At 42.2% G+C, this 557995-nt stretch overlaps 29 protein-coding genes, 1 long non-coding RNA gene and 2 other non-coding genes across 70 annotated transcripts; 15 read left to right on the top strand and 17 right to left on the bottom strand.

Annotated features, from left to right (window-relative positions):
* The first annotated feature begins 963 nt into the window (after positions 1-963).
* On the top strand, positions 964-9133 carry myoz1b (myozenin 1b). Of its 2 annotated transcripts, none has more exons than XM_046377277.1 (6): positions 964-1135; positions 3613-3696; positions 6722-6888; positions 6995-7061; positions 7169-7355; positions 8549-9133. In XM_046377277.1, the coding sequence occupies exons 2-6, from the start codon at positions 3615-3617 to the stop codon at positions 8781-8783; spliced, it is 738 nt and encodes a 245-aa protein (XP_046233233.1). In that variant the 5' UTR covers positions 964-1135; positions 3613-3614; the 3' UTR covers positions 8784-9133. The 2 variants fall into 2 exon arrangements, with proteins under 2 accessions (XP_046233233.1, XP_046233230.1); XM_046377274.1 differs by having other exon boundaries at positions 967-1135; positions 6992-7061.
* A 1067-nt stretch (positions 9134-10200) lies between these two features.
* usp54b (ubiquitin specific peptidase 54b) lies at positions 10201-56989 on the top strand. Of its 7 annotated transcripts, XR_006842035.1 has the most exons (21): positions 10201-10352; positions 18973-19562; positions 26238-26330; positions 31758-31892; positions 33640-33753; positions 33892-33974; positions 35517-35622; positions 38796-38942; positions 41182-41331; positions 41967-42156; positions 42370-42552; positions 42896-43115; positions 43230-43616; positions 43906-44033; positions 44118-44321; positions 48729-48876; positions 51149-51981; positions 52714-52865; positions 52965-53096; positions 53315-53454; positions 54599-56989. XR_006842035.1 is itself a non-coding variant. In XM_046377271.1 (20 exons), exons 2-20 carry the CDS (start codon positions 19407-19409, stop codon positions 54683-54685), a joined length of 3603 nt encoding a protein of 1200 aa, XP_046233227.1. In that variant the 5' UTR covers positions 10201-10352; positions 18973-19406; the 3' UTR covers positions 54686-56989. The 7 variants fall into 7 exon arrangements, 6 of the variants coding, with proteins under 6 accessions (XP_046233227.1, XP_046233226.1, XP_046233225.1 ...); XM_046377271.1 differs by lacking the exon at positions 53315-53454 and having other exon boundaries at positions 44118-44276; XM_046377270.1 differs by lacking the exon at positions 53315-53454 and having other exon boundaries at positions 51149-51969; positions 52738-52865.
* A 13114-nt stretch (positions 56990-70103) lies between these two features.
* On the bottom strand, positions 70104-74191 carry LOC124052954 (GTPase IMAP family member 8-like). The gene is made up of 5 exons (XM_046377784.1): positions 73943-74191; positions 73152-73829; positions 72091-72846; positions 71657-71884; positions 70104-71566 (listed from the first exon to the last, which is right to left on the bottom strand). The coding sequence occupies exons 1-5, from the start codon at positions 73965-73967 to the stop codon at positions 71385-71387; spliced, it is 1869 nt and encodes a 622-aa protein (XP_046233740.1). The 5' UTR covers positions 73968-74191; the 3' UTR covers positions 70104-71384.
* A 1659-nt stretch (positions 74192-75850) lies between these two features.
* LOC124052953 (GTPase IMAP family member 8-like) lies at positions 75851-81360 on the bottom strand. Its single transcript, XM_046377783.1, has 5 exons — positions 81205-81360; positions 80414-81091; positions 77732-78484; positions 76844-77077; positions 75851-76753 (listed from the first exon to the last, which is right to left on the bottom strand). The coding sequence occupies exons 1-5, from the start codon at positions 81323-81325 to the stop codon at positions 76599-76601; spliced, it is 1941 nt and encodes a 646-aa protein (XP_046233739.1). The 5' UTR covers positions 81326-81360; the 3' UTR covers positions 75851-76598.
* Positions 81361-85090: 3730 nt separating this feature from the next.
* LOC124053064 (melanopsin-A-like) lies at positions 85091-105566 on the top strand. The gene is made up of 11 exons (XM_046378029.1): positions 85091-85464; positions 90613-90749; positions 90966-91099; positions 94199-94402; positions 95541-95712; positions 96147-96308; positions 97445-97552; positions 99253-99424; positions 99532-99723; positions 101359-101430; positions 103260-105566. Exons 1-11 carry the CDS (start codon positions 85342-85344, stop codon positions 103449-103451), a joined length of 1668 nt encoding a protein of 555 aa, XP_046233985.1. The 5' UTR covers positions 85091-85341; the 3' UTR covers positions 103452-105566.
* Positions 105567-107780: 2214 nt separating this feature from the next.
* Positions 107781-120631, top strand: ldb3b (LIM domain binding 3b). 2 transcript variants are annotated; one of them, XM_046377919.1, is made up of 10 exons: positions 107783-107863; positions 108007-108338; positions 112085-112236; positions 112355-112430; positions 115222-115244; positions 116564-116761; positions 117779-117802; positions 119017-119186; positions 119295-119331; positions 119909-120631. In XM_046377919.1, exons 2-10 carry the CDS (start codon positions 108243-108245, stop codon positions 120003-120005), a joined length of 873 nt encoding a protein of 290 aa, XP_046233875.1. In that variant the 5' UTR covers positions 107783-107863; positions 108007-108242; the 3' UTR covers positions 120006-120631. The 2 variants fall into 2 exon arrangements, with proteins under 2 accessions (XP_046233876.1, XP_046233875.1); XM_046377920.1 differs by lacking the exon at positions 117779-117802 and having other exon boundaries at positions 107781-107863.
* Positions 120632-121299: 668 nt separating this feature from the next.
* On the top strand, positions 121300-130814 carry sncgb (synuclein, gamma b (breast cancer-specific protein 1)). 4 transcript variants are annotated; one of them, XM_046376521.1, is made up of 8 exons: positions 121300-121561; positions 121690-121812; positions 121938-122107; positions 122825-123006; positions 125758-125799; positions 125873-126000; positions 127820-127861; positions 128719-130814. In XM_046376521.1, the coding sequence occupies exons 4-8, from the start codon at positions 122886-122888 to the stop codon at positions 128725-128727; spliced, it is 342 nt and encodes a 113-aa protein (XP_046232477.1). In that variant the 5' UTR covers positions 121300-121561; positions 121690-121812; positions 121938-122107; positions 122825-122885; the 3' UTR covers positions 128728-130814. The 4 variants fall into 4 exon arrangements, with proteins under 4 accessions (XP_046232477.1, XP_046232475.1, XP_046232476.1 ...); XM_046376519.1 differs by having other exon boundaries at positions 121306-121561; positions 122358-123006; XM_046376520.1 differs by lacking the exon at positions 121690-121812 and having other exon boundaries at positions 121306-121561; positions 122358-123006.
* A 4941-nt stretch (positions 130815-135755) lies between these two features.
* On the bottom strand, positions 135756-151980 carry glud1b (glutamate dehydrogenase 1b). The gene is made up of 13 exons (XM_046376516.1): positions 151384-151980; positions 147542-147622; positions 147158-147213; positions 146435-146498; positions 145649-145743; positions 143967-144146; positions 142117-142254; positions 141770-141907; positions 141559-141639; positions 140449-140572; positions 138689-138780; positions 137357-137419; positions 135756-136784 (listed from the first exon to the last, which is right to left on the bottom strand). Exons 1-13 carry the CDS (start codon positions 151778-151780, stop codon positions 136665-136667), a joined length of 1629 nt encoding a protein of 542 aa, XP_046232472.1. The 5' UTR covers positions 151781-151980; the 3' UTR covers positions 135756-136664.
* Positions 151981-158806: 6826 nt separating this feature from the next.
* On the bottom strand, positions 158807-196338 carry prkcea (protein kinase C, epsilon a). Of its 2 annotated transcripts, XR_006842018.1 has the most exons (16): positions 195173-196338; positions 179258-179321; positions 174844-175009; positions 174699-174733; positions 173547-173635; positions 173146-173275; positions 172273-172415; positions 171136-171238; positions 170279-170493; positions 169841-170014; positions 169595-169749; positions 168912-169050; positions 168340-168528; positions 166803-166949; positions 166084-166380; positions 158807-158825 (listed from the first exon to the last, which is right to left on the bottom strand). XR_006842018.1 is itself a non-coding variant. In XM_046376977.1 (15 exons), exons 1-15 carry the CDS (start codon positions 195515-195517, stop codon positions 166231-166233), a joined length of 2244 nt encoding a protein of 747 aa, XP_046232933.1. In that variant the 5' UTR covers positions 195518-196338; the 3' UTR covers positions 164426-166230. The 2 variants fall into 2 exon arrangements, 1 of the variants encoding a protein (XP_046232933.1); XM_046376977.1 differs by lacking the exon at positions 158807-158825 and having other exon boundaries at positions 164426-166380.
* epas1a (endothelial PAS domain protein 1a) lies at positions 159224-164209 on the bottom strand. The gene is made up of 9 exons (XM_046376978.1): positions 163936-164209; positions 162870-163036; positions 161640-161890; positions 161473-161557; positions 161263-161360; positions 160944-161107; positions 159918-160024; positions 159666-159834; positions 159224-159406 (listed from the first exon to the last, which is right to left on the bottom strand). The coding sequence occupies exons 1-9, from the start codon at positions 163962-163964 to the stop codon at positions 159343-159345; spliced, it is 1134 nt and encodes a 377-aa protein (XP_046232934.1). The 5' UTR covers positions 163965-164209; the 3' UTR covers positions 159224-159342.
* Positions 196339-199898: 3560 nt separating the features above from the next.
* Positions 199899-203275, bottom strand: six3b (SIX homeobox 3b). The gene is made up of 2 exons (XM_046377123.1): positions 202311-203275; positions 199899-200662 (listed from the first exon to the last, which is right to left on the bottom strand). The coding sequence occupies exons 1-2, from the start codon at positions 203003-203005 to the stop codon at positions 200524-200526; spliced, it is 834 nt and encodes a 277-aa protein (XP_046233079.1). The 5' UTR covers positions 203006-203275; the 3' UTR covers positions 199899-200523.
* Positions 203276-211030: 7755 nt separating this feature from the next.
* trnal-aag lies at positions 211031-211112 on the top strand. Its single transcript has one exon. It is a non-coding gene; the product is annotated as a tRNA-Leu (tRNA).
* A 794-nt stretch (positions 211113-211906) lies between these two features.
* On the bottom strand, positions 211907-232183 carry ppm1bb (protein phosphatase, Mg2+/Mn2+ dependent, 1Bb). 2 transcript variants are annotated; one of them, XM_046376905.1, is made up of 6 exons: positions 231785-232180; positions 221681-222523; positions 219388-219505; positions 218722-218833; positions 217838-217895; positions 211907-213231 (listed from the first exon to the last, which is right to left on the bottom strand). In XM_046376905.1, exons 2-6 carry the CDS (start codon positions 222509-222511, stop codon positions 213202-213204), a joined length of 1149 nt encoding a protein of 382 aa, XP_046232861.1. In that variant the 5' UTR covers positions 222512-222523; positions 231785-232180; the 3' UTR covers positions 211907-213201. The 2 variants fall into 2 exon arrangements, with proteins under 2 accessions (XP_046232861.1, XP_046232860.1); XM_046376904.1 differs by lacking the exon at positions 211907-213231 and adding an exon at positions 214000-216864 and having other exon boundaries at positions 231785-232183.
* A 4095-nt stretch (positions 232184-236278) lies between these two features.
* trnai-uau lies at positions 236279-236372 on the bottom strand. Its single transcript has 2 exons — positions 236335-236372; positions 236279-236314 (listed from the first exon to the last, which is right to left on the bottom strand). It is a non-coding gene; the product is annotated as a tRNA-Ile (tRNA).
* Positions 236373-239136: 2764 nt separating this feature from the next.
* mta3 (metastasis associated 1 family, member 3) lies at positions 239137-261662 on the bottom strand. Its single transcript, XM_046377148.1, has 19 exons — positions 261359-261662; positions 259054-259121; positions 257178-257271; positions 254067-254193; positions 253854-253917; positions 253215-253332; positions 252343-252445; positions 251658-251757; positions 251361-251549; positions 249964-250038; positions 249440-249498; positions 249142-249260; positions 248077-248234; positions 247592-247814; positions 245737-245829; positions 245453-245614; positions 244823-244854; positions 244605-244723; positions 239137-239743 (listed from the first exon to the last, which is right to left on the bottom strand). The coding sequence occupies exons 1-19, from the start codon at positions 261384-261386 to the stop codon at positions 239572-239574; spliced, it is 2103 nt and encodes a 700-aa protein (XP_046233104.1). The 5' UTR covers positions 261387-261662; the 3' UTR covers positions 239137-239571.
* A 157-nt stretch (positions 261663-261819) lies between these two features.
* Positions 261820-266567, top strand: kcng3 (potassium voltage-gated channel, subfamily G, member 3). The gene is made up of 2 exons (XM_046378121.1): positions 261820-263043; positions 264521-266567. Exons 1-2 carry the CDS (start codon positions 262418-262420, stop codon positions 265164-265166), a joined length of 1272 nt encoding a protein of 423 aa, XP_046234077.1. The 5' UTR covers positions 261820-262417; the 3' UTR covers positions 265167-266567.
* Positions 266568-268273: 1706 nt separating this feature from the next.
* Positions 268274-275659, top strand: LOC124053005 (cytochrome c oxidase subunit 7A-related protein, mitochondrial). Its single transcript, XM_046377903.1, has 3 exons — positions 268274-268430; positions 271024-271158; positions 275313-275659. The coding sequence occupies exons 1-3, from the start codon at positions 268359-268361 to the stop codon at positions 275454-275456; spliced, it is 351 nt and encodes a 116-aa protein (XP_046233859.1). The 5' UTR covers positions 268274-268358; the 3' UTR covers positions 275457-275659.
* Positions 275660-283846: 8187 nt separating this feature from the next.
* pigf (phosphatidylinositol glycan anchor biosynthesis, class F) lies at positions 283847-286610 on the bottom strand. Its single transcript, XM_046378104.1, has 5 exons — positions 286222-286610; positions 285590-285681; positions 285200-285316; positions 284961-285069; positions 283847-284196 (listed from the first exon to the last, which is right to left on the bottom strand). Exons 1-5 carry the CDS (start codon positions 286447-286449, stop codon positions 284083-284085), a joined length of 660 nt encoding a protein of 219 aa, XP_046234060.1. The 5' UTR covers positions 286450-286610; the 3' UTR covers positions 283847-284082.
* A 649-nt stretch (positions 286611-287259) lies between these two features.
* Positions 287260-290583, top strand: cript (cysteine-rich PDZ-binding protein). Its single transcript, XM_046376453.1, has 5 exons — positions 287260-287432; positions 287632-287697; positions 288392-288446; positions 288633-288736; positions 289408-290583. Exons 1-5 carry the CDS (start codon positions 287417-287419, stop codon positions 289470-289472), a joined length of 306 nt encoding a protein of 101 aa, XP_046232409.1. The 5' UTR covers positions 287260-287416; the 3' UTR covers positions 289473-290583.
* Positions 290584-290755: 172 nt separating this feature from the next.
* gch2 (GTP cyclohydrolase 2) lies at positions 290756-294691 on the bottom strand. Its single transcript, XM_046376452.1, has 6 exons — positions 294218-294691; positions 293553-293662; positions 293220-293275; positions 292086-292117; positions 291881-291965; positions 290756-291597 (listed from the first exon to the last, which is right to left on the bottom strand). The coding sequence occupies exons 1-6, from the start codon at positions 294507-294509 to the stop codon at positions 291468-291470; spliced, it is 705 nt and encodes a 234-aa protein (XP_046232408.1). The 5' UTR covers positions 294510-294691; the 3' UTR covers positions 290756-291467.
* Positions 294692-297487: 2796 nt separating this feature from the next.
* Positions 297488-307543, top strand: msh2 (mutS homolog 2 (E. coli)). The gene is made up of 16 exons (XM_046376446.1): positions 297488-297745; positions 297990-298138; positions 299004-299288; positions 299900-300046; positions 300969-301118; positions 301966-302099; positions 302336-302535; positions 302753-302862; positions 302997-303120; positions 303684-303834; positions 303941-304038; positions 304292-304537; positions 305063-305267; positions 305347-305594; positions 306344-306519; positions 306804-307543. Exons 1-16 carry the CDS (start codon positions 297538-297540, stop codon positions 306978-306980), a joined length of 2808 nt encoding a protein of 935 aa, XP_046232402.1. The 5' UTR covers positions 297488-297537; the 3' UTR covers positions 306981-307543.
* A 642-nt stretch (positions 307544-308185) lies between these two features.
* On the bottom strand, positions 308186-321169 carry fbxo11b (F-box protein 11b). 4 transcript variants are annotated; one of them, XM_046376447.1, is made up of 22 exons: positions 320841-321169; positions 319487-319650; positions 319187-319268; positions 318852-318996; positions 318621-318750; positions 317385-317468; positions 317077-317209; positions 316842-316948; positions 314191-314302; positions 313052-313158; positions 312821-312958; positions 312513-312730; positions 312138-312318; positions 311925-312047; positions 311551-311636; positions 311325-311401; positions 311090-311233; positions 310785-310895; positions 310591-310698; positions 310372-310480; positions 309822-309920; positions 308186-309684 (listed from the first exon to the last, which is right to left on the bottom strand). In XM_046376447.1, the coding sequence occupies exons 1-22, from the start codon at positions 320926-320928 to the stop codon at positions 309555-309557; spliced, it is 2676 nt and encodes an 891-aa protein (XP_046232403.1). In that variant the 5' UTR covers positions 320929-321169; the 3' UTR covers positions 308186-309554. The 4 variants fall into 4 exon arrangements, with proteins under 4 accessions (XP_046232403.1, XP_046232404.1, XP_046232405.1 ...); XM_046376448.1 differs by having other exon boundaries at positions 318852-318993; XM_046376449.1 differs by having other exon boundaries at positions 319208-319268.
* Positions 321170-324152: 2983 nt separating this feature from the next.
* On the bottom strand, positions 324153-335415 carry fshr (follicle stimulating hormone receptor). Its single transcript, XM_046377608.1, has 14 exons — positions 334995-335415; positions 332562-332633; positions 331498-331572; positions 331195-331269; positions 331026-331100; positions 330064-330138; positions 329555-329635; positions 328253-328321; positions 328063-328137; positions 327312-327497; positions 326503-326723; positions 325735-325916; positions 325437-325628; positions 324153-325014 (listed from the first exon to the last, which is right to left on the bottom strand). Exons 1-14 carry the CDS (start codon positions 335195-335197, stop codon positions 324478-324480), a joined length of 2118 nt encoding a protein of 705 aa, XP_046233564.1. The 5' UTR covers positions 335198-335415; the 3' UTR covers positions 324153-324477.
* Positions 335416-339613: 4198 nt separating this feature from the next.
* Positions 339614-394679, bottom strand: nrxn1a (neurexin 1a). Of its 13 annotated transcripts, XM_046377423.1 has the most exons (25): positions 394494-394679; positions 391950-393319; positions 386304-386321; positions 385482-385511; positions 373266-373567; positions 372143-372166; positions 370047-370208; positions 368111-368182; positions 367592-367816; positions 367008-367155; positions 365679-365809; positions 364504-364756; positions 360660-360863; positions 359442-359468; positions 356448-356570; positions 355631-356012; positions 355044-355234; positions 354473-354646; positions 353083-353202; positions 352170-352351; positions 351135-351306; positions 350064-350153; positions 348660-348970; positions 343023-343101; positions 339614-342309 (listed from the first exon to the last, which is right to left on the bottom strand). In XM_046377423.1, exons 2-25 carry the CDS (start codon positions 392680-392682, stop codon positions 342008-342010), a joined length of 4455 nt encoding a protein of 1484 aa, XP_046233379.1. In that variant the 5' UTR covers positions 392683-393319; positions 394494-394679; the 3' UTR covers positions 339614-342007. The 13 variants fall into 13 exon arrangements, with proteins under 13 accessions (XP_046233379.1, XP_046233385.1, XP_046233382.1 ...); XM_046377429.1 differs by lacking the exon at positions 350064-350153; XM_046377426.1 differs by lacking the exon at positions 359442-359468.
* A 15494-nt stretch (positions 394680-410173) lies between these two features.
* chac2 (ChaC, cation transport regulator homolog 2 (E. coli)) lies at positions 410174-413975 on the top strand. The gene is made up of 3 exons (XM_046377973.1): positions 410174-410534; positions 411192-411227; positions 412725-413975. The coding sequence occupies exons 1-3, from the start codon at positions 410400-410402 to the stop codon at positions 413136-413138; spliced, it is 585 nt and encodes a 194-aa protein (XP_046233929.1). The 5' UTR covers positions 410174-410399; the 3' UTR covers positions 413139-413975.
* Positions 413976-414243: 268 nt separating this feature from the next.
* LOC124052912 (proteasome activator complex subunit 4B-like) lies at positions 414244-445014 on the bottom strand. The gene is made up of 47 exons (XM_046377696.1): positions 444701-445014; positions 443901-444041; positions 441304-441420; positions 440327-440371; positions 439990-440139; positions 439190-439253; positions 438544-438618; positions 438299-438421; positions 438104-438196; positions 437562-437740; positions 436235-436321; positions 435308-435494; positions 434856-434945; positions 434352-434416; positions 433969-434119; positions 433036-433134; positions 432634-432703; positions 431503-431570; positions 430697-430900; positions 429217-429374; positions 428845-428940; positions 428664-428719; positions 428475-428531; positions 428315-428370; positions 428121-428219; positions 427970-428032; positions 427738-427833; positions 427440-427571; positions 426249-426458; positions 426017-426153; positions 425784-425837; positions 425339-425468; positions 424604-424685; positions 424159-424309; positions 423636-423702; positions 423418-423543; positions 423007-423159; positions 422768-422872; positions 421701-421792; positions 421347-421478; positions 420942-421144; positions 420123-420208; positions 419815-419943; positions 418488-418643; positions 417306-417444; positions 416978-417111; positions 414244-415256 (listed from the first exon to the last, which is right to left on the bottom strand). The coding sequence occupies exons 1-47, from the start codon at positions 444889-444891 to the stop codon at positions 415122-415124; spliced, it is 5433 nt and encodes a 1810-aa protein (XP_046233652.1). The 5' UTR covers positions 444892-445014; the 3' UTR covers positions 414244-415121.
* Positions 444148-459505, top strand: LOC124052913 (thrombospondin-2-like). Of its 3 annotated transcripts, none has more exons than XM_046377697.1 (22): positions 444148-444303; positions 447282-447505; positions 447656-447721; positions 447858-447991; positions 448632-449378; positions 450418-450511; positions 450612-450776; positions 451050-451226; positions 451310-451483; positions 452050-452180; positions 452858-452992; positions 453105-453323; positions 453418-453525; positions 453625-453784; positions 454287-454405; positions 454624-454858; positions 455026-455253; positions 455329-455459; positions 455781-455921; positions 456016-456113; positions 458073-458212; positions 459057-459504. In XM_046377697.1, exons 1-22 carry the CDS (start codon positions 444212-444214, stop codon positions 459062-459064), a joined length of 3726 nt encoding a protein of 1241 aa, XP_046233653.1. In that variant the 5' UTR covers positions 444148-444211; the 3' UTR covers positions 459065-459504. The 3 variants fall into 3 exon arrangements, with proteins under 3 accessions (XP_046233653.1, XP_046233654.1, XP_046233655.1); XM_046377698.1 differs by lacking the exon at positions 444148-444303 and adding an exon at positions 444343-444480 and having other exon boundaries at positions 459057-459505; XM_046377699.1 differs by lacking the exon at positions 444148-444303 and adding an exon at positions 445317-445453.
* Positions 459506-460244: 739 nt separating this feature from the next.
* Positions 460245-464950, top strand: LOC124052917 (potassium channel subfamily K member 1-like). The gene is made up of 3 exons (XM_046377709.1): positions 460245-460728; positions 461846-462250; positions 463147-464950. The coding sequence occupies exons 1-3, from the start codon at positions 460377-460379 to the stop codon at positions 463452-463454; spliced, it is 1065 nt and encodes a 354-aa protein (XP_046233665.1). The 5' UTR covers positions 460245-460376; the 3' UTR covers positions 463455-464950.
* Positions 464951-465007: 57 nt separating this feature from the next.
* On the bottom strand, positions 465008-479941 carry entpd1 (ectonucleoside triphosphate diphosphohydrolase 1). 2 transcript variants are annotated; one of them, XM_046377708.1, is made up of 10 exons: positions 479785-479941; positions 472073-472200; positions 471571-471688; positions 470186-470336; positions 469754-469913; positions 469355-469558; positions 468918-469175; positions 468199-468312; positions 467943-468080; positions 465008-465589 (listed from the first exon to the last, which is right to left on the bottom strand). In XM_046377708.1, the coding sequence occupies exons 1-10, from the start codon at positions 479798-479800 to the stop codon at positions 465383-465385; spliced, it is 1494 nt and encodes a 497-aa protein (XP_046233664.1). In that variant the 5' UTR covers positions 479801-479941; the 3' UTR covers positions 465008-465382. The 2 variants fall into 2 exon arrangements, with proteins under 2 accessions (XP_046233664.1, XP_046233663.1); XM_046377707.1 differs by lacking the exon at positions 479785-479941 and adding an exon at positions 473309-473529.
* Positions 466556-495461, top strand: LOC124052918. 3 transcript variants are annotated; one of them, XR_006842078.1, is made up of 6 exons: positions 466556-466672; positions 488692-488784; positions 491169-491243; positions 493271-493407; positions 494875-494981; positions 495200-495461. It is a non-coding gene; the product is annotated as an uncharacterized LOC124052918 (long non-coding RNA). The 3 variants fall into 3 exon arrangements; XR_006842077.1 differs by lacking the exon at positions 494875-494981 and adding an exon at positions 491740-491783 and having other exon boundaries at positions 495200-495458; XR_006842076.1 differs by lacking the exon at positions 494875-494981 and having other exon boundaries at positions 495200-495453.
* Positions 489186-537139, bottom strand: ptprea (protein tyrosine phosphatase receptor type Ea). 6 transcript variants are annotated; one of them, XM_046377701.1, is made up of 22 exons: positions 536988-537139; positions 512568-512835; positions 500634-500711; positions 499946-500042; positions 499398-499471; positions 498560-498604; positions 497487-497623; positions 496626-496716; positions 495806-495882; positions 495380-495416; positions 495182-495279; positions 494452-494571; positions 493977-494140; positions 493556-493691; positions 493253-493402; positions 492597-492690; positions 492397-492473; positions 492137-492271; positions 491774-491899; positions 490493-490644; positions 490229-490364; positions 489186-490107 (listed from the first exon to the last, which is right to left on the bottom strand). In XM_046377701.1, exons 3-22 carry the CDS (start codon positions 500704-500706, stop codon positions 490033-490035), a joined length of 2094 nt encoding a protein of 697 aa, XP_046233657.1. In that variant the 5' UTR covers positions 500707-500711; positions 512568-512835; positions 536988-537139; the 3' UTR covers positions 489186-490032. The 6 variants fall into 6 exon arrangements, with proteins under 6 accessions (XP_046233657.1, XP_046233658.1, XP_046233659.1 ...); XM_046377702.1 differs by having other exon boundaries at positions 499946-500039; XM_046377703.1 differs by lacking the exon at positions 498560-498604.
* A 673-nt stretch (positions 537140-537812) lies between these two features.
* On the top strand, positions 537813-541179 carry LOC124052810 (clarin-3). Its single transcript, XM_046377491.1, has 3 exons — positions 537813-538612; positions 538985-539173; positions 540743-541179. Exons 1-3 carry the CDS (start codon positions 538381-538383, stop codon positions 541009-541011), a joined length of 690 nt encoding a protein of 229 aa, XP_046233447.1. The 5' UTR covers positions 537813-538380; the 3' UTR covers positions 541012-541179.
* Positions 541180-557995: the final 16816 nt, after the last annotated feature.

The following is a 557995-nucleotide window of genomic DNA, read 5'->3' as shown; positions in this document are numbered from 1 at the left end:
GATCAGGATTTTAAAATTTGGCTTGCTCCCTACAGTACCAATGCACAACTCTTCTGTGTGTTCCAAATTCTGGGCTGAAGACCAGATCTTTGCAAACAGGATGACAAGACTTTGTAAGAACTTTTCAGTGGAGATAAACCCTATTTCCCTCAGGATCAATAAAGTATCTATCTATCTCTATCTATCTATCTATCTCTATCTATCTATACGGGCAGTACTGTGGTGCAGTGGTTAGCACAGTAAGAGGGATCCAGGTTCGAATCCTGGTCTGGGCCCGTCTGTGTGGAGTTTGCATGTTCTCCCTACGTCTGTTTTCTCCCACAGACCCAAAAAACATGCGCATTAGGTTAATTGGCTACTCTACATCACCCCAAGCTGTGAGTGTGTGTGTGCGTGCGTGGTTGTCTGTCTTTGTGTGTTAGCCCTGTGGTTGACTGGGGACCAGTCCAGGGTGTACCCGACCTCTCGCCGTGGTCATCGGGGATAGAACAAAGGGGAACAAAGGGAACTATGTTGGGCTTGTGTGTTTTCTGTGGTCATCCTGACAACATTTTATACACAATTTGTCCCATTGTTTTTAATGGAGGCTGTCAATAAATAGTTCACTGAGTTATTTTGCAAACTATTCACATGTAAGCAGTTGACACGATTCAACTCAAGTAAATCAGTTTTCATATAAGTTATTTAGTGGCTATGAGGCAGATTTTGCATATTTGTAATATTGCTGTTGAACTATTGTGTTTGACACCTGCAAACTGGGTCTTTCATGAAAATGTGACAACTGCAGCATATATTTTTAGCTAATTGTCATCTTTAAATTTTCAGACAAATCCATCTATTATTGTTCAGATAAAGCTTAAATATATACTTTAAAACACCACACCCACCTCCCTATTTACCCCCAACCCCACTCACCCCACCCCACCCCTGCTCTGATCCCCCAGCCGAGGGCCATAGCACTGGCGCAGCCCTGCTGATAGGGTTTCACTCTCTCTGGGGCGAAGAGGAGGGCAGGCAGTACAATACCAGCTCTGGGACAACAAATCTACCTGGGAATCTGCGTTCCTCTTCCTCTGACCCACCTATTCTGGGACCTTCTGGGACCTGTGTCTTCTTGTGGATACCTGGGTCTTAGGTAAGACATTAGAGGAGTGAAAATATGTGACAGCGTCGATAAAATCTCTCTCACACATGCCTTGAGTGTTTGTGGATTATCTGGCGCCATTGGTCACAGAGTTAAACACAAGGAGATGGCTGCAGTGAAATTAATTTGATTCCTGTGGTCAGCAGGTTTTGGCTGCAAGGGATTCCCCTAAGTGTGGCCTGTGGCTTCTCTAACTGGATGAATTAATTACTGAGGAAGTCAGAGGCAGATGGTCAACTTCATAATACAAAACTGACTGTTTCGTTAAAAGTCGCTGTGCTTGCTCCAAGAAGACTTCACATCATGAAAGTTAGGTTGCAGATTACACAGTTTAATATCACTTAAATCAAATCTGAATCACGACAGTCAGCTGGTGGATGACTTTGCTCTTCTTCCTCCTGGTCTTACCTAACACTGTGGTAGGTGAGGAATGTGGCCCTCTGCAGTGGAGTTTTTAGTCTGCGGGTATGGATGTATGTGTGCATTTGGGAATGTGCTTACTGATGCCCTTCCTCCCCAGCTGTCCCCTGGAGATTTATCTGGAGCTAAAACTGGTCGTGGGGGGACAGGAGCGCTTCTTCACTCAGGGCGGCAGTAACAGGACCCAGGCTCCTGTAGGCCCCATCAGCACAGCCTCCATCTTGTATTTTCCAGAAGATCCAAAAACACCTGTAATCTCCTAGTTTTTAATCCTGGGCCAATGACTCATGTAAATCACAAGAGAGAAGCTATTTCGGTGTAGCTCTATGTGCGCACGGCGCACTTGTATGCACAGCATGTCATGTGCTGATGACAGTCCCACTCACCACACTAGTATTGAACATGTGTTCATAAAAATAGCTCGCACAGGACTGAATCCCAGGCTAGGAAATGAGCTTCAATTACAGCAGATGAAAAGCAATTACATTAACTGTCTCCCTATAGACGGGCCCTCCAGCTTTTTCTCTTGTGCTGGGACTCACCTCCAGCCTTACATAATTGCTTTCGACCTGTGCAATAGAGAGCGACATACTGCTGGCCCCCATCTGAGTGGTTAGTCAAGAGAGACACGAGCTGCCACTGGGAATTAGTGTCCTCAGGCGTATGCGGGGCTATACTCAATGCTTTAAGTGTGCTTAACTTAATTAGGCAACCCAGCAAGGTTCTGCTGGAGCTTGCAAGAATGTAGAACGTGATATGCAACTTCATCATACACAGATACACTGTATCTTGGAATTCACTGTAGACTTTCAAATAAAATATTTAAGCTTGTATGTTTAACGCTTAATTTCATCACATTTCATTGTGATTTCATTGTGATGTCGTGTCACATCTGCTGTGCTCTTTGCTAGACCCCTGAGAGTCAACATATTTAAGCATTTTGTGGATAATTCTTAATGATTTGCTTGGTCAAGTCAGATAAATTTATTTATAGAGCATATTTAAAAAACAATGTTGAACAAAGTGACAAAGTGGTTTATAGAAAAGGGCATAAAAATACACAATGTAATGCAATACATAAATCACTTGTGCAGTCTTGGTAATGAGTGAGGGCTGTAAGCATAGTTTTTTTGACGCCAGTTTATGTACCACTCAGCCCTGCCAGTTCGATGTGCGTCACACTGAAAATGTGGCTGGTGTATTTATTGTTGGTTAGTCAAAAACCAAAATTTTTCAGAAATTTTTTAAGCAGTCTGAATCTCTGGACAGCAACCACACGGACAAGCACAAGCAAAACGTTATTATTAGTCCACTGCTAATTTACTGTGTATGTCTGCATTGCTTGATTTTTTTTGGCTGCTTGGGGGAAGGTCAACAAGCTGTAACCCAACAAGGCCTCCATATTAAATGACAAAATACTTCATTTGTAACTGACATTCAAACATTTACTGATCTGTGCCTGATCATATACCGATCTGCAATTTGTCTGTGCCTTTCAAAAACCATTACCAATCACGTTAAATCTGTTTTATGACGAGACAAAGCTAGGGTTAAGGTTAGCTACAAGAACAACTTGGTTAAGTTCAGGGAAACATTGTGGTTTGCTTTCAAGTTAATACAAAAAAATGTGGAAATGGGAAACAAAATGGTCCCCTGTGTCCACTGTTATGTTATTTTGTTGACCTGTCCATTCACTTTAACCTCCTCTCTATGTAGACTGTGTCACTTTGAAAGTAGTAGTTTGAGAAAGATTCTAGACTCCCAGTTTTATTTATAGCAAGCACCATCTGAAGACCATGAGATGCAACTGAAAGATATAGAAAAGGTACTTTACGGACCCTGACTTTTCCTCTTTTTGGCCTCTATAGACGTATTTTTCTTTTTGTGTAAAATAGCTGCAGTTGTTTGTCTGAGCTGATCTAATTTATTTATTCAGAAAGACAAGGCACATTAATCAGTCTTTCTGTAAAATGTTCCATTTTTGGCTTCAGTCGACGACCATTATTATTACTATGATAAAGTTTTCATTTCTCTGTTCCGTCCTTTAGCCATGCCTCTCCCAACTACTGCCCCTTCTAGCAAGAGGAAGGCCAACAAGATCATCACCGACCTGACCAACATCTCCCAGAATGGTAAAACACCCTCACCCACATAGAATATCAGTCATATATTCACACATGACACGGAAACATGAAATATTCTGCCGTTCATCAAAGACCTTCCTCTGTATGTCGTGTGATCTGATTATCCTGCCCAGTAAAATGTCAGATCCATTTGTAAGTTTTGCTGTGTGGTTTCTACTATCTGCCCAGTCTTTCTGTGTGTGCGGAAACTGAACTGCGTGGGTGTAAATCGTTGCATGTGGTCTTATGATAATACCATTAAATAAGAGCACACAGGCACACTTACACACAAGCAGTAACACAATATCTAACATGCATGTGGCATCTCCTGTGGGGACGTGGGTCATTATCAGATGGCAGAGCAGCCATAAATCTGTCACTGTTAGTGGCAACATAAAAGAGGTTCATTCAGCTCCCACTATGTTTGTTTTGAAGCTGTGAGTAACTGATGTGGAATCAGTGCAACAAATGTGGGAAAAAGTTTGCATTTTGACGTTAAATCCACAAACGCAAACTGCATTCATATAGTTTGTGTTGTTATTGTATTTTTATGGTCATTTTGGTGCTACTTGCTTTGTACAGTTACACTGTTGCTCATGCAGTTCTTCAATTTTTTTTTTTTCAAAAATCACTTCATATTTTATTTAAGAGGCACCAGCACATTAAATACATCTCACGTCACATTTTCACCATCTGTTCAAATTCTCACTGTTCAAACTCAAAATGATGCACTTTACGTAACAATCTTCTTCTTTTGTTATGTTATGGATGAGCTTGAAGTTACACAAGTTGGTTGTGGTTTATGCATATTGACTACTCTTCGGTGAAGAAAATCTGTTAAATTTCTTACAGACGTATGGAAAACTGCTGGGAAGTAGCAGGGTCCCATTTCTTATAAATAAATCACACGGTATCGGATCAATGAATAGAGTCGGGTACTCTCCACCATATTTTAGGCGTCCTCGGGGATATTTCCAGTACTGGTATCGGTTTCAGAGCCCCAACTTCTACAGAACTTTTACTTAAACAAAGAATCTTGGTATTTCTTCATACATTCATGTTCCCGAAGGATTAATGTGAAGGTGATCCCCTGACTTTTCTTCTAGTGCCACCGTTAGGGGGACATTTTTCAGGTCCAACATTATAATTGTATACAATCCTGTTTTCACCTACAAAACTCCTGGCTTTCTAGCACTGCATGCAAACACACTAAACTAAGACGTATTGGCGATAAATCTGCAAAATATGCACCCAGAACATGCATGCTAATGCTAATGTTAGCATTTTCTATCAAAGCGCCTTTGTGCCTAAATAGACCCTGACAGAGTTGCTGCTAGCATGGCTGCAGACTCGCAATATGTTGTGTGTTCTCAGTAACAGAACTTATGTTTACTTATTGCATAATATATTGCTTCATGCCAACCACAGTGTGTTACCTGCCACTCTCTGAGCATGCAGTCTGAGCATTTATGTGTTCTGCTGTTTCACCACTGCCACTCCCTCTGATGCCACATCTGCAGCCACATCTGTATCTTTCCGCCAGTTTGTTTTCACTCAGTCAGTCATTCAGGAGCTTATCCTGCTTATCCCTTATTTTGCTCCAGTTAATGCCCCCTCATTTATCCATCATCTCTGCCATTATGTTGCCCTGTCGTGTGTGTCCCATGCCCCTGTCCATCTCTGCGCTGTCCGTCTGTCCACCCTCCGCCTCTGTAGGTCCGTCCAATTTCCTCTCGGTCAGCAGCCAGCTCCACTTTCACATTCTTCTGAATTAACACTCTAATCAATATCCCCATGGGAGAGTTCGCTCTGCTCAGCAGCCTCAATTATTCTCTCTCTCTCTCACACACACACACACTTAACACACACACCCACACTTGCCCATGCCTGATTTACGAGGTACTGCTAACAGCTCTCCGCAGCATTGCAATGCCAACTCCCTGCTTTATAGATGTGCTCGTGCGAGGGTGCGTGTGTGTTGGTTTATGGCTGGACTCCAGGTGTTATGAGTGATATCAGAGTGTATGTGTTGGATGAGAAGAGTGTTTTATGAGGAGCTCTGTGGAGCAGTAAAATCCATCAGATCTCTCCATCACTGAGCGAGAAGAGGGGAGCATGAGAGAAACAGTGCCTTATAAAGGATTTCCTGCCATAAACAGTGTTACCAGAAAACCTGCTGTGGCATTCCCCAAGTGCCCTTTTCTTCCATATTGCCTTGGCCTAGTAACCCCAACAACTTCCCCGGTCTCTCTCTCTCTCTCTCTCTCTCTCTCTCTCTCTCTCACACACACACACACACACACACACACACACACACACACACATCCTTAACAGCATAAAGCAGGTTTCAGCTCATAATAACACAGTATGGAAGCGGATAAAAAAACGCCCTTCGCAATCTTATATATCCCTCATTCAATATCATGTAGTGGAAGGGTGGAAGGTAAAACCCAACTTTTAATTTGCCAAATGGATTTAGCTGATGAGAGAGAGAGAGAGAGAGAGAGAGAGAGAGAGAGAGAGCACATTTCAGAGAGTGTAAACCACCTCTGCCAAGGCTTTAATAACAAAAAAATGCTTAAAAAATGTTAGCCTGCACAAATCATCATAAGAAGCATGAGTCAGATTTATTTCATACAAGTAAGTGCAGTATAGTTCATGAAAATGTTAGAATAGATCAACATTTTTGGAAATAGGCTTATTCAATATTTCTCCACGAGTTAAGACAGTTCATACCAGTGTCACAACTGTCCGTCAAGTGTGGCTACAGCCAGAGGATGATTGGCTTAGCTCGGTATAAAACCCCCACGTGAAATGACTGCTCGTCTTATTTATGCTTTGTCTTTTGTACAGAAGACATAACGTGTGTATTTGTGACTTTTAACACTTTTGAAGAGAGCCAGGTTAGCTGTTTTTTGTATTTTTCTCAACATATGGATAAGCCATGACAATTTCCCTTCTGCCTTTTCTCCGTGTATTCCAACCATGAGCGCCATTTCATCTCTTCATTTTGTCCCCTTTCTCTTCCTGTCAGACGATGAGTCAGATCCCGAGGCCTCTGAGTTTGACCTGGGCACCAAGATCAAGACGCCTAAGGATGTGATGCTGGAGGAGCTCTCCCTGCTCAAAAACAAGGGCTCCAAGATGTTCAAGATGAGGCAGCAGCGAGTCGAGAAGTTCGTTGTGACCAACGAGAACAACGTAAGAGTGAAGAAGAGGAAGGGAGTGTGTGCCAGTGTGTGTGCATATGTTTTGTGCAAATGCGTGTACTGACCAGGCCACATCTTCCTCTGTTGTCTTCTAGCAGAACCTCCAGAACCTAATGATGTGCCCTCCCCCTATTCCACCAAAGCCTGAGATGCCAAAGGAAGAAGGTGTTGTAAATTGTCTTTTCTTTACTTAAGATGCTGTCTCTCTGCTGAGATTTTGCATTTAAGCCCCCCCCCCAATCTTCTGTCTTGTCTAACCTCCCGTGTCTCAGTGGTGGAGGAGGAAGTGGATGAGGAGGCGGAGAAGAAGAAGAGGAGGGAGGAGTATGTACGCACCTACATATCGCCATGGGAACGGGCCATGAAGGGTAACGAGGAGCTGACAGCCACCATGAAGACCTTCATGCCAGGACCCATCGGGTTGCACCCAGAAATGCCTCTGTACAAGAGCTTCAACAGGTACACAGTCGGAAACCCAAAGATGTTCAGATTGCAATATCAAATATGAAACAGAAACAGTGTAAATTTGAGTTTTGCTTAATGAATGTAATGTCTAATCACTTCTGCACTAAAAAGAAGAAAATGTTGTAACTTTAAAGGTGCAGGGTGGTGTGTGCTTACAACACACAAACGAGGCACAATCCAAGCTACAGTAGATCAGGGAAAAAGCTCTAAGTAATAAGTAGTGTTTCAAATTCCAGTTGGTGCCACAAAACTGCAGAGCATAAGTGAAGACGCAAGTTCGTAAGATATTTGAAGGAAAGTATTCATGTGACCTTAACTTGATTCTTGGAAAATGTTGTTGCTGGTGTAGCAGTGCAGGAGAAATTATCTCGCTGTTCTGGAGAACAACTTCATTTGTCTTTTAGTCCTGAGTTTGGGTCAAGATCCAGAAGCCCTGGATATTCGATGCTCCATAATGCCGGTGGTCTAATTGAAATTTTAGTTTTGTGATCGTAATCTGAGATGAGATGATAAAAAGATGAGTGATTGACATGAGTGTATTCCAACGCTGTGTGCTTTATGTGATGATTAAATGATCATCACATGGTTGTTTGTCCCAGCAGAGCTTCATTAATAGGAAAACTGTACAAAGAGAAGTGTTATACGGTATAGCATATGATATTACACACGTGTTCATATAATACTGGCATTCTGGATTATGAGTGCAGTTATTGAACAGGCAGTATCAGTACTATTGTTAAACTGATAATGTAGTTAAAACTGCAGCACCAGCCTCAGCTACATCAGCTCAATAACCCAGACCTCTCCAACAGCAGCAGTTCACTGCTTCATCAGCAGTAAAAGCGACTTCCTCCCTGGCTATATGGCTCCACTCAGCAGCAATATACAGTAGACTTCACCTGCTGCACCACATCAACGACATTTCGAAATGCACTGTGACACTTACCACAGAGACAACATTTTGTACCAGATCTAATTACATTTATCTTAACTGAACCCTACAGTAGGCCTTCCTCTGTTGGACTGTTAATGGTTGTCTGAATAAGCGATAAACAACCAGCCCAACCAGACAGAAACAACTGCAGTAACATTTTGCTCAGAAAATGACTCAGAGGTGCCGTTTGTAGTTTTCTGGCGTTGCCGTGTCTCTCCTCTGCTTCCTCTTCCTTCCTCTTTTCCGCCCACAGGACGGCGCTGCCATTTGGCGGCTACGACAAGGCGTGCAAGATGCTGACCTTCGAACTCCCAGAGATCTCTGTTGCCGTAGAGGAGCCGGAGCCCCTGCCCAGCCTGCAGGCCGACATCCGCTCACGCCCCTCGTTTAACCGCACGCCCATCGGCTGGGTCTGCAGCGAGGACAACTCACACATCCACATGGACCTGGACAACATCCCTTTTGACGGAGAGACGGACGACCTGTGAACCTACGTCCAGGCATATTTGCAACACGTGTAGCCTGAAACACACACGCACACACACACCCTCACATGAGTGTATACATACATGAGAGCATTAGGCTGCAAAAACTCTGCTGAGGCTCCTGTAAACAAAACGAAATGAACAAAAATGATTTAAAAATGACGTGAACAGTACAAAGTGTCTTCCCTGGTCTCTTGTGTGCTTTCATATCTTTTCCCTTTCCCAACTACGATTCAGTCTTACTATGATTTTGCATCCCGTGAGCTAACGCGAGACCTGTGTGAATAGATATCGATGAGCACTCTGCACTCTTAAAAGAATGTATTTATGCAATAAAGTTCCCCTTTACAGAATGTGTGTCTGCTTCTCGTGCCTGGGAGAACTCGACTTTTCTCTTCAGTGGATTGAGTTTGCTCCGCTGCCACGGCTCAGTCGTAATCACTCTTTGACCCCAACGACCGTCCTTGATGTATCGGCCTCATAAAATCACCTGTCATCACATGACTGAAGCTTCATGCTGAAATGATCACGCATTAGTCGTCTCATGCAAACTCTCAGCAAACTTCATCTGATGATGAAACCTGTAAGGTGTGGCTGAAAGCCCTGGAAAACAAACTGTGATTTACAAGGTCAGAAATGAAAGAGATGTTTCTTAGGGTCCTACAAGGACTAAAACAAACAAACTGGAAATGTTTTGGTCATTTGGCTGTTTTAACTTGCTTCAATCATTTTCTTTCTTTCTTCTTGGATTTTAATTGATCTTTTATTAAATTTTATGGGGCATTGACGTGGTTGATTGACTTCAGACACAAGCTAATTGTAACATTTATGGTGCGATTCCAGTTGGGGCCCTCATTGCATGTCATCATCCCCCTTTCTGTCTGTAATAAGATGAAAAATAAATAGTTCCATACTTAGAGAACAGACTGACGCCACTCTGAAAGTAACTTCAGTCTTCTCATTTTACTCTCAGCAAGAAAGCAAATAAAAATGTGGAACTATTAATGTCGTCTTTGCTGCTGTGTTATGCTACCTTTCGGTGTTTTTCATTCCCAGTGCCACTTTCTCTCACTTGTGATGGCATTAAAAATCGCTGCCAATAAACAGGTGTCACCGTGACCCCTCTCACCTGCGCCATGAACAGCAGGCTGTGAGTGTAAACTGGTTCTGGCTGGTCTCCAGTGAAAGCAATTAAACAGATGTCCTCTACATGTTGCTGACAGCAGGCTACATGTGACAGCGGAGGTGTGTGGAGCACGACACAGAACAGGTAAGGCCACGGTCGGCTACGGGATGACATCACCACCACCACCGCCATCCTTGCGCTCCTTCCGCCTCACGCCCAGAAGGCGGCGGCATCGCGCCGAGCAACCCGCCTCGATAAAACCGATACGTCACACTCTCCACGGGCAGAGCTGGAAGATGGCACGGTATCGCGAGAGCGGAGTGCCGCGACCGCAGCGCTGGATGGCGCTGGTGGGGGCTGGATGCGCCCACGGCTCGCCCTCTCTCCCGTTAAATCACACTGTAGGACACGCGATCGGACGGAGACTGGCGGCGACAGCAGCCGGGGTGAGTAAAAAACCAGCACACTACGCACTACATGGGCTCCATCACAGTTAGAGAAGGACCGGGGGTTACGCGCATGTGACCGCACAGACTACACCGTCAGTATGTGTGTGTGTGTGTGTGTGTGTGTGTGTGTTTGGAGGGGCAGTCAGCGTGTCGGCCAGATGTGATCCTCAACAGATGTGCTCTCGTGACAGCCTCGGAGGACAGTCCTCTCTATCATCATCATCATCATCATCCTCATCACCTCCATCATTGTCATCATTACTCTCATCAGCAGCACAGCCAGCGGTCTTTTCGGTCTTTGCTCTGTGTTCTCCCTCTGTTGCTTTAGTATCTTGTCAGGTGGTCTAACAACCCCCCTCACCCTCCTCACCCCCCCCCCCCCCCCCCCCCACGCAGCATTTCCTCCTCGTGCTGCACACAGGTTGCCGCTTTAACGGACAACAGCATCCCTGCCCCCTCAAGTTCATCCCGGGTGCATCACAGTGCGGCTTCGTTTTTCCCAGGTTTTCATCAAACCAACCTGAGTGCGTGCCACTACTGTCCGCGTGGCTCCTGTCCTGTGCTTTTCTTGTATGTGTGTTTTGTTGGACTGTACGCTGTTGTGATGGACTTGTTGATGGATGGCCGAGAGACCGCAGCCTTTTTACCGAGGCGGATTCACACTCCACTGTCATCGCTCCCGGTGGGGGGTGGTGGTGTGTGTGGGGGGGTCGTTATCGATTTAACGTTGCGGTTTCGATCCGCGTGATTGATGACTTTGGACCCCGCATCAGCCCCATAGTGCCGTCACGTTAGTGACAGTGACACAGCCCTCTGCTGCCTGCCTCACGCGCGCACCCACACGTGAATACTGACAAAACAGGATGGAAAAAGGTCCCACATTTTCCTCGTTAAGCTTATCCTGAATTGTCAGTAGATGCCTAAACCCAAGCTCAAAGCCGAATCCAAGCCTGTGTCTGACCTTAACCCCGAACCAGGTCTTAACCCTGAAATGAACGCTTGGCTGTGCAGAAACTGACATCATGCCTCCACAGGGGAGATAAAATATGGCCGCTTGAGCAGGTTTATGTCCCCATAACATGAGATATGCAAATCACACACACACGCACACACACACCTGAGGACACACACGCACACACAGCTCCAGCAGCACACCTTGACCCTGCAAACTGAGCTGAAATGTCGCCTTGACATTTAAGTTGGACGTATCATCAGTTTTAGTTTTTGGAGATGAAACACAGGCAGTGAGTTTTTGCTTTGTTTTTGGAGTTTTAATGTAAGCATATGGGTGTGTGCATTAATGTGTGTGTGCGTGTGTGCACGCGCTTATCTGCTGCCTGCAAATATGCAACATCCGCTCATCCCGCTTTGGCTTAAAACCACCAGCTCAGTGCCCATAGTTGTACTTTATTTAATATGACATGTCCTTATATATGCTGCCTTTCCCATATTTCATGACCTGTCACTGCAGCTTTGGTACAGTATTCTTGTCTTACAGCCTTTTATTCTGCGTGAGGCGGGACGTCCTTGAAAGTTAACTCATGTTACCTTTATCTACAAAACTGTTTGTCCTTTGTTGGTCCAGTTGGCAACACTGCTAGAAAAACTTTGTGCCTTCCCTCTGAGGGTGATTCCACCCAGGGCTTTAAATACTCAAAGCAACCAAGAAGTTTTGTTTGATATTGTATGTCAGTGTGACAGTTGGGAAACCCTTGATGAAGAACCTCTCCAGAGCTGAGGAGGAAGAGCTCCATGCTCAGAGTTTTTGTCAGCTATCTGTTCAGAATATCCACAATGAAACCGCCTCATCATGGTCTAAACGTGCCGATCAATCAGTCTCAGGGTCTCACTGACTCTGCGTGTTTGTAGACAAACTGTCATGCGGTGAAGTCTATTAAATTCACTTGAATTCTTGTTAAATTGACTTAATTGGTTCAAATCCTCTGCGTGTTTGCAGAGGTGGTCATGTGTGAATAATCCCGGCTCGTGTTTCCCAGGGCGTTTCATTGTTGTGCCTCAGTGGTCAGGGATGGGTCCACATGTATGGGATTATAGGAGGGCTGAGGTATAAAGAAGAGCAGATTATCTTCGTCATCTCAGTGGATGAAGAAGGAGGAGAGGGAGAGAAAGGCACGCTCATATGTCTCCTTTGACCTTTACCATCCGCTGGAGAGCTCGTTCTCTTTTTCCCTAACTTTGATATGTTGTTGTTTATTCAATGCAGGGTCCCACTCTCCTCTCCACTTTATTTCCTCCTTCTCTTCTTTTTTCTCCTTTCTGACTCCGCTGCTCTACTCTTCTCTCCTACTTTTTCCTCATCTTCTCTAATCAATTTTTCTCTCTCTTCCTTTCCTCCGTTCATCTCCTCTCTGCTTTCTTTCATTTTCTCACCTCTTTTCTTTTTCATTTCCTTTCCTTTTCTTTCCCCATTTTTTCCTTTTCTATCCTCACTTCTGTTCTCCCTTTGCCTTCTTTCTTTGGCTCTCCTTCCTTTTCCATATCTTTATCTGTCATCCCTGTTTCCCCCTCCTCCTCTCTCTCTATGCTCTGACTTAAACGGTAAAAATCTCACATGATTCCCAGCATGCATCATAAATAAGGATGGTTATGTAATAGCCTAAATATTAGGCAAATATTCGCCCCTCTTTATGTTTTCTGCTAATAGGATTGGGTGTTCACGTGTTCCACGGCGATAATGGGTTGCATCTAGGTTATAGCGTGCATGCGTACATGCGTGTGCGCGTGTGTGTTCATGCGAGTGCGTGTGTGTTTTCACATGTATACTTTAATGTTAGAGAGCCTGATCGGGGAAATGACCTTGAATCTTCCAAAAATAAAAAATAAATAAAAAGGCGAACAGAACGAGGGATCTCAGTCTTGGCAGCTGCACGTGTGCCTACTGTATGTTCACTCACGCATACACACTCTCACATCACACACACACTTAAAATACACACATACATGTATAACTTGTCTTTGGATTTTAAGTTGGAAAGAGGAGGAGAAAGAGAAGCATGGAGGGGAGGATGAACTCTGGGCTCTCCCTATTGTCAACTAAGGCTATTTGAAGTTACACATAACCCAGTTACAGGGAAACCACTGTGTGTGTGTTGTGTGTGTGTGTGTGTGTGTGTGTGAGAGAGAGAGAGAGAGAGGGCAAACATGCATGTGAAGTGAAGTTTTTTCAGAAATGGGAAGGAAATAGACAGAGCTGAATGGAGGAATTAATGGAGGGTGTGAATGAGAAGGGAAAATAGAGGTCAGTGGAAGAAAGTGGGAGACAACAGGAGAGCAGGAATGAAGTGAATGCGAGGGAGAGAGGGAAGTGCAGCCGAAGGAGACGCAGTTTGTGAAAGAAAACATCAAGACTTTCTTTTCTTTTTCTTTTTTTAAAACAGGGATATATAAATATACTTCTCGCCTTTATGTTTGCTTGAGAGGGAGGGAGACAGCGTGAGAGACGGGCTATTGTCCTCGGGGACAATATCAGCTCTTTGTTCAGCCTGCGTGACACCGGTGTCACTGTCACCAAGCCACACTAACCCACAGCAGAGACATTCAGAGGCTGTAAATTCGAATCACTAAGCTGTGTCATGAAGACCATTTTATTTCCATCTGACTCTGGGGCCAGTTTTTGAATCTCGAAATGTTTTCCCCTCAGCTGAAGGGAATAAATTGGGTGATAAAAGGGAGAACAAGAACTAAATGAACCAGATGCTGATTCCTCATACATGCATACGTGTCCAAAGATGAAAGCAACAAAACAAGATTATATGGCCAAAAGTATATGCACACCCCTGTCTGCATACTTTTCTGTAATTTCCATTTCTCATGGTTTGGCCTCAGTCCTTTCTTTCCAGTTCCAAAGGGAAATTTTAATACCACAGCATGCAGTGATTTGAGATTGAAAAGTTCATTCTTGACCTTGGAAACAGCAGCTGGCACAAAACCAAAAACCGCACCATGAATCATTCTCAAGCTCTTCCATGACGCTTCCATCCGCCGTGGAAGGTCGTGTGACACATGAACAGCCACCGAATGGACCTTGTGGTGAGATTGTTTTGCCAACATGCAATGATAATGTAGACTTAGTAGCGACGGTTTTGGCGAGACTGTGTTTCAACGTGACAAAGTCCTTGTGCACAAAATCAGCTCCATCAAGAAATTGTTTTCCCAGTTTGGTGTGGAAGAACTTGACTGGCTTGCACAGAGTCATGACCTCAGCCCCATCCAGCACGTTTGATATGAACTGGAACGCTGACTGTGATCCAGACCTTATCACCCAAAGTCAGTGCCAGACCTCACAAATGCTCTTGAGGCTGAATGGGAACAAACTCATGCAGGCAGATTCCAAAATGTGAAAGGCCTGAAAGCCTCTGTGGGTTTAATCCTCTGGTGTCCACTTACCTTGTTTGGTAGTCCATATACTTCTGGCCGTGTAATGTATTTTGGACCAGCTGTTCCTAACCTTGGGACTCAGGAGTTTTCAACTGGTGGTAAGATAAATCAATAAAAAAACAAGACAGGAAATAATAGCATACTGTCTTTCTGCTTCACAGGTTTGTTTTTCTCTCCGCTCGTCTTTTTTTTATTGTGAAATACTGGATAGAAAAACAATCCAAGTAAAACAGTCTGATGGGGTAACATCACGATTTAGTTCACAGCTCATGGGCATGTGATAAGGACTCGCAAGTAGGCATTGCTTTGATTTAAAGGTGTTGGTAGTCCAATATTCCCGTCCTGATTTATGGATTCATTTTTGTTTGATTTTCATTTCAAGTGAGTCTGAAAATTCCTTTTAAGATGTAGAGGAAGTACTTGGAAATTTGGTTATTTCCTCTCAGCTTTTCCAGTATCATATATCATGCTCTGCTGAGCCAGTATAGACCACAGTGAAAGGGTCTTGTGTTAAAACCAGTCCTCAGGAGAGATAAAATGACCTCAAATTTACACAAGAATTTATCAGGAAAACATCCTTCTTGTGTTCTCTCCAAAGCACACAGAGACACAATAGCAGGAGGACGAGAAGAGAGTGAAAAAAAACATGAAAGATGAGGATGGAAAATGGACAGAGGGCTCGATCCGTTTGTCATGTGTGGTGCCACTGCTCTCCATTGTTGATCTGATGGGCTGACAGAATGACGGACGGATGCTTTCAGCGAGTGTTTACATTAATGGCAGAGTTGCGGATCAGAGAGGAAGCGTCACTGTGCACCGGGGGAATGAACAGGCGTCGAGCCATCCTTCACATCTTGTCCTCGGGTAAACTCTTGCAAACTTCAGAAGTTCTGCGTGCCACTTGATGAGCTCAGAGGAAAGGAGAGGTGAAGAGGGAAAATGGTGGGGTCAGAAACTTGGTTGTAGTAGTGGCAGGAGCAGTGGTGCGAGCATAGCGGAACCGTGAAAACAGCTGTCTGACCTGAGTGCTGCCAGCTGTGCTCCTCACAGGATCTTATTGATCTGCAAGTAATCATTTGTTGTCAGACCGACAAACTGAGAAAGACCTTCTTAACCACCTGAGATCCGTCCCTTTGAGCTTTGAGTCACATAAAACATTTTTTTACACCATTTGATAGCTCATATACAGTCTGTTTGTACTCGTTCCAGTGACTTGTTGAAGGGTAAAGTCCACCATATTGTACATTTTTTGCTATTGAGACTTGTTCATTGTAAAGAAGGTACATATCGTGCAGTGCAGCAGAGTAACTCCAGGTTCTTTTTTGTATTTTTGCCCCTTCAAATTGTGTATGTGAGTAAAGTGGACAACATATTATAAAATCCTGTCAATATAATCTGAATATTAACCAATCAACTTATATTGCATTGTGATTGTGAGAAGAAATAAACTTCAATCAGGAACCTGCCTAATGTTGGTGCAGCTGAGGAGGTTAAAGGGTCAGTTCGCTAAAATCGCTAAAGGCATATTTACTTACATGCTTGTGAAGTATCTACTACATAAATAGTTTTTGTTTTATTTACTCAGTTTCTTATCTGGAGTTTCCTCTGAGGCGCTCACAGCAGTGAAAATGACACTTTTAAAAATCCACAGAGCTGTTCCTGTCAGCAGTTTTTATTGGGACTGTGTCTTAAGTAGAAAGTATTTCCAATGGAAACTGTTGACAGTAAGGTCTGTGAATTATTCAGGGTAAGTAGGAGGAGAGACGCTTCTGTTGAGCTTTTCAAACATCGTTTTTCAAAGCTGTGAGCTCCACAAACAAAATGGAGCTGAATGGCAGGAACAGGGCTTTTCTGTGTGGAGTCTGCATGTTCTCCCTCTGCTTGTGTGGGTTTCCTCCGGGAGCACCACTTCCCCCACCGTCAAAACATGTATGTTAACTGTCTGATCAGTTCACTTGATGAAGGCTTAGGTCTGGATTGATCCCCAGGTGCCATACGGTGGCTGCCCGCTGCCCTTCAGGATTGGGTTAAATGAACTCTTTAAACTCTCTCAGTGCTAATTCGAAACATGACCCTTAAAGACGTCAGGACTTTGTTTAGTGACAAACTGTGCATACTTGAAGTTGAGCTGGGGCTGATTTACATTAGGTTAGAAGATGAAGCCACCCACTCACACACACACACACATTCACACACCCCTTGTGTTTGTGTGTGCATGTAGAACCAGTGTCCTCACCTCAACAGCTCACGTGGAAAATGTCTTTCATGTGTGTTCGCTGTCTGGACTGCAACCAAAGGTCCTGGTTTCCTTATGCCTGCCAGCGCGGGGTCAGGGAGTTTGATTGACTTGTGCCTTGACTCACTCTGGCTTCCAGGAACTCTCCACCATCAATACACATCATCATCACTCGCCAGCCGCGCGCATGTGTGTGTGTCTGCGTGTGTGTCTTTTCTCAACCAGTGCAGCACAGTGTGTCTCTCAGTTAAATCACATGGTTCGGCTTTTCCCCCGCGTGCCTGCTGCTTGGCCTATTTCCATGGTAACTAGCCGAAGATGTGGACACACACACACACACACACACACACACATGCACGCACACACAGAGAGTCCACATAAACAGTGCTTGTGCCAGGGCTTGCCAGAGTGGTCTCAGTTGTGTGTGACTGCTGTAGGGTGCAGTCAGAGAGAGGATGTGTGATCACACACTCCACACAGGCTCAGCGGGAGACACACACTTATACACACACACACACGTGCAAACACACATACACACTGTATGCTGAGACAGAAGCTCAGGATTCTGTGCTGTAGAGGAAAAATGGCACACAGTGGCATGCCAGCCAAATCCCTTTATAAATCCTCTGGCAGTTTGTTTATGGGTGAATGTATTGAATGTGAATTTCTCTCTTTTTCATAGTTAGATGATAGATAGATAGATAGATAGATAGATAGATAGATAGATAGATAGATAGATAGATGAGTGTCAGTATGCAGTAGGGCTGTGTGACAAGTGGATGAACTGACATTGTGATGTTTCTGTTCCCCAGTTGCATAATGTTTCCTTCCATATTTGCTCTCATGCATTTCCCTTGCCATCCTGGTCACGATGTTTATCTTACCTTCTTCCCACCCCCTCATCACCCCACCTCATCACCCCAATTCCATGTGTCAATCACCACAGTGAGAGCATACACTGCTCACCTGCTGGCCTTTTTCCAAGTAGGTGCTGTGGTGGCAGCCAGGTTGAAACTACAGGGGAAGAGTGGGTTGGGGGTGGGAATGGTTGGGAGGGGGTTATGCAACTTCATGTGCACACACCCACGCAGACTTACTGTAGGGTGACAAACACACAGATCTCCCTCCCATCACATTTGGATAGCAAGCACAGGCTCTAGATAATGTCCCTAAGTACCGATTATGACATGACATAACAGATTTCTCCGAGCAGGCCCTGTGTCATATCACTGATGCAATGTTACCCTGAGTAACACTGCTGTTTATATGTGATGATTTTCAAGATCCATGTTGTAAAGGCAATGACATATGCATTGATTTGTGGCCACTAGGGGGCAAAAGAACAACAAATGGACAAATACCACCAACGTATTGTAAGAGCTGGACTCAAAGATGGCGCTAATTCATTCCGATATGAATTGTTCATCTGGGATATATGCCAAAAAAGTTTCGAGCTTCTGAATTTACCTCCTGGTTATATGGCCCACTGAATATGCGCAGTGGTGTTCGCCATCTTGACTTACATTGTGATAACGTCACAGATTTTTAAATTGCATTTATGATTTAGTTTTACAAACATGAAACCTCCATGGATTAGCAAATATTTTTGGTGTAATCTGTCATGATTTTGTCGTGTCTTTGGCTTTCACGTCTTCTTCCATTTTGAAATCTTCAGTTTGTCTTCATCGCTCGAGATGCTTAGCAGCAGTGGTTACTGGTTTTTTCAAACCAGGAGAGGGCGTCTTACTCCCGTTTTAACCCCCACAACGGCGTTTTTATCCTAAGGCAGGTCGATATAGCTGAAAAATGATCCTACTAATTGTATTATTTGATCACTCAGGCATTTATCAGGACTGTGTTTACACTACTGATGGAACTCCTCATATGCAGCTTATTATGTTTGTGTAAGCCTGCTAAATGCAGCTCTTGCATTGTGCTGCTTTGTGTGAGAAGTCCTAACATGTTGGTCTTTGTGTCTTACAGGCAAACTGAAAAAGGAGAAGAGAGCATCAAAGGGGTCCCCCCATGGGACATCAACATTTATCTGACAGAATCTGCCAAAGGACGCTTTGGACACGCTCGCATGTCCTCAAACACAAACTGCTAAATCCAAGGAGCTAAAAAAAGAAAAACAAAAAGCCTGGCTACAGCAAGTGGACAGATTTTAAAGTAAAAGCACGGCTAGAGAGGGGGAGGGTTGTATGGGTGCCAAATCCCCATCCAAGACACACCACATCTCCTCGATCTGCCACTGCTGCCTCCCTCCTCGTCCTCCCCACACATCTTCCTCCTCCTCCTCCGCATTTCTCTCATTCTCCCTTTCTTCTCTCTCATGGGAGTGACATAGAGGCCGTCGCTTGGTCTGCTGCCCCGCCCCTTCCCCGCCTCGCTGTGGAAACGGGGGCGTCCAGGTAGTGATGTCGTGGAAGAGGAACTACTTTGCATCGGGTGGCGGAGCGGTAGGCGGGGTGCAGGGGCTGGTGACCCCGAGAACCATGACCTCCATCGCACCCAGTAAAGGCCTGAGCAACGAGCCGGGACAGAACAGCTGCTTCCTCAACAGCGCTCTGCAGGTCGGTCAGATAAACACACACACACACACACACACAGACAAGTCAGAAAGTATTAAGGGTAGCAACATGTCTTCATAATGTAGCGGTGAGTCACCTGACCTCAATTCACCGGCTCGTAAGAGTGGCGTGTTTTATTAGCAGTTTTATTACTAACCTCATTTGCCAATGAAAAAAATCAGAACTACAGGATTCTGAGACTTTTTGTTAGTTTAGTAAGTCCCAACATTTGCCACATTTGCTGAAGACCAGACTTGGTGCAGAAGAAGAAGTGAGGCAGCTGCAGTGCAGGCCTGCAGAGCATCACACGAGGAAAGCAAGATGAAATCTGTTGACTGGAGACTCCAGAGTGAACTCACTGAAATATTAAATATGATGGCTTAATTTGATTTTATGTCACTTTAACTTGTCCAATTACTTTCTAGCCCATAAAACTTGGATAAACTGGATCCGTTGAGAACAAGCTGAATTCAGCATTTTAATCTTAAAGTCAGTGTGTCATTTGAAATCCAACATGCTGGAGTGCAGAGTCGCTTTCTAATGGTAGTTTAAAATATGCTCCTCTTGCCAAAAACGCATTAAAACACAGGTTTTTCCGGTGTCATTCATATTTATAGAAGGTGCGTTTCTGATGCTTTTCATAGCTGCGCACTGAGAAAATTTAAAAAGTAGTAATTTTATCCTTATAATGAAGAAATTTCTGATTACTGCATTTACTAATTTCCACCTTTTAAAGGGTTTAGGCATCTTTTGTGCGTAGGGATTTGCACAAAATGCACAATGCTGACACACACACACTCTCATGCACCCACAGTTAACCCCCCCATACACACACACACACACACACTCCATGACTGCAGTAAATTGATATTTAAGCACGATAGGGATGAGATTAGGGCCATATTAAGAGGTGTTTGCGTGTTTTGCCGGGTTTTGGCACCGCCGCCAGTCTGGCTTCAGTGTGGACGTCCAGTTTGTGTGTGGAGATGCTTACACTGCGCTGCTACTGCTGCAACTCCTCTGCACACACACACACACACACACACACACACACTCCTCCCTCCTCCCAAGACTTCCAGCTGGCACACACATTGCTTCTCTACCCACACACACACACACACAAATGCTGCTTCACTACTGGCTTGGAGGAGTGAGAAAGAGAGGGAGAGATGTTGGGGTAAGCTGAGGAGCTGAAGGAGGGGGTGATGAGGCAGAAGCTTAGGGAGAGTTGGAGAAAGCGGAGGGATGGATGAGACGAGGAAAAGTTTCTGAAGGGGGGGAGAAGAGAAGCAAGAGGGATGAGGAGTATACAGTATGAAGAGAAGACTGAAGGGGATGCTGCTGCAAGAAAGAGTGGAGTTAAAGAGTCAAATAAGGTAGGGGCAAAAAAGAAAATGAGTGTTTGTGGTTAGAGGAGGGGGGGGAGAGAGAGAGAGAAAGAGAGAGAGAGAGATGGGTGAAAAGACAAAGTGAAGAGTGTGAAGTTGTGAAAAGAAATGAAGAAAATGCCTCAACAAAGGCTTGCAAGGCAGCTTCAAGGGGGGAGAGAAGTGGGCCACTTCAAGGACACACACATGCACACACACACACACACACAGGAGAGAGAGAGAGAGAGAGAGAGGATGTTGATTATGACACGGATGAGTAACGATAAACTGAGGGAACGTCCTGAGACATTTGTTGTATTTCTGTGTGTTCAAGTGCGCATGTTTATTGTAACAATATAAATGAGCATGCGAGCAACCTGCGTGAGTCGGCACTAATAAGGGGTCAAAGTTCAGGTCCGGGATAGATAGACTCGCTAGACGGCTACAGCAAAAATATTTTTTTAATAGAGCTGATTCATTTGTTTGCTGTAAAGATGTATAAATTCAGAATGAAAAAATTCAGAACCAGTGAAAAACGCTGCAATCCAAAACCCAAAGATACAAAGATAAAAGCAAATTCTCACAGTTGAGAAGGTACAAGCATCAAATCTTTTGCATTTCTACGTGAAGAATAACATCTTGATGATTAACTGATTAGTAAAATGGCTGTAAACAGTCCATGAGAAGGCTCTGCAATGTTTCCTCCGAGATGCCTTTGCTGATAGTAAGTGAAAAAACTCTCTGCTGCGTTCTGGTCCCTGAGGGCCCCCTGGGTGAGGCTGTTCACCCCCTGCTGCTGCAGTGGAGCTGCAGGGTGGCAGCGTAAGCAGCAGTCGTGGTTGTTCTGAGTGTGGGTTTTAATGAGAGTGAAAGAAGGTGCTGTGAGGTAGCGTGAGTGTATGCTCAGCAACTTTATTTTTCACTGTACAAACACAGTGAAAATAAAATAGCTAAAGGAGTTAAAGAGCACACGGGCTTTGCAGAAGCAGCAACACATGGGTTCACCCATCCAGCAGTGTGCGAGTGTGTGTGTGTGTGTGTGTGAGAGAGAGAGAGAGAGACAATGGAAAATAAAATACACACGAAAACCTCACACCCAATTAGATTAACTGTAAAAGTCCTGATTTTCTGGAGTACAGTCGTATGAAAAGTGAATCTCAACTTCATGACTGAAAACTTTAACGGCTGCATGCATTTTAGTGTTCTATTAATCATATGCTTTTAAACATAAGTGCATATTAATGGACATCATAAAAGACGTACTGAGTCAGATTCTGTTTTCTGTTATCTTAATGAGGAAATGTTTTAATCTTTTTTATATTAACATTGCAAGTGAACGTAAAATATCCACTCACTACATATTACATTTATTTTCCGGTGAAATATCAGACCTTGCAATACAACACAAACTAGTAAGAATTGCAATTTACTTCACTTTTCCATGATTATATTTGGCTGCAGGCAGCACTTGGTTGAGGTTAACAAGGTGGAAAAGGAAGCTTCGGTTTATTCCAGAAAACGTCAGCAGTGATTATTTAACCAAACCGTTTCCAAACTCTGAGTGCTTTTGTTGTCTAAAACCACCTCAGCCTCCCCTCTCGTGACTTGCAGCGTGCAACAGAAATGTATCGCTGCATTAATTAAAAAACAACACTGCCTCTGAACGTAATCCAGGCAGAGATTACGTTGGCTATCACGGTGTAATTGGGAAAACAGTTCAGTAATATGGAAACGTGATTTGGAGGAGACAGAGTTGCACTGCAGCTGAATGAAGGCCAAGAAAACACAGACTGACATTTTCTATTTTCTGCGCTAACGTTTCTGTGGGAGACGCTTACATTAGAGGATACAGGAACATTTGCTGCACAGATTATTGCTTTCCGCTTTCATTAGACGAAATAGGTGGAGTCCAGCGAGTCCGAGCAGCAGCTGAGGATTCAGCAAGAAGCTGAAAGTAACATACAGCTGCAGTGTTTTCTGCTTGGACACAGAAGCAAGAGTCCACAGCAGAGCATGAAGGAAGAATTTAAATATACTCAGCGGTTGATAAAGATGCTGGGAACAGGTGGAAAGATGTGCGTGGGGATCAGGTGATGATGAGAAATGGAAATGCTGAGGACTATTGCAGGGCATCAAGCAAATTTCAAGTCCTTTTTCAGTCGGAAAATCTCAGGTGAAAATAATAAAATCTGCTTCAGTTTTCATGGCTTTGTGCGTGCTGGTTCACTTGAATGGAGTCATTGTTTAAGGTAATGTGCTGTCCTGCTATGACAAATCAAAACGCCTGTTTTTGAAAACCTATTGTCCGATAACTGAGGTCACCAGCGCCATGACAGCAGTGTCATGTGATACCCAAAATGCACAGGAAAAGAGATGATGTCGCCACGCGGGGTAATAGGAGACCAGAACAGGAGGCGCTGCGGGGGCCTGGAGGGCAGACATTAACCAACACAACCGGTTACAGCCAGTCTGACGGAGGTAGAGAGGAGTGAGACAGTGAGAGTCTGTCTAATTGAATATTGTTTTGAATGTGATTATGAGTATTTTTACAGTAAGAGCCATCTGATGCTGGTCAGCTGGTGCACCCGACCTCAGTGCTGTGCCAGAAATTACATTAATTACAATGTAATTTAACATTTAACGTTATTACGTTATTGTCATAATGTTAATCTGTATGAGTTAGTTCAGTTTTAGTTTGATAGTTCTGCGTTAAGATCCCTAAGAAGAACTTCAGTTTGGTTGTTTGCTGCAGTAAAGAGTGAAGAGTCAGACATCAGTCTTGCCCGGTTAAAAGCTGATATAATCTGTCCTGTAATTTGGCTGCTTCAAACTTTGAACACAACAAAAGCGTGTTAAAGTTATATCTTTGAGACTTCAGGCCAGGTTGACACCTGTGGTTGCTACGGTAATAGGTAATACAGCAAGCAGCAGCAGTGAAAGCCACAGGTGTTTTGAAAATCAAAGACTTTGAATAATAAGCAGTACGAAGTTGTGTTTGCATTAGCACTGACTAAATGTAGCTGTGATCATGTGCAGAGGTAATGAACAGTGAGGCTGTAATGTTTTCCTCTGAGTCCCCTGTGCTTAGACAAGCAGTCTTAATCTACTTCAGGGCAGGCATGGTGGACCCCACCACTAGCATCAAAACTAAAGATAATTACTTCATGTAAATACATTGTATGGCTGTATGCAAATGGGAAGGTGACCATAATTTGTATCAATTATGAGGTTTGATTTTCTAAAAATCTTAATAATTGCAACTTTAAATTTCTTGTCACGATCTCATAAATGAAAATTCAAATATGTCTTTTAAGTCGACGTTTCAGAATCCAGAAGCATCGCTCAGTCTGTAACTCAAATCATGCAGCAGCTGCGAGACGATGACTTCCTAAAAACATGAGCTGCTGAGCTCAGTTTTTATCCTGTCTATGTTTCCATCACTCTTATTTGGCTTTTGTTAGTTAGTCATATCACAGGTTTCTTTTCCCTGAGATGCTCCTGCAGATAAAATAGGAGAATTTAAAATGGGAGGGAGGGGGAGAGAGAGAGAGAGAGAGAGAGAGAGATACAAATGGAAGCAGAGATAGAGGGATGTGCTTAGAGGAGGAGGAGGAGGAGGAGGAAAAAAGAGATGGATAGACAGATAGTGATGAAGAGCGATGGGCATGGGGAGAGTATGCCCTCCTTGTGGCTGCTGCAGTGCTGTGCAGGGAGCCGATTCATCACGACCAAATAAACTACAGAGAGAGGAGGGGAAACAGAGAGTGGGGAAAGGTAGAACGCATACACTAGCGTCAGCATGCAGTCTGTCATCCCCCCCACCCTTCCTCCACCTATCACCCTCTCCTCAAAACACACACACACAGACCTATAGCTGTATGTGCATACTGTAAGTGCGTTCGTGTGGGGTGCTGCAGATCTCAGCCGAAGCCTCAGGGACAGTGTTGTGTCAATATTATCTTTCAGCATGGCAAATGAACTAAGAGCTCTTTCCTCTAATTAAACACTAGAGATAGAGACAGAGGAGGACATGGAGGGGCCTCCCTCATGCAGACCACTTCTCTATCAGTTCTCATGTGTTCTCCCTGGACTTTTTGCTGGTTGTTTTTCTGTCTGTCTGAGGCTTTCCCTATAAAGAAGAAAACAGTGGGAGCTGTTGGGGGAAAAAACAATTGGCTGAAAATGGCTGAAAGCCGCACAAGCTGTGGACTGTGTTCATTCTCTGCAACCATCTCACGTTACAGGAAGTCATTTGATTCAGTGTTAATATAAGCAAAAGATTTTTTTTTAAAGCTGCAGGAAACTTGATTAAGGATTGTGTTCCCCCCCCCACATCTGTACATAAAATATCCAAGTCAAGTTGGCTCAAATGAAAAGTCTGAAGGCAACAGAGGGATCTCTCCCTGCAGCTGTAAACCATTGAGCTTTTAACTCCATGAACTGAAAATATCACAGAGCAGCTTCGCCATTTTCAACCCAACATGTGACTAAACTGAGCTTTGGCTCACGTTGTCATCTCGCTGCTGCTTTGGTTTAATTCATTCAACTTGTTTGCTGTAGTGAGAAAAAAAACAAACCACTAAGCAAAAAAAGTTTACAGTATTTTGACAAAGTCTGACATGAGACATGATCCACATATTCAGATATCCCCATCAGTGCATCTCAAACGTTTTTAAAGCTTGGCACCACTCATCTAAAGAGTATTCAGATCTGTTACTTCAGTAATACCACAAAGTGAAACTACAACTAAAAGTACAAGCACTGCATTGAAACCTTAAGTAAATGTATTATCATTATAAAGATGTCAAAAGTAAACGTAGTAATTGTGCAGTAAAATGTTCCCTGTCAGTGTTGTATTGTTATATCTGATGTGGCTGGATTAATGTCACTGCGGCAGCAGCAGCGTGTGTGCCGCTGGAGCAAATCTTAACTACTTCATATCCAGCATCATATTTTATAAGATCATCATGCGCTTGCAGTGTCGCTGTCCCAGAGGATCACATGTCTCTAAAAAGTTTTCACAAGCTCAGAAAAACAGCCACGTTTTCAGCTTTGTGACAATTCATTTTCACGATAATCCAAGAGGGTTTGTAAAAAGTTTATTTTGCCTGTCTGTCCTTTTGTCTGACTGCTGCCAGTCTTAGCTGCAGCATAACTACATGTTAGTGTTTTTGAAATGCTGATTCCAATGCTTATTGCTTATTTCTAATTAAAAATAGTGGTGGCTGGTTTTAAATCTCAGATCTTGATCCAGTAGAGTTATTTTCTTTCTTCTCCGTGTGTAAATGTGTGTGTGTGTTTTGCCTCTCAGGTTCTGTGGCATCTCGACATCTTCCGCAGAAGCTTTCGACAGCTGACCACTCACAAGTGCATGGAGGACTCGTGTATCTTCTGCGCTTTGAAGGTAAAAAAAATAAAATAAAATAAAACATCTCTCCCTCGTATTGTAAAGCGCCAGCAGCGCCCACAAACACTGGTGTCAGAAATGTAAACCAGAGGTCAGCGCTGAAGTACATTTACTGAAGTGGTGTACCTATTTACTGGCACTTCTGCTTGAGTGTTTCCTTTTTGGGAGTCTGTCTGCTTTTCCTCCAGCACAGTTCAGAGGGGGGAGACTTTGTACTTATTAACCCACCGCATTCATCTGATGGCAAAAGTAACATGACACTTTACACTTAACACTAGTTTGCACACAACACCTGAGATAAACTCATGTGACATCACCAATATGTTGAGTGTTTTTGCCTTCTTTTGCTCCTCCGTCTTTTTGTCCTGACGTACCTGGGAGCAGGCGAGACCTCTGTCCTAATAAACACAGCGGGAAAACGTCTTGAAGGGGATTATGCAACCACCATCCAGTTTCAAAAAACAGAACAGAGCAGACGGGCATTGTGCGACAAAATGAAGAAAAGTATCTTCTTCTTCCAACAGTAAATTAGAATAAATTTGAACTGGTGTATGGTCATACCTGTGGATCATTTTATCAGGTTGCCATATATTGTTACTTTTTAACCCTTTGCCTTTCTTCTATTTTTCCTTTGGATTGTTCTTCATGCTTTAATGTCTTCTCTTTTTCCTGTTTTCCATCTTTCCTCTCTTGCGTCCTTCTATTGATCCTTCTTCCTCATCATTATTTCCTTTCAAGACTAAGCTCTTCTCACAACTGGTATGCAGGCAGTCAAAATACTTGTATTTTTAAACATTTGAATGCAGGACTTTTACGTGTAATACGGTATTCTTTTCTCCTCTTCCAACGTTGTTTAAAACCCATCGTGTACTACATGCAGACATGTTTTCCCAGTAAAGAGCTGCCTTACACTGAGAAAGAGCCCATGTAATCGCTTTTCATGGCGTCCTTTCAGGTTGACTCACTGCTGTGTTCCAGCGGCCGCCAACAGAAAATAACCAAACAGAAAATGAAGATCTGTAACATCATGAAGCCCTCGTAATGAACGAGCGTTAGGCAGCTCTGTTCCAGCCATTTGTTGCATCAATGATGACAAATATGTGTCTGAGCGAAGGGAGGTGTTGTGTGTAATGTGTTGTGTAGTGGTGTTTGTGCGTGTGTGTTGCAGCGTCGATGTGTGTGTTCTACACGCTGTTCTGTCTCCAGCGCTTCTCTGTAATTAATTGGCCGACTGAAAGCGCTGAGCTAGCAGAGCCCACGCTGGGAATCTACACACACGCTCACAAACACACACACACACCTACGCATGCACACAAATCTTACTTGCATGCTGCACATGTTAGACTGCTACACACATGCAACTCGACATGCTCACAAATCTGTTTTTCCACGTTGGGACGCTCCACACACACACACACACACACACACACACACAACACACTCACAGGCTTGTGGGTGTGTTGTGTGTGAGTCAGTTGTGGGTGCATGTATCAAAGGTATTGTCACCGTGTTAAGTGTTCACATTTTCCTGTCAGTTTTCATTAACTGGCCTGTCAGCGACGCTCAGAAACCAGCAGATGTAACGTTGTTCTCACAGTCTGTTTGGAGCTTCGGTCCCCACGGAAAAGCAGATAAAAGTCTAGAATAACTGGGCGAGACACGCACCAAATGAACTTTGATGGCGCGTGAAATTTTCAAACATCCATTTTAGTGAACCAGAGAGATAAATGATGATTATGGCTTCTTTTATTTTGGAGGAATTGTGCGTGAATTTTGGTTTATCTGCAGCAGATAAAGACGCCCGCCCTTGTAGTAAACATAAGTTCAGAGGCTGCCTGTGGCTATCCCTCTAGAAATCACTGCAACACTTTATCTCTCTCAGCAGCACAGCACACACACACACAGATACATGAACACACACACACACACACACACACACAGATACATGAACACACACACACTGGAAGGAGTAGGAAGAGAGAAGAAGAAAAGGGGAGAAAGTGGGAGAGAAAAAAGAGAGAGATGAATGAATGTGGTACTTGGTGTAGATTGGTCCTGTCTTCACACTTAGAGCAGTGTGCACATGCACACACACACACACATACACACATGCACACACACACACACACCTCCTTTACTCACTTTGCCTCATCCCTCCCTGTTCTCCACCCCTCCTTCCTCCTCTCCTCCCTCCCTCTCTCTGTAGGGTATATTCCCCCTCCATTCTCCTTGGCGCATTGCTGCAGTCAGCACAGCCACCATAACACACACACACACACACACACACACACACCCTATTGCTCGCACAATTGCGTTTTGCTCTTCTCTCTTTCTCTGTTTCTTTCTCTCTCTCTCTCTCTCTCTCTCACACACACACACGCACACACACACACACACACACATTGCCAGTACGACTGCATTACCTTTCCCGTTGCCAACCCTCAGCCTGCACACACTCGGCCACACTCACAGACTGAAGCCTATTGATTTGTAATATTTTCTCACACATGATCACGGCCATCTTCTTTCAAAATGTCCAGTATGGGTTCTGAAATTTTGACTTAACCAAAGACCAAAACCAAAAAAAAGCACAAATTAAAACTAATAAAAAACGAAATAAAAACTACGCTTGACTCCAACACCACATGGTCATATGTGGGTTATAATGTTCACTGTCTGGGATTTGTTCAGTCCAGAAAATCCTCATACTGTACAGAGCGAAAAGGTCCGGGTGGATAGTTGGGTGTACGAAACATGTGGTTTGTGTGGTTTAGGCTATTAACACACTCGGTTTAAGTCAGGGACACATGGTGGTGTTGGTTAAATGCAGTGGAAAAGTGCATCGTGCCTTAACGGAAAATGCTGACGTCTTATGGGATGTGTTTTGGCAAGGAAGAAGGATGCGTGGAATAAAAACTACGATATCTCTGGTTCCAATGCATTGATTTTGATATTTATTTTAAAAATACAGTTATTGCAGCGTGGTTCCCGATTGGTAGAGCCACGATACCTTCAGCACATGTTTTGATAGGCTGAAACACAAGTGTAAAAATGTTATTCATGCTTTAGTTACCAGGAATGCATATGAAAAGGGTCAGGATTAGGGTAAATAGGGAAAATGACGATGAAAATATGCAGATATTTTCCACATACATTTTGGGTTGTCAGGGTTTAGCTGATGTACTGAATATACAGTAAACTCTTGTTTGGTAAGAAAATCATTTATTCCTGTAATTTATTTGACAATGCAGGAGAAACTTTGCGCATTTGGGTTTTTAACTTTAGAACAGCTTTCTTTCTCTAAGCACTGACTGACTTGTGACTGATTCGCTGTGTTTTTACAGCTGCTTCCAATTAAACACATTTTCTTAACACAGGACCTTTGTGTTAACTACTGAAGGTCCACGTATCACCAGAAGTGACTGAGCTGTAATTTCCCATCAGTCCTGCTGTCTGACTTGTGTTTTAATAATAATCACTTAAATGTTTTAATGGTGGAGAAAGTACTAAAACATGTGTTTTCATTTCGTGCACCACCCCTGCAGCATTACCTGCTTCTCGGCTGTGCAGCCAGATGTTCAGGGTGTCCTAAATGTAAATTTTTTCACTTAAATGGGTCTAATTGTGCCTCCTCATTCGCTGCTTGCTCAGTGAGTTGCTTCCAGTTGGACGTTCGTGACAAACAACAAGCATAAGCGTCACTTGAACTTTTAATTACATCTGTTACAAACTCTGAGACTGAATGTAGAATGTGACTGAAACATGTTTATGAATTCACACCTGTGGGTTGTTTAAATTGTGGGCAGTTCCTCACACAATATTTGATTAGAAATCAACAAAATGATATTTCTTTCTTTCATATCACAGATGCACTAACATTTCTGCTGAAGCTTTGTGCTTGATTTCACGCCACACGCTGATGAAATGTGAATATGTTTCACTTCATGCAGCGTTCAGGACGCAGAGCAACCCGCTGCTTTTCAGTCAAGGCGTCTAATCAGCTGACTGAATCACCGCCGGGACTGGAAACCAGCAGAGCCCAGCAGAGACATATCAGACTTGTGTTTATTTCTGTCTTGGGCTGTTTTAGTGTTGGTCAAAAATAGTTTTGCTTTTTTCAGCTGAGAATTCTTACCAACAAAAATTAGGTCATTTTTATCCGTTGGCAATCTGGAGAAAGTTATCCATGCTTTTATCTCTCCCTTTTTAGACGAATGCAGGTCTCTCCAGTCCAGGCTCAGTCAGTTACTGTCGCTGCCTCTGCTCGAACTAAGCTAAAATGTCAGAAAATTGCTCTACAGTAGGTGAAATTCAGATGTGGCCTGTATTATAGCCTTGTATAATAATATAACAATTAAAGTTCTTTAGTGTTTGTACTGGAGATGAAAGGAAAGTTGGAGAAGCGCTCCCTAGCCGGGCTCGATCTGTGGACGTTTCTGGATCTGACTTCATGACCTCAAAGCCACCTCACAGTCTAATCTGTTTGATGTGCAGTTTTATGAACATTGTTGAACATTTCTTCTTTTGGGAGTTTTTAAGGAGTTGTGAGTTTTAGAGGAAAAAAGTCAAGACTCGCAGACTTCTCACACCTGTTGCCAGTAGACACTGCTTTAATTTATGCGGTCACAATTAGAAAACAAACACCAGGTTGGAAAACAGTGGTTTTGTACACATGAGATGAAATGTGAAATTCTTTATAGATAACTGATAAACAATCAGTTAGGGTGGATGAAGTCAAAAGTTTTCACCAGATCTTGTAGGTTTTGAGATATCCACCCAGGAGAAACAAATAGGACCAAAATTCTCACCTCCTTCACAGGTGTAATAATAGCAACACTATATGGTTTCATCATCTGGCAGTCATCTGGACCTGCATGGATGTAAACCGTGTAAACAGCTCTGTCCTCTCCAAACCGACTGAATCTTCTCCTCAGGCTCTGACCGCTGCCCTCAAAACACACTTCAGTGGCCCAGCTTTTCCTCTGAGCTCCTGCAACAGTTTGATTTGGTTTCTATTTTACTGCTACAAAGCACTCTGAGAGCTGTTTTTGTCGGAGAAAAGTGCACTACAGATGCCATTTATTATTGATGTGGTCTGATATTGAGGGCAGCCGTGCTGGGCTGTGGCGTTTGTTTTAGTCCAGTCTGGGTTTGTTGTGCAGCACTTTGGTTTCCGACAAGTTGACAACCAGTTCCACTGTATGTGTTTTATGGGTCAGTTGACAGAACGTGGTGCAGATTTACAGGACACGTGTGAAAGTTTAGCTGGAATAAACACAGACATATATACACGTGTGCACAGACGCATACTGTAAGTGTCCTCTGAAACAACGCAGGAAAAGAAGTTATGGCACAGTGTGTGTTTGCAAAGAATTAATAGATTTCTGTGTATGTGTGTGTGTGTGTGCGTGCGTGTGTGTGCAGAGTATCTTTGCTCAGTTCCAGTTCAGCAGTGAGCGTGTGCTGCCATCAGATGCACTGCGGAGCGCGCTGGCCAAGACTTTCCAAGACGAGCAACGCTTTCAGCTGGGTATCATGGATGACGCTGCCGAGTGCTTTGTGAGTCGGAGGCACAATGTGGCCACACACACACACACACACACACGCGTGCGTGCGCACGAGAGAGGTGAGATTTATCAGATTTATCGAAGTGTCTGTGAAGCTTCCATCTTAACTTCAGTCTGAAATTTGAAGATCAAGAGATCAAGATCAATCAAGAGACTGGCAATTGCAGTCTCAAATGAATGTGTTTTTTTGTGTGATGTTCAGCTTTTCTCTTGAGTGTGTGTGTTTGCAAGGTCACAACTGGTGTACAGAATGCCAAATTAGAACTGACTAATTTTATGTGCACAGAAGCACTGCTGTATGTGGCTGTTTTGCAGCAGGGGTTGTAGGGATGAACCTGTAGAGAATTATCTAATCTACTTGCCCCTCTTGGCTTCACAGAACTTTGTAGCAAGTTTCAGCTCAGTGTTTAGCTGTCAGAACCAAACCTTTACTGTTCTGGTTCCCTCTTGTTGCTCTCAAAGCATTACAGCTTTTCGTCTAAACATTTAACATTTAACACAGTGGCTCATTTAGCAGCTAAAGAACAACCTGATATTTTCCTCCAGAGTTGGTGGAGACCAAAAGCAGAGCTAAAAGAGAATGAATATTGGACAGATTTAAAACCATTCCCAATGAATGATCATGGTGGAGCTTATCTGCTGGGTGTGTAGAGAATCAACTCCTTGATTCTCTATATTGACTTTAGGAGGTGATGATATGTTAGTGTTGTGTTTCTGCAGTAAACATTTAATTAGAACCGCAGCTGTTTGTTTTGGTTCATTGAGTGATGTTTTATTGTGTAACAGATTTAAAAACATTTGACAGTAAGATGGAGTACAGGATTTTTTCATGGCAGGGTCAGTAACATCAGCATTTTCTCATTGATCTATATAGACATTGTGTATAATCGTCCCTAACTGTGTTATGAAAGTGGCCTTACAACACGATCCCTCTCAGGTTTGGTTATTCTCCAGTTTAGGGTTTAGGGTTTAAAGCATCCTGTTTAGATATTTGTTGTCTTTTTCCTGACGGTTGGAAACATTTTTAACATCTCTTGAAATACTGAGTTTTACATGGAGTGGACAGTAATATAGTCTGGTCGCATTGTTCTAATTCAATTCCTACTGCAGATTGATGATTTGAAAACATTACTCCACCTTCCTGCACTATGCTTTGTTGACTTATTAGAGAAAAACATCAGTTACTGAACTCTCTTCTTGGAAACAGATCTTCATATTAATTATATTCAACAGTGAGCGAGTTGCATCTTTTGAAAAGGTGCATGTTTTATTTTGAAATTAACTTCATCAGTTATAGAAGGGGAAAATTAAGAAAATAAAAAAATCACAGGTCACGAGTTTTATTGTTGCGTCTTTACGCTTTCTCATCGTCTTCCTCTCTTCTGCCTTTCCTGCTGCTTTCTCTCCACCACCTTCAGTCTCTTTCTTTGCCCCGTTTTTTCTGCCTTAAAGACCTCCACTTTATGTGTGTGTGCATGTGTGTGTGTGTTTTATGTGTGCATGAGAGCCGCTGTCTGATCGATTGGTAGTAAATGTGTTCAGTCAGGGAATCCGTCGGCTTCTTATGAAATATAGATGTTGCTCCCACGGTCAGATTAACAAGAGCACCAACGGAGAGGAACGATCACACACACACACACACACACACACACACACGCACACTGTATACAGTATAAACAAGCACATACGGCAACTTGCGCTCTTTAATTGACGTCCGCTTTGCCTTATGTGTTTCTCAGGAGAATCTCCTGATGCGTATCCACTTCCACATCAGTGCGGAGAGCAGAGAGGACATCTGCACGGCCAAACACTGCATACCACACCAGAAGTTCGCCATGACGCTGTTCGAACAGGTCGGAGATTGTTCGGTCCCTCTGCCACTTTAAAGAGCTGTTACGTGGTTCACCTTTTAAAAAGTAACCGTCCACACAAACATTTTTTGAGAGCGTCGTATGCTGCGATGAGTCTGAGGATGCCTTTGTGCTTTGCAGTGTGTTTGTAACAGCTGTGGAGCCACATCAGACCCCCTGCCCTTCATTCAGATGGTTCATTACATCTCCACTACATCCCTCTGGTAAGACCAGACACACACACCTTCACACACACACACACACACACACACACACACACACGCACACACACACCACACACACACACACACACACACTGCAGTAAATCTGGCAGCAAGCTGAGGCTGGGTGGCACTAAAGGAAGGTACAGCGTGTTCTCTTCTTCCCTGCACGGGTCCCTGCTGAACACTGAACTGTGAGCACACACATGCACACACACCGACATTATGCACACACACACACACACACATTCAAACACACGTGTACATTCATGCATTTGCAAGAGCAGGTGAGCTTGTGCATAATGTCATAGAGGTAGACGTTAGCGTGCATCCACACGCAGGGAGAGGAGTGTGTGCATCTTCAGAGCTGTTACATAAAACTTGCACACGCTCTCAGTCAATGAAATAAGGAACAGGGGAAGTAATCAATCAGCTGTTTGATTCAGTAGACCCAGGGGGCGACATAAATCTATAAGTGGAACAGTGGGTCGGAAAGAGGGAAATAAGAGGATATATCACTCTGGATCCCCTTCGGAAATGGAACACGGCAGAGGAAATAGAGGGATGAATGAGGGGCGAAAGTACAAATAAACACACTGTGTCAAGGTAGTTGTGGGGCACAGCGGTGCCACCACTCTGTGTTTGTGCCTGTTAGTGCTGCCAAGCTATTTTTACCCTTAGTGGAGCCTGTTGTTTACAGTCGAGGTAGCCAAATATGCAAAAGTCAACATGAGTAAGATAATCAGAGGGCAGCAAAAAGACAAAACAAACATCTGGTTCAAGCGCAATTCAAAAATAAGCAAACAAGTGTGTTTCGGGCTGCTGCGTGTTTTCCTGCCTGTGCATGTGAAGAGGAGAGGCCGAGCCAGGGGTAGAAACTGAGTGAGAGAGAGCAGAGAAGAGGTTGAGTTCATTTCAGGCTAATGGAAGGGGTGAGAGCGGAGGAGAGGGGGGGAAGAGGAGAGATTTGGATGTTTTTTTTTTCTTAAATTGTTAGTCTTAAAGGAATACTTCACTGAAAGAAAAATAAAACAACGCTTACTCACTGCGTGCGTATGTCACCGTTTATTTAGCATTCACGGAAAATAGTAACGAATATTTGAGTTAGTCCTTCAGTAAACTGTTGTACTTTAAAGGGATTAATGCAGCTCAGAGGTAAAGTGTAACTGCTTTAATCCTTGCTGAAGCAGTGACAAAAATACTGCTCTGTTCCATAAGTAAATCTTGTTTCTTTAGTTGTCTTTGAACTTCTCCTTTAATAATGTTTCTGTTATTGGTCCCGATGGGGAAATTCAGGAAGGTCAAAGATCTCAGGATCAGGATGTAGAGTAGGGGCCCTTTCACACGGGAGATGAAACAATTGCCTGCAGATGACTGCACAAAACAGGCAAACTTAGCAGGTTTAAAGAATGGAGACAGTTTTCTGGTTTCAATAAGGCTCAACAATCTGTTCACAAAAGTCTGTTAGCATACACATTCGCTGAGGTGTAATTTTATTGTTTGTTTGTGTGTGTGTGTGTGTGTGTGTGTGTACCGATGCTGCAGTAACCAGGCAGTGAGGATGCTGGAGTGCAGAGAGAAACCCACGCCGGACATGTTCGGAGAACTGCTCCGCAATGCCAGCAACATGGGAGACCTGCGCAACTGCCCTGTGAGAGCACACACACACACACACACACACACACATACAAGAGTGTTCAAAATATAAGATGTCCTTGTTTTTGTCCACCTCCATGTTCATTTTCCTCTTTTTAGTGTTTTAGTGTGGTCTGATCTGAGTTGGGTTTTCAAGAATTTTTTTTCTAGCATCCAAAGGTGGATGAATAAAATAAAAAAACAACTAAAAGTAAAAGTTAAATGAAACACAGTTTTTAAAAATATAATCTGCAGTGTAACCACTTTGGTAGTTTCATCATTTCTTGTTTGTTTTTCTCCCCTTCTTGCTCGGTGGGTCTGTGTTACATAATCAGCTTCTCATTTGCATTTTATTCCCATTTTTCTCTCCACTTTCTATTACCGGAAGCATTTTCTGGGAAGTCATCATCGACCTCCTTTACAGGAAACCATAATGATCATCATCTTCTCGCGGCAGGGAACAAAAGACCATTTGGTTGTGTGTGTGTGTTTGGAAGAACCATTTTAAACCAACGTGGGTTTTTTAATTTTTGCTCAACATTAGTAGACTGAAGAAACTGAAGAGAGAGTCCCGTCAGTGAAAGGAAGAAGAGGTGCAGGTAGTGATGGAGGCGGTTGGAGGAAGGTGTTTGACGCCTTTGTTCTGCTGGTTTGTGTGTTTTGCTGCCACATGGGAAAGTGGTACTGCTGAATAGCTCCAGCTTGGCGCCGCTCAACCACCTCCTGTCTGCCAAAGCATCGGCACAAAGAGCCTCCTCAGCTGCCCGTCTCCTCACGCAGCAGCACCACCGCAAACTCCACCAACACGCACGCCATTAGCTTCGCTCACACACCGATGTTGCGCATGCAGTCCCGTGGGAGTCGCACAAAACCTGCCTCTGTTTATCCTCCATCACTTGCAGCGCTGATCTTTTGTTGATACCACACTGGGCTTTGCTCAAACAAAGCAGCGGGATTTGGACGGCGGTGAGGCTGCTGGAACATACAGTAGGTGTCAGATTGAAGATAGGAGAGTGTGAGGATGTTTGTCTGGTGCCAAAGAGTTGACAGAGAAAAGTGTGAAGATCTGGACACTTTTGGTCAGTTCCAAGCTAAAATGAATTTCAATTAGCTTAGTATATAAATGCTGGGTGTGGAAGAAGTTTCTTCCTTCAGCTTCCTTCTTCAACCGCACAAACACACAATTTTATTATTAAATCAGATCAGTTTTATTTATTCCACATGAAAAATTTCTGTATGTTGTGTCTGCGTCCTTCTTGTTCTTCACTTTTTGCCGGTTTGAAGTGAAGTTTGTTGGAAAAGGTGATCATATATGTCCATTAAGCGATATAAGACCGTAATTCACAAACTGAAGCTGTTTGAGCCAGAGCTGCTACTTTGTGTAGTGCTGGGTGGTTTAATCTGCAACAGGGCTTCACATTAGAGGAATAAAAAGAGACATTTCCCTCTCAGATGTAGGTACATAGAAGATTAAAGCAGCAAGTAGCTCAAAATTATACTTTAACTTTTTTAGAACCTGGAATATTGCGGCGATTTGTGGAACGTGACGGTACGACCATTTGTGTTCTGCTTGAAAATCACTTTTGTGAAACAGCTTTGTGGGGTTTTATGCCGTTCTTGCTGATCTAATAACTTTGTATTCACCGAGGTAATCGTTTGCATCTGGGGACAAAGAGAAGACGTGGTGAGAGCCATGTGCTGTTGATCATAAAACAAACCCACAGGTTGGTTAAACTCATTTGGAGGAGAAAACGAAGGTGACCGGTAAAAATTACAACCCAAACTTTGTGCTGTAAGCATCAGCTTTGAGCTACCTGACGGCTTTAGTTGTGTGGACTCAGTTTTCTGCAGTGAGCAGGTAACAACATTTCACTTTCAATGTCTTCCTCCAGATAAAGCAGTTCAGATTATCCGTCTGTCTTTTTGGCTTGTTTACGACCTCGTCAAATGTCTGCTTGTATTTCTTGCCCCATCACTTTGCTGTAGTGATGTTGCTGCTTTCTCAGATCCCAGCATTAACTTGGGTGACCACAATGTTATCATGATCGATGGAAATAATGGCAGAAGCTAAACTAATAAACCGGAATTATCCTTTAAGTCTCGTAAAGGCACTGACGTTGTACTTCTGCACGGTGGATTTGATGTTCAGTCTTCTTTAGCTGTCACTACACTGATAAAATTCTGATCGCCTCTTACCTCTGATGCCTCTTGAGGAGGCATAAGCACTAACATTTTCCTAAAGTTGTTTGATTTTGCTCTGAAGAAAACCACGATCAGCGTTCTGCGAACGTACAGTGTCCTTTGACCAGCAGTGCTATTATATAACTCAGTTTTGCTTGGAAAGGTCTGCATAGCCACGGCAAAAACAAAAAGCGACAGACGAAAAGGAAATAAATCTTTGCATATAAAATTCAGAGGTGAGACTGCGAGATCAATGTTGTATTATGAAGCAGAGCGAATCTGTTTGCACGATCACTTGACGAATGATGCTGTCAGCGGCTGTGCTCAGCAGAGACACAGCACAGAGAGCTAACTGAGGCCGTGCGTCCCGTCCATGTGTCCCAAGCTAACAGATAGCCCGTGTCTCAGTGGCTGTGCTGTTTGGCTGCAGCTCTCCGGCTTGTGTTTGTGTCCCTCTCTCAGAATTGAGAAGCAGACCCTGGCAAAATACCTTCCTGCCTTCTCGGGTGCCAGCGCAAGACAGCCCGCCGCCCACAAAGGGAGAGTTCTGTGTGTGTTTGTGCGTATCTGTGTGTTTGAGTGTTGTGTTTGGCAAAGTGTCTGGTTGCCAGGGTGTTCTCAGGCTGTTTCCGAGCCCGCTCTGCCAGCACTGCATGTGTGTGTGTGCGTGTGTGTGTACACCAGCTCTGCGGTGGGTCATGACTCAAAGGAAGGATTCAGAACACACGGTTCTGAACTCAACAGAAGGCCCCAAGGGACAAATACGACTCAGCACAGCGTTTCTTCCTCCGTCGCCGTCTCTTACGGTCCTGTCATCAACTCTTTTCTTCCGCCTTTTATCTCTGCCTCTCATTTTCCTATTGTTCAGTTCATCCGTGAGTGCTTGTTCATGGCTGAAAAATGCAGGGATGGTTTGTCCGATGCACCGTGTCACACTGCTTCATGACACTGATTGATCTCACGCGCTCCTTTTTTCCTTTTCTCTTGCTCTCCCTCCATCCATCACAGAGTAACTGTGGGGAGGTGCTGCGTATCCGCCGGGTGCTGATGAACTCACCGGAGATAGTGTCCATCGGGCTGGTGTGGGACTCAGACCACTCAGACCTGGCGGAAGACGTCATACACAGCCTGGGGACCTGCCTGCGTCTGGGAGATGTAAGACGATCACATGCACGCACATTATAACGGTCGTTATAACACATTAGCATACGTTATGTATGACCATGTGAGCGCAGTGTGTTCAAACGAACCAGAGGTGCTGGTAACGGTCAGATGAACATCAGCAGTCACAATGAATAAAAAACGCAGACATGTTTGTCCCTAATGAGGCTCCTTTGTGGCTTTAACAGTAAAATACACAGTGATTTTGGGGACAGTCAGTGACTGTGTCAAGCCAAGTGGTCCAGAACTTTGGTCAAGACTGAAATACTTTGCCAAAAGTTGGACGGATTGCCGTGAAATTTGGCACAGATCTTCAGGGTTTTGAGAGGATGGATCCTACTGATTTTGGTGATCCTTTGACTTTTCATCTTGTGCCGACGTCAGGTCACATTTAATGGTAAGAACATTTGCCATGTGTCAGCATCCCCAAAATGAGCTTGTGAACACGCAGACGTGAGCTTTTAGCTCAAAGCACCACTTGACAAATTACAGCCACCAACAGCTGCTAACATGTTGCCATTCAGCTCATCAGCTCATGAGAAAATGGGCAAAAAGCTTCAATGTGCCTGCTGCGTTTTTTCCAGTTTCTGTTTGACTGACATCACAGTCAGATGACAAGGACCAGTTGACCAGTTGACCCTTTCTTAAAGGTTAGGAAATCCTTTAACCTCTTGAACCAGATTCCTTTGCGTCTTTCTATCCCTTCATTTCTAGGCTTACAACTTACTTATCCCTTATTTTCAACATGAGAGTTCATGTACCGTAAGCCACATGACATCGTGTTGACACTGCTGCTTGGTGACTGATGATAAAAACAGTTTGTTGCCATGTTTTCAAGAATGGCTTAAGGTTTTGTGCTTTTCTACAGAATACAAATATGTGCATGTTGTACCACCCGTTAAACTCAACCAGTCTCGCTCCAAGACGCTCTGAAAAACAATGAAGCACACACGACACACTCGACCTGACCTCCATTACGCTCATACGGAGCTCAGGGTGCCGTTCCTGCGTCTCCTGCTGCAGCTTTCACACCTCTCACACACACGTACGCACACACACGTGTTTGGCCTCTGATACTCCATGTCATGACTGAGTAATGTTGATGCATTTTAATGCCACTGTAACATCCCCAGCCGCACTCTGAAGCGATATCTATGAATAATGGATCAGTGACTATGACTATGTGTTACAGTGAGTCAAATTCTTTGCTCTATCTTCTGTCTTCTGTCTCCGCCTGCTTGCTGCTTCTCTCTCTCTCTCTCTTTTTTCATCCCGCTGTTGTGAGATGAAGCTAGTTGTTAGATAGGAATCGGAGGCATAATATATCTCATTTTCTGCTTTTGTTTAGTCTTTCGGATCAGGAAAAGTGAATCCATCTGCCTCCTGTGTCGCCCCTCCTCTTCTGCCGCTGCCTTCACTTTCTCTCTTTATCTGCCTTCTGCATCTGTGTTCTCTCTTTTCTGCTTCCCCCGTTAGTCTCTTGTGTTATTTCTCTCCATAGATTAGATTGTTTTAGGGCTGAAACAGTTTGTTACAATAAATAGATAACAATTGTGCTGATTAGTTCATGGTTTTTCGTTTGTAAATTGGATATTTTGGAGTTTTAGGGTGTTGGTCGGACAAAAGAAGCAATTTGAAGACGTCACATTGGGTTGTGGTAACTCGTGATGGGATATTTTCTGACATTTTGTAGGCTTAAGTAATCCGTAATGAAAGCACTTGTCAGCTGCAGGCTAAGATAACTGCACTGTGTTGAGCCACATGCAGCAGCAAGTGGAGACAGGATTATACACAAGGTAATGTCAACCTTCCTAAAGCAGCCGCTTCAGCACTTTTACCACATTTATCTGTGAATGCAAAATGTGCAGCAGTGTTGTTTGCAGCAGCTGACCTTACTGAGACATCCGTGTCACATCTGAGCATCATTTCTGCATGAAAAGCTGTAGCACCATACTGTAGTATGTGGCACAGTGCAGTATGTGCAGCATACAAAGGAGTTTTGAGAAAAGGCAGGATGTGAAGGATCACTGCATACAGCACATATTTAAGCTGAGCAAAAAATGTGCTTGTATTCACATTAACTCCTCCATCTCTACCGACCCCCCCCCCACTCCTGCTGCACACCTCTCCCTCTCTTCCCTGCATCTCTCCCTCCCTGTCTCCCCCACCTCCCTCCCTCCTCGCTCTCCCTCTCTCTCTCTCTCTCTCTCTCTCTCTCTCTCTCTCTCTGTAGTTGTTCTACCGTGTGACAGAGGAGAGGGCTCGCCAGGCGGAGCTCTACTTGGTGGGCATGGTTTGCTACTACGGCAAGCACTACTCCACCTTCTTCTTCCAGACCAAGATACGCAAGTGGATGTACTTCGACGACGCCCACGTCAAAGAGGTGAGACACAGTTCGGAGTCTGCATGCTGCAACACGGGGAGGGGGGTGCTGTACAGTATCTGCTGCATCTCCAGTTGTGCCGGTGAGAGCAGCAATGACAAGAACTACGCTGCATGTTAGTTTAAGTGCTGCATGGTCAGCGGGGCCGGCTTGAGATTGATTATATGCCTAGGGTTTAATCCCTGTCTTTGTATAAATCTTAGCGCAGGTTTGAGCGCTGAAACTGGTCTTATGCTGTAACGCTTCATGAATCAAGCGTGATGTTCCATATGTTCCATAAGGCTGGAAAATGAAATAGATCTTGTGGCGGCTGAATCGAGGGAAGCTGGGTTTGCTTGTTGTCAAAGTGTGATATAAAGTGAATCTACATGTCCTTGACACCCCTGTCAGTCACAGGGCACACTGTCAGTCTTATTAGATTATTGAGCTAATGAAAAAGTGAGATAATGTGATATGGATAAGGACACACAGCAGCACGGTGTGTGTTTGACCTTCTACTTTTGGTGGAATATTAGTAATGTTATATCTCAGAAAGGATGGATTTAATTTCTTTGTGTTTGTGTGTGTGTGTGTGTTCATATGTATGTATATGTGTGCTTATGCGTGTGTGTGCTGCTTTGCTGCTGCACCTCCAGATCGGCCCTAAGTGGAAGGACGTGGTGTCTCGCTGTATCAAAGGCCACTATCAGCCCCTGCTGCTGCTCTACGCTGACCCCCGTGGGACGCCGGTGATACTGCAGGAGAGTCCCAACCCCTGTACCAGCTCCAACCCGCAGCTGGAGCTCCAGCACTGCAGCAAGGCTGGTTACGACAGTGAAGACTCTGGTACAGCAAAGATGACACACTCTGCTACAGATCAGATCAGATTACTCTGTGTTTATCGTTGGGGCCATGCAAGGTTAAAGCTTTAAAGCTGTAACCTTCAACCCTGTAATCCAACTTCTGCTTCTGCATGCTGCAGAGCCTGAACTTATTTGACTGTAAACATATGAAGATGAAGGATTAACTGATACCTCTCTTTCTCTTGCTCTCTCTCAGGTCGAGAGCCCTCCATATCCAGCGACACTCGGACCGACTCTTCCACGGACAGCTCGAGTCACCGCACCTCTCGCAGCCGGTCCCTCCACCAGTCCACGGGCAGCCACCTCTCCAGCGAATCCCAGACCACAGTAGTCTGTAATTACGACATTGGCACACCACCGCACAGTTCTGACATTGGAGGTAATACTGCATTCGGGTCCAGGTGTAAAGTTGCCTATTCTCACAAAGTACAGCTGCACCTCGACAGCTCAAACAACTGCAAATACACAAGTGACCGCAGTGTGTTCAGGGAGTAAGAGAAAACACTGAACTGCGGTATTTGTTGCAGGTACAAATACAGTAAGAGCAAACAAAGAGCACTTTTCAACTTTCTGTAAAAATGACTTCTGCAGACTCTTCAGGTTAGGTGCCTCGTTACTGCTGTTCTTATATTTACTCGCACTGCTGCCTCCTTAATTGCCCCCTGTGGGATGCATGAAACTGTTATGGGATTCACACTCTGTCCTTCTTCTCCCTCATTCAGAGTCAGCAGTGGAGGGTCCTCCCCGCCCTCCCTCTCCTCCCCTGCCGGAGTACAAGGAGACGGCTGTCTTCCTCCTCTCCTCCCGCCGGCCACTCACCTCCTCGTCCTCTTCCTCTCGTCCCTTGTCCTCCTCTTCTTCGTCAGGAGTTGGGGGCTGCGAGGGTGGGGTTGGGGGGCCCCACTGGGAGGATGAAAGCACCAGCAGTGAGAGCAAGTCCAGGTAGTGGACCATGGACACATTAGACAGCCTGCCTTTTAATCTTTATTTTTGTAAAACATTAACTCATGATGTTTGAAAACATCCTGTGTAACATTGTCCTCCATTGCTTTCTAGTTCTTCTGGAGGCCGCTACAGGCCAACCTGGAGGCCCAGGAGAGAGGCCTTGAACATCGACAGCATCTTCACTCGACCGAGAGGCTCCTCTTTGGGCTACAACACCTTACCTGGGCCCTCTCTCCCTCCGGAGCCCCAGGACTCCTTTCCCCTGGTGGGACCCACTCCACCCACACAGCAAGGGTCTCAAGAAGTGGAAGGGAGTGTGGTTGTGGAATTGGAGGCAGGGTTTGGGCTGATTGGACAGCCCAGGTCTCTGGGCAGTGGACGGACAATGGGTCCCCCTGCCCCTCCACCTCTGAGAGGGGTGGAGCACCAGCCACGTCTGATTCAGAGGATGGAGAGTGGCTACGAGAGCAGTGAGAGGAACAGCAGCAGCCCCGACAGGTAGGAAACTCGCAAATAAAAATGACTGTCTCTTTCTTTCTGTCTCAGTCATTCATTGTCAGTCCCTCTCTTGGTTTCTTGGTTTTTCAGTTCCCTTTCACTTTATCAACATTAAATACGAATGTGACATCAACAAAGACAAATTGTCCAACGAATACAGTACAACGAATCAATCAATGGACATATTTGTCCGGAGCCATATGATCTGCTTTCTCAACATTTTTTCCTCCTTTTGCCTCTTTTTTTTCTCGCTCTCTGTCTCTCTGTCTTCCTTTTCTTTCCTCCACAGGGAAGTGGGGCAACAAAAACGGGTGCTGATGTCAGGACCTTCATGGCGTTCGGTGCCCAAGTCAAAGAGCAGCGGTGCCATCCTGCAGGAGCTGCCCTCCACCAGCTGGGGCGGCGGCACCAGCGCAGGTGTGTGTTTGTGCCCGCATTTGCATTTGCCTCCTGTAACTTGATTTGATTGATGATTTCTTTCATGTTTGTGCGCCCGTTCAGGCTCAGGGCGCAGTGAGCTAGACGAGCTGCAGGAGGAGGTTGCGAGGAGAGCCCGCCAGCAGGAGCAGCAAAAGAGGAGGGAGGCGGAGCGGGAGGCCGCCATGGGATTCAATCCCAAACCCAGCAAATTCATGGATCTGGACCAGCTCCAACACCAGGGTATGGAGGGAAGAGGGGCAAAGGCAGGAAGTGGGAGCGAGGGAGGTTAGAAGTCACATCACCCAACTTGAAGAAAACATATTATCTCACTTAACCTCTAGTGGTTATTTTAAGATACCCGTGTGTTAAATTTCAGTCTCCACTTCCTCGAATTTGATGGGAGTACAGTGCATTTTCTGATACAGTCAGCAGTTTATAGGGGCTATTTCTGTTGTTGAAATTAGTTCAGCTGAAACTCTTCACAGTGAGGTTCAAACATCAGCATCTGCTTGGCTAGACACTATAATGAGTAAGTGAGAAAATGTGTTTTGTGTGAACTGACCCTTTATGAAGAAGGTCAAACTGCATTTAAAGCTGCACATGGCAACTATGCCTGTTTTAAACCGCAGATAGCAAAGACCCATCACTGACTATTTATTTCTATCTCAGTTTTCATTTAGAACAAGCAGAACCCGCGCAAGCTTATGGCATTTCAGTTAGAGGCATCAGAAGCTGTTCTTAGGTGTCATTTCGGTGTATTTTTATGTTCAGATCTTGCCCGGTGCAGCTTTAAGGTCACATTATCACCTGTTGTCTAGCTTAGTAGTCACAGTGACTTGTATGTCCGTGATTCTGTCTGACCTCCTCTTTGTCCTCATTCCCATCTGTTCCTCTGTCTCTCCATCTGTGTCCCTCCATCGGTAGTTTTTATTTGTCTGTTAGGTCAGTGTGTGTTGCTATAACTCATATTGTATGTTTTGGGTGGTTTTTTTTGTGTCATCCACGAGTGTTTTATGTGTGTGTGACTCAGTTTCAGCTGAGCTCTCGCTGAGTTCAGTGTAGCTGAGCAGAGCAAAGAGCAAATCCCTGTCAGATCAGTTTTTACCAACATGGAAGGTCCTGTGGGACGTTTACTGACCGGCACTGAGTGGGAAACTCTCTCAGGGTGATTCCCATTTAAAATCACAATCCCAGTCCAAGTTCAGAGTTCTGATGTCCTGGCCACACTCTAGGGAGTTCACAATGTGTGTGTTTCTTAGTTCACAAAAGATACTGGCTGTGAGTGTACATCCCTCTGTGTGTAGATACTTATAAATACTTGTGTACCTGTGTGTACTCTGTATCTTCATGTGTGTGCGAGTTGTAGACTTCAGACTTTTACATGTCAAAGCCAATTTATTAGTCACAGGTAATACTGAGGCTGTAAAGTCTTCCGTGACTCTGGATTGTGGCTTTTTTCTTTATTTCTTTTCTTTATCTTTAATCCAGAGCGCAGTCTTTCAGTTTGACTTACTCATTCAGGTTTTTTAATACTTTACCTCAAAACCCTGCCCTCGCACTCAAATTACCCCCTTCTGCTCAAACTGCATGCTCGCACTCAGATATGTCATTGCTCGCACTGATTTCCTGGGCTCCAGCTTCAGCCCTTCTCCTCGCACTCAGACGTCCTCTGTGTGCTTGTGAAATGTCTGCTCTCAGATTTCTCCTCTGCACTCGTTCAAACCTACCCAACCAATTGATCGCCAGGTGTATCGTTGACCAAGGAAATGATCCCTGCCTCGTTGCAGACATACTTCTTACAGTATCGAGGATGGGAGTGGATGAACCTTTGTTTAAGAGTAACTGCCTCAGTGCAGGGATAAGGGCTGAAGCTCAAGCATGAGATATCTGTGTAATCAACAATATATCCACCTGGAAGTAGTCAGTTATACAGTTTGAATAGAAGCACAGCAGATCTTAGCATGAGCAGGGGCTATCTGAATGCAAGGGTCGGGATGTGAGGGAAAGAATCTGAACATGAAATCAGTGAGTCATGCTCTCACATTTAAAGGCCGTGCTCTTGAATAAGGATTAGAATAAAGCTCCATACTGGTGGTGAGCAAGATCAGAACACCAGATGAGTAGCCTAATCTTATTTTAGGCTCAAGGACTACAAATTTTCACTACAAACTGGGGTTTTGACAGATTTCCACCAGTCTGGTTCAGACTTTTCAACAAACAGGCTACTGGATGGATGGCAATCCTCTGACTTTTCCTCTAGCCCCATACACAGGTCAAATGTGTTCAGCTGTTTCATCCCGTTTCCAGTCTTTATGCTAACCTAACCTAGCTGTCTGTAGCTTCAAATTTTGCACATCCTTGTTTGGAAATTAGCCAAATCAGTTATATCTGATAAACATCAGCATGTTAGCATTGTCATCGAGGGACTGCAGCACCGTGCACAGAGCTGCTAGGATAGCTGTAGTCAACTCAAATGTTTAATCTGTCTCTCTGTCCCCCAAATTTAATCCCTAAAGTTTCAAGTTTCAAGTCAGAATCATAACTTGAGAGCTTGATAGCTTTGACAGTTGACTTGTTTTAGACCTTACGACAAAACCTTCAAATGCTAACCAAGAAAGTTTAATTACATATGCACTGAAATGACTTTGTGAAAGGATCTCACTTACCATGACAGCTTTATGTGGCCTTGACACTAAAATGTTCACATGTTGTGTTTTTGTAATGGACAACATTCAGACATTTGACTAGCAGTTTGCAGACTTGTGACTTGATGATGCGGGACTTCAGGCTTGCTCTGACAGACTCTGACACTCAGCTCGAAATATGCCATCCGTATTCTGTACGTATGAGTGTTTTCATGCGCATTTTGTCCATGCATCGGCAGATTTTATTTTTTCTGTGCGTGTGAGACTATTTTCAGGAAATATGTGTCTGTCTGTGTGTGAGAGAGAGTATGAACTGCAGGTGTGCAGGTTTCCCCCTCCAGCACAGCACTAACTAAATCTATATCAGGGATTATTATTGTGTCCTGTTTGTCCTACTGTGCGTGCTTTAGTGTGTCCAGCCTCATGTACCTGACACACACACACACACACACACACACCCCTGTGAGTACACTCAACCTTGATGAAGTGAAAGGACAACTTGCGAATGAACAGATGGCATCACTATCAGTGCGATTACGTAACAGAATTTGGTTTCCCACATCCCTATTGATAGTTTCAGGCAAACTCCAAACAATCTGCCGCGGTGTTTTAGAGGACGTTACAGCCAACAGCAACAACAGAGCTGCCATCAACCTTCCTTTATTCTGTCTCTATCAATCAAAAGTCTGTAAGTTCGAGCCAAGATGGATGATGGCTGCTCCTTTGTTGTCCTCTTCTGCATCTTTTTTATAACTAACTAAACTAACACTATTCAAAGTGCACAAGGCTACCGCCATAGAAAGCTTTGTCCAGAGACGAAAAGTCTATTTTCCCTGTCTGGTTGTCTGCGGCTTCATGGACGTAGCCTCAACTTTGCTCCACACTTTTCTAATCTTGACTTTTTGACTTACCAATTACAGAATAAGTCAACCTATTGAGTCATCTATAATAGAGTTGCAAAGTGGGAAGAGATGCTGCGTAGGGATCGTCTTCCTATTTAAAAGTTTTCTTCAAATGATATCCTCAGTGTTTGTTAAACATAAGAGCGCATGACTTTGTCCACCAATGGAAACTTCAAGACAATAATAAATGATAAAGCATACGGTAAGAGTACGGTTGCACATGTAGTCTGTTATACAGCAATATCACCAACACAAATAAGATCTGGCTGTATTAAATTGCATTAAACTGAGCAAGGATTTTACTGATGAAATTAACTTTTCATTTGCAAGAGAACAAATGTACTATTTCATCTTTAAAAAGTTACATAATCCACTTTTAAAGATACAAGAAACTGGTGATAATCAGTTCTAATTATTACAGCTTTCTGTCTGAGAAATATTCCGTCAGTTTGACATGGTCGATGGTGAAATACTGCGACAGCCGAAAGCCTCAGCACAACTCAAAGCTGCAGGAAATGTGGAAAGCTCTTTTGTTGTGACCGAGATTAAAATATAACGCCAGAGTTGCTGAATTCTTCAAAAGTTGACCCAGCTTTAGCTGTAGCTCTGTGATCGTATGTTTTTGAGTGAAATGCTCCTTGGGAGTCATAGTTGACTTCCCTTCTTGAGATTTTAATGTACACGTTATCTATCTTTATCGTTATTATTATTAGTAGTATCAATATTCTTGTTTAAAATTGAAGAACCACGTATTTACCGCATACAGTTGTTAATATTCTGGATATGTGATCTGACCAGTCCAAAGAAGTTCTCCCACTGTCACTCACCAAAAGGTAATGAGAGGACGCTCAAAATAAATCTTCCAACTTTGCAACTCTATAAACACGCTGACTTACAGCAGAGGAGCGTAATGCATGCCGGCCCCCTCATAACCACTCCTTCTGCTCTGCTTCTGTTTTCTCCTATTGTCTCAGCTGTTCTTTCATCCACGCACTTTATCTCTTTTGACATCTTTTACTCTCTTTCCTTCCTCTTTGTTGTTTCCTTTTTCCATTCCCCTCGCTCTCTCTTCCTCCGCCACTCTGTCCTTATATCTCTCTGTCTTTTCTCCTTTTTATCTCCCGCTCTGTTGTTAACATCCTCAGCTGTGCTCAGACCCCTGCATGAGGCTAACGCTCATAGCGGATTGGCTGTAGCTGCGTGCATGAGGAGCACTGGGGCGCCAATCAAACGCAGACAGGAACAGGAAATGGAACGGGAGACAGGAAGCGCCCGCCCACAGGGGCCTCGCAGGTACCACCACTGTCCCCCCACCCACCTACCCACCCCCTTATGTCTCTGCAGCGGTGCCTGTCTGAAAACCACCTCGGACCCCCTTCCTCCCTCCCTCACTTCGTGTGTGTGTCCTCAGCTCAAGCTGTCCCTAAACCCACTTCAGGACTCCTCTGTATGTGTCCTCTGGGTGCTGGCTGTCTAAAAACACCTCATGTGTGTGTCTTCAGCTCTGGCTGCCCCGAAATCCCAGAACCCTGTTTTTTGTATCCCCTGGCACTGCACCCTCACATGCTGCTGTATGTGTGTACGCGTGTCTGAACGTGCGTGCGTTGTCAAGCCAAGCGCGCACACATGGCTATCTACAGTGCCTTGTTTGTGTTTGTGTGTTTGTTGCAGTGCAGTAAAAAAAGCAAAACAAAACAAAAAAACAACAACCTTGCTTTGCTGTTGTCATCGAGAATAAAAAAGAGAGAGAGAGAGAGACGGAGTCGCCCTGTGCTTTTCCGTGCATCACTGCTTCTCTTCATTGTTGTTGTGCTGCTCTTTGTAGCTGTGTGCTGCCAAGGCTTCCCTCTGCTCTTTGTGTGCTGCTGATCTGTCCCTCTGTGCTCTGTGAAGAGCTGCAATCCGCCACTGTGTTTCTGCGCTGTGTGCCGCCGTGCGATTGCAGTCACAGATCCTGTTTATTATTGTCCTGTTTGTTTTTTTGTTCAGTTTTTGTGTGTGTGTGTGTTACAGTTAGTCAGTTTTGTTCTGTGAGGAGGCGAAAGGTGAGCCTCAGCAGTGAAGTGTTTGTGCAAGAAGCGCTGAAGGCAGAATGTCTTCAATTTTCTTAACATAAAGTGAGGCAGCTCATCTAGAAACTGAGATAATCACATTGAATATAGTTGGCAGAGTTGCAGGAAAGTATAACAGGCACCAAACAGCCTACTGGTTTTCATTAAATTAAACGTCTTTTAAACGTTTGGCCGTTGGTCAGACAACACAAGCAGTTTGAAGATAAACTATAAACTATAAACTGTTTTAGACATATTTCACTGTTTTCTGATGCTTTACGAGCAGAACTTAATCCACTAATCAAACAAATTGAGGAAGAAAACACGTAGATCAGGTTAAATTAAATTAAATTGAAAAAAAAAGTAAAGTAAATACAATGATAACACACAGAGAAGCACAGAGTAAAAAATTTAGATCTTAAAACATATTCTTAAACAAACTCCTGTTAGATCTCGTCGGGGGTCTTACTGCTGCACTTTGAGCCAGCCTAATGATGAAAACTACAGCTACATACAATGACTGGACTTGTTAACTTATCCGTGTTAATGTGAGGTTTAGTCGTCTCAAGTTTATCAGAGCTCAGCTTTAACTGGAGCAAAATTTGTTAAAAATGAGTTAACCGTAAATCCAAACTGTTTAACAGCAGGACGAAGGGAAGGAGGAGGCAAAGCTCAGCGCTCAGTCTCTTTTATTACCTTCCTCCTCTCCTCTATTGATCAACACAAGCCTCTGATTTATAGCTTGCTGCTGCAAAGCCTGCTGGGTAATTACTAAAGCTGAAAAGAGACGGGAGAGTTAACATGGGGGATGGGGGCTGGCGCTCACATAGACACACACAGAATCTGTGCACATGCTGTCTTTAAAAATAGACACACAAATTTACAGACTTGCTATTCACACGTACCAACACACATACTAGTTTATTACACACACGGCTACACTGATAGAGTGCAGAGTGTGTACCGTGTCTCTGCAGAGAGGACCTGCTAATGTTCAACATATATCATATCCTCCACATATCAATGTATGTAAATCAATAAAGCAATATAGTGGCCCGCCGAGGCTGAATTACTCCAGATTGTAGGAGCCACATTTATTTTCGATGTTGATAAACTGCACTGGTGCAACAGAGTGTTGCTTTGATAATCAGATTTAAGTCAAGTCTCTGGCTGTTTGAGCTGAAGATGTTCTGATCAGAAAGTTTGGTGAATCTGCAGCGATCTGTCAGTCATCTGATCTGAGCTTGTGCCTGACTCATAAACAGCATGGCTGTGAAATCCCATACACAAAGCGATGCTTGCACAAGGCTGCATCATTGTGTGTTCGTAGCTGTTTGTTCTGTATGAAAGTGTGTTTGTATGTGTGTGTCTGTATTCTGCTTGTTTATCTTGGTATGCTGTTGTGACCTTCCCTCTATGCAGTAACTCACCTGACGTCAGAGCAGCTCTGTTTTTTGTTTTTTTTCTCCTTTGCTGCTGGCTGACTGACACCCTCCCTCCCCTCTGTTCTCCAGTGAACAGCCTGGCCCGGTCCAAGTACTGCTGATGCCCAATCAGGAGGAGGAAGAGGACCCGGCAACGCCCAACCAGGACGCTGCTCTGGGCCCAGACCCGCCCCCTCCACCTTATCGGCCCGCTCCCCCCAGACCCCCGCTCACCCTCAGCATCCCTCACCCTTGCGCCCCTTCGTGCCAACGGGAGGAGGAGAAAGAGGAGGGCGGAGGCATGGGGAGGAGAGGGGAGGAAGGCAAGGATGGGAGGGAGGGGACGGGGGTGAGGCTGTGCGAGTTGCTGCAGGCAGGGGGGGTGAGTGTCAGACCTCTGGGGAAGCACTTAGCCATCTCTCTGCCCTCGCTTCCTCTGCGTCTCTGGGATACACACACCGCACACACAGCACACTCCACACACCTTGAACCCCCACACACAAACCCTCCCCCTCCGTCCTCTACTCCTCCCCCATCTTCCCCTCTGGAAGCCTCTGGGCAAAGGAAACCTCTCACGCCTCTCTGGCAGCCACCCCAGCCACACTCCCCCGCTGGCGCCACTCAGCATTGGTCGAAGAACGGAGCTGCCGCCGACAGCGGCACACGTCATTGGTCCTCCTGGAGTCTGGACCGCCCCGACGCCGTCGTGACGCCGTATGACACGCCCCCAGACCGCTGTGTTCCTATCAGGCCGCAGGCATCCAGACAGCGCTACAGCTACAGTTGCCAGTCTTCTCCAGGGCACTACAGCTCCCAGCATGCCCCAGGGCAGCACGGTGATCCCTGCTGTGACCGTGAAGAGGCTGAGCTGTCCGAGCTTGACTCCCTTTACCAGGCCAGTCTGCTGGCAGGTACAAAGACAGGTACAAACACACACATAAACACACAGAAATGTGTGATATTTATTAAAATGAACAATTGAATGTAAATTTGTCGATTGATCAATTAGTCATGAGAAAGTTTGGAAATTTATTGTGAGTGTCATTTACATGGTAACATTTTTAAGAGGATATCTATGAGTTTTGGACCTTTGGGCCAATTAAAACAAGCAATTTATAGTTGCTAGCTCAGTTCAGTTAATTAAACAACAGATTAATTGATAATAAAAACGATGAGTAGTTGCAGTGCTTTGGTAGTCAAGTGTAGTTGAGTTTGCTGTTAATTCTCAAGACGGAAATTCAAAATCTCACTTGTGTCCAGCTGCCCTTATACTGTATGTAGTATTTCTTAAGCAGGTTTTGAGTATGTAGGGTGTCTGTGCTGTAAAAGTGACAAAAGTATATTTAAAGCAGCCAGTATGCATACTGAAAACACTTGACTTTTGAGTGTGCTGTTGATTCGCCCATCCTCCCACAATGCAGTGCGCAGGGGTAATAATAGAAATAGCTGCTCACGGCTGCAAAAACACTCAGAGCAAAAAACATTTTGTTACTGGATTTGTTCTCTTATTCTACTGCAGCTTCATTCAGACAGTGGGAGAGTTATATTGTTTCCTGTTCTTATGGTTATTGTAGCCGATTCTTGTTAAAAACTTCTAGACTAAAATGACAGACGACATGCTTTGGATCTGTGTGTGTTTGTGTTTTGACCTCCAGCCCTGCCTGCGTGTGTGTTTTCAGGCTGCAGCCCGTCAGAGAGGCTCATATCCAGGGTGGGAGGGCAGGCTCGCTCCAAGACCCCCAACGCAGACATGGAGAGGAGTGTGTACGGGGCGGACTGCACCAGCACCCCCACCTACCTCAACAAGGTAACCTCACCTTAGTAGCAGAATCCGCTCACGTGTTGGCAGGTCATCACTCTGATCCATTTTTTTCTAGCGTCTGACAGACATTTCCTCCCTCTGCAGCCAATGATGTTGCGTGATCTGCGTCTCGGGGTGGAGCCTGACGATGGGGAAAACCTGAAGCGAATTGAACGCAGCCTCAGCGGCACAGTAGTGGCTCCGCGCCGCAGCCGCCTGACTGCAACCCGCAGCTTTGTGAGTGTGACTTCCTGTGCTCTGCTGCCTCCCTGTGGCCGTGCTTTGAAACAGCACCTGCCTGATGTCCCGCCGTGGCACTTTACACATTGCTTTTCCCTGTGCTCTTCTGCCCCCCGCCCTCTTGCTGTTTGTCTTGTTTCTTCCTTTTGTCCTGCTTTTCGATTTCCAATCTGTCCTCCTCTCTCTGCTTCTGTTCCTTCTTTCTCTCTCAAAAGGTGAAGCAGGCTGATGTCAGTGCCTCTCCCTGCTTACTTCCTCTCTTCTGAGTCCCTGTTGCTATTCCACCACTGTCATCTCCTCCATCCTCCTCATCACCAACACCTTCTCATCACCACCTCCCTCCACCGCTTCACAGGTAAACACTGCGCTGAGCTCATGTGACGTTACATTTTGAACTTTAAAGGAAAGTACAACTCACCTGCTTATGAATGAGTGGTTGAGCTACTTTTAGTGTCAGATGAGTGTGTTTCAGAGCAATGTGAGTGTATTGTATTTTATTACATTTTTGGTGAATCTTTTACTTTCTGGCAAACGAGGCTCATCTGGCACAAAAGTAGGCTAAACCCCTGTTTGCACAAAGCTACATCCTGGGGATGTGCACTGAGAGAGCCAAAGGTTGTGTCAAATTTAGTTACAATTTCCCACGTAAATTATCAACATTTTGAACCTTAAACCAAATGACATAGAGGGAGTTTTTTTTTTTAATTTTATAGAAAATACACATTTGCTTCTCATTCAGTAAGATAACCAAATATTCCAAACAATGACAACAAATGTTTAGGGGAAAATAAACATCTGCTATTCTTCTTCAAGTGCACAACAATCTGAGGTTAATGCACATTGTTCTGAAATAACTTTACAAGAAGTTCTTCTATGTTATCTCTAGTAGAAAAACTTTTATTACTATTACTATTATTTGAGATAAACACCTGAATATCACAGAATTTGTCACACAGGACACAACGAGAGCAGAAACTGTTTGCGTTTCAGAATAGAATCAAACTGAAATCTTCATTTGGCAGGAGCTGCCTCTCCACTATTATTTTATATATTTATTATTGTATTTCTAGACTTTTTTCCCCAGAAGTTTTCAGCTGCCTTCCTCAGCAAGCATGTTTACATGCACGCTAGTGTTAGAGAATGTTTGTTTTCTGCATGTGAAAATTATTTGTCTAAGACATCTGGATAAGCCGTGTTTTGGTCCATCAATCCTTCATATGACGAGAGAAGTTTAGACAATCTCAACAGAAAAATCAATATTCAATGTCTAGCCATTAATGGGTCATCTTCTACAGCAAAAAGAGTTGGAATCTTTTAGCACACGTTGCAGTTGCTGCTTTTCACTCATTTTCTATATTTCAGTGTCTTTATATGTCACATGGCTGTTTGTGTTCTCAGTATGTTTTTGCTATCTTTAACCCCTGAACGTCTCTCTGAACGGCTGAATCCGAGCTGGACCTTCACGCTGGTCTCACCTGCTGTTCGTTGTTCTTGTCCAGGAGCTTTCGGGTGGTGCAGGGACTTTCTGGCTGTGTCTGACGGGGGTCAAGCTCTCTTCTGACCAGAGTCCTGCTTTTCTTCACTAACGTCTCGCCGTGTTCCACCTCCACATGGGGCAGCAGCAGCGCCGGGATCCTCGCCGGCCTTGCCTTGACCTGGAATCGGCTCAGGAGGATCAAACTCCTACTCTGTCGCTCCTCCTTCTCGCTCAAACAACATGCACACGCAGACACATGCACGCACACATGCACATCCGTACTGACGTAGAGCCTCCCTCAGCGCCTGCAGCACCCTGCTTAGCCCCTTTTTGCCTTCCTCCTTCCCCTCCTCCCCCCCCTTCCTTTGACCTACTATTCTGTCTATGCAGTCACTCTGACCCCCAAACTACAACCTCAACCTTTCCCCCTCTACTTCCCCAGGACTGTTGTTTCTCGTCTCCCCCCTGGGTTTTCAGAGGGTTCCCCTGTGCAGTCAGCATGCCGCTCTTGGTGGTGTTGTCGGCTTGGCCGCTCGCTGGCGGGGTCTGTCTGGGACCTGAGCTCTTGGCAGACTCGTCCTTGCCCCCCCCCCCACCACAGGACCCTCAGCTCAGGGGGAGGCGCTTAATAAGTAGCCACGCCTCTTCCTCTTTCCTCATGGGCATTTCCTGTTGGACGCACACGTAGCCGAACTGGGTCTGTTTCCGATGGACAGCCATATTTTTTTTTCTCTTTAGGATTTTGGATTTGTTTTCCTTCTCTTCCTGTGTGCGCGCACAGTAAACCCGCCCCGAGATTGAACTCTCTAATAACTAAAAGTCATGTACAGAAAAACTCATGTATGAAACCTGTATGTTAATTAATAAGACCTTATGGAATGTTGATAATGATAATTAACGAAATATTGATAAACTTAAAAGTGGTACTTCCTCATGTCTGCATTTCAAATAGGAGTGGAGTGCACTTCACAAGTGTCTAGCTGGAGTTTCCGCCCCTCCCGCCCCCAAACCGCTCGCCGACCTAATGACAGCTCTCCCGTTTCTACCGGGAGATTAAACAAGAAAAGCGCTTCCTTTTTCTCTGCTTCTTTCCTCGTTCCTTTCTTTCTTTCCTTCTTTTTTTCTCTCTTTTATTCGCGCTTGCTTTCTTTCTTACGAACAGGAAACAGTAGCACTAGAAAAAGGCCAACAGGGGAGGGAAGTTGAGATGGACTGAGAGTATGTAGGTCAGAAAACTCTTCTCTTAAGGCTTTATTAATGAAAATAGAGATGACTCAAGTGCGCTTTGCAAGGTTACTCGGCGGAAGTGCACTTTCTGAGAGGCTGTTTGACTGAGAGGCGGCGGGAGAGAAGTCGACGGCGGTTTGTTTTACTTAAAGGCCTCAGGTGAACTTATCAATTCACACTTTATTATTTCTCCCTCCTACTGAAACTGGTTTTGAGACCTCAGATGTGAATAGAAAATGCTCATCTTCAGCCTGAGACAGTGACATGTCGAATATGAATATGCTTTATATGATATATATGTATTAGAGGTATATTTTCAGCCAGTGAACTATCTTCTTCAGAGATGTCAACCATTCCTCAGTTGTATGAACAGTTATTACACAGTAATGAACAGCTGTAACTTTAATTCACTCCCCCCTTTTACTGAGGAACATTCTGACATGCGTAGAGTACATTTATTATAAGCTTTATTCTCTTAAATATTCTAAAAAAAAGTCCTTATAAAACAACTGGCCGATGTAAAGTTCATGTTGACGGATTGTTGTAACTAAACCAAAGGTTGGCACTTAACTCAGAAAGCGTATTTAACATTTCTGTTTTTGTTTTCAATTAGGTTCAGTTTTTGTCAGTTTGTTTTTTGTTGTTGTTGTTGTTGTTTGTTTGTTTGTTTGTTTGGGTTCTGGATGTGGGAGAATGTAGCCAATTGTAGCGCATGAGTCCGCTATGCAAATCAACCTTCCCTCACGATCCTGTATCAGAGACAGTCAGGAGGCAGACACACCCACCCACGGGGGGCGCTCTCATGGACTCTGGCAGAGACACGGAGAGGAGGAGGAGGAGGAGGAGGAGGAGGAGATCTCATGTTTAATGCTGCTGGTGAACTTTGTTGTTCTGCATCTACTACTACGTTTTAACCAATGGAACGCAAAAGGAGAGCAACGAGGAGGGAGAGAGCGAACGGAGGAAGAGAGCGAATGAATGTAAACTCAAAGGATGAAAGTGTGTGCTTGTGAATGATGTGACGTTCAGAGGGTGAAGAGTGAACTACTGCAGGTGGCTTATTGTTTGTGGGTGTGTGTAGACTGTGTGTCAGTTCTGGGGTGGTGTTGCTCGGGGAAAGAGGGAACCTGTATTTTTGCAATAAAGTTATTACCAATGCACTCCCACAGGGGGCGTAACCACTGTACAATATGTGTGTGTGTGTGTGTGTGTGCGAGCAAGTGTGTGTGCGTGTGTGTGTATTTATTGGTGAAATGTCCCTTCTTGCACAAGACCGAAACATGACTATCCAGAGGTGGAAGAAGAATTCAGATATTTGACTTTATTAAATATTACACTGTGGAAATATTATTACCTTACTTACGGAACCTTACTTAACTCAAAGTATATAAGTATTAACAGCTAAATTTGTTTTTCAGAAGTTTGCATCATGCAGTAAAGCGTTCAGATATTATATATGATGTTGATGGTTTAATGTTTACTGCTGTAGATGTTTAAGCTTGAGTTCATTTTAACTACCTACCATGCTGTTGGGTAGTTTTGTGTACAGTAATGCATCATATTTTTGGTTGAATCATTCAAAAATGACCAAAAAATATCATCAGAAAGTGAAGTGGGCACCATGGGCTGGTTGCCAGCCAATCACAGGGCTGACACACAAAGACAGATAACCACACACGCACACCTGGGTGCAGTGTAGAGAAGCCCATTAACTTTATGTGTGTGTTCTTGGGACTGTGGGGAGAAACAAGAGTACCCTGCAAAAACCCACAGAGGCACAGGTAGAACATGCAAACTCCACACAAAAGGGCCATGACCGGGATCCAAACCTGGAACCCTCCTGCTGTGAGGCTACAGTGCTAACCACTGCACCACCTGTGCTTTTTAAAGATTTAATTATGACTCAGACAAGGAGAGCTGAAAAATACACATTTAACAAAATTCATAAAGGCTCCAAAAGGAACAGTTTTGGCAGTGCATTGCACTTACAGTTGATTTAGCTCTTTTATCAAGGCAGTGCGGCTGAGTGGTCTAAGGCGCTGGATTAAGGCTCCAGTCTCTGCGGAGGTGTGGATTCAAATCCCACTGCTGCCAATATCTTTCTTGAATTTCCCTCGGGATCAATAAAGTATCTACCTGTCTCCAGCTATCTATCTGAAGTTCTCATAACCACTGATTTATCCGTATGTATTTGCAGTTTGCTCCTTTACCACTAGATGTAAGCAGTGATGCACTGGCCTGCCACATCGGTTCCCACAGCACATTCAGTCACTCTTACTCATTCATGGAGGCGCTGACAAACTGTCATCGCCAGCACTCACAAAAACACGAGCCCAGGTTGCACTTACATAGAAAGACTTTTGTCGTCCAAGTTTTTCTTTTAGCTTGAGGTGACAATTTCTTGCTGAGGAGAACAGTAGGAAGAAAACTCATCAAATCCCAGCAGAGCAGAGCACAGAAAAGGTGATGAATCAATAGCCATTACCTTTCACATACACCACTGTCAGGTACAGGGAAAGTACATTTAGTGATTCTTTTATGTGTCAGTCTGGATTTATCTTTATCCTGCTGTCTTTTAAAGAAGCAGTAACCCTACTTTCACATCTCCTCTATCTGTGCTTGGAAAAACACCCAAACTTGACATATGAAGTGAGTTTAACGGTTAAAATGTGAAACTTACTACCAGCTGCTGGGCTTGATTTGAAGACAGGCAACGTTTCAGAAGATTTCAGCAAAGATAAACAGAATACCTGGAAGCCACACATCACACAGACATCAGGCTGCAGGACTGTGGTTTCATGCTTGTTGGCAAGCAACATGAATAAGCTTACATAATGAGACGTTTGAAAGGTACTGCAGTTCAAGATAGGATTTCATTTGTGTTCAAGGAGACATTAAGACCAGTCAAAATGAGTGTGAAAGAGGTTACGTTGAGTAACTGTCATGGCGGACTCTCTAACAAGAGGCAGAATAGTGAGTGGGATCAGTTTTTATATAATGAGTGAGGCGTTGCTAAGAGATGTAGGCAACGGTTTTCACAATGTCATTGACGTTTGTCAGGCATTGAGACCAACGCAGGCCAACAGAAACAAATCGTGTGGAAGATCTTAATAAGCAAACATGCACCACACAGAGAGAAAACAGAATAGAATAGCTTCACAAACTTGTTGGCGCAGCATTTACACCTATGGCATGCTCTGATTGGCCAGCAGTGTGAAGGTGATAGGAGCCAGGAGTGAACTTCCTCTCTGCATCGGTCTTTTTTCATTCTTGGTACAGTTTTTGTCACTTTTCACGTGAACAGTCAAGACTAAAACTATGCATGTGTTGTCCCTGTATTTAACTGCAACCGTCTTTTCACTCATCCTTTAAATCTGGCCATTCAGTGTTAACACGTTTGATTCTGAAATGGGTGACAACAGATGGTTTAAACCACCTCTTGGCTCTTAGAGTCTAAAGCTGTATTTAGACACAGCAATGCTTTGAACTAAACATTGTTAACCCTGTTAAATTAGCGTCTTAACACGCCAAATACTTGCTAAATAGCAGTAAATGTATAGTTGAGGCTAATGTCATTAGTTTTGCAGTTTGTTAATAAACCAAAGAACTGATCAAAATGTGGATGAGATGATGGCAATAGATGAGAAGTTTTTTAGACCGTGGTAGAAGTGCAGAAGTGAATATCACTGAATACTAGCAACATCTCAGTTTAAGCCAAGAAAGTCCAGCCAACAGTGTAAAACAGACAAGGCAACCCACTGCATTCAATTCCTTCCTTTATTCAGTCTTAACATATTGAGTGAGAGGGCAGACAAGTTATTTTTTTAATGGGCAGTCTTCAAAGAAACTCAGCTCACCGCCTACCAGGGAGTCAGAAATAGCAGGAAACAGACCATGAAAGGCACACAAGTGTCCAAAACAGCCATTGCATTCTTCCACAACAGCAGTAGGAAGAAAATAAAGTCTGGAGACCGAGTCAGGAGTCCTCTGTAAACTTCACCTGATGATAAAGAAAAAATCAAACAAAACAGTGAGCTTGGAAAACACTGGAAATGAATGGAGTTCAGTGCTGGAACAGTTCAGTGTTGTGAATGTGTTGCACCTTTCTTGTTAACAACGCTGGCAGAAGCTGGTCAATCACAAGATAGTTACTCCTAAAGCATTCACTACTTTATCATCTATTTTACTCTAAATTAGAGTCCATAACTTTCAAAATCAACATGATGTTGTATTGAAGAAGACTTGACAGTAGTGACTCAGACCACGAGCTGATCAGGAAACTGTTTATTGAGGTTATCAAATGAGATGTTTAAGGGGCTTTTACAGACTCGCTCTGACCATATTTTATATAGTTAGAGGCTGAAATAAAATGGGTCGTCACAATAAATGGAAATGCCAAAGTGAACAAAGACGACACAGATGATTTTCCTTCAGAATACAAGGACATCTTTCAGTGCTTGAGTTTCCTGGAAAGAGAACAAACCACTGGAAGAAAAAGCAGAAGCCAAAGATCATGCTTTAAATCGCTGAATAAAGTGGTGGAAGAACTCTGTCCGTTGGACAAAATTGGAGTTATTAAAAAGATTGATGAGCCCACTGAATGAGAAAATGTAAATGCTGAAGGAGGAAAGCCACACAGAAGTGTCAGAATTTGTCCTGATCCACAAAATCTAAATTTAGCAACAAAGCATGAAGACTATCAACCCCCAACCGTGGATGAAATCACATGATAATTATCTCTCAATGACAAAATCACTCAGTTGTGCACATTCATCGTACCATTTGGCTGTTGATTCTTCAGGTTTTCTACAACTGAAATTTTCCAGGACAATGAAGCAGGTTATTTAAGAACTTGTTTGGCGCAGAAGCTTATATTGATGACGCAGAGGTGGGACATGAAGGAACAACAGCATACAAGAGTGACTCCAGTTTCAGGGGAAACAATGTAGAACGAACTAAATAAAGTTGGAAGTAATTAAGTACCTTGGACCAAAAACATCTGAAGACTTGGGAAACAAAGGTCTTTTGGGAAACTTCATTGCTAAGTGTTCAAACACAAAAGGTTTGTCGTGTGAATGAGTTTGATGTGAGAATACTGTACTGCTCAGGGTAACACCTGCACTGAAATGCTCTGACATCAATCTACCTGTGAAAGTGCCAGCGGATGCAGCGCCCACAGGAGGGAAAAGCTGTGAGCTGTGGGTGTAAAAGCATAAAGGTCAGCTCAAACTTAGAAAAATAAGAAAGACTTGGTTTTTCAATGGAAAATGTGAAGCAAAATGTGAAGTTAGCTCGGCTTAGGATCAATACACAGGACCGAAAAGCTGGTCTGGAACTGTCCAGAGATGACAAAATACCTCTACCAGAACCTCTAAAGTTCAGTTAACATGTCATATTGCAGATATATGTCTTTGCTGAATGTCTGTACAAAATTTCATGGCAATCCATTCAAAGGTTTTTGAGATATGTCAGTCTAAAGTGGTGGACTGAGTAAAAATGCTTAGAATTCTGTGGATTTGGTCAAGTCACATAAAGCCACCACCTTCTGCATAAGTGATAAAGAAAACACACACACACACGGTAGTGAGCCATACCTTAGCCTATTAAATATTACTCAGCTCTTTATGGATGTCTGATATCAGATTCCAGCAGTAGGAAACAAAAGCAAATGACAGCACATAGAGAAACCAAACCAAGAGTCCATCACACACACACACATTTTGGATGTTGTTGCATCAATACATCAAATTATTCCACGTCTTGCAAAGCCCACGAGTTGCTAAAATCAACAACACAAGCCAATCCTGAGCTTGATGTTTGTGTGTCATTTTTTTTGTGCTGCGCATGTGTGACATTTTGTTTTTCACACTTTGTATTCCAAATAATCTAGTCAGACTTGGCAATCAAACCCCGAAGAAACAGAAGAGACGGTGTGCTGTTGAAATGCATTGACGTGAACAAAAACTAAAACACTGTGAGAGTGACTCATCAGGCCAAAACACACAACATTTCTGATTTTGAAAAGTGTTGAACAAACTGTGGCGAGGGATCATTGTCATTTCCTGTTCCTGTTCTCTGTGCTGCTCTCTAATCTGAAATGTCGTCGTGTTTTCCAGCGTGGAGTTTTATGAAATGCTGTCGTGTCTCGTGAAATGTTTTGTTCTGCCACAGCACTTGTCTTCTGTTTTTTTTTCTTCTTCTACCATGTCTCCGATAAAAGGTCTCCACATCCATCCTCCCCTCCTCCTCCTCCCCACTGGTTCTTATCCCCTCTTTTCTCCTCCCCTTCCCTCCTTCGGGACCGGCGGCGGTGGTGCGGTTTGTGTCTGACGCCCAGGCTGCCTGTCAGAGAGAGGATCGCACGTGCCGCGGGACTCACGTGTGGTGTGATGGCAGACGGTCGCTCATGCACTGTGTAGGAGAGTCATCGTGGTGGGCTAAAAATAGCTCTGTGGCGGAGAGGGAGAGGAGAGGGGAGCTGGAGAAGACTACAGTAGGAGGGAAATAGAAACTTGGGGTTTATTTTTATCCCATGCATCAGTCTGCTGCATCCCAGGCGTGACTTCCTCCCTGTAAAAACCCTTTTATTTATTTTTTTATTTATTTATTGGTCTATTTTTACTTGAGTGCATCCTCCCTGGTATCTAAACTCTTTATTTAGTTGAACAAGGACGTTTCTTTTTTTTTCCCCAAACAAGCAGCGTGAAGAAGTAAATCCCTTGTTCACACACACACACACACACACACACACACACACACACACACACACACACCATTCTGCAGACAGATATTGTACAGGCTCAACTTTTTGGACAAGTCGCTGCGCTTTACGTCCGAACACACAGAGCTGGTGGCTGAGAAATGAACGTTTCCAAGGACCAAACTACAGTGCATACCACACAGGAAAGCTCTGTTACCATAGCAACCGTGTTTCGCCCATCACCCCGTCACATGTGCACAGACTTGGTCACTCATTCTCTCCTCCATTCATCAAAGCATTAATCGGTTCATTCACTCACTCGCTCACTCTTTGAATCATTCAGTTTCTGACTGTGTGTTTTTCTTTGTCTCTGCTCCACACACGCTGAGGCCTTTGGTACACCTGCGAGGACCCGACATTGACTTGCAAAGAGCGTCCAGAACAACAGAACCGTCTGAACACAATAATGAAATCCAAGGCAGAGTCCAGACAGTCCAGTTCAGGTGTTGTTGGGGTTGTTGATGCTTTGGGACTGCATTGAACCTTTGTTCTTTAGATTCTCTAGTTAGCATTCCTGAGCAGTATGCTGGGTAATCATTCAATAACAGGGCTATAATAGACTGTATAGTAGGTAAGTTTTTATTAATATTTTAATTAACAACTAGATCTTCATAAGTGGAGGCTGCTGTTTGAACACATAATGAATGATAATACAGTATAAAACAGATAAGCTGACACCTGAGCCAGTTCTCTTCAGTGAAGGAAGACGGTGAGATGCTCAGAAGACTAATAAGTGGAACTTCTGACGATTTTGTGTCATATTTTGTTCCTGTGGGTCAGAAACTAACTTCTATACTCAACAGAAAAGTTGAACAGTTGTTGTGTCAGCAAAATGTGAATTTTTCATACACGGTAATTTTTATTGCAGGGCTCTTGCACTGAATTGCATTACATACTGCAGGTTTTCTGGACACTCAGTGCTATTCAGTGGAAACTTAAGCTGCAGCCACATTGCCAGTCGTGTAAGTAAAACAAGCAGGGCTGGATGGGTATTCATCCTGAACTGCAACTTCCTCTGCCCTATGATCCAAACTGTTACTGTCAAATTAGTCAGTGTATATCCAAGTCTCATCTGAATTAAGTTTATATCATATTGAGTTGGACCTGGTGTTGTCCATCAGCTACAGTTAGTCAACCTCCTGTAGTGTTTCTGTTCCACAGTGTGGAAGCATTATGGTTTCCCAGTTAGTTACAGCCAACCATTTAGTCTCAAGCTGTGAGCAGAAATTGTTCAATTGCAGATTTGTCTGGGGAACCCATGTATGATGGTATCACCCGAATGTGTCGATTGACAGCAAAAATAGACAAGACCAGACAAAAACAGAGTGCAAGGAGAGTCCTTCTTCCTGCAGCGTTCGAGCGGCCCCTCACTGCACCTCACTGCATAAGCACCAGTTGGTCAGAAATGATCAACAGTGGGGCAAAACTGACATTTTATGTGTTATTTATTTTTTTAATTACTGTCACTATGACATTATTTGAACGCCTTTTACGCACTATTACACCCCCAGAAACAAGTAAAATCCCCAGCAGTCAAACGTGACTTGTGCTGTAACGGGCACATACCTTCACTCATAAATTAGCTTTTCCTCTCTGATGAATGAAATGTCTTCACAACAACACCAGTGAGATGTCAATACTCAGAATATGGCATGAATTTTGATAACATTTTCTGCAGCAGTCGGTCTGTGATTCCAGAGCAAGTGAATCTTTTCTTTGTGAAATCTCCCCCTCGGCTATGCGTGCTGACAGAGAGCGAGATTGAAGAGATGTAATGCAGGCTACAGAGTTGAGCAGAAAGAAAAAATCAACATCACCGGAATAATGGCTGACAGATATGTACACGTAGTAATCACTGTAGTTATTATTATCAGAATCGTGGCTTTTGATTTCAGCATTCAGCAGCAATGCTTTTGCTGCCGTTTGTGTATGGTGAAAGTATTTCACTCCCTGGGTGGCCATTAACCCTTCATCTGTCACAATAACTGAGGCCATCCGCTCTCTCCAAGCACAATGGCTTTTTCTCCTTATTTTTTCACCTTACTTTCCACCCATCCCCTCCCTCTTGGCTCAGCCCTTAAGCCATTCTTTCTCTCAGTCTCTCTGACTCCTTGGCTTTTTCCTGTGCATTTACAGTCCCACACACCATTTGTCTCCATGTTCTTTTCCCTTTTTATCATCCTCTTCGTCTGTCTCCTCCAACATCTCATATCTCCCCGCTTCATCCCTCCAGATCAGGTAGCTTAACTGTTCCCTGTCACTCACTCAAGGGCACATTAATAATAAAATGTGAAAACAATCGATTGGAATGTCACCTGAAGGGAAGGAAATATTACATTTTAATGTCATACAAAAGAGCAGAGTGGTCAGATGAGACCCAAAGGACTCGCCCCAACTGACTGATCTTGATGCACTGAATGCAACTGAAATGCCGTATTGTTCAGGTGGGCTTGTGTCTGCTGCACGAAAGTCAGATTTTCTGCACACCAGTCTGCCATCCTGATCTCTACACCCTCACTGTCCACCTCTGAGTGGTGAGAATGATAGATCAGAGGAAAGATCTGGAAGCCAGCTATGATGGCCAGTTCATCTGCTGCTAGACTCTCACTTAAGTCTCCACTCACTGCAACATACTGTATAATCAACATATTCATGGCATTATGGCACTAACCCATCAGCGCTCTGCTCACTCTTGTGCTGCCGCCCCTGCTGCTCACATAGCATTTCACAAGACTTTGCAGGGGAAGTTATTATCGTCACTTCCCACTCCCTGCTGTGCTGAGCGTGGGGTTTCCGTCTGGCTAGTGAGGAGGTCAGAGTCTGGATAACACTCTGCATATTCTATATTCAGGTAATCTATTCCATGTGTGATCGGCTACCACGCCACCATCATCCACCCCCTCCAGGTCACAGTTCATTTATTTGGACTTTGCTCTTTACACGCCCTTATCTTCCCTTTCCATCGTAATGGGTTCCTTGGGAGGGATTTGTTGCTTCCCACAAGAAATAAATGGAGGTGGATGTTTTGTGTAGCATTCACATTCAGGCTAGCTATATTCTGGCTTTTTTCCATGCTAAATAAACAATAAACTAGTCACTGCACTGCAGACTGCATCCAGCATCACCCAACACAAGTGGAAATCCTAGAGGTACTGAGCTGATGTGCAGGTCGAGTTTTGGGGCTTGCTGGCAGTTTGGTGCTCTCTGACAATCAGAGTGACTGACACACACACGTCTTTTCATCCTTATCGTTTGATAGGCTTTTCTTATTCCTCAAGAGAGATTTATCTGTCCTCTTTAGGACTTCCATCTTCCTTTCCTCTTTGCTGACAACATGAATTGCCCTTATCCCAATCCCCCCATGGCACAGTCATAATTGGATGAACAGCATCACACCATCCAGATTGTGTACGCGTGTAGCATGCACGCCTCTCATTCTGGGCCAGTTTAATATGCGCCGATTAAAAGATTACATAAGGCGCAGCATCCTGTGAACCAGATTTAAAGGGCTTAGTGCGACATGTTTACATTAGATCTCTACCTGATCTCGCCACAGATGGACCACTGTCTCACCAGTCCTCCCGGTAGCCAAATCCCATGTTATCTTTTGCATTTTTAGCTGACATGTTGTTTTAACCAAACCAAGTCTGCTCTCTGATTAGCCTACAGGGAGAAACTGTGATCCTGTAGCAGCACAAAAGGCTTTGCATGTCACATGCCACCTTTTCGTTTTCTTTTCAAAAACTGGATGAGAAGTTCAATTTCACACTCATCTGTCCATTGAGGGGTAACCGTGATACATGTGAAAATATTCTGTCTCAACATACTCTTTTCCCCGCTGCTTCTCAAATGTCCGCCGCTCCTCTCGCACCTCTTCTGATATTTTCACATCTAATCAACCAAACCAGAGCTGGTGATTGTTGGAACAGTAAAAATATGAATCTGGATGGTTTTGGCAAGTTGTTTTGTTTTTCTGTGGGGTTTGAATTAAGTGTGTCTTACGATGATAAAATCACTGTTTCTGCAAATGAAGTCTGGCGGGTTTGGTGAGTAGCTGTCTCTGTTTCTGGGATCTTTATGGGAGGTCAACAGTGTATGCCATATAGCAGTGATATATACATTAATTTGAGATTCTGCTCAGCATGTTGTGGGAGTTTTTTTCTGATCACAAATCCCAAATAAACATTGTGTTTTTGTTGGTCACTGATTCACACTTTAGAGTTTAGAGTGTGTGAAGGCTTAGATGTTATGCGGCATGTAGAGAGAACTGGACCCAAAAGCAAGACCTAACTAAGAATAACTAGTAGGCCAAGCTTTGTACCACAAAGTAGACTGAACAATCTGGCAGAGAGTAGACTGCAGAGCTGGGGTATTTGTACTGCTGGAGACGATCAGTGGATGATTCTCAGGTGAGCAGGCAGATTGGCAGCAGGAGTAAATTGGCAGCAGGATTGATGAGCCACACCCAGAACACAGACGCAGAGAGAAACCAACGAGGAACCACAAGAAACAAAGGGAAGAGAGAAAGCAGCTGACACATGAGGTGGGAAGGAAAGGCACAGACTATGACATTAGAACAATATAATCAAAGTATGTGATGGCCATTCCCATGTTCAAACATCTCTCAGTTTGTTTTTTGGTCGATCCCAACTGATTTTGGTGTAAAATGAAACCATTATCGACCACAAAAAATCCATGAGGTGATGTGGCATCAAAATCACTCAACATTTGAAGAAAGCCCCTTCTTGTCAATATACGTCCTCTGAATGCCCTCTCAGTCTCTAGTTTGTGGTTGTGTCTTGAGGCTATCACTGAGGTCACTATGCAGCTCATTTTATATGTTTCACGGCTTCCGGCTGTGGTGGTCTTACTCAATACTGGACCTCAAATATTGTTGTCTCCATTAGTCACTTAGACACGAAATTGTGATTTTCTGACATGTACAACCTAATTAATACGTTATGCAATATATCTGCATATTAATCAGTTTGTGATAGATGCACTGCTTGTCTGGTAGCACAATGCAATGCGATGTTTCAGTGTGTATGCATCTGAATATGGGTCACACCTGGCAGCACTGCACTGTAATCACTGCAGGAATGGGAGGGTTTGTGTATGGACAGCATGAGCAAGTGGCTAAATCCTAATTAGAGCTAATCTGTATCCTTTGTTCTCAGATGTTTCAGTACAATTCTCAGCAATGATGTTTAGCTGTGCTGCCCTCACCCCTTTATGCTTCCTAAGTCATCACTGTGTTTCTGAATGCTGAATGCTTTACTTCAATGGTCTGTCGGGAGCAGAAAGGCTTATCTGGCGCAGCCTCTTGGAACAATCTCCCTACCCTTTGACATTTTATCTTTTTTTCTCTTTTAAAGTCACTGAAAGTGAATTTTTACTGTCGTCTGTTCATTCTCCCCCTCCCACTCGCTCTTTGAGTCTACGCTTTCCAAAAACCTGACGATTAATTTTTGTCTCCCCCTCATTCAGCCTGTCTCACCTAATCTCCTGTTTTTATACACGCAGAGAAAGAGTCCAACTTACCGTTTGTCAGTTCTGACATGCCCTTGTTCATCTTGTCTGCCGGTTGTATGAAATCACTTCGCTTGCTGTGCCATTTTAATCTGCTGTATGCCATTTGAATCTAATCTGTTCGCATTTTATGTGAGGAGTGCACAGAGCAGCCAGATGGTTTATTGTGGTGACTCCATCAAATGAAGACACATAAGCCGTCATGTTGTTATTAAGTGATGTGCTCTGTTTCATTCATCGCCGTCCTCCGAGTCAGCACCTTGTGCCACTTTGCCGTGTTTTCTCTACTGTAAGGGCACTTTAGAGGTTTTATTTACCACAGAGGCATCCAAGATTACACTTTTTCAAACAAGGAGATTATTAGGGTGCTAACCAACCCTGCTCCACCTTCAGCCCACCCACCAGTGTCTGTTCATGCGACATCACACCACTCCCCTCACATGTGAATGCATCAACTCTTATTTTCTCAGCAGCAATCGTTCATCTGAAAATGTGCAAACGCAGCTTTGACAGAGTCGGAGCCTCATTTTGTCTTCTAGACATTTGTACTAGTTATTTCTCGCACATCTGTGGCAAAAGACCAATCACATATTCGACTTGTGCAAACATCTGAGGAGCAGTTTGATCAGGGTTTGTGCTCGAAAGGTAGTTGGCGCTGTATTAAAATTACACTGCTGTCAGATGAAAACTCTCAATCTTAATGAAGAGAAAGAAATTCCAATTTTTTTGCCAATCTTCTTCTCCAAAGAAGAATGGCAGAAAAAGTAATTTCATTAAGTGCCCCTAAACCACATCCGTTTACATTCACGAGACAACGCCTCCAGCAGCCATAGCAATTATGACGGGCGCAGAGGAGCAGAGGAAAAAGTGATGAATTGGCATACAAAGCGTTGTGTTGCATCTCTTTCCATCTCCTACAGACAATGTTGTCTTTTCTAAGGAAAGGGTTGCTCATCATGACGGCCATACGTGCTTGTTTGGCTTGATGGTACATTTCTGTGTCTTTCAGCTCTTTGTTTTGGTTTTTGTGACCTAATTTTTGGGACCTCCTCTCATGTTGTTTTTAGGCACAGCAAGTGGCTGTTTTCAGTGTAAAAAATTTAAAAGCCTGCCACACAGCACCTGTTGGTGAGCATTTCGCAAATGAGATCTAACATTTACACCAACAGGGACTTTAATGATATCTCATTCTAAACATACAGACAGCATTGCAGTTATAACAGCTTCCACTCTTCTGGGAAGGCTTTCCACAAGAGTGTTTCTGTGGGAATTGGTGTGCATTCATGCAGTAGAGCATTTGTGAGGTCAGACACTGATGTTGGACCAAAAGGCCTGGCTCACAATCTCCGTTCCAGTTCATCCCAAAGGTGTTCAGGTCAGGACTCTGTGTGGGCCAGTCAAGTTCTTCCACACCAAACTCATCCAACCATGTCTTTATGGAGCTTTGCTTTGTGCACTGGGGCACAGTCATGCTGGAACAGAAAAGGGCCTTCAACAAACTGTGGCCACAAAGCTGGAAGCATAGCATTGTCCAAAATGTCTTGGTATGCTGAAGCATTAAGATTTCCCTTTACTGGCAGTTGAGGGGCCAAGCCCAACCGCTCAAAATCAGCCCCATACCAATGCTTTTGTCTTTATAGTGTATTGTAAAGTAATTTAGTGTTAAGTGTGACTCTGTGTCCAGAGTCCAGAGCCACACTAAAGAAAGAAAAGCCATTTTTGAGCCTGTTCTCAAAAGAGGAGGCTTGTGCTGAAACTTGTTTCATCCACAACCTCATTCAATATTAAAGGCTTTCTGTGATTTCCAGTGTTGGAATTTTATTTTCTCACGCAGATTTCTCAGTTCATGTAACCAAGTCTGTATGTCCACTCTCCTCTCTCTCACTCTTAATTTTACCCTGCACCCTCCATTACCTTGACTCGTGCACACTCTCCTCATCAAGCCATCATACCAGGTGATCAAGTGGGGAGTATGTATTGTATTAGTATGCAGTAACCACAGTTCTACAAATAACGTTTGAGGTTTGCTTTATTTTGCAAAGCAGCAGCAGCACAGCAGCAGTCTAATTCCCTGGAAGATTCACAATGGCATCCCCACTAAACGAAGGGGAAGGAGATTCTGTTCTATCAATGCATTTGTCAGGGAAACACCCATGTGAAGAAGTCACAACAGGAACCAGTAGCATATGAAAAGTCCCTTCAACTTCAGAATGCTTTATACACAGTCACTACACAGCTTATGCACAGTTGGTTATCTCACCAACACAAGACCTGATGGAGCCTCGTTATCAGTAAATGTAATATTTTCTCTTAAATTTACATTGTGAACATAAAAAATATCCTGTTGTCGTTTATTCACCCTAGAACCTCTCAATGTAAGGACTCCTCGATAGCAGCTGATAATGTATAAAAGCACTTATTTTAATTCCACCACACACCACGGGCCAGCTGTCTTTAACATGTTTATGTAACAATAAGAGCAAAAAGGAGTTTAGAAAGAAACCACCATGACAGACATTCGTTAATGAGCAGCATGTCAGGGGAGGAACGCTGTAGTCTGACTGATTACCAGATGCTTTCAGACTGAACACAGGAGGTTCAGATGTCATATACATAGAAACCATTATCACTGATGTACTCTTCTTTGTCTTCTTCTCCTTTTACCTTTGCCTCCTTTGTTCATTAACCTCGTCTTTCTTCCTTTGTTTCTTGTGTGTGCATGCGTGCATAAGAGCCATTAGATGTTTAAGGATGCATTTATATGGTGAATGAAAGCATATACCATAGTAAATGGTGAAGTGAAGTGATTGTGTGTTTACACGTGTCGATGCCCGTCTCTGTGTGAGACGTAGAGGCTTCAACTCTGGATTAACGTTAATTCTGATATAACAGAGAGATCCCATCTTGCCGTTCTGATGCCAATCCCTGGTCTTCCTAATCCTCTCTGACGGTGCTGCTGATGGGCTAAGCCCTCAGTAGAAATCAGCCACGGAGTTCTTCGCACTCTTTGTCGCTCGTCATCTGACGCTCCTCTATCCTCTATTTACTTTAGCTTATTCTCCTTCTTCCTCTTCCCGTCCGTGACATTTTTAACTTTTCATATCCATGACTTTATGTGGTAACTCCTTGAAAAAGCACCTTATCTCTGAGGAGTGCTCTTCTGTTGACGTTCAGGGTGCAGTGATCTGATTTTCAGCTGTTTATTTTTTCTCAATTACAGATGTTAGAGTTGTAACAGTTCAGTTTTATTCGGGGGTTACACTAACAATTAAGTAGTCAGAGTGAATAGTAGTTAGTAGTTAGTAGTATTTTCGTGACTGTCCTCCAAATGTCCTGTCATGTTTAATTCTTCCTTCTCCACTGATTTAAGGCTAGTGGAGGAGGATGTCCCATACCCAGATGTTTGGGTTTCCAGCCACTTTCTTACTTTTTTTCTTGATTCCAGCAGCAGGATACTGTCTGGCTCGGATGTGTCTGTGGTGGTGAAAGAAAAAGAAAGAAAGAATCAGAAAGCTGGGCAGAAAAGCCAGAAGTTACTTGCACATTGTTGTTTGATTTATTCACCTGCATGGACAGGATTGCAGAAGTAGTTCCAGGAAGCCTGCTCCATGGCCACCTCTCGTCTGCTCCACTCCCTCTCCAGCAGCATGCTCCATCTTCTCAGAGGGCCAGATTCTGCGTCTCCGTCATTTTCTTCTTCTGCATCAAAACTGGTCCTAAACTGGTCATCTTCAGATTGGCGCTCAGTTTGTTCTTCCTCTGATTCTGAAGAACTCAGCCCATCATCACTCACTGGTTAAAAACATATAATAATCAGGTTAGTTGCACGAGGTGATAAAGCTAATTTAAGACTGCTGGAATATAATGTAATGCACAGGACACAGGACTTCAGGCAGGGCAATGCCATTTAAAGTGCTAAACAAATCTTGTGAAGTTTATTCTGTTCTGTTATAATTATGATGTATTTAAAGTATCTGTAATGTTTTGGATGTACTTACGGTGCGGTGGTAATAGTGTCATACTGTCTGTGCTGTGGTGTTTTTCCCAGTTGTTGCGGTCCCATTCGATGGTAAGTTGTCTTGTGATCTCCTCGGCTGTGGTCTCATCTTTGTTTTCAGCTGATTTGTCACTTCTGTCATCCTGAGGTTGTGGATCATCTGCATCAGGATTGGCACTGAGATAAAAACAGCTGTTTCCTGCTATCATCTCTTCCATTTTCTCCAGCAGCTCCACTATCTGATCCTCGGGTGCATGCGTATTGTCAAGGACATGATACCTGTTATTGCATTTCTCAATCAGCCAACGGAGAGGCTTTCCTTCACTTTCAATGTGCTGCTCAATAGTTTTGTCCCCCAAACTGTTCCCAAATGTAAACACCACGATGACATGTCTCCACACTGTCTGTCCAAGTAGCCTCATGTTGTCCTCTGTGACCCGTCGTTGATCTTCGGTGAACGATGTGTCAAGCGGCACTGCCAGCAAAATGACATTGGGTGATGGCGAGCACAGAGAAACCCCTTTTAAAATCTCGGACTTCAGGAGTGAAGGGGTGAACGATGCTGGGAAGAATTTCCACCATCCTGGAGTGTCCACAATCATGACCTCTCTTCCAGACACTTTGCCACATTGCTGTAAGGCTTCTTCTGTTCTTTCACCAGCCTGAAACCTTTCAGCTCTCAGAATACTGTTCCCAGACGCACTCTTCCCAGAAAACACCCACCCAACCATCAAGATTCTCAGGTTGGGTTTTGGCTCTGCGTAACAAAACAATTCAATTCAATTAAACTTATTTATATAGCACCAAATCACAACAAAAGTTGTCTTATGACACTTTCCAATTAGAGCAGGTCTAGACAAAACTCTTTCATTTGATTTTTGGAGCCAGAAACCAGAAATCTAACAAAATACTGTCAAAAGGTATGCTTAATAACCCTGACTTAAGATGACTGAAAGCTCTTTAATGCACAATTATCTGACTTCTGTGTCCAAAACTACAAAAATCGGCAAGATCTTATTTTCTATGAACATACATTTATATAATCAAACAAACTCAACTGACCTGTCAGGAGTTTTCTGAGCTCTGTCCTTTGCCGTTGTGATTGCAGTAAAAGCTGCTCAGCTTTTTTGTCCACTTCCCTTCTGTTGGACTCAGCATTTGCCACCAGCGTGCTGTCGATTTGGTAACAACTCTTTTCTGCCACCATGGTGTCAATCTTCTCAAACAACTCTTTGATTTTCTCATTGTTGTCTGTGCCGTCATCACACAGAAGGTGATATCTGTTACCACAAGACTCTAGAAGTGACTGGAGCGGCGGACCTTCCTGTCTGATGTAATCCTCAATGGTTTCGTGGCCTAGACAGCCTCTGTGAATGAAGACCACGATCGTGTGATCCCACACCTTGTCACCAAAAAAGTGCTGCAAGTGCTTCTGTGTTGCCTTCTTGTATGTGTTCTTGAATGGCAGTTCAGCGTTAATCACCAGAATGAAAGCATGCAGTCCAGGTCTGACGCTGAGAGTCGCTTCTGTCTTGAAGAGTTCGGGTGTGTTACAGAGGTCATATCCTCGGAGCCACCCGGGGGCTTTGACCAACGTGACTCTTCGCCCACATACTTCTCCCTCTCCCGTCTCATAACGGCATTTTACATCTCCTTGATCAAACACCTTTGTTCCCAAGATGATGTTTCCAACGAGAGACTTACGGGAGCTGTTTGATCCCACAAGCACAGCATTCAGCTCTGACAGAAAGACAGACAGAGGTAGTAACATGAAAAAGGTAATGCTCGAAGACAGAAAGACTGTTGATAAATCATCTTTCAATCACAGTGTGAGGGCGACTTTGAGGACTCACCTTTGACAGATGAAGCTTTGTCCATGATTTGTAAAAACGAATAATTAACATAAAAGGCTTCTGATGGGTTACATCTCCTCTACGTCTTTTGGTTTAAGGTGTAGAGCTGTTGCTCACTGTTTCTGTCACTGTTTCCTTTTTTGCGATAACTTCTTCCTTGATCACCAAACAGGACTAGCAGCATAGTTTAACTCAGAGGAACTGAGTGGAAAGATCTTTTTGGAGTCACATTTCCGGATGCCATGCAGCCTATTGGCTTGCTTCAACCTGTTTATCTGCTTCTTTGTTCTTTTTGCGGTTTTTTGCTTACCGGTGACTAAGCAAAAAAATCTGAATAAACGAACAACAAAACATAATAAATACAAATGTACAAATCTTGCAATGGAACAACACCTTACCAAGACACTTTCTGTTGTTTTTTTCCCTTTAATTTAATACCCATACCATCATCCATTCCCCAACAATAAAGGTCATCTCTCCAGAAACAGCCGCAATCATTTGTCACATATGGACGCTCAGTGGTTTCTTTTTGCACCCTGATAAGTACTCGAGTCAAGAGCAAAAAACAAACAAAACCTGTGCAGCAAGTTGAACATAATATTCACAATCATGGCATAAATGAAAGGAAAACATTCAGACTCCATGAATCACAGGAAATGTGGTTGCCCAGAGAATAGATTGTACAGAATGCAAACATTGTCAATGCAGAGCAGCATTGTTCACACACATGTACATATACAGATACAATTTTAAAATATTTCATATACACAACATTACCCACGATAAAGGTGGTGAGCAAATAGCATACATGTATGTCTATGCATGTTCTTGAATAATTTTGTATAATTAGGTTTATTAATATTTGTGCTGTTTCTTTCGCTGCTGTTTATTTCTTGTCTTATATTTCTGTTGTAACAACTGCTGGTTTACATAAATGAAACTTTAGTTTGCGTGAGACATACAGTAGAGATGTCACAAGGACATTCAGATAAATCTCCCCATCAGATGTCATGTGCCAGAAACCCTGACGTCAATTCAGTTGAGTTAACTTCCAGCAACTGGGTATGTTGTTGTGCTGGTGTGTTGTTGAACTGGTTGTTCTGGAGCCGTTCCAGGTCCCAGATCAGCTTACTGTAGTGTCAGGTTCAGCTTGCAGTCTCTCTCTCTCTCTCTCTCTCTCTCTCTCTCTCTCTCTCTCTCTCTCTCTCTCTCCCTCCCTCTCTCTCTCTCTCTCTCTCTCTCTCTCTCTCTCTCTCCAGCTCCCTTGCGTAATCAAATTTATGAGAATACACACACACACACACACAGGTTATGGTTAATGTGTTGGAAACATAAGCTGGTGCTGTACGTTAGTATTTTAAAGGTGAAGTGACAATCAACAATCATTTGTTTTTAATATTGATGCTCTGTTGTGCTTCATTTGAAAATGCTATTGACTCTGTTGACTAGCTGGTTCGTCTCATACCAGCATACCAGCATGCCAGCATGACCCTGATAATTCCTAATAATTATTCATGTTAATCCAGTCAAACAGTGCCAAGCTTAGTTTGGACATGAGTAAACTACAGTGTTTGCTTTGTGAAAATCCTCTCAAATTCTGGGCTGGAAATTAACACAATGAGACATTAGCATAATTTGTACATTTCTTTCAATCAGATCGCTCTTCTTGTCATTTAAATGAAAAACGTTAAATGTTGACATACGGCGCATTTATGATGTTGCTCATTCATACTGAGTGTGATATGCATTTTGCCAACCGTAGCTGAACTTTAAGCTGCAGTTTTATAGTGAAAAGTAAAATCCGATTGGCCAACAAGGTTTCAAGGTTGGACTTTACTGCATTATTTAGTTATGGCATTTGCATGGAAGCTTTAATAAGGATTGGAGAAGGCATCTTTATTGTAGCACATTTAATCTTTATTTAATCAGGGAAAATAATTGAGATTAGGATTTTTTTTTATATATAAAAGGTCTGAGAACAAAGAAAAATAAGAACATTACAGAAACAAATCAAAGAAATCAACAAGCACAATACAGTTAATTAAAATTTTTTTTACAAGATTTGTTAACAACATCCAACCAAGATGAATTCAGGACTGTAATATGAGTGCAATCACTTGTTCCATTTATAAGGTGCATAAAATCTGAAACCAGATCTGCCAGCATTTGTACAGACATAAGGGATATTTAAAGTTAAGTAAAAAATAAAAGCTGGATTGTGTATTGAAGCTACCAGTTTTAAATGAGAGAAGAGATATGAGGTAGTTTGGAAGATTCAACAGTAGAGCTTTGTAAGTGAATAACATGAGATGACAGTTTCTTATTCACTGTAGTGGTGATTACATGAAAGTTTACAGAATATTTTTCACTGTGCTCACAGAATCCTTCTGGGATGCTTGCCAAACTGTTGTTCTCTGCACAAGGGTCAATGTACCAGTGCAGAGGTTATAAAGTGACTACTGATAATTGATGATAATGTTATCAGTTTTCTCTCTGAAGGTGCTCTGTTGGATGTGTTTGGGCAGCTCCTGGAGTTTTAAGAGCTTCACACATAGTTAACTTACACCAGGTTTACCAAGGACTTCAGTAGTCATCAGTTGTTGTTTTCTTTCATATTTCTTCAAACAAGACCATAATGTACTGTTTGATGGTGTAATTAATCTTTGGCCGTGTTTAATTCTTCCTTCTCCACTGATTTAAGGCTAGTGGAGGAGGATGTCCCATACCCAGATGGTGTTCCTTGGGTTTCCAGCCACTTTCTTACTTTTTTTCTTGATTTCAGCAGTCGAATACTGTCTGGCTCGGATGTGTCTGTGATGGTGAAAGAAAAAGAAAGAAAGAATCAGAAAGCTGGGCAGAAATGCCAGAAATTACTTGCACATTGCTGTTTGATTTATTCACCTGCACGGACAGGATTGCAGAAGTAGTTCCAGGAAGCCTGCTCCATGGCCACCTCTCGTCTACTCCACTCCCTCTCCAGCAGTATTCTCCATCTTCTCAGAGGGCCAGATTCTGCATCTCCTTCATTTTCTACTTCGGCATCAAAACTGGTCCCAAACTGGTCATCTTCAGATTGGCGCTCAGTTTGTTCTTCCTCTAATTCTGAAGCCTCAGAGCTCAGCCTGTCATCACTCACTGGTATACAATACACAATAATCTGATTAATCCTACAAGGGATCCAAGGGATTGTGGAAATGTTTTCCTTTCCCTTCCCTCTGTTCTCCGTGTGTGTGTGTGTGTGTGTGTGTGGATGTGTGCTACCTGGAGCCAATCCATAGTTGAGCGGGGTCATCCTTTGTATCCTACCTGTTTTCTATGACCTAACACACCTGTTCCTGACACTGCTCCTGCTGTATTTAAAGACCAGTCCCACCTCACCATCTTTGCCAGATGCTCCTCATCAACTCTGTGGTATTATATCAAGCTAGCCTTATTGCCTACCTTGCCTGCTCTGCAATATTCACTCCTGCCCATCTAGAAGTTTTTCCTGTTTCAGAGATTTTTGTGTTATTCAGCCTTTTTGCTTTTTGTGAACTGAAGAACATTTTTGAGTACCTCAGTACTGACTCAGTGCGTGTGGGTTTGGGTTCTGTTTTTCATTTACCTAACAGGTAGGTTGATTTAAGACTGCTGGAGTATAATGCAATGTATGATACAGGGTGTTGGACTTCATCCATTACAGAGTTGATCCACTACATTTAAAGTGTTAAAGAAAACTTGTGAAGTTTATTCTGTTCTGTTGCTATTCTAGTGTGTTTGAAGTGTGCGTAGTGTTTTGGGTGTACTTACTGAATGGGGGCATTCCCATACTGTCTGTGCTATGGTGTTTTTCCCAGTTGTTGCGGTCCCATTCGATGTTAAGTTGTCTTGTGATCTCCTCGGCTGTGGTCTCATCTTTGTTTTCAGCTGATTTGTCACTTCTGTCATCCTGAGGTTGTGGATCATCTGCATCAGGGGTGGCACTGAGGTAAAACCAGCTGTTTCCTACCACCATCTCTTCCATCTTCTCCAGCAGCTCCACTATCTGATCCTCGGGTGCATGCATATTGTCAAGGACATGATACCTGTTATTGCATTTCTCAATCAGCCAACGGAGAGGCTTTCCTTCACTTTCAATGTGCTGCTCAATAGTTTTGTCCCCCAAAATGTTCCCAAATGTAAACAGCACGATGGCATGTCTCCACACTGTCTGTCCAAGTAGCCTCATGTTGTCCTCTGTGACCCGCCGTTGACCTTCAGTGAAGGATGTGTCAAGTGGCACTGCCAGCAAAATGACATTTGGTAAAGGCGAGCACAGAGAAACCCCTTTTAAAATCTCGGACTTCAGGAGTGAAGGGGTGAACGATGCTGGGAAGAATTTCCACCATCCTGGAGTGTCCACAATCATGACCTCTCTTCCAGACACTTTGCCACATTGCTGTAAGGCTTCTTCTGTTCTTTCACCAGCCTGAAACCTTTCACCTCTCAGAATACTGTTCCCAGACGCACTCTTCCCCGAAAACACAGACCCAACCATCAAGATTTTCAGGTTGGGCGTTGGCTCTGCGTAACAAAACAATTGAATTCAATTAAACTTATTTATATAGCACCAAACAAAACAACGACTATTAATCTGAAACTTTTAAAGGACAGTGTTTGTTGATTACAATTTAGGTATTTTGTAGTTTTGGTCCTCATCCTAATTTCTAACAAAATACTGTCAAAAAGTCTACAGTCATGGCCAAAAGTTTTGAGAATGACACAACTATTAATTTTTACAAAGTCTGCAGTTTCAGTTTTTATAATGGAAATTTGTATATACTCCAGAATGTTGTGAGGAGTGATCCACTCAACTGCAATTATTTGCATAGTCCCTATTTGCCTTGAAAATGAACTTTATCACTAAAACCACATTTCCACTGCATTTCAGCCCTGCCACAAAAGGGCCAGCTAACATAATTTCAATGACACACAGGTGTCACACACATTAACACAGGTGTGGGTGTTGATGAGGACAAGGCTGGAGATCAATCTCTCAGGATTGAGTGACTGGACACTTGAACTGGAAGATGGTGCCATTGTTCCTCATCTGTTAGTCATGGTTACCAGCAAGGAAACACGTGCAGCCATCATTGCATTGCACAAAAAGGGCCTAACGGGGAAGTTTATTGCAGCGAGTAAGATTGCACCTCAGTCAACCGTCTATAGGATTATCAAGAACTTCAAGGAGAGAGGTTCAATTGATGCCAAACAGGCTCCAGGGCACCCAAGAAAGTCCAGCAAGCAGCAAGACCGTCTCCTGAAGTTGTTTCAGCTACGGGATCGGGCCACCACCAGTACAGAGCTTGCTCAGAAATGGCAGCAGGCAGGTGTGAGTGCATCTGCATGCACAGTAAGGCGAAGACTTTTGGAGGAAGGTCTGGTGTCAAGGAGGGCAGCAAAGAAGCCACTTCTCTCCAGCAAAAACATCAGGGACAGACTGATATTCTGCAGAAGTTACAAGGACTGGACTGCTGAGGACTGGGGTAAAGTCATTTTCTCTGATGAATCCCCTTTCCGATTGTTTGGGGCATCTGGAAGAAGGCTTGTTCAGACAAGACGAGGTGAGCGCTACCATCAGTCTTGTCTCATGCCAACAGTGAAGCATCCTGAGACCATTCGTGTGTGGGGTTGCTTTTCGGTCAAGGGAGTGGGATCTCTCACAATCTTGCCTAAAAACACAGCGATGAACAAAGAATGGTACCAGAACGTCCTCCGAGAGCAACTTCTCCCAACCATCCAGGGGCAATTTGGTGATGAAGAATGCCTTTTCCAGCATGATGGAGCACCTTGCCATAAAGCAAAGGTCATAACAAAATGGCTTAGGGAACAAAACATTAAGATTTTGGGCCCTTGGCCAGGAAACTCTCCAGATCTTAATCCCATTGAGAACTTGTGGTCAATCCTCAAGAGGTGGGTGGACAATCAAAAACCCACAAATTCTGACAAACTCCAAGCATTGATTATGCAAGAATGGACGGCCATCAGTCAGGATTTGGTTCAGAAGTTGATCGACAGCATGCCAGGGAGAATTGCAGAGGTCTTGAAAAAGAAGGGTCAACACTGCAAATATTGACCTATTGCATGTATTTCTCAATAAAAGCTTTTGATACTTGTAAAATGCTTCTAATTGTATGTCATTATACCATAGAAACATCTGACAAACACCTAAAAACCCTGAAGGAACAGACCTTGTGAAAATGTAATATTTGTGTCATTCTCAAAACTTTTGGCCATGACTTGGTGTTTCTGACCAGTGTTGAATGAAAGCTTTCAGATTACATTATTTTGTTACTTATGATGTTCCAAAAATGTCAAGAATTAAGTGAGTTAGTAGATGTTTTTAACATCCATCCATCTTCGATACCACTTTATCTGTCAGGGTCACAGGACCCAACACAAGTATTTTTTTCTATGAACATACATTTATATAATCAAGCAAACTCAACTGACCTGTCAGGAATTTTCTGAGCTCTGTCCTTTGCCGTTGTGATCGCAGAAACAGCTGCTCAGCTTTTTTGTCCACTTCCCTTCTGTTGGACTCAGAATTTGCCACCAGCGTGCTGTCGATTTGGTAACAACTCTTTTCTGCCACCATGGTGTCAATCTTCTTAAACAACTCTTTGATTTTCTCATTGTTGTCTGTGCCGTCATCACACAGAAGGTGATATCTGTTGCCACAAGACTCTAGAAGTGACTGGAGCGGCGGACCTTCCTGTCTGATGTAATCCTCAATGGTTTCGTGGCCTAGACGGCCTCTGTGGATGAAGACCACGATCGTGTGATCCCACACCTTGTCACCAAAAAAGTGCTGCAAGTGCTTCTGTGTTGCCTTCTTGTGTGTGTTCTTGAATGGCAGTTCAGCGTTAATCACCAGAATGAAAGCATGCAGTCCAGGTCTGGCGCTGAGAGTCGCTTCTGTCTTGAAGAGTTCGGGTGTGTTACAGAGGTCATATCCTCGGAGCCACCCGGGGGCTTTGACCAACGTGACTCTTCGCCCACATACTTCTCCCTCTCCCCTCTCACAACAGCACTGTACATCTCCTTGATCAAACACCTCTGATCCCAAGATGATGTTTCCAACGACAGACTTACGGGAGCTGTTTGATCCCACAAGCACAGCGTTCAGCTCTGGCAGAAAGACAGACAGAGGTAGTAACATGAAAAAGGTAATGCTCGAAGACAGAAAGACTGTTGATAAATCATCTTTCAATCACAGTGTGAGGGCGACTTTGAGGACTCACCTTTGACAGGATAGTATATTGAACGTAAGAGGCTGATGGACTCCATCTTCTCTGTGTGTTCTTGTTGACTGTTGCTCACACTTTCGTTTCTTGTATTTCTTGTAAATCCCTCCTTGATCATGCAACAGGATTGGCAGCATATTTTAGATGACGATGAGATGAGAATTTTTTTTTTCTGAGTCACATTTCTGGTTTATCTCCTGGCTGTTGGCTTGCTTCCAATGTGTTTATTTAGTTTTCAGTCCCAAGAGTTGGTTGGAGGCATAAAAAGAAAAGCTGAACAGGCTTTTAAGCTGTAAATGTTGAACAGTTGGTTTCCCCACTGGTTGCTCCTTATGGGGGATCGCTGGTGCAGCATATGCAACCAGTAATGTGGATCTGATCTGTGGGTGTGTTTCTGTCACACCTGCACAGCCTAATCTAACCTTTTCACAGGTGTATTCATGTGATTCTAGAAAAAGAAGATGTGTTGTCGTTGAGAGGGACAGAGGGAGAGAGAGAGAGAGAGAGAGACAACAAGGACGTAAAAAGAAAAACAAAAGGAGTGGCTGGTGCAAACATGAACTCATATTTCTGTAGCTGCCTTGCTGAGTTTGTATCTTGCAGCATATTTTGTCACAACGTGTACAGTCAAAGTGTGCGACTGCGTCTGTTAAGGGGTTTTAGCAATAGAACACAGTACCTGATGGCCATATTGGAGGTTCAAAAGCCCTTGTGTATATACCTTTAATGTGATTATTGCAGGATTTAAATTATTCCAGTGGTGTAAGTATTTGTTTGCGGAAAAAAGACAGCCTTGTGAAAACTGGTACAGTCAGTGTGAATGCAATTAAACATGTTAGGTTTAGCTAAGCAGAGAAGCCAAGAATAGAACAAACTCAAAACTCGAGATATCATTTTAGCGGGAATTGATTTACAGCTGGAGGAGACAGGTGGGAGGATGAACACTGAACATGGGGCGCAAGGAAACAGAAGTTGGGACGATAGAAAGTCACAAAAAGACAACAATTTATTTTAGGGCTGACCTGACAGTAATCACTGCCACAATCTGGTAAGGTGAGTTTATGATGGGTCCCACCCATCTCTGCTCTAACACACAAACATGGAGAGAAGTCACACACACACACACAGAAGACAGGGGAAAACATGAAGAAAAGGAAAGTGAAACCCGTGAAACCCTAACAAAATAACGTATCTTGATATGCAAACTTATATGTAAACCTTATACACGTTGATTCAACATGATAGAAAAAGATTGCATTAAATATGACTTTACATTGAACTTATGTTGAACATGTGTGATATAATCCATTGAAAAATTTATATGCAGTAAAAATACTTTTTTTTCCTCAGTGATTTAGGGACACTTTTTTAAATTTTAAATCCCCCCACAGGAGTGAGTGGGAAAGCCCACAGAGCCTGGATCTCTCTGTACTCATAGAACCTCGGTTACAGTCAGTAACATTCATTATTTAGAATTAGCATGAAATGATTTTACTCAGATTTTACTCAGAAAGATGAGTCACTGCTGCAGGCTATTGTTTATGCTTTAGATTATTTTTATTCCTGTTTGTCTTGTAAATGTTTACTTACATCTTACTATGTCTCAATTTACTTTCTCTGAATGTTTACTTATGGGGTCATTTGGTTGTAGACACATTTTTTTTTATCGACGTGTAACAATAAATCAACATGCCTGCAGAGCCCTGCACACACGAACTCCCCTGAATTGTAACTGGGTCACTGGATTTGAAGCTAATGATCATTATTCTCAACGTGGAGCCGCTGCATGGACAGAGTCAGACCCCGTGATTAAAAAATAACCTTATTTAACCTGAACCTGAATAAGAGAAAGGGAAGGGAGGAAGGGCGAGGGGGATCACGCCACACAGAGTGGTATTGTTTGGCCTTTGTATTGCTTGTGTTGTTTATATAATGCTACTGTTGTGTAAGTCCAGACCCAGATTCTGATCCTCTTAATATCATGCAGAACTCCCCATCATGGGACTGGTTACTTTATGGCTCTCGCAGCGGCCAGAGGGCTGCGCTGCTTGCATGCACGCACACACACACACACACAGTTGTGTTTCCAACACTTTTGGGGACATTGCATAGACTTACATTCATTTCCTGGGACTTACCCGCCACCTAACCATAACAACAAATGATTATTTGTCTAATCCTAACCCTAACCTCAACCTAACCTTAAAGCAAGTCTTCACCCTAATATTTAATGATTTACTTTGTGCAGACTTGCATTTTGTCTCCATAAGTAAGGCAGGTCCTCACAATGTGACTGTGTAAACAGATTTTTGTCCCCACAGCTACTGGAATACATGTCCACACAAACACACACACACACACACGCACGCATGTGCTTTACACACAAAATCAAAACACACATCACCCATGCAGGAAGGATGTGTTTGTTTGTTAAGAGTTCGGTGAGACGGGAAGAGGACTGAAGCTAAGCACTTAAACATGTTGCAACCTTAAACTTACTTGCACCATGCGTGTGTGTGAGTGTGTGTGAGAGAGAGTGTGTGTGTGTGTGTGTGTGTGAGTGTGCGTGCGTGCGTGGTGGAGAAATTGTAGAAAATAAATGAATGATTTGGTGCACAAGGGGTCAAGCTTGGAAAAGGCAATAGAAACTCTTTGCACACCAGATCCTGTCACTCACCTTTCCTGTAAAAACAAGTTAAATTTGATCTACTGTCTCCCAGAATTTCCTCCTTCTGTATCAACACTTGCAGAGGAGGGTTAACCTGGTAAAAGGAGTTGAAGAGGCAGTGTTGCTTTGTTATGGAGTATTAAAGAGCATTAGAGAGCATTTCAAATATGTTGTTGTTGAAATGAAAGACTACAGAATATGGTGTTATGTAAGCAGTAAAATAGGTTATGAGGGAAGGCGTTTGTGTGCGTTAATCTACACAAACCAAATGCAAACCCAAAGGTAAACAGAGACTGAGCGAGTGAGGTCAACAGGCAAAGGTTATGGGAGCTCAGAGGGACATCACAAGACCTTGCACTTCTTTCTAGATTTTACAATAACTGGAAGATGGTCATGCTTAAATTCTTGAACTTCTTCTGCTGCTCACAATCGGCCATTATTCCCAATCTATCATTTAGCCCCTCCACCGCTCTCCCCGTCCACATGGTAGAGCGCTCTCGGCTAAATGTCATCTTGGATGTGTTGAGATGAAAGGCGTGCTTTATTGTTCACCCGGGAGCCGTTGGAGTCGCCAACAAACATGTTCCTGCCACAGGTCTCTCTGTGTAGTTAGTCAGCGATCCCGTCGAGCTCAGCGCTCGGTTCATAAGAGGTGCACTCCCGCTGTGTCAAAACCACCTCTGGATTCTGCAGGATTTGGTACAATACAGAAACAGATCTAAAACAACGAATATCTGTCCAAATCACACACACACACCCTCATCCCTCCCCAAAGAAGACTTATTAATCCTCCCATTATGTCCTCATTTCTCCAATCCTTCTTTAGTCTTTGCTGCAGCATACTGTGACCTCGACCTTTCAAAACAGATGCACTAAAAATCCAAAAGCTTCTCCCGAAACACGCTCCATTAGTCTGAGTCACATCTCTGCAAGACGATAATATACATTACACAAACGCAGAAGATGTGGGCAAGTCTGCACATGAACTTTATGTTCTCTGTTGGGGAAAAAAATGAGACTGTAAATGGATAAGTTCCCGTGGAAGACTTGATGTGATTTGATGCATATTTTGGATTAGTTGTGTGAAACTGTAAATGGGAAGGCGAAGGTCACTCAGATAAAAGGAAAGACTGCTCCACTGATTCCTCTAAGTTAAGTAAACAAAAAAGGAAAAAAGCCAGTTTCTTTCGAGGAACACGTGCTCAAGCCCACTGACACAATAAGAGGCATCCACAGATCAGGAGGCAGACAGACAGACAGACGGACAGCCAGAGGGAGAGCTTTTCTTTCCACCCCTCCACAGCTGCTCTATAGGCTTCCAGTATTCCTGTCAGAGTGAGATATGAGAGCAGGGCGGCGATGACGACGGGTCACTTGGACTCCTAGACCACCTCCTAGAGACTGCACCTCTCCGGTCCCCTTCTCTCACTGCACAGCCGCTTTTCATTAACCACCGTGGACCGGGAATGGATTCCAGGCTGCTGATCAGACCGGGGATCCCCACGCCGGACCCGACCGCCCGTGCACCCTGGTACATCAGCTCCATCAGCCCGCACCGGCTCATAGAGCTGTCTCCAGTCGCTACAGCTGTGAGTACCCGGCTCCTGCTTTTGCTTATTTGTTTTGTTTTGTTTTGTTTTGTTTTGGGGCTGCTGTTTCTGTGCGCCGCAGCGATGCTCAACCGCGACGAGATCACATCCCATCACATCTGGCAGCACAGGCAAAGACACTGTAAGGTTTATGCCTTGAGCTGTGATTTTCACTCCTCCACCAGCTCATTCATAAAATTTGAAGAATACCATGTGAGGCAGTTAACTGAGTGCGTGAATCAAATCACTGCATCCTCTCCTCTCATTCAGCACCGGACCTGAATGAAGGCAGTGAGTCGGTTATCTCTGGAGTTTCTTCAGGTGGTACAGTTGGAGGAAAGGTTTTTTAAAGCTGCTGTGAATGTCACCTCTCTTTATGTGCGCCAGCATCTGCGTGCCTCTCAAAGCCACTCGTGTATTTCTGTTCCAGTATCGCTCATAATGATCAAATTTGAGGTGAGTTTACGGATTTTTTTCTCCTCTTGGGGAGGACTTTCGTGCGCTCACTGGTGACAATTTGGAGAATCGGTGCCCTAAGGATCTCATTTGAAACGTTGCAGTCAGGTTACGTTCAGCTCGTATCTTCGTTGTCTCACACTAGGAAATTCTGCTTGCAGCACCGCGCGATAAACCAAAAAACAGCTGGTTTGTGGGATGATTTGGATCACGCCCCCTCTGCAGTCTCACGGCACATTTTCGCTCCTGAAAGACGTGCGGTCCCCAGAAGGGAGGATGTGTTCATTACCAAGTCTCATGGAAGATTCAGTCCCTGACTCTCTCGGTCTCCCTCTGTGTCTGAGAGTGGGATTAGTTTACGCTTCAGGGAAATCCTCTCACACAGACCAACACAGTGATGCATCCACCTCTGCACTGTGCGTAAAAACGCAAGTATAGTGCTTTAACTTGGCCCCAGGAGCCACTCATCAGAGATTGGCTCTGATTTAGGAGGGAGAGACAGTGGGAGACATACTGAGAAACACATGGGCGCACCGCTACGGTCGGTGTAGCTCAACAAGTGTGAATGCTTCAGTTTGGACTCTGACTTTGAAGTTCAGACCTGCAGGCTTCAGTCTCCGTAGTTTTTGCGGTCTGGCCTTCATGGTGGGAGTGCTGCGAAAGCTGATACTGAAGCAGTGCCTGGGGCCAGCTTCAGCTGAGACAGATGGGATCTTCTGTTCAGCAATAAGTGTGGTTTTCATTTGTAAAAAGCCTTTATAAACAGTCAGTTTCTCCCCATAGACCTCTTTTCCTTTCACTGCTGTTTGTTGCCTTTTCTATCTCAGTTATCCACTGAATCCATGATCTCTTTATAAAACAATACGGGCCCAGTTTATGGATGCTGTGTGCTGGGTGTTTGTGCATGGGTGTGTCTATGAAATGAAAAGGATCTGAGTGTGGATGTGATGTTCTGTATGTGCATGTGTAGATTTGTGTATCTGTGCAAAGAAACACTGATAGAGCGAATGTGTGTGTGTGTGTGTGTGTATCCTCTGACTGGCAGTTGATTGCGTTAGCGGCTAAACAAATGACTTTCCCTCTGAAGTCACAGATAACCATTTACCTCCTGATTAATGACGTGCTCATCATGTATGAAGGCAGATAATCAGTTGTGTGGTTAATGACACATTCATGAATACTGACAGGAAAACTGGGAAAGCAAAGGCAGTGGTAGTTTTTGATTCACAGTCTGAGTGATAATATATGATTAAAGTCAAGGAGATCAATGAGGTCTTAAATACTTCAGCAAAGAAGGAAGAAAGAAATTTTAGAAAACTTCATTTTGCGACTAAACAGATCTTCTTGTGTGCTGTGAGTCCTTATGGTACATAATTGGTTGTGTGTACTGCTTGGAAATTACTGTTTTATTTTACGATTAAAGCTGTCACCATTACACTGAAAAATTAAATTAAAAAAGTAATTAGTGGGTTCTAATTAGCTACAAAGAAAACAATACTGTGATTCCTTTTATGGGACGTTACTTGTCAGTGCATGAGAGTTACCGTAATTAATTTAACTGTTTCTCCAAACAGTTGAGTTGGACCAAATGCATCCACCTTCTATCATCTTTTCATCGGTGTGTATTTTAGGGCGGGGCAATATGGCAGAAATCAGTATGACGATATAGAAAATATCTTTCCAATCTTGATTTATGTCTGGAAGTGGCAAATGTATACAGAATCACATAATAACTTCAGCGCTTTGTCTTCATTACATCGGACACGTCTTTATTCATTTAAAACAAAAACATCTTCACAATTCATTTTGTTTGACTTTTCTTAATTGCAGTTTGTTTGGACAGCAGAATCGTATCAAATATTTAAACCACATATCATTTCAAAAAATCAAATCAACTGTAGGTATGGCTAAATAGTTGCTCTATATTAAATATGTGTACCAGATGGCACAAAGACAAAAGCAGACCTGAGGAGCTGTAACAAATACCTCCATCACAGGTGTCTTGGTACACTGCCTTGCTACTCAGCATTAACGGATACCTGCCAGCCAATGAGAATCCAGAACAGTAAGCGTCATCTATGGTCGTGGTTGTATTGAAGTGAAGCCTTTCATTTAGTGTTGAGGCTCAGTCACTGAGTCACGTTGTTTCTCTGCTCTCTGCTGTAAAACGACTCGTGAGTGGCTACAGACCTGTGACCGATCACAGCTACGATTACTCTTCGTCCAGAGGGAAGCCCCTCAGCTGCATTTATTCACATATACTCTAGGCTGCTACAGGGTGTTGCAGTTTTCTGCACAAATGCGTCCATGTTATAAGCATTCCCATGTAAGTGTGCATGGCTGTTTGTTTCCATTTTAATTAATTTTTGAAGCCTAAGACGGATGTCTAATTCTCTTCCAGTCCTTCATCCTGTCCCTCTCGCTCCTCTCTCAGAATCAGAATTCCTCTCTTCTGTCTGTTTGTCTTTGGCCCTTCCAAATCACTTTGCATGAGGCCGATAACATTTATATTACTTGCCCCACCCCAACTGATGGATAGAAAAACCGATAAATGCTGGCACTGTGGCTTCAGTCACGGAGACGGAGAGCATAAAGAGATATTACCACCCACCATTTCCATTTTTTTAGATCCCTCGCAGACATGATGCTGAGGAGACTGTGCGTGTCATCAGGGTTAATGTGGCACCGATGCTGCTTCAACTAGGAGAGAGGAAATGAGAGAAAGCAACAGGAAGGAAAGGAAAGATCGAGAGACTTAGGGACAAAGGAGCAGACGTGAAGGAGGGAATCAGTTGGGACTGTGAATCAGCAGCCGTAGTGGAGATGAGAAAGAGGGAAAGTAGCAGAGGAAGTGAAGAGTAGAGATGAAGAGATGAAGTGGGGAGAGGAGGAGGAAGGGAGACCTTGAGTGTGATACACTACATCACAGATGACAGGGTCAGACTGGAATGTTTATATTCCACACACACACACACACACACAACATCTGCATATCACCTTCACTCGCCGCACTCGTCCGCTCATTCAGCAACACACCCCCCCGTAACCTTTTCACTCACTTTCTTACATAACCACTCCATCACTTTTCCACAGGCTACTGTCCAATGCCCTCCTTTCAGTAACATGAGCATGTGACTCTGCACAAAAGTAGGACTGCTGAAACAGATGCTGGACACTCACGCACATGTGTGTAAGCAGACGCACACATTAAGCACAAGAGAGGTTTAAGGAAGGTTTAGCTCACTGGAAGTAGTCCTGATGTGTGTGTTTCTCTGTGTGTGTGTGTGCATCTGCCTGAAAGACACACAGTGACAGAAGAAAAGTGTGAATGCAGGGGAGTGTGTCACAGTGTCTGAAATGAATTCGGGAGCTGTGTGCTGTCAGGTGCAGCAGCTAAATGCCAGTGTGAGCTGACAACCTTCCACTGACAAACAGTTGGCTCAGAGAGCTGCAAATTTATTTGAGCACATTCATGGATTAATAATTTTAATCTATTGATCTAAACAAGCCGTTCTGCATAATGAGTGAGTGGTGTTCTTGCTTGGTCTGGTTGCTTTTACAGAATTTTGAATGCAGGGCTTTTACTGTTTCTGTGCTGAGGTATGGAAACAAAAGAGGCATCTTCAAGCTCTTAAAATGTGTTCCTGGTGAGATCAGGAGTGACTTGCTCGGCAGCAGGACACAGAAACATTCAAAGGAATAGCAAACACATGTCTTTTCCTTAAGAAAGTCGGTCAGTAGACCCACTACTGGAATCTTTTCTGAAGCAAGTGGTAAAGATGGATGATTGATTGTGAAAAGTGGTATTTTTTTGTGTACTGCACTTAAAGATGCCCTGTGATGTTTTCTTGTGACGTGTTTTTTACACGAAACACGGCGTGTCAATGCCGTTCAGAGGGTCCCTATGTGCTGCGTGTCGCTTGAACTGAATGGTGTTTTAAATGTCACGCTAACACTGGAAGCCAATTATATTATCATATTAACGAATTATATTACCAAACATCCTATTAAATCTTAATTCGAATGGAATGGATGTGTGGTGTCCAGAGTGGCCTGCAGCCTCGGTGGATTTTCCCTCACTGTGGGGATTTTATCGAACAGCTGCTGACACACTTAAATACTTCATTTGAATGTGTACCTGCAAAATCATAACCACATCTTGAATCATTTCAGTGTAATACAGTCCCAACCATCAAATGAAACTCAAACCAAATTTAAACCAGTCGTCGCAGGCTAAGAGCTCTTGTCCTTCACATTGACTTGTTTTTTACAAGCGACACGGCAACATAACAGCTTATACTGTTACATACTGTTACAAGTTTGTTTTAATGATAAATGTTTGCTTTGTGAAAGTGAGAAAGTTTTGTGACATTATAAATAAATATTGTGATGTGTTGTTATTACGAGAAACATTTCTTGTAAAGTGGAGTCATTTGGCATTCAGTAACAATAGAATGTAAGTCATAACAACATGGAAAAAGTGAGTTAGGTGGTTAGGAGGTAAGGCCACAAAATTTCTTTTTTTTTTTTTTTAATTTTTCATTTTTTGCATTGTAACCTTAGGTAAAATTATAAGGCCTGTGAACCTTTAAGGCACTGGACTGTCAAATCTCCTTCACAGCACATGTTTCTGAATGATGTCATGATTCTAACACATCAGATCAACGCGTTCCTTCCTGTGTTCCTGTTCAGGGTGCTGTGGTTCCAAGCCACCCATTTCCGACTGTAGACGTCCCAGACCACGCCCACTACACCATTGGCGTTGTCATCCTGGTTGTGGGCATCACGGGCATGTTGGGAAACTTCCTGGTCATATATGCTTTCTGCAGGTACTTTTGTTTTGCTTACACTTACGCTTCACGTTTTGAATGAACCTCCTTCAGTAAACTTCAAGAAACTCGGCAACGTGTTTCTTTGTACGCATCTGTGATAATAATACATGTGACAACGAGATGAATGATTTACTCATATTCTCTCAGCCACTAACAAGATTGATGACACCTTTTCAACAGCTGTGTGTGCGCGTGTGTGTGTGTGTTTTGCAGGAGCCGAAGCTTACGGACTCCATCCAATATTTTCATCATTAATCTGGCGATCACAGACTTCCTCATGTGTTTCACTCAGACGCCCACCTTCTTCACCAACAGCATGCACAAGCGATGGATCTTCGGAAAGAAAGGTAACACATGAAGGTTAACTGTTTCAACTTCATTTTATGTAAGTATGAACGATAAACAATGACTAATAATATTATACATACCTTTTTACTTTTTTCCATGCACACACACACACACACACACATCATTAACATTAATGCACGCACACTATGTTCCACAGGGACTATCGTTTCTATACCCTTTGAGTGTGACCTACACTTCAATTAAAATTCTGTATACACACACAGACACACACACTCATGCACAGTCAACCCTGCCGTTCTCTATCACCCTTTTTACCTACAGTATAAAAAGCGGCACCAAAGGCTCACTGGGCGCTATCCAAATCCCATCGATCACACCGAGAGGCCAGGAATGCGTGTGAGTTGTGTGTTTTACATGAGTGCATTTGAAGGGGGTTGTACAGTGGTGTGTGTTATACTCCAGAGACAGAGTCAGTGAAAGAGACTCCCCACTCCAGTGATCAAACACTGATAGTCGGAGCGCTGTGTTTTCCTTCAGCGGTTGTCCTGACCTTGATGAAGACAGGCGATCACTGTCAGATCTTGATCTCGGTTCTCGCTGGTTGTTACAGCAAGACGACGTTTTTTATTTCGGTTTTCTTTCATGCCAATCCCTGTCAGAGGACACAGAGAGAGAGAGGGGGGTCAAGAATGAAGCAGGTGGATGGAAATTGTAAAGCGAAAGGCAGCTGTGCTTTGCCTTTTATTTGTGTTTTTTCATCTTATTTTGCTAGAATTCATAGAAACTTCCTGTAAACTGTTCAATGATTGGCCTTGTTGTAGCAGTGTAGCTTCAGTGAGGGCATGTGAAACAGATGTGTCATTCTGTCGATAAAACAGCTATGGAGGGAACAACCTCGACAATTATTGGATAGAAATTAGGTAGAAAATATTTATTATTTGCAAAGGATGAATTTGATGAATAAAGTCACCAAAAGGATTTTTTACACTATTCTAATACATCATATAGACAAAGGTATTGGGACACCTGACCATTACACCAACAGGGACTTTGGTGACTGTTGGTGACTTCCCTTCACTGGAAGTCACCAACACCTGAAAAACAGCCCCATACCACACCTGAATTCAGATGGGGTGTGTCTAGATACTTTTGTCTATATAGTGTAATTTAAGTTCCAGTGAAATGACAGTTACAGCACTGTAATGTAATGTATTTCAGACTGAAACAGAATAAGTGAGCAGGGTATAAGTTGTGAAGGATTCGATAAAAGTTGATGAAGACTTACTTCATGATTTATTCTCTATTTAGTCTTGCTGCATGTTTCTAGTGTACTTTGTTGTATTTCGCTTATATCGACACACCAACTTTTCCATCCCAGCCAAATGTAAGAAAGGCTTTTGCAACATTTAAAGTTTTTTTTAAACTCAAATTTCTTTGCCCTAACTCATGCACATGATACACACAAAAGCCAGTGTGTGGAAACAAACTTGCTAAAAAAAAATGCCTCCTAACAGCTCATGGCAGAACCTTTCCATTTCTGAGATCTGTTACCTATACATGGTATGTTGTTTTGACCACAAGGCAGTGAACTTTGCTGTTAGACAAAATACTCCAGGACTTTTAAATTATTGTTCCTCTCCGGAGAACATCTGCTGTTCTTTGGGAGCCAATCTGGAGTTCATTAGCTTCAGTAAGTTAACAAGAGCTGTCAAACACACACAGGCGGTCAGGACGACGAACGGGCGGACCTTGTGATTTATATTAAATTTCCTGAGCGGTAGGCTATTTGTTTGAGTTACTTGACACGGGCGAAACACCTCAGATTTTGTCTTGTGATGACTCTGTGCTGTGATTTCATGATGTGTGACAGCTCGATGGTAATCGCACATTCAGGGCCCGAAGGAACAGCAGCTGATAACGTGATGATTGAGTGTTTGTATTCTGTGTATTGTGTTGTGTCGAGAGTCACTGTGTGTGTGTGTGTGTGTGTGTGTGTGTGTGTGTGTGTGTAGGCGTGCACACATTCGTACATCTTGGATACGTTTAGCGTAATGACAGACTCTATGGAGAACAGCAGGTTGAAGCCACACGAAATGTCTGAATGAAACCGAACACAGCATGTCAGTGTAATAGCTTCATGAACTATTACACGTTGTGAGTATGCTTGGCATGTATTTAATATTTAAAACACCACATTTATTATTTACATATTTACATATAAACACTAATATGCTGTTAGTGCACCAACACTTTTGTTATCCTTCCCTTTGTTTCTTTCTGCGTTTGCCTCCAATTACGCATCCATCTTTCATCATACTGCAGCTTGGTTTCAGCTGACACGCTGACTCATTCTTCACGCTCATCTCCTCCTCTCTCCTAAACTCTTTTTGCCTCTACTTTCCTCTTTCCGCCGTCAATCCTTCCTTAATTTCTAAGCTCCCGCTCTTATTCCCTACGCTCTGTCCTCCACTTAATGCAATGCAAATGGGCTTTCTTGCAACAAAATACCAAATGACTTGTTGACAAAGCAAGCAGTATAATTGAAGTGAATTTTGTGATCAACCACAACATTAATAGTGAAAATAAATACAATTTGGAGATGCTTAACAAGTCTCAAAACAGTGTCTGAAAGCACTAATGTGAGGGCATAAAGTCACACCACAAAAGAAAATAGGAGGAACTAGAATTACCCCCTCGCTGTTGTATGGTCCTACGCACCATTCAATTTGTAGTTTACTTTCACGTCTGTCCAGACATCAGTTTTATCCTGTTTTATCCTGTCGTGAACTCGAGGCAACAACATGATTAGGATTTATCATTTGAAGAACAGAGTGTTGCCCCCAAAAAATGAACATATATGAGCATATGCTTAACAGATGTTCTCTAGCTATTACAATATTAACAAAGAATAGCAACAAACGCCAAATCTGATATGGCAGCGAGATGATCACTCGGCAAATCAGCACAGAAAACTGAGTTTTAAACTGAGTTTTAAGCTTAGAAACACAATCATCTACAGTATTTCCAGCTGTTGTTTAAAATCTGCAGGATCTACTCCCACTGAACACATTTGGCCTTTCAACTATTTTTAACTTTCCACCACTTTTCTCTCCCTTTCCTCACCTCTCCACCTCCAGGTTGTGAGTTGTACGCCTTCTGCGGAGCGCTGTTCGGCATCTGCAGTATGATGACGCTAATGGTGATTGCGGTGGACCGGTACATGGTGATCACAAGGCCTCTGGCCTCCCTGGGGGTGATGTCTCGCAGGAAAGCCCTGTGCATTGTGGCTGCTGCCTGGGTCTACTCCATGGGTTGGAGCCTGCCCCCCTTCTTTGGCTGGAGTGAGTACAACTGACAAGTGAAAACTGGATCATTACTGATCAGTGTGACTCCTCTGAGGGACTCACCTAGAAGTTGTGCTTCTATATCAAACACATCTGACTTTGCCTTTTGTCAACATGCCAAAAGCATTTAATATAAAATCACATACCAGACGACAGATCAACTCATGTTTACCTGCAGCTGACATTACAACAGCCCAACAATAATTGAAGATGAGGTTGTGTCCTGCAGGCTTTTCGTTTATCCTTTGTTGTGTGTGCTCCCATATAAGGCTGTTCTATTTTTCCACCAAACTCCTGTCACGATTGCAGGCTGTCATTTGTCATTTTTAGCTGATGGTAGGGCCGGTCTTACTTAATGTGAGCCCATCAGAGTACAGAGAGAGCTGGAAAATAAATTCCTCAGTCCTAACAACAACCCACCACCAAGTACAGACTGTGCCAAGACACTGCGTTCTGAACTGCTGAAACAAAAACAGAGGAAGCAGCTCTTTGTTCTCAAAACTTTTACTATCAGAGGCCCTTCAAAAAAGGACATAAATTATAAGTGGACTATTTGGCACAACAAAGAACAGCAGGTATTTGAAAATGTGCTTTCAAAAATCAATGCACTTTATTGCTTATGATTCAGGCTCTCACAAAGACTTTCGCCTTGCTGGAGATTGCAAAGGGAAAGTACAACTGAGTATCAGGTTCATAAGAATTCAACAGCCTTGTGTCTGTCTATGATGTCGCACGTAGACAGAGAACAGTAAAGGACCAGTCACACAGCCCTGGGGAGCTCCACAGGTCAAACAAAACTCTGAGGAAGTTGAATCCCCCCATGACAAAAGAAAAAGTCCCATCTAGAAGAAATATGAAGAGATGCCAAACATGTCCATAAACGGGTCCTACAATCTTAGTTGTCTTCAATGCATATTATATTTATATATATAATATATATATTTTATATATATAATATTTTGTATAGTAACAGCTGTTTTAGCAAAATGGATGTGTGTCCTTTATGAATTCAGGTAGTTCAAGGACGTTCAGATGGGGAAAAAGCAGTGAGGTTCACAATACAGACGCTCAAAGAAGCAGGAAACAGGAAGAGGAGAAAGATATCAGTGAAATCACTGTGTGTGATCTCCCATAGGTGCCTACGTCCCCGAGGGTCTGATGACATCCTGTTCCTGGGACTACATGACGTTTACCCCTTCTGTCCGCTCCTACACCATGCTGCTCTTTACCTTCGTCTTCTTCATCCCTCTCTTCATCATCATCTTCAGCTACTGCTGCATCTTCAGAGCCATCAGGCACACTACGCGGTTGGCACACACACACACACTGTTTACCTCTAGCCGTGCTCCTCTCTTGTGCGCTCTGTAGCACACACTCCGACGTGCATTGATGAACACATCAGTGTCTGACACACTCACATGCATGTGTTGATGCTGATGCCTTGTTGATTAACGACGTGTCTGGGTTTTCTATCGATTTCCACTGATGTCTCACTCAACCTGAACGCAAACGCTGCCTTGGCGGGCCGCACTGGAAGTGTAGGTGGCCTGTATGTCTAAGTCAATTGGCTTAACTGTCAAAATAAATTAACTTAAAAGACAAATACAAAGCTCTCCTGAGGAAAAAAAAGATCTTGAAAGGGCAAATGTTATCTAAAGTTTCAAATTTGTAAGCAAAAGCAAAAAAACAAAAAAGGTTTCGTAACTGCATGCATGCGTGTGTGTGTGTGTGTGTGTGACAGAGCGATAACGAAGATCAACTGTGAGGGAACCAGAGACTCTGCAAAGAGGTTCCATAAAATGAAGAGCGAATGGAAGATGGCCAAGATCGCACTTATCGTCATCCTGCTTTTCGTCATCTCCTGGGCCCCTTACTCCTGTGCGGCCCTCACTGCATTTGCTGGGTAAGTGTGTGTGTGTGTGTGTGTGTGTGTGTGCTTTATCTTGTAAGAATTGAAAACCAGCAAGCAGAACTATAAATTTGGGAGGCTCACAATAATAAAGCAGCACTGGCAGTTTAGGGTTAAATTCAGTATGTCATGAAACCCCCAGTCAAAGGGCATCCATCCATCACTCTAATTTAAAAATACAGGGACTGTGGTGGCAGCAGATACTGCAATGATGGAAACAAATGGATGCAGGAGAGAACATCCAGTGGCTCTTTTCACTCTGAAGCAAGACAGACATTCACTTTTAGTTCAGTCTGAATGTCCCTTAAAGGATTACCAGCAGTAATCTCAACCAGGCTTCAGGGCCCGGCAAGTTGTTAACACTGGCAGGATCTGACACCACTGGCTGCCAGGAAGGTGGAACATTAATCCTGATTTAGGCGCACTTTGAGCAAGTGGTTTTACAGTTAGGTTAGGCAGTAAAGTTTAGGGGAGCTCTCAAATGAGGATTGTGAGAGAGCTAATCTCCCTCATGGCAAACGTATACATGGGACAGATTTTAGTTTAACAGGGTATAATCACTATATTTACAACGACGTATCAAGTGACAGTGTCAAAGGGGTCAGTTGTCGTGACTCACAGAGAATTATCATCTAAATCTGCAGCTCATCTCGGCTTTCCGGGGCTTTATAGTGCATTTCAGCTCATAGCTGTCTCTTTAGCTTACTCTCACCACCACTCTCACCACCTGCAGTGGGCAGACGTTTTCGTGTCTTGGTGGTGAACACAGCACAGCATTTAGCACCTAAGAGGCGAGTGATTTCCCTCGAGAGTTGGTAGAACCGAAAAGCAGAGCCGTAAGAGGGGCGAGTACTGGACTTCCACCAGGCTGGAATCTCCAAATGAAAGACAGTGTAGCTTTGTAGCTCTGCAGGATTTATAAAATAATTTCATAAGATAAAATTATGTCAGTGTTGTCTTAATAGCTTGTTTCCATATTATTTGACCGCTCTGGTGTTTTCACATCAATCCTGTACAAAGGAAGACAACCATCAGTGCCCTTTTCACATGTAGGTGTCTCATTTCCTTCTCTCATTTTTCTTCATCATGCTAATATCAGCCCCTGCTCTGCTCTCTCCTGCCTCTCTCAGGTACGCTGACATGCTCACTCCGTATATGAACTCTGTTCCTGCCGTGATCGCCAAAGCGTCTGCCATCTACAACCCCATCATATACGCCATAACGCATCCCAAATACAGGTAGGACACATGCTCAGGTGTTGAGTTTCATTAACAGTAGATCAACCACTGACCTCCATTTGATAAGAATTTGTTTTGGTTTATTTTTTGTTGTTTGGTTACAAAAAGTGCATAAAACCCATGATTGTAATAGTCGTATATTCTGTTACTGTGTTACTGAAAACCGCTTCCCTCGGCTTCTTGTCTTTAATCAGGCATCAACATGGTCGTGGGTCACATGTACAATCATGAGGCAATCATTTCAGATCGTTAAACTGCCACTGCAGCAAATGATTCCTTAAAAGGTTTTAGACTTTCTGCACACCTTGCATGTTTACATTATATTCTGATTAAATGTCAACAGTTCACTGTACACTGACCTTTTCAGAGAGAAGACTATTTTAGAAATATTTAAATTAGCGACAACTTTTGCATATCTTTTTTACGATTTATGACATCTCAGCCTCCAAACTCAGCTGAGCATATGAAACTCATGATTGTACTGTTTATATATATGGCATCAGGTTTTAGAAATAACTCAATCAACTCTGTACAGTATGAATTCATAACCCTGTAGAGCAAATTCCCCTGAAAACAAAACAGACATGCTACATGGCCAGATACATAACAATCTGAACCTAAAATAACAGTATGAACAGTAGAAAATCAGAGTTCATAGAGTTTAAATGTCCCCAGGATATAAATGTTCTTGGCTCTCAGTCATGTTTAAATGCATGGATGCATTAGTGATTGTGGTGGTGCTCACGAGGTGTTGGGATCGTCACAGTGCAATGAACTGGACTGCAGAGTCGAAGTCTAATCATTTTTACCCTATACAAACACTTCACTTTATCACACATTCTAATTAAAAATGTATAAGTATATTTATGGTATTGACACAAGGAGACACAAGGCCACTGTAGGAAGAACGACAGAAGAAAAAAAAAATCATGTGTGTGATGTTCATGGCTCAGTGTTTTTGCTGTACATTTGCTGGTTCTCCTGTGTGCCGTCTGTCTGTATGCCTGATTTTCTGTCTGTCTGTCAGTCTTATGATCAATTAATTCTTTTTAACCATTGAAGTGAGAGAAGTTTGTCATGTGTCTATTTGTTTTATTTGGCCTTGTCTAAATGTCTTTGAAAATATTCAAGTTACCATATTATAGCCACTAATACGACCCAGAAATGCTAAATGCTAACATCACTCAATTAATTCAACTGGTGGCCAAAACACTGCAGCCAATTCCTCCTTTTAAGTGAAGGGGTTTTCACTTTATTGCCCCGAATAAAAAAACTACCATCTTTGCAAGGTAATATCGCAAAACCAGACCTCGTGCTGTTCTGTTAAATAACTGTTTCTGTTGTCGTGTCACATGACAATAGTGTGGCCACACAACACACCCGATTGGCTGTTTGCATGTCATTCATATGATGGGCGGAAAGTTGCAGGAGAAAACACAAGCAGTAATATACTTTAATGTTCCAGTGGAGAAATTTGTGTTGGACTCTGCACTGCTGTTACATAACATGTGATTTACAGCCATTTTATGGAGTCTAAGTGGCTCAATAGCTGTGCCACAACCCCTTGATGCACAAGTATAAAATACTCAAAATGGAAAACTGGCCCAATTTAGCTCAGCATCCACGGATATCAGGAGGGCCTTACACTGCAATATAATAACATTTGTTAATGTATGGATGTGAACGTTTCTCTGTCTCAGGTCAGCGCTCAGCAAGTATATTCCCTACCTCGGGGTGTTGCTGTGCGTTAGTGGCAGAGATCGATTCAGCAGCAGCAGTTTCCAGTCCACACGTCGGTCAACCCTCACCAGCCAGTCAGAGAGCAAAGGCCTCGGCAAGCCTCGCAACTCCTCCCTGTCTGAGAGCGAATCAGTGAGTGTGTCTCATATCTAATATGGTATGTCTCTGTCTTACACTCCCCATGACAAATGCTTTGAGTCGCAAGTTGTTGTTTTAGTCGCGGGTGTCTGTCGTCTCAGGCCCACTTCTCAGACATGGAGGACGACTGCTCGTCACGGACGCCTGTCAGCCGTCAGTTGTCCAGTGATGTCAAACAGGTGCGCCTGACGAGCCAGAGGTCAAAGGTGAGAGGTCACAACATTGGAGAGTTTGAGAAAACAGCTGCACACAACCCCACAGACCCAGCCATATGTCTCCTCTCACAGATCACAGTGAGTATCGGGGCCTGGCTTGTGTCAACATACTGTTACTTACGTATTTTAATATCGACTAGTGTTGAACTAAAGATTTATCAAATCTGAAAGTCATACATTTCCGTCTTTATTGCTACAAGGTGTCATGGGATGGAGGTAGAGTGTCATGCAGGGTTCAAATTAACTTTTCCCACATAAGTTTTATGATGTTTTTGATGGGAGGCTTCACTTCTGTTTTGGCATTACGTCAACAATGATCTTAATCCTCTCCTCCTATATTTGGGAAGTGGGGTCATGTTGTTTTGGAGTCCTGTTAAATTCAATAGATGTCATGTTTATGTTCAGTGTTACATGTCAAGTAACTCTGTAAGGTCATGTTCATTGGAGGCCTCTTTAAATCCAAACTTTTCACGGTTATGATCAGCGTATTTGCGTGCAGTCTGATAAGCACCGGGAAGCGCTGCCCACTTCCCTTTGGCTCTCATGTCAACCCACTGGACTGTTCAGACGGCAGAATCTGTGATAGTTTTGACATCACTTCTATTTTCTTCTATATTTAAAATGAAATACTCATCAGTGAGCATCATACTCATCATCATCATTTCATTACAGTGAACAACCAAATCTTTACTTTTCTCAACTCGTGGTAATTATAATATCTGTTATTCGCTATTGATGCTTCACTGTCACACTATACACATTATATATATTTTTGAATATAAATGTTGAATTAAAACATTTAAAGCTTTTTCATGTATATAAAAGACTTACTTCTCTTGGATGAAATACTCATCAGCTGCTGCACACTGAGGCTTGAGAGAATACAGTTTTCGTACAGTGAATGTTGCTGTTAGGCGAGTGGAGAGCGACAGGTCGTCCTTTGTGGGTCATCCAGTATACAGCGCATTTCCGTCTCTGTGTAATCATCTTATGTTCGCAGAAAAAAACAAAACACAAGTAACCCACATGTATGCACATGGAAACACACACACATCAGGTTCACAGAGGACTCCATTACACAGGGTCCAAAGACTAATCCAATAATCTGGGTGTTTCAGTCTTAATCCACAGCTTGCATGATGCAGACCCGTTTCAAAGTATTGTATTGTTGTCGGTCAAAGATCGTCTAGGAGTCTCTGACCTCCATCTGCCTCCATCTCTGCACAGAGCAGAGGATATACATTTTACTTTTGTCTGTAATCGACGTCCACCTGCAAACAATTTAATTTTCATGTAAAATGACAAAGAATGTAAAATGCTGATTTTTGCCATTTGTGATTAGTATAACCTTTAGTTTGCCATATTTTTGTTTTAAAGTCCATTTGGTCTTCATTTTTAAAGATGTTTGTCAAAATTATTTTTTTTTAAATGTGGTCTGTTTTATTTCTTTACTGCTGGTTAGCTTAGCTTAGACTGAGACTGAAAACAGGGCGAAACAGCAAGCCTGGCTTTGTCCAAAGGTAACACAGCACGTTCAAAGCTCACTAATTAAAACGTTATATATCTTGTTTATCCAGAAGTGTGAAATTGTCAGGTTTTATGGGTGATATGTGCGGGATGAAGACGTAATGCGACCCGGAGGCTCAAATAAGACAAATGATGTGTTGATTATAACTAACATTAAATGGCTGTGTTTGTGTGCATACTGTTCAGACTCTGACAGAGCCTGAAGCCATCTCCATGTCGGACATCAATCTGCAGCCAACCAGCCTTCTACCTGCTATTGTAAGAGTCCATTGATTGTCCACCTCTTGCTCTGTGCAGTAGATGTGGCATCTGTTTTGTGTCAAGAAAATCAACGAATCCCCTGAAAAAAAACAGATTTATTGTACTTATTAACAGGCATTTTCAGTGTAATTTGTGCCAAAGAAATCCATTGTTGTCCAAAGACTACGGCAACCAATTTCTTTCATTACAGTGAACGACCAAGTCTTTACTTTTCTCAACTCGTGGTAATTATATTATCCATTATTTGCTATTGATGCTTCAATGTTACACTATACACACTATATATATTTTTGAATATAAATGTTGAATTAAAACATTTAAGACTTTTTCATGTATATAAAAGACTTACTTCTCTCACATTTCAAGCATGAATTTGTTAAAAATCCGCTTCTCCTGTAGAAACACGTTCTCAATATTTGGTTAAAATTTGCACTACATTTGGGCGAAGACTTAGCTAGTGTGAACCGTCTCTGCTTTGACCTTTTCAGGGGATTTGTTTGTAATAAAAAGCTGCGCTAACATTAATCTTTTCCATCTGTCCTGCTCAGGTGTTTTAGTCATTTGTGTTTAGGAGCATGCCAGCCATTTTACAGTGCTGCTCAATGAATCTATAGCCACCTGAAACTAAGTGTAATGTGAAATGGTTGAAATAGCTCTGTGGTCCTCCCTTTTTCCCCTTGCCATTCTGGTTAATCCACTCCACTGTACATTTTGTGTTCTGTCCGGTTTTATTCATTTCCTGTTGAAATCAGTATTAATCAAACCTTGAAGAAAATCCAAAACATATGAGCTTTAAACTGATGTTATCTGCTCATACTTTCATGCTCAGACTCCCATGTTTCTCCAGCTAAGTGATACTGTTATCTGTTTTGGATGCCCTCTGTTGTCAATTCACAAGAGTGATTTGATGTAAAGACTGATCGACTGTTCCCCACAGACTTTATTTAGTTCGAAAAAGCTACTGTTGTCAAAAGAAAAGACAGACTTTCGCAGAATAATCAATCAGAGCTTTTAAGCACACGTAAAAGGAGCACACACACACACACATACATATATATATATATATATATATGTGTGTGTGTGTGTAAAATTAAGTCGGAAAGGCACATACCAGATACAACTTAGGTCTCATTTTTGTTATTTTAGCAAACCTATCTTGTGGTAACATAACGTCCACATGAAGTCCGACAGAACAGAAAATGCACAAGCAATCTTTGTAATGACCCTTCACCGAGCAGGAAATCCATAATAATGATAATTTTACTGTTCGCCTCATTTTTCTCTTCCAAGTCAGTTTGTTGCTGTTTTAAGCTGTTTGTTTGCATCCTGTCTGACTGCTTGTGCTTCCTGCCCTGTCAAAGCCTTTCACATATGAGACACGGTGTTCCTTATGAGAGACCGCAGTTGTGAGACCAAGCTTTGACACTTTGCACAAAAGAGAAGGCGTCTCATATTTGTCAACAGGATTAAGCCTTAGCCCTTTACTGGGAAAAAACTACAAACTGGGACCCAACAAGCAATAAAGTGGAATTATCCTTTAAAAAAGATCTCCTTACAGTTACTCAGTTGGACGACTTTGCTCCCATAGTGTAGAGCCATTGATCACAGAAGGTCAACCGTGTGATAGAGTCCCACCTCATTAAGGGCACTGTGGGAGAGCAATTCATCAATCCAACCAATCAATGCCTTTGATCAGCTGCGACTGTTTCGTGTCTCTCGCTGCCAGGTTAAGTGGAGGAGAGTTGTATTGATCCAAGTCAGAGCAACAGTTCACTCAGCCACAATAACTGAACATCTTTTGTTTCTTCCTCCATCTGCCCGCCCAGCTGGAGAACGTGATGGAGGATTCAGGCCCAAGGACTGCGTCCAAGACGTCATCGGTCATCGTCACCTCCATATCCAGCCCCTCTATATTGCACAGTCCCCCAGGTTTCCATGGCAACCTCAAACTGACCAAAACTTGCAGTCCAGATGCCAAGGAACGCCTTGATATTACCAGACTGGAGACCACACCATGAATAGCTGAACAAGAACTGGAACCAGGTGTGTGTGTGTGTGTGTGTGTGTGTGTGTGTGCGTGTGTGTGTGTGCGTGTTCAACATTTCCTGCCATGGGACTTTTCCGTACCAGCATGCTGTGTGCTAGTCACGGTAACTCTAAACCAGAGCATGCTTTTGTTATTTTTCCTTTTCTTTTGTTTTTCTTTTTGCACAACTGAGTGTGTGTGAGCATGTGAGCACGAATGCCCAGTAAATTTCAATACATGTGCACACGTTTGTGTTTTACTTTTTTTCTGACATATCAGGGTCGTTGGATAAGGTTTACCTTAAATTAGCCTTAAGACACAATATGAAAACTTCTCTTTTGCCAGGGTTTGGCTTCAAGTTAAAAATAAATTTTCTTTATCTCACCACACACCAGTTTAATGTTCACTGTTCAAACCCTGTTTTTTCTTTGAGATTTGTACCAATAGGACATAGAAATGTTGTTGTAGCGTCTACGAGCCATATTTCACACACTGTATGGGTTAATACATAACTAAATTTTCATGTAAGCAGTAGGTCCAAACTTTGTCCAAACTTCCAAAAAACATGCTTTTTGACTGATTTATTTCTCTTAATATGAAATAATTTTAAAATCTGAACCAAATCCCATTTTTTTTTCTTTTTTCTATTATACTTGAGGGTGTGAGAATATACTAAAAATACCACTTTTAAAATGCGTTAAACCCATCTCACTGAGAATCAACACCTTACTTTGAGCTTGTTGTTTTGTTTAAGAGCATGTTGCTTATTATAAAACTGTGAGCATCTCATTGAAATGTCAGAGAGTCAAAGTAAACAAGTGGCTGAGGAAGAAGGTCACAGAAAGGATTTTTTATTTTTTTCAGGAGTTGGTGGATGAAGCCAAGATAAAACAACCACACTGTAGGTTAATTGGGATGCTCGTGTTGCTCTGTTTCCATTAGATGTGTAGGAAAACAGTTTTTTTGTGTGTGTTCTGTTTCTTATATATCAGACAGCCCACGTGAAGATTTGTCACTTCTCGATTTTTTGTGCATTTTTTAATTTATTTTCAAAAAATAGTGCATGTGGAAATCTGCTGAAAGTTCACATTCAGTCTTCTGGGTTGGTGCATTTATTTAAAAATGCAAAAAGCTTAAAAAATTCCTTCCCTAATGCTTTACAGCTGACTCTAAAAGAAAACCAAATTCATTTAAAATCAAATCAGCCTGTGGGAAACAGTGATAACACAGTATGTATTGTACAGGACAAAACTGACCGCTCATTCCAGTCTGTCTGCCCTCTAGTGGTCAAAAAACATTTTAATTCAGCTTTAATGTGGGCTGATTTACTTCTAAGCTGGCAGATCGGACACACATGCGACCGAACAGGAGAGGTAACGGTCAGCTTTGTTTCCACTCTGACTCTGTGACATTGATTTTTCCATTCCCGGTAGCAGCCTACCACAGATCGGACAAATCAGGTCACAAATGTGTCGGTACAGCCAACGCCGTGAGTGTGTGTTTATGTGTGTGTGTGTGTGTGTGAACTGACGACGTCGACTCAGTACTGTACTTTGCATTTCTCTTGATGCCATACTTTGCTGTAGCGTCTGCTGTCGGAGCTGCAGTTGACACTTTGTTAAATGACTTTACTGTTTTCTGAGAGTGTGGTGTCAGAGTGTTCACGCTGACCTCGTCATGGACTGACGTACAGAATCGCTTCATGTTTTGTCATCCTTTTCACTGATCGTCACATTTCCACAGCTCTTTTTCTCCACGTTTGTATATTGCAGTTCCCTTTGAGGTTCCTACGATTGCTGCATCATTGACTATGATTGTAATAAATGTCCTGTTCAAGTTTTTAGCTTTGTTAAATGATAGAGTCAAACTAAAAGCTTAAAATCTTAGTTAATGAAGCTACGAAGATCGATGCATTCCCACTGTTGCTCATTTGTCCTGCAGTGAATGTACAAAATGACATACGGCATTATATAAAATACATAAATGAAATTTAAATTCTGCTTTAATGAAGTCATGTTTTATGTGATGGTCTCATGATGATTTTGTTTTCTTTGTACAAATGTTTTGTGTCATTATTATTTATTTTTCTAAATAAAATTGTTGTCAAAATGCTAAATTGTCTCAGTGTCTTGTGTCTTTGCCTTTTTGATGCTTGAACTAAGCAAACGTGTGCATTGTGTGTGTGTATATTGTTTTCCAAATTTTTCACTTTGGTCACTAAAATGTCACAAAATAGTTGAAAATGTTTGTGTCAATTTGCGAAGGTGACATTGTCAGTTCATGTTGCCCGCTCACCTGCTCAATACTGAAAGGTTTTGAGTTTACAGAAGAAGACAAAGAAGAACAGCACACGTTAATATTTCAAAAAATGGAACCAGATAATTTGTGTCTTTTGTGCTTGAGAGTGAATTTAATCTAAATTGTTGCTGATTAAGTTTCTGTTGATCGACTGATTGATTAAAACACTAATCAGTTCAGCTCTACATGATCCATTTTTCAGTAGTTTTCACTTCTTTAAAGAAACAATCAGGTTTCAAGTCTGTGTCTGGCAAAAAATACTAGACCTGATGCTGTTCTTTTCACACATTCATGTACAGCACCATAAGTATTGTGGTTACTGCAGCTACTGATGTATCATCTGTCCTGACTGACCCATTTTTTTCATGAATCATTAGGTCAGTTTCCTGAGTGGAAGAGATCCATCCAGCACAGCAGATAACAGCTAGAACATCCTGATGTTAGATAGCAGAGTGGCATTAGTGCAGGTCATGTGTCCAACATTTCTCCTGCTGCTGCATGCTGTCTGATCTGAGTAGACCTCCCTGCAGAACTATGGCGCCCTGCAGAGGTGAGAGCTGGTACTCGATTTGAATGAATGGAGGGTGGAAGTGGGCGGGGCGGGGCGGCTGACTATCTTTTAACGTCTGCATTTTGTGTCACTCTCTCCAGTGCTGATAAAACATGCTGTAAAAGGTTTACAATGCAGATATAATAATCCAAATGTACAGAAAAAAAGTAGTGGTGGAGGAGGAGGTATGGAGGTCCTTTACTGAAGTGACTGATACATTTTTTATTAAAAATGAGCTAAAATCACTTTAAGTATCAAAAGCAGAAGTTCTCATTCCACTGGGCCTGTTGAATTTATATTATTTTTGACAAATTAATGTCTAAGCATCATTTTGCTGCCGCTGTTGATTACAGTGGAGCTAATTTTGACTGTAAAACTACAGCTGTCAGTTAAATGTAGAGGGATGGAATCCAAAATGTGAATGAGAGTATGAAGCAGCATCAAGTAGAAATAGTCAAGTACACGATAAGTAACTAAGTAACTGAAAAAAAAAGAAATCCAAGACATTCCTTAGTTTAAAAATCTAATGTGACAGCATCAGTACAAACCACACAAGAAAAGAGATGTCATGAAAAAAGGAGGCAAGTTTGGGTTCAATCCCCTCAAGCGCTGACATATTTTTCCCACTTGCATGACAAGATGAGTATTTTTTTCCGCCCCTCCAAATAAACATAGAATTTGGTTGTAGTGTGAGAGTGTTTCCTTCATGTTGCTCTGTCTCTCTCTGCCCTCTCTGTGTCAGTCCCTGTAAGAGGTCATCCACGGTGGCAGACCCTCCGTGGCCACTCCTCATTTGCCCTAAAGGTATTCAACATGTAATCTGCGACTGAGTGTCATCAGTATGGATTTCTAGTCTCAGTTATTGTTAAGCACCGCCTCACTGTCTCTTGCGTCTTTTTCGGCACTTTGTTTAATGTTTGAGGCGACACCAATGGGAGTGCGTGTGACTAATGATCACAAAAATATCAAGACGTGACTGAAAAAGAAAAGTCTGTCACAACCTATTAAACAGTCAGATCCTGCTGTTTGTGCTCACTTAGCCTGAACAGCTGTGAATGTCTGCTAATTGAACTGCTCCAAATCACAAACACAGGACTGGCAGCTCAGTGGTGGTGGTGGTGGTGGTGGTGGGTGGTGTTTCTAGAGAACCGATGCTGGGTAATTTGTTGTTTCCCGTCTCGAGAGGAGCAAAAATGCTGCGAGACTGAAAAGCGCCTGACATCAGTGAGCAGAGACTGATTGCAGATAATAAGGTGCTAGCAGCATGAACTGATAGCATGAAGAGAGAGGGAGGAAGAGAGAGGGAGAATGTGTTGCAGTAAGAGGGGTCTATATTGGCGACGTGAATCGGCAGTGAAGCATTCTGGGGCTTCGTGTTACAGGCCTTATAAGGGCCAGGGCCCCTGTGTCTCTGCTCACCTCAGCTATTCTTAGGCTGTCTGTCTCTCGCCCTCAGCAACTCTGCAGGCAAGAAACTCTTCTCCATCTTAATATTAAGTTTAATGTCAACTTTATGAGAGTTTGCACGTTCTGAAATTTGAGTTTTTGACTTCCAGGTGGGCTTATCGTGACTGTTTTTCTGCAGTGGCTCAGCTTGACTCTACACTCACTTGATGTGCATCTGTGTATATGTGTGTGTGTGTGTTTGTGCATGCTTGTGTGTGTGTGTCCCACCCCAATTTGTATGTTTGTGTCACAGAGGTTCCACAGCACCTGACCCACCCACCACCACCACCCCAGGGTGTTTGTCCTGAGAGCTGGGAGCAGACCGGGAGAGACGGTAGTGAAGCCGGGGCTGACGGAGGAGAAGCGACCACAGAGGCGGGGCGAAAGGATAGCAGGGGAGTACGGAGAACAAGGGCTCACCGAGCAGGAGGAGAACCAGCACAGCCGGCAGGAGTTGTTCGCAGGAGGAGTGTTGACGTTTAATCGACGATGAGTGCGTACACAGTGACTCTGAACGGCCCCGCTCCATGGGGCTTCAGGCTGCAGGGAGGAAAGGACTTCAACATGCCACTCACCATCTCCAGGGTAAGGACAGGTCCAGTTTTGTTGTGACAAAGCCACTTAGAAATAAAGAGTGAGTAACAGGCAAACTGATAAGCAGCGGTGACAGAACAATGCACGGGCAGTGCTGCAGTATGATGATAAAATAGGTCATAAATCATTGGCAGATTTTGGCAAATTTATATACTCAAATATTTTTTAAAAAAACAACATATGCAATGTACTGGAATGTAAACACAGACTTCAAAAGGCTTCACTTTTATCACATTGACTGAGCTCCTTTTTTGGTGATTTTCAGGGGAAAATATGTGTAGGTGTCTCAGTAAAAACCAATTTAGGTTGAAAAATCATTTTTTAGATGTCTAAGTTACATCTAACTTCTGCTTCAACTACATTAAAAAGGTGTAAGTGGAGCAGGTTTATTACAGGACCTCCTACACTGTAAAACACAGTTGTGAACAAGTGAAAAGGAACCCAAATGTCTGAAAGCTTTAATTTTTCCCAAACTGTTTGTCCTATTCACCTGAAAATCACCTTCTCACCTGGTTTGACAATGTCATGTTGCACTTTCAAACTTCTTCAAGATTCTGTGCATGCATGTGCACACTGTATATGTGCATGCACAGCTGTGATTTCTGTGTGTATTTGAGCAGCCGTTATGTAATGTTGCTGTACGTGATGATGACAGGGAGGCTCAGATGTAATCTCCAGAGAGATTTCTAGAATAGAGCAGCTGTGGAAAGACTGGAATAGTTTTATGGGAGTTGAGGTGCTGCTTCATTAGTTAACTTTCATTGGTTAGTTTTCTTGAACTTTGATTAAATCACGAGAGCTCAAATGTAAAAACGCCCTCAAATATGAGCTGGTCATAATCAGCTTACACTAAAGTGTAAGAGTGTGTTTTTATACATCTGCACAATAGAATTAACAGTTCAGGATGAGTGATTTTGGTGATATTGAGATTAGTTATCTCATTTAAGTTCTGAGAAATCTCTTCCAGATTACAATGCACCTGAAAGTGTTGCTGCTACTGATACAAATGAGAGCAGAAAGACAAGATGACTTAAATATAATTAAGTTATAATTAAAACATACATAGCATTTTCCTACACGTGCATGAAAGCATTCTCAACCAACCAACCAGTCCCATAAAGATTATTTTCAGAAAATTAATAGAATTTAAGAAAAGTGGACAAAACTAAGTTTGACTCCACCAACAGCAGATCATTTTGTTTGAACTTCTGCTGCAGAGCGACTCTCTCTCTCTCTCTCTCTCTCTCTCTCTCTCTCCCTCTCTCTCTCTCTCTCTCTCTCCTCCTCTCTATTTACAGTGTTTCCTTTAAATAGCACTGGAGGAGAGGTGGAAGGATGGGTGGATGGATGAATGGATGGATGGAGAGAGAAGGGTGGGAATATGACAGGAAAGAAGCAGCTTGGGCTAATGGGCAGCTTGTATTACCTTTAGTAAGGTTTATTTGTCGCTTGTAGTCAGTTTCAGTTTCACCTTCAGTTTGGAGCTGCTCCTGAGAGGATGGCGATGTTTGTCGGGAGGAGTCGATGGAGGGAGCGTCAGACTGATTCAGGGGATGAGTGAAGGGAAAGGTGGAAGCTTACCTGAGCACAGCACAGTGTTGACATTCATTCCCGCTCCCTCCATCCTCCAGCTCCTCTGCGTTATATCGACTCCCAGCTCCAGACATCTGTTGGTTTATCATCTTCTGATCCTGGTCTTAGGCAGACATGGGGAGCGTTGATCCGCGGACGGTGTGACATCGTATCACTGGATTTGTGTTCACTCTGTGGGCATATTGGGGTCCTGACAGGTTACCATAAAACACTGCAGCTTGACGTGACAGCTCGGGCTGCCATTACAGTTTGACGTAACACCGTCATGGTTTGGACATGTCTGACTGTGGGAGTGTACCAGCGACAGGCCCAATGGACCTTCAGCCTCACGTGATTAATGTTATGAAACACTTGCAGTTTGGTTGGTTTAAGCAACAAAAAAAAATTGGTAAGGATTAGGAAAAGATCAGGCATGTGGGTTAAAATAGCTAAAAGTTATGTGTGTACGTGATGTAAGTTAGGTTAAAGTAACTCAACGCTAACTTTTGGTTTCATGTGGGACATTAACAGCTGTCTACTGGTGAAAGTCCTGGGTTTGTTTCACCCACCTACCCCAACCTCCTCCTCCTCCTTCTGCGGACTTTGTCAGCCTTATACAACGTTGTCTGACTTCTTCCTTTGTTTCCGCCACAATTATTACGACCACTGGGGGTCACTGCTTAACAGTAAATGTAAATGTTGCTCACGCCGAGCAGCTTGCACAGATGACCTATAGGACTGGTAAAAGTATGAAAAAGGCTTAAATAATTACCTCGAAATGGGTCATCTGTAACATTTAATCGAACTGTTTACAGGCTGTCTGGAAGCTGAATGAATGAAAACAGCTGACCCCGGTCAGCTGACAGTGATTGAAGAAAGACTTTTAGCAGATTGAATAAACACATGTTCAGATATAAAACCTGAAAGAAAACTCCAAGACAGTGTTGTTCTTTCATTATTATTCAATTATCAAGGGATCAAGTCTTAATATCCACTTCCTGTTCATCATCTGTTATGTTTGAAGTATCTGATGGATATAAAAACATGCACGGCAGAGTAGTCACGCAGTGTTATGTTTCAGCATGTGTGTTCAATTACAGCGAGGCAGCCGTGCAGAAATTATTTTTCTCCGCCTGAAATTATTGTGCTTTTCTGCCTCCTGCCACCTACTGCAACACTGTTTTCTACACACACACACACACACACACACACACACACAGAGGCATAACAACTGTAATTCAAGAAAGATGAAAAGAAAAAGAAAAAAGGTTGATGAGGGAACAAGACATACGTTACACAAAGGAGGTAAAATGGATTAGAAGAGTTTAAAAGTGGTCTGCACTTAATGTAAATAGAAAAATCACATAAGTCTTGTGTGAATGTCAGTAGCAGGTGTGTGTGTGTGTGTGTGTTTGAGGGCTGAAGGGGGGCTGCTCACTAGGGTCAATCACAGTGAAGCCTTGCAGGCATCAACAGCACTGCTTATTTTTAACTCTTTTAAAGAGTTGACTGTAAGCTTAGACTCCGTACTGTATGCCCCAGGCCTCCACTTAAACCTCCTCTCTGTGTAGTTTAAAAGCACAAAATAAAAGCATATTTCAGAAAGTTTCCTTTACAGACTGCATAAACAGTTTGAGCCACGGTTTCTTTACATTATGTCCTTGTCCTGCACACTTCATGGCATTTTTACTAGAAATCCTGCTGCTTTTCTACTTATTTCAGTGCCAGATTGCCTTGCAATGCAGCTGTGGGGACTGATTAGACTCCAAGATAAAGCGTGGTTCCACTCTATTGACCAATTTAATGCAGAAATTTTATCCAATCCTTCATCTGCAAAGCTGATGCATTCGTTTATATCTGCTTAATCAGCTTTTCTCCTGTCTACCTTTAAGGCTTATTTACTGAGCTGCTGCTCACACATGGCATAAATAACAAAGTGGCATGTGGCGTTACTCCTCGGAGGGAAAAAAAATTAACTGTCAATGAACACATTATTTAAATTCATAGTTTGGTTTCTTTCTTTCACACCCACTCTGGAAGATCAGCCCCCCGCATCATTAACACGTGGATGTCTTTGTAAAACTGCATTTGTTTTCAGTTGCTTGCGTGTTTCCTGAGGAATCTGAGCTCTTAATGTGACCTGCTCTGTTGCGCCTCCTCTACAGATAACTCCGGGCAGCAAGGCGGTGAGCGGCAGCCTGGCCCAGGGTGACATCATCACAGCCATCGATGGGGTCAGCACCGAGGGGATGACGCACCTGGAGGCCCAAAACAAGATCAAGTCTGCCACCAGCAAACTGTCACTCACCATGATGAAGTAAAACAACCTGCATGCTAAAACACACGCCCCTGCAAACTTAAGTAGATGATGCAGAAATGCAAAAACGCAATGTGACGGCATATTTTAAAGGGATATTTTGTTGTTTATTCTTCAGATCAAGACGTCCTGCACCAGTTCCCACAGCAACTCCAAGGATGGACTCACCCATGCCGGTCATCCCACACCAGAAGGTATAAACACACCGAACATTCTCAATAATGAACAAAGACACATAAAACACCAGCAAAGCACTAAATATTCACGTAAACACAGTATGTAACTGCAAACCTGTACATGTTTGTGTGTTTGTCTGTAAGACCTGTATGTTATGTTGATGTCCTATTGAGAGAATATCAAATTCAAAGCTCTTTAATGGGGTCAAAAGGCTGTGTCCTGCTGCCCTCTAGTGTCAAACATGCACAGTGCAACTGCAGGGAGCCCCGCACAGAGGACAGAGGTCAGCAAATCAAAATCATCAACCAAAGGAAAAGACAAAAGCAAATCAAGCTAATATCTAATATCCACTCTCATTTCACTTTGAAGCTTTCTTTTTTATCATCTATCTTGACTTCGTCTGTTATTTTTAAGGATTTAGAAAAAGTGAAAGAGGAGGTCAGGCTTAAATATTTCGGAGATGGAGCTGAAATGGAGCATGTAATGAAATTTTCTAGGATAAAAAGCATGTCAGTAAGGATCTCTTGCAAGTGCCTAAAAAAGATCCAGAGCTCCTTTTATCCCAGATTTTGCTCGCTGGCGTAGGTTATCACAGTGAGCAAAACCAAAGCACTGCTTTTCACTGAAGTGAATGTACCTCACTCTGTCCCCCTTTAACCTCACATTGACAGCGCCATGATGAAACAATACGCTCAGAACTTTCCTAGCATCCATCCCTCTCACACGTGTCACTATTTCTGGAGCGTACACACAAGCATACCTGGCCAGACTCCAGGTTAGAGACAAGCACGAGATCAGACTACAGGGTCATTTAATACAGGCTGATCTGAGACACTTCGCTAAAGGTCGAGCGTCCTCCACGCCCCGTTTGGATGATTAAGATGCCATATAAAAGGTAATTCAAGACAAAATGAGCTCTGAGTGGATAAGCTGTTAGTTTGTTGAGATCTCTTGAATGCTACTGACTCTTTAGCTGTGAAACAGTAATGAAACCAGGGGCGAAAGCTGATCTTATTTCAAGATCTCCTTCTGCTGTTTCAGCTCCCTGATTTGCATGTTAGAGGTGTTGTGAATGCAAAATTATAAATTCTGTTTTGCTTGAAAAACCAAAGACTTTTTTGATTTTTTTTTCTTTTAAATTGCTGGTCAGGTTATTGGAAAGTGATGCTGAAAAGTAAACTGGTGGATTCTCTTAGTCTCTTAGAGGATTTAAAACCATAAATGTTTTGGAGGTTCCTCATTACTGACATCTTCAGATATTTAGTTTTGTCTGATCAACTGTGCAAAAGCCACTGCTATTCAGTTTACTCTCAAAAAATACTAATAATGGCAACATTTTTGTGCCATCCTTTTTTTTCATAGCTTCAGCTCTATAGCACTTTAAGAATTGAATTATTCACAAATATCTAAACTTATGGTATATTTGGCCATTGGCCATATTGATGGACTATATATAGAAAACAGGGTGCTTGTGTTTTGACTCTTTATCTCTTCCTCCATCTTGGAATGACAAATTTGGAGAGCAAGAACAGAAAGATTTGAGTTTTAGGATATTTAGGTTGAAGAATAATGATTATTTCTGGAGTACACATTTACAAATTTGGGTCTTTCAAAAAAGCTTTTAAGTCATCTTTTCTGGGACTTTAAGCAGAAAAGCGTCAAAGCCTTTAGTGAATGCAAAGAGTTCAGTGGGGGTTAAGTTGTGGCCACCGACGAGGGAAGTCTCCTCTGTGGGATAAGGGTGTGGGTTAGGGTGAAGCCTCAGTCATGAAATACTTGTCGATGTTAATTAAAGGCACAGTCCGCTTGGCCTCTGACATATCACATCCAGGTATCAGTACTCACTAATGCGTTTTCCCTCTGGAGCCGAGCTGCCTCACAGCAACGGCTGACGGTAAGTCAGGTGTCGAGAAACGTGCTCCAGGCGGACTGCAGGACGATGACGGTAGTCTCATGCCAGCAGCCCCACCTCATCGGGTACACGGGGACTCTGATTCCTCTGGCACACACACACACACACACACACACACTCAGAGCCAAACTCAGGAGAGAGCAGCTGTTCCACATGGTCATGGAATGTTCCGCTCTGGTTAAACACCATCATCCTGAATCCCATGGATGCCCCCCCACGCCAGACCTGAGACAGATCCCCTCGTCTCCGTGGGGAAATGTCTCAGGTGTGAGGTGCTGCCAGACACGTTCCACTTTACCTACTGTACCCTGAACACATCCACATTTTCAAGGACACAGCCCTGAAAAGTTGTCTAGCTGTCGTTAAAAATGGACACCATTCGGTTTAGTTTACTTAGTTGTAACTTTTATTTTTAATGAAACTGGTTTAACAGAATCTGCTGTCCACACATCTCGATAAAAGCGAAACAAAGGCACATCCCTTTGCGTTCATTACAGCAAGCTTTGACGTGAGGTGCGAGATCAGTTACGGCAGCTTGTCGACTTCCGCCCTCCGCTCACATTCTTCTGTGGATCAGGTGTTGTGTTTGTGTAGTTGTGTATATTTGTGGCAGCTCTGTGCTAAATGTGTCCCCGTCCCCTGTCATGTGATTGAGACACTTCTGCTCTTGTCAGTCACTCCTGATGATGCAGGGGGGGAAAGCTGGGAAATATCCCAGTGATGACAAACAGCTGCTATTCTAACCTGTACATGGGATTACAGCACAACACTGTCACTGGATAGTTTCCTACAAACACACACGGTGCAATTGTTATCACCAAAATACCTCTAGTGATTCATTACATTGTCTCCTTCTCCATCTTCCTGTCTGTTCGTCCCCCTCTGGTGTGTTTCAGGTTATCGCCAACACAGCTGCAAAGTCAGTATCATCAAATATCTTCATATTTAATGTGCATGAAGTACACGTCTGTAGAGAGTATTAGTTGTTGGTATTAGTAGAACTGTCGCCAGTGACTTCGCTGGTCATACTGAGTGTGCTGATTGTTTCTTTCTTTAACTCACGGCTGAAAATCCAACACGTTTATTAACAGCATTTGGTCCCCAGAAGTGGAAAGTGTAAAAGTACCTCTACTCAAGTGCTGTACTTTGAATGCAGTTTTAAAGTACTTTACCTGAGTAAATTGTAAATTTCCTTCACAATGAGGAGATATTACTTTATGCCTCTCTACATTTGCATAGTATCAGATACTTCATAGATAAAGAATTTTGCAAAAAAAGAAAGAAATTCATGAAGTTGAGTATACTTGAGTATATTTTAGTGTGTGTATTTTTAACACTACTTTACTTTTTCCCAAGTAAACATGTTCACGTTGACCTCATGCTCTACTATGATATCTGCTTATGGTTTCCACCTCTGCTGGTCCTCCTCAGCTTTCATATCCACCGTGTGAATATGACTGTATTTACAGTATATTACTGTGTATCGATGCATGAGAGATGGTATTTCGAGTGTCCTTTGTGAATCCATGTTTGACAGTAGTGTGTATCGGTAAAACAAAGTCTGCTGTGTGTGGGTTTTAACATTTGTCATTTGCAGTCCTGCCAGTTTTAGCATGTTTGGCTACATCAGCTCTCAGCGTTTGTTTCCATCCAGTAAAAGCTTCTACTTTGTCATTAGAGTGTAGTCATGAGGGATGAACATGCTGTGTCCCAATACCTTTATGGGATACCAATCCTATATACACTATGTCCAATCCGTATACACTATATTCCGTTATGCATTGAACAGCTGGCATACGAGACATGAATACACAATATGTCACAGTGTTTAACTTCCATAAGACAACTAATGAAGAATAATTTCGTGTGAAAACCTGCAGCTCTCTAAACCTCTAAAAATGCTTTTGAACGTAGTATGGAATTGGGACACAGCTACAGTATTGTGCGACGTGTGTTTGGTGTGTGTGTTTGAATACTTCACATACTTTGAGCCTCCAAAAGTTCAAACTGAGCAGCCCAGCGGCCCTTCCTGCCCGTCAGATGTGTTGCTGCGCTTTGACCCACTTTCCTCCCTTCACTTTAGTGCTTTCTGTGACGTTTCTCTCCTCTCAATTTCCCCTCTCCCCCCTTCCCCTCCCCTCTCCCCCTCGTCCGTTGACATCTCGCCTTCGCCCTCCTGCACCTGAAACCTCCCCACCTCGTCTTCAACCCGCTGACCTCTGACCCCGACACTGACAGCGTGGAGTACACTCCCAGCTTCAACCCCATAGCTCTGAAAGACTCGGCCCTGTCCACCCACAAGCCCATTGAGGTGAAGGGTCCAGGGGGAAAGGCCACCATTGTTCACGCCCAGTACAACACACCAATCAGCATGTACTCACAGGACGCCATCATGGACGCCATTGCAGGGCAGTCGCAGGCCAAGGGGCACGACAGGTGAGGTCACACGACAGAGCTGATCACCTTTCCAGTCTTTTATTGTGTTTTCTCCTCTCACGCACCTGACATCACATGACACTGATCACACCAGTCGGCATTAAAGGGTTGGTTCGTCCAAATTACAAAAGAACATAGTTACTCACTTCCTTCTAGAGATATTTAACCATGCAGGTAGTTGTGGTTTTATTTGCCAGGATTTGAAAAGTACTCTCTAAACTAACTAGAACTTTTGTCACATTGTGTATTGTTTCCAGAGAAAATTATTGGGAAATTATGGACCAGTAAGATGTGTTAGCGTTTAGTTTGCCAATATGGACGTCTAAATGTTGCTTCTAAGTTCTGGAAGGTGAATTCATCAACTACAGGGTCGTGTCTTGTTCCCAGCCGCAGCAGTGAAGTGTTGTCATTTTGCTACAGCTTGAATTCATTCTTCACTGGCTTCCTCCCTGTGGCTCCATCTGCTGAGGCTCATGGGTAATTTTGCAGTTCAGCCTGCAAAACTGACTGAGAAACAATGGTACCTCTCAGAATGATGACGGCTCTAATGTAAACCTGTAGCATCAGTGAATCATCCACAAAGCTTTTTGCGAGTAAATCATTAACACGAAATTTTAAAATGCAGATTTTGGAACCATCATAAACAAATATCAAACAATGTGGGCAAAAAAAGAAGCAAAAAAAACCCCTCAAAGCCATTTGGATATCATTAGGAGAAAGTGAGTTGTATGCTCTTTTTTTTGCCATTTGGATGAAGCAACTGTTTATGACACTTTGCCTGAAAAGCCCAAACACAAAAAGCAGCATTTAAACATAAAAGCCTACGCTGCTACACCTCAGATGTCTACTGTACCGTACGCCCGGGCTTTTCCGTGTCGTCTGTGTCCGTTCAGTGTACTCCTCCTTGCCTTTCACCCACTCTCCTCTCCTCATTCCATCGACAAACAACCAACCAACCACACCTGTGCTGTCCTCCACCCATCCTTCCCCATCCTTCTTTCCCGGTGGTGACCTCAGTGAGGAGGCGGGTTCCCCCTTGGCGTAAGTACACCAGCGCTCCTTTTCCATCTCGTCTCTCCTCATACGTTTGTCTCCCTCGTCTCATGATTTCATAACAGCTTGTGCATTGCTCCACGTGTCTCATAAACTAATATCCCACTGGAGATATGTTTGAGATCCCTCTGCATTTGTTTTGTCTGTTTTGTTGTGTTTGTGCTTTTGAATACGTGTTTCTGTATTCAAAAGTCGTCTGTCAAAGCAAGTTATGCAACAGATAAACTCACTAACCACAAGACCACAGTGGAGTCGGTCATGTGTGTGTGGAAGTACTTAGAAGTACTTCTGGTCAAAGTGTGAGAGTGTTTAGGGTCCTTCTCTATAAAGAAAAGCAGCCAATAGGATCACAGTTTCTGGAACCTGATGGGATGTCATGGCATGGGAATGTTCTAAGTATCCAGTCACAGGTTTTCAGATCAATACCGCCCGATCAGTATTGACTCACTTTTCTAATACTCATTAAAAAAATGTTAAAGTTTATTATGTGGTCATGTTGCTGTGTAAACTCACTGCAGTGTCTACTGTACGCGACAGGACAACTCGATGTGGACCTATAGGACAGCACAAAGACCGTGTATACGAACAATGAACCAACAGACAACAAATGCAATTATTGATCTTAATGTAATAACTGCCCACAGTGAAATGAAATCTAATTCATTAAAGTTCAGAATTACAAAACAGTAAAGACAGAATAAACAGTCCATCTCACTTTGTTTATTCAGGTCTTTAAGACAAAAGTTAGATAAATTACATTTATGTACAAATGATCAGATGATGAGAACATTAGCGATAAACTTACAGTGACTTACAGTACCTACAGGCTTTCTTTATTTTCACAAGATTTCAGAAATCAGAGACCCCTTTATTGATCCCGAGGGAAATTCAGCCAGTATGTGTACAGTCGGCTTAGGCTAAAACACCAGAGATAGATACACTGATAATAAACCATAATTTCCTTGTGAACCAGCAGGAGGTAACCAAAGTTTTTCAGATCCCTCCATTTGGGGCAGAACAACTTGTAAGTTTTAGGAACGATGTCAAAAACACACAGCATTCTAATATTATCATCTCTTAAGTTGTAGATCATTGTACATCATGGGCATTAAGTGCATTATGATCATCTATTACATTTGGGGCCTTACAGTAGAGCACATACTACACACTCAGAGGTGTAACGAGTTCCCTTTGCCCCGCAGTGGAGCTCTGCCTGTCAAGGACCCCGTGGTGGACTGTGCATCTCCGGTTTACCAGGCAGTGATCAGGCCAGGAGAGGCAACCCAGGATATGTCTGAATGGGCTCGTCGTGCTGCCAACCTGCAGTCCAAGAGCTTCAGGATCCTGGCCCACATCACTGGCACTGAATACCGTCAGTACACCGACTCCTTGTTTCCTTCTTTCTTACCTTCTTTTGTCCTTTTCTACCTTCTCTTCTTGATCGCCACCTTTGATCTCTTGTTCATTTCTCTCCATGCAGTGCAAGACCCAGATGAGGAAGCCCTGCAGAGGTCGAGGTAAGATGGGAAACAAGTGAGACAACTTTTAAGGGTATTTATAAGTTAACTCAGTAGTTATAAACTTCCCTGGCTGCTCTACTGATTTTCCACCAACTGGCACAGCATTTGACAAGAAAGTCAATCTATGGGCCCTGATTCAGCATTTTGGAACACATCCTTATCGCTTTCTTGCCAAACGTTAGATGAGAATATCGATGCCATTCGCTCATCCATCAATATGAAGCAACAACAAAAAGTCCCACAACAAACAACTCAATGATCAACATGTTATATCCTGTTTAATTAATTGTAAATGTAAAAACAATATGCCGGACGACCAGCAGAGACTACAGGAAGTTGGTGGCCATGGCCAAGAAGTCATGCAGCACAAACCACAACTTCTCTTTGATTTGTGTACAGATTAAACAAACAAGATCTGTTTTAATTAATGGCCTTAAAAAGATCAGCTGTTTCCCCCTGACCTGACAGTCGGTCGTCTCATGTGGATAAAACTCTTTAAAATTGCAATTGAAAATGGAAATGTTACACAATGTTAACAGCCGTGTCCTGCGTCCCATTCATGTCACACCGTCAGAGAGAAGTTTGAGTCGGAGGTGAAGGGGCCCCGCTTCGCCAAGCTGAAGAACTGGCACCACGGACTGTCTGCACAGATCCTCAACATCCAGGAATAAAGAAGAGCAGCAGAGACAGTGAGAGAGAGAGAGAGAGACAGAGAGACAGAGAGAGAGAGGACATGTAAAGGAGGACATGGACAAAACCACAGGAGTCAACAAGAAGAAGGAATAAACTATGGAGGGAAAGAAAAGGAGCAGGAGGGGGAGGAAACTCCTCAGGAATGTGAGATAGTGTTGTAGTCTAGATTAGTAGAATGTGAGATATTAACTGTCAGTGTGAGAATGCTATGTGTTCATAAACTCAAAATTACCTGACACACGTGTCTGTGCGCCGCTAAGACGTCATCTCGCATTTTGGGTTTTCCTTTCTTTCTTCGTTTCCCGTTTGCTTGGGTTCTGCGTCTCTCAAATGAAAGGAAAATTGTACAAAAAAAAAAAAAAAAAATCAAAGAGCATTCAAGGGAAAATGCAAAAAGTGATGATGTTTCTTTTAGCACATAAACCACATTCACAAACGTATGAATTTCAACTCTGTGAGCATGTGAGTTTGTGGGACGGCACACAAGGACAAATACACCGGAAGAAATTTACCTTCATGCACAAACACACTATGTAAAAAAAAAAAAAATGCACTCAAAAACTGTACTGATATCAATGTGAATAAATGTTTTCTTAAAACCATACGGCTGAGTGAACTCTTGTAAGCTGACAAAGGAGATGAACGTGTCATCAATGGCTTACAATTCCTGTCATTTCCAGCGCCACTGGTAAGACAGCGGGCTGTTTTGACTTGGCAGAGACAAACACCAGAACAACACAGCATCTAATGGCTTCTGACAGAGTAATGGGGTCGTTTATTAGCTGTTGGCGACGTGGTCAATGACACAACTCGACAAGGCCTGAGAGCTGAATGTTACTGCTGCTCTCAGTTCATGAGTATATGACACAAAAGAAAGATGTTTGACAATGTAGGAGAAGGAAAATTATTATTATTTTTTAAATATGTATCTAAAATTAGGAACCATAATTGTCTCAGGTAAAGTGATCAGAGGTGTGGTCATTTGGGTGAGCACCGGAACAACAAATTAAACAACACAGGATGCCAATCTGCACCGCTCATCACGAGAACAGAGACGAGACTGAGCACCAAGACGCTGTCCAAGGTGCTGATCCCCCCTCTTTCTCTTTTTCCCTGTCCTGTACAGGACAGCCAAGACAACCGGATTTTCAGGGTTTTCACGCCTGCTATGGCTCAAAGTGAACCTGTGGGTCAGAGAAAGAGACAAAGAGCAGAAGTACAAAACTAAGAAAAAGTCCGTAGAGCTGAAGGGATCTGCACTGTGGATCCATCGCTATGAGTGATCTGCTGTGACGTCACTTCGTTCAAGAGTGTGCCAGATTTCCATAGGGCCTTCCGGGCGGAAACCCACGCTAAACACACCGCAAACAGCCCTCAATATGTAGCGGAAAAACCACCCAACCTGGCAACAGCTGTCATACCTGTCGCACTAACAAATACGTCATCAAAATACGGAGCGTGGACGAAGGCAGCGCGAGCTCGGACCGCTCAGACTCTACGGCGTTTGACTATTTGAAAGGATTTTATGCAAAAGGTAGAACTGATCCAGACCACATAGTCTCAGTGTCAAAACTGATAAAATAATTGCTGTCTGTGGTTCTCTATGGGCTGTGAACTAGTTCATGTAGAAAGTGAACTTTCCAGGCACTGATGATTTTACAGATTTTAATTTCATTTGACGGTCAGCCATAATGCTGCGTCATGATGCCGTATGCGTTGGGGCCACCAGAGGGCGATGGGACTGGAAAGATCACATGTCGTCTCTGCAGCGCTGCACTGTTCCAAGTATATCGCCTTTGGCACCAAATGCCAAATATATAGTTGCAGCAGCGCAGTTTCACAATTTATATTTTTCTTTACTTGACTCGTTTTTGGTTAAGCACTGAAATGGAGCTCTTGTCGTCTTAAAGCATCCACAGAATTGCAGCGGTGCTGAGTTGGCATGTCTGGAAGAAATCGGACGATGAAGAGGAGGAGGAGGAGGAGTGGGAGGAAGAGGGGAGGGGCAGTTGTGACTCATTCAGGTGGTGATGACAAAGCGTTTTCTCTCCTCTCTCACAACTATGAAGAAATGCTGCAGGTGCTCTCTTTTTCTCACTTAATTCAATTAAATGAAGTTCAGTGAGTGTTTTACTGGCATGATGTCCGGGTCAAAAAGCATGATACTGAGAGATACTTACAATTAATAAATACAAACACAGCTGGTGAATCTTATCTCTGCGACATGCTGTGTGATGTGATGACAGATTACATGAGAAAGTCAGCATATGATATGAAAAAAAAAGGTCCTGTTCGCTTCTGGTGCTCAAGCTGTGCTGGTTATGTAACAGTGCTCACAAGCTCGGCATCCAGAAAGGAGCTTCCGAAGCAACGTGCCAATCAAGATTTGCAAACAGCGAGCTGGAGGCTGAGCTGAGCATGAGTGAGAATCACTAGGAGAAAGATGGATGACAGGTGGAGGGGTGGCTGAGGCACAGGATTGCAGCATGACATGAAAATACTGCAGCATCCAGTCCACTCCCCACCTCCTCCTCCTCCTGCTGCTGCTCCTCCTCCTCTTCTCTTCATCTCGTGCATACCGGCTGTTTCCTCCCCCCCTCTTTCTCTCAGTCTGCGTGCTGTAGCCCTGCTGTGCGGTCCTCTCAGTCCTCTGTTACAGCACCAAAGGGAGGAGGAGCCACCGGCACACACACAATACACACACACACATACACATCTTCACACAGACATACACACACACACAAACACACACACACTCTGACATCTCACATCATCTCTTCTGCACGCTCACTGTAAGCACCAGCCAGCCAGCGAGGCCCGTTTGAAAGCAGGGGATCCCAGCAGTCTCATCGCCCAAAATGGATGTACTGATGAAGGGGTTCTCCATGGCCAAGGAGGGGGTGGTGGCCGCTGCAGAGAAGACCAAAGCCGGCATGGAGGAGGCGGCAGCCAAGACCAAGGAAGGGGTGATGTATGTAGGTATGTAACATATTTTGTCTGCACTAAGATGCAGGGGAAGTGTGTCTGGAGAAGAGGCACTCATTTTTTTGGTGGCTGCATCATGTGAAGTGACTGTCCATGTCAGGGACACTTGTGCAAAGTGACAGGAAGAGAGGGAGGAAGAAGAGGAAAAAAGGAAGAAAAGAGGGGACAGACTGAGCGCCGGCAGGATGATGCTGCAGGACTGGTGCAGGGTTGAGGGTGGGGGGTTGGAAAGAAGGGATAGATGGAGTGAGGAGGGGTGGTTGGATAAAAGAGGGAGATGGAAAAAGTTGTAACCGGGTCGCAGGACAGTAACTGGTAGAGGACGGGTCTGTCTTGGGGGGAAAAAAAATGAAAATGAAAGAGCAGAAGAGAGGAGGAAAGGTGAATAAGCTACCACACATTTTCTGATGTAGATTTGCAGATACTTCAAAATAAAAGGATCAGTTTGCAATGAAAATGGAAGTACATGAGGACAGGTCATTTTAAAAAGCAAACTTTCCTTTTTAAAGGTGCTTCAGAAGCTTTCAAGTCATGCTGTTGTTTTGTGCGCTTTTATATTAGCTCAAGTGGCTAATGCGTCACATCTCAAGGTTACCCCGAGTGGCTGTCTGCTGTTAGGCCGCCTTAAAGGGGATGGGTGAGCAGAGTGGAAGTGTTTTCCACTGTCTGCAGTCTGTCCCTCCTCACTCTGACTGGCTGACCGTCACACAGCAGCTTTAAAATCTTAATGATGATGTGAAAAATGTAAAGAATGAGTCCTTGAGTGTGAGAGTCAGTGTAACAAACTGAAAGGGGGGAGGGGGCCAAAGGATCACTTAAATCACTTCAGCACTGCAGCAATTTGCTCTTACATCAACCTCCCCACCCCAACCCCACCAACACCCCGACTCCAACCTCACCCCATCCTCTTGTTGATGCAAGAATGTGTGTGTGGCGTTGCAGCAGCTGGATATGACTGTCTGTGTGTGCTGCTTTGATGACTAACACACCACCCCATCCCAACGAAAGAGGGAAGGATTGAGGGATGCACAGGGAGGGACACAGAGAGAAAAGAGAGAGGGAGAGAGGATGGGTATTATGTCAGAAAATACACTTTGAGCTTCTGGTCTCATGGTTCCTGTGTGAGCAGATGGAGGGGCAGAAGGAGAGAGGGAGTTGACGTGTGGTGATGGAAGGATGATGGAGGTGCAGGGATGAGACTCAGGTAAACGAAGGGATAAAAGTTAGGGACATGCAGATCTGATGAGGAGGAACCGAAGATGGGGGATGTGATCGCTGAAGTGAAGAGGGTCGATGATAAAACACTATCTGCCTGCAGCAGAGTGCGTGCGTCAGCATGTGAACGTGGGTACACAATATCGAGGTCTGCAGGCCGGACCTGGACGGGCATTCATGGCTGAATACAAAAGAGCACAAGCAAGTGAACCTTGAACCTTGAATCTTAAAACTACCAAAAAAGTGATTTTCTTAATATCCATACTAAAAGGATTTTTTATTGAATATGGGAAATATCCCAGCTTTCATCTCATCAGGATTGCTAAAGGATAAATCCTCCTCTGGAAAACCTGACTAAAGGCATATTTTTGCATGTTTAATGCATTATTTCATAACAGCGAAAAGCGTCCTCTAATCCGTGCAATCTTCATTTACTGAGGCAAGCTTTCGATCGGGATTATCATTTATTGTCAGGATTATTTAAATAATTACTTTCATGTTCTTGGTGTCCTGTGCATCACCTGGAATAACACCTGCTTCTGACCATCAGGAAAAGAAGAAGAAGAATAAGACACTTTCATAGACAGTTTGCTGTGTATGACGGCAACACATTCAGATAGTCACAGCGACGCTCAGGGGCCTCCCTGTGTTGACTGGGAGAAAGAAGCTTTGTCATTGCAGCGTATGTGTGTGTGTGCGTGTGTGTGTGTGTGTGTCGGGCTGTGCTGCAGTGCTGCTCAATACTCAGGCACGTGGCTCATGTAGCACAGGGAGCGTGCAGAGAGAGATGGAGGGATGCTGGAGACAGAAAGAGGACGGATGGTGGATGGCAGCATCTGTGTGAAAGTACAAGGAGAGAACAAACTCATGTTAGTCTGCAGATTTATTCTACCTTTCCTTGCTTGGTTTCTACCTTCCCTTCCCTCATTCCCTTTCATCTCTTTCAGCACATATTTCTCTCCTTCCATCCCTCACTCTGGCAGATTATATAACCACAGTTTAATCTGCTCAGGATCATACTATAATGAGAACAGTGCTGGTGAGCAGAGAGGGAAATACAGAGAGGCGCTGCTGTTCATAGGATATTTTCCACGCTATAAAAATTATTTTCCATTAAACTCAGCTGGGCTTTATAGAGCCCACTGACTGCTCAAAGGCTGGAAAGGAAAGGTAATGAAAAATTAAACACCCAGGACAACATTTGCTTTGAAAAACAGTCAAAGTAAAATTAATGGGACAAAATCAAAATCAAACCTGTTAATGGCATATTCAACATCATATTGATTGATATATACATACATTTTGATCTAATAACTGCCAACGAATCATCAGTTGGCTGGTCTGATTTGTTGATGAATTACAATAATAACATTTCCTGTTCACATCCTAAACATGCCTGACTGATTAAAATAAATACTCACAACATATAAAACAGAGCAAGTAAACCAAAACAGTGAAAACATGCATTTTTTTCTACTGAAGTAGTTGTGGCATACATGATTTTGATTATAATTTCTGTTTGCTCCTCAGGCAGTAAGACGAAGGAGGGAGTTGTGTCATCAGTAAACACAGGTAAGAAAAGCTGCGAGGTGAGTCTACACTCACACCAGGAGTTTCACTAACGGTCCTCCACTTTGCCTCTCAGTGGCCAACAGGACCGTGGATCAGGCCAACATCGTCGGCGACACCGTGGTCACCGGGGCCAACGAAGTGTCGCAGGCAACCGTGGAGGGTGTGGAGAACGTCGCTGCGTCAACAGGGATGATCAACCAGGTCAGTTACAGGGAACCAGGGCTTATGCAAAATACACAGATGAGCGATGAAGGGTCCGCCTCCAGGAGGAGCTCTTTGTTCAAGTTTAAACACATCAGAGAGCTGCAGTGGTTTCCTCCTTCCAAATGGTGACTCAAAGAAATACTGAAAGTGAAACTAATCCCTTTAATGGCTGCGCCCTCATTCATTAGGATGCATTTTCAAATGGATTAGACCCAGAATCAATGACTATTTTCAATGTCGATTAATCTACCGGTTGTTCTTGATTAGTTAACCATTTGATCCAGAAAATCTTTCAAATGCTTGTGTTTTGACTTTCCACTGGAAAGGTGAAACCAGGGAATATTTGGCGTTTTTACTACGTCTTTATAGAATATTATAGATATTGATAGTTTAAAGAAATCCAGTGTTGACATTTATATTTGTGTAACAAAAACATATAAAATAAATAACCATACATACTTGATACACATCCCTTAGAGTATGTTATTTTTGCACCCCGGTTTCTAACTTATTGGCCAGCATACATGGCAACAAGGCATTTACACAATAAGCTAATCAACCTTTTACATTGGCTTGGCTAATTGATTAATTTAGCTCTGCTTAGATGATCAATTGATTATGAGCGCTGTTTTGTGGACGTGTCAGTGAATCCCTTCAACACAAAATGACAAACATGAGCTGGTATGTATCTGCAGTGTAACCACAGACTGTTTTAGGTCCCAAAATATTCTTTATCCATTAAAGATCAAGTGTACTGTACACTTATTGAAACATTCTTATGAGAGTTTTAACACTGTTTATCCTCCGTCTTTTGCATCCTTCATGCACGTCTTTCTAATGGTTTCTTTGTGTCTTGTGTGTCGCTTCTTTTGTTCTTGACTCTATGACAAAGTTTCTGTCTTGTGTGTTGTTCTGTGCTGTTGCCGTTCTCACTTGTTGTCGTTTATGTTGTTTGTGTCTCATCTGTGTTTCCCTGATAGGAGGAGCCTGTATATGAGGTGCCTATTGGACAGATCAGTGTGTGTGTGTGTGTGTGGAGGGGTGGGGTCAAAGGTCATGCTGGGGGTGAAGGGGAAACAGAGACGATACTCTGCATGCCATATGAACCAAAAGTTACCAGTTTATTAGCTGCGTTTGTGCCAATCCAATCCAATCCAATAAACCTGCGATAAACTGGTAACTCGGTGTGCATTGACTAAGGTGAGCGTCAAGAGGCGAAAGGAGAAACAGACAGACGAATCCCAAATTAAGGTGGACCAAATGCTGCACAGCATTCAGGGCTTCAGATAAAAGTATCCACTGAATCAAACTGACTGTGTAAAAACAGACATGACGTCTCCCAGTTCCCTTCTCTGATTATTGCTTTATTCCCTCTGACCTCTCCGACACTCACTCATTTAGACAACAACGATACTAAAACTCTCCATTTCTAACCACATAGCTTCTGCGTGTGGCTCTAACTGACATACAAGCTCTCGGCCACGTCTCCAGCACGTCAGAAAGGCCAGCGAATGTATTCATGGCATGAACCAAAGCAGCTTCATGCACAGCTCAGGCTGAACAAGGCCCGAGCAATGGAGGCTTCTTACATGCTGTATCCAACCAAGCCGGCCCCGAGGGAATATCTTAAGCATGACGATGAGAGCTGAGTCAACCCAACAGCATGGTCTTTGTAGTCATAACTGAGGAAAACGAAAGCTAGACTGGTGCTTCGTGCCATCCTCCCTGCCATCACCTCATCTTTTCATCATTTCACAAGGACAAATCTGCTCCACCTTTTTGGAGTCTAACTTGTTCTTCTTTTGTCCTCCTGCAGGGAGAGTATGGAGGAATGGAACAGGGTGGGGACGGAGGAGAGGTAAGAAAACAAGTTTGAATGCCTCTGGATTTAAAGCTTTAACGTTGCACTGTTTTAGAGGGTGCTTTCACTTTCACTCACATTAAAGTGCATTTTGCTGCCAGCACTTTCATTTCCCCTTAACTCTCAGCTTGCCGAAACTCATTCAGAACTACAGAAGATTTTACAGTGTTTTCAAGTGTTTTCAAGCTGAGTATCGCTCATGATGAAAGAAGTATTCAGATACTTTAGTAAAAGCACAAATATGTTAAAGTAAAAATACTGCATTACATGCGAAAGTGTTTAGAATCCTACTCAGGTAAAAGTACAGATCATGAAAATACTATTTGATTTTGAAGTAAAAGCACTCATTCTGCAGAAAAATCATTATATATAACATCATTAGATTGTAATTGGTGTGAGTAGCATTTTATCCCCCTAAATGGTCACAAGATAAATCTGTTATCATGAAGGTTTTCTTGTTTTGCACTTTTCTCTAATCTTTTGTTTGTAAATTAATAACACGTTGTAGACATCTGAAACAGGAGCCCCAAACAAACAAACTTTATAAGCGTTCACAAGCCAAAAAGGCACTATGCTGTATTTCTGTTGTATTCTTTATATTCTTAACGAAAAGCGAAACATAAGTGAACCAAATTGTACTTACGTGTAGTACTTGAGTAAATGTACTTAATTACTTTCCACCACTGATCATGACTGGTAAACTGATCTTGGTGTGTCGTGTCTGCCTAAGTTCCTTTTTAACTTCTAACGTGCTGTTTTTCATTACAATGTGATATTTCTACTTTTACTGAAGGATCTAAATGCTTCTTCCACCACTGACGTGTTTCTATCTTTGTTTCCTTCCCTCCTTCCAGGGGTATTAGTCGTCTTCAGGACCTCCCCTCCCCTGCTCTCCGGCGACCCCTCGCTCCCCTCGCCTCGCTGTACCAGACTCCAGATGTTCAACATATTTTTTTGTGACTTTACAGAACCAAAATCAACTAAAACGGACTCTTCCGGATGCTGCACCTCGGCCCCTGTCTCCCCATCAGCCTCGTGATACCCTCCCCATAGCCCCACACCCTTCAGCAGCCACCTCTCTGCACCCCTTCTCCTCCACCCCCCTGACTTCCTGCTGCCTGTAGCTTTTCCACCACCGCCCGTCTTGCCCTCGCCTCACCCGTGTGTTAGTGTCGTCCTGATATGACCTGGTGTTGTTACTGCCCCCCCTTGCCTAACAACCGAAACAGAAACCTCACACACAAACACACACGCGCACACACAAACAAAGAGAGATACGCCTTCATTTGACATGTGCATGAAACACACACACACACTTACGTTACAAACACTCCATGCCAGCACAGCCACTCACACACTGGACGAGCAGTCAGTTTTGGGTGTGTAATTACAGTCAACCTCTGCGCTCCATAGCAATAACTGAGGCAGGGTACGAGAGGGTGTGTGATCTTCTGTTTGCGTTTTTGTGATAGCTTAGATATGTGTGTGTGTGTGTGTGTGTGTGTGTGTAGCTGCTGGTGTATTACATGATTCTCCTTGCCTGCACAGGGAATCGTGCACTGAGGACAGATATGACTCTGTTATGTGTGCAGTAGTTAGTTATCTACAATAGACTGCATGAACACATGTAGAGCGACTTGTCTCGTGTTGTTTCGTAGAGTAGTGGCTGTTCTGTGTAGCTCTTTGCGTGGCCTAGTTTCACGTCAGCATTTAGGTACAAGGTTGCTGTCGTTAACCCGGAAGCAATAAACTCTGCTCATTTTTCCACTTGCACTGTGTTCACGTGATGTAGGAGATTTCAAAGAATTTCTCTCTAGTGTTACATATTTGTGGCTAAATCAGCAAAAAGAACTTGCTAGCAATAAATAAATTCAAGTTTAATTTTCGAGAGCTGATTGGCATCTCCCTGCTGACAAGCAGATTCCGATTCTTAAATTCTCATTGGTTCAGGGAAATCCCTGACGTCTCCTTTTTCTCCTGTACATCAGCACCAAGAGGACAGACACGAACAAATAGGAATCAAATTAAATAATTAAGTGCTTTTCCAACTTTGGCATAATATTTTCAAGCACCTCTCATGCAAACCATACAAAAATAAATGTGAGGATGAATGTCTGGGGGAATAGAAAAATTAGAATAATTCCATTTGATGGGCATTTTGGGTTTGAACAGGAGGAGGGAATAAGACGAGGGGAAGTTTAAAGACAACACATGTTTATGAGCAGCTGATAATTATCACTTCATGGTAGATGCTTTTTAGTCTTTGTGAAACTGCTTTGCATGCAGTCAGGAGTAAATTCTTCATATTTCTGCGATGTGGTGAAAAGTTAAGGAACTGCTCCTCGAAGAAAGCAGGATGAAAAGTTTTGTCGTGGATCAGCTTTAGGTGTCGTTCTGTGCGCTGCTTGAATTCTGGGTAGTTGTTTCTTAGGGTAGTTTTTATTTCACACTCTCTAACATGAACCCTGGCTGTCCTGAAGAGCCATCAACTGTCTCAGCCAATCAGACGGGCCCCTTCTCGTCTCAGTCAGCGTGACATCACCTTTCACTGCTCGTCTGCCCAGCATCAGTGTGTGTGTGTCTGTATACAATGTATGTGTGTGTGTGTGTGCATTAACAATGAACTGGTGCAGCCAGGAAAGTGTGTGTCTTTGTGTGTGTGTGTTTGTGTCTGGAGGAGATTTGTCTGTTTTCTCTTTGAGGCCAGTGGGAATTGATGACTGCATGTTGCCTTATCAAGCAATCTGACATTCATACACACGCACACACACACACAGACTACACGTGACACCATACTTACACACACAGCACACTCTAAACAACACACGATCACAAATCCCACCTCAAACACACAAACACGATCACATACCACGTTTAAGTTGGCATCAAAGCAGACTCGCTGATTTTCTAAACAGTACCTGTGAAATTAAAAAGGTTTTGTTGAAATCCAGCAAACGTGTCAAGAATTTATTTAACAAGGCAGAACGTTGGGTGTTGAGACAACAGGCCTGCAAAACAGGTGGAACATGACAATGAGAGCATTTTGATCTCAGGGACATGACCAGGTGAACCTGCTGAAGGGCCACAGGGCTGAAACGATCCACGTTAGGAACAGAAAAGCCACAGTGCTTTGAAGTGCCCCTTTAGAGTTTTTTGACTGAGTTTTTGTCCCCAAAGCTGAACGTTTGAGCTTCTCTGTGTAGAAGCTGAAAGTGTATATTTTCTGTGTGCTCACTGAAAAATCAGATGTCACGAGGCCTACAACATCGCAAATTGTTTGAAAGCCTGTCCTGGACCAATATTCAGCAAACACAGGTGTGATGTGGAAACTCAAAGCCCCCAGCAGATATACAGTAAGCAGGAGACATCTTGTGTCTCATGAAAAACATTTACATATTCATAGATTTTGAAGATAGAAGGCAGAAAGACTAAGAGCCATTTTAAGGATTTTAATGTGGTAATGAAACTTTTTTCTGCAAAACGCACATCAGACACACATTAGATTTCTTTTTTTTCCCTCTACGTATGTATTTACACCCGTGTGAAGGGGACCTTCAGTGTCTGTGGGTAAAACATGCAGAAGGAGCTGGGAAGCAATTCGAACCCTTCATTCCATTTGATTGGTGTGGCTTGGCATAAACAAGCCACAACCACCAGGTCATGTTTGTTTAATCTGTACAAAAACAGAAATGTGTTACGCACTGCAGCATGTCTTTCTGGATGAACAAGTATATCCAACCATCCATCTGTCAGCTGGTTGACATTTGTTACTAAAGTCAACACTTAGCCCAGCTGATGTTCACCAAGAAACACTTAACTTCCTGCAACACAAGCTGTTCTTTTTACATTTCTGCTTTCATGCCGTTAAAACAAATAAAACCATAATCATACACATGAACATGTGTATTAACAGAGAAAGTGTCTGTGAAGACAGCTGTGTGGCAGGCAGCTCCCAGGACATCATTCAATGAATTATATCTTATTTGTTTAATCCGTACAAAACCTGAAGTGTAAAATCGACAGGGGTTTACAAGTCAGAGTATTTAGTGGAGTCTCCAGCCAAGATAAAGATAGGAAACTCCCTGCAAAATGGAAAACTATCGTTTGTACATTTTGGTTCTGGTGTGGATTAAACAAGGGAGCCACAGTGGCTTTACTGGGCCGTCCCTAATCATAATGCTAAGCTAAGCACACTCACAGAAATGCATCGCGATGGAGTTTAATTTTAAGCATATGAATCTATTTGATTTTATTTAAATACTCATATTTTTCAAATTTATGTACTGAAATTAATTATGATCTGTATAATTCTTTCAATTCTAATATATTAAATGTAATTACTTAATACATATTAACTTGGTTTAAATAATAAAAGCTGTGAAACAAACAAGATTCTTTTATTTAAAATGTATGCGATCGGTTTGCATACAATTTAGGGGAAGTGAAATTTGGAAACCGGAAATGACATCATTATCCACTGGCCGCCATGCTGATTATTCTACCACCTGTGTTGCCTCAGGTTAATGGTGGGTAATCCGAGTCATCCTTTGTCTATCCACCTGTGTATTAATTGTGCGAGTTTTTTAACATGTTGCACTAATAACACTTCATTGACGATCATGATGATTGTAAGCACTTTTATCTTTCCTATGCCGTGTGTACTGACAACTGCTCGCAAGCTAACGTTAGCTAGCAATTAACTAAACCGTTAGCGCTTTTAGTACCTCCGGTTCCCTCGTCTAAAAGTCCATACGTTTTTTGAATGGGATTTTGGTAAAATAACTCAAATAAGGTTTTGTTCTACGATAGAAAATACGTCAGTAAATACCCTGCTTGGGAATTTTTAAGCTTTTACTTGTCGTAAAAAAGGCGGTTGTTAACAAGTAGCTCGAGACCCTGTCGGGGACATTAAACGTCATTACCCCCGAACAGGCGGGAGCGGAATGCCACTGTACGCGATATTGTTGCGTACAGTGGATTTTCGCTTCACTTTAAACATGGGAAGCAGCTACCCACGGCTCTGTCGGCGAAAAAAATAACGTAAAAACTTGTTTGGGAGGGGTTGGTGGTCTTCAATCAGAATATGCAAGCTAAATGCAACCAGCTAACTTGCTTGCTAGCTGTCTTTCCACACGGACATTGGACAAAGTTCCACACAGTACTGTTTGTCATGCCATTAGTCAGAGTAACATTAGCTGCCTTGTTCATCCTGACTTGTAGTGGTGGGTAGCTTATGTTAAATAGCTGGCTAGTTAGCAAGCTAATGTTATTCTGAACATGACTTTGCTTCTAAGTTATCTTTTTTCTTCAAATACCCAACACTGATTATTCTTTTCATGCTTCTGTGTTCTCACTCACCGAAATGTAGCACAATTAAAATGTGGTTCATATTGATTGGCAGTTCATGTGATTTTAAAATTGTTTAATATGTTGAAGCTAAAGTTTCAGTAGGATAAATACATTGATAACAGAAAATTCAGATGATCTTGCAGAAGGTGTGATGTGTGGGTTTTTCAGTAGTGTTGTACATTATACATGCACTTGCTGCACATGCACATGCACAAGCTCCAACTCCCCCGCAACCTTGACGGATAAGCGGTATAGAAAATGGATGGATGGATGGATAGTTTACAAAGATAATACCATTCCTGTCTTCCTCCTTTACCATGCCTTGTAGTGTATTTAGGGCTGGCTGATATCAATGGAGAGAAATAATGGGATAATTATTGTTTTTCTCTGTCAAAAGGCAGCTGAGGATCTGAGGCATAAAACAGTTTAGTTGTAAGGACACATTCTTTTGTTTTGGCTGTTGGGACTGATTCTGTTTAGTAGAAGGGGGTATTTCCAAGGGTTGAGGGGTTAGGGGAGAGAAGGTCAGGATAGGGAAAGTTAGTTTGTTCTATTTCCTAACAGGAAACAGAACGAGGTAAGGAGAAGAGGGAGTACAGCAGGATAGCGTTTTGGAGAGGGTTGGATAGGAGGGAGGTCTAAACCTTACCCTGTGAGAGGAGATTAGGATAGAGGAGGTGAGGAGAGATGGCAGAGTGTAGGAGTGAGGGAGCAGGGGGTGGACAGAAGTGGTTTGCCTCTTTGCTACTGTCCTTTCTCCCCTACCTTATATCAACAGTTTGTTATTTGGCTCTGAGAAGGTTTTCATTTGCTCCACAGATCTCTGAATGAAGCGGGTTCCTGGTGTTGTATTTTTTTCTTTTTTACATTAAAGTTGTGATGTTCTGTTGACTCCATTTTTATTGTGGCAGGTCAAAGGCTTCGTTGGATAAAGTGCATTCTCTTCTGTCTCCCCAGAAATCCTTGTGTCTTGAAGAAGCACGGAACCTTACCCTCAGAGGAGGACTAACCTATGAACATGTAAGTTACTATCTTTTGTTTCATGTGCACCATTAAAAATTCACTTCACAATTTAAAGGATTAAGAGTATTATTTTTAAGCAATGAGACACAACATGCTGTTTTTTACTGTGTTTGACAATGGCATGGAGTACCCACAAACATGGTGAAGAATGTCACTGAGATTCTTTAACGCGACCCTCATTGTGATCAATAACATGATAAAATACTGTCATGATGTGGGCTAAAGTGCTCTAAAAGAATTCCTTTATTAATCCCTGGAGGGAAATTCTTGAAAGTATTCTTAAAGTATTCTGCTTAATTTCAGCTCCCTCAGAAAGTAGTCTGATAACACATCCGGGGTCCGGCGAGTCACGCTTGCATGCTGTGTCTCGTGGGGCTCCGGAACTCCTCACTCAATTAGCACTTGGTCTGGTTCTACTAACATAGCGGAGCTATAATTGTCAAATCTTTAAAGTTGAATTCATCTCTAGAACAATGTTGTCCTCAAACACTACTTTTTATCATTTGAATTTTATTTAAATTGTTGATGATTATTGAATGTAGTAACTCCATTTATACATAATGTACCTTTTTGACTTTTGTTTTTCAGGCTTTCAGGGGGGTCAAAGATCTTGAGGTCATTGTGACCTTGGACTTGTGTCCATTTCATTCTCGTGAACGCTATGTCTACAGTGCCTTAAGGTAATTTCTTCAAATTAACATGCACTTGGCCTCAGTGATGAGCTGCTTAGATTTTGGTAGTCAAAGGTCAGGGGGGCATGGCTCAATGTTCTCTGTTCCCTCCATCTTTCAGGACATTGAATGCAATGAGGCCAAGGCAGACGTTGCAGGGACGACCATGGCAGTCTACACTTTTTCAAGGTGATGGTCCTGGTGGACGCTTTGCAGATGTTGGTGTGGTCCTGGAAGGCGTCAAAGTTCTTCACAACCTCCAGTGTGTCAACCACGCATGCGTGATGCGGATGGACCTGGAATCGACCAAACTTTCCAACAAAGTACGAGCACTGCAACTCAAATTGCTTATTTGATATTTAAATTGAATGCATTTTGGTTGAATTTAAGCTTAATTATTATGTATTAAAAATATATAAATTGAATGCATTTTGATTGAATTTAATTATTATGTATTTAAAACAAATACACATTCATCTTGAATAGGTAACCTAATTATTATGCAATCCAAACAAATATACTTAATATATTCTGAATACATAATCTGATTAATATGCATTTAAATTCAATAAATTATATTAATACTGAGTACATAAGCCTGGTGAATATGCATTTCAAATGCATAGGCTTTATTACACTGATGCATATGCATCATGTAAAGTTTATTAGATAGGTTTATGTTCAAAGATTTAAAAAAATCAAATTGAACTTTGTCATGTAATTATTTTACATAAATCTTAAAAGTTAGGCTTAAATATTTCTGTGACTGCCGTCACTCTGAACGTAGGCCATTTTCCCATCACTACAGTCCACACAGTTTGAAAATAAATTAATGTGACACACAGTTGTACCTTTTATTGAACATTTTATTGGTTTCCAAAAAAATGGATAAAATAAAAATAAAAAGTAATTTTCCTCCATAACACTTTTGATGTTGAGGAACTGGACGATTAAAACTGAGAAAAATTCAACCAGGGGTACGGGCGGTCACAGGGACACCTAACCCCCTCCCTGCTCCCCTCTCTTGGCCAGCGGAGGAGTCGGGGGAGAAGCTGCGTTTAATAAACAAGACAAAGCGACCGGGGGGGGGGGACAGCGAACGAGGAGTGGGACAGCATCTATCAAACCTCGAACAGTAAAAACACAAACTATGAAAAACTGGGAATTCTAAATCTTGCCAACTTCACCACTAACCTTTACAAGTTTAGAGCATTTAAAATTACTATTCTCTTTTATCCACATGAAATTAAATCTAAATCCCTTTTAATTAAAGTTAAACTGAAGCAGTCATCCCACTTTCAGAGAGGACCTCTTTCTGAAATAAGGCATCTGTAGTGCTGTAAAGTGAAATAATCGCAACAGGAAAGTCACACGTGCAATCGGCTAACGCAAAAAGGGCATTTCAACATGGCTGCCGTTCAACATTAACATGAACGTTTAAATGAGAGCTGCGGCAGGGACAGGAGCCTTTAATTCTGATAGGACATAACTCTCCATCTGCTTTTTCTCAATATAAACTCAGGGTGAAAACAAGAAGAAGGCAACATTTAAACAGAGGTGCAGATACAGCATAATGGCAGCACAAAGCTCACTGGATACATACCAGACCAGCTAATGTCTCACTGTATGTGTGAGTGTGTGTGAGTAATAGAGGCAAAGAGCAGCGGTAAACAGTGATATGTTCTGAAGGGGGGAGAGGGAGATCAATCACAGGAAGGCGAGGGGAGGCAGAGGACGTGTGGCTTGTGATTCTCCATTTATGTGAAGGTGAGCCCAGCCTCGTTGTAGACTTTGAAGACCTTCTCGATGGCGTTGACGTAGGCGGCCGTCCGAAGGTCCAGACCCAAGTTGTACTTGCTGGCCGTGCGCATGATTTGCTGGAAAGGCAGAAGAGAACACGTCTTAGCACCTTCGTAGGACTGTGATTGTCAAATTGGACTGAGTCACCCTTGCACTTTAAAATTTATAATTACAATTTCAAAAACAATGTCAAATTAAAACTTACGGGAAACTTGGAACATGCTTTCTGCAGTGCTCACCAAATCAAAACTTTTTAAAGATCTTCGATACGTGAAATGCAATTTAATGCCTTTTTTTTTAAATGATACTGGCAGAGGTTTTTTTAGACCATCAAAGATCGTTTTGAGGGAACTGAATTCAATACTTTTCAAAGACCTGCAGATCGCTAGTTGGGAGTCTTCAGATGACTCTCCTACTTAATACAAACCAACATTCGCTTTCTCTCTAACAAGGCTATCAAGATTTATTTAGACAGCAAAATGTAATGTGGTAAATTTTAACTTGAATTTCAGTATTCAGTATTTTATTAAGTTTATTTTATTAGTTTAGGGTGAAACAGGAGCTACTGTGCTAAGCTCACGTTTCACAAATTTCTGAAGTGCAATTCCTATGTTTCATTCTCTGTGTTACATCCCGTATGATCACTTACCCGGGCAGATCTCTCCATGGTGTAAGCCAGCCCAGAGTGGACAATATCCTTCTCAGAGGCACCCTGCAAAGGAAGCGCACACAGTCATGAAGGATGCTTCACAAACAGCATCCAGACATGATCAAACGTTCAGACAATCAACAGAAAACAGTTCATCATTAATAATAACAAACGGCAGCTTTATTGCATGCTTTACCACTGACAATTTGGAGCTTTTTTGCATTTTTATATGAAGCAGGTAGGCCTAAATGTAACATTTAAACTTTTTTATGGTTGTTTTTTTCCTAGTCACAGCTTGGCTCTGGTAACTTGTCATTTTATCTGACAGTGCACTGGCTTAATGGAAATTTTACGACTGTTTATTCAGAGAGTGTACAAGTGAAGGTAGGGCCTTTGTGGCTTGCCATTTTTATAATTGGCTTTTATAAATCCAGGCTGCCAGTATCAACCTTAAATAGAACAGCTGTCAATCAAGGGGATAAAGGTGCTTGGGTGTGACACACTGTAGGAATGCTGTCCAGTGGCAAGAACTGTTTGAAAAACACAGAAAAAATCCAGTGCCAGGAGGCTGAAGTTGCCTCAGGTCTGAACTTCTAAATGTAACAGGTATTTCAAGTTCATGAGTTGTGCACCTTTCAGGGCACACTGATATATATGTGGGGTATCTCGTGGTGGTAAAGCAATCAGCACCTGATTATTCCCTTAGCTTCTCGAAATCAACTTGTCAAAGTGCAACCAAACCAACAAGTCTCGACAAACCCCTCCACAGGCTAGACTGACACATTAATAAATATGGTGAGACCCAATAACCCCAAGCAGCTCCCTGGTGTAAAGGCTACAATTCTGGCATGTGCATGAAGTCATCAGCACGTCGCAGCCTTGCGAGTGCGGTGGTAGCACTGTATGAGGCTGTGATGCTTCCATTTCTATGACTGGCAGTTGATTCAGTAACATGTAATGGATGAATAGGTGGGAGAGGGCAAGTTTCAGACTGTAGATGGCTACAATGTGGCTAATTCCTGGAGGCTGTATGTGTCAGTGCAGACCTGATAGGCATCAATCTCATAAAAGCAAATATTCATCTGTGTCTGCAGATTGATCAATGCCTCCCTCCATTATTTGGCTGATGTGCCCTTGAGCAAGACACTTAACTCCCTCAATTGCTCCCCAGACACCTGAGATGGCAGCCCACTGCTCCTGTGCGTTTCACAGCATGTTGCATACGTGTGTGTGTTTCAATCAGTGATGGGTTACATGCAGAGAAAGCATGTCGGTGTATGTAAAAAATATACTGACAAAATAAAGTTTGAAGTTTTTGAAGATGTTACTCACAGCGACTCTGGCCTGGAAGTCAGCGGTGGGTACGATGGGGATGGGTCCTCCCTGCTTGCCAAACTTCCTCTCTAAACTTTCCTGCACAGACACTAGAAGGGAAAACAGGGGAGGCAAAAAAGAAATTAAAGGGACATCAGAACCCTCTTTGTTTCCTGCATCAACTACCAGTGACAAACACACCCTAATAATTCAACCAGTTTCACAACTTGACATTCTTTAGTTTGTGTAATATGACCATACATGGTGAACAATAGTTGTGCCTTTTCTTGACTGGCTGTATGTGGCAAAGACAGAGTATAAATGAAAAGGACAGGAGGTTGTCTGACAGAGATCCTCCTCTCAGACAGAGGCTTCACACCAGCTGACAACAACTTCTGCTGAAACTGAACAGCAACGTCACTGACGCCGCCTGAAGCTCCAGAGATTCAGTAAGAAACCGTTTTATTTGTGATTTAACTGTTTAAATAAAATTAAATAAAACAAATTAATCTTACAATTAAAAACACACCAGCAGTCTTGTCTGTGATGTAGAACAGGCAGGTAAGCTGTAAGCTGCTAGGAAAGGACTGAATGACACAAGTTGTCCAAGATGGTGTAGACTTCAGAACTTAGCTGTTTAAGAATATTATTTTGTAAAAGCTTAGAGCACCACCAGTGTGAGGAGTTAAATGTCAAGGTGTCCTACAGGACATAGCGAAGCTGGAGCTAAAGACTCAAATATTGGGTAGCTTGGGCTCTAGCACATTCACATCTAATGTGAATCTTGATTTGAGGTTTGACTTGTGATTACAGGAGCTGTAGAACCAGAGCAACCACCATCAGGCCAAGTAACCCAGAGTATCACAACACCAAGAGAAATTCAAGGTATAACACCACAGCAAGTCTGACTACTGAAAGCATCACACCATTTATCAGTAGCATGTTAATGTACAAAAATAATGGTTCTTTTTTTGTTTTGATACAGATGGCTGTGCGTTTTGAGTACAAATTACAACAGGGGGAGAGGCAAATGATGCATTTCAGAAACAAAACACGTAGAGACAATCCAGACAAGCTGTTCTCTGATGGAGATGGTGAAAAAAAAATACTCAGTTTCTATACTAACTTTCAAACTCTGTGGCTGGAGGAATTTAAGAGAAATTATAGGCTTGAGGAAAAGCAATATGATGGCAGAATAAAACTTAATGATTTACTGGGGAAAAAAGCCGTAGAGATATATTCTACAGGAATGGTCATCGTATACAGAAATGTGGACCGTTTTGAGAGCAATTTTGAGGAAATGAGAACCAGGGTTTCCGAAGCCAGCACACTGACAGGGCTGGCAAGAGTTAACTTAAACAAAAGGGAAGAAAATCAAGAAGAGGAAGACAAGGAAGAGTAGTGGGTTACAAGAATCACCCTCAGCCAAGACAACCCAATCCCCAGGAAAAAAGAAGTAGATTGTCTGATGAATAAGTAAGAACAGACAGAAATAATAACACAAAAAAATACAAAGGGGATCACTCTAACAAAACCTTTTCCTACCATTTTATTTCATTGATAGGTAGCTGGGCTGTAAAATCTATCACATGCTTTTTGTCTGATTTACAACGCACTTGTCATATACTGCACGTCTGTACACTTTCTGGTTCTGGTGTTTATGTACTTTGTTAAAACTGTCACATCATATGTATAAGAAATGATGTGTCTTCTGAATGTGCCTCTCTAGTCTGTGTGCAGGTCAGGGACTGAGGACTAAAGTGCAGGCTTGTACTCACTGAGCAGGTGGTAGTTTGAGTCTCTCTCATATTTGAAGGTCAGTCTTCCATAGCTGACATGATTCAGATTCTTCAGCCACTCGAAATAAGACACCGTAACACCGCCGGCGTTCAGGTACATGTCCTGCAGGAAGAAACATCAAGGACACTCACACCTGCCTGCTGGGAACAGTCTTCACTCATCTGTTTTATTTTGATTAAACTTTCTTTGTATTGTAAACATGATTGTGAGATTTGATTTGGGAAGAAAATGAATAAAGATACTAGAATGCATCATAAATTAAACGCTCTCGTGAAATACTTATTCTGACCAGTCTCCACAAAACAGGTTCAAGAGCAAAAAAACAGAATTAAGAGAATTTCATGATGCTACATTTACAGATTTGTTTTTTTTTAAATTCACGACCAAATAAAGTGATAATCAAATTTAGGAAAGTGAAGAAAAAAAACAAAGCATTTAATGGGAGTTTAACACTCAACAAAACACTCCGAAGGAGACGGTTCATGTGGTTTGATCAGACATGATTGACAGCGCAGGAAACGCAAACAAGTGGCTCCGTCATCTAATGTTGTTAAATTCTAACTGGTATTAAAAAGTATGTGGTGTCATGTTTTCCACCTGCATTAAAACAACTCAGAAGAGCTCAGATAAAAACACACACACACACAGATCTCTCATGTGAAATAACCAAAACTAACCAGTCCAACTTTGTCAAAAAAATGTATCTGTTAAGTACAAACCCATCGCTCATAGTAATAGGACGATAACGCCATCACTAAAAGTAACTCGGCGTTAAACTCGTAGTTTATTTTTTCAACTCATCATGTTTAAACCTGCTGTACTGCAAGCACCATTCTTGCAAATGATGTATGAAAAGCTCACATTAGTTTAGAGAGAGAGATTAGCATTCAAGAAACCAGCTGATGAACTTAAACTAACCAGAAATATATACAATATACAAATTTGGGGTTTAGATTTGTTTCAAAAACTTGCTTTTATCAGCTTCATATCTTCTTGTAAAAGTGTTGCTAATGCTTCCAATTGAATACTGCAAAACTTTATAGTTTGTGTGCATGTGTGTGTGTGTGTGAGTGTGTGCATGTGCTTACAGGAATAACCATGACGTTGTTCTCCAGGAAGATCTTGTCAGCGTCTGGGGTGGTGGGACCATTGGCACCCTCAGCAATGATCTGGAACAGACAAAATACAAACACACACACACTTCACAAGACTGCGACCCAGTTACCCTCCCCTTAACCATGTGAATTCAGGTACAAACTTAAAGCACGGCACTGTGGGTAAATCACACTTGGTGTTTACCTTGGCCTTGATCCTGGGGGCGTTGTGACGTGTGAGCTGCTTTTCTCCGGCAGCAGGGATCAGGATGTGGCAGTCGGCTTCCAAAATGTTCCCTTCATAGGGTTTAGCTCCTGGGAAGCCCACAATGGTGCCGTTGTTCTGCAGGAAGTCCAGACACACAAACGCAGGAGGGTGAAAAATGTTGAAAAATGATTTTATAGCAATATTTTTAAGTGAGAATTAATCAGTAAAATAAAAAATCAGAACTGATGTATAAAACAGGAAAAAGGGAGAACAACACTGAGTAAAAAATAAATAAGATGAAAGAAAGGAGATAGAAGTCAAGGTAACTGCAGATGTGATGGTACCAGTTTGTAGTCCTCCAGCTGTTTGGGGTCGATGCCCTCTGGGTTGTAGATGGCCCCATCAATCTCACCGACACCCACACACTTGGCCCCGAACCTGTGCAGGTACCTCATGGAGTGCAGACCCACATTACCAAAGCCCTGTGAAAAGGTCACAGTAAAAGGTAAAAATCACAACTGTTCAACAACACTATGGTATTCAGTTTCAAATCGTCATCGACAGTAAACAGCTTTAACTGCTATGCTCTGCTTTACTCAACCATACAATTCAGTTCCATCCAACTACATACTGTGGTGCCACCATGTGGTCAGTTTAGGTTATAGCATCATCATCTACCGTACCATGAAGACAGGTGCCATATGTTTAAACTACGAGAAATGGAGACAGGACAAATAAACAGGTACAGCTGGACAGAAGGGATAAATAACTCTGTTGCAAGCTAACAAGCTAAAACGTATATAAATACAAGAATATATCAAAACACTTTATTGCTCACATCCAGCAATTCAGTGCCTGATCAGCAACCTCGGAGAGCAGAGATTAAAGGATATCAGCTGCTGTATAAATGGAGTAGCAAAATCTCTTAAAGGTTTCTCCATTTGTTTTTTAAATCTCGTGGTATATAGAGTTTCATCACATCCATAACTTGGATTTAACAGAACTGCAGGAATCCAGGGATACAAAAAGCTGACATCACTGTTGATTATTTTTTTGTGCGATAGGGGAGTAAAAACATGCCATGTCTTGATCTTCAAACCACACTAGAGATCTGCACTCTCCTCACTCACTAAATCTCTAAGAAAATCTAATCTCAGCACAACATAATCCTCAAACACACTCACACAGGATTAGCTTTTTGAACATTCACGTCATGATTCAGCTCGTCACTGCTTCTTCACCTCCTCAATGGCGTCCTTCACTCAGATCAACCCCCCTTCCACCAACACCATCCCCTTTCAGCATGAAAAAAAAATCTACCTCTCTGTAAAATTTCTACAAAGCAAGGAAGAGATAACTGCAGGTGTGTGAGGAAACAAGAAAGAGCAGATCCTCTTGTATGTGTCTGAATGTTACACAGCCACCCTGGCAGAGACACAAATTGATCTGAAGAGAAAGGGTCGTAAACAGTACACCAGGTTATATTGTTGTCGTGAACGAGTGGTTATAGATAGCATTCTAGGAAAAGCAGTAGGGGCCAGTGGCCTAGGGGCTCCCTAGCCATGTGCCAGTGTTGGTGTGTCTGTATCCGTGACATGTGAGGAGCTGCCATGTGACAAATGGAAGTGAAACCGCCCAAGAGAACAAACCAAGCTCTGAGATTTCCTTACCACAGATGTACTTCTCTTCTTACAGAATGACAGAGTTGAATTCAGAGATATCCTGAGGGAGAGAATGGCCTTTCGCTCATTTTAATGTTTAGTGTAACTCACTGTGCTCTTTGTACTGTTTTTTTTCTATTGCCTCTTGGTTTATTAAGACTTTTAAGACTTGCGTGAAGTTCATTTGCATCGTCATTCACGGTATGATACTCCACTGACAACATTTCATCCTTGGTGTTAAAGCAATGCAGGAATTAGAGGAGTTCCTACTAAAAGACTTAACTGATCAATTGATCACAGTCTCTTACTGAATCATCATTTCTCATGCTGTGTGATTGGTGTGAGGAGATCAGGCCCGGGCTAAAACAGATGGCACTGCTCTGATTGAGGCGCAGCTCTAAAACCCCTCATCATGAAATCTAATGACAGCTTTAAATCCTGCGAGTATCTGTGAGCAAATATCTGCAGTACATCGCATCTTTCGTCTTGAGTAACAAGTTTCTGCTATGATCAAACCGCGTGTGTGTGTGTACCTGGACGATGAAGGTCTTGTCCTGGAAGCCTGGTGTCAGGCCCAGCATGCTCATATAGGACGCCTCGTTAATGAAGTTCTCGATGCCGTGAAAAACTCCACGACCTGTGGCTGAGATGCGTCCGTGGATTCCTCCCTGGCTGATGGGCTTTCCTGTCACACACGCATGGGCGTTGATGTCCTGCACACACATACAGAGAAGATTAGAGCACACAGGCCATAGTCTGGAGAAGATTGTGTATACAGCATTGGTAACAATGCCAACAGATTACCAAAGGATATTTTTTCAAACTTTTATTTATTTATTTTTTTTTCACTCTAGGACAGCACTAAGAGAACAAGCACCAAACTGTGGCCAAGATGTGCATCAATTAAGCAAAGGAAGCCTGAAACATACTATACTTAATATCTCCAATTAAATTCTAAGTTGTCAGATACCAATTTAAAACTAACACTGAGACCAAAACTTCATTCTGGAAAAATGTTATATATAAGTTATATCTTAATCTGTTAAAATGGGTCGTTTCTTTTTCCAGCCGAATTCAACATGGTCTTAGAATTTTGGGAACCAGCATCTAGTGGCCTTAAGTTTTACTGCATCTTTCTTTTGTGCATTGGCTTCAGCTTTGGACATGGTGTAAACTGCCTGGCATACACACAGAAAGAAGCTGTGTAGTGCCACAGTGCCAGGCAGTGCGACAGCTGACAGCACTTCAGTACTCACTACCCATAATCCTCTGCCCTCAGATACCCAGAGAAGGAATGTGTCACCCACTCTAAAGCCCTAGCAGGGGTATCTGGAATAGAGGACACACAAGTACTAGTTTGGTCCTGAGTAAAGCAAGAGGAGGTTTATGACGTGAGTAGAAAAGGAAACTGAGTAACATGAAGAAAGGAGGAGGCTGCATGTGTAATTATGTACGAAATTCAGAATCACTGAAACACTAAATGTGGATTTTAGCAGAAAATAAATAAAATGTATTCACTATAATGGATGACAATGGTTGTAGTCGGCAGATCAAATAATTATGAAATAATCATTACTTTATGGACTATTTTTTACAATTAGTCACTTAATCTTAAATTTGCACGGCCATTTAATGCCATTTTGTCTGACTAAAGTTCAACACCAACATTTTCACTTGACAAAGTGCAGCAAATCCTAACATTAAAGAAGCTGGAACCAGAAAACGTTTGCCATTTTTAACATTTCTAACTTCTTATCCATTTTGACAAATCGTATGAGCTCTAATAACCACTCAGGTCACATCTAGTGTAACATCAGTTGGGTTCTCTCAACAAAGCAGCTTCTAAATTTCATCTTTAAACATTTCCTTTACCTCAAGACAGTCAAAGCAGCTGTGATATACATATGAATACAAGCCCAAACACACATGGGTAAATATTTTCCATCTTTAGTCAAACATGTCCTGTTCGACATGTTTTGATATGGAAATGTTTAACTGATAACACACATACACACACACACCCCTCATGTGTAAAACTGCTTTAAAGAGAGGAGGATAGACTCCACGGTCTGGGAAGGGAGTGGCAGGAAAACCACTGCTCATAGTTTACATGTGACTCATTCTTCCCTTTCCCTTCCCTTTTTTTCCTATTTTAAGATTCATACCCAAAACCAGCCAAGTCATACAAATTGGTCATGTGTGCCTGAGAACTCACAGTGTGTGCGATGGTGTTGGCATATGTGTCGGCGATCCAGGACATTTCCCTCTCTCCTGTGCTCATGTCTGGGGCGGGGACATCAATGCCAGGTCCTGGTCATGAAAGACAGGGGACATTAGAGTACCAGACTTTGTGTCTTTGTGTCACATGTGACCTCGGGGACCTCATACACTAGAACAAGGTCCAAAAACAGAAGCAGGCATGCAGAGGAGTGGGGGGCAGGGACAGGACAGGATGACTTTCTCAGCAGGGGCAGTTTGACGATGTTCCACTCACCCGGACCGAACAGGGCAATGATGCATGCAGCTTTGCCTTCATAGTGTATGGAATTTACTTGTACAAAACCTCACCACATTACGCAACTATGCCTGTCCCTCTCTCTCTCTTTGCCGTGCTTGAACTGAACATGTTTGCTGGTTGTTAACAATGATACTGCAACCTTTTACAGAAACTTAAAAGTTAAATAAACTGGCAGTTTGATTTCCTCATTGACTTTTACCTTCTTCTATTTCACCATAACTGTCTCACTTTTCAGTTGACACAGGCACACCCTGGGCTACCCCAACATGAAAAAAACAGCGCTAGGTGGCAGGAAATGTTGACTTCTCTGGGTGGTAACATCCACCTCTCACCACTACAGCTATTGTAAGTTGAATAATGACCAGCGTCACATACAAATACCAAGCAGTGCAAGAAATTAAAACCCCCACAAGTTCTAAAAATGCTTTTGTGCTTTAACAGTAAGCAATTAAATCAACTGTTTAAATTCACACATGTACGCACCGATGAAACCCTTCTTGGCCAGCTCGATGGTGAATCTCCTGGTAATCTTCTCCAGCTCATTATCCTGGGAAAGGAAGAAACATTAAAGGGTTTATGAGAAACATGTTGTTGCTTGGTTACACTGCACGACAACATTCAAATAAGCAAAGTAATAAACAAAAAATGGGCCGCAAAATAACACAGTGCATTACTAACAGCGACCCAAACAGTATCTTGTTCATATAAAGCAAATGTTTCTCTTATGTATTCAGAAAGATGACAAAAGTGAGGTTTTTGTTCAGGGGTTTCCTTCGAGTTAACTTTGAGCTCACTGACCTTCCTTCATCAAGAAAAGGCATCGTCAGGTAATTGAATAAATTTTAACTTTAACTAGAAAGAATCGGCTTTTCTTCTGGCACTACAATTCTTCCAGACCATAAACTAAAATTTAATCTAAAGAAAGATTTCAAAGACACAAATGATTATCTGTTTCAAGAGCTGAATGTAAACAAGCATGCAGGAGTCCTGCATTCCAGTGTGATTAAATCATCCGCTTTCTTTGATTGGATGTGAGGAAAAGAGATAAACACAAGACTGTCATAAATATCCCTCCGAAACCTGCCTGTCCTACTAATTTCAAGTGCTCATCTCAGGCTTTACTGCACATGTTATGACACAGTTACACACGTCTGTTCATCCCTACATGTGCATGTAAGGGGAGGAGATTGACATTAGAGGGCTTACAGAATAATTCTTGGTGTTGATCTTGACCCCAGCTTTGGCTCCCCCAAATGGCACATCTGGAGGAGAATAATGCAACTTATAAATCACAGAAAATTCACATGGTCCGGCCAAACACAAATTACATTAATACCCAAATGTAGATTCATATTTTTTAATGCGGAATCAGTGGACAAGAAGCAGAAAGAAAAGATGGATAACTTTATTGTATGACAATTAACATCCTGGCAAATGCAGTCTTAACCAGTGCCTTGGCAGCTTTTCAACATTAAATCTAAGGTGGATAAATGACAAAAACTTGGTGGGACAAACGATCCTGATATGTATGTGGAGATAACAAGATAACCAGCAGGAGGATTTGTGGAAAGTTACGACTTTAATACTTACCAACAACGGCACATTTGTAGGTCATCAGAGAGGCCAGGGCTTTGACCTCATCCACAGACACGTCTGTACTGTAACGGATACCTGAGGGAAACACACACATACAGAGAAAAGTTTATAACATGGCCAGCATACAAAGAAAGTCTAAAAAAATGCATTTATTATGTTCATATTGATTCTTCTGTCTGGTAAAAACAAACACAGATTTCACCTGAATCAGTGCATACTGTATTTTGACATTTTTACATGTTAGGTTACAAGTTTCGTATACTGCCAGAAGTATTAAAGTGAAGAGTGATTACAGTATGTTTAAATGTGTGTGTCCTGTTTCTACAAGACTAATGTGCAAGTTTTCAAATTGGTCCAGCACATCACCTCAGACATAATACCCAGGGAGCTCGTTTTCGCCACAGAGAGGTTTAGATTGCTATCCTAAGTGTCTGACAGTGTCATGGATTTGTGCAAAGGTGTACCCTTTTGTTAAAGAGTAATACCCTTTCTATTTAAGCATAAATGGACCCTCAAATTAACTCATCAAAAAGGCTAACATAGCAGCCTGTTTCGTGGCTGCCAGCTCATACGATCTGCTCGACCAATTCCAAAACTTCTTGCACTTATTAAGTCATTTAGACCCAAAAACGGAACAGAGGAATAAAAATTACCCTTACAGTGTTCTCACTGTAACGTGAGAAAATCATTAGCCTTCACCGAAACTGTCCGCTACATGTAATGCAACAAACAAAAAGGAAATGAAAAGCAGAGACCGAGCACTGTCAACAACTGGACTGGACTGGACCAGTATGCTCTTAACAACCACACTAGACCACATGAACAGGTCAGGGATCACTGATTGCGCCCAGCAGTCGTGGTAGCAGCAATGGGCGGGTGGAGACCGTATGAACCAATCCCTGCCCTCCATTCTTTCCCCCCCTGCTCTCTAACTGCAGTCATTCCTTCCTCTTGTCTGGGGTTTACTACAGTCGGCACAGTAACATGTGTGAGTCAGCCTACTTGTGGCGTTACATGAGATCACACAGATGGGCTGCCCAACTCACAGTACTCCATCTCACTGTGTGTGTGTGTGCGTGTGTGTGTGTGTGTGTGAGAGAGAGAGAGAGAGAGAGAGAGGGAGAGCGCGCGAGAGAGAGAGAGAGCGCGATACTGTCCAGCAATACCAAATATAGCTCATCCAGAGTTAGCTTACACAGAGAAACCCAAGGGCAAACAGCACAAAGATGGCAGATTGCTTTCTCGGGACAAAAGTGCTGTGTGCAAGTCTATTTTCATGTGTTGGACTGGAAGCTAAAACCCGCCCACTGTAACGTCATCTTTAAGTGCCATTTAATGACACAATGTTCCATTTGCGTTATTGCGGTCAGAGGAAAAGATCAAATCTCTCAAAACAAAGCTCCATCTTTCAGAGTGCTGCAGCGGTTCTCCCCCATCTTTTATTTCCTTTCATCCAAAGATCAACTGAGTAAACTCCGCCCCGCAGAGGACAATCCTGAGCTCGCTGATCAAATTAAAAGAAGGAAAAAAAAAAACATCTGCCAGCCCATCCCCCATACAACCTTTCATTTATCCACCCAGCTAACAACTCACCACAGCAACCAGATCCAAGACATATCTGTAAACACATTCCAGTGACTTGGAGGGAAGATTTTTTGAAAATAAACCAAGCCCATGAAATTCAGCGTTCCTACAAAAGTCAGGCCGGAGACATACTGCTGGTTTCCATTTGCTGACAGTGGCATGAAATATCCCGCAGATTTATTCAACTTCTGCATAGAAAGGAGAAGGACGCTGACAGTTTAGCAGACTAAACATAACTTGAGAGGTTGGTACAATTTAGGCTAACAACAGGACAACTTTCCCCAAACGCTCAGCAGCTGTCACTCTATGTGGCTCTTAAATGGGGGTGTATGAGCACAACATGCACACATAAAAACAGCCTTTGCACTTCATAGCTTGATCTGAACAAAGCCAAGGGCCTATGTGCTATATTAATTATTAAACCCACTGAAAAATATGCACTCTTTCTCCTGTCCCGCCCCTATTATTCAACACTTTGACATAAAGGACTTGTGACACTTGTTTAAAGGGCTATCAAAATGAAAAAAAGTCACTTAAATAAAATTGTGTCTTCTGAATTAATTGTAGGACCCTCTATAGTAGTTCTGGTTTTAAAAGGTGATGCCTATGGGAATTATTATTATGTACAAGATATTTTAACCGAAACTGACAAGCTGAGCTCAAATGATGAGTTTTACTCTGTTCACCAATTTTGTGCCACTAAATCTAAATGGATCAAAAGTTAATACTTGCTTTGATTCATGTTACCTACCACTGTGACCACTGGATAATTGTACATTGGACCTGGGTTAGACAACATGAGCGAGGATATTTGGTAATCCATGCACTGTAGCTTTAGATCAAAGTGATGCTCTGCTCTCCTCAGTCTTTCATGAGATGGATAGCAGCAATAATGCTCTTATAATACCTGTGTGGTTTCTCTCAGTGAGGTCTCACTGATAGCGAGCTGGACAGTCTAAATAGGTGCATGGATCCATTACTGTAAAACAGTTTGTGGGAGAAATGTGTAAGTCATATTTTGTCTAGGTGCCATAAATGAAACTTTGACAGAATCTCTACATTTTTAAGATCAAGCAGTGAAAAGGTTCCATAGTGTAAACAGCAGGCCAATGTCCACGACACGCCATTCCAACTCGCCCTTTGACTGACTGTCTAACTGTATGGCATTTCTCTTTCTACTGAGAATGCCTCCTCTGCACAGCACCCTCCCACACCTGTCACACTGCTGACAAATAGGAGTGTCTGGAAGGGCAACCACCCCCTCCCCACCTCTCACACCTCCCATTTTCCTATACATCATATCCTCTTCACAAATAACCCAGAGTGCACTGCAGCACTAGCCCATCATGCCTCTGCTTTGAACCTTGAACTTTGAACCAAAGAGCATACATCACTGTCATACTCTGCCCAAAGCTAACACATCGCAGGTGTTTGAACAGTGCCTGTTTTTTTGTTTTTCTGCGTTTTTAAAATCTGTCTACAAAATGAATGAGGCCCCTATTGAGTGCATTTGTCTTGCATTTGACAGATCTATGCTGTGTGTATGAATCACCTGACAGAATGATGCACAAGCAGTATTTCTTCAGTGGTCAGCCTTGTGTTTCTGCAGCCAAGGCCTGAAATGCTCAATGACATAACACCTGATGCCTCTAGGCCTGTCCTGTCCATCACATCATATATCTGACACACAAGTAAGAATAAGAGTAGACCAGAACATAACCACACAAAATGGTGCATTCTTCCACTTTTCAACCACTGGATTAAAAGACATCGTATTTTGAGATGGCAGCACTATTGTACATGACAGTTAAAATCTAAGATCAATAAATAAAGCTCAACAATATCCACGACGTATTGGATGTGCTGTAGTTTGACAGCTAGCTTCCAGCTAGCCTGCAAGCTAACAAACTACAGAAACAATACAGCCACAGGTAAGCAGGAAGGTCACTGTAAAGTGCACATAAAGTCTCATGTGAGCAGTGAGCAGTGCGCAGTTGGAAGATACTTGAAACAAACAACACAAATAAACAGCTATTTAAAAAAAAACATGGATTTTTACTGTATGCGAAGCTCAGGGTGCAACAGAGAAACTGTGTGTAGCGCTAACGGTACAGTAACGTAATCACACGTTAACAGCAGCTGCCTTAGTTTTGTGCTTTTAACTAGCTAATATTTCTGCTAACCAATGCTAAGTAGCGGGCTAAAGCTAACTGTCAAAGCGGCCAGGCGGGGAGGTTTGGCTCAGTTCTTACCCCCTTTGCATGGTGTTCTGTGCTGGCTGTGCTGGGCGCGGTAGCCCTCCACCACTTCCCACTCTCCGTTATCCCTCTTGATGGGGAAAGACACGCTGAGGACGTGGTTACAGGGCTTAATGATGCGCAGGATGCCCCGCACACGGTTCCTCTTCTGCTCGGGGCTCTCCCTGGTCCTCAGATCTTCCACCAGCTTGTCCTCCACGATGGCGGCTCCGCGGTCGAAGAAGCCTTCGACCATCTTGAAGAAGTTGGGATCGTCAGGCTTGTCCGCTGCATCGGCATAGTGACGGACCCGCATCAGGGACGAGGACACCGGGAGAGCGGAGTCCACGCACCCAGAGGCCAGAGCACTACCCGCAGAGCGGCTCAGCAGCTCCCCGAAATAGCGATACATGACTGACACTAACTAATCGTGTATACGAACTAATAAAAAGGCAACTAAAGGCAACAAGGACAATGGGGGGTGACGACAGGAGAAGGGGGGGTAGAATAAGCGACACAGCAGCTCCTCACCGTGTCCCGTCCTCTGGCCGAGTGGGGAATAACATGCTGTGTCGGTTTGCTTTAAAAGGCAGCACGAGCCAAGAAGAGCAGTGGGGGCTCCTCGGGACGCACGCGGAAGAGAAGAACTGAGGGAGGCGCGCGCCCGTGTGAAGCAACTGGCAGCGCGCGCCCCCGGCTTTGCGGTTTGGGTTGAAAAAAAGGAATAGTTACACTAATTTATTTTTATGAAGACGAGTTTAATACGGCTTTAAATGATAATTGTGGACAGTGTCGCGATGATCTGTGGGTGTTAATATCGGTTAAAGGTGATATGATAAAAAGCAATATATAAAATAAAAATGGTGATGTGCGCACAGAACACACCAACTCTTGGCCATATCATCACTATATAACATAAAAATCCCAATATGATTCAGAAGCCTGATGACCTCATGGAAATAATATATAACCTGACTGCATAATAAAAATTCTCATTCAGCTCAATATGTTGAGTACAATTTAGTGCTATATTAAATATATCACTATTTCATTAACTTTGTAGGAAAATAAGCTGGCAGACATGAAATGCGTCAGCTTTGTCATTCATTAGCTTTTACACAACAACCACAGGGTTTTGTACTTTGTGGTTTGTTCAAAGGATCTGGCAAGGCCTGCTGTCATCAGCAGTTCCCTGATCTGTCGAGTGAGTTGACGCAGCCATGGGGGGAGAAAAGAGAGAGAGAGAGAGAATCAGGTGGGAGATGATGAAAAGGTCCATTGTATTTGCATCAGTCATTAACAACCCTCGTGGGTAGCTACAGTTAATGGGCACATAGATATGGCGAACGCTTGATCTGGTACAGTTTGTGTCTAATAACTGACTACTGAAAAATGTCCACATTGGGCTTAATAAGAAAAAATTCTACAGCCACGCTAGCAACTCTGTGATGCTATACCAGCTGAATGCTAAAATCAGCAGGCTGCCATGCTGATGTTTAGCAGGTGCACCAGAAATGTCAGCTGCACAAGTGGAAAAGTCAGGGGATCCCAAATTGCAACCATGAATGTCCACACAATGTCCTTGCACAGCGGATGCTGGGATATGTTACTGGACAGGTGACGCTTTTGACCCGTAAGCTGCACTAGACGAAGAGTCGAGGGATGGGATCAACAAAATCAGCAGGATTCATCTCTGAGAACCTGGAATGTTAAAGGTTATGGGAACATTTCAGCCTGGCTAACAATAAAAGACTTCTGACATCTCTGCGTCAAAACTGGCATGACAACAAGTTATTGATTATTGACAGTTTCCTTTGAAAGGCATCAGTATGGGCTTCCAAAACTCATATGGCTTAGAGCCAAGCTGACACCTGAAGAGACCACAGACCTGAGGCAGAACTGACTGTTTTCCTGTTGTGCTTAATCATAAAACCAGCAATGGCCTGGTAGTATCAATCACACATTTTTCATACTGGCACTGCAAATGTCATATTGGCAAACAGTCTACATCATATACATGTTCTGTCTAGATGTGTGAGTGTGTGTGTGTGTGTGTGTATGTGTGCGTGTGTGCATGTGTGTGTGCGCGCTATGGTATATGAATGTGTGTGCATACAAGCATTTTATTCTGTGCAATGTGTGTCCAAGAAAAGAGAGAGGCGTAATTTAGGGCAGCAGGTCATTTATGTTGTGTGTGTGTGTGTGTGACTGGGGGGTTGATGCAAAGCATTTCAGAGACAGCCAGGACAAAGCAGAGGGGTGTGTGTGTGTGTGTGTGTGTGTGCGAAGAGGGGGAGGGTGAGTCTCTTCCACTGAGCTGCAACGGCACCACCGGGTTGTTCAAGATAAAATCTCTTGACTCAGCATAGGAATAATGCATCAGAGATACCATCTACAGATTAGCCAATCAGCAGAGCTTTTGGTGATAGCGACATGGCTCTTTAGAGATGACAAAGTCAGTCAGTCAGTCCACCACTTTGAGCCAACATCTGTAGTGCCACCATCATTTAAAAATAGTATTTTTTTCAATGCTTTGAAATACCTACAAAAGTCTACTGACAATCCCTTCAACCACAGCAGAACATTTTGTCTCGCTCTAATTAGCAACTGCTAGCACACCAATACTCTGAACTACGGTTACATACATGCGAGGCACATGCAGCATCACAAAGGCGCTCACATGGCTGTGGAGTCTTAGCCTCATTATACTGAAGGGGAATGATTTCCATTTTAGTGCTCGTGATGCCGAATTTGCTCCAATTGTCTGAGAACAGCTAACATATCATAGCTCTTATGTGGCTTCACTGCATGTTCACAGTATTTCACACATGCTCACGGACGTGTATGTGCCTGAATATTGTCTGCCGCTGTATATGGCGCATGGAGAGCGAGCGAAAGCCTTCGTGCCGAGCTTGTCTGAATGAAGGCCCTGACCTGTGCTTACACCTGTGGACTCTGCACAGAAGATAAGATCAGATCATGCCCCTGGGTGCAGATACAGATGCACTCTCTACGCTTAAACGGTGGGACAAACATATGGTTGCACAATATGAAAAGCAAACTGGATTATGGCTCTTTCAGGTGTGTGATGTATAAATAGTCGTACACACACACACACAGGTTTGGTGGAGATTTAGTTGCTAAATGTTCTGAACCTCCTGTATCCTGATATCGGTTGTGTAAAGTAATCAATAGTAATCAAGTTGCTCATTGCAACAGACACAAAGTGAAGGCACTCTTTCACTATTACTAATGCAATAACAGTAGTGCTTATCTCCTCATTGTTCTATCTATGTACTACAGGGCCATATAGCTTTATTGTCTCTTAAAAGTTGATATCCTGACCGCAAGCTGCGGGGAAACATATTTCCCTTAGAACAGTGGGGAGAAGGGAAAGACTATCTCAGTATTCATATGTCTGCTTGTCAGGTCTGTTCTTTCTGAGAGATAAGCAAACAGCAGTAAAGATTAACAGGAGCTAAGGCCTCCGTCGCTCCTCACAAAGTAATCGTAAAGAAGGACTTTACTTGAAAAATTATGAATGTTGCTTCACTCATCCATACATAAACGTGCACATCCGACTCCGGACTAATGAAGGTACACGACAAAAAAACGCAAAGACAAGCAGAGGTTGTCCACATACTGAAATTTGCAAGTTCCCAAATGTATTGATCCAACGTTATTGGGCGAACCATCCCTTTAAGTGCTCTAATTTTACCTGCTTTCAAATCAGCCCTTAAAGCTCTCCTGCAGCGTTTTCACTGCCATGTTTCTGTCAGTTACTTTTGCCTGTAATATTTATTTATTTGTTTTTCATTTGTATTTTTTTCCCTCTTTGTTGTTTCTCATGTAAAGCACAATGAATTTCCCCCGTGCTCGAAAGGTGCGACACATGAGGTTCTTAAACCTGATCTCGTGTGCACCAAGTAACAAACCTGCAAGACACGTTAACGCTGAACTGTGAGCTCGGCATCAGAGGTCATTTCAGCCGTTTTCCCCTTTTCTATTATCTGGATGGACCTTTATATTAATTCTGCAATAAAGCAATGGGCAATAAAATTCAATTAATAATTAAATAAAAATAGCTGCGAGAAAAACTATGACTTGATTTCCTTTGGTTAGCTGTGCACAATCTCCTCACCCCACCAGCAGTTTCCTGCTTTGTGTGTCTTATGTTTATCTTTAATCAAATCATCCATCCTCTCTCAGTGTTTTCCTGCTTGGGAAACACGCACTGATTTATCACGGTTGTGTTTCAAAGGATGAGCACTGTCATGTCATTGGCTGAAAACCCGACACCACCCACCCAGCCATGGGGGTGTGACTGTGGGGGAGGAGAGGAGGGGGAGGAAAATGGTTAAACAAGGGCCTGCTCAGTGAGGTCACATGTTGATTTTACTGGAAATGCACCAGAGTTTGGAGGAATGGGGCCCGTCTTTCTGCTTTTCTATCTGAGTCTTGTCTCTGAGTCTGTTCCTTTAAAGTGGCGGCCCAGGACAGTATGAAATTAAACCCTCAGCCCGCCACCATGACCTCCTCCACCACTTCTCTCCACCCTCTGTGCCTCAGACTCGCTCATACCGGAGTGATCAGGCTTCTGAAGCAACACGCAGGGACACAAATTACACCAACAACTGCCAGGGTCACCTTGAAAACCAGCAGGGACACGACCAACCGGAACGTCGCTTCAGCAAACTAATGCAAAGTATGAAAGAATCCAACAAGCGGTGCTGAGTGTCCCTTTCAGAAAAATCAAACAGTGTGTGAGTGTGAGTTAGCTACTATGAGCTTCAGTAAAATGAAACCAAAATGAAAATAAAAGCAACATATGAGATGCGGGCTGAGGGGGCATTATGGCATTAGCAGACATTAGTAGTTAATTTATTGCAGGTTATATGTGTGTGTGTAGAGCAAATGTAAAGTAAATGAAGAAACACACACAAAAAAACAATTTCATAAGAGTTTTGTTTTTTGTTTAAGCTAACAAACATGTTTTATTCCCTCAAAGCAGAGGGAGAGAACAGGGAGTTAATCTTTAAACATGGAAAATTTCACTGTAAATGATCAGAACAGACTGAGGTTCAGAGAACAGACTGCAGGATGAAGAACACAAAACTTAATTTTGAAATTAAATATACCATTAGAATAAATATTAATGTGCGAAACCAACTTAGGGAGCTTGTATCTAGAAATATGTGATTTTTGACCACCAATTTTCATACGCAAATCACACCAATCAGACTATGTATGATTAATATCATCCAATATGACACGTATCACGTATCAACTCTGGCCGTGATAAGAGAGAAAATCATTTTTGTGGATAAGAATTTAAATTATGTTGATTTTACCAAGAAGATGCTGAACTGTCAGTTGCCAGAGGGCAGGAGGTAAAAAAGTTGACTGATGAGTATACAAGAACAATTTAAAAATGAGAAATCAAACAAAAAAAAAAGTTTTTATGGTTAAACCAAAAATGGAAAATTTTTAGTTTTTATTTTTTCCTCTTGAAGGAAGGCATAAATAAAAGCAAGACAAGTTGAAAACCAAGAGACTAGAATGGCCATTCTGTAATATTATACACATACCAGGCTAATGAATGAATGAATGAATTTCCCGCGGGATCAATATAGTATCTATCTATGTATCTATCTATTTAATGATAAATAAATACACTAACTAACTCGGATCAATGAAAGTATGCTTGCAGTTTGAATTTTCTTTATTGCTCTGCTACGTGGTGCGGGTTAGGTGAACTCATACAATATCACTTTCACTTTTTATTTCGAATTTATTTTATGAGCTTGTTAAGCCTGTGAATGTTCTCATTCATCCAGGTCAAGTTATTTGTCTTTGAAGACGTTTCACCGTTTGTGAATGGCAGTTGTTCTTACAGGCGAAGTTGTTGACTCTCCTGGGAAGAGATGAAAGGGCAGCATTGTAAATTGGAGATAGGTACATCTTGGACAGAGAGGACAGATGGTTTGAAAGAGGAGTAAAAGAAGCCATCTATGTGAAATTAGAAAAACCATCTCTCAACAGAGGAGGAGGTCTGCGACACCACCTATCTCCAATTTACAAAGCTGCCCTTTCATCCCTTCCCAGGAGAGTCAACAACTTAGCCTCTAAGAACAACTGCCTTTCACAAAGGACCCCCTGTGACTCTAACGACTGTCGTTATAACACAACAGAGCAGTAACGAAGTCGAAACCAACTTCACCATCCCCAACGACTGTCTCTCAACAATGGGACACTAAACGAGCCTATGACACCACTGGCCATGTGAATGCCTCCACAGAGGTTAAACACCTGGGTCTCCACACCAGCTAGTTGGACTAGTCCCATCCTAGCCAAGCGAGCATGAACTGATGAAGCCTCTTGGATGAGAGGTGAAACGTCTTCAAAGACAAATAACTCAGTCCAGTTGCATTCGATTGAATTTCCTTGAGATATTATGAGCTTGGTGTAGTTTTTCTATGGTCTCCACAAGGGGGCGCTGTTGCACTGGTAACAATTAATGGGCATTCAAATCAATACAGACGCAAGAATGGAAAAAGTGAGTAATGTTTAAGGCAAAGCAAAATCCCCACCGAAGTGATGTCATGTTTTCTAACGGGCTCACGTCTGGTAGAGCACATTTTGTACCAGTATTTATTTTTATAAGAATATACAGAAAGGCCTCTGGAAGAATCTTACAGGACATGAAGCTGTCCTATAAGCAAAAGCCAAAGTGAGGAATATGGCTGCTTTGCAGAGGATGCTGACTGATTTAAGTTGAACACTAGATGGAGTACGAGTGTTTGCCTTCACAGCTGCAGTGTGTGTGTGAGAATACAATCCCACAAACCATCGCATCAGAAGTGTAAGACGGTTGTTCCTATTGTTAAAAAAAAAAAAAAAATCAGTAAGCTTTGATTTGGTGATTTGCAGGGAAAAAAAACCTAAGCGGGCTAATTACAGCTTTCAGATGTGCAAATCTCATATGTCAGTCCTGTCAACAGCATTTAGATCACTTTGTATTAGTGGCATGAGAAATATTCAGATCCTGTACTTAGCAATAACAACATATTTGGGTGGAAAATCTTCATCCTCAATTCACAACTGCAGCTGTGTGATGAGTGTAGTGCATGTCAAAGTACAATACAGTGAAGTCATGTAGTAGTGTAGGTACAACCTGACTGACAGTGATCGAAACACTTCAACCAAATAGTACTGCATTTCATTTTCATACAAGTTAAGCCATTTGAACTGAAACTTGTTTGTGTGTGTGTGTGTGTGTGCGTGAGAGAGAATTGAGAGGCCGAGAGGTAAAAAGTTGAAAAAGTTCCCACGAGAACTTTCCTCTTGAGTGTTTCTGTTCAGGAAGCTGTGGCTTTGACTTGCGTCTGCTCACATCTCATCAGCACAATGCGTATCACTTTGTATACACTGTGTGTGCGTGTGTGTGTGTGTGTGTGCTGTCCATTGTGTCTATGCTCGACAGTCAGATGTCACCCCACGTGTCAGGTGGCTCAGAAGGCAACCCCACAGGAAGTAAGGTCAGGCCACCCGAGAGGTCAGGAAAAAGTCAAACCGCCTGCTTTCATCAACATTTTAAGTTTCACTACTCCCCGCCAACTGTCTGTCAACCACAGTCTGCACCTAAAACTTCCAGTTTTCTTTTACGAGACAGAAGTCATGCAAAATAGTTTGAGAAAAACCGTGAAGAAAAAGAGAAATCTGCCTGATGGATCAACGCTTAGTCAATACTTCAGCCCACTTAAAACAACCAAAATTTTCACAAGGTTTGGTTGGAGTATTTGACGATAATCATCATCAAACCGTCTGAGTCTTCAGAAACATCACAAACACGTCATTTTTAGTTAGAAAGCTTTATATTTAATAAAAACTGGTTCACGGCTGATAGAAGTTGATGGAGGTAGAGAAGATTTTTTTTTCGTTTTGGGAGGAGAGTTTTGTTCTTCAGAGTTCAATTCACATGAAGTATCTGTGGACAGTCTGGTCCAAAGAGAGCTGCAGGGACGGTTCCTCCACCCCGCTGTGAGACACACATGCACACAGCATTAGACAACGTAGAGATAATACCGCTATATTTCTTATTATTCTAAATCAGGCTGCTTTCCCGGGATTCACTGTAAAGCTTGAGCTGATGGGACTGAGGAACAAACTGGCTGTTCTGAATGTTTTTGTCCTTTAACTTTAAGGTTTTCTTTTTTAACTTTCAACGGAAAAAGCATTGGGAACAATTTGTTATGTCTGGATCAAAGGGGTAGAGTGACTCACACACACACACACACCTGAGGACGTAGGTAACACACAGGATGCAGAGCGGCTTGTGGGTGCCAGGCCTGGACTTGGAGGATCGGACGCTGGGTATGACCGCACTGTGACTCTCCACCCAGACGTAACCTCCGCTTCTCACCATCATCCTGTAGCAGCCGCTGACTGACTGACTCTTAAAACACACTGCAGACAGAGACAGAGGGACCAGATGAGATATTTTACAGGTGTGTAATGTACATGTAGTGTGTGTGTGTGTCTCCACTTACAGTTCAGATGATTTCTGGTCAAACAGTTTGTGTCCAGCGTGTGACAGAACTCATAATGCGAACGGCCCAGCAGCTCCTCAGGACTGTAGCCTAACAGCAGAGTAACTCTGCAAAAATTTAAAAATATATATATATTTTACAAAACATGACCTTGCCAAATTTGCTTTCATGCATCAACTAAGCACATGTTAATGACTGGGTTTGTTGGTCCTTCGGAAATGATCACAAAATAAGTTTGGAAGCTCTTTAGACGACTTAATAAGAACACGCTGAACAACTAACTTTAACCTTTTCCACAGCAGACAAGTTTGATGTTTGTGGATATTATGCAGTAGTGGGGTCTAAAATTAAATAAAGGGGAAGGTGAAAACGGAACAAAGAAGTAGTTCTCAGTGATTTTGTCACGCTAAATTAACACCTTAAAATTCAGCTTCGTCTTTTTGTTTCCCCGTTAAGTAGCTTAAAGGAAGTTAAAACGGTCCAATTTCACACTCCCAGTATCAAATATTCTGTGTCATCCACCTTTTCACTGACAGAAATGTTCTGCCTCAGGACTCCACGTTATTTAGGGCTTCTTCAGCCCATCAAATGGAAATATTCTAGATGTCTTATTCGACATTTTATACACATCTTGATCAAAATTCAGCCTGGCATATTTGTTATCTCTGTGAACTTTGACACTTGAGAGTTGTAATGTTTGGCTGCACAGCATCACTTTGTAATTGGTCAGTGAGATATGAGAGGTTTCAGCAAAGAATAATCTTAACTGAGACAGCTGCTAATGACTCGCATTTGCTGACAACAAATATTAATGCAGCACAGCAGAATAACAGGCCTGCCAGTGAGTTCAATAATCTTCCTTCCTTCCTTTTTTTTTTTTTAAAAAAAAAAGATAATTGCATAACGTACAACATTGCAAAATGTAATCACAATTCATCAAGTATGAGTCAAGTAGTTCACTGTGAGTGCTTTTCAAATGCTACTTTTTCCTTTAAAACACATTCTGACAGCATTAGTGTGAATCACCTCTGGTCACAGTATGTGAACCTCATGTCCATGCTGTGCTGGCTGGTGAAAGTGTGTGTGCTGAGGAGTGTGTGTGAGAGCGGCAGCGGCTGGCAGGTGAGCAGCAGACAGGAAAACGAATACGGGGCAACACACATCTTCGCTCGGCCCTCGCAGTGGAGGACCTAAAACCACACGCAGAGTGGGATTCAAACTTTGCAGACGCACATTATCAGAAACTTTTTGCTGTTTCACGATGTTCTGAATTTGCAGGAAGTCGTGCAAAAAAAAAAGTGTGATTTTTTTTTTTCCTTCAAGTGGTGTTTTGTTTCTCACTTACCTTCCATGTAGCTGACTTGAGGTTGGTGCTTCTTCCTCTGTATGTCAGGGTGCTTTTGATCCTCATGACAAAGTCCCTCTTTGCACCGCAAACTTCCTCTAAAAAACAAGTTATTTAATAAAAAACCCGTTAAAGCGCTCAAAAATCAACACAAAGCCACAGGATGCAGACTGAGCACAGACTTCTGCTGCTGAAAGTGCATGTACACACCTGCTGTCTGGTGCAGATTGTTTCTGATTTCTTCGTGGTCACAAGGATGAATGAACTCAAAAATATTGTGTCCCATCAGCTCAGTCTGTCAGAGGACACAACGTATTCATCAAATCTGAATCCTATCACACACCATTATGCTGTGGTGTGTGTGTGTGTGTGTGTACCTGTGTCAAGCCCATGTACTTGCTGACGTTGTCAGACAGGAAGATCATGTCTCCCTCAGTGGACAGGACCATCAGAAAGCCCTCCAGGATGCTCAGGTACATGTTCGTCTCCTCCGAGGCCTCGACGCCCTCAGCTTCTCTCTCTTCCTCATCACGTCCTCCGCCACACTTTTGACGATCCGCCCCACCTTCCAACATCACTTGTCCATGTTTTACTGAGTGACCGGCCTCTGCTTTTCTCCCAGCCTTCCCTGAAACAGCGCAAGAGAAGGAAGAGATTTTATTGGTTGTGCACCGTCCTCCAAAACTGCAGTGAAAAATATTTCCATCATCTTGGTTAACAACTCGGTTCAAGTCTACATTTTCATTGGGTTCAGTATTCATGGGAATTAGGAGCAAAGGATGTGGTCTATTTGTATTTGTTTGTACATGCTCACAGATTGTGTATGCGTGCGAGTGTTCCAGGTGTTACTACTGGTTCTATCAAGGACTTCCTCTGACTAAAACCTGTCTTGTGTCAACAGTTTACCACAACACACTGATTCACACTCACTTTACTTCCAAAGCACAAGATGTATGATACATAGAACTGACCCAATAAAAGTCTCTCTACGTGTAGGTTCAGAAATACATTTGAAATACGCAGCATTTTGAATGCTGCACAACAAATTCCTTCTAAGTTGTATTTATTGTCCGTCTCTGGAAAAAGTGGGATGGGAACCTGCAGGAGTACCTTCAGTACCATAAGGTATTGATTAGATTGATTAGGTATTGATTAAGCAGGCAGACATATTTAAGAATCATTGTTATTCAACCAAATATTGTTGGTGGAATCTCTCTGATGAGGTGATGTTTTCTTTGGGAATATTAATTTTAGTTCTTTTCTGTTTGCATAGTTGAAAGTACAACAAGATCTCTTTATTTGGGTTGGTTTGCTTCCCTACATGCGTATTAATATTCTACATGGAAATATTTTTGCTTGTAATGCACAAACAATGTGGTCAACTGGCTCAGAATTACAGACACGTCAACTGCCAAAGTCATTAAATGATCTTTGCTCTTAAATGCTGTAAAATATACTGAACTAAACGTAAAATATATACAGGTATCAGTTAATTTAATCTGCCACAAATAAATAAATATTTGCCAGTTTTGTATGATTGTAAAGCACATCTGTGGCGCAGTGAAGGAGCCAGACGCTTGCCTGTGCAGATGCTGGTGTGTCGGTACCTTTGAGCAGGGTGTGTGTGCGCATGTAGCTGAGTGTGAGGCGAATGACAGAGGGCTTGTCCAGGTGAGCTCGGACGGAGGGCTGCAGTGGCAGGAGACGGGATAAATCTGCAAACACGTCGGACTCCACCCGTCGTCTCCTTCTGGCTGCCTCGCGGCTGATCGCCCTGCAGAGGAGCAGGAGGTCAGTTGGAAAAAATCAAATCATCCTAATAAAATTCGCATGGATTTTTACGAATTGAAAATGACATGAAGTAAATCATTGTAAACTGACAAAGCATTGTATATGAATATAGAAGGGAAACACACTAAACTCTGTAACTGTGTATTACAGAGTTACATATTACGGCATAATATTTGAAATTGCAACTTCACTTTTTGTTGGAAGACAACAGAAAATACTAAGTGTGTGCACACAGGAAAGTGTTTGTTGCCACAGCAATTAATAATCATTTATTATTTATTCAGAAATTCAGCCACAGCGAGTTATACTGTACTTTTGCTTACTTTTCACGGTACATTTTGCTCACTACAGCTTTAACCGTGCAGATTTAACTGATACAACAACTCTTATCTGGTAAAAAAAAAAAATTACGTGTATATAAAAGAAGGTTTCAGTTTGACAGCACGATAATATCTTGACATTATTTGATGTGTTATAGAAAATTTCTCAACATTTAAGGAAGCATGCAATACTTCAACTGTGATGAGAAAGGAAATTGAGGTTCATGCTTTCATGAACACGCTTACTTTTACTTTTTTATGAGTCATTTTTTACTTAGCATTTTGATTGCAGGGATTTTACTTGGTATTTTTCCACTGGGGTTTTTGTTACAGTTAACAGATGGGGAAGGACAGAAAGTGCATAGTGGTCAATATTCAAGTTATCTAGATGCCCAGCGTGACCACAACACCATCTCTGGGCTCACCACATCACCTCAGGTACTGTAGCTAAGTGGCACAGAAACAATTCAGTGAAAGCAACAACTGAACAGATTGAGATCAGATGCCCTGTGACGATGGTTATCAAAATGTCTCTGTGCTCAAAGCGACATGCGGCTTTTACCTTCTCTTCTCCTTGTCGGCTGTCATCATGTTCCACGGGCGTCTCTATCCGGTGTCATGGTGAACACTGAGATGAGAGGGATGGTGGCAGCAGGAGTTCACAGCGCAGCAGGGAATCTCCCCGCTACAATTTGCACCATGGCAGGTAGTCTAATTAATTGGAGAGGCAATTAGTGGTGCCAAATGTCACGAGGCAAGTGGTGGAACAGTGAGCGTCTCCTCCACCCTCTGCAAATGCATCACCTTACAGGCCTCCACAAAACTGAGCACGCTGATAGGTCAGCTCAAGCCAGAAAAAAAGCATCACCCTGCCCTCCCCCTTCCTCCCTCTCTCCACTCCACCCTCCCACCTCCCACCCACCCCATCTGCTACTGTCACGCAAACTTTAAAGCATCCCACAGAAGAAGAAAAAGCAGATCAGCCTCTGAACACCAGCAGAGAGTCTATAAAAAAAAAAACAACTGGACAAGGAAAGGACAACAGAGAGGAGTCTGGGAGTGATGTAGACAGCTCAGTGTTTTATTGGAATCAGACCAGACAGGACTAGCCCGGCTGTTGCACTACATTTTGGCACAGAGTAAGATAGTGTGACCAGGAACAGCCCTACCCCTGGGTGCACAAAGCTTCACTACACACCGACTCTACTGCACACAGAGCAAACCAGCTCGCCTTCAGATCACTGTACAGTACATGCGACGACAGTCCTTCTCTATGTGTGCAAGTGTGTGTGTCTGTAAGAAAGAGAGTGAGAAGAGGAAGGGAGGACGAGGAGGAGGAGGCAAAGGAGAGAGGCTGAATGTGTGTGTTTCGTCTGTGTGTGTTTGAAATAAGAGGTAATTCAGCTGCTGGTTTTCCACATTTCTTTTTCAACCGGCTGTAACAGACCTATGATAGTATAGTTATAGTATGATACACAAAGGTTTCCTCCAGATACACTTTACAATAATAATAATAATAATAATAATAATAATAATAATTACAATAAAAAAGAAAGACAATAAGAAAGAAATGCCATTCTTGAAAAAAGCAGAAAAGTCAGAAAAAGCAGGTGGTTTTGGCTGAGTGAGACGGCTGCTGGAAGCAGGGAAAGGGGAATTGGTGCTTTGGAGGGGGGGCGAAAACACTGATGGTAACTATAGAAACAGAAATGCTGAGGACGAAAAGTCACACACCGACAGGGAAGAGAGGGAAAGAAAAAAAAAACGCATCACGCATTCACACGTACGAAAATGTACACTCACGACAGATTAACTCCCACGGGCCAGCACATTCACGCCGGCCGGGCAGACGCCGAAGGGCTCTGAAACTAGCAGATGGGTGAAATAGCTGGAAATCGGGCTTTTTTAACTGCTACACAGGCCGCCTGTGACACTCCGCTCCACATAATTAGTTCAATAGCCTGTAACTTTTAAGCTCGACATTCGTTTTATACACACACGAGACAGGACGAAGAGGAGGAGAAGGAGGAGGAGGAGGAGGAGGGCATGGAGGTGAACATGAGAGCAAAATTTCAATCATTCCACGATCAAAAAAACAAAACAAACAAACAAAAACACCCAAAACACACATTTTGAGGAGAAAAAAAAAAGACCAAAATAACACATGAACAAAACAAACTGTAAAATATATAGATAGTCAGGGTATTGCACAAAGGGTATTTGGCCCTAACTGGTCCACAATAAGGACAGTAATAACACAGGTAGGGTGCTTGTCCATGCGCCACGATTCTCCTTTACTAGCAGACAACAACACCAACACGATACAGCCACTCAACACAGGCTATATACAGGCCTCTGCACCCAGCACCTACTGTACAGTCCACATGGGTGCAGGGGAGAGAAGCAGTGTGTGTGTGTGTGTGTGTGTGAGTGTGTTTATGTGTGCATGTGCAGCTAGCCGTGTGAGAGCGTGTTTGTGAGTAAAACTTGGAGTCGTAGTGTGCATGTGTGTGCGTTTGGGTGTAAATCCACCTTAAATGTGTGTGAGAGCGTGAGCAGGTGTGTATATTCATATTCATAGTCATATTCATATTCATAGTAATAGTCATATTTATATTCATAATAAACCCAGGCAACAAGAACAACACAATGCAAGTAAAGGATATTTCAAAAGTAACAACAACCAATAGCTTCAAAGTAAAGGAGTGACTGTGTGTGTGTGTGTGTGTGTGTGTGTGTGTGCTTGTGTGTGTGGTTTGTAAAGGGATTGATGGTCAGCAGTGTGTGCATACGTGCGTGCCAGGTTTAGTGTTGTTGGATCAGTGTGTGTGTGTGTGTGTGTGTGTGTGTGTGTGTGTTAGGTCTGCGTCTCCTCGGGGGCGCAGTAGGAGAAGTCTTTGAACTCCTCCTGGTTGATCTGTCGGATGATGGCCTCGTCCGTGGGCGTCAACACAGGGTCCTCCTTGGTGAAGTCCTGGTCAAAGTTATTCACATCTCGCTTGGTCTTCTGCAGAGGTGCACACACACACACACACACACACACAGAGGGAGGAAGGATATCAGCGGAACAAACTCCACAACAATCTAGGGCTCTAAAAGTGAGAACAGAGCGACACCTTCTGACCACTGAGACTCATTGCCTTTTCTGTGTTAGCACACACCTGTGCACGTTGTTACATGTGTGAACACGTGTTCTACATCACCCAGCATGGGTGTGGGCAGCCACCCCACTGCACAGAGGGACAATGATTTAAATATAAATGTCTTTTTATTTTAAAGTAAACTATTTATCTTTGCTTTTACATTTTGTTGCGAAATACTGGCTGCTCTCACTTCCTCTGACATAAAATGCTGTATTGTTTACGCAGGGATTACACGCGTGTAAGGACGTAAAACATCAGTGAATGCGTCAGAGGTTGTGTCTCTTACAATCCGGGGTTTAAAGGGTGGTTTGACTTTTCTCTGCTCCAGCAGGACCCAGTCGATCTCTCTGAAGAAGGCGTGGGTCTTGATGGCCTCCTCACAGCCCTGGCTCACCACGCAGCCCAGACGCTTGGCCGGGTTCTTGGTCATGAACTGCACACAAGACGCACAAACAATACACACTTTCAGATTTCGAACTGTACTGTCTCAAAAACAGCCCCTTTAAGACGCTCAGTAGCCGCAGTTTCATCCACAAAATGACAGGGACAGAACGAGGGGTTGAGCAGGAAGCATTTCAGCACTAATAATAGAGCTGAGGCATTAATGGCTCTGTGGATGTACAAACAAAGAGCGATGAAACAGGTCAGCAGAGTGCTGGTGTTATTTACTGTCACTGAAAGCCGAGTCTCTTTTCCTTCTGTTGTCTGTTCAATATTCAAAGAGCACTTTGTTATCTGCTGTGGTTTTATGATCACATTGTTATTACTTTGACCTCTTCGAGAGTTTGTTGTTTTTTGGTTTTTTTTTCACTCTGCTCAGTGTCGCAGCAAAGTGAATCGTAGCGCCTCGTGTTAAGTGCACTCGAGTTGTTCGAGGACAGAAACATGGAAGAACAAGTGACCATAAGAACAAGACACAAATCATTTTTGCACAAAAAACCCTTTAAGTCTTGGCAGTCACAGACATCCATTTCATAATGAAAGGCGTCTAGACATCTGGCAGAAACAAGTGCATTTCAACACTCCCATGTATCCGTCGAGCTGTGTTAAAACAAAGGTAATATGTAACCAAGTCCCGGTTTGTGTCTGTCTCACGTGTCATCACTACAGTCAAGTCATAGAGCTAAGCATCGGATTTTCCAAAAAATAAACCCACAGTGAAGTTTGAAAAATCCAGAAGGTCATTTAACAAATTTTACTGTTGTTCTGAAGGTATTTCAACAAACCTCAAAAACTCCTTTAACTAACAGGAGGAAAAAATGTTTTTAACCTGCTGTCCAGATCTGTTTTCTCACCCAAACAAAGATGCAAATAATACTGTCTTCTGGCTTAATTTGTGCATGAAACAACCACAATTTTTTTGTTTTTCATTTTTAAACAAAATAATGGCCAAAAACTGACAAAAGGTGTTTCATCATACAACAGATTTTTGCTCTGATCTTTAAAAAAGTCTTATAGGATTTTGGAAAAAGAGCAGTAATGTTACAATACGTTACAAAGTGCTCCACGTGGATGATTACTAGAGAGGTTTTGTCTAAAGAGTTTGTTTATGTGGATTTGGTAATGAACATTGAACATGGTTAAGAAACAAAAAAGCAAAACAGACCACTTTCATACACCACATCATCTGATAAGAACAAAATCTGCGGGATTAAATTTTGCTAAAATTAAACTATTCTTCATTTTGTCGTGGATGCCTTCAAGCGCCAGCAGGAAGCAGCCGCTGAAGAAGGTGAGATACACTCTCGACGGGATATGAATCTCTCTTTAAACTTTAATAATCAAAGAAAATGTGGAAAAAGGTGTGCTGAGACGACTCGTACCGCTCTGAGGATAGAAACAGCTTCCTTGCTGAGCCACACGGGGTAAAGGACGTCGTCGTGGAGAATCGACTCGAACAAGTCGTCTTCATTATCAGCTTCGAACGGAGGCTGTCCGGCCATCATCTCATACATCAGCACCCCCAGGGCCCACCAGTCCACAGAGGCCCCGTACTCCAGCTCCTGCAGGATCTGAATTCAACAACATGACACGGTTCAACATGGAGGACAGCAACACCAACCTCCACCTGTGTAAATGCTGCAGCGCAGGTCCGCCTGTGCAAAGGCTTTAATTAGAAAACTCCCGGTCCACAGTTCGCTGATGAGCAACGAGCGGGAAATACGTCACGTCATTTGTCCCCATGTGAAATCTTCAATCTTTTCTTCACTCTACTGTGTTTGTGTACATCAGCATCAGTTTAACTGAACAACTTCAAATGTTCATCATTTTTAGGTAAAAGGTAAAGCAAAATTCAAAACAAAACAAAAGGGCAGATGAGGGCATTAATCACTTCATGAGATGAATCCTTAGCTGCAACCCTGACAGTAACATAAAACTGCAAAGGTGAGCTCACCTCGGGGGCGATGTAGTCGGGGGTGCCGCAGAAGGTGGTGGTGGTCACTCCGTTCATGATGCCCTCTTTGCACATGCCAAAGTCTGCCAGCTTACAGTGACCTTCTGCATCCAACAGGATGTTATCCAGCTTCAGATCCCTGAAGACACAGAAAATCATCATCATCTGGTTTCCACAGCAGTTGCTCTAACTAAAAACTAACCATCCAACCACCAAACTAACCTAACAGTAACCCATCCATCCATTTTCTATACCGCTTATCCGTCAGGGTCGCGGGGGAGCTGGAGTCTATCCCAGCTGACTACGGGCGAGAGGCGCGGTTCACCCTGGACTGGTCGCCAGTCAATCTCAGGGCCAACACACAAAGACAGACAACCACACACTCACACTCACACCTATAGGGACAATGTAGAGCAGCCAATTAACCTAATGTGCCTGTTTTTGGTATTGTGGGAGGAAGCCGGAGTACCTGGAGAAAACCCACGCAGGCACAGGGAGAACATGCAAACTCCACATAGAAGGACCCAGACCGGGATTTGAACCTGAAACCCTCTTGCTATGAGGTGACAGTGCTAACCACTGCACCACCGTGCCACCCCCTAACGGTAACCAAGTTCTTCAAATAAATGTTATGAAGAATCAGCTTTATGATGTCCTTGGCTGAAAAACAGTGGTGTGTTTACCTGTAGATAACCCCGTTACGGTGCAGGAACATGAGGGCTGAGGTGACTTCGGCGGCGTAGAAACGAGAGCGAGGCTCGTCAAACTTCCTGGATCGCTGAATCTGGAACATCAAGTCTCCTCCGTTCACATATTCCATTACAAAAAACAAACGGTCCTGCGGAGACAGAGACAGAGGTATGAGACAGAGAAAAAAAAGACTTGTACTGGTCAAACTGGTACGCATGTGTGCTGTCTGGTGGTCCCACCCGTGTCTGGAAGCAGCAGTACAGCTGGGTGAGGTAGGGGTGTCGGCGGGCGAGGGCCAGGATGCGCTTCTCGGTCATGGTGCAGTCCACATCGTCGTCCTGAAGAATTACGTCCTTCTTCAAAACTTTGACTGCATAAACCTCCTCCGTCCCCTTCAGCTCCGCTAGCATCACCTGGATAACAGGTAGAGGATGGGGGAGACAAAGGGCAGGGAGAAGGGGTTAAGATGCAGTACAGACTGGTGGAAAATGTTCACCAGAATAAACCAGTTCACATGTGAAACCGCTCTATTCTGTGCTTCATATTTCCTGACATTGCCTTATAATTGTGCAGCAATAAACACTCAAAACCTTGTGAACGGGGTGTTAAAAGAAGAAAAAAACCCAGCAGTAAACAAATAAACATCCCCCTCAATCGCCTCCCCTCTGCCGCCGCACCTTGCCGAAGCTGCCTTTGCCGAGAACCTTGATAAAGTTGAAGTCCTTGAGGCTCCTTCTCTGGATCTGTCCGTTCTCCCTGCCTGCCGAGGAGGAGGACGAGGAGGAAGAGGAGGTGGTGGAGGAGGAGGAAGAGGAGGACGAGGCTGAGGAGTGTTGGGGTCCCTGCTGGTCGAGTGACAGCGTGTCCTGCAGGCGATCTAACCCTGCCAAGTCTGTGGGCGTCGACGGAAAAGCAGATCAGACATCAGTGAAAACAGGCTGACTGCCTTTTTTCCTGTCAGCTCGTTATGCAAAAAAAAAGGCTTGTTTTTAAATGTTGCTCATTATTTGCTGCTGATTAGCTTTCAGTAAACTTTCAAATGTGATGATCACATCCTCTGTTAAAACCTGGCATGACTCAGTTTCAGTATCTCTAACCAGGGTGGTTAAATAGCAGCAGTGACCGGTGTTGTTATCATCGTTTGGCTCAATCAAACAAAAATGGGAATCTTTCCACAAAGAGAAAGTTAACTTTTACTTCTCAGCCTCCAAGGCGTGAGAGGATGATGACTAACTGTGACAACCAAATGGTGGTGGTGGGCGGTGGAGGGATGGGGGTGGGGGGGTCATTCTTGGATAATTCAAGTTTAGTCTTATATGCACAGCAACAATAATGGATTTACTTGTCTTTTAAAAGGAGCAATAATATTGTTGCTGAAATGGAAATACAACCTCTCACTGGTAAAATTAACACAGTGAAACCACATGCTGATAAGAACGCATCTCAAAGTGCTTTGAAATGTCCGCCTGTTTGTGTGAAATCTGTGTTTCGTGATGGATGTGTGTTTGTTTGTGTGCGTTGTGTTCACTGTTACCCTGCTGTGAGGGGGAGGTGGGGACAGCTGGCTGGCTGAAGCTGTTGTCCTCGGGCTGGGAGAGCTCAGGAGGAGACTGGGGAGGGTCCTGCCCTGGAGTCAACTGGACAGAGAGAGACAACATGACCGTTCCTTTTGACTGCCCACCCACATAACCTAGAGGAGGCCTTCAATGTCAACCGTTTCAGTGAGTTCTCAAAAAAAGGTTTGGGAGCATTTTGAGCATCCTTAAGAGTTTTGATGAGAGGACTGGTACCTCTCTCATGTCTGTATGGTAAAAATGAAGCTACAACCAGCAGCCGGCTAACTCAGCACAAAGACCAGAAACAGGCAGGAACTGCTAGCCTGGCTCTCCTCACCTCCTCTGGAGCTCACAATATCTGCAACTTAGTGCGACAAGTCATTTTCACTTTGGAGTTTTTGTATGGATTTAACAAACAAGATAAAACATGCTAATCTGTGAGATTCAGAGGTGCCTTTAGGTGAATTTTCTTACCTTTAGGTAGAGCCAGGCTGGCTGTTTTATGCTAAGCTAAGCTAGCTTCATAGTTTATGAGAGTGGTATCTCTGTTGCCCCACATATGTGACACTGAACAGGTGCACAACATATTTCATAATGAACTTTACAAGGACTCTCACACTTGTGTTATTTACATGTAATCTGTCACTTCTAACGAAGTTAAAACGGCTGCTTAATCCGCGTGGCGGAAGATAAACAGGCTTGAAAGTTAAACTGACTTTTCTTCTAGATTAGTCTTGGAAAACCTTGGGAACCTTGCAAGTTTTCCTTTCGCATCGAGCACCTTGATTTAATTTGCCTTGCTTGACATCGTCTGTCCTGCAGTGTGACTATTGCACATGAGCACAATGCAATGTCGATGCTGAAACAATATATTCAAGGGATGAAAGGGCATCAGCAATGACACTCATTATATCTTAAAATAAAACCATCTGCGTAAGTAATGAAAACAAGAACCTAATAGTAATTTGGAAGCCATGAGAAATATTTAAAATTGTTGCTTTGAACTGCAGAAACAGAACAGTCCTGTGTTTCCTATTTAAAATGTAATAACTTAACAATGGAAATATGTTGTGTGGGACTAAATATTCAGGGCCAGAGTGACGGTGACTCGTCACCTTCCTCCTGCGCTGTGCGGTGTTGGAGATCTTGTCGGGCGTGACTCCCAGGTCAGACAGGACCTTGGCGATTCCTCGGGCGTCCACACCACAGTTAGGAGCTACGTTGGTCTCACAGCGTCTGTGCACGTTCATCTTACACACTGCGTAACAACACAAACATGAAGAAAGGGCTTCAGGTTAAACAGAGGAAGGACATCCGACTGAAACACTTGACTTTATAAAATGCTGCCAAGTTGTTAGAGACACCAAACTGCGCCGGGACATCAGAGGTGCGAGTGCAAACACACACTTGCTGATGGTATTTTTAAAATGGAAAGGTATGGTTTAGTCCACAAAACTGCAAAAGATTTAAAATCTTTAAAATTAAATAATTCTAGCCACTAAAACACTTCTATGGCACTTTAAGAAAGGAAAACTGCTTTTTCATGAAACCTCAAAAATACAACTTGCACAGTGGTTCTACAATTAATTTTTGTAATCCCTGCAGCTCACCATTATCTTTCACTGGTTAGTGTATCGCATGTCATAAAATAATGAAATCACTAAAACATGCCTACAATTTGCTCTGACTGTTTCAAACAACAGTCCAAAAAGCTGTTTTTGATCCTGGTAAATCCTCATTGGCAAAGACACAAATCTGTGAGGTTGGCATTTTTTTTATTATTATTACAAAACTGTAATGAAAACGTAATTTTTCATTTGTGCTTTCATAAAATTAATTAACATCAATGAAAACATTTGTCTTTTTCGGTCGAATACTTTGAATTTAAACGTATGCACACGCCTCCAAGGAGACTGCACGACATGAGCGCCAGTGAAATGCATCCATGTGAGCTCACGCTGCAAATTCCCTGCTGCACTTGAACTCACCTTTGCACTGCAGGCCCTGCCTCATGAGGCCCCACAGCAGGGAGCCACAGTGGTCACAGAAGGTGGGAACCTTGTAGTTGTGGATACTGAACTTGTGGGGCATGTTAACACTGAACCGTTGTGAACCCACCTGCAGGGGGAGACACACACACACACACACACACACACACGTGGTGTTACAAAGAGGTCACCGTCGCATTATGGGAGGAATAATGCATGCAATTGACAGTACGCAGTGTGCACACGTTACCTTAAGTGACTCACACTTACTCACACAGTTGAAATGGTGAGTGTCTCTGTTCACTCTTTCCCGAACGATTCAGTGTGTGTGCTCATGTGTGATGAACAGTTTGGCAACATACTCCACGTGCACTTAAGTGTCTGCAGGTGAGCGTGTGTACCTCCTCAGGCGTGTCCTCCTGCTTCTTCATCCCGGCACACTTGGTGATGATGAGCTCATGGCAGCGCTTGTGGACGACACACGTACACACTGGAAGCACAGCGTCGACAGCAGACATTCACAACATTAATAACAGACAGTTTGGCCTGAAGAATCCGATTAGCATTGGAGCAACAAATATGTGATGTTGTTATCAGTGCCGCCCCCAGTTCGGATCGAGGTGGGGGGAGAATCATAAGTGAAAATGTAAACATTGAGTCCTGCAGTTCTGATGTGACGCTGCTGCACCAAAGTGATGCTCCCTTCAACAATATCATTAAAGCAGCGGTCTCATAGTACAGTGAGGTGTTAAGCTGGTGTCAGACTAAAACGCCGTCATCAGTCGACGATTTCAAAAACTAGCTGAATTATGAATATTTTTACATCATTACGTATATTTCAGCCACAACAGGGGAAGCACAATTCAACTGATTCTGCAAAACATAGATAAAGTCTGCTTTCAGGTTAGGGACGTCAGGATATGCCAGTATGATCGGGATGTGAAATATTTATATAGTGTTAATAATACACATGCTAATATTGCTATAGAAGGGACAAAAGCTGCCTTTATCTTTGTTATCTGTCTTTCTATATATCTATTAGTTAGCGGGCATTCAGACAGGAAACAACCCAGCATTTAAGGAGTGCGGCGAGCTGCAGGGGTTAGTGATTCTGTTAGAAGTTACTGATCTAAATAAAGTAAACGTCGAGGTATATGTTGATTCTATTAATGTTTGAGCTGTTTTGGAATCGAGGTTGTGCATAAACAACACGACTTCCTGCGCCTGCACCGAACGCTGGCATGGGATGTACATCCCACATCTGATATGGTTGTAAATCGTCGTGAACGTGAGCTGAGAAGCAATAATAAAGTGCTTTAACAGGTCAGTGACACTCATGTTTGCATCCACCGAAGAAGAAGCACGGAAGAGAAACAGTGTACACGTGTATTTTTGCAACAGCTCGTCCGTGGCTCTTGGCGATGGTGGCTCTGCGACCAAATCACAGCTGTCATTCGGCCCATACATAATCCCTCTTGTGTTCTCACTCTTAAATAAAACATCATGTGCTGTGTTACTTGAGAAACTGGAATCCGCCAGAGAAAAGTACTCACCCTGACACTGGTATCCCTGCTTCCCGAGCACACCCCTATCAGATCACACACAGAGGAGTCAGCGTTTCAGACAGCTTGGTTCAGTGAAATATAGCAGCAGGTAAGTCAGGTCAGACAGATCTGTGTGTGTGTGTGTGTTGCCTACCAGATAAAATCTCTGCAATGTGAGCAGTAGGTTGGTTGTCTCAGGTAGGTGGCCATGAACTTGTGTCCATTGACTTGATGGACGCGTCTTCGGACGGCACCCTGACGACGGCGAGGGCCGATCCTCTCTCGAAACACTCGTTCCTCATTCTCGTTGGTTCCCGAGGCTGTCGAGTGAATGAACTCAAGTTAATTGACAAAAACAAAACCTTCAAAGATGAATTTCAGAACTTCAGCGTGTGAGCTTTCCGTGTGCCACGGATGTTCTCTTATGCACTTCGATTTTACTTCCTGAGACGGTTTGTACAAATAAGGATAATTTGCATCATGTTGCTTGAGATGTTTAATCATTCAACGGCCTCTCATCTTCCTCCCCCCACCCTCCCTCTTTCCTGCAAACACCCCACACCTACCAGAGGCCTATGCATGCGTATGTGTGCCTGCTATTTATACTCTCATGTGTGGGCACTAAAACGAAGGACAGCATATTAAAATACTCCTCCTCAGCGAGCACCATCCAACCAGCCGTTCCCTTCCTCTCTGCATCTCCCCGGAAACATAAATGCTTTCCGAGGGTAACCTTAAGACAAGAGAACCACCTCCACGCTCACTCCCACACACACACACATACACACACACACACACACACACACACATACACACACCTTCTCTCTGCACTCCTGTCCTAGTTTGCCTTTCTATCACTCTCCCTCCATCCCCCTCCTGGCTGCGTTATAGATGTGGTTACCGCTGAGGCTCTCCAGAGTTCGATTACAGACAGACTGTCTAGGGACTCTGCATGTGTGTGAGTGAGTGTGTGTGTGTGTGTGTGTGAGTAGGAGTGTATGTGAGCAAAAGTGTGTGTTTTTGTGCATGTGTGTGTGATGACAGCTTAACGCGCCATTATTGGGATCACTTTGTTTTACATAATACATCATCCATCTGTCCAGGACACACACACATACACACAGGCATGCCGACAAGGAAGGGCGACGAGGCATAACAGTTAACACACACTCTGGTTCTGCTGAATGGCCGACTAGGAGACAGACGTCCAGTAAACCCACACAGACAGACAGACAGACAGGCAGGTAGAAGATTCAGATGTGGAAGACGAGCAGACAGCAGTGACAGAGCAGAGGAAGAGCTGAGCTTACAGATGGTGACACAAACAAATATGACATAAAAATGAATAGCAATGAAACTGTGGCGGCGATCCATCTGCTTCTCGCAGAACAAACAGCACTGTGGATAGATTTGTGCTGAAAACTCGACTCTAGATGGATTAGAAAATGCTAAATTTTCTGTAGAAGAAGAAGAAAAAATACCCACCAGCACAAGTTAGATAAAAAAGAAGATAGAAGAAGAAGAAGATAAAGAAGATAAAGAGGAAGTCGAAACGGGTCCTCGAATGTTTACAAGACTGTAACTGAAAGTTGCAGCTTCGGCTGAAGAGTAAGACTGTAGATGGATCAGTAAAGATCAGCTAAAAACAAAACCCAAAAAGGCTTTGTTTTCTGAAGCAAATTAGCAGGCAGCTGAAGCATTTGAAACATGACTTATTTTGATTCTCTTCTCTGAAATGGCTGTAACAGCTGAAGTTGAACCTTGTATAGAAGTTAAACGGGATCCAAAAATGCTAGTAATGATAATGTAGCATATTAAGACTGAAATGCATGTTTTTGTTTTGAGTAACAGAGAATTAATTTGATCATTTCTGACATTTAGGGCTCGTGGCACAGATACCCGTCTGTGCTGTTGGTCAGGACTCAAACGTCGTTCCAGATGACGTTTATGAATGACGGCCAGCAAATTCAGCTGGCAAACTAAATCTTTTCATGCCAAAATTTGTCTTAACAGATCTTTTTGTGGGTTAAATTCTAGCATCTTCCACCACGAGAGGATGAAGACCGACGACTCATTTCTCTTTCTCGTACTCGTCTTACATTAAGTGGATAAAGTTAAAAGGGGAATTTCATGTAGTAATTTGAAAGAATGTGTATATGTATTTGTTTTTGTACTGTGTCGTTTCTGCTCTTGAGAAGTTTTAGATATTGTTAGAATATGGCAATTTTCGGGAATAAAAATTTTGAATTGAATCTATGTAATTAATTTCCAAACTATTAATTAACTTCCAAAAGCTCTTAGAACAAACATAAGATGCTCTTCTTTCAAAACTTATCATTTCAAGTGAAGGATGCCTCCTGCTCTGTGATGTCAGTTTAACTCGCCTCCTCCACGTTTTCTTGTCACTCTCTTCTCCTTCTCCTTCTTCTTCTGTGGCGGCTGGCAGTCCAGCTTGGATCTGCATTACCGCCGCCACCTGTCGCTCTCACCTCACACGAGAACGTGGCGAGCAGTTCTGCTATCCAAAACACGTTACTTTGCCAGACAGCAGGAGAACCCGTCCCTGATTTACTACACAACCTCCATCGCCTGCAGCGGAGACGGTTTTTGCCAAATCTCTGCCGGTGGACACATTCCTACAGGCACATGGTCTATGCAGTCGTATCGCACGGCCACATTTATAAGGAACAGGAGAGGATGGAGAAAGAGAGAGCAGCGAATCAAGAAACAGAGTGGGAAAGACTGCAGATGGTCAGATTAGGTCAGATTATTGTTATTTGCTTCCTGAGACCGACAGATGCATAAGGATGGAGAGGAGGAAAGAGGAAGAAAAAAAAGGAGAAGAACAAGTCCTCCCAGCCTCTGAAGCTGCAGAGAACAGATTGCACCAGGGGAAAAAAAAAAAAATCTGCTAAAAATAAGACCTCTTCCTCTAGTTCTCACCCTGCATCTCTCCATCCCTCCTATCAGCACACACACCACACACACACGCACACCATTTGTTTTATCAGCATACATTAACATGACGAGCACTCAAGCCAGCTGAACTCAGGGAGGAAGTTCAGCAGTGGGCGGAGAGTAGGTCGTGAGGTCACAGCGGAGTGTCCAATCATCGATGAGGAGGGCAAGACACGGACGCCTGAGTCTGCATAAGTGTGTGTGTGTGTGTGTGTGTGTAATCCGTGGCTCAATCTCACCTACTATTTTAAGAAACGACTCCCTCTCTCTTCACTCTCTACTGCTCTCTTCATCTGTCTTTACACAGAGAAAATTTCCTAGCAGTTAAACTGCTGCACTCTCACAAACACACACACACACACACACACATTAATATATATATATATATATGCACACTGCTTTCACTCGAAGGCAGAGGACTGTTTCTATTTATAAGCAGGTGTGAAGACACACAGGTGCGGGTGAAAATCACTCTTATCAGGCAGCATGTGAGTGTGTGTGTGCAGAAAGGATAATTCAGAGAGAATCTGGAGGTTTCCATGTTTAACCAACACAAACAAACAGAGGAGGAAGGAAACAGAACAAGAAGAAGAACAGAGAGAAGGGGAAAGTTCTATGAATTCTTTCTAGGAAAACAGGAAGACCTAAATCTTCGTGTTTGGCCTCTTTTTTTGGACGGTAATCTCTCCATCTCACTCTAGTCTTGCCATCCAGTTTTGATGCAGTAGACTTGCAGTAAAGGATGTATGTAGAATACAGGTCAAATCTGCAGTAACTTGGAGTTTTGGTAACCTGGGTACAGCCAAAGAAAGTTTTGAGCACAATATCATCCGTTTTTAAGCACATTTGGCCTCTGAAGAAGCAGATATTCCCCTGAGGAGCTGGAGGAAACCAAACCAGAACTACAAGGAGGAGTGAACATACTTAGTTTTGTCAGATGAAGCTAATGCTTCTCAGTGTGCTGGATGTGTAAGTAGGCAACAGCTTGCTAACAAAGTGATAACACTTGGATTTTGTGTCACAGCTTGTTCTGCAATTACTTTGACAAAACAGGCAGACAACAGACACACTTCCTGTTACTTAAACAGAGGAGTTTTTCTCCTCAAATTCCTGTCAGAAGCTGCAGGAGGACGTGTTTCGATTTGTTTCTCTAGAGGACAATAATGAAAGTTACATTCATTACATTATTTGATTATAATTTTTTTTAATAACTAATTTTGACCGTTGCATGTCAGTAACAACTGCAGCGACTCAGTACAAACAACCTGCTTCTACGTGTTTTGGTTCTTCCTCTCCTCTCTGGTCGCCTCGGCCGCCTTCATGCAGAAGTTGTGTCGCAAGCTGAGGCGACTTGAGATAAACTTCCAATACCTTGTACATAGTTAAACTCAAATGAAGTTCATGATATCAGCAGCTGATATGCTGGCAGAAGGACAACCCACACAGCTTAATATCTTAAAATAGTTCCACCTTTCCAGACTCATTACTGTCAGCTTTGCACATGTCGTCGCTGTACTTGTCGCCACACAATCCTGAAACTACAGGCCTGTGCGGATGGACATGTGTTCTGATTTCTTTTCTCCTTTCTCTGGTAACACCGTGCGTTTTACCTTCAGTAGAGGATCCGGACAAATCAATGACCACGTACACCTTCCCCTCTGGCTCCAAGTCAATCTGCAGAGACAAAGACAGAGAGAGAAACAGAGAGTAAATCAGTGAGAAATAACATGACTGAACAGTGCAGAGCAGCAGGGGGCTTTCCTCCAGCACAAACAAACACACCAGCGCACACAGAAGAGGTCATTATCTTCACTACCATTACACTCCTCCTCAGCACTCCGTCATTATCAGCATTAACATTTTTATCCTCAACACCATCACTTTAGACCCCATTCACGCCTGCTGTTAACGCAGCAGCTCCATACAATAACATTATCTGTATAAAAAAATTCTCCGCATTCAAATGCTCGTTATTTATAAGCTTTCCTGTTGTCTCCATTCCTCCCTTGTGATCCAATCTCAATGTGCAAATTAGGTAGGTGGAGCTGGCAGACTTCTTGAGAAGCATGACATGTCCTGCAAGGGAGGTGATGCTGCTGAATTAACACAACTTGGTTTTCTTCTGCTTCTTCTCTCGCTGTTTGCAGGACTCCCTTAAAAAAGTTAAAAGACATGGGGTTTTTTTGTTTTATTTGCTTTCACTTTTATCTAAATTGCCATGTTTTCCATATCCAAGGTGCACATGCACACATACACAATGCATGTTAAAAGCAGGTGTAAATGCGGTCAGAGACACGAGTAAAATGCAAACCATCATCGATATTATGGTTGAAATGATCACTCAGTTAATCGCTGGGCAGAACATTTTGTACTAATTATTTCAGTAATCACATGACTCATTTTTTAGCTAAACTTTCCCAAATTTCAACCTTTCGGCCATGAGAATTTAGAGCATTTCACTGTCTTATATGATAGCAAACTGAATATCTTTGATGGTTGTCACTTTGGGCATCTTGTTTTTAGGAGATTTAGCTGTTTTGTTAAATTTTAAAGACCAAAGGATTAATCTACAAATCGATATTCCCAAACTCCAAAGCCATCATCTTGTACTTCGCACTGTAACATTTTTTGCCTCCTCTTGTGTTTTTTTGGAGCAGAAATGCCGTTTTTTTGGCTGTGAACACAATAACTACATCCCGTACAACTAAATTCATTGGAAAGTAGCAGTACTGAGAAAACTGTAATAGTGCTCAGCTGGACAGAAATTAATCTGCAACTATTTTGATAATCCTTTAATCGGTTAAGTCATTTTTCAAGCAAAAAGGCCAAACATTTGATGGTTGCAGCTTTTCAGATTGGAGAACTGGCTGCTGAGTCAGCTGACTCTCTTTGGATTTCAGATTGTTGGTTATCCTGACTGATCCCATCCTGACTTTCATGCGCATACATGTTGCATTTTTAAGTGTTCTCTGATGTTTCATAAACCAAAGAATTGAATAATTAAATGAGAAAATATTCAGCTGATTAATCAAATTTGAAAACAATTAGTTGCAGCCCTCCTTAGTACTGAGAAGGACCAAACGTGTTGACGAAAATAGAGACACAACAAAGAAAAAAGTTCGACTAGTATTAAATAAAGTAAGAAGACAGACTTTTTACAACATCCAGATACCAAACTGTAAGAGTGGATCACTTAGTGAGTAAAACCGATGAAGCCACAGTTGAGCAGTGAGCCTCTTCCTAATGAAGATAACACTGACCACCCTGTGTGTGCATGGGAAGGTTCCATACAGACATAAATAAGGTATAACATTAACTTTCTGCAAGTCATCGTAGTTAATATCATTTTATTATTAACCACAGCGACAATTAAAAGGTTTAGGGCTGCATGATACCTTTAAAGAACAATGAATATATAAAACACTGCACGCAAAAGCTCTCAAATCCTTCCCAAACGGAGTCGAATCGGCTCCCTTGACAAAATGTTCTTGTGCCGTTTGTGCTGAGTTTGCAGCCAACAAATGTGCAGCACTGCGTGTTGGATAAAGTATAGCTCGTGGAGTCTCATCCAAAGCTGTTATTTTTAGATCACCAGCGAAGCCGGTCCTATCTGTGTCAAAAGACTGTGAAATGGTAAGAATCAATATCTTCGGTTACACTCACAGGGATGCTGAGAGTGGCCCAAACTCAGAGCAGCTGTTGGAGGACAACAACCGTAACAGAGATGAATGACTATCAAAACCACAGCTAATTAAATTACACATGCCTTGTTTAGTCTTGTTAATTAATGAAGTGTGATAAAAAAAAGATATTTTTTTAGCAAACAGCTTGAATTACAAGTCCTAATAATTTCTGTGTGTGGGAGCAGGTGTTGTCAAAATTGAGGCTAATTTATTCTGGGAATTTCACAATGCACACAGAGCAAAACTCCTACTCAAAGGTTACTTGACAAGCAAACATAAGAACCGCATACGCACAAACTTATTCAACAAATAATGACATCATCCCCCGACAATATACATGCAGTAACGAAGAAGAGAGAGAAACTGCAACAGAGAGCGCTAGAGAGGCAGACGACACAGGAAGGGAGAGAGGCAGTGCAAGGGAGAGTGACAAAGAGAGGTTTAAATCCTTAGTTAAGCTCTGGGACAGCAGCCGATCCTCTTATGCAACAGTCGGACTCACGCACAGGCAGCAGCAGCACGCGCGCACACACACACGCACGCACACACACACACACACACACACATGTCCACACATTGCTGAACATGAGACGTAAAGATCGCACAGGATGAAGCACGAAACCGTCCAAGACAATCAGAGACGCTCTGTGCGTCTCATACGGATGCAGCAGCAAAGGCGAGCACACAGTCTGGCGGGAAAGGAATCCACAGCTCTGAGATCAGGACTCTTAAATCACATCATGTGGAACCTCAGTCATGAGCGCCAAACTCATTGTCAGCAGAAAGTACATAAGTGGGAAATCTGCAAGTGAAGAAAAACTGTGCAGTAATTAAATTACACAAAAGCAGAAAACATGAAAAGATATTTTGCTGCTGTTTGATTGGATATTTGCTATACTGAAGTTCCCTTAAAGAAATCAACGACTGACACGGCATCAGTGAATAAAAAACCTTAATCAATATTTTCTTAATTCTCCTGTCTGATAATATGTGTTGTTCCCCTCACGATTAAAATGACACCTGTACTATTGTCCTTTTTGGTGCAGGGAGTCTAAAGTTTGCAACCCAAGAAATGAATTCATCTGTTGATTTCTTTGAATTTCACTGTTTTATTTCACTCTGTTGTAAACCGCTGTTAAAACACTGACTTGTTTTCGAAAAGGGTTTTACAAATAAAGTTATTACATCACTTCTCACCATGTTATGGTATGATTAACTCTTCACTGAAAGAAAATCAGAAACTATTTTGTCTTATCTTGTCGAAGACTCAGCAGAGAGGATCTGCTGCCTTGCTTTGTCTCATATCAGTGAAAACTTATTATCTTTGGGTTGAACCAAACGAGACTTTCTGAAGACGTCAACTCGGACTTGTGAAGGCCATTTTCAGTTTTTGACATTTCATAGATTAAATCAGCAACTGGAAAAACGACTGTCAGATTTAGAAAGAGAAAAAAAAACAGCTCAGAGTGACACCTTCAAATGTCCTGCTTTGTCCAAACAGCAGCCCAACCGGATGTCGTCTACGACATTTAATTTTTCTGCATGAGAAATGACTGAAACACTGAATCAGTTATCAAAGGTAACTCAGGTTGCAGAATATTAACAGTTATCTTACCATTCACAACTGAAGTCCACCATATTAGTATTATTATTGTGTTAATATTTTTTTTAAATATGATCAATAGTTCAGCCAAGAAAATACATCTATTTTCATTCCTTGTAGGGTCACCGCAACTGATAATAATAACAATAAAACTAAGGAATTGCAACTAAGGATTGTTCTCATTATTGATTAATCATTCTTTCTGTAAAACGTTAAAACATCGTGAAAAGTGCTCATCGCAGTTTCCCAGAGGCCAAAGTGATGTCTTCGAATCGCTTTTGTCCAACCAAAGATGTCTTTTACTATCATAAATGACAAAGAAAAGCAGAAAATCCTTAGGAATCTAGAAGCAGCAAATGTTTGACAACAGCCTCACATTTGGACTTAAGTGAGATAAATGTCCTCAGCTGGATTCCACCACTGGTTTCAGCCCTCATGTCAAAGAATCTATCAGAAGCCAAAACCAAATACAAGACAGAGAGAATGTAGGACATATGAGCGTATCATCCTTTTGTTGCATGTATAACACGTAACAACTGCATGGGATTTGTGACCTATAAACGCCATTGGATTCTTGATGTCTACCCTTGAAAATGATGTGCTAATCCCCAAATGTAACCTCTTGCATAACAGTGAATCTCAGCGGGGATTTCAGCTGAAAGATGGACTCAGAGTGATTTGGAACAGAGTGGAGCAAATGGAGGCACCATCATTGATTTAGTGCTCGGGTCCTGAGGCGGCATGCCGGCCAAAAACTGCGCTGTTGCTGTCACATTAGCAGTCACTGGCCAATGGAGCTATGTGGCGTCTTCCAGCTCGTCTTTCTTCTTATCCAAGTCAATAAGAATTACTACTACACAGATACGGGCCTTTGAAGACAAGTTAGACCGTGCCAGTTTTAATTAACATGCCAAAAAATGTAAAATAAACCCAGGCTTTCAATTTTCTTCTGAATTTTGTTCTTGTCAAGATGAATTTGTATTTACACAATCACTGATGAGTATAACTCTCCACTAAAACCCATTATGCAGAATAATTTTAGATGGGTAAACCAGAAATATGACATGTTTATTTATTTTACCACTACTGAATCAGTTAACCACAACTGAATGATTTGTATACTGAAGCAAATTGTTCAGAGTTGGACTAAAATGGCACATTTGGTTAAATTCATCTGACAAGGATTCCCATAGCCAGCGTAGCACTGATCACTTACAGTTGTTGGCTGATCTGATGGATTATAGTCTGGTAAACATTTAAACAGCCAACTGTAATCACAAGAATTAACTTAAGTCAGATGCACTACACAGGGAAAAGTATTGGGACACCAGACCATTACACCAACAGGGACTTTTAACTCATTCTACATACACTGTGAAGGCTTTCCACAACATGTTGGAGTGTTTCTGTGGGAATTTGTGCCCATTCATGCAGTAGAGCATTTGTGAGGTCAGACACTGATGTTGGACCAAAAGGCCTGGCTCACAATCTCCGTTCCAGTTCATCCCAAAGGTGTTGGATGGGGTTGAGGTCAGGACTCTGTGTGGGTCAGTCAAGTTCTTCCACACCAAACTCATCCAACCATGTCTTTATGGAGCTTTGCTTTGTGCACTGGGGCACAGTCATGCTGGAATAGAAAAGGGCCTCCAACAAACTGTTGTCACAAAGTTGGAAGCAAAACATTGTCCAAAATGTATTGGTGTATTACTTTCTTTAATTAACAGCCACTTCACAAATAAGAAAAACGTGGCAGCATTCACAGAAAGTTTTTTTTATGGGAAATTCATTGTTAATTAATGGACAGAGTAGCAGCCTACAACTGATCAGCCTGAGGCAAAACTGGTTCACATAGCATTTAAAGTCCATGGGCAGCAGGCCAACAGGTGTAACTTATAAGATTCATGATGGTCTCATTCCATTTAGCTGTATTAGTTAGCCAGCTTTCACACTTAAATGGCAAGCTGCACCTGTGTTTATGAGAAAAAGAAATTTATAACAATGACTGTGACTAATAACATTAGTAATACATCAGTTGAATTCCTTTAGCTGTGCTCACTGCAGGACCTCAGTATTGTACTGACTGTCTTCATGGCACTCCCAGATGAAAGAGAGCCATCGTTGTTGTCATTAGTCACACCTGTGCTTCTCTTGCTCGACATTTGCACTGTGAAAACGTTCCACAAGAGTCGACTGAACACACCCCTTCTAAGTGGTCCCTCAGCTCACCTGTCGCCTGTTTGAATTGTCTTAAGCCCCGCCCTTCAGCAGGTAACACACATTTAGCGATTTAATGGAAACAAGTTGACTTATTGCCTGGGAATCTAACCTAACATGTACTGGTTAGTTTAATTGTACGGTGTTTGAAAAGTCAAATCGTTTCTGGTCACCGTTTCATGGGTCTGCTTTCTACCTGTTCCTTCAAGCTGCACTAATCGATATTTTAACACCAACACTAAATTAAACGACGATATGTAATAATCAATATGCAAAAGAGCAGCTTGTAGGGATGGACTCAGATAATTATCGCAGCTCTGCAGTGTGCTATAGCAGCTTTTACCTCATCGTTTTATTTATTTTTCAGCCCACCAACTCATTTTCAGTCACGGCCGGCTGTTTTTGGCAAAGCTGGTGAACTCAGCTGAGCATTTAGCCACTGAAGAGCCATTTATTTCCCTCAGGAGTCGGTGGAGACAAAAACAGAGCTAAACGGAGAGAAAATGATGGGAGTTAAATCCATCAGGTGGCCAGGAACACAACTAGATGCTAATGCTGTTCCATAACAGGCACTCTAAGCGTGTGTGGCTGAACCTGTGGTTGTATTAGAACATTGCAGGCTGCTCTTTGGTAATACTGGATTACTTAGTCGCATCAATATGGTAACTGATTTTTAAGGTAGGTAACCTAATAAGCCCAAACTTGACATTTTCATTTGTTTACTTTATGAATAAACATTCTCACAAATTGTAAAATACATTAATAACTAATGATTATGTAGATTGTTAGCTACTTTGTTGGTAATGGCCTAAACTGTCAAGTCTGCCATGAAATGACTGGTCATAATTTCTCACAGCCCAACAGTCCATTATTGCCGGGAATTATTTTCTTTCAGCCAAGTAATTGATTAATCATTTCAGGCCTAATAAATTTCCATATACCACGACAGAAGATTTTATTCACATCACCATCTTCTGTTAAATGGATCGTGGCGTGACTTGGACCTAACCTGCTGTGTACAGACACACACACATGCACTGAGGTTCCCCGCCTGGACGACAAAAGATGGGAGGAGAGAGACCTGGAGAATCTAGTTCGCCTCATTAATCTTGTTAGTCCAATTAGGACTGATACAGCCAGGGAGACGGATAACTTCACAAACACTTTACACACACACACACATGCACAGGAAGCTGAGCGTGTGCGTAAGAGAGAGAGAGCGAGAGAGAGAGAGAGAGAGAGAGAGTTCTCTAAGTGTCTGGGGATTTTAAAATGGACTTCAGAGGGAGGTTAGAGTTAAACACACGTCGAAGCTTAACTCTGTTGTGTTCGTCCCAGCACAACACATACAAACAGGGTCCAAACACACACACACACGCCACTGATGGAATAACAAACACACACACACACACACACACCATATGCAGCAGCACAGAGAAGCACTCAACCAAGCAGGCAGGGCACTCAAAGCTTGCATTATATCAATACTGTGGAGCTAACCCCCTCCCACTCTCCGTCCATCTAGCTCACTATCTCTGTCCAACCAGACAGCTCTCTGTGTCTCTCTCAGGAGCGTTTAGTCTCAGTGACAGCCTCCCACATCCATCTGTCAAATAACAAATTTCGGCTTTGAGAGAGCTCGACCGCGTTCACACAATAACATGCGTGTTTGCATGTGTGCGTTAGTGTGTGTGTCCTTCTTTTTATCACTCGGCAACTGTGCCTGTGAACACACACACACACACACACACACAGGAGGCCCATGCTGAGTGAGACAGCATGAGAGTCATGCATCTTTAATGTAACATCACAGACGGCTAATAATGTAAGAGGAGCTGAGCTATGTGGTGGCAGCACTGAGGGTCAGGGGAGGGTGAGGGGGGCGGTGGGTCCGATGGTCCGGTGCCACTAAGCAGACAGGAAGAGAATCGGATTTGGAAGGACGGACATTCCCGATCAAATGGCCCAGTGTGTTCAGTCATCTTGGAGCACACAAACATTAAAGACGAGTGTGCGATATCCAGATGGACTGGCAGACGGCCTGATGAGCAGCCTCTGTAGATCAGACTGTCGTCACTGTTGGATCCATCTAAATGAAAACACGCTTCATAGAGACTGAAGCTGCAGAAGGAAGCCCATCCCCACGGACGAACGATTTGAGGAAAATTTTGTATTTAGATTAAATTAAATAGGTTTTATCATGTGCAAGCACAAACTCAACTTGTTTCATGATAAGAAAAAGGATGCAGTTAACTTTGCTATTCCTTTTACAAAATTACAACAATGTTACTCTACTTTGCTAAATTTAATATGATAGTGATACTCAGGTGTTGAATTTGTTGATAACAGCCGAATAGTGTGGATAATTAATAATTCCAATAATCACAAACGGTTTGTTTATCATGTCTGTTAGTGTAGCTAACAGTTTTGATATCTGACACGTCAACCGTTTTGGGAAATGTGTTTGTTCATGTGTTTTCAAACATTAACCGTGCTTTTTTTTTCCTCAAAAAAGTCTTTGGTTTTAATTTTGCTGGGCCAACTGATGAAAATCAGGAAAAGGAAATGGTGACTAAATAACCACTAGTGACTCATAATAGGAAACTAAACAGCAAACTGGCTTACAATCTGCCAAACTACAGGTTATGAACATCTTTTTAATATATGAAAATGGAAAATTATTGATTATCTTATTGGTATTGGCTGAAAAAAATCCATATTGTGCATCAATAGCTGCAGACATGCTGTATGTCGCCGGTACAAACCCCTACCGGCAACAATACAGCTCAAAATCAATAATCGTAAAAACTTATTTTACTTCTTACAGCTTTGTAAAGACAACACTTGTAATCTGAGTAATCCAAGTAAATTGTGGCTCATTAAGAAGAAAATTACACTCTTTCAATCACTAATTCAATTTACTATTCTGTCTGTTTTTAAAATAAATCACACGGAAAGTAACTTTGTTCAAAATGCACTTTTCTTTTGCGTTACCCCGAGTTAAAGAGGGGACGAACAGTTTGGGTTTCGTCTGCCGTCCCAGAGCTCTCAAATATCCTCCCATTTCTTCCCTTTCACTGGCAATATGCATTAAACACCCTCCAGCATACACTCACACACCAAAGGTTGACCTGATTTGGCATCAGTGGGCAGAGCACAGAGCTTGTCTTTGTGTGTGCGTGTGTGCGTGTATTGTCACGGTGACAACGGTGCATCTTAAATCCAGGCTGCCCTACTTAAGCAGGAGATCACCATGGGGGTGGAGTCTGTGATGTCATGCGACTTGGTGAGGGAACAGAGTCTGGGTCTCAGGAAGAAGGAAAGGACAGTGACAATATGGTCGTGACCGCCGTGATGATCGGAGTCATGTTTTGGCTGGCGACACATTAATGGATGATGTTTTCAACATCACCTCGGTGGTTTACATGCTGAAAAAAAATAGTGTAAAGGCCCAGTCACATAAGAAAGTGGCTCAGCAAAGTTCCTCCATGCATCTATGCAAACCAGTCAGGGCTTAAAGCTTGGCTAGTTGGTTAACTAACACACTAGAAAACCAGAAAATCAGTTACAATCACCAGTCCAAGCTTTCTCTGTTTTCTCTCTACCGTGACAGTTTCTCCCTCCTGGCATTTTGTTCTCAGGATGCACATCATTTCATTCACAAAAAGTTATTAAAGAGAGAACAACACTCGCTGAGTTAGCAGCAAGCTTGTTAGCAACAAAGCCAACCGCACTGCAAACCATGCCTCCTTTGTGGAGCAGTTTGTACTCCGACATAGGAAGGTTCAGTAAAGGTGGATGGTGCAACACAGTTAATAAGCTGTGCACGCTTCGTCTATTTTGGACCTGATGCTCCATTCCTCAAAAAGTCAGCACTGTCAATACAATCTGTGTGTCGGTCAAAAAAACACATAAGGTTTGTGCATATTTACTCCACCCCCGCGAGCAAATCCACAGGCCACAGTGACTCCCTTAGCCATTTTAAATGCTGGTCTGGTCAGGCCTTAAGGTGACTGTTACTGACGGTAACACCGGTCATGATACTGCACTGCAAGAGAGGACATCATATCATAAAGACCATAATATGATAAACCAAATGAGGAAAAAACACTGACGACCATTTACTACTATGAAAAAAAAGCATATTTAGACTTGAAACAGGATTAACCATCAATGTTGATAAACTAACAAAGTCGTTTCATTTTGGGCTCAAATGTTCACGGCCTCACGGGGGGCAAAATGTTTTGGTTCAAAAATGTAACATCAAAATTAGCTACGGATGAAATGTAGTTCCTCCATCACTAATCCTGGCTCCTCTAAGTGTTAGCGTGCGAATGTGCTGACACCAAATGTCAAACTGTGGCTGACATCTGATGTGAGGAAACGTTACGCCGTGTGGTCCGAGCGCCTCAGAGTCCGAGCTCCTAGCAGCCCTCAGCCTGGTACATTTACATGTACACAGACCTTATTTCCACACCTCCTCTCGTGCTCTCTCCATCACCTCGCTGGCTTCCTCTTTTCCACAGCCTTCTCCTCTTCCTGTCTATGTATTTTCATTTCCCTTTCAGCTCCACCAATCTCCCTTTTCTTAACGCCTAACTCATCTGCTTTTTCTCCCTGTCTGCCTTTTCTCCGTCATTCTCAAAAACCTTAACTGAAGACTTTTTTTTTCTTACACTTTTATTAACGCTACTTTGAACTGTTTTAGACACTAATTTTAGAACTCGAAACGCAGTGGATGAAACCTGCCCATCTCCAATTCCAAAACGCTTAATGGAAGGTAGAAATGCGGATGGAAACCGCATTACTTTTACTGAGGTGCTTTGTGAATGAACAACAAACCTGCTTTTACATACCACTCAGGAGAAAATCTGCAGATGTGTCATGAAATCTAGGAAAGGCTGCTGTAGTCCAGCAGAAGCTTTTTGTAGCCATGACAAAATACTAAAATAATACAGCAAGTATTTCACTATAAAGATACCTGTAATAATCGTTGTTATGCAAGGTCTACTTTGTAATATTTCAAGTTGGCCTAAAAGTAATTTATTTCCAGATTGAGTAAAAAAAATTGCCTCATCTTTAGCCCTGATTTACTAATTAACATAAAATTGCTGACAATAATTTGTTGAAAGCCACGTTGCCTCCAAAAACATGGCTGCCAGTTGACGTATTCCTTCACTGTTCTATAAACCCTGAGTATAAGTGCAAATATGTTTATAGATATGTTATAGAACAACAGATATGGAAGGTGGCTCTTTCGCATGTTGAGCAACATTTAGTCGATGGTTGTTTGGCCCACAGTAAAGGTTGTATAGTGAAAAATGTTTTGAGGGAGGCAAAAACACAACATGAACAACCTGCCACCTGAAGTTATTTCATGTTTTGATGTTGTAAAAACTTAATATTAAGTTTAACTTAACTTAATATTAAGTAATGATCAAAATCATACACCAAGACAGTTTTGGCCAAAACAAGTTCACAGTGGAATTTTCACACTGGTACATGTCTGGTGTGATTAAAGAAAAATTACAATATTTCATCTTTTTGGTGCTTTTTTCATAGGTTTGGTCACAGTCACAACATTGTTCACTGGCTGCATTGTGTACATGTGGGATTTACACTAACCTCCATGGTGATCAAATATAACCCCTTTATTTAAACAGCTTATTTAGAAGTGGAAAGTAAAGGCTGAGGTCCTGTCGGCTAAATGCATCCTTTGCATTGCTCAGTCTCCGACGTACCATAGCTACCACAGGCATGCACAGATGCAGTTTTGTTTGGCACGTGGCTAACCTCTATATGAGGATGATGCAAGGCAATTTTATTTATAAAACACATTTCACTACAAGTAAACACAATGTGTCCATGCACATACACACCAACAGATAAAATGTTGCTGTGTCAGTGTCAGTCTAAGCAGCAGCTGAGTACCGTAGACATTTACGGTCACAGTTTTTAACTTATGACATTACAACCGCGTCTTCCATTTCAACATCTTTAGGTTTTGCTTTTACTTCCAAAGAAGTGTTGTAATTAAACTTGTTTAAACCTGTCTGAAGCTTGAATATGCTGGGCCCAGTAAACACGGCTGTAGCTGTCTGATTATCTGCATACACAATCTCTACAATCATGCTGGTGAATAAAATGGAGGACAAAGAAACCTTTTAAGTTTCTCCACCTTTGAAGGCCTTTACTTTAAATTATTCTGACTAGTCAAAGAAGCACCAGGATACTGTTCAACTTTGCTTTTTCTCTTCTTACCCCCCTCCATCTTCCCCCCAGCTCTCACCTACCCATGCCTCCCTCTCTCTCCCCGGTGTTTCTGTGGGTGAGAGGCTGTCACCAAGGGGACGGGCTGTCATTGTCGCCATGGGGATGGGCTCCACAGAGCATCTCAATTACTGAGTGGGACAATTAATAAGCATCAAAGCCTGGTTAATATTTCACCGGTGGCGCAGAGCGGCAGCCTGGCCCACAGCGCTCGGGGTCCACGGGAGATGCATCATGGAGAGTTGGTGGAAGACAAAAGGGAACAGGAAGCAGACAGGATGGGAATAACAGCGCTGAGACGACAGGGATGATGAGATGAGAAGAGAGGCGGCAGAAGGGGCGGAGGAAGTGAGAAAGACAGAGCTGAGGTACAAAAGCCTCGATGTTCCTCTGAACAGCAGGAAGGATACGGTTTGGTACCGAGTTTACAGCATCATACTGAGGAATGTTATTTCAATTCTGACTTTACATTTTATCAGAAACAAAACAACAACAACTTGTCCCGAGGGGGCCTGCTTCATGGTAATCCATCCAATTATTGATGAGATATTTCACCACAAAATAAAAATGTTAATCTCACAAAGGCGCTAGAAGAAAAGTCATTAGCATTCATCCCATGGGGACCAAGAATATTTCCAACCAATTTTCACGGCAAAACATTCAATACTTGCTGCAATATTTCGGTTTGGACCGAAGTGGTGGACCCACGAATGGACACTATACTGTGATCATGACTAAACAGTTATTATCAGTGGTGAAACAGGTAGATTTTTGCAATTTTGTTGACCAATAAATCTGTTTAAAATATAGAATTTATTCATCACGTAATCAAATAATTAAAACTCTTTTCCCAGATTCTAAATTAAGAGGATTTGGTGCTTTTCTCTGTTCTAAATTCAATATATTTGAGTTTTGGTCTGTTGGTTGCACAAAGGAAGCTTTCTGAAGACGTCCCCTTGGACTTTAGGGAAGCAGTGACGGGAACTTTGCACTATTTTGTGACATTTTATGGGCTGAACAGTAAACAAGATCCCACACATCACAATAGTAATTGACAAATTATCATATCATGAAACAGTTTATTTGTTCATTAGCACTTAGTCTTAAAAAACAGCATATTTTTAAGGCTTGACCTGTATAATCTGCTCTGCATTTTACCTGGATTAAAAAACTCAGATAACCTATCACCTTCTATATTATACCTTCTTCCATTTCCTTGTTGAGACTTCACTTGACATCCTTCCTCCCCACTGGAGACTAAATAAGCAGCATCAGGAGGAAGGAGATGAAAGAGGAGTGTAAGGTCCACAAGTGAGGCAGGAAGACGATGATGATGGGTAAATGGTGTGTATGTGTGTGTGTGTGTGTGTGTGTGTGTGTGTGTTGGAGAATGGGGGGGGTGAGGAAGACACAAGAGGCAGAAGTGATGAGTAATGGAGTAACGAAGGGAGGAGGGGAGAGGGGGAGGTGGGAGGGACTGTGTCGCTGTGAGGCAGATGTATTGACAAGGCAGCTGACTGATCAATGGGATATGGTCAATCAACAGAGTGATCCATATGCTCTGACCTTAACACTGATAGATGCATGTGTATGTGCGTGTGTGTGTGCGTGTATGCGTGTGGATAAATCATCAAATTTTAGCATGAAGACTTGTGTTATGGTTGGGGTAAGTCTATGTAATGTCCCCACAAGTGACAGAAACAAGGATGGGTGTGTGTTTGTGTGTGTGTCTATTTATATGCCAATGTATACTGATACAGTATAAGATTACATAACAATACATCAATTATACCCCTCCTAACAAAAACATATAATTTGGCTTTGCATGCTTTGGTCTACATATCTTTACATCTTCTCAGCTGTACATCAAGAAAGATTTCCATAACACTTTAGCAGCACTGCAGCATAAAAACAAGCCTCTCAAGACTGCGAACTTGAGATTCACCACAATGAACATTTTGTTGCCTCTCTTTTACATAATGTCATGGTCATATGTTAATCCAGCTGAGAGCAGAGTCTGTATTAAAAACTCTGGCATGAAAGACTTCTCACGGCATTACTGGGCTAAAAACATGCCATTTTGCCAAAATAAACAGCAGTCATAAACAAAACTTAAATTTTATTGTAATGGTTTAAGGTTTCAAGTCTCTGACTGCTGATTTTCATTGGGTACAGGCATAAGCTGAAACCAACAGCTACCTGAAGGGTAAAATATGCTTTGGAAAATGCACAATTTGTAGGTATTACTATTGTTAACACTGTGTGTCCTCAGCTCTCTACCTTCATCGGCCTTTCATCTGACATAAAGCAAGACGAGACAAAACAAAGCGTAGAAGTGGATCAAGATCACATGTTAAAACTGGAAACAAACCTTGCAGGCCCAAAACAAGCAGCTCTTTATCCCCTTGTATACAGATCTACGTGTGGCAGGCCAACACGACAGTCCGAACACAAATTAGATTACATGACAAGAAACCGTAACAAATGAAAGGAACTTCAGTCTTTCCCACTGCTGGGCTGCAGTGTGTGCAATTTGAAGACGCCGAACAAAGTTGTGGTGAAGTCTTGCAATATCTGCATTGTTGTGTTTGTCTTATAAATCTAACTCTATGGGAGGGAGGAAAGACGGGGGTCCAAAGGGGCAGGAGGTATGTGAGGGACTGAGAGAAGATGACCACAGGCAGCACCTGAGATGCTCAAATCAGATCTAATGCAAGTCCAAACAGCTCCCACAGATGTTACAGACAGAGGAGGCAAAGCTGCAGTATAAAAGCACGACAAAATCCAAAAAGCTCTGCCGTGCCTCCACAGAAGTCAACTGGGACTACATGACTTCGTGGGAGACCCCAGTACAGACCAAAGGTGACAACCAGCCAACACATGGAGACACGCATACAATTTGACAGCCAACCTGCGCAGCTGAGTTCGCAGCTGACCAACACACGCCTGCAACGAAAATGAAAGAACATAGTGGTGGTGATGATGACAACGATGATGATGATGATGGCAGAAGGGACTTCTAAATTCAGTGAAGAGACATCCAACACACACACACACACGCGAGATGTACAATTGCAAAGGGTTTTAAGAAAATGTTTTGGTTTAAAGGTAAGGTGAGCATGTGACAGGAAGGCCTAAACTGAACAGCCACAGGTGAGCACCTGAGTAGGGATGAACCGGATTCATATCTGTCCCCAATACGGACCCTATTAGGTGGATTGGTTACGTCAAATACAGTTTGAATTCACTGTTTAAGTTTCTCTCATTGAGAATAATATTGTCTTTATCATCCACGCAACTGTTAAGATTAAATGTGGAGCAACCATATCGGATCAGGTTTCAGTATCAGTGGCAGAACCGAGTGATCAGATTGTGTACCGGAGGGGAAGAAGTTCAAAGGCTTCCCAGAACTGGCCATGCAAGTAGTTTTTACAGGGAATCTCTCAGGAAGCAATGTGTGCAAATGTCTGGATGTCCCATTCCACTGTACACCGTGCAGTGACCACAAGCACAGTATGTACTTCATCAAACAAGCTACGCAAACAATACAACAGGAGGACTGTTGCAAAGACTGTTTTTGAAAGTGGTGGCCCTGGCTTGTCCCAGGACATGAGTCAGTTATCAACATTTCATTTCACCTGCATGAGTTCATATGGCAAGACTAATTTATCTGCATGCAAACCCGTGGCTTTCAGGACCTGAGACCTTCTGCCTCATTGCTCCAAATGTAAAAGAGACACACGTGAAACACATACCCAGTCTTCATAGTGTCTGGTGCCGTTCTGCAGCAGGTCCTCCAGCTGGATGGTGCAATTGGCCACAAAGTCATCGTATCCGATGGGGGCATCGTGAAAAACAGACAGCTCCAGACTCCTTCCCTCTCGGACCTCAGTGCAGAACTCCTGGTGCCAGGCGGGGCTGTTGGTCTTGGTCCTGGTGGCGGTCTGGCCAAGCCGGGTCTGGTCAAGATTCAGGGCCAGGTAGGGGTCCAGCAGGAAGGAGCCGCTCTTCCCCACAGCATGACGGAGGGCCCACGGGGTGGGCTTCAGGTCCACTGCCTCACACACTCGCACCTTCAATAGGCCACTGAACACAGGCATGGCTGCAGGCTCCTGGGATGTGTGTGTATACAAAGATGAATGTGTGTGTGTGCGTGTGTTTAGACTAGTCTGCCTGTTCCTGCTCCTGTACACAGTGTGTTTCCTTCCAATGAGCAGGGTCACTGCACAGTCCTGCTACATGCCATAATGCCGCTGGCTCCTTGGACTCTCAGTCTTGTACAGCCATATCAGAATACTGTGTCTCTCACACACACGCAAATTCACACAGAGACACACACTCGCGCTTACAGTACAAGCTGATGGTTCCGTAATGCGCTAAAAAACGCGTAAAACAACACAGACTCACACCCTTCGGAGGACGCTTGCTGAACACTCTCCCACCCGAGCGGCTGCCTTGTTTGTTTATGGTCGGTCCCGTGCGCCAGACAAGATTCCCGTTTCGGCGGAAAACAGGCCGAGATATAAGACGGCAGAGAGGGTGATCGCGGGTTAACAGGCTCCGGTTGGGTTCATGTGGAGCCCTGGAGCTTCCCCGCGGTCCTTGCGTGTCTCTCCCGGGTCAGGGTGGGAGAGAGCGCGAGCAGCCGCGCCTAGCCATCCGGGATTGGAGCTCCGTTTCCAGCCCCCCTCGCTCGCTCTTCTCCGGGATAATCTCCTTGCTTCGACCTCAGGGTGACGCGATATTTACGCGTAATCTCGGAAAGCAGCGCCTTTTCGCCTCCAGGTGCAGTCTTTTTTGGGGGGTGCTCGCGAGCGCCCTAATACATCACGGTGCTCTGCTCGCGTTCCGTTCCTTTTTTTTTCTTTTTTCAGTCCTTGCGCGCGCCCCCCGCCCCGTTTCCCGTCCCCTCTCTCTCTGTCTCTCTCTCTCTCTCTCTCTCCCTCACTCGCTTGAATCCGTGAGTGAGCTCGAGCTGCAGGAAATGCGCAAAACGCGTCACCCGCGCTGCCGGGCTCTTGCGCCGGATGAGAGGGAAGAGTGAGAGAGACAGACAGACAGACAGACAGAGAGAGAGAGAGAGAGAGAGCGTACAAATGGAAGAGCTGTTTTGAGCGCAAGAGACGAAGAGGAGGATGGAATTCACCCGCAGGCATGGAGCGAGCGCGCGCGCGTGTGTGCATGTGTGTGTGGTGTGTGTGTCCTGGGCCAGACAACCAACAGAGTCAGTCAATCAGTCAGTCCTTATGCACGGTCACAGACAGTCCACACACGCACACAGAGGAGAGCCTGAGCAGACATAACGCGCTATAACAGCACTGTTCCATCACGCCTCTTAAAATATCTCCCCATCTTGAGCTTGAGTCACATATCACTGAAGTGTGATCATTGTTTTGGACAGCAGTTGTCACCTGTCTCACGGTGTCGTGATACTTTGAATCTCCATATTATTACATAACAATAAAGATCTGTACGTACACTCCGGTTTATTGGTACCATATGCTTGCATGACATACACGACTGACTATGACGTGTATACTGCAGTAATGTTGGTTAGAAGACTACAGTAACTGCTGCTGTGCTCTTATTTAATTTGTCCACATGTATGCATGTACTTCTGTATGTTTACACGTAAACCGCTGCAGTTTTTGTTGTTATTTTTGGTGAACTTGTTCCTTTTTTGGGTGGCGTGACTTGCATTGCCAATCTACCACATATTTTCAGGTACTAACATTGTGCAGTAACATCTTTAAAAAAGTCGTCCAAAGCACACATTTGTTTCACATTTATCCATGTTGTACCAACAATTTATTCTTGATTTTAATTATAAATGTTTTGATATATTTTATACCATTTCACTAACATTTACTTTATCTTCTTTAATCTATTGTTTAAGCAGGAAAATAACAAAATAGATGACATGTAAACAGGTATTAAAAACCGTGCTATACCCTGCAGCCATAATCAGACTGTGTTTATTTAAATCAATGTTACATTACATTAAGTGTTATATCCCGAGGCGTTTAAGTTTGTTGCCTTTTGTAAACTAATTCATAACATGGTCCATCATGATATTTATTATCATTACGATAATAATTATTATTGTTATCATTATTCTTATTATATGACGTGTGACACATCCACTCATCACCGTGACATTTCCTCATTCAGTGAGCCACTCCCCATCATAAGCAGGTCCGTTTCAGTGTTTGCGCACTAACTATTTAGTTTTAAATTACGGTACATGTAAAGGTAAAACAAGGTTCCCTTCATGCAGGTGTAACACATCCATTACGCTCATGATTGTGGTCTTACATGTGAGCTCTCAAAACGTGACTTTCACATTTAATAATTTTGCTCTCCAACGAATTTGTTTTTAAGGAAGCTGATTTAAACTGACCACGAAAAGAGGAGAAAAATGTCTACATTAGGCAGCTTAATTCAGCTGCTGAGTGTGCGTCAGGCCTGGCAAGCTGCGCCACCTGCTGGCCCGCGGAACGTGTCGCCGGGATGATGACGCCTACAGGACGTGACGTCACGGAACGCTGTGTTCAGGTACTCCTCGTAGATTGAGGTTTCGATGGTTAATTTAGGTCCTACGGTGTTGGAAGAGGTACTCTTTTTAAGTAAAACTACAAATGAAAGGCTAAAGTTTGGCTGATAAAAGTCCTGCACTCAAAAGAAGTTCAAAAATATAGCAGTAAAATGTATTTAAAGTATCTAAGGTAAAAGTATTCATAGGGCAGCTGACCGACTCCTGTAGGTGTGAAGTTATTTAAATGTTTTATAATTACGTATATATTACTGTGACTGAAGCATTTCAAAACTAATCCAATCTGAACTATTATTAATCTATAATTAATCATATTTTTTACACACGACTTTTGTGTGTAAAATGTTGATCTTAAAAGTACCCAGCGACTATAGCTCTCAGATGAATGCAGAGTAATAAGTACATTTGTCTGTGAAATGTAGGCAAGTAGAAGCACGCAGCACCATGAATACTCAAGAAAAGTACAAGTACCTCAAAATCATAGGCTATTCGATTAGGGTACTGTACTTGAATGTACTTACTTTGAATGAGTTTACTTTGACCGCTGGGTGGCGCCATTTTGTCTTCACATCGTGGTGTTTACAGAGTTGATTGAAACTGAAGTCCTCTAGAAAAATATGGCAGCCAGTGCAGGTCAGCAGATGAATGAAAGGAGGATCATTGGAGGAAGTATACTGGTGTATGTGCAAATAGTTTTTTGAACAAATAAAATACAAAATCTAAAACAAGTTGTTGCTGCGCGAACATCTTGCGATCTATTGTGAAAACAAACAAACAAACAAAAAACTACAGTGTAGAAATACTAAAATTGTAAATGACATGCATTAAACATGTTGCTTATGTAGGTGTACAAAAGTACTAGCATCAAAATGTAGTTAAACACTAAAAGTATTTATTATGCAGCCATTTCAGAATAATCCAAAATATAATATTGATAATTAGCTGCTGATGGATTCATATTTACATCACTAAAAGGCTGAAGCTGGTAAAGTTGGATCTTTATCTTATATCTCTTATAGTATTCTTATTCTTCTTATTTGCATAATTTCAAAAACATTTGCCTCTAAACTGTAATGAGGTAAAAGAAAACAGAAAAATTCAGGTACAGTTACAAGAACTCATTAAACATCTTGCTTTTGAGTCATTGCTAGAGTAAGTCTCCTATATGTCATACTGAACTGTTTAAAAAAAAACAAAATTTGAATTGACTAGATGCTTCTAAATGATGTTATAAGTTAAGAAACACAATTTATTAAAACTTCCTGCTCTGTTAAAGCACTTTAATTAAGACATTTACTAATTTACAACTGTTTCAAACTCATTCTCTTTCAACATGTGAATCAGCTTGTAACACACTGCAAGGATGTGTTCATGTCTGTAATCACACAGTAAGATCACAACTCTATTATACTGTGTTATTCATGATTCACTGACTGGTTTAAATGTATGGTTGCAAATGACACAATTATTGACAAATGCATTGATAAACATTTAAAAATGTCATATTATCTGCCTACAACTCTACATATAGACATATATACAATGTATATATTGTTTTTACACATGTAAATTTTTTTAAATTTTGAAGACATGTAAATACCTGTACTTTTAGATTTTAGATTTATACTTATCTTGTTTTGTTTATCCTATTTTTATACCTTTCACTTTTCTTTCTTGGTCAGGAATACTGCAAGTGCAATGTTTGTACGAAAAAGAATTTCCCTTCGGGGATAAATAAAGGAATTCTGATTCTGATTCTGATTATAGAAAATAAATGAATGAACTGAACGACGGCGATGGTCATGGCTACCATAAGGCCCCCCCCTGCACACACACACACACACACATGCTCCTCAGGAATACTACAGCAATGGTGTCATTAAAGAAGAGTGAGCACAGTCACAGTAATATATTAAATAATTTTATTAATATAAAATACCAAAACATGTATTTAGATTGAAAATAAAGTACATCACACATACGCACAGTGAACTCTGTGAACTTTAAATAAAACAGGCGTGAAGGTAAAGAAACTAAAAGAAGTTCACAAACAGCCAGACAGGGAGGTAGGCTTCAGTGCATAATGATTGTCTACAGAAGTGGACATCCAGGGGTATAAAGAAACTAGTGTAAAAAAAAAATTACACAATTAGAGAAAATGACAGGTTTCGGTCTGTAAAGGAGCTCCTCCCGCAGGGGGAGGGGGTCCCTGGTCCAACAGTGGTCCACGGGCGGAGTTAATGTCTGCTTGATGGGGTTGACGGTGTCTGCTGGATCATCAAATGTGCAACATCTGGTGATGAATTTTAAAAATGAAAATGGTGGGTGTGATCTGCAGCCACTGATAAGTGAAAAACTGCAGAATAAACATAAATCTGCGAAATTCTCAGGAAACAAAAGAATAAAAAATCTTCATGTAACCTGAGTTTACATCATCTGCTGGGTGGGCTGGCATGATAAGTAGGATGTGCACAGCCTGACCAGCCCTTTTTCTGGTAATCCACGCTGCAGCATCACAGGCCCCCGGAGGTTCGTTTTTATAGATTAAAAGTCTCAGACATCCAAGTCAGAGTCGCTGTCCGTTACCGAGAGAAGCGTTTCTCCATCTGCAGGCTCTCCACTTTCGTCTGGACTGCATTCACCTCCGCTGAGCGAACGTGTGCCGCCTGGACGCATCCCGTGGTGCTGCAGGCTGAAAACAAAGAGCAAAAGAAGAGTCTTTATAGATGGAGAAGTCCAAGTCCAAACCTTAGTGTGGACATAACATACAACAAGACTAAAAAACATAACTAAGCACTGTGAAAGTCATGCTCTTTCACTTTCAACTCCATCCAGGCCTGCCTTTGAAGGGAAAAGCTTATGGCCATGCAAGTGAACGCCGAGCCTGCATCCTGGAGCTCTGACTACCTCACTGGACAGTGTGTCAGAGTGGATGGCTGTGCCTCTGAGGTTGTTTCAAGTTCCTGCCACCTCCGAAAACATTTCTGACAACTCATCTATTGTTGGATGCAATAACAAAGGCAACAAGGAGACGTACCCTAGAGAGCACCTGAAGCTCAATGTCACCAAGACCAAAGAGCTGGTGGTAGGCTACCTGAGGACCAGAAGGCTCCTGATGTCCTTTGTTCATTCAAGGAGAAGAAGTGCAGAGAGTGGACTCATACAGACACCTTGGGGGTCTAAATCAATACAAAACTGGACTGAAAACACAGCAGTGATGACCTCTATCGTTCCTGTCTTCAGCAAGTGATAAAGACAGACTTCCTGAGGAGACTCAGGACTTTATAATGATCTGTTTTTTAACTCAGAAATCTGGTAAGAAAGGCCAGCTCTGTGTTCCAGCAGGAACTGGACAATCTGGAGTCAGTGGCGGAAAGGAGGGTGAAGGACGAGATCAAAGCCATCGAGGATAATCCCTGTCACCCCTCCATTCGTTCAGCCACGTCCCAACCAGCACTTCAGACACTCATTTCTGTCCACAGAGTGTCATCACACTGACCAGCCAGCTCTCTGCTCTCCGTTGTCTTTGTTGGACTTGATTTTCAAGTACTGCATGCAGTACTTAAAATATCGATTGTATCTTTTTAGACTTTGCTTGAGTTTATATCTAATTGCCATTGCATATTCTCTTTTATTCTATTTCATTAATACATATTAGAATATTTACTCTGTTTTAGTTTTCCTGTTTTCTGTACATATTCTGTCCATGTGCTGCTCTAACACCTGGATTCCAATCAATAAACGATCATCTGATTTTAATATACAAGTTAAAACTGAAAAACAAAACTATCAATATTGTTCTGTTCTTGTAAAAACAAAAATATCAACAGTAAAATCCCCAACTTCCCCTAAAATAAATGTTTAAATTAATTACATTTTAGACATTAAATCGTTGTAAAAGCCAAAGAACAAATAATCTGTGCATGTGTGGTGAGCAATTTGCACTCATTCATGCACCTTTTGCCTTTAACAGCAGGGTTTTTGACCCACACACTGACCCTGAAGCAAATAATAGAGAAGCAGAGAATGGAAGCAAGAACCACCAGGCCAGACTGAGAGGGAAAACAAAAACCTACAAGCTGAATAGCCGCGCGCTTTTACGCATGAATGGCCCTTTGATGCACAGCCTTGGCTGCATGTGGAGAAGAAATTGCTTCGATGAGTGAGTGAAATTAAGTGACGGATTAATAAGGAGACTAAATTTTGGACATATGGAGCTGCCTTGATTTTAACAGCGTTTTGATACTTTACCAAGGAAAAATAAAGTACCGGTACAAAGACTTCTAGGCATAACTGCATAAATCCATATGAGACTCTTATTTCAAGTCAAAGTCACTGACCTGTTCTTGGCTGCTGCCGCCCGGTCTCTCTGTCTCCGGTTTTTAAACCAGTTCCCAACCTGGGTCGGTGTGAGTCCTGTTGCGTGCGCCAGTTCCCGTTTCTTCCCGGGGTTCGGATACGGGTCCTGCAGGTACCACTCTCTTAACATTCCCCGAGTGCGCTCTTTAAAGCAGTGCGTCTTCTGTTCTCCGTCCCAGATGGTCCTCGGTAACGGAAACTTCTTCCTCACGCGGTACTTGTCAACTGGTCCGAGCGGCCGCCCCCGGAGCTTCTCTGCCTCCCGGTAGTGAGCTTCAAGCCACATTGCTTGCAGTTTACCATGCGAGGCGCGCGTAAAGCGGTGCGTCTCCAGGATGTGATAAAGCTCGCGGAAACTCCCCGTGTGATAGGCCACCACGGCGCGGGCCCGCTGCACGGACTCGTGCTCAGAGATGGAGTCGCGGCCGTCTGCGGTCACCGGGAGAGACCAGAGGAAGCGGGCCAGCCGTTCGATGTCTCCGGTCTCCTCCAGAGTTTCGCAGACGCTGGCGATCTGCGCCGCAGAGAAACACAGCCCCGCGAGAGCCAGGGGAGGACAGGCAGAAGGTGGGTCCTCCGGGGACCGGGAGCGGGCCAAAACAGGTGGCCCATCCGCGAAGTGGGGCAGGAGGATACGGGAGACTGAGAAAAAGTCGAGCGGCGATCTGAACACCATCTGGGTGACCGAGTGAAGCCAGAGGTTGAAGTGCGACTCGGTAGCGGTCTGACAGAAATCTGCTGAAGTCTGACTCTTTAGCTCACCTGGGAGTCAGGGAGGGACTCAGCATCTGACTCCTGATTGGACGCATTGGAGCTGATGCAGGGTTGTCATGGCAACGCAGTCAATCAAAAAAAGAGGATTTATCTCACTCAGTTTGAGCGCAGGCAGAACGCAAGTCTCTTCTGCCTTTCTGTTGTGAACCATTTCATAACATGGGAAACAGATTGTTTTTGGGGTTTTTTGGTTTTTTTGTCCACAGATGCAGAATATGCACGGTAGAAGAAGAAAAGTAGAAAACAAAGAAGAAGTGAACTCATTCTGGCATTCTCGACTTCCAAATGTAAAGACTTTTATATGTTTGTGTGTATGTGTGTGTGAGTGTGTTTTTCGATGAAGGAGGGTGGCTCTTCTTTCATGTCCATCTCTGTTGTAGTAACATGAGTGGAACTGATAGAAAGTGGAAGAAATATTAGACAAAGCTGAGTAAAAAAGACACAAAAAACAACACAATCATAAAAAAAGGGTCCAAAAATTGAAACGATATCCACACGATTCTGTATCATCTGTCAATTAATAGTGTTTCGATTCAGCAGTAGCTTACATTTTGGTATTGTTTGATTTCAAACTTGTCCCATCTAATTCTTCTTCCATAAGGCCATACGGTCCTGTGAGCAGAGAAAACAAACTGTAATTCTGATGCATCATTTCTAAAAAAAACAAAAAAAAAAACATCTCATATCTCGAAACAAAAACTGAACTCACATCACCATCTGCTATCAACTAAATCTCATAACCTCTGCAGTCCTGCCAGTAAGCTGCTTGCATCATTAATAGCAGTAATGTGGACGGTGTGATTGGAAATCTCACCCGGACCTGAAAGCGTATGTTTCTCTAAGTGGTCTCCCGCCACTCTAATCACTTTCTAATCACTTTTCTATTCTCTAATATCCATAAGTTCAGAGATAAGCTGTGCTCTGGCTCCATTCTATTACCTTGGATTAGCACTGGGCCTATACTGCCTCCTGACATTAGTTTAATAGAGCAGCATATTCAATCAGCATTAACACATTTTGGTTGCCCTGGGCCATATGCTTTGGAGTGTGGCATCCATCGTGTGTGTGTGTTTGTGTGTATAATATGAATATAAAATAGACGTTTCTGGATTCAGCAAACAAAAGAGCTCCCACCAAAACACACACCTTTGCTGTGCACCATCTTGTTCTATTTTGTCACACACACACACACTTCCAAATGGGAGCTCCAGTGCAGATGTGTTGGGCGTGAAAAAGGGGGTCACCCAGCTTAAAAGGGTTAATGCCAATTACCCAAACAGACAGATGTCCCCTGCATGCTGGTGTGAGGAGCTGTGTACCAGTTTTTCACACCAGATGATGCATGGGGTTCATGGTTGTCATGGGAATCTCTCCTTCCTCTATTAAATCAAATTAAGTGAGATCTGTAATAATAATAATAATGATAAAATGATAGCAATAATAATTATGAAAGTGCATTCATACAGCACTTATCAACAAAACAGTCGTACAAAAAGAAAATACTGATTTCGTCAGTTGTAGGTTTGTCAGATCAGTCCACAGCTGAGACAACAAAAACAACAAAAGTTATGTCCCTTCTACTCTTTAGTCTTAAAACTAACTAACAGCCCACTGGTCCCTGCCTGAGGACCTCAGACTGAGGGCGGGTTCATAAAAAAGGGGGAACAATCTGGGCCCGGGTCATGAAGTGCTTTGAAAGTTAATGAGCAGGCTCATAAAACTGACTCTATAAAACTCTGGCAGCCAGCGTAAGGACATTAAAGGAGTATTCCACCAATTTAGTATAAACTATAACTTCGTCAGACCTTAATGAATTTACCAAAACTGATGACTGTCCATTGAGACTTTGGCAGTGTTACAGGAATACAATATTAAACTGGTGGATCAATGAATTGGAGGAAACTAAACTACAAGTATAAAGCTGAATAAAGGCAAACGAAAAGGTTTTCGCAGCTGTATTTTGCGGCCCAGAGACGTATTTCATCCATCCATCCATCCATCCATCCATTTTCTATACAGCTTATCCATCAGGGTCACGGGGAGACCTGTTTCAGTGTCAGTTAAGCTTCTGTTTCTCTTCTTCCTACACATACATTCATGTCGAGTATCTCATTCTACTCCACTTGAGATGCTCGAGTCTACAGAGGATCACAGCATGTTTCCTCTCTGCATGTGTTTTAACAGCAGAACAATGGACAAACACACAATCTCCGAGTCTCTGAGTGACAGTCACGGCCAGAGCTGCTCCAAGTTGAAAAGACATTCTTCCAATTGAAGCAGGAAGGACACACCAAACACACTCGAGGGAAACATGCTCAAAGTGTGTATGTGTGTGTTGTGGTGATGAGGGAGCGAGTGTGTCGTAATGGTGGCAATTAAGTTAATTCAGCTACATCTCCTTTCAGCGACAGGACAATTAGCAGGTAGGCGGAGGGAAAGCAGCCAAAAGCGGGGTGGATGACACTTCCAGGGTGGCTGGAGGAACACAGCGAAGGATGCAAAGTGAATCGCCTCTGCGCCTCCTTATCCCCCGTAAACAAAAGCCCGGCTCCTAATTAACCTCTCCACTGACCTCCACAACTTAATGCTGACCTCTTAAGCCCTGAAACTCTAACCCCCTCACCCTGTCTCATTGGAAGAGGCCACAGAGTACCCCCCCCAACTCCCTGCAAAGCCTCCTCCTCGTTAAGCCACTAATCACTTCCTGAGTCTTTGTTGTGCTTTTGTGCTCTTACAGGGCTCCAGGAGAGTTTGGTGCACAATGGTACCCAAAAAAACAGGAAGGGGGTTGGGGAGGTGAGGGGCAGAAGGGGGTAAATTGTGGCAGACTGAGAATGATGAAAATTAAGATGTGGAAAGAGCTGGAGGACAGACCTGTTGATACATGCTAACGTGATGCAAAACTTTCAGATCATCAGTTAATTGGATAGCTTGTTAATCTGTAAGTTGCCAGGAAAGCAGAATGGTTTAACATGTTGGAAAATATGCTTATTCACTTTCTTGCTAAGAGTTAAATGAGAAAACACTCTGATGCCCGTACGCTAAATATGTAGCTCAAGCTTTGTGACGGTTAGCCTAGATTGACATAAAGACTGAAAACAGTTAGCCTGTCTGGAGGTGACAAAATCTGCTCACCAGCAAGGATTAATTAATCACCCAATAAAAAAATAAATCACAAATTGTCCACCGTCACACTACTTGTCCAAAGGCGGGAAGTGTGCGTGTGTGTGGGTGTGTGGGTGTGTGTGTGTGGGCGTGTGTGTGTGGGGTCACCATTTGACCACATCTTGACCTCGGCCACAGAAAGCTGAGGATGTACTCAAGTAACTGTACCTGGGGAAACTAATCCTGGCTCCTGATTGGTTTGTAACTCAATATCTCAAACTTAATCCTGCTACTTTTACTGGTGAGGTGTTAGTCTGGCTGTGCGAGTGCTGAAACAGCTGTAGAAGAGAAGTATGTTTCACAAAGACTTAATTACATGAATACATGTCAACACCTAACCAGGGTTTTGTGAAACACACAAACATATACAGATGCTAACAAACAAGCGTCCGCACACGACAGATGTGACGATTTAAAATCACAACCGCCTTGCTGATATCTGCATAAACAAAATAATCAGATAATTTGACTGATAATTCCTCTCATGTGCTGGGCTGCTTTCTAGGCCAGATGTTAAAGTAGTAATTACATCATTATCCCATGTTTATTAGTGTCATATCACTAGCAACGTGTTTTTAATTAATAGCTTGTATGACACAAACACAGCAGCTGCCAGACAAACAAACCCCAGCTGCCGAAAATACAAACAGCTGGAGCCTGAACAAAAGTCTGGCAGACACGCGGTCAAATTTACAATACATCAACACCCTCCAGGCTCATATTCACACACTGGGTTAGGAGAACAAACTGCGTCAAAGACAAGGTATGTATTAAAGGACATGTTTTGTCAGTAATTTGTGAATTTTGCTGTGTAATTGTATACATGCATGTTGTGTGCGTACGTGATCTATCAGCTCTTATATAACATTCATCTCCTTTAATCCCATGATGGTGACCTGTTTAAATGCACAAAGGTACAACAGACATAGATATATATCATAAATAATATAAAGTGTCTATCTGATAGTAATATTGTCTTTGACGGAAGCTTGAAAGTTTAAAATGATTTAAAAACAGAAAGCACACGTATGGCTGCTTCTGAGAGAGGGATCAGGAGGAGCTGAGAGGGCTGTGAGGGTTTTGAGCATAGATTACTTTACATAGATTAATTCTTGGACAAAATATATGTATGTGTTTCTACTTTAGAGAAGGAACAATGAATGATTAGTGGGATGGTAGGGATAAGGCAGAGCCAGAATAAGGGAAAGCCTGATGAGACAGAAAAAAAGTGGGACAAGGATAGAGGGATAAAAAGCCAAGAGAGGATGAAATGAAATGAAGTTGGGGTCAGAATGAGTGAAAAGAGGAGGAAGGCAAACAGTGAAATGTCGGCTCCGATGAGGAGGAGGGAGGGATGGAAAAGCAGGGGGGCTATAGCTCCTGTCCTGTCTGGTGTGGTTGGGGGTAATCGCATCTAATCTGCTGCATGTTAACCTATCTGAGCAGCAAGAGCCAGATTATCCCTCTAACAAAGGCCACACGCTCATCTGCTAAATTACTCCACTCAAAATCATATGCCGAGACACAGAAACACACAGAGACATCATTTAGCCTCAGGTATACACTCACGCAGATTTGAGGAGGCCGTCAGTATGTTACATTTCACAGCGTATGGAGACTGCGCTCCTTTGAGCTCTCATTTGGAGACTAAAAATCACATTCGCGGTGGAGAGGTGTCTTGTTTGAAACAAGACGTCTGCCTGTGCAGAGTCACCGGAGCACCGTTTCTCTTGACCCGAGGTTACCATCACAAGCGGGTAAAATCTTTCACTATGAAAAGACAAGAGTGGGTGGAAGAAGAAGAAGAACTCGATTAAAAGCACAGGAGTGAGTTTAAAAAAAGAAAAGAAGAAGAGATGTGGGAAAAGAGAAAGAGCGACATTATTACCATTTTCCTCCCTGTGAAGCAATTCAGCGGTTGGTTTTTCTATTGGCCCACGTTCTTCAGTGTGTCGGGGTCGACTGGGTCAGCTGACCTTGAGATGGAGAGAGCACAACCACCATTGGAACTGAACGCCTTCACTGCCCTTTCAGGAGAGTAAGGCATGAACACAATGAGTACTATAGCTGCAATAAACATATTGTAGAAATGTTGTAACATGGGGCAGGTTCAATGCCACCATGTATGTTCCCTGTAAATAGAGTTTTTGAAGCAGCTGCAGCTTTTCAAACAGCTCCGTCTTAGAGGCGGTGAAGTGAGAAGCTCAGAAGCTGCAATCAATTCAAATAAGAGAAGAAAATGTCAATAAAAAAAAAAAGAGGCCACAGAAGCAAACATTGAGCTTGAGCGCTGAGTGAAAATAGAAAAATATGTGGTGTTTTCATGTGTTTAAAAGTGTGCAGCAAACTTATGAAACTGTAGCTGGCAACAGCAATGTTAACATGTTCAAAATAAAAGTGTGTACATTTTTATGCAAAGATTCCCCATGATGACAAAAGATGAAGTTGCGTCATTGGTATGAAATGGTATACACTTCCTGTCTCCTAAGTGAGTGTGGTCGCCCCTCTCCTCAATCCCCACTGTTATCGCTAACACATTACATTATTTTGTTGGTCATTTCTACCTGCTAGATTAACACACTCACATTTCAATGCATCAACAGAATTCATCCTCTGGACCTGACCAACATGTAAACTACATTTCAAATCATTCTGTACAATAGTTGTTGAGACATGTCACATTAAAACACAAACATGGACATCGCACAAACACCTGGTGGTGTTAAGTCATGGGGTCACGAAACTGAGAAGGCTTCCTCTGGGTACCATAAAGGTCTGTTAAAGAGCATGTACGGAATTACTTGAATTTCTCTCGGGATCAATAAAGTATCTATCTATCTATCTATCTATCTATCTATCTATGTAGATGCCAGTGGTGTAATGTGACTAAGTACATTTAAATACAGTTTTGGGGTAGTTTTAATTCCCAATTCATATATCATTTTACTCCTGTACATCCCAGAGGGAGATACTGTACATCCATTGTTCATTTAGCTGATAACGCTGATGTTCTTTCCTTTGAAGTTAAATACTTTTTTAAATACATTTTCCACCACTGTTAGACGCGGAAATATTTCACAGGCCGTCGCTGCCATCCCTACATCCCTGAGAAATGTGGCTGTTCAACAAAAACCAAAGAGGCTGCATATTTTGGATTAATCTTATTTTGTTTTGTGCCGTGTACTTCTACAAAAACAAATTAAAGTGACAGAGATTAAAGACGAGGGGTGCGCACATTTTAACAGGTCAGCGTCTATTGTTTTTTTTGTTTTTGTTTTTTTTTTTTAATATGTGGCTTAAAGTGGATTCAGTGGGTGAATCATTTGGAGGGTGCACTTTGTACCCCACCATCATCAAATTAAATTCTGCCCCCTTTACACCCCCCCAACACACACACACACACACACACACACACCCATCATGGACACCACTCCCATAGTATATTTAGACCTCTCGTTCACACTGCAACACACGTTCTGCAATCCCATAATCCCACTCCAGATTGAGAACACCTTTAAAATACAATGTCATTATGATTAGGGATTATGATCAAATTATGACAGAGTGACAGATTAGACAGGAGTTTGTGTGTGTGTGTGTGTTTGGTGGTGGTGGTGGGGGGGGGGGGGGTTGAATAGCTGAAAAAAAATAGGGGTTGTGCTTCGTCTGCCCCCATTAAAGTGGACCAGGCTGATATACAACTAACTACCTTATTCAGCAGTAAAGCCGTTTGCACTTCTTACCTTTTGCTTCGAGCCAACAGAAGCAGAAAATGGTCGATTTCCTGCTGTTTAAAAGGTTCATGATTTGTAGATACAAAGCACTGATCATAAATAAGTAAAATAAATACTCGACCACAGCCTGCATGCACCATTTATATTTAGTAGACATTAGGTTAAATTTTTGTGTACGTGACACATTTTCATGGCCTGACAATCAAGACTGAACCATCGTTTTAATTCATTTCATTCATTCTATTTGAACTGATCTGGTGATGTGAGCACCAATTAGTAATTAATATACTACATACTGGCAGACTGAATATGCTAGTGTTAGTAACATTACACATGCAAGCACATCATACTACATATGTACTTACCAGAATTTGTCTTGTCTAGTTTATCTTTAGAACAAACTTTTTACATGCTTATTTTTTCCTATTATTGCTATTATTTGAACATTTCTTTTTTATAAATTTGCATTTTTAAGATTTTATGATTTAAGATGAACTGTGGAGGTTTGGAGGACTTGTCTAAAGTATCTTGCCAAAAGACACTTCCATAATATGCCCCTTAAAAGAATTTTAACTCAGAGGAGAAACACCGAGAGAAAACGAGTGAGTGTGTGCATGATTCAAGTTAAAATGGAGTCAGCTTTGTGACACCAGAACACGAGTTAATCCCAAAGATGGCTGGTTAACCCACTCGTCTTGCTTCATGACACAGGCCTCTGCGTGGAGAATGTGGCCAAAATATCAGCAGACATCGACAGCCTACACAGGGCCATACAGACGTTACACAAACACAATCTTGCTTATTGCTTAACTCACTGGAACCAACTTCCCCAATCTATTAGATCTGCTGATTCTGAGGACTGTTTTCAGGAACTTTTAAAAACCTGCCTCTACAGATAAGCTTTTTTTAAAAAAATATATTACAGAACTTTATAAAACAGTGTCTGACTCCTTTCAATTGTACATTATTTTATTGTAATGTATTATTATTATTCAATGTGTTTTCATGTGAATTGCACTTCATGCTAAGGTAGTGTGGCCGAGTGGTCTAAGGCGCTGGATTAAGGCTCCAGTCTCTTTGGGGGCGTGGGTTCGAATCCCACCGCTGCCAATACCTTTTATGGCCATTAGAGCGTGGTGCTAATAATGCCAAGGTCACGGGTTTGATCCCCATACGGGTCAAATTGCTCGGGGGCAGCCGTGGCCTACAGGTGTGAGAAGCTGCCTGTGACTGGAGGGTTGCGGGTTCGATTCCCCCTGAACTGACAATAAAAACTTGGGTGTGGTAGAGTTATAAATCAATATCCCCAATAGTCAGCTGATGTGTCCTCCCCGGGCACCTTACAATGGCGGCTTGCTGCTCCTGTGTTTCACACGTGTATGTTCAATCAATCATGGGTTAAATGCAGAGAATTTAAGTCCTGCTTGAGACAGATGACTGTTATTACCACCCGTTATGTTTCTGCATAATTGTTACTACTACTATCAAAATCATTATTATTTATACTGTCATTGTCATTCCAATTCTCTGTTGTTATCACTGTCGTTATGCATTATGAGAGCACCTGTAAGCACTCTCTTGCCCTCTCGCTCTCATAGTCCAACGGGTCAAGGCAGATGGCCACCCACACTGAGTCGGGTTCTGCTCCGAGGTTTGTGCCTTCTAAAAGGAAGTTTTTCCTTGTCAGTGTCGCCAAGTGTTTGCTCATGGCTCTCTCTAAAAATCAGTATCAAGAGTTTGGTCTAGACCTGCTCTAATTGGAAAGTGTCATGAGAGAACTTTTGTTGTGAATTGGCGCTATATAAAAAAATTGAATTTTATTGCAATATATCATCTTTCTATGTTCTTTGTGACAAGGGCCATAAAGATTTACTTATTTATTAAAATACGCAGCCAGCACTGGATCCTTGGCAGGTATTTTATTTCATATATAGACGCTTTCTGTAATCAAATGTGAGTGCAATCAAACAACAGCAATACAAACATTACCAATGCAGTCTGAGAACCAGGAACAGGGTTAAAACAGGGAGTTCACTCACTCTACATAGCGAGCAGCTAGTAACCTCATGGACAACATTTAAAAAAAAAAAAAAAAAAAAATTCCCGCTGTCTGGACAGTCCGCCGTCATGTGTACTTCCAACCGCAATGGTGTGGAGGGAGGTGGGGTTTGGCCCACCACCCTCCAGGAAGTCCAACCAGTGACACAACAGACCAACCATCCACCCACCGCCATCACTCCACCTCCATGAGTCCCAACTTGCACTCGGCTCTTCAGTGAACTAAATAACCTCCCATTTCCCCCATCATGATTATCGTCGTCATCATCCTATCAGAATCTAAAAAAAATAAAAATAAAAAAAAAATATCCAAATCATTTCCACTTCTCACACGGCAGGAGCCAACCAGAGGTCCTCGGGATTCAGTCAGTCTCAACCAACGGGTGTCCATCCAGGTTGACTAGAAAACCACACATCTGTACATGTTGAACCAAAGTCCTCATGCAGTGCCCTGCGAAAGTGGCACATCACATACGTGCACACAGGTGGAAGTGGGGGTGGGGGGGGGGGCTGGGGTGTTTATGGTTTTGGTGTGTTTGTGTGTATTACAGAAAATATGTGTGTGTTTTGTAAGAGGGGAGAAGCAAAGGTGTTAGGCAATAATCAGACCCAGGAACACACACACACACACACACAAAAAAAAAGTCCAGGAGAAGAAGAATTACATACAAAGTCTTTATCCATCGTCTGTCTTCTCTTGGCTCTCCTCCAAATACTCTCACACACAAACTCTCTTGCATACACACACAGACACACTATAGGTCCTCATGTCATTGTGAAGTCAGGTGTTCAATGTCAACATTCAAGAAAAGAAAAAAAAAAACACTTCAATGGTAAAAATCATCTCTACCATCACAATGCTTCAGTTCATAAAATCTTGACATTTCTGAAAAGTGATTTAGTTTTCCTCCAGGTTTAAAGCAGTATGCGTGTGTGTAGTTGTCGTCGTCGTCGTCTTTGTCCCACTGCTGCAAACACACACACGCACGCACGCACGCACAACCAACATACGCACACTCACGCACTCCAACACACACCACATGTCCTCTTTTAGTGGAGAAAGACATGGCGCAATGGAGAGACACTCCTCCTTTGGGCAGATGCACCGATAACCAGGAGGAGACGGAGGTCATTGCCACGGCTACCAGGGGTCTTCAAGCTCACCGGCGCTCTGCGTAAACAGGGGAGAGAGAGAGAGACGGGAGAGAGGTGTGTGTTAGCTTTTTGTTGCTGCATCTTTCACCGAACACAGAAGTTAAGTTACTGCCCCCGATGCCTTAAAGAAAGTCAAAGTTTGAACCTCACGGCCCTCTTATCTCTTCCAAATGAATGGACGGTGGTGAAAGACAGTGAGATTCACCTGCCCGGCCTGTAAGCTGACGCAACCAGAACTCAGACCTCTGATGACTCACCTTGCGGAGAATCACGAGGCCCACTGTCAGACTGAAAAACGGGGCAGAAATGGAGAGAATGGAGTCCCTACAGTCTACGCAGCTCCCCTCCGCTTGTCACCGCCAGCTCATGCAATGCAGCGCGGCAGGCGTGTATTTTGAGCTTTCAAACCCGAGAGCTGCTATTGTTTTAGAGGAGACGACAGATTAAAACGTCTTTAAGCAGCCGAGATGAAATTTTGAGACAAGGCCAGAGCTAAAAGCTGACAGCCTCCCCCTTACAAAGAGGGTAAGGACTTATTTTCTGCTTGAGCTGATCTCAAAAAGCCCTCACAGCCAACACATATACAACACATTGAACACAGGATACGGCTCTGCATCGAATGCCACCACATTACCTTGGGTTCTGTCAGGGATTATAATTACTTTCCTGACATACAACCCATTTTGAATGTTACTTTTTTTTCTGCGTTAGACAAAAAAAAACAAGAAACACAGCTGTACAGTCAGATTACAGTGGGAGATACTCATACACTTGACACAAATCATAGCATTATACCTCAAATCATTTTTATTTGTTCATTTGCCATTTGTACTGTGCGGGACCGATTTAGCCCGACGTAATCTCATACAAATACAACTCATACATACACAAACACACATACATACATACACACACACACACAGTGTTTAGCATAACCTCCCCTCTGATAGTTAAGTGCTTTATATTGAAGAAGATAAGTGCAATGCATGCATTACCAGAATCACTGGGTACTGGGAATTATACAGACTTACAATAACCTCGCTCTACCTGCTTTTAAAGAAGAATAATAATAACTGCAGGTTCAGTCTGTCCGAATCAAACTCACATAATGAGGTAAGAGTTTCAGACTGAGCCGTTTTGAACACACCGTCATAACCTCTGAATAATTAAATATTCTGTCAATTTTTAAAAAGTGAGACATATTCTGCCAAAGTTAATACCATATTCAAATAGTTTAATGGCTACTGGATGGATTGATATTTTTTGAGGGAACATTTGTGATACCAATCCTCCATCTTGCGCCATCATCAGGTTGTAAACTGCTTATTGAGCACTTGACAAAAAACGCTTAAAACTAATGACATAATGACACCTGCGAGCCACAGCCATCTTTCACATGAAAGAAAACATATCATGCTAGCATGTTAACGTAATAAACATTGTGATATTAACGAACTAACATTATAAACACTTCACACTGAATGCACGCAAACAAGGATGCTTTGAGCTGAATGCTAATGATAGCATGTTACCAACAATGAAATTAGCATTCAGCTCAAAACAGCTAACGTTATCATGCTAACATGTCTCAATGGCATTTGAAGTCCAATAGCTGTTAACACGCATGAAGGTATTTCAACACACAATCATCAGCAAGTTAATAAACCAACAGTAACTCTGTTTGGGATGCCCTCCTGAATGGTTCCACAGAAAAGCCAGGGAAGCAGCTGGACACTGCACATTAACATCCATACACTGGCCAGGCTAAGCAGTTCCTTTTCTCATATAAAGCCAAAACATACCGTTTAAATAACCCTCTTCTGATAAAAGCAAAAATCTCACCCACAAGTGACACAAGCTTTAGTTGAAAACAGTATTTTTGATTTCACAAGAGAAAAGGCTATCTGGTTGTTTTGGCAAATGTTCGTATTGTTAATCGCCACTACGCAATTAAACCCATTGAACTACAGCGCACAGCCACCTCCCTGAGCTTTGCTATGGCACCACCCACGGTGGTCCTCCATGCGGTTGATGAGATAGCCCTGATAGTCCAGGCTATGTCAACAGCAGCTGTGATTTGAGATGCTAATGGCAGTTTACGGCTAACACTGACAGACAAAAGTTGAGCCATGTCAAACACTGTAGTGCAATGCAGAACAAAATACTGCAGGTCTAAGAAGAAATAGGAAAACACTTTTACTTGTGGTTCTTCTATGACCTCTTTGTCTGGTGACCCAATTTCCCCCCCTAGTGAAGGTTTAATTTTTGTTTTCCGGAATGTAATGAGCATTACAGGGTCACTACTGTGATTACTACTATAGATTTCTAGTCTCTCTTAATTTTCTGGCCCTTTTGGTCACCTGGTTCCAGTGTGCTGACACTGTGTAATGACACATTTACAACCACCTTAATAACAACAACCAAGAACAACTTTTAATCTCTTTGTGGGTGACCTATGCAGTGTGCTAACAAACGTGTTGGTGTGGCATTTAGGTATATATGGTGAGGTAATGATTTTAATGAAATGATGCTCATACTATAAATATCACCCACCCACTCGCCTCTGTGTTAAACTGCCCAGTTTGTCAGTACCCAGAACACTTTGAACAACCCAGCATCACTAAAAACATGCTGATAAATGGGATAACAGTGCAGTATCACCCACTGCCAAAAAAACACAAACTTCAGTAGTGATGGTTGATCTCTTGCCCATGCAGACACACTCTCACACTCACTCACACACACATACGCAAAACAGTATGTTCTGAGTCTGTAGAAGGAGTTGGCTTGGAGATGGTGCAGTGTGTTGAACACACATGCAGTTCAGAGAGTCTCCTCTCCTCCTCGTTGTCAGTTCATCCACTGTAAGCAGGAGTGGGGTTAAGCTGGGAGGGTGAGGCTGGGGAGGGAGGGTATCAGCCAGAAGCCAAAAGTAATAAATGGAGGTTAATTTTTACTTCACCAGCCACTTTTGCATGTAATAGTAATTTGTCATTGATTATTTTCTATTGTAAACTTCAGTCTGTGTGATCAAGCTGTAAAAGAGGCTGGCAAGGTCAGAGGACAGGGCAGAGACACACACAAAAAAAGTCCTCATTAGATGGAAGAAATATATGTATATATATGTGGCCTCGGAGTCAGAACTTGAATAGACAGATGGGCCAATTTTACTTTCTTTATTAAAATATCCACGAATAGCAATGGCAGACTACTGACAGAAAAGTGGCCAATGTGTCCAATCAAGTTCTGTGATAGAAACAGGAGGTCATAGCACATCTAACTACAGCTCTGGGGTTGAGTGGGTGGGGTTGGTTATGCAGGCGGGTGCTCATTCAGAGGAGGGATCGGACCCAGGGGCAGGCGCATCTTGGCTGGCCTCCGGCTCTGCAGTGGCAGGTGAGGGCGGGGGTGAGGGGGGAGAGGGAGGGGAGGCGGGCTGTTCCTGTTGGTCGGTGTCGTAGGTCCTCGCGCCCTCCCCTGCTCCCTCGGTAGTGCTCTCCCCCCGCAGGTGGTAGGCAGCCAGGGACTCTTCCAGCACCGAGCGGTACTGCCCCCGGTGGTGCAGGCGGAACTGCCGCAGAGCCTCTAGCAGATGAGCCGCCGTGCTGCCACCTCCCTCCTCACTCTCCTCCTCTCCCCCCGCACAGGCCTGAGGTGACACGCTAGGGGTCAGACTCTGCAGGCATGCTCCATGGTCAAACACACACATACACACACACACACACATCTAACAAGCAGTGGCACAATACTCACACCACGGTCACACAAATATCTACCACACACTAGCGTGACGATGTCAGAGACATTCTTGCACCAGTCGAACAGGCCCATGCAAACGCTACCTCTGACCCTGTGACCAACAACCCTTTGTGATATTCGCTGTGTGGTGTAACAGAAGGGGGGGGGGGTTGGTCAGCACCCACACAGCCCAGAGAAAAAGAGCCTGCAAGTCAAGACTCCACTGACATTAATATGACAAATACCCTCGTGTGACCCACATACACACACACCTCCACCACCACATCCACCTTTCCAAGCTGTTTGTCATCAGGTTATTTTCAAAAGCATATCTTTACAAAAATGTTTGGACTGAGAATCTGAAACGTTGATTTGTCCAATGTCCCATCTGTTAACATGGAGCGGGAAGGAGGGTTTATAACCTGTACTGAATCCAGCCACCTGGGGCGACTGAGATGTTTGTCATTTTTGTGCTTTCATGTCATCAATACAGTCAGTGGTTTTAAATATGTTTGGAACGAATCTTTGAAATATTATGGTTAGCATATGCTACAGATTTCAGATGAAAGACTTTCATTAAACTCAGATGCTTCAGTACTATCATGCTTCAGTTTTTTTTAAAGAGGTTTTTTGAGGTTTTACTGCATGTTCTATTTCAATGATAATTGCAAAACTGAAACTGACCCCACAGACTTCAATGTTTTATACATGGATTACAATCTATTCTGTCAAGCCCTCCACCCTCTTTCACACTTAATTCTCTCTCTCACTCTCACACACATACAAAAGAGTGACCTTGCCTGGGCTGGTGTGTGTTTACAAGGTCATGTTGGGGGAGTGAAAGGTTGGAGAAAGGTGAAGCGTTCAGGCAGAGATCAACTCACCCCGTCCTCTTCTCTGTGAGGGTTCAGCCTGTTGTACACCGCCTCGATCACACTCCGTCTGTAAACACACAGACAGCCCACAGCCAACTGCTTAGAGAACTACTCCCTACTCAGTGCAAACAGTCCCTGTTAATTCTCTGTAAAAGTATATCGATTAACATTTTAATGGAACTATGAAAGCAGCCGAGTCAATACTCGAGCATCCGCTATTCAAGCCTAAAGAGACTACAGAGTCTCTTGATGAACATGCAAGTGTTATGTGCATGTTTGAACGCATGCACAGTGTGTATGCAACTGTGTGTGTTAACAGGCCTGGGTCAATGCAACCATAATTTTTATTATCCATATATCAGCCGGTTCTTTTCTTGTGTAATCATCTATAACACATTAGAAAACTGTCCAAAAAAAAGCAACTTTGTAAGGTGACATCTTCAGATTGCCTTTTGGATTGAGGACAGCGAACTTATCTGATCCCTGTGAACTTAAACTTAAAGAAGTAAACAGTGGAGCTATTTGGAGGGAAAAAAAATTGAAACAACAATTCTCCAAATGTGAGAATTTGCTTCCTTTTCTTGCTCATTTCTTGCTGTTTTCTGCCATATCTGATATTAAACCAAATATCTTTGAGTTTTGAATTTCAGAGTGTTGGTTAAATAAAATTTTAATTTGTCACCTTGGGCCGTGGAAAGTTACAGCTGTCTCAGCTATTGACTTGTGAGGTTACAGCTCAAATGTCACCACATTAAATTAAGACTTCTGCATATATTATGATATCCTGTTGGTAAATTAGACACAAAAAATAAAGTATGTGGATACTTCAGTCTAATAATTTTTTACAGCGTGTATAAAATGCAGCTAAATGTTGTTCCAGATGCAGTATTTACTTGCTGGCCAGGCCTCCTCCAGGTGGAAGGTTAGGGATGTTCTCTGTGGCAATGCTCCTCAGGACAGATACCAGGTCCATGACTCCACCCTCCTCACAGTTTCCCAGTAACTCTACACACAAACACAAAGACAACACGTTTGTGAGGGGATATGTTGTACACTGAGGAAAGGGTACAGCACATTATGCACCAATAATTAAACCTCTGCTAAAGCTAAAAACAAATCACTCATAGTAGCAAAAATATCAGATTCGCCACATACCAGATGCTTACTATCTGCAGCACCACTGTGCAGCAGGCTGAGCTCAAATATTTGTACTACCTAAAGAATGTTTATTTTGTCCTGGTTATGTCCACAGAAACTGAGCACAATATGTGGCCACTTGTTTCACAAGACATTTTTAAAAACAGCTGGACCCAAAGAACAGTGTAGGCATTTAAATACTTCTGAACAGTTAAATGTCTATATAATCTACCTTAACTTTTAAATACGGCACATCAGCCAGTCATCGTTAGAATGTTTGGAGCACTGAAACTAATCAAAAACTAACTAATAGTCAACTATCAAGATTAAAGCATTTTTAAAACCCTAATTGTACATTAATGTAAGTATCTGCTAAGATTATAGTTGTGAAAGTGCGTGTGCATATGTGTGTATATGCTGACCCTCAACACGGGTCTCCAGGTATTTATCCAATTCCTCTTCTTTCTTCACAGCCTCCTCTGAGATCTTGGGAGCTCCAGGGAAACACACCAACACCACACTCATGTTGTCCCTGCTCCCCTGCAGGGATGAGGAAAGGCAGAGACAAAACCAAATTAATAAGAAATATAAAAGCATCAACATGATACTGGCAACGTTTTGCTTAACTGATCCTAAATATCATTGGGCAGCTATGTGGACACAATTTTCCTTCTCGTTTAAAATAAATTCAGGGCTTTCGCTGACAATATAAGTCAGAGTTTATAACAAAAGTTTCAGCATGAGACAAAAAAATAACACTGACTACAAGCACTGAGGGGTTGACTTGCCACAGAAAAATACAGGTAACATTAGCATGATCTTCAGTTCCTGTAGCTGCTGTAATGATTGACAGTAGCTCACAACAACATAATTTAGTAATTATAGCCTGACTGTTAGGGAGACTGATGCATGAGTTTGCTTTTTTTTTTTAAATCTGCTAATTGTTGTATCTGCTGATATTTATTTAACACAAACCACAAATAAGCATTTCTCTAAGGTTTTTTTTTTTCACAACATCAACCAAGAAATACACAGAGCAGGACATTTTACAGTGAGAAAATAAACTAAATAAAAGATAAAAATAAATAACATAAAATTAAAATGAGTTTCAAAACACATCTTTATATTATCTTATCAAATGTTTTATGAGAAAGGACACACAACAATGAATTTTAGCACACACCAAAACCTTTGACTGTTTACAAGAAACCATCATGGTAAACGCTGTTTTTTCTGCTTTGCTAGGATTGAAAAGAAGGACGATTTGGAGACAAGCAGCAGACAAAATAACAGCTTTTCTTCAGACCAGAAAAATGCCGTAAAGCTTACCTGGCTGTAATGAGCTGTTTTTGACAAGTTGCTAACTAACAGTCACTTTGCATTTGATTAATAGACCAGTTACTTTTGTAATTCATAGATTCCTTGCTCAGCTAAACTTCCGACAGCAGTCAACAATTTTCATGACATTGTCCCAATGGCACAAAGTGCAAAGTAAACAGTCCTAGATCTTTAATCTTTAATTCACCATCATTCAAGATGAAGAAAATCACCAAATCCTTACAAGAAAAACTAGAAAAGACAAATATTTGGCACATGTGCTAAAAAGGTAATTAATGATTATCAAATGTTTGCCCACTAATTCTCTGTTCCTCAATTGTAAAACTCTAAAATTTTAATGGAATCAAATCACTTTCTGTATAGAATAGCACAACCTCTGGCTGGAGGCCGTGGCCTGAACACTGGACAGCATATTAAGGGGTATTTATAGGACACACAGTTAGAGTCGAGAACGAGCTCTGGCTTTAAACTAATAGATAGTCACCTTGTCATTACCTTGTAAAAGTCAATGTGGCAAGAGCAACTTTCTGTGGGTGTACAGTGTCACATACATCACAAAAGGCAGTGGCAGCAGAGGAGATTCATGACAGCGTATGGCTGATATTTGAGATAACCCACCCAGTAAGGTAAAAATAACTGGGCTGCTGTGCACTTGGAGGTTTTTGGAGTACTAAACAAATATAATAAGTAGCCTGTTTCACAATGCCTGTCCAAGTCCAAAACAGGGAGAATTAAAAACAGTGAGCAGCAGTTAGCAGGACTTTCAAAGATGAAGCAAAGTGACAGAAAATGTCTGCAAAGTGCGGGGGCAAAGTGAGGTCCGGAAGCTCCTGACACCCCAAGAAGAAAACCACCACATGACAGGGATGGTAAATTATTGTTATTGTTATTATTGCCATGTTAGGCAGGCAAGCGCTGTCCATGTAAAATGTCACACTAGACATTAGTGCCGTTGTGTTACACATCCTGCATGCTTTGTATGCGTTCTAAAATCAAAAATTGCAGCTGCATTACACCACCACTGTTTCACTGTTCAGTGTAAATAAAAAAAACAGTTCTTGAAAATTTGATATTTCTCAATTCTGAAAATGAGGATAGATCCTCAATACCACTCATTTTATCAATAAATTAGTCAAAGCAAATGAGAATGTGATAAGTAGAGATTTAAATCAGTTTCGCCTGGATAAAAACTTGAATGATTCCTCTCACAGCAGTCTGTGCCATAAACCACATTGGATTTTGACTACTATTTAATTTTGAAGGTAAATTATGAATTTAAATTAAAGCCATGTTCTGTGCCTATAAAATCAGAGACAAAATGAAAAGCAGGTAACTAAGAGGACTTTCTTCTCTCACACGTGAGAAACAAAAGCTTACCTTATGCAGACAGGTGTCGACCACTGAGTTACAGACCTTCTCCAAGTCATCACACACCTGGAGTCGCGAGCGGACAAAGTCACAAAGCTCCTCGTTGGACATGACATCCCAGATTCCATCACATGCCAGCACCACAAACTCGTCACCTTCGGCTGCCCGCTCCAACACACACACCTCGGGCTCGGGGCTCACCAGCTGCTCCGTGGGGCCCTTACCATCCACACATTTGTAGTCATAGTCCCCCAGGGCCCGGGACACAGCCAGGGAGCCATTTACCCTCTGGATCATGACTGAGCCGCCAGCGTTCTGGATGCGCTCCTTTTCACGGGGGTTGCAGGGCTTGTGGTCCTGGGTAGAGAAGCCCACCTTGCTGTCTCGACTCAGCACGGCCCGCGAGTCGCCGCAGTTAATGAAGTAGAGGTGGGTTGGGCTGAGCAACACGCACACGGCTGTTGATCCACTGCGATCCAGGCCCTGCCGCAGGTCGGAGAAGCTGCGCATGTACTCGTCAATGTTCAGGAAGCCCGAGCGGATGCCATCTTTCACTCCCTCCACGGAGCTAGGCCCTGAACTGAAGTCTGCCCCTCCTGATAAGATGTGCTCCAGCAAGTGGCCGGAGCAGTAGTTGGCCACCCGGGAGCCTGCATGGCCATCGTAGACAGCAAAGAAGGACCAGTCAGCGAGTCCATGGGGTAAGCCCACCACAGCTGTGTGGGCGTCCTCCATCTCCACCCGCCAGCCCTGCATGGAGCTCAGGCCATAGCGCAGTCCATTACCCTCACCATGGGCACTATGCTTCTCCGTCTTCGGCTTGTCCAGGAATGCACCCATTGCTGCCTACAGCTGCAGATTGTTCAAGAAGAGAGAATAAACGTGGAAAAAGAAACATTAACACCATCAGCAGCAAGGACAAAGAAGATAATGTACCCCTCCCCAAGACAGCTGCTTTTATCCTAATGCACTACTGGACCATAAATATCCTGCATCCAGTTAGAGTTGGAATTAGAAATGGATCAATAAATCTGTCAGTCAAGTCAGAAACAGGATTACCATTGCATAGTTAGACCACCTACAAGCACTGACAAGATGATTTTCCACTTTAAAATGTCCACTTAGTTTGTAAGTTGGTCGCAATTCTTTATTTAAGTATGAATTCAGGAGGAAAGGAAACATTATTGTAATACCGCTGATGACTTTGTATTTTTATGATTTACATAAATTGAATTAACAAATATTGAATGTAACCATCTTTTTTTCAGCTATGTTCACGTTTCTTATTTAAAAAAATTGTTGTCCATCACAACTCACTGCACAAGTCATTTTTCAAACAAAATTTTAACTTAAAACATTACACATGTGGGTGAAGCAAAACATTTCTCAGGTCTACAAAAGATCACATAATATTCTATTGTCTATAAGAGTATCTTTGGTACTATAAATCCCTGTGTAAATCACCAGTCTTTGGTGTTAGAAGTTCAGTAGGCTGCTTCATACTGTGATTACAGAGTGCTTTTAATTACTCAAAGGATGGTGAGAGCCAGAGATCCTGACAACAAGACAAAGATAGCAGAGGAGGAACCACAGAGTTGAGGATTACACTGCAGCTGCAAAGCTTCTTTGAGCACACAGAGCCTCTTACACACAGAACACAAGCTAACTAATACTATTAGTTAACTTGTTGGCAGAATATAGTGTGTGACATTGCTGAATCAGTAGTGCCTGAAATGCTCTCCTGCCAAGAGAAGAAAGGGAATGAAATGACTTTGAGGGTTATTGGTCTTTCACTCTGCTTAAAGTTCTACCTAACGTCCATTCTGACCACCAAACATTCTCTCTGACCATGAACCTAAATCAAAGGCTGAATATGAATGTCGATGCAGTAAAGCAGGCAGACAAAGTCTTGGTTAAGGTAGTGGGCATTTTGAGTGTTTTGGTTTGGGTGGTCGTGAGACAATAAATTATGATCCAGGGAGTCTATGAGTATTTACACTATGGGTAACTTATTCACGAGGCTTATCAGACAGGACCAAAACACTCCACAGGATATTATGAGGGGAGCACTGGCGAACATGGTGTCTTGCTGGATGACACTGCTTTCTAAAGTTGATCTGACTGCTGCTTTGGTCCCTTCCAGTCACAGGGATCATCCATAGAGGCATAAATTCAAGTTTGTTGTTGAGTGTAATTATTATGTATAAGTACAGTTATAAGTACACAAGACACAGCTTTCCGCAGGGCCTTGAATATGGAAATCCTAATAAAACACATAGAATAAGTTGTCTGTATCAGATCTGATCAGTATCTGCCCTAAAAAGGTTGACAGAACTGTAGATGCAATTGAGAACTCTGATTATTCTACCTGATTCTGCTATTAGGAATGAAGAGGCACTAAAACTTTCCAGAGTGACACTTCAACATTAAAAATGTTGTATTTTATTTGTCATGATGTCAGACATTTTTGTCTGTAATTTACAAGCAACTGTACCTGAAGACACTAGCAGCACCACCTGGTCTGCACAGTCTTCAAATGTTCAACCGCCTCATGTCATATCACTGGCATTTCTGACCTGCACTACACCGTCCCATCATACAAATCAATTCTGATCTAAATGTCAGCAACTCCTGCATAGGGAGCTACTTACAGCATGTATTGCATGGTTGATGTAGCACTCATAAGATCTTGAAATCAATAAAAAGCGATAAAAATCGAAAGTGCCCTAAGCAAGTTTTATTTTCATCATACTGATTTCTCGCTAGGCATTACCTCCCACGAGTGCCCAAAAAAGGCTGGTACATGCAAGGAGTGACTACAGCGTGTTTCAGAGGAACGTGTATGTGCATGTGTGTGTGCGCGTTTGTCTGCGCTGCGCATGTGTGCAGTGTTATGGTCTATGTGCGAGAAAAAGAAGCTCTATAAATACACCAGGCCGGTTTAGATTTCATGTCCAGGGTGGGGCAGTGGGCCGACCCATTCACATTTCTATTGCTTTACTGCTTCATAATTGTATCAATAGAAATCCCTCTATCAAGCTCTCACCACCAGCTACCGTCATTCTGAAGTGGCCTAAATGTTAATGTATGGTAAGAGAGCATGTTCTCATATGTGTGTGAGAGAAAGAGAAATCTGTTATGTTCACCAGCAGTGATTCTCTCTAAAAATAAAACAAACACACCACGATTGCCTAGCAACCACCCACCCTGCAGGGCAAACATCCAGGCTACGCTTCATTCAGCGACATCCCCCTCTCTACGTCTCTCTCACTTGCTCTAAAAGAAACACACACACACTCAACCGCCTGGTAGAGAGAGGGAAGGGGAGTTGCATCATCCATCCATTAAAGCAGTCGCAGCAGCCAGACCCTGAAAGGAGACATGCAGACTGCAAGAACACATGCAGATACTATGAGATTTCTCTGGCGGCCAATGGTACAACAGACTGCTGGCAAAAACACACGCACACAGAAAATCCCAGAAAACATCTCCATTGAGACATCAGATTGAAATCAGGAACTCCAGCTAACCCCCTCAAAACTGCTGTCACCCATGCTGTAACCACAGGTCGAAACCAACACCCCCTCATGCTAAGACACACGTGTCTGCTGAAAACCACTGGCTATGAAGAGGAAGTGGAGGGTTGGGGATTACATAATGCTGCAGAGAGCCTGAGTACTGCTCTGAGAGCAAGCACACTCACACAAAACAATTAATGCTATCCTACAATGAACGTTGACGCAAAGCTTCCTATCCACGTGTACGTATCAATACATACAGGGTCCTAATAGACTGGGACTCGCCCTGTAGGTTCATGCCTGGATCTCCAAATGATGTGATAATTGGGGATACAACAGCTTGAAATGTCATTAACTTGATTTTGATTTGATTACAGTCTGATGACAGTATGTACAACATTTTTCAACAGAACACCTCACCTTTAAATAATATCACTGAAGACATTTTAAGTGTTGTTGGCTTGTTGTTACCTTTGTGAATAGCTGTTGCCTCAGCTGGGAGAACAACTGAGCCAATAAGAGCCCTTAATACCTGCTGACAAGGCAGGACAATCTATTATATCTTATAATCTACAAAAGAAAACCTCACTGATCTCTGGCTAGCTTGATACTACATACATTTCCTGTCTGAAATTCACCTCTTACAGTATCTAACCCAAAGTTTCCAATTTTTATGAAAGGATGCACTTCTGACTCGTGTAGTTTGAGGCTTTCTTTTACATCTTAAACTAGCAAGTCCTTGAGGTTTAGTTAGCCACTCCACACAGTCCACTCACATCCAGACTGGAGGTCGAACAGAAGTAGCTGTTAACGTTCTTTTGTCCGATAGCCTGTGCCTTGATCAATATCAGACCATTCTTTGGAATAACCTCCACATTCTCTCAGACTAAATTCAAACATCTCAGCTTCCACTCTCAGCACACAGTGTGGTTCAGATCCACTAAAGGCAGCTGCACTTCAGAGTGCAATACATAAATCAGACACCAGATTCATCTATAGCATCAGTGGGGCTGGATAAATCCATCACTAGTGACTGCTTAGGGCAAAACAGAGTCCTTCCTCTACATAAAATGGCTAATAATACAGTTATGTCAGATTGAATAATGGAGTGGTGACTAAATGGTCATTCAGTGTGTAAAAAAAAAAAGTAAAGTTCATGGACAAAACCATGGCTTATACCAAACATAGGAGTACTTTAACACGCAGGACAAACCCACCATATGGAGTGTGATAATTCACTATATTGTGCTGGTCCAACTAGAGATGTTTCCTAGTAAAACTTTGCGCTCATCTTGTTATGTTGATAGCAAAGAATGTTAAAAGTTCATCAAGTATCCATAAGTTTACATCCGTCTTACAGCTTTTACACTTTGCTTTTCTGATTGTTTCAGTCCATGCAATGGCATAAATGGCAAAAACCCCATCTCCATCTCTTTCCTCTGATCTGTCTGTGCTGTGGATGTATAAAGAGCTATAAAAAGTCTTTGTCTGTTTGACACGTACTTCGTCTGAATTCACAAATAATCTGGCAATGCAGCACCTTCCTGCAGAGTTTTGCAGAGGTGAGAGTGTGAGTATATGAGCTTTAGAACATAACTGCTTTGAAACAATCAGAAAAGAACAATTGATTCCTCTTATTAACTGTTTTGTTGTCCCTAAAACCACTCAACCTGGTCACTGACAGTCTAGCTCACCTGACCACCACTGCTGTCTCAAACTGAAAAGAGACACCCGACTTGGATCTGCTCCAAAATTTAATGGGTTCATTCTTGGAACATGCTACCCCCTTCCACCAAGTTTCATGAAAATCGAGCCATTAGTTTTTTGTAATGATAAACTAACAGACCAGACTGGGAATGTGACCTCCTTAATGGGGGTAAATGTGACATGACATGTGATATTTACCCTTATTTTCAATTGAGGAAAAACACCTGAATGCACCATTAACCTAGCCAAAAAAAAAAGAAGTGGACTGAGGGTTAATGGGGGAAGACAACGCTGGGTCATGTTTCACACGTGCATTTGGAGAAGCTTCTGGAAAGGGACGGCCTCACCAAACTGTTACTGACTCTCGAAATACGCACTTTGAGGCAGGAAAACCTGAGTTGGGACACAAGCCATATTGTGTAACTGGTTCCCTGTGTAACTGTAATGACTTCTAAAGCTACATCATCCAATTATCTCTCCTCAGACACCTGCAATTCATTATTTAAATCCGTCTTTTGATCTTAACCACTTTAACCTTTATTACACTTCAGCGCTGACTTTGCGCTGCCTTCCTTTTTATGCTTCTTTTATTACACTCAGAACAAATGTGCACAGATCCAACATGCAGTACTCTGACACACTTCATTCACCCTCCATTTCTTCATCTTCCCTTTCTGCACCAATCTGCTGCAGAGTGCTTCCAAGGTTGGCCATACAACTCTTGAATCATACCAGTCAATGGAAATCATTTGCTCTTAAACATTTTTTTCCCTTTCGAATGTCAATAAGATTTTCACTTTATGTCTGTGAGACGACAACAAATGCTCTACAACATAAAACTCATGGCTATAAAGTCCTTAATGACAAACACTCCACATGAGACACTTTATAAAGGGAGTGGCAATCAGGGCTGCACCCAATGATTATTTTCATTACTGATAATTTTACTGTTATTTTTTGGAAGGATTCCTAATCCATTTAGCCTATGAAGCAGTCTAAAATGCCCGTCCCAAAGTCATGGAGGTGGAGCAAGCATCTTAACATCTTGTTCTGTTGGACCAAAACATCAAAACTAAAAGACTGACAATTTAAAATGATACAAAACACATGAGCAGCAACAGGTCATGTATGAGAAACTGAAACTTAACTTTAGCCCAGTTGCCCCAACTTAAGCTGAAACAGAATTCTTGCTTGATTGACTAACTGTTGCCATTAATCAATTATAAAAAAAATTGCATGGTAACCTTCTGCCAATCGACGAATCAATTAATCATCTAATTGTTCTGGCACAAGAGGTGAAATCAAAGATCACCTTTCTTCAAAAGTGACTTACAAACTAAAACAAAGATTATGCAAATAATAATAATAATAAAGAAAAAAAGCCTGCCAAGTCTGTTAATAATCACAAATTATAAAAACTGATGCCTGTTTTGTGTGTAGCAGAGAGAAAAATATTGTGAGATTTTCCTGTCACATCACTCTTCACAACAGAACAGATCAACAAATGAACTGACTTACTTTAATAATCTAAGTAAGCAAAACATAAACTGATTTATTCCACCAAAAACTCTTCTCCTTACTGATCATTTTTGAACCAGCGCATATTCCTTCCTATTATGGAGGACCAATGTGCATTCCTATACTTTTTAAAGCACCTTGTGACGCCTACAGTTATCTCAGCACAGCCAAGGCCTTTAAGATCTCATCAAACTCTAAAATAAGCTTGTTGACAGTCTCAATCTCCCACTGACAGTGTTTCATCTGCTCCTCAGTCTTTACACAGTGACTGCTGACTCAGATAAGATAATCAGCTATTGAACTCCTCCTGTATCTGGCGCGCACAGCACCAGCTGAACAACCAAGTGCTGTCTTGTACTGGTTACCTGCGCATCTTATTGCAGTCTGATACACTGGAGAAGGTGAGTAGGGTGGCTGCCAGCTGAACTGTGGCTGTTTTAACATGTCAAGAGCTTTGTTTTCAACCTAAGATCCTAACCAAACCTTTTGTAACAGAAGTTGGAGAAGTGCTCTTTGTATTGCTGGTGGGGTGTCTGCTCATTAATAAGGAAAGAACTTGTCAAGATTCAAACTGGTATTAAGCCCTGACTGCATGCAAACTTTTAGAAATTCTTACTGCAACACTGGCCTAACAAAAACAAAAAGATAATTTTTGTTTATCACAGTTTCATAAAACAGCCTTTAAGGTATGGCTGATCACATGAGCTTCTCTAGGCACCAGCATATCTAAAGCAACGACACGAATTATTAACTCAGCTCATGTTTATTTTATCGTCGAGGCAAACCCTGTACATTTTAAAACAGCTGCTCTGTGCAGACCCATTCTCCCTAATAAAGCCTTGAATATATACAAAATATACAAAGTAACACAAAGAAATAAACATACTGGTACATAGCAGCTTACTTTGCTGCACCATGAATCAACTGAGGTATGAAGCACAAACTCAGACTTGTCCAGCTGCCGTTGTACTTGACCAGCTAACAACCAAAACAATAAATGTAGTTATATAACAACCGTCGCTTGTTTATACATGTTTGATTCGAGTTTGAACAATTTCTTATCATAGTTAGGGAAATAAAATGACCTCAGCAAGAGATTGCAATAAAATTTACGTTGATAATGATGATAAGCTTGGGACATTTTCACTCTATACAGATAGATCCCCAATTTATACTTATGTTTTACACAGCATCCCAACTTTTTTAGTAACAGTCTACCACACAGCAGAATTCAACATGACAACCACCATTAAGGGTTCAGCCACACATGTATGAAATGAACACAGGTGAATAGTCAGCTCCTGTTCACTTCCACACTATGAGAATGAAGGAGTGGAAGAAAATTTGCTCCAAGTGACAAATCATATTCGCACGACTTTGCATGAAGTTCATGCAAAGTTAAACTGAACTCTGACCATTGAAATGGTATCCTCCAACCAATAAAAAAAAGACATGTAGGTGTGGCTGACCTCTCAAATAGACAACAAACATCCAAACTGCTTTCTGTGCGCATCACGTTCAGAACTGGCAGGTGATGGCCATTCGCCTGCTTTTGCATATATCTGATTGTGTCTTAAGTCTGCAGTTTTTGGCTTGCATGTCAAAGAGCACGCCTGTTTCCTACTGCAAAGTACTGTATGCGCAAGCAGTTAAGAAAGTGAATGTAAATGTAGAAGTTCTCTGGGAAAGAAAAAAGTAATGACTGGAAGAAGCATAAGAAAATACAGTCAGTTTGTCTAACACCTGTTGAAGAAGCTGACCATAAACTTGCAGAAATGTGATGTCTTCAGTCACTTGGCTCACAATAACCTGCTGCCCCACTTAATACACACCCAGCATGTTTTACACAGCCATACTTCATGCTCAAGTGCTGAAAGTGAACATGTATTATGAACCTGAGGAAATAGTTGCCAAAAACGTAACATAACGTAAATGATATGGAACTGGTTTAGAAATCTCAAAAGGTACCATCCCAGTGACAACACTGTTATTTTAACAAGTTACAAGGTAAGATAACTTTTATTGTTTTGTAAAAGCAGATACAGCATGTTTGGAAAGTTAAATGTTTACATTTAGATGTAATTCAATATAGTCTTTTATTAAAATCACACATTTTAAACCAAGTCATACTGACACAGATAAATGTTATTCTATTTTTCATGTTAATTAACAAATGAATCATCTGGTTTCTTTGGATTTAGTCATGATCAGGACACAGTTTCACAATGGCAGCATTATCAAATTATATATTGTGATATAAACTGATTTAATCAATATGGAAAATGCCATTTTTGCCATATCGCCTAGCCCTGATTCATTGAGTTCAGTTATTTTAACAGTTCTGCACCACAATACCTAACTTACTATCAACATGACGTGTATCATAACAAAGCATATGAGTAAATATTACATGTTTTAGGTAAATAGTGAGCAGTAGACAATCGGTTAAGTGTTGGGAGGAGCAGTGCTGTTGCCGCAGTGAAACATGACCTGTTATAAACACCTAACCAGCTTGTGAGAGCCATTAAGTGTTATCTGCTTTGATTACATTTCATGTGTACTGACTGATTTCACGGGCTTCAACAAAGTTACTGGACGTAAAAACGGGGATATACGGTTATCATTACCCTCCCTAAGGTCACAGCATACACAACAGAAGGAGGCTACCGTAGCTGTTCAACTAGCACTGCGTGCATTTTTGTATGACACATACTGACAGTTAATTCTGGAAATTAATATCGCTAACAAGGTACTTATTTAAATTAGTAGGACCTAGGGTTGTTTGTGGCTGTGGGCTTGTTTGATATTAATATATCTTCAGAAACACTATTACAGATCCAAGCTAACATCACATAGCTAGCCACTGACACCTCTATGACAAAGTCCGCTAAGCTGTCACTAGCTAGTTACAGCTAGATCAGCTCGCTTGGGACCAGACTAAACACTGGAGACCAACGTGTCGATTGACTGTTAACATCAGTATTACTTTGTACTTGCTTCATTCAGGAATGGCTCTCCATCGCTGGCGGTAGCAAAGTTACTTTGAAACTTGAGTTGATGGATCGGGTTTAATTCTGGCGATGGTCCGTTTATACGCTAACGTTATTGCACAACACAACGTATACTGCATGAACCGACTGAATGCGTTTGGGAATGCGTTTCTGTGTTAAATACCAATCCTCTGACCACATGCTCCATTCCACTTAACAGTGGTCCCTCTACGGAAAGGCCTAGTTTGCTTGTGTGTTGATATGAGCTAACGTTAGCTGACTGGCTAATGTTATCTCAACAGTCGTTGGAGCCAACGCATTTCCCAAGCTTGTCAAACTCGAGTTACTGACGTTAGCGCACGTATTAGCATGCTACTTACGTTTTCCTGCTGCTGCGAATGTAGATCCAATCTTGATTATCTGCTAGGTTCTGCTTTTGTGTGAAGATATGTCGGTAACCTAGCTATCTACGAGCTAACGTTAGCTAGCTAGCTGTGTTATGTTTCCTTATTTGACAAAAATAATCGAGATTGGCCTCAGAAGAGCGGCGATAATTCCTTTCTCGGTGGTTCCCTGCTTGGACAGCGTTGATTTTTACGCATGTTTGACGCCAACTCTGTCTCTCACATTAAATGAAGACAATTCCGTTCGCTCCAAAACAAATATGGTCACTGAGAATTGGTTATATTATACAACACTGACAAATCTAGCACTTTCTTCAATTGAAAGGCCAGAGCTATCCTTCGACTTTGGGTGCTGAACAAGAGGAGGTGTTATTTTTGGCATATGCTCGGTGATTGGTTACAAGGTTCAGGAAAACGTCTGCTAATTGGTTGATTTCTCTGTCAATTAGCTCTGCCCCTGTCCAAAATTGCCTTTTCATTGGTCTATTACCTAAATTCTGTGACGCATAGGAGCTGTGGAATACACCCCGAACCTGTTTTGGCGTACACCGAAGCTAGTCTTGATAGGCGGAGTCAATCTTGAAATATAAACGTTTTATGTTGCAGCGTGAGTCGATTGACCGCAACCAGGCGACCAATACTCGAAATACATATGTAATAAAAGGTGGCACAGTTGAAATATGTTACTAACCATATCCTCTACATGTATTCATGTTTAGAAATTACCACACACATGGGCAAGAGTGTTCTGGAATAAATAACAAGCGCAACCTAATTCAAGTACAGTGGGAAAACAGAACTGTTGCAGTTTACTATTGTCCAGAAGAAATAATGCTTTTGATTAATGTTTTAATCACTCGCTGCAGCCTACATTTTGTGAAAACAGCAGCATACTACAAAACTAAATGAAGCATATTAAAAAATATCCTCACTGGATTGATAAGGAGTGATAACAAGAATGTTATGAAACTGAATGATCATCTTTACTATCTAGCCACAACATATGATCACCAGTTTACTATGAAACCACATCCACATCCGTCCATCAGTCACTGACCCTGGAAGTAAAATTAATTTTTTCCATAGATTATCTAACATTACCGTTGGAGAACTTCCATGGATTAGATAGGGGCGTAACTCTAATTTAATCATCTGTATGAAACAGGAGCAACTAAAAAATATTGTTGGTTGATGAAAAGTTAAAGGCACCAACTCTAATATATATGTGAAAGGTTAACTATGACTAAGACTGAGGTGCAGTTCAGCAATAATCATCCAGCCGCCAAGCTTAAAATTCTGTTTTGTGCACTGCTGATGGTGGAACGGAGTTTAAGATTAACGTGCTGAGAAAAATAACTACAGCTTGAGAATTTCTCCACTGTGGGACTTTAAAGGCTATCTTATCTTATCTTATCTAGCTTTCTAATGTGAATCGAACTTTGGTTTCTGAAACAATTTTGGATGAACGCGATAACTTGCTGCTCTGTCTGACTTCTTCTGCACCAGAGCGTGGGCCAAGGCTCATGAATAATGTAGTATTGAGTTAAAATGATTCAAACTGGTGGCCATCACAGAAACCTTCAAGAAGACTCTCATGTTTATAAGTTGAGAGACATTGAGGATATCCTAAAAAATTGTTTCTTCTCAAGCATACTGAATTCTTTATTCTGCATTAGTAGAACTTCTGCATTACACACAAACAGTGCAAATATAAAGAGGTTGATTTTTGAGAAGCCTGGACTGAGAATAAATAAAGAAGATGTTTTATATTTTAACCATTTAAATAACTGCGCAGAGAAATAAAATGTAGGCTGCACTGAGTAAAACTGGGGTGGAGGATTAAAGCATAAACATTGAGTTTAAGTGCACGAATAAAGATGTTTAGTTAGATAGTGTATCAGTGGAGCTATGTGATTGTGTGTGTGTGTGAGTGTGTGAGGAGGAAGCAGGGCTTATCCGCTGTCATTTTGTGTTTCTCCCTCAGGATTAGACTTGTGTCTTATTAATGAAAAACTCATCAGATATCAGAACAGTTCCCCAAGGAACCAACCAGGGTTATGAGACACGGGTCATATTAAGACTCTTTTTAAATATTGTGTGTGTGTGTGTGTGTGTGTGTGAGCATGTTACAGAGAGATAGAGAGTGTGAGTGAGCAGAGGAGATACAGCAGAGTGGTATTTAATTTTCCAAGATAGGGGATTATCACTGGCAGAATTTGATCATTCTGCTCTGATCAGGATGTTCAGTCACAGCTTATCCCAAATATTAAACTCTTTTGTCCCCTTTCCCCTCAATCCCTCACACACACACACACACACACACATCCCACTCCAACCGCCAAGCTTCTCACTGAGTAAAGTGGCCCGCTGAGCATACTGACAGGGTGATGTGTGTGATTGTTCAGCCACCTGGTCACCTCTGGGGATGGGTGAGGAGAGGGGAGGCAGAGGAGGAGGAGGAGGACTTGTGGCATGTGGTGTGGGGGAGTTTTGGTGGGGTGATGCTGGGCTTTAGCATCTTATGGAGGCAGCTGAGAAGAGTAAATTAAAAAACTGTTACGTCTAATCCGGAGTACCAAGAACAAGTGGCACACACTCCAAAAGCTGATCCCTCATGTTTACATGGATCTGGATGAGCTTAAGTGCACACACACACAGACGCCGACAACACATGCAAACATTCCCTCAAATGATATACACACATGAGCTTACATGCATACATAGACACACGTTCCCTGCTGTTTAAATACACAGTGATTGTGTCTCAAGCTGGATAGAGGGAGGGATGGAACGGCAACGGGGGGGGGGGGGGGGGGGGGGGTGGAGGGGGTGACAGGAGGTACAAGGCCCTGATCTGCACTCTCATTTTCAGCCTGGAGGATCTGCACCCGAGACATCTGGGTCACATCATTACAGCAATCTTCTGCTTGTTCATTCCAAGCTTTGAAGGGCTTACAGTGAGAGACCTTCACACAAACACTTACATACAAGAGTTCATACTCAGCTCCTCCAGTTAAAACAGTCATGTCTAAAAAAGAGTGATGAGCAGGGCCTTCAGTGACTGAAGAAACAGAGCAGTATGCAAATGATGTTTAAAACCTGTCTAACCAAACTGATTTGTGAAAAGAGATAATCATAAACAGCACTCACTTCAGCTGTCAACATTTTTATGAGAAAGAAAAAAGCAAATCTGCAGTTTATAAAACATGTTCAGAGCTCCTTAAGCAGTGGGTTTTCTCTTGTTTAATTCTACCGCCCCCTAGTGGTGAAGAGTTGGTTTTACAACAAAATAGCAGTTAGAACTTTTGACCGAAAGGGGGCGGTGTTGAACGATACACCGGAAAAGAAGGAGGCATCTCGTTTTTCATTTGTATGAAGCTAGTAGGCTATGAAACAAAACTTCTTTCTTTGCAGAGTTTGCTTTCATATCGTTCAGCATGAGGAATCCAGGACAGTTAAACTGTAGTTGATGATGACTGTCAAGCAACTTAAATGTTTTGTTGGACCACAAGCATTTGATGAAAGATTTTAAGTGATAATTTACTTTATAATTACTTACAACTTTATTATTTTTTTTCTTTACTTTTTAGTCTTTTTTAACTTTCCCTTTGCTCCAAATAATATAACTTTTAACATGACAGACGCGAATAATAATAATAACCATGTTTTAAAATATTTTTAGTATCCATGTTTTTGTCTGAAAATACAGGCTTGATTTTTGCAAGATTCCTCAACTGAACAAATATGAGATAGAGGTTCAATGTTCAAATGTTGGTGAAATATAGTGCTTGATCTCCTTAGTTAAAAACAACTGAGGCTGACCTCAGGGTCCTCCTCTTGAAGAGATACGGCCAGAGGAGTTAAGCATATGGCCCAGAGGTAGCATATATAATAAAAACAGAATAGATTCAAGGACTGACCCTTGAGGGACCCCACATAAGAGAATAGAGGAGGAAGTCATGCATTTCTTCTTCACTGTAATTTCCAATTTTATTTCCTGTTTTGATTTTATTAAATTACATGTTTGTCTCTTTTGTTGTCTTACGTCATATGTGACAAAATGCGCTTCGAATTACCATTTTGTTAAAAGGTGCTACAAATAAACCTGAGATGCCTCGTTTGTTGTGGAATTCCTATTATAAGAGATAGTGCAAAAAAAAAATCAGGATATTTGTACATCTCTTTAAACGCCAAAGGGAAAAAATGTCCTCCAAATGTATCCAACTGGATTTGATGTACCGTCCTAAAAAACTTCTTACAGTGACAGATAAGTGACGTCCCGATTGATCACAGCACTTAATATGAACTGAGAAGCAAGTGTGGTTAAAACTTGTGCCAGTGTGCTTTCGAACAGCATAGCTCTGAGGAGGGGAATTGCCGTGTGATGTCAATGCTACGTAGACGGGGAAGCTTGCTTCTGACTCGATTCAGGGGTTTTCCCGCACGCCACCAGGTGAGGTCTAAAAACTCTGCTCCAGGTGAGGCTCGAACTCACAACCTCGGCATTGCTCTGCTGAATACTGTCATATAAGTACCGCGCGCTAACCGATTGCGCCACTGGAGCTCCGGCGGAAACACGGCAAGAAATGGGTTTAAGACGATAGTGCAGAAAGACGCTTGTCTGCGGAAGAATCGTCGTCCGTTTGGATTAGTATTTTGTGTTTTGAGTCGGTGAAGCGTTGGCTATAATGGAGCCTCGTCCAGAACGTCTTGTGACGCTGGTGGCCACAGTCCTACAGCTTACACAGAGCCGATTTACGTGCTGCGTTCAAGTAGCTCTCACAAAGCTCCGACCACCGCAGGAGTAAATGTGACAACGTGTAACAATAATACAGTATCGGCGTTTTTTCTTTTATCAAAGCTAATAATAATTTATTTTTTCTAATATACTCCATACACAAACTGTAAAACGGGCTTTTTTTAAGACAGCGAATATGCTGTCTTAAATACCTATTAAGGCATCTCATAAAAAGGAAATGACTATTAAAATGCAATCTGCCATTTAAAATGATTCAACAACACCATCGACGCTTGCAATACAATTAAAAAAGCGAAGCTAAAGACGCATAAAATCAAGATACGTGTTAGATAACAAAGGAACCGGAAGAGAAATGAAACAATAGACTGCACAGTTTGTGCTTGTTGCAGCACATCGCTGTGATTTAGGCCAACAACATAAATGTATTTATGTACAGCAGATGACTAACATCCTGTAAGTTCCATGTAGGCGAAAGCTAAACAAATTCTCACTTGCTTCACGTGCTTCATAAACTTTTGACATATTGTTTGATTGTTTGCCTGTGATGATTTTGATATTTCTGAGAGTACACGAAGGCAGCAGATTCTGGCTGTCCGTGAAGAACCCTGAATGAAATATATATATATATATATGTCAGTGTGTGTGTGTATAATAGATTATTATTTATTCATTTATTTATATTTCTTTCTTGTGTCATCATTCAACCGTCCAAAAAGAAATGGTTTCTGAGACTTCCAACCCATTCAGCACCTGTGGGATGAACTAGAGCACCAAGGCCTTTTTGCTCAACATCAGCGGCTGAACGGAGCCTTCAGCTACAGACCAAAATCAAAGCCTGCAGCACATTAATGCAAGGACACGTTCAGCAATCACAGATGGTTTTGATGTTTATGTGTAATTTTGGCCATTGTAATGCACACACTGTCTACAATTGCTCATGTCTTGAGTAAAATGTGCAGCTGTCACAGTTAACATGATGTAAATCTTTTATTTAAATCCCCATGCAGTCCTTCATGCCTGTAACCGAAAGACAAATGCAATTAGAACATATCAGGTTCAGTCCAAATATTGACTGACTGTGTAGAGACTGTATTATATCAGAATCGGGATAAATAAAGGAATTCTGATTCTGATTCTGATTCTGATATAAAATATGGTGGAAACAAAAAACACACAGCAGTTTACTGCAAAGCTGCTGTGACGAGAGCTGGCAGTGGCGAAAGGAAAAACCTTTCTGGACATAACAATGAGCTGTTTCAACACACACACACACACACACACACACACACACTGAAGTACCTTGAGGCAGGCTTTGAGGTTTCGAGAACATGATTTATGTCCTGAGAGCACTCCTCATTCCTCATCACTGTGTCAAATTGCCATATTTTGTGAGGGTATTTTACAACATCCACACACAGGCCACAGTGTGTATCATCTATTACACTCCCCCTCGAGAGCAACACAAAGAGAGACAGAGTAGGTGGCTGGGAGACTGGGCAGGCTGTCAGAATATAACACCACAAAATGACTCACTGAGAATGGACACCATAACCCGGTGTTGTGTTGTTGTTGTTATTTTTTTTTATTATTCTCAGCATATTCATAATTCAACACATGACATACAGGAAACACTAACATAAACATTCTGAATGAAAGAGAAGAAATCGTGTGACCCGATTGGTCAGCAGAGGCTCTCACCTTAAAGACATGCGGCGGCGATGCCAGTTTCAAAACTCATAATCAAACACGCCTGAAGGCTGGATGGGTCAACCTGGCAATCTTTTGAGGCAATAATGTCAAGTGGCAGGGAGAAAAGGAGAAACAGAGGGGGAGGGGGGGGTCTGAAAACAGGATAAACTTTACTGTTTGGTTTTAAAGATTAAATTCAATTTAAAAAATGCATGATGCAAAATTGCTTATCTTTTCTTGTGCCTCAAAATGTTGCAGGTAAACATCACAGCCTTGAGGAAAATATGACAAATCCATGCCCTATTCTGCTGCAAAGGAAGTGCTTTAGTACCCATGTTAGGGCTAAGTGGGTACAGTCGGCCATAGAAATAGGATGAGTAGATTTACAGTGCTGCAATGAGATATACAGTATATTATACATTGGTTCATGAGTGAGGCTTATGCTCTTAGATGTAAGCTGGCTCTCTGTTTCTTTGCCTTGTTATGTTTTCCTGCAGATTTCTCGTGAATAAGTGACAGTTTGTTGGATAAACTTGCAGAAGGTCTGAACTGCAGTAATAATAATAATGATAATGATAATAATAATAATATTGCCTCTAGGTTATCAAGTTCAAGGAAAGTGTGGAAAAACTGCAGGTAAAACAATTTGAAGCAGCCGTTTCTTCCAAAGGCCGCTGGTTCAGTCTTCATGTAGTGCATTTTCTTTTTAAGCGCTGGGACATTTGCCTCTTTTGAAATGTTAAAAGAACCTCAGTCGCCACAAATGCAATCCCACCCCTCCCACCCCTTCCCAAGCCCTTCCCAAGCCCAACCCCCCACCCAAACCACTTCCCAAAATAACTTCATACAAACTTCACAACAATTCACCGTCAAGACGAAGGTCACACAAAATTTCTGTCGTTATGTCCATCCACAAAAACCAAAAACAGCAAACGTCAACATCCGCTCATTGTCTCATGCTCATGTGATGTTAGCATGATCATACACACATTCTCTCTCTATCACACACACACTCTCTCTCTCTCTCTCTCTGTGTCACACACTCACATGCACACAGGTACAGTCTGTACACATACAAACACGTTCCCAGGGGATTAAAGACGGGCAGCACTCGCAGCAGTCAGGTCAGGTGTTCTGTTTCTATTGCATCACATCCTTCTGTTGCCAAACAGTTACACAGCTTGTTTAAGTGTTGTCATTTTAACGGTATTTTGAGGACTAAAAGCAAAGGAGGGTTTGGGAAGTTAATGAGAGAATGGGTGAAACTTCGTTAGTGTATATCCAGGAGGGGTCGTGGTGGTCAGAGGGTCCACAGTCAGTCGTGGATGACGATGGGGCCTCGCATCCTCAGGCTGGGGTGAGGGTGCGGAGGAGCGAGGACCAGCCCCTGCGGGGGGCCCTGGGAGACCCTGCGCAAGGTGATCTGCTCGCAGGGCTGCCGGCAAGCGTGCCTCAGCTGGGAGCGGGACAGCAGCCGTCTGGCCCTCCTGAAAGGCATGGAGACAAGACGGGACATAAGTGCAGAAGAAGATACACTGATGTAAGGCTAATATAAAAAACATAAATAAATAAAAAACTTCAAATGAGTCTGGATTGAAAGTTCAGTCTTGACTTTGGAAACACTAATTAGTAATAATGTGGTTTGCCCAGTTACTATATCCAAGTCAAGGATTTTTGAGCCAGCATGGATGAGGAAAATACAATTAAATGAAAACTGGTCATTATCATGCAGTGAGAAAGATCTGTGGTGGGTGAGGTTATTTTTCAAATCATTCAGATGGTTAATTTGTGATGTGATGTTTATACTAATTTTTCTCATATTTCCTACATTTCCCAGACTGCTTTGCTGAGTTCTCCTGCCTCATCCTAGATATCCTCTGCTCTGGAGTTTTCTACCACTGCGTAAGATGGTAAAATTGAATCGACTTTATCGAATTTATTTTTCTTCTTTTGGCCACCAGGGGGAGCAGAACAAGCTGTAAACGCGACACCGACATGTTAAATTTATACTACGCAGGATTTCCTCAATAAACAATGTAACAATGTATAGACTCACACAGAAATAATTCTTCTCAATTGGCACATGTTTTATTATTATCTCATTCTTTTGCTGCATTTAGGATGGTTATGGGTTTCTAAAGAAAGACAGTTGACTGTTCGCTATTTGCCAGCCCGGGAATGAGACCCAACCATAAACTGTCTTCCTGACAACCGACAAATCCAGCATAATATGCCTCTAAGCATTAGTAGCCAGAGATTCAAGACAGCACCTTTATTTTTCAGCAGCCTTACAGCAGCTAAGTCTGCTTGTTTGAAAAGGCCTACATAACTTCTGGCTACCTTTCATTACTGCAGCCACCTAAGGGTTTTGTCATGTGTTCTCTTAGTCTTAAAGCAGGTTGACAATGACACATTCTACCTGTTTGGTTGTGAAAAAATGTTTTGACTGATTCTGTTGTTCTTAATGTCACCTTCCCCTTTCTGTTCTCTGAGTCCTGCACGCATAACAAGCTTAACGCGAGCTGTAACGTCTAAAGCCTCACCAGCAACGACCGAAAAAACTAATAAAGAGAGAAATTTAATGTCAGCAGAAAAGTTCAGCTTAAGGGCACCAGGCTGACGCTCCAGCACTCTGAAAGTAATTAGAAACGACCACTTTTTCTCATTTCAAGAGGATTCACTAAAGTGAGAGTACGAAATGTATTGAGCATCAGTAATAGAGTTTCTAATATCTGTTATGAGGTAAGAGAGAGGTGCAGCTCTGCAGGATTTTCAGGCTTACAAAGGAGCTCAGCGTTAATTTCCAGACAGCGGTGGGCTTTGTGCGGGGACAGGAAGTCTCACATGACAGCCCACAGCGACCAGCAGCACTAAAGCCAAGACCGTGGGGGGCACACTCACTGATGTTGCACCCAGCACTAATGCAATTCATTCGGAGACATTTGCAAGATCCATAACCACAATGTTTGAGTGGTCGATCATGCTTCCTGCCCTATCGGCAGCACCGAGGATGTTTCTCCGGTACTGTGCACCGGAAAACACATCCGTTACCTCCAGATCCCTGCTGTTGATAACATGAGCCGTATAGAGCACTCATGATGTCTCTGTGCAAATTATACCGCCTGCATCCGAGTACAGCAGATGTGTCTGCATCTGCACAGGCACAACGAGCACAACGAATCCCGGGCACAGCAGTGCTGTCGGAGAGCACGATTTAAACCGGAGGAGAACATGACAGATTCGGCCCTGGTGGCTTATCATCCAACGCTTTGCTGTTTGTCTGCTCAGCTGGCCGCAGGGAGGAGCCGAGCAAACATGTAAATCCACACTCAAACATGTCAAACTGTCTCATTTACATTTCCGTTCAGCTGTCAGTCTCATTGTGTTTCCTAACGGTCCTCAAGTGTTTTCTGGAACTGGATAATCCGGTACTACAATGAAAAAACGGCTCCATCACATGTAAACTGTCCTGCATTAAAAAAAAAAAATGTGATATTAAAAAATTACAAGTTTATGTAGGTAAGAATTTGCTACAGAAATGTAGCAATTTGTGAACTTTTCTCTAATCTTTTTTTTCATAAAATATTGGATTTTATAATATAATATTGGAAACCATCTGAGAAATTCATGTTTCATGTTAGAACTTCATTGTAGTTCACAAAATAACTACAGCAGTTAAATATATGTAATGGAATAGAAAGTACTTTTTTTCCTGACATACAGTGCAGTAGAAGTACACAGTAGCTTTCAATGGAAATGCACTAAACATTGAGTAAACTGTGGATGCACATCCACATGTGACAAATAAAGAATTCTGATTCTGATTCTGATAAATGTATTCAGCTACTTTCCACTAATGATAAGGAACCTGAGTGTTTAAAGTAGGCTTGTCAATGCACTTTCTCTGTTAAAATGTATCTTTGCACTGCATATTCATAAAGTATTTTTTCGGCCATGCTAACTGATTCTATGGATGGCAACGTAGCTGAAATATTGCAGCAACTTTAAGATGGTTGCCTTGACATTTTCTACAAATAACCGCGGTTCCCTCAGGATGAATCCCGTAGACAGAAAGGATGAATCGTGACGACTTTGTTGATCTCCGGACTTCCCGAAAAGGGTCACAGGCAGGTGAAAGCTGCCAGTTATCCAGTAAAATATCTCAGCATCTAGCAGAAAGATTTCCATTTTGTGCAGACCTTCACGACTCCCAGAGGATGAATCTTAATAACTAACTTGATGCTCTGACTTTTCATTTAGTGCTATCAGTCGGCTGACATTTTCGGTCCACAGTGAAAGGTCTCGACAATTATTGGGTGGATTGTCATAAAATTAAGGACAGACTTTCATTGTCCTCCCTCAGGATTATGGCGGTATTATGTTAATGTGTTGATCCCTGCCTTCTCTTTATATCCTTGTGCTTCTCTCTGTGTTTGTTTGTCTCGCCTCCGTGAATGGGTGAGGGTGATCTCTCACGCTTTCTCTCTGCTCTGGGACACACCGCCTTCTTCATCACACCCAGAGACCGAAAGAGTGGAATAAGAAGACAGAGAAGAGGGGGAGAAAATGAAAACTTCCAGTCGTTTCTCACAGCGGATCTATTAATGTATGACTTGTCTCCATAAGGAGAGCGAATGACAGTAAAATATCACGAAGGGGTGCAGCGTTCAGGGCGAAGCCGTCGCCCTCAAAGACAAACCTACAGCCATCATGATGTCGGTGCTAAGTGAGTGATCCATACGAGTGCAGCCATGGTTAATGTGGTAATGATATTTCCACTCAAGGCCCAGCGGTGCCTGGCTCCTCGCTGGCCCATCTGCACCAGTTAGCTGCTCTAATTTTAGCCCCGACGGTCGGAGGGCGGCTGTGAGGGCTGGGTGCCATGGCTCATTTAGACACAGACTTAATGGAAGAACATCTTTCTCACTCACATACAGACATGCAAACATTGACTCATTATGTGCATACGAGCGCGCAGGAGAGTGTCAGTCTGTGTGATAAAAATAAAAAGGAGCTGATTTTTATTTTTTAGATGCAAAACATAAATGCAGTGTTTATTCAACAGTGTATTTACTCGCGGCTATAACAAAGTGGGTCCTGATGGTCGGTGTTTTTAAAGAGAAACGGGCCGTGAATGGGAGCAATATGCAGTTTGTGCTGCAGTCTTAAGCAAGTAAAAACAAATCAATACCCGCCTCTGTTAGGGAAGCAGAATATTGGAAGATGATGCAGCGTTACATTTTATGAAGAGCTGTTTATGGAGGAGCTAATCAATTTTAGTTAATTCCCATTCGTTCAGCATCATCTGAGTGCATCATCAAATCTTTATGCCCACAATTTCGTTAGGTTCAGTCTGAGTCTCGGAAGAGTCTGAAAGCTTTGGTAGAAACTCCGTCAGGGTTTACTCTACGTTCATCATCTTTTTTTAAGCGTGTTAGCATGCTAACGTGTGCTAATTAGCACTAAGCACAAACTCCAACTGTGGAAAGTGATGGGGAAGTTATTAGCTTTGCAGATACTAAGTCATAAAACGAAGAATTGCACAGATTTAAATGTTGCCTGCTGCTGATGGAAAGTTAAGGATCACCCAAGCTGCTTCAACCTTTTCTCAATTCAGTCCTCACCAAATTTCATGGCAATTCAGTAATTGTAGAAACACTTTGATAAAACTCAAAAAATGTCAACCTAATACTGGTAATGGACAAAAACATCAGCTCTATAAGTTATTAAGCTTCATCCTGCAATGGGAACCACGATTGTCTGTACAAGTTTTGACAGCAATCCAACTTTGCTAGTTTTTATGATATCTGACTGACCAACATTTCTCTCATTTGATGCAAGTAGCTAAATTCTAGACAGCTTTGAATAAAAGCTTGCTAAACTGGCAGGGAGGCAAAGTAAAAACAAACAAACAAAAAATTGAACACTGTGAAAACCAAAACTCAGCCTAAAAAAAACAGGGTGTAAATTTTGAAATACTGAGGTCGTCAAAGTCAGTTCAACACAACCATTTATACCATTTTTCATGTTTTACGTGTGGTTAGGCCTTCAGCTGTAATAGAAGTGACCATTCCCAGGGAACAAATGATGTTTCAATCTTTATATCAGGATCTAATGAGCCCCATCACTCATACTGATTTAAAGTGTGTGAATTTGGACACGTGTGTATTGTGTTATATCTGTTTGTGTGTGCACTACACAACTGTCTTATCACCAAAGGACAAGAACAACTCAATAACTAAACTAAACTAAATGTTCTTTAAATGTTCTTCCCTGTCAGGTGCTTTCCTTCACACACACACACACAGTCAGCCAATCAGAGGTCAGAAAAGGGTCACCTTTGCTTACCTGGTCTCCCGGGTGACAAGGAAGAAGCTGTCATCAGGGGCATCGATCCAGTTGGGGCGTCTCTTGCGGATCATCACTCCACCCCGGGTGTTTCCACTGCTGCTGTTCCGGCCATTATGCTGCAACAAAAAAATCAATTAGATATCATTTTATTACCATAAGCAGTGATGCAGTTATACAGGATTTGTTTATTGTTAATTTATTGTTAAGAAACTTACCAGGAGGGGTCCGCCTGTTGTGCCAGGGTTCTCTGCAAAAACAAAAGAAAGATGCAAAGAGTACATAAGGGAATTTGTCACTTGTGAACAGTATCGAAAAGTTTATTACTTATCCTAGTTACAAGTGGTACAACAAATGACTGTGTTTCAATTTCAGTAAAAATAGGGAAGTTACCAATAAAAAACAAAGTGTCAGACTGAAGTTGAATCATCCAAATTATCCAAATGACCCCCATCTGCTGATTCGTTTTCATTAGAATTAGTTGTCATTCTCTCCAACGAGCTAGTTTAGATAAGAAATGGCAGAAAAGGTTATCAACTCCAGGTGTACTTCCACTAATTTGATTTTAAGGCAAGCAAAAGGAAGATAACAACATTATATATCAACAATGTTTGGTCCCCAAGGTTCATTCTCATCAGAAGTAACTCATTTAAAAACAAGACGGGATGCATTTTCAAATTTTTTTGGGGGGGGTTCAACAGGTGTAATTCAAGTAATGACTTTCTGCTTCTGGGCAGCATTAAGTTAAGCAATAACAGTCTTATTGAACTGCAAGTCATAATAACTTTTGAGAATTCAGCTTTGTTTTTTAAAGAAATGTGTGTCTGTGTGTATGCGTGCGTGTGCACCTGAGCGCCTGTCCGGCTCAGCCCTGCTGTGGTGATGGTAGCTGCGTTTTCCCAGCATGCCGTGGGGGCCGTGCGGGAGGGAGGAGAGGAGGCGTCGAGGGGGAGGCGTCTGCAGGCCCGGGGTGCGGTGGGAGCGAGGAGCGTGGGCTGCTGGACGGGACTCTGGAGGAGACACCACACCACCTGAGTAATTTCCACTCATGTTTCTTTGAGTTGTTCAGTACAGTGGAGCAGAAAGAGTTTCATTAAGGTCACATTTTACTCCTTTTCGTGTGTTGATTTACCTAGAAACTGAAGAACACTGGTCAGAGTGCTCCTCTGGGCGGCTCTGGTTTTGGGTAGGCGAGTCCCCTGCCCTTCCGACACCCTTAACATGTCTAAACCAAACACACACACACACATACATACATACATTTACCAACCAGTGCAGAGTCTCTCGGACTGCATGATCCCTTTATCTGCTGAGGTACTGACTGACCAAGAATGCTAAATACTGTTTTACACAGAATTATATATAAAATCTGTCCCACTGGCAAAAGACAACCTGAGTTTAATCTGAACAAGCCTAAATGAAATGCAGATCTTCAACACAGGGTGCAAATGCAGTCAGTGCAAGTGAGCAAATCACTTAAGGGCAGTAATGTGGTGACTGACCGAGTGGTGACTCACAGAGATGGCATATCCACTAAAGACAAAAAAAAAAATCTGTCCCACATGCACATACAGAGATGTAAGTACAAGCTCACATGCACACTCACAAATTAAAAAAGAAAGGCATACCATAAACACACACAATAAAATCTTAAGATATTATGGCAGCAGACACTGCAGGCTGAGTCCATGCTGGGGGCAGGGTGGGAGGCGTGCCTCTATGGTTCCTCTGAGTGTGGTGGAGTTGATGGACAGACAACACGGGACACATGAAGCACAAAGACTCGGAAGAGATGCTTTCAGGTGTGACTTTATTTGAGGTCTACTCTCACATTCACACAGTGATGAAAGAAACGAGCAAAAAGAGGTAGAAGGTGAGATGAGAATATTGCAACCGCTGTTAGAAAATGAAGGACGAGGACTCAAAGTGGAGGGGAGAAATGGCTCTGAATGGCATATCTTGTCTGCATGATTTACAAAAGGCAACATGATGAATTCATATGAATATTGCATGATCTGAACACAGGAGGGGAAGAGGGGCACCATCCAACAGGACATGGTCCAGCTGATGACTGCAGCCAGCAGCAAAGAGGTCAAGAGCAGCTAATTATTCTGTACCAAACAAATAGGGGCCTTCGGCTTCAACCTCCCTTTTTTCCCCCTCCAAGTTTCATCAGTCTAAGACTCATCATCGACCGAAAACAAAATTCATTTTGTCTAATACACTCACAACAACACACGTGATTAACAGTGTGAAAACTGTGTGTGCAAAAAAGAACAAAACCGTGATGGCAAACGCACTTAAGCTGAGGTTCAGTATTTACAAAAAAACATTCGCGGCTGAGACAGCTGATTCAGCTGTGACAGCGTGGTGGGCACGGCCTGTGCAAGGGGAGCTGTGCAAAATAGAGCTTCTCTTAGTAAAATACATTTTCCCTACTTCTTACTTCGGCAAATAGACTAGGCTTGGACTAGAATATGAGTTCTACTGGGTCCCATTACAGTCTACTTGTTAATAGCAGGAGCAAAATCAGTTGTGTGTAGGTGTGCTCGTGTAGTGTAGTCCTGTTTAACCAGTAAGTCTGTGTGTGTGTGTGTGTAATTTCAACAATGGCTTTCAGTTCACAGTGACTAAGAACCAAAACAGACAAAAGAATTTAAAAGATAAAAATAAAAACACGATGAAAAGATGATCAAAACTCATAGTTATGAGGACAGGCAGTCTTTATTGGAAACAGGGGGTGGAGGAATACAAAAACCAAAAATAATAATAATAACAGTAATAATAAAAACAGAAAGAGAGACAGACAGGGGAGGGGGGCAGAGATGGGGATTGATGGTGGGGCACTCGGGGTGAGGAAGGATGGTGTGTTTGATTGTGTTTGTGTGTGTGTGTGTGTGTGTGTGTGTGTCTGCATATGATGCGTCTTGTCTGCAGGTGCGTGTGCCCATGAGGCAGAAGTTAGGAGGAATTGAAAGAGCTCTTACACTCTGCCTTTATGGCCCCACAGTTAATGGGGACAAAGGGCCGGCGCGCAGCACGGCGCAGCCTGATGATGTCACGGCACATGTGCCGGGCCAGCTTGGTGAGGCGGGTGGCCTGCAGCAGGAAAGCCTGCTTGGTCTTCATGGAGGACTTGGGGCTGCCGCTGTTTCGCATCGGCACCATATGGTTGGACTGGCGAGGACCATGACTCCGTGAGCGAGGCTCCTGGGAGGGAAAGAGGGATGGAGACGAGGCACTGAATACAAGTGAACCAACAACAGGTGATAAAAACTGCTTTTAAAGAAAAAGTTATTTTCATTTTGAGCCCCTCCCCCTTTAAAGAAAAGGAAAATGCTTTACTGCTCTATAATCTGTAAGACATGGGGTTAAGGTGACTCTAAAACACCTGGATCGGATTTCTTTTGACCACCCTTCTGCCCCACCACATTCCTTTCTTTTTACATCTGTAATGTCTGAATGAGCTTACGTTGCTTGCTGGACTGGGGGAGGTCCTCTCCTCTGGACCCTCCGCCCTGCTTGGCATCTTCAGGCCGCCGTACTTCTTCCAGTACATCCAGCAGGAAACGCACAGGCGGCACTGCATGTTTGGAGGCCCCCATGAGTACCACTGGGCCGACTGCATGGCTGTTCATGTACGAAACGCATTGATGAAGGTTAGAAGCACTGTTGGAGGAAGCTGGCCCAAAGAGACTCAGGATATTCATCGTTCTTCTACATGTCATCATTCCTCCAAATGATCTGATCAAGGGCCATTCATCAAATCACAAATGTCAATGCATGCCCACTATTGACTAATGATATTGGCGCTGTTAGTGGCTTCAACATCTGTCGAAACTCTGCGCTTACAAATGTCTTGCTGGGCAGGATACAAGAAAATGTGAGTATGTAGTAGGGTTAGGTACAGTTTGGATTTTGTTGATAGCATCTAATTTCAGCAAGAAATTAAAGCAGAAATCAGTGACTTCATTTCTGCTTTGTGGGGTTGCAAGGCTACGTGTGTTTGCCCCTAACAGTTTGGTACAGAAGGTTCAGTTCAGTACCCTATGACTCAAACAATTACTAAAATAACATTGTTTTGGCAGTGCACCAGTACTTGTGAGTCAGCTGCAGCAACCACTTAGTCAAATATTAAATATTTTGAGGGGTTGGACTATTGGTCAGACAAAGCAAGTTTCCAGGACATCCACTTGAGAAACTGTGAGGTATTATTTTCTGACAATTTAAAATTTAATCATCTGGACTGTGAGCTTGCTCTCTGCTCTGGTAGCACAGTACACCAAGAACCCAGTGAAGGGGAGATACTGATGGATTAGTAACAGCTGTCAAGATCAATAAACAAATGAGCAGTGATGGTGAAAAGGAAATCAAAGCAGCCCTTCCAGAGTTGGAAGAGTCCAAAAGTTTAAAAGAATCCCTTCTGCTGGCTAACACTGCATTTGTTTCCCCGTTCATTTCTAACTGACCCATGCTCACTGCCCCTGCAATTCATAAATCACACACTCAATCTCACATACACACAAGCAAAACTCACTATAGCAACTCTCGCAGGCTCTTCCCCCGCCTGCTGCATGGTAGGCCCCGGGGCCCGCTCCATTCACAGTCGCCATCTTGCCATTCGTCATTGAGATCTGGTTGGGGTTGGGCTTGTTACTGTCAGAGAGAAGAAAAGGAAGAGCTTTAACTTCTGAGAGAGAGAGAGATTCAAGACTGACTGCAGCTGTCTTGTGCAGTGCTTTAAATTAAAACATATTAATTATGCATAAAACAATGATCACTGTGCAGTACTGTAATGATATCAACGTCTATAAAAGTGGAAGGAAGTGACTTACTATGTGGGGATATAAACCTGCTTCAGTTTGCTCTCTGCCTCTGCTGCCTTCAGTCTCTTCTGCTCGGAGAGGAAGACAGTGGTTCGATCGATAAATAACAAAAGAGAGCAAGAATCGTCTTTGAAAGATAAAATGAAAAATCCTTTGCTGTGAATGCGGTTCATATTCATGTTATAAAAGTGACCTCTTCCCTCTGAGCTGCATCCCCCTAACTTATCCATATTAATTTTGATTATTTTACAGTTTGCTAAGGATTTCATGCACTCGAAATTCATTCGAAAGTCTCTTGAATAAGTGCACTCCAAAAGTTTTACACATTTGAAAGTCAGCTTATTTGTAAGAAAACCTGCATTACAAATGTGGAGGTGCATCGATTCAAAGACAAGGATGTCTAACAATGAAAGTGGGAACTGTGGGATCACACATTTTAAAAGTCTGGATAAGACTACAGACTAAAATTCAAGATTAATCACCTTCTGTGGCATCGATTGTAAATTGTTTTGAAAAGCCTGAATTCGTCTCACCTGTTGCACATATCTGTCTGTGGTCTTCCACATGTAGTAGTACTCTATGATACTAGTCAGAGACTTCCATGGCAACTTCACGAGAGGAAAGAATGAAGAGGTGTGGAGGGAGGGGTGGGGGAAAGAGAGACACAGAGAGCAAATTAATGCTATTAAAATCTCATGTTCTTGCCATCTGGGTGCGAAGGCCTTCATGGATATTCATGAGTGAGAGGCATCGTGACCAAAAACATTGAAAGCTACTGGCTTTGCTTGGTTTAGAGCCCCCAGACGAAAACACACACCCTCACACAGACACACACAGTGATTCACGCATTTAATAAGTATTCATGAGCACCTGGTGCCACTGCATACACCCATGTCCTGCCTTTATTGCACAGAAGAAGTAGATGGTGGGAAGGAAAGTTCAACAGAATCAAATAGTCATCCCCTGTAGACCTGAAAGGCAGCTGTTAAACTTGATCATTTTGTGCCTCACAGAACAATGTGTGGGGTCGGCTTGAATTTATGCAGACTATGATTGATTCCCTATTGTGTCAAGTTTTTTCACTGAAGAAGTACCAAGACATCCACAGAAACGTCTCAAATCACATCTGCGGCATAATCAAACTTCTCTGCTGTCCATTAGTATGTCACGTTTCAAAAAAATACTCCTAAACACACAACACACAAGCAGAGCTGCTTTTAACTGATATACATGAACATACAGACAAACAGCTGTGAAGTGAATTATGCTGGAGGAGTGATACGAAAACGTTTTACCGTTATTCCCCCAACATGAAGCCTTGTGAGCACATTTTAACATACAAATTCAAGCTGACTGCAGCTGCAGTTCTCCACTGAGACAGAAACAACCAAGTATGAACAGCCACATTTAAAGCCTACAAAAAATAAGCATATTGTGGTAAAATAATGGGGAATAGTAGCTGAATCTCATGTTTTTCTAACTCAAAAAAGACATGGACTCAGTGCTAAGGTACTTTTAAAACAAGATACTGAACTCCTCTACTGAGAACAAATTGGGTAGAGAAAGGTAGCATGTTTTTCTGGTTCTTCTCGTCTCACCTTCTAATGATGATCATTATTGTGAGGGTTTTGAAGTACAGAGGAAAAGGATTAGCCACATTTAGGGCTGACTGAGCTATCTGTAACTCACATAGCATCCTGTTATCATGGTTGGCTAATGCTAAATGATAATGTTAAATATAATGTTAGAAACACACCCAAACAGCAAATACAAAAGACTTAAAATGGCTAACACCGATCGTTTGCATCCGGCATCCTGTATTATTCAAACCACCAAAGGCAGTTTGCTGTCTCAGATGACTGACATCCCAGTAATCCTGACTGACATGATGCTAGACAAGCCAGAATGCCACTTCTAAACACACACTTACAAAGTCTTGTCGGATGTCGTTGAAGTCTTTTCCATATTTCTCTAACGCCTCCTCGAACATGGCAGCTTCCGAGGCGCTCCACTCCTCCATCTCATCCCTGCAGAGCACTGGGCCGCCCGCTGGGACCAGAACACTCAGTGCACTGGACAGGTCGTAATTATGACGATGCAGCGTGTCCATCGCATGGAACTGCAACAAGTGGACAGAGAAGGTGGGGGGGTGATAATCAATAATTAAAGTCACGTTCAGGTACTGCGGGGGTGTGTAAGTGTGTGTGTGTGTGTGTGTCCAGCGCACCAATGTGATATCTCGTGAGGCTGCAGCTGCACTCATGTGTAAGCTTGGCTGTCTAACTGAACTGCTGCAGTCCAACGCTCGAGCAAAGGTCCCAACCGCCCTGAAATAGAGAACAACAAGCACATAAACAACCAAACTGGAAAAATACATAAGTGAATGAATAATGTACCACTTCATTTCAGCATAATTATACATCTTTGTCAGACAGGTTATTTGTATTTTTGCCAATTGGTTTTTATAAAGGAATAAACAAACATTGAAAGCTTCCAGTAATGGGGAACAAGAAAATGAGTAATTGAGCAGATTATGGTTCAAACACAATAATTTATTGTTTGGAATATTTGCACGGATTTAAACATAAGTCTTTGTATTATTCATTTTTAATGTAATTCTCATCCATTTTTTAATAAAAAGAACAAAATATGGAAATACCGAACCTTACTTATTGCTTAAAACAACAACTGAATTTATAACTTTTGCATCCTCAAAAAGATGAAAATAACTGGCGACGAGTAACATGTCACAGCAGTGAAGGTTCTAGGACTTTAATACAAACTGTTCAACCTGTTAAGCGAGTTGAAATAGACAGAGACTGAGAGAATCAAGTTCATAACACACTGCTAAATGAAACGGTTTATTTGGTCAGGATGTTGTCGGTCTAGAGGTCATGGGCAGAAGGTCTTACCGTGCCACCACTAGGAATTGGTCTATCTGTTTGTTGGTGAGTGGGCACTCTGGATCCCACAGCTTCTCTTCTAACTTGGACTGGTCCCTGTCATCTGCCTCGCCTGAAGGACACACAGAAACAACAGCTTACACTCAGCAAGGGAGCTTGAAAACAGTCCAAAGATGAAGAAACTGAATAATAATTTGGTTATTTGCTAGATTTTGTAGTTGTGATAATCAACCCATTTGACTGTGTATAAATTTTTCTGGTTGAGCTAAACTCTGCACACTATTTGCTAATCTCTGAAAATGTCCACATACTTCATAATGGTAGTGGATAGAAAAGAGCAGGGCTGTCCATTTTGGCAATGATTTTTTATCCAAATGAATGCTTTTAGTCCGCACGTTCCAAAATTACAACCCAGGGAGGTACAATCGACTTAATGCACCATTAATACTTGACCCTCATATGAAAGACTGACGTAAACTCTCCAGCTGCGTGTGTCAAAGAGGTTTATTGAGTCAACCACCAACCATTCTTTCTTCCTGTCAAGTGTGGACAATCTATAAACAACGAGTGTCAATCATGTGCTTTAACACCAAACCACTAACAGATTACTTTAATGAACTTCAACAAGGAAAAAAAGCTGCTATTATCTCCATTATTAGAGCAAAGCCTACATATTTTCCAAAGAATGACTGCCTTTCTCTGCCGTAACCCTTTGAGACCAGTCACACACACAGACACACGCACGCACACTTGCACGCCCGCATGGTGTGGATCAGAAGGCTAGGGATGAAAACGGTTTTTCATAGATCTAAAACAACGAAACTTGTACGTCTAATTAATTAAGTCACATATTGAGTAAAGCATGTGCATTTAGGACTGACCCTCTTGTAGCATCTCAGGTACGTCTGCCTGAAAGCGCGGTCCCACCCTGATCTCTCCTTTGTCGGCAAGAAGGGTCTTCTGCGTGGGGTCGTACACCAGTGAGTAGAAGAACGTATCCTGAAGAGAACACAACACCAGTCAGCTTACATATTTCAATTTAATGACAATGTCAAACTCTGTTTCCTCTCTACCATACAGCTGAACCTAAAACTTGAATTTTTGGCGAATCTTCCGGTATTCTCTGTGCAAATTCAACTCTAATGACTTTAAGATTTCAAAGATATTTTGCTCCTAAACCCGGGCTAGAGTCAGCTGTGGCTCTAACCCTATTATGGTTTCAGCTCCGCAGTTGTGAGGATTTGACTTTTCGGGTCTTATGAGATAAAACACTCAATAGTTTCAGTGACCTGTTAGTTGGACGGCAACCTGACACCATCATCTTGGCCGTATAAAATTCTATAACATATTTCATTGTTATTTTTTCCCCTAAGTTTTATGGAGCAAATGATAAATGAAGATAATAGTGAGCTGATTGAGAGTGAATGTAATCCCTTGTTAGAGACTGCACAGTGTGCAACAAGGAAATCCTGTAAAAGATGACAAATAAAGTCAAAATCAGTTCCTTTTCCTTGACTCACCTCTTTGTCAAGGTATGAAAGAACAGCTTCAGTCTCATTCAATAACGCAACACTGCACTTCCCCCTAATAAGGAGAAAAGGAGGGAAAAAGCACTATGAAAAACAAAGACACAGGAAGTGAGCGGCGCTCGATTTGTCTGCTCATGGCTGGATGAGTGACTGTCCAAGAGCACTGCCTGCGGATCATGACGTATGCAAGTCTTTGCACAGTACCTGATGTGTGTCGCAGGCAGACTCTCATACTGTCGGGAGAGAAAGAGCTCTCTGTGGCGAAGCTGGTGTTTCTGTTTTTCTGTTAGTTCTGTCTCTGTCGGGTTCTCCTTCTCTTCTTCCAACTCCTCTGCAAAAGGCACACACAGCAGAAAATCACATCAGGAAACACAGAAATGATGTGAGAAATGGTACCCAGGTGTCACAGAGACAAGTTCAGGAAAAATGACACAAGAAACACGACACCGGCTTAATCACGACTGATCAATCACAGACCAGCAGACTATCAAAGTCACAAATGGTTTCAGCCTAATTCAACCATTTATCTCTAAGGTTTCATCCAAGAGCACTTACTGATATTTCATAACAGCACTGCCTTCAGATGTAAAACAACACGCTGGTGAAAATGACTCTCTCTGGCTTTGCAATCACAAATTATTGCTGCCATCCATTAAGGACACCCAAGCTATTAAGCTCAGGACGAGAACTAGAAATGTAACTTTAAGAACAGAGTTCATCCATAACTCTGAGTCAGCACATAATGCCAGACAGCAGATAAACATTTTAAATTACAGTTACACAGTGCAGGTATATAAATAAATATCATCTGCCGTTGGCAACTGCCTATTAGTCCACCAGTTGTTTTCATGAGCTAGTAGTGGCACTAGTACAGCACTGTGATTGGCCAGCTGTGCAGAGATGACAAAGGAGTCAGGGTTTGAACTTATCTCTCTCTAGATATCTTTGTTCCCCCCAATTTTTGACACATTTATTTGTCATTTTTCATGTTAAGATGTATTGAATAAATACACGGCCTGATTACCGTCTGACCTCGAACGGGTGTGAGGGAAGGGGTTTCAGATGCTGTACGACCCTTCAGCAAGCACTTCAGTTCAACTGAACAGTGTCTCTGGTTAGTTCACAATTTTTAAAAACCTTGCATTACGTTCAGATTTTAGTGCAACATAATCTCTTTACTGCAGCTTTCACTATCCAACACATAGCAGTGCTACTGCTTTTAAATGAGCTCTTCTATGATTCATCAGAGCTGCAAGTGCTGTTTTAAGACAGCTAATGGAATCTTTTTGAGTGGAGATGGCCTTACACTGATCCTTTTTTGTTGTTGTTCTTGCAGCCGTTCACACTGAAAGCTTCTTTTCACTGACAAACCACTGGAAGGCAACTACAGGAAGCGTACCTCTTATTTTCACTGAGGTTAGCGTCTGGCTGCTAATTTATAGGTCTTCACAGCAAGATGCAGACATTTTTCAAGACTTTGAGTATTGTATGCATTCCAAAAGGGCAATGTAGGAATGGAAAAAGAAGAAACAGCTACAGGCTCTCTTGAGTTATGCTTTGAATACCAAAAACATAATTCTATTTACCTCTATTGTGTTGAAGAGGCAGCAGCAATTTTAGTAGCAAATACTTTAAAGGCTCAAAAGAATCTGCATGGCTGGATAACTATGAGGGAAGGTTGGAAATGTGAAATGTTTGGGATTTGGATCTGTTAGCTCTCCTACAGAGTAACTCTTCAGCCCTCTGCTGTTGTCTGAGCTTAGGCTGCAATGATGAAAATCAGCATGACAGGCAAACTGGATGTAGATTTTGCAAACAGGGATCCAGAATAACTGAATTTTCTCCCCCCGTAATTTAGAAGTAAGCATTCAGATAAGCACACTGAAATATTTGTAGCTCAACTTGTTAATCAGTAGTTTGGTAATAACAGACATTTCAGATTTGACTCCTACAAACTCTGCACATTATGTTTTATTTCTGTAAACTGGCCGTCTTTCTGTTTTCCCCTGAACTAATCTGAGCCATTAATTGTGTGAATTCTTTTTTTTTTTTTTTTTTTTTTAAAGTGTGGTAGGTAGTGTTAAATTTTATTATTGTTTCTGTCTCTTCTGCTGACCAGCTGGTAGACGACCGACTTTAAATAGTTTGTGGAATTGGCACTGCACTGTGGTGCAATGGATGCATATGTTCCCACAAGCTGTATGGTGTATATTTTAGTGTTTATGGTTGCTTTGTGTTTACAGAGTCCAGACAGATAAGCAAAACTGGTTTTCACAGACAGTCTGACTGCACAAAGAGAATAGCATTTAGGCACACAATAGTCATGTCTTTCCTTTCACTGCTGAGTGTCAATCATGTAATCTTCTAAAGCATGACTCCTCATCTCAATCGTCCTATTCCAAAGTTGTGGGTTTGCTTTGGCAAAAGCGAGTTTTTTTTTTCCAGAAAGTAATCCATAATTTGTTTTATTCTGACAAAAAATAAAGTGAAACATAGCTGAAAACAGGTAGAAGCCTTCCCACACAGAACAGGTGTTGTTGTGCTAACACCACCTTTCTTTCCTTCCTTCTCCTCACACAGTCACACTCTTGTTTCCCCCCCTCTCAATAATAGGTAATTGAGAAATAAAAGTGATATATAGATACTGATAGCACAAGACAGCCTATCTATGTCGCTAAATGGTAGCATTCTGGAGCAGTGGTTGAAGTGAGAGAAAAAAAGATAATGAAAGTAAATGTCGTGAGAAGGACATGCTACATAGCTGGAAATGCCTGCCTGTCTGACTGACATTCAGCAGAAAGCTCAAAATGACAGTTTCCCTCACTGAGGATGGCTGAAAATACAAATGTACTTAGAAACCAAACAGTCTGAGTGGTGCTGTAATGTCCATTTTATACAGCTGCAGATTTTTTTCTGCCAATCCTTTTCTCAGCTCATCAATTAATTTCTTTGATCTAGAAAGAATGTCAGAGAACTGCAAAAAATATACACGCATGTATACACACATATAAAAAAAAGATATCATCATTTGGTTTGTCTGACCAGCAGTCAAAAACATAAGTTTACGGCAGAGAAAACCAAATGTGCTGCATTTTTACCTAAAAATGAGTCAGTAATTCAAATTGCTGCCTAATACCCATTGATAGTCGAATTGATTTATTGCTTCAGCTCTGCGTCTCAGTTTAGTGTATATTCACATACAGATACTGAATAAACTGTTTTGTCTTTGCTTGACTGGAACAGAAACTTTAATTCACATGTAACGGCTGAACAGGAGGTTAGAAGTTTGAATGTGCGCCAGGAGTTACTACTCACTTGCATGTTTGTCTGCGAGCTGGATGAGGCTATGGGAGATATCTCTCCTTCTGTAGAAACAAACCACCTTGGCCTCCACATTCCCACTGGCCGTCTGAAACAGAAAGAGTACAGGCACTCAGGTTGACTGAAAGAGGTGGCAACACCTCCCTTCACAAGCCTCTAATTTCCCAAGAGACCTGGCTCCTTTGTGCGCTCATCAAGCTATGTTGCTATGACAGGCTGACCAGGGCAGCAATAGCGCTTTTGATCATATGATTGATGGACTGTCTCACTGTATAATTAGGCCGACAGGCTTAAAGACTCAACTACTATTACATGCTGTGACTGATGGAGAGAAAATGGTTGTGGGGGTACGAGGTTTAAGAAAACTGCTCCCAACTTCTGCTGCTTTTCTAAGGAGACTGCAGTAAGAGATGTTTAAATGTCAGTGTTCACCTGAAGAATATGAATAAAGTAAGAGAAACACCTTATGATAAACTCCATTAAAATGCAACACACCTTTAAGCTTCAACCTCTAAAAACAAAACAAAGCATTCTCTTCTCAGCCTCAACATAAAGGTCAAATATCAAATATGATGTAAGTTGACTGCTTTACATTGCATCATGCTGCCAGGAGCGGATATTATTTTGTCCAAACCTTTAATCTTTTACAATAACCACAGTGTCTCCTGTCTTTATTTTATAATGTGTATATTTTATAATGTATAATGTATGTTTTTTTCAGGCTCATACTGGATAGTAAGGATGTCCACGAGTATTACTGACTAGTCGATTAAACATTACTATCCTCACCAGTTGGCATGAGAAATTCTAGTCAATTGTTAAATTAATTATTATTATTGTTCTATTAATGTACATTTAGGAGCAAATTCTAGAGCTAAGTGTATGTAGGACGCCACAGTTGGTCCTGTAGGTGTCACCGTTGTGCTTTGGGTCACTGCCATTATAGGTAGAACGTTCACCCAGGGAACAGATGCTGCAGGACGGAGGAACGCAAAATTTTTCTGACCGCTATGCTAGACGATTGCTACACTGTTATATCGGTGAAATGTTTGGATGTATGGAGATTTGTGGACAATGGCTATGGATTCTTGTAGCTAATGATGATGAAAAACATTACTGGTGATCAATTAATATTCCATCAAAGAAGCAAAAGTCAGAGTCTGTTATTTGCTTTGCTATTTGCGGTGCAATTATTGGCCTCTCTCTGTAGTCCCACAGTGCCTGTAAGTTTAGGCTTAGCTGCTACAATACACATTTAAATTACATATTGACATAATTTGCACTGAAATGATGCATCTTAACAGTCAGATGCTGCATTATAAGAAACACCTGTTATTCAGCAAGATTTTATTGAATAACGTGATTCACGATTTCAAATGGTTCTTATTCTCTGAGTGCTTCCTTACTTTTGGTCTAATCCACCAATATGATAATAATACGCATTTACGTGAGCATCTTAATTCAAATGCAACTAAGGAAAAGCTTTTCTCATTTGCCTGTTAAAGATGCTTGTGTGGTATTCTAAACAAATTCCATACTTGTTTTGGTCAGCAACTTTACAAATGAACAAAAGCTGGTATAAACTGATCTTACATCCAAAGATGTCTGCCACTCCGGAAATGTTCCTAACAATAATCTTCTGTGCCTACACAAACACTTTGACAGCTGTGTCTTGTGACGGAAATGATAGTTAGGAGGCCGTGGAGCATCTGTCAGGCACCATCGTATTACAAAAACTTTTTCGTCATAAAATGCAAACACATAGGAGTATGGCGAGGGGGATGGGACAGTAACAGCGAGGAATCTTAGTTATTCACCCTCAGGAAAAAAGGAATAAACACACAAAAATGACATGCAAATACCTCATTACCTTGTTGAGTTCTTCTATCCGGCGGATCAGGTAAGGATTACTGGAGGAGTTTTCAAAGAATACGTAATCTGCAACAGAAAAACAGATACCAGTCATTTCACTGCATCAGATCACTGTAATGCTGCATTAGCCTATGTGGCCAAGCAGAAACAGCACGTTCAGCGGCCACTTTATTAGGTACACTCGTAAAATCGAACCAGAAGCTCAGTAATAAATTGCACCTTTACAAAAGATAATGTTGTTAGGCTTTGACTGACACTGTCAAAGAGACTCATTTCACTGCTCTTTGCTTATCATCAAACTTGCAGTGATGTTGAACTAAAAGGTGCATCATACCGCAATGTGTTTCTGTTTACAGTGCAGTAAAGCACCACCACTAATTGACCACAATAATAAGAATAGCCCATAGTTAAATTAACCTCTCACTGACAGCGTCAAATTAAACTTAGCATTATAATGTTCCTAAATGTAAAATTTCTATCACTGAATAGCATAGGTGTATCTAATAAGATGCACAGGGAAGGTGTGTGTGCATCTACATAAGTGTATTGCAACCACCGCCCCATTCTCAACTCATTAAAAACTAAGTTGAGGAAAGGGAAACTGGCTGATTAAAATTAAATATACCATCAAGCAACTAATGGTTCACTGTTACAGTGGAGCCAACACTAAATTGTAATTTGATAAAATGTGAAGAAAGTCACGACAATCAGCCACTGTAACATCGAGAGAGGATAAAATGGGTACTTGTAATGAGTAGGCATCAGAGAGAATATCAAAGAAGTCAAGGCAAAGGCAATTATATGTGCAGTGAAAGGTGTTCACAGCCTGTGAGACAGTTACCACACTGTTGAGGACAGGGACATGTTTCTTAAGTCATAATTTTCCACTGCTCATCAACAGAATCAGCACAAACATGACTTAACCTAGCATCAAGTGACAGAAATCCAGACTGATTCAGCTCCTCCTGGACAGAATATACAGTAACTTTGGAAAACCTAAGTCTGTAGAAAATACTGCCTTCAAGTGCTGTCTGAATTACTATGCTCCAGAAACAAACAATTCAGTAAATAGGTCAGAATTGTCAAGGCATGACATTCAGTTGCATTTTCCTATGTCCATATAAATATTACTGTTTGCCACTGGATTTATCATATGTTTATGTCCATATTTGTTTTGCTGTATTTAATAATAATAATAACCTTTAATATTTTGTAAAATAATGTAATTAATTAATTTAATCTCTAACGTTTAAATTGTTCTTTTTAAAGGAGGAAGCATCTTTAAAGCTTTCAGAAATATTAATTTCATGACAGCTCAAATTCTTTCACAAACAACTTCAGCGTACCAACAAGTTTTAAGTCACAAAAGTTGGAGTGTACAAAAAGCACCTGAAGGCAGCAGGGGGACTGCGGCTGAGGTGACCATAGAGACAACAAGCTGACATATACTGTATCGAAAATCATTACGCCAGTGTTATCACCTGGGCAAAGATGCTTACCGTTTGTGACATGCCAAGCACTTGTGCCATTTTGGCGTACATTTGAAGACCGAGGACGTGTGAATAGAGGTGTAACCCTATCCAACCTGACGCAACGACGCCATGAATCGAGATGAACTCTAATTTGATCGTGAATTCCAGTAGACTGCTAACAAGCTAGCTAGCCAGTGAAGCCAATTTGTTTGGTAATTACTTGCGCTTGTGGTGATAGTTGGTAAACAACGAGGCAATACCCGATGTCTAATGTTACCAAAACTATTGGATGCACATCTCAAATACTGTAAAACGAGCGCCACAGCTGCAATAATGGTAATCAGCGAAGCCATTGCTGGTGCTAACGTTAGCTAAATAAGGACTCGCACTAATGGCTGCATGCCAGAAGAGGCAAATACAAAGGCAGCCTCACACAGCCCGTGGTAATGTTTTAACAACCTTTTAAACACATGTCTAGTCGAGAGCTACCACGGCGTATCAGTCTCGCGTATCCCTGGTCAAACTATCCGAAAACCAAAGCCCAATAAAGGTGGCGACAATTGAAAAATGTTTACATTGTAAGCTAGCTATTTAGCAAGCTGACGGCTAGCTGCTGTGGCCGCGACAAGACGCGAGGCCTGACCCATTTTGAATCCCAAATATTTAGAAATTCTCACCTTCCTCCTCCAACTTAATGCATCTCTGTTGGTGTAGCTCAGCCGTACCTCACTCTTAGATACAAACCATCTACAACAACACTACATAATGCCCAGTGAATGCATAACCGGAGGGGCTACTGTTTGATTAAAAGATCCACATTGACATACATACCTCCGACCCGGTACATGTTGGCCGCCATTTCTGCCCTCCCGGAGTGTTAACGTAAACCATAAACTAAGTAGAATCGAATAAATTAATAAAAACAATAAAACTCCGTTTCTTAAAAAGCGTAAGGTGCGATAAATTATGATCGTCGAGACTCCGGATGTGTGCCCAATCGGGTGGTTTTTTTGTCAAATCAACCCCCCCCCTCCTCCAAGGATTCACTGTTCTCTTTACAATACAGTGAACTCACGGCAGCCAAAAGAAGTCGGAGCAACCCGAAAAACCACTGACTGGTGACGTTGAGAGGGGTCCGCGCACGCGCAAAAGCGAGCACGGACATTCACACCAACGCACACAAACACTACGGCTTAAAACTCATAGTGTAGAATATCTGAAATAAACAGTGTTTGTAGAATTTAATTCTAACATATATTTAACAAGATAACCTCAGACGTCAGAAAACATCACAGGGATATTGGGAGAAGTCATAGTTCTTAACCTATCATAATCTTAACATTATATCATATAAACTCAGCAAACAAAATTTAAGTCCTGGACATAAAATAACACTGGATACAATCGAACAAATGTTGTGCACAAATCCCTAAAGAGTTATCACAATGATTTTATTCACGGTTGTTGATGATTTTCAATGTGCTTCCGTAAACTGGACGGGAGGGAAATAAACTGTAAGATAAGTAGATGGAGTCATTGTCTACTTTGAGTAAAATGTGTGTAAACTGACACTATCATTTTTCTCTGTAGAGTTTTTCACTGCTCGCGCGTGTCCCCCCGAGCGCGCGCGTGTGACATCATTGATGGGATTGGCTCCCCTTGACTGGGGTGGAGAGTCTCTTCCACAGTCTACAGAGGGAGAAGGAGAGGAGAGAGGGACAGAGAAAATAGTTTCCATCAGCCACGGAGCTCAGCACAGGGCCACCTTCACTCAGACTGAACCACGCCCCGGGGACAGGGGAGAGTGTGCCTCCCCCCAAGTGTCCAAACTCCTGTTATGGAGGGGGGAATGGACGGTGAAGAGTTTTAGTCAGGGTACAGGTTGACAAGATGAAGTTCGGGAAGAGCATCTGCGTGCTCAACGTAGGGGGAACCCGGTACGCCTTCACCCGTGAGGTGATCAGGGACTTCCCTCTCCGGCGCGTCAGTCGCCTGCATGCTTGCGCAACCGAGAAAGAGGTCCTGGAACTGTGCGACGACTACGACCGGGACCGGAATGAGTTTTTCTTCGACCGCCACGCGCAGGCATTCGTGTTCATCATGCTGTACGTGCGCTCCGGTAAACTCCGCTTTGTCCCCGGAGTGTGTGAGCTGTCCTTCTACACAGAGATGCTCTACTGGGGACTGGAGAGCGCGCACTTGGACTCCTGCTGTCAGAAACGTCTGGACGACAGGATGTCCGAGATCGGACTGGACAGTTTGTCCGAAGTGGACATCGGAGTGTCAGGGGATGAGCCCCAGTGCACGAGCGAACCGGTGCAACGGACTGCGCTCACCGGTCGCGCTAAATGGCTCGAGAAGATGCGCAAAGCTTTCGAGGAGCCAAACTCTTCGCTTGCGGCACAGCTTTTGGCTTCGGTGTCCGTGATGTTTGTGATCGTTTCTATGATCATGTTGTGTGCCAGCACCCTGCCGGACTGGGATACAGCCAAGAGAAATGCAGTGGAGGAGCACAGGTAGGCGATCGTCAGGGGTCAGATAACTTTAGAGGAATAGAAAGGACAGTTCGTGAGGATGATATTAACATTTTTAAGCGCAATGTGTGTGCTGGTATCCTATAAGTGAGACTGTGCTCCAGCGCGCAAAAGTCAGAAGTGAGTGGCCAGTCGTGTCAATGTATGTTTCTGTCATGATGAATAAACACTTAAGACACAGAAGAATCTCAGTGCGTTCAAAACTCGCTGCGCACGATCCGTTTCTCAAGTTGGTGCATGTAGGCATTTGTATTAAAGAAATGTTACGGGTTTTTTTTTACGAATCAACAGCTATTTAGAAGCGATATGTTTAAAATATAACATAAAACACTAATTAGTTAGATATAGAGACTTTGTGCTTGTGTTTGGGGATTCGACGCCCTTTAAGTCAATACAGCACAATGACAAGTTTTGGGCAACACATTAAACATTAGGACCCTCACATGTCAGGAAGCTCCCAAGGAAACCAATCAATAACCAATCCATATTATCCACAAAAAGTAGAGTGTTAATTATTACACAGGAAGCCCATCTCAGCTGATCATGAGTCTCCTCTTCTGCCCAGTTCATTTGAATATCTTTATTGGTTTGGTTTTGTTTACATTGCACAGTACACAAGGTGGACAAACATATCAGATAATGCCAGATTCATAATATTCCAGTGGGTAATGAGTTGAAAGAAGTAAATGTACTGATGGATTATATTTTAGTGTAAGCAAACAAAAGGGAATTAAGCTACTTACAGGAATCACCTCTCGTCATAAGTCAGCTTCTGAACAGTTATTTTGGCTCCAGCTTTTCTGGACGCAAGACAACAAAGTGCGTCTCTTCTTTCCACATTATTTTGGCCACAGCTTGTCCTCTCTCACAAGCCCGAGGCGGACCTTCTCTATATAAGGCTGGGTTATGTTCACTCAGGCTGTATGTAGTTTTGGATCAGTTGCTGTGGTTAGATAATCAACTTTACCTCGGGGTCAAAAGGATTCCAATTTTGTTTCATGCCGGTAGATGATACTTTTCTCTCAGCTTGTCTGTAATTTGGTTTGGTTCAATTGTGCTGATGTAGTTATCCTAAGGCTCTGTGGTATTTGCTTGGCTTTGTTGCTTCATCAAATGCAAGCACCACCTCGCTCTAATTCAGCTTGATTGCCTTTGCTGTCCTAATCAGTGCAGCTATCGTGTGCCTGCTTGTGTCACACTATCTCTATGAAGGTTTTTAATCCCTCCCTCTGTGCAGTTTCCTGGCAATTTTCTGTCCTTGTCTCTGTTTACTCATCTTGACCCTGAATTGCGTCAGACACCTTCCATATTTCCCATAATTTATATCATCCCCACTTTCTTCCTCCTTCCTCACATATACTGATTGTCACACAGTATCTCATATCATCCATATTTCTGTCGCTCTTCTGCCATTTCCTGTTTACATACTCACTTTTCTCCTCTGCTCTCTTCCCTTTAGGATAGTGGAGGCCGTTTGCATTGGCTGGTTTACAGCAGAGTGCATAGTGCGCTTTCTGGTGGCCAGAAACAAGTGGGAATTCCTTCGACGGCCGCTGAACATCATCGATGTGATTGCCATCACCCCCTATTATGTCACAATGGCGTTGGCCCGGGCAGGGATGCCAGGTGCCGGGCTCGGGGTTGCCGGGGTGATACTGCGGGTGCTGAGGATGATGCGAGTGTTCTGGCTCATGAAGTTAGCCAGACACTTCCTGGGCCTGCAGACACTGGGGCTGACGCTCACGCGCTGCTACCGGGAAATGGTCATGCTGATGGTGTTTGTCTGCGTCGCCATGGCAATATACAGTGCTCTTGCCCAGCTGCTAGAGCACGGCTTAGACTTGGGAACACAGAACCCGGACTATGCCAGCATCCCAGCTGCCGCCTGGTGGGTCATCATTTCCATGACAACAGTGGGGTACGGGGATGTGTACCCTGTGACAATTGGGGGACGAGTGCTTGGGGGAATGTGCGTGGTGAGCGGCATCGTTCTCTTGGCACTGCCCATCACATTCATCTACCACAGTTTTGTACAGTGCTACCATGAACTCAAACACCGTTCTGCCAGATATGCACGCAGCCTGTCGTCGGAGGTCCTGCAGTGAACATGCTTTTGTATCGACACGCCAATGGCTCTGCCTACAACAGAATGACATTCAGCAAACCAGTGAACCTGCTGATCCCAGCGCGAAATAATGATCAACTTTGTGTCCTGCCCTGTTTCCTGCACCTGAGCTGCACCTGGTTTTGTTCGGCTTGTCCAATCCCTGCCTGTCTTTAACCAGCATGCTCCATTATGGCAGAAGAATAGAAATACACACATAATTATTCATCAAACAATCCAGTTCTGACAGTAGCTGCTGTTTACACTGTATTCCCATGGTTACACCATTGGTAGAGAGGATTGCTTTTTTTGTATGCTGCATCAAATGCTGTGTGTGTGTGGCTGTCAGCCCTTCACTTTGTCTTAGCTTTGCACCCAGATGGTACAAGTTACACAAGATTGATGTGTGACCTACATGCATTCTGCCAAACCTGTGAAACATAGAAAAGGAGTGAACAAGTGGGTGCTGGGCTTTGTGTGTATAAAGGTCTTAAGCCAATGATAATGAAATATGGAGACAGGTCAGCCAGGACTGCAAGGTGGCAGACAAATAAAGGGGAGACAGATATGACAGGGCAGATGGAGTGTGAAATGGAGCATGAAAGATTATGGGACAAAAATGACAACGATGGCAGAATGTGGAGCAAGCTTGAGCACAAAGAATGATGAGATGGAGTGTGTACTGCTTTCCATTTGCGGGTGAATGTAAGGCATTTTGTATTTCTGCGTCTCCAAGGCAACCTCATCCTCCAACATGTCAATCATGATGGTGGTTAATTTGTGTGCACACGAACAGCCAACATCCACACACACACACACACACACACACTTCTCTTGGGGGGCACATAGCATTTTTGTTCTGCAGTTGGGAAAATGACATCAGAGGATGACTTGAAATTACTAAAAAAAGAAAAAAGAAAAAGAGTGGGAAAAAAATGAACAGTAGAGGATGTCACAGAAGACGACTCTGACATTCATGATGCAGACATGCTTGCCTTGTTCATGGTTTGCCAAGATGATACGATTTGTTGAAGAGACACACGATCCAAACAAACAAGTCAACACCTCTCCCACACAACAGCCTTTCTCCCTGCATCTCTTCTCCTCTTCCTCCTGTTGCCATCAACTATCCACCTCTTACACACACACACACACACACACACACACACACACACACACACACACTCCATCCCTGGTCTCTCTGTTGCAAGGAAATTAAAAATTAACTAATCTGTTCATTATTAGTCTGTTCTTAAATCGAAAGTTTATGTTTGTTGTTTTGTCATAAACTTTGCAGTCGAGTTTAGTATGTGTTGTAGACAGTACATATCTCAATATCCTTGTTGTTGTGTTATTAGTGTGCTTTTATTGTAGTATAACAGTCCCACAGCCCCCCCCCCCCCCCCCAAAAAAAATTCTATTTTATCACCTTTCCTTCCAGTGAATTTTGGCCAAGCCTAATTGAAACCATCCATCAAAACTTTTTTCATCAGTAGAATAAGGACTTGTAATTAATGTGATCGATGTATAAGGTTTTATAATAAAATTACTCTCATCAAAATGCCTTTGAATGTGCTTATTACAAATTGAACTGTACCATAAAAGTGGTTAAACTGAAGTGTTAGTCCATCAGACTCATCTTCTGCTTTCACGCTGCCGGAATATTGATCTTTGGTTTTCACATCACTCATTCCTGAACTGAAATAAGCTTAACCGTTGCCACACAGTATGGCTTAGAGAAATGATAAATAGGGCATTTTTGTCAGATGGACCCTCATAAGTCTTGATGTGGTGACATAATATTTTACACCTACAGGCGCCCTGCAGGCAATGGAACGTAATGTTCAACACCTGAGCCTGCTGGCAAGAGCATTCAGAGCACTAATCGGATTTTCAAAGGGGTGAACACTGTGCCACTGTCCAGTTCACTGAGTGCTGTTATAAAGGGAACTCACAAACTGCTGCTGCACTGTTCTCTTGGTTGAAACCTTTCACACACATTGCATGTCTGTCAATTGAGCTTTGGAGGCTTGTGTTTTGACTTCACTCGCTATTACACCTATGGTAAACAGAAACACACACAGAGGTGACAAATTAAAGGAAAAACTAAAATAAAGTGTCTTAGTGAGGTGTTTTCCATCACAGCTTCAGCACCTGATGTCATAGATTCTCCAAAACTATACTAGATGGATCATTCCTTGAAATATATTCCCTCATTTGGTGTTTTGACGATGGTGGTAGAGAGCTCTGTCTGACACGTTGTCCAGAGTCTCTAATTGGTATTCACTTGAGACCAGGGCCATGCTGTGTCATGTAGTTTGGCACACCGGTGCTTTGAGCTTAATACTAACCTAAATATGGCAATGTGCTCAAAATACCAATGATAATAAGCAGGTATAATGTTTATCACTGTCATCATCGTAGTTAGTTGCTAAAAAAGAACTATACATAACTTAGACTGATGACAATGCACTGAATTCAGCAGGAATTTGCCAGTAACCACCATTTTGGACAAACTTTTGGCCAACCTTGATGTGGTGGTTATGCTAGATTCAAAAACATCCTTTGGGGGCCATAGATAGCTTTTCGAAATGCAGTAGAAATCCATCCAATAGCTCACTAAAAATCCAGGCCATCCTATCCAAGTAATTTAGTTCTCACGTTGTGTGATTTTAATGTTCTCAGAAAAAGAAGCGACAGAAGAAAACCAATCTAAGGTATGGCAGTAAAAGACAGTGCTCTCAGACTGGCACTAAGTGCACTTTATTTACTTTACTTTGTGTTTTATATTTTTCTTATTTTTCTTAAGTGTTCATTTAAAATTTTTGCTGCTATTTATGTGTGTATTTGAGCCGAGCACCTGTACAAAATTGCATAATGACAATAAAGATTCTTGAATCTTGAATCTTTTACAACGTTATGAGCATTGTCCATCATTAACTGTATTAAGTATCAGCTCTGTGACATTCTTATGTTTTTAAAGTTTTGTTTTGGGGTCATCTGAGACAGTTTTAATGTTGCTGTTTACGAGACATCCCCTACACACCTCCCCCGGCGTTACACTTTAATTTTAATCGGGCAGCGTTGAGCCAGCTGATACTTACGTCACTTTCCCGCGACGGTCTCAACAGGAAGGTCCTCTACCGGGTGAATTTGTTGTGGATGACACTTTTCCTCGTCCTTCACCAGTAAAATGTACTATAAGTTCAGCGGTTTCACCCAGAAACTGACGGGGTCTGCTCCTACGGCCGCCTATAACCCACAGGTGAGACATGAATGCGGTGTGTCGGCGAGAGACCGACCCGGTAACCGCCGTGGATGACCTTCATATTAGTGTGTTGGATAACGAACCACTATTATTTTTACCGAAGCTCACTCGGGCTTTCAGTTCACTTAAAGATATCTAAATGCGTCTAGTTTTGTTAAATATACAATTGTGTCTTTCCAAACGTTTTTCTTACGTATTTTCTCTAAATGGTGTGCTCCTCACTTATTTCACCGTAATTTAACGTTACACCTATCTTCATCTGAACTTTAATTCAGCTCCAAATGTTTCGCAGAAAGTAACGTGTAATTTTTAGAACTCGCAGGCTTTCTGATAAACAATAAAAGAAGCAGTGGCCTTTCTTTCTGTTTCTGTTATCCCCCTTTTTCATCACTGATTTATCACAGAACCTTTATTTAACCTTTCTTAGGAAAGGTTATTTCCTGTGTGTGCGCCTAGACTTCATTCGTATTCACAGCCAATTTCCAAGTTCAATAGCCTCTCGTAACATCTGCCAGAAGTGACCTTTGCTGTTGTTCATCTGTCGTTTGCCCTGCAGCCTCCTTGTTCTTCTGTTATATGGGGTTAGGCAGGATTAAAACTCTCTTGTCTCAGTTTGGAAGTCACTTATTTAACATTTAATTAATTGTTTGTGGAAATAAGCCCATGTCTGTTTCTTAAATATTGTCTTTGATGGACTGTAACTAAAGTACTTCACTTGAGCCCAGATCTGAGCTACTGTCCATGTCCAGCAAGTTCTTACTTTAACCTGATGGATGGTCGATAATTATTTAAGCAAGGGATTTTTTCCAAACTTGGCATTTCACAGTCTCCTTGTCGAATTTGGTTCGTTTGAGATTCAGTCTTGTTAACAACTTTGATGAATTAGTGTCTGTTTGTAGATGTTACAGGTTTTTTTGCAAGACATTGATGAAAGATTTGATTTGACTGACCACTAAGCTTAATGAACCTGTGATTCAAAATGATACCAATCCCTAATATTAGATTTCGACCAACTGAATACCCCTCACCCTATCCTTGTAATACCCCTCACCCTATCCTAAATAAATGTGTGTGTGTGTGTGTGTATGGATGTGCTGTGTAAAAAATCAAAGCCAGCGCAATGAGTCATCTTCTTTATGGCAGTAAATTTAGGATCTCTGTGTAAAAGGAGCTCTCTGTTTACAGCTGCAAATGTAACATTGAGGCAACTGCATCTTTTCCCATGTTGCGCTCAGCAATTATGACTTTTAAAGATGGTCATATGACCTCATCTCAGCCTGTCCTTTCAGGGTCTCCTCTACCAGCACACACTTTGCAGAATGACAGGTTGATAGAAAAGATGTTAGTCTGTCAAAAGGTTAAAAAGTACTGAGAGACAACAGCAATAACACTCTGTATTAAGTCATACAGGCAAAGCTGCAAAAATTAAAGGTGAGTCTTCTCTGTATCTTCAAGATGAGTTCCTGCTGTGAACACTTTTAGGCAAGTGTTCGCTTAAAAGGCAAGTAAAAATAATCTGCTGTCAGTGCCTCTGCGTTTTCATATGTCACATTTAATTTCCCCGCTCCCACACCATCTGCCTCCACACACTCTAACAAGGTAATGGGTCTCCCAGTATTTTTCAGACCCAAGGTGGGTGAGAAGCTCCTTCCAAGTGAGAGGAGGCACCCTTGTACTTCATTAACACAACAGCGGGAATCTGGCCTATTTACTTACAGGAAGCGTTTTAAAAGTAGAAAAACAGCAAGAACAGTAATGATAGTTTCCCTGGACTCATGTTGCTGAATTTCTGTCCAATTCACAGTTTTGGATACATACAGATGAATACAGCAAAAACCTTACAACAAAGACCAACCTCTCTCCCAGTTGTTTTTCTTTTACAGTGACAAAGTGTGCCTAAAAATGTTTGTCTTCCCAGAAGAGTGGAAGCTGTTGTATCTGCACAGCTGTCTGTTTAGTTAGAATGTGATGCCATTAAATGCCTGTTGGTGCAATGGTCAGGTGTCCCAATACTTTTGTCTATATACTGTAGCTAACAATTTTCCTGTTTGCATCACACAAAGCATTTTGTTAACTCTGGTTCCAACATTTAGGGAGATTATCCCTCAGATTGAAGTCAAAGAACAAAAACAGGAGTAACAAAATCCATTGTTGGTAACTTTTTTCATTGTGCTATTGATCTGGTCTTTTGAGATACCTAAGGCACAAAATGTCCTAGAACACAATCTCTTCTGTTATAGGAAGATGCTTGCCAATTTCTTCTCTTGTCTCATACACACACTGCAGACCTGTCCCCAATTATCTGAATTTTGGACAAAAATATTTGAAATGCTGCAAAATGTTTGCTGTTGATGATTCTCTTGGACATTACAAGCTTTTTCTTATTATTCTGAAATGAAAGCACGTTTCAAACTCTAAATTTGAAGTTTGTGTCGCTGGAGTCTTTAAAGCTGGAAAAATCAAGTCTAATAAAATCTGCAAGCCCTTCAGGATCACATAAAATCTGTGATACTGACACCTGATGCTGAGGTTGGCTGATCGACTGAATAGAATTGTGCATTATTGCAACCATTTTGTTGTTTTTGCTCAGGGGCTGAGGCCAGGCGTGCCAGCAGAGTCCCCAGCCATGGTCTTTGCCACACCCACAAAGGTGGTGTCAGAGACCGGGGCCGCCGTGGAGTACATGGGATCAAACAGGGTTCCTGATCTCCAGAAAATGTTCCAGGTAATAAAGAACTGAGAAAGGCATCAATCATAGTCACGACAAAAAAAGATACAAGTGTCAGGTAGGAAACCTGTTCACAGTGAATCAGCTTTTGTTGATTGAAAGAAGTCCTCAGACCTCATGGGGTTCATGACCCACTAAACCACCCGTCTGATGGGTCAGTGTTAGCTGGTATTTATTTTACTCTGTTCTTAATGGCCTCTTGCTTCCACCCTCAGCATTCATCACACAAAAGGCAGTGAGAGCAATGATAAGACACTCTGAAGTTGGCAGAGCAATCGCTCACACAAATGGAAATCACGGTTCTGACTGATGTAGTTTTATAATTTGAATAACTTTTTTTTTTTTTCTTAATTAAAACAAACACGTCCCAGGCAGACGCTTTGTCTAGAAGCTCTGGCCTTCCAAAGCAAATTTCACACTGAAAAATCATTTCAGCCAATTGAGTGACAGTTTTTCATTCTGAAAGTTTTTGTGACGACAAAACAAAACGGTGTTGTTGGAAAATGAAATTTAAAAACCTTTTTTCCTTGCGTTACGAAGGAAAAAAATAACAGATAAATAGTTACAGGAACAGGATGTTCTGACCCAAATAATTAAAAATGTTGAGGTGTATCTGCAAATTGATGAGAATATTCTGTACCCTCTGTTACAACTTAATTATTGTATTTTCCTCTTCAGAATCAGAATCAGAATCAGAATTCCTTTATTAATCCCTGGAGGGAAATTCTTGTTTCTACAGACAATTGCACATGCAGTATTCCCGACCAAGAAAGGAGAAAAGTGCAGAGTATATAAATAGGATAAACAAAAACTAAAATCTCAAGTACAGTAGTATTTACAAAAACTGTATTCAAAAAATTTTTAAGAAAATTTAAAAATACAGGTATGTGCAATGTGTAAAAGTAGCCAATATGTACATTGTATAAACAGTGAGTGTGTCCGTCACAGTGCTGAGTTTAACAGTTTGATGGCGACAGGCAGGAATGATTTCCTGTGTCGCTCTGTGGTGCATCGTGGCAGTATGAGTCTGTTGCTGAACGAGCTCCTGTAGCCGATCAGCACATTGTGGAGAGGGTGAGAGGGAAAGTCCAGTATAGTTCTTATTTTGGACAACATCCTCCTCTCAGACACCACTGTCAGAGAGTCCAGTTCCTCTCCCACAACATGGCTGGCCTTCTTGATGATTCTATTGAGTCTGTTAGTGTCCCTCACCCTCAGGCAGCTGCCCCAGCAGGCAACAGCATATGTGATGGCACTGGACACCACCGACTCGTAGAACATCCTCAGCATCGTCCTGCAGATGTTGAAGGACCTCAGCCGCCTCAGAAAGTAGAGGCGGCTCTGGCCCTTTCTGTAGACCATGTCCACGTTCTTGCACCAGTCCAGTTTGTGGTCTAAGTACACCCCCAGGTATTTGTACTCCTCCACCACCTCCACAGTGTCCCCTTTGATGTTGATAGGGGTCACTGGAGCCTTAGTCCTCCTCAGGTCCACCACCAGTTCCTTGGTCTTTGTCACATTGAGCTGTAGGTGGTTTTTCCCGCTCCATGTGACAAAGTTGTCCACTACCGTCCTGTACTCTCTCTCATCCCCCCCAGTAATACACCCAACCACTGCAGAGTCATCAGAAAATTTCTGAAGATGGCAGGACTCTGTGCAGTGCGTAAAGTCTGTGGTGTAAATAGTGAAGAGGAAGGGAGAGAGGACAGTCCCCTGTGGAGCCCCGGTGTTGCTGATCACTTCATCTGACAGGCAGCACTTCAGGCGTACGTACTGCGGTCTGCCCGTCAGATAGTCTGCAATCCAGGACACCAGTGGGGCATCCACCTGCATCGCTGTCAGCTTCTCAGCCAGCAGAGCCGGCCTGATGGTGTCAAACGCACTCGAGAAATCGAAGAATGTGATTCTCACAGTGCTTGCCGGCTTGTCTAGGTGAGTGTAGACTCTGTTCAGCAGGTAGATGATGGCGTCGTCCACTCCAAGGCGGGGCTGGTAGGCGAACTGAAGGGGATCCTGAAGTGGTTGGACCATGGGCCGGAGCTGTTCCAGGACGAGTCTTTCCAGGGTCTTCATGATGTGTGACGTCAGGGCCACAGGCCTGTAGTCCTTGGGGTCGCTGGGACGCGGCGTCTTCGGGACAGGAACGAGGCATGACGTCTTCCACACCACGGGGACCCTCTGAAGACTCAGACTCAGGTTGAAGACATGATGAAGTACTCCGCTTAGCTGGGGGGCACAGGCTTTCAGGACCCTGGGGCTCACACCATCTGGGCCTGCAGCTTTGCCTGCACGGAGTCTCTGCAGCTGTCTTCTCACCTGGTCAGCTGTGAAGGTCATCGTTGGGGTGATGGGTGGGGGAGGAGTGCTTGTGGTACCCAGGTGAGAGTGGTCCACCCAGGCTTCTGGGGACGAGGTGTGAGCGAGGTCATCCAGATGGAATGTGGGGGGAGGGAGAGAGGCTGGAGTGGCTGGTTGCTGCAACCTTACTGCTGAGGAGTCGTTTGAAGTGTGAATTGGGGTCCCTGTGTCGAATCTGTTAAAGAACTGATTCAGCTCATTCGCCCGTTCCACACTGCCATCAACTCCTCCTCTGTTTGGCCCGTAACCTGTGATGGTCCTCATGCCACTCCACACCTCTCTCGTGTTGTTCTGCTGGAGTTTCCACTCCAGCTTCCTCCGGTACCTCTCCTTTGCCTCCCTGATCTTTATTCTCAGGGTGCGCTGGATAGCTCTCACCTCCTCCCTATTGCCTGCTCTGAAAGCCCTCTTCTTGTTGTTGAGGATGGCTTTGATGTCCTTGGTTACCCACGGCTTGTTGTTGGGGTAACACTTTACAGTTGTGGTTGGGACAATGGTGTCCACACAGAAGTTTATGTAGGCAGTGATGCACTCAGTGAGCCCATCAATGTCCTCGCCGTGGGGCTCACAGAGTGCCTGCCAGTCTGTCACCTCAAAACAGCCCTGGAGTGTCTCATTGGCCTCGTCTGTCCATCTCCTCACAGTCCTTGAAGTTGCGGGCAGACGCTTTACGAGAGGCACATAGCAGGGGGAGAGGTGGATCAGGTTGTGATCTGACCTGCCTAGTGGGGGGAGGGGGGAAGAGCTGTAACAGTCCTTTGCATTTGCATACAGCAGATCTATTGTTCTTCCCTCTCTGGTAGGACAGTTCACAAACTGAGTGAAAGTGGGGAGTGTTTTGTCCAGGTTAGTGTGGTTGAAATCACCCGAGATTGCAATGAATGCACTCGGGTGCTGAGTCTGTATCCGGGCTATTGCAGAGTGAATAGTGTCACATGTCCTGCTGGGGTTTGCAGAGGGGGGAACATAAACAGTTACCATGACAACATGTGAAAACTCCCTGGGCAAGTAATATGGACGTAGTCCAACGGCACAAAGTTCCACATCCGGGCTGCAGATGCGCTCCTTCACCGTGATGTGAGCTGGATTACACCACCGGTTGTTGACGAGCACGGCAAGCCCACCCCCTTTGTGCTTACCGCTGGTAGCGCAGTCTCTGTCCGCACGGACTGTATGGAAGCCCGTTACCGTCACATTGTCGTCGGGTATGTCCTGGTGCAGCCATGTCTCCGTAAAGCACATCAAACTGCACTCCTGGTATTCCCTCTGACTCTGCGACAGTGCCGTCAGCTCGTCCATCTTATTCCCGAGTGACCTCACATTTCCCATGACGATAGAGGGGAGACACGGCTTAAACTTTCTAGTCATAAGCCTCCGCTGTTTCAAAGCTTCCCTCTTCCTCCGTAACTTTTTATTTCCCCTGCATCCCCTGTGCGTTTTAACCCAGCATTCAGCAGGGATTACTCTCGGTGTTTTCCCTGGAGCGGTGGCCGGCTTCAGGTCCATCAGCTGATCCCGAGTGTAAACAATGCGGGCAGCGAGGAGTTGCATCGCCGCTCCGAAAAGTGTAGTTCAGCGACGAACAAAAACACCAAAAAGACCCACAACTTCCTGGTGTGTGGTAGATAGTAGACATTGTAGTCCAGAGAGTAAAAAAGAAAGTAAAGGAGTCACGAATAATAATAATAATAGTAAAAAACAGTGAGAAAGATCGGGAGCGTCTGTAACAGGCTGCACACGTATCGACGCACGCTTGCTCTTACCTTTCCCTGTCCCCCCCCCCGATTTCGCAGAAATCTGACGGCATCCCCGTTCATCTGAAGGGTGGATTTCCCGATCGGCTACTGTACCGCACCACCATGGCTCTTACTATTGGGGGCACTATCTACTGTCTGGTGGCTCTTTACATTGCAGCCCATCCCACAAGGAATAAGTGACCAAGCTTAAACCAGGATTCTTCTGTAGCTCATCTGATCATCGACCCAACATTGCCAGTGTCCATCTGCCCTCGCTCTGCCACCTCTTGGGACTCTTAGATGAGAATCAACTGTCAGAATAGCAGCACACCAATCATAACAAGAGTAATATTTATCTACCTTCTCAAAAAGATGTCTGTGTTAATAAATTTGATGGGAAACAAGGATCTTTTTTTAATGTTTGTTTGTCTATGACTTAACATCTTCTGTTTATTTTTGCTGCGTTTCCTCACACAAAGCACCCAAAACTTTTAGTCCGAGGAGCTGCTCCTTCAGTTCAGTCCAAAAATGTGAAGATTAGGTAAATTAGTCCACTGACATATGAAAAAGGGATAGCTGTTCCTACTTGTGATTTTTGTGGTCCATCTGTCATATGCTCTCCAACGCAACCAACGAAAAACAAACTGGTTTGCAGCTGCAGAGTATTTACAAAGGGCTGAAATAAAATGTTGCAAAAGCTTGAGCAATCACAAATGTGTAGCACTGCAAGCCCCCACCCTCCAAGGTTCCTGTTGTGTTGGAAAGTAGTACCTCTGAGCTTGGACTTTAATGTCCCTGCAATTTAATTCAGACTCTGGTCCCTCAGGTTCTTCATTCCCGGGAAAAGTTCCTGTGGAAACGTGGCATGAGTCACTAAAATAGCGCTCATCGTAGCAGAGTTGTCATTATTGGCAATCAACTGACAAATGTATGGACATCATGTATGAAACTCCTACAGAGAGGAGAGCTTCTTCATCTCTCGCAGCTGTTAAAAATGCAAAAATAGAAGCAGACATGTAAAGATTGTTTTTTCTTATTTTTTTTTATGCTCACAGCCTTCGACAAGCTTGTGGTATTGCAGTGATAAGTGTGTGTGTGTGAGAGAGAAAGTAAGCATGATGGAGACACCCCGTCTGGAACATAGCTGCTGCTCACTTGGCTTAAGTACTGTCTCATACAGTATTTATATGTGTGGGCCTTGGTGTGATGTCAGATGCTTCACGCCGAGTCCTGAGGGAGGGAGGGAGGGAGGTTGTTACAGACAGACATGTTGGCAGTCCCACATCAAGCTGCCGAAACACCCATGATGATCTCAGTCTCTGTGTTTTCTCCCTTTCTTTGATTACTTTTCTTGACACCTTTAAGCAAATAAATCTATCGATATCACACTGTAAATATACACTCTTTTAAGTAAAATCATACATTCAAAATGTTACTTAAAAGAACAGCAAAGTATTAGCATCAAAATATACCAAAAAGTACTAATTGTGTAGAAAGGCTTATTTCAAAATCATGTATACTTTATCCCCTTATAATACATCATAATGTATTTGTTTCTTATATTTTTAATCAAAACTTGCAAAGTAATTGACTTAAGTTATCACATGACTGTAGTGAAGTAGAAGTATAAAGTAACAAAATGTGCTTACTAACTTGATAAAATACAATCTTAATGCAGTGTCTTATACACTGGTCATGATGTAATCTTGACGTAAAATTACTGCCCATTTGAATGGATTTTAAAGACATATTCATCCTGTGCAATAAATTCATCCAGGATTTTACACAAGTATGATGTAACAAAACATCCATCAGCCTCTGTTTTAAAAAGTTGTATATACTTCACTTTTAATCAGTCAAATGTCACTTTGTGTTCCTCCAACAGCTCATCTTTTCATTGTTTCTTCCTTCCCTTTTACTGTATATTTCTGATAATAGATGTTTAATTTCTTCACTAGGGCAGCATCCTACCTGGAGACATCTGAATTCTGTTCAAGGTTATATCTAACTGAAAGCGCAAAGCCTTTACCACCAGTTGCAATACAGTAAAGGCTTAACCACAATACAAGAGGACCTTGGTCCATTGGTCTGCAGTATATGATGTGTTTCAAATTTGCCCTTGCTGCTTCAGTGTGTTGGTGTTGATTGTGCCGTGATGGGGCACATGACGCTCGGCAGATGAACAATCACAAGCGGTGGCCTCCGCTGATTTAACTGATTTGGCACAGCCCTCACAGATAGCTCAACCACTTGTAATCATCAATAGCACACAGCATGAACACATTACATGGTTCACCCTCATGCAGTGTGGCCGTTAGGATAGTGTCCTTTTGTACTCTTCTCAAATCAGTGTAAAAAGCCTCAAAGTGAAGCTCTCGTTGTTTTACTTCATATTAAGAGTGACAGACTCTTCTTCTTATGCTTCTATTTCTTTGTGTAGAAAGTTTCCCTATTTGAGGTCAGCGCAGCAGGACCACATTCCTAAATACAAACAAAGCAATCAATGAGTTTATTTATGGCCAGGCTGTTGCGTGTATCTGGGTCAGGCCCCTGCCTCCAGTCAATCTGCTGATATGTTTCACTGGAGCCACAGAAAATCCCCAAAGTAACGAAGAGGTGAAGATGGCTGCAGTGCAGGCCTGGCCGGGCATCACCGGAGAAGATACCAAGTCTCTTCTGATTTCTGTGTGCTGTTTGTTAATTGACTGCAAGTTAGGGATAGACAGATTAACAGCCTGGACAATTATCAGTCCTGATGTTCAGCATGTTTCTAATTATCAGTAGTGGTGTTTTTTTTTTCTTCCGATTGCAGATAAAATAAATCAGTTTAAAAATGTGCTGCTTTGGCTGTGAAGCAGCATCCTCCCTCTGCCTGCAATCACCACTCTGTAGTAAGTAACTAAAGTAATCAGATAAATGAAGTGGAGTGTAAGTTCAGTGTAGCACTAAACTGAAGTACTTGTACATGAATATTTTATCAAAATCATACTCAAAAGTATACTGTGCAGAAAAAAATACTGCAGTGTGGATTGACAGTACAGGAAAAAGTAAATGAATGGATCTAGGGGATGCAAGAATTTTAATTATTAGACTATTTTTTTATTTTTAAACATGACTCAGCTTAATAAATAAAGAAACAATGCATAAGTGCCTTACTTAAAAACATCCCATCATAAAGAGCGAGGGTGCAGGACAGGTGCTTGTATGCATGTGGTTTCCATTTGTGAGGTGCTACAGCTACAGTAATCACCATCTCTGATAAAAATGCTAAGTGTTGCTATAGATTCTGGGTTGGATTTACAAAATAATGATTATGGCTGACATATAATCAGAGGCACAAAGCAGTCAATTTCCTACTATGCAGAATGCAACTAATTTGCCTTTTAACCTGGGCAAAAACATTTGGCCGATTGTACTGTGGGGCTTCGTTAGCTCTACACTGAAAATGTGCTGTGCTGCTGAATTAAGAGCAGAGGAATAAGCTTTATATATATACATATATATATGCTGGCAGCGAGGTGGACCTTGACCTATTCACTGCTTATTCCACAACATCCATGAACCACCATCGAGCCAGCTTTTCCTCTTTCAAGTGTTGTCACTGGATGTAATTGATTTTTACCATGGAAACGTGGCTAAGGGACCAGTGCTGGATAACTTTTAGAATTAATTGCTCTGTTTTTATTCCTGTGCAACTGTCTAGCTGGTGTTCGACACGACTAAACGTAAAGACTCTGTGGACCAGTTAAACACTGTGGTTCCAAACTGAGGTTAGGTCTTAAATTAAAGCAATTTTTACTTGCGAGCCTTGTGCCCCAGCTTGCATACTGTATGCCTATACAAGCACTTCAATAAAAGAGGGATGTTCCCCTCTGATATGGTTTTATTTAAATCCTTTTTAGAGGCCAGAAGAGGTGAAGGTATGATCAGAAGAACAAGCATTACATTGCATTGTACAATGGAAGAAGTACATTTTGAGCCCGAATCAGCTCTTCATAAAGTAGAGACATAATTCTTCTGTCAGAGTGTGTGTACTTTGGAAACAGAAATCCAGCTTTTCACTGCTACGTATTACAGTTCTGTCATCTAATAGTTGTCAGACTGCTAAAGGTATTAGATGGAAAGTTAAGGGATCACCAAAGTCAGTGGGATTCATCCTCTGGGGTTTATGAATGTCGTAAAAGTTAAGGACAATCCATCCAGCAAATGTTGTGATATTTAAGTCCAGATCAAAGTGGCGACATTGTCGTCTGTACCACCAATAATTAAAAATAAAATTTATTTTCTGCCCCTTTGGAGAGTTTTGATCCCCAGATTGGGAACCACTGTGTGTCGTCTGCATCATCGAAGTGATTCCCCTGATTTAGGGTGCAAAATGGGTGTACAAAAGCTGTTTCTGTGCTAATCAGAAGTCCCCTGTCAGTCTTTCCCTTTACAACTGCTTTTCTCATTTATTTAGTCACTGAAGCTTGTCTTAGAGAAAACAAAATCATTATGTGCACATGTTAACTTGTCATGAGATACACTCTTGATAATAAATCTTGCACCTACTTTGCATCAAGGAATACTTCAGTATTACACCCCACTCTCTCCCCATCCCTCTTGCGTCATGACAGCCCACTTGAGCATCCCTCAGTAACAAAGGATCCTTTTGTTGTTGCTCTTAGTCTCGACAGGGGAGACACGAGAGCTCTGCAATAACATGTTTGTCACTCAATAACATGGCACTCCAACTGTTAATGAAGCGCACACTTGGAAGAGCGTGAATACAGGAAACTGGGGCAAGAGGAGAAACAAAACACAGGAAGCAAGTAGGGGTGTGAGGAAGGGAAGGATGAGAATGTGGGGAGAAGGTTGTGATGTGGAGGATGGGTGTGATGTATAAGAGGAAAATCAAACACATAATCCCTCTTTACAGCCTCTGACATTTTCCTCAGCAGCACCTGAACAGTCCTGAACTACAGTACGCTCTGAGAATAAATGTTTATGATAACTTTTCAGTTACCATTATTTGAAATGATTCTAATGGAACATGTTTGTTTTTGCTTTTTTTGTAGAAATATGACACATTCATGGAGAGAGTTGGAAAAAAAATCACTGAGGGACATAAGAATCAAAAGATCTTAAGATATAAATGTAGATAGATAGATTGATTTTTGTGTTAGATAGATAACATAATTTCACCATTATGTTCTTCGTCCCTTTTGCTGGGGAGCCCATGAAACTCCTTCAAGGACCCCTGGAGGTCCCTAGACCACACTTTGAAATCCTTTGCACAGTGGACGTAATTCATAATCCAATATTCACTATTAAATACAGCATATCGCTGACATCACTGGTCTGCAGTTTGTATTCTGTCCATAACTTTTTATCTCAGAACTGGACCCGGACAGCAGTAGTGATTGGACAGGAGACTTTGGGACTGGAGTGGCTGATAGAGCTAGTGGGACTAAAAGTTGCTGCAAAATTACTCAGCAGAAAAGTATTTCCTTCAGTCAGGCAGAAATGATGATATTGATTTTTATGTGGGAGTTATAACATTTGTTTTCTTTTGGTATTGTGTTATTTCTTTTTACAGTTTCTCTTTATTTGTGGCAAGGCCACTTTACATTTTAATTTACTTTTCTTGTTTTTGTATTGAGAATGGGACATTTCAGAGGTGGTGGGTTTGAAAATAGGCTTCTTTTTCTAAACTGTCTGAAGTAATGTTAAATTTTCAAAATAACAAGACAAACACTAGTGGCAGGTGCTTTGAGCTAAATGCTAGCATGCTCACCGTGACAAGTGCTAACACGCTGATAATATTTGCCAAGTTCACTATCTTAGTTTATTGTATTAGTAGACTAATGTTTACTAAATAGCAGTAAACACAAACACAGAAACTGAAATCGCACACTCTGCACTATGTGCCCATTGTGTGTACTGTCATTCAGCATGCTTTTGTATGTATCTAAAAAATGTTGGTAACCATGGTAATGATGAACTAAATGAGTAGCATGTATCAAAGTATTTTTGATGTTACCCCAGAGCTGTCTTGGTCGTCACTAGCCTACTAGCCTAACCACTAGCCTAGCATTGCATTGTGGGATATTTACGCAGATGTAGTGTCCACTGCTTGCATACTGTAATATACCTCCAGAAATATTGCTTACTTACTAAGGTTTGGACATACTACACAAACAGACAGAGTGAATGGGATTGTCATCAGTTGTGCAAACAGGCTATGCGGACACAAAGTAGGCCTATAGGACTATTTTGAATTTTAGTCGGCTAGTTGTTCATCCTCTGGGGACCGAATGACCGAATACTGAATGTCTGGACCACATTTTGGCAAACCATCCACTAGTTACTGAGGTATTTCAGTCTGCACCAAACTGCTAAACAAAACAACCCACATTGCATACTAAAATGCAAACATCATTAATTACTGTTTTCCCCTTAGTTTTAAAGGTGCATTAATCTATTTGTGCCCACTAGGGGGCAGAGAAATATCAAAACCCGGTAACAGATGCACAATCAACACCATATTCCTTCCTTATAAGGCTGTTCTGGCAAACCTGTTAGCAAAGAATTTTCACATCATGCAGACATTAACATTAATTTAAGTTATATGTCTGACCACCAGATGAATCTCTCACACTGCTTTTCACTGCGGTTTGGTTAACGACCTCCAGAAAAAATACACAGCTTGTTATGTGCGTTAGATGACTTGACTTTCTTCACTCACAAGTTTTGGCAGCTCTGCAAGAGGTTTAATCCGATCTTGCTTGCTGTAGATAGCCGTCTGCTGCAGCTGGAAATGGAGGTAATAAAACCTTAAATTTAATCTGCAGGCTATAAAACCAAGATGATCTAAAAGAGGCTAAAAAAGCTGTACAGAGCCGCAGAGCTGGGTGTAAATTCTGTGTTCTCAGGATCACAAGTAATGTCTTTCACGCAACTCATTTGATTGAATGCAATCCTTAAAAAATATTGATTACGGCAGGTTTAGTTTTGGTAATCTGCCATGGAGTGCAGATACAAGTTAATTCACAGTATGGAAATGTTTCTCAGACCTCAGAGGAACAATGCAGAGACACAAGAGCAACCACAACAACTGCCTTGCAAGAAGGGCTTGGGCGAGAGGAGGGGTGGGGGAGTGACAAATTACCTCTCCTCACAATGCCCGCAACAATAGCACAGCCTGAGAACAAATAATGAATAAATAAAGTTGTCTGAGATTGGATGAGGAGAGCAATTTGTGAAGCAGTAGCTTTTGTGCGTGCGTGTGAGTGAATGGCCTTCTGCTTGTCTCTCAGACGAAATGACCACAAGTTGAATCGAGCACACGAACAAAACAACTCTATACACAAACTACATCGATTTCACATATGAGAGCACTTCAAACTGCAAAGACACTTGAAAATCACACGTGACATGCCCAGATGTATGAATAATCTTAGTTCCCCTAAAAATACACCTTCACACTACTCGACTTGCAGGGTGAGATCACTTTAATCACACCCACCACTTCCTCTGCTCCCCACTAGCAACGCCGCGTCAGATCAGAGGTGGAAAATAGAAATGCACAGAGAACAAGGATAATGGAGGTAACAGTGTGAGGTTAGATTGAATCTCATCAAAGAGATGGAGGGAGAAATCGAGGCATGGAAAGGTGTTGCAGATTGGTGTTGTAAGTCTATGGAGGCTACTTGAAAGGCTCTGAAATTCCTCCTCTCCCTGTATGGTTTTTGAAAACATGTTTCTCCCTTTGTTCTTCTTCCTTCAGGCTATTTTTTGCAGCCTTTCCTTGGCAACAACTTTATATATGAGTTCAAACACAGGGCGAATGGGCAGTTCAGCTCCTTGGCTTTGTGTTGCAACTGTCCACCAATCCTACCAACTCCACACTGCAGGGATGGTTTTTTTTTTTCTTGCACATAATTACTCAGCTTGTATTACAAATGTCTAGACAGTCTGCAAACAACATCCCTCATTTACACTGAAAATGCAAGTTTCATTGAAGTTACTGGCTGCAAGGGAGAATAAGGGATGTGGGCAGCGTGAAAAGAGTAAAATTAATGTCCTTAAAATGAAAGTGAATCAATATGGACGCCTGAGGATGTGAAAAGGTGGAATAAGAGAGAGAGAGAGAGAGGAAGGGGGGAGGGGTGCTGAAATAGAGCTGGAACAAGATTAATGATTGTTTAAAAAGGAACAGTATTCATCAGTAGTCAGCTTCAGGTGCAAAAAGGCATCAGTGTGTGTGTGCGTGCCAGAACTGAAGTACACTTTGCAGCAGGTTTACAATTTGTCTTTAACTTTCTAACTTTTCCTCATGACTCTTTCGATAAATGACCACCCAGCCATAATACTGATTACTTTGTATTACTTTGCAAATGAGAGTGAGGCTTGAATTCTTCTCTTCATTTAAACTCTCAGCTCCTTCTGGCAGGAACATGGGTGCGCACGCACACACGCACACACACATACATACAGGAGGTGATCCAACAGCACCACCAACAGGTTTGAATGTTGTCATATTAAAAAAAAAAGCCACTGATGTTAAGGAAATATCTCTTATCTTTTAAATAAAAATACCAAAAAGCACACACTGTGAAAGAATTTATTCATGTCAAAAATCTTCAGGATGGCACAATCAGCTTCCACGCTTATAAAATAATGATGCTCATAAAGTAAGTGTTGTGTTATTACAAAATCATCTTTCCTATATGTAGCAAACAGTGAATGTCCCAAATAAATAAGAATCAGCACAAAGTAGAAGTAACACAACACAATTACAAGAAGTACTCCTGGGTTCACATTCACACAAACATACTCCTGTCCATCACTTGCACTTGTATGTGAGCTGCTTGCGGTGATAGTGAATCCATGTAGGAGCAGCAACAAGCCCAGTCAAGAAACCAATCATAGCGCCCAGACTGCAGGAAACGGGCCAAACCTACAAGAAGCAAGACAAGTAAGTGTGACGGTTTGCTGACAAAAGTGTGAGAAAACATCCCCCTTTTTTTTTTCCTTTGACACAAGTGTGTCTCCACATGTGATATTCTGTTAATTTAAAGAGGAACTTCTGAAAGAAAAAAAATAAAGTAGCAGTGTCATGGAGAGTTATGCTCCAATTACATTCGTCTACCTCTAATCTGCATTTTCTTTCAGTCATTTTGCAGAGAAAATTAAAAACATTTTAATCTCTTCATTTTTCCATTTAAAAATAATGAGGAAGATTTAATAGTTACTGTATTAAAGTATAGTTCCATACTTAAGACACATGTTTAATGATGAAGGGAAACAACTGGCCTCTTGATAACAGAGCATAACTGTGGAGGAAGTGGTTAAAAAACAAACAAACCTTCTTTTATTGTAAAAATTCAAGTTCAATGTTCAATGCTAGTTGTGTTTAAAATGGGCAAATGTGTAATTTAGATAGCATCATCATCATCATCATGGCTTGCCAGTTTATGAAAGCTTTTTGGGTGACTACTGACACTGATAAATTTATCATTTTTATTCAGTGAGGTTCTTCTTTTAACTTATTCACATTTTTGTAAATAAATGTCCATCTTTATATGGCAGTTTTAGGAGCATCGATTATTTCAACCTCACAGAAAAAAATTAAGAGAAGAAGAGATAAGAATACAAAAATGTCTTCCTAACAGTTTATATGGATTTTCAGGGTGTGTGTGTGTGTGTGTGTACTGTGCTGACCTGCCAAGGCCTGTCCCAGTCCAGAGGTATAGGGAACGCTCCCAACCAGGCTCCTACCACAGTGCAGGCCACCGTAATCTGAAGACAGGTGTCCCACACAGACATAGCTCTGGAGCCAGAGACAGAGCAAAGCAAGGACGGCGAGCACATTCAATTTAGAGACATAACGTAAACACAAGAAACATACGTCAGAAGGACAGGAAACAGTGAAAAAGAAGAAAAGCATTGTTTAGGCGTACCCATGCCGACTGAATACTCGTATCCAGGCTTGAACATTGGGGCCGAGGACGCAGAGACACCTCAGTGTGGTTAGAGAGGTCAGCAGCACAGCCAGGGAGAATGTCTCTAATGCAGATCTGAAAAACATACAGAAATTAGAGGCTAATTTTGCAGTTTTAGTCGCACACACTTTGTGTAGATGCATAAACTGCACTGATACTACAGTGAGAATAAAACACAGACTGAACACAAACCTGTGTACATGTTGTACGGCATAAAGTTAATAATAAATGACTTGCTGACTACACAATTGTATATAAACAATAACAACAACAATCAGCAACCATCTCTCTATTAAACATATATAACATCCACACAGGTACAGGACATGAGCACCAGCAGCTACTCACTCAATCAGCGGAGCTCCATAGAGAACCACCACAGTGTGGAAGAACAGACATGACAGGAAGAAGTACAGACAGGAACGGAACAACCTCGACAGCTGCAGAGAGAAACAGCGAAGAGAGTTAAAGTAAATAAATCATGTAAAAAAAACAACAATGTTGTCAAAACAAAATTTAAGAGTAAAAGCAAGATCGCCAGCGCCTTTTATTAAAATTGGGACTACAGTATATTCATATATTAGTGTTGTACATATTTTATTTTACTCCCTTTAACCCTATATTAATATTTCCTTTATATAAATGTATCCCTTATACAGCCTGAAGTTTCTTTTCGAAAGGCATTTATCTCCAATGTAAAACGCTTTGAACTGCTCCGTTGAAATGTGCTATACAAATAAACTTGTCTTATCTTGTCCTTGTCTGGTGTGACCCTTGAGAGGAGGCCTAACGCATGGGTTGGCAAACACCGGACAAAACAACTCTCAACTGTTTATCAAGTAGTTCAAAATAGCTAAACCTCAACCATAATGCCATATGGGCTCATTTCTTTATCAAAATTACTTTTTACATTTTACTGCTTCTGTACTTCGGTTTTTACTGGAGTAACTTAACACCAATGGATGAATGGAAGCCAGCACCTTGTATCCCAGTGTGTGTTTCTTGGCGGGCGGTGTGATGCCGAGCAGCCAGAAGACGGCGACACTGACCGCGGTGATGGCACCGGACACCGAGTAGAGCCACAGCAGGTGTGTGCCGTACACCGAGAAGCCCGGCACTAACACCGCAGGTAGGACGGTCGCCATGAACACTGATGCGGCGATGATGGCGTGAGTGGACGCCATGGCCCTGATTTCATGGTCCCACATTACGGAGAGTGTCCTTATCTATAATAATAGGCTAAAACAAAACACAAAACCTAAATAAAATACCTCCAAAGGTAAATTCAGTAACTGATGTGCAGTGAGGGACTAATCCATGGGTGAATTTCTTGACGCGTCTTCCGTAAACATGGAGTAACAGTGACTTCCGTTTAGACTTCAGAATAAAATGGTATCAATGGTATACCTTGCAAATGATAACCCAGTTGACGTGTTGAACTGAAATATCTTTTACCATCTAAAGGAAACCTTTCTTGCTTTATTTCTTACATGGCATATTTTTGTCACTTTATCGTGCACGTGTTTTGCTCCATAAAGGTATGCCCAAAATATATCAATAAGGGTAAAACCATGTGTGATATTTCTGGGACACTTATTTGAGTCTTTTCTTTTTTAAAAAATAAATTCCTCATTAAAAAATAATTAAATGTTTAAATTTAGCCGTAGGTCAATCATTAGCTTTAGAATTTCAAGGAAATAATTTTTGTACACTTAAAATGAACCTGAACAGAAACAGAAATGTTTAGTTTGTGGATTCTTATCTCCGCCTTGTTATGCTGCATTCCGGTTGTTTGACCTATGTGAATTATTTGAAGCTCATTACAGATTCTATTTTCTTTTCTTTCTTCTTTTTTTTTTTTTTTTACATAATAAGATCTGTTTTGAGCCTGGAGCCGGAAGTATTATTTTGTAGGCATCTTTACAAAAGGTTCATCAAGCGCAGAAGAAGTCTCGCTGCTGTTTTCAGTGACGGACGGTAGTATCAGCCAATAACATTGAAACGTATCATCAATTTTGACCAATCAATGTGTTGAGAAAAGAAGCGAGCGAGAGAGGACGAGAGAGGGGGGGGGCAACCGGAAGTTTACAAACATTAGCCGAGCAAGCTAAGATTTAGCTAATTTATTTTGACCAGCCATCGAAAACAGCCGGTTTTAAAGAAGACAGAGGAAAGATGGTTTGTGACAAATGTACGTATCACGTTGTTTATGCGCTTTATATTCTTAAATGTAACCATCTATTAATGGTATTGGCGAGGGCTATAGTTTCTTTATAAGCTAACAGTGATGCTAATTGTTGCCATTACTACCCTCATCGTTGTATCGGATTAAATTGGTTTAATAAGTGTGTTATTTTGTTTCTCCAATTTTCTGTAACTTCTTATTTAAGGCGAAAAGAAGCTTGGTAAAGTCATCACACCTGACACATGGAAGGATGGAGCACGGAATACAACAGGTGAACTCAGGACAGATTTAGTGAAAAATTGATTTTGTCGTTAACTGCTGTGCCTACACTGTGGTTGAATGTAGATGTCCGGCTACATTGGTATTTAGGTTTTAAAACCATAACACCAGTGTACCTAACATATACTTCTTGTCGGAAAGGCAAAATCCTACATATTGCAACCACAACAAGCAAGTATAAATCAGACACCTCTCTTTTCAAGGCCACTTTGAATGTCAAGAATTCGGATACTCACATGCACAAGTGTCTGCATCCAATTACATACACTAAATTTATGACAGTCATGTACACAAATAATAAAGAGTATTAGTTATATGTTTCTGAAATTAAGTGTGCATACATTTTACTAGGGTAGTTAAATAGGACAGCTACAACTTGGGCTCATGTAACAATTATTGTCATTATTTATTTGGTGATTAGTATTTCAACTGACCGATTGTTTATTCTATAAATTGTGAGAAAATATCAAAAAGTGCCAGTTGCAAATTCCCAGAGCCCAATGTGGTGTCTTCAGTTAACTTGATGACAAACTTTGATGACACACATTTTCTTCTGACCCCACAGTAGGTTATTTTTTTCTGAATCAAGTTGTGCTTTTGTGATTTTTCCTTTTCTAATTGTTATATAACGTTTCGTTGTTTAGATGATGATGTTTATTGGAGTTCTTTCTGCTTCTGTCTCTCAGAGGGTGGTGGACGTAAGCTAAATGAAAACAAGCTTCTGACTGCTAAGAAAGCCAGGTGAGTAGCTCACTAAAGCTTAGCAGTTGTTTGTGGGGTTATATTACCACCATTATCTCTGTTTCATCAACTCACTCCAGAATTTAGCATGTTCATTTCTTTTCTAGAGCATTGCTACTAGCATTGGTAAAAAAAAATATATTGTTGCATATCTAGTTATGGATCTGTAATGCATCTCCCTCTCAGGTTTGACCCCTACAGCAAGACAGGCTTTGCTACATGCAGGATCTGCAAGAGCTCAGTTCATCAGTCTGGATCACACTACTGCCAAGGCTGTGCATACAAGAAAGGTATTGACTCACTTACACTGGACTCCATACTGACCGGAAATTCTGATGTGTTTTGTGTTGTATAGGTGCGTTACAAGATACAAGATAAGTTTATTTGTCACACACACAATCATACACGGTACGATGTGCAGTGAAATTCTTTTTGTCCCTGCTACCAAAAAATATGTAAGTAAAATTAAATATTGTAAAATAGAAACCTTATAAAAATAATAAAATTAAAAATGTGAAAATGTGCAGTATTTACATGTACAGTATTTACATCTAGTTCAGGTGGGAGTAGGATTGTCCAGATTAACGCTCACTGTTGAGCAGATGGATTGTTTCCTATGTTATCACCAAGACTCATGCAGTGCTAAACAGAATAACAGGATAGTTGTATGGTATTGTCCAATGTAGTTGCAGAGACCTGTTTAACAAAGAAGATGGGCAGATTTGACATTGACAGAAATGAAGGCAAAACTTAAACAGCTCAAACATGTTTAAAGAATGTGCTTTGACTTTTATACTGAAGAAATTAACTGATACCTATGGTTGCCTACAAAGGTCCAAGAAGAATCAGATTTGAGGTTAAGCATAAGCATATGTTTGTTTACATGCCACAAAATATAAAATATAAAACACACAGCATCTGCTCAGCATTGCCCTTCTCTCTCTACTGATTGTCTCTCCAGGAATCTGTGCAATGTGTGGAAAGAAAGTTTTGGACACCAAGAACTACAAACAGACATCTGTGTGACAGCGTGATGATCAGAGAACAGTTCGACAAGTGAATAACAGATTTGAGGATGAGAGTGATGGTGCATGTTTGTCATCCTGTCACATTGTCAGTGTTTTCCCACCATGTCCTATCAGTGACAGCTGTAAATCTTTCTGGTATTCTTGCCACCTATGTGAAGGACAGAGATCTGGAGGTGGCTTTGTTCTCTTATTATAAATATCATGTAATTCCACTGGAACGGTTAGAGTGGCCACAAACAGTGAAGCACTGCTCTCACCATCAGCTCTCACCTGTTTTTCAAGTAAAAGGCTTCTAGATATTTTTGTATATTTTAAATTCAATACTTAAACTTCATTCTTTGCTTTTTAAAAATGATTTCTGTGTGTAATATATCAAGTGTTGCATTTTTGACTGAATTAAAGCCTTGCATATGAGGACATTTGACAGGATTATTTTGTACCTCTGCCTGAGGCTGTAAAGGGTACAATTTTAGCCTCTTACGCACAACATACCCATATTTGTCCTGTATGTCTGGAATAATTGGTTTACCTTTACATAATCCTATTTGTAAACTGCATGCTGCACTGCCCCCCGTTGCTGTCAGAGATAGAGGTTATAGTTCACAGTTTGCCTGATGTCAGGCTCCTCCTTTGATATTTAAAGGCCTTGCTCTCCCTCAGGCCGTCAACCACATGTGCACACACAAGCTTTTATGTCTTGTTATTGATTTATGCTGTTGCACCACAGCACAAAAACAGCACCAATCTCCAGCTAATGCAGATAATATACAATAGGTTATGTTCGGATGTGGTGAATGAGTCAGATGTTTAAGCCAGTTTTGTAGCGAGGCCTGCGTAAGCAAGTGATCTGAAATTGTAAAAGAATAAAGATAAATTTTGGTTACATGCTACCATGACTTGTTATGTAAGTCTGGATTCTGTACTTTGATTGCTATGTCACTGCCCTTTAGCTCATGTCAGTCTGTGTTGTGGTGCGTTCATGTGCAGCAATATAATGTCCCACCTGATACAGCCAACCAGAGAATCCTCACTGACGCAAGACAATGTCAGTTTAATAGCTGTGTCCCAAGTCCACACAATAAACTAATAAACTAATGCACTTAAAAATGTATTCTCTTACTGAGGTTTGTATGCAAATTTAGTCTGTATGCTGACTTTTTAGAGGTGACTTTTTCAGTGAGTGCCGGGGGAGTTTGTGCAGAGATTCGTTTGTCATCAGAGGTCGAAACCCAGACTTTTCCTCTAGTACCATCAAATGCTGCAAGATTTATTTAAGATTTGGCAGAATACTAACTTGTTTGAAACGTTTTTGTAAATATATGCTTATTTATTGGTTTTACACAATGTCCCAACTTCTTTGGAATTGGAGTTACATGTAGCATAAAACAAACGTAACATACTAAAACTTTACAGGTTACTGATGTTAACAACTTTCTTTATGTGTATATAATTTTATTTAAGCGGTCATTCATAAAATCAAAAATCTATCAGCACATCAATTATTCTCTTTGTACTACAGATATAATAATTTCATTTGTATCTTATATTACAAAGGCTTTATAAATGCATTTATAAATGACACATGGATTAATTAGGAAAATCTGTGAATTCTAAATATAATAATAACTCAAGGAAAGGTGTACCAGTATACAGAAGCACCGATGAATATTCCATAATAAAAGTCTTAAGTCTTTAGTGTTGTCACATTACAACATTGCACTTAGGTTTCATACTTCATAACAACAATCTTGCCCTCTAAGACTATAAAATATCTACCAAAGGCACCATTAATATGAGTCTTTAATTTCCTATTATGTTCACAGTGATTTCAAACGGTGGATTTCTGCAGCAGGGCTGAAAAGGTGAGCCCCAGAGTCGGCTTGGATGTTTGGTTTTGTGGTGAACTGTCCCCTTAAAGTCAAATGCGGCTCCACTGTTTACTATAGAGTTTTCTGTAGAAGGAGGTCAGGTAGGGAATTACAATTGGCATTTGTTAAATGTGCTTTGAAAGAGTGAGGAACTCCTCCCGAGTTCTGGGGTCCTCCAGGTAAACTCCCAACATGGCGCTCGTCACTGTGCGGCTGTTCATCTTCTGGACACCACGCATAACCATGCACATGTGCCTGCAAGCACACACACATGTGGTTCAGATTTACAAGTGACCCGCTTTGGGGAAAGTGTTTGACCTGTAGAACATGTGTTTTAAGGGATAGCAAATCGAAGAAGAATCACAAAGTCGACTAACAGGCTCAGCAAAAATAGAAATAAAAACGTGGTCTCGTTTATCCTCGCTCGTGTCTCCTCAGTGCAGAAAAAAGGCCTGTGAGGCCTGTGAGGTGTTAGGGCAGCTTCAAATGATGATGATGAAGGTGGTGTGTGTGTGTGTGTGTGTGTGTGCATACTTACGCTGCTTCAATGACCACAGCTACACCTTTCGGCTGCAGGGCTTCTGATATTGCCGTGGCAATCTGCTTGGTCAGACGCTCTTGAACTAAAACAATACATGACATGTAAAACCAGACAGCATTCAAATTCTTGAGTAAACTAGAAGAAAAGTGCCGTGACTACATGAAAAGCCTATTAATATTGCATAATTTCTTTAGTTGCTCACCCTGAAGCCTCCGACTGAAGATCTCCACAATCCTGGAGAAACGAGAACGCAAGAAGGGAATTAGACCCAACACGTGTGTAATACAGACAATACACAACATTTCCATGCATTTTTAAATAATAACCAGAAAATCGTTTAAGAGCGTGGCTGTGGGAGAACATGGTACTACAGTTCCCAACACATCTGGCAGTGTGGAAGACCCTTAAACTCCTAAAAACCACCACTACACTAAGCCTGTGAATATTCTCATTCATCCAGGTCATGGTTATCTCAAGGAAATTCAATCGGAGAGAGGTGAAACGTCTTCAAAGACAATAACTAAGTCCAGTTGCATTCGATTGAATTTCCTTGAGACCACCACTTCACTGCATTCCCAAATCAGAATCAGAATCAGAATTCCTTTATTTATCCCTGAAGGGAAATTCTTGAAATCTTGAAATCATATGTATGGAAGAAGCCACTGTGGCAGCAAACACAAAGTGGTGAGAGAATAATCTTAATTAGACCAGATTAGATCAGACTTCTCAGAGGACTTTCCTCTTTTGTCCCATACTCAGTTCCAGCACATAGATTTTTGCAGGAAGACTGAGATCCTAATGATTAATCTTTTGATAAACACAGACTGGCATCAGTCCTGATCCCTGGCCTCCCCTCGGGCCATCCAGCTGTACAGACCCTTCATCTGTGAATGATTCACCCTACACAACTCTCTGAATCTGTCGTGCAACATCCAACCACAGCAGGTTTGTCAGTGAAAAGTCAGTGACTTCGGTCCTGTTGTTCTGGCTCTGTGTGTTCAGAGATGATGTGATATTTTAGGAAAGGGAGAGAAGGAGACAGACAGAGAGGCTGTGATGACAACTGCTGATTCCCACAGGTCCCAATGGATTTTCTCATGGCTCGAGAGCGGATCGAGTTTAGATTTGTGTCTGTGAGTGTGCTTGATGAGGGGACTGGATGATGACCGCTGGGCTTAGACTTAAGCCTCCAGGTCAATGCACTGACATAACAGAAGAACCCAGCCAACCGGCACTAACACTAGAAACATACAGCCACAGTGGCAGCAGGAAGGTGTGATGTGTGTGTGTGTGTGTGTGTGTGTGTGTGTGTGTGTGTGTGTGTGTGTGGTGTTACCTTGCCAGCTTGCTCAATCCCACCACTTTTTTGTTGGGAATATACCCGATGTGAACCTGGAGAGAGAGAGAGAGAGAGAGAGAGAGAGAGAGAGATGGCAGCCAGTGAGGGTGGAGGTCACATAATCAGAGCCAAGGATTGTAAATATTGGCAATTCAATGCTTAGAAACACAGGACAGTGACATCGACATGCACAAGCTGGCACAACAACAGTCCTCCAGCTCAGTTATTATTATTATTTTTTTTTTAAATCCGTTTTATACATGTTTTGAACCCAGAAACTCTCCACATACATTTTCTCTGAATCCCTCTTAGTTAGGAGAACAGACTTACTTTGCCAAAAAAGGGCACCAGGTGATGTTCACACAGTGAAAACATGTCTATGTCCTTCACAATCACCATCTCATCGTGGTCTTCATCAAATATGGCATTGTTTAAGATGTCTGAGGGCACAAGCACATACACACACACACACATGCACACACATTTTAAGAAACACCATCTACTTAAATGATTCAAGTGATAAACATTAAAGAATAGTGAAAAAATGTCCATCAAGAGGACATTTTTAAATGTCTTGTGTTGTCTAATGAACTGTCCAAAACCTTTTCAGTGCATAGTATGATAATGAAAGAGTAAGAAATGTGAAACTGAACTTAATTAATCAACTATCACAAGTGTTGCCTCTTCATGAACTGACTAACACCTGCAAGTACACGCAGATTTATAGGAAGCCATCAACGTTTTCATCTCCATTGTGCACTGAAGTCTCTACAGATCACGTGAAGGTGTTCGGAACTATAAAGTGGAGCAAAAATACGTGACACGCCTGACAGACTGCACCACAGTGTGTAGGGGTTTCTGTGTTTCTGGTCACTCGGTGGAGCTTTGCCATTTAAACGGTAATAAGAGAAGCCGCGTGACGTTAATTACTGTCTTATCATCGCACGAGAGCATCTTCTCGCGTGAGGCCCACAGAGAGGCACCTGTTGACTCACCGTCGATGGTCTCGTGATAGCCCTTGGTGAAGAACTGCATGGCCTTGGCGGCGCGCAGCGGCGTGCGCAGTAGACCCTGGCGGTCCGTGTCCTCCCCGAGCTCGCGGAGGATGCTGGTGTAGGCGGCCTGGAGCGCAGGTAAGCGGGACTTGTCCTCAGCCTCTTTGCGGGACGTCTCGTGCTCGCGGTGCATGGCGGACTTCTTGGTGTCTATGATGAGGTCGCTGAAGCCGTTGTTGCAGTGGAACTCCTCCACGGCGTCGCTCACCTTCCCGCTGCACTGGCCGTTCATGTCGGAGGTTTCTGACTTCTGGAAGCAGAGAAGAAGAGATGAGATGAGCGCGGTCCTGAAGCTGGTCTGGCGTGCTGCTCCTGTTCCCGGTGCGCGTCGCGTTTATAAAGACGATCCCCGCAGCCACGTGCGCTTCTGTTTCCCATTCGTCAAGGTGCTGCTTACGTCAAACTAAATTTCTCAGTAGTGTTAAATGTCATTACAGAGCAGCACCCTCCACCCCACCCCACCCATAGGCACACACCCGACCCCACCCCACCCAAACACAGCATGCAGCAGAATTTTATGCACCCCATCACTTGACACATAGTGTATCATCACACGTCTCCATTCATTAGTTCTGATGCAACTTTACTCGTAACCAGACAGACCAGTCTCATACGAAACTGAGCAGACTCATGACTTCACGTGGCTGATTGTTGTGAATTCATCTACGTATAGGTTCAGTATGGGTGGTGGTGGTGGTGGTGGTGGTGGAGGAGGAGGGGTATAGGCGTGTGTGTGTGTGTGTGTGTGTGTGGAAAGATTTGGAGCGTCACACACTTCATTTCCTACATTCTGCAGAATTTCTATGCTCCCAATTGTGACCTTTCTGGATTATGAAAGAAAGGAATAAAAACATTAAACAAAAGGTCTGAAAGTGCAGATTTATAAGAACTGCTGTTACTGGTTATTGACTTGGTGTGTGCGCAGACTGAATATTTATTTGAGATGTCAATTGTACTTTTTAATAATAAAACACTGACAGTGACGGTTACTTTTTTGATACCTGAAATAAATTTTGCAGACAATACACGCTTTTACTGCAGGAATGCAGGGCTTTAACTTGTAGTGGACTCTTTTCACAGTGTGATATTACGGTAATACTTTTACCAGCAAAGGATGTGAAACCTTCTTCAACCACTGCAGATGTCCATCTCATCATATGAGCAAATCTAAATTGTTAGTGTTGCTGTGTCAAATAGGGATCGACTGACTGACTCAGGGCCGATGCTGATACCAATTATTGGTGATCAATAATGCTGATAACTGACATTTGGAACCGGCCTTTTAAACTAGCAAAAGCTGACAAGCAATTAAGTGAATGACAGAAAATGTTGATTGGAAACAGAGTGCATTAAAAGAAATATTTTGTGTTGCGTTGATGTTCTCATGACTTAACCACTGAACACTAAGCATATGATGTACATGACCGCGTTGCAGCCGCAAGCTCAAGAGTTTGACATTTGAACCCAGCATCAAAGACAGCCTGGACGAACTTTTGATTCTTACAAAAAACACCACAAGTATGAAGCGATGAGGTGATGATATGGGTATAGTCATATAATCTACATGTAGATAAACATAAATGGCACAAATGTATTTTTATATTTAAAAATGGTGACTGAATTCACAGTGTGGATGTCTGTTCAGTCATCACAATTATTCTACAATGAATCCATCAAAAGTCCTATCAAAATAAAGACGTGCGGTTGCATTTTATCTCTGGTAAAGAAATCTAAAATTCAAATAGAGATAAACAGGGCATTTCAATATGCTAATACATTTACTCAATGGCCAATTTGATGTGAATATGACATTGAATTAACTTAACTGAAATTAGTTTACTACTCATTCAGTAGCTTTGCTGTATGTTCTCCATGCCATCAGCCGATATCAATTTTCAGAGCGGGTCCTCTTCCAGTCTCATTTGAGAAAAGTTCCTATTCCTGAATACCAATACAAAGCAAAAGATCTGGAAATGAGTCAATGTAATCTCTTTCATTATTTTACATTTTGGGAATTATCCAATCCAAAGGTTACTGTGAAAAGAGTGCAGAGGACAGGCACTGTTGACCCAAAATCAGATTTCCTCTGTCTTGGGATCAGATAGCTGTGAAAGGGATAATGATAATGGTGGAACAATATGCTCTCTGAAATAACCCACAGCATCACGGTGTAATCATATCACCCTGAGATAAAACCAAACCCTCACATGCTCTCATTCACGCACACACACACATTTTGGTAGCTGACAATGAAACAAGTATGATCTGTTGTTAGACTCGCAGGACATTTGAGTCTAATGTGCTGTAAATGCTTACATTAGTCATGCAGTTTCTTGGTATATTAATGGTTTTGGTTGGTTAATGGTCCATTTTTACCCTTCATTCAACAGAACAAAAGAGTTTTGTGTCTTTTAGGACCTTCCCTTTAGCAGAATAGTTTTATTTTATTAGTTTTTCCTTAAGCACATGCGGTCAAAATCCTGTAAATATACAATACATGATTATGTTTTATAACTTGTCTGCAAGAAAACAGTGTATGCAATACTCTGAACAACTCATAAACAATTAAAGTTAAACATCCCATATTTTACTTTTCTCTTCTGTTCGAGATAAAATGAAAACAAATGCTAAAAACAACAACATGTTTTCTACAAGTTTGTTTTGCCATTGTTGCTTGATACCTTCATCCAATTCGTGCAATATTAACGTGTCTGTTGAGGCCTGTGCCACAACGGAGCAATCAAAATGAATCCTTAAAAATCAAATCACCACAATTAAAGGTGTGATATGTAGCATTTATGCATAATGATGTTGTAAAAATATGTTGAAATGACTCGAACTTTGAAACATATTTTGTTGAGTACGTAATCCAAGAACATTTTTGTTGCTGTTGCTGTTATTTTGAGATCAAAATCTGTTAAATGTGCTATCTCAATATACCAAAGCTTGCTTTTCTCATGTTAACTGCCTAGTGTGTCTCAATATGGACACCTTCCAATCAACAGAAAGTTTGCAAAATTAGGGCCCTTTTATTTTTTAAAACTAACAAATCATAGGCAAGAGCAGATATGCATTTTTGTTGCTAATAAAAGTTAAGAAAAGTTGGTTTACAATTTATACCGCTGTCACGAATTTAAATGTTCTCTTACACTAGGTGGCGCTGTGCACCGTTCACGTTGGTTTGCGATCCGCCGATAAACACAAAGAAGAAGGAAAACGTAGTTTCCTGTTTGGCCTCGGCGGTGGCGGGAGATTCCAGCATGGCGGTGCAACCGAAACAAAACCTGTCCATGGACAGCGCAGCTGAACATGGCTTTCTTAACTTCATTTTCTCCATGCCGGAGAAGCCGGACACTACTTTCAGAATATTCGATCGTAACGACTACTACACTGTCCACGGAAAGGACGCCATATTCGCTGCGAAGGAAGTTTTCAAGACGAATGGGGTCATCAAATATCTGGGCTCAGGTAATCTCTATGGCCTAGCTAACCAAGTAGCTAGCTGAAGCAAATGATGACAGGGTGCGTTTGGTGTTAGCAATATGTTTACGTTATCTGCCAAAACGTTTACTCCGAGGTTTAGCAGTAGCCGCAAGCTAATCTAGCTACAAATGCGTCTCTTAGGGGCTGTTTGCTGCTTCACGAGGAGCTTTGCGTGAAATGTTGTGGCACAGGTCGCTTGTCATGTTAATGTGAGCCTGCTGGTCTACAGGGAGTCGCAAGCTGGAGAGTGTGATCCTGAGCAAGCTTAACTTTGAGGCCTTTGTGAAAGACCTGCTGCTGGTGAGGCAGTACAGGGTGGAGGTGTACAAGAACCACAGCAAAAGCAGCAAAGAGCACGACTGGAAGATCGAGTACAAGGTATTGTGAAAGTGTCACATGTTAAAATACAACATTTCTAAATGTAGATGTCCTGTACTGTGTATCATGCTTCTGTGTTGCATGCTTTAATGAGTCTTTTGGTGGACCGTGGTGGAGATCCATCATCATATCCATCCTGGACAGCAATCAGCAGCCTCTCCATCACACAGTTGACAGACAGCGGAGCACCTTCTCCCACAGGCTGCTACAGCTCCGCTGTCGAAGGGACAGATACAGGAAATGTTTCCTGCCACATGCCATCGCACTGTACAATAACAGCTAAACTCATAACATACACTCACTATGCACTTTATATGTTTTACACACTCGGTTCACTGCACCTTATATTCTACTTTATTTTGCACAATATTACACTGCTTTTTTGTTGTAAATACACCTTTTCTATGTTGCTTTGTAGGTTGCTATTTTTAACATATTTTGCATAGCTTATTCTTTTTTATTTTTCAATGTATCGTCATTGTGTGTAATGCTGCTGCTGCACTGTAATTTCTCAGCTATGTTTCTGTCTATCTATCATAATGTTGCTCTGTCTAATGCATGCTGTCGATTCAGCTGCTACATCACACTACACCACAAAGCGACAAATGCATGCATGTCATCAGATTTTGAATTGATTTGATATGTAATTACATATGGCCCCCAGAATGAGAGGAAAGAGGTCCAAGACGGAACCATGCTCTGAACGAACAGCAAGCTATCAGCAGGATGATAGGATGGGAGGTGGACTCTGTTTTCATCACAGATACAAACACAGAGTCCAGTAAGATGAGGAGGTCTAAACAAACAGGTTGTTGTAATCGTCCTGTCTTTCTTTCTGTCATCTGTCTTGTTGTCCTGCTCTCAGGCCTCTCCAGGAAACTTGACTCAGTTTGAGGAGATTCTGTTTGGAGGTGGAACCGGAGCAGAGGGTTGTGCAGGTGTGGTGGCCGTGCGGTACGCTACAGGAGCTGACGGACAGCGGGTGGTTGGGGTCGGCTATGTGGACGCGGCCCAGAGGAAGATGGGAGTGTGTGAGTTTCCAGACAACGAGCTCTTCTCTAACCTGGAGTCCCTGCTTGTCCAGATCAGCCCCAAAGAGTGTCTCCTAGCTCAGGGCGAAGGAAACGCCGACAGCAGTAAACTGCGGGAGGTAGGTGGCGGCAGCGGCGGCGGCGGTATTGGGACATGATGCATGTGTGTATGTGTAGGGTGTCTGCAAATGTTAGACATTAAATGATCTTGAACACCACTAAACATTAGGGCTACAACTACTCATTATGTTCAATATCGATCAATCTGCAGTGAATTTTCTTTTGCTTGGTCAATTATTTGGTCTATAAAATGTCAAAAAAAAAACAATTAGAAAAAAGGCATGTCATAATTTTCCAAAGCTGAAAGTGAAATATTTAAATGTCTGATTTTGTTTGACCCACACAAGAGGGCGAAGCAAAGGAGTCAAATAATGTTTCCGTTTAGATTTGCTGAAATGTAACTTTTTTTCTTTCTCGATTGTTTTTATCATGACAGTTTTATCAATCATTCATTCGGACAGTTGTCTTGTAGGTCAGCACCCATGAAGGATTCAGAAACTTTTGGGTTGATGGTTGCATTCGGATGTATTTCATGTCTTATTGGTCATCATGGAACAACATGTACGCCAGTACAGCCCCACGAGTGTTTCAACACAGAGCTGTTTTCAGTCTGAACGCCTGTGCAGTTATGAGGTGATGACATTGTTGTTGTTATTATGTGTTTGTGCAGGTGGTCCAGCGTGGCGGCATGCTGGTCTCCGACAGGAAGAGAGCAGAGTTTAGTAGCAAGGACATGGTCCAGGATCTCAACAGGCTGCTGAGGGCCAAGCGAGGAGAGACTGTGGCAAGCAATACGCTCCCAGAGCTGGACAAACAGGTGAACAGAACAAAGATTCCTCGTGGCTGATTTGCTTGAGATGACTAAGAAACCCAATTTTTTAATCACAGGAGATTCTGATATCAAGGACAACACAATAACAATACTGCGCTGTTATTCAAAGAGGGAATACAATATTAGAAAATACGATGTTCATTTTTCTTTTCAGCAAGTTCAAGAGTCTTTATTGTCATTATGCAAGCATAACGGAAATTTGTGCAGATTCCCAGCTTAAAAACACACTTATAAATAGTCAGAGAAAATTAAAATTGCACACTTGAGAAAAAAATATAAAATACAAAATGAGGTAGATAAAAACAAAGTGCACTTAGTGCCAGACTATGTGTATGCTGTGTGTGTGTATGCAGATAGACGGGGCAGGGTGTATGTGTGAAGTCCTGTATGGAGGTGGGACGTGAGTGTTTCACTGTAGGGGGGTTATTGCTTTAACAGCTCTGGGGAAGAAGCTGTCCCTGAGTCTGTTGGTGCTGGTTTTAATGTTCCTGTACCGCTTTCCTGATGGAAGCAGTACAAACAGTTCGTTGCCCGGGTGGGTGGGGTCTGTGGCAATGCGTCTTGCCTTCTTCTGGACTCGGGTAGTGTAAACTGAGTCCAGATCTGATAGACTGCAGCCCACAATCCCCTGTGCTGTCCTCACCACCCGGGCTAAGTCCTACTGCCATACCAAATCTGAATCTGCACATCCAGATTTCTTACATATTAGTCCAAGTCCATGAAACATAACATGAAATATATTTTACAGATCACGAAAGTCTTATGTCTTAAAGTAAAGTAAGTAAGTAAAACCCTGACTGGAAGTTTGCTCGTCCCCTCCTGTTGTGTGTATATACAACATCAGAATAAAAGTTAAATAGTAGAAAAGTTCAATAATTGAACCATCTGTGCATGCTTTCATTCACAGGTCGCCATGTCGTGCTTGGCCGCAGTGGTGCGTTTCCTTGAGCTGCTCGCTGACGAGTCCAACTTCAACTCCTTCAGTCTGACCACTCTGGATCTGGGTCAGTACATGAGACTGGACAACGCTGCAGTGCGGGCCCTGAACCTCTTCCAGGTCAGTGACAGGGACCAGTTCACAGGAGCTCACCAAATTTCCCAAATCATGAGAGAAACGTCCCTTTTCATACCTCTGGTGGTGTGTACCCTTGCGTGTAGGTTGATTTGCAAAGTTTTTCTTTTTGTAGAGAGAATAAAAATAGATCTTATATGACTTTGCCCATTGAATCATCAGTACAAATGATCAACTGCTGTAAGAAAATATCTGTTTCCTTGATACAGAAGTCGACACATAAAAACTTTGTTGCATAAGTTAACCACGACTCCCGAGACAGAAGCATCCTACTGTATGTGCCCTTTTTGGAGTCTGAATGTTGAATGAACTCACCAACTACAGTGCCATGTTTTGTTCACAAATTAGAGAAAGCGTTTTGATGTCACGTAAAGAAAAAGCGGGCCGTTTCCAGTCTTTATGCTAAGCTAAGCTAAATGGTTCCTACCACTACATTCATATATATATACACACAGAGAGTGGTAAAATATTCTCAATGCTTGGTAAGGTAGAAAATAAGTTATTCAAATGTCAGTCTCCGTTCAGTATGAAGCTACTGCCAGCAGCTGCTTAGCTTAGCTTTTAGCTCTGTGTTTAGCTTAGCTCTGCCCACCGGCACTCCTGAATCTCACTGATTAACATCTAACAATATATCATGCTTGTTTAATCTGCACAACACAAAGGTGTAAACAAGACCTTTGTTGTGTGTGTGACTCTTAGTTGATACATTCATACCCCAGTTTTTTGTTTTGTTTTTCCTCTCAGGTATTGACAGCAGTGTGTGCTACAGATCCTCTGTGAAATGTTCATTATCACATCAGGTTCAGGGCTTTATTTGAATTCTATCTTCTAGGGATCACCTGATGACACCAGTGGAGCTCATTCATTGGCTGGTCTGCTGAACAAGTGCCGTACGCCGCAGGGTCAGCGGCTGGTCAACCAGTGGATCAAACAACCGCTCATGGACAAAAGCAAAATAGAGGAGAGGTAATCCAATGATGGGAACAAACTGCAGAGATATGAAATTTATACAAGAGATTCTATCAGCTAAATCAGCTAAAGCCAATCAAATGCCAGTTGCTGCTTTAGTGAACTCGGCCGTTGTTTTGCTTGATTCACAGTAGATGCAAGTAAACTGTCATAAATTCCGCTGTGGACATTCATTACTCTCATGGGACAACTTTTGAGGATACTCATGACGTTTTTGTGCGTGTGCACGTCAGGCTGGACCTGGTGGAGAGCTTCGTGTGCGACTCAGAGCTCAGGCAGACCTGTCAGGAGGACTTGCTGCGGCGGTTTCCTGACCTTCACCGTTTAGCCAAGAAGTTACACCGTCACTCTGCGACGCTGCAGGACTGCTACCGCGTCTACCAGGCTGTCGGCCACATCCCCGCCCTCATCACAGCCCTGGAGAGATACTCAGGTACACACAAGGCAGCTGATAGTACAGCGTGTGTGTTGGATTTCCACACTGGATTTAGTTTGTGGCGTTTTAATCCAGTAATGTAAGAAGACTGCACCACGGTATCTATAATGTGATCTCTGTCTGACCCAGTTGTGCTTTTGAGAAAGCTTTTGACTGGTTAGAATGGCTGGCGTTTATTTTAAAACAACCTGTTTCAAATTCTCATGTGTTGTAGGTAGCTACCAGGTCCTGATGGAGGCCGTGTTCCTCTGTCCTCTCAGAGACCTGCAGACTGACTTTGTCAAGTACCAAGAGATGATTGAAACCACTCTGGACATGAACCAGGTGTCTTGTCCCCCCTCCCTTTTTTTTTTTTTTTTTTTTTTTTAGCATTTTTGCACCCACGTACAGTGTAAAAATACTATTCTATACGTTACATTTACCCGTGTCTTCTCCTGCCTGCTGTGTGTTGTGTGCAGATCGAACACCACGAGTTCCTGGTGAAGTCGTCATTTGATCCAGTGTTGAGTGAGCTGAGACAAAAGATGGACGCGCTGGAAAAGAACATGCAGGCTGTGCTGAACAGTACAGCCAGAGAACTCGGTGACATATTTATACAGACACAAACGCCATTATCTATTAATCTGCAAATATCCTCCATGTAGGGTCAACAGGGAGTTTAAACTCAAAACTAAAGCTTTAAACAATATTACTGTATGAGCTAGTGAAGCGCAGGATGGCTCAGATGTAATAAACCAATCACCAGAACAAATTTTCACAAGAAACAAGATTTTCTTCCATTTAGAGACCCGCATCCGCATGGACATTTCACTCCCCCTGTACTCCCTGTACCCTGCATTATCTTTTAAACTAATTTCTATCTGAATGTAGAAAAGCATAGCATGATGATGCGTGAATGTTGACCTCTACTGCTTTATGCAAGATTTGATCGGTTGAATTGAAATAAGTTCCCCATCTACATTGAAGGATATAAACTTTATTTAATGCCAGACTGGAAATCCCAGCTTACATGCACCTTCTCAGGTAGACTCGACCTAGACTCTGATAAAGGGTAGAAAATGGATGGCTACAAGGATTTGTCAGATATTTGCTTTTTCATGCTTGAATGTTGTTTGCATTCCAGTCACTGACAAAATGCGTTTCAGGGCTGGATGCCGGCAAGACCGTGAAGCTGGAGTCAAACGCCGTGCTGGGTTTTTACCTGAGAGTCACCTGCAAGGAGGAGAAGAGTCTGAGGAACAACAAGAAGTTCACCATGCTGGATGTTCAGAAGAATGGAGTGCGCTTCACAAACAGGTCCGTCAGGCTGTGTCACGCACCTAATGTGAGCCTCAGATGACGCCTGCTCTTCCTGTCAGCTGATGGTCTGCTCTCTTCCATGTGCACTTTCACATGTCTGCAGTAAGCTGAGCTCTGTGAATGAGGAGTACACCAAGAACAGGGAGGAGTATGAGGAGGCCCAGAATGCCATTGTCAAAGAGATCATCAACATCGCCTCAGGTGAGGTATCTCATCACATGCCAGCGTGGCATTGATTTTCCGGACGGAAGTAAAATGATAATCTACAAATTACCGTACACGCAATTTGTCTTACGCGACCTTTTCATAAATTGATTTAATTCACTGTTTGAACATGGACCAGTAAACTGAACAATAACTTGAAGTGGTGAGATTGTGATCAGATGATATTTTTGAATTAAAGTTTCACGTTTTGAAGCCAGCAAAGCCTCATGCACAACGTGTTGAACGGCAGGTTACGTGGATCCCCTCCAAACGCTGAGCGACGTGATAGCGCATTTGGACGCCGTGGCGAGTTTCGCCGTGGCGTCCGTCTCTGCTCCCGTGCCGTACGTTCGGCCGCACCTGTTGGCGGACGGCTGCAGGCGTGTGGAGCTGCTGCAGGCCAGACACCCCTGCTTGGAGACCGACGCAGACACCGCCTTCATACCCAACGACATCACCTTCGTCCAGGGAGAAAAGAGCTTCTATATTATTACAGGTGCCAAAACACTTTCACTGCAATTCTTTATGAAAAGATTATCAGAGATGAAGTAGTGTTAATTTGGAGCATACTGTTTTTAGATTTTTTTTATAGTTCAGCTTTATTGCAACTTGGGTCTAATTCTGTAGTTTTGGCTGTTATTCCTGTTGCTAATTACAACACACTCACCAATACTACGCTGCCAACTCAGGGGGCAAAGGAATGCCAAAGTGTTGTTTTCTCACATTTGAAAATTGGCTTTTAAGTTCATCAGTGCCTTCTTCAGTCGCAGTGGAAACAGCAAAAGGAAAAAGGAAATTCCTTGTCTAATTCTTGAGTTTATTTCCTTGACATGTGAAATAATGAGAAAAACTAAAAAGAACTACACTACAAAAACCTTGAATTAAACACATCATTCTTCAACTTGTAAGCTGAAGGGAAAACCAGCTTTAAACAGTGCTGCAAACTTACTCTTTTCTGTATATCTCTGTGTGCATGTTGTTTGACACACTACATGCAGCTCTCCTCTCCTTTTGTCTGCAGGACCAAATATGGGCGGCAAGTCGACGTTTATCCGGCAGGTGGGTGTGATCGCTCTGATGGCTCAGATCGGCTGCTTTGTGCCATGCGAGAAGGCGGAGCTCAGTGTGATTGACAGTGTCCTGGCCAGGGTGGGAGCTGGGGACAGCCAGGTCAAAGGAGTGTCCACCTTTATGTCCGAGATGCTGGAGACAGCTGCCATACTGCGGTAAGACACACAAGCTCGTTCGCGCTCAGCAAAGGCGATGCGCGAGTCTTTCCTCATCATCTGTGCTTGCCCTCTCCAGTTCGGCCACAGAGAACTCGCTCATCATAATCGACGAGCTCGGCAGGGGCACGTCCACCTATGACGGCTTCGGTCTGGCCTGGGCCATCAGCGAACACATCGCCTCCAAAATCGGCTGCTTCTGTCTGTTTGCCACGCACTTCCACGAGCTGACGGCGCTGGCAGTGCAGCAGCCCACCGTCCGCAACCTGCACGTCACAGCGCTGACCTCACACAACACGCTCACCATGCTGTACAGAGTCAAAGCAGGTCAGCGTGCAACACACCTCCATCTGTGGCTTCACATATTCTAAGTGCAGTTTTCTGCATTGCTGGCCCTCTGATATGGATGCAATCTGACAGGAAGGATGAACTGTTTACAGTTGGATTTATTTGTCTGTCTGGGAGCAAAGTCGGCAACCTGGGATCGATCAACCTGACCAGTCACTCATTGGTTGCTTTCAAAATTCATCGTTTAGTCTCATTTACTTTTGTGTACTTTTTTATGTCATATTTGATGAGCTGTTAATCTTCAGTTAATCTTTGATATCTTTAATAATCTGACATTGTGGGAACGAGCCTTCTTGGTCTGAGTCTTCTTGCTTTCTTGCCGAGATTTAGATGAGAAGATCGATACCACTCTCATCTCTGTCTGTGAAATATGAAGCTACAGCCAGCTGGTGGTTAGCTTATCATAGCATTAAAAACTGGAACAAGAGAGAAACGGGGAGCCTGGTTTGATGAACGGGACCAGAATTAGCCTACCGGCACATTTAAAACTTTTTATGAACGATAAGCTGTGGTGGGTTTTTCCTGACTGGAGTCAGGTTGCCAGGCAACTAGAGGAGAAACAGGAAAAAAAAAAACCTAGTGTTTCTGGTTTAGAGGGATTTAGTCAAACAATCTTGTGGAACGAGTTTAACAATATTTTACTCAAGTAAAAATGCTTTTTTAAATGCTTAAAACTCGGTATAAATGTACCTAAAGTCAAACTGACCAGGTCCAAAATGTGTGTTCAGGTGTGTGTGACCAGAGTTTTGGGATCCATGTTGCCGAGCTGGCTTGCTTCCCCCCATCGGTGGTTTCCATGGCGAAGGAGAAGGCGGAGGAGCTGGAGGAGTTCCAGGAGCCCGCAGGGGAGAAGTCGGATCGGGAGGAAGAGCCTGAGGCCAAGAGACGACGGACAGAAAAACAAGTAGGGCTCAATTTTCGGTTTTTAACGGCCAGAACAACTTGAGACTCAGTCATAGCTGATGGCCTGAAATGATGCCTGCGTAGTTGACAAGTGGGTTAAGGAAAAGATTTGTTCTGGTCACAGTTTAAACTACGTAGTGCTATACATGTTAATGCATTGGAATTCCTCACAGTCTTCGTCAACTATCAGTTTGAAGATCAGTTTATGAAATACATATGTTTACAGTTTCCTTTAACACTAGCTGTTGAGCTCAGTGAGAAACTGATGTACTGCTTACCCGTCAGGTGGGGGAAAACCTGATCCAGGACTTTCTGGAGAAGGTGAAGTCACTTCCTGTTGCCACCATGAGCGAAGAAGAGGTGAAGGCGGAGCTCAGGAGAATGAAGCAGAAGCTCGTCGGCAAAAATAACTCGTACATCAGCGAGATCCTCGCACGCTGCGTCCCTGCAAAAACTGCTTGATCTTGTATTCACGTGTTCATCGTGATCAGGAAAAGGTAAAATTCACATGCTGTAGGCAACCACACTAAAGCTCTTCTATAATTAATCCCAGATGTGCTGCGAGTTTGTTTTTCTGACCCAGCTGTTGTGGTTACATACGTGACTCTTGTCGGGGTCACAAGCTGTTTTTTTTGTTTTTTTTTTCAGCATCGGATTTGTGTGTGTGATGATCACACTTCAAACATAATGTGGCATGTAAATCCTTAGAGTGACCGTTTTTAATGAGCGAGTGCAGGCCAACATGTTATTCTGTTCCACGAATAAGCTTGAATAAGTACTAGCACTAATCTGTAAAATGCATTTAAGTGGAGTCAATGTTTTAAATTACTGGTAAAAGAAAAACATCACATGATACAGCTTACAAAGAACCAGAGCTGAAACAGTTAGTTACTGGAAAAAATGAAAATCGGCAATGTTTGATATTCAATTTCACGTTTTTTTTTTTGTTTTTTTTTAAGCAAACAAGCCTTGTATGAGTATTTTGTGTTTTTCCTGTATGATTAAAACCACTCATTGCAGGACTACTGAAAACTGTACCGCTCTGAATGTGTAAGAATTGGTGAAACGCAACCTTAAACTATTGATTAGTAAGAAGCTATCGTAAATTTGTTGAAAATGCGGACCAGTTTCACGTTATGCGGTCATCCTGTTAAGTCCACAAAAAGTTCATTACTGTATTTTGTGGCTGAAAAGCTTCTACGTTTGGCAACACAATTAAGCAGAAGAAGCAAGTAATAAGCAAGCGATAATACACAACAAGGTTCACCACATCTCCAAAAAAAAAAATAAAAAAAAAACCTGCTGAAATTAATTCAGTATTTCCTCACTTTGATAAAAGGTCAACTTGTACACAAACACGGATGCAACATCACACCCCAGAAGCTTATCGACTGTTTGAGAACTGAAGCCGGTGAAAGTTTGCTTTGAGTAACTGTTTCTCACTGGAATAAGTTGGTACTGCATGTGTCCATTTTCTTTGTGGGACCTGCAGTATCTGACAGAAGATCAGAGCAAGTGAAAAAGATGTTTCTGGGGCAGGTGTTATTTACCTACCAAACATCTCCCGGGGTTCCTCAGCAGCATTTTGTTTTATAAAACCAGCCAGTTATTGGCAATTCTGCAGGATGTAGTTTCACCACAGCCAGTGAAGTTAAAAGACAGACACCTCTGATCTAATAAAGTTTTATTTTCTTAGAAATGGCCAGTTTCCTGTTTTCTTTTTTTTTTGTCTTTCTAAGAAAGTATACCCCTTTTTGAATTCCAACTAGCATCTACATAATGGTTATTGAATACTTCACAATATATTAAGTCTAGATGTTATGGTACATGCATACGATTCAGGCTGCATGAGGAGCCACAGTCGCCACGATACACGGGGGGAGGGGGGGGAGAAAAGGGGTGGGTGGGGTTGGGCAGGGTGGGGTGGGGTGGGGACTGCAGATGAACTCTTCAGTTCCAGTTCAAAGGAGCTCTGACACCTCCTATTCAAAACCCTCTCCACAAAACACTGACTGCATTGACTTATAAACATATACATACATACATACACACACACACGACTTTCACTGTACACAACACACATTTACACACTCACATACACACCTTTATACAGCTGTGGATGCCCTCCACCTGCCTTTTAAGCTAATATATTGGAAAGGGTTTTTTTTTTTTTTTTAGTGTTTAAATGAGATTCTCTTTCACAGAAAGAACTTCACCACTGGAACATTGGAGTTTCTGCAGTTTGCCTGTGTCGGGGTGGGAGGAGGGGCGCTAACCAAAGAAAAAAATAATAATAATTATAATAATATATAATAAAATAAAAGACATTCAAATACAGTCAGCTTTTTGCTTGAAAATACAAAACTACATGAGAAAGCACTGAAATAAAATCCATTGATCGGAACATATTCTTAAAAAAAAAAGCCCAAGTGCTCCATCACACACACACACACACACACACAATCTTGCTCTTTTATCCACACACAACAGAGCAACATCTGCCCATCTGTTGCCTAGTTACAACTGCCTGAGCAGCCAATGGGGATGGCAGCTGCGAGGAAGCAGGAAGTCTCTTTGACAGCAGTTCTTGTGATGAAGAAGAAGTAGAGGGCACGAAGCCGAGGATTAACGCTGGGGTGGAGGTCTTCACTCGCTGCCAACAGGGCCTAGGCCACCATCGACAGCCCCCTCTGCAGAACCTTTCCCTTCCCATCTTCTCTCTTGTCTACAGACTGCAGTCAGAAATACTTGAGTGAGGAATCTCTTGTGGCCATTCATTCAGTCCATCCTCAGCTCCACTGCGCTCTCTAGTGGAGTCTGCCTCCGCTGCAGCGGTCAGGAAGCTGCTTCCTCTGCAGCCTCTTTCACCTCGATCCCGTCCGAGAGCGCCGCGATCGCAGAGTCTCTCTGGGTCCTTATGGCTGCAAGTGGATGAGTGTATGTAACTGAGTGTGTGTGTGTATATGTGCGTGTGTAGGTCTGTGTGCAATGTAATGTGTTTGTATGCTTATGTGAGTGTAACTAGACCAGATGCCTTCAGTTATGTTGCAGCGTGTTGGACTCGATGGGCGGCGCCGAGTCATACAGAGTGTCCGTGTCGTGTGTGGGCTCTCCAGCCAGCGTGCACGGATTGGACAACGTTCCCGCTCCGCAGTCACAGAAAAACCTGGAGAGAAAAGATGTGAGGAATTAGAGATCAAAATCAAAGAAAATGTTTAACAGTTTAACCACACGAGCAGCAGATTGAAAAAGTATGCAGTAACGTTTTCCTATATTATAAATAAACATAATCAGTAATCTCACCGATCGTGCCGTATAAACTCTACATCGTGCCCTTGGTGGCATTTTTTGATGCAGTTCACACAGATGGCGTTCCTGTCTGTTGTGTTACAGGTGTGACATCTGGAGGAACAAGACAAAACAGATTCATTTACATAACTCAATAAGAAAAAATTTAAAACAGAGAGCAGACAAACTCCTCACTGGTGGATTTTGATTATTAGTCATCCAACAGACATTTAACTATTTCATAAAGGTAGGGATGAAATCAACAACTATTTTCATGACTGACTGATGATCTGCAGGTTATTTTCCTGATTTATCAGTTCTTGTTTTATCTCATCAACAACCCAAAACACAAAGAAATAAAACAAATTTAATCAACTGTGAAAGAAGACAGAAAAGAAACCAATTCTTGTAAATGGAAACTGAAAAATGTGTCATCGTTGCTTTAAAAATAACTTCATTTGAGTATTAGTTGACCATCAAAATAGCTACAGGTGAATCTGGTGTTGCTCTAGCTCTACCTAAATGCACCAATTATATTCTGAACCTTTGATCTGAAGCAGTTTACCTGTAGAAGTCGTGCATGGGGTAACTGGTGTAGCTGGAGATCTTGTAGAGACACTGTCCTCTGCTCACTGCCTTCTCAATGGCATCCTGGTTATTCAGAATCTTATTATCTGACAGAGGAGGGACAGAGAGTAAACAAGGGAGAGGAATTAAAAAGCAGATACAACCAGATTGTAACTGGACCAGGCGAAGCTTTACTGACCACAAAGCAGCTGGTTACCTTTCATGGTGACGTTGACTCCTGAGGCCAGAAAGAGGCCACCAAAGCGATTGTTGAAGATCTGGTTGCCTTCCAGCGTGGCTGTGGCGTGGTTAGTGATTTCAATACCTGGAGATGGAAAAGAAAATCAGAATCATGAGGAGTTATGAACTGAGATGGCATGTGTGCACATATGGGGCGGAGTTGGGGCTAACCTGCAGCAAAGCCATCAAAAATGCGGTTCTTGCGGAGAATGGGATGGCTGTTGGTGCTGATCAGCACACCAGCCTGAGCGTTCCTGAAGATGTCGTTCTCTTCCAGCAGACCTGCAGAGAGAAAGATTTCATAGTTCAAACCACACAAGTACAGACAGCAAACAGATGCCCAAAATCTGGCATGTGAGTCTAAACACTGAAGTTCAACAGGCTGATTGACTGAAATTCAGACAGATCTCCAACAAAATGGAAGAAAATTTGGGATTCAATGAGATGTGCTCTGAGCTGCGTAGCCGTCACAGTACCTCTGCCTCCATTGAAGATGCAGATGCCTCCGTCTCTGCCGTCATGAATCTTATTTCGCCTGAGTGTGGGGTTGCTGTCTGTCTTGATCCACACCCCGGCCATGGCGTTGTCAAAGATCTCATTGTCCTCGATGAAACCCAGACCTGTTGCATTACAAACAGCAGGATTAGACATAAAAGTACACATACATACATAAATACAGACAAACAGAATGTCAGTGGGAGAAACACAGACCTGAATTGTAGACCAAAATCCCTCCATTCTGGCCTCCCCATATCTTGTTGCGCCTGATCTTTGGGTTGCTCCCCGTCCTGTCAAGATTTGGCAATTATCACAGTCAAAAGAAAAGTAGAAAAATCGGTGGTTTGGTGAAGTTTTTATGTAGACTCATCTGGTTTTAAAAGGTGTCTCACATTTTATATGTTTAGTGATTAAATGGCTGGAAGGGGGCAGTTGTTACCTTATTTGCACACCAGAGTACATGTGATTGTAGATGTCATTGTCTTCCAACACACCATGGCCGTTGTCATAGAAATACACGCCAACCTTGCATAAAAAAAACAAAATAAAAACACAAATGACACATTATGTAAAATTTAATATTCAAGCTTTTTTCCCAGAACATAACAGGGAACAGAAACCAAGAACTCCATTTAGACATTAAGAGTGTGAATGGTTTAAATGGACAAGTGCAGCTTTGTTGAGACTCTAATACAGATGTTAGGTTATAGCAGCTCATAAAACATTGTTTGTCCCTTCACTGTAGCTGCTTCAGACACAGTGGCACAAGAAATTCGAACTGAAACTGGAAATGTTTAATCATGTTAATTTTACCTGTTTGCCACTGTGGATGCGGTTCTTGCGGAGGACAGGAGTGCTGCCTGTGGTCACCCAGACTCCAGCCAGAGTGTTGCTGTAAACTTCGTTCTCCTCGATCACCCCCTGGCCTTTCTCATGCTGAAACACAACGTGGGATGTCAAACACTCCTTTGGCCAACTACTATGTAGATATTTTATTAGTGCTGGTAAATTCAAGAGTGTATTTACCACATAGATGCCCCCATGCTGCCCATCGTGGATCTTGTTGTGACGCACAATGGGGCAGCTGTTGGTTCGGATCTGAATTCCCGCCAAGGCGTTACCATAGATATCATTACTCTCTATCAAACCCCGTCCATCTCCAAATATGTACACCCCTCCTTGGTTACCGTTGAATATAGCATTTCCCCTGAAAATTAAAAAATAAATAAATAAATGAATAATCACAGTCTTGGAATAGGTGCCAACAATGGCACAATAAAATTTCCTACATGTATGCTGTCTCCACCGAAATGTAATTTTCCACGAAACAGCTACCCAAACGGCCTGAATCCCTCCATCTGTAAGTTTACCACTACTGTGTCCCATGTGAAGCCTCCTCACCGTATCGTAGGGTCACTGTTTGACGTGATCCAGACACCAGCGAAGTTATTGGCATAGATTTTGTTCTCTATAAACTGTCCCCGTCCCTTCTCGTGGACGTAGATGCCTCCTGTTTGGCCGTGATGGATCTCACAGCGCACCACTGTGGGGTTGGCGTAGGCCTTCACCTCAAAGCCTGCGATACGGTTTCTATGGATGTTACAGTTCTCAAAGTAACCCTGGATCGCAGAGAACAGGACATGTTAGCCGAGTGTGAGGTTCCTTCAAGCGAAAGAGTCTGTGACACGATATAGATGAAGCGTAGTTACCATGCCGTGATCGAAGGTGAAAACTCCAACATCTCGTCCGTGGTGGATGTGGTTACGTCTAATGATGGGATTGCCGTGGTTTTTCACCCAAATTCCTGCTAGCGCATTGTTGCTGATTTCATTGTCTTCATAAATTCCCTAAAAACAGACAGGACATTGAGTCAGAATCATCTGAACATGCATGTGTGTCTTTTTGGCATTCATGGCAAATCCTTTTCTTTTGTTTTTTACCTGTGCATGATCTGTAATGTACAGTCCAACATTCTCACAGTCACTGATGTTGCAGTGTTTGATGGTTGGACACGCTCCCTGGCCACTCACGCACACAGCCGAACCCACTGAACGCAGAAGGGAGCAGAATCGTCACAAGAAGAAATGGATCGAAATGATCACCTCCTTTGTCAAATGACCAACAGTCAAAAAAAAGCCCCCAAAAGACACAAAATAGAGCCTGACCTTTTGGTCAAACATCAGTTCCTGACCGCACAAATGCTCCAAAATCTTGTGGAATAGTGAAGAATAGTGGAAGCTGTTATAGCTGCAAAGCTGTCTGTGTATTTAGAATGTGAGGTAATTAAAGTCCCTGTTGGTGTTATGGTCAGGTGTCCCAATACCTTTGTCCATATAGTGCATATAATATGTATATATAGTAATAATATCATTGGCTAAATTTCTGCTGACAGACAATATTCAAGTCTGCAGTCAAAAAACTGATGCGTGTACACTTACGTTCATAGTGTATATCAGACAAGAGGATCAACAGCTCGGCATGTACAGGACAGGACTAAATTACTGTTAACCTAAAAGCATATCACTCACATAACCAAATAAGATGCATTTCGTAGCTAGAAAACCAGCATTTCTATACAACACATACATTGAATGTAAAGCTGGAATCTCAGTATTGACGACACTGTACTCGTTAAAACAAAATATGAAAAGGTTATGATATTTTCTAGGTAGAGGGTACATAGCACATGCGTAATACGTGTTATTTCATGACACATGACCCCAAATAACATTAAGGAGCTACTGATACGCAAGAGGCAGTGTTAGACCACGCAATACTGGGTCTGACTTCTCAATTTTTCAGTTTTCAGAATCAGAGAGACCAAACTGTTATAAGAATAGTAATAACTGATCATTAAGTAATAAACCAACATTAGATGCACTGTTTGCTTTTCAACTGTGGTGGTAAACTGTTACGCAGGAGTGCGCACACAACCACATACATCTGTGCAATAATATGTAAAATATTATTGGAGCAAATGGCAGTTTTGTGACCCTAATTTCACATCTGTCGACAAAATGCATGTTACATGCATGCTGTGGCCTCCCCAGGTAAGAAGTGGTCAGTGTGTGTGTGGTACCTGTGCATGTGGAGCGGATGATGCAGTGGTCGATGTTGGGGCTGCAGTTGACGGTGATCTCCAGACAGTGGTGGGCGTTATGGTGCTGCGCTGACTTATCATCAGGATTAAACTGAGAAGAGAGGAGCAGCAGAGGTCAGACAGTGGCTGCGCTTACTGACAACACATTGAGCTTCTTTCCGCCCACCACATCCACATCTGTCTCTCCCTACCGGAGGCATCAGAGCCACTCATACTTGTAGCCAAAAACCGGATTAAAAAAAAATAATAATAATCAGGAAAACAGTGATATTTTGAGAAGCAGGAAACAAATTAATCAGTAAGATGTCCAATAAGGCACAGTGATCTACACTTGTAGATCATTTTATTCAGTCAAATTTAAACCCAATCTTGTGGTGTGGACCATGTATTTGGCACTGTATGACAGTTGGCTAAAATAGTCTGATTACATCAACCAGTCAGTTAGGACTGGGTACCAAACTCTTAAGGGCTCTGACAGAAATCTATCTGTGTCAAATTCTGGTACCTGAGAGCACATCTGGGTGGGAAAGAGTAAAATAGAGTATAAACAGAATAAACACAAACAACAAAATATATCAAAAATAGCTGAATACAATGTTTGCATGTCTGCAGTTCAGAATTCCAGTACCCTGATATCGGTTTAGAAGTGATCGGTACCCAACCCTTCCTTCCTTCACTCCTTAACATAGCACAGTTTTAGCTTGCATTTTAAAAATATCAGTTGATTAACTACTGACCAGCAAACAGATCTGAGAAATGAAAAACTCTTAGCCATCAAGTGTGAAGAAGCTATGAGCTGTACTGATTATTTCTTGGTTGGTCACAGTGTCATTTTTCAATTTCCAAAACCGCAGACTTTTTTTTTTTTTTTTTATTATCGGGGACCCACAAGCATCATTACAAAGCCCAAATATTTGTTGTTTGACTCATTTGTGATTCATGCTTACATACAGCATGTCCTCCTCCAACCACACAGAAACCCCGGAATCTCCGTTTGGAGAATAATAATAATTTTGTCGTCAACTCTGAATAAATAATAAATTAGAGACTAAACTGGACTTTCCTACAGAGACTATAGCTTAAAAGGCATACTATGCAGGATTTGTCCGTTGCTGCTTGTAAACAGACAAGTAAGCAATTCTGTGAAAGATAGGTGAACCTTGAGTCTCATTCCCAGGTCATCAAATACCACCATACAAAAACATGAGGCTCAACATCTAACTACCTTTCTCCAGGATTGCTGATAGCCAGAAATGAATACAGCAAAACACTAAGAAAATAAAATACAGGCAGGAAGCATGGTCTCTGCATACATAGGCAGAGACACAGCCACACACTTCTACTGGGTCATAAGTGATGACTGAGGGAGGTATGTACATTTTGAAAACCTGCATAGTGTAGGGCTCGAAAGGGCACGTGATCTCGCAATGCATTGTGTGCCGTGGCTGCCTTTTTCGCAGGCAAAAGTTTTTTGTTTACATCACTTCACATTAAATACGGTGCTGTGAGAGAGAGAGAGAGAGAGAGAGAGACACACCATGAAAAAATGGACCGTAAAAAAAGAGAAAGGCAATGGATCGAAAAAAATTAGTAAAACTGGTGGAATCGATCCATCTGAGCAGGTGCAGTGATATTTATCTGGGTTTGCACATTGTATTTTCATTTGTTGCCTCATTTGCAGTGTTATTTATCTGTTTGCACAGTCTTTTGCTGTTGGCACCTTATTTGCACTGTTACTGGAACTTGGAACATATCGATGCACTGCACAAGAATGTTTGTAATAAACTAAAAAGACTTTAAAACAAGAAGTGTTCAGACATTATTACTTGAGTAAATGGCACATGGTTTCACAGAGGACTTCTTATGGCTCATTTAAAGTAGTTGGAATATAGTTTCATATATTGCTACTGAACTACAATATTTATCATCACCATCAGGCATAGTTTTATTAACGTTCTTTGTAAAGTGTAGGCCTGGTGTTTGTGAGCAAGTAACAGGTGAGGAAATTTTCCTGTGCCCGACATATCATTGACATGTTAAGGGTAAATAGAAATGAGCAGAGGGAAGATTAACAGCCATTCATTTTATTTTCAGAAAAAAAAACAAAAAACAAAAAAACACCACCAACACCAGTCTGAAAATGCCGTAAACACACCAACATGTGTCGGGGCGATTGTGTTGAAAGTGATGTTTGGTTGTCTCACGGCTGCTATCCAGGCCATTCGGCGTCTCTTTGTTAGCTCACAGATCTGAGGTCCTTGGCTTTGCTTCCATGTTGGAAATGAGAAAAATCTCACCCCATCATTTTTTTTTTCTTAAATGAAGCGATCATGTGAACTATTGTGGCAGCTAACGACACAGCACTTTTGCATCATGTTTTAACTTGTGAAAACAAAACAGAACAGAAGAGCGGCGTCACGCATGCAGTCGGTGTATACACACTTTCGGTTGCCCAAAAAGCCCACAATGCATTGTGGTTTTCCCACTCCGCTACGTCACACTTTCGAGCCCTATACGTTTAACTTTGGATCACCTACGAGAGGACTATAAGACAAAGTCTTAACATACACCCATGAATCAAGTTAGTTTTGAAAGAAGTAAAGGAACAGAAAGGTGCAATGTGTCTTTACCTTGATGGTCATATATCCCACATAGGCATCCTCTGAGCCCTCCATGAAGACAAACGTCGAGTCTCTGGTATTCTCTATCACCACCTTGTCTGCTACTTTACCGGGCGCTGAGGGAGAAAGCAGTGAAAACTCATTAACGGCCTCATGTATATGGACATGAAACACTGCAGAGGGCGCATCACATCTTAAGAGAGACACTGATTGCACAAGCATGCAGTGAAGGCAACATGCTTACCTGCACCAATCATGGTGATGGGCGACTCTATATAAATCCACTCGTCTGTATAGATGCCAGAGTGGACGAAGATAAGTCCGTCAAAGTGGGCCTCTTGTACTCCACCCAGGGCATCCTCAATGGTGTCATAATACTGCAGATGAAAGACAGAAACACTTTGAGGCAGAATATAAAACCCTACAATTCATTAGAAGGCAGCTCGGAAAAGAAAGTGTTTAGCATTAACTGCACTTTGTATAAATGTCAGTAACGTTCCAAGTGAAATAAATCCTTAAGAGCTTCTCCTTACGTATGAGGTTTTGACTCACCAGCATATTCTCTCTGCCTTTGTATCTGCCGGGGTTACTGTAAAAATGCTCAGCAAAGCCTGGTTTTACATGGGCTCCTTTGTACTGCAACACAGAAAACAGCAGGATCAAAATATGTTGCTGCGATCGCATCAGATGTTTATATGGGTATCACACAAGTCTTTTCCATCAGTACACCAAAAAAAGGTTTGACATAGCCTGTTTCTACAAGTGGAAAAGTAAGGTTTGTGAACAAAAAAAATGAGCAAAGAGAAAGCTCCATAAAATGTGACACAGCCAGCACACATCAGAGGCTCTTGTGACCCTCTGAAAGAAAGCAATATTGTGATGTCATGTTGTCTGTTGCATTAGTCTACTTTTTGTCAACTCTTATTGGGGAGGTAAAATTATCCAACAACTTGCTGGGGAAAAAGAGGCAAAAGTCTGAAAATCCAATTTTGTATAGCAAAAATATGCTTATTCTAGTTCCTGTCCTGTTAACCATCTCGTGAGCAACGACATGCAACTTAGGAACCACTGGCGTCCATGACTACATGCAACCCACCAACCACAACACCAACAACAATGTCAAGCCACTAACAGTGAGTTAGACTCCACCAAAAACTGAAGATACAAGTGATCATACAAAAAAAGAAAGAAAGAAAGAAACAAACAAACAATCAATGTTTTTATTGCTTTGAATTCTCCTGTGTTATAATTAATAAAGAATTAAATTATTATTAAACAAGTTTGTCTCTCATTAGCGAGACTGAACTTTGGTAAAATGGTCTACATGTAGTTAAAAAAAAGGGGAGAAAAAAAGAATAATTTGGACTGGATTATGACTTGATTATAAAAGACACAAGATTAAACAAGAACTGCATGTTTCCAGTATTTGTCATTCTTTTTCATTTAACTTCTAAGTAACTCCCCTAGTGCCTGACCGTTATATACTTAACTCATAACTAAGCATCCCTCCCTCACAGCAAATAGTGTGACATTGCAACAATAAATATACAGAGAGAACAGTGTTTTAACTTTATAGCCACTCTTTTCCCAGGTTGAAATATTATTACCCCAGTGAGTGGCACAGAATTTACTGCAAAGCTATTTAACTTTGCAGAACTGCACACTGTTTGTTTTGAATATATATGGACAGAAAAAGTACAGAGACAATAATATGAACCTTTTAGCACTTCTGAAAGCAGTTCCTTCTTCATGATAAAACAACACAGAAAACAAAGAGTGTAGACTTACCAGCTGTTGGAAGCTCTCTTTCCATGGGTTTGGGTGTTCATGCTCCTCAGGACTGACCTGGTAGAACCTGCCTGGCTCAGGGTGCATCATAGGACGTGTGTACTCGAACACCTCCATGTATAAACGCTTCCTAGAACATTAAGTACCACACAAAACTAGTTTCAGTTGTCTGCCCTTTAATGCCATTCAAAACAGGAAGAGACCAGTTTCCATCGCTTCAGTGGCACTGACCATAGGATGGGGTCGTTGGCTAGCTGGCTGAATCTCTTGCAGACACAAGCTGCCTGACAGAGGTCCTGTTCCAGTAAGTAGGAGAAGATCTTCAAAACAACCTCATCTGGAAGCTTTTGCTGCAGATATTGCTCTGCTGGGGCTGCTAAAAACACACATATACACACACATTTACAAAGTAAGTTTTAGGAAGATTTTATTTATTTATTTATTTATTTATTTTACACCAAGTACATTAAATTAAGGTCATGATATTTTGTGGATTGCAGAATAACACAGAATAATCTAGAGAGGTGAAACTCTCTTTGCCCTAGTTGTGGCGATTTAACACACACCTGGCAGGTCGTGGCTCTTACCGGACACGCGTGCCCGCTTGGCTCGATGGCCAAAGGCCTCTGTTGATGAAGTGGAAGCTCCCTGTAAAAAGCAGGGAAACAGGACAGCAAGTTCAGGCCAAGATTCAAGCACTAAGTAATCAAAAGGAAAATGTACTGCTCTGTCACAAAAAACCATTGTTCCTTCTGATGAGGACACAATCAGTCAGCAATGTTCTCTCACTTGCACGCACTCAAGTCTGTAGACATGCACACAGCAGTAAGTGTAAAAAAAAAATGCACAAAACGTTTTAGTCTAACCTCCATTGGACCCTTGCTGGGGCAGGCAGAGGCGGTGGCAGAGGCAGCAGCGGTTCTCTTGGGAAGCAGGGTCTTGCGACGAAGCTGATAGGGACTGTTCTGAGCTCCTGGACCGGACTCCTCAATAGCCATTTCTGCTGCAGCTGCTGCAGGAGCCTCCTCATCTGGACAGACAAATAGATTTCTTGAAAAACAGACACCATTTTTCTAACAGGCACTTCAATGCACAAAGTGACAGCATAAAGCAAGGCCATGCAATATACACATATTTTTTTAAAAAACAACCTTTTTTCGCTTTAGCTCAATTACACAATTAAAATTTGGCCGGTAATTGCAGCAAACACATAAACCACTGCCAATCTTTGGCATTAATGACACAATGGTGTGCATTCCGCTAACATGCAGTATTCCCACTGCGCAGGCTAACAGACAGGGTAATAGTTGGTAAGGCAGACAAAGGTTAGTGATTGATAATGGCAGATGCACCCCCTGCAGTCACACTTCCAGTCTTACACGACTATTCAGTGCCTACTTATATCGGACGGTGTGTGTTTGTGTCTGGGTCCTATATGGGAAGAATCAGACCCATCTTTTATGCTGCTGTCAAATAAAGGGCCGCCGATGAAGTCGATCAGACGTGCGGCTAATGGCTAAAAACTGAACTGCGTAGCTGGCAAATCCGCGGTGTAAACAAATCGAGCTACGGCTAGCAAGTGCTACGAACAAGGAACGGGATATGGGCACAATCTGCTCATTGCGACAGTTTGAAAATGCGGAGAAAATGGACACAGTGAATTCATCCAAATCACGCCGTATCATCTATCACAGCTGATCTATGTGGCCCCTTGAAGCTGGGGCAGCTAGCTAGCATTGCCCCCGTTCGCTGCTAATGTTTTTGTTAACGTTACACCCCAAAAATGGCAGTCCAAAGACACCGCAGATTTACACCCTCAGAATCGGTAGTGACAGCTGGGAATGCAACGCCCGAGCACACACGCAGACTGTGGTTAGAGCGTGTGAAGTCGATCCCTTTGCTTCCAGCTGATGTTACCTGAATAAGAGCCATTAATGTTGGCCGTATAGCTACATACGCATTACGTTAGGCGAAGACAACCCCCAACATCCACATAACCTGTTAAGCTAGCTAGCGGTGTTAGCTAGCCCCAATCACTCAAGCCAAACAAAGCGCGGCCTGGCCTAAACCAGAGAGCAAGAAGCCTCGTATTTTCCTGCTGAAGCCACCGTCTCTGGGAGTGGAGAACTGGCCAGTGGCAAATAACGAGGGTTAAGTGAAGGCTGTTACCGCCTGACACGGTTTCTTCCCAAATCATTAGCTGACCGCGGCCTAGCTTACCTCTATCCCCGTTGTTCCGTTCGGGCTGCACCGGGCGCGGCCTCGACACTCGCCTGGGTCTCCTGTTGGTGGCTCTGACGGAGTTCATCTGCGGAGTTGATTGTTGAAAAATAGACAGCTATCCTCGACCGGCTGCGTCTAAATTTAGCCCTCAACCCAAACTACCACCCGGACAGTCTTTTTCCCAGCTACACCCAAACAATTGCGATCAAAAACCCGCTGGTATTTGGGGTGTAATCGCTTTTTTCTCCGTGGTGTTACAGCTCCCCCCGTATCGCTGCTCGGTGCCAGCTCCGTCTCAATCTGTAGCAGGAGGAGCCATTAACCCACACGGGAAACAATCGCGAGAAAAAAAGAGCAGAGTCTCCTTTCGACCAATCATATCTTGCGTTTCATAAGCTTCCCCTGCAGCGACCAACCAGGAGCTACGTATCAGACGACTCGACAAACCTCTCTGTTGGGGTTCGGGATCGGTCAAGCGGCGATTTGATCAATGCACCCGCACACCAATGGACTCTACAGTCACCAAAATAATGTACATTTTACACCCCTACCCCCCATTGTCACAGTTACATAAAGACTGTGTTTCATGTTAGAGTATTTTGCAACAGTGTGGCTTATTAACTGGGAATAGGCTTTAATGTCGCACATGGGTCAAGAAGCACGGCCACTTAATAGTGAACAAAGAGCATAACCTCGGATTTTGGATTTATCTATTTGCCCTTCTATTTAATTCTGAATTGACATTTCTTATACACACACACACGCACACACACACACATATCTATCTATCGCCCTATATATATGTATATATGTATAAAATGTAAAATTCCTCTTTAGTTGGATTCATTTTGATAATTTATTTGATTATTTAAATACAGAATAATTAGAAAACATCTGAAATGTAATTATCCTCTTGTCACTTTTAGTTTTTAAATCCACAATTTAAATACAAACTGAAATAATTTCTGATTAAATGCAAAATGTATCAAGGTATTAATTAATTTTAATTAAACATTGATGCAGTCTATAGCTATTTTAGTTGCACTGTTATTTGTATCCATTTTAAATCACATGACAAGATTAAACTCAAACTGGCCCACAATCCCACAAAAAATTTGTGGGAGGTAAATTTTGAGTCTTAAATGATAAATTTTGTGTTTAGTATCACTTTAATAATCATGTTTGGTCAATGAGTAATATTTTATGTAATTGGACCACCAGAGGGCATTGTTTGGCTGCAAACGATTAGGTTATGATCTCAAAGTATTGAAAGGCACAACATTACACTGAGACTGTTTTGTCACATTGTTCCAAGGTTTTATTTGGACTTCAATTGTGTTCTTCTTCTGTATTCTGCATATAAGAGCTCAACAAACAACAAAAGCATATAAAAGAATAAGCGTTTTTAGTAATCAGTGGTTATTAGTTTGAGGGTGATCATATTTTTAGTGCCTTGGAGGAAAAAAAAATAAAGTTAAACTCATTTTAACACAACAGTTCCTATACTGGGTTGTTCTCAAATAGATTAAATTCTGTCATTTTTAACATTGTGTTTGGGGATGTTATCACTTTTTAAAGATAATCCTTTATTAGTCCCACAAATAAATAATTGTTGTTGTTTCTTCAAAACTTTTTTTTATAAAAAAGGAACAAGCCAACTAGACTTTCAGTAGTTGAGTCTATGAGATTGATTGCTTGTTGTATACCATCCACTGAAATTTTGCTAAATCTAATTCATTAGATTGGATGCCAGGAGATGCTGCTTTACGAAAACACCTTTGAGAGCAACAATGGCACAGACGGGGGTAAAAATCTGCCTCAGTGTGTCACATTATTTCAGAGTGCTGCTCTGTCTAGAGTCTTAAAGGATTGTCTGAACTGCATGTACTGTTGTCTGCAAGAAAAAGTGAGGACAAGGAGTTTTTAGACTGCAAAACAAGACCTAACGAGATTGTATTAGTCTAAACTTAAAGTCAGCCTTTCTCAGACAGCATACAGTCTTTTTTAATATATAAAACAGTGATAGTTTGATGTCTCTGATTTGCTGCAAATTATTTTATAAGACATGTTAGAAAAGAATGTCACTAGACAGAGAATAGTGGTTATTTTGTCGTTGCCTCTATTCGCTCACCGCATAAAGGAAACTTCTTAACCTTTCTGTTAACCAGAAAAATGACAATTCAAAATCACCAGGTTTGGAGATGCACTGAACATGAAAGGTACGAAAAAATGTAGTCTGAAAAGTGACTAATAACTAAAGCTGTCAGACAAATGTAGTGAAGTAAAAGTACAACATGTGCCTCCTAGCTGTAGTGGAGTAGAAATATGAAGCTGAATTAAACGAAATACCTGAGTAAAACATCTCAAGTTTGTGCTGTACGGTTACATGCCACCGCTGCTGGTGAGTGGATGAGTTTAAGCACAGCATCATTCATTAGTAGCATCACCTGGTGGTTTAAGAGTATAAATGCATGCACACATTCAGTGTTGGCATGTAGGAGGCAGTGTGTCCATATCAATGAGATGGACTCAGGATTCCTTCTTGCAGCTGCAGCCTTGAAATTCTGGGTTGCTTGCTTCTGAGTGTGTGTGTGTGTCTTATCTAGCAGCCATATCCATCCTCCTGTAATAAGCAGAAAGAGCAGCTGTGTAGTCTCCCCCTCCCAGATCCACCCACCCATCCTGGCACACAGAGCAGAGGTTGGTAGGGTCACTTTGTCCTTGAAAGCTTTGGATGCTCCGAAGGACAGCATTTCTAGATAAAGACAGTTCATTTTAGCGCATGACTTTTTAGCTTTTTTTTTTTTTTACTGCTCCTCATACGCTTGTGCACCATGCAGATCAAACAGAGAGGATATAATAAATTTACGAATGACATGAAACAAATCATCAAAAATATATGTTTTGTTAATAAGACCCCACACAGATATATGTAAAAAGAGGCACTTAACAACATTTTCACTCACAAACATAATTGCATAACAAAGATAATTACAAGATTTTCTTAAAAAAAAAAAAAAAAGATAAACTGAAGGGGAAAAGGGATGTGGAGGCATGGAGAGCTACGGCAGACGGAGTGTATGAGGAGATTATTAATCAGTAGGTCCCTGCGGTGTGCTTCTTAATGAATATCAATCAGTCATGACGTTGAATGTTAAATGAATGTTGATTTCTTGATGTTCATACACTGATACCCTAAGAGTCGAACATAAAATTACTTCAGTTTGTTTCATCATCTTGGGACACCAGAAGGATGGCATGTACTTTGTACGTGAGAAGATGCATTACCCTTCTTCTACTCTTCCCTCTTTCACATTTGAACTCTGTTGTTATGACGCAGTAAACTCCACCCATCCGGTATTCCAATAAACGTAAAACAAACACAAGGAGTTATCCAGGACAGCTATTTAATCTATTTAATCTAGTATTTTCAGCTGTTCTGTACCATATTTACTTGAATTTCTATGACACTGTTTCTACAGAGTACATCTCTCAGTGCACCAAAGTTTCTTACAACATTACGAGATGTTCATGAATTAGATTCTGGCCATCCCCATAGACATAAGAGGACTTCTGTGAGGAGACCTCCTGATCACAATCCGGTAAAACGTCTTCATCTCTTTTTAAATGACAGTCAGTACTCATGTTTCCCATCGACACTCAGCGTATTGGCCAAGGAGTACAGCATCACATGGCTGCCCTTAGGAGAGGTCCATGCCGGCTGCTGACATGAGGAACTCTCTGTCCGGTAAATCTGTGCTCGGGTCTTAAACAGGCCAAAGCGAGCTGCAAGGAGAAAGAAATCTCGCCTGAAGGTGCGGGTGAAAAAGGCATACAGGAAGGGGTTGGAGCAGGAGTTGATCGGGTAGAAGAGGACCAGCAGGAGTTTGGCATCTGAGATGGTGATGAGAGGACGCTTGAGGGCGGCTGAGATGGCAAAGAAGGATATGGGAGCCATGCACAGGAAGTCGGTAAAGATGAGGACGGCCATGCGTTGGGCCACGCGGGTGTCGGCGTGGGCCGGCGCTGACGAGGGGTTGCGGACGGTGAGGTAGATGCTGAGGTAACAGCAGCACACGCAGAAGAAGGCCAGGATGTTGAGGAGGAGTAGAGAGACCACATAGACCTGAGACACCAGAGACTCCACGTCCATGGGAAGACAGATACTCACCTGCAGCACAAACAGTTACAGAAGGTTTCCAACTGAAAGACTCTGAACGGGTTACTTAATTTTTCACAGAAAAATGGACATGCACCAAGAGGGACTTGCAAGGACTTTTAGAAAGATTTCACATGCATTTCAAAGTGTTTTATGTAGAATTTTATGTTGTATGGACCAAAGGTTAAAAGACTAATTGCGAAAATCATTATGATAATAGCTAATAAAAATTACTTCCAGCTGTATATGTTGTACCATGTAACATTACATTGCATTGCATTTTGCCTAATGTTTTTTTTTAGCAGAATAACACATATTTCATGGAGTATGAGTTCATGCACCATGTTGCATCCCCAATTACTTGGACCATGTTCTAAATGGAACATACAGTAAACTGTAGTAACAAACTGAAGAATGGAGCTTGAAGCACCAACCTTGCTGTAGCTGCTGACCCCAAGTGTGGGTAACAAAGCAGAAAGGGAGGAGAAAATCCACCCTGCTGTCATGACAATACACGCATGTCGCAGACGAAGCTTACGGTCGAGCCGCAGAGCATGTGTGATGGTGTGCCAGCGCTCCAGGGTGATTGCTGTTAGTGTGAACACTGACAGTTCACTGGCAAACACCTGCAATTCACACACAAATTGCTTTTCAAACATGAATATTTATGAGCGTTGTCAGTTATGTAGGGATATCATATGTAGGCAAAGGAGTCAGTGCATGTATGCACACCGTGAAGAAGCCTGCAGCGCTGCAGCCCAGGCCCGTCTGCCAGTCTATGGCGTGGTTGTAGTACCGACCACGAGTGAGCATGTCTACAGTTGCTATGACTACTAGGTAGATGCCCATGCAGAGGTCAGAAAAGGCCAAGTGGCACATGAGGAAACGGGGGACGGTCAGTTTGGAGCGGCTGCCTGAAAAACAAAAAGAAGAAAGTAAGAAAAGAAAAAAGACAGTTAGTCTTGTCGCCCCAAATTATTACAGCATAACGGTGCTCAAGTCCATATTTAATGTAAAAAGGAATAAAGCTTTTTGTAATGTAAAGACCTTACACTTGCAGTTTTGGGAAAGAAATGGAAGTAAATAAGAAACAAAATAAGTATGTAAGCAAAGACATGGGCAAGGAATTGAAAGAAGGAAGGATTTTAGGAAAGAAGATAGGAAGAAAAGCAGCAACTAGAAAAAAAGGAAGGAAAGGAAAAGGTAGGGCAGGATGCAGGAAGGAAAGTAAGAAAAAACTGGGAAGGAAATAAGTAAATAAAGAATAAAAGACAGGGGTTTAATTATTTATTAATACCATGTTTAATCTGTAAACACAATGTGCTGTGAGTAGATAACAGCAGAGTAAAGAGAACATTCAATAAAGTCTCACGAAGTGGAAACGCTGAACTAAAGCCTTCAAATCTGTAATCAATTACAGCACTTGACTAAATATGTTTAGGTGCACTTTGATTGAAAACCTGAAGCGCAGTGTGAACAAACAAGCATCCCACTTCATACCTAACAGGACCAGAAGAACCGCTGCGTTCCCCAGCAGTGCGAGGATGGAGACAATCCAGATGAGGACCCGTAGGGGCACAGGGGACATGATGTCCTCACAGGGGTTGAAATCGTCTTGGGTTGGAGTACAAGTGATGGAGGTAGAGTTGGAGCAGTGGTCCCTGTAGAAGTGCAGGTTATCTGGAGCCTTTGGGTGGGAGCACAGGGAGCTCCATCTTGATCTGGCACCCAGCAACACACCAAATCGTTTTTTTAAATAGTTTTCTACAAATACAACATTCAGTTTTTTGATAGATGTTTTAATATGAGTATCTGATCAAGGTCAAGGTTCCCTTGTCAATATTATAGGTGGTAGATGCCATTAATGGATTCATAATGAGATGCTAATAACAAAAATACTATAATTATAATATAATTGCTATAATATACATTCCTGTTAGTCATTCATGCTTAAATCTTATCAGTTAATTTTAAATATCCTACGATTACATGATACAAGTTAAGAAATGGAAAAAAATAATTAAAAAACAAGAATAGGAATAACGGCTGTAAAAATGTTTTTACCTTTTGGTTTTTGTAAGGATAAAATAAAAAGCTGTAATATGTTAAGTAGTGAGTGTTAAAGGCTCTGGTAAGCAATTTTTGTTATAATATAATATTTTGTTATCTACCCCCTGTTTCCAGTCTTTATGCTGAGATATTAACTCATATAACTGTCTCCTGACTTTAGCTATATTATTTGGCAAACAGACATGAGAGTGGAATAAATCAAGACTTATGATCCCTTTTGATAATAATATATGCTCTACCTGTTCCTGTGGATGTTTTGGAAGGCACAGCAGTGTGATGGGTACGTCAGGTTGGCTTGGTGGAGTTTGGAGAAGAGCTGCAGTGGAGGAAGTTCCTTCAGATGGAAGGCGGACTTTGCGATCAGCTTCTGCAGACCACCAAGGATGTAGTCCGGCAGGGAGCTGAGGGCTGTGTGGGAAATGTCTCTGCCCAGAGAAATACAGACAAGTTGGTATTCAACAGAGGAGTAAAAGTCATTTCATCTTCAGAGTCCTGGCAATTTTCAACAGATGTCTTCACTGCTTACTGTATGTAATGGGAATTTAACCAATGATCAGGTTTATTTTTGGGAAAATCTCTTTGGACTAAGAGTATGTCAGTAAAACTCCAATGCTGCTTGGAATCAAACACTAAAAGTCAAATTTCCTGAACTGAAAATTCCTGGGAAAAGCTACTGTTTGATTGCCAAGTGATTACCAGGATGACAGCCAAAAGAAAAACAAATACATTTTTTTTCTGAATAGTACTTCAATAGAAATAGATGTCTCTTTGTTTGCAGAGCACACAGGTTGAAAAAACTCTCTCTCCCTCTCTCCGGTAAATGACTTCACCTGTTCTCTGTTTATTTTTACCTCAAATCTGGCATGTTTCTAAGGATTTCTGAGCCTCCCCACACATTGTTTGCTTCTCTCTCCTACATCCTGAGTTTAATAAGTGACGATGAGGAGGGTGAATCATGTGGCATGAGTTACTGTTGGATGTCATGCTTACAGTACCACCAACTCACTGGAACCCACAAAGGCGTTGGGATTGATGTGAGTAAGCTGCTGGTTGCCTCCTAGGAACCTACGAGAGAAAGAAAAAGAGAGAGGAATTAAGTATGAGAGCCGTTTGTCGTTGTTTTGGTTTTTTTTTTTTGGTAAATCTTCTGTTTGCAATTGTGTCTCTGCCTGTGACTCACAATCTGTGCATCTTTGTGCCGTTGAAGGCGTCACTTGCCACCTCCTTGATGCCATTTCTGGTGAGCCGTCTGTCATTGGAGAGGGAAGCCAAATTACAGTCATGTGGCTTAACAGTCCCGACAATAAACTTATCTGATCCATCAAAGCTAATTTTAGTGTGTGCAGTCCTTCTGTTCTCCGAAGCTGTAATACACAGACATACTGTACGCTTTAATGTTATTATATGAGACCTCTCCCTCCTCTCCCGGAAACATCCATACTTGTAACTGGATACATTAAAAGTGTCCATTTAAAAGTGCTGCATTCAAAGTGTTATTTAAAGGAATAGTTTACATTCATTTACAATACATTTTGGGTTGGATATGAGGGTTGATACCAATGTCATAGCTGTCTGTTAAATAAGAAGTTGGCAGCCAGTTAGCTTAGCTTAGCTTAGCGTAAAGACTTGACACAAAAGCAGTAGAGGAACGTAACAAAGTACATTTACTCAGGTACTTAAGTACAGTGTTTTCATTTTTTGATGATTTGTACTTCTACTTATCTGGCACCTTTAGTTGCTAGTTACTTTGCATATATCATTTGATAATGCAAAATATAACGAAAGAATAAATGATGATACAATATTGTAGATTGAGATAAAATTTTATTGATCCTTGAGGGAAACTGTGCAAGCTACATGAACAGACAAACCATATAAAGTAGTGAAACCACCTTTAATGCTAATACTTCTACTGAAGTAAAAATTTATATGAAAGAATTTTGCTTAAAACAGAGTATCTCAAGTTAAAGATTTTAGTTCCACCTCCATCCAGTTGTACTTTGCAAATATACTCGGTTACTTTCCCCCATTTTTGATCAGCCACTTGCACATTGTGGTCAATAACTAAGCATTAGCTGTGTAGCAGGAGTAGCAGTTGTAGTAGTTGTAGTTAGAAGTTTGATTTTGCATTTTTTAATAAAAGAAAGCTAATTGCTGGCAAAAAAAAAATATGAGCAAAATAAAAATATTTGTCATTCTGATTTACTGAGCCTGATCCAGAAGGCCCATATACAGACCTGCTTATGGTTTTCAGCAGGACTTACAGCTTAAAAATGGAGGCGATGGAAAATAAATAATGGAAATAAATGAGGTTTAAAGCAGTGAGAGTGTTAGAAATGCAGAAAAATGAGAGTAGAGAGACACAGGACTCAGGAAAGAGGGCAGGGAGCATTTCAGGGAACATTCATCATTGCGCATAATGCCCACTCAGAGCTGCGTGAGGGTGGCGCGCATGTTTCTAAAAAAGTGATGAATCTCTTACATCTCTGTGATGGTTTGAGAGCAGAGGCCTCTGAAAGCATTGGCGGGGACTCTCTCTATGTGGCTGTTCTCATGCAGGTCACTAAGCAGCACAGAGATCAAAAGCACATGATAAACAACAAGTACAGAAGACAGTGAAGAGTATATAAGCGCATCTTAAAATAGAAAAACACCAGATATACAGCACAATTAAGGTGCAAAATATGAGGAATGCATGCCACAATCTCCTTTAATCTACTCCCCTTTTGAAGATGATAAATGTCAGATGGGTGACAGCTTGAAGGCTGGAAAAGAGGAGGTTTTTATTCCTGATATTCTGTTCTGTGAGGACTGCTCAGTGCATAGGCTTTCACTGCAGCACTGTATGTTTAGTGGTGTGATTTCTTCTGGGCATATTTAACTGTGTGCATACAATATATATACCCAAATGCATGTGGGAATAATGGTGTGTGGGTGTTTGTTTCGGCATGCATTTGTTTATAGAATATACTTTGCTGTGTTGAGACCTACAGCAGAAAGTCATGGGCTGTCGAGTGGATCTTGGTGAAGTCTGGGAAAATTCTCAGTCCGGTGTTGGAGATGGTCCTGTGATGTGCAGATTAAGTACCAAATGTTACTACTTTCACACTGCAACCGCTGAACAACAGACACTCTGTGCAGTGAGTCATAGTGACAAAATCAGACAATGTAGCCTTCATTGTGTTGACCGAGATGAAAATTAACAAGTGAAGGCTTTCCAAGATAATTTAGAGAAAAGTTAAGGTGGCTGGAAGAGAAATTAAACATTTCAAAAGCTCCCTTTCGTTATTATTTGACATTTTCAGCATCATGGTTTAGCACGTTAGCGTGCTAACATAACATAAAGAAGAGCTGACGCTGGTGTCTTAAACTCTGGCAACTGACCAACTGAGTGGCACTACAAGAGAGTGGATATAGTCTGAAAATATATTTTTTAAAAAGCACGATTTTGGACATCAAAAGGAATTTTTTGAAACAAGGTTTGAGAAAAGTTTTTTTACGTTACACAGTGAACATTTATTGTTAGAAAATCAGAAAGTCAAAATACAATGTTCTTGAGCTAGTTTGCAAATGAAAACCTTAATTAATCTTTCTCAATTTTTTCCACATTAAGTGTTCTGTTTATGTGTCCCACTTCTCAAAAATGGGACATTTAGCAGACTTATAGCATCAGTGAAGAATTTCTGGTGATGTACTTTACTTTATAAATGGTTTGAAAAGATTTTCTATGTAACAAATACTTTTTATATGGCTGAAATGATGGTGAGATGAAGTGTGACACTTGATTTCTCTTCCAGGGGATCTAAGCTAATTAAAAAATGATGTCCCTGGTGGCGTGGGGGCATGTCAGAAATAGGCCTGTCACCCATGACCCATTTTGGACTCACAATCAGTTTGAAAAATACAAACTGAAGAAAGTATTTCTCCCCGCTTCACCCTCACAGATTACTCACAGATACTTTAGTTTCACAATGGTCTTGAATGCATCTGGGTGGATGTACCTCAGATGTTTTGACTTTGTTATAATTCTGAAAGAAACACACAGAGTCACGTACTCATTTGTAGATATGGCTTAGTATCACCTGGTTTCAACACTTCTGTTATTCTGCCGGTCGTACTCACATTTCAACAAGTTCAGGAAGATCAGAGAAAGCAAAAGCTTCTATATTCTCTAAGGCAGCATTCTCAGAGATGAAGCTAAAGGAAACAGAAAAGCATAAATGAAGAATATGACATGTAATCAAAAATCACTCTTATTCTTTGACATATTTTGTCTCCAACACACTGCAAAGCCTGTTCCTCAGCTGTTTGGGTGAGGAGCTTTCTCAGAGTTTGCAGTTCTTCTTGTTCCATAACAAAGACTAAACACATAGACTTGTTGTTGGATGAAGAACGTCACAAGAGCGGCGACTTTTAGACACTCACATTGTGGTGAGCTGAGGGAGGCCAGCGAAGGCAAACGTGCTGATGCTCTGTAGCATGTCGTTCTCCGATACGATGCTGAGTTTGGGGATAGAGGAGAAACAGTTAATCTTACAACAGCACTTTGGAGAGGATCACTATGCAAGAATGCCAAAAAACCTGATCAAATATTGACAAAGGCACGCTCTGAACACTTAAGCATGTGAGTAAATAAAGACAGCTGGACAAAATTGAATGAAATGGGGCAGACCTGTTACATGGTACATACAATATTTTTCTATATTTTTTATTTTCATATTGCAACATTTTGAACAGAGTATAAACCAAACTATATAAAAATAGCAGATAAACACAACTCTTTATGGAGCTGCTTTTCAGGGGTTGGGTTCAGCTCCTTACGTCCAGGGAAGAGTCCTGACCTCAAACAGCATCAAACAGCTTTGGAGTGAACTGGACTGGAGATTTCCATCCTGGACATTTTGTCCAGATTCATATTCTTGCTCTACTTCATGAATGGGCAAAAATTCCCACAGAAACATTCCAAAATCTCGTGGAAAGCCTTCTCAGAAGAGTAGAAGCTGTTATAGCTGCAAAGCTGTCTGTGTATTTAAAATGCAATGTCATTAAAATCCTAATACTTCTGTCTATATAGTTTCTCATATTTGCCATTATCCACTTAAGCACACAATAAGTTTTCAACAAATGTAATTCCAGAGCTTTCTTGTTTTTCATTCTGTTTTAGAGCTATTATATGTAATTTAGACTCATGTAGAAAGCAACACACTTGCTATGAGATAATTTGAATTCTCCATCTTTATGCTCTGTATAAGTGCAGTTATTTAGAGATGCAACCGTATTACTGCTACATTGCTTTTTTTTTAAATTAGGAGGAATAAAAGTAAAGCTAAATACAGAGAAACCTGAGGTCTGAACATATAGTCTTCACCCTCCTCCGCACTTCTCCTCTGTTTGGATGATCCATATCTTGAGTGTTTTGACCTCCTCAGTTCATTATGTTCCACATCAAAGAATAGACAATAGACGGAACAGCAGACACACTCACTTACAGTTTCCTGAGGTGCTGCAGGCTGTTGAAGGCTCCCTCAGGAATCACTCTGATCTGCGTCTGCTTCACTTTCCTGTTGATACAGAAAAAGCCACTCGCATCACATTGCAAATCTCAGCCATACATTGACAAAAGGAGTGTAATTGTTTAGGAGAAATCCTCAGAGATCATAATGCCCGATTTTGTTGTGTGTTGGGGACTGCAAGGTCAGCACAGCCATGACTAGTAATCGTGGCTTCTTTTCATTCAAGAAGCAAATCTATACAAGTTCCATCTCGTTGTTTAGTGACATGGCCATCCATTGCTGCATACTTGTAACTATCCCCTCTGTTCCTGAGCCTTGACCTTCGAGCAGAGCAGAACAAATGAGAACACACACATCGCTGGCTGGGAGTTCACAGTACATCTCTTGAGAGTAGTTGTTACCTCTGCCATGGAGTGCAACCTTGTCTGAGTGTGTATGCTTTTCTTTTTTGAGTGTCATTTTGTTTTCTGCACTCTGTTGTCATATATGCCCAAGTGTATGTTTGTGCAAACGCTTCAGGCAATCCTATCTTTATGCTGACCCCCACTGCCACCATCCCACCCCCTCCCCCTGGCCTTGAGATTCCTCCAAAATGTTTCAACGGCCAAAATAACAAGCCAGTGTTTACTCCTTGTGGCAGTGACGCTCTCTTGCCTCATCCACATCTGTGTCACTCTATCAAATACATCCAGCCCATTTGCAGTAGCGTGAAGCAACACATTTGGAGGCTAAAGCAACATTATGTAACTTTTGAAAGACAAAATGCAATATTCCTCATTCATAAAAAGTTCAACAGCGACTCTATTTGCTTTATTTATCTATTTGTTTATTTTTTTTTTACCAAGAGTTACAGGAGAGGATCCATATCACTCACATGTTTGTTTAAGTATGAAGTTGCAGCAGCTGGCTAACTTAGCTCAGCATAAAGATTGGGACAAGAGGAGCTAGTCTGGGTCATACAAAGTTAACAAATGCTACCATATCAGCACCTCTAAACTGAGGTATCACTCCTTGTATTTTTATGTACACCCTTCATGTTGAAGTTAACGAGAGTAAACTTCTGCTGGCTATTGATATGTAACTGACATTGCTGAGGCAGTTCCTTGACTCTGTCACTCTTTCTATTTGGTTAACTATTATGTGAACTTTTAGCATTTATTATTACCGTTTAAGGACAGTGGCAAGAGTACTGAGGAAAACTCGAAGCACAGTCCTGCCAGCACTAAAATGCTATTCATCTGGTCGATAGTTGGTAGCAGTAATGCACAAACTCAAAGAGGAAGACTGTAAGCCAGTAAATGTGGATGTAAACAATTCACATTTTAAAACATTTAAATGAAAAAAAGGGGAAGAAAATGCATTTAAGACGTTTGTCAGGCTTCAAGCAGATGCAGAGTGTTTTTGCGAGATACACTGAATATAAACAGAACTGCTGTTTGTTTACAAAATAAAAAATCTCCACAGGGAACCTTTAACCTGTGGCTATTTTGTGGCCACTGTAGATAGTTGTGGTTATAAAGGGAGTCGCTGGAGAACCGCAAACATGCTTTGCATTCATTTCCTAAGCAAATTAATGCTTAATTACAGGATGTATCCTCTGTAACATTGGCCTGTTATTTGGTGTAGCTGAGTAGAGGGAAACTATATAGATTATACACAGGAAAATCAGTTTATTCACCATACTCAGCGAGCTTTCTAAAGTCTGAAAAAAACAGTCCTGAATGCTATCATCAGAGTAGGAGACTTAAGCCTGTATTACATACTGAAGGTGTGGAAAGATGTGGGCTTTTACCAAACACAGACAGTCGAACAAAAGATGCCATTGAGTTGCATTACGGGAAATGTAGGAGTCAGTGTTTCTGGAGCTTGACTCATCCTAGAGATTATAAATCAGTACATTTTTTAACTTTTGTCCTTTTTCTTCAAAATCTGTTACCCTTTTATATCAAATGAATTCAAATGAACACATAAAAAAGGGAAAAATACAAAAAAAAGGAAAGAGAAAAGAGAGAAAGAAGCCAAAAGACAGTCACTGTCACTTTCACAGCAGGTGGCCAAACTGAATTTCAATTAAGGAACTGAAACTGAAAAAGTAGGAGTAGAATTAAAGAGGAAATGGTCCAAGCATGTTGTGGTTGCTCTCCTGTTGCAGATATGTTGAGAAGGATTTCACTTAAGGCTCCATTAAAACCCTTCTTTATAGTTCCAAACCCGAAGAGGTATGAAATAAGAGTTAAACAGCGTTATCACTGGCTGCAGTATCACTTGTAGTTTTAGTATTTTAGGAATTTCCAAACATTTTCTCTGACTGTGTAGCTCTTCAGTCTGCAATGATTGTTGCAACTTTGCCCTTGGAGATGTTTGAGTGCATCCACGTGTTTGTGTGTTTGTGTGTTTGTGCGTACTCACAGGCATCGGGTGTCGCTCGAGATGTTGGAGGGAATCTGCGTGACCCCGAAGCTCAGCTGGTCGCAGATGCGCTGAGTTCGTATGGTCAAGCTGGTCTCCACTCCGGGTTTAATGTCCATCTCAAAGTCTGGCGCTGAGGCTGCTGCAGTGGTCATCATCACAGTCATTAACATTTTGAAAATCATCATCATCATCATCATCATCACTGCAGTTGATTCCCAGTCCAGATTGTTGTTGTTGTTTGAGGTCTCCACCTTTAAAATTTCATTGTTGTCTCTGTGTTGACTTGTAAGCAGGCCTTCACATTTAATATGAATGATTTTTCTGTCTGTCTGTCCGCTCGGGGTTCAGCATCAGGTCGAGGAGAGAAGAAGTGTGAGGTCCTTTGGTGCTTTCTGTCATGTAGTAGTGAATGATGGAGGCATGTGAAAAGCTTTATGTGTGTATGAGGAAGTAGGAGGTCTCTGCTGAGTTGTGTGTGGGTGTGTGTGTGTGTGTGTGTGTTCCAGCCCAAAAATCTGTTGACGCTTTTTATTCCACTTTAACCCCTAAAATCTCTGCTTCAAATCAAATCGCATCAATCAAATCGACTGTATTCACACTTCATAGTACAGTACTGCTCAAATGCTAATAAAATTAGCCAAGACTCCATTTTTTAATGCATTTCTTATTCAAGATAGATTCTGAAATGAATGGGTCTCTTGAGGAAAAAGATGAAAAATTGAATAAAAGAATTTAAAAAAATAAGAGTTTAAGTGAAATCACTTAAGAGCATTTTTGTTGACTGAATCTGTCTTATTTATCTGAACAAAAATAACATTTTAGCATCAGTTTTTGACTGTATGCAGTTTAATTGTGTACTGTACCAGCTAAGTTAAACTCAAAGCCACATTCAGTGCAACCACGGAGATACACATTGCAAGTAGCAGTTGATGTCTGTTGTCGTCGGTTGTGCTACTTGCGAAGCTTTTCAGTATTTAGTTGTGTTGAGAGTACTTGAGGTATGTTTATCTGTTGTATTTTGAAGTGCGTGTGTTGTCAATTTGATGAAGATGTGTCATTAATTTGCTTGTGTTTTGTCTGTTTGCATGTGCTGCAGTGCGTTGTGCTCTCTCGACCACCGTAGTTTTGTCTCCTGTCTCATATTTGTGTTGAAAGATGAGAGCAGTTTGATAAGGATGGACATAATATTCCCTTCTGCTCCCCTCCCCACATGTCAGCAGAACGGCCAGCTTGCAAGGACGCTCTTTCTGTATTCACATGTACACGCCTGTGCCTGCACAAACACACGCACGTACACACGCTTGTGTAACAAGCTTTTTTTTTTTTTTTTTTTTTTTTTGCCATTTTTTCTTTTTATGTGTACTGTGGGAACTTCATGTAGAGAAAGGACCTCTTTCTGATTTATTCTGAAGCAGGAAGAAAAAAGCAGCCTTGAGATCCTGACATGACCACACACACACACACACACACACTCGCACACACACACACACTCCCACAGTTTTGCTTATACACAAGGCAAGAAAGAAAGAGGAGAGAAAGACAGGAAGATAGACTGTCTGACTGACAAATGCAGGTGCACAAAGAGTGGATATGAAAGGCTGAGGAACAAGAAGATCCATTGCCTGTGTGTGTGTGTGTGTGTTGATGCATGATATGAATTTGTAGATTAAACTGTTACTGATTGTTCTGCATCTGTGCAGAGGAAGTGTGGATGTGTGGAGGAAAACGCTTCAGAATTTGCTCAGCTATCTTGTGAAACACAGGTGTAACTCATATAATTAACGATGGATTAAGCTGGTCAAGTTCAAGGGCCATATAAATGTGCATTTTCATTCATTGTCATGGCTTAGTGGAGCACTTTCAAGGACCAGAGCCATTAGTAATGTTGTAAGAGTATTTATATAACTGTATCTGCAAGTAGAGGCTAGTGTAGCCTCGAACACACTAGCGTCAGACGAAAATAAAGAGCAGAATACAGTGTTCTGGATTTCAAGTTCTTCGGTGTCATATGCACAGCAGTCACAGTGAAGCAATGAAATGATGAGGACAGTGCTAATACAAATATGTATAGGGAAAAAAAAGTTTTTTAAAACATGTTATGAGAATCTAAGAAAAAATGCATCAAATAAAATATAATAAAAATATGAGGTACATATGTACAGTAATAGCAAAATATACACAGGTTGTGAAGTAATGTATATAAATGTGTATGCATATACATATATAAATGTATATACGTAATGAGCACATGCTTCACCTCTCCCCTGTCCCCTCCTGGCATCTCCTCTCATCCCCAGAGCCTTAGTCCTCCTTGGAGGAATTAAAAACATGTGTGATGACACTCTAACTTTAGAATTCAGCTCCAAGTCCAGCCAAGTGCTGACAAAGTATGAGAAGTTCTAAAATGGCCACTGCAGAGAATAAATAAAAACTCTTTTGATTTAGATACAGCAACATACTTTATATTTTTAATGACACGAGTAACAAGGATGTATAGGAATAGGAAATCTCTCTCTCTCTCTCTCCAGTTTTCATCCATCTAAGATTTATTTCCTGGTGTGTAATAAACATTGTAGCATTCTGGGACTGCTGCCGTGGGTTTGCCCTAAATGTAAAAGCTGGAGGTGTATGTTAACGCGAGGTAACTGATTGGCCACTGACTAGCACTGGAGTTGTTCCTTATTTATCCCGTATAGCAGGGATAGCAGTGTCTCTGTGCTGGCTGGCTGTGGTCAAGGACAGCACAGCGGCAGATGGCTACAGCCTAACACAAGGCTTTTGTTCACAGTGTGCAGCAAAAGACAAAGAAAAGTAAAAGAGAAACAGAGAGACAGTGAGAGAACAAGACAGACTTGGGAGGTGTTTATTGAAATAGCAGGTCCTTGTAGCTCCTCTCACCTGAGGACGCAAACTCCACTCTGCAGTCTCAGGGATCTTTCATCCGGCAAACAGCAAGTCTGCAGAGACTTAAACCGTTCACTGCACTGAATCATACTTCAAAGGCCTGTTTGGTGTGTGCAAGGGTGTATTAACGTGTGTCTACTGTCCCAGTTAGACAGAGTGGGACTTGGAAGAAAAGGTGCTGCTTTCCTTGGTTTGATTAAACGAGAGGTGAAAGGGAGTAGTCTGTCAGAAGCAGATCGTTAGACGATCATTTGGGGAAACAGACTTATTCACTTTCTGCTCATAAGGGAAGATTGATGCCACAGTCATTTATGTCTATAACAGCCAGGACTCTAATTGTTGATTATTTTCATCATAGATTAATGTAATGGTTGAAACTATAATGGAGCCCGATAAAGAGCAAATGTAATTATATTTATTATTTATCCTTTATTGTGCCTTTATGTGCATGATAGCAAACATGCAACTGATTTTTATTTGCACAAGTTAAATTATTTGTTAGATTTATTTATAATTTATCAACTAAATATAATTCTTTTGTGCTCAAAACATCAGAAGTTAGATGCAAATATGCTATACATTTAAAAAGCATTTCACATTGTTTCATCTTGTTCACTTTAACTGGGATGTTTGTCACACCTTTGCCTCATCTGAGCTTTTCCTTTACTGACTAAAGTGTTAGTAAAGAATCCTTCTAAAACACCAGATGCCACGTCAGAGCATGAGGAGGGAAGTCAGCTAACCTGTGAGCTAGTCACACTGTTGTTCACTATTGCTCATTGATGATGGGCCATAAACATATTCATTGGTTATAGAAGAAATCACACATTGCACATTTAAACACTTGTAATCAATCAAATCCTTTCATCCATTTTCTATACCGCTTATCTGTCAGGGTCGCGAGGGGCTGGAGCCTATGCCAGCTAGCTACAGGTGAAGGCGGGCCAACACAAAGACAGACAACCACACACTCTCACACTCACATCTAGGGGCAATGTAGAGTAGCCAATTAACCTAATGTGCATGCTTTTGGCATTGTGGGAGGAAGCCGGAGTACCTGGGTAAAGCCCATGCGGCACAGGGAGAACATACAAAAGGGCCCAGACCGGGATTCAAACCTGGAACCCAAACCTGGAACCCTCTTGCTATGAGGCAACAGCACTAACCACTGCACCACCATGCCACCCTGTAATCAATTGAAAAATACAAAATTACAAACTTAAAACAGTAATCTAAAAACCACTATTTAACATTTTGTGTTTTTTTAACTGCGTGAATTAAAATAAGAGTCAACAATAATGGACTGTCTCTTGGCTCTGATATGCCAGGCAACCAACAAATTCTCCAGGAAATTATCAGGATGTCATTTTCACACTTAATTTTTGGAACTTAATTAGTTAGCCTTAGACCTACGTTGAAGATGGATTTTAAAACGCTGGCACAGTGACAGGCTAGCTGTTTCCAGTCTTTATACTAAGCTAAGCTAAGCTCTGGTCACAGCAGTATTTAATCAGTTTTCTCATCTAACTCTCGACCAGAAAGTGAAGCATATTTCCCAGAATGTTAATCTATTCCTTTAAGATCCCTTACACAGCGTGGGCTGCTATTAGTTTGTCTTAATTAGACACTGATCCACTCTGGTGGTTGTGGGCGAGTTTTTTGCAGGAAAAACAGGTGCTAAAACCAACACACAAACGCACTCCAGGCTCACTTGGGTAATATTTTATTTACTCGTTAATCTTCAAAACTATTTTTCATAATAAATTTTCCACTTTATGTTCATCAAAGAACCGTAACAATAAAAATAAAAGTAAATACTGTAGAAAAATTGTACATATAGAAAATAAACATGGTTAATGAACACCTAGATGCAGGATCCCATTGGTGGAGATGCCTCCTTTGTTTCAGATGGCAACACAACAGAGATAGAGGGAAAAGAATGTGATAGACACAGAGGAGCTGGGAGGGCAGAGAGGGAAACATACTAAACAAGAAGGGAAGAAAAAGAGGTCAGAAAGGCCAGTTAAGGGCAGAGAGAATAAGGGAATATGTTAAAGTTAATTTTGACATTATACTTTGAAATCTCACACACAATCCTTTTCGTGTCCGTTCTGGCGCTGTTCATTTTGCATGCATCTGACTGGTTGCTTGCAGTGCTTGGAAGAACTCGGGGGGCTTGTTCATGTCATGGCACTGTTTGTATTGATATACCACGGAGCTACGGTTGTGCAGCTGTAGAGGGCTCAGACACTGCAAAAGTCCATAAATTGATAATTATGCTGAAGCCCATCAGAAACCCATCAGTTTCGCGTGTCTGTGACACCATGAGTATTGACAAGCCAGTCAAGCAATAGCATGAAGACAAAAGGACGCAAAGAGAAAGAGAGAAAAGCGAGAGCCAGTGAAATCAAAGCAACTTAAGTTGTCATATAACCAATGGCATCATGAACTGGACTTCTCTATCTATTAGCAACACATGGTAACATTTACTTTGTTCTGTTTTTGATTCTTTTCCTCAGCTGGTTTTTGCTATAAAAGGTGGTTGGTTAGAGCAGGTATAGTGGGTGTGGCCTATAAGACATCAGGCTAGAAAACAGGACGCAGCCTGTGGTGGGCACACACATCCAGGTGTTGCACTGGGAGTTACACTGCAACCCGCAACGACTCCCCCCCCTCCCCATTCCTCCTCCATCTCTTCCTCCCCCACAAACAAACAAACCTACCACCTCTGGACTTTGTGGGACACGCCACCACTTCACAGCACAGCTCAGAGACTCAGGCATGCAGCACACTCGAGATGGTCACAATTAGAACCGGGAGTCGATTCAGAGATTAAATAAATCACTGTTGAATCCCACAGACTGAAAACCATTTGAAGTGCGTATTTAAGAATACTTCAAGCCAAGGTGGTAAGTTCATGATGGTGGTGTGTCACGGTGTAACCTCTGGAGTTTCAACGCGGTATAAATCACACGGAGTAAGATAATTCACGTGCAATAAGACACCCCCCCTCCCTTCCCCAAAGAGTCTATACTGCCCAAATGTTCTTCATATTCATCGTTTTCATTGAGATAACAGTTATCATATTGGTCTTTGTCATTTTCACCAGTGTCTTCTTGTACAGTCTTCAGTCTTATGACGACATGGTGGGTCTCTGTATGCAAGTTTGCATGTGTAGATTGTTTATATTTTAGTGTGTGCATGTGTGCTGTATTTGTGTGTGTGTGACACCGTAGTCATACATGACTGGTGTTTGTAGGTAGCATGTGAAGTGTCAAGTATCCTGTCCAGGAAAATATCTCTCAGTTTTCTGCTGATTCCACCTTTGTGATTTACGGGGTGCCGTAAAACATCAGTTCCGCAGCCCATCCGTAATATTAATGGCACCAGCCCTGCCTCTGCCTATTCACTCGTAATTCACTCTCTCTAGGGCTACACCCTGATTTTCTGTCCTGTTGCTTGGGGTTAGACTTGGACCGTCGGTGTGCTTGTTTCTTCGGCACCCTCAGTGCCTCATCAAGCCCGTCTGCTAACAGGGAGGAAGGCCAAGAAGCTTGGAAGAGACACTTGGTGCTTTTCTAAATCATCTTTGTTCTGATGCTCTACCCTCCCGCTCAACGCACTCAGTTTGCCATGTGCTTCACTTAAAGTCACCCTTGACCTCTCTGAGTCCAACAGGAGAGGTCCTGCTGTGGCAGGGGAGTGACTGGTCTTTATACCTCGCTGGCCCCCGAAAATTGTTCTTATCTGGGAGTTGAACTGGTGCTTCTTTAAATCATTTGGAATGGTGTTTATGTTCATAAAACGAGCCTCTCTCAGAGGCTCTGCTCATTGGTAAATACTGTACAGTAAGGGTTCGTGCCCTTGGGCCAGTCTGTGTGTGTATGTTTGTGCTTCAGTGTATGCATGTGTGTATGTTTGAATGTGTATGTTTGTGCTTGCCAGTACATGTGCAGGTGTGATTACTGGGGAGTAAACATTAACATCAGCATGTCTATGTCAGTGTGTATGTGTGTAATTTTTTTTCGAATATATCTATTTATGTACATATACAGTTATATATAAAGGTGTATGCGTATATGTCTGTGTGTCGGACATCTTCCGCCTCAGACGTAGTACTCCTTGTCTTTGTTCTTCTTGTTCTTGGAGATCTTGGCGATGCCCAGCGGCTTGTCCTTGGCGCTGCCGTTGGGCTGGGTGGCTGAGTTGCTGATGTAGTTGCGGCTCTCGTCCACGTGGTAGGAACCCTCGTCGCGGTTGCGGTACTTGTACATGGCGTAGAGGAGGATGAGGATGCAGAGGGCTGCGGCCGCCACGATGCCCACCACCATACCTGTGGTGCTGCTGCTCTCCCGCACCACCTCAGACGGACCCGGGAACACCTTCACCTCCGGCAGGGGAGGGCGGGCTGAGAGGGGAAAGGCGAGACACGTGACGTTACATTGCAGTTTACTGCATACATTATTAATTTGTATGACATGTCGAGGTAATGGGTGGCGAGCTGGAGCAAGAAGATATAATGCATCATCATAATGAATTATTTGACATGCATTTTGCATAATTCTACAAGCTGGCAAGGGAAGGCTGCAGCTTAGAGCCAAAGCTGTTTCCATATTATCACATTATGTGTAAACAGATTACATTACACCATGTTGAGAGGAGGGCCAGAATACAGGTGCACATTACATCAATTTTTATTACATACATTTTACACTTTATGACATATACAGGCAGTGAGGGCTGCAGGATGGTGATGTATGACACCATATTAAAAGACTGCTGGAATTTGCATATGAATACTCTGGGTTGGATCAAGATGAGGTGAGGAGGAAAAGAAAAGAAGAAGGAAAGAAACTGATATATAAAAAAAGGATAAACAACAAGGGCTAAGGGAAGGTGAGGGGAGGGGGTGAGAGCAAAGTAAGAGATGGAGATTGGATGGAGAGTGTTAGGTAATGCCTGGAGGCAGAAACCTAAGTGGAAATGAAAAATTCATTGCACCGAGCGACAAAGCAGTGGGAACAAAAAAAATGAAGGATGCTGAGCATGGAGGACACACAAAACAAAATAAAACCTCAAAGCGCAGGGTGATGTGTGTCTTTGTAGGGGGCGGCATCTCACCTGAACTGGGGTCGCAGGGGTCAATGTCTTCGTCATCGCTGGGGCATTCAGCCGACGCCACCAGCAAGTCGTCTGCCGACTGGAGAGGATCCAGAGAAACACATGTGAACTCGCATGCATGGAAACTCGTTATGCACAACATCTCCAGGAAATAAACAGCCTGTGCTCCACACCTCTTCTGTTTATTTTCTACATGTGTGAGCACACAGCACCAATCCATTGCCTACCCGTTCTCCAGTTTGCCACTAACACTGTTCCCTGTTTCGGCCCCCATCAATGGCAGGCGGCCAAAACTTGAGTACCAAGGAGAGACGAGGAAGATGAAAGGAGGAGGGAGGAGAGAAACACTGAATCCTGTTTAAAACCACCAGGGAATGGTCAGTTATCTTCCCCTCATTTTTCTTTCCTGGTTGCTGGCTGCTCTATCTTCCACACCTCCTCTGTTCTGCTCTCCATCTGATATTGGCTAGAGCTCATGTGTTGGAGAACGTACAGTGCGAAGCCAAAATAAGGAATAACCACCACCACCACCCCCTCCCTCCATGAACTATCCCAGCTATACTCTCAATGGTTCATTTAAATCTGATTTATTGAACACCTCTCCATAAGCACCATGTCAATAACCCACTTACATTCAACCTCTAACCTGCATCAACCGTCTCATATCTCCACAACCGCTCTTTCTCACTGCCTCACTGACTCTCTGTGGAAAAGGAGCCCTTTTTCCTCTCCATCCCTGCTCCTCTTGTTGCCATGGTAACTCTAAGTTCAGGCTGTTAAAAATGATGGGGAATAAAAAAAGAAGAAGTGTGCACCCTCAGTGGGGACCTGTGCATTGATTTGCCATTCCAGCCAGAGTGTGAGGAGAAGGGAGGGGATAGAGGGAAGGAGTGAAGGATAGAAGGATAAAGGGAATTTTAGGAGAAGGCAATTTGGGAGAAAGAGAAAGACAAGAAGACAGGCTAGGAGGAGGAGGACTTCAAAGTGCTGCGGTCTTTACTTAACACCGTGCTAATGTGCTCCGCATATTCATGAACTACTGTTAAACATCGCCCGCCTTGGTGCTTCGGCATGAGAGATATGAATGTGTGTATATGTGTGTGTGTATGTGTGTGTGTGTGTGTGTGTTTTAACCACACTGGGCGCTCAGTGCCAGCACTAAATTAAAATTGGATTGTGATGCATTGCAGTAGATGTTAGTAACCCACAGAAAAAAGGAGAGAGAGGCAGAGCTGTAAAAGAGAAGAGCTCTAGAGGCAGATTACAACCAGACCAGCACAGAATCTGAACCAAATCAAAGCACTAAGTGGTTGATGATGCCTCAGCTGAAACCTGCAGGTAGTATTTCAAACATAAATTCTTTAAGGTTTTCCTCTGCCACTGATTTCTCTATTTCCTTCCCTCGTTGTCTAAAGACAAGGAGAGAAGAACAAAGATTACATAAGGGTGGAGAAGCAACCACTTAGTTTATTCATCTGATAAAAAGCACCCACTGGTCTTGTATGGTGTGGTCTTGGTCCTGATATTCTACTGTGGTTTAGTTTGGCCTGAAACATACATTAGGTTATTGATGCCTGACTCTGTCTCTTTCCTCCACTGCCTTTCCAATCAGTTCTGCCCAGTGGGCTGTCAAATGCTGCTAGGGTGAGCTTAGCCTCTGGAATCCAGCCAGTCAATAAACCTTGGTGCCTTTGGCAGGATCCAAATAGCACAAGAACCAATCAGCTAGCAGGAAACATGTCACCCCTGACTGTCACAGATCAGTGTTGAGCCACCATGCTTGATTATTGATCCAAAGATACCTATGTGTCCTCCACGGAAACCTGTTTTAAATCCTAATTTCAGTTAAAACTAAAGCAGACAAGTAAATGTACCAAGGCCCCTCCTCTGATTTGTGACATCCCCCTTGTCAGCTGACCAGCTCATTCAACCAGGAAGGTGTCAATTGGACTATTGATTCACCTCTCACATGGGAGACAATGAACACAAGTGGCTAGAGACATGCCAAACACTGCTTAAATCACATCACTGTTCCACAGAAGTTTATAGAAGATGTACTACAGAGATGTATTCCCAAGAAACCTCCACCCTTCCAACCACCCGCCTTCTGTCCCTCCCTCTTTGTCTCCCCTAGTCTATCAATAGAGCATGCTGACAAAATGATGAACATAGATGCACAACAATAGGAGAAAAGAAAACAGAAGAGAAAGGAAGTGAGAGAGCATGAAGAGGAGAACATCTGCATGCTGAAAGAGCAAAATTTCTACCTGAGCAGCCGAACAGTGCCAACGGCCGTCCATGCCTCCCTGACTGCCTAGTTCACACATAGTAGCTGCACTCTGTCCTCACACACTCTTGCAGAAGATTCAACAGCTTGTCTGCTACTTTCACAACTGGAAATCAAACACGCATATACATACACGAGCTCTATATTAGCCAAACATGCTCCATTGGTCTATTTCTATTTAGACACATCTACATAGACACACAAGCATACGAGCAAATCAGGCTGAAGTTGGCAGGCTGATGAATAGATCCTGACGAGAGAGAAGAGAAGCTAGCTCCACTACTGCAGATGGTGAGATAGACTCATACACCGCCTGCATTAACAGCCTATCACTGGAGCTCAACCACACAGAGAGAGAGAGAGAGGGTGGGAGGGAGGGAGAGAGGAGAGGAGGAGGAGGGGAGTGACGGGTAAATATGGAAAGATATGGAGAGAGAGAGAGAGAGACAGAGAGAGAGAGAGAGAGAGAGCAAAGGAGAGTGAGAAGAAAGGAAAAGAGAAAAGTGAGCGAAGGAGGAGGGGGAAAGTATCTCCAAAAGATGGATAGTGAGTGGTGGAAAGCGGAGGGGGGAGGATAGGGATGTGAAAGATATGGAAAGAGTGAAAAAGACAGCAAGGAAAAACAGACAGAGAGAGGGAGGGAGGATAGGAGCGAGTGAGAGATAGATGTTCAGAGAGCTTGTGGAAGTGTCTGGGTCAGGTGATTCCTCAGAGCCAATCGGGCACCGCCGCAAGCCTCAGGTTTCTTCCATCAGTCTTCCCATCAAACATAGGTACACACACATACACCTGAACACACACACAAACACACACACACCAAACATCAAAACCCAACTCAAGCTCTGTGACTCAGAGCAGCCTCTAGCATAAACACTCACACAACCTCTCCCTCTCTTCTCCTCACTGGTGCTCAGATGTCATGCATTATTAATCCCTTTCACTTTTCAACATGCAAAAAAAAAAACAACCAAACAAAAAAAAAAAAAAAAAACCAATAAACTGTGGACTTCAGGAGGAGGCACATAACTCATTCTTACTGCACAAAGCTCTGACGGTAGGAGTAAACCCGTGGGGCGACTTAGGCACATCCACTTCAACACGCACCCAAACTCGGGCATGAAATCGATAAATTGCTTGGACCCAAAGCACTTTAGGAAGACGTCTCTCACTGCCCCTCCTCTGATGCAATGTGCTGCAATTCAAGCCTATTGTTCTCAATTCACCTGAGTGTTTGTGCGTGTGTGTGTATTCTGTGTTCTTCTCTACATTGTACGTGTGCATTGGCTGAGGCCAGGTGGTTGCCAGGCAACACTAGGCAGCCTCAATGGAGGCTTTTTTTTGGGGGGGGGGGGGGGCATTTATTTTTGCATTTATTGAAGAGTTTCATTGCTAAGAGGCAAACAGAGAGATGGAAGGAGGTATGACATGAATTGAACAGGAGAAGTTGTGGTTATGGGGCATGCGCAGTAATCATTCAGCTACCCAAAGCTTCTTAAACAAGACAAACACAAGCACACACAGTGTTCCGAGGGCAGCAGGAACAATTCAACTTACACAAACTGGCAAACACACACACACCCACACACACTGCAGCACTTTGAGCATATAGTAGGTCTGACCTAGTTCTCATATGGTGATATTGACTCCAGTGCACAACTCTGCATCCCAGATTTAGTACTGACATCAGCATGTCATAAGAGCAGGAATAGTTTGTTTAAAATGCATCAACGCGGAGGGATTGAGAGGTGAAGTGTGAAAACAAGTGACAATGCTGTCACTCTGCAGAACTATCCATCCAGCTCTCATATCCATTATTGATGCCTGAGGCTTAGCTCACAGCTCTCTGCGTTCTATTATTTATGTCTGAAACAGCTGGCGGTTTATACACAGAGGAGCTATTCTCTATGGGAGTCTGGATAGGAGAGAGCAAGCGAGCAGCGGGTAGTGGGGCTCACTATCTCCATGGCAACTTGTATCATTGGGAGAAAGAAAAAATCTTTTTCAGTGCGGCAGGCAGGCAGAGTTTTATAACACAGAAGAATAACTGCAGCACACACAGACGCCCACAAAGAGCCTGACTACATCTCAGTAGTGATCTGAACAATAGAGCAAAAGAGTCTGTGGTGAACCTCCTGATAATGTATCCTCTGACATTACCATCGACTCTGCAGTCGCATCCACTATAAATATGCCTCAATAACACTTATGTGTTTCTATTGTAGAGTCCCATTTGCATCAGTTTACCAGACGCGTATTATGGAAAAGCTATTACGCCTCCATTAACACAAACATTTCTCTTCAGATAATTTGGCATGTAGGAACCACTTAGTCAAGAATTTGGCATCAAGTCAATTCAAGTGAATGTGCTTTGGAAGAAAAAAATAACCTTTGTGAGCTTTGTATTGATGAAATGTTTGGCTCTGTTTAATTTGCATGTATATGGATGATGTTACAGAGAAATGCTAGCAATTATTCATCGGAAAGAAGAAACACATCAGAGAAAATTCATTTTATAGTAGTATGTTTTCTTGTGATTTCTGATTGTCTGAGTCAGTTGGGACAGTTTCGGCTTCTCCTTACAGTAATAAGTGTAGTTTTCTGGTATTTGGTGTCAAAATTCATAGGCGTGTAAATCAGCGATTAAAGCTTTATTTAATTACTCTGCTACCAAGAGCTGCTGCAAACTGATAGAAGACTTTTAAATCAAGGTTTAAAACTTTGATGTTTGATCTGACCAGAAAGGTGATGAAGAGGCCTAAGACTCTGAACATGTAATCTCGAGTATGAGTCTGAGTGGGAAACTAAAGGCTTAAAAAAACAAACAAACAAACATAAAACCTTAAATACAGCTTCTGCATTCACCTCTGCCTTTGATTGAATCTTGAACATTCATTATTACCCAGCTTGTGCTCATATCTTGATCTACCTTCTACTCATCTTTCTGAATTACCGAATTAATGTTTTCAATGCCGTCTGCTTTTTGTTTTGATGTCTTATGTAAAACAGTTTGAAATGCCTTTATGTTGCACAATGTGCACAATGTGCAACATGAATAAACTCGCCTTGCCTTGAGTGGAGTTTCAAACAATGACACTCCTCCTGACATATCTTGCTATCCTCTAGTCTTTGATAAGCGGACTGTGTGCTTGCTAATCCTCTTACTGATTTTGAAAAAAAATTATCAAAGCAAATTAACACTTTTCAATTACCCATTGTCACTACAAAAAAAATGATGGCACTGGGTTGAATAGACCTACTGTTAATGTGCCCGACATCTGAACAATTACACCTCAATTAAATCCTTAACCATGCACAGCAGACACTGAGCTACTTTATGATTGTGCTCTGACCTGCTGTGTGGAGCCCTGCTTCCTGTTGGTGGCTGTGGTGGTTGTGATGTCACTTATGGAGGGGGCGGAGTCAGAGCGGTTGCCTCCAGCTGCAGCGCTGGACTGCGGGGTGATAGAGGAGGACGGCATGTCGCCAACCAGTCGTGCGCTGCCCTCCACTCTGATGTGCGGGTGCCCCTCCGCGGCCATGTTGAGGATGCGGAGGCCGTTGTAGTAGAGGCCAGACAGCTGACCCTGGAACATACCTGCACCTTGCTCACCTCCACCCACTCGCACTGTCGTCTGGCTGTTGAAGATGGTCAGCTGGCGACCTACATGGACACACGTGCACGCAAACCAAACACGCCGAGGCACACCAGGAAGGAGAGTGGACGGACACAGGCAAATACAGTCACACACACATACATACCGGTGGTCACACACGTGCATACATACACACACAAGAGTGTTTGAGTTTTACACAATTCACCACCCCCAAGCCATGGTGAGAGGATGGGATAGATTAAGCATGGCAGAGCAAATCGAAGCCGTGAAGAACTGTGGAGAGGGCTGAGACTGAGAGAGATAAGAACGAGGACGGAAAACAGAAAGGAAGAGGAGGAAGAAGAGGAGAGAAGGAGGGGTGGATCTAGGAGGAGGAGGAGGAGGAAGATGAGGAGGCAAAGAACAGAAGGACGAGAAAGAGGCAGCAGATGAGAGGAGTCAGAGAGCCCTGAGAAGACGGGGCTGACAGATGGCTGCTGTGTTGATGGCTGTGCGGCACGACATCGTATTTGAAGGAGCAACAGACAGGCAGACAGAGAGACAGAGATCTAGAGAACTGTTGTAACAGCCCTATGAAGCATGCACAGGTTATAAGCTCTAGCACTGCTCACTGTTAAAGGGACTAGAGGCTAATTTAAGGAGTTCTGCTGAAGTTTAGGAGGAAAACTTTTACATTTTTTCAAAAAAAAGCATTGCTCTATTAAGTCATTTCAAATTTACATAATTCTTACATGTCACAATACTTTGCATGTATTTTAATTTGATTACAAAATTGTTTTTCAGCATATAGTCTTTAGTAAATGCTTTATTGTTTACAATTTGATAATAACCAACATTATTTACCAGTCTTAATAAAGCATCTTTTATCAGCACTTCTTTTCTATTTTCTGATTTATTCACATTTAAATCTCTCCATCGTCCCTTTAACCTGATATTATCAGATACACACTAACAAGATACGTTCACAGGCACTACAGTTTACACATTATTACACACTACAGCTGCCCAACTTTTAAATACTTAGTTATGGATTTAGATTTTTAGATGTTAGTTGATGGTGCACAATAAAGTATATTCAACTGTCTTCAAATTGTATTTTTTAAGCTGAAACTTTTAAGGAATTTTAATCAGGGTTTTTACCTTTGTCGAGTAGCCAATCGTCAACTACTCGACCGAGCCGATAGGGGATTCGCTGTCTGGCGATGGCCAGGCGCTCGTTATCAATGTTGCCTTTAATTTAGAGATGAAAACACAGTAGTAATTACGCACATCCAAACGTGGTACAGGAGCTGGATACAAAAAGAACAGCAATGAAAAGAAAGTAATGGTCTGCTCATTGTTAGCTCATTGTCACTGCGTTAAGGTAAGCTCGATGTGCTAAGAGAAGAGTAGCTGAATTCACTACGTTTCCAGTGAGCGGACTCTTACTCTCTGTTCATTGGATTTAATTTAAAGAGACATTTCAGGGGTTAACATCTGCAAGAGCACAGGGAAATAAAGTTACAGCTGCCACATACTGTCTATATGACTGACTGAGTTTAGAGTTACATACAGGAAGAACCCTCACACACACCTCACAACAACTAGCATTTAGCATTTTAGCTACCAGCTATCTAAAGCCTGGATCTCATTGTGTTAAAGACTACAACCTAAGATTACCACTTTAAATATATAAAAAAAATAAACAAATGTAAAAACAAAGACTATATTCAACAAAATACACTTTTACACTGTTTCTTTTTCTTATTTTTTCTTTCTAGTTAAACATTTAACTCAAAATATGACATGTTTTTAAATTATTGTTTGTCCAAAAATGTACCAACTGTTATTATTATCTTTTATGGTGAGGAAAAACAACTGACACCTGAATTGAATATTTTCATAAATTACCTTTAACACTATTTAACAGGCCTAACATGACACAACTGGCTAATATACAAGCTATTGTAATAACTATCTCATTTTATGGTTTAAAAAGTCATGTTTCATACCAGATCACACATATTTCATTTCAAACACAATAACATAAAACAAGGCTGCAATTATATTTCTCAACCTCAGTGTTTGAATATAAACATTGATAGTAACACTGATGTGATTCACCAGTCAGGAAGTGGGTTAATTTGGACTAGTGTAGTTAGTTCTGTCCCAGGACAGGCAGTGCTGTGGGGGGTTGGTGGGTTGGGGTTATGTGGGTGGGGCAGGGCCTACCTGAGGGATAACGCTCAATGACGGGCAGGTCATCCAGTTGGAGGGTTGCATTGCCTCCGCTGCGGGTGAACCGAACTATGTGGTACTTTCCATCGTTGACAAACTTGGAGCTCTCCTCGATGTTGATGTCATCAGTGCCAACGTTAAACACTACTCTAATGTTGCCTTTGTCCTGGGGAGGAGGAGGAGAGATAATTGCTTAATGGGAAATGTAACAGTGAGGCGAGGATACAATTTATTTCATGTTTGTAAGGTCCTAACTTATTATGCTTGATGCCTAACAATTGGTGTTCCCATGTGACTGCCTGTGGTTTTGTGTAAAACTGCCAATTTTCCACACCCAAGTGTGCTTAGAGGTTACAGTTTATTAACTGCCCCAAGTGCCAAATGACGCCACCTTATTACATCAGTGGGGGCTGAAGATTTGCTGATGTGTTTGAAAATGAAAAACATATGAGGGTGTGGTGTTATGAAGAAGCAAGCCTACTAAAAATCTGCTCAGCATCTCTGCTTGGGGCAAGCATCTCCAGGCTACATTAGCATAACACACTGAACTGTCTGCTGTTGAGTTGCATTGTGGCTAATGTGGGTGCCAGGTTTTGACAAGGAAGAAAAATGCTTTTTTTTGGCTGCATCTGTTTTGTCTCATCCAAATGAGTTTAATTCTAAATCTTTTAAAGTATACATTTAATTTCTTTATGTTGCTGTTTTGGTCAGGACTCTGAAAGAAGATAATGGCTGTGTCCAAATTCCCACACTTCTGGGATTAAATTCAAGGAAATGATTGATTTTTTTTTTAAATTACATTTTAGAAAGGAGTGTATTTGTCTAATACATTCTTTAAAAAATGTAATATTTAATATTTGCTCACTCTGAAGCAGTAAACAGTATTATTGTTTAAAAAAAAACACGTGAAACGTATCCGGTCAGTATATGTGCTGAAGAAATTAATTCCTCAAAGCACAGCGATATGTAAAATGACTTAAATGGTTCTTAAGTACAAAAAAGTTTTATTTGGCCAGGTGTTGTACTCACTATCTGCAGCTGAAGGTAGTCTCCCAGACCAGATGCGCTGTCCACCCGCAGCAGAATGGCGTGTTTCTGTTGGGTGCTGAACCCAAGGGCAAGCCGGTCTGCCCTGGTGCTGGGACGTTCATTAGGGGGCCAAGTGTAAATCACCACACCTCCGTCACGGCCAAAGATATAAGTGGTCCCAGCTGGCCCACACGGACAAAGAAATTAATTACAAGCATGTCTACATGACATAAACAGAGCTATGGATCATCAGAGGGTGCTTACTGTAGATGAAACCTACAAGATAAAATGTCACAGCTGACTGGCCTTCCACATGTCTGGCTTGTTCCTCCTACATGCTGAAGGAATAAATCAGTATTTCTCAAACTACCTCCGGGGCTGACTGTAATAACTGACTCATACAAATAACAGCATACGAGGGTTTGACTCACTGTAGGTTGACTAAATAATTGTCAAGTATTGTGCTTGTAAGGCTGCTGTGGACAATTCAGTGTCAAAAGCCAGAAAATGTAAAGAGCACATTATTGCAGTTCCAGATTAGAATAATCAAACTGAACAGTAAACAGGTAGTATTTTCACGCCACTTAGGAGTCAACAGATGATAGTGCCACCATGTGGTTTCTCTGCGAAAATGCACCTAAAATGATTCTGTGAAACCTGTGCATCAGATTAAGACCTGCAGCTCCACTTTTTTCCTCTTTTTTTAAGTTTAGACACATTTATGGTGAGGATTAAGGCTAGACGGAGAGTGCAAATGACAAATGACATCTACAAATGCATGTTTAAACCCGATGCTCTATGATCTACGTATGCAAACTGATATCTACTGAGCATTACTGTAGCTGTTTATCTTATGAAAAATGAAATGTTCTGTAGTCCACCTGTGTCTGAGAAAGGAAATGAAAAGACTCACCATCATTGCATAGTGGCCCAGCATAAGAAGTCATGCTGCAGTCACAGGTGAAGCCCTCCCACTGCTGCAAACAAACTCCCTGATTTGAGCAGGAGTCTTCTTGACATGTAGTGCTGGGACCTGCAGTGAGAGACGTGGTGGGGTGGGAGGATGCAAAAGTTAGGAGAAGATGAACAGACACACTTCTTTTTTTTGATTTTGTCTGGAGCCCAGTGTGTTCACAATAGTATGCCAAGTACAGCGTGGTTATTTTTAAACCACATTTCCTTCAAACATTTTGCATTTTGAAATGGCTGGGTAGACTGTTGTGCTGCGATGGTGTTATGATTAGTAGTATTAGTAGAAAAAAACTGTGAGAGTACAATATCGTGGATAGGCTCCCATTCTTTAGCTTCACACAGAAGATGTTATCCATACAAACAGAACTTGAACTAAAGTGGCGTTACAAGGTGAGAAGAGCCAAATGTGGAGAGCATGCAGGTGGTGAGGCTACATGAGTGAGGCAAGGACAAGAGGAGGAGGAAGAGTTAAACATAAGAGGGCAGAGTTATGTTTAAAGGCCTTCATCTCAATACTCTTTCTTCAGCAGCCTGTCACCGTTCCCTCCCTGCCTCTTGCCAAAAGCACACAGAAGGAGAAGGTCAAAGCTCTACACTTGGTTCTCCTTCGCTGCACTTCTAACTCGATGCGTGGAGGAAAGGGTGTGAAATGGTTCAACAAGTGGAGTATTGAAGTTTAGGTTGGGAGTCAGTAGGAGGGGTTAGAGAGCATGCTGCTAGGCAACCCGGGTGGTGGAGCTGTGGTCAACTCAAGTCAAGCGGTGGTGATGTCACTACGGTGATGAAGTCACTATGGTGGCTAGGAGAGGACAGGTCACCTCTGACCTTTGACTCTGGATCACTGGGATCCACACAACACTGGACACCACTGGGTAGTTTCAACACACGCATACATACACATACACACACACACACACACACACACTCACGCACTCACGCATCACGCACACATTTCCCCTCCCTCATACACGTGTCTCACATGCTCACACAAAGCGATATACCTTGCAAGTCAGCTTTCATCAATGTAACTTTTGTCAGCCAAACAAAAAAGCAAACAAGCAAATCAAGTTAGATGGTTAGTCAATGCACACAGATGCCTGTGAACTGCTGAAAGAGTGGAACAGAGAGAGAGAAAACACAATGTACAGAAAGGCCGACGAGGAGATGAGTAGAAAGAGAGTAAAATTTGTATCTAATCGACCAAAAGTTGGGTTAGTGTTTAATGCTAATAAGAGACAGCATGAGTTAAATGACAAAGGAAAGGAAAAAGCAGCAGGGACACGAGACCAGGACAGATCTACTTTTGTGCTGTCTCTGTGTTGGCACCTCACCTTCACAGCCTCTCTCTACTTGTCCTATGGTTGCCACGGCATCAGCCAAAAGGTCGGGGAGCCGGCCATTTAGATCAACTGTTGCGAGGCAACCCTGGAATCCCTCACGGGAGTGGACCAGCTTAGGCAGGTCTCGGTACATCTCTTTGGAGACGCCTCCAATGTACAGGTCACCTGTCGGCGAGCGACACAATGAAAGGCAGCTTTATGAAGCAATTACAATCCCAGACTGTCAGAGCTGCAACGAATCATTTTCATTATTAACTGGTCTAGACATCATTTTTTCAATTAGTTGTTTGTTTTTTTCTTTAGAAAAGGTTAAAAACACAGTGAAAAATGTCAGCCAAAGAGCCCTGATATAAAACAGAGAAAAGCTGCACATTTTTCTCATTTTTAGCTCATGTTTATGAGACATGAAAGTGGTATAGATCTTCTAACTTAAACAAATAAGTCTAATTCCCCAAATGTCTAACTGCTTCAGCACTAATCAGTTTATGTTCTTACTTTGTCGAGCTCTCCCCTCTATAAACTACTATAATTGAGGCATTGTTGTTTGTTTTTTTGTGCATACCTTTTAGATCGAGGTTCTTGGCACCCATGGTGGTTTGCGTGGTGACTTTGGTGTCAATTTTGACTGTGTGGAGATTGTTAGTGTCTCGGGATATGTGCACATTATGCCAGTGGTTGTCATTCAGGGGACTGTTAGAGTTGCCTTTAATCAGGTGTGCTCCATTGCCCAGATCAGAGATGTAGTGTAGGTAGCTAGAAAGGGAACAAGGAAAGGAGAGACGAGGGGGAGGTTTAAAAAAACTGAGAAGAGAAAAGGCAAATTAATCGGATTCATGATGAAGAACAGCACAGGGTCATAGACTTCAGGGCATTATAATCTGTCTTGCAGAAACGTAATTACAAGAATAGAAAAGGAGCTGCCTGACTTGTGCATTTTTCATATTTGATATTTCAGCCTCACAGCCAAGAATTTTCTTTTTTCTTTGGACATCAAGGGCAACATTAACTGTAAAATAGCAAAACTGAACATGTGCGTGCTTTTCCGCAAGACAGATCTTGTTTAAACTGCATATGACTAGTTAATGTGAATACATTGCATTGGCTCATATAATGTAAATACAGACACAGACTGTGTTTTGTCCAGCTCACCCTTTAACCAGCTCTATCACTATGAAGTCATTGCCGTCTCCCCTGTTGTAGAGAATAAGGCCGTCGGGGGACGTCGTCTTGAACTGCATGAAGAGATGCATGGAGTAGTAGGCCTGCAACGTGGGCAGTGTGACGAAACTGGAGCGCGAGCGGAAGGTGACAGGGTCAGCCATGATGTTCTTATAGCCAATAACAGCGTTGAGCTCGCAGTAGTCGATGTCGCCGTTTTTGCACAGGTCGATGTAGGGCATGCCGTTCAGCGCCAGGCCCTGAAGGTGGCCGATGAAATTAGAAGGCACGGCAGGCATGAAGCGCTTCTCCGTCACAATACCCGTCTCCACATTGTGGAACTCCAACTGGGTGTGGTCGCCCGCCATCTGACCTGGTGGCGGTGGGGTAAACTTCAGAGGTGAGGGCTAGCGGGAAGTTGGGCTTCAAGTGGAACTGTTCAGTAATACTAATACTAATTCTAATGTTTATTTCACTTGAACACTTGAACTGACAATGACAGACATCTAATAATAGATGTAACAGACAGTATTACTGATGCTATAACTAATATAAGTGCTAATGTAAGTACTAGTGCAGAGGCGTACATTTATGAACACAGTCATGATTCAGATTTTCACTTACACAGGAAATGATGTTATCTAAAAAAAGAAATAAAATCCTTAATGTTTGTCTTATAGTGTTAAAGAAAACAGCGATTTATAATATATACCATTTTCACAAAGAATAGAAGCAGATAGTCTACACAAAATCTTGAAACCTGGGGAGAGTTTTGAAAGGTGAAAAGGTAAAATGCTGCCGTGGTTACCTTCAACAGGCTGCAGGTCGTCCACGGTGAGTTTGAGGCTCTTGCCACGGCGGACTACCCTCACTGTGTGCCACTCATTATCATTGAGCCCCGACCCCGCAAAGATGGTCTCTGGGCCTTTACCTACACATAGCCCAGAGCACCATTAACATAATACACAGAGAGGCACAGAGAGAGAGAGAGAGAGAGACAGAAAGAGAAAGAAAGAGGAGATAGAGATCCAGAGACAGAGACAGAAAAAGAGGAAGAATCCAGGCAGGTTGAGTTAAACTTTAAGGACAGGAATTCAAGAAATGGACGGGAATAGCAGAGGGAAGGAGGAACCATACATGACCTGGGGAGACAGACACCTTCGTGTCAACACTCTCTCTCTCCACAGACAGACAGACAGGCTTCTTCGCAGATATGCCAGTGAGACAGATGATATGACACAGAAAGATTAACATAAATGGATGCCATGGGTGCCTAAGATGGAGACTGTGAGTCACAACAGGCCCACGCTGAGACAATCCATCTGTGGACACATCACACTGCCATGAGGACCACCTACTACCCACACACGCACAGACCCCCTTGACTCCTAAACGGCTACACAAACCTCCGTCCCTGCGCATATAACATATACTAGCCTGAGCCCACATGCAGGATCTTTTTCATAAAATTTTCCTCAAGGCCGCAATACTGCAGTGAGCCTCATGGTGGCACTAGACACACAGCGGCACATCACAGAGCTCTCCAAGGTGCTGATGTGCAGCAGAATGAAAGAAGCTGAGCTGTCCTTCCATGATGTCTCTGTCCTTCGCTCTCTGTCCATCTACCAGCTCCGATCTTCACATAGTTGACTGCACACATTTGACAGACCGACTGTTCCCAAAACCTCAGTGTCCCCTTCCGCCGACTCTCTACAAGCACCCACCAACCTTGAACACAACAGCCACCATCCCCCAACACTCTTACACACTCTCCCCTTCCTCCTCCAAGCCCTGTTGGCTTGGAATAGTGCAAGTGAGTCTGCTTACGGTGACCTATAGGAGGTAATGATGGGGGAGGTGAGAAGTAAACTGACCTGAACGGATTCTGCTGCAGAAAATGTCAAGCATGTCTACATCACTCATGGAGGCATGCAGGCAGGGAGACGCACACACGCGCACACACACACACACACCCACACCCACAGGTAGAGAGGTAGAGAAAGAGAGACATACAGACATACTCGCACACACACATAATTAAATGAATATGAGAAGTCAATCAAAATGGATATGGCAGCGTGAAATGTGTGTGTGTGTTTGCAAAGCTAAAAGAGTGTGTGTTGTGCGTTCAGAGAGGACACAGGGTTCCCCTGAGGAGACTCAGCTGTGCTCTGGGCATGAGCATCTCATCCTGTTACCATGGATCACTGCCTAACACTGAGTGAAGGAAAAGAATATGTGTATGTGCGTGTGTGTTTTTGCATATGTAACCAAATCCTCAAAGAATGAGCAGACTGATGTGAGAGTGAGGCAGTGATCTGTGTCAACCTGGGAACAAGGAGAGGCACAAAAACACACCAATATACACAGATACAAAGCACGTAGTTTGGGTCAGTGCTAACAGTGTGTTTGGCAGCATGGTGAGCTTGGTTTAATGTTGAGCTACTGGCTGTCACCGTGGCGGACGGCAGGCAGTCTGCACTCTTCGCTATCAAACCAAAAGACAAAGCGAAAAGCAGACATTTCACACAGAAAGACAAAGGGGAACTGTTTTTTTGTTTTGCAGTGGAAATATAATTCAAATGACAAGCTACAGGAGATTATAAGAGCAGGGTAATGAAAACAAAATGACAAAACCGTTTCATATTTCATTAGCTCTAAATAACAAATGGGTTTTCTGCTGGATAAGCCTCAATCTCTCCCATGCCGGGGCTTTTATTTGACTGCTGAGTGGACTATTTCAGTGGCGCCTGGCTGTTAAATACATTTTTTTTCTCCCCCCTCTCAAATATAAGATGCATAATTTATTGTATGCACACGGAGTGCCAGAAAAGTGGCTGCCTGCTGAAATGTTCATTGAGACAACCGGTCTAAAATTGGCCGACAGGCATGTGGGATAGCAACAGCGCTGTGTGGCTAGTAGGGTTTCTATGGCAACTGCAGTCGTCCATTTCACCAGCTATTTCCCGTCACAGAGCATTCGTCTCTCTCTTTCTCACTCTCTCACTTTCTCTGTGGTCGTGACAGAGAGAAACTCCACGTGAGGGAATTAAACTTCATCAGGGATTCAGCTCCACTCATAGCAGCATGAACAGAAACACACACACACACACACACAAAGATGAGCAATGAAAAGAATACAGAATGCACAGACACACACTCATAAAATCACACACTGAATGAAACCCAAAAATCCCTCATGTACTGTTTAGAGAGAAACAACAAGGAAACAAAGAAGGTAACCCAACAGACATTGGGATGAAGGTGTGACAGAGAAACAGAAGGATAACTTGTCTTTTGTCTCCAGCATGAAGGGGAAGTAATTACCTTGCAGCTTTGAGTTGCATTCATCCGTCAGTTACTGCTCTCTGCCACTTTAGCTCACACTTCCTAGCATACCTAATTTTACCTGAACACCTCAGGTCCCCCCCCCCCCCTCCACCAACCCCCACCGTCATCTCTTCCGTCTATCCTTCTTTGTTAAAATGGCCGACCTGGAAAACCCTGGCCCTCAGCAAAAATCACACCACTCCTGTGGTGTAGCTGAACATGCAGACACAAACACACATATGTGCATCTCCCCTGTCCAGCACGCACTCGCACACACGGATATGCACACAGATACACATTACAAAGATATGTTGAATAAGGGATTACGAGGAGATGGACTGATAAGACAGAGAAAGTGAAAAATAGTCAGACAGACAGATAAAAAAAAGCAGACACTCTATTGCGCGCACACACAAACACACACGCTGAGGAGGAAGGAGGGAGGGGTTAGGTGAGATGGAGGATCACTTACTGGCTGTACAGTTTATCCTGATACAGTCTGGAGGGAGAGCAGAGCAGAGGGTTAATGCTGCACACATACACATACTCTCCACGCCCCGGGGACGCACACATCGACACACCCTGCACGCATATCGACAAACATGCACACACACACTGCTGAGAAAACACACACCCTCCTTTTTCACAGGGCCTCGAGCTGGACCCATGTATTTTCTTACAACAGTGGGCACTTCAAAATGCAATTTATGTGATTTTTTTTTTAGCCAATAAAGAGTAAAATTTAGATCAGGAGAGGTGGATCTTAGCTTTGAATGTGTTAAGGAGAGCAGTGTGTCCCAGCACGGGTAGTGTACTCATTGGCCGCTCTGGCCTGAGCGACAGTTTCAGTCTCCAATCAAGAGCACTGGGAGACTGAGATGATGGGTCATGTGTGTCAATTTGTCTGATGACATCAAACACATCCCATGATTTTTGTCGCCCATCCAGAGCACAAATCTCCGCAAATGGTCGGAAGATTTAGCCCCGTTACATATTTTGTTTTTAACCCATGATGCCTTGGTGTGTCGTGTGGCGTCAACCACAGAAAAGACGTGGCTGCAGACAACCAGAGACCAACACATGCACCCCTCTGTTAGGTCTGTGTGTTAGCATGTGAATGTACTTGAATTCAGGTGAGAGTATTGTGAACGAGTGTGTTTAGGAGTTGAACTATTGAGGAGAAATGTACGAAAAGGCGTGTGCTTTTCTTGTATTTACGTGAGGCGCATACTGTTTGTGTGAGTTTGTGCACTTTGTGAGTCTTTGTGTTGACTGTTGAAGGTGTTGGGGATGCACAGGTCCACTGGGAGTGAGCACAGAATGCAGCTTGAGGCTTGACCCTCTGTTCAACACAAAAACATCACCACTAGCCTTCAGTTGTGTGTTTGTGTGTGTGCGATGGGCTGTATGGGATAGACTGTATGTGCACCCTTGAAGTCAATCAAAATGCGAAAAAGTACTGTGAAACCATGTCTTGAATATGCTGAGCGTGAACAGCTGAATCTTTTGGTAGAATTATCAGGATGATCAGGAACAAGGAGTTTACTTTCCAGGAAAGATATATTATTAATCAACACTTAATGTTTATTCCTATGCAAGAAATAGCCGAGAGGCCAGTATCAGCTGCATTCCCCTGACAGGTAATTAAAGCAATGTTTGAGAATCTACATGTTTGTGTGTATGTGTGTACCTAGGTTGACAGTAAGTCGGACACGGCCCCCATCCAGCTCCAGACGAAGGGTGTCTGCAGAGTTACGGGATGTGGTTGCCATGAGAACGCCATAGGCCCGCTGGGAGCGAAAGCGTAGCGAGACGTCCTCCGCCTCGGTGTGCATCCCCACAGGCAGCTGCACCTTCATAAACTTACTGCCATCGTATGACAGGATGGTCGCATCTGCACAGGGAGGGAGAGAGAGAGAGAGAGAGAGAGAGAGAGAGAGAGAGGAGGGGAAGAAGTGAAAGTGAAAGACGGGAGGGGGAAGACAGAAATGATGGTGGAGCAGAGTGAGGTGGGTGGAAACAGAAAAAAACAAACATTAGAAAAAGACAAGATTGACAAGGAGAAAACACACGAGGTGGGAAGAGACAAAGGCAATTTGACGTCGAGTGAATCAGATTTAAACATGACGAAGAGTGTTGCAGCACTCCCTTGTTCCCACGCCACGACGTGTTGATACTCAAAAGATGCCTCCTACAAAATTACCCCATCACTTTCCACCCTTAATTCATCATCACTCCCTCACAATGTAAAAATAGCCACAGCTGGTTGGCCAGCCTTATTATCAAATCAGAATGCACGGCGATGAGTGTGTTAGCCACTGTCGCTGACATCCCAGACCCTGGAGTCATAATGTAACAAGCTCAGGTGATCCCGCTTTAATGTCTTTTGCATACTCATTTACATATTCATAATCTTCTCTCGCTGCTACCTGCTGGGGCCAATCCCCAACCGCTAAACTGTTTACCTCCGAGGACCCTGTTTTTTATTGGCCAATTACATACACAGCTAAACACACTCTCTATGTCTCTGTGTCTTTATCTCTCCCTCTCTCCCTTCTTCTTATATCTCTCTATTCCATTCCTCCTTTGCTTTCTCTCCCTTTTGCTCTCCCTGAGACGGTTGGCGCCAAGGCAAAAAACAAGAGAACAGGAAGAGAGGGAGGCCTCATGAATACTGATGAGCTGAGAAGGAGGGAAAGAGAGAGATTGTGTGTGTGTGTGTGTGTGTGTGCGTGCGTGCATGTCAGAATAAGTGAGTGAATTTAAGTGTGAACAGAGGAGGATTTAGTAAAGTGAGAGCGAGGGGGAGAGAAAATAGGGACAGAGCAAGACAGAGAAAAAAAAGAGGGTTGGGGGGGAAGAAGAGCTCTTGGCTAAAATGCAAATGAACCCTCATTAACTTGAGGAAAAAAGAAGGTGTTTGGCCTGTTATATCACAGATAACATAACTAACAGTCACACACACACACGCCTGCCCAAGCACACTCGAACGCGTACACACGTGCACACATTTCTGATAAAGGAGACAGCTGACTAAATTTTGTTCACCAGAGCACCTGACTCACTACCAGGCAAATACAGGAGGGAGGGCTGGCTGGAAGGAGGTATGAGAGCCCATTTATGCCAGGAAAGGGCAAAAGAAAATGATTAAGAGCGATGCACACTGACTGCATCGCATGCCATCACTCCACTGCATGCATGTAGCACACACTGTGTTACACGCTGCACGTCTGTTGCCAGTGATGAAAAGACCAAAACCGATAATGTTTCAGTCCAACTCTCAGTACTTTGTAGTTTTCCAATGGCACTCATCTGAAAGCCCATTGTTTCCTACTGAAGACATAAATCCTTAGAAGTGGGTCACAGATATTTAGCTTCATTTTTAAAAAAGGTCTAATTTCCTTAAACAACTGGTGATTTGTCTTTAGAAAATGTCTCTCCAACAGGAGCGAGTGGTGCATTTATGGCATACTGGTGTGTCATACATTGTGCTTTGCTATCTAACCATTTTTATTAAGTGGTGAGTCAAAACCTTGAAGTATTATATGCTAATTCTGACTCACAGACTTTCCTGCTTATTATTCTAGTATCTAGTAATTTTGAACAGATTACGTTATTTCTGTTTTGAATCATTAGTTTGACAAATAAGGTTGAATGTGTGAAAAATCTGCCCTTTAATATTAAAAAAAAGGAAACTCCACTTTTTAGCCACTGATTGGTTAAGATGAAATTTTATTATTTTTGTTTCTTATCCAGGCAGGAATGAGCTTCCATAAAGAAATCAGGACAGCAAGGGAAAAATGATACCAGCATGAACAGCAGTGAGCTGAAAATGTGTGAAGAAATGTGCAAATGTGTCGCTGGGAATATGTGTGACCGCTCTTTAAAATATAAAAATTCATCTTAGAGCGAGAGCGCGGCGAACATCTCTGTTCATTAAAGAAGAGAGAAGGGGGCGAACAAAGGAGAGAGTGAGAGAATGAGGGAGGGGAAAAAAGGGAGGGGGAAACCGCAGGTAGAAGGCGTAAACACGGCCAATCACTCTCTCCATCTGCTTCTCCATCTGTGCTTCCTTTAATCCACTGAACCACCAGTTAGTGACCCCTCAATGCACACAGAGAGGGATGAAGAAAGATGTAGAGGAAGACAGAGCTAAGAGAAAGAGAGAGAGAGAGAGAGACAGAGCGACAGTGAGAGGGTGCACTGCTAGGATAAACATACACTGCGGATGTTTGTCCTCTGAAATAAAACATTTTCATATCAACGCCTTTCAGAAAGTGTGTGTGTGTGTGTGTGTCTATATCTCCTGTTAGATGATAGTACAATCATCACTTGAGACGCGTCAGCAGTCGTGGCACAAACAACATTTCTTCTCTTCTCCTTGTCTGACTCCATCTCGCTTCTTTCAACAGGCCTGTATCAGTCCCTCTGCCAATCTTTCCTACTTTCCATTTCTCACTCGGCCTGAATTCATACCTTTTCTCATAACTCTCTCTCTGTCAGATTTTCTACTCCCGTCTGCCATCCCTCCTCATCTCCTCACCTGCTGTCATATGGTGGTTCCAGCCCGGTGGTTCCACCCTCCTCCGTCGCAGCTCGGGCTCCCTGCTTTCTGCACATTTCCTCTGCCATAGATTCCTAGTCTCTACATCCATAGCAGTCCAATAGTCATGTCTGCAGCTCTGCACCCACCCACCTCTTCTCTTTCACCCCATTTGATCCTCTCTTTTCCCTGCCTCCCTTACTACTCTCTCTTTGATGCAGAAAATTTTAAGGTTTTGTTTTGAAAAAGGATATAACCAGAGACAGAAAAGATGAAAAATTAATATTGTTGGTTTTATTATTTTGGTTAGCAAGAAAGATCATTTTTCTCTTTGTCCTTGTTTTCTGTCTCCACCTATCGCTACAGTAACTGCTGTCTACCTGCCAGCCTTCCTATTCTCCATCACCAGGGGCATAATGGATGGTAAACTCACCTAAACTCAATTCGCAAGCCTTTTTATTTGAATAGTTTAGTCACATTTTTATCTGCTATAAATCTTTATGAGGGTACCTCTGTAGCAGACATCAAACAACTATCAGACTGGTGTAAATTGTTAGGATGGGCCTTTTAAAGGAAAAAAAAAGCAACGTAAAAGTACCGTATAATGAATATAAATTTATTGCCCAATATAAATGATGATCATAATATATTTTCAGCGTTTGATGGAGTTATTTCTGACTTAAAAACTTGGGAGTCTTCGTCCCATACCATCTGTCTTCTGTCACTCATCCCTTTGGCATTACTCAATGTTCTCAAGCCAAAAATAAAATGACAAAGCTGTCATTATGACTGTGTTTTGCTTCATGACATATTATTAATTTTCACAAAATGTGTTGCTGTTTAGTGGCTGGAATTAGCCAGCTTACTCATCTCTATTGTGAAAATGTGGTTTTGTGCATTCATGCCAATTACTACACAGGTTGCCAAAAGTCCAGCTGAAGTGTTAATTCCTGTCCCCTTCCCTTCCGACCTCCCATCGAGTCATTCTCACCTCTCTCGCAGGAGCGTCCCAGGTATCCCGTCCCAGAACAGTCGCAGACGTAGCGATTCCAGCCCTCCCTGCAGATGCCGTTGTGCTGGCAGGGGTTGGACAGGCACTGTTTGGGCGGCTCTCTGGAGCACGAGGGCTTCACCCCCACCGCCCTCTGGGCCTCAGCCAGCCGTCGAATGTCTTTGCTCTGCCCGTCCACAAACAGGTCTCTGATGCAGCCCACGTAGCCGTAGTTCAACAGAGCCGTCCACACCTGAGGAGGAGGTCACCGGCATTGAGTGGTTGCACTTGAAGGAATTTGTTCACATTTTGCAGGTTTGATGGTAAACTAAAGTCGAAATCAAATCCTTATTTAAAAGCTACTTAAAGCTATTTCAAGGTTACAACAACAACTGTTTTTGTAGTTTCTGTTGCTAGGGCTCAAAACAAATAAATAAACAAGCAAATGACTTAAGTAGCCTGGGATCATGGGAGTGTCTTCAGTGTTAAACAACCACCATCTTCAATTAAAATATATCTGATGTGACTGTTAATTAAAATTTTATTCAGGTTACATTTGGTTCAGTTCGCTGACTTCCTTCCTCACTATCTGACTCTCTCCCGTAAATTGTAGCGACAGGCAACCAAATAACAACAAAATAATAGTAATAATTTTCCTGGGTTTGAACATTGTTGGAAACATTTGGGATAATACAAGTATACAAGTCAACAAAATACTTAACAAAGGCCTAGTTGTTTTGTTTGCAGAAGCATATACATTATATCCTTTAGTCAATTAATTTAAAGTTAAAATATGTTTAATTTTTAGGTCTTTAAAATTAAAAACCCAAAATCGATAGTTTCATCAGAATTTAGTTTCAGACTGTAATCCAGAATTACTTAATCTTTTCGAGCTTTCATCCCCATGACACTGTCTTCTTCTAACAGTGAAATGTTGAGAAAGGAAGCCAGCCCTCATTTGTCCTCCTAAATTTACATTTAACCTCATATCTGTTATTCAATTTCACCCCAATCTCTAAAATACTCAGTTTATTACAATGTAAGACAATGAAAAGAAGCAAATTCTACAATTTGAAAAGCAGGAAATATCAAATGTTTGCTTGGAAATTGACTTAAAAGATGACCTGATTATCAGAACAGTTAAGCAACTGAACACACAACAGCAACACTCAAACCTCTGTGGGGAAGATGAGTCCAGCACGGTCCTCAGGTAGTCCTCCAAGGTACAAAGTGTCGTCCAGGTCCAGGATCTCGCTGTCCCCCGGCGCCGTGTACGCTGTTCTTACACTGTTCACCGAGATGGTTCCTGGATTCACCGCGAGACATCAAAGCAACTTCAGTAATCATTATGACCTTCAGCGGGAACATCCTCATCGCAATCATCACTGTCATCACCACCACCACCATTATGACTACCATCATCATCTTTATCAGCCTCATCCTTCCCCCTATTGGTACTCCTCCTCCTCATCATCACCACCACTTATCGCTGCCATAATCAAAAGCAATGGAAAAACTCCACACACTGTTTGTTTAAAAGTGCCATGTCCAACATTTTGTCACCAATAAACTGTTAATACATTTATTTTTAGGCATAAGTACGGTTACAGTAAACAAAAGAAACTGAGAAGACTGGAAGCCTCTACTGTGGTTTTCAAGACTGCTGTGGACACTGACATGAAAAAGGTAACTATACTGGCATCATGATGAAAATTTGGTATGGTAACAAAATTAGAAACACTTGAGAGAACACTGAAAGATGGATTTCAAAATCTTTTAAGTGCAATGTTGCATTTTGACAAAACATTTTTCTCCTTCCAAATGTTGAGAAATAAGACGCTGCACTAGATGAAAAATCCTCCTCCTGTTATTAGGTTATAAGAACCTCTTATTGCAAAACTGGAAAAATAAGGAAGCATCTGCACTTGAAAAATGGAAAACATTCATGAAATATTACTGGAGCTGTGAAAGGACAATGTCAGAGGGTACAGGGCTCAGTTATGCAGCTCTGAAGATGAAGGGGAGCCGTAAAATCACCCTGCATATGTTTGTCTTTATCGTTTCTCGTTTGTTTATGTTTTTTTGTGTGTGTATGTGTGCGTGGCTGTGTGTTTCTGTGGGTGGGGATACAATATTACCTGTAACGTCAACCATAATTAACCGTAATTGCATGGCATAGAGGATGTTGAAATATTGAATGTATTGTATTCAGACCCTTAACATTAACAACACGTAGAGGCAACCAGTTGCTTTAATTACAGCCTTAGTGTTATGGTAATTACACTAAAATTTTACAATAAATTTGATAGTGCTACTGTATAATGATTGTGCTAAAAATGGTCTATACACTGCCCTTAAAACCAGATTCAATAAATCCAGTTTGAATGAAGCAAGTGCTTGCTATAAAATGAATTATAATCTTATCCACTCCTTATCCCCCACCTCCTCCCTATCAACCTCTGTGGTCAAAGCTAACATCAGATGTGAGAGAGCTGTAAGTGTACCAGAGCGGCCGTCCCTCTGGAAGTCCACGTGATACCATTCGCCGTCATTGACCTTTCTATCGATAGCCTTGGTCTTGGTGGTTCCTGAGCCCATGTCAAGCAGCAAGTACAGGTGCCCATCCAGCATCTCAATGGCAAAAAAATCCACCTGTAAGCCACAGAGATGCAGCATCAGTATTCTGTAAAAAGCAGGGAGGTTGATGGATAGCAATAAAAATGCAAATTATAGCTGCAAGTCACAATAAGGTGATAAGGCTCCGGTCTAACAATTTACAATCAGGTTCTATGTGCAGTGTCTTTCAATTTCAGTTGAAATTAGTCAGCAACCAACCTGAATTTCAAGGGACTGTAGGACAAAATTATTAAAGGCATCATTACTGGCAGCCATCTTGGAATTTATGTGATTTTACTAAGATGTGAAAGAGGTGCTTTACAAAAATCACATCAGGTTTTGTTTTTAGTAGACAAATTCTGCAACAACATAAAAAAAAGGTCAAAGCACTTGCACTAAGCACAGCCTCATAGAGTTGCCAGCATGGCTGCAGTCTGTCTCATTTCTTTTACTTTAAGTTTTCTTTTTTCACCTTGACTGTAGGAGGTGTGCGTGGGTCCTTGCGTTGCTGCTGTCGGGGTTTGCCATGGCTGAAAAGCATCAACCCGTTTGGCTCCGTGGTTCTGAAGTCGAACGAGATCGATCCCGCCTTCTTTGCTGTCCACTTGCTCAGTGCCACGAAAGACTCTGGTGTATCAAAGGTCACGGGGTCCAGCGTGGCCACACTCTCACACTTAAAGGACACCACCCCACTTACCTGGGACAGGAATAAGAGCATTGAAAAAAGGGGGCTGTTAATCTGGTATACATTCAACATCAAGACCAAAATGATGGTTCCTTCTTTTTCAGACTGAGAATGAAATAAAGCCAGTTGCTCCCAGCTGTGAGCTGGCTATCTCTCAAAAATATAATCCCATTTACTTAAAATTCTACAGTATGAGCCTCACAGGGCCTGACAGGAGATTGTGGTACAAAACGATGTCTGTGTTCTGTGTATAATCGGATAATGTGTTGTCTGGCTCGAGTTGTACATGCTGTAGAAGGTACATACCTTCATCTTTGGGTCTCCCTGTTTAGCCAGTCTAGACAGCTCCAGCCGTACATCATTGTTCTTGTACACCACCTTCAGGTGACAAGATTGAGGGGGAAAAGATTAAAGATTAAAGAAACATTTATTCACCTTTGAATTAAATAAAAAAAAAAACAAGCTTCATAATTCTGTGTGGCACAGAATTGGAGAGTTGGAGTTTTTCTTTAAACAATAGTCAAAATAAAAAAAAAAAAAACAAGCAAAAAGACATGCTTTGATTAACCTGATACCTCTTAATACTGAAGAGGTTAGGAGGGAACAAGACATCTTAAATATGACCAGGTACCCATTAATCTTTCAGCCCTCAAAACCTTTTTTTAATTCAAGTGTTATGATGTTTTTATATCCAAGTTACTTAAGATGAGTGAGCCACTCCGCTCTCATCTTTTGACAACTGCCATTTGTCCCTGCCACTTGCATGGCCGCTTTTGCTCTTTCTCTCCTCTGTCCATTTCTGTTTCACTCTTCCCTCTCCCTGACACAGTACGCTCTCTGACTGAGCAGCATGAGTGTAAAGAGTGTGCCTGTGCTGAGCATTCTGATGTCGTGAGGAGACAAGCACACACAGGCCCCGCTTTATCAATCCAGACCTCCTTCGAAGACCTGTGAGCAACCCAACAACATCACATAAATTTCTCCTCGGTGTTGGCTGTTCACCTCTGTCTTTTGTTTGCAATGCCATGTGCTTTTGCGTAGAGGTGATTTTTGAATAAAAGTGTAGCATGGTAGCGTGTGTGTGTATACGTGTAGGAGTGAGTCTGCACCACAACAGATGCACAAAATGGTTACAGCCATGATCGTTCATGTGCGTGATTCGCTGCATACATCTTAATTTGCTAACACAGATTATCATATCATCGTATTAAATATGTAAATGTGCCAGTGGAGGGTTCACTTTGACAGCGGCAGCCTCGTTTAAACACCATCCGTCTTAATGAAGCAACACAGAGTGCATTCACCGCTGATACAGATAGCTCTCTGTTTGGCAAATCATCTGTTGCCTTGTTTGGTTGTTTGTTTATGCCTCTGCATGAGTCTGTGCGAATGAAAGTGAGACTGAGCCTCCATGTGGATATAAGGGCTGTAAGGATGTATTTCGGAATTTTGTTGCATCAAGTGCTGCGTATGCACATGTAAGATTATTTGTGTTTGACTGTCTTTGCCTTTGTTTTTTATTGGGGGTATTTGTGCATCCCAGCTCGAAAATGCACATGCACACATGGTAAAAATGTGTTTGTGTGTGTGTGAGCATATGAGTGTGTTTTCACCAGTGTGTCATGTGAGTTTTTGTTGTTGCAGTGCGGTGGCCCATTTCAGGCACAGCGGATGGATGGAGCGTCTCTGTGGCGTAGCTAATTAGCATGTTAGTGCTTAGTGCTGTATCTACTCCCTCAACGACACTCATCACTGATTCTCTCTGATGCTGGGGAGGGTGTGTGCACGTTTGGGATTGTTTGTGCAATTCTGCCAAATGGAAGCACGTCTTGTGCGTGTGTGTTTGTGTGCGTGCTTCATGAGATAATGTGTGCGAAATGTTTGCATGATGCGTGACGCAAAAGGAACGGAGACAGAAAGAGAAAGTGAGAGAGAAAGAAGATCTGTATTTCTCAATACCTGAGAGTATACAGAAATATGTGGAGCATCACTGTATTAACTGGGTAATAATTAAATATCATCATTCACTGTCTTTCAGTGGAATCAAATTGTGAAGAAATTATCACATGGAGATCAGTAGCTCATTCAGGCTAAATTCTGCATAAACTCAGTCAAACGAATCAGTCATTAACAATGTTGTTTTACATGTGTGCAGAAGTTTGGGAAAAATAACCTATTGTCCTTCTTTCTTCCAACCATAATGCCTAGCAGTAGTATGGCAACATAATGTATGCATCCCCACCTCTTTGAGACAGCCCATGAAGTTATTGCTGACAGGAGAACCGGGCAGGTCAGCAGTGCTGGGGCTTCCTCCCACGTAGAAGAAGTCGTCCGAGCCCAGCATGGTGTAGTCCTCCTGGGTGTAGCCTGTGGTGGTCAGGATGCCGTCCACAGAGATCGTCACCTACACAACAAAGCACAGGGAAAGGACACGCTATATACTCACACCAAAGGCAGCGCTAAGCGCTAGCTAGGCGCTGACCAGCCAAATTAGCCCCCCGTTACTCTGGTAACCAATGTGTATGCACTCTGGTGGGAAGAAGGCCTGATTGGTTTGGGGAATTGGCTTGTTGTGCTGTTGGGACTTTGGTGTGGATGGATCAGTGCTAACTGTGTGATATAATCGAGTGGCGCTGCCTCTTGTTTTAGTTGGTATTACTGAAGTTATGTTGATATATGACACTGCTGAATGCCACTCACTCACCTTGCCTGTATTTAGTAATATGCTCTGCTGCCTCATCTACCACTTGTACGCTCTAACCGGAGTCAGACTACTGTATGTGGTCTGCCTGCCTCTGCCTGTCAACAGTGACCTATCATACAGAATAACAACTAGATCCTGTGTGTGATTAATAAGGATTTACTGATGCCCAAAGGTTCAGGACTCCCCACACCCAAACTTCAAAGTCGGTTCTGTCCCTGCATTGTGCTGACTGCAAAACAGACAAGACTAACACGATTTGTGCAGCATTGCATTAGAAGGCTAGCATCAGCCTCTGTGCTAGTTCCATTTTTACATTAAAAGTTCTCCTCCATCTGTCTCTAACACAGACTCTAAGCTGCTTTATCTAGTAGAAGATGCAGTTTGATTTACTTCCTAATATACCAACAACAAGTTTCCTTAATGTTCTACCTAAGGTGACACTCAGGTGTTCCTATAATTTAAACAGCCCATTCTGCTGTATAATAGCCTGTATGGGGGCTTTTAGATTGCCCTGGTTGCAAACCCTGTCACAGTTAGTGATACGTTATCACCCTAATATTCTACAGAACATAAAGGTTGTGGGTTTTATTTTTTTTTACTTTCCCACTCCAATGTGTTCCCTGGTGCTTATCATTGCCAGACAAACTTGTCCAGCCAGGCAGGTGTTAGTAAAGTCTCCACAGGCTTCTTCGTGCTACACAGGTGGGTGTTAGTACTGTTTACTTGTTAGTAGTTGTTAGTTGTTGCACTGCTGACAGCCACAGTAGTGTAACTTGTGTCAGGCCAAGCTGTGTTGGGTTACTGAGGTTAGGGTTAATGATTTCGATGCTGTTAGTAGTTGTGATGATGTTATGTAATTGCGTTGTTAGGGTGAATTGTGATGATGGTATTAGTTTGTTAGTTCGTGGTCTGGGGGGGGGGGGGGTTTGTTAGATCAGCGATTCACAATGAGATGACACATGTGGGAAGACACACATATTGATGCACACACATACGCACACACATACACACACAAGTGTTAGATGGGTTACGGTACATTCCACATATACACATATATAAATATATCAACATGCAGCTTGTTCCTCTTTCTGCATGCAACCACTGGCAAAGAGGACACAGCAGATAAAAAACAACAACAGGGGACAAGATGAATCAGAGGCACCATGGAGAACATGCAGTGGCAGAGTGGAGGACGAAAAATCAAAAGGAGAAAAATAAAAAATAAAAAAAAAGAGGGGGAAGGAGGCGCCTCTCTTTCCATTTTCCATTTTACAGACCAATCAGAGAGGAGAAGTGTTTCTCAGGTACGCCATGCAGGAAAGGGGTGGGGGGGGGAGGGGGCTCGCCATTTGCGTGCAGGTGAGGGATGAGCCAATCAGTACACGCCTACATGTCAGTCACAGAGTGATGGAGTGGAAAAACCGGAAAAGGGGGGGGGGGGGTTTAAAGAAAAAAAGTGGTTGGCAACGAGGGATGGGGGGTGGGGGCTTTTTAAGCGTACAAGATTACCAACCGCATTTATCCTTTTATTGGTTTAGTTTTGATGTCTATGGCTCAAAAGGAAATAGACACGGGGCAAACCCAAACTAAGAAACAATTAGAATGATATCTACCGAACAATGGAGTTTGTTTACCATAGCGTGTCCAATGCCTGAGTGCTTTGTAGGAGAGGGGGAGAAAGGAAAGCAAAAAACTGTGAACAAAACAACTTCGGGAACAAAAAAAAGGAAAGCTAGAAGGCCTCTGGTGAGGTTAGTAGGTTGGTTGGAGTGGTTTCGCTAGGAGAAGGGCACAGGTTAGGTTAGTAGAATGAATCATTCCATGGATGGTGGTTAGTTTCACTAGCAGGTTAGTAAAGTTAGTAGTCAAGTTAGTAGTACAAACAGGCAAACGGTAGAGGCAGGGCACAGGTGGGTTACAAGCACCTGAGTGCTAGTGACCCTCATTGTTCTTTAATTCACTCTTCTTCTCTCTCTCTTTCACTCACTCACTCACTCATTCATGCATACACACACACACACAATTGAAAAAGCACTCACCTAGAGCTGAAAGCAGTGCTGGTCTGCTGGTTAACCCACTGTAAACTAAGACCAAAACCTCAGGTATTTTCTTCCTACCACAGCATCACTGCAGTTGGACAACAGACCACTGACCGTATCTTCTACATTGATTAGTTTCTAGCTGTGGACTGTAGTCTTGTCTGCTTCCCACTGCCCCTGGATCTGCTGCAGTCACTGTTTTTCATGCACAGCAAAACTATTTACAATGCATGGAATTAAAATTAATACTGAAAGTGAAAATCAATTAAAAAAAAATCTGATTCACAACTAAAAGTCTATAAAATGTCCCTCACAGTTTGCCAAAGTGATGCCCTCAAAATTCTTGTTTGGTCTGACTGACAGTCCAAAACTCAATATTCAATTTACAATCATATGAAACAAAGAAAAGCAGCAGATCCTCACATTTCACAGAGTGAAACTCAAACAAGTACATGTTTGGCATCTTTGCTTGATGAATTAGTCAATCAAGATGAAAATAGTTGCCAATTAATCATTTCATCACTAACTAAAATCCAAACATGCTTCTATCCATTCATAAATCTTCCACTTGTCATCATATTTGTCCCTCCCTATGACCCTTCAAATCTTTCTTTTTCAGGGCTTATCAGTATCCTAACTAATTTTATATCTCCTCTGCTCTCCTCTCCTCTCCTGTTTGCTTGGTCGCTCACTCTTCTGTTTCCTCTTGTCTGGTTACCTGTCTCAGGTTGCGGGTGACCTTGACGTCATGCCAGGCGTTGTCGTTGAACTTGCCGTTGACGGGCTCCACCAAGGCCTCGAAGGCCCCGGAGCCAAGGTTGATGACAAGCGACACGGCACCGTTCTTCAGTGCCAGGTTGACGTAGTCGGCTGACTTGCCAGTGTGCAGCATCAAGCCATTACGCTGCAGCGTTTTGAAGGAGAGCGTGATTTCATCGCTGCTAGACTGGATGGGGTTGGGCGACAGGTCGTAGCAGAAGTACTCAGAGCCCTTGAAGGTGGCAACATACTCCTCGCGAGCTGAGATAGAAGAGTGAGGAGACAGGGGAGGAAGAACAAAGTGTGGAGCCATTATACTCTTGTTGAGCATTATTATCATGATTAGAACAAAATCCAAGCTATGTTGCTTCTTCCCACACTCCTCTTCACAATATGCTCGAAGATGATAAAATGGTGGGTGTTCATCAGAGCCAGCGAGTAAAACAAAGCTCTGCAAGGCCTGGTTAAATTTGATTCGGATGTGCAGTACAAAACATATTGTTGAAGATGCTGAAAATGTTGTTACTGTCAAGCAAAGCCTCACTGATGCCAGCACTTGGAAGAAACACTTCCTTCCATACCTCTAATCGTACCATGGAGTGGTGTGTAAACAAGCTTTGATCACTCATGTGGGTTGGAGATTAAACAGTGTGGATGTGAGAGACAGTCGTGAGTCTGTAGCATTCCAAACTTGTTATGAAACCTGCCATCCTCTCTTTTGAGAGAACAGCTGTGCTGGCAGTCTGAAGTGATGTGGTCTTGTTTGACAACATGGCTCATTTCGTGACGTTCACGAAATGCCAGAATGTGTGTGTCTGCGTATGTATCTGCAAGTGGCCGTAGAGATTAGAAAGGTTTTGAGACAGGTGACGATGAAGATGAGAATAGCAGCCTGTAAGCATCATGGCAGCCAAAGCAGGCAGGATTGGCGAGTTTGGAGTAACAAGCACACAGCCAATGGCAACTCACCTTGCACAGCCTTAGTGACCCCCAAGGACACTAGACCGAGGTTTTGCAATCCATCATCCTTAAGCTTACTCTCTCTCTTATCTACTCTCTTACACCTACTTAAGTGCACAGCCATATAGGCAAGCAGGCAGAGGAACAAATATGCACGCCTACACACACATCTGCGTGCAAAAAAATGATCATACTATCGTGCTGGCAAGCACGGGTGACATTATCTGTCTCCTTCACACCCATCCCCCTCCCCCAAAGCATCACCCTTCCTCCGCATCCAATCCAGCATTCTCCTCACCGGCATCCTTATATCTCTCACACCTCGCTTCAAGCTTCACGCCACCATTCCTCTCTGCACATCTCGTTGGCCTCTTTTTCTCTGCTCTGTGGAGCCTCTGGCGTAACCACCAACATGGTAATGAGGAGAACAGAGGGGAATTTAACACGTACTAGGTCAGGCTGGAGCAAGACAGACACTTGGTGAGGAGCCGTTGGAGAGGAAGAGGGGAGTGGGGGTGGGGGCGGATTGCCACGTAATAGAATGATGTGTAATAGGTTATTAAGGTAGTGAGAAGCAGAGAGAAGAGGTTTTGAAATGGAATCGGACGCACTTGAGTGAATATAACACAGAGAGAATAATGAGAAGGAAAAAGTGAGAATATGTTATAATTCAAAGAGCAATTATGGCAAATTGTCCTTGTTTGCTTTTGTTGCATGAAAAAAAAACGAAGTGTGAATGCCAATATATGAGTGAGAAACAACAAGTTGCTTGCCAGCATGCATGTGAGTTGCCCCAAGTGTGATTCCTTCCCTCCCAGCATGTTAATTAAGTGTGTGTGTGTGTGTGTGTGAAAAAGAGAGAGAGAGGGGGAGAGAGAAAGAGCATGGCTCAAAAAGAAAAAAAAAGTGTGTGAAACTTTGCGCTCAGCACGTGAGTGTGTATGTGTGTGCAGACAAGTATATGGTTTTTTTAGTGTGTATGAAATGTGCAGGGGTGTGGGTGGGTGCTGGTCTCTGTAAATATTGGTGTATTGCTGTCAGAAAAGCTATTACCAACTCAGGGCCTCGGGCTAGTCTTTACTGAGAGGAGCGAGAGCGAGGAGGAGGACGAGGAGGAGGAGGGAGGCACACACAATACACACACACACTTGCACAGAAAGAACAGCAACAAACGCTAACACAATCACACAAATGCACGGATACACACACAGGCAAGACACGTAGATAAATGTAGATGAGGTGGCACAGTGAGGACGGGAGCCAAGTTGCTCACAATGAGAACACACACAGCCGTCCAGCAGCATTCTAGCGGTAATTTACAGACGTGCCATTAGGTTTCAGTGTGGTGCTCCACCATTCTGTTGCTAATTTACAGACATGTCATTAGAGCAGACAGGAGCACATAAAGCATCTCTGCATCGATCTAGAAGCTCTGGCCCGCAACAACAACAGGCATATACACACACACACACACACAAATCAGGCAGGGAAAATGCATATTGGGTGACACAAACACGATGAAGAACATGTGTGGTGCATGCATGTATACACACACACACACACGTGCAGAAACATGCATGCTCTCAAGTGGGCAGGTTGGAGTGGATCTGTTGTAGCTCAGATTAATGGAGTGAGTCAGTATTAGCTCAGAGTAAACAGTGAGACAGACACTGACATACACACCACATGTCACACTTCATCCTGTGGAGAGCACTGCCGATCAAAGCAAGTGAGCGGGAGGATGAGGAGGGTGGAGAGCACAAACGTAAGAAAAGGGAAAAGGAAAGGAAAGCAGAAGGGAAAAAAGAAATCTCTCAGGCTAAAATACTTCATTTCCTGTGGAGATTTTTAAGTACACCATCTTGTTTCCTTTCTATTTGTTGTTTAAATGACGGTTTCTTGTGTGGTGGTATTTAAAGAATGTAAATAGTCTTCATTGCTCTCAGGTCACCTTGATTTTAATGATACTATGTGACTGAATAAAGTTAGTAAGTAAAGGAAAGGAAAAGAAGAATCTTTCAAGCTAGGTTATTTTCTATGGAGATAAAAGCTTTAAAGCTTTATAATTAAATGATTCCTTTTTATTACTCTTGTAGTCATTTGTTGACTATGACTTCTAATTGGTCGTTTTGAACTGTAACTGCTGATTTAAAAAGGCTGCTGTGTGACTGGTTGTTTTTCATTGCATTCAAGTTTCTTTCTAACTAAAGATCACAAAAAGGGAAATTTCTTTCAAAAAAAAAATAATTTTGCTTTGGAGGTTATAATTAGTTTTGTGAATCTTTATGTTATTCCTTGTTTTCACTTGTTTGTTTAATATCGCTGGGCATTTCTTCAGACTGGACAATAAATTGACTGACTGCAAAAGTGATCAACAGTTTGTAGTTTGCAGTTGCAGACCTATCTTGCTATAAATGGTTTTCTATTCTATTCTAATTTTCAGCTCTCTCTTGAGAACTTGATCTCACTGAGATGATTTGATTCAGTTCAATGATGCGGATGTCACGGCCGACGTTGGTAGGACAACCACTGACTTAACATTTTTGAGTTTTAAAAATAAGTATATAACCTGTAGTTTATGCACACCTGATGGCAAAAAGGCTAAGATATAGTTTCTCTGAAACTATAAAAAAGTATCCATGCCACAACAAAAACATGTTTGGAAAAGAAAGGAGGTGTGGAATTTCTATGAGGAACAACCAGGAAAATATGCAAGGAACTGGCATGCGAAGGATGAAAGGAATTATTAACTGCAGAGGCTACTGGCAGAGTGGGAATAGGCAAAAATGCAAAGATGGAGGATGACTGGCATCAGACTTTGATGGCTATCATTAAACTACTACTCTAATGAATAAAGCAGTGGGAAGACAGAAGAGGCAGTGTGAATAACTGATCTGATGGTTGCAACTGGGACCAGCTGCAACTGTGCCGCCCCTCTGACGATCAAACACACACCACTTGGATTTCTCTGTGTGTCTGTGTGCATATGGTGTGTGTGTGTGTGTGTGTCTCATATGGCTTTGTATCTTCTCATGGGTCTCCTCTTCAACATTTCACACACTAATTTGTCATTTCCATGGCAACCCTGTGTTACAGGGGTTACAGCAGATACGTGTGTTTGTGCATGTGTGTTTCAGGGGGGGAGAGAGAGAGAGAGAGAGGCAGGAAGAGAGATGGGGAAGGAGGGTGAGAGAGGGAGAAAGAGTGATTGAGTGAACAGTACATTATCATGGACAGCTGTACTGAATCAAAATGGCGGATGGAGGCTGGGAGCACATCAGGGGAGCCTACATTATACAGCACCTGATAGCAGGAGCGAGGTGGAAAAAAGATGCAGGGCAGAGAAAAGCCAGAAAGATGCACGAGCGGGATTTGAAAGAAGAGGGAATAAACGAGAGGAGATGGAGGGACTCATTGAGATGGGCAACACAAAATGGAAGAAAAGAGAGAAAGAGGTGGAGGGATGGAGACAAGGAAAGGGAGTGGCAGAGAGTGAGGGATGGATGGCTGAAGAGAACGAAAAAGAGAAAAATGCTGGTGTATCTAAATCCTAGTGTAGCAAGCCTCAATCATGGCAGCCCTGTCATTCTGGAGATAGCACACTGCAATTCCCCTGCACCTCGTTTTTAGCCCACCATGCAGTTCTGCTATCAGTTCCTCTCAGACTGTCCACACACGCAAATGCACACACACACACACACACAAACACACAGCATAAACTCAAACATCGTGCATAAAGGCATCCCTCCTTAATAACAGACAGGTGGATTAACTGCGCACTCGTACAGTATACAGATAGATGACCAGAGTTGGAAATGTATGTAAATGTATGCTAACATATGCATAGTCTCTATATTAAGTTAAAGTGTGAAAATCCATACAGCCAAGTTCAGTAAAGGCCACGACTGCCGTTTCCATCTCTGTTCAGTGATATACAGCATCTGACTTTGAAACCGATTGGGCTATCACATCACTGCCAGGGGAGCAATACTGTAGAGGAGGATATTACTGTCAGGACACAAGTGACAGATTGGTGGTCTGCAACGCTGGGCTCTTATTCCTTTTTGTTGTTGTTAAATTGAAGGAATTCATTCGCAACATGAAATATACTGTTCTGACAAAGCTGTTGCAGGCCCAGAAGTAAAACCAGTGCTGAAAAGATGAATCAATTAGCTGATCGACAGAAAATTAATCAACAATTCTGAAGACCGGTTAGTCATTTATTAAGCATAAGTGCACTTTTTGATAAATATAAGATTATCTTATTTTTTATTTTTCTTATCACTGCAAACTGATCTTTCAGTTTTGAAAATGTCCTTTATCACTATTTTCTGTCAATTTAAAGATCAAATAATAGACAGAGATTGACTATAGGGCTGTAACTAATGATTGAAACAGTGAAAAATACAGTGAAAAATACCCATCAGAGTTTCTCAAAGCCTAAGGCGATGTCATCACACACGTTTTGTCTGACAACCAAGCAAAAACACATGAAAAGCAGCAAGTTCCTAACTTTGAAGGAGAAGTTTTTTTAATGATCATCAAGTTCAAGTTCAAGTTCATTTTCTGTCAATGAAATGGTCTTAATTGACCAATCGTTGCAGCTCTAAACACATTAAAAATACTGAAAAGAATCATCATTTGCAGCCTATAATGAATAACTTCTTGTGACGTAAAGTAGTCCAGTGTGACGTATGCAAAACCAAAAGACAGTCAATTTAAAGTGATTAAATAAACTGGTCAAAGAAACATTTTTGCCTCATTAATAGTGCACAGCAATGCATTTAAGATTGGTTTTTGAGAAGATATGGTCTTATCTTTTTTAAGGGAATTTCAAAATGAGTTCCCTTGAGACAAATAGAGCTTAACTGAATATTATCTAATCCCATTGTATTCATTTTAAGAGGAAAAACTATGCACAACACACTTCCTGCCATTATGTTCAATCTTTTATTTCTTGTCCCTTTTTGTTTCTTTTATCTCTGCTCATCTCTCTCTGTGTCTGGAGCTTGAATTTGGCCTTCTCTCTTTTACCCAGGCAAACCAGCTTGCTTCCATGACAATGTCTGCAGGCAGAACACTGTATTTGTCTTAAGCTGGATAAGATCAGAGTCAGTTTCATCCGTGTTAGACACACACACTGCAGGGGTGCGCACACACACACACACACACATGTACATACATCATGGCACATACACACAGAGGAGACCATACAGCACTGAAAAAATGTGCATTTGTGCATACAGGCATCCAAACCGATTTGAAACAATGAAGTTAAATATACCCACACAGATAAATGACGACGCACAGATTTGCATGGATGCAGAGCCACACATATACTGCGGCGTCACACAACCACGCATGCACCTAATGAAACCACTTACAGCAGGTTGTTAACAAATAACAAGAGCATCAAGACCTCTTTTCATAAAGGTAATGTAATGGGCTTTTAATGAATGCTGTGGCTATTTCAGTTGTTGTAGTTATGCCAGACAAGTACCACAAGGAAATGAGTGTTTGTGTGTGTGTGTTTTTGTGTGTGCAAGTGTGGGTCCGCTTGTTCATGTGTTTGTTCTTGTTTTGGCAAACAGCAAAGAAATGAACTTCAAATGCCAGATGGGGTACTGGAGTGAATCGCCAATTGGGCCACTACACACAGCACCCGCCCAGACACAATGGAAATTGCTAGAACAGGTAAGAGACAATTGGAGCACAGACAGGCCTGTTTTTTCTCTTTCTTTCTAAAAAGGGACCGTTTGTGCGTGTGTGTTGGATGAGGTATCCGCATCACTGATGAATACCATCCTGGCTGATGCGAGACTGTGTCAAGTTGGGGAGCCCAAGAGAGATGCAGCTCCCCTGCTGAGAAACGCTGCAGTCTTATCTCCCTTCCTGTCTCCCTCCGCGTCTCCGACCTTCTCTTTTCAGCCCTCTTTTCCCACTTTCCGAAGGCGCTCCTATCTTTCCTCACCATCACTTTTGTACTCTCCGTCACCCTATACCGCCTTCTCCCGCCCTCCCTTTACACACTTGCAGCCAGCCCCCGCTCTATCTTTCCCCTTCATCCTCCGTAAACGGGGAGTGCGTTTGATGTCTTTATTTTTAGGCGATTACAGGGTGCCTCGGCTTTGTGTGTTCCCTATTAGCGTTGCGTTGAATGTGGGAAAATGTTAATGTCAACGCTCGCTAACAGGATGATAATTGCATACAATTACCAATAAATGTGTACATTTACTAGTGGGAGTGGTACACATTTCCCATGGTAAATCCGGGGGGGGCACAGACTGCGCTGCAGCTTTCATTACAAGAACTACATAGGTGTTAAGCATTAATGAACACTGCAGTATAATACTGCAATGGGTGCTAGTAGTGGAGAGTAGAGGCAGAATTAGTCCCATTAGTGGAAAGGGTATATCTAGTATTTTTTTTTTTTTGCTAACAATCTTTGGCACTGCTGGTGGTCATAGTGAGCACAACTTAGTTTTAACAGTTTTTTTTTTCTCTTTTCTCAACTCAAGATATGACCATTGGGAGCCAATTTCATGCCAGTCCGTCAGGCAGGCAGCCAATCACCAGACACTTGCCTCTTAGCACCAGGCGGCTCTCTCTCACCTCAAGTTGGACACTGCTCACTTGCCCGTCTTGCTGAATTATGTAAGCATTACAACTATACTGTGTAATGTGCGCCTGACAAATATGTTTTATTGACAGTTATGGAGTGCATTACAGGAATTTGGCAAATGGAAACAACATATTTTGGTGATTTTGAAAGAGCAGTATTTCTATAATACGATGTAAAAGGTCACTACACTTTAAGGCATGAGACAATTTGCTCAAATGTTTTCTGCTACGGCTTTAGATAGATAGATAGATACTTTACTGTTATTTTACTGTTGATTAATCAGTTGAATATATTGGGGGAAAAAATTAACAACTGTTTCCCCATGAGAGTATTTGATGTTTCTTTGTCATATATGACAAAAACTGAATTGGATATTTGGGGTTAAAGTTAACAGAAGTTATCAACCTCAGCAGAATTTTTGACAATTTTATGACATTTAATAATCAAAATGTTTATGTGACTGAAAAATGAGCAGATTATTTGATAATAAATATAATCATTATTTGTGGCGTTGAATGATGTAAAACTAACAACACAGTAATGAGATGTCTTGATAAATTACAAAGTACTAAGTACTTAAATAACAAAACAGTTTTTTTTTATTTGTTTTAGTTTATTTTAGCATGTATTTTATCAAAGAATAATCAGTGCTTGTGCAGTTTATTATTAGGACCGTTAGCTGATGATGAGTAAGAGGTAGGAGACATGCTGTACTGTGCTGGTACTGACTGGTTCCTCTTGTCTTGGCGTCTGCTGCCGCTCTCAACCCCACATATGGTGGAGTCAGCAAGGAGCTGCTGAGTGTATGTGTGTGTGTGACTCTGTGTGTGTGTGTGTGTGTGTGACTCTGTGTGTGTGGAGGCGTATTCCAGTAGTTGTGGCGACAAAAATCTGGTACAGTCACACTGCGAAGACCCACCTTGCTTATGACAAAATGCGGGTCCCCACTACATAAATCATTAAATATCAGAGTGAAGACTTGAAAATTTGCTTTAAGGTTTGGTTGAGGTTATAATTAGGTTAAGGTAAAGGATAAGATTAGGAAAGTAATGTCTATTGCAATGGTTAGGTGGTGGTTAAGCCTCCTGGAACTGAATGTAAGTCTGTGTAACGTCCCCAAAAGGGATGGAAACACAACTCTGTCTGTGTGTGTGTGTGTGTGTGTGTGTGTGTGAGAAAAGCATGCACATGTGTATGTCTGGGAGACAGTGTGAGAGAGGTGGAGTGACAACAACTAAAGCGACCATTTAAAGAGAAATCCAGAGAGTGTGACACTGAACATGTGTGTGTGTGTGTGTGTGTGTGTGTGTGCGCGCAGTGTGCGTCCATCTGTGTGTTTTTGCCATAAGACAATGTGTTAAAATGAGCCGCTTTGATTGCCGACGCTTTATGAGTCACAAGTGATGACTCACAGTCCACCTCCCCTGAACATGCACACGCACGCGCGCGCACACACACACACACACACACACCTCTTCCCTCTCCTGCATTCATCCACTGACCGTGAAGAATATGTGCAGGCAGCCTTACTCATGCATATTTACACTGAACACACACTCACTCACCTACTCAGCAGGCACTCTCTAAAGGTTATTGTGTGTGAGTGTGTGTCTGTTTGTCCGTCCGTTCACGTAAGCGCGCGTGTAAAGGTCACTTCAAGCGAGGCTGACCACTTGTTTATGCCGTGCACAGATTGTTGGATTGATATCGAGAACACTTGGACGTGCAGACAAACAACCATTATTAACTGCCTGAAATCTAAAAAATATAGATGTATAAATATCATAAACAAGCACCGCTGCCAATTGCATCCAAGAGCCACTCCTCAACCCTATTCAGAACGTGCAATCACTCATTCACCCAGAACCTTTCATGGTCTATTCTTGGCCAGACAGAGAGAAGAGAAAGGGCAAAATCTGCTACTTGGCTTTAAGCACATTTTCCATCCAGATTATTGCTGCTCAATACTTTTCAAAAAAAGAGAGAAAAAAAGAAAAAAGAATCCATTTCCCCTCTTCCTTTGGCTGCTCGATACTTATGAAAATCCAATTTGCCTCCCTCCTTTCTTTCTTTCCTTCACAATTCGTGCATTTTCACCCTCTCAAAGTGATTAGTGATCTGTGGGTATCGTTTCCAGGGAGAATGATAGCTGTGTTTTATGGAGGAGGGGAAAGGTCCCGGGCTCCCCATCAGGGCTGATGTCCCTTGGAGAATGACTGGGCTGGGAGGGCAGACAGGAGCACCGCTGTCCCTTTGCAGATACAGCCAGTTGCTCTACATCACAGGAGAGGAGACGACTCACTTTATCTCTCTCTCGCTTCCTCTCTCCCTCCCTACTCCCTCTATCATTCATTCCTTTAGCTATTCGCTCACAGGCGCAGTCTCTTTTTCTCAATTTCTCCGGGCACAGACGCACACACAAGCAGACACACATGCTATATATCTTTCTAAGACACCCCTCCCTGCACCCAATCCGCCCCCTCAAAGAAACTCATTTCAGCTTTGCGGGCTCCTCAAAAAGCCTCTTTACGCTGAGCTAACCTAAGCTAGGCTTCGTCTGCACCATTTGACAGCCTTTACATCTCAGTATGCAGAGCAAACACACACACACACACACACACACACAGAGCTTTTTCATGTGTACAGTTTCTGAAAGAGACTTCAAAGGTTGAAAAGAAAATAGAAGAAAAAGAAATCAGCCACAGTTCTACTTTCAGCCTATCACAATCCAAACGTCCGTAATAGTGAGGGCATCCACTATACACAAATACACTGAATACATTGTGTAATAATGCTGGAAACATATGTTAATACATGTCGGTCCTTAAGTAGGTGATTTAAAATGCTGAGCGTAAGCCAGATGAAGCAATTAAATTTTCACTGCCACCTGGATGATTCATGGCAGACATTTTAAGGCACAAACTCCAACAGTAGCAGCTTACTAAGCAATCAAAACAGAAAAAAAAGGCTCAGATAGAAATATACTTGTCAGAATGGTGATATCGAACAGTGATAGATGGTTGAAGAAATAATTTGCGCCCTATTGAAGATATTTCTGTCCACCAGCCTGGATGAACGTTTCAGTAAATACCACATTTCACTGAATACACGGCGGCCCCCGTCACAATGGGAGACAGCCGTCATCATGTCCTCTCTCATCCAATCAAAGAGCACAATAGATGCAGATCAGCCTGTCACGGTCGGGCCTGTCATCATGTGGGTCAATCAGTGTATTCATCAGCGTCATGCAGAGCCGGCTGATCCAGCAGCACCTACCTTCAGATTTTCAAAAGCACCATATGCTGGAGCTCGTATTTATTTGTGCACATGCTCGCACACACGCTGACACACACACGCACACCCGCACACACATGCATCATCAGCTTACCTGACCAAAAATGAAACATTTCATTTTAATGGTAACTGCAAATAAGAACCTTAATGGTTCTAAAGGTCTGCATTACCATACACAAAAGAACCTGTCAGTACATTCAGCTTCAAAACAATCCAGAAAACAGCCCATTAGCCATACACATGAGAAAATCAGTGGGGGAGGGGGGTACCTCTGAGTGTTCCTACATTCACAGAGGGTGGAGTCCCAAACAGTGACATAGAGGGCAGTAGGGGAAAAAGGGGAGAAAAAAGGGCAACAAGAGACAGGTGGCATTGTGAGTTTTGTTCATCTTGAGCAATGTTCAAAAAGCAGAGCAGTGGCACTTGTTCTTGGGCTGTGTTCAAAAACACTGGACATCTTGGGGGTGGAGGTACACCAGCATTGCTTTCATACAGGAGAACATCTGTTCAGAATCACATGTGCTCGACAGTGTGTGAGCAAGAGCCCATGTGACCACCAGCAGCAGCAGAGCAAGACATGCTGGAAGCCGATGAAAAGCCATGGATGAATGTGGGTGAAAAAACTGCCAGAGTCACTGGTTCAAATCATATCGTAAAAACACACACACACATGCACACACTCTCAATTCTCCCATCCCCTCAATCAAACTCTTACATACAGATGAGAGAAAATGAAATGAGGTGGAAGAGTAAAGACGAGTTCAAACCATCCATGGAGTCAGTCGATCAGTCGGCCCTTAGCTCCATTTCCATGACGTGGAGCAATGCCAAAGCTAACCCAGCCAAGCACCAGCAAGCCGCAGCCGTCTACACCCTCCCATTACCCACTCCTACATCAGCAGCCATGATTATAGTATATAACACAGTGGAAATTGCTCTCAGGCTCATCGTTCTCTTTAAAAATCACACCAGAAAGTAAGCTTTAAGGTCATTTTTAATTTATTGCTAAAATTAATTGTTCCACTGCAAATGTCCAAATCATCCATTCCAGTTTAAATTAAAACTGAATTTTTTGATAAGAACCATTTTAAAATGAAAAAATGTCAATTACAGAAAAAAAAACTGACCTTACTTCAGTGCCTAGAGAGACAACTTCCTCCCGCGCCAGGTGGCGATGAAGTGGGGGTGGGAGTGGGGGTGGGGGGGGGGGTTGCAAGGAGTTGTGAGTGTGGGAGTGAGGAGATAGGGGATGATGGTATAGCAGAGGACAACAGGAAGTGAGGTAAGAGGAGGCCATACCTTGGTCGCCAATCATCAGGTGTGCCAGACCTTAAAGGAAGACAAGAGCACAGTCAGCACAGCAAAGGTTCATGGAGCGTGAAATATGAGTGTGTGTGTGTGTGTGCGTGTGTGTGTGTGCATGTGTGTGTTGGCGATACAGGAGCCTGTCAGTGACATGCTGTGAAGGCTAAAGTACTGTGTAAAAGTGTGCACGTGTTTGTATGAGTCCTCTAAATTATTCCACAGGTCTAAAAAATAAAATAAGTTAAAATAAAACTTGCTCTGAAGACACTTACTCATCCTAGGCAGCGATCCTACGCACAGACAGGTACGTACACAGACGTTTGCACACAGTTGTGAACTAGGTCGTATGCAGAACAGTGTCTGTGTGTGCCTATGTCTCTGTAACCTTGAGGCTGGAGCCACTTCAGATGATTAAACATGGGATGTGGGACTTACCAGATGTCAGCAACCAACCCCTACATACCCACACAGACCAACATACATTAATTCCCCAAAAGAAGAGGTAATGAGAACATGAAGGCTGGACAGAGGAATATAAAGGACAAAGCTGACACGGAAGAGATATAAATGGATGAAAGTAATATGATGACAAAGGAAGGAATGCTAAAGCAATGTGTACTTAAATCAATACTTAATACATTTAAGAAAATGAAAAAGAGCGGATGAGAAGCAAAGAAAGAGATGTTTGAATTAAGATTTAACAGACAGACATAGACAGAATAGATCAATAGATAGATAGATTGATTGATAGACAGACAGACAGACAGATAGATAGATAGATAGATAGATAGATAGATAGATAGAAGTACAACCTACCTGGAGTGTAGCTGTGCTCTGGGAAGGTGTCGCAGCCGAGTGAGGAGAGAGAGAGACAGACATTCATTAACATGCATGCTAAGGTCTTGGGTTACCATGGCTACTTACTGTACATGCACACCCGTCCAGGGTTACCGTGGTAACATACATGCAAAGTCCACGCAAACGTCACAATGGATACCATGCTGCACTGGTAGCCAAAACTGAGGTTTGTCCACACGTACATACATACATACATACGCACACAGTGGCATTAAAATAACCCAGTCTCTCTCTATGAGTGTGCCGATACACTTACATAAGGGCACACACACACACACACACATACACACACTCACCCATACTCGCACATACAGAGGGTGAAGGGGGGAGGGGGTTTATGGGCAAACATATGCTTTCCTACCTGTATGTTTGGATTCAAGAGCCGTTTACCCCAGAACTTACCTTGCAGCCGCTTCCTCCACCCAGAGCCCCCCGACAGATAGCATGCAACACACACCCACACACACACACACACACACACATTCAGACGCATAGTCCCCCCCCCCCCCCCACATTCACACACACACACACACACACACTAACATTGACTATGGCAGTTAATGATGTGAAATAGCAGGAAAACATGTAGGGATGGATTAGCAATGCAGGAGGACAAGGGGCATGCATGGTTCAGTACTGAGACTGAGTGAGTGTGTGCGTGTTTGTGTGTGTGTGTGTGTAACAGTGTGCATGTGACAGTGTGTGTTTTCTGAGCTGTGAGCTCATCTGAGTGTTTCCTTGCCTCTGCCCTTGTGCTAGTAGCATGGCAGAAACAGGTGGAGCCATTAGCATGCTAACAGCGACTTGCCCTCAAGGACAACGCAAGCCAGGCCAGGCCTAACGAGCTAGGTTCACTCTGCCTTCACCGGAGGGCATGATGGCTCAGACAGTAATTTATGCATAGCCCTGCCCGAACTCTCTTCAGTATATATTTTCTTAATCTCAAAAAACAATTTTCTCTCCAAAACTGACATATTGTTGTGCAATCAGAAACAAAATCCAGATAAATGGACTTCTCCTCACAAGGAAAGATGTGATACACTATCCTTCAGGGGAGAAAAAAAATGCTTACAGTATTATACTGCAATATTATATCATTGTGCTAATGTATCTATGCTTGTCACAAATCTGCAAAAATATGAGCGTGAGCAAAAGTGTATCATTAGGGAGCCTTGAAGATAACTAATTGTAAATGTGTATGGACACTAGCGCAGCCAGGGTAAAATTGCTTATTTCCGGCTCACACGCACTCCTGTGCATCCATTTTCTCCTCAAGTAGAGCACATTCCTTCAGTATTAAAGATTCACAGCAGATGTTTTTTTTTTTTGTAATTTTCATAGGGTAATAAATTTTGTCTGAAAGCTTTACTGTGCAGCCTCCATGCGGTTGCTGTGTCCAAAATCACAATAATTTCAAGGTATCACATGAGAGATAAACCTTTATACCCAACCGACTCTGTCCTGCTCTTACAAAACAACTACACAACCCAGACTCACACGCTTGCTGCAAATAATCATCCTCATTTCCAAAGAGACATCTATGGTTCCACCATATACAATCAACATTTTACAAAACCTTCGGTACTGTTAACATCCTAAGTTTACTCTTACTAGTGAAAAGAGATTTTGACTTGAGCTTTTAGTCATTTTACTCCCATTTTTAGTCATTTTACTCCCACATAGCACAACTGTGTATGAGTTATTCCTTGGTAGTGATACTGTTGCATAGATATTAGCTCAGCCTACTGATCCTGTGGTTGGAGATATCCCACTAAGCTGGTATCTTGTTAGACTGAAATGAACGACAGTTAATGCAAGCCAGTTAAAAAAACAAACAAACAAACAAATAAACAAAAACCTCATGTTGTACCACTACACAGCACTCCAAGTACTTAAACCATCCACAAAGAATCCATCATCCGCTCACTTCTCTGACCTCTCTGTATTTCTGAACTATTTTCAGGGAATGAGTTGCATGATTCAGAGAGGTCTAAGATAAGAACCAAGCATCAGAGGATGTTGCATTCTGTTCAAGGTTTATGTTTTTGTTAACTGGTTCCATTTACTGCTGTTTATTTCTGTCTGAAAAGATGTTGTTTCGCCGCAATAGTACCTCGAAGAGCTTTCCTGAGTCTATGTCCATGAATTACAATAACATCACTACTGAGAAACCAAGGAAAAGACAAATTAACCATTTAAAATATTTATTTCACCATTATAATCTAAACCCTTCAGCAACTTCTACCTAATATCCAAAACAATACACTCATACCAACTAAGGATGTCACAACATCAGAATTTTAAACTCCAGTACAACACAAAAAATCAGTACTTGATATATCTTTTGATAACATGGCAAAAAGAGAAAAAAGTTACAGGCATACAAAATGGGTGGATTTTTTTTTCTTTTTCTTTTTTAAAATTTTTTTCAATTAACATTCTGCACACAGTACTGGTACAGAGCACATACCAACACAACTGTAATAATGTTAATGTCAGTACAGGCTTTAGTTGAAAGCCTTATTGGAAATCCGAGTTTTATTTTTATTAGCTTCAGCGCGTAGCTTAGCTTTTTTTGATACTTTTGACAATCTTAATACCAAAAAGGGAGCTAAAATTATTCTATGTATTATAGTATTATTTATGCTGGTAAAGGTATATAATTTCACATGAGAGCAGATCTGCCACAATCCAATGCATTACTGCTCAACCCGTATCCATCCAAAGAGACCTCCTAACTGGAACTATGTTATGAGATTTCTATTGCTAACATCAGCCATTACTGCCAAGAGAAAAAATAACGTCATCACTTGTTCCCCACAGCAACACAGGCATCACTCACAATTGAAATGTGAGTCCATCTGTAGAAATATAATAAAAAAAAGTCTCTAAAAATGTGTAAGTAGCCTTTTGTTGAGCAACAAATTGCCGGTCCAAAACAGGTATCCGGTGAGAGTCTTTATGTTAAAATGTCTGCACCTCACATTTAGCCTGGAGAGATACACTGCTATTAGCTTACTCAGTGGTGATGCAACTACTGCTGGTGCTAAAGCCTGCGCGCTGCGTGAATGTGTTTCTCTGTGTGTTTCTATGATTGTGTTACATGTGTTTGTGCAGGTATGTGTGTGTGTGTGTGTGTGTCAGTGCTGTCTGTGTCTCCCACTGTGTCCTAACCAGCAACAAAACAGCAGACTGGATTAGACTGGCTTGGATCACACATAATTCTCAGTGCTGAGTTTCTGCAGAAAACTGATCATACTGTAGCTTCACCTGTGAGTGTTAGGGCTGCAAATAATAATTGTTTTCATCAAAGATTCACTTGATTTAGCAATTAATTGTTGTAGAATGGCAAAGAAATAATGACCAGAAGCAGAAGAACCAAAAGCCCAGTATTTGCAGGTGAGGTCTACAGATTGTTGTTTTGTCTGACCAACACACAAAAACTAGAAGATATTCAAATTTACAATCAGGCAAAACAGAGAAATGCAGAAAATCCTCACATTTTAGAAGCCTGAAAGGTGGAATGTTTGGCATTTTTGCATTATCTTAAAAGTAAAGCTGCAAAAAACGATTGTGTTCATGATTGATTAATCTGCATAGACTGTATCATTATAGACCTAATTAATCATTTTATCTATAAAATGTCACAAAACAGTGAACTATGCATGCTTTTTGCATAGTTTGTTTTAGTCAAGCTTCAGTCCAAAACACAAGGATTTTAAGTGTCCTATCACAGCAGCAAAGAACAGCATAAAATTCTCACGTTCAAGTAGCTTGTACCAGTAAATGCATTTTTGCTTGAAAAAGATGAATTTGATTTCTGTCGAGCAACTAATCAATTAATTGACTAGTCGCTGCAGCTCCGCTTAAATAATTAATTGTTCCTTTGTCGATCCACAAATCATTCCAACACTAGTGGGCGTAAGGCACCAGGTACCTTTTTGATCTACTTGGAAAATTAAGACCAGCAGTCGAGACATTACCACTTTAAGGGTGCCTGTGATACATGAACATGCTAACACGGTCCCCACTCCAAACATGTAAACAGAGCACATGTGTGTGGCCTGAATTCACCAGGAGCTGGGACGGAGCTGTAGCACACAGTGCAAGATGGGGGAGGTTGGCACTGAGGTGTGGGGGCAGTGAGGAAGAGCAGAAAAATGGACAGAGAAACTCTTCTGGCTCCCTATTAGTCTTGTCTCTGTGGTAACATAGGTCATCCCACTGTCCACTAAATACTAAGGTGTGATATGGTGGGTGGCTAAAGGGCGGTGTGATGCTTGCAGTGCTGCTGAGTGGGGTGTGAGCTCAGGTCGGGACAAACAGTGGCAGTGCAGCAAGGCCACTTTGCCATTTTGGGCAGATGCATTCAGTCGCTGGTATGCAGCTGAAAGGTGTCTTTGGCGTCAAAAAAAAAAGAGAAAAAAAACCCATACACGAGCAGAGAGCGTTATCGATTAAGCATGCAGACTGCCTCTGTGAATGAACTGAAGCAAATCTGATGACACACACAACTAAGCAGGGGGAAATTAAAGCATTTGCAATACTGGTCATAACAAGGTAGCTGAGCTCATTAAGCAGCTGTTTCATTTTTGTAATGGCCATCATTACAGTGCCCTGTATATCTGGCACTTGTGTTGACCAAAGGCTTGTTTAACAGTATTAAAGGGAAGGCGTTCTTACAGGATTGGGATACTAAATCATTTGGAAAACTGAATTTTTCCTCTGTCTCTTCCACATAAAAGTTATATTTTTATATCAGTCTGTTTATTGTCACAGTTCTTTAAATTTATAAAGGACTACTGACAACCCATTATTTCCTCTTTTATAAAGCATAAAAGCATTGACGCAGAAGCACATACTATGCACACTCACACACACATCCCCAAAAAAGGCTGCAAGTTGTTCAAATTAATGGCAGGTGATAGATTGTGCACACTTCATTTCAACACCGAAGTAAGGTACCTGTCAAGGGCATCTAGAATCAATGCAATCCATTAACACGGGCAGCCAGATATCAGCCATGTAACAACCACTGATTTCTGGCCTCTTAGCCTAGTTCCAGTTGACATTTCTCAACAAGAGCCAACACTGTAAGCATATAGATCCATAACAGATCAATATGGTTATTGTGTTTTGCAAAGACAACAGAGGAGCTCATCAAGGCCTTGATGCCGCCAGTCAGGTAACGCTTTCTCAATGAACCTCAAGAATTTCACTCCGACTCTCCTAACTCTCAGGCTTGACAGTCTGAGTGCAGCGCATAACAGCTGTGCTTAAGCTCTCACCTCCAGCTTCACTACACTGACTACACTTCTTGCTTAGAAGAGCTTTGAACTCTGGAGGCACATAGTAAACTGGCATTAAGATTTGCCGCCATAAAAAAAATATCAGATTTAATCAGTATGCATGCCTTGCACTGTTTGTGAAGGCTGCTGGGCCATACGCACCAAACTGAAGGCAGCTGTGAAGGTGTAAATGAAAAATAGATGTCTACACTCAGGTGTTTGGAACTTGAAGTCTAAATTAGGTGTGTGATTTAGTGTATGTGTGTATGTAAAGGATGGTGTGTATATGATGGCTCAGCATGGTTCTGGGCCTTACCTTCGCTGCAGTCGTTGCCTTGATAACCGGTATCGGAGCAGTCGCAGACGGCCTGGTCGTTGACCACGCTGCACACACCTCCGTTCTGGCACTGGTGATCGGGTCCGCAGCCAGCTGTTACTGTGACCCCCTCTGAGCTGTCCAGTGTCACCAGTGAGCCATTGATGCTCACCGCCGTGATCCAGCCACGGAATGCAGGGTGTTCTCGCACCGAAGGGGATGTGAGACGCAGGGGCGAGGAGTGGAGTTCCGGTGTCACCCCACCCATGAAGGTGTGACTGAATACTGTCATGTCTCTTCTCTTGCTTTTCACTTCCGCCCATCCTTCCAGCCGCCCGTCCACTTCTAAGGAGGTGTTCCTCCAGTCCCGCTTGACACGCACTGTGTGCCAGTGCCCGTCACTGACCGCCACACCTGATTGCAGTTCGGCCGGCTCAGCACAGAAGATGGAGAAGCGCAGGCGGAGGTGGCCGTGGAGAAGCAGCAGCTCCAGGAAGTCACAGAAGCCCTCATCATCCAGGTAGAGCAGCAGGCCCTCCTGGCTGTGAGTCCGCAGGCTGAAGCTCAGCACGCTCTCGCAGCAAGCGTTCCACACTGGGAACCGCCCCCACTGGCTGGACACACCTCCAAACTCCAGGACCTCCCCTTGGGCCTGGCCCCCCACGCTGCACAGGCACAGCCCCAGGAAGAGCAGGGGGGCCGCCGCCCAAACACACACCGCCATCACACTCATACACACACTCACTCTCACACTCACACACACACACACGGGAGGAGATAGAGGCTAGAGCTGCTGTGTTCCCTCTAGCCTACTGCTCATGGTGACTACTGTAGGGCACTTTGTAGAACACCTGTGCGTCTCGGATGCACCCTGGTTTCTTTCTAGTGCTCTTTACAATACAGCTCCAGTGGTGTGGGGGTCAAACAGCAGCTCCTGACGTCCTGTGGATCTTCTTTTGCCTTGGTCTGGTGTTTGTGTCTTGTCTGAGCTGTTCAGTGTCTTCTTTCTATTCAGTCTTTCATTCTTCACTTCTAACATGTGAGATTCCAGGTGTGTGTGTTTGTGTGCATCTGTGTGAGTGCTAAATATGTGACGAATAGGATGTGAACTCCATCTTTGTGCCCTAAATAGGGCCTTATCCCCCATGAAGGCAACTCCCCACGGAGTATGAGTGTGTGTGTGGGTGTGTGCTCACACATTGGTAATGGAGAGAAATGACATAGTCATAGCAGAATTTTCTCCCCCCCCTTCCCTGTCTTAGTAGGGCAATACTTAAATGTGTGTGGGCAAAAAGGTGTATGTGTATGTGTGTGTGCGAGTGAGGTATGTGTGTCTCTCACTGCCACGTCATCACTCTCTCTCCAGCGACCTACAGAGAGAACAGAGACGGCACAATCAACCAGGGTCACACACACACACGCACACACACACACGCACAGCATAACAAGCCGAGCCCGCTATTATTCTCAAATTACTCTCTCTCATGCATTTTGTACACACACACACACACACACACACACACACACACACACACACACACACACACACACCACACACTGACATCACATTTTCACATTACACCTTTACCAGGCCCAAATCAAGACTGTACATGAACATACAGAAAATACACAATGAAACTGTAGATTTGTTCTTTCAAAGAGCACACACAACACTGATTCAAGCTGAACACACACACACACACACACACACACACACACACACACACGAACATCACCTCCTCAGTAGGGCTCCTATCATGCCGCAGGAGGTTTTTATAAGGTGGCATACCCGCCTTAACGTAGCAAAGCTCATTTTATAACCACTTCTGAGACTTGACAGTATATGAACGAGACGTTTTAACAAACGACCTTTGATTTTTTTTTGTTTATTTATGTGTGTATTATTGTTGTAAAGGAATTATTGACCACCGTCGTCGCGCCACCGTCCAGATTTCTGTTAGCTCCATCACAAAGAGCGGGAGCAGCACCGCGCGCTGCGGCGGATGACTCAAACCGCCTCGCTTTATCGAATTAGCGGCTTCAGAGCTCATTTCTAACAGCTGAACACATCCACACACACACACACAACACATAATGGTTGGAAATGAACACACACACACACACACAAATACACACTAGGCTACACAGTTTCTTCTCTGCGTCTCGAGTCTTTGAAAGGCGAAAAGCGGCGACATCGTAGTTATTGATAGACGGGGTGAATGAATGCGGTTGAAATATCGATTCTCGATTTGCTGCCATACCTCTTCTCCATTTTTTCTCTCCTACGCGTCCGCTACTTGACTAAACCGGGGGATTCGGTCTCATCACCTGCGCTGTATACTACTTAACTACAGTTTAGCCAACCTGCAACAAATGACTTTTTAACTCACACGTCAGTTGTTTTAATTTACATCACAACCTGTAAAGGTGATGTGAGCCTCGCCCAGGTAAATAAATAAAAAAAAACAACACACACACACACACACACAACAACAGCCGTTTTTTTCTCAATGCAGACACACATTGGCTGGAAAACCGACCTACCTCACGCGCTCCTGTGGTTCCGTGGCAACAGTGCGGCGCGCGACTCATCGATTCCCATTTGAGGAGGATCTCAAAGCCGCGAGAGAGGAGAGAACACCCGCGCGCCCTGTGGTAGATAGAGCCGGTCTACCGGACAGGGACAAAATTATCACAGGCTCGCCTCCAGGCGACAAGGTGCTATTGGTCTCCCCCTCGCTCGCGCTGCCTCTCTCTCTCTCTCTCTCTCTCTCTCTCTCTCTCTCTCACTAGATCTTCTTCCCTCACTCGCGCTCACTCTCTCTCTGTCTGACTCAATGTCTCTCGCTCCTCTCTCTCTCCGTTTTCTTGAAGAGGAAAAGGTGCAGTCTGATGCTCTCCGCGAGACTCGGCAGAGGGAGCGTCACGTGGTCGCGAGAGAGAGAAGGAGTATGTGTGTGTATGCGTGTTTGTGTATATGTGTGTGAGAGAGGGAGATCGAGAGGATGGGCGGGGCCGCGCGCTGCTGCAGCACCTTGGACAGCGCGCACTCACCGCCCGCAAGAATCCGAAACGCAATTACCGGAGGCAGAAAATAAGGCGAGTGCCCAGGTAGATCCGAGTGATTAAATCCGCGAGTGACGGTGACGATGGCCTTTACCTCTCTCGTGCTACAGGAGCGAGTGCAAGGAGGACCGCAATTCATTGAGCTGTGTGTGTGTGTGTGTGTGTGTGTGTGGGGAGAGGAAGGACAGAATGAAAAGGAAACACAGGAAGGCCGTGTAGATTTACAAATCTCTCACTCGGGTTCTGCTTCCCTCCCTCACACACAGTTACGCTCACACGCACACAGACTTAATTCATCTGAGCAGACATAAACACGGTTCTAAAGTCTAATTAGTGGATATATTAAATAACGGGATGCTTTTTAACTAAGGCCCATTTAATGTTTCAACGTGACTGTGTCCACATGGACAAAATCAGGTCCATAACGAAAAGGTTTTCCCATTTTGATGTGGAAGATCTTAACTTGTCTTCATGCAGTCCCACACACTGGGGTGACCTGGAACATTGATTGACAGCCAGTCATACAACACCTGCACATGGTTTTTGGAATGAGATGTTCATCAGTTACATGTGGAAGGAACATTCAAGTGTCCGTCTACTTTTGACCACAGTGCACTAACATGAGATCCCACTGAGGATCCCTCATGAGTTTATGTGTGATGTAAAGTATATGTGGTCAGGCAAGCAGGTGGATCCACTTTAGGCTATTTGATTGGGTGTGATGCTCAGGTTCTTTTGAGCACATAGTGTGTTTACGTTCATGCTATATGTACAAATATTCTCAAATACGCACATTATCCCGAGCAAGACCACACATTCAGATGCTCACAAAGAGGGATTTTTTCCCCAGCTTGTCCCTGGGAGAGACTCCAGCTGTGTTGAGCCTGGCTCAGAGGTGCTCTCCCTGGACTCGCTGGGCCAGCTGCTTCTGCCATTCTCCCTCCCTCCCTCCCTCCCTCCCTCTCTCTCTCTCTGTCTCCATCAATCTGTATAAATCACATGTGCTTTACTCCTTTTACTCTGCTTTAATGCTCACCTTCATTGAGTGCTGTAGCTGGAGTGGGGGGTGGGGAGTGGGAAAACTGGCACCAAGAGGCTGGGGTCTCCTGTAAGAAGAATAACCCCGACCTGATCAGAGATGCCGATTCAAGATGCGCTTGACAGAAACAATGAATGGAGCAGCATTCAGCATCTAACCATTCACAGTTGACATCTGCACACACACACATCCATGATTCGATTTTTGTGTGTCGTTGTCATCTTTATCTGCGTTTGTTTGCCACAGAATGTACAGTCTGTGCTGGCTGTTTGGTGAGATATTTGCTTATGTACAGATTTACTCCAGCAGGACAGGCAACTGGTAGACAGGAAGCTTTAATGGTTGAGCCATATCGTGTGACTACATACAGCAGAACACCAAGGCTCAAACTGATGTGAGCAACAGATATTGAAGCGAAATGGGCTGACCGCAGAGACGAGCGCTGGGAGGAAGAGGGGATGTCTGAGCATGCAGTTGTGCACATGTTTTTGGAGAGTGAGAGAACGAGACTGGGAGGAGGAGGAAGAGTTACTATGGAAACTATCTCAACATCAGCACCTGGTTTCCCATTGGACTGACCACCACCACCACCACCACGCCTCAAACCCTCCTCCTCATCCTCCTCCCTCCCCCCCCCCCTCCCCTCCTCTCTCTCTCTCCCTCTCTCTCTTTTCCCCCCCATCCCCAGGCCAGACTGACCTTTTGAACCAAATGGCATTATCAAATAATAACTTTCTTCCATCTCTTCCCTGTGCAGTGGAAAACGGCAAGCAAAATTTTGCTAGAAACACGTTTCAGTCTGGTGCACCATGTTCATTCAAAACTAAAAATAATTCAAAAATCTCAATCTTATCCAGTAACTTTTGTCAGGCATTTTGAGCCATTTTCCCTTCTTGCAAATACAAAATCATCTTGTTTTAATGTTTGTCAAAAAATGCATGTCTTCATCTTGAAAGAGGACAGAACGAAGCACTTTGCTGCAGTAAAATATTGATATTTTACTATATTTGATTCAAGAAAATTATTTCAAAATTGATTTATTCAGAAAGTAATCACACAGAGTTTTTTTTTAATCTAATGTTCATTAGTAGTATGGTCATGTTCATAGTTGATGATGTGTAAGTGTTTGCTGCAAAGACATCCTAAACATACATTCACATTTGAAAAAAAAAAATGTTCTGAGAAAGAAATTAAAACACAATGACCGATATCCTTTTTTCCTTTTGTGGGAGTATTACTTTTGCCTGACAAAACCATTAAAGAGGCTAGATTTATCTGCAATAATCCTGAAAGACTGAGCAGTGAACTTCAGGTAACTTTTGTTTTTTTATGGATTTTGGAATGAAACTTCTTTGTAGCTGATGAAGGGAAAGATGAGCAAAATGGTCAGCCATAATGGAGGCCCCATTTGGCATGCTACGGAGCAGGTTATCTGTTTCTACAAGAGCTATCAACCCGTGATGTGATGCATCATCAGCCCGTAAGAGGCACAGGGAAATGCATTATACCATGAGTATTTTAAATTGCTGCGACTCTATCAGCCAACATTAACCGTGACAGATATGGGCCGCCTCTGATTGCATTAGTCTTTATTGAATGATGAGGCGGAGGAGCTCTATTCTGTACATTCCTCCATCCATGTTTGTTCCTCCTTTGCCTCTTCTCACTTCCCCTCTCCCTTCCTCTCTCTGACAGGCTGACAGCAGGCAGTGACCCCTGACTCTTTGCCTACTCAGCAGAGAGAAGGTCACTGTATGTGTGTGTGTGTGTGTGTCTGGGTGTGTATACATATTTTCTTTATATATGTGTGAGTGTGTGCAGGAGCGCTTGTGCACGGGTAATGTGTGTCTAAACTGCCAGCAGAGAGAATATACAGCCAAAAATAAAAACTCATCTGTCAGCATCCAGCGGGTTTGTGTGTGTGTGTGTGTTTGTGCCCATATTTTGCGCTTGCATTTATGTCAGTTTGTGCTACAGCGTTCAGAGTCGAGCTTGCGACGGCAAGGTTTGCTGTGAATGGTGACAAACGGCACGGGGGGTGGAGGGCTGGTTTAACGCTGATATAAACAGTGTGATTACATGTATGTAGCAGGCTTACCGTGTCATTTAAAACACTGCACTTACACAGTGGTGAGAGCGTATTATTATGGGGTATAATTTTATGAGAGTGAGGCAGACATTCCTGCTGTCACTCATACACAGGTTGGTCTTTTTCTAAGTGTAACTATGTGTGTGTGTGTGTGTCTGTGCATGCGCATAAGTGAGTTAGTGTGTGTATGTGTGAGTGTGTTTGACAGGCAACCACCCTTTTCTAAATGAGATTAAATGGGAGGTTTGTCTCTAATCGTGTTGTAATGAGTTTCTGTGTAGCTCATACATTTACTAATTCCACTTGCCAATAGTGCAAACATCTACGTGCGCATGTGTGTATGTGTGTGTGTGTGTGTCTCTGTGTGTGAGGCAGGAGAGGTCACCTCCCTGCTTTCTTACTCTCATTTATAACAATAGCACTGACCTGTCCTCATCAAAGGATTGCAATTTCTAAACACAAATAACATTAGCTTGTGTGCGCAAACATGCACAAATGGACGTCCACACGCACGCATGCACAAGAGCGAACAGCGCAGTCCATCTGTGTATGGATCTGCGTGTCATTAGAACCCTCAACAGGCATTAGCATTGATCATCTGACCAGCAGATGGAGAGTGACCGACAAGAACCAAACAAAGCTGGTCTGAGGTGAGGTTGAATGAGAGGAGAGGAAGTGCGTGTGTATGTGTGTGCGCGTGCGTGCGTGTGTGTGTTGCTCACATGTGTGGCCAAATGGAAAAAAAAAACCCAGATCCATAGTTCATTAGCCCTTGCACCACTGATTTATCGTGTGTGCATGTGTGTGTTTGTGTGCAGAGCTTCGTGTGTGTCTACGTGCATCAGAAGGAGCATAAATCTTGACCGACGAGCTGCTACTGGTTGTCATGGCTCTCAGCCCGTGGCAGTCCCTGCCCTACAGTAAGAGGTCATGGGTCAGGGTAGTTTTGTGCAGTGGAACAGACTTTAAGAGCGGATAATGAACAGGGAAACCAGTAACAAGGAACACATCGACCTCTTTTACCTTTCACCTTCAACCTTTTACCACACGGCCTCTAAAATGTCAGGATAGCTGCACAGCACATGGAGAGAACACTCCAGCGCTCCCACTGAGGGAGGCTGCGTGGACCTCACAGAGCGAGGGAAGGAAAAAAGTAAAGTGGATGCACCTGCGTAGCTGACCACATACTACACAGTTCACACACACACACACACACATGAATCATGATTAAATCCAATCATCACACTCATATATAATAGGCCCTTTATATGAAAGACACTTTGACATGTCACAACAGGAAATCACAGGTGTGGATTAATTCCATTCAGCTTCTTCAGTTTCAGAGTCCTGCTATAGTGCATGCTGGCTCACTGTCACAGGCTCGCGTATCTTTTCTTTCACTTTTAGTATATACTGCAGCTGACCTAACAAAATATGCATTGTTGCATGCAGTATGCAGACAATCAGGAATACTTAAACCCTCTTGTTCATGCAACCATTGTAGTACAATGAAGTGAAATTATGAAGTCAAAAGACAAAGCATATGATTTGGAACACAGCTAATGAGCTGTCATCTGTCTGGATTGTGGGTCAGAATAGTCAGAAATAGTCAAATTGCAACTAGATGTAGTAGGACATCCTGGTATTTTTGGCATCCTCCGTTTGACATGCTACGTATTGGAACATACATCTTTTTCTGGCATACTGAATACTGAACACCATAATAGCTCACTGGGACACTTAAATCCTGCTATCATTAGTTAATATTTCTGCAAAATTTAAATGTCTGCTGTGGAAAAGGCCTGTTGCTGAACATCTCATTCCAAAAGCAATCTCTTGCCTTCACTCTTCTGTGATGGCTTTTCATAAGATTTCAGAACCTGGCTTCTGGGATTTGCTCCCATTCAGCCACAAGAGCATTAGGGAGGTTCCATACAGATGCTGGGTGCAGGGCCCAGCTTGCAGTCATTGTTCCAGCTAATCCTAAAGGTGTTACGCAAGCCTATTTTTCCAAACCAAACGAGGAAAACCACTTCTTGCCTTGTGTATGACAGCTTCGGCATGTCGAAACAGACAAAGGACCTTCAACAAACTGTTGCTGCATAGTTGGAGGCATTCTATTGTTTGAATCATCATTGTATGCTGTACTGTAGCATGCAGATTTCCCTTAATGAAAAACAGCCCTAGACCAGAATCGCACCAAATGTAGTTTGTATTGATTGTACACACAGTAGTAGCCCATTTCGTGAGTCTGTGTGTGCAGGGGCATGAAGGCGCAAGTATGTTCACTCCGGCCACGGTGGAGAGGGGTAGTATGAATCAGGAAGTGTGAGCAGGGGAGAGGAGTGTTACTATGACAACGGGGGAGAATGTTCCAGGTGACAGTGAGATCGTTGAGATGCTAATTGTCCATTTTCAATCCTCCATAAAGTTTAACAGCCACTCTGCCTCCACATGTTATTCTAACTCAGTCACAGAGTATACCTCTGGGATGTACAGCTATTCCTCTGTTTCTCCACCCCTCCCTCCCTCTTTTGTTCATTTATAATGACACCCCATCCTCCCTTCACACCCCTTCATCTCCTCCTCCTTCCTCCTGCCATCACTGGCAGAGAAAGGGGAGGCAGTGTAAATACCATAGACGATCTGGAGCATATGTGTGCGTCTCTCTGGAGGCCAACCAACACCTGATCATCAGACCCTCTTTCCATCCATCTCTCTTTCGCTCTTGTTTCATTTGCCTCGTCCTTGCTCTCCTCCCCCTCTCTTTTTTTTTTACACTTGTCTCCCCTCTCCTCATTTCCTCCTGTCCAAATTCATCTCCCTCCAAGTTCCCTCTCCACCCCCACCACCTCTTCTCCCCCCTCATTCCCCGCTGTTTATCTCTACCGCTGCTCCCTCCCAGTGCAGTGCATTTAACCACTTTGTTCCCCTTTAAGATAAAGATAATTAAATCAGCAGCTAAATGAGAGAGAGTGTGTGCTGCTGGCGTCACCATGCAGCACTTTGATGTTCTATTTCAGTGCGATAGTATCAACATCAACTCATCAGTCCCAAACTACTGTTGCACACATTCACACACAATCTCACATAATATATGCACAATTCATGCATTCACACCCCACGTTCCACCCACTACCTCCATCCTCCTCACCCTACTCTTACAGTATGCACAAAGACAGATTCGACACGCTGAGCTCTACTGTCTTAGGTCTTATTTCCTGTCATCCAACCACAGCATTCTTTACTGTTGATCTCACCCACTTCTCTTCCTTCTTTCCTTCCCTCTCCAGACCTCTCCATCTCTCTCTTTTCTAATCTTATGCCTCTCTCCCTCTCTCTCCCCCGCCTCCTTCCTCCCGATCACCAGGTTGCTAGGCAACTGTGCTCCATTGATCTAGAGGAGCACGATGACAAGCTCCCATAACTGTCATGCAAACACACACACACACACACACACACACACAAAGGCACACACATGAACACACACATAGTTATTGGAGATGTCTAGTAGCACCTTTTAGAATGAAGGCGTCCTCGCTTATCTGATAAGGACAAGGAATGGGAGGAGAGAAGGAGGAGGGACAGAGTGATACAAATGACAGAAGAAGAGGAGGAGGAGGAGGAGGAGGGAATGGCTCTTTATGTTGCTTACCTACTCACACCCTCCCTCTCCCGTCTCCATTCTCATTCCCCATTTTTTCCCTCAGCTTTTCCATGTAACTCTTGCCATCGATGGAAAACAATTACCTTCCTTGGTGGCCTGGCTAAATTTCCAATCTGACCCATCACGCAGTCATGGCCACCTCATCATCGCAAACTACAAACTGGTTCCATTCCATTTGCGACTCCACTTCAGCACTTATCACACGCATTGTCACAATAAAATGAAACAAAAGAGGAGATGGTGGGTGAAAGAAGGGGAGGCAGAGTCATAAGTGGTAATAGGGCCAAGGCTGTGGTGCAAAATGGATGACTTTTTATTTACAGATGATGCAAATGTCAATATGTGTCTAAATACTTTAGACTGAAATATTGCATAAGGGTGGTGTCAGGTTTAGTGATGCATTTGTTCACCATATAATAAATATCTGACCCTGGGAAGGATAACTTAAGACTGTCAGACATGTAAATGTGAAGCTACAGTTGTGGACTGTTTGATTAGTGTAGCTTAGCATAATACCTTTAGCTTATATTAATAACTTGGCTCAGTTCAAACTATAAAGTATGGTAAAAGTATGAAAAATAAAAAAAAGCCTAAGCAGTACCTCTAAAGCTCACAAATTAACACATTATATTTTTGTTTATTTAAATTGTACAAAGGCAAAGGGTAAAGACAAGATTTGTAAAACTAAAAATTTCTGTATCTGGATATTTTACAGTTTTTTCCAGCCAGCTAATGGAGTGGGGGAGCATTAAGATAAGCTAAGCCAAGCTAACAATCTGGCCTTAGCTTCATATTTACATGTATGACAGTCTATCTACTCTCACATAAGAGTGATGCTTCTGATTTAAGTCTTGGCAAAGAAGCAAAGAATTGTATTTTCCAAAACTGGACAACTAAATTGCTTCAGGAGTTTTGTGTCTGTTGGAGCCACAGTTCTGCTATAACGAGAATGTAAAATATGGTCAACATTGCAAACCATTCAAATGATATTCAGTTAGATCAGTGAAAGGCTAATTGCCTCTGTTTCTCATCATTATAGTCAGCAATTAGTCATTTTAAAATACCATAAGCCAGAAGCACTCATTTGAAGAGAAGACATACAATCCTATGTCCTATCAACCAACATTCATATCAAAGACTGGATGAGAGATCATTTACACCGTGTGATGAATGAGCAGGTGATTTAGTTTTGTGGAGTTTTTTGTATCAAATATATACACGTACAAGAAACACTTACTATATGCACTTCTTTCTGCTCCATTATTTCAGAAATCGCTTGTTGCATAATCTTTTTTTCTCAGTCCTAGTTAAGAATGGTAGAAAATAAAATGAGGCTCTTCACAAGGCTGAGGGAGAGAAAGAGGAGCGAGTCATTAAGATAAAGACCTTGTGGAGCATTAGAAAAAAAAAGACTAAAAGCAGGATCTAAGGATGAAAAACAACTCATGGACAAATTAACATTTTGACCTCGTGGTGGCGCTAAAGGAAGAGAAGGGGAATAATGTAATAACCAATCATCCTGAGGGGGACATGGGCGTCTTTTTGTGCCAGTCGTTTTTGCAGGATAAGTGAAGGTTTAGACCTGCTGGTTTGATATCAGGAAAAGTCACAGGATTACAAAAGTCATGTGCATTCATCCTCTGGGGAACATGAATTTCTTGACAAAATTTCACAGCGGGATTTTATTTATTTATTCATTTATTTCTACTGCCGTAGTTGTTTCGTATAGGACTGCAGCTCACTGTTTTCATTATGGATTAATCTGCTGATTATTTTTTTTTTCCATTAATCACTTTTCAAACTGTGCAATATATATTAATATATTATTAAAAATCTAATTCATTAATTCAAAGGAAAAGAAGCAGATCTTCACATTGAAGAAGCCGAACACATGACATGTTTTTATATGAAAAATGATTATCAAAATAGATGCTAATTAATATCTGTCAATTGATTAATATTTAGGAATCTTCATATGTTTTGTGAGACAAAATTGTCAAAAAGTACAGCATGTCCCCCCTGACATAAGGAGTAGACAAGAACGTATTTAAGTGATGTAAAAGTACCTTAGGTTTGTACTGATAATGTACTTGAGTAAATCTACCACAGCAAATAACTTAACCTGAAAATTAGTAACTGACATAACTTTTGAGCTTTGGAGCTCTAAAACCGTTGCATGACCGCGGGTCAGCTTAAAAACAACAGAGATGATAATATTTACAGCAAAACTAGAGAGAAAAGGAAAATGTTCTTTTCTGTGTCAACCAGCAGAGAGTCTGTCAAGTGTCCAGAGCAAAATGTTCTGTCTCCAGCCAGAATGACAGACTCCCTTTCATCACATCAAATCACCTGCCAAGCCGAACATATTCATTGACAGCACAATTTTTCTTCGTCAGCTCCACACTATTCTGAGCTTCTAAATTCAACACATCGTTAAGATCAGAAAAAGAACGAACTGGAGAAAGAAAGAAAGAAAACTTTCATGAATCTCAAGTCTCTTACACCTCTTCATCTCAGTTCTCCTCCCCCACTCCAGTTCTGTCTCTGACTTCAGTAGAGACTCCAACAGCTTTATGCTGGCTCTTCTCCAGCAATTATCTGGTTGGTTCCACTCTGACGCAACCCAGACTCCACTCATCATCTTCTTCGTCATCAGCTGCTGCTTTCTCAGTGAAAGCGAGACTCCCTCTCTGACATCAACTCCTACTCATCTCCAGAATCGGCATCAGCCCTAGCTTTGCTCGACTTTTTCTCTGGCAGCCATTCAATCTCAGCTCCATCTCCTCTCTGGCCTTTTGGCCATGTTGGCGCCAATACTGGTTCTGCTCTGATATAGCTGTGACTTCACTTTGGCCCTGACTCCATTTTGACTTGAAGCCAGCTGTCCACCAGCTCTGGCTTTGGCTCTTAAACCTCAGAATCAAGACTGTTCTCTGTCCACTCCAAAAGCTATTCTAGCACAGAGGAAAGTCTTTATTTTCTGTCAAAAGTTCTGCCTAAGATAACAGTCTATTACAGGATCAGATTTAAGCCATACTAGCAGGATGCAGTGAACCATAATTGTGTGACTGACTGACAGGCTAATGTCAGTGTTGATTTGTCAGTCAGTTGAGCGCTTTGGCCCAGAGCGAAATAACCTGAAAAGACGAAATGAAGTTTTGTTGAGATATTGATGGGTTCCAGACAACAGACAGATATTCTTGTTTCAAAGAAGATCTTGGCGACCCCTCCTGACTTTTGTCTAATGCCACCATCAGGTCAACATTTAAATTTGTCCAGTGTTTTGATTTATGATCAAATACTTGTAAAACAAATTACATTCCCATCAGCCTCAGCTGCACTGTGTTTAGTGCTCCTTGGGTAATATTAGCCTGCTAATATGCTAAACTAATATGGTGAACATGGAAAACATTACATGAGCTTGACATCAGCATGTTTGCATTGTCATTGTGATAATGTTAGCATGCTGACTAAGTACAGCGTCACAGACCTTATTTTCTTTCCAAAGTCCTTTCTGAATAGTAAAGTGCCCTGCAGCCTATTTCAGGGTCACTTTATCTCCACCAAGCCCTTGCAGAGAATACCACTCAAATGTGGAATAATTGTCATTGCTGCTCGAGGACTGCTATCACTCCAAATTCTGTAGAGCCAACTTTAGCTGGCATAATGTCTATTGAATATGAAGGGCTCAGGCAGGCACAGGTACGTGGTCTAAGTTTTGACCATAGCAGAAACTCATTTTGAATGGTCATGGTCATTCTCTTTAAAAAGCACATGTGAGCTGCTCATTTAAATGAGACATTCTATAAAACATTTCTTTGGAAAAATAAAAGCATCCAGGGTTTGGCTGAGTTTTGTTGTGCCAACCCTTACTGTTGTCATGTTTTCATCTGTTGCTTTTATTTGTCATTGTTTATTGACAGTGATTTTTTTTAGTATTGTTATTTATTGTTTTTGATGTACAGTGACACTGAATGATTTGAAGGGTGCCTGTAAATAACATGCGTCGTTATTGTTATTGCAGTTGCACCATAACTGCTGCCTCTTCTCTGCAGTTTGTTCTTAAATGAAGTAGATTTACATTTTTACATCCCACACATTCTGTGTGTCACTACAAATTGTGCCGTGGAGTCTGCCACAAATTCTGTTGTTCCGATAGATGAACAGTCCTGCAGCCAGGAAAGCCAAAGGGGGTCCCTTCTGGTCATTCTCCTTAACACAGCATGGTTCTCACTCAAACAAGCTGATAAAGTTATAGACTTTGGTTAAGCTTGAGGAAGCTTTAGAGTATTAGTTTCCATTGCAGCGACTGGACTTAAGCCTTATTTGTACCAATTTTGGGGAAAATATCCCCTCAGTGATGTCAGTTCCAAGTGAGGAATGTTCATCTCTGTAGCCACTCACCACAAGCTGGAGGAATAAAAATACAAGTTGGATGATTAAACACTTAATAAAATTTTTCTAAGGTTACAATGACCCCAATTTAGATATTTGATTTATCTAACTTGGTAAATTAAATGAGGAAAAAGTGTTTAATTGCACTGCTGACAGAGGTTTTACTGTTTGATATCAGTCAATGAGAGAACGTAGCCTGTGGTTCATTATTATAAAACAAATTAAGATCAGCAGTAATCTAATTTAGGTATAAAAAAAGGGTAATTTTTGGGGGGAAAATGAATTACATGGATATTGCTCTCTTCTTAGTGGTGCAGAAAACCAAACAGAAGAGTCCACATTGCCTCTGCCTCTTTTATTTTATTGTCAGAATCTCTGTCAAACAAGTGGTGGCTTTTGTCTTCAACTTTGTGACAAAATTCTGAATATACGTATTAACTGAAGCCTCTGCCATCACGGACGGCAAATGTTGGCTTTTGTTGCTTTATCGTTTGCAAAACTTTCTTTGTTTTATCATCATTTCAATTATGACACCGACAGTGTTTGAAGACAAGAAGAATATCAGTCACGCCGATGAGAATACGATTCTCATTCTATTAGTCCAAGTCAATGCTTGTGCTTGTCCAACATTTTTTGTAAATGAGGTTTTTGCAGATCCAGTGTAAAAGCTGAGCCAAAATAGATAATATTGACTCGCTAATAATGACTTTCTTATCTTACAGTCCGTCACGTCATCATTATTAGTTGTTCTACTCGGAACAGAATCACATTCTCAGGCAACAGTGCTGATAGATGTGGCTGCTTTCACTGAGCCTGCATGCGATCCTGTGAGAGAAATCTCAAGAGTCACATGAGCAGTTCAGGATCAAACAGTCTGAGACCTCAGAGCCCAAAATGGCTCACTCATCTCTGCTCTCTACATATAGCACACTTTTATAGCTCACTTGGCCAGTTTCTCACCACGGCTGCCGAGACAGAGTCAGAGGTTCAAGAGCTTTTTTTTGTGTGCAAGCACAGCTGCTAGAGTGAGTCGATATGGAGGAGACCTTTGGATGAATTTTGTAGACCTCAGTTACTGTAGGAGAACAACCAAACATTGGAGGTTAGTTATACTATCTTGCAGGTGGATGATGGAAAAAAAAAACCAAATTCTGCTAACTGAAAAAAATCTCTTTTTGAAGCACAACCAGAAAGGAAGGAGTGGGTTAAGGAGATACAGACCATGCAGGCTTTTTACAAGGATGGGCTGAAATAAAGAAACTCACTAAGAGCAATAACATGGAGTGTTAAGTGAGAAAGCGTGGGGCAGAGTTTCTTATCATCTTCTCTATTGGCTGGGATAAACAAACTGAAGAAGGTGCTGAATGTTCCATTCAGTGATATACAAATGTAACTTGGCTAAAGAGGAGAAAATAGAAAGGACTGCAAGAAGAAGACAGAGATTGTTTTGGTCTCAACGTGAACAGCCTGGACAGACACAAAAAGATTTAGTATTGTGCTTACACAAGTTTGTAGTACTCGCAAGCAACAGATTTTTTTAAAAAAAGTGGTGTTGTAGTGGTTGTAATCGATGTAGCAGAAGCTGCAATATCAGGATTGTTTTCCCTCATGCCTGGTAAATGGACAAATACTCCATTTAACACAATTATTCGATTTAGTCTGATTATCCTGTTGATAGAGTGACTCTTTTGATTACATCAGGAATAACAAGTGGATTAATAAAGATTTAATCTGAACGTTTGAAGTCATTGCTTATGGTCTGTATTAGAGCTGAGAGCCTCAGACCGGTGGTAAAAACAAAATATTGTTCTTGGCGATAGGAGTAGACACACCAACACATTTTTTTCTCCAGAAGTTGCTACTCCCATTCATTCCTCTTTAGTTATCTTCATATTTACTGCAACATCTTTATTATCCATCTTCCAAACAAGAGATAACAAAATTTGCCAATTTCACCCACTGCAAAGCAAATAAAACACATCCCTCATCATAAAACTGTTTTTCTTTATCTGCACAGGAGACTTTTTATATTTCCCAAATTTTTTAATGTTACTTCTCATCATAATAAAATACATATGCCAGAAATAGAAGAAAAAAATCTTCCCGAAGAATACATCCCCATCAAACAGAAATACTGCAACAAAGTTAAGCCAAGATGACAGAGATAACAATAATGTGCACATATAGTTTAAGACATTTTTCAGAAGGAATTACCTCTTAAGTACACTTGTGTGTAGCTCTGTAGAGGTTTCTAGTCCCGCACCCGTCAAAAATGAGTTTTTCTTCTTGATCCTACAGCTGAATATTTGAGCTTCACTGTGTGCAGAGTCCAACATTACAAGGCTGCTTTCGCGTCCACTGCTGGAACTTTAAATTTTCTGTGTGCTCATTGAAAAATTATTAAGAAACCAGCCAACAAGCATAAGTTGTGACATCACTAAGTGTTTGGAAGCCAATCCTGATCCAATATTCAACAAACACACATGGTATTGTGCAAACTGCCAGTGCACATATCTGAAGCAGAAGACATCTTGTGTCTGGCAGCTAAACTTGTGAAATATTGACATAAAGTATACACAGAACATATTCATATATTCTGAAATGAAGGAGAAGGAAAAGGTGCCGTCTTAAAGATTTTAATGTGCTAATTATACATTTTATTTGCAATATCTACGTCAAACACACATTAGAGCATTATCATGTCTGAATACATGTGTGAGGAGATCTTTCATACAAGTAGCATATAATTTTCACAGCTAACATAAACTATTGGAAACTGCCACATTTACAGTGCAAACCGCATGCTTTAGTTTACAGTAATTAGGCAGCACTTTAGAGTGTAAAAAACAAGAAGAATTCGTTTTGAGCTGGTGATCTCAGGTCCATTTTCAGGTACACTTCAAACTCACACATTTATCCACCTGAGAGCTGATATTTAGGCTGCTGCTGTCAGTCAGTGAGCAGCTTCACTGCAACAGGTTTGGCTCTGAACAAGGGTATTCCTGTCGTAGATGCTTTCTCTTTCTCCAACTCAAAACACCAAGTGAAGTAAAACGTCTGCTGACTGCGTTCTCTTAGAGGAAGCAAAATGACATTACAGGTCAGACTGTTGCCGTCCACGTTGTTTGGTTTGGGATCAGTGCTCTCACAGCATACATGCAGAACATGTTATTTGGGAGAGCATGTAATGATGCACTTAGGGAGATAGAAACTCAGCACCCCCTGGTGTTAGGAGGGAATCCCTGTGTTATCTGTCCGAGTTCAAGTTTTAACAAATGCAAAGGCGCAAGCAGACACTAATTGAAAATAAATTAAGTTGTGCATGTAGCCTACAAGAAGATATTGAAAAGGACACATCAATCAATGGATCATTTAGATAATAGAAATAACAAGTGTTTCTGCGCCTTCTTTTACCGCAGTCGGACAAGGTCGCATCAACACGTTTATTTTTTTTAATTAATGTGTTATTTTTTTATATGACAACTGCAGAAGGATTGGCAGTGCAAGGTGGAAAAAACTCTTTGTGGCTCGACAGAATATTTATGATTTTAAACTTACTGATATAAACATAAGATATTTTTTTAACATAACATAAACAGTCTAAAGCCCTGTGTGGTTGTTTGGATGTCAGGGCCATTGGCTAACTGAAATGAAAACCTATTTCCAAAGCAAACAAGGATTTATCAGTTGTGACTGAACAGATGTTAGTTTGACAGGCTTTTGCTTTGCTCGGACCATTTCCTCAGACTGATAGAGCCCAAAACACCCGGAAAAGCTGCGTGGTTTCAAAATAATAGAGAGAGCTAATGGACATGTCTGTTATGATACGGCTTAGGTTCCCAAAATAAAATACAAACAGGTAAAATCGTTTTGTGACGGGCTGGCTAGAACTCCTCTAAATACTTAATGCATCAAAAAGGGAGGCTCAGCAATTTCACAAATTTGCGGTTTATTCTGAAAGCGGTTGAGCGGAAATAGACGTTTTTACAAAGTCACGATGATTTGACAATACAGCCCTGAAGGCAGGTTCTTAATGGTCGCGTTTTACTTTAGTTACTCTACAGCAGAGGCACATGTCAATCATTATGATGTCATTGTCGTTTTAAAGTAGCTGTCAAACTAAAACATAACCAGTTAGTCCAGCTCGCACCCGTCCTTCCAGTCGCTCCGCTATTACAGTCTGGACGTTTTATCATGTGGGTTTTCGGTTATGGGTCTCTCATATGGAAAGTGGATTTTCCTTATGAGGAAAAAAGAATAGGATACATTAAAGGGTTCAGCCGTCGGTTTTGGCAGGGCAGTACCGACCACCGAGGAGTACCGGGGAAGGTGAGTGTTGTCCAATGTTATTAGCATTAGCTTGCTAATTCATAACAGAGCAGCAGCAATAACGACTGATGCAATGTTGTCGTGCTGAGTTTGAGCTTCTGTGGGACTCTGAAGCGTTACCATATGGAGCAAGAAGAGTCGAGTCCCTCTTGTCGGTGTGTTTAATATCTAATTTGCTACCTCATGTCATTGACAAGTTGATGGATTTTAGTTAGCAATACCTGTGTGAACAGAGGAACAAATTGGACGTTGTTAATTTATTATATAATATATAAAATATCACATTTGGCCTATGGCCATTAAAAAATGAGTGTCTGGTTTTACACCAACACTGTTACTACCAGCTTATAGACTTCAGTACAAAAGTTACTGCATTTAAGGAAAGTCTTTGTATGTTGGCATTCAAGTAGATCCACAAGACATTTTTCATCTTTTAAAAATGAGTTAGACCTCACACAGCAGCTCATTGTGGTGATAGACTTATAGACCTTAAAAATCTAAAATCTGGTCTAGCATAGTCTGTTTTGTTGACCTCTAAATATTATGTCTTTCTAGTTTTTATTATAAAAGGCGTACATTATCCCACTTGGTATCACTGCTCTGTATGTTTCTGCCGCTGTTCCAAAGTGGTTTTTCCTCCATTTGTGTCCTTTACAGCCTGGCCGGGTCGTGACACTGGTGGAGGACCCTGAGGTAAGAAATACCCGTCCTGAACCGAAACATACACTACTTTGTAATACAGCTGCATCTAACGATTCATTTAATTCTCTTTGCTACTTTGCCAGTTACTTTGATCCATTAATTGTTTGAACTATATAATGAATGGAAAAAATCTGAAGAGATCTTGTTTTGACTGATCAACACTCACACAAACCCCAATTTAGTCAGTTTACTGTAATATGAAGCAAATAGTTGCAGTAAATAGTCATATTGGAGGGCCTGGGACCACCTAAAAGATGATTTGATTAGTACTGTTTTAGGTAAATTTTATGTTCGATGATCAGTAAATCAGCTTATCATTTCTGCATCAGGGTCGGAGTTTTTATTTAAAAATGACTTAAATGCTCACCAAACTAGTTGCCGATTCATTCTACATGACTTAATGAGCTAATTTTTGCATCTTAAATGCAAAAGGACCAAAAACAATCAGGTGTGCTAAAGTAAGATGCACAAACTTAATTCACAAGGTGGACATCCCATCAAAACTGATATACATTTTTAATGACATTAATTAAATTTGACATATTGCTCATAAATGGTACGATTTAATGGGAAGACAGATTGTGTTCAGCGGAAAAAAAACCAAAATCACATTTAATTCACACAGTAACAATAGATTACAAACATGGAAGGATCGTAATTGACCCCCCCTTGTTTTTATAACTTTATCATTGGGTGTAATTAATAGGCTAACAAATAACCATGGAAGTGAACAGCAAGATTTTTAAAATGAGATTCCACTTAAAAGAACACGTCAGTTATATTTGCTCACACCTTGTTTTTCTGAGCTGTATGGTAAGCATAAACGTGCATATTTTATTTACTGGCATACATGTGTGACATCAGACAAAGAAACACTCTCAACAGGGTGAGCAAGGGTGTGTACTGCACAGGAGATTAGATGGGATCTCGTACAGCTGAAACAAAGGGTAGGACAGCATATTGTATTCTGACCTTGAATGAGAGAAAATTTGTTGCAGCTGATGGGAAAGAGATAAAGGGATAGCGAGCGTGTCCCGTAAGGTAGCAAGAACACGGTAAGCATCATGAAAACGTGTATTTAGAGGTGACTGATGATTATCTTCTAAATTTACTGATAAGGTTAACATAAAGCTTTCATCATCTTTCCACAGCAGTGGACAAAAGATTATTTTGCCAAATCTTTGCTCAGTTCATCAATTACAGCTGGAATTGATAACACTGGAGGAACCAGCAAGAGCGAGTTAGATTTTGAACGCATCCAAACATAAAAATTCCAGGCTCTTCCTTCAGGTCTCCTGCCAAAGTCAAGCCCAAACACGTGATCGAACAAATGCCAGACTACTGTAGGTCTTGTGAATGTACTTCAGTCTGAAAAGGCTTGAGGTAACATGAGAGGCTTTATCCTGACATCATTGTTTCTGTTAGAAACAGTGACAAGCTCACTCTGCATTTCTGTCCTACAAATGTCACAGCTACTTTTCTCTTCAGGGGTGCGTTTGGGGTGTTGCCTACAAGCTGCCGACAGGCCGGGAGCAGGAAGTGAAGGACTACCTCGACCACCGAGAAAAAGGTGGCTATCAGGTCATCACAGTGACCTTTCACCCCCGTCCACCGCTCACTCCACCGCCCAACCAGACGCTGCTCTACATTGGCTCTCAGGACAATCCAAACTACCTCGGCCCCGCCCCTCTGGAGGAGATAGCCAACCAGATCATCAGCTCTACTGGTCCAAGCGGGCAAAACATAGAGTACCTGTTTCAGCTGGCTGATGCTGTGAGGAAAATTCTGCCGGAGGACTCAGACACACACCTGTTTTCTCTAGAAACTTTGGTGAAGGAAATACTGCGAATGGGTAGAAACACTGACACACTCAAACAGGTTGATTGTAATTTTAAAAAATAAAACCTGATCAAAGAGGCTGCATTTGTTAAATGATCTCAGGGTTTAAGGTACACATGGGGCCAGTTAGGATTTTTGTCACGCACAGTAGATATGTTGGCAAGGTTTGTTTTTATCCGTCCTGTAGGAACTATTGTCTTCCTACCTGACTGCCCTGCATCACCGCACAGAGAGGAAAAATGCACCTGCTCATAGGTGAGAGGCTCGTGCTCATGACAGGGGATGTAAACTTTAAACGTGGCTTCATCAGCTCAGCTGTGACCTAAGCTAGCGTAATTAACATAGTTAGCTAGCCTCCCAGCCACGATTAGATGCACTCTTCCTTCTGCGTGGTGATTCGTAAAGAAAATAGTTCCTACACAAAACAGCTGGTCTGTGGATCATCGAGTAAGTGGGTCATTATTTCTGCAAAAAAAGACATCGCTCTTGAGTTTTTCGGCACTTTGAGCACCACAAATGAAGTGTTATACTTGAAAGAGGGCAGACATCTCTTCAGACTAAATAGTACTGTACGTTTGAGAAAAGATGTGTATGTATTATTGATTTTTGTCCCTGAAAAAGACATCATTGTAACTGTTTCTGAAGATGCTCCTTTGGTACATGATCTCCCATCTCTTCCTGATATAAAAACCGAATTTCAAGACCAGAATCATCATCATCATGCTTCTGTAAACACACTATCGCCCAGTGTACAACTGCACAAGTACACCACATGGCTTAGACTGAACCTATCAGCTCTGCTTTTCCCTCATTCTGCCGGCATATGTGTCTCAGCACAGTGAACGTATCAAAGACTGCATCCGAAAAAAAAATAATGCAGAATAAAAATGGTGACAGCTCTCTCTGCGGTCCTGTCTTCCTTAAACACACACGGTTGCTTCCAGTGTTTATTGGCTTCAGTTTGTGCCAGCATCTGTACAACATAATATGCTCTGCTCAAAGCAGTGCAGAGAGAAACGTCTATATTTGAGGTTTGTCTCGGTGCAGAACATAATCTGCTGAGGACAGTTGGGTGATTCGGATGTATGCATGTAACCTGCAGGTATTTTACATCATCAGTCGACACATTCACTCCACCTCTCTAGAATAAAATACATATCACTTTACAAATGATGCAGCGAATTTATTTAACATGACAGTCTCAGTGTTGAGCTATTGAATAATACAAGAGAATGAACTGTATACAAATATGATAAAATGTTAAAGAACGTTATACATTTTATTACTTATTATATATATATAATCTTGTATTATATTCATTTATATTAAATTGTTTATATCAACGTCATTATCATACAATCCTTGCTGCTGTAACAGTAAATTTCCCCATAATGGGATTAATAAAGGATTATCTTGTATAGTGTTAGTATTAGACACGTCATGACATTCGATTACATTATAACTGTGCCATTGGTTTTTATAGTATTCAGTACTGTTAATGTAATTTTATATATTAATTCTACATATTTGTCATATTTTTTGTATTTATTTAAATGAATAGGCAATTTGTCATGTACTATTTCAGAAATCTTTTGAAAACAGGTAGACAGAAACAATGTAATGAGAAACAGTGATATGAAAAAGTACAGAAGTTCATGACACATGGGGAAAATCAGTGGTTGGATGTACTGTTCAGCAACAACAATAATAATAATAAAAAAATACACCTGAGGGGTTGTTATCTTGAAAGTAAAGTGGCCACCTTTGGGGCTGTTGAGCTGCTTGGCGAAACAGAATAAACACACCAAGTAAGTTAAATATTTGAAACTGTTTATCCCAGGACTGCTGTTCTGTGGGGTTTACTGAAGGCCAACATTGGCACGTGAGGTTCCAGAGGCAGGGCTCTCAGCCACTGAAACAACATCAGACGTCGTTTTAAACGGGCTGCACGGAGGGCTGGAGTTCGCAACAGTTTTAAAAGGTGTAGTTATTTTCTGCGGTGCCGGTCGGTCAGCCTGTAGAACACCTGGCAAGGCAGCCGGCCACTCAGGCGTAGTAACAGGGGGACACGAGCAGGTCCGTGAGCACGAGCAGCTGGTCATCAGTGAAGCACTGCCGGTGCTCCTGCCAGTTATCGTGGTGAGTGCGCCTGAACTCCGACAGGGTCTTCTTCACCGTCATCTTGGGACAAAAAAGACATTATCAAGTTGCTGTTAAAGAATGACAAACATGCATACGTGACCAGCACAGGCACTTTTTAAAGTTTATTACAAAGGAAGCACTGGCGGAATGTAACTAAAAGTATAATTACTCAAGTAATAATTCTTTCCATCCCAAAAAAGTCCAGACCTCAGACCTCCATTATTTAAAACAAATGTATAAATCACTGACAAAAACATTTACTATACATCATGATAATGGAGTAAATACTAATTAAATAGTCCCACCTTGCCTTCTTTTCCAGCATTTAGAGACAAACTTAGGAAATTTAACGACATCAGATTTTAGCAGCCGTTCCTATTTTTGATCATGTGTACATCAGAATATTTCAGTCATAAGTTCTTAAATAATCATCGCATGCACGGTGCAGTTAAAAAAGAGTAAATGATTATTTAACTTACCAGTGCAGCTACAGATCTTTAGCTTGTAGATAAGCCAGATGCGTTTGTTTCGTAACATATAACATATAAACACTAAGATATTCTCATTCATTCATTTTCCGCTTATCCGAGCTGTTTTCAATTCCCTTTTTATTCCGAACTTGAGTGGCTGTTCATCAGGCTCCTGAAAGATTGAGCAGAGCTCCTGCTCCTGGAGAATGATGATGTTCCATCACTGAAGTGGAACGAGTCCAGTTTAAAGTTGTGTGTTTGTGTCTCAGAATCAGGACATTTCTATTAAACCGAGCAGTAAACTCCTGCAGTAAAGAGGATGTTGATTGTTCTTTCCGTTGGTTCATTTGTTTTGAGGGGAGAAGAAAGTTAAGAGCTGACAAAAGCCTTTTTGATAACAGCCACTATCTATTCTTATAAACAAAGCTACCCTCAGGTTTAAGTGTGGAACTGCACCAAGGATGAATATGATTTGCTAAATAAATAGTTGCTATTTGAACGAAAAAACAAAGCGAATGCCACTCGCTGATCTGGATCCGTCAGCAGCTGACAATCCTTCCACCAACGGTCTCATTTGTTTACATGGATTAAAAACTAATGAGGTAACTGTAATTTATTGATGTTAAAATGCCACTTATAACAATTTAAATACGCAGTGTAGAAATTATTTAAAGTGAAACAAGTCTGGAATGAAAAGTAAGTGTGGTTCAACAAGGACAAAAAAACAGCGAATTAAACTGTTGATCACCATAACCAGGGATGTATTCATGACTTAAACATCAAGTTCATTCATTTTACATTGTGGTTTTCAAACAAAATTATTAGATTATGTTTTAAGGAAGAAATGAGGAGCCTCTAGTCTGGCAACCAGAGCAGATTCTGACTACAGATTAATCTGCCTGAAGACACCAAATAGCATAGCCCTTATTATTCTGCACAAAACTTGTACAACTATTCATTTCAGTAGCTTTCGTAACAGACTGAGTGATTCATCAGCTTGCAGATATATATATTATATATATTTTAACCGTATTCCATGGCTTTCTCCTTGTCATCTCTTTCACTTTGCAACAGGAGAAGCGCTAAATTATCATCATCATTGGCTCTCCATCGCTTTAATGTATTATTCAAACTCTGCACTACGGATTACATTGTATGTCTTCTTCATGCCTGAAGTAAGGCCAAAGACACAATTTTCTCCTCAATTGGACAATGAAATTGTATTCTTTCAGCTCATGAAGTGTTGAGCTAAATGTTTGTATGTGCATGTGTGTGTACTTGTGTGTGTACCTCAATAGGCTGTGGGTCATTGAGATGGTCACTCAGGTCCATCAGTATCTGAGGCATCCAGTCTGGGACGTCGTAGGGGCTCGACAGGATGCACGCACTGAGGCCGAGAACTCCAGCATGGCGCCGCACCAAGTCTGTGTGTGCCCGTGCACATGCACACACACACACACATGCACACACAAATGGAGAGTTAAAATGGGCTGTAGAATTTCAAGGTTCACAATTCCTCTGGGATAAGAAAGGGTAATAGGGCAAGTATTACTGTGATTGCCTCACCAGGTGATTGTGATGTGCACGTGTGTGTGTGTGTGTGTGTGTGTGTGTGTACCTGTGGAGGCCAGCTCTCCTCTGGCCCTGGGGAGGCAAGTCTGACTCAGCGTCTGGAGCTGTGTCTGCAGACTGGAGTCCAGAGGGAAGAACTGGCACTGCAGTAAACCACTGAGGGTGGTGCCTGCCATGTCCCTCACCTACCGAGAGAAAGAGGACGGGGGGTACAGAGGGGAAGGAGGGGTGGAACGAGGGGAGAGAGGGACAGAAAGGAGAGGAAGAATTTGATTTTTTTTTTTTTTAAAAAAAGAGAACTGTGAATATCGGAACCAACAAATAAAGGATGCGACAGAGAGCACCAGGCAGTTTTAGGACGAGAAACGCATACACAATTTATTAAAAGAGGAGAGTGCAAGGAGATCGGGGAAAAGCGAGACACACGGGACAGAGATGAGCCGAGGAGGAGGGGGAGGAGATAGATGCTGAGTTGAGCTGAGGTAAAATTCACTTGCAGAACATCACTGCCTTCCTGCATCACTTTGCATAAATTATGAATAAGCACTGAGTGACGGTGAATGCATTCAAATAGACAATGATGCAAAGACACCACTTTTCACCAGCTGTGTGCTTGCAGATTTTACAAAATATTAAGAGAGGCAACTGGTTTTGTGAGTTAGACAATCTGGGTGAAGCCCCGTGCTTATTGATTTTCCCTTGTACATGCAGATCAATGGAAAGAGATGAGCTCAAAAAGGTTTTTAAAGCAGGACGACAAGGGAGTGCACAAAAGATGATGTAACCCAATATTAGCAGAGACAATGCATCACTACTAACGCTGGTTTTATTGCACTCAATAAATAGACATGCATAATTAATTAACAACAGTTAGTCAATATTAATAGTCAAGACAAATATGCTTTTCCAAATTACAATTTAGGAACTAGATTGACTTTTGATATTATATTTAGATCACTTAAATTATAGGCAGCTACATAGGAGCGAAATGGCCGTGCTTTATCAACTTCCCTGTAACCACAGAAGAGAAAATAAATTAAGAGGCCAGCAGTGAGGTGGAGAGTTATTTTTAAGCAATATCTGTGACTAGAAAAGAGGAATTAAGATTTAGTGTGGAGAGACTAGGGGACAATAAGTGGCCATTTATAATCTGTGACAATTATACCTTACAGAGGGCGGCGATGGCTGTATTAAAACAGCATTTTCTGCCTTTTTGTGTGTACACTACCTCAAGCTGTTCATCAAGCAGCAGCTGGATCACCAACTTTCGGATGCGGAGCACCTCGGCAGGCACACTGAGCAGAGTAAACAAGTTGTAGAAAACCATGATCTGCAGGTAGGTCAGAACTGAGAAGCGAGCATGCCATGACCTGCTGCCTGCCATCTAGAGAGATGTGGGAGAGAAAAAGAGAGCAAGAGAAGACAGAAAAGGGTTACAGTTTGTATAGAGCGCCTTAGATGATGCTTTTATTTGTCTCGTGCAAACAAAGCATTATATTGTATACACGTGATTCACTCTGTATTCAGGTATCTTGTGAGAACAAAATTATTTTGTATTAGTTCACATGGAAAGAGCAAGAGTTACATTTACTAAAGTAAGTGTGGTAATTGTAATCGTATGAATAAAAGTACTAAAGTTTTAGCATCATAATATACTTGACGCATGAAAAGTTGAAGTGCTCATTATGCAGAATGGCTCACTTGAAAAAAATTATTTCTAGTCTACGATTCTAATCACTGATGCATTAATGTGTTTAGCATCACCTTAATGTTTTACCAGTTAAGGTGAAGCTCATTTTAATTATTTTATACACTGCTGGGTAGTTTCATCCATAATAATACATCATTCTTTATTATCTGATTTATACTTTATTAATAACTTCAATCTGCAAAGCAACTAGCAACTAAATCTGTAAGGCAATTGTAGTGGAGTAAAAAGTACAGGAGCCTATTTGCCTCTGAAATGTAGCATGATGCTCACCATGTTAATCATCTTCATTTAGCCAGTTTGCATTACACACGCAGAAGGGCAAAAACAGCTCCCTCCATCTTTACACTAAGCTAAGCTAAGCCATGCTAGGCGTCAGCTTGTATGATCGGTGGCCTCTTTCAAATCGCTTCACAAAACACATCTTGAAAAAAAAAAATTAAATAAATAAAATCTTTTTTATTGAAGCTAGCATCTTATCTTGTCTTATCTGAGTTACCGTCGATACCTTAAAATACTGTCAGGTGTTTGATTCAATATTATTGAGTCATTTATTTTTGTCTGCCTCATTATTATTATCATTATTATTATTATTCTTAGCCACCATCAAATATGAAACTGAAAACGTAATGCTTAAATATTCAGGGAGCACTGGAGTTGTTTCTCAGCAGGGGTGTCACTAACATACACAACCCACAGCCGAAAAATACTGTGAGCATTACAAAGTAAGCAAATTAAAATAGCACAGGTTGTTTTTAGTCCAGCAACACCTCGGGCAGCATTAGGCTTGGAACACTGACAGCAGGCAGGTGGGGCGCTTGTGTATGTGTGTCTGTTTGCATATTACCTCTTCCAGCGCTGCCAGAACCAGAGGGATGTGCTCAGGATACAGCAAGCCCTGGGACATGAGAGAGAGACACGTGCGCGCATCCTGCTTCATCTCATCATAGTTCTCATCAATCTCCACCGGGGCAATCTGCAGGGAGAGAGTAACAGAGAGAGAGATGGAGGGAGGTAGGAAGACACAGAACTACGCACCGTTTTGAGTAAATGAAGAGAGAAATTGAGTTTAATGGGCAAGTAAGATTGAGTGGGTAATAATGCTGTGCCGGAACCTGTGTGTGTGTGTGTGTGTGTGTGTGTGTGTGTTGTTACCTTGAAGAGGAGAGGGAGGAGCTGTAGTTGCTGCTGAACAGGAGTGGTGAAAGTTCGCCCTGCGCTCACCATCAACCATTTCAACACTGCAAATGGCACACACACACACACACACACACAGAGGAGATTTTGGGTTGCTGCCAAGCAATAAAAACAACAGACTTGGTGCTGTGACCTTACTGCAATGCTCTGCTAATAAAACACAATCTATCATGATTTAGTAGCTAATGATTTGGATAATTTCATGACCAGATATTTATCTGAATAATGCATATCAGAGTAGTAACAGAAACTGAAAGAGCAACAATGCACAAAAGACAAGGAATAATCTTGAATTTCCCTTGGGATCAATAAAGTATCTATCTATCTATAAGATCTAAATTCAGTCTATAGTACACAGGTACTCCACAACTAAAAACTGAAAGCAGGTGCTAATAAATCAGAAATCTCACTTGATAACAAAATCCAGCACAAATCACTGCAGTATGTTGTCTGTACAAATGTTAATATTAGAGACACCCTCCCAAATACTGAGTGAGACTTCTTTCTGTAACTGTTTTTTGAGAGGCATGAACACACACACCCAAGAAATTCTCCTTCGTCTCCACTTTGCTGCCTTTTAAAGTGGATTTAAAAGGTGAAATCAATCAATAAGGGATCACAGCTTTTAGCTTGTATCAGCTGACTTCAGTGTGTCAATCTATCTGTCCTGATACACACACACCTCTCTCTCTCTCTCTCTCTCTCTCTCTGTCTGTCCTTGGCCTTACACCATGCCCATCCACCACACAGTTTACAAGCTTGCATCCATGTTCTGACCCGTCTTGAGCAGTTTGACAGCCTGGGTGCGCTCGTCTGTCTCCTGGGTGTTCTCCTCGTGGACGTGGTTGTGGATCTCTGGCTCCGATGTGAGGGGCTTGAGGCGCTCTAGGACCCGGGTGACGAACTCCGCCACGTGGGGGGAGGATGTGGGCTGGGTGTTGGGCAGGGCCACGTCTATCATGAAGATATAGGTCAGGACACTGGAGAGAGAGGGGTGAGGGAGGAGAGGTGGGACGGAGGAAGATGGAGGGGCGAGAGGAAAAGAAACAAAGAAAAGGAAGCAGTTGAGACAGATACGGAGACAAGGAAGCTTAAAAGTGAACAGCCCAAACAGTGCAGACAAACTAATTAGATTCACCTACTTAACCATGATTACATAATCCAGAGGAGATAATTCAGTACCTTCCAATGCGCTCCCTGACGTTCTTATACACCTGGGTGAGTTTGGGCTCCAGGTAAGCCAGCAGCCTGTGCAGCAGCTCAGAGACTCTCCACTGCTGCTGGGCCAGACCTCCCTGAAGCACATACAGCAAACTGACAGAGACAGAGACAGAGAGGGAGGGGGGATTGAGAGAGGGAGGGGGGCAGTCAGCGTGCTATTGTCAGCTCAGCATACGTCAGCTCAAGTTACTACTGCATCCTGAAATCAGATACCTCTGAAACAAATTGTAGATGACATAAACACGTACTCTGTGCATATAGTTATTCACACACATGAACACACACACACACACACACACACAAACATGCACATACCTGGCGTCCCTAAACGAGCCGCCTTCTCCACTCAGCGGGCTCTCCATCAGCATCTCAAACAGCCAGTGGAGTTTTCTGGGGTCTCTGCCCTCCTATTGGACAGCAGCCAGTGCAAAATAGACACTAAGACACTGCACACATTCCTACTTTTATTTCCTTTTACTTACTATGGATGGTTGTTTATACAAATATATATCTTTTACATTTTACTGACCTATTACGCAAAAGCTACGCATCAATTTGCCAAGCAGATGACTATAAGTCAGCAGTGCAACTAAAATTGAACGACACACGCATGTACGGTATGTTTAAGAGAGGAGCAAATCCGTCTAAACTGATTTCAAACAAATTTGAAGTCCTTGTTGATCCAGCAGGGATTACAGTAAATGTCATCCTCCTGTGAAGAGCACAGATTTGGAAAATCCTCTGATAATAGTGAAGAGACAAAGAGGGGAAAAAAATGCACTGCTGATTGATGAGACTATGACGCTACAGCTTCGCCAGCATCTCTGTGAGCCTGTGCAATGGCTTATTATGAGAATCTCAGTTTAGCATGTTAGCATGCAAACATCTGCTGATTAGAGCTAATCACAAAATACAGCTGAAGCTGAGGGGAATATCACTGGTTTTGCAGGTATTTCTTTATTAGGTAAAACACCGGACAAATGAAAAGCTTGGCCCGATGATGGAACTAGAGTGAAAACCAGGTTTCACTGAAGTCATGGGTAACATCTGACCGCAATCAGCTGAAGGGCTGTTGAGATATTTCAGTCTGGACCAAAGTGGTGACAGACTGACACTGAGGAGCCTAAAGCCATGTTAGTGATATAAAGTAATAATAATAATAAGAAAAATAAATAAATAAAGAGTGTTTGTGCTGCAGATGGTGTTTTCAAAATCTAATTTTCACCCAAATGTTTGTTTTATTGATTTTCATTTTTTCCGAAAAATCTGGTCTTCAACATTTTTTTAATCTGAAAAATATACAGACAAGCTCCCAGTTTTCTTTATTGAGCTCTAAGCTATGCTGTACGTGGGCTGAATTTGTATGCAGGTGAGCAGCTCACGCAGGCAGTGGCGATGCAGGTGCCCCAGTCAGTATAGGTTTCCACTGTGATGTTAGTTAATGCCGTCCTGATCAAAGGGCACAAAACCTTCCACAGACTGTCCACCTGCACGCACACACACACACAGTAATGAAAGTTTTTATTAATATTGACTTTTCTTATCAAAAAGTAGTGCAGCGTGTATATTTGTTGCTATGGGTGAGAGTGTGTGGGTGGGTGTGTGTGTGTGTCTCTAGTACCTTGCTGAAACTCCAGTGTTTGCTGCCTCTGATTAGTCCTGCAGTAATCTCACACACACAGCGCTGGGAGCTCTCATGGGGGTCGCCGGCCAGCTGCTCAAGGTGAGGCCATAGTAACGGCAGAAACGTGTCACCGTAGTTGCGAAAAAGCCCCTGTCAATCAAATGTGAGGGTGAGGGTTTGGTCGCTGTGAGGGAACCAAGATCCTTTTTTAAAACCACAGAAGTACAGAATGCAGTCATTCATTTGACGTAAGTAAGCTGTCAGCTGCCTGACAGAGAACAATGAATCACAGCAGCTGATGACACAAATTCCAGAAGTTCAATTCATCCTTGGCTCATGGCGGTAAACTATGTTACTTCTTTCTAAAAGGTTTGCCAGATCGATTGAGACTCAGTGTTTAAATTGCACCTTGAAGAGACAGAAGCGTCGGGGGTTGAAGCTGTCTTTTCCTTTCCGATCCTCCAGAGAGAGAAACTCTATAAGCTGGTCAATAAATTCTGGGTCCGAGAAATATTCAAAGATGATCTTTTCACCCTGAGCGACACACAAACAAACGACACATGTAATAATAGTAATACTGGAGCATCAGTGAGAGATTTCGTGTGTGGTACAGCAGGAACAAGTACCTCACTCATCTCTTCATATTGCAGGCCATCTTTTGGATTTTCCGAAGCTGCGTGGATCATCATTTCACTGAGAGGAGAGGGAGACAAAGGAGAGGCTGCTGTGATTTATAGATAGCAACAAAAAGAAAAAATATGGGCAGACGCATACTGTCTTCAAATAAGCGGCAAGGATAAATGCATGATTAAAAAAAGTCAGTTAGTCAGCATGCCGTCTGCACGCCAAGACAGTCGGCCAGCCCTCCACCTATTCATCAGTTCTTCTATCTAGGCCAGGCAGAAAGTCATTCAGTCAGCCTTATCTGGGCCAGGCCATGACAGGAAGTCAGTTCAACATCCCGCTAGTTATCCAGCCACCCAGATCAGTCATCCAGCACTTAGTCGGACATAAAGTTAGCCACAAAGCCGAGCATCAAACAAGAAGACAGTTAAGTCAATCAGCTATTTAAGCTCCATCCAACCAAGCAGTTAATCAGCCTTCCAGTTTCTAAGTCCACCACTTAAGCACTCAGTCATTCTTCTTTACCTTGGCCACGAGTAGTAGCCCCAGTGTGTTTTCTCCACATATGACTGAGAATCCCACTGTTCCTGACTTAGAGGTAGGTTGTTGCTGTCGTACTGCAGCCAGCGATTCCCCTCACGATCCCCAACACACACGTCCAGATCCTCTATGCCACCTAAGCACACATGCAAACACAAAGCACAACATGAAAGGTCCTGAACACACACACATAAGCATGTTTTGACTCTTATTTGTTTGGTGAAAAACAAAAGAAAAACAAAATTTTCCAATTTCAATTAGTTTGTTACAACAGTCTTCACACTGATGCAATGACATGGGCCTACTCAATCCACAACTGATTCTGAGTCAGCTGTGACAACGAAAATGACAGCGTTTTCCAACAAGAACTAAATGGAAGCGTTGTATACTGCATCTGATTGTGACTGTGTGTTTGTGTGCTCATACTCACTGATATCCGATGGCTTTACAGTCACTTTCTTTCTTGGTCGTTTTAGCTGCTTCAGGATACCGGCCATCGCTGAGATCGCCACCTATGGGACAGAAAGATTATACAGAAGTAAAGTAGAGCCACAAATGATGCAATAAAAGGCTGGAATATGCAGTGGTCTCAGTTTCACATGATTGCATTGCTGCTACTTTCAACCGTACTGTTACTTAGTTTTGGGCCACTCACACTTGCATTTCACACAGAACTTTTTGGGACTTGCTTATCTGTTACCATTATTATATTCTCTGTATTGTTGTGCCCCCCTGGTGTGTACACAGTACACTCAAAAAGGCAGTGCGCACACTAAAAAATGCTTAGTTGTCCCAAAATGCAAAGTAAAAATGAAGCAGAGCTGGAAAAAAAAATATAGATAAAGTGCAGGTAGTGCTGAGAGCTCTAGAAAGATCTTGAAAATTAAAAAATAAGCATGAAATCTTTAGAAGGACATTTTGCTTTTTCCTTTAATTGGGAGTGACAATTCCCAGTTTGCCTGACATCCAAGGGTGCACTTCAGAAACAGTAACACATGGTGTCTTCTTGTACGCCAAGCGCATGTGATGTGCGCTCCATGTTACATGTAAAGAACCACAAAACAAGCTTTGAGCCGCCACAGCTCCATCCTTTACTCCACCATAATCGGTTTACCTTTCATCCACATAGGCAACCACCGACGACAGACGGACAGCACATACACACCTTTCGTATGCTGAGGGAGTCATGTATTAGGCCCTGCGTGAAGTACAGGACGGCGTCGGGCGGCAGCGGGTGATCTTCTCTCAGCTGGAGTGACAACAAATCTGTGGCCATGTGCTCAAACTTCCAGGGCCTGAAAAACAAGGAGTCACACAAGCAACACTGTTGAATTAAATAATAAGTGATTCTGTACTGAAAAGAAGGGTCTTTTCATAAATTTTTTGCCAAGTCTCTGCTCTGAAAATGATCTATTTTCCATTTTTGATTAGAACTTTTTTGATTTACATGCTGAGATCACTGTCTTGAGGCTGTAAGCGAATGCATTAGTAATTTAAGTACAGAATATATTACATAACTTGTCTCATATATTCCAATGTTTTTTTTTTTTTTTTATTTACAAATGTAGGAAGTGCATATAACACACAAACAGGAAACAGAGAAAACCTACAGGTCTCTGTCCTCCAGGCAGTCCAAGAGATCATTAACCAGCTTCTCATACTTCCTGTGCAAAAGAAACAGAAATGTTAGACAGTATTACTACTTCTACCCCTACATGCATTACTGGTCATAAAAGTAAATAATACATGCTAGCTTTTCTGCAGCCTTGAGAGGAACTAAGACGGGATTAAAACTAAATGAATGACTCAACAACACCAACTTTATTTAAGTTTATATTCTTGCCTGGCAGCAACCACATTTCTGATTCGCTGACGTTGGAGGCCTTCTTTGAGCTCCTCTATGGATGGGGCGTCGAAACAAGGTGCCGGACTTTCAGACTGCGTGATACGATTGGCTACCTCTATACATCCTTCAGTTACCTGCAGGAGTGTAGGTGAACAAAAGGGAGCAATGACTAAAGAAAAAAAGACCATATGAGGGCAGCATATTGACTGCTAACAAACATGTTCCTCACAGTAAAATAGATCCCAATGGTGTCGTGCAGGCGATGGATCCTGTCAATGATGTCGTCAAGCAGTCGACCGATGGAGGGCTTCTCCAGGGACATCGTAGGCGACAGGCCACAGCGGACCAAAGCAGGCCACACCTCCCCAACACTGTCCCAGTCCCTCGCACTGGCCAGAGAAACGCTACTGTACACACCCAGCAGGCAATAGAGAGCACCCTGAACACACACATAAGGACACTGTGAACTGTGTATGGCAGCATCTAAAGCACTGGACCCATAAAATACTGTTTAGTTGTTTATAAAAGCATTTAGGCTGTAATCTGTCAAATACTTCATTTCCACAAGACCAGTTACAAAGCCAAGAAATCAGGCGGAAACTCGACCGTTCTCGTTCGCACGCTGTGTGAAGGGAAACGTCGCAACACGCACTACAAACTCACTACTGTGAATTTTGTCCCAGTCTCCTGCTAGTATTTCCGCCTATTCCACCAACTTCCTAAAATATTTCACTCTGTGAGTTGCAAGTCAGGATCAAGCTCCTGATTGGATCATTTTCTAAACCATCTGATTGTCCAGCCAAGACTCTGCAGCCCCAACAAGGCAAAGCAGGTCTGTCGAATGTGTCCTGCTCTGCATTTCTCCTGTAAAATTAGAAACACTGTTTGAAAGTTCAAACAATAAATCATAAGTCTCACTTTTGTGTGGCTTGAATATTTATGTTTTGTTACAGTAAGCAAATAAACAGGCAGCATTAGAAGAGGAAATATCAATATAATCTTAAACACATTTTTTCCCTTATAAGACCAGGGCTAAATAACCACTTCAGGCTGCTTTTTACTCGATAAAATATTAAAGATAACTATACAAGGACAAAAAAATGAAATTTGGAAAGGTCAGATTACATTTATTAAAGCAAAAGCTGAGCGTTTAACAAATTAGTTTGTTTCCAATAGAAGGCTTTTCCAGGGTTTTGTTGCCCTGACACCCTCAGTGTGCATTCTAGTCTCTAGTGTATACGCCATTAAAACGAGCAGTAAAGCGTTCAAATCAGGCCTGAACCCCCTGGTAACCAATGCAGGGGGGGTATATGACCATGAAACACACAGAAGACACCCTGAGCGATAACTGTGTTATACTGAGCCACACTACAGTATGTGTACAAGTGTTTTTCAGTGTTTGTGTCTGTGTGTGTGTTACCTTAAACTGCTGCTGTGTGCCAGCAGTGTGTTGTGGTGACAGCAGCTGCAGGATTCGGGGAATCAGGTCCCTGTAGGAGAAGCTATAGGTTCCCAGTGTGGCTATCAGCACATTCTGGGCTCTGCTGCGTACCTGCAAGGACACACACACACGTAAACAGATGTACATGCATACATTATCAATTAATTTCTATTTCACTAGAGATATTTGAATTAATAGCGTCAGGTAAATTGGAACCAACAGATGTTCTGACTGAATTCTTCTTGTTAATTTGTCCTGTGTGTGGTGTGACTTTTACCTGGCTGTAAGTGCTGGTAGACAGCAGCAGCAGATCAGAGAGCAGCTCGTGATGAACCACTTTATATTCACTGCCCTCGACCACCAGCTTCCTCATCTACTCACACAGAAATGCAATTTTCAAATATCATTTTAAACACCAACAGTGAGAATACAGAATACATTTTATTCCGCATGCATGTGTCTGCAGTTACATCTGTGACCCTGCACAAGGCATGTGTTGTTAAACTAACCTCATGCTGAAGCAGAACCCGGTCAATGAGCAGGGCCCTAATGTGCTGCTTTTTCCCATGAAGCTGCAGAAGGAAAGACGGCACACTCAAATCACCCTGCAACTGACTCACTGAAACTGACAACAATCGGCTGCCTTGTTGTCCAACTCACCCTGTCTTCCATGGACTTCTTGACAAGAGTGAAGCTTTTCCAGCGTGAGTCAAACTCCTTCTTGTGAGTGCCATGGAACAACATAAGGTCACTGATGATCTGCAGACAGACAGACAAGGTGCGCTGTGAGACCTTTGCGAGCCTACCACAGTGCAGAATAATGACGCTCTGCACATGAATAATAGACAGTTCACCTTAATGATGACGAAGAGTGACTTCGTGTCATCCTCTGAGTGCTCCAAGATGTGATCTGGATTTGAAACAGTCAACATGGATTAATTGGGCTTCACAATCACATTCAAAGCAAAGTGAGGAGTTTAGGTCTGGAGTGTAGTGGAGTTAGTCTTCACTCACGTAACAGCAGTCTCATGGTTTGGCAGATGGACTCTCTGTAGTTCTCCCGTGAATCATCTGGAGGGGAGGGGACACACAGACGTCCCGTATGGACACAGAATACAGGATAAGCGGCCTTATAAACCCACTGAATCCGCTGAGACTGCTTGTGCATGTGTGTGATGAGGCTGCTTGTTTGCGTTTGCTTACCGTAGTCGACACCTATGTGCAGCTTTATCTCCCCCAGATTTACCATGGAGGGCACACTGAGAAGACAAAAAATGTAAGGAGCAAAAACGTGACAAGCCTACACAAAAATGTGTGTTGTATTTTGTTTTATTTATATATACGTGTGTGTGTATTTATGCCGGAGTGTAACTGCAGGCCTCACAGGTCAGGTACATGTGGTCCATCCAGAGGAGGCAGCAGGCTTCCAGCTCCGAGAAGGCAGTGCTGCACAATAGCAAGACTCTGCAACAGCTCCTCCCTGTGAATCGGACCACACGTTACAGTCATTCACTTGGCATGTCTACAATTGTTGTTTCAACACTCTTGAGCAACTAAATTCAACTTTTCCCTGTCTGTTCTCTTTACTGGGCTTCATCAAGGACATTAAAAACAGATGTTAAACTTCGGTGTTTCATTTTTGGACGAAGACAAATCCAATTTTTCAGTAATGAAAGGCCGTGGGTCTCTTTGTTTTGTTTGTGCGTGTGCCTGATTGCATCTAAAAATGGAAAAACTAAGAAAAACGACAGCACACCTGCTCATTGGCTGATCTCCAGAGACATGGCCCTTGATTCGCTGCAGCTCAGGGTGCAGGAGGAGGGACAACAGCTGGAAAACAAAGTTCTCCTCCTCCCGACCAGGCACGTGCCAACACACGCCCAAGGTTGCCACATTTCCAGCTCTACCCCAGTCCTGGATCAACAGAGAGGGAAAGAAGGTGGGGGATACAGAAATTTGTACAAAGTTTGTCCACTGGAAAAACTGGAAAACAAACCAGCATGACCAGTCTGTCTCAAAACCACCACGGCCCTGTGTCATCTACTGGTATTTAAATATGTAAAAGACAGGTAATGGGTGAACTAATTAATGAAAATTACAAATTACACAAAAAAGCTGATATCAAGAGATCTACTAGCAATTCAATTAGTCTAAAAATGAGAGAAATTCAAAGAGAATCAAATGGTCTGTCTTTCTGTCGTCCAGACATTAGAAACAGAAACGCACTTTGCCCTGCGCTCATGTACAAAAACATGAGAAAATATTATCAAGGTTTTGAAATAAAACTCCTGCAGAGAAGCTTTTCTCTTGGGGGATGACAGAAATTGTGCAGGGCCACACACTAAAACAAACACAAAAGAAATCACCTTTGAATTTGTGTTTAACAGTGTTGACGCAAGGTTGAACGACGCCCAAAAAGAAGAATCCAGCACGTTTGTTGGATAAAAAGTGAGAAACGAATGGATCCTTCTTCACACACAAAGCAGCACTTGACATCACATCAATGTGGCTACACTAGCTTACATTAGCAATGGCTGATTTTGTGATTTTTCTCTTCTTGTAGCATTCAGCGTTACTGCCCTGTCAACCAATCACAATTTATCAGGCGGAATTAACCATCTCCTTACATAGCTAGCTGCCATGATATTTTCAAGTAAAGATAGTGACAGAAAAGTCCACCTGCAGAAACAAAAACCCAACATAAACCAATTAAAATAAAGCTAAATATCTATTTAAAACCATTCATGGCAGCAAGGGGGAAAGCAATGTAAGGAAGAAATAAACATAATTTGGTAAGGATTTTTATGTCTTTCTTTAATGACCTTGTGACCCCCCCTCAGATTTATCTTGTGACCCTTTTGGACGTCCGCGCTTGAAGCTGAACCACAGTGAAGAAGAAAGTGCTTAATTCTCTTGATGAAAATGGAAATTGCATTGCAATTACTGAACCTGTAACACCTCATTTAATTAAACTGCGAGAAAGTGCAGTACTGAGGTTGTGGCATTTTCAAAGAAAACCTCATTGTTTCAGACTAGACACTGTAATAGCTTTGATAACAGCTAATTTGCACTTGTGAAGGTTAGCAAATAAGCCCTAGTTGAAACTGCGCAGCTAGACCCAAGGGACTGGATTTAACTTTGGTATAAGTTTGTAAGATTAAATATTAAACATTGTTTTGTCTCTCAAATTAATCTTCCTCTGTGCCGCACAGCGTTGCAGAAGTTGGTGTGTTTACCCGTATAGGGAGGTCAGTATCAAAGCCTCCAGAGGTGCTGCGGTACTCAGTGGGATAGATGAGGGACAGCGACCGGAGTGTGTGCTCCAGCAGATTGCAGGCGAGTGTGTATGCCTGTTTACAGCGCAGACGCACACACACACACAGGATCCGCTCCAGGTCCCCTTGGTATTTTAACAGCTGTTCACCATCCACACGGGTTACCTAAAAACAACACACACACAACGACATGCACACACACATTCACAGGCAATTCAGTTGAGAGCTGTGTCTTAAATATGGAGGTTCTCCAGTAAATCACAGCATCTGGCTCGATCCCACTCACATTAAGCTCCCAGGAGTAATAAAACAAAACAGAAAGGGTATCAATATGTTCTGGTTAACGACGAAGCTCTTCGATATTTATGACCGCGCAGGGTGCACGCTGCAAAAAATGTCATCTGGTCATCGTTTTTTTTTTTTTTCCCCTCATATAATGTCACAAAGATATTCTCACTTTTTCAAAAAAAACTGTGAAAATATCACTCTGTTCTGTGCTTTTTAAGGGATTTATTTGAGCCTTAGTAGAAACACATGACAAGACCTTTGTTAAAAGTAGAACATACAAATTACTAGGCTTTAAATAACACCCAACATCTTAAAACAAATTGATCTGTAATGATATACGCCGACACCACTGGCAGAGTTTTCTATCATTTTGAGATTAAATAACATTTTAGAAAAATGTAACCAGATGAGACCAACGAGTGGGATTAACATTTTTTAGAGCGTTGAAGCCCTTGAGATGTGATCACTTCTCGTCTCACCTCGGAGAGCAGCTGGAGGTTCCACAACAGCTCCTTATCCAGCTCATCTTCACCCTGCAACTCCTCATCTACATACACACACACACATACACACACACACCAACACAGAAGAAACGTACTGTATTGGTCACCAGACAGAAAGAGCTCGTTTTGCTGAATTCTGGGGTCAGCTCAGTTGTTGTCGGCCTGGCAGCCAGTGACCACTTCGGTCCAGAGTAAAATATCTTAACAGCTACTGGATGAGCTGCAATGAAATTTCTTGCACATATGTATGCCATCCTCAGGATTGCTTGCAATAATTTTGGTCATTCCTTGATTTTTCTTTTAGAGCCACCATCGTGTCAAAAATGTTCGTCATTTAGGCTTTCCAAATATAACCTCCATGGATCAAAAATTCATTTACAAAGAGTCGAAATAGACCTTGTTTGCAGTTTGAGGTGTCATAGCTGAGCAGCGCCATCATGTCCAGGAGGAAATAATACATTCATTGGTCTTCCCAGGAAAAGAGATTTGGATTTCACAGGACCTCAGCTATACTTTATTGTGCTAATTAAAAATGTTAGCTAAGCTATGACAGTGACCTTGATAAAAAGTTAGAGGCAAAACATAATTGTAATTGTGAGCATGTTAGTATGCAAAAAGTTAGCATTAAGCTCAAAACACCACCCTAATTACCATGTTGCTTCTCAGAGTGAATGCCTGCACTCTTAGTGTCGTCATTCAGTTTTTTCCACAAATGTGAATATAATCAATATAAGGCTAGATCAATTATATTTCTTGCTGGTTGAGTCACAACATAATTGTTAGCTTGTGTTCTTAAAATTAAATATTTTTTCCATTAAGCCACCAGCTGCTAAACAGCAGATTTTGCCAGACAGAAAAATATTCAAACAACAAATAATTTTGATTCTGAACACTCACTGTGTCTAGTGAGAGCTCTTAATTGTTCTGTGATCTGATAAAATGTTAAAAACTTGAAGATTTATCTTGATTGCGCAGATCGCGGGTTTCATTTAGCAGTGAACAGACTTGCAGATAAAAGCTCATTAAATTCTGGAGGTTTGGCACAGTCCTGATCTAAACGCACTACACTTGTTTCTACTCTACACGCACACACAGTGTGGTACTGACTGTCAGTAATGTGGAAAATGACGCTGCAGCAGTGAGGGACGAACAGACGGAGAGACTCAGCGGGATGACACTGCAAACAGACACACACACACATACACACATTAACTGTAGATGCCCAGACAGAAACACAAGCATGCAGAAAATGACACCAGAAAAGACTAATTTCTCCAGCAATTAAGCAAGTAAGTAAAATAACCACAAACACTAATAACATGAGGATGTAATTACATGAGGAGGAGGAGGTGTTGAATGAAAACAAATATAAAAAATTGTGTCATACATATAGAGAAACTCCCCGCAACTATATTTATATTGTTGAATTCTTCATCATATGATACTTGAAAATCCATTAATGAAGAGAAAGATAAAAAGCACTATTTGAAAACACACACACACACATACCTTTGCTGTAGCTCTGCACATGTCTGCCACCATCCTGCCTGACACGCATGTCTCAAAGATGTTGGAGGTGGCAAAGTTGTACACCTTCTGCAACGCCACCTAACACAGAGCCAAAGTGTGGGAAGATCAGATGGTGCACATGTATCACTTACAAAGTATGCAAATCTGAATTTTTCACATAACAAAAGAGTTTGACTTTAATGAAGTATAATTCCTAATATGATCCTGGCAGGAAACTCAACAGTTCCACAGAAACAGCTGCTAAACATCAGGGGTTACATGAGGCTGTGGAAGTAATACAATACATCAGTATTCATTATGTTAACGTTGGATGGACTTAATATGAACTGTGCTGGACAACCTCATCAGAATGAATGTAATGTGATGATTACATTTGTATTATGAATGACAAGTACCTGTAAAGCTCAAAACCTTCATATTTTAATATGAAAACTTCAATCCATTATATTTCTTAACATATTTCCCTACAACATTTAATATTCATGACTGAATAAGTAACTATCACAGTTAAAGATTTAGCACTGAAAAACTCAGCTACAACACCTTATCATCACATTTTGATTTAAATGTTAAATTCTGATTGGTGCACCATGCAAGTGACATCATCTCATTCCACCACAAACAAAAAACCCAAATACAGAAACTTCCCAAGAGAAATAACTAAAACACTTCTAGCTAAAACAAAACCCACTTTGACAGAAATGTTTGTACTCGTGTAACACTCATGCCAAGAACCTAACTGAGGGAATTCGTTTTCACGGCCTTCAAGGTTAGCGGCCTGTGGGAGTGTTAATCTAGCTTTTGGAATTAGTGATTTAATGAACTTAAAACCGATTGACGTTACCTTTACGTCACAGATGTACATGTGAGGGTGTGTGTGTGTGTGTGTGTGTGTGTGCGTGCGCGTGCTACCTTGTATATTTCTGTGGAGCATTGTGTTAGGATGGTGCTAACAGTAGAAGATAGGCCCAGCTCCACCAGGCTCTCCAGATGAGTCTGGGTATCCGTCTCCATCTCGTCTCTCGTCTGTTCCAGAGTGCTGCTGTCTATTAGGGCAAAACACCTGCAACGGCACAGATACACACACACACACACACACATATACACAAGCACACGCTTATGCACTTGTCAGCAATGAAAATGTCAACAGTGTTCTGGTGAAAAAGACTGTTTTACGTGACCAGCCAGCGTGGTCAGCGATGCAGACCGGTGCATTTCAAACAGAGAGAGAAACGCTCAAAAGCTGACAACAAGGCTTTACAAAGTGACAGTTTGATTTGTTAATTTGTCTCTACCTGTCCAGAAACTGGAGAACGAAGTCCTCAAACTCAGCTGTAGCAAAACACAGATCTTTCTCAATCTGAGAGGGAGAAGCACAAGTGACTGGTTAGAGTATTCATGGGGTTTACTACAGATATCTAAACAAATACGCTCTTTACACTCTTTTACATTCGTGAGGGTTATCTGTGAAGATCCACACCACTCTAATGTTTGTACACCAAATAAAAGCAGGAACCAGGAGACAATCAGCTTAGCATATAAGGAAGTGACTGCTTTTGTATGGATAAAACAAAAAAGTGTGTCAATTAGTGAGTATTAAAGATGCTGGTTGGCAGATTTTGATTTCTTTAGACAGTGCCAGGATAGCTGTTTTCCCCTGTTTCCAGCCTTCCAGAAAGTTGCATATTTACCATACAACACTTTGACCCCTAACTCTTCAAAATAACATACATAGCATAACATGTTGTACATATGTATTATGTATATATCTAAATGTATATCTTTTAATGCATGTGTACCTCTGTGAGATCACTGTGTTGAGAAGGAGCAGATGAGCAATCCACTAAAGGCACCAGAGTGGTGAAGGTAGCGATGAACTGGAACGTTATCTGGACAGAGCGAGCCAGCGGGAAACAGATCAATTTACATCACCCGACGAGATCAAGGCCTTAGTTAAATAACCCACCAGATGTTGGTGGAATAACTTTTTCAAATGTATTAATTTATTCTGGTGTCTGGAGTCATTGAACAAAGCGAAAAAGAAAACCAATCCATTTTACAATCCAAGTAGAAACTGTGGACTAAGCCTTAGTAATTGCGAGTTCTTCAAACTGAGATATTCATTCTACTGTCGGGAATTATTAATAGGATAGACCAGAGTACACTAGAAGGGAATTTAATCAGCAGGAGCTGTATTGTCTACTTGCCTAACAATTCTTCTTAATTACTAATCAACACATCCATTACTTGCCATGCACTTGCTGAAGTCATTGGGGTCCACGCCTGGCAGAGAGCCTATGAGCAGCGGGAGCACGTGCGCACGGCCCTCTGGGTAATGGTTGTTAGGGGAAACCAGGCTGCGAGCCATGCCGATCATGCAGCTGAGAGTGGCAGTGAGGGTGTGTGGCTCAGTCAGGGTCTCCATCGCCGCATAAGTCCTGCACAAGACAAGAACAACATGAGATGGAGGGGAAAGCTGAAGCAGAGGGGTGACATGAGTCAACGTTTGAGCTGAATGGTTCAGGTGCATGTCGGCATCCTTAAAACAACTTCAAGGTAATTGCTGTAGCTTGGCCACTGATTTGACTCAATCACCAACACTGTCAGCAGCTGCTTCAGTTGTGTGACACACAGCCAGAGGAAGCAATTAAGATATTTGAAAACCCCTCACGCCTGATTACTGCAATTTGTGTCAAAATCTGTACTCCTCTTTAGAAGTATAACTCAGTCAAATCTGAACATACAGACAAGGCACACAGATTTTTACATTCGGTGTGATTTGCATTTTGCAAAACTATCATACATCTCTTATGTCCAATGTGAATAAACCTCTTTAAATCTGTTAAATTACTGCTGAACTTCCCTGACAGTCTTAATATTTTTAGGTTTTCTCCAGTATTACAGTAATACAGTGATAACTGTCTCTACATGAAAGGGTACATTGCAAACAGGAACTGCTAACAACTAATTCGGCATACATTCGGTGCCAAGTTGCCAAATAAAGGTTAATATCTGTGCTCAAGTTGTAACCCATAGCTATGAAATTCACATCCGCTAAAACCCCCAGATTATGGCAACTTTTATCCCCCCCAAATCAAAACAAGTCACAGCATAGTCAGTGTATGTTCTGACAGTACGTCAACATGGTTATTGGCTGATACCTTAAACAACAACTTACTTCTCAAGAACAGGCGGAATGGCGAGCTCTGGTGTGAGGAGTGCCAGGTTCTGAAGAGCATAGGCTGCATCGGTACTGCCGGTTTTACTGCGTACCACCAGAAGAGGGCAGGTGAACACAAAACAACAGACAGTATGGCGTCAACACACACAGGCAGATAATCACAGATGACCTGTCTTTGTCCAGATTAGGCTTGTTGTTGAGGCCTCCGTCTCGAGGCCAGTGACTGCGCTTGCCAGTGAGACATGACAGGGCTTGGACTTGTTAGATAACTGGTTGCCAGATTGAAATGGCACGTTTACATGGCACCAACCCAAAAGACAGTGATATGGTGAATTGTAGGTCAAAACTGCTAAAATCTGGGCTAAATCTGGCTGAAGAGCGAAGGTATTTTTAGACTGTTTTCAAAGTTTGTAGTTTAATCTGAGCACCTCCTAACCACACGCTGAACTATAGTCACTGAACTGAATTGCTGCTGATATAATGGCTGTATGTAACCTACATGTTTCCAAGTCATTCACTTATCAGCCAACTTTAATGGGAAGATTTTGATAGCTGAAACATTTAGCAGAAAAAGAACACTGCTGTTGAGATAAATCTTGATAACTGGGAGGTGTGAAGCCAAATATGCAGGAACTCAAAGGATGGATGTCTGTAGAGACTGTGGCCACTAAACGTGGGTTAACAAGACCATTGATTGGCTCTGACTGTGCAACAGAACGCTCACACCAACTCCCACAATGGCACCTATATGGCTTCTATTTCTGCCCAGAGTAGAAATAGTTTCTATCAGCCTGCCCACACACTGTCTTTGTTTTTAAATGTCATCTTACAACCTATTTTTACAGTCTGGCAAATAGTACATTATTTATTTATTTTTGGGCCTCTGTTAATGTCTTTTAATATCTTTTTTGTTTGATTCTACTATTGTAATTTTACTTTTTCACAAACATTTTTCCACATTTGTTGCTTGATTTTTTTTTTTAACACTCTTGCTTCCATAGCATCTTATGTCTTCTTATTCTGTTTTATCTTCTTACCACTTTGGATATCTTGCTTTCAAAGTACACTTTAAATAAATCACTCACTGAATAATACACCGTTAGGAGAGTAAGTTCATCATGTCATGATCTTATATTATGCATGTTTATGAGTACATATATTTTTCTTAGATAGTGTATATAATATGTGTATGCATATGTTTGTATAACATGTGTGCATGTATGCATAAACACGTGTCACAATCCTGATAGTAGTCATTTTCCAGATCTCTAATCGTATTAAGTTAGATGCAAAAGGACAGGTAACAACTACTAACGGTCAGTACCTGAACATGGCCAGCAGGGCGGCTCCAATGAGGCTACGGGTGAACTCCTGCAAGTCCTCATCAGTCAGCCTCTGAGACTCAGGAACCAGCGTGATCCAGCTGGGGGCAGCGTGACGTTCCCGGTGCACGCGGCGCACAACGCTCGCCGGGAGACGCTGAAGCAGCCGCATCAGTCGAGACTGCAGGCCCGCGCACGCACACACACACACACACACACAGAGACACACATTCAGTATTAGCCTTATCATCCAGAGACACATTCACAGAGTCTGCAGTAAACAGATCTGTGATATCATTCTTTTCGCAGGCACTTGTGCATTTCATTATTGCGCTGTTAGTGCGAAGAGAGTCCTCCAAGTCCTGAATGACAGGTTATAAATCAAAGGAGTGTGACAGCAAGCAGTTGAAATTGTGTTCACAGCTCGCACAGAGTGTGTGCATGTGCAAATGCGTGTGCATGAGTGTTTGTGTGTGTGTGTGTGTGTGTGAGACAGAGAGAGAGAGAGAGAGAGACAGAGAGACAGAGAGAGAGAGAGACTAACCTGCCAGCGACCATGATTGGAGGGATGGTAGAAGGAGGCAATGCTGTTAAAGAGGCAGGTCAGCTCCTTCTGTGCAGGGTTCCCTTGCCCACCCTGCAGGAATGTAAATCAGCAAGGCAATTAAGCAGCTGCAATAAAAAATGTAAGTGTTTTTAATGCATTTTTATGAGACAAAAAAATCTGCAGAGCGTGCACCAGAAGAGCTGTGATCCACAGCACCAAGTGTCCGATGTCATAGGAGTTGGTGAGATACCGCGGTGCCACCATCTGACTGACCCCAACCGGAAGGTTCAGGCTGCGCAGGATCCTGGTGAAGATCTACACAAACACACATACTGTACGGTGTAGAGTCTTACCTCGCTCACATGATCCAGCAGTAAACCAATAAAATACATTAATAGGCACACTTGTATATCCACATAATTCTGATAATGACTCACTGTGGGAATATAAGGGGTCCAGTCCACGTAGCCGATGTTGTCGTTGGCGAGGCGAGCAAAAAGGTTCACTAGGTGCTGTGGGATAACATTAGACAAACAATCACTGTGCGTACAAAGAACATTCCCAGAAGTGAAGGCTGTCATTCCAAGAATTAAATATAGCCACTCTGAAAAAAGAAGATGTTCAAAAAGTGGGGAAGAGTGTACAGCCAGCGTACGATTTGAGGCCAGGAGGCTCAAAGAAAGCAGAGTGGAGGCACAAATGGAAAATCTTATCTGCATGCAGCGTGGAAAGAAAAAATATTTTACCAGCATTTCAATCATCGTCATCAGGAAATGTAGGAAAGCGTGTCAATCCAAATTACTCAATCCATTTTAGGAAACTTGAGAACTATGTGATTCATTGCTCAATCGTTTAAAAATACTTTTAAAAATCCAACACTTGGTTTTGCAGATTTATATGGAAAGTTGAGAAGTGGAATTTTCATCAATTTCAACTTTATGTGATTTCATTTTTGGATAAAATTTCTTTCGTTAAAGGCGGTGAACAGGTTGTAAAAGTAGGTGTCACATAATTCAAAAATGATCACAAAATACCTGAGATACTGTGTGTGTGTGTGTGTGTGTGTGTGTGTGTGTGCCTCACCCCTTCCCAGCTCGGCTGATTTTGCACGGACATCCAAAGATTCATCAGCTCATCAAACCACAACCTGAAAATACATACACAAAAAACAGTAACGTACACATTAACTCCGCACTGACACACACACACACAGACACACACACACGAAGCTAAATTCCCCTCATTTATCTCCAATTCCATATATTCCAAAATATGAACTCCACTCCCTCCCTTGCAGATTCTGAAGAAGAGAGAGAGAGAAAAACTAAAATGGAAAAATAGAGTACTGAAGATGATGTATTGTGGAAACTGTGCGGAAACTGCTGATGAATCCAAGACTAAATCCAGACAAATAGCTTGCAAAAGAGTGAACACAACAAAGAAAGCAAGTGAACGCTGTGAAGAGGCTTGATAGCTGGACCGCAACCAGGAAGGATGGGGAGGGAGAGGTGTAAAGGTTTTCTAAGGAAACAAAATACTAGCAAAACAAGGAGAAGGGAAGCACTGCTAGCACAATAGGGACGTTATTTATCGAAACTCCCGCGTGCAAATGTGTAAACGCTTACAGGGCCTGACAACGTGGTTACACATGACGTGCACTTTTAAGACCACAAGATCCAAACAAATTACTTAATGCAATCCATCACAGGACAGAAAATGGCAAAAAAATGTAACTTAATCTACCTTTTTCTGTTGGCAGAGGTTGTTCTACATATAAACAAAGAGTGCTTTTGCTAAAACTTTGTGTTAGCTCTGGCCGAGACAAGCTGCACTTGGCATTTAATGCGGTTCCTAAACAGAGCCATTTAATTTGGCCAACTCACTGGAAGCCCTGGCTGTGTTCCTCCGGGGGCATGATGGTGGGCAGGAACAGCTCCATGTTGCTGATGGCCTTCTGCATGACCACGTCAAACACGCACAGAAGGGGGCGCCACTCATCCAGCATCTCCTTAGTGGATGATGCGGGGAAATACCTGGGAAATACACGCACGCACACACACATAAAGTAAGGACAGACATGAGTGCAAACAGATGCAGACAAGCAAAGACAGACTGGAGATACAAACACACACACTGATCTACAGTATACAGCTCAACTAAAGATCAAAGCCATACATTATCCGGAGAATAAATTACATGATCACAGAGGATGAGACTTACAGTCTGCAGCTTTTGATCAAAGCCTTCAAAATGTGGTCCACTGAGCTGCAAACAAGCAGAGAGAGGAGGTGTTTGAGTGTGTGTGTTTGAGCAGGGATTATGCTTTTACTACCCTGGGAGGTCCACATGTCCTCACTGAAGATAAACTTGACTAAACAACTATTTTAACCATAAATAAACCTGTTTCTTATTATATTTTTTTAATGAATCATTTAATCAAAAAAGTTCCCACAACTCAAGGGGACATCTTCCGAATATTTGTTTTGTCTGGCCAAAAGGCCAAACCCCAAAGATAATCAGTTTAGTGTAATATAAAACAGAGGACGCATGGAAGTCATGTCTTTCAGAACCAGATGGTGTTTGGCATCTTTGCTTGATAATTTCTAACCGCTAATTGCTTGTTTCACTCAATACATTTTTTAGGAAAGAGGTTAACTTTTGGGCTTAGGGTTTGGAATAGAATTGCTACACTAATGCACTAATATGACTGCTTGCTTTCTTGCCAAGAGTTAGATGTGAAGGACAAAATCAGTAAATACGAGGCTACAGCCACTAGCTTCAGAGCCCGGTTCTGTCCAAAGGCACCGAAATGTGCCTACCAGCATCTCCAAAGCTCATATAACCTCCCATGAAACAATCTGCCCATTTGCAGAGGTGCTGGTGAATTCTGTTAACTCTGAACAGAGCTGGGCAAGCGGGCCCTCCTCCTTATGCTAAGCTAAGTTAGCTGCCAGCTGCTGGTAGCTTCACACTTCGCATACAGACATCAGAATAAGTGGTATCTATCTTCTCATCTATTTCCCAAAATGTCAAACTTTTTAATACTTTAATGCAGATATGTATTTAGGATGAGGTCTGGGCAGGCAGCAGCTCTAAAAATAAACGAATGGGGTGTAAAACCAGGTCAGTTCATAGGGAGAGCATATACAGTGCTGTAACTTCTCCTGACGGGTCAGTGCAAAGGTAAAACCTCATACTTGGGGAACCAGATGAGTCCAAGGTGCTCGGTTTTTGAGTAGACGACCCTCTCGTACAGGTCATAGAGCGGGCGCCATGGCAACTGTAGGTCATCCCGTGACAGTAGTTCCTTCTTCCTGTTTGAAAAAGGAAAGTCTGTCCTCTTTATCAGGATTTTGCAGGACTTCAGTCAGGGTCTACAATATTCAAACCTTTGAGAATAAAAACCTAGTTAAGACAAAATGATTGTAATAATGTTATACTGAAGTGAGAAACTCCAGGGTGTCTCAAAGAGTCTGTAATTGCGGGGAAATGAGTCACTAACTCACAGGCTGAACTCGGTGATGACAACTTCCAGACATGTCTGCAAACACAGCACCCTGATTCTTTGTATTCAGTAAAGCATAACTGGACTGACGGCTGTAGACATCAGTAATTTGCAGGTGTAGACTCAGCTGGGAAATAATACTCACAATACAACCTCCATATAAGCGGCTCCATAGAGTGAAATGAAGACGGTTTAAGATCGGAGAGTGGAAGCAAACTGTGAAGTTACCTTTTACTGTGATTCTTGATTTTTCAAACACCCTATTAAGCTTTTAAATTGCGTGGTAACCGGTGTCCCACTGATGAGTACTGTATAAGCTTTAAAGCGCAGCAGTTTTTTTTAATCCTCCTGAGAAACTTTCACACTGCTTTCTTTGTATTCTGTTACTTAGTCTGTTGTAGAAAAAAAAAAAATCACAATTTATGGGAAAAGTTGAGAGTGAAGAATTTGCACAATTTCTACAGCCTCAGATTCCCCTTGTCACCTCCTCTCTCAATCATCTAACAGCTATGGAACAGACTCTCATTGGGGAGATTTGAAAAATGAAGAAAAGCCAAGACGATCGGGAAAACGATGGTGAAATGCGAGGGAAGGAACAAAAAGGAGGCCTATTGAGACCTGATGCGTGATGTTGAGTATCAAATTCATCTCTCAGCTGTGAGACCTGGCACTTAATATACGGTTAACCCAGATCTTTCTCCTTTCATCTAATGGAAAACACTCAGACAAATGACATCTACATTAGGGTGTTGTTTTGTGATCGATGTAAAAATCGTGGAAACAACTGCAGACAAATGGGAAGTGATGAATGTGGCCGTCTTGGAGAATATCCTGCGGTCGGCCGAGTGGTGACAGATTGGATTTGAGAGACAAAAGCAGGGAGTTACGATATAGCCCAACATACTTCACTGTCCTTTCTACTTACTAAGAGCGTGTCTGCTTGATTGCATGTGTGTGTGGGCGTGTGACATTCAACTACATTTACTCAAAAACTCTACTTACTGAATTTCCACTTTCTGCTGTTCTAAAATTTACTCAACTACATTTCAGAGGGAAATATGGTGTTTTTACTCTGCAGCACTTATTTGACAGCTAGAGTTACATGTTACAAAAATGGCATCTAGCTGGGGCAACATGTCACACCTCACGTCACATGTAAAATCCCACTCAAATAATCATCTGAATGTTTAAGACGTCTAGTCATCCAATATTTCTAAAAAAAAAACCTATTAGAGAACAGAGGATAGTGTAGAACTTTTTCTTCTTCTTCTTTCCTATAAGACACCAGTCACCACACATCACCAGATTTATTCTGTTTGGAACCATTAGACTTAATTACAGAACTAACAGAAAGAACTAACATCTTTTATCTGACTCACAGGGGCCATTTTGCATTTGTAGTACTTTGAATGAAGAACTTTTACCTGTGATGGAGTATTTTTGTTGCACTGCATTTCTAGTAAACGGGTGAGTGTCCCATCCACTCAAGCCAACTACAGCTGTAAGGTTATTTATTACGCTTGCCAGACATGAATATCTATCACCGTGTTAATTTTGACGTATTCAGATCCATAGACGGATGCAGCGCTTTCTATAACAAGTAACACATTTAGAGGATCGTGAGGCCTTCACAGCGGCGTCTGCTCTCTGAGTGCTTTCTAATTTACTTTTCAAGTCTGTCAGTAGCTTAAAGCACCAAAGTGGCAGCGTTCCAGTTGGCAGAGAGGTAAGTGAAAAATCCACTTTAAACACATCAAATGTCTTGACATCACTCTACCACGTGTAGCACAGCGACGTTTACCAGCCAGGTGGCTCTCTGATCTCATTATACTAAAGGATACCAAAGGGCAAGAGAGGCTGATGCTGGGGAGTCTTGGTTTCTTAGCTCAAAAGCTCTCATTGATGTAACTTCACAGACTTTTAGTATTTCTGTCATGTTTTATTTGTCATACAGTTATTTCACTGTGCTTTACTGCACAATATAACCCATCCATCCATCCCATCTATCCGGCGGCAGCATCCTCAGACATGAGTCTCCCCAGTCATGTCCCCCAGCTGCCCCTGGGGGGATCCTGAGATATTCCCAGGCCAGATGGGATATGTAATCCCTCTTGCTCTGGGACTGCAAGAGAGAAGCATCCCAATCAGATGCCTGAACCACCTCAATTGGCTTCTTTTATTAGCCTCCATCCAGATGTCTGAGCTCCTCACCCTGTGTCCCTGAGGGTGGGGAGGCTCAGACATCCTTTATGCATGCTGTGTGCACCTGCATGTTTTTGTCACACCCACTTGAGAAGCTGGATGAGCAGTCTGGCGTAGCTCTGCATCATGTAAGGCTCCAGATTCGGCAACGTGACCAACTCATACAGCAGCTTGATGAAGAGAATGTGGTCCTCCTTACTGAACCTCCGGCCATACAGCTTCAGAAACCTGAAGACAGAGGTTAGGAGGGTGGGGGAGGGGACAGATGAGATGTCACTTTAAGTGAGAAGCTGATCACTTCCCACTTCCTGCAGCTGACCCATATCCAGTAAATACGCAGCTTCAGTGGCCCACTTTCTCAACATGAATCTTGGACTAAGCTCAGTGAATCTCAGTTGATGCCAAGTGGACAAAGTGAATTAAAAGCTTATTTTAATTTAAAGTTAGAGCAGAACATGATGCTCCCTGGAGGCAGAGTAGCTCAGGGAAGGTCAGTAACACTGCACACTCCTCTTTACACACTCCTGGGACACTGACATTTGGCACTTGATTCCCCAATTGCTTGAGTGCAAAACACTCTGGAAGACATAACACTGAATATTTGGGACTAAAAGTTATTTATAATGGCCGCGCTCGTCTGTTGGGAAACAGTGACGCAGCGTTCAAGGTAATTTAGCCCCGTGACAAATATTATTGCACATAATGAAACTTATTAATTTGGATTTTGCTGCTACGATCCCAGAGCAACTCTGCGGTAACTCATGAGGCCGTGGGTTGTGAGTTTGTTGGACTCAGTGGGACAAAATATGTGCTGCCAACCCAATGCAACACCCTTGTAGAGCCTAAATAACTGCATAAGGTTTTAACAAAGTTGCTTCAACACTTACGAGAAGAGCTTCTTGGACCAGAAAGCGACCCCGGGCCACAGCTCTCGGACAAGGACAGCTCTGGACAGGTTCGCTTTGATGTCCGCCAACAGTTCCGTGGCCTCCCGGTCCAGGCGATCCGAGTAAGGCAGCAGCCTGTTATACACGATCTCCTTCTGGGGGATAAAGCCAGCATGCCCAACCACAGCCATATTCCACTGATGCTCAGATCACTTTCCTGCTGCAAAAAAAGAAAATGTTCCTCTTTCTCTAATGACTGCTGTGCCTTCTGAGAGAAGCGCTGCAGAAGTTAGTGGGCATAATCCGCTGTGTCCAGCAAATGGGCGGAAGGCAGGCGATCACAGGTGGGGGTGAGAAGTGTGTCACGCTAATTGAGTAAGCCGTGAGCAGCGGACGGCCGGTTCTGCTCTGACCTGCGCGCGCGCTGCGCCACCTCTCACTTCTCACCTCGCAGATACCCACCTGCGACCTGCGCACAAGGGTGGGGTGGAGGGGTCACAAGGTTTGTGCGTCCGGTGACGCACGATAAGAGGTCGTACAAAAAAATGCCCGCGTTCTGCTGGATTTGAGAGACTTGATTTCAGCACCTGTGAGCCGAATAAGGCCAGGCTTTGACAAATGAAGGCCTTCATGTGGGTAGCCTACCGGATGGTGGACTGTGAGGAAATCAGAAAGGCATCATTCTGGACTACAAATCCCAGAGGGCCTATATCCGTGCGTACTGCAAAGTACTCTGAAGAATAGGATGATCTGGTAACTGGATTAATGCCCCTGTGCTGTTCTACTGACCCTCAGTGGTTGTTATGGGGATAAATGAAGGGCATGAATGGGTCTGGTGCATTTACCCAATCTGCATCTGTTTATCTGTCTATCTGCTTCATTATGCTACTGAGAAAACAAATTCATGCATTTATGCCTCTGTTGCATACCACAGAGACATTTATTTATCTGTGCACCTGAATGTGCTAACAAATAAACAAATTCACCCACTCTTAACAGTCCCGATCATGTTCTCCATGTCTGCCTTTGAATTCTTATCCTGATCTTCTCCTTCTCCGAACTTGCGTTACTGTGCACCCTTCTGTGTAAATCCTTTTACTTTAAGCCAGTGTAATTCTCTGACCACTACATGCTTAGAGTGGTGCCGGCAATTGCAGGATATCTTCTGGTGCTGCTCACAGCAAGGGCTGGGAGCAGAATGCAAAAGCCCTTTTGGTTCTCTGGCATGGTTACCTTTGAAATGGGGCAATTGCTGCAGCTTCACCTCAGCCCATTCTTAAGCTGCCTGATTGCATGAAGTGCCCTGTTTCTCAGTCCTGTCTGGGTCTCACCAGCCGCCCTTCTGCTCCTTTTGAAGACCTGTCTGTGGCCCATGATGACCCTGCAACCTCCCTCAGCTTCACCTTTTGGAGACAATGTGCAGAGTGCCCTCTGTAAAACTATTTCATCTTTAGAAACACACAGGAAGACAGGCAGAGTCTCTGAGAAAGATCCCAGAACAGAGTGTGCCTTCCACATGGCATATCTGTCCAAGAGTGTCATGCTGGCCTTTGCCAAGTAATCTCACTCAAGTCTTTACCTTTTATATCCCTTCAGATCTTATTAATTTGGGGCTTTTTTTTCTTTCTTCTCAGAGCAGCGACAGCACCTGCTTTCACTGTCTCTGCCGCTGAACCGCTTCCAGGATGAAACATGGTGTCTGTCCTCATTTGTTCTTGCATTGTGATGTTTCCAGGTATCTAGACATAGATAATTTGTTTGAACTGTGTGTCTGTGTATGGGCACAGGCGCTTGCATGTGTGTGCACACATCTGTAAGATTCATTATTCCACAAGTGGAGACCACAGATGGAAAATGTGATTCTGGATGATGATGCCTTTTTGACTCAGCAGGGAGAAGACTGAACAGAGAGAGTGACAGAGAGAGAGAGAGAGAGAGAGAGATGGAGGGAAGAAAATGATGGAGCAAAAGAGAGAGAGAGAGAGAGAGATAGAGAAAGGAAATGGAGGTGATGGTCCCACTGGAAGTAGATGTTTTTGTACTCCACCGACTTGCTTATCTTTACCTCACAATCTGTAGATATCAAGAAAAATCATAACAAATACTAACACACACACACACACACACACACACACACACGCACACACACACTCTCCAGGGATTTATAGTGATGCCAGTTTTTTTGCTCCTAAAATATTGGAAAACTCGTTAGCCAATAAGTGTGTGTGTGTGTGTGGTGTGTGTGTTTCTGTGTGTAAGTGCATGTTTTAGTGTCTCTCAGTTTGGAGAGTAAAGAGTGTAAATGATGTGTCTGGGAAACCTGCATCGAGACGTCAACACACACACACACTCACACACACACAGAGAGTTCCTTCCATCCAGCTGGGTTTCTCGCTGGGAGATATGCAGCCCAGTTCATCGCCAGACAGACGGGTAAAATATGGCCCCCGCTCCTCCCTCACACACACACACACACATACACACATGCACGCACACACACATGCACACACTCAAGCAAATACATAACCACATTAGTATTTTCTACAGAGCTAACTGAGCTGTCTGCATGTTCTTAACTCAGGTTTCACTCGCACCGACTTCTGTTTCTTTTGGATGCTTCAACAACAAATTACGGAGGAAGCTGTGGTAGGAAGGTGAGAAGGAAACAAGGAGACAAGGAAATAAGGAAGAGCGCAAAAAGGAGACAGACATTCCATCACAGCTCCCGCAGAGCTGCAGCAGGGACGAGTCTACCAGCCGTGATTTCTTATTGTGCAAAAAGGCAGAGCAGCAAGGAGTCCACAGGTATGCAAGGTTAATTCTCTATTCATCTTCCTGTTCTTCTTCTTCTTCTTCTTTTATCTCCTCTGCAGCAGCCCTGCTTGCATTGTGCAGTAGAGTAGCAGTATAGTTGCTATATTTCATGGTGACTACATTTGATTTATGTGTGAACAGGAATGAGTCCGCTGAGAGGTTTCCCCTGGCTTTTGACATTCCTCTATGCAGCAGCTGTGTGTGCAGGTACCACACATGTTTAAAGACACACATACCGTACCTGCATTCAAATATATGCACGCATACATTTTGTTTTTTGCCCCATCATTGATACAGAAGTATACAATCTTGCACAGACCACACACTTGTGGCTCCTTTACAGGTGTGAGTGGTGCAAAGGTCGACAATGTGTCAGAAATCTGTCGTCATCCATGTGAGGAGCTGGTGGACTTGCTCACTGAGATCCATGGCCTGCGTATTGTCACCAACAGCCTGCTTGATGACCTGGAGAAAGTCGTAAGACACACAAATACCCGTGGATGTATAACCTGCATGCTGGCATCTGTTTGTCGGATGCTACTTTTCTTTCTGTATGGAATGATCAAGAAATTGCATTTTAAATGAAAAAGGATATTGCAGAAAATAAATGTCAGTTTTCTTTTGTATAAAAAGAAGAAGTTTAAACGCATGAAAATTTCCAGTTGACATTTTAACCTCAGTAAAACAGTGTAAAATCAATTCTAACTAATTCTCTGATTATTGTAAACAAACGGAGGCAATTCCAAGCCCACCAGCCTGTGCAATGCACTTTACATCGTACTTGACTGGGTAGAGCTTTGTGGGAAATCTGTGTGGCAAACCAACAGAGATTAGCTCTTCTTCCAGGGCAAATGGAACAAGCAGTGACATCCCTTTTTCTGGCAGGAATCACTGTGGTTTGTGGTTAATGTCCTGGTAATTTCATTTTGGAGGGAGGGGGGGCAAGCAGAAAGAATACCATCAGTGTTAAAACTAATTGACTCAGCCAGTATTCTGGCCTAATTCAATAGCTGTCTGTGTATTAATATAGGTCAATAGATACAAAAAGAAAAAAAAGTACTTTTTCTGATGACGACTAATTTTTGCAAATGCAGCATGTATGTGTTTGTATTTTCAGTCAAAAGAAAACGAGGAGATGCGCATAACTTTGGATGAGCTGAGCAACGACAACAACAGTAGCAGCGGCGGCAGAAGGATCAACAGTGACGACAGCAGCGGCGGTGGCGGCAGAAGCAACAGTGACGGCAGCAGTGGCGGCAACAGCGGCAGAAGCAACAGTGACGGCAGCAGCAGCGGCAGCGGTGGCGGCAGAAGCAACAGTGACGGCAGCAGTGGCGGCAGCAGCGGCGGTGGCGGCAGAAGCCACATCAGTGGCAGCGGCAGCAGTGGCGGCAGCAGTGGCGTCAGCAGTGGCGGCAACAGCGGCGGTGGCGGCAGAAGCAATAGTGACGGCAAAGGTGGCGGCAGCAGCGGCGGTGGCGGCAGAAGCAACAGTGACGGCAGCAGCGGCGGTGGCGGCAGCAGGAGCAACAGTGACGGCAGCGGTGGCGGCAGAAGCGACGGTGACGGCAGGAGCGGCGGTGGCGGCAGCAGCGGCGGTGGCGGCAGAGGCAACAGTGACGGCAGCAGTAGTGGCGGCAACAGCGGTGGCGGCAGCAGCAACATCAGTGGCGGCAGTAGAGGCATCATCAGCAGCAGGAGTCGTGTCTATGGTGATGATGATGGTCATGGTGGCGGCCTTGGATATGGCGGTGATCTCGATGATCTTGACAGAGACAGGGATGTCTGGTGTATGCAGGATGGACGAGTGTACCAGCACGGGGACGATTGGGAGGTTGACAGCTGCACCTCCTGTGCTTGCCAGGTCAGCATTGAACAACCCTTACATAACTACAATCTAAAGTATTAGCAGTTAAGTGTTTCCTGGGAGAGAGCCAAGCAAGTCTTTGATTGAATGGAAGATCTGTCATAGATGGACCTGCATCACCTAGGTTACATGGTAAATCTATTATGCTGCAATCACTTCCATCTTTATCGTAAATTCTATTTTATATGTAGCCCTGAGCAGTTTTTAAGTCTTTCAGGGGAAGTTCAAGCCAAATCTCAAGACCTCATCCTGACCTAAATCCAAGACTTTTTGTGCTATTTCGTTTATTTATTTTAATACGCAACATCTTAACTTGGATTACTCGGGACATGACTCTACACGACTTGCCAAAAAGCTTGATTTGACCATGAGTTCAAGAATTCCAGAGAATAGGTGCAGCCTAAACTTATAAGAACAGTTTGACAATTTGGGAAATACACTTAATCACATTCCTATTGAGAGTCAGCAGGACTTTAGCTTAGGTTCGCACAAAAAACTGGTTCAGGTTAAAATCCACCTCTAAGACTCATGCTATGTCTGCTTGGTTTATTCTGCACTAAAAACAAACTGTAGAAATGACAAATTGTGGTTTTATGAAGGGTTATGCACTAAGCTGACAGTCTCCTGGCTGTAGCTTCAGATATGAGAGTGGCATCAATCTTCTCATCGGAGGCTTACTCTAATTTTCCAAGATGTCAAACAGTTCCTTCAGAAAGCACAGCATTAACCAGTTGGGGGGGGGGATGCTTCAGTTTCACTTGAATCCAATGTGGTTTCATTTACTTCCAAGGCAGCCTTTGTTAGTCTTCCATATTTTATTCCTGCTTCAGTCTGTTTTCCTTCGTAAGACATCATTAGTTTTGTCAGCGATGGATTGTGGGAGTAGCCAGACTTTATTATGAATCGTGACAGCACATCGTTCCTCTGAAAGGACGGGCATTTAACAAAACATACGGCTCAAACTGGTTTGGCTAACAATATTGTTACAGGTTCTGAATGTGTGACTGCTGGTCTGTATCTTCCTTGCCTTGTGTAGCGTGGAAAGGTGGTGTGCGAGCAGGTGTCTTGCCCTCCTGTGTCCTGCATCAATCCATCCTTCATTGATGGAGAGTGCTGTCCTGTCTGTCTCAGTGAGTTTGCTTTGTCCGTAACTCTCATTTCATGTGGAAAACGTGTGCTAAGAGCGCAAATTTTGACAAAGGTATACCAATAGTGTATGTGTGTATAAAGATAAGGAAGACGGCTGGTCCCCGTGGTCTGAGTGGACCGACTGTTCGGTCACCTGTGGACGTGGAGGGCAACAGAGGGGGCGATCCTGCAACGGCATCAAGCCGTCGTGTGCCGGTCCGTCGGTCCAAACCCGCAGCTGCATGCTGATGAAGTGTGACCGCAAGGGTAGGACATCACTCAGCATGTCTGCTCTGTCACATGACATGATACAGTTTATTTTTTGTGATTAGCTGAGCGCAAATTAACTGAAGATTTCTCAAAGAGCAGAACTTCAGAGGAATGTATTTTAGAAATTGGAATCATAATTGGAAACATGTTGTAGCTCTGTGAAAGTTTGACGTTGTGGAGCTGTGATGGTGGTCTGTGTCGAGTTCTACTTTTCCGGGCTATAAAAAAACTGGACTTTTTACAATCTTTATGTGCTTGTCTCACATGCAGTACGTGCTGATGGAAACTGGGGCCTTTGGTCTCCTTGGTCTGCGTGTACAACCACGTGCGGTGAAGGCAACATCACACGGGTTCGTCTCTGCAACAACCCCCCGCCACAGAAGGGGGGCCGGGGGTGCTCGGGCAGCGCCAGGGAGACACAACCTTGCAACAACACGCTCTGCCCGAGTGAGTATACGAGCACAAATGCACATGCGGCGTGCGATGTACTGATTAACTGGCGTACAGGTTAATTATGTGTTTGTTTGTAGTTGCCGGAGGCTGGACAAGCTGGACCGAATGGTCACTGTGCTCTGAGTCGTGTGGGGGAGGTCTCATGAGTCGTCAGCGGGAGTGTTTGAACCCCGCCCCACAGAATGGCGGGAAGCCTTGTGCAGGAGATGCTGTGGACTATGAAGCTTGTAACAAACAACCATGTCCTATAGGTAAACCTTAACCCTGACCACAAACCTCAGGCTGTGGGTACGTCTTAACCTGTGCAAGGCTGGGTCAGATCACTTCAGCAGATCACTCGCACAAACTACAGGCGTCCTGTGTGTATTCTACAACATGTGTGATGCTGTTTGTTAGTTTTTGTTGCTTCTGTTTTTTTAAGTACAGGCCACATGGAGGACTTTGCTTTTGTGACTAGTAAGAGCACTTAAAATGTTCATCTTCCATCTTCAGTGTAAATAAGATGGAATAAAAACTGCATTATCATCATTTAAAAAAAACAAATATTTATTATTATTATTATAATTTTAAGATATTATATTGGAATGAAGTATTAAAAATATAATCAAGTAATCCTTGTCAGTGTAAATATAATTTAACTCCAAGTGCAATCTGTGCTGATTATATACTCTTGAGTCAATTATTGAACCTAATAATGCATCAAATATAAATCCTTGGGGTAATTTAGGTGACACTAACCCATCTATAATCTTGGATTATTTGGATTGTGTACAAAAGATTTTGTCACCTTCATGTGCACTTTTGTATGTGTTTTCAGACATATGTTTGCTGTCAAATCCATGCTTTCCTGGGGTGGAGTGCACATCACATAGTGACGGTTCATGGGAATGCGGACGCTGTCCTTTGGGTTCAAATGGCAACGGCACTCACTGTGAAGATGAGAATGAGGTAATAAGAGCAGGAAAACGATCGGACGTGACATCACACGCTTAACGGCTCATTGTCACTGATGTGGGGAATTGGAAACAACAGTTTGATGATTTTTGTCCCATATAATGAGGTCAGTGTCTCCACATCTGTTATATGAATTGCCCTGAAGTTCGGTGCGTTTCCCACAGGCTGAATTCTAATCACTTTTGTTATCCCAGCAGTTTGTTTTATGACCAAATAGTCGACAAATGAATGAAAGTACAGCTTACTTTGTGTTCAGTGCTATTTACCAAATGTTAGCATGTAAACACACAGACCAATATGGTATACATCATACCTTCTAAACATCAACATGCTGACATTGTCATTTTAAGTATGTTAATGTGCTGATGTTACATTTAGCTCAAAGCCTGTGAGAGCCGTTAGAATAGACTCTTCATTGGACCTTTTCTGGCCTAGTCTGACAACATCCAGGACATGTCGCACTTAAAATGGGTTTTTACACTTTCCAGATGGCAGAGTTCAACCTCTTGTCTGTACTTGAAGGCATCATGATCATCTAATCTGACATGGTTACCATCTCGGAAAAAATAAACGTTGCGCAGTCCGATCCTGGCAGAGGAGAGCGCCTGCCGTCAAACCTTTCTATTTACACCTAGTGTCTGATAATGTGGTTAATCTCTCCATCTCTGCAGTGTGAAGTGGAGGATGTGTGTGTTACAGAGTGTGTAAACACAGACCCAGGGTTCTACTGTCTGCCCTGTCCTCCCCGCTATAAAGGGCCTCAGCCATTTGGTCTCGGGCTGCAGGAAGCGTTGAAAACCAAGCAGGCAGGTGTTTTCCTCTGTGAATATTAATTTTCATTTGTATAAACTCCTTTCTTTGTCTTGAACGACGATCAAGAATCACTTTTGTATTTTCAAATGCTTCTTTTGACTGTAGGTATGTGAACCGTACAATCCTTGCAAAGACAACACACACACCTGTCACAAGTATGCAGAGTGTGTGTACCTGGGATTGGCGTCTGAGGTTTTGTTCAAGTGTGTGTGCGCTGTCGGGTTCGCGGGCGACGGCTTCCTGTGCGGTGAAGACTCTGATCTGGACGGCTGGCCCAACAACAGATTACCCTGCAAGAAGAATGCAACTTATCACTGTCAAAAGGTATGAGGATTAAAAAATAATAATAATAATCTGATTGGCTGGAAGTGCTTTGGCTGGATGTGATTCCACTAATCTGAGTCGTGACTGGCTGCAGGATAACTGCCCCATGCTACCAAACTCTGGACAGGAAGACCTGGACAGGGATGGACAGGGAGACGCCTGCGATCCTGATGACGACAATGACGACATCATGGATGAGAGGGTGAGACAGCTGAGTGGCTCAGACTGACAACAGGTGAATGTTCACATCTCCTGTCTGTGTATGTGCGCGTGAATGCATGAATGTGTGTGCTTGGCACAGGACAACTGCCCGCTGTTGTACAACCCTCGGCAGTTTGACTCTGACAGAGATGGGGTCGGGGACCGCTGTGATAACTGTCCGTTTGATAGCAACCCGCTGCAGACAGACACGGATGACAATGGAGAAGGAGACGCCTGCAGCATCGACATCGATGGAGACGGTAGGAGCTGCTCACTGCAATAATGCTTTAAATTTTTCTTTTCATTTTGTTTTTTAATTGAGTTCAGTTTGCTTTGCCCGTAACAGATTAGTTTCAGTACTAGGTTTTCTTTGTTTTATTTTTTATAATGACTTAGGTTTGTAAGTACACAGTATTTTTTGAGATGTTTCATTTCAATTAGCTCAACTACTGTAATATTTCCACAACTGCTACTATTAGTTGCTTTCAGTCACAGTTGAGTGTCCCAGGGTGCATTATAGATTTTCCACAGATTTTTGAGGACAGAATTACTGGATTTTATCTGGAAAAAGAAAATAAATTCTGTTGTAATGGACACTACAGACCAGGATCAATTGGTAGTGTAATAAAAGAAAGTGGATTTAGTGTTCAGGCGCTCTTTAAATATGGACCGAATTACATTTACCCAAACCAAGTCTTGATTTATATTGGAGTGTAAAAGCTGCAGAAAATACATTTTCCCTGTCTTTGTGTCTTTCTCCAGAGGTCCTGAATGATCGTGACAACTGTCCCCTAATCTACAACACAGACCAGAGGGACACAGACCTGGATGGTGTTGGAGACCAGTGTGACAACTGTCCCCTTCTACACAATCCACTGCAGGTCTCTGAAAGAAAAAACACAAAATGTTTAAAACCACACGTGTACCTGCTGAAAATTAGTTTAAAAATGACATTGATGGAGTGTTGTTGCCTCATAGAAGATCTGTTAAGGGATATCAGTTTATCAGTGGTCCTTTTTTAACTCTAAGAAAAGAAAATCTGCTGGTTGAGGTAAAACTAGGCCAGACTTGTGATTTAACTCTATTTTTACGTTTGCAGCTTGACTCTGATAGTGACCTGGTGGGGGACATGTGTGACGACAACGACGACATTGATGAGGACGGCCACCAGAACTCTCTCGACAACTGCCCCTACATCGCCAACAGCAACCAGGCCGACCATGACAATGACGGGAAGGGGGACGCATGCGATCATGATGATGACAACGACGGTATCCCTGACGACCGGGACAACTGCAGACTGGTGCCCAACAGGGACCAGCTGGATTCTGATGGTCAGTGTGCTGCTTCTGTTTCTCTACATCTTTAGATTGGCAGATTGGACTTCTCAAAACAACACTAAAAGGACTTTCTCATGACATTTGCACATCATCTCTTGGCAAAAAATGAATCCAGAAAAGCACATGGCTGCATTCTGTCTCCTCATTTGGCTCTCTCGCAGGTGACGGTAGCGGAGATGAATGCTTTGATGACTTTGACAACGACAGTGTTCCAGATGCGCAGGATCCCTGTCCCATGAACCAGGATATCGGGTCTACAGACTTTCGAAAGTTTCAGGTTGTTTTGTTGGACCCTAAAGGCACCACGCAGTCAGATCCTCTGTGGGTGATCCGCAGCCAAGGCACTGAGCTGCTGCAGACGGCCAACTCGGACCCTGGCATCGCTTTAGGTCAGATTATGTCAACCACAAAAAGCAAAATGAAAATTGGTAGCCTACAAAACTAAAATCCGTTTGTTTAAACAGGATATGACAAGTTCAGCTCTGTAGACTTCAGTGTCACATTTTATGTAAACACCAACCGAGATGACGACTACGCAGGCATTGTGTTTGCCTACCAATCCAGCCAACGCTTCTACGTCGTCATGTGGAAACAGGTGAGGTCTGAGTGCTGACGATCATTGACGAAAACTGGCTTCATCAATGAAATTCAGCCTGATCTGCCCTTTAAAACTTTTCATTTTAAAGACAGATGTCTTTATGCATCTTCAAACATCACCTTCACCTCCTTTGTTGTTCTATTTTATGTGCTCACACAGTCTCACCGGCAAAAAATAGAAAAGTGCATAAAAGACTTTTTTCATGCACATCTTTTCATGTGCGGCGTCAGTCCTCACTCAGTTGTGTACTACTGTACAAACATCGGCTGAACGCTCACTGCCTTTTATCCTCCGTCCTCTTTCTCTTTGTGAGAGCAGGTGTCTCAGGCCTACTGGGAGAAAAAGCCGTCTAAAGCTTTTGGCATAGCGGGAGTTTCAATCAAAGTGGTCAACTCCACCACAGGACCAGGGGAGTATTTACGCAATGCGCTGTGGCACACCGGAAACACCAGACACCAGGCATGAATCGGTCTTGCACAGACCATCCTTTATTAGACTGGTGTAAATAAAGTTCAGAAACTAAGGTGCAATTTTACATGTGTGTGTGTTTCAGGTCAGAACTTTGTGGCATGATCCCAATAAAACTGGCTGGAAGGACTACACCGCATACCGCATGCACCTCATCCACAGACCCAAGACTGGATTCATCAGGTACACAGACTGTCGTAACAACTCTAAAGAGTTTTATCACAGGACGATCTAACAGTGCTCAGATTTCTTCAGTCGAGATACTTGGATGAGACTGACCCCAAAATTTCCAGCATATGTGAGAAAATTATTCTTTTCCCTTGCGTTCTCTCATTATCATCTGGAAAACGTAGCTATGCTATTTCTACAGCCAAGGAGTGCATTAAGAAAGACAACTGGTCTCTGAAACTGTATAAGTATCGAGTTAAAGCATTTGTCGCTTGGCTGGTTTTCCTCTTTGGAGCTAATTTATGCTTTTATGCTGAGTTGTCATAGGAAACATCTGGATTATGATCATGGGAATCATCCAAATTTTAAAGTTTCACCAAAATGTTTGGAATTCCTTAGAGGAACAACAGCTCCTCCCAAGTAAAAATGTATGGTATGAAAAGAAACTTGCTGGCACTGCAGACCTGCTGAAGACTCATGAACACCATGACCACTCAGTGACAGTAACAATACTGATTTGTAAATATTCAATGCAGACTTCTTGAATCAGGCAGAAGTAACAGATGTGACGCTCCCTGCTTTAACTGAAGCCAGTTTACAAAAGGTTTTAGTTTCCGCAAGTGGAACAAAACAGATATCAACTCTACACAATAAATGTGATAAAAAAGTAAGCAAAAAAAAAAAAACACAAAAAAGAACTAAAACAAAAAAACACTGACCTGGCCCTTTAAATCACACTTTCGGTACCAGTTCAGTTCCTGAAGGTTTTAGTGCAGCAACAATCTGCTGAATAACTTCTTAAGTTTGTGAAAATCACATTCAGTGCCACCTTTACAAAAGAAATTTACCCTCAGATATTGTTCGAGGATATCATCAGTCTCCAGGGGTTATTTTCTAACAGCTAATTCACTTTCTCTGTCTCGTACCCAGTTCTCCTCGACCTGCCACATCTACTTCCACTTAGTTGTACCTCTCACCAATAGAAAAACACACACAACACACCCTGCAGCAATGAATTTTCTGTTATTTGGGCTGTTTTTGCTGCAGATAGAGAAAACAACATCAGTGCTATGGTAACAAGGTTTTCAAACTTAGGGAAAAAAAATGAGGGGAAAGAGAACAAACTGTGATGTGTCAAGCCCAGTTGTACAAATTATTCTCCTGTTTTTGAGGCTGGGTACTGAATGTAGGATGACTGTACGCTTATTGAATGTGAGAATGAAAAGAAGCTGCAGCTCTTTGATTTTGAAGGATAGACACACATTGATATTTTGGATAGTTGCTATGAAGCACTGTTGTAACTGCTTTGAATACAGCTCCATTTGACGTCATGTCCTCATTGTAAGCCCTTACAATGAAAACTTTTAAAATGAGCACTAACAGGATATACGACTGGATTATTAATACCCATATATTAAACACATAAGCAGCATTTTAATGTTGTGGTTGGCTGACGTGGTGCTGATTCCTGCTCTTTTATAGACTTATGGGTTGTCTAATTTACTGTATAACAATACATCATATTTTAGAAGATTACATTATACTTTATATGGATGGACCTGGCTGTAATGCTGCCCAGAGCCATGAGGTCCGTTCTTGAGGTACACAAATATACTGCCAGACGGGCTGTTGAGGGCAGAGTGGGATTGGAGCCATGTCTTGTAAAGTAAATTTGCGAAAGCTGTGGAAGCGGCTTGTTCAGTTGCCAGAAGAAAGGCTGACTGAAAGGAAGAGCACCCACATATCCTCGGTCAAGAGATGCTTCTGCTGGGTTTTTTTGTTTGTTTGTTTGTTTTCTTGTTTACATTTTATTTTTGGGATCAATTTGCACTGTAATATAAATGTATTCACTTAAATAACCAAAATATTTGGATGTGAGTTTTGTGTCACAGTGATGTGAGGTCTGAATCTGTGGTGAAACACACCATGAATGCTGCGTGCGATGATGTGAGCTGTGTTGTGTTCCCATTGCAGGGTGGTGGTGTATGAGGGCAGGGACATTTTAACCGACTCGGGCGCGGTGTACGACCACACCCTGGCAGGAGGCAGGTTGGGACTGTTTGTCTTCTCTCAGGAACACGTCCTCTTCTCAGACCTTAAATATGAGTGCAGAGGTAAGATATCTTGTCAAAACATTTGTCCTTTACTCAGCAATGTAAAAGTACTCCATTATGAGGAGAAGCTGTACATTCAAAATCTGCTACTCAAGTAAAAGTACAGGAGTACATACTAATATTCTGTATTCTATACATCATCATGAGAATGAGTGTGTGAGCAGCATGTTATTGCTGCTCATTTACTTAATATAAAAGTAAGTCTTTAAGACCAATGAATAGAATAGAATAGGGGCAATCGAACTGGCGACCCTCCGGTCACAAGCCGCATCGCATCCCTCTAAAGGGTCACTGAAAGTAAACCTTGGGGTCGTGATAGGAAAAAAACCACTGCTACACAATTTGTTTTATATGTTTTTATTAACATTTTTCTCTGATTCTTGTTTTTTTGTGAAAAGCTTTATTGTTTTTTTGTAAGAGGTCAGGAGCCAGAAAGTTCGGGAGGACCTGATTTAATGTTGAAAACAATAAATTTGGCATTTTATAAGCTTCTATCCTATATTTCAAATTCAGAATCTTAATTTGTAGCCACAAATAAACCTTTAAAATGAATGTGATGGAGTAGAACATACATTATCAGAATCATAATACTTCATACTTTATTGATCCCAAGGGGAAATTGGGTTTGTTATTATTTCTTAACTGTAATGGAGTGTAAGTATAAAGTAGCGGAAAACGGAAATACTCAAGTACAAGCACAACACTTGACTAAATGTATTTTCCACCACAGTGATCACTGCATCTTTGTCCTCCAGCGTTTGCAAATCAGCTCCTCTTGTAAAAATAGGCTCATGTGTCTCTGATGACCGCATCTGTGACCTGTTTTCTCGATCTCCCTCCTCAGATAACTGAACAAGCCACCAGAGATCCACATTCATTTCAGAGAATCTTAACACGACTGAGTGAGAGAGAGAGAGGGAGGGGGAGGGGGAGGGGATGCACCAAACAGGCCTTCATCCTGCCAAGACTATCAATTAGTGACCATCATCTATCTATCAGCTTTTTCTATGCGGCAGTATTGATTTCAGGCTGTCTCATTCGCTGTATTTTACTGTAAACACTTCCGGTGACAGTAACCTATTGTTGCTTTTCAGTTGCTTTTTGCTATTGGTTGTAAATATAATTATTTATTGCCAGATGCCAGATATAAAAGGGAGTGAATGGAAGATTAACTGGTGATGGAGTGAGCAGAGCAACGTGCAGATGTCTGGTAGTAACTTATCAATAAAATACTTGGATTTTTTTTCTCAATTGTTTCTTTTATTTATTTATTTTTTTATTTTCTGATGAGGCCTGTACATTGTGGAAACGTGGTCTCTAGCGCCTCTCAGTGGTGAAAGTATTTATTACAAATGATGAGAGAAGGACCTGAGCTCATGAACAAGTCAGCGATGGAAAAAAATATGCAACTAATTTATTTCAGTTAAAGTGCTAATAATGCATTTTAAAAACCCTCCAATTAAAAGTCGAGCAAGAGAAATACTTGACTTTAGAAGTATTATTAACAAACTGGATTAGTTATTAAAAGTGTTTCGTTTCTAACATTTTAATAGCTGTCATATAAAAAGTACATTAATTCACTTTGTAATGTAAGAAATATGAGTAGAAAGTAAAAGAAGATGAAATTTCTCAAATAAAATCCCAGTAACCCTAAATTGTACTTACTCAATAAGTAACCTACAGTGGGCTTTTAACTTTTCTACAGCTGGGTAAATAAGATTGTGTTTGGTAGTTCTTAACAGATAATAGAAGATTAATGATTAGATATCTTGGAAAAACTAAACAAGTACCAAGTACGTTTTACTCGACTTTCCTGTCCATTGTCTGCAACAAAAGCAAAATAGAAAACTTTTTCCAGTTAGAAATCCGAGTGTCCAAAGAAACACGACCTTGAGTCTCGGGGAAAATAAATCCCGTGTAATGACTCCAAACACCAAACCTGTTGAACCGGTTGGAGAGGGAAGTGCAGGGACGCACACACACACACACACACACACACACACTACCTGATGCGGCAGCTGCGACGTCACCACTGCCCGCTGAGATGTGAAGAACGAGGAAGCCGAGTCTCTGACCTGAGGAGAGAAGTCATTACAAACAAGTAGTGTTGTCTTATTAACTCAGACGTGCGTTCAAGTGTAATTAACTTGCGTAAACTGGAGGGATGGTGCGCGGCTGTGCGGAAGGCTCGTACGCTCGGTTTGTGGAGCGACACCACTCAGCGCTGAATTTTACGCTGCTGGTTGTCGGTTACATCCTGTACCTCATCGTCGGCGCCGGGATCTTCTCCGCCATCGAGCTGCCGTACGAGCTCGAGCTTCGGCAGGAGCTGGTGGCTGCCCGGCGGGACTTCCTGCGCAACAACACCTGCGTGTCCGACGCGCGCCTGGAGGAGCTTCTGGTCCGCGCGCTGGAGGCCAGCAACTATGGAGTGTCCGTATTGGGTAACGACACCAACCAGAACTGGGACTTTGTGTCCTCTTTGTTCTTCGCCAGCACCGTGCTGACCACAACAGGTGAGGCCCGGGGACGCGGCTGCTGAAGCTGTGGGTGTACATTTCATTAAGCAGGACTTGTCCATTTCATTCGTTGTAACACTTAATTTGCTGGGGCAAAAGTTGTGTCCTCCTTCACCAAGAGGTCCGTTTTTAGGATATGTAATGTGTGGTTATGGTTCAGAGTTCCAAACCACACGCCTCAGTGGAATAAACCAGTTGTGTTGTCAAAATTCCTGCTCTGAAATACACGTCTGAAACTGAGACTTAAGGTGAGCGCAGAGAAACTTTAGCTCCTCACACCATTCATGTGAAATCGACCCTGTTGTGACAAAGACTGCACTTAAATCACTGTGCATAGCCGAGGTCAAAGGGAAGTAACACTAAGTGAAACATTTTTGAGATGAGTGGCCCAAAGTCTGTTCATCACAACCACTTTTGGTTGGCCAGCTTCCGTCTGGCTGGTGTTTCTCCTTTTCTATTTGGTGATAATTATAAATGTTGGTATTTCATTCATAGATAATTGTAGGTTCCACCCCAAGCCATCCATTCTGCAGTTATACAGGTTAATAATGCCATGTTAATGTACTTGTATTCTTCATCATGAAAAGCACTCAAGGTAATTTGGAAGTCATTACAAGGACTGAACGCACATGCACTGTAATTAAAAGTTATTCTAATTTCTTGTTAAATTCTTGTCAGGTTTAATGTTTTGTAATGCTTGTTATCCAGCAAGCAGTGGCAGGTTTAGAGGCATTGGTCTGGATTTACTGTGGGTTTTAATGACAAATGAAGCCCCTGGAGGCTCCAGGAAGCACTTAAAATCATTTGTGCAACAAGGAGCAAATGAAAAGCCACACACCCTTGGCCTTCAGTGTAAACACATGAGGTTATGAAAGCCTGGACTGAAGTTAAGTGAATAACTTATTTATTTGTTTTGAATGTTAAGATTTCGCCAGTCGTGGATCAAACTTGTTTTTCATAAGAGGACTTGTAGTTGCTGGATGAACCCCTGCCTTTCTTTCTTGCTTTCTGTCCTTCTGTCTAATTACTGTTATGTGTGCAGGGACTTAGACTCCCAGACTCTCATTATACCCCTGTGTTTAAGATTATGCTGCGTGTTGGCTTGTGTTTTCAGGTTATGGTCACACCGTTCCTCTCTCAGATGAAGGAAAGACCTTCTGTATCTTCTACTCCCTCTTTGGCATCCCCTTCACCCTCTTCTTCCTCTCCGTTGTGGTGCAGTGGATTATGGTCCTGGTGAGTCGGCGTCCAGTGTCCTACTTCCACCATCGATGGGCCATGTCTAAATCAAAGCTAGCCATCATACACGCTACCTGCCTAGCCATCGTCATTGCCCTGTTCCTCCTCCTCATCCCTGCGTGGGTCTTTACCACCCTGGAGAAGGACTGGAACTTTCTGGAGTCTCTGTATTTCTGTTTCATCTCTCTCACAACAATTGGCCTCGGGGATTATGTCCCCGGAGAGACCCACAATAAAGAGGACAACCCACACCCACTGCTCTACAGGCTGGCCATTACAGGTGAGTAGGGGGTTGAGTATACTGATATTACGTGGATGCTTTATTTTCCCCAAAACCTTTGACAAAACCTTTGTGTGTTGGCCCTGCGATTGACTGGCGACAAGTCCAGGGTGTACCCCGCCTCTCGCCCGTAGTCAGCTGGGATAGGCTCCAGCTCCCCCGCGACCCTGACGGATAAGCGGTATAGAAATGGATGGATGGACCTTTGACAAAACTAAAAAAATTAAGGATAACCCCCATTTGTTGCACTTTTGCTGCATGCACTGGCTTGAAAAAAAAAGGTTTCAAGAGCTCAAGAGTGTGTGAATTTCCTCATCAGGTAGAGTATGGTTCCAAACTTTGTTGGATTATGACTCCTGAAAACATTGTATGGTTTACTTTCACCTAACATTTCAACCAAAGACAAATTTTTCCTTGTCATATCATCATGGAATGAAAGAGGTGAAAGCTATTCAGTATATCACAGGGAAAAAGCAGCAAAGCAGAGAGTCTACAACATGCTTATGTGTTCACAAATGGCAGAGAACATGTTGATCTTTTCCAGGTATTACTTACCATGTATTCAATCTCAGTTTAGCATGTTAGCATTTTAACATTGGCTAATTAGCAAAAAACACAAAGTACAAATGAGGCTGAAGGTAATGTCATCACTTTTGCAGGTATTTGGTGATTATACAATACCTCAGTAATGGACGCAGGTTCATCAAGTTTTTAATGGTTCACCAACCAGCTTTTCTGGTTGATAAGAATAAACAAAGCCAAGACTGTTTGCCGCTTTGTCTGCCCTTTAGTTATTGACCAAACCCAGATTTGCACTTCTTAGTCACACTATACTCGTCTTTGTTTCCTCATGCTGCACTTTTGTTTTGTGTGTGTGTGTGTGTTTGCTCTCCTAGTCTACCTGCTGCTGGGACTGGTGTGTGTCCTGGTTGTGCTGGAGACGTGTTATGAACTTCCCCAGATGAAACGCTTCAGACGGAGGTTCTACCGAGAAAACGTTAAGGAGCTCGACTCAGAGACCGCCAACATCATCGACCGCGATCACATGAGCGACCAGCTGAGCGACCCCTCGGACCACGTGACAGATCACCATTCACCGGTCATCCCCTCTGTGTCAGAACAGGCTGCGTCTCTGCGGCAGGACAGCAAGTCAACGTCTTACACCCCAGCGTCTGCAGCTGCTGCTAATGGAAAGCTGAGATGACAGATTGTCTGACACACATTGTTTTTGAGAGACTGGTCTATAGTCTGAGCCTCAGTACACTTTAGCTGTGTATCTACATCTAAGAACTTAATCACTTAAAAAGGGACTGCTTTATGCAACTGCCAACACTGACAGACATTTGTGGCATAAAAGCCGCAGCCACCCACAGACTATCGCGGGGGCATTGTTTTCTTGTTCTTGTTCCTGTTGCTCCACTCCCTGCAGATAAGAGTTAGATCCGTGACACAGAGGAAGGGCCGGACTCTCCAAACAGAGGGAAACCCAATGAGATTCTGCTTCCTGCAAAGGTCATGATGCCATTACTCCAAAGTGACACACTTTGCTCTGGAGGATTTCACACCAGCTCTTATCACATTGTATGATCTGTGGTGCTATTTGCATTGGAAATTTCTCTTCTTGGTGTCATAAAGCAGTAGCGGGACAATCAGACATACCATCAGTTGGCCTGTTGTACATTATGCACAAGAATTCCAAGAAGAATAAACTTTTTTCTTCTTTCTTTTTGCATGCAGGTGATTATTGGCTTTCAGTTCCTGATGGACTGCTGAACAATACTGTTCAAAAGTTTGCAATGTCCTGTTATACTAATGTTTTTCTTCTTTTCTCCAATAGTCGCTCTTTGAGCACAGATAAATACATTATTATTCAAATCCAAATGTATTATTTATATTTAACGTAGTTTGGGATCTAAATGAAGAATACTTAAATGATTGAAACTTCTGTTTTGTTGATACCTGCAAAATACCCTTTAATTTTGAATTTATTTTCCAGATAGTTTATTAATTTAGATGCCCAGCATTTAATCCTCCCTTTATATAAGTTAAAATGCTTTTTGTTCAGTTCGTTTTAGATTTGTTGGTTGTTTTATCATTTCAGATGCTACAGTTTGTGGTGCTGTGGAACTCCCTGTTTTTCTTACTGATATGAACAGTAGTAACACAAACGTGTTAGTATATCGTAATACAGTTACAGCATCACAAAGTGTAGCCTGATTAATGATCCTACCTTTTAATGTATTTGAATGGGTAATCATAGTGCAGTGTGTTCGTTTAGCCACCAGAGGGCAGCACTTTACTTTTGCATGAAGATTTACATGAAGTTCGCTTCGTTACTGGGCATTTCATGCTGCTCAAGAGTGTTTCTTAACAATGGAATCATGCTGCAAGAATATGTAATTGTTACAAATGATTATGAGGAAGCGTTCATGTTGCAGTTGTTATTATTATTATGCATATGTTTTGTCAAAGCCATCCCAGTTTACTGGAGTGCTAATACAAATGTGCTGTGCATGATGAATGTCTCATTAGCTTTTGAAGTTCAAAAAATATAACTTGTCGTCCATTTATGATTTTGCTGCTGTCTGTCATTTTGCTGCTTTACTTGTTTCAACCGAGAGAAGGACACTGTAATGGCAGCTTTTATAAAATCTAATTATCATTTGTGATAAAATGCAAATAAAGTTATGCAACATTAAACCTACTTTTTAACTGATCATATCTTTTCAGATGTACAAATGACAAGAGAATCAAACATCTTATATAAACTTGGGTTTTATTTATATTCACATCATAATTCAGGACACAAACATGCAGACTAATGCAGGTGCACACACTCAGTCACACATTCAAATTCACATGCACACAGAAACTGTCCCTTCAACCAGAACTCACTCACAGCAGAAGAAAGTATTTGTCCATCTGAAATGTCTTGAATCTTGAATCCACCTGAGCTGCAGGACTGCTGATGTGCAGCAGATGATGATCTTTGAGCTCTCACCACAAAGGCTAGAAAGGATAAAGTTTGACACCTAATTCACATATTGGTAGAATAGCCCACACCAACACACAAACAATCCCTCACATATATGCTCATCCCTCACCCTCACTTAAACATACATCCATTTGAGTTTATACAATCTGTGGCTGTTTGGAGCAGCGGGGCCAGAGAGGCCTCAGACTCAGGATGAAGAGGATGAAGAGCAGTATTGCTATGATTGTGACTATGGAGACGTAGCCAGCGTGGGGCAGAGGGGGAGTATCAGGAGCCTCAGCTGGAATCATGTTGGTCAGATTCAACATGTAGCCCAGCGTCCAACCTGCATCACTGCCTTTGATCTGCACACAAGCACAGGAAGAAGGAAAAACTGTCACTGTCGTACAGCTTGGAGGTATTCGTACCATGTCTGAATACTGGATTAAAGGGAAAAATAGATAAGTGGAGAAACAGACAGACTTCTCACATACACAAGGGTTCACTGAATGTTTGATGAGTCACATTCATCAGATCTCAACCCGATTAAAACACACAGGAGGCTTCAGAACAACATGCCAGACAGCGCTCTCCACCACCATCATCAAAACACCAAATGAGGTAATATTTTTTGAAAGAAAAAGACTTCAGACACTTCGAGGACCAACGACAAGAAGGAGCAAAGCTGTACTAAGATGCTTTACGTTCGTTTTTCCTTTAATTTGTCACCTATTTGGAATTCGACTTGAACATGTTTTTACCCAAACAAGGGAAAATTCCACTTTAATGTGATATAACATTTGCATAAAGATCTGTATTAATTTAACATAGAGTACAAGCTTAAACATATATATTGCAAATAATGATGCTTAACTGGAATTTTTCTTCATTTTCCACAGGAATATTCAGAATCAGAATTCCTTTATTTATCCCTGAAGGGAAATTCTTAAAATATTTCCAATTCATTTGACTGGAGGAGTTATAGAACTGTGACTGAATAAATATATACACAATACCATATACAAAACAAAAAAGTGTCTCGAATTTAGTTCTTTATTGATAATTTTATATTGCTTTTAGAAACCTCTTTTTAATTTGACGAGTTGATGGTTTTATTGACCATATTCATTTGCAAACTTTTAATAAGACTTCTTTTTATTTATATTAAACAACTTTATATGAAATGCTGATGAACTTCAATGCGTTTGTGTATGGATTAATTCATTGATTAGTAACATCTTTCAACGATTTGTGTTTATTCAGCTGTTTACATGACACTTCACGTGGTCGCCCTCATTGGTTCATTCTCAGCTGTTCAGAAACCACCTGACCAGTAACGTCCAATCATATTCATGCACAGTGGACAGCGCGGCCATTACGACCAGAGATTTCTCAGCGCTTGCTGCTCATGAGGTGATCCTCCTCTCGCCGTCATGCCTGGGTCCAAAGTAAGTAGCAGATCATGTGCTACGTGCGCTTCTTTATTGCTGGTGATGTTTTCTGTTAGCGATGCTAAGATAAGCTGGCTACATGGCTGACTGAGATCACAGGCATCACGGCTGTTACCATTACTGCTGCGGCTGCTCTAACTTGAAGTACTTTGAATTTCGCTTGTATTATTTGTTGCTTCCACATGCGCATTGGTGAGGTTCTGCTGCTGAGTAACTGGGTCATAACTTCTGTTGTTTTTCTGAATGGTTTGTATCTTCAGCCGAAAGCTCCAACACTTGACTGCTCGCACCAAAACATGGGCCGCTGTGGCTTTGTCGGTAAAACAAGCCGTCTGTTGATTGCATGGCCCGGCACGACGCTTGCGTGGTGTACGTGCATCAGTAGGTGAGAGACAGGCAAACTGCAAAGCCATTTGTCTGCTAAGTTAGAAAAGCGCAACATACTGAAGTCTTGTGAGTCCTTTTAGTCCATTTTACTCCGTATGCGTATTGATTTACATCCCAGATGATAAGGGCTCTGCTTCCGTTCAGAGGAATTGCAACATACTTATTACCTAAATAAGATTATGTCTCTTCAGCGCAGGATATTTCCAATGTATGTACTGTTAGTAGATACCGTTAGTGTCCAGCTTTAGGTGAGAAGGGCCTTGGCAGCGTTCAAGAGTAGTAATTGCTAAATGCTTGTTGTGCCAGTTTCTGACGGCAGGAGGCGCTGGCCCTGCTGTTTGTATGGGGTCCTGGTGCTCTGCCAGCTGTCAATTTTTAAGCAGAAACAGAATCACAGTGCTTGTTGCTGCTTGGATTTTTGGAGAGCTATCTCAAGCACCAGAGCCTTTTCTGTTGAATCTAACTAAGGAATTCTGATGTACTGGGTGGAGTCCTTTACAAAAGTGATTCTGACTGAATTGTGTATCAGGCGTTGCTTGACCTTGTCTGGTAAGGTTACTGTGAGGGTTCTGAGCCAGTCCTAGTTTGGTTTGTTCTTGTCAATTGAGAAGTCCAGCATTATTTATTATTTATTTTTAGCCACCTCTGATGTTATTCAAATCAAACTTTTTAAAATTGGATACGAAGTGCTGAGTGGCCACCCAGGAGAGAGGTGGTTGGTCAAAGAATAAGATCGAGGCAGGAGATATGGGACATTTTCCAAAAAATGTCTTCACAAAGACAGTGAAGTGCAGGGATGAATGTTTAACAGGATGACAGCCTGAACCGTAGGATGTGACCTCAAACCAGGAAGGGAAGGAGTGACCTGTGATTTACTGACCTTTTTGATGATTTTTATGTCAGAGTACGTCTCTGCTGTGAAGTTGTATCCTTCTGTCAGCAGGGTGAGGATGTACACGCCAGAGAAACAGTACCCGGCCATATACTTCAGCTTAACATCCGGATGCTCCTGCACTACCTGTTCAAGCAGTGATGTCATCAATGTACAGCATGAACAGGATAAATGAAATAGATAAGACGGCAAAGTAGATAAATATGTCAGTGAGGGTGGAACAGATTTATAAATATGCCCCAACCTGTTGCCAAGGTTTTGAACAGTAGTGCGTTACTCTTTCCTTGACGGTTTCCAGAGGTATGGACGTGTCAGTCAGCTTGAGGAAGTCCATCACAAAGAAGTAAGCAGAGAAAGCCTACAGTGAGAGAGGAATAGGTGAGGCAACAAGGAAATGAACTTGTCCTTGTCTCATAAGTGGATGAAGCCATCATTTCCTGAATGGTTGTTTTTCTTTTTGTGACGTAAAATGCTTTTTTTAGCCTTACTGGCTCATTTGTCTTTGGTTTGCAAGTAGCTGTGAGGGTTCAACGGCAACTGATAATTCTCTGTAAACAGTATTCAGAGTCACTGAGAGACCATGTTTCTGGAAAGATGAAGATTTCAAGTATACAGCAGTTTAGCACTAACAAATGCCTTTCGCCCCAAACGTCATAGATCGATAGAATAAAACCAGAAGAATCTGCATGGCCAGAAACCACTAGTGGTATGTGAGAAAATATGTTTTTCATTTGTAGATGCAGATCAGGAACATTTGAGTGGTCAAGGATCACTGAAAGTTCACTGTTTATTAGAAAGAAAAAATCATGCCCAAAATAGAAGTCGCTCAGTGAACCATGACTACTGATTACAACTGACAAATCTGCATGTTGTATAATCCCTGTGTGTGTCTGCAACCCGCCAAACAACACGCAATGTCTCAAAGGCCACTGATGTGCTGATATATAAACACTGGTACATTACCCCAAATTGCCCCTGCAAATGTGGCTGGTAGATCCCATTGAAAGAGCAACGGCTGTATGGGCAGTGAGTAAAGTTGAACAGATTTTTGATGACTTCCTGGCATTGTTGGAAGTTTCCTGTCCCTGTGTGAATGAAGGTTGGAAGAGTTTTGTGGGGGTTCCTGCCTGATACACAGGGGCTCTCATAGAGCTCTGAGTAGCTCTTTGTCACATTGTAGCCGGGGTTGAAACAAGGATCTGCTACTGTTGCCGGACCAGACTAGGAAAGAGAAAGAGGCGTAAGAGACGGAAATTCAAATTCTGCATCATTGCGCATTCCAGTCTTTTACATCTTTTTAGGTGAAATTATCTCAGATTATATCTGATTGGAACACTTCATCAGAGGAAAAACACTGAGAGACTGGAGAAAAATATTCTACTGGAGATCTGTAAATTCACCTGAGTTTGGTGTGCCAGTGCCATTAGCAGCGCTTGGTCTTTCCCGTAACACAGGAAGCTGTGAGTGTACAGGTTGTAATCATTTCCGTAGAGACGGAAGTTCACGGAGTTGCTTGGTGATTCCGAACCATCAAAACTATCAGACACAAAGCTAATTTGAGTGGAAGCCCCGCCAAGATCAAGGGCACCTGTGGTTTCCAAGCCCTGCAGCATAGACAAATAGACAGTCAGGTGAGTGCACACGAGGGCACGGGCAGACGCACGTTCCTGTCTGACACAGTTCATGTCAGTTCAGTTTATTTTTATTTTGGAGGAGGGGGTACATAGACAGAGATGCACAGGAAGCAGATTTAAAATTTGACAAACTTGCATTGACATGCATGCAGACATAATGCTGACCTGTGTGAGACGGTCATCCAAGTAGTTGACCGTGACCCAACCGAAGGCTCCCTCCTCCTGGCCGCTGAGTATTCTCGCTCCCTGGAAGGAAAAGGGGGTCTTTTGCAGAGCTGCCCCCACAGCCTGCAAAACCTCATTTGATGCCAAGCTGTTCTCTATACTGCAAACATACACAACACATATTTATTAAGTTACTCACATCCATAATTCAAATTGGTACAGATCGCCATAAATAACAGACAGTGTCATATGTAATGGATTTGGCAGCTTACATATTCATTGCCCTGTCAGTTAAGTGAAGATAAATCACAATCGGCTGATCAGTGAGGCTACAGATAGCAGCAGTTTGGATGCGAGTGCAAACCCAATTATTATGCATACATGCTTTATGTTTGATTACATGGATGTGTGTGGGTGTGTGTGTTTGTATACTTCAGCAGTCTCATTCCTGCAGTAGCCCCGAGATAAAGTGGGGTCTCATGGTGTCTTTTCTCAGGGATCCACTGCTGGGCCTCCTGCATGCATTCTCTCAGAGACTCCCCTGCCCCCTGGGGAGTGGATGCATAGCTGGAGATACCTGGACCTGCAAAATAGATCAAAATGGCAGGAAGTGGGTAAAGTTGTTCCGTCCAGATTTATTGGCCATAAAACCTAATTATAAGAGTTCAGAAATGCTAGACTCCTTAACAACTGAAGGTTCTCACTCCAATTTCAAGAACTGGGAAGGAAATTTGCTCTTGGAGAGAGAAGTTGGTCACGACTTCCTGTAAGCATGCCTGATGTAATCTGCCTTAAGGAAGCTAAATGCTCTATTTGAGTTTCCCAGTGGGGACAATTACAGCCAAGAGTATCCCTGATTGGATATTCAGGATGACTGCACACATCCTGCCTACTTGAACTTAGGTTCATATGTTAATTAATCAGTCATTGTATCTGGGTTAAAGGATACGTCTGGTGTTATTCTATGTTTTTCCCATGAAAAGAACAAAACCAGAAATGCTTTAATTCACTTCCCTGTGTTTTTTTTTTTTTTTTACTTGCTAGTGAAGTCATACATCAAAGGTATCTTGTTTTCTCTAACAATAAGGCTCAGTCTAACAGCTGGGCTCAGTAGTTTCGTGCAAATCATTCTTAGAGAATGGCAGTCTGGCGTCTATTAAAGTGTTGTACTTTAAGCTTTGATGTTCAGTGTAAATAACATGAAGAGCACACACCGAGGGCTGGTAAAAGAAACGCTCTTGTTAAATGAACTTCCAGAGGAGTCAGTTTGACAGACTTGTCTGTTACATGGTGTGGATCCAAAAGTGCTCTGGTAGTTCAGTAAGAACAGTTGGTTGCATAAGAAAATTGCCAGCTGGAGTACCGGCTGCCAAGAAATTGGCCTGTTCTAAACAAGCACGTTTTAAACAGGCGCTGCATGAGCTCAGTCACTCCAGAAAACACTCAGCTGAACTGTCTATTAAAATGTTTAGCATCATTAAAGAAAGAGCTGGAGGTGACTAAACACCAACATAATGTTTTGTCTCGATCTGTAGTGACCCAAAAGTTGTTCATTAATGAATTACTCATCTGTTAATAATGAAGTATTTACAGTGCTTTGCACTTTACAAGTTTCAGATGAAGTTTATTGTGTGCAAATAGTGTGATGCAAAACTAACATGTCTAGTAATCTGCTTGCCTGTCTGCTTTTCTTAGCACGTATGTGAAGCATATGTGCTTACTTAACCTCCTTCACTATGTGCAGTATGCAGTAGTAGTTGGACATGCGAGTGTGAGCGTTAAGTGCGTGTTTGTGTGACACATTGTGCACCATATACCTTTGACTTGGCAGGCATGCGTCTGCTCAACTCTTCCAGTGTTGTTATCTTTCTCTGCCGGCCACTCATATATATACACGGATGTGTGGGAGGAACCAGCATCCAGCACAATTCCATACTGGAGAGGAGACAGATGGAGGCATTCTTGCTAAGTGCTCAGTGACATTAACTGTGGATGAGTTCCATTCAGACATACTGTTCAGTTTGACTGCATAGCCCACTGACACAATTCCCAGAACTATGTCAGCATACAGAAAGATATTAGTGTATTGCTGAAACAGTTTAGTAAAACAGCCTCAATGAGCTTGCATTTGTGACAACAAATGCTGAGTAGTGATTTAATATTCTTCTCCTTATCCCTGTTGGATTTCTAGAACCAGTACTATAGGTTGACAAGAGACCGTATTTGGCTTGTGGACTTAGGACAGGGATCCTACTGTGACACAGTGGTCTCCCATGCAAGGAACAAGCTACAACATTTTAGTATTTTTCTCTACCATACCTTGTACTTTTGGGGGAGGGGCATGTTCTGCAAAACTGCTACCGTCACCAAGGCAACAATTGCTATGACACCAATCACAGTGATGATGATGGTCAAAGGCGAGTGCCAGGGGTTCTTCTCTTTCATCTCTGGGAGCGGGGGTGGAGAGACAGACAGACAGGAAAAGGAGAAGCGACAGGATTTGCACGGGTAGAGAGGGGAAGGTGGGGGACACATTGGAAAGAGGAAGGGGATCTGTTAGTCAGTCTTGCATCCAGATGTGAGTGATGTCACAGCATGTGTGTTTGACTGTGCAAGAAAAAGTCTATCCGGCGGTTGTTGGGGAGTGTTTAATTGTGTTGCTTTGTAACCAAGGACTACAGATGGATTCCTGAATTCGTGTGTCTGAACTCGTGCCAGGCTTTTCATTGATTTGAAGCAGGACGCTCTTTCAGCCACAGCACGTTTGAAAGGGTATTCCACCAAAGTACTTGCCTAATGCGAAACAATTAGCAAGATATCCCCTCAGGGAAATGACAAAATGGAAACCAGTTTTATACTCACTATTGTGGAAATAGCTGCTGTTTTGCACAAAACAACAGTCGACTTCAATCTAAAATAATTATATATTATGGAGACGTTGTGATTAAAGCTTTAACAGTGAGTCAGTGTTGGACAATAGTAATTAATAATTTCAACATCCTGTTATAGTGCAGGTATTGCTTTAATCCTGAATATATATGGTCTGCTGCCGCTCTATTTGGTTTTCGTATTCCTTCCTAAATACTCAAATTTGCACTGCTAACTAATGACGTTTGGAACACACGCACGCACGCTAACGTAGATAATACAAGCTCATATATTCAGTTGAAACAGGGACAAAAGAGGCGTGACAGTTTGTATTCACAACACTGTTGCATGCAAAGGGTGATGAACAACATATCAGCCTGCGTTGTAAAGTGCCAAACACTTAGGCAAATACACACACATATGCACGCACAGACACACGCTTGTTTGGCTATTACCAAGATAAGTAAACCGGCAGACGCTATCTAGCTGCATGTAACAGCTGGCAAAGTAGAAACACTGTAGAAACAGATCCGACTTTAGAGTGCTGTACACCTTTCATGAGGGCACAGAAACACACACAGACGAAAGTAAACCCGATCTTTGTCTGGTGTGGGAAAACACACAGAAATTTACGGCACAATAAAGCAGGGAACCAATGGCAAAAAGAGAGCAGAAGAGAGTACTTACCTCTGTTGTCTACTTCAATGAACTTACCACAGACAGGAGAGGGAGAGAGAGACTGAGAGAGAGAGGAGGGAGGGGAGAGAGGGAAATATGGGGAGGATGGATATAGAATGGACCGAGGAAGGTAGGAGAGTGATAAGATGAGAAGAGGTTTTTCCGTCATAGCCGGATGGAGGATTAGAAGAGAGCCGTGTGTGTGTGTGTGTGTGTGTGTGTGTGTGTTGTCCTCCAAAGCACCGAGTTTGGCATTTCCTCCCCAAGCCGGGGCAGCAAAGCTGGTCACTATGGAGACACAGCTAAAGCGTGTGTGTGCGTGTGTCATTGCACTCTTGTGTGCATTTGAGCACCTTAAAAGGGTCTCTCTCTTTCAATCCTCTCTCTGTGAACTAATGAGGGTTACTCTTCTCTTTCTTACTCTCTTTTCATTCTGCAGCATGTGTAGGAGGGAGGGAAGTGGGGACTCCCTTGTTCAGCTTTTTTCTTCTTCTTCTTCTTTTTTTTTTTTCTTTTTTTTTTCTGGCAGACTGTGATGTCATCTCTGTGACGGATTGGAATCCCCTGTTTTTCTCCAAGCCTATGCGTGCATGTTTGAACAAAGGGGGTTGCTGGAGAGCTTGTCTGTGTGTGTGCATGCCCCAAACATGACTTGCCTGCAAATTTGTTGATCCACTCTGCTATTTCCCTCTCTTGTTATAACCCATGCAGATACGCAAGCGCACACATTTGAACATGCACAAAACAATTACTGTCAACATATAATTTTTCTCATTTAGTAACATTGACGAACACTTCCCTGTATGACTCAAAGCCTCCAAACCTCAAGGACACACACACACACGCACAGATGCACAGACATGCAGCCACTGCCAAGCGTCCTGTAATTGTTTGACCATGTCGGCTAAGCAAACAACCAAAGTTCATGTCTGTGTTTTCATCTTTTTAAATCATGGCCCTGTGCAAACCACACAGTCTCACTGTTTATTTGTTCACTGTTAATCTTGTGACAGAGCATAACTTTGTAACCCAGCTGGTATTACATTGAGATTGAAGTATCTCTTATTTATTTGAAGCAAGCTATAATGAAATATTCAAAACAGAGTATGGAAGAGGGGAGTTATGTCTGTTTCAGTGCATGTGACACATCTCTAATTGCTTTAGGCATAAATGTGATCCTCTGACACTTTAGTCATACATTTAAAATGCCTTTTACTGAGTTTTATCCCTTTGTCTTCAACTTTGTCAGATTACATGGAACCCAATCTCAGCAAAGCCGAAGTAACATGGGTGTAACTGTGCTAAGACAAGGAAGAGAACAGGGCAATGAGAACTGGCAATCAAACAAACATTTCCCAAGAAATTCTTGTTTAAAGTTTAAGTGGCTTCTTAATCCACTGTGACCTTAAAAGGCGAGTAAGTGGAACTCGACATTATTCCGTTAGTCAAGGAAAAGTTTTTGGAACTTTGGATAATGCAGTTTGTCTTTTGAAAAGTCTGAGTTGCACAAACTTTATGAGTATTGAGTAAACTTATTAAGGCAAAATAGCATTGTAAAATATTTGTAAACATTTTAGCATGCAAACTCTGGTAGTGATGAGAACAGCCAGGGAAAAAGGCAGTGTGGTGTTTTTCCTTCTTCTTTAGATGAAGCAGCCTTGATGCTGCAATGGCGTACTGCTGCCCTCTATGGTAATTAATGGCTGGCTTTGACACTGAATCCATCCACACTCTACTGTCCTAGAGATCACCGTATTTGATATGCTCATTGACTAGCGTATCCACATGATGTGAACAAACCAGTGATGTAGCCAAACTACATGCCTCTGCTGCCTGGACAAATTACTTCACGTGCCTCTTTTTTTGGGTGACATATTCAAGTCTGCTATAGTCTACAGAGCCTGATTGTGGTTAAATAGATCATGATAGACTGTCCACCTCTACATCGGAGGCTCACACAATGCCTGTCGCAGTGGAAGCCAAATTGCATTACTGTCTATTGTTATTTTACATTATACAAGGTCATCATCTTGCTTCGGTGGAATTGTGGGATTTATAAAACCTTTCCTTGAAGGCATTCATTCACAGTTTTGCTGACCTGGACCTTAGCCTTGCTTCCAGCTACTGTAAATTTGAGACGTGTTAAAAATGAGATGGAACTTTTTGTCCCAAAGTCCTCCTTTAGTTTTCTTTTCTCTTTTCCTCCTTTATCTTTCTTAAAGCAGGAAAGGAGTATTACATTAGATGTAATAACTTGACGATGACAGTGCTATTGGCAGCCGACCTAACTGATACAGACACATGTTGAGGCAGAAAATGAGGCTTTCCCGGCAAGTAATTAAGTGCATGAGATCATGGAGGGAATTCTTAGAACATCAACACGGAGTGAAACACAGCATTTTTAGGCCACAGGAACACACCGGTCTGAACATTTTTAGTTGAGAGAATTACTGACATGGTGCATGACCTATTGATTACAACAACATGCCCAAACCAGCTGTTGGACTATCCCAAACCTGAAGTCTTAACTCTTGACCTTCAAACAGCCACATAAAGTAGCAAGGATAGACCAAAATGTCATCACTTTCTAAAACTGTCGTCATGCATATAGGCCTCTTTCTCATCTTCTCTCACTGTGTGTGTCTCTGAATGCATTTTTTTTTCTAAATTTTGAGTTTAATGCAAACATTTTAAGGAATATAATTTTTAAAGCAAATTAAGTAAATAAAAAAAACAAATGAATACATGTTTGAACTAACTTAAAAAAAAAACACAGGATGGAAACTTGAAATTTTGCATGTAGAAATGAGTGTTTATAGGAGCAGAACAGATATTTCATCTAAAAAAACAATGTTCAACAACTGTGACATATAAAATAACATTCACAGGACAATGCCATTTTTACTGCCCAGCACACACACATTCTTCTTGTCAAGATGGCTCCTGAGAGCGTTCATTCTCTAATCCCTAAATTTTAATTTAATCCTCACTGATCGTAATGTTTACCTACACCTAACCCTAAATGTGATCTTAAACGTAGGCTCGTTCAGAATCGGGACTTATCTAAGACATGAAAGCCCAGGCCTAAAATGGCTTAATTTTGCAGAAAAGAAGTTCAAACCAGTTTTTACAAGTTTGAAAGTACAGCATTGATAAGCACATATATAAACAAACACAGACCCACACACATCCTTAAAGACAAAGATATGTAGTTAATATTTTGGCCAATGGACTTTCCTCATACAAAGCACACAACCATAAAGTTTTTACTTTCGGTATGCTGAAGCCCAGGCAGGCCCTTGTTTGAGATTTTATGACATAACAGACACTCCACCCTGTTGATCTGGAAGTCATAACTCTTCTAAGATAAAGTTGTGTAAAAACTAAAGAGGGGAAGAGAAAGATAAATAGAGGAAGAAGAAGGGTGTAAATAGCAGACACTGAAGGGCCTGATACTTTACACTCAGCGATGAGTCAAAGGGTGACACAGTTGGGGATCAACTATGTGGTTTTATAATGACGGGAAAAAGAGACACAACATCCCTGTAAGGCAGTTCTTAAATTTGTTGTGTTGCTCTGGTGGTTAAGCTAACAACTCATTAGCCTGTGTCTGCACATACATGTACATGTACATTAATGCTGTAGAAGTAGTATGTGTGTTACTAAGGTGTGCTCACCACAGTGTGAGCACCATAGTGTTTAAATTCTTAAGCTAAAATTAGCCAAAGTACATTAGGAAAATTTACTATTGTAAATTGTGCTTTTATTTTAAGCAAATACATGTAAACAAGTGTCAGCTGCAGGGTTGGAAATTAGCACTGGTCACCAGTCAAATGCTTGTAAAATATTAGCACAGACACATACCCTCTCTGTGCCTGGTGCTACTGCTAGCATATGGCTAATGTACAGTAAGGTAATCTGGCTGTTTGGCGTGAATAAATGAGTAAAGCAAATAAACTCCAGTGGTCCTTTGATCAAACTCACCTGAATAACTTAAGGTTGAGCTTTGCTTTCTTTTCTTTGTGAACCTATCTGTTACACAGTCTATAGTGTGATCACAGCAGTATCCTAGTGTGTTAGCCTTAGTTAAGCTTGGTAGCTTCAAGCTAGATTGGTGTGTTTCAGTAACCAGGCTTCATTCAGCTCCAAACCATGAAACATCGAAAGACTCAATGCAGAAATACTTCAGTAGCTCAAAACTGTACTTAATTTTATGTTAATAGAATAAAAGTTTTGAGTTGCATAAGCTTGCAGGCATGCTCAAATGCACAAGAGCTATTCTTCGATAGATAAATGAAGGAAAACATTTATTTGTATAGAAGGCAATTAATAATAATGGCTGTGAAGCACAGACTATATTTGAACATTGAATGCTTTTTTACTTAATTATGTATTTGATTAAATAAACCATGTCATTTTCTGCCTTAGCTTAACCCATAGCCTCCTTATGGATCACACTTCCATCTTTCCTGCACACATCACATACTATTGCTCCTCTAAATACAGCGTTCTTGAATTGTTGGATTTCTTGTTTCAACTTTGTCCAATTAATCAGAAAATGTTTTGTTTGTGTTAAATGGTGAAAGGCACACCAACCCCCACTAAGCAGTTCCATAAATACCCTTGCTTGGGCATTGTGAAACTTCCTGTAAAAAGGGAACCTCTGGCGGCGTCATATGATGAGAAACGAGAGGAGGCATCTTTGTTTGCCATAGGGAAGTGGTCTGACCTCAGTGGTGTTCAGTTCAGGCCAACCTCGCCTACAGGACAGACTGACACTAACCCTGGGCTGGGCTGGTCTAACCTGAGCTTTAAAATCAAAATCAGAATTGTATTTATTGCTATGTAAGTGAAGAGGTTTCACATTATTAGGAATCTGCCTTAGAGATTGGTGTATACATAAAACATAAAAATGAGTAACATATAATAGAGTAAAATAAAATATGGCTCTGTGAAGTAGTACAAGAGTGGAAGTAGTGCAAGTAAGTAAAGTAAACAGTGCTAAAGTAACTAAAGTAACTCAAGTGCAGAGCAGTATATTAATCAGCATATAAAAATACAGCCACTGATGTTTGATCTAACGGACCTTGCTGAACATCTGTGGTTGTAGTTTAACAATAACCACAAATCTCAGTCCCACAGTGGTAACTCAGTGTGTATTTCATCGACATGAAAAACCAGTTGACCCTGTAGGTAAAGTATCCATCACTGAACATAAACAACTTTAACATTTGTGTACATTTTCAAGATTGTCCAAACATTCTTGAATTTACTGATAATCTCTTCTGCTTCCACACCAGTTGACTGGAAGGTCATTTATGGTGGTTCCAACACTGAAAAAAAAATCCTTAGTAAAGGGTATATCCACAGTATCTGGACATTGTGTCCGGAGAGACAAGCTGTTGACTTTTTAAATGTAAATACCACAAATTCCATTCACCTCCATAGTACAAATGTGGAGGCAGAGACATAACTTAAAACCTTGACATATAATACCAAAACCGGGCATCCATTATAATTTGGGTGAACTGACCCTTTAATGTATACGGAGAGCCATGCGCCTTATCTTAACAGTTTAGATAAGATATCCAGCACTTGATTAAGCATATGTCATTTTTGTATACATTTTTGGGGTTCTACAAACATTCTCGAATTACCTAAATATCATGAAACAGTCCTCTCAGGTGCAAACAGTTTTGGGTATTAGATTGGGAATTATCTGTTGGTACTAGAGTCAAAAAGTTGGTATACAATACTCAGATTGTGTAAACGTTCTTAAACTATTGAAAACTCTGTTTATTGTACATTTTAGTCTGCAAACGCAGTATCCATTTGAGTTCATACTGAGCGTGAGCCATAAATTCTGAAACAGTAATCAGCTAATTGTTCTGTCGACCTCATGCAACTCAATAAAATATTAGATCATACGTCAAACATATTGATAATCAAACTTAGCCAGGAACCTGCCCCATCAAATGCATTCAATTAATCAGATAATGTTGCAGCAATTGCCCCCAGTCACGTGCATGCTGAACATTAAACTGCCATAAACATCACATGGTCTTGACGGTGCCTCCGCATAAGTGTGTCACTGTGTTTATCCTGAGCAACACAATCATACAAACCTTAAATCCCTTGCTGAGTCCCACATGCAAAACACCCACCCACATGTGCACATGCACACGAAGACACACACACTAACAGGCACCTGCTTATGCCGCCTGTAAACACACTCCACACATGCTATGGAAAAGTCACACACCTGCCCCATAGTGCTACATGCAGAAAAACAAGTCATACAGATGGACGATAACACACACACTCATCTGACACAGAGAACATTTAGTGTACGCACCTCTGTAACGTCCTGCTGTTACTGATACACTGGATTGTAAGGATTTCCTACTCTTGTGCATGCCTGTGTGTGTGTGTGTGTGTGTGTGTGTGTATTTCTGTTTGTGTGCCAGTCATGGGAGTACACCTACCTCTTTGTGCAGACATGGGTTCCTTCTCAGCAGCAACACAATGCTCTTTCTATTCTTTGCCCCTCTCTCCTCTCTGTCTCCCCCTCTCTCACTCTTTCTTTCTATCTCTCTCTATCTCTCTCTCTCTATCTCTGTGTTTCTCCCTCTCTATATAGTAGCACAGCTCTGTCCAGTGTAACGTTTTCCACCACCTCCTTTCACATACACTCGCTTTATTAGGAGAAGCAGAGCTTCCCTCCTCCCTCCTACTTAGCCCACTCCCCTCCTCCGGCGCCTACAGCTTTGCCTTCTGTTTACCCCCTTCTCTCTCTCTCTCTCTCTCTCTCTCTCTCTCTCTCTCTCATTCACTCACTCTTTGCTGCTCGCACTCTTTCCCTCTTTCGTCTCACTACTTTGCGCATCTCCATCTGAAGCTGTCTCTCTTCCTTATCCCACTTGTCTTTTTCATCATTTTCCTTCTGCCCGTTTTTGCCATTGTCTCTGTCTTGTAAAAGTGGGTCAAACATGAAAGCGCTGTTAGATCTGGAAGGGAGCTGGAGCTGAAGCTGCAGGGATAAAAGAGAAAAGGCAGTGGGTAAACTCCTTGCACTCTTCTTTTTAATAGATGTAATCTTAACTATCAGAGGAAAAATGATCTCTTAATGACTCTAGTGAAGTTGTTAACCTCAAATGGAGCCCGTAAAGTTAACTCTGAGCAGCGTTGTGTAAGACTGGCAGAAAGAGTGGCACAAAGCTTGCAGTTCAGGGTAATGAAGTAACCTTGAGTCCAGGTCCATGGGATTGTCACTGTTACCTGTGTGCTCTGTGTGTGCTGTGTGTGTGTGTGTGTGTGTTTTTCCCACACTTTAACCAAGGCTGAAAAATAAAGCTCTGTCTGTATTTGAGTCACTGCCACAGGGGAATTCAATTCAAATTCACACACCAGGCTACCCTTTAACCACAACAATAAACCACCACTCCTCATGATTGACACTTGCATGAGAAAAATCTGCCACCATCAGCAGAAAGCCGGTAATACATGGGTGTGATATAAGAGTACAAATGGCATTGGGGGAATGTTTTGTTCTTTTTTTTTATGATATGGTCACAGACGGAGGTATTATTTTGTTTGGAGATCTCCCACTGTATTTTGAAGTGATAGAAGAAAATTATTGCTATCACAGCAATAATCCTCATTCAGTTATTTTGGAAATGACATGCAGAATATTTCTTTCAAGATGGCAGCAATGTCCTATCATTCAGCTTGAATCTGGAAATGCTTCATCTGTCTGTCACTGAAAATGAAAATCATCATTAGTCAGGGTGAATATCTATGTATCCAGTGGTGTGCACAGAGGTGGGGGGTGGGGGGCTCAGCTTGGTCCGAGTACATCTCTAGTTTGTCCAATAGTTTCCAAAGTCCTTAAGTGGTTAGCCCAAATGCCCCTATGATCCCGCTGGTCTGCACAGTTGCATTTCTTGCCTGATTTCACATGTTTTTTTTTGTTTTTTGTTTTTTTTAAAGAATTAAGCACATCAGTTTTTCCATCGCTGACAATGGGAGTAATGTATTTTTGGCATATTTTGTAGTAGTAGGGAACACCGTGTACTCCATCGTATACAATATTTTTTATATATTTATTTAATATTTAGTAGTTTCCATGTTCTTGTATCAACACCATTAAAAAAATAGCAGAACAGAGTCAGAAATAACCTGCCAAAGCTGTGAGAAGAAGGTGGTCATTGGATTTTAGTGGTCAAAGGACACTGTGACCTTACAAACTCAGGAATTTGTATGCTGATTATCTCAAATTTCACGCAAATGTTTAATAGAATGAAATTATGAAAATATGAGCCTTTTCTAATCAAACAGTTGTGACCTTATATCACATTTGGTCGGATACTGAGCTGGTGGCTCTCATCTTGGGGCTCCGCCTTCAAACTGTGCTGATTGTTGTGATTGGTGATCTTTGGTGTTATTTGAAGCATTGTAGTCTGCCACAAGCTTGGTGCTATGGTATATATCAAGCAAAACCATACTTTATATGTTACATGAGTCTGGACCGACATGGCTGCAAACGGCAACTTGATATGTGCATGGAGGCTTGCGTCACTTTTGTGAATTCTCATTGTTTCCTCATTTTCACAAGTCGCCCGCTGATGCAACATTTAACAGTTCCTCAAAACAATCAGGAGAAAATCTTACAAGACAAACAAAAGAGGAGAAAGAAACTAAGACGGTCAACAGTCGGAGCTCATGGCACCTACTAGACCACATGTTCAGTCAACAATCACCGAAGCATGGCAATCAATATATCAGAGCTGTAATTCTATGGCCTCTCCCTCTTGACTGGCGCCGAGAAGGCTTTTAGTCAGAGGGCAGTCAATTTAACTTAATGAAATCCAGTCATGACTATATTTCACATTTAGTGTCTTATGTTCATCAATGCTGAAATCTTAAAAAGAAACCCTGCTCATTATTAATTAATTTAATTAATTAATTATTAATTAATTCACATATATTGTCATTCTTATAAGAAATGTCGACAAGGTGTATATGGGAATGTTCTGGTCTCCATTTTATTTACTCGGGTTTTGTGTATGTTGTGTTCGATTGTGTACACTGAAAAGCTGTCGGATGCAAATGTAGGAACAAGAGAAGTGCAGTCAGTCAATTTTGGTGGCTTTGGCCAAATGTTTATATCAAGCTATTCGTATTTCATGTAAAAACAACAAAATGGCTATAGATTTTCATAAACTGAAAGTTGTTCCCAGTTATCCTTTAGAGACCAGTTACTGGGGATTGGGTTTCTTGGTGCCACCATTTCTCCTTTTTAGAAATGAGAGGCAAACCTGATTGTAATTAATTAAAAGAGCAGATGAAAAGTCAATTTCTCAGGTGACATAAAAGGTTGCGTCTGTTTAATTGATTTGTACACTACGTCTCTTCTCAAGTCAAGTCTTCTGGAATGTTTTTCTCCTCTCTGTGTAACATACACTGACTGATGTCCATTGCATTCCTCTGCCTCATTGTCACCATCCAAAAACTGTTCAGTTCTTTAACCCAGATGTCCAAGGCACTTGCCAGGACTTGCAGTCTGACCTTTGATCATGTATGACTTACTTTAGTTGTCGCAAGATTTCTGTTTGATAAAGAAAGCACAGTTAAGGACTCCATTTCCATTGTTGTCCTAGAAACGGCAAGAATCACACATAGATACAATTCACACAGCAGAATCTAGCATAGGCGATTCACGCAATAACGGGCACAATGAATAGTAGCAACCTTGAAGAAAAGGACAAAATAATATTAGGAAACAAATCAAAATTCAACTTGATACCAACACAAACTGGATTCCTGTGGGCAGTCATTTTGCTGTTCTAATTGGATGTTTTCCAGCCAGGAAACTGAGCGTAGTGTCACATAAGGATAAGTTTTAGGGTCCTTCACAATTTAACTTCTATATCCTTTTTAGTTAGAAGTATTCACCCAATGCAAAATTATACTGACAAGGCACAACTCTGCATTGTTTTTTCATTTTAGCCCTGCTATTGTTAACAGCATAATTGAATGTTTATTATCTAAGCCACATAGAGAAAATCTTTCATATCAGACACCAAAAACCTATTTGCCACCAAAAAAAACTACCATATTTCATATTTTAAAAGAAAACCGAAAAACAAAAACATAACAAGCTCAAGATAAAACTACTGCAGTGCTTCTTCTGACACAAACGATCAGAAGTAATTTAGCCATTCTAAGGATCACAATGTCAGCCCACTGGCTGGTCCCATTATTGTGATTTTGACCGATACCATTTGATGGATTTCACTCAATTTGATACAGATATCCATAGTGTATAGATGTTGAATCCCAGGGACTTTGGTGATCTCCTGAGTTTTTGACATCAACATGAATATAATAAAACCGACTACTGTTGGATGGGTTACACTTTGTGATATTCATATCCCCCTCAGGAAGAACTGTAATAACATTTGTCGTCATAGCATCATAATCAGGTCAAAATGAAAATCTTTCTAATTTCTGATGGCATTCTCGTAAGCTATTTTGGACTTTTAGTAATTTCTTTTTCTTATTTTAAAAATATTGGCCATTAATTGTTCCCTTCCCTTAGACATTTTGTTTTGATACATTTTCTGTCCAAACCAAGCGGCTGGTTCTTCAGGGCTTACGTTGTATGTCCTGAAAAAGAAACCTGAAAAGCACATTATCCTGATGGAACAAGGAAGGAATAGAATAACACATGTAATGCGTTTTCGGGGGCATTGTGTCACATTAGCATCCCAGTAAGAGCTGTCTGATTGAATTATGGTGAGACTTAAAGCATCTGTTGAGAATGTTTTTAGTGTGGCAAGATTCCACGCTGTGAAAGAGAGACAGAGAGGAAGGGAGGGTGAGAGAACAAATTTAACAACAAGGCATTATCAAGTCAGTGGAGTCGACTACAGATAGACAGACAAAGAGGATCTCCGGTTCATTCATAGGATATTAATGGTACAGCCTGCATATTCTACCCTGTGCCTGTCTCTTTTCATCAACCACAACCACAGGCAGGCGGGGAGAAGAGTGTCCTAATATGGTCAGGTTGAGGTCTTTGAAATCACATTTTTGTAGAGTACAAAATTTAAATAAATAAAAATTTGGTTTTTAGGAAGACGTTATGGATGTTAAGGTCTGACGGTCGACAGGTCCACCCCTTTGGTTTAGATAATGGATTGCTATGAAGTTTGGAACAGACCATTCAGAGTTTTCAGAAGATGAATCCTACTGACTTGACATGTCTCAGTAACTTATTGGATGGAGTGTTATGAAATTTGGCACACCATACTAAGATGGTGAACATAGGGAACGTCATAATTACTTAACATCAGCATATTAGCATCAGCATGCTAATGTTAGCATTTAACTCAATGCACTGCAATACCTAAGTACAGCTTCAAAGATAGCATGATTGTAGATTCTTATTCTGATTAATAAAAAACTCACTATGTTGTGCATAGCAAGAACCATCGACAATCTGCTTGAGTAGCGCTTTGAATCTTGGTCACTTACGATTTACACTTGCTTGAAATAATTCTTTGTTCTCTCATCTTAGTGAAGATATGAAACAGCGTTTTCACTGATTACCAGAAGCAGTATCAGCTGATGCAGAGCACCAGTCAAAATCTTGTTTGTATTAGTGATGTACTAAAACACGTAAAATGTTCAGGAATAAATACTTCTATTTCTTTTGCTTGACTGAAAGAAATAGGCATAGAAAAATAAAGAAAACTGAACTGAACTGTAGAAAACAGAGTAAAGAAAACTAAATCGTGCACAGACTTTATTAATACAGAATTTGGAAATTCTAAAGTCCCTACTCCACAACTTGGCTGCTGCTGCGTCTTTGATGGAACAGTTTACATTTACACTGCTCCATATAGTATCATAGCATACACTACTGTAAACACTATATTTAAATCCAAACTCAAAGTATACTATATGTCCAAAAGTATTAGGGCATCTGACCATTACACCAACAGGGATTTTAGTGACATCGCATTCTAAATTCACAGACAGTACTGTAAGTTTACCTCTAAGCTGTGTATGTGAACTTGTTAAACTTGTTCTATTCTCACCATATGCTACATTTCACTTTCTCATGCTTTATGTTCCCTTGAACAGGAACTCTCTTCTTTTTTCGTTCTTGTAGCTTCACCTTAGGCTATTACCATTGCTGTTTAGAACAAAAATTGTCTGATAACGATTGATGACTGCTGAGAGCACCCTTACCTAACATATTTCTCAGAAATTGTCTGTACTTAATTGTGGAAGATCGACTTCATGATAATACGACAAGTTCACATGCTCCGCCCGACACCTGAGAAACCGCCCGATACCACACCTGAATTGGATAATGTAAAGGGGTGTCTAAATAATTTGGTGTATATATAGTGTAAGTTTACCTCTAAGCTGTGTATGTGAACTTGTTAAACTTGTTTTATTCTCACCATATGCTGCATTTCACTTCACCAGCTTCACCTTAGGCTATTACCGTTGCTGTTTAGAACAAAAATTGTCCGATAACGATTGGTGACTGCTGAGAGCACCCTTACCTAACATATTTCTCAGAAATTCTCTGCACTTAATTGTGGAAGGTCGACTCCATACAACAAGTAGTCCCAAATACTTCATTCTCATGCTATCATAGTTTTGAATCTGCATTCTGTTTGGGACACAGTGAAAGGAATGTGTGCATGGTTGGGGAAAAAGTGACGGAAAAGGGGAAAAGACTTTGCTTGACATTCACAGAGTAATCAGACGTTAGTTTCCGAAGTCGTACATGAAAGCCTTTGAGCAGACGGAGCGCAGCAGAGGCCTCCATGCCAATAAAATGGCTCCATGATCCATATTATATTAGAAAGAAAAGGGGAAGCCTTGTGAAAGACCAAATATAATTAGTGAGGGGTCAATCAAAATAAGAGAGTCGGTTAGGGTTAATACATAATTCATATGACCCTGTCACTCATGCTGACCTTTTTCTGGCCCCTCCCGCTGAGGAGTGTAACCATGACAGCGGTTAACAGCGGAAATGGAAATTGTCAACAAAGAGGCTTTTTGTGTTTTTCTGCAAGATAAGAGACATAATTGTTTGGCAAAAATAGCTCAGATTTACTCCTCCCTCTTAATGACTGGTGGCAACTTCATGGATGAAACGGTCACATAACCACACATTTATATTTGGATTTTTTTTTTTTTTGTTCTCTTTGTGATTCTTGAAGTGCACTGAAACACTGAAAGAGGAACTTCTTCGTCTGTCTTGCAATGTCATATGTTATGTGTCAAAAGCAGTTTCTTATACAGTAGAGATCATTCTCATTTATGTGGATTTGAAATTTTGATTTTCAATTCAATATGAACTTTTGTTGCTAAAACAGTTTTTTTCATGCGATAGTTAAAAATAGTACTAAACATGTAGCATATGTAGTAAAATAGAAATTGTGATCACTGATCTAAAACCATTGAAAACAGTAAGCACCCTAGTGAGACAGGCTCTGATTTTTTGGGGAATTTTTATTTGACTTGGTTCTCTGTGATCTGAATCTGGAGCTGTTGCATCATCCACCGTCTGTAGAGCAGCTTCAGTTTATGTCTTGATTAGATCACAGCAGCCTCGCTCTTTGGTGGTCAGTATAAGGATGTACTGTACAATTGATGAAGGATTGACATATTATTAGTTGAATTTTCCCTTTAATTAATAGATTTTTTTTTCCTTCTCATTTTCATATAATTGCAGGACACTGCCCCCTGTTGGCTTAAACTAGTACTTACACAGGCCTAGAAGTGTGTATTTACATTGAACAGTGTCGCATAACCAATGAAGCCAGAGTGCTGCTGGCAGTCTTGAAGAAGATGATACTAAAAAGAATGGAAATGTGCAAATTTGAAACTGAACCGCTTTGTCTCTGTGCATGTTTTGAATTAGTTTTAGGGTCCACAACTTTTCCAGTATACATCATGGATATAAAACAAAAGTAAGCCGCTTATATAAACATTTTTTTAATTAACTGGTATTAAAAGATCCTTTTCTAATGCACTTTAATTGTAAGTCAAGTCATGTGAGACAATTCTCATAGTGTGCGAAAATGTCTTGGTAACTCTGTTTGAAGCCAAATTAGGCTTCAGCCATGTGAGTTTGACGAATTAAGTGCAAATGTTGTAGCTGTAGCTCCACAGTAGCTCTGAAGGGAAACACTGGGGAAAACCCAAAGAGGGATTTTATCCATATATACACTTCATTGGATTCACTAAGACTGCTGAAGTCTGTCACCCCGCATAAGAGGAAGACTGTGGATTTTGTCCCTCATCACTTACATTAAAACTGAATTAGGAAAGGATCTGCTAATGATTAGTGCCAACAGAAGGACAGATTATAGCAAACAACCTGTTTTTAATGTTCATATGTGCATTTGACTTTTGCTTTAAGACAAATTTGTGAACCTATCCTTTAATGACCAAATTATCAAGAAACTAATTCTTTGATTAACTGATTATGAAAATAATCCGTACTTGCGGCCCTGATGCAGAGTAATAATGAGTGGAATCAGATATTCTGATCCAGCTGATGGCCTCATCTGAACTAGATATTAAAAGCTTCATGTCAAACTATATATATATTCTTGTGCAGATAAGCTGGTTAAAAAGCGGCTTTAGTAATGAAAAAGCTTTTGGGTTCAAATCTGTTTACTTTATTTACAGCAGAGTACTTAGTCTCAAAAGAGATTATTTGCTGGCTTTATTAGTCTTCTATTTTGCTACATGGAATATCTTTAGGTTTTGGACTGATGGTCAGCAAGTAATTTTCACTGTTTTTGGACATGTTATAGGCCAGTTAATCGTTGGTTGTTCCACTGTTCAGGTCAAGGTGTCATTAAGCGTTTGAGTGGATGCAGTATTATTCACATGAATTTTATCTCTAGTTGCAGTGGCTTGCACAAGCTCCAGTATGTCTGATCTGCTTTTTTTTTTTTCAAAGATGAAAAGAAAGCTCTGTATAAGCGGTTGCACAGCGAAACTAATAGTTTTTTCTTCCCCTAGCAAAGACATCTAAAGAAAATGTTCACTGATTCTCAGAAGCATTTTCAGATCAATTTAATACTGCAACTTGCATTTCAAAGACATAGAGAGAGAGAGAGAGAGAGAGAGACCACCCACAGAGAGAGAGAGAGAGAAAGAGAAGGACAGCATAGACAGAAAAGAAGAAATGGGAAAACAGACTTCAGGTTGTTTCATCTCTTCTTCCTCCCATGAAAAGCACACAAAATATGACCACTTCACAATTCCTTGCTGCTCAGCCACTTTCACAATTTAGTATTTGTCATGTATTATTTACATACAGCATCAACAAAACTATGTGTCTCATTTAGGTTTGAAGCAGAGCTGGGTCCAGATGTTTGGTTTTATGTCGTAGTACCAGATGGATGGGACTGCCTGCTTCAAAAGAGCTGTTTGACATTCAGGTAACTTGCTATGAATAAAACTACATCTAGACGCTTATGTATGAAACATTCAGGTGCCTTGTTTTTGATCTGTGAATAAACAAACGTTTTTGTTGCTCTGGCATTATGCAGGCACTGTAACACCACGTGTGTGTGGTTTTTGCCATTAATGACCCAGCTAGTGTTACACTTCAGATACTTTCCTGTGCATTACCTGCTCACCTGACACAGGTCGTCATGATACTCACTCTACTGCATTTAGCAGACTTACCTCTCAATGCTTGGCTTCAGCACAGGGCTGTTCTGCTTTTTCATATCTTAAAACATGTACATATGGCACTGATTTGTGTAAAATCTCTAATCTAGAATATAAATAAAGCAGTAAAGGTACTCTTGAATATTGCAGGTTCTTGGCAAAAGGCTTAGTTACATGTGCTTTTTAATGTGCAGTAATTTTAGCAAAATACTTTTTGCTGTCTACAGACAAAAGGCAGGCTGTAGTAATGTTACATCCATGTTAAATTCAGTTGCATACCACCTTTTTTTTTTTGAGGTACAAAACCAGTTTAATGGACTGTCAAGACGCTGTGATATTTAACTGTGAAACTTGCCTGAATCCATATTAGAAAACAGCCCCCGGTGTCGTCACCACGGCCTCTGTTGCATAACGTTCCACTCTAAATTATGGCTGAAATTATTCATTCTTTTTCTGACAGTATTTCCATTGGAAAGAGTATCATGATGGGCATGAGAACAATGAAAAATATTTGAAATATCTCCTCTAATCTCAGATAGAAGTTATCAATAAATGAAAGACTGTGCTGTATGTTTACATTAAAAAAAAAAAATCTTAACATTCCCATCATGTTCACTTAACACCCAAGAAAGGAATGTTATTGTCAATACATAAATACATTTACAATAACTACAACTTTTAAAAATATTACATGGTCAATCCAAAATAACACAAACATTTAAAGTACAGCATTACACAACAAAGCTGAAATAAGAGACCAAGTCAGAAACAACACTTCATGACAAAATAATTATCATACATGATGTGAAATGTACATTATTAATCTAACTTTTTTTCATTTACAATTTTCATCCATTGACATACAGTATATTACAGCCAGGACAGAGTTTCTGTTAATGGTAGGACAAGTGCATAGCAAAATAGATCATTTGACTGAGTTAAAGAAACACATAAAATTGAACAAACCAGCTTTAGAAAACAACATTTAAAAACTATGTTTAAGGCAAATCTCATCATTTAAAATTGGCATAGTCTGAGAAGATGTCAACAAAGTCTTGTACCACCCTGTAGCAGAAGTCATATTGTTCCTGTGGAATAAAGAGGAAAAACAGAACAGATTTGGATTAGGGGCTAACCTGTATAATCATTCTCAGCCGAAATAAAGCAAGAAACAGACAATATTTACGATCCACTTGTGCTGATACTTACCACAGTTTGGACCATATGAGGCCTCTGCATGCGTAAACTCTTCACAGTTTGGAACACGTCCAGCAGGCCTTCTGCCTTGACTCGCTCCAAGATATTGCTTAGAGCAATGAACGTACCTGTTCGCCCCGCACCGGCACTGCAGCACACACAAACGCAAAACCACATAGAAGTTAATTGAAGCATGAACAGTGGCTTGCAAATACAAACAGTTTTGAGCTTTCATATCCAAAATGCTGCAGCTGAAAACACAAATATGTCAAGTACCTGCAGTGTACGACGATGGGATGATTCCCAGACTGCTGCTGCTGCCTCTGCACTGAGGCGATGATGTCGATCATGCCTTTCCCCTCAGCTGGGATGCCGACCTCTGGCCAGCCATGGAAGTGGAAGTGCCTGATGACCCTCGTCTGCTTCTCCTGTGAGAGGAAATGCACAGGCAGAAGAGATGATAATACCTTTCAAATATGATTTATTAGCAGTACATGGAAGCATATAATGGCAAGTGCAGCGCCAGTGTGGGTTAAGTGTGCAGTTGATGAGTGGTGGACTGAGGCAGGAATGTACTCCTGAGCTTTTGAAAGGTGATGTGGGTCGAATTTAATTAAATATATGAAATGGTAGGCTCCCACTTTATAATCTTAGAACACACCCTGACCAAAAGATTTCCTCTGGCAGCCAGAAGATTTCTATGTACTCACTCAGGGTTCTTGTTCTTTATCAGACAATTATATGTTAGAGCCTGTGTAGCTTTACAGTCGGTTTGAAAAATTTTCTTAAAATTAATAATACATAGGTTTTGCATTTTACTATGTTCAGGAAGTTTGCAAATATTCACACTTAAGACCTCCGCACCACCTGTCTTCATTAAAACGGAAGCTTGTAAAATAAGGCCAGAGTAACCCGCCAGCTGCTGCTCACTGCCTTGTTTTTGTCTTGTTAGCTTGGTGTGCCCTGGACCTCGTGGCCCTGCAGCTGACTGGATTGCACCTGGACCGCAACCTCGGAACAAAGGACGGTGAGTTTGACTTCCTTTATGTCTCGTGTTTTATGATGAGTTATCTGTGCATTTAAGCTTGTCTTAAAATAGGGAAACTTGAATTCAAAAGGTGCAGGGCTGTATTTTTCTGTTTATTAATAGTTAATATTAATTAACATTATATTAATATAATATTTGGACTATCGCCTCTAGAGGTGCAAAGTGGAATTGCAAGTCAGGAAGTCCAGGGCTAGCTGCACTACCTTGGCCACCTACAGCAGTATTATGCTAATAATATCTATATAATAACAATATATCCCTTAAAGGGACCAGAACAGAACGATTACTTTTACTTGATACTTAAGTACATGTTTAATATACTTAAGTACTTTCCATACTTTAAAGTAGAACCATCTTACTGGCTCCAATTTAATCTCCAGTTGCAATCACACAATGAAAGAGTTATTTCATGTCCCCCAGAACACTGAATGGAATAGCGTCAAGGGAGCCAATAAATGTCTTTTCATCCTGACAGGCAAATGTAATGTGGCGTCACCGCATTTGCTTACCGGGACAAAGGTGAGTACCAAGTCTCGTAGACTGAAGGTGTCACACAGAGTGTCTCCCTTCAGCTCTATAGTGTAATCCCCATAGGTGACCGAGTCCTCTGTTGGCCAGTATTGGCAACATTTGTCCTGCAGAAACAGGCAAAAACAGTGTTTGTTTCATTCTGACAAATGTGTTACAAAAACTGGAGCAATGTAAATATTCTAAAGAAATTTTGGCCCAAGCATGAACTATCATAAAAGTACAGTTTGTTGACTGGAGCCACAAATCAGAACAGAGATGGTTTATGTTGCACTGCTGTAGTGGTTATTGAAGCCATCAATCATACTGTAGCTCGCTTGGGGCCATCTGCTATCACAGCTTACCTGCTCCCTCTCCTGGAGCTCAGTGAGCATGACAATGGAGTGACACTTCCATTCCCACACCATTCTCCAGAAATCCTCTACTGTGTGTGGAAGAGGGCCCTGGGTGGCGATGAAGTAGTCCTTCTGTCTGTAGCCCTAAATCACAGCAAAACACACACATCTTCAGCTTTATTGGTCCAGTAATGTGTGTTAATAGCATATAGATATAATAGAACCCTATGAACTCTCTGAACAAGGAATGCATTAAGTGATATGCTTACGTCTATGAAAGATGCGTTGATGTAATCGGTGAACTCCTGACCTCGTCTCATGGAGAGAATGACTCTGTTGAAGTCATCTGAAATGGAAATAAAGTGGCTTAAAATCATGTTCACAGAGTACTTAGTATACAAACAGCCTGAAATTATGAACACTGTAACAGACAATATAATCTGTGATTATTCTTTTTCTCTGTTCTTACATGGAATAATTTGCAGAACTCTGTTCTTCTTCATGTTGGCAGGAAGGTTCCCTGTTCTCATGTTCTCCTTCATTATTCGCATATTGGTCAGTTTCTGGTTAGGAATCAAGCAAATAAAGTCAAACTGTTACAAACATTTGTCACAGTAACTTTCATCTACAAATAGTATGTGTATCACTGAATAGATAAGGGCAGAATGGCAAGGCTATGATCCATTGTATGAGCTTGAGACTTGAAAATAAAATACATAATAGAGGAATCTTTTATATGACACATTTTCTATTAGAAATAATTAATTTTATTCATAAGACTCTTCTGTGATAAAAAGAGGCCAGGCAAGTTCATGTGTATGGTATCCTGCAACAGCAAAGACATTCAGACAAGTGCAATTTGTGTGCAATTTTTGTCTGACTGTGCAGGGACTTCAGATGGAAAGTGACTAAAGCTGTTAAAAATCCTCTCGTCTTTAGCTTGAGATGGTTTTCTGTACATGGTTGTGTTTTTGTGCAAATATTGGATAAATAGGAAATTTCCATTATCACCAGTAAATGAAGAGGCAATTTTAAATATACTACAGGTTGAATCTTTAGCAGTTTGGTGGATAACAGATTTGATACTTGATTAAAAATGAACTTTTATGTGAATTACAGTCTTACCTTAAACTCTTCCTCCAGGCCAACCCGGTCACCATCTGTAAAGGTATTGTGCAGTTTTTGCAGATGTCCTTCCAGAGACGACACATCCAGCTCCGTGTCTCCGTAGAGGTAGTATTCAAGCAGGGCCTGGTAGATGAATGAGTACTGCATCTGTGGTGAGAACACGCACACACAATATGCATGTGCACATTTGAACATTTATAGATGGTTGTGGGTAGGTTCATTTGTTAACTCAAGTATTACTGTGTTGAAATGCGGCTGACACAACAAAACAGGTGGGAGCTTGTCACCTCTCAAACTCACATCTGTCTGAATGAGCTGTGAGCGCTGCTCTCGTATCTTAGAGACAAACCCAAAAACATCAACTTTCTGCTCAGCGTGCATCATGTCGATCATGGCATCTATCACGATGAAGGTTCCTGTCCTCCCGACACCAGCGCTGCAGGAACACAAAACAAACCACACATTGAATGAAGCACAATCCTCAGCTGACACGCGGGATGTCAATAGACAACAGCAGTGAAACAAAGGAACATCTGTGCTTGGAAACACATGTTTTGCAATAGTTAATCAAAATGTTTCCAGCCACAGTTTGTTTTCCAGCAGAGGCACAAACATATTTAACCGTAAATATATTTATCTCCATAGAAACAAACTGGATAATCAAAACCATTAAGAGTAATGTCCAAACAAAAGGCTCTTGAGCTCTTCAGCATTCCAGTACCTGCAGTGGACCACAATGGGCCCAGAGAAGGGTGGATTTACCACTTTGACCTTTTTGAGGAACTTGAGCATGCCGATGGGGGAGAAAGGAACTCCAAAGTCGGGCCAGCTGGTGAAGTGGAGCTGGGTGACAGGCCTGGGAGTTTTTGCGGCATCGCTGGCTTGCTACATATAGACAAAAGCACAAGTAGAACACAGTTAACAGTGTTAACAACGCCCGTGTACCAAGTTTGAAAATCCAGGCCCCAGAACAACTTTTGATAAATCTCAACAGGAACCACTATCAGAGTAGCAGCAGCAACTTTCCCACAATGATCTGGATTCATTTTTTTAGATGTTGACCCTCGAGCAAGATTGTTTCTGAAGTTCCTCAGAAAAGAGTCTCAATGGAGAAATGATTCAAATGCAGTAATGTTTCACAGCTACAATTTCTAAGGAACAAAGAAACAACCACATGAGCACTTCTTGAAGCTTACATATTGTATGCAGAACTTCCGGATGGTGTAGTCCACGAGGACGGTGAAGTCTTCTACTGCCACCCTCACATTCCCATAGGTCCAACAGCCCTGATCTGGCCAGTATTGGTGACACTTGTCCTGGGGGGAGAGGCGTAATGACAGCCATTATTCAGTAAATTAAATTTCTAAAAGGGAGTTTGTCTTCTATTCATAGACTTTTCCTTGCAAGAGACAAAATTGTTCACATGCAAAAGCACACTTGCTTCAATTTCACGGCCAGTCAGTCCAGATTCGTACAAATACTTTGTCAATATAAGACACTGCTGGGTGATTATGATACTGACTTAGAGGACTTAATAACACATTATATAGCCATTGATTTCAACCCGTCCACATGCTAATTTAAATCTCTGCCAATTCTCTTCTTATTGATCTTTGCAGCCATTCTCGCCTCTCCTTGTTCAGTGATTGAGCTCTGGCTCACATGGCTCACAATAAAGACTGTGCAATTATAGCAGAGAAAAGAGATGTCAGAGGGGAGATTACAGGTGTGATTTTTAAATTAAACTTCGTGGCTTCACCCTTGACCATAACCAATGAACTCTATTTGAAGCACATTTCTTCTCAAATCTTTTTATGATGCTTCATTAGTCCCTACAGGGTGTTAGAGCAGAACCTCGTAGGCACGTGTTATTTTCTTCATGGATGCTTCAGATCCATGAAGAAAAAAGAAAAAAGGCAAACTCACTTCTTTCCTTTCTTTCAGGTTGGTCAGCATGACAACAGTAGCTACTTTCTGCTCCCATATCATCCTCCAGAAATCGGCGGTGGTGTCTTCTTTTGGACCTGAGAAGCAGATTATTATAATAATATTCGATTTACTAAAATATGAAGTCAATAACCAAGGTTTCAACATGACTGTGCATGTTATGTCCAACTGTCTTACCTTGTGCTGCTATGAATTTGTTCTTTTCTGTGAAACCCTGTTAGAAAACATTAAATGAATATAGAATATTAATAAAAAAGCTCTTTGTTGTTGCTGTTTACAAGGTCAAGAAGGAACAGACTTCCAAAATCAACTTTTATGCAAACATGGAAAAGAATTGAATAGAAATTCCAACATCAGTAATTCTACAACAACTGCACAAAATTCACCTGCTGAGAACAACTGGATGACACAATCAGAAGCTCCAGAATGGCACTAATTCACCTCACAGTGAGAGTATTTCCAACCAATCGATGTTAAGTTGGTTTATGAAACTGCAGAGCAGCTCATTCAGTAGAAGTCAAGACAATGATTGTTACTTTGGTACAGTTAGTGTTCACTGTGCTCGCTCAACAGAATGATGAAGGGAAAAAAAGTGTAACTCACATCGATGTAAGAAGCGTTCACATAGTCTGAACAGGGATTTCCATCCAGCTGATTTAACACCACTCTGGAATGATCATCTGGAGGTGAAAATACCATCAGAAAATTACATTGGGAAAAGCAGTACACACAGTTTGAACCCCAGGCGGGTAGCATGGAGAGCATTAAAGGAATAGTTTACTGAGAATTTGACAAGATGATCTAAACTACTCATGTATGTATGGTAAATATGAACCAGTAATTGACTGGAGTCTCTGCTGGTGATCTGAAAACTGTTTCAAACTGTCTAGTAGTCTGGTACATGAACTCCTACTGTGAAACAGCAAAATGAATTTTTTTGGTGTAAATCCAATAATTAAGATAAAACGTGTTGATTAGTGAAACTTAGAAGTGTTGGTAAGTGGATTTTGTTACTTTTGGACAGAGCCAAGCTGGTCATTGCCAACCTATTTCTAGTCCTTATGCTAAGCTAAGCTAACTGGCTGCCAGCACCATCCCCAAATTTGGTGGTATAAATCTATAAATCTAACCCTCAGTAAGAAATCCTATAAGTGTACTTCCCAAAAAAGTCCAACTACTCAGTACATAGCCAAAGAAAGTTATTAATGAGACAGATGTGTGACAGAAACTACAACTGTAAAAAGGAAGAAGGATAAGAAAATTGAGGGGGCAAAGGTGTTTAACTGAATAAATACATGAAAAAAAAGAGAGAGAGAGAGAGAGAGAAACACATGAAGACACATGCACACACAGACAGGAAATCATGAGCTCTGAACGTGAGTCAACAAAAACCAAGTTACTACAGAACAGAAAGTAAACTAACAGGGAAGGATGTTGGGGTATCTGTTCTTCTCCTTGTTGTCGTCCTTGTTGGCCTCCTCATACGTCCCGTGGGCACTACCCCCCGGCAAGGACTATAGAACAAAAATACAGTTAGACAGATTCTGTACTTCTCACACTGAGAAACAGTTAGACGTGAATTGTTTTCTGCTATATGTAAGGCTTTGTAGGGCACTTCCTCTAATACCTACAGCGGACAGCCCTTCCATTAAAAGTAGAGAACTTTGACTTCCTCTGTCTATGCAGTCTGAATAAAATCATACATGTATGTGTTATGAGTCACACATTTTGTTTTGACTCAGATCCTCAACTGTATTCACAAATAGGCAGTGGGGTATTTTTCATGAATGTGGGAGTGTATGTGTACAGTATGTGTCACGGACAATGTGACACATGTTTCTCCAGTAGATTTCCCGAATTAAAAAAAAAAAAAAAAAAAAAAATGCACACACTTCATGCTTTCACATGAACGGCATATCACAGTTGTTGAGGTGGAAATCCTTTTAACTTCAATTTTAGATATTTGTTTTGTTAAAAGCACAAAATACTCTTGATAGTGTTTCAAAACAATCCTTTTCTTAAGCAAAAAACCTGTATAAGCAACATGATAATGAGTTTACTGTTTTCAGTAAATTTAAGAATTCTTAACTTTTTCATAGTGTCTCAACATAAGCTGCTACACAGACCTCAACAAGGTTCATGCAATCTTGTAAATCAACAAGTTTGTTAGTATGCACCACAGTGAGTCAGTACTTTAACCCGAGATGCCAGATACAAATACCACTGCCAGCGCTCATACAGAACACAGTCACAATACGACCACCTGAGAAGAGAGGATGCTTACATTGTACTCCTCCCTGAAGAGCTTGCCATCATCGGCTGATCGGAGCCTGTACTCCTCCTCGAGGTGGTCCACCGGGATGGGGACGTAGGTCTTAGAGGCTGAAGGGGATCTGGGCAGAAGGACCACCGTCTGTTGCTCTGTGGGAAGGACAGTCAGTGGGTTTATCACGTATGCTGGACTGATCGAGTTTTATGTTACGGTGGTGAATTATTTGTTCCGTTAACTGATTTGACTTTGCAAATTACTAGATTGTTATCAAATGAACGGCTCAAATAAATTAACAAGACAGGATTCGGTCTAATTCAAGACCAGTGGTTCCCAACATTTTTGTACCCCTTCACAACACTACCAAACCCCTTCCAGATGTGTTCATTTTAACCGAGTTCAAACTGGCTGTTATTTAACAGTATATACAAAAGTGGATAAGTGGATATTGTTACAATAATATATTCTCATACAAAGGTCAGCATTTAGGTCAGTTTGGTCAAATTTAAATCAGCAGAGGATGGTTGTGTTATTTCAACAATTACACTTCAGCTAACTGTTTACTTTTAGCTTTTTCTGCCATTTATCCCTAACTTTTGGCTAACCTCTCCACTGCTTTGCAAACTAGTATTGACCTATTCAATTTTTTACTTTTTCCAGTTTCCATGTACTCCCTGGCAGAAAGAACCCCTATTGAAGGCTACAAGTACCTCTGGTTGGGAATCACTGTCTTAGACAATACTCTTATCAAACTACTTTGCAAGGACTTTAAAACAGCTTATTAAAAAAAACAAAACAAATTGATTACCAAACTGATTTAAAAATCTTGTGATATTTTGTTGTGTAGGGAGTGTAAGTATGTCTTCAGTGATCACCAAATATCAACAGGTGTGAGAGAAACAAAGAACCCCAGGGAGAAGCCACTTACAGCACACAAACTGGGTAGGTTTTTGAATGGAAACCTCTTTAAGAACCCGACACTCAGGCATTTGGTTAGCGCTCAAAAAAATCTGGAAAATGTAGGTTGAAAAAGGACTGAGAGTGTTAGTAATGTGAGGCTCCTTATACCGCCACCCTGTATACCTGACCTGGTGGTACAATGGTGTATAACGACTCAGTACTGTATCCAAACTCTAAAACACAACACACAGCACACACAAACATGCACAGTCATTAACTGACATTAAAAATAGAATCTGATTCATTTTGACAACATCATGTGGCCACATAAGACTGAAAAGTTGACAAAAAAGAAACTAAAACTGACTAAAACTAAAAGACAATATCATGTCTGACTACATGCTGTACTGCTTTCCTTGCACAGTAAACTACTGAAGCGAAAATGAAATATTATATCACTCTCATACAAAAAAGTGGACCAAATGTCATGTTTACAGTTACAATAATTAGCAGCTCAGCTAATACCATGATATTTTCTCAGTCCGTTACTGCTACTTTTGGGTGTGTTGTGTTGTTTCACAGCCGTATATCATAATTACATCCCACCTTTAAGAATACAGCCTGCTCTGTATATGCCATTGTAATGCCAGATAAGAAAATAATGTCTAAAGATCACTCATAGGTCCACAACATGTTGGTTCAAAACATGCATGTTCAAATCAGCTCTTCAAATCTCTCCAGTGAACTTTACATGCAGCTTCGAGAAGCTATAAAAGACTGTGATGATCACACAGGAAGTATAGCACAACCACAATATGGTGATGGGACAACCTGCACATACTTACAGACAAAACCTGAGGCCTCGTTTATACCTCCCACTGTCTGTCTTGACATCTTTCTTTTTCTTAACATCGTGTTTCAGTACATCTCCATTACTGTCTCACTATGCTTCTTGTGACAACCAGTCTGTTGCTCTCACAATCTGTCTCACTGTTTCACCCTATACCCAGTTTATAACAATGTTACCTTGTTCCTCCAGGATGCCATTTGGTATCTTTTTGTCAACTGTGGTGACGACTGCTTTTCTCTGGTTTTTTAACCTGTTAGGAATAAAAGAATACAGTAAAATGAGAATGTCACAAAACACAATATTCAATGATGTCACGGTAAAACAAGCTCAACTCTCATATTAGAGCTACATAATATTTGAAATCTCCCAAATGGTGTTGGTAGCAGAAGCACATCATTCCTACCATCTTAAACTTGAGAAGCTATTCTTTCTCATTAGCTGATGTCTCGGAAAGACTCCGGTCCAATTGTGGTACAAAGTTTGTCGTTCACCGTCTCCTGTTGCCACTCTGGGTCCACTGCCTGTTACGGCCCTGCTGCCTGTTCTGTTCTCACTAAGCGTGAGAGGGAGTCAGCTAGCATAACTTCCTGACTGGACTCCGCCTCAGTGACTAAAGGAGGAAGTGTTTGTCACCCCAAGCTCTGCCCCCGAGCCTGGCTCACAGCCAGTCCTGGGGAAGGGGTGAGGTGAGTTGGATGAGTTCTTGCAGGGTCTTAGAGTTTACCTGAGGAAGTACCAGGCTAGTAGTGCGATGATGACCAGCAGCAGGGACAGGACCAGCACGGTAGGGAGGATGTGGTGGCTGGGGGATGTAACATCTTCTGAGGAAGAAGGAGAGGCAGAGCCGGGGGTCAGAGAGCACCGTCAACAAAGAAGCAGGAAGAGGAGGGCAAGGCCGACAGTTATATGTTTGAGTGTGCAAATGCTTGGCTGCATTTAAGTGTCTGAGCTGTGTGTAGAACTGATAGAACAAAATCAAAATTTGGCACAGCAACACAGTTCCCATGATCTCTTCTGGCCACATGCCTAATTTAATAACTGGATTCAGCAGTATTTTGTCTACCAAGATAAACATCAGCTCATTTCATCCTATCGGTATGTCTAACAGAAAATCAGAGGCTTGAAGAATGGAGACTCAGCCAACAGCCAGCTATTAGCTGTGTTTATAAAGAGGCACAATAAGCTATAAATTACTGTCCAGGGCAGCTGAAGTTCATTGTGATCCAGTAATAACAAGGCTGTAGAAAAGGCTATTATCAAGCAGACGCATGCGTTGGGGAAGATGCATAATAATCATATCTTAGGGGAAAGTGATGACTGCAGTGGATAGCAATGGGAATTCATTGCTGTGTCAAAGTGTTTAGTGTTGTTCAGCCTCACATGTCGGCCATTGCTCATGTAATTGTTCTTACCTTGTGTATGGTTGCCATTGCCGGTGGAATTGGGTGTTGTTGTGGTTGTCACCAAAAACAGAAGAGGAATCATTGTGACTGCAGAAAAAAACAAAATGAAGACGGATATTAAATTTAGTACCAGACATGTCTGCAAAGTGAAGATTCATGAGAACATGGCCCTCTGGATAATGTCACCATTTAGGGGACACAAAAGCTATTGACACATCTGAGACATATTTCTTTATTCATGACTGTCGCCTTCAGGAATGTGCTCATCAGTGCAAAGTTCACGGAGGCACAATGGAACAACACACTCATATCCTGGTCATTCATTAGTGCTGTCATAAAACGCACACTGTAATACCTGCCATGTCCACAAGGGGGTGCAATACTCCCACATATGAAAAATAAGGCTGTGACACTGTATTCTCTCACCAAGCCATTGAGAGAGAAAAAAATATCCAGATATGAGAAAAAATTTGTATTTCTAATTTCAACTTATATTAAAAGAAAAGAGTTTACATATGTGGTTTACATGTATGTGCATCTCAAATACCATCACTGTAATCATCCCAACTCAATGCAATCCTCCTTACTACTCTTAATAAGGCATATGCTCATGCTGTAATCAGAGCAATATCAGATTGACCAGTAGTACATGCCACACTGAGCAGTTAACAGCTGTTTTCCTTCAGATGCTTATGTGGCAATGCCATGCTTAAAAGTGTCAAGATATGGCATGCGAAGGGTGTTAGTGTGCTATATGTTGGAAATCACAACACTTAACAGATGCAACATGTGTGTCAACAAAGGGCCTGAATGTCAGCTGTCACTGATTTACAAATGAGTGGGTAAGCCGAGATAAACTGGATGTATCAGATCATGGGGGGCAAAATCTCGAGTCGGGCAGCAAGAGGCTTAACACAGCCACCTCCTTCCTCCACTTTGATAACGTCGTCCTAACGCAAACACACACTCACATGAACACACGCACAACAGTCACAGCCCCTGGAGCTCTGTCTGGACTCCCGCACACACATCCAGGAGTCTCAGCTGAATGATCATTCCTTCATTTTGTGCTGACAGAAGAATGGAAAGGCAGGAGAATAAAACAGTATCTCCAATCGATCCTTGTGTTGGAGCATTCGGGATGGGTTTACTGTCACATTGATTTAAATACCTCTTTTCTTTTGAAAGCCATCAGTAAGATTTGAAAACCAAATAAGCCTAGAGATGTTTGCAGTTTTAAATGTGTTTTTTATACTCTTAAAAGCACTGTAAAAGTTTGAATCTAAGCAAGCCTTAACAGCACAGAGCTGCTATAACCCCCCCTAATGAAGCAGAGCTGAGTGTGCTCCCCCCACCCCCACTGCAGGTGTGTGTGTGTGTGTGTTGCTTTGCAGCTGCGGTGGAAAGAAAGCCCAGACCAAGCGCATAGTCAATGAAGACACTGTGCGTTGAAGCCTCCACGCTGTGCCGCAGTGTCCTGTAATGTGTCCAGGCAGGACACCAGAGGAATGTGGAGGCAGCAGAGCAGACACACCGGCTGCAGCGGGGGAAAGAGGGAGCAGAGGGTCCGGGTCAATAATATTTCCTGGAGCGATTAATAAACCCTGACATGCCACCCACACCCCCACCCACCCTGCCCCCCACCTACATGGGGAAGAGTGATGAGGGAATTCTAATGAGAGAAGAGAGGGAAGGAGTGTGTTATTCTGTGTGTTACCCCCCTCTTTAAGGCTCCCTCCGCCAAAGTCACAAGTCTGGATGAGGGGGAGGACACTGAGTTGGAATCCTAAGGGTAGGACTGTGTATAAGACATGAGGTTTTGTGGTGTGGAAGTTCACTCAGTGTGCTGTTTGGGACTTTCCACTACACAAGCTGTATTGAATTTTTATGTATGCTGTGTCTGTTTGTTTGTTTGTTTGTGTGTGCAATGGCTAAACAGAGGACAGCCAGCAGAGTGCTCGCAGCTAGCCCTAAGCCTCTATCTTGTGGTTAAGTGTTGCTGCTTCTTGTAAGCGCCCCTCGGTTCCTGCCTCCCTCTCCATCACCTCTGGAGATGTCACGCTGTCACGTTTTAACCTCCAAACCCTGCATGGCTCAGTTGCTCCTGGGGGACCACAGGCTGTTCAGCTCTCCAGCTTTTCCCATCTTGTCACTGCAGTGGTCTCTAGCCTGACCTCTCCGGCATCTCTGAGGAGATGGTCAACTTCCTTTCCTTCATCTCTGCAGGGAAATGTCCCTCTCATAACTATAACCAACATGGCTTTATATTCCTCTGGCTAACTAATCTTTCTTTTTTTTATTTCTCAGCATTCACCAGCCTACGCCACAAGTCTCAAATTAGTCTATTAGTATAGGTCATCATTTAGCTCAGGTCAGACTCTGGGCAAATAGCTATCATCACATTGTGTGTGCTCTCGTCTGTGTATTGTCCTTTCTCCATTTAGCACTCTGCAGCTAGTCACCAACCATCAGCCATAATGAAAATAGGTCATGGGAGATGTCAGCTCGGGGGAAAGTTCTAAGGCGTCCTTATTTTCCAATAGGAGACATTTGCAAGTAGCCTTGGGGAAGGGTATTGTCCTGGCCAGCCAGTCATTTCAGTGTTATGTGTGTCCTGAGTTACCCATACAGGCACACAGTTCACTAGAGGTGGGTCAGTGTCAATGTAGGCTGCAGAAAGGGAAGCCTCAGCTTGATTTTTTTTTTGATACAATAACTCTCATGCCATGTAAGTGATTGGTCAATGTACTCTTTTTCCCTCTCCTCTTCATCTTGGCCATGAAGCAATTACATCTTAATATTAATCTGGCAAAAGAGCTCAAATAAGAGGCTTCAGCAAGCTGAGCTAGCCACATTATTGAAATATCTTACCATTTAGTCTTTTTAGTAAGAAATTACCTTATTGTGTGTCCTCGCTGAGCTGCAGTACAGAGATGTAACAAAAAGGTCTAAACATTGGTACGGAAAGTGGATGGTACACACTTGATATGACTCTTTTGAATAAGGATAATATTAAGAATGTAAGAGCTGTTGCATTTTGTCCCGTCTCTTACACTTTTTCAGAAGCACAAAAGGAAAACTTATCGACTTTCAGTGGATTTCACAGTGATTATCTTTTTACAACATTCTGTTTAAGATTAAAGATTACAAGCAAACTGTTAGAAGTTTGAAAGAATTAGTTCAAGATGGGTGAAATCATTTGTCTGATGTGCAGTAGAACACAGTTCAAGTCAAAGTCCAAGTAAGTGTTATCTTTTCCCTGCTACATCTACATGTCTGATGGGTAAATCACATGACCTACGATTTCCTTTGAGAAAAAGTCACATCACAAAAGGACAGAAATTTATATTTCTTGGCATCATGCTCATTAGCACGCCAGAATGCCATTAGCTCTCCATCTACTTAGATAGAAAACTTAATTTTCATACAGCCAGACGAGTTGCTCCATTCAAATGTATTTGCATAAAACAACATCACTGCTTCACAATACACTTAGAGGCCAACAGCAGCCTTGCAACAACACAAACAGATGCTTGAAGATTATAATAAAACCGATTTTAACCACATGACCCAGCCCTGTGTCTGCCTTCATACTGCATATGACAACACCTCAGCCTGTTTGTTATGTGTTCCAGTCATGTGACCTCCAACATCTGGCTGTGTGACTCACAGCTCTGTCTCCACTGATTACAACCTGCCACCTTGGAGTACCTGCATAACTCTCAGCATGTAAACAAAAACACAGATATGCACATGTTACACAGCCAGGCAACAGAGAATACAAACAGGCCACTACAAAGGCCTCTCTTTGCTTCTTTATCCTTGCTCTAATCAAGAAAAAAGGCAGTGAGGGAATTCTGACTCACTCCAATCTTGTATCGTTTATGGTTCCAAACCAAGAAGCTGAAAAATGTTTTTCCCTGACAGTGTTTTGGAGGATGAGCTGTTCCTCTCTGTGGACCTGTGTTTCCCTTGTGGTGTGCTTCCTGCTCAGTCATTCCTTCAGCCTGGGTTTTTAAAAAAAAACACCCTGAAGTGACATAATGATACCCCTGCAGCTCTCCACTATTGTCTCACTAATTAGACCCAGAAACCCAACCATCAGAAAGGACAAGCTTCTTACAATTAGAAGATAAGACAGAGAAATTGGCTGTCCTTGCATCTGACAGGAAATGCGGTGTTCTCTGGCTTCGTGTGTTCCTGCAGACAGAGCACTGTCAGTTCCACTGAATGTGGTATCTCTGGGCACAGAGTCTCTCTGTCTCTTCAAATACATCAGCTGGGGAATTCAGAAAATGGGTGGTGGGTGTAGGGGCGATGTGACAGGGTGAGCGGGCACTAGGTGCATTGTGTCCTCTGAGCAAAAAGCTGCCAGACTGTTTACCCTTCAGGCAACAATGTTTTTGTTTTTTTTGTTTGCTTGTTTTTTTGTAATAACTGAACCTGCAAGATGGCTTATTGGAGAAAAACAACCAGTAACCTATAAAGCCTTCTGAGCATTTTCTCACTGCTGCGTTCAAAACACACTTGAAACTTGTTTTGCAGTCTCAGTCGCTTGCTTGCAGAGAGCAAGATGAGAAGATCAATACCACTCTCATGTCTGTATGGTAAATGTGAAGCTACAATCAAGAGACAGTTAGCTTATCTTAGCATTAAGACTGGAAACAGTTCCAATGCTAAGCTAACATAGCTCTCCTGGGTGTATACTAACTGAAATTCTACTAAATATTCTATAATTCTACTAAAAGTATGGCCAGACAGAAACAAAGCAGCTTTCCAATATACTCCACAACAATGTCCCCGCATTAAGAATGTGGTTACTCTTATATCATTTATCAATTGTTATCAAATTTTTTAGAATTCAAAATAGCAGTATTATTAATGTTTCTAAATGTTGTCATTATGTCATTTGGTCAGCTCTAACCCCCATTAAAAATAATACTGATTATGACATAAATGACACTGTGACAACAGTCTTCAGCATTCAGAAAAACTCCCTTTTGTTAATGACAGGTGTGATGTCAGTCTTTTGCACACAACTTCAACTAAACGGGTGCCTAATGAGCTTAATTTGTCCTCTGCGCATGTGGTTGTGGGCGATGACATCAGTAATGACCAGAATGTAACATTATTGCCAATGGGGACCCTCATCTACTGTTTCTACTTCAGGTTCTATATACTCATGCTCATAATTACCTCAAGATAAAATGACTTTGTTAGCAGGATGCTCACTGTGGTGTCATATTTATAGAGCAAAGCCACAAAAGCTGATCAGTGAGATGACTCATGCTGGGGTTGGATGCTTTACAGTTAACAGGTGTCAAAGTTTTGCTTTGATATATTGTTTCTGTGTGGAAAAAGGGGGAGAAATGTGTGAGGAAGAGGGGTTGGAGGTGTTGTGTGTGTTGTCATAGCATGTCTTGTATGAATGCATTTTCTATAGTTGGTCATGTTTAATTAAAGCTGTTAACAGTTTGCATTATGGCAATTGTAAGACGCAGTGTTTTTGCAGAATGAAACATTTTAAGGATTACACATCAGGAAACCTCAGCATCAGTTTTAAGCATTTATGGGCTAATGCATAAAATTGCATTAATGCAGAAAGGTCATTCAGCTTTAGTGAAACGCAATGCAAAATCTTTGAAGTAATCTTATGATTTTATGTCTTTGGGTATGTAAGGTGAAACAAACCTGCATGCTAAATAAGTTTCACACTTTCTATTTGCGTAGGTCGTCCTCGTGCTGCCGCGTCTCTCTGCCTTTGGGGAGCTGCAGTGTGTAAACTTGGGCCGGGTTAGCTATTTAAAGGACGGCAGACTACACTCACAGTCTGCACCGATGATATGAACTGGGGCGGTCATGTGCTCAGACAGATGTGCGAACGTTTCCCATGCAATATAACCTAGTTGGAGGGAGTGATCAGTGTTGCTCTTTCTACACATCTCCCCTTGTTCCTGCAGAACACAGACAATATCCACCATCTCAATCCAGACAGTACCACAGTAATATCCATGCTCATTTTTTTTTTGTTTAGGAGACGGTTTTCTCACGCTGTCACACACTGTTCTGAGATTTTAAAAAGTACACTGTGGAAAATGTGGATTTGCTGTAACACCTGTGCCGCTGTTCAATGTGTTCCCATGGTAACCTGACCGGCAGTACTGCCACCAACGTGGCACCTGTGGGATGCTAAACACGATGACGTTATAAAAAAAAAAGAAAAAGAAGAAGAAAACAAAATCCAGTGTACAGATACACACTGAAAAACTTTCTGTCTGCATTAACATCGCTGAAGAACTGTTTAGCAGGAAGCGTGGGGCACAGGTGTGTTTTGCATAATTTTGAAAGTAACTTGCCTATTACTGCCAATAACTGCAAACTGAAAATGAGTCCTAAACAGTCCCTGTCTGAAATTTCAAAATACATCTCACAACTTAATTCTGTTTTCTGTACTGCATCACACTCTGCAGTATCTCGCAGTAGGACTATCTATAGCACCAGTGTACAGTAACAACTCTACCTCTGCAACGCTGCTCTCTTGCCAACCTGGGTTCCTTCCCTCCTGTGCTCTTAACATTGTCATTAATCAATTCCTGCCTCCTTCCCAGGGCGCCCAGACGCTGTGGCAGTGGTAATGACCTTGGAGACCTGCTGGCTCCGCTCTGCAGTGTCAGCCCTCAACATCTACGGGAACAAATGTAGCATCTCCCATGGAGATATCAGCTGAGCGTGTGAGAAAATGCACACATGCTTACGTTTTCATACACAAGAGAAACATTTACTAAGTGAAAGAACAAAAAGAAAACATGTCAACTATTACCAGGAAGAGAAAAAAAAAATGAATGGTTGCTTGCCAGGTTCAGGCCACAACATCCTGTTGAGTGAGATATGATGGCTACTGTGTCTGACCTTAAAAGCACTGCCATTAGAGCAGTGCTCACTGGAAATGAGAGCTTTTAGCTGCTGCATATTAGTTAAGAATAACACGGCACTAGATGAGAAGCGATTATTGATAATCCTCTTAAAAACATTCCAGACATAACTGTAACATTTGAGAGCAGCTCTCATTTAGCTTATGACTTAATGTCTTCAGTGTTTATAGTATTAAAAGCTCCTGTCTCGTTCTGGTGAAGCATGGAAACCGAGAGCCTAATTGATAGTAAATATTTCCTCCAGGCTGTCGTCGCACTAGCAAACACCACATCTTGTTGCTCGTTTCAGTGTCACTAGTCTGTGTGAGTGTGTCACAGACACACACAGTCACAGTTAATTTTGCCAAGGCACCACCAGGTTTTTCAATCACTTCTGATCCACAGATTTACACGCCTGCACAAATGCACTACATGCATACGTTTCAGCATCATATCTAACATAATCTAACAATTGGCATGCAAAGCTACTGTCTGGCTGCTTAGCATGAAATACACACAGATACACACTCACAGGGCACATGCATACCCACAAATCCACAAATGCTCCATGGGAGGGATCCATGGGAAACACATGTGCCCAGGCCTGTTTGAGAGCCACTGTGCCAGAATCATTCTACTAGTGGTCCATCAATCTACAACCTGTGAGGGGAGGGCAGGGGGATCTCCCCATGAGGGTCTCATCATCCTCTGCTCCCCTTACACCTCCCAACCTGACAGCACCGAACACTAAGGCATCCATCTTTCCCCCACCCTGACGCCTCTGGGATTTACCTCCACCCCTCTTTCAATTATTCAGCAGCCTAGCAATTATGGCTTGGAATCAGAGCCATCGATAGCCAGCATAATGCGTGGCAGCTGGGCTGAAAACGACGCAAAACCAGCGCTGTGACACTTCTCATTATCACCCAGCACTCTGTGATTACCGGCACTCCGCTATGAGCAGGTATTACTGTGAGAGACGTGTTGAGGGAAGGTGAGAGGAGGGAGGATTGTGTATAAAGCTGGGAGCCTGTCAGCATGGTGATGTAGGGGAAATGTACTGCTGAACTTCAAGGCTATTAAGAGGAGGACTTAAGTATAACATACAGTGGCAAACAAATGGATTCTTAGACTACTGAATATGAGGTGAGTTCTTTTAGGATCCTTTGAAGGCCTAAGAATATGTTGGAAATGCATATTTCAAATGGTCAGTTCTGGTATTTGACAATGTGGGTGCTATTCTCATGGTTTTTTCCCATTATAGTTATAGAGATTTGTAAAACAGGACATTTTATCCTGGGAAGGACTAAAAATCTCAAAACATTCATCTTTAAATCTAACAGGTAACACAACAAACACAGAAAACCAGTCTTCCATTGAGCTGTTTTAGCAAACTGAGAGCAATTAGCCACAACTGATCTGATCTTTCGATGGAAGTTTGATTAGGCTGTGTTGGTTTGTTTTCAGTTGTTCTTGTGCACTGACTAACAGGAATCAACGTTGGAATGTTGCTGTTAGTCATTCAGGAAGCACATTTTCGCTGAGTCTCTGGAACTTTCTAAATTCAGTTTACACATCAGAATGAATCTGAAACAATAAACTAGATGATGACTGGTGGTCACAGTGTGGCTAAATCACTTCTTTAACTGGTCATAAAGCTGTCATTTTGAGAAAGTTTTATGGGTCAATAAAAAAGATTAAACAGATTAAAATGTAGTTCTACGCAGAATCATAACAGCTGACTCAGATGCCTTCTTGGATCCTGATTGTGGAGCATTACAACCAACCACACTGCCTCCCCTGAGAATGTAAAGCTCATTTTTATGTCATGTTATAATAACAGGCAACTGAGGAATCCTGTGGGACAAAGAAACCTACTCCACACAAATGTTTTAAAATAAATTGCAGTGTCCATACTTGGAATGATGACAGTCAACAAAGCTTTTCTACTGGCCTGAGATTTATTTAACATCTGTGCTGATGCAGCAGCTGGGACTCAACAGACCTGGCTCTTGTAGAAAACCACACCCCAGAGAAAAGAGGGCGGGGTCTTATGTAGAATTGTCGTTTTCAAACACGTGAGAGGGAGATAACCACAGTCCTTCGGGATGTGTGCGGGACAGACAAGATCTATCCCCCCGAAATATCCTTTCACTCCCTGAGAGAAGGATGGGGAGGAGAGGGGAGGACAGTGGTGGAGAAACAAGTGATAAGCACCATTGCGGGAGAACAAAAAGCCACTTGATTCTGGAGGGTGGGGGGGGGGGGGGGGGCGACCAGATGAGGAGGCCTGCTTCTACTGCTCTGCAGAGATAGAAGATAGAGCAAGCAGACTTGTCTGCTCAGTGCAGATGCAGACTATAAATCCTCTTTAACAAAAAAAAAAAAAAAAAAAAAAAGGGATATGAGGACCAAGTCTTCTGGTCCCTGACACGTCCCCAGACTGTCTGCACGGAAAGTGAGGTTTTACTGTCAGACACCTCCGGCTGCCATAGTGGAAGCTTGCTTCGTCTCCCCGAATAACAGCTCCTTTATCACACTCTCAGCGACAACAGGTTTGACAAACACGTAGAAAAACAAAAACAACTGGTATTTTCACAGCATAGTCCAGATTCACAGAGGAGGAGCAGTGTTTCGAACAGCAGCCTGCCTTCGAGGAGAAACTGGAAATGAAAGCGCAGTAATTATGTTACCCGAACCCCAACCTGACACATTTTTCACAATCCTCTTTTGCAGGATCACAGCCCCTGCAGAGCACATTATGAGCAGCACTTTGTTGATTAAGATTGTGTAACCCTGTTGTTTGGTCTCTGCCTGAATTCTATAGAAATATGAGTCATTCAGGGGGGCTTGGGTACCATAGTGAGCCTCATTGTCCTCCCTCCTAAGCATGCCTCTCACACAAATGGGAAAGGACACACACACATGCACCATATTGAGAGCAAATGACTATTCTACGCTGAAGGCCTCTTGGAGAACTTGCTGCCCTCTTGGAAAAAGGAAGTGCAACATCCAGTCCTTGCACACTGCTGACGAAAGCTCTTCTAGACAGACGGGCATGCAGGGAGAGACCTGGACCACCACTAACAGGTTTTGACAGAGGCACAGAGGCATGACAGGACATTAGAAATCATAGACGCAAACACCAGGCGGGTGGCAGGAGGACGAAGAGGAGGAGGTGATGACATATTGAGTATCACTAAATTTCAACAACAGACAAATGTGTTCGACCTGCAGGCCGCAGAGGTAAAACAAGGGTCGCAGTCTTAACTCTGCTAATGTCTATGCCTGCGAGATGGGATGGAAAACTAAACTGTGGAGCTAAGTTGAAATATTTGTTTTGGTTTGAAGAAGCTGACTCGCTGATAAAAAATAGTATTTGAAAGTCATTTCCACCTTACATAATCAGACCTTTTTCAGTTTGGTGAACAAAACGCTGCCAACACTTGAATGACATTGAAAACAAAAGCCTCCATAAAAATGCTTTTTGACCTAGGGTTTTTTTTTTTGTTTTCAGTAGTGAATCGAAATTTTTGAAGGTTGAAAAGTTAAACGGGACTGCAGCATTATGTAAAGTGCAAATACAATGAGGGGGCTTTGTGACAAGTTGAGAGGGCAAAACAACTTTCAGCAAGAAAAAAAAGTGTCTTTCCTATTATGAAAACATTTCAAAAGTTCATTTAAAACGTCACAGTTTATTCTATCTTCCTTCTTCTTTGGAATTGTCCAAAGAAAACCGCAGATTCTCCATAGCTGACATTTGCGATGTGCCATCTGGGTCACACTCTTAATAAAAGCTACTGTATTTGCACATATTGTGTGTAGGATGGCATGCATGTGGGTCTGCCTGCATGCATGTGTGTGTGTTTCTGCAGTGTAAGCACATGCTGTCCTCCATCTGCTGTTTGATAGAGACTGTTTCCTTTCCTGTGCAGCCAGCCAACCAGCCAGCCTTCCTGTACCGCTATGCTCCAGAGGGGAAATGGGAGCAAGACTACTACACAGTACGGACAAAAAAACCCTGGATAAGATACGTACACGTTCAGACAATGACTTTCAAACACAAACACGCTCACACTCTCCTCTCCTTTATCTTTCCTTCCGTCTTCGACTTCGGGCATTGTTTTCAGTTCCTCCATCTACTGCATATTCTATTTGTCCTCATTTTTTAATGGTGAAACACGTCCACAAGTCATTTAACATCATTAAAATCTTTTAATTGCAATATTTGAACAACAAAAAAAGGAGTTGTTAAAAGCCAGAAAAGTCATGGGTGTTTAGGGTCTTTCACAGTTTTTAACATCTCTAATCATTACATCAGTTCAGTGAAATTCCTATTAGCCACAGTGCAAGGGTTGTAACAGGAAAATGAATCTGTGGTTAAATGTGATGAGTAATTTGACAGAAACAAACCATCTATCTGGGGAAACTACAACTAGAGAAACAGCCAACTCATTGCTGTCTAGATTCGCTTCTATCTGTGTCTGCTTCAGTTTTCCCATCATGCCCGATACGGAGATGCAGGTAAGATCACTTAAATATAGCACATATGCTTTTAGGAGCAAAAACCTTGTAAAAATCTGCCTCTTTAAAATCAACAGTGGGAATATCAGCACAAATGATGACCCAAAAACAGCTCTGTTTCAAATATTCCAAACAATATGGCTGATTTGAATAAGCTGCATGATGCACAAGTTAGTAGTGTTTTTACTACTGTACCCTGTACTGTGCAGTACCGCTTCCTATTTCTTGATCTTTTTTACCATCTGACACCACTAACAGATCTCAACCACGAATCTCCAGATTGAGGAAGTGACTAAATGGCCTCAAAGAAACCAGGAACCTGTTCTAAACGTATATCAGAAGAAAATAAGCAGCCCTGTGCAAAACAAAAAGGGAGCTGTGTGTCCAAATGAAATCCACAAAAAGATCCCCAATCCTAACCTCATGTGTGAACTCATAAAAAGTAGCTATTAATCCCTAAATACACTGATACAGTATTATGTATGCGGGTCGCAGTGTGCTAAATTACCTGGATGAGTGTTGATTCAATGTATGCTGATTCTCAGATCCATATTAGCAGGTCACATGTTTCTGAGCCCAGTAGTCACATTGTTGCTACCGTCGTCAACGAGGAGTTGGACAGAAGCTGGTGGTGAGGGTGGGGGTGGTGGTGGGGTGAGTCCTGCCCTCACAGCCCAGCGAGGAGAGATGCTCCCTGAATCCAGGCAACAGCAGCTTGTAGGTCTCAGACTTTTGTAGGGCAGAGTTGCAAGCCTCGGAGGAATCCTGCTCACCACCTTTATTTTAACAGAGAACATATTAGACAATTATCAAAAAGCCGTGAAGCAGTTCCTCTCTTACAGCAGAAACTGTGTGTAGCAAGAAGAAGAGAGCGCAGAGTTCAGGACAGCTTCCCCAAAGGAGAAGGCTGTGAAGTAATAAGCAGACCCTGGAGCATTATGAAACAGCATACGACTGTACACTGTCTATATGTTACCCTTCATGCATAATGATGACATTAAGCCTTGAGGGAAATTCAGAAGAAAATATGAACATTTTCTTCATGAGCAAAGGAACAGTGAAAATGCACAAAGTCTTAAAACAGAGCTCGAGGGTGCTATGCAGATGGTCACCAAATGTAACTGTCACAAAGAACGGAAAAATTCATTTTTGAGGGTAACATTTTACAGATGCAAATCAGTCCTTCAAATCCAGCAGCCAACTCTTAGTGTGCACATCTTTGGATCCAGACAAACCTCATTCTCATTTATAAACTAAAAAAACAAATTAGATTTCCCTCATTTCCAAATCTACTGAGGGCAAGAATACGCACATCAGCCCAGATCTGGAGTTTTACATAAAGCCTCTTTCTGTCTCATTACCAACATATTTTGATCTCAAAGAGAGATTTATTTTTATATTTCGGTCTCCTTGTATGATAAAATACTGTGCATAAGCTGTAACAGATACTGCAGGTTTGTGCCATCTAATAAATAATCCTTGCCATTACCCACGGGAGGCCTGAAAGGAGGGTATGGTGGAGGGTGGAGGGTGTGTGTGGGGGAAAAAAGGGGACAAGGAGCACAATTTATCTACCTGGGAAAGCTGAGCAGCCAAAGAATCTGGAGGCAGAGTTTTTTTTGTGTGGGTGCAGAAACCTCGTAAGTACAGTTTTTCCTTCAGCTGAAGGATCAAACGTAAGGGCCGATTACATTCTGGAAAAAATAAGATCTTTCCCAAAACTGCACATACCGCCTGCTCAAGACAAGTCATTTTTTATCTCTGCTCTCGCAACTTTAACATTTGGAGATACGAGGTTTTTGCTTGCCACAGGAGGGGAGCATGCCGAGCGGTTGCTATGGCGACTCTCTCGTCTAGCTGAGATGAGGGGAGGTATAAAAGGGGGGTTCTCTCTCTTCCTCTCTCCCTCTCTTCGTTTCTTCCTCTCTAGGCTGTAACGATAAATGAACGGACGCCGCAGCCCTCCTCATGTCCAACCTTCTTCCCTCTGGAGCTCAATGAAAACAGGCAGTCAACATTTGCTCTATGACATCCTGGAAAATGAGGTCTCATGCTTGAGGATTTCCATGACAGCCAAATAATGGCGTGAGCTAAAGAGTGCGTGTTCAGAAGGCAGGATTGAGTGCGATGAGGCAGTTTTGGTAAAAAAAAAAAAAATAAACAAAATTGTTAATCATGTGAAATATAGTTTCAAATTCATACCTAAGTTCCTTTCGAACTCTACCTGTATTTGAAATCACATACAAAGTCAAAGTTCATAAATAAATAATAGGAGGTCTGACAGTGTGGAGTCAGATCAAGCAAAGTGTTGAATAATAGAAAAACCTCCCTGTAATGCAATCGGATGCACAGCAGCTTGACAACATCAGAGCAACAAATCAAGAACGGGCTGAACGCAGAACATGGACTTGTAAGTGTAAAATCTAGTTGTGTCCCCTGTGTGTGTGGAAGGAGAAGCTGTAATTCATCTCAACAGGGTCACCATTCGGCTGGGCAGTGCTGCTGCAGCGACGGGCCCACCCAGCCAGCAGGTTCTGGCCTCTCAAAAAGGTAAGAAAAGATAGCCGAGTGTGAACAGGAGGTGAGGAAAATCAGTTTTTACCTTCCAACTGAAGCTCCACAGGCTGTGCCCTCAAGGTGGACTGCATCATTCAAACAAGAAGGCTCACCTCTTACATTGCTGTCTTTTAAGTTACAATAATAAAATTATTGTTATGTTTATTTGAGGGAAGTGAGAACATCGCCACTGGCAGCATGTGGCGTACAAGGCAGCCCTGCAGGTCATAAACACCACCAAAATATGGGTGTCACTCATAAAAGATTCATTTTACATCTGCTGGCCGCTGAAACGTTCTCAGGTTTCTCGATAAACTCACGTGTTTGTCTAAAAGTTGTATGACAAAGAAACTCGAAGATAAAGGAAAGTGGCAGAGTTATTTTATCAAGTCTACAGATGAAAAACGTGGTGAGGCGTCACTTCCAAAGTGAACAAACATGACGAGTTTTTACAGCAATGTAACACATACAGGCAGCACACAGAAAGGGCAAATCACGTCTGGCACCGTTCTGAATTGCTGCTCTCTGGCAGGCCAGATGTGAGATCTGTGTGTGTGTGTGTGCAGCAACTTCAAAGAAGTAATGCATTTAACCTCTCTGAGCTTCATCTGAGGCTGTAAAGGACTGCCCAACACGTAGGCTTCAGGAGCTGCAGATTCAAAAGCACGGTCTCCACAAAACTTTAACACAGTTGTTATTTCCCCTGACAAGAGCCTAAGCTCAGCTAAAAATACATCGAAACAAGGTGGCAAATACCAGCTGAAAGACAGATGGACACCTCATACACCTAATATGCATAAACACAGAGACACACACTTGGCCTCTTTGACTCATCCACCTCTCCAGGGTTGTGGTCAATCAGATTAGAGCATCATACCGAGATCGCGGAGTGTACCAACACAAATCCATTTATAGAGATAAGCTTTGAGGGCAACCACACACACACACACACAAGTACACACACTCGCATATACAGCCAGAGGAAACGAGAGAGACAGAGACAGAGAGATGTCACTTCACTACCCACTGAGTCGCTCTCCAGCATCAGTGCAGCATAACACAAGGCTCAAAGAGGTTGTCTCTGACCTCCAAAAAAGTCCAGGAACTTCACCATGGGGCACAAGATAAATCTAAGGGGTCTTCCGACTTCAGACTTTGTTCAAACTTTGCTTTTTTTTCTTTTGAATTTTGATATCTTTACTTTCCTGTGCCTATATTTATTCAAATAAATCCGAGACAGAAAATTTACAATGCAATCTGTGTTGAGCAGCTGCGATTAAACGATCTGTTTTAAGAGCAGATTCTGTCTTAGGCCATAGAGATAATTTATCGAATTTATCTATTTTCTAAATGCTTCGTAATGGAAAATAATAAGATGTACAGCAATGAGGTGCTGTTAAATTTTTAATGCTGAGGCTTTAATTAGAACAGAGCAGCATAACACCTTCTTCAACACATCAGTGTTAGAGTGAGAGAAGTGGCGCGGCTCTATTGTCATTTCCGTTGTTCACAGACAAACCTGAAAGGGACAAAATCAGCCCCAAGACAAAAAGCACAGCAGCAGAAATTACAACAAATGGCACTGCAGGAGATTAATGCATGCATGTGGACTTTAGAGCCGTGTCCCTGATGAACTGTCCACACATTGCAAGCTTAATGTTCCAGATTGAGAGGACAGACAGCAACAAGGAGCGTGATTTTGTTAGCCCAGCCTCCCTGGTCTGTCCGCCTCACTTCCAAACACACTGGTTGTATCTTGGCATCCAGGTCTGCTGAGTACCACCGAGTGGGCTCTTAGCCAAGGCAAGCAGGATGTGAGCGTAATAATACCATATTGCAGCTCTTCTAGACTTGGCAATTGCTCTCATAATCAAATATCTGGAAATTTTCTAAAGGGTTCGGGCAGGACTAGATCATTTACAGCCAGACTGTGTATGTGATAGACCGCATCAATACCGTTATTCATTGAAAGGGTAGCTAAATGAGAGCCCTGATTTAATACTCACCTGCGGCTCTCTCAGATCAATAACCAATAGAATGATGGGATAAGCCTCCGCACTGTAGGAAATATCCAAAGACAGCCAGGAATCTAAGTGAGGAACCATTGCTGAGGCCAGGTGCAAAGACTCCCAGGTGTTTTAAAAACACATGTGTGAGCTCTCAGAGCTTCATATTTCATGTTAACATCATTAGAGATTAGTATAATGAGTTTCTCTCTCTCTGTTATGACGCAAGACACAGAATCAGACCTCCCCATTCCTTCAACCATTTCTTATTCCTGTTATTCCTGTAGCTGCTCTGTTTGTCACTCGAAATACATTAGTCCAGACAATCTCAAAAACTCCATTTAAGTAAAATGTGTTCACAAGTACTGGATGGATGGCCATGAAATTTGTTACCGCCATACACGCCTCACTCAGGATAAACTGCAATTTATCCAGTGCTTTGGTCTATGAACTAACACACGCAAAACTAATGACAATCTTGCTAAATATCAATATTGAGGTTATTGTAACAGTTTATGCATTTGACTGATTAATTGTCCCGCAGTCTCAGGCGATTTTGCCCTGTGTGGCTATGATATAAAGATAATTTTTATTGTATTGCTTGTTTAATGTCTGATGAAGGTTTGTGAAATGTAGCATCTTCAATCAAATAATGTGCTGGCAGTGTGTGGGTGTCCACCAGTTTCTCATTATATTCCTTTATCCTATACACCTGTCTTATGGATTTGCATTAGATTATATAACACTTTGGGTTAACAACAATAAAAAAGAGGATAGCCTATCAATCCAATTCTCAGTCACAAGAACCAGACATGTCTTACTGCTGGTCAGAGGCCACAAAAATAAAAAATAAAAACATCCTCAGTCTATTCTAACTGCACATGTAAAAACAGACCTTTTCATCCCACCATACACTTTGCTTCAGTGGTGGTTTGTTTTCCCTTCCTCCTCTCACATCCCATTCCCAAAGCTTATGGTGTCAGCCACCTGGGATCAGCTCCGACAGAACAGGGTGGGGATTAAACAAGCCCCCAGCTGAAGATTCCCTGCAACACTTAAACTCCATGAACCCCACGTGGTAAATATTCATGACGGAGAAATAGTAGGATTCCACAACAAGTAGGTGGAGGGGCGGAATGAGTTGGGGGGTGGGGGGGCACATGGACAGTTACAAGCTATTCTCTAATACACACAAATAGACACAAACACACAAATACACTGACACTAATGGGCATGTAAGAAATACCTACACCCACTCAAAGGGGAAAAAAACATCCCTGGATTTCTCAAGCTATCTGAGTGTATATCTGGATACAGCCCAAGGCTACATGTCTTGTCTGTCTGCACAACCTTGTCTGGGAACGGAGATGTTTCACACATTGGAGAGAGAGATAGCCATGAACGCCTCCACTTCTTTCACGGAGAGCTGCCAAAAGTAGGAACCGGGGTGAAGAATCAAAACACAAATATAGCTGTGACGCAAACCCTAATCACACCCCTTGTCAGGAATGGGTTTATTTATCCACTTCTGATCATTGCCTCAGAAGGGTCATGCTGTTTATTGGACGATTAACACATACATTAACAAATTTTAACTCTTGTTGTAGGCGGCATGAATAACACAACACGAGACAACCCCACTGCCTCTCTAGTCCCTGAATGCACCGTCTTTGGCTGCTGGTCAGAGGAACTCTTTCACGTCTTTGTGATTGTATGAAACTGACTCAGAGGGCTCACTGTCCAAAAGCAGGAAGAGAAACAGTTTAGATCATATCCTGTGTGTGAGCTGTGGTAGGGGGGGTACAAAATTAGCCAGGCTGTGAGAACTAGAAAGAGGAGGGGCCAGGGACAGAAGACTCAACACCCTTACGCACATTGAGAGAGAAAAAAAGAAAGCCAAAAAGGATACAGGAGAAACTGAAGCCATAAGAGGAGCAGCTCTGGATGCACGTCTTCCTGTCGAGTGCGACAGTTCTGGCAGGACTAACACAGATGTCATCGTTTGCTCAACACTGGCTCAGTTGTGATGGCATTTTAAGCCAGATTAGAGAAGGAAGCAGCACACTGTAACTGCATATTTTTGAGCTATGACCTAGAACATTTATTGCGGGTGTGTCTCACACCCATAAGCCAAGTATTGCTTCTCTAAAATGACTCATTCGCTAATAAAGAGGAAAACAGGTCTGAAGCCAAACTGCTCTCTGTTCCTCAATACTAATGGGGCAAAAATGTAAAACTTGGCATTAATCTCCATTTACGCCAGAAAGGTGTTCAGGTGTTAGTTTTAGAGGCTTAGAGGACAAGCAGAAGCAGTAAATAAGCTAGGAAATCACCAAATTCTTCATAAGTCATAATTCATGCTTTACATTTACGGTCACTATGGATAACAGGGTTGGACAGACAGACAGGACAGACAGGACAGAAGGACAGCGGACAGACCAATCATCTGATATTGCTAACCTGCAAGCTGCGAAAATAACCCATATTGAAAGAAGTCACAACACGTCTGAATGTTTTATTCATGACCCCACAAGCTATAGTGCAATGATGTACCTAAGTATTACTGATCTGATCTGAGTATGATGCTTATAAGAAATGCTAATCTTATGTGAACAAATACTGAATGTTTGTTTAAAGTGTTTAAACCTTCAATAACCTGCATTCACAGTTGTTGTTTTTTTTAATTTTTTTTTTTTTTTGGATGATTGGGAGCAGCCCAAACGAGCTATAAACACAACAGTGACACAGGTTAAGTTACCTATTTACAGCAGGTAACCAGCAGGTACAGAGGGGGACTAAAAACTTCAGGGAGTTTGTTAGTATGATCCCTATCACATAAGCTACAAGCACTCATTGTTTATATGGAAATTGATGATGGAGCCTCTAACATTTATTGGAGATCGATTGCACCAGGCTGGTCAGCTCTGCTCAGTCAACAGTGCGGTGACTGGCAGTGGCTCAACTGTTCGGATTGTAGACTGTCCGAGCATGCTGTTTGTAATAATTCAAAGTAAAGTGATCACATCACAAAAGCCAAATAAAACCCTGAGGCTACCGCTACAGCTGGACATCCCCATACAGTCACTGTCTAAGTAAAGTGCCCGCAACAGGAAGTGAGAGCTCATAGGAAAAACACCCTGTGAACTTAAAATCAACAGGATATGGATGATTTACAGGGTCACATCCCCCACAATCTGGAGCAGTAATCAGCCCAAAATGAAATAAGGTTCTCAAACATCTCTGTTTCTTTGTCCTCAAAAAAGGCATCACTTCAGCTGATCTACAAGCTGAGGATACGAGTAAATATTGCAATCCAGTCATCAGATAGAGAGGAACTTACCTCCCCCCACCCTACCCCACCCTCTTTCCAGGAAATAGCAGCGTAAATACTCAGCTGTATTATTGCCTGATGTGTAACGTGACACATAATGAAGGCCACTGGCTGCAGCTTTGGAGGGCAAAAGGATCAGATTTGCAGATGCACTGACCACAAATTTCGATATTTCTAAAAAAGATAGTTGATGGAATCACATCTTGCTGCAGACTTGCTGTGCGCTTCACAAGCAGCCTCAGATTACAGATGCAAATAGCAAGGTGTGTTATTTTAACTGTGCTTCCACAGCAGTTACAGAAAATCAAAGAGAAATAATGATTCCACGAGCCGAGAGAGAAGCCCTCCTGTGCTACTCTTGGCAGGTAACAGGAAACTGGCCATTCAGCACATCGTTTACAGTAGCTGCTCCAGTCAGCCAACAGACTGATGGATGGCAAGTCACACTCAAGCTGCGACACCATTGATTTTCCACATATTCAACCCAAGATTGCTGATTCGAAATAATGTTACATCTTTGAAAGACACCGCTGTGTTATTGTGGTGATAAATTTAGCCCATGAAACTGATAAATGAGTTCAGGCAACACTGACAAGTGGGATTAATTTTCAGGGCATTGATTTATTCGTCTGAATGTTGTACATTATTTATAGTTTATTTTTTAAACACATACTTTGGTTTCTGGTGCAGTATCAGGATTTTAAATGCAAAAGAATTATTGAGAAGGCTGCAAAACTCCAACTATCACGTAACACTGGTTTTCCCATGAGGGAAATTAAATGTTGCCCTTGTTGTAATAAACATACAGCTGTCACAGCTGTCAAATACTGCATATCCAATGAACTACAGTGTCCTTTAATGACATTTCACAGTATTTACCACATCACAGTTCATCACAATGATAGAACTTAGGGACTCTGTGACTTTGTTGTTGGCCTCCACTGATCCAAATCATCTTTGCTCATCTTATTCTTGTCTGTAAATCAGACTGGAGCCACAGTAAATATCACTCTATGATCTTCTCTAACCCTTTAACTTTTTACAGTCAGTTAAAGACGGATGGTTTTCTCTCTCTTTTTGCCCTCTATCCACACTGAAGGCGTGGGTCGCAGCATATGTACAAAAAAAAACTGCTTAGTTGAAAAGTGAGAGTTAGCTGTGTGATGGATTAAAAAAAGAAAGAGAGAAGTTAAAGTCTCGAATACTCTTTGTCTGTTTAGAATAAAGAGTTACAAAGTTCTTCGTGTTGGTGTTGGAGCCGGTCGACAGCCCACTGAGCACTTTGTTTGAAGCACACTAACGCCTTAAAGACGACAATTTTCGGCCACCTGTCTGAACTCTGATTTTAAATGTCAATCACACTTTACAGGTGCTGTCATTACCAGCGATTTTATTAGCGCCTTAGGGAATCCAGTTAATTTGGGAGGGTTTTTATCATTCATTTCTGAAAAATTTGTTTTCAAATGATAATTGTTATTATCTTTATTGTTCTGAAAGAAGCAAAATATCATTCTTGGTGTTTACCTGATTTATGTGCACTCAGTTTAAGAGTCCGTACTGCGTTTTGCTGTCATTCACAGTCGCAATGCGTTTTTTTCTTCTCCGGCGTGAGCAGGACTCGTGTCTTCACTTCTTTCTCTGCTTGTCCTGTTTTAGATGCAGCATGAATTTGGAGGCAGTAAGAACGTTTGCTATGCTCAAACCTTTTTCAATTTCATTTGTGACACTAAAGAAAATTTTCGTCATAGATGGATGTCTTATTTTTTTTTTATTCAGGCAGGTTCAGCTAATAGTGAGCTTTTCATGTTACCTGACTGCAGTGCAGACAGCAGCCCATTATTCAGTTAGAACAATGTTTAAATTGACATGGCTTCTCCTCCATCTTCCTACCTGCTACTGTATAATAAAAACTGTTTGATTGTTATGTTTGTCTTTTAGTTGACAGCACAAAGAGGGAGAGAGGAGGCAATACAAAAAAGTCAAGGAGAAAAAGGAAGAACCAGGCAAGGCAGAGGACGTGTAGCCGAGACTACACAGTTACAATGCAAAGTCAGCTACTGGTTTGCCCACATTCATTGCAGCAGACTGATTTAGCATTACATAACCTTACACTGAACTCATCTACTGTTATTCATTCATTATCAGATGTTTGTGTGTGAATGTTGATGCAAAGATGGAGAGAGGAGGAAGGAAATGAAATCGACTTGAGGACAGTAATGTGGACATACAGCGTTTTCACACTCAATTGGCTTAGTGCGGATGAAGTCTTGGTGCTAGCTCTAGCCCACCTAGTATCTGTCTTGGCCATCACTGAAGGGATGAAAGGTTGGGCGGCTTGTCAGCGAGTCATGCTACCTGTCATGGTGATTACTAGTGTGAATCACTGGAAAGAGCTGTAAACAAAAGGCCCACATGCTCTGAGGCTCTGAGGAGAGGAGATAAGAAGGTGTAGGAGGGGTTCTGGTGGAGGATGGGGGTTTACTGATCATTGTGCCAAGCTGGCAGCTGTGTGATGGATTTTGCACAGATCTACTTGTCTACCTCGGCATCCCTTTGTGTCAAACGAAGAGCAAAAGAGCCCCTTTCCGAGTATACACAGTGGACGATCATCATTTTGCCATTCATGTCATTTGCCCCTGCTGCAGGTCATGCATGGCTGAGCTAACACACTCCCATGGTCATTCGGCATGCTCAGCACAGGCATGCAATTGTAGCGTTTGTCAGCCACACTGGTCTCTGGCATGAATATGCTCAGGAAGGGAAGGAAAACAAATAAACAAAAAGCAATTCTCATTAGTCATCAGGAAAGCTGGTTGAATTCAAGGCGAATCCATGGATTTATCTGACAAATCCAGCAACATGACAGTCCTGCATTGTCTGTTCTGCTATCAGACAAGTGCAGCATCTTGGCATACATGGCAGACAAAATCTGAACAGGATATTGCATCCCTCATGACATAAGCTGTAAGCAACCCCTTTCATTTTTAGAATCAGTGACATTACACAAACAGAGATGCCATGTCAGCCTCTCCAGAGGGTCAAAAATGTGCAGATTAGACTGTCATTATTACTGAATCTGGATTATGGCAATCCTGAAGCAGCTCTACAGCTACAGATTACTTATATCCTAGTCACAGCAAAGAAAGACAATGGCACTTTTTGTTCACCCAGAACTGACAGTAATGCACAGTAACAAAGGAGGACTCATTTCTAACAGGGTCAGGAGTGATTAGACAAGAGGCAGGCCTGGCAGCCCGTTGAGAGACCCAAGCTCCCCCAGAATCCCCCCAGAATCCCCGACAATCAGACTGGATTTGTCAGATTACAACCTAACCACCTCCAATTAGCCTATTAGTCTAGTTAAATGTTGCAAAATGGGTTAAAAGTGGCAATAAAGTCTCCATGTATTGACTTGTAAAGGATATTCAGTTATGACAGGAGAAACAGATTCAGTATTAACAGCATATATCTTTGCAGGGCAGATGCACTCTACTGTGATAAACAAAAGGCACCCAACTGTCTAGACATCTTTACATATTTTGTGATGGCAGTCTGCCCATTAAGGCTGTCGTGGGTGCCGTCATGCTTTTGATGCCTTAGTTACAACCTCACCCCACCCACAAAAAAGATTTTACAAGAAGTGTTGCAGACCTTAGAAACAAACATACCATATTACCAAAAGCACACTGGTGTTATCAGTGTCATGATTAACGAGACAGAAATGCTTCATCACAACAGCTTCAGCTGTAAACTAAATGGAATGATAGACTTGCTATCTCAGCTTGTTTTTAAGGAAGTGTCATAGTGATTAATGAAAACTTAATAAACTTAATAATAAAGTTATTGTTAATGCTACCAGTCTCATGGCTTCAAACAGAATCAAAATAGTATTATTTCAGGTATTCATTCATTTTCCAAGAAAAAAAAAGCTAATATCTTGGGTTTCATTAGCTTTCCTTCAGTCACAATAAAACAAGGGCAGAAACTCAAAAAAAAAGACACAAAGTAGAGAGAAAAGATCAGTGGGAGTTACTATAAACAGGAAGTGAAGACAGGAAAATCTGAAGACAGAGAAGGCAGAGGGAGAGAGAGTGAGGGAATAGAGATCACCAGCGTGACCTGTCCTTGCCCCACAAAAACAAATGACATCAGAGTAGCTGCCAATCAGCTGACTCAGAGAGAGCCTGAGAGATCACCCCTGCTTTTATTTCTGACACTCAGCCATAACCCTATCAAAAGGAGAAAACCTGCTCACTGCCAATCGCATCACTTTTTAGTACGGACCACACACTCTGCAGGGCAACCTCCATGACTGATAAAGCCTTTCATTCTTCATGTAAAGTGATTCTACAAGACACCTCAGTCTAATTCAATTCCAGACATATTAGAGGGAATCTATTTAGAGGAACAAATTTAAAAGCAATTACAGTGGTTAATATGGCTGGCTTTAATGAACTTAATTAGATGCATCTTTGATGACAAGGCATAAACCATTACCAGCCGCTTTTCTACAGGCGATATCACTGACTGCCATTTCAAAGCCAACATCTCATCGTGTTGTTATTGAGGCTGCTTTTTACTGGAGCAGACAACATTGTGAATCTATAGACAGCGCTTGTTTAAATTACATTTTTGGGGCTTTCCAAAGTCACATGTTTAGAAGTGGAATAGAAGGGGTTAAACTGAGTGTTTATCTGCTCTAATGTAAGCTATATTATCATTTCCAGCTAACTGACTTACAGTAGTAACCAAACCTTCCAAAGCCAAGAGTTCAGCATATAATTAGCTAATGACAGGTTAAATATGTATGCTATTAAATCAGATACTAGCTAATGGGTAAGCAAACGTTTAGACTCTGCAACCCCAGCCAAACTCATTATTTATCAAAGGCTGGTTATTCCACATTATCAAAGCCTTTTCTCTCCTAATATCTGATATGCACTGTTTGAAAATGCGAAAACTAAAACATAAATGTATATCCATCAAATGCATAATTAAGCATTTGAAAAGCATTGAAACATTAAGAAATCTTCAACATTTTGAAATAACTCAAAGAGCCAACATTAACTTAATTAGTTAGCTGCAGCTGATATAATCTACCAGAGATGACTCATGCTCTCTTTGCTCTCCAAAATCAGCAGGTGAAATAACTTGTGTTGCAATTAAGTAGTAAATCTTTGTGTGCAGAAAGTTTTAATATGTGCATATGAATATATATATGTAAACAGTCAAGCTGGTTAAAAATACTCCAAGTTTTGCTTTGGTTTTGAAAACAGGAGAGGTTTCTCAGGGTGTCATACACACTGCACAGTGTTGACAGAAAATCATTTCAAATCTGGTGAGCATCCAAAGGTCAAACGCAGAGCTCCTGCTAATAAACCCACCTACTGTTCCAGCAATATTTGAGCGTCTTGTTTAATATTTCTGATACAAAATAGGCTACAGTTTCTCGTCTCATCTTATCTTTCTCCTCTTATTTGAATCCTGGTCGCGGGGGCAGCAGCCTCAGCAGGTAAGCCCAGATTGTTCTCTCCCCGGCACTTCCATCAACTTCGGGGGGATACCCAGGCGTTCCCAGGCCAGACGAGAGATATAATCCCTCCAGTGAGTCCTTGGTCTGCACCAGGGTCTCCTCCCGGATGGACGTGCCCGAAACAACTACCCAGAGAGACGTCCTCTCGATGCAAACGAGCAGCAGCTCTGCTCTGAGCCCCTCCCGGATCAACTCTCTTCCAACCCGGATTGGGCAATCCACCCTTTTCCGGCTGAGACCCATGACCACGGATTTAGAGGTCCTGATCTTCATCCAAGCTGCTTCACACTCAGCTCCAAACCATCCCGTTGCGAACTGGAGGTTACTGCTTGATGATGCCAATAGAACCACATCATCTGCAAAAAGCAGAGATGGAAGGCCACCGAGCCTGACACCCTCCGCCACTTAGGATGGATGTCAGGCTCATCTAGAATACAGTTTTTAATGATAAAACACAGACAATGGGCTTAAAGGTATCATATGATGAATGTTTCAGGTGCTGTTTATAAACAGAGAGATGCGGACTATTTTAGATAACTGGCCTGCTCTACGCAGCTGAGCTCATCAGATTCTAAATTACACAGTAACTGTCCTGAAGTGTTTTATTCCCCTTAAACATCACAGTTATTCTTGTTGGGTTCAACTACTTGCAATTTTCTCTCCACAGAGCCCAATACAATGTTTTTACATCATTTCTCTTGTCTTACTAATAGTTCAAACCAAAAGTGATTCAATTTACAAGCAGCAAAATCCTCAAGCTAAAAGCAGCATTTTTGCTCAATAAATGACAGAGTCAACTTATTATTTCAGCAAAACTATAATTTGAGCTGTGATTAATCACAGTTCAAGGGTAAATGTTGCATATAAGGAATAAGGACAGAGCTTATGTAGGATTTCCCCTCTGCTACATTACTCCCCACAAAATAAACCCAAACAAATTAGTTCAGAGACCAAAAGTAACCATGCTGCCCCATTCACGCCAGCAACTACTTTAAGAGAGGAGACTCCTCCCACAATCCCTCCAGCAGGATCTGAAGGAGCCCTAATTGAACGCATGAACATGAAAGATGTGTTAAAAAGAATCCTCTTCATCATGGGGGGATGCATTTTGGCACCCGTGTCTGTTAGCTGCCAGTGTTTCATCTTTCCCAGTTGTACTTGTGGTTGTAGTCTGAAGTGAAAAATAAACCCACCCCCTATTTTCTCTCCCTCTTTCAAAGCTTACACCCAACCCCCTCCTTACGTATTTTAACAATAACCAATTACAGGCGGAGTGAAATGCGTGGCCTGAAGTAAGAAGGTTTTCATAGACTCCACACTGATATGAACCTGCTTCACCTTACCATATTTTTGGAGCTCATGGAAGTTGACATGCCATAGTGGCTGTGGTTACTGGTCTCAAGCCTCTGCCGGCAGACTAATGAAAACAATCAAGCAGAGCCGCAGGAGTTCTGGCTGTTCTCAGGACAAAGGTGCACAGTGCCGAAGGACCAACTGCTCGCTGGTGCAGCCACACAAGAGAAACAGCGTGCAGCTCAAGCTGAACGTGATGAAAATGGACTCCAACTAGTCTGCACTAATGAGTTTTTGCCTTGAGACTGAAGGCATCTCTCTGGCTAACTAAGCGGCTAACTAGTCCCCTGCTGTGGCCCAGCTGCTGGATGTGATAGTAGAGTAATGAACTGATCGCAGCACAGAGGCTTTTATTTTATTTCCTGTTGTAGTCCGGCCAAGTCGGAAAGGCATCACTGATGGCTTAGCGCTCTGTGTCCACGTGTTGGATTTGGTTTAAAATGCTGCCTGGGACACAACAGACTCATTTGTCTCAAAACAAATACAACAGCAAATAGACAGCACAGTAATACAAAACAGGTCGCTGTTTGGAGACAAAATCCCAGCATGCTGCGCTTCTAACAAAGCCAGTAGTCCTTGCATCTACTGTCTGCTCCTCCTCATTTCACACTAGTTCATTAGAGGCAGTCATAAAAGGCTGCAAATGAGGGAGTGTCTTCTGTGTTCAGAAAGCAAGGCGTTTTCCCTCTCCAGGGAGGACAGATCTGATGATCAGATCCCTTCCTGTCTCCTTACAGAGTCCCTCTCTGCTGCAAACAGAAGGGGTATTTTTCAGTCTCTCATGTCAGCCATGTGTCACACTCTGCTGCCCACCAGTCTCGATAAAAGGCCTGCATATGCACAACCCGGAGAGAGCACACTCACAACAAAAGGTAAACAAGGAAATGTGGAGCTAATTACAGACACATCCCATATGTAAAATCCACAACAATTTCATGAGTCTTCAATCTGTGCCACAGTGCCGATCATCTGATACAGTAGAACCATAAGCAGGCAATGTTAAATGAAATGCATTTCTTAGATTACGTTCTTTTAACTACAAAGACATGACAGCAGAGCCCTTGTAATTTCTACGAGGAAAACAAATCAGGCAGTTTTGTTAAAGAAACACCACAGGGGACGCAGGCTCCCAGTGCTAAAAATATCCCATATAATGTATATCTGTCTTCTGTTTAAGCCCCAGATGCAGACAGAGTGAAAGCGGGGAGGAAGAGGATTCAAACAATTCGTAGTTCACCAGCAGTAAAATAGACGTTTGTGTGAAGAGCCACCCACTGACTAGGCCGGGCCTACAAAGAGAAACACTGTGTGATGTTCAGCCCTAGGACACATCATTATTATGATTACCGTGATCTCTAACCTCATTTGCCTCCATGGTTTGGTTCTCCCAGAGCTGCAGAGAAAACACTCAAGGTTTTTATTTTTTCCTCCAATGGTGGCCTGTGATCACTACTCCTTCTTACCCATCACACAACTGTCTCACTGCACGAGGTGCCATGAAACAAGGAGGCCCAGAGGACGAGTAGGCGGATGTAAGAGGAACTAGGCTGTTAGCATATGTTGCTCAATTATCATCACCATATGTAGCCTGGCTAGCACTATATCGCCAAGACTTTTGCTACACCAAAGAAGGGAGTTTTTCACATATATTTCACATCTGTCATATGAGCTTGAATGTGAGAGTGGTCTAAATAAATTCACGGTAACAGGTCATAAAACTCTCTCAAAAGCCTATTTTTTTTGTTTTATAAAGATTTAAAGTCTAAACATCTTGCATGGATATTGATTTAGACTAGAAATGAAATGAGTATGAATTAGTCATATAATACAAAATAGTCTGAAACTATTTTGATCAATCATTTGTGTCACTTTTGCGCACAAACTTTCAAACATTTAGTTGTTCTAGTTTCTCCAATTTGAGAATTTGTTCTTTCTCTGGTTTATATCATTGTAAACTAAATGTCTTGTGTCTGACATACTGGGTAACTTGAAAGTGCATTTTCAACTGATTTCTGAGTTCGCATACACAGAGAAACTAATTGACTGATTGCAAAACAATTGTTATCAGTAGCTCTAGTTTCAACCAATTCCCCCCAAAATTATCTCATTTTCTGCTGTAAGAAGATGCTGACCACCATCATTTACAGTAAAAATACTTCCTTCTGCAAACTGCATGAATGCTTTCAAGTAACAAATAAAAAAAGGAGAAAAAAACAAGACAATGCACAGAAAACTGCAGGAAAATACAAATGTCTTGTTGATTACACATACTTTAAGGAAACACGGAGCAGTTTCCCATGGATTTCAGATTTTTTAATAATGCTCAATCAACACTTTTTTTTAAACAATAAAAACTGAAAATAATATGACATATGTTACATTGACAACCAATTACTGGCTCTCCCTTGTTGTAAAAAAACCAAATAGCTCCTCATGGTCGAATCTGTGCCAGCATCAAAGGAGACTCTAATTATGATAAACAAATATCCCATCACTGTGAGTGAATGCTGTGGATCTGGCATTGTCTCTGGCTGAGCACAAGAAAGGCTTTGGCAATGTTCAGAAGAGTGTTATTGTCAACAGTGTGCTTTCCCAGTGGGAAAATATTGTATGACCAAATGCTGCAATGATTAGCAACATACAGCACAGTTTAGTTTTGTTAATTAACATGAAATCCTTCTACACAAAAAGAAAGACATCATCTATGTGGATTTATGCTGCAAAGTGAAATTATTTCACTGTACTTAAAGATTATTTCTCCACAGCTAAAGGTCAGCAAAACAAAGTCATTTTCTTATACTTCTAATCAATCTAATCTCGCCAAGAGGACTGTGCCCATTATACTATGTACTTAAAATAATTATTGATGACTATGGATGATTTGTTTTCTGACGGAAAACCTGTTACGTGACGACACTATAAACAGAGCAGAGGCTGCCAAATAGCTTGTTTGAAGGGCACAATAACGTTAACCACATGCCAAGGACATTTCAGTTATGAGCTAATGAGGACTTTATTGGAGCGTTGATATCTAGAAAATTTCTTTGATCCGTATGATAAAAATGGAAAGACGTGTTCATCAAAAAGTGTTGTTAAAGCAACTGTAAAAAACAAACAAAAGACAAACCTCGACAAAATGAATGGGAAAAATAGCAGCAGTGGCAGCCAATTACAGGCAAGTCTTCATAGGTAAAGATGAGATGTTTGGGCACTCAGACTACAAATGGAAAGGCAGAATTAGAGGGGAAACAGATGCTCTTTCAGCGGACAATGACAGGTGAAATTTGGCTTATCAGAGATGTAGCCAAACAGGAAGAAAGTGCTGCACTGTGTCACAGCGGCCCTCAGAGGTAAATGCTAATGTCATCATACTCATGCACTCTGGAGACATTTCGGTCAGAACCCCAAATGTCATCCTCGCGGTGGCACTACACTACGGTGGAGTTTGGGGTCAAATTTAATATGCTACATTAAAATTGTCTCTCTTCTTAATCCTGTAATTTTTTTCTGTATCAGTAGTTCTTCAATCCAATCAGTAGCCTGTCAGAAATTAGAAATCTGAGAAGGTCAAATGTTGAATGCCAAAGTCTTACATCACGGTCATAAAAGTGTTATTTTATCCTTCTTTCTGAGTTTAAATGTTTGGAATTTGTTTTATCGAAACCATATCCTCTTTTCTCCTTCCACATACAGAGAGTTCTGCACTTCCATCACACAACAGCAGTTGAAATTACATCCTTAAACACTGACAGGAATCCAATAAGATAAAACATGCCCAAGGTTCATCCTCTCATCCTATTTTCAACATACTGCACGGTCCAGACTGCCTTTAACCTTGGTCATTTATATCACCTGGGACAGCTGTGATTATCATCCCATACATTGGCACTTTCTGGTGCTGAGCCTTACATGCCTATCAGTATGCAGGGCATGTCAGCTAACCTCTGACTGTGGGCTCACTGCTGCATCTAACTGCACTCATTTAGACACATTCATCACAGTCAAAAAGACCTCAACAATATAAAGCTTCCCACAGAGTCAGATGTTAAAAGGTGGTTTTAATCAAACAGACCTGAACTTGGTCGCCACGCCACATCCCCTTTTAACTCAACGGAAAAAGTGACGGTGCAGACATTGTATTAATGCTTGTCACTGCAGGCCTTTGTGATGTGAACAGCACACTTTTCATAATTACAAGTATCAGGAATACTGATGTTAAAAGGAACCTGGGAGCAGATAAGACTTTGAATGGATAAGATACTAGAATTGACGACTTTTTGTGTGCAGTGAATCTACAAATAAGTGGTGGTGTGTTAACGCTGTTCTGTATTTATCTGACAAAATGATCAAATAAGTCCTTTTGAATTAGCCTGTTGTACTTGTGTGAAAATGTTTATTGGAGATATTCCAGCGCATTCAAACTGCATCATATTACTGGAAACACAATGAAAATACTGAAGGGCCGACATGATGATCACACACAACTCCCTGTGTAGCAGCCTTGAAAGAATGAATAGGAAATGGGCTGCTTTAGTAAGCATCCATTATTCATTAAGCACTGTACTCCTCCATGTCAACAACCTTTGTAGTGACACAGCCAAACCATTATTTTCCTCTTTCTCTCTTTCATTCACACATTATTTCACTCTGTGTCTCTTATCAAGTCCCAGCCAACTTTCATCTCACACAGGGCCAGCAGCCAAGCTCTTAAATATCTGAAAAAAACATTTAATAATCCAAACGTATTTGATGTCAGACTGTTAAGAGAATATGATCTGCCATTAAGTGTCAGTAAAGAAAGAGGCTTGAGTTGTAGCTGATTTTAGGACTTGCAAGAGAAAAATTACTGCCCGTACTGATATACTGCACAGGAAAAACTCAGATTATATGCACAGGCTGACTACATAAGACACAAGACTGGGTGAGACCTTGATGTATCTCTAACCAGGCTGCACAGCTTATGGTCAGGCAGAAATGAGGAGGAAATGATCACTTGTCTATATGCACCGTCAGCATGTGAGATGCGACCACATGACTGTTGCTTTTGAAATCAATTAAAGGCCACCATACATATTTGTATCCCAGTGAGAATATTCAAGCCTGATAATGTTTGAGAGGTACATTAGACAACTAAATAAATGCAGAAGACGTCGGTAAGAAAGCCTGAGTTTCACACTGTTTGCATCATCGTCTAATTTCACAGACATTATGTGCATTATCTTAAACATCAAGCTATCTAGGAATGTGTGGGTGTGACATGTTTTGTGCATACAAGATTACTGCCTCTCACACTCACAGACTCACACTACAATCAAACAAACAGCCTTAAAGGAAATCCACAACGGCCAACTCACTTTCATCCAGGCTGTCAAAGCGACATTAACCATGTCCTCAGACTCCACGTTGCCTTTTTTGTTTCCACAGAAAACCTAATATTTGTTTTTCACTAGTCATTCATTCAGATAAAATAAAGTGGACCGAAACATGGTTTAAGCCAGAGCTGGAGATGTTTGCTTTCACTTTAGTTAAATCAGGCCACATAGCGCAGGGAGTTAATCTCTTCTGGGCTCCACCCTGCTTTCCCTGAGCAGGTCACCAAATTAGGTTGCCATATTTCATCCTAAAAAATAACAAAAAAAAAAGCTGACAACTGAATTCAACATGAGTTATCATGCTAAAATCAATCTGTCAACACGCTTCCCCTGCAAACAGTCAGTGTTAAGTATGGGATTACGCAACACGTTTTGGCTGTCTACTGCCATTTTTTGCTATTTACAAGATAAAACACAGACAAAAAGCACACAGATCTTAAAGGTTGTCCACAACCTTTGTGTGGTTGTGTGTGTGTGTTTCTTCATTTGGAGAAACTACTGTAAGGTCACAACTCTGACTACAGAAGTCTGTCGTCGAACAGCTTTGTTGTGCACTTTGTAATGCACTCATGTAGCGACTGACAGAAATACAATAGAGAAACTATGTGTTGCCTGAAGGAGGGAAGACAACCATAGTACTACTGGGCAGCTGTTGTGCAGTGAGATCATACAGTACTTCCCATGGCCTTATTCCCTTATTCAAACCAGAAGGGTTTAATGTGGAGATTCCCAACCTGAGGTTTGGGTTACCCCCAGGGGGCCCCAACATAAATCTTGGCGGTCATTAGATGATTACAGGGTGAAATAAATATTTCTGTTCCACTTTCACCTCTTCAGGTGAAACTATGAAACAGGTGGAGACAAAAATATCTCTCTTTGGAAGAACTGCTCTCCCATGCATTTCCTTTCCTTATCAAATTGAAATTTACCACAGCAAGAAACAATAAATACAATAGGCTGTACTACTTCTCGTTCCAATTCCAATATTGTAATGATTAACAGTAGTTGACTCTAGCAGGGCTGCAACTGATGATTATATAAAAGAAAAGAGTGAAAAATGCTCCTCACAACTCCAGCTTTTTGCTTGTGATCTGATCTCTCAGTCAGTATTCTAAATTTTAACCAAAAAGAGAGATGCTAACTAACAGACAGAAAGGTTTTATAGTGGTTGTGGTGTCATTTTGGCCTGACAAGTCCAAATTCTCCTTAAAAGATTATCTCTCTCCTGTGCCTCATGTGCTCAACCTTCCTGTTATCTCAGAGGAGCAACTTACAATGCCTCCTTTGAGCAGATGGTGGGTGAGTTCTGACGCATCTGAAAAGGGAGAACCTTGATCTCTGTCCAGCTGTTTCAGTGCCGCAGTGGCTCAGCTGAGTCTTAAAAAAACACAGCTGATAATAAACAAACACAAATCTGCACAGAGTGTGTACCTGCATCAGTCACAATCCACAGCAGTGTCTCACTTGCCTCCCCCAGCAGCATTACCAGCAGTGCTGGCCCCTGGGTGTAACACTGATATATAGTGAGGTGGGGGCAGTGTGTGTGTGTGTGGGTGAATGAGAATGTGCAGCTAGCAGTTTGCACAGCTGTAGGCTGTCCTCGCGGTGGCCATGTGGTTTAATAGAGCCTCCTCTGATGGAGATGGAGCCGTCCCTGTGTCACCAACATCCCACCTCACTGTGAGGTTTCGGGGGCTTTCCGGGTTGCCCAAGCAGTAAGCAGAACACCGCTATCATGGCCAGCTTCTGCTTTGCCTGCTTTTACCATCACTGTTGCTGTTCTGTCTTCAATTACACTTTTCTTTTGGTTTTAAATACGATGAAAACATCTAACACAAGCTGTGCAACTCCCCCCAGCTACTCATTACTTTGCATGAGCCTTTCATACCTGGTTAAATGGGGGTTAAACTTCTATCTCTTCACCCTGCATGACTTACACTATGCTTTATCATTACTAAATCATTTAAGCATGATGCCAAAATCCAAAGGCAGACTGCAGGGTGTGCATTCTGTAGTACTAGCTGCAAGCACAAACAAGCCTACGGTCGCAACATACTGCAGTTTAATATGCTTTAGCAAGCTTCTACTAAGGCAAGCAGAAAAATAACAAGTTGGATACGAATGCTGTTTGAATCAAAAGGAAGATCTTACTACAACAATTACCATGCTTAAATCATGAGCCATTCTCCAAGGCTGAATAAAGACGTTTTCTTTCGGCAAATATCTGACAAGTTCTGGGTCAGCCTGGGCTCATCCCTAATTCCTGAGACTTTAGACCAATTAGTTCCTTCTCTGCCTATTTGAGAAAAAAGTGCACCTTCAAGCAGAGCGCGCCTAATGTGGCTACAGCCTCACAGAGAGCACAGCGTGTATTCTCGCCATGGCAGCTCAAAGTTGGAATCTGAGTGTTTCCAAAGACTTAGAGAGAGGTGGCAGATAGACAGAGGGTGGGCGAGCTGCGGGGATTGAACCCCGGGCTGGCAATTTCAATTTTATACCCAGCAAGCTGTTAGACATTTCAGGTACGCACAACTTGTTCCCCTCGCTCCGCCTCAATGTGGATTTCATTAATCACCACATCTGTTCGTTTTGCACTGCACACCCACGTTCAGATAACATGCAGCTCACAAGCCTTCCAATATGCCATCTTACAGTTCTAACTATAGCAAAACGACAGAAAAGAACATCTTGGTAGTGTGCTAAACAACAATTAAATGTAGCTTGAAAATAACTGCTGCGAGTATAAACCTGTTGAGTATTTGCACCATTTTATCACTCAGACACAAGTACCAACAACCAATGTCATCGGACTTATTTATTTGATAAATTAGTTCTCTGAGCGAAACATATCCTTGCACATCATATATATATTTGATACTCTCTTCATGTTTATTCTTCCCAATTATGCCAGACTTCACCAGGTGTTTCTCACTGCAGGTTTCAAATAGAAGCTTGAACAGTGATGCGATGAAGGCTAAACCGATCTGCTGGCAGCGCTCAGCAGTTAAATGTTACTCCTTTTTGCATCCTCACACTGTCTTGGCAACCAATGAAAATTTATTTATCTCATTGCATCCTCATTAGCTTCTGCCACAGAATCTGACATTCTCACCGGGGTCCATACTGCAAAACTGAGACAAAACTCTCACTGAAATATCACAGACAGACATAAACAGACTGTCTATGTATGAGACAAAAGAGAAAGTAAACACAAAATCAAGGCGAGGAAGGACACATCATGATGCTGCTGCGTTAAACTAAACTAACAGACTGGTTTAATACAGCCAAGTGTGATAATTGTAGAAAATATCTGTGTTTTAAGAGGTTGGTCTCAGGCCTGGGAAAAGGCTGCCGACTTTTGCTCAGTCGGTAGGTTCAACTAAAGACTAAAGAGAAGTCAGACGTCACTGACTGTGCTGTCTTTAAAGGAGAAGAGCAGAATGGATCAGAGGCACCACACAGAGAGGAGCTAATCTCACGAACCCTGAATTTAGCTTTATTAGAACTTTGTTAGCAGCACCCGGAATGAGATGAGTAACTTTGTATTTTCAACTTTAAACTTTCCATATTCAAATTTGCCTACTTTCCTTGGCTGCTGAGCATCAGTCCTGCTCTGTCTGCACTATCTGGCCTTGTCAGACAGGCTGCCAGCAGCATCTCTCTGATATTAAAGAACTCAGCTCATAGTCCAGCTATGTTGCCATGTTATGGTCCAAAACACAGTACAGAACAACAATTAACCCAAGGAATCTGTCCATAAAGCTTCTATAAGGAATAAGCAATGAAAAAAGGAAAACGTGACAGCTAAAGTATGTAGAATTATTGTCACTATGAATTCATTTTCTGTTTGATGTCTAAATTCCTTTCAGGAGCAGAAGCTGTCAAGGCCCATTCTCTTGTTAATGGTCAGTGGAGCACAATCTTGACGGTGTCTCGGTTCATTTAAATTTTCACATCCTCAGTCTGAATAGAGAAATGTCAGACTTGGTTCATCTGACCAACAGCAGTTCAGCAGATCAGCATCCCAGGAGCAGATGCTCTGATCTGTTGCTGACCCTGAACTCTGACCTCCCAGAGAGATCTTCCCTGTGGAAATTTAATATTATATCCAGTGAATATTAAAACATTATTACAAACCAAGATGAAATCAAAATGTCTGCAGCTAACAATTAATTTAGCAGCCACATATTAAACACGAATCTCACACTCTAAAGACTGAAAAGCCTGGGAGAGTCCTGCTACAGCAACAAATCTTACAAGATCCAGCCATGACACATGAAGCACCAAATAGCCTCTGTTCACCGACATGTTGAAACCGGTTCAATTGCAGTCAGTATAGACAAACATTCAGCGACCGAATATGAAGAAAACAAGGAGCATTTTGACTTCGATGAATGCAAATGACAAACACAAGAGCTAAACGGTGGGATCTTGGGAGAGATCTGGACAGAAACTCCAAGCGCTTGTTCCATTAACCCACATTGACGCACCGGTTTGACTGAAGTCGCTGCAGGTTGTCAAACGAAAAGCTCCCAGCATTAAAACACCCGATAAAAACACACGACACTGTATTCATTCACGCTGAAGCTAAACAGGCACCTGAAACTGACAGTTCATGTAAGAAATCAACCGCGCGTTGCTGTGCGTAACCGCCAGGTAACGACACCGCGTTGTGTGTGACTGACAAAACGATTGAACATTTGACGTTTTCCACGCGCCACATGAGTGTCAAGACGCAGAAGACGACGTGATGAAATAAAGTAATCAGATAACTCACCGTGATGGCTTCAGAGTGAAAGTCCAGAGCGCAGATTGTGTGGGGAAAAGGCGAGTCGATGCTCCGGCGTTGCCGCCTGTCACCGGGGAGGAGGAGTTTGTGTTTACTCCAACATAACAGAGCAGGCTGTCAGCGGACCGTGTCTCTGTGTGTTTGGCGAAGAGAGGGAGCCACAGTCTGGCCACACACTTTATTGCATGTGTGCTTCCTGGGGACCTCCAGTTTGTCCCAAAGTGTCTTCAGACATGCTTTGTTTTTTTATTATTATCTGAATTTTTCTTCAGTAAGAAAATCAAATCCTTACCTCTATCTAAATAATATAAAAAGATTCACTATGTCAAAATGTGTGGATTGTAACATTTTTAAAAAATGATTTAGCTAAAAGGTTTACATTCTTTTTTAAAAACGTTTTCTGTAGGACTTTGAGGGTTTGAGAAGGATCTCTAAATCTTACTGTAAATTTACCTCAATGCTGTAGTACAAACGTGAGAGACCTAAATATAAGTCTGATGCTGAAATTATGAGCTTGCTGCTAATCTGGTTACACATTTAGAGAGGGGAGAATTGGTAGAAACATTTTGCATAACAGATTCTCTTGATTGTTTTGCATCCAACATTACCAGGAACTACACTGTAGGCCCACTGATGCTGGATGCTTGCTTTTGTGTCATGGATTAACGGTCATATGTCACATAAAATCAGAGTTATAAGGGAAAGAGTCAGTTTTCATCATGAATGTCTCAGATGTGTGGAAGTCCTCTCTGTTAAAATGCCATCCTTACAGTCTCAGATCCAAACATCCTCACATCTGTGAAATCATACCAACTCTGATATGGATTTAGTGCTTCACTGATGACGATTAAATTCCTCTTCCCGTAACAGTGATACAAGCAAATGATTAATCTGAATTATGTTTTATGACTCTGCACTTTCAAGAATGGGACTTTGAATCCCGGACCATAAATGTGATTTCTTCAAAGTGTGTGTGGACACTGAGAAACAAGACTTTTTAAAAGGGATTTTTACATGTCCTAAATTTGCTTTGTTCAGCTGAGCTCAATATAAATCTGAAAATATTTCACAACCTTTCCAGCACATCCCAACAACAGATATGATTTACTTTTGCAGCCTTGAGGCCAGACATGGCACCTTTATCATGTTTTAACTGGTGTCCCTCCCATGACAACCAGCCGTGTCTTTTCCTTTCAAATCAAAGGTCACAGCCATAATCAAGAGATTTTATGACCAGCAGTCCACATTTCACTCCACCCAGGAAGGTAACAGAATATTCAGCGGATCAGAAGGTTCTAATCTGCTTCTGAGGCTTCATCAGAGCTTTGGAGAAGATACACTGGGATTTAGATTTAACTAGTGCATCTGGAATACAGCGATAATGCCTTCCTTTAAGAAGACTCTACATTTCTTGTCCAGCGCGCTGGCAACTTCCATATCCATTGGGCTGTTGGGGTTTGCAATGTCAGCACAGTGGTCTAAGACAACCATGATTTGCGCAAGAAGTGGAACTGGCCTCTTTAATGGAACTGCTGTGGTCACTTTGGAGCTTTTTGGTGGGAATTTACAAAGAAGCTCTTGCCCCAGCTTTGGAAGTATTGATGATTTTCCAGGTAACTTTCCAAGGCTCTCAAAGGGCTAGTTCACGCAAAATATCTCACATACTTCTAAAATCTAGCCATCCTGATAATTTCGGTTTTGTTTTCCCAGATTTTGAGATGTCAGTCTTGGAGATTCATACCTCCAAATGACAGCAATGAAAAATTTAAATTTAAACTAGCAGCCACCCAGATGCAGGTGTACATATAACCAAGTAGTTCCATAGAAGACTCCTCACACAGAGCTCTCGGGAACAGAGTGTGGGAAAAACAACAAAAACTATCTGTATGGCTAGATACAACTGTAGTAACAGAATATAACATGTATAAGCTCTACTAAAAGATTTAACCACAATGTTCTTGTATTGTGTGTGTGTTTGTGTGTAGTGATTCCTACGCTGATGGAAGCAAAAGATGAAACCTCTTTAGTCCTGCATGGTCTGGTTTTGTGCCTTTTGGTCTTGTGTCTCGTGTTTTCTGCCGGCAGCATCCTCATCTCCCTCTACAACAGCGTCAGTAACCCTTATGAGACCTACATGGGGCCTGTTGGTGTCTACACCTGCAGCTCACTCAGTGGTAAGCGGCAGAAATTTTTGCATTAAGCATCTGGGTGTAACATAAATGGAACTGCCAAAAACAAAGCTTCTCGCTGATGAAAATCACTGGTTTCGATTCGGTTCAATTCAGTTTATCTATATAGCGACAGTTCACAACAGAAGTTATTTCATGATACTTTCCAATTACAGCAGGTCTAGACCAAACTCTTTAATTAAATTTGACCGGAGAGAGAGAGAGAGAGAGAGAGAGAGAGAGAGAGAGAGAGAGAGAGTAAGAGAGAAGGAGAAAGAGGGAGAAAGAGGGAGTGGGGGGGTGGGGGTGAGAGAAGGAGCACACAAACAGATGCGTAGCAACAGCAATAATACCATAAGTATTGGAACTATAGATAATGATAATGATGAAGTATACAGAAGGTACTATGGTGATTATATAACAATAGTAGTAACAATAATAATGGTAGTAGCTGTACAGAGTAGTAATAGAATTAAAATAGATTATGACTAAATATAGTAATTGCAGTAGGTTTCAAGCAAGGCCGTAACAGGAGGTCCAAACACGATCCATGGGCATTTGTGAGATGAGAAAGCACAAGGACTCCAGGGAAGAAGTTGAGTTAGTAACTTGCATTAATGGGACATAAATGTGTGCAGAAGGAGAGGGAGAGGAAGAGAGAGCGCAGTGCTTCGTGGGAGGTCATAAGTAGGGGCCAGCCTAGGCCAGTCCTAACTATAAACTTTATCAAATAGGAATGTTTTAAGTCTGCTCTTAAACGTAGAGACGGTGTCCCACTGGCAGACCATAACCAGAAGATGGTTCCACAGTAGAGGAGCTTGATAACTAAAGACTCTGGAACCACAAGCAACCCTGCATCTTGGGAATGTAAAGCTCTGGTGGGATAATAGGGTACTGTCAACTCTTCAAGATATTATGGTGCCTGGCAGTTCAGGGCTTTATATGTGAGGAGAAGAATTTGAAACTTTATACTGGATTTTACAGGTAGCCAATGTAGACAAGCCATTATAGGAGAAATATGATGCTATCTAATGCTCTAATGCTGGTTCTTGTGAGTAATCGTGCAGCAGCATTCTGGATGAGCTGGAGAGTCTTTAGAGACTTATTGTGGCAACTCGATAAAAGGGAGTTACAATAATCCAGCCTGGAAGTAGTAAATGCATGGATTAATTTTTCTGGATCTTTCTGACTCAGAATGTGCCTAATTTTTTGCAATATTGCGCAGGTGAAAGAATGCAGTCTTTGAGATGTGTGTTATGTGTGAGTTAAAGGACATGTCCTGATCAAAAATAACCAGGCCAGGTCTAAGCCATCTAGCATTGTTATATCAATGGATAATTTGTTTCTAAGGTGTTTAAAACATGCCTGAAGTTTGACTAGCTGATTTGTTTCATCTGGTTTCATTGACAAGTACAGTTGTGTGTCATCTGCGTAACAATGAAAATGTATGTAGTGTTTTCTAATAATATCACCAATGGGGAGCATATAAAGCTGATGAAGGCATAGAAGTGGCGGTTGAGATATAATTTTGTTTCTCAATTGTGACAGTACTTAGTGGTACTCTTTCTCCTGCAGCGTGCTTGTCTGTCTTGGCTCTTATCATATTTGTGCTGAACGTCATCGTGACCAACATGACAGAGGAATTGGTGAAGAACTTTGTCCAAGTGGACCTGAAGGACAAGGTTTCAGAGGTGCAACTGGGATTCTATCTTGTCATCCCTTACACAGTGCTCTCTCTCCTCGCAATCGCTTTGATCTACATGTACGACCACGCAGCCTACACGCACAGAAGGGAACAGCAGAGGCCTACTGAGGACGCACCCAAGGAGATAATGATGTACTAGTGGCCTGCAGTGGAGTCCGTTTTCAGTGACACTGGTGAATTGCTCATGAAGACTTTCTTAAGTAATTTACTGTAATGGAGAATACGGACAGCAGCTGGATGTACGGTAAAATATGAATGTACAGCTAACAACACATTATCACATTTCTTCACACTATGAGCAATGGTTTTGTTTTAGTATTTTAATCTGATTTTACATGAATTTATTACATTGTAATATGATTATTTTCTGTATGTATCTTTTTGACTTTGTCATTCTTACAAATCTATTTATTTTGTGTAAAAAATAATTTCACAATCCCTGGTTTGATATGATAAAAACTGTAACTTTTTCATCTTTTAAATTTTTCATTACATCAGCAGGTACAATAAATCAACAGCTACACAGAAACCCATGGACATTTCAGTGTATTTTGTGTCTGAGGCAATATTTAACTCAAATAAGTCAAGGGTAAAAGGATGGATTTTATCTGTATTTTGGTTATTTATTGACTTATCCTAATGATTTCTGAAATTAATGAACAGAATGAAAGCCAAGAACTAAAAAAAATGAATGGACTGATGAGTAAATGATATGTTTTGTGAAAAATCCAAAGGTTAAGGTTGGATAAATGGTGAGAGAGGTGGAGAAATGAGGGCGGAGGCATATGGGAAGTTGATTTCTGCTGCCCTCTATCTGTGTAATCAGAGAAATGCAAAGAGACAAGCCAAATTTAAAGTCAACACTAATCCCTAAAGCAGGAGTAAAAGGTAAAAAGGAAATGGATTTTGTTGTTGATTTTCTTTTTAAACAGTCTTTCAGCAGTGATGGCTTGCAGTTGCTGGACGGTGTGCTGGCACAGGAGACAAGTACTGGAAACTCTGGACTTTGTGATAGCAGTTCCAACCTTTTTGTCAGATGCAAGCCACAGTCCATTTAGATGTACTCAAGCGTCTTATGAAACCAGTTGTCCTGTTCCAGCTGTGTCCATTTGAACTGCTTCAAACTGGATGCTGTTAATTATATAAAAGTGAATATTGTTTCAATAATTGAACTGTCACTGACTGTCACTGTTAACGTTTGGTCAAGTCTGCTTACTGCTATCATTTATTCATTACTTGCAAGCAAAGCTGACACTTAATGACCAAAACAAGGTCTGCTTATTCCGTAGAAGCTGAGGTGTAGTCCTTGCTGAGAGTCTTTATTGTCTTCTGGATCTTCAGACGCTCTCACAGCTGTGATTCTCATGACTGTGTTGACATGAGAGCAGGGCAAGGTGTCCTGTTACTGTTTCCCGTGTCCCATCACTCAGGGCCTAAAGTCTGTTTGGACATGCCCTTTCCAGCACCTCTCAGCCTCGTAACGCCTTCTACCTGCCTTCAAAAGAACCACTCTTCCTTCAAGTCTCACACTTCAAGGGACCTGTGGAAGGATGCAGCAATCTGCTTTGTGGTTGTCAGTGTGAATATGTATTAAATTTCGAGAATGCATGCTTTCTACAATGAATCAAGAACATTTCAGGCCAGACAGAAATAGTTGAAAATCCACAATGCCTTTTGAGGTGCCAAGATTCATGGTAGGAGAGACTTCAGCTCATTCAGAGTCAAGTTTTATTCACTAGTCCAATTCATTCCCATTTTATAGTCTGTGAATGGCTTTGAATTACAGCAGTTGATATTTTAGATTTTTAAAGGTTCTCACCAAGTCACCAAACTACTCGTGCCAAAAGACTCATGATGTAGGATGATGCAGGCTGATGTAACTCTGCAGCCGTGACCCAGAGTGAAGCCGGGGCAGGTTTTATGCTCCAGAGGAGGCCGCGTCAAAGCCTGTTTCAGTGCAAACCTGCCTGCTGTGAAAATGATAAGCTCTTCACAAGACAGCGCAGATCTGTCAGCCCTAAGCGACCCTTTTATTTTATTTTTCACCCTTTGAAATTCATCGTTGACCGGCCTGACCTCTGATAGACCGCAAGAACAAAAAACTAAAACTTGACTAGACTTGATTTCTGAAAGAATTCTTCCCACTCAGTTGGCACATATGCAGTAGGTATCTTTACTCATCCCACCTTCGCCATGGCGAGAAACAATAATCCACTTATAGACAGGAATTAAGGCATTTTAAATTTATGTTGGACCCCTCTGTTATGAACGTGAGCCTATTTAGGAGCTGCCAAAGGAGACATTTAACTATATCCATTACCAATCTGTGTGCACTGAGGTGTGGACATCTCAATAGCTACTCAAAGACCCCTCTCGCCGTTTGCTGTGCAAACACTGATTGAATAAAGTCAGAGATGGGCAGTAATCTCTTCCTCTCTGCATACTCTCTGTCTCTTGGCTCACCAGAATTGATAAACTCAGGATTATACTGAAGCCCTGAGCCCTGAGACCGCTGACTCTGTGTGATAGGATTAAAGCAAAAACTTTTGTACCTGTGAAACCTTATCCTCCCAGGTCCCGCATTACAGAGGCCTGTGAAACAGACACCGCCAGCTGCAGGGCAGGGGGGGCACAGATTGAGCCACGTAGAGCAGAGTCCACTCAGGTGGGGCATGGCAGGTTGAGGGGTGGAGGTGGAGTGGGGGTGTCTAGTCTGCTTGAACCTTTGGGAGTTAATTTCACATTGACAACTGAGAAGTATGGGTAGGAAGGTAAATGTAGGTGGGAGGAAAGGTCTGCAGTGCTTGTTTTAATACTTTCACAAACATCTTGCAAGATTAATCACCTAGAAATACATGTTTTCCAGTCTTATAAATACAACATTTAAATAAAAATTCACAGGTGACAAGACAACAGAAACATTCAGAACATTCCACGGAGCAAATACTTGAGCCTATCAACCTGACAAGTCTAATCACGCCCCAGAGCCTCTTTTATTTGATGTCCTTATCACTCCTGAGTGACCTTCTCCCTCTTCTGTACCAGTAAATAGGTGTGTGTCTGTGTTACGTTTTCCCATGAGGTAATAGACATTTACGGCACTATTGCAGTCCTCTTTTCTTGGTGTCATGATTTGGCAGCAGCTGTGGTACAGTATTAAAATGTCTATTGTTGACTATATGTCTTCAAATTTTGTTTTATGTTAAATATCTAATATATTTTTCTATTTGCTGAGCAGGTGAAGAAGGAAAGTGTGCTTTTCACTGCATATTTTACTGACAAAAATTACATTTTTCATTTGAAATTTGATTTTTTACAAGAGAAAGGGAAGCTTTATGGAGGAACAAGTATAAGAGAATTATAACAAATAATGAGCCAGAAATTGCTGTTCTTTTGAGGTGCACTCACACTCAACCTGACTGTGTGATATTGGAAGGGAGGCAGGTTCCCTACTTATCTCTGTCATTAATCTTAATTTGTCAGTGAAGGCTGAGGTGAAGGCAGTGGGAAGGACAGGAGGAGGAGGAGGAGGAGGGCTGAAAGGTAATTGCACCCCTGCTGCTCCATTATGGTGTCATTCCACTGTTAACAGAAGATAAGATCTTCTCCAAATTACCTGAAGCCAATTCTTCACTTTACCTGGCCAGGACAGAGAGACAGAGAGAAGAAGACAGAGAGGGTCCGGCCTAGTCTCACTAGCCATGATGGAGACAAACTGAACTAATCCATCTGTGAAGAATATTTCTGACCAATCTGTCCGTGTGGTGAAAAAAAATAACAAAAAAAAAAAAACTACACCTGATGCTGGATGACGGTTTACAGCCAGAGTGATGGATGGAGGGAGACCAGAGCACTTTCTCTGTCCCATGCTGCTTGACACCATTGCTGATTGATGTGCCCCCGATTGGCAGGTGTGATAGATATCAGTGGGTGCAACACGTAGGGACACACAGTTAACCTACTGACACGGTACACGATTCAACTGAATTGACGCCATTTGACCTGCACACAGAAACAAGCAGTTAACATTTACACAGCAGTAAAATGTAATTGATTTTGTGTATCTTCTATACTTCAGACCAAAATGAAAAAATGAAAGTGAAAATGTTTCCTTATATAAGCAGACATTCTGGTGCTGTAAGTTCTGCTGACATGATAAGGAGTCTGTGAATTTGTTCCATATTTCACGTTACATTTTTGCACATCTTGTATACAGAGCTCTCTGTGACCCATTTCTGTCTAGATAGGATGCCTCATTTCAAACTGGGCCATGCAGAGACTGGCTATCCTCCAACACACGTAAAACAAACTTTAACTAAGACTTTATTTCCTGCACAGACCTTTTCTTTCTGTCTTTCCTTTGCAGTTTTAAACCTTTAGACACAACATAGACAAATGAGTCACAAACTGATTTATTCAGATCCTGATCCTTCAGTCTGTTGCCAGTTCAAGCTGTTGTGTTCAGTTCAGTACAATTCATGACTGATTTACCCAATTCTGTGTCTCTTAAATGGCTTTTAACGAGGAAGTAACATACTGTGTATTATGGCTGACCTGAGTGTTGCATGCTGGCACCAGTAAGTGGAGCTCCATTGCTTAAAGCTACTGATTTGTTCAGTGGAGATTTGGTGTATTCAGTCGATTCATTTGTTGTTAAAGATTCATTTCATTCATTACTGAAAACTCAGAGTACAAGCAAAAATACCCCCTTGGTTAAGCCCTACAAACCTACATCAAAATAAATCCTTCTCAGAAGTGAGTTACTCAAATGTTGCACCAGGTGGCAGTATTCAATAACTGAATCAACAGAATCAGACAAATTGATGTCTAAAACTGAAATACAGAAATAGCTTCATTTACTGAAAAACTGGGAATTAGTCTATGAGTTTGTAAATCACACTCAGACATGAGCATTAAATATCTCGTCCATGTCATATAAGCAACTTTATTATTTTATTTTGTGTTTGAGTCTTGATCTATCCAGGTTTACCTGTGAAATAAAGCTCCTGTGTGAAGGAGGTGCTCAGGACTGCCGCTAGAGCAGGACACAAATCCATAGATCACAGACACTCAAGTGTAACCAAGACACTCAGTCACAGACTGCAAGCTGTTCTCCAATCCATATGGTCATAAAACTACAGAGATTCCTGCAGTCTGCACCCACTGACAGCACATATAAATTCTAGCCTGCCTTGTACAGTATTTCCTTACCCTTGTTTGAGAGGACAAACACACATACACACACATTTCTGTGTGAAAACCTCAGGTGTATTAAGAAGGAGTAGATTTTAAGATAAACATAATAAATGGAGCTAATGTGAAGGTCAAAGAGTGCCTCCTTCCATCCATATGTCACAGAAATACTGTACACTGAACAAATTTCCGTGATGAAACGTCATGTCTCATAAAACCTCTGCATGTCATCAGCTCCTGTCAAGGCTCCCAAAGCATCCGACAGCAATGAGCGTCGTTTACAGAAGCCAGATGGGCAGAGGTGCTGGGATAAAGTGCATCAAGAGCTTTATGAACGGATTAAAGGATTTGCAAAGCTCTGTCATAAGGTCGTCAATCACTGTCAGGCCCGCCTGAATTTTACGGCACTGACCGGAGAAAAAAACCTTGAAGTTGTTGTCATGAAGAGTATAACTTCATCTGTCAAGTCTTTCACCTCAACATCAACACCTTGAGCAATGGGAATAAAAATGAGAGCGAGATTGGAAGCGTGACACAAGACACTACAAATTACCACAGCATCTCAATGGCTGATGTTTTCCTTCAGGAATGTTGGTGCAATTCAATACTTCACCTCTACTCCATTCATCGTCAGGTTTTCCACCTCTCCTCTGAGCTGCGCCGCTGTGGCATTTCATCCAGCGGTGCAAAGTCTTAAAAGCTGCAATCACCTGTCTGCCTTTCCTATGAAACAGTGCTTCTTTGAATGGAGCAGAATTTGATATCAGCTTTCTAAATCCCGCATAAGAAACAATGCAACCCCTCTACAGAAGGCAATGCTCAGTGTCATTCACCACAGACATGGAGACACGGTGTCTGCCTGCTGGAGGGATCACGAGTGCTTCAGGCCTGTTTTCTTGTGTATGAAACAATTTGTCAGCTGATATAACCAGCTGACCCCTCGCTCACCGCTAGCCTGACTTCTGTCCACTAAAGGTTAATTGTGGTGTATTGCAACTTGGGCCTTATTTTGTAGTTTTGTTCATCTTTTCTGTTGTTTACAATTTTCATTCTCACTCCTGTAACTGCTGAGATTTAGAAATATTTTGCCTTAGAAAAGCCCAGTGGGGCAAAAACACAATCTTTAAACAATCAGTTTAGTCAGATTATCTGAATCTTCATCTGGGTGTAAAAATCATAAATAAATAAAGGGAAATAATCCCTCACTGTGCAGGTACTGCAGTACGTCAGTAAGGAAATTGTAGTATATATGTTGGTATATACGTAGACTGATAAGCACAAGAAACTGAAGTGCAGAAGTACCAAATAGATTTGAGGTCATTCAGTGTCAGCATTATGAGTTAATTTCTGTAAAATGTCCCATGTAGCATGTATCCTGGTCACACTTCTTTTGTTTTTTTTTATTTATTAATTTTTTTATTCCTGCTTTATTTAAACAGAGAGAGAGAAAGAGACAGGAAAAGCTGGAGGTGAGGGTGTTATGTGTTTATGTAAAAATAAAAATAAAAATAAAAAATAAGATCCAGCCTCAAAAATCCAGTAAAAGTCAGCTTATACATGCAAACATAATAACTATACACACACAAAAAGAACTGAAAGGGCAAAAAAATAGAAAAAAAAGATTAAAACTAGATTTGTGCTGCTGCCCAAATAAACTGCACACATAAGGAGACTGCCACAAACAGGGTACAAAGCGGTAATGGTGGAGATAACACTCCCAGGCCTGTCTTCACCCTCTGTGTCAACTCATCACCTTCTGGCTGGGTGTCAGCGAAGGGAGGAAGAGGAGAGAGGGGTGAAGCGGGAAGGAAGGAGAAGGGGAGCTGCTGGCAGGAGATGGATTGGGGGGGTCAGTGAAGGGATCACCTTGCCAAATCCGCTGTGAAGGCCTCAGCTCGGTGCACTTAGTGCAGCAGCCGGAGCCAACACGGGGCAGGGTGTTGGTCTCCCTGAGGCGACTCTCAGGCCCTGGCCTCCCTGCCATTGTCATCTGTCCGTCTCTCAGCCTCTCCATCCAGCAATCTGCCTGGAGGAAACTCACTTCCTCCCTCCACATTCTTCCTCCCTCCATTACCCTCAGGAGGAGCAGGGGAAGTTTTGTCGAAGGAGAATCCCAGGCAGGGTCAGGGGGAGTATTGATGTCAGAGCCTAAATGTTGGGCTCTCGCCACTAATTAGATCATCCATAAAGCATTACAAGACCTACGGAAGTGAAACTTGCATATATTCTTGCATATATGCTTTGAATTGGACAGAGGATGCGTATGGTTTAAGTTGGTTTATGACAGTGACAAGTGACAAGATGCTCACACACCTCACTGAGTGGAATGGCAAATATGTCACCATCCTGTGACGGGGTCTAGCCAGGCCGTTTCAGTGAGTGCACCCGTGTCAGGGTGATGTATGGACACAGTAACACAACCTCTAAAAAGGCATAGGGGGGATATGCTGCACTGCCATCCAGCTTCTCAGATCCTGAGCAGAAGAATAGGGGCTGCATGTAAACATTTGAGACATGTCACTCATTTCTCTCCCGGTGATTTATAACCAACCAGGACACTCTGCCTGCCTCTCAGCAGCCATGTGTGGAAATATGATCTCCAACAGAGGTCGACATTTATTTTAACTTCTAAAAGACAGATACATGATTTTATAGTTCAAGGAGAAGAAAGCAGCCATCAGATAGTTCAAACCAAAGGTCAGCCACTCTGCTTTTAACACTATGGATTACACCTTCAGAGGTTTGTCTGACAAAACCATGCCCTTTGGCTGGTTATACATTTTGTGAAGCTCACAGAAAGCCTGTCCCAAAGTCTCTTAATGGAACTGGCTTGGGAGCTCATTTGTGAGGAACAGCAAGCAAAACACTAAATCTTGGAGGAATTTCTTCCCCTGGGGATCCCTAAGTGATGTCCATCTCCCCTCAGTCACTCAGAGAGCTGAAACTGGAGAACATGACTGACACTTTGAGTTCTTCCACTCAGGACCTTTGAAAGCAATTTATCTGAATCCTTTAGTGTGTTTAAAGAGCTGCTTTCACAGACTGGAGATAGTTTGATAGATTTAGTTTTAGTGTCCCAGGTTTTGATGAATCTGTCTCTGAGGATTCTCCCAATATAACTGAAATGAGTTCCCGTTCCTGATGCCAAAGCACTGAGGGATATCTGATTAATTTCAACAACAACATCTAGTTCAAGAAAAAATTGATTACTGTTACTCTGGATAATCAACTTCCTTTGTTGTGTAGTGGCAGAAATCTCAGAGGCAGATATCTCCAAAGGTGGACAAATAAAAGTAAAACGAGGTTATATACCACCAGAGCAAGAATTAGCTTTGATGGATAATTTTCATCTGGTTTCCCTGGTCCAGTTGTTAAAGAAGCATCCAAAAAGTAAAATACAAAATGATAGACAAAAATAAAATCTTATACAGTTCATAAACACAACAAAGTGACTAATGCTCATACGGTATAATGCATGTCAGTGGGCAACAATCCAGAGTAAATACGTAAGAATAAATTGCAAAGAAAGAAATAGATAGAAATACTTGCAAAGAAATAGAAAGAGAGCTGATCAAGATGGCAGCAGGAAGATTAATGCAGTCATGTTGACGTGTTCAATGACCCACGGTCGTTTGAGTTTGGTAGTAAATTAATGAACCACATTCATAAGAATCAGAATAAAAAGGTCAGATCAAAATAATTGCTCTATTTAATATATATTTTTTTTAATATTCAGTATCAAACCTGTCCAGCAGAGGCCCTCAGTCTCTCTCTGTCCTCCCTCCAGTCCGAAACCAGAAACCTGTGTCATCATACCAAAGCCATATCAAGACAGAGGATCCTAAGACACACTAAAATCGGAGATGTATGGGAACCATCAGGTAGAAATGTCTGCTGTGATTTATCCCGGCACGCCTTTCCCAGTTTGGACTCAGACATGTTGACATGTGAAGATTTAAATGTGAGATACAGGTGAGGGGACGTCAAGTGACCCTGACAGAAACTATGAAATATGGGAACATAAATGTACATTCTGTCCGATGGGTAAAATATCATATGGGTAACACATACTCCTCCATACAGTGAACCCCTGCCAGCTGCTGGAACTGTGCCCAAAGCTGGATTGTGGGGCTGCTCTCTTACTGTGTTCTGGCAATGTTTCTAACTTTACCTGATAAATAAATTTGTGGTTCACTGCCTTGAGACATGAGTGGTAAAACTATTCGGTAGGTGATTCCAAACATTATTCCTTGTGCTTTTCAAATGCGTTCTAATCCTCTAAGTGTGACACAAACACTTAACAAAGGAATGCTTCTTCGCTGTGCTTAAGCATAACCCGCTGAGAGGAGAGTTCTACTTGCCATAAGATGTCAAAATAATCAGCTCAGCGTGTTCAGGAGCTGGCACAACCTCAAAGGGCAAGCCAGTATGTACGACAAAGACAGGGTCTGCAACCAGGACATGGACAAAAACAACACCATGTCTGTGAGTGCAGGGGACCAACAGGGAGAAAACACCCAGTGATGCACAAATGTAAAAGTTATCAGACTCTGAGCTGCTGTTGGCAAAAAAAAAAGCAAAAAAACACATGAAATTTGCTGTTTGAACTTATCTTCAACAAAATTGCCGTGTACTTACGTGGACTTCATAAAGACATATCAGCTTTAAGAGGAATGTCACCCACATTCAGCCAATGGCAGGCAGAGCCAGGCTGATTCTTCCTTGATGCCGACTCCGTTGTTACGCCGTGTGACTTGATACAATCTGAGAAAAACATATAAACACATATAAACTCCTTACCCATGCTTACATCATTATGATTAAACTTGACACGATGAGCCAATGAATCGATTAGCCTGTCAGCAGAGAGGTGACTGACAACCGCTTTGATAACCAACCGATTGTACAAACTTATTTTTCAACCACAACTGACAAACATTACAGGTTCAGCATTAATTTCTGCTTCCACGTTGTGAAGATTTGCTGCATTTCTTTGCCTTTTTTGAAACTAAAGTAATTCTGAGGTGTTGCTTAAACAAAACAAGACATTTCTGATCAGTTTGTGCTTTAGGAAAAAAAATGTGATGGGCATTTTTTTTATGACATTTTATAGAGATTTTTTAAGACTGTTAATTTCTTATCATTCTTTTTATTAGCTTTTTTTAAACACTCTTTTATATTTTGTATTTAAAAAAGAAAGAAAGAAAGAAAGAAACAAGAAATTGAGGAAGAATTAGGCCTGTTTTATAGCTGAAGTCAGATTGAGAAGGTGAATTTTTTCTTTCTGTTAAAAAACAATGAATCTCACTGTTTGCATTTGGTAGCAACAGTACCAGCAGCACAGCAAAGGTGACCATCAGCTAGGAAGGTGATTACTATTAAAAACTCTTGATCCAACCCACATGTGGATCTCCAGCTCTGTTGACAGTAAACTACAGTCCAACCTAACATGCAGGTGCTCTTCCCTCCAACAGCCACAGAGGGAAAGTGAGACAACAAAAACTCATAAGACGGTTTTCATTTTAGGCTCCAAAGTTTATCTGTGAAAAGGTTTCAGGTAAAAGTGAATAATCAGCTAATGCACAAAGCTCGTCAAGTCACGTCAAGCTGGTGCCAACGCTTCAATTTAACCTCAGGATTCTCTCTTCCACTTACATCAGGCATTTATTTCCTCATTCATATCAGCTTATTGAGCAGCCTTTGGCTTTGGAATTGCAGCTTAGATTGGGTTTTGTTGGAAAATCTTGGGTTATATGATATGGACTTTGGTACAGTGGTCTAATGAAGGATGCATTGTCTGTGAGAGCAGGCTTTTTTTGTCTGACAGCCCCCCCCCCAGCTCTGGCATGTGCTTGGCTTATAATCAGAAGCAACACCGTACACCTGATCGGCACATTCACACCTGAGCAGCTTTGTGCTGCTACAACGACACCATTATCTCAGAAACACCTTTTTCTAACAAGAAATGCACTAACACGGCTTCTTTTCTTGTCAGTAGACAAACTCTGTGAATGAGCAACCCGATTTTCTCAGCTAAAAATAAAACTGTGGGACACCCTTGTGGGGTTTCCATGCATCTAGAGTGAAAAACACATTTGATCACTGCACCCATTATGTCCATGAGAAGCATGACTCATGTGAGGATGGTTTCAAACGGCCGCTTGACTCCGAGGTCTGCCCGTGCAATTCAGCAGGTGGCTCTTTTCATTAAACCTAAATGCCTGGTGATTGTGCCCTTCATTAAAGGCTGCCCAGTAATATGGCTTTGAGATGATTGCCCCTGTGGTGGTTAAATATAGTGGTTGGACAAGGCCTCTGCCGCCACGTAATGAGAAAAGTCAATAGAGCCAGTGCTATTATGCTGTCAGCGCTCGTACCATTACACACCATTAAAAACAGCACAACTCTGTGATTCATCCTCATTATGTTTATTGGATAGATGGTCTGATTTAATTGTAAAAGCAGTCCAACTCCTGCATGGTTTAACAAGTCTCATCATTTTGTAGCCACTCTGCAGGGAGTCTCCTCCAAAGCACACGTCCCTACTTAATGAGGGACTGATAAATTCTGTATTTTTCAGATAATTGCACATGTGTTTTTGGAGCATTTTAACTTTCTCATAAGTAAAAGTAGTGATGGAGGTGATGGAATCTACAATATTTCTTCTACTCGTTCAGAGAGATGGGAGTGCTAAACTGCAAACTCAGTCATTAGTGTGGGTGACCCACACAAGCTCCCAGTGTTGACATGTACGCAGAGGGCAGTGTGCCTAGCTTATTTAACAGAATGGAAGTTAACCATGTGTCACTCCCCCTGCATCAGATTCTTTCTACAGTGCAACACGTCCACATTTGGCACTGTGGAACGCTAACTGTAGAGCTAATGTCTTCTTAGCACAGGTACGAGACGAAAAGGCCATTTACAAGATCCAACCACACGTGCCCCAGACACCAGAGGAGTCCCGAGATAGAAGCAAACAAAGCATCTTCTATCTGCTCATTTGTGAACATCAGTAATGTCTAATCATATTCAAATGAATCTTCAGGAGGCGTCTGGGCAGCCCACCAGTATGCAGATAGGGGTCAGGTGGGCTTGCCCTCCAGGACTTGTCCCAAGGCTGCTCTCCCCTCCTGGTTTGAATCCCCCATGGGCCTGTGGACATGTAGTGGCCCATCACTCTGCAGACAGACTGTGGTCGTCCACGAGACCGGCAGACTAGCTTGATAGCTACTATTCAACCCCCCCTCCTATTGTGATTTAACTGCTGGTCACAAGCCTCATCAGCATAATGATAAAAGATAGTGACACCTCCCTTTGAATTCTATCAGGTAGCCTGAGAGCTGAGTGTAATGACAGAGATAATTACACAATTTATATAGGGAGGGGCACAGACTGTTGCACAAAGCTATCTGGCCAAGTCCTGACCCACCTAATTAAGACGGTGTCCCATCAATCTTGATGTCCCTGTCAGTGAGTTGGTCCCTGATAGTTTAAAGTAAATAGAAAAGTGTGTCTCCCAACAACTTTTTTAACAGCCCATTTAGGCACATGGAGTGAATGAGCATATAAAGCTTTTATAGAGAAGACATCACACATTTTCTGGAAACCTCAAGATAACTTGACTGTGGCTCAGCAGATCTTAAATCTTAATTCAGAGGCTGTTAAGCATTTTCTTGTCGTAGTGACAAGGGTTTAGAAAGCTGCTCCATGCTGAGAACAGTAGGGGTTAAGAAAAACAAGACTCTTTAAATCACAGCCTGGTTTGCACAACACAAGACGACTGAGACGGACACCGTGAGATATTGGGAAAACCTATTATATCAAATATAAAGCATCATCTCCTTATGCAAGAGCTATGATTAACAGGCTTCATCATTATTTGGATGCAACTCTTGACTCTATATGGACACTATACGTTGTTTTAAATGTTTTAAACTGGGCCTCAGAGTAGAGAGAACATATGCTGTCCTGCTTCTTTAGCGTGTGCTTCTCTTCTGTTTCTTTTTTAAATGAATGCAAGTGAACGCAAGAGATGAGAGAGACTCAGTGATTCTCACATTAATCACCACAGCGCCTTTGTTTCAAGGGCTAAATCCAGTGCTTTCTTCTCTCTGTTTTAATCGTACTTTGTGTGCCTCATGTTATTCCCAGCTTGTAAGAACTTCTTTTCCCTCACGGTGAATAAAAAAGGCTTCTTTGTTAAGTGGGGGCATGTCAACACACTTCTGCAGATGATGTCAGCCTGTCAGCAGTGCTGTCAGCGTCAGTGGATGCACGTACACGTATGAAAACATGCATGGCCACGCGTGTGTGTGTGTGCATCCTGGATTATGTCACAGCAGTGGAATGCCATCACATGACAAAGAGGAACATACTGTGTGAAATGAGTTAGAGCGACACAACACTTGCTTGTTTTTATCAGGAGAAACAGCAGGTAGACTTGGGAGTGTTAACAGAGGAGCTTTAGCAGCAGCAGTCAGCCTGGAAGCCAGTTTTCCCAGACAGCGTGCACGTCTTGTGTTTATGGTTGACACACAAGCTGTTTGGGGTTGATAGACTCCAATACCTGAGTCAACACACAGCACTTGCTGTGTGCTGATGTTTGTTTGAACGCTTGTCTGGTGAAAAAGCACAAGCCAGGCTGATTTTCATGTATGTGGCATTCCCGTATTCCTAAAATAGCAAATAGTACCAGTAAGGAGATGAATGCAACGACTCCAAAAGTCAGTTGTTGAAGAAATAAGTAAAATAAAGAGTCTGTATTTTCATATTCTGTGAAAATTTCAGCTTATTAATTGATCTAGGCAATAAAAGAGTGAAAAGACGTGAATGGTAATAATATTAATCACTGATTGTGGTATAATTGCATGCTTAAGGGGGCGATCGGCTTATCATGGTATTACATCTTCTTGATTAAAGCACTTTTAAAGTGCTGCCTTTCTTTCCCTCCTCTTTAAGATGATAGCAGCTGCCTCAGAAGAGAGACAGGGCCTTGAAGTGCAGGCTCGGATTAGTGGCAAGCACAAAAGGAGCATTTGAAGGGGGCATGCCTGTCCCTTTTGAAAGGCTATCATTTAGAGCCTTCAGCCATAGATCATCAGTGGCTTACATGGGGAAAACTTGGTTAAATGTTGATCAGGCCTATTATTTGACTCTCTATGAGGAGTGTGTTTGATGGTTTAGGCCAGGGAGGGCTCCAGAGGTCTCTGAGGCTCAGTCTGTCTCCCCTCTCTTGTCTCTCTATTGGTATGCATCCCTCATAATAGAGGCAGGAGGTAGGGGGTCTCATTAGGGGCTGGGGCAGTGTTGTTTTGGGGTGTGGGGGGCAGTCGAATTCCTCGGGGCAGATGCACCAGCATCACACAGGACTGAAGCTGAATAATGCATCATAAGAGCAGGCCATAAAGAAACACATAAGGTCAATTCTTGTTTGCGTCTGCAACGTCTGTGCAGCCAGACATAGCTTCATATCTGTTTCCAGATGACGTGCATCAAAAGTGCTCCAGGTGGGCTGCGTCTTTTGACAACAGGGTCTTCATCTGACGTAAAACTCAGAGTGAGAGATAACTTCCTTAAGAACTACTGACAGTGACTGACATGCAGTGCAGAGGTAGTTATTTTGAGGATCCCCTGAGTACCAAATGATCTCCTCACTTCCGTCTCGTCACCAAAAGTCCAGGCTGCAGCCGGTAAAATGGATTCCCTCTGGGTAGCTACTTCCTCTGTCATCTGTCACCACTTCCTGTCTGTGAAGATCAGGTAATGACAGCACGCAGGTGTTGCTATCCGGGTGGTATCACTGCAAGGCGTCAGCAGCACAACACATGCTATTGTCCCCTGAAACGTTTATGTTTGGTTCAGTTGCCTTAAATTCAGAGTTAAGGATTATTTTTTCTTTTTTTTTTTTGCAATATATCTCCAGTTTATTCACACACACTGCAGAGTTTTAGTGTGCGCCGACAGGTCAAATGAACCATTATCATGTACCAGACTTAAAGTGGTCCCTGAACCGAGCTAAAATGATTACATATTGGCCGTTACTCAGATATTTGTTCTGCTGCACTGCACATAGAAATTGATGCTCCCTGAACCCTGGATATTGTTCTCAAAAGGTCATGGTTTGGTATTTCATGAAAGTGATGAATGGCTGCAGACTTACTGAGGACCTTATGAGCCTGTCACTGTACTGAGATTGTCAGTGAAAATACTTTGAGGAGGTTTTCAAAATTTTGATTTGATTTTATTTTTATCACAGTAGGTTGGCTTCAAGTGAGTCAGGATGACCCATAACTTGTTTGAAACATCAGCCTGGTTGATGTGAACTCTTTTCTGGCTTCTCAGCAGTGTGTAAAACCACCGCTATGGTTTGTTATGACAGAGGTCACGGGTAACGGATGATCTGCCTACAGTTCCCTAATGTGAGAACAAAGACTTTGTCAAAATATATTCCAGCAATAGAGCGAGTGGGGGATAAGTTACATTGTTTTGGGGATAGGTTTTCCAGGCAGAGCAACGTGAAGACAGGCCCCGGCTGTGGATTTACTGGGACTCGTTCTAGTCAGTTAATCCTTGTATCTCTGAGTATTTCAGCAAGCCTTACGGGCTCTGAAGTGGCTGCCCTTCCTGTGATCACCAATAATTCTGGGTCCTAGTACTCAAATCAACTTATCTCCACCGCCAGAACGGTGGGAAGGTTGACATGATGAAAGAAAATTCTGTGTACAACAAAAAACAACTAATTGCATGGTGGGAAACTTGCTGTATTAACTGTGAAAGAGTTTCATGTTTTTTAGACATTTTAGCATGATCGTAAGACCTGAAAATTCATCTGAATGAAAATGAATCCGAAACAAAAAAATACAAGAAAAAGAACAAAGAGCAGAGCTTGAAAAGTGGTGTACTAAGAGGCGTCTCCACATTTTTCCCATGCCCTCAACAACCGAGCAGTTTGCGCTGAGATGGCTCTTGTTCTGTATAAAATAATCCATATGGCTGCTCGTGCAGAGCAGGGATCCCATGCCGTTACCAGCCCATACGTTAGGCTTTTTATGGTCCTTGGAGGGGAATGATGAAACCGAATCAGGTCATGCCAATTGATAGACATTCTCCTCAGCTATCATTTGCTCACACAATCCTTTTAAAGTGCATTGAACAGAGGTGCCCCCCTCCTTACAACCGTATAGTGGCTTCCCCAGAAGCTGTCATCATATTGTTCTCTTAAATATTTAACTTCCTCAAGCGATTGAGCTGTAATATAAGAAATTATCCCTATAATTCCCACTGACTGCTACAAACAGATGTGAAATTTCAGGGTAGACCCAGACTGTAATCAGCCCCCCTGTGGACAAGCTATCATGTTCTTTACTGGGGTCAGACACACAGTCATATTTCCCCTCAGATTTGTCTGAAAGATAGTGTTATATAGGCTGTGGAGAATTATTAGGCTCTGTGTGCATCTTTTTATCTGAAATCCTTAATGCTTTAAAACAAATTACCTTGCAAAGCAAATCCTAAATTTACTCTACATCATCAGAAATAAGTCTATAGCACATGGCTAACCTCCACACTGCATATTTAGAAGTAGGTTTGGGAGTGAAGAAGGGCTGCGAGTCTTGTTTAAGTCACTTCTTTATCAGGCGAGGAGATCTCGCTTCACAGCTAATGGGAGTTAAGTTTCTCACTTTGCTGAGTGCAGCTTTATCCAGTAGTGATTCATCACTCCAGCTCATGTCACTCATTGCCTAAGGTGGACGAGCCTCCGGGTCTCAAGATGCAGACAACTCGTCTTCATGTCTCTCTGCTCGTGGTGTTTTAACTGTGATATCCTGAACTGGAAATGCTCCTTAACCCTAACAGAGCAGTGGACCTGTTTGGATATTTGTTAATCTATTCTCTCTGAACATGTTAGATTTGTTGTCTCTCAGTTGAAC

Source organism: Scatophagus argus, chromosome 21 (assembly GCF_020382885.2).
Source record: "Scatophagus argus isolate fScaArg1 chromosome 21, fScaArg1.pri, whole genome shotgun sequence".
NCBI classification, from domain to species: domain Eukaryota; kingdom Metazoa; phylum Chordata; class Actinopteri; family Scatophagidae; genus Scatophagus; species Scatophagus argus.
Note: the sequence above shows the minus strand (reverse complement) of the source record. Positions and strands in the feature narration are given on the sequence as shown.

What these genes read in the sequence shown, in the direction of transcription:
- kcng3 (XM_046378121.1), top strand. Translation starts at nt 262,418, where the DNA reads ATGAAGTTCGGGAAGAGCATCTGCGTGCTCAACGTAGGGGGAACCCGG. An exon ending in AATGCAGTGGAGGAGCACAG is followed by an intron (nt 263,044 to 264,520) that starts GTAGGCGATCGT and finishes TCTTCCCTTTAG; the next exon opens with GATAGTGGAGGCCGTTTGCA.
- nrxn1a (XM_046377423.1), bottom strand. Translation starts at nt 392,682, where the DNA reads ATGAGTGTGATGGCGGTGTGTGTTTGGGCGGCGGCCCCCCTGCTCTTC. An exon ending in ACTACCTTCAGCTGCAGATA is followed by an intron (nt 351,307 to 352,169) that starts GTGAGTACAACA and finishes CCTCCTCCCCAG; the next exon opens with GACAAAGGCAACATTAGAGT. An exon ending in AGCAGGGCTCCACACAGCAG is followed by an intron (nt 343,102 to 348,659) that starts GTCAGAGCACAA and finishes GATCCTCTCCAG; the next exon opens with TCGGCAGACGACTTGCTGGT.
- cript (XM_046376453.1), top strand. An exon ending in TGGAGCACGGAATACAACAG is followed by an intron (nt 287,698 to 288,391) that starts GTGAACTCAGGA and finishes TCTGTCTCTCAG; the next exon opens with AGGGTGGTGGACGTAAGCTA. An exon ending in CTGACTGCTAAGAAAGCCAG is followed by an intron (nt 288,447 to 288,632) that starts GTGAGTAGCTCA and finishes TCTCCCTCTCAG; the next exon opens with GTTTGACCCCTACAGCAAGA.
- LOC124052917 (XM_046377709.1), top strand. Translation starts at nt 460,377, where the DNA reads ATGGTGCGCGGCTGTGCGGAAGGCTCGTACGCTCGGTTTGTGGAGCGA. An exon ending in CACCGTGCTGACCACAACAG is followed by an intron (nt 460,729 to 461,845) that starts GTGAGGCCCGGG and finishes TTGTGTTTTCAG; the next exon opens with GTTATGGTCACACCGTTCCT. An exon ending in CTACAGGCTGGCCATTACAG is followed by an intron (nt 462,251 to 463,146) that starts GTGAGTAGGGGG and finishes TTGCTCTCCTAG; the next exon opens with TCTACCTGCTGCTGGGACTG.
- chac2 (XM_046377973.1), top strand. Translation starts at nt 410,400, where the DNA reads ATGTGGGTTTTCGGTTATGGGTCTCTCATATGGAAAGTGGATTTTCCT. An exon ending in ACCGAGGAGTACCGGGGAAG is followed by an intron (nt 410,535 to 411,191) that starts GTGAGTGTTGTC and finishes TGTCCTTTACAG; the next exon opens with CCTGGCCGGGTCGTGACACT. An exon ending in CACTGGTGGAGGACCCTGAG is followed by an intron (nt 411,228 to 412,724) that starts GTAAGAAATACC and finishes TTTTCTCTTCAG; the next exon opens with GGGTGCGTTTGGGGTGTTGC.
- msh2 (XM_046376446.1), top strand. Translation starts at nt 297,538, where the DNA reads ATGGCGGTGCAACCGAAACAAAACCTGTCCATGGACAGCGCAGCTGAA. An exon ending in AAAAGCAAAATAGAGGAGAG is followed by an intron (nt 302,100 to 302,335) that starts GTAATCCAATGA and finishes TGTGCACGTCAG; the next exon opens with GCTGGACCTGGTGGAGAGCT. An exon ending in GAGCTTCTATATTATTACAG is followed by an intron (nt 304,538 to 305,062) that starts GTGCCAAAACAC and finishes TTTTGTCTGCAG; the next exon opens with GACCAAATATGGGCGGCAAG.
- epas1a (XM_046376978.1), bottom strand. Translation starts at nt 163,964, where the DNA reads ATGATGACAGCCGACAAGGAGAAGAGAAG. An exon ending in GCCGACAAGGAGAAGAGAAG is followed by an intron (nt 163,037 to 163,935) that starts GTAAAAGCCGCA and finishes GCTCCTCTGCAG; the next exon opens with GGCGATCAGCCGCGAGGCAG. An exon ending in CAATCTGCACCAGACAGCAG is followed by an intron (nt 161,361 to 161,472) that starts GTGTGTACATGC and finishes CTTGTTTTTTAG; the next exon opens with AGGAAGTTTGCGGTGCAAAG.
- usp54b (XM_046377268.1), top strand. Translation starts at nt 19,407, where the DNA reads ATGTCGTGGAAGAGGAACTACTTTGCATCGGGTGGCGGAGCGGTAGGC. An exon ending in ACGACGCCCACGTCAAAGAG is followed by an intron (nt 41,332 to 41,966) that starts GTGAGACACAGT and finishes CTGCACCTCCAG; the next exon opens with ATCGGCCCTAAGTGGAAGGA. An exon ending in TGACTGCAACCCGCAGCTTT is followed by an intron (nt 53,097 to 54,598) that starts GTGAGTGTGACT and finishes GTTCTTGTCCAG; the next exon opens with GAGCTTTCGGGTGGTGCAGG.
- six3b (XM_046377123.1), bottom strand. Translation starts at nt 203,005, where the DNA reads ATGGTGTTCAGATCGCCGCTCGACTTTTTCTCAGTCTCCCGTATCCTC. An exon ending in GCGGCAGCAGCCAAGAACAG is followed by an intron (nt 200,663 to 202,310) that starts GTCAGTGACTTT and finishes CTTTGTTTTCAG; the next exon opens with CCTGCAGCACCACGGGATGC.
- ptprea (XM_046377701.1), bottom strand. Translation starts at nt 500,706, where the DNA reads ATGATTCCTCTTCTGTTTTTGGTGACAACCACAACAACACCCAATTCC. An exon ending in ATACCCCAACATCCTTCCCT is followed by an intron (nt 495,883 to 496,625) that starts GTTAGTTTACTT and finishes TTTCACCTCCAG; the next exon opens with ATGATCATTCCAGAGTGGTG. An exon ending in AGTTCTGCAAATTATTCCAT is followed by an intron (nt 492,474 to 492,596) that starts GTAAGAACAGAG and finishes TTTCCATTTCAG; the next exon opens with ATGACTTCAACAGAGTCATT.
- glud1b (XM_046376516.1), bottom strand. Translation starts at nt 151,780, where the DNA reads ATGTATCGCTATTTCGGGGAGCTGCTGAGCCGCTCTGCGGGTAGTGCT. An exon ending in AGCTGGAGGACTACAAACTG is followed by an intron (nt 141,908 to 142,116) that starts GTACCATCACAT and finishes GACTTCCTGCAG; the next exon opens with AACAACGGCACCATTGTGGG. An exon ending in CTCAAACTACCACCTGCTCA is followed by an intron (nt 138,781 to 140,448) that starts GTGAGTACAAGC and finishes TTTCCCTTCTAG; the next exon opens with TGTCTGTGCAGGAAAGTTTA.
- gch2 (XM_046376452.1), bottom strand. Translation starts at nt 294,509, where the DNA reads ATGAACGGCCAGTGCAGCGGGAAGGTGAGCGACGCCGTGGAGGAGTTC. An exon ending in TGGTGCCCTTTTTTGGCAAA is followed by an intron (nt 293,276 to 293,552) that starts GTAAGTCTGTTC and finishes CTCTCTCTCCAG; the next exon opens with GTTCACATCGGGTATATTCC. An exon ending in GCTGTGGTCATTGAAGCAGC is followed by an intron (nt 291,598 to 291,880) that starts GTAAGTATGCAC and finishes GTGTGCTTGCAG; the next exon opens with GCACATGTGCATGGTTATGC.
- LOC124053005 (XM_046377903.1), top strand. Translation starts at nt 268,359, where the DNA reads ATGTACTATAAGTTCAGCGGTTTCACCCAGAAACTGACGGGGTCTGCT. An exon ending in CGGCCGCCTATAACCCACAG is followed by an intron (nt 268,431 to 271,023) that starts GTGAGACATGAA and finishes GTTTTTGCTCAG; the next exon opens with GGGCTGAGGCCAGGCGTGCC. An exon ending in ATCTCCAGAAAATGTTCCAG is followed by an intron (nt 271,159 to 275,312) that starts GTAATAAAGAAC and finishes CCGATTTCGCAG; the next exon opens with AAATCTGACGGCATCCCCGT.
- pigf (XM_046378104.1), bottom strand. Translation starts at nt 286,449, where the DNA reads ATGTGGGACCATGAAATCAGGGCCATGGCGTCCACTCACGCCATCATC. An exon ending in AACACACACTGGGATACAAG is followed by an intron (nt 285,682 to 286,221) that starts GTGCTGGCTTCC and finishes TTCTCTCTGCAG; the next exon opens with CTGTCGAGGTTGTTCCGTTC. An exon ending in CGAGTATTCAGTCGGCATGG is followed by an intron (nt 285,070 to 285,199) that starts GTACGCCTAAAC and finishes CTCTGGCTCCAG; the next exon opens with AGCTATGTCTGTGTGGGACA.
- LOC124053064 (XM_046378029.1), top strand. Translation starts at nt 85,342, where the DNA reads ATGGATTCCAGGCTGCTGATCAGACCGGGGATCCCCACGCCGGACCCG. An exon ending in GTCATATATGCTTTCTGCAG is followed by an intron (nt 90,750 to 90,965) that starts GTACTTTTGTTT and finishes TGTGTTTTGCAG; the next exon opens with GAGCCGAAGCTTACGGACTC. An exon ending in GTCTCCTCTCACAGATCACA is followed by an intron (nt 99,724 to 101,358) that starts GTGAGTATCGGG and finishes CATACTGTTCAG; the next exon opens with ACTCTGACAGAGCCTGAAGC.
- fshr (XM_046377608.1), bottom strand. Translation starts at nt 335,197, where the DNA reads ATGATGATGATGATGATGATGATTTTCAAAATGTTAATGACTGTGATG. An exon ending in GGTTCTTCTGGTCCTGTTAG is followed by an intron (nt 325,917 to 326,502) that starts GTATGAAGTGGG and finishes TTTGTTTTTCAG; the next exon opens with GCAGCCGCTCCAAACTGACC. An exon ending in GCGCTGCAGGCTTCTTCACG is followed by an intron (nt 325,629 to 325,734) that starts GTGTGCATACAT and finishes TGTGAATTGCAG; the next exon opens with GTGTTTGCCAGTGAACTGTC.
- LOC124052912 (XM_046377696.1), bottom strand. Translation starts at nt 444,891, where the DNA reads ATGGCTGTGGTTGGGCATGCTGGCTTTATCCCCCAGAAGGAGATCGTG. An exon ending in GAACACAGCCAGGGCTTCCA is followed by an intron (nt 439,254 to 439,989) that starts GTGAGTTGGCCA and finishes ATGTATTTTCAG; the next exon opens with GTTGTGGTTTGATGAGCTGA. An exon ending in ATCAGCCGAGCTGGGAAGGG is followed by an intron (nt 438,619 to 439,189) that starts GTGAGGCACACA and finishes GTTATCCCACAG; the next exon opens with CACCTAGTGAACCTTTTTGC.
- fbxo11b (XM_046376447.1), bottom strand. Translation starts at nt 320,928, where the DNA reads ATGAACTCCGTCAGAGCCACCAACAGGAGACCCAGGCGAGTGTCGAGG. An exon ending in TAAGAGCCACGACCTGCCAG is followed by an intron (nt 318,997 to 319,186) that starts GTGTGTGTTAAA and finishes GTGTGTTTTTAG; the next exon opens with CAGCCCCAGCAGAGCAATAT. An exon ending in GAGTTTATACGGCACGATCG is followed by an intron (nt 309,685 to 309,821) that starts GTGAGATTACTG and finishes TTTTCTCTCCAG; the next exon opens with GTTTTTCTGTGACTGCGGAG.
- LOC124052913 (XM_046377697.1), top strand. Translation starts at nt 444,212, where the DNA reads ATGCCAAGTGGACAAAGTGAATTAAAAGCTTATTTTAATTTAAAGTTA. An exon ending in GGCAGAGTAGCTCAGGGAAG is followed by an intron (nt 444,304 to 447,281) that starts GTCAGTAACACT and finishes TTCTTAACTCAG; the next exon opens with GTTTCACTCGCACCGACTTC. An exon ending in AAGCGTTGAAAACCAAGCAG is followed by an intron (nt 452,993 to 453,104) that starts GCAGGTGTTTTC and finishes TTTTGACTGTAG; the next exon opens with GTATGTGAACCGTACAATCC.
- ppm1bb (XM_046376904.1), bottom strand. Translation starts at nt 222,511, where the DNA reads ATGGGTGCATTCCTGGACAAGCCGAAGACGGAGAAGCATAGTGCCCAT. An exon ending in CCTGGAGACCCGTGTTGAGG is followed by an intron (nt 218,834 to 219,387) that starts GTCAGCATATAC and finishes GTTTGTGTGTAG; the next exon opens with AGTTACTGGGAAACTGTGAG. An exon ending in CTCACAGAGAAGAGGACGGG is followed by an intron (nt 216,865 to 217,837) that starts GTGAGTTGATCT and finishes GTGTCACCTCAG; the next exon opens with GCCTGTGCGGGGGGAGAGGA.
- LOC124052954 (XM_046377784.1), bottom strand. Translation starts at nt 73,967, where the DNA reads ATGGACAAAGCTTCATCTGTCAAAG. An exon ending in CAAAGCTTCATCTGTCAAAG is followed by an intron (nt 73,830 to 73,942) that starts GTGAGTCCTCAA and finishes TCTTTCTGTCAG; the next exon opens with AGCTGAATGCTGTGCTTGTG. An exon ending in GCTCAGAAAACTCCTGACAG is followed by an intron (nt 72,847 to 73,151) that starts GTCAGTTGAGTT and finishes TTTGTTACGCAG; the next exon opens with AGCCAAAACCCAACCTGAGA.
- myoz1b (XM_046377274.1), top strand. Translation starts at nt 3,615, where the DNA reads ATGCCTCTCCCAACTACTGCCCCTTCTAGCAAGAGGAAGGCCAACAAG. An exon ending in GACCAACATCTCCCAGAATG is followed by an intron (nt 3,697 to 6,721) that starts GTAAAACACCCT and finishes TCTTCCTGTCAG; the next exon opens with ACGATGAGTCAGATCCCGAG. An exon ending in CTGTACAAGAGCTTCAACAG is followed by an intron (nt 7,356 to 8,548) that starts GTACACAGTCGG and finishes TTCCGCCCACAG; the next exon opens with GACGGCGCTGCCATTTGGCG.
- entpd1 (XM_046377707.1), bottom strand. Translation starts at nt 473,468, where the DNA reads ATGACGGAAAAACCTCTTCTCATCTTATCACTCTCCTACCTTCCTCGG. An exon ending in CATTGAAGTAGACAACAGAG is followed by an intron (nt 472,201 to 473,308) that starts GTAAGTACTCTC and finishes CCCCGCTCCCAG; the next exon opens with AGATGAAAGAGAAGAACCCC. An exon ending in CACTGGCACACCAAACTCAG is followed by an intron (nt 469,176 to 469,354) that starts GTGAATTTACAG and finishes TCTCTTTCCTAG; the next exon opens with TCTGGTCCGGCAACAGTAGC.
- ldb3b (XM_046377919.1), top strand. Translation starts at nt 108,243, where the DNA reads ATGAGTGCGTACACAGTGACTCTGAACGGCCCCGCTCCATGGGGCTTC. An exon ending in GAGGCGGGTTCCCCCTTGGC is followed by an intron (nt 117,803 to 119,016) that starts GTAAGTACACCA and finishes TTTGCCCCGCAG; the next exon opens with TGGAGCTCTGCCTGTCAAGG. An exon ending in GAAGCCCTGCAGAGGTCGAG is followed by an intron (nt 119,332 to 119,908) that starts GTAAGATGGGAA and finishes TCACACCGTCAG; the next exon opens with AGAGAAGTTTGAGTCGGAGG.
- LOC124052810 (XM_046377491.1), top strand. Translation starts at nt 538,381, where the DNA reads ATGCCTTCCTTTAAGAAGACTCTACATTTCTTGTCCAGCGCGCTGGCA. An exon ending in AAGTATTGATGATTTTCCAG is followed by an intron (nt 538,613 to 538,984) that starts GTAACTTTCCAA and finishes GTTTGTGTGTAG; the next exon opens with TGATTCCTACGCTGATGGAA. An exon ending in CACCTGCAGCTCACTCAGTG is followed by an intron (nt 539,174 to 540,742) that starts GTAAGCGGCAGA and finishes TTTCTCCTGCAG; the next exon opens with CGTGCTTGTCTGTCTTGGCT.
- mta3 (XM_046377148.1), bottom strand. Translation starts at nt 261,386, where the DNA reads ATGGCGGCCAACATGTACCGGGTCGGAG. An exon ending in AGCCTGCGAGAGTTGCTATA is followed by an intron (nt 248,235 to 249,141) that starts GTGAGTTTTGCT and finishes GTACATGAACAG; the next exon opens with CCATGCAGTCGGCCCAGTGG. An exon ending in CAGTGTTCTTCAGTTTCTAG is followed by an intron (nt 245,615 to 245,736) that starts GTAAATCAACAC and finishes TGTCTCCTCCAG; the next exon opens with AGTCCCGTCCAGCAGCCCAC.
- sncgb (XM_046376521.1), top strand. Translation starts at nt 122,886, where the DNA reads ATGGATGTACTGATGAAGGGGTTCTCCATGGCCAAGGAGGGGGTGGTG. An exon ending in GGAAGGGGTGATGTATGTAG is followed by an intron (nt 123,007 to 125,757) that starts GTATGTAACATA and finishes TTTGCTCCTCAG; the next exon opens with GCAGTAAGACGAAGGAGGGA. An exon ending in TGTGTCATCAGTAAACACAG is followed by an intron (nt 125,800 to 125,872) that starts GTAAGAAAAGCT and finishes TTTGCCTCTCAG; the next exon opens with TGGCCAACAGGACCGTGGAT.
- prkcea (XM_046376977.1), bottom strand. Translation starts at nt 195,517, where the DNA reads ATGCCTGTGTTCAGTGGCCTATTGAAGGTGCGAGTGTGTGAGGCAGTG. An exon ending in CACCTCCCCCTCACAGCAGG is followed by an intron (nt 170,494 to 171,135) that starts GTAACAGTGAAC and finishes CGACGCCCACAG; the next exon opens with ACTTGGCAGGGTTAGATCGC. An exon ending in CGTAACGGGGTTATCTACAG is followed by an intron (nt 169,051 to 169,594) that starts GTAAACACACCA and finishes CTGTGTCTTCAG; the next exon opens with GGATCTGAAGCTGGATAACA.
- LOC124052953 (XM_046377783.1), bottom strand. Translation starts at nt 81,325, where the DNA reads ATGATCAAGGAGGGATTTACAAGAAATACAAGAAACGAAAGTGTGAGC. An exon ending in TATGGGAATGCCCCCATTCA is followed by an intron (nt 77,078 to 77,731) that starts GTAAGTACACCC and finishes ATTGTATACCAG; the next exon opens with TGAGTGATGACAGGCTGAGC. An exon ending in CTGCAATCCTGTCCGTGCAG is followed by an intron (nt 76,754 to 76,843) that starts GTGAATAAATCA and finishes TCACCATCACAG; the next exon opens with ACACATCCGAGCCAGACAGT.